This window comes from Caretta caretta, chromosome 5, assembly GCF_965140235.1.
Source record: "Caretta caretta isolate rCarCar2 chromosome 5, rCarCar1.hap1, whole genome shotgun sequence".
Taxonomy (NCBI): Eukaryota; Metazoa; Chordata; order Testudines; family Cheloniidae; genus Caretta; species Caretta caretta.
In genome coordinates, this window is record NC_134210.1 from 123,330,140 (window position 1) to 123,906,855 (window position 576,716).

Genomic DNA, 576,716 nt, shown 5'->3' on the forward strand with positions numbered 1-576,716 from the left:
TTCAATAGTATAGTAGATAACTGGGAAGGTAACGGGGAGTTTCCAAAGGTACAAAAGGGTAGTTAGGCACCCAGCTTCCATTGACTTTAATGGTAGTTGAGCACTTAATTCCCCCTTGTGTACCTTTGAAAGTCTCCCCCAGTAATGGCTAATATTTATTCTTGTAACTATGTTCCCGCCCAAATAAAAATTATGCATAGTAATCAACCCACTTACCTCCCAGATAATTCCTGCCTCCTCCTTGAGACTCATAATCCCACCAATTGCTCAGTTTTCCTCCTGTAATTTAATTTCGAAACACAGCTGTCTGGCTAATCCATGTGCAGTTCAGTAAAGATTTTAATTTTAACCATGCTATTGGGCCAGATGCATGCTAAAGATAACAGGTAGTTCCACTGGTAATGAAATGGTGTCATGGCTACTCATTATTAATTCACTTCTAAATTGTAGCGCTCTCAAAAAGAACATTTCATAGTATTTTTTTCCAGCTGTCATGCTAGGGTTAAAATGATTGCACCTATTCTCTCCGTATATTTATATTACTGCAGGTTGCACTCAGAGCAAATACGCAAGCTTCAAACCTTGCAATCATTTTGCAGCCATATGTTAACAAAAATCTGATCTATCAGTGTGACAATTTATTGTTGCACAGGTGTTGGGATAGTTTTATAATTCATTAGGCCACCCAGCAGCTGTCTTTCCTTTAATTGAAGTTATTTCTATAAGCTTATTTTGGCACAAAACCATTAGTCTGATATTTTTATATTAATGATCCGAACCTTGTAGATACTAAAGAAATGCAGTGTGATTCTGGTTAGGTAGAGATGAGGATTTCAACATAAAAAGGGGAGGAGGGCAATGCAAAATTGTCCACAGAAGAGTGCACGATTATCCAGCTTTGTTTCAGCCATTTTTGTATTTGCAAAATGCCACATTTCCAATAAAATGGTAACTTGGTTAGCAGCACATGCAAACAGGGATGAAACTGTGGCTAACCTTAAATTACTTACAACTGTAAGAACATTAGGGGAAAATCTATGGCTTTTATATGTGAGTACTGCTCCTAGAACAACAGGGCCCTGATTCTTGATTGCTGCCCCGATAGACTATCGCAGTACAAATAAATTCATAATAATAATAATTAAAAGCTGGCACACTTTTAGGATTCAATTCTGAATGTTCACAGGTGAGTGATATTATTCATGATAAACACGGCTCACATGAGTAATGTTACTCACCTTCATAAGTCTTTGCAGGATCAGGGGTTAATTAATATGGTCCAGCTGTTGTGTGAAAATGGCAGCAATTTTAAGCAAGAATAGGCTTATATTAAGCAATTTAAATTAAACTATGACTATTTCATGCACCTGCCATTAGAAAAACTTTTACACATTATCCATAGATTCAGGCCATGTGGATTGTTCAGATAAGGGGACAGGTTCACTCCATGCAGTCTCTTCTAAATCAGGGCTGGGATTTTCAGATGCCCTGGGAGAATTAGGTGCCCAGCTCCCATTGTAACAATGAGTTAGGCAGCTAACTCCTTTGGGCCCTTTTGCAAATCCTAGCCTAGTTTACTGTAATGCACTCTATCTATAAAGAGCATTTGTAACCCACAGCTAATGCAGTGGGTATCTGCCTGCCTCTTGGGTGTAGTTAGTCACAGGGAACATGTTTCACCAGCCCTCCAACCGTTCAAGGTATTGATTAAAACCTGCTGTATAAAGCCCTAGATGGTTTGGGTCCTGCCTACCCAAATGACCACGTCTCCCCTATATAAAATTGCAGCCATTGGACAGCTCAGGCACTGGAGCAGCTCAAAGACTTAACATCTGGGGACAGGGTGTAGCTAGTGGAATCTCACATAGACCACGTCTGTTGACCTCAAAGGCATAGCACAAGGGCCGTTTCTCTTCTCTGAGGGGATCAGAGTTTCATTTTTTTTTTTGGCAGTGTTGTTTCCTTTTTGGTCTGAGACGTAGTAAAAATGTATTGCACATTCGTATGCTGAGTAACTAGGTGCGTCTTTCAGATCAACAAATAATGCAGGCATATACACAACTAAAAATGGGATTATGCGCATTTGTGGGAATTTCTGTGCTAGCTCAGAGAAAGGCTGGTGTCAAGGTATTGCTGAGACCTATGGAAGTAGTACTATGCTACTAGCATTGGCAATCTGTGTACTCCTGGCCTGCGTCAATGTATAGCGCTCAGGCAAACCTCCCTTCCTTTAAAGAGGCAGGTTTCCAAGGAGGGATGTGCTGCCAGCATTTGGAGGGCTAGCTGTTCCTGAGGCTATGCACCCTGCAGGTTGGAAACAGGCTGGAGTCACATTTATTGTTCGTTTTATTTGAGGTATGGAAACAGCAGGGAAGGTGCCCCTACACAATACTGGACTGAGTAGGGGCACAGGATCATGCGGGCTGGCCATGTTAGCAACCAAATCGCAGCTCTTTAGTAACTGAAGTTCCACTCCTCTCTGCAAGGGCATGGTACTTCTGTGTTAACAGCAGGCAGAGCTGCGAGCAAGTAACTTCTGTGACTATTGATACTCAGCCAAACCAATGGCCATCAGGACAGAATGTCTCAAATGTTACTTGGCCATTTTGGAGCCTTAAGAGGTTGAAAGAGCCAGTTTCTGCCATACTACAGACTCACTTGAGCTTCCAGCCTTATGCTTCTCTAATTAAGAGGCACAGTTGCAGCCTAAAAGCTTTGATAAGCAAGAGCCCTTTCAGCCGTAGCAAACTGGAACAATACTTTTTTTCGCTCTCATTCTGGTTTGTAGGTGTCATGCTTGAATGGTGCAAAGGGAGCGAAATTTTCCCAATTATTGTGAAACCGGGAAGAGCTGCCTGTGACACACAGACAATTCTTTTAGACGTCTTACTACCCAAGCAAGCCAGTCAAGATCTAATGGACACTGCTGCAGTTTATCACTGAATCCACTCAGACAGGCATAGCATTCCTTCCTACTTCTGAAAACAAAAGCTAGTCAAAATCATTTCCAGCCTGATCCTTACAACCAAAGCCCAGGATCATTATAACAGGGGGGCCACACACCCCAATGTGTACAGGACCTAGCTTTTGGAAAGTAAGCCTCCTGCCCCCAGTTCAGCAAAGCATATAGCTTTACAGCACATGATAATCCCATTACGGTCAGTGAGACTATTCACATGCTTATAGATAACCATGCGCATAAATGCTTTGCTGAATTGGGTCCTAGGAATAGATCCATACACTGTACAGGACTCATCGCAACATGATGAGTAAAGTCGAGTTCCACTCTAATTTACTAGGAAGGAGCAATTTATACACCTCAGAATTTTCCAGTGGAAAGCCACTAACATTCTAACCACCTCCAATAGCCGTGAGACAGGCTCTTGTCCCTTTCACTGAATAGTATGGACTCCCTCAGCCATTGGTTTACTCTCTGCTGCACTGTCAGTCTGTAACTACCAACACAACGCTGATGCGCGATACTGAAAGGAAAGAGGTGCACACAACATGTCACATGCTGCAGCCTGAGGCAAGGGGAAAGGGTGACCAGCGTGTCTATAGGATAGATACCACTGAGTCACAGGGAGGAGAATTACTCAAAATTGATCAGTCCAGTCCACCAGATGACAGGTGGTCATCTGTATGATTTTAACAGGCATAAAATATGGAGGTTGCCCAAGATGATTAAAATATGTTGCTTTATATTCTAGGCAGATCAGCATAGAATATGAAGCCTGCTTGGGCAACCTCTAGTTCATGAAAAATCCTTCCTATGTATCAAATCTAGGTATCACCTAGACTTTTATCCAATATTAATGATTATAACACTATGCCTAAGTGCCTCAATTAACCTCATTTGCTTTTGTCTCCTATAGAGGTGAGATAAGACAGCAATGATACAAATTCCCTTAATGTTCAGGTGCTGGATGAAAGGAACTTGGATCCAAACCATGCCCTGGGGTTTGAGCTTTTGAAACAAACTTAAGTCGTGAAGTTTTGCACAACCCCCACCCCCAACTACACCTCATTTTGACCCTTTGCATTTTTTTAAGTGAAAATATATTAAAATGGAATTTTGGAGTTAAATCCTGTTTGAGCTGAAGGATGCTCCACCAGTTAGGGTTTTAGTCCAGGATTGGGGCAATTTAAGTTCAACTCCCTTCCCCACCATAGAATTCTTATGGGACCTTGGCCAATCTCAGCCTCAGTTCCCCATGCATGAGTGAGATGGGGTAATAGCACTTCCCTACCAGGGATGTTGTGAGGACATTGCAGATTGTGAAGAACTCGATGCTATAGTAACGGGAGCCATGAAGTACCATGGACAGCGACTCTGGTCTTTGTTTACCCCTTAAAGACTCCGTCAGTAGTTCATAGAATCATAGAATAACAGAGTTGGAAGGGACCTCTGGAGGCCATCTAGTCCAACTCCCTGCCCAGAGCAGGACCAATCCCAATTAAATCATCCCAGCCAGGACTTTGTCAAGCCTGACCTTTAAAACTTCTAAGGAAGGGGATTCCACCACCTCCCTAGGTAATGCATTCCAGTGTTTCACCACCCTCCTAGTGAAAAAGTTTTTCCTAATATCCAACCTAAACCTCCCCCACTGCAACTTGAGACCATTACTCATCGTTCTGTCATCTGCCACCACTGAGAACAGCCTAGCTCCATCCTCTTTGGATTCACCTTTCAGGTAGTTAAAAGCAGTTATCAAATCCCCCCTCATTCTTCTCTTCTATAGACTAAACAATCCCAGTTCCCTCAGCCTCTCCTCATAACTCATGTGTTCCAGTCCCCTAATCATTTTTGTTGCCCTTTGCTGGACTCTCTCCAATTTCTCCACATCCTTCCTGTAGTGTGGGGCCCAAAACTGGACACAGTACTCCAGATGAGGCCTCACCAATGTCGAATAGAGGGGAACGATCATGTCCCTCAATCTGCTGGCAATGCCCCTACTTATACACACCAAAATGCCATTGGCCTTCTTGGCAACAAGGGCACACTGTTGACTCATATCCAGCTTCTCGTCCACTGTCATCCCTAGGTCCTTCTCTGCAGAACTGCTGCCTAGCCATTTGGTCCCTAGTCTGTAGCGGTGCATTGGATTCTTCCATCCTAAGTGCAGGACTCTGCACTTGTCCTTGTTGAACCTCATCAGATTTCTTTTGGCCCAATCCTCCAATTTGTCTAGGTCCCTCTGTATCCTATCTACCACTCCTCCCAGTTTAGTATCATCCGCAAACTTGCTGAGGGTGCAATCCACACCATCCTCCAGATCATTAATGAAGACATTGAACAAAACCGGCCCCAGGATCGACCCTTGGGGCACTCCGCTAGATACTGGCTGCCAACTAGACATGGAGCCATTGATCACTACCCGTTGAGCCCGACAATCTAGCCAACTTTCTATCCACCTTGTAGTGCATCCATTCAGCCCATACTTCTTTAACTTGCTGACAAGAATACTGTGGGAGACCGTGTCAAAAGCTTTGCTAAAGTCAAGGAATAACACATCCACTGCTTTCTCTTCATCCACAGAACCAGTTATCTCATCATAGAAGGCAATTAGATTAGTCAGGCATGACTTTCCCTTGGTGAATCCATGCTGACTGTTCCTGATCACTTTCCTCTCATCTAAGTGCTTTAGAATTGATTCCTTGAGGACATGCTCCATGATTTTTCCGGGGACTGAGGTGAGGCTGACCGGCCTGTAGTTCCCAGGATCATCCTTCTTCCCTTTTTTAAAGATGGGCACTACATTAGCCTTTTCCCAATCTTCCGGGACTTCCCCCAATCGCCATGAGTTTTCAAAGATAATGGCCAATGGCTCTGCAATCACATCCGCCAACTCCTTTAGCACTCTTGGATGCAACGCATCCGGCCCCATGGACTTGTGCATGTCCAGTTTTTCTAAATAGTTCCGAACCACTTCTTTCTCCACAGAGGGCTGGCCACCTCCTCCGCATGCTGTGCTGCCCAGTGCAGTAGTCTGGGAGTTACCAGACTGTAGTCTGGATGAGAATGTCACTAACTTTTGAGGACTCCAAATATCAGATATCTTTTAAATGCAAGCTGGCAGTCTAAAGCAGGCTGGCATTTTCTAGATGGCACTCCAGCACTGGATCCCTGGAGTGCTGCCTTCTCACCAGAGGTTTTTTTCCAACTACTCTTTTCTTCTTGGAATGCAGTCTTTTAATGCTTTCTGACCGCAAAAATCCTACTTCTCAGAAGGTTGTTGGATGAAACCTTTGGATAAATTGGGTTGAACTGCACTTTAGTGTGTATTAATGCTCCGTTGACAAAATTCAATTAAGTGCACTAATGTTTTTAAGCCTGTGTGAATATGTAAGCCTCTTATATTCTAGATGATTGAATAGCCACTCCACTGCCTTCTTTCCTATCAGGTAGTGGAACTATATACTGCAATCCACTGCACTGGAGATTTTCTAAATCCTAACTGGACTAATGGCCATAAACTGAGACTGAGTGATGCCAATGCCACCTCAAGAGAATTATCTTTTATAAGCAAAATATTTATCACTTGCTGGCAGAGACAACTCTCTTCACAAAGGTAACAAGAAACAAATTAGTGCAGTGTAACTAAATAAGTCAAATGTCATTCACTGTCTCGAAAAACAGTTCTTCAAAACATCACAGGGATTTTTACCAAGATATTAGCTTAATTACAAATTGCTAGAGCTCAATAAAGTAATGAGTCTGTTAATGAGAGCTGGCCAAAAAAATGATTATTTTCCTGCAAAAAATGTTGATTTGTCAGCAGAAATTCAAATATGGAAATGTTTTGGCCAAAACATTTCAATTTGGAAATGCTGCCATGGTGCCTCCTAAGAGGTGGAGTTTAGATGCCTCATAGTCCCAGGTATGCTCTTGAGCTTTGTTTCCCTGTTTGGGCTAATTTTCCTGTGCTGCAACATGGTCTCCCCACTTGGAAAGGAAAGCAGTGCATCATGGGAGTCCTTGTATCATGAGAAATGTGGTATCCTGTGACAGCATTTCCAAAGAGAAATACTTCAGTTTTTGGCTGAAAAAAAATATTTTTTGTGGACAAAAAGTCTATTTTTTCCATGAAAGCAGAGATTTTGAAAAATGTCATTTACTCAAATACACAATTTTCCATTGAAAAGATAGCTGATGGTAAGTTTTTGGCCAGTCCTAGTTTCACCACTGTTTCCACGGGAATCCTTGATTTTCTCAGAAACATCTATAATTTGACCATAAACATATTTGTCATTTAATTGTCATAAAATGTCCTGGCCCCGGATGGGGTTTAATTTAAACACACTTGCAAATGTTACAGAAGTACAAGAAGTACAATGGAATTTCATATTTTACAGGTCATAAAAGACTGAGAACCTTTTACCATATGCACAGTTTTATAGATCAAAAATAGCTGCATTTTAGAATGAAAATCTGAAATTCATGAGTTCAGCCTTCAGTTACATGATAGGGATCCCATTAGATCTCTCAAGATCAACAAGCTCAAGGCTGCTCAGTAGTTACATGGGAGCATATCAAGGAAAACCCAAGGGGTTACAAGAAGAGGTGTTGGGGATTCAGTGAATGATTCTCCCCCTTCATGATTCAGTCCTGTATCAATGTCTCAGTGTGATATGTTAGGGGACTCAGTGCTCTTTTTTCAGCTATGTAAACCAAAGCCAAGGCAACTGTAGTCATGAACAGACCCATAATATTTTAGTAAAGAGAAGAATTGGTCAAAAATAGTTGAAGTTTGCATAGTTGGTTAAATTTTGCATCAATGTTTCGGTGAGAAAAATGACAAAAGTTTTGTGAAAGTTTTAACAAAAATTGAATCCTGTTTTTCAACCAGCTCAACTTGAATGAGTGTAAGTAATCTATACATTCCAACTTTCTATATTTCCTCTTGCTCTTGCAAGTAGAAATATCTTTCTTCTAAACTTCCTGTTCCAAATTGTAGTGTAGCATTAATGGACAAGGTTGCCAGTTCTTTCAATATTACCAGAGTATTTGGTATTGTTCTTAAAGCACCAGCTCCTGGAGTCATGTGAGAATCTCTGCTTTTATTATAGTAGGTTTCTAGCTCTCATTGTTGTAGAGAAAATCTTGAAAACATGATCTCTAAAGGCACAAAAAACAGACAGCAAATAAAAAGAAACCAAAATTTATTATTTTTTTTAAGTCTGGTGACTTTGGGGTCTTGACTCACAATTTTGGGGAGGCAATACTGAAACAACTGAACTAGGTGTGACTGGACTTCCAGTGGGTGGAGCGATTCATTATCTATATTTATATATATCTAGAACTGAAGCATGTAGACTTATCTGTAAAAAGTAAGGCCGCTAGACCATGCAAAAATCTATGTTCAGTTACTACTGTTGTATGCAACAACAAACAGTATCTGAGTGGGCATCTGAATAACTGTTTACAGTTGCAGTTACACACAGATGTAGGCAACGAGCGGCACACACAAATGGACTTCCATTTATTTTTAAATGTTCAATACATTTCAGAGCACATTGGGATGAAAGGTGCTCTATAAATATAAGCTATAATAAGAAAACTACATTGTCTTATGTGTTACTTCTAGGTATTAGTATTCATACAGTTTTCCCATACACAAATATATATACAAGGCAGTTAATGGGAAAAGAAGTGTCCTTGTCCCAAATAGGCCAACAGCACTGAATACTGGCAATATGGAAAAAATGAACTGCCACCAAGTCTCCATACAAATGAACAAATAACTGAAAGAGAAGTGACCTGTGAGCAGCCAGAAACCTGCAGCACTCGTAGAGGCATTTTGTATCTGGCTAACTTATATAGTCCCCATTTCCATAGCATGAGTGTCTCAACACCCTTCTGAGTGCAGCTGATAGTCCAGTCACTGCTGCCGCAACATCCTGATGCATTGGGTGCAAGAAAACACATAACACGCAATACCAACTTTGGCTGGTGTGTTATTCATCATAACCATACCCCCCAAGTTAGTATGAAGTACCTTTATCCCCATTTTACAGATGAGCAACGGAAGCAGGGAGGGACTAAGTCATTTGTCCAAGATCATAAAGGAAGTCTATGGCAAGCAGAGAACCCAGGTCAACCAAGTGCCGGGCTAGCCCCCTAACCACTAGAGCAGCCTTCCTCTCCTATTAGGCTGCTTCAAGACCTAAATCCATCCATGCTCTGTAGAACCCATCTGCTTCTACTGCCTGGTGTAGGGTGGGAGAGCAGGATGCCATGATTATTGTTATGCTGATCCCAACTGTAAAAGGAGATTCCTCCTACCTCCCACTCTTTCCTCTCCTGCACTGTCCCTCCCCCTTAACAAGTCTCAGACAAAGGTCCTCTCCCAGCGGGAAGACACCTTCTGCTCCCTGCCACCACACCTCTTTCTTTTCTATTAGGGTTCCCCTCCCACCCTTTTGTCAGCTTTGCAGGGCAGGGACTGTCTCTCACTAGGTATATGTGCAGCCCTTGAGCTCAGGGTCTCATTACGCTAAGTCAGGCTTCTATGCATGATCATAATAACCACCACCTTCAGGACTGGCCAGTCCTTGGGCAGAAAAGGGTTAGGGAAAGGGGCAAGAGGTCAACTGTGTCTCTGTGTGTCTCCCTAAAATGGGATAATCCTGTCCCACTGCTACCACAACATGCTGATGCATCAGGTCAAGAAAACTTATATCATGCAGTTCCACTTTTGTATGGTGCATTATTCATAACAGCCACGACCCTTAGTGTGTGTATCCCATTGCATCAACATGATTTGACAACTGTTATTTGTTCCTCCAGAGAGTTCAACGCTTTAGTTCTACTTAAGCCATCTGAGCGAAGTTGTCCCCAGACTTGCTTTTCCTGTAACCTGTGGCCTTATGCCAGGCTCACAGCATAAGTCTCTCTTAAAATGCCTACACAGTTTGACTTTACAGTGGGAAAAACTAGTAAATAAATGAATTTTCTCATGTCTTTGTTGTGCTGAATGCTGGGGCTGCTTCTGCTGAACTAAGCTGTCACTATCAGGCAAACAGGAAAAGATGGGCTGGTCCTTTCTGGTAATATGTGCCCATGGCATACCCATGACTAGGAGAATGATGGAGACAAATGACAGTCACAAAACATGCAATTGAATAGTGACGTATGGAGATTTTTGCCAGGATTCAATTAAATATCCATAGCAACCATATAATATGGTGTCATTTAGATAAAGTACAAGGCATACATGGGAAAATGGGTAGAGACAGTGTCTTAAAAAAGGCATTTCCCTGCTAAGCATTAAATCTATATTTACAAGCTTATAAACCATCTAGGCTGAACAGCTGGAAAAGCTTCCTAACAACAAGATCTAACCAAATATGGAACAGTCTCCCCTGGGAAGCAGTAGATGCTCCCTTCAAGGGATGCATACTCAAGTTTTCTACTCTTGTGCCTTCAAACACATGAGTTCATTAGGCCCACAAGATTACCATTTGCATGCACAATTTCTGGACTCCTGGGTACTAATACTCTCCAAACGTGATCTTGCGAATGCAGGCTTTCGCATACATCCACAAAAATTTACCATCCCTACAATTTCAGATATGTAAGCCCTAAATTGTTTGGGTAAATAATACCCTTATAAATCAGATTAGCCCATAAAGCTGGACTGGAGAAATCACTAGCCCATATTCTGTAGAGCACAATCCTTAATTGGCCAAGGACACAGGGGCTGGAGTAGATTATATAAGGAGGCAGTGTGAGCTAGACTACAGAGGAGACCTGGTTTCTAATTCCAGCTCATCACTGACATATGGCATGACATTTGGCAAGTTACCTCAACTATCTGTGCCTTTGTTTTCCCTGTCACCCTTTGTCTTTTCTACTTAAACTGTCAGCCCTTTGGGGCAGGGACTAATCTCCTACTAAGAGTATGTACAGCACCTACCACTATGGAGGCCTGTCCTTACAAATTAATGTATTACTGTGTTACAATACGATGAATAAGCCTTCTCCGACTAACCTCTAAAATGTTATAATGCTATGGTACTTTTTTCAGTTGATAATATATTGCCTGCATTCCAGTCTAATAGACACGGGTTAGTAGCCTCTTAGTTATAAAGCATTTAATATTAAAAACAAAGTTACACAAAATCAGTTCATTTCTGCTCCAGCAATAAGACTCAAAGGCAAAAGTCTACTAACACATTTTTAACAGAGATTTGTAGGAGGAGATTTGCTGTACCAGGACGATCAAGGAGTTCCACGCTGCCCTTACGCATGAAGTTCTTGTGAGAAGGGAAGTCAGAAGAGACACTCCTACAAGGGAATGACATGGTCTGACTGGTGGGCAGGGACGGTGATTTTTACACCATGTTGGAATGACCCAAGAGAAGCATGATGGGAAGCAGGAAGCAGAGTGAAAGAACAAAGAGTAGCTGAGAGAGAGAAGCACACAAAAGACTGCTGTGTTCCATGATACACAGTATGGTTACCGCACAAACTATTTATTAGAGTAAATAGCTAAGATTCAAAGAGGAAATATTAAAAGGTTACTTGCCCTAGGGAGACATAAGAATATTTGCCAAAACATAAATAGTCTACTGAACTGCAACCAAATGCTGTGATGAAGATTTCTATTCAATCTTTTGGCAGTTTCATTCCTGTAATGGCCAGATGCCCAAGTGAAACACGCTGCACTGTCATATTTCTCCCAGCAGCCCTGTTATTTAATATTACAAAGTGACCAGTGGTCTCATAAAGAGAGTCAAGAAGTGCTGATTTTTTTTAAAAAATGGTTGATTCTTCCAGCAGCCACTTTGTGATGGCTCTGCATCAAATGTTAATGCCATGATGCTTGAAGAAGGCGTAAATCATTATAATGAAAGAGCAATAGTTATTCAACCAGTTCATCTTTGTGTCTTCCATCACAGAAGCTTTTATCAGTTGTTTTAAGATTAAATTATTGAAATAAAAATGGGTAATTTTCCCTCATATTTAATCATATCCTGTTACATCTATCTGTCTAGAAACTCATATAGTTCTCATCATGTTTTATCAGCACACCTCCCAGATATTAAAAAATAGAAATAACAATTACTTTCTTTCACACTTTCCTTTTCTTCCTGTAAGAGAAATACTTCAAAGGGTTCTGTTCCCACTGAAATCAATCAGCACCATCAGTCCCCCAAACTATCCAAAACATCACTCATTAACAACTAGAGCAGTGGTTCTCAAACTTTTGTGCTAGTAACCCCTTTCACATAGCAAGCCTCTGAGTGCAACCGCTCTTTATAAATTAACACTATTATAAATATATTTTTATATATTTAACACTATTATAAATGCTGGAAGCAAAGCGTGGTTTGGATTGGAGGCGGACAGTTCGCGACCCCCCATGTAAGAATCTCATGACCCCCTGAGGGGTCCCCACCCCCAGTTTGAGAACCCCTGAACTAGAGCAAGTCTAAAAGAAAGGACAAAATTGTTGAAAATTCTGGCATTGTTTTCATTTCGCAAAGCTAAAAATGGAACCAGTTTTTCCAGTATTTTTTGCAAAACACATCTTAATCAAAATGTTTTGTTTGCCAGATGCCTCATTTTAGGAAGCAAAATTTCAATCGTTATTTTAATACTATTTTTAGTAAAAGATTTCAAAATAAATTTCAAAGAAAGGCTTTTTTTCAAGTATAAAATACATTTTAAAAAAATCGACCAACTCTAATAATATCTTTGCTTACATATCTTCAAATTCTTTTTTCTTAAAATGTAGTTAGCCGTTAGTTTAAGGAGATTAGGTTATGTGAAAATGGTAGCAACCCACATGGGACCAAGAACCAAAAGTACAGGTTACAGATAGGAAGACTTTGGAGAAGGCACCAGGTGCTGTAAATAGGTTCCCAAGAGGAAATATTAAAGTATGATTATGTATCAGAAGTTAGAGAACTCCACTGTCAGGAAATGATTGATAAGAGACTACTGCATATATGGTGGAAGGAAGAAAACCTGAAAGTTTCACTGTCTTGGCTGTCTCTCTTTATGATCACACACAAAACAAAAAATCTTCTTTGCATATGACAAGTTACAGTGGAAACAGCTCTGTAAAGAGTTGCTTTAATATAGAGACAGTTTGTTTTGTAATTACATTGAATCATCATGTAATTACACAGGTATGCAGTACCTAAAAGAGTAACAAGCTGCTTTTTAGCTGGCGAGAGTCAAGGGCGTGCCTACACAAACATTTCATTTGCCACAAACTGGGATGTGAATCTACCTCACTGCGGGCTAACTGCCTGTGTGGACCCTGCTGATGTTCATTAACAGTTAATTTAATCCTTTTTGAAACAGATTAAATCAAAGCACATTTACAAACTGTTAACATCCATCAGCATGGTTCACGCAGGCAGTTAGTCCATGGTGGGATAATGTATGGTAGATTCACACCCCACCTTGTCATGAACTAATTGTTCACGTAGACAAGCCCAAAGAAAAATTAGGGAAAAAACTCAGGGTAATATCAGGCCAAGTCTACACTACAGAATTACTTTGGTACAACTCCGTTGCTCAGGAGGGTGAAATAGCCACACCCCTGAATGTCGTAATTCTACTGACCAAAGAGCTGGTGTAGACAGCACTTTATGAGCAGGAGAGCTTCTCCCGTTAACAGAGCTACCGCCTCACACCGAGGTGGATTAACTAATGACAGGAGAGCTCTCTCCCGTTCCTGCAGTGCATCTTCACCAAAGCGCTTCAGCAGTGCAGCTGCACCAGTGCAGTATTTTAAGTGTAGACTTGCCCTCAGTGATCCATTTTTCCCAGATGTTAAAACAAACCCCCCACACATACTTTTGCTTTCAAAGTAAATCTAGCAAAAAATAATGTTCCAAGTCAGAGTAAAAGGGAGACTAAAATAGGACTTTCTAGTGAAAGCTGGTTGCAACCATTAGTACCTTTTAAATATTTTTCCATGACTGGAAATGATGGCATTTCTATGGTAGTCAGCAGCAGGCCCCCAAGCTATAAATTCCCTCATCCCCTCATTCATTGTTGGAGAAGTTCTAACACTATTTGGATGTTCAGCAGTTAAATCACTGCTCCCATGAAAGCTTGAGAAATCCTTCCAGCAGGGTCACTATTTAGAAAAATACAACTACAATGATAAAAATTCTTGTCAGGCTCCTTAATCTGAGAAGATCTTAACTGAAAACCATAGAGATTTTCAAAGAGAAAACAGAGGAAGGCCTTAAGAAATAAGATGGTAAAAAAGCCCATCACTTACAGCCATGTTCTACCCTTAATTCCTATTTGCAGCTTCCACTGACACACAGGGAATTGTGCAAATCAAAGGCAGCTGTATATATATCAGGCCCTAGGGGTCTCATTTATTAACAACATTGGGACTGCTTGCTGTGGAAGTTTGAGCTATGCCATAAAGGCATTAAAACCAGTGCTATGTAGACTTCCAAAGTGAAGAAGGCAGAACGTTTAATGAAACAGGCCTACTCTCCTTTCAAACAGATTAAACAGAGATGAGCAAATCAGTCTGGATGAAGAATGAATGACTAATTTATCCATAGTCACTTGAGCAGAACTTGAATTAAACTATTTACGAAGGTCAAAAGGTTTTAATAAAGTTATATTATTTTAATAGTCTTTTCAATTCCTGGTTTCAGTAAAAAGTGAAATTCTGAAATCCTATAAAAAAATGGCAAGTCTCATGATAATTTCAACACATTGGCTGCAACCAGCAAACCCTGGAACTATTATAAAACATCCCAACCTTGCAAGTGTTCTAGTTTAGTTTCCGGACGAACAGCCTTGGAGTAGCACCAAAATAAGTGTCTAAAGCCAAACTTCTGAATCTTTTCTGGTTCCTCATCAGTACGTATGATAAGAACAGCAGTAGTACTGGTACTTTGGGCAAAAGACTTTGTGCTATCAAATGGATTAGAGATTTAGATTCATTTGTCAGCTACATTGCAGCAACCAGCCAGGTGTCCTAGCCACTGCCAATTATTGGGATGGGCTATCAATTATTCTGCTTGTTGCATTTATCTATTTAGTAGGCCTTTGCAAGAACGTAGCATTGCTAAGGCAAGCCGGGAGGGATAGGCAGCTATCACATGAAGTGTGTTTGACTCTGCTCCCTCTCTGAAACGCTGAGGTAAGTGTCTGTGAAAAGGAACTTCTGGGTGTGGAACTCAAGGACATGAGGCGGAAGGCTCTGCCCAACACACACTGGGGAGGGCGTCCAGCTCACAGTTTGATGATTGTGAATCTCGCTTGTGACATTTTCCCTCATCAATGTTGGGTGACTTCCCTCCTTTCATTAAAAGTTTCTTTTCTACATTTGGCGAGTGGGGAAGTACTGCCTCTCAGAGGCACCCAGGGGTGGTGTGTAATTTTCCCAGGTTACTGAGTGGGGGCTCGAGCCGGTTCTGTGTTGTGTCGATGGAAAGGAACCCCTAGCTATTGAACCCGGCCCTGATTGCTGCTGACTCCATCTGGCAGAAGGTTTACACTCATATAACCCACTCAAACAAATACATGGGCTGGGGCGTGGGGAGAAGGAATGCAATATTTTAGGGAAGTTGAATGTCATTAGAGATGCCCCCTCCCCTTTCCCGGGGCATGGAGGAGTTCCCACTTGGCAATGGCATCACCCCCCATGTGGTTTTCCTGCTGCCACTGGCCCCTGGGCCATGACTTTATGATATGACCCTTTTGATGAGACTACCAAGGGTGGATGATGAGCTCTGACCAGCGCTAACATGCGCAGATTGCTACAGTGACATTAATCTATATACAATACAGAAGGGCAACATGCTGTACCAAGCCTGTCAATTTCTCCCTGGCCACTCCCCCTGTTTTAACACAACCTGTTAGCTAAGTTCAGTGGTTGCGGGGTAAACAGCTGTGGCTGCACAGAGCAGAGGACAGCAGGAGGCAGAGGGCATGGGGGAATTCACATTCTCTTCCGTGTTACCCAGCACCATCATGAGGACATTCTGGGCTGACTCCTCAGCTAGTATCAGAGGGGTAGCCGTGTGAGTCTGGATCTGTAAAAGCGGCAGAGTCCTATGGCATCTTAGAGACTAACAGACGTATTGGAGCATGAGCTTTCGTGGGTAAATACCCACTTCGTCGGATGCATGTAGAGGAAATTCCCAGAGGCAGGTATAAATATGCAAGCAAGAATCAGGCTAGGGATAACGAGGTTAGTCCAATCAGGGAGAATGAGGCCCTTTTCTAGCAGCTGAGGTGTGAACACCAAGGGAGGAGAAACTGCTTTTGTAATTGGCGAGCCACTCACAGTCTTTGTTTAATCCTGAGCTGATGGTGTCAAATTTGCAAATGAACTGAAGCTCAGCAGATTCTCGTTGAAGTCTGGTCCTGAAGTTTTTTTGCTGCAGGATGGCTACCTTTAAATCTGCTATTATGTGTCCAGGGATTCAACAAAGACTGTGAGTGGCTCGCCAACTACAAAACTTTTCATTTAGGAAAGACGTTTCAGAATTTACCTAAATGTCATTAAAAAAACATTTGAAGTGTTTTAACCCCCACTCGAATGAAACAAAGCACTGAAACAAAATGTTTAGTTTGTTCCAAAACAAAATTTGGGGGCAAGAGGTTCATTTTGTGGTGAAAAACTGAGCAGTTTTCTTTTTGGTTAGATCTGAAACAAAAATTTGTGATTTTTTTATTTGAACACCAAAATGAAAAATCAATTATTCTCCCAGCTCTTGTAATAATAAGGTTAAATTCGCTACTATGTTACACTGATGGCATAAGGTAACTCCATGGATGTCAACAGAATTATACCAGCATCAGATCAGAGTAATACAGTGGTGAATCAGGGTAAAAAGTCTCTCTTTGCCCATTGTCTATATGAGCTCCTGTGAGCCCCACCTTGACTTGCTGTGCCGACCTCTTCAGCATGTGAGAGCTGCAGCTCTATCAAGTTTGAACTCCTTGTTTTAATTTGCACCTAGATCATTGCTGTCCTGTGGCCTTGTCCAAAGGCTTTCACAGAGTAACTCAAATGAGTGCAAATGTCAGCAATTGACCTAGAGACATGAAATAATGTCATCACTCAAGCAATCCATACGCCAGCAACTCCAGTCAGTGGCTAAAGGTAAAGCCACCTGAGTGAATTTGCTCTCACAGAGCAACTACAACATGTTAGCTATTTTAGCTGCTCGTAAAAGTGAGAGGTGACCTTTGGAGGTGACAGGCTATCCAGTTACTAGTTTTACACGCTCTATTAGCATATTCCCTGCAATGTGGTTTTTGTGATGTCCTGATTCCAAGGACAGCCCGTTTTTGAGTGTCACCCCAGTGCTAGCAACTAGTGCTCCTGTGAGCTCTGCAACTTGTGTAGTTAGGCACCTACCTAGTTTTAGACATATCAGTCATGGGAATAGGCTTATATTTACACTGTTTGTATGGGCTCCTCACTCTACTGGCTTTACTAAATCAGATTTAGTGTTGTACAGATAAGACCATGTGCGGGCTGCAGCCTCTGCTTTTAGATTTTTGTGTTAAACCTGGGTAGGAGTAGGGGAGATTGATTTATAGTGAATGAAAGTGACAAGACTGGCCTAATGACCAAGACAGATGCTGTGTATCCTGATGAGTAGGGCACTCACCTGGAAGTTGGGATACCCAGGTTCCAGCACCCCTGATCTAATCACATTGTTTATCCACAGCAGAACAACGTCAGCAGAAGAGACTGAGGGAGCCCATGTTAGAAAATCCCATAGCTCAGTGGTTAGAGCTGTCTTCTGAGAAATAGGCGACCCCTGTTGATAGCCTAGCTCCCCATCAGGTAGAGAGGGGAATTGAACCTGCATCTCCCACATCTCAGGCAAGTGCTCTATCCACTGGACTAAAAATTATAAGGTGGGAAGCAATAGTGGCGTCATGTCCTCTTCTGGCCAGATTTCAAATGGCCCAACTCCCAATAGGCGGGCTTTGAGCACACCTAAGAGATCAGGCCCCACATGTGAGATAGATGGATGAATGCCTATCCCCCAGTTCATGGATTGTTTTGGGTCTTCTGCAATAGACACCTAAGAGGGAAGCAGAAGTGCACATACCTAGAGGCAGAAACTCAGGCAGCAAGGAACTTTGACCCTGAGACTTTAGGCACAGAGGGAGTTTAAGAGCCTAGAGGATTTGACGGGAGTTCTGTGGATCGCAATGGAGCCTAAAAGCAGGACTTAGGCACTAAAGTCTGGGGTTCAGTAAAAACTCTTGTTGTTTTTGGGAAGTTCTGTTGGGTGCAGGGAGAGGTACCCTGAGTACTGTCCATCTCGGATTAATTCTGTTTCAGCTGGGTTGATCTTGACTACAATCAATTCTCTTTCAGTGAATGAAAGGGAAAAATAAAAGGACCGCTATTTTAGTTTGTACAATTTAGGGAGTCTCGCTCTATGAGCACATTAGCCAGGTAGGCAGCACTCAGAATGATCTATCACTGATTTTCTTCCACTAAACTACAAGCTGTTCCAGCACCTCAGTATGTAACCTAGCCTACAGTTCTTCCAGCACTCTTGACAATTCCACATTCGCACATTTTTGTGGCTGAGAGATTTTCTTCTCTATCTTAATAAAACTTCATCTCACCTGTGTCTGTCACAGGGTAATAGTCTAGTAAATCTCCATCACAGATACCAAAATAATGAGAAAGTGAAGCTCAAAAAAGAAAATTGGCCTTATACCTTCGTCTGGGTTCCAGTCTCACTATCTCTGAAGAGTCTTTTTTACCGGTCAACTCAACTGCTGTAAGAAAGACAAGGCGGATGAGGTAATATCTTTTATTAGACCAACTTCTACTGGTGAGAGAGACAAGCTTTTGAGCTACATGGAGCTCTTCCTCAGGGCTGGTAAAAGTTCTCAGAGTGTCACAACTAAATACAAGGCCGGACAGACAGAATATGTGCCAGCTATTTATGCCAAACTAAGGGACCACTCAAGGAGAAGTGGCCCATAAACACCACTCTAGTCATAGGGCAAAAACGGGGGTTAGTGGGTTACACAGTGTTGTAATAAGCCATAAATCCAGTGTTTTTATTAAGACCATGATTTTTAGTGTCTAGCATTGTTCTGATTTTAAGCTGCTAGGCTCATCGCAGGTTTTCATTAAGGATGCAGACCAATAGCTCAGATAGAGTGATCGCTTTGTGAAAAGTGTTCCTCCACAGGTAATAGGGTGTTTTTGTCTTTTATCATTTTACTGGTTGAGTTCATTAGAGCGTGTAGGGATCGTTTGGTTTCACCCACATAATTGCTATTGGGGCATTTAGTGCACTGGATGAGGTTCAATCACATGTTGTGATAGGCAGGTGTAGGACCCATGGATCTTGAAAGGTGTGTTGAGGCGGGGGGAGAGTTGATCATGGTAGCAGTGGAGATATGCAAGGTCTGGATCACAGCATCCAAATAACACATCCTGTGAGACAGCACAGAGTCAGGGCTGACTAGCAGCTTGAGGAGCCTGAGCTTTGAAAACCGCTAGCTCCTGGAAAGCAGCTCCTTTCTTCTTACTCAATGTACCATTATGACCCCACTTCAGCAAAGCAGTTAGATTTAAGCCTGTGTTTATTCCTAGTCAGCAAAGCATTTCACCATGTTCTTGTAGTCAATGGGATGCAAACACCTGCTGAAGTATTTTGCTAAACAGAAGGGACTGCTGAGTCAGGGCCTGCTAAATCAGAGCCCGAGGGAGCAAAAACCTTTGAATTCTTCCTAGGAGCCAGCTGGGGTTGAAGGTTGGTGCCATGTGTCTTTGGAAAGGTCATTTTCCCTCCATTTGCAACATGGTTTGAGATTTGAGTTATGATCTTCTTGTCACTATTAATAGTCACCATAGGTAGTATATACGTGTGACCCACTGGCGAGTGTATGTTGCAGTCCCCCTCTCTGCGCAATCTGCAGCCGATATGAGCCTATTACAGCTCTAGGCAGAGAGCGTGGGCTCTTTAGCTCAAGCCGTAGCAACGTATGGTTTTAGCTCCTGTTTCATCCCATGTATAACCACCATCACAGACAGAAAATAATTTTATACATTTACGGGCAAGTGGCGTCCAGGACACATGCCACCTTGCGAGCTGCAGACCTCAATGGATTATGCAAATTTATTTGCAAATATCTACAATGCCTAAGAAGCCACAATGAACAATTAAAAGGAAACCTCACTAAATATTAAGCAGCAGATTTTCAGCAGTGTAGCTCCACTGAAGTGAATTATTTTGATTTTAGGAGTTACTATCTGAAAAAGTTACACACCATCTTCCAGTCTGGCCCAAAGAGTATTACATATATTACATCCTTTCCACACCCCTGCTGGCACACCGGGTGGAAACCAGTCTATTCCACCATTTGCTGCTGCTGCCATCCGCTCTGTGGTGCGGAGCTCAACTGTTCTGTCCTCCCTACTCTGGGTTCTTAAGGTTTCTCTTGGGAAACCTCATTTCCTCACATCAGTTGATTTCTATCCTTGATGTCACTTCCTGCTTGAGGTCTCAGTTGGCTAGAATGGCATTGCCCGGGCAGATGAACTAAATTCTAAAATTTCCACTGTAATAACCTCCCAGGAACTTGAAAATATTTTCCATACAGAGATTGTATCCAGACATTATTTTGCTTCAGTCCAACCTGATGTCCAGGACTTGCAATATTCCGCCTAGAGCTTTTGTCAATAAAGCTCTATCAGGCTAAGGGACCCATGTCACTCTTAGCATCCTATATCTTATTATCTAACAAGGCTAGAAAGGAACTCTGTATACCACTGGAAGGCTAGGATTCTGGGGCTCATTTTTAGGCCTCCTAGGTCATGAGATATTGCCTATTTATCTCTTGCTGCTGCTCTTATGACTTCCCATTGACTTCACTTGTATGAGGTGAGGACTTTAAAGTTATCATTCTGGTTACTAGCTTCTTTTTAATCACCACTGTCCACCACTTCATTCTGACATGGTTTTAGCATCTGAAAGCTCACCACTTGCTTATTGCTTTATTTCATTTGAAACCATTTGTTCATAGACAATGTAATATATGGTTTCTTGTTCTAGCTCTTCATGAAACAGCAGTGGCTAAGATCAAGACAGGAAAAAGGAAACAAAAACTGGGGATCATCAGAATTTTGTATTTTTAAGGTCTTACAATGCACCAAGGCTCAAAGTACTGTAGCAGACAAGTACAAATAACCATGCAAAGAAATTCACAGTGCCGGCAGCAGCAGCAACCAAAATCATTTTTGTGCACAACTGCAAAAAAAAAACATAGCACATTTTTGTTTCAAATCCCTGGCAAAAATGAAAGGCACAATGTCAGAAGGAGGGGAAAATAGCCCTTTCCCCACACAAATGAGTTCATTTGACAATAATACATTTCTCTTTTGGGAATATTTATGAAAATTCATGGTGTTTGCTTAGACCATGGAATTGCAAGGACAGATCCTCCACTGGTGTAAATCACCATTAATATGTTGACTTTAACAGATCTACATCAATAGACATGAGGCAGAAGATTTGACTTTCCACCCTTTTCATCAGAAAACAGCATAATCCTAAAATGAGTGATTCTATGCAGACTTTTCTGCTGCTGGAGATGGACATCCTGCCACTTTCTTCCCTACACGGTGTAGATCCTATGATTTCTTGCATGGAGGAGGCAGGCTTTAAATCTATCCATTATTCCACCAGGGAGAGCCAGGCAGCACATCAAGGAGAGTCAAACAGCAGCTAAACTGGAATTTTATCCAATTATAACTTCCCAAAAACTGGAATACGGTCTCTCTTGTACATTAAAGCTGTACATTATAGTTACCAGTTAGTAACATGGGATCTGGTCCACAGTTCTTGGAAATCAGTGGGAATACTTCCGTTGACCCCCAGGGGCTTTGGATCAGGTTCATGATGTGTAGAAGTACCGCAGGCAACTGGGCATCCCACTCATAAATATCTGTTTTTATGTATGCTCAGCTACCAAGGGTTTATGGACAGAGGCAGAAGGCATAAAGTATGAAGATTTTAGAAATCAGGTCAAAATGAACCGGATTTCAGAGTGTGTGGGGTGTGTACAGACATCTCCCTTGTGCTGAATTGTCTCATTAGGATGTTTCCTTTTCATTTTGCTCATTAGTTTTCCTTTAATTTCTGTTTTTTTCTAAATAGGTTAAGTACCAAAGCCACTGACAACTGAATGGGTTATTAATAAGGATAGCTGTTCTGCTCTTGCAAGTCTATTGCATATTAAATATTTTGAAGAATGACATATTTTTGTTTTGGTGGGGAGGCAACAGAGTAGGAAAGCCTAATAACAAGCCACATTGAAGTAAATGAGAGTTTTTCCATTTACTTCCACTGCAGCTGGATCAGACCCAATGTAAAACACATGGCAAAGAGTTGATTATTGGATGATTTTCTATGATCTAACTTCTGAACCATTAACAGGCTTCCCAAAGAGCATGTATTGTGTAGAAGTACTGCCCACTCATAAATATCTGCTTTTATTCATGTTCCTTTACCAAGGGTTATGCCTCTAAAGCTTCTCAAACAAAAAGCATGGGTTCCCACCAGGATCTGCTGCCAACTGTAGCATCCACAGGAGGGCTGAGAGCCTGGCCAACCTCCCAGCCTACATACCAAATACCCATGAGGCTGTTGACCATCAGTAGGCTACTGCATCTCCCAGTACCCATGCCAACATCAAAAATGTGTGTATCTCTTGAGTGCAAAAAGGTGTCTTCTTACTTCTCCCTCAACTACACCTGTACACCACAGAGCAGGATTTAACATTTGGCTATGGTAGCATTAAACAAAATTCCATCGCATTTGGTGACACAAGCTTTCTCCAATTGACTTGCTCTCCTTGGTGTCCCTTGAGCAATATGTATGTTCCTAGTTGCACACCATTACCAAAAGGTAAGTCTATGAAGCACTCAGATTGGAGAAAGCAAAAAAAACCCATAGAAGGATGAACAAGTGGTTTGAAATGAAAGGAACACTGAGAAAGTGATAAGATGTGAATTGAATGCCTGGGTTGATGCAGAGAGACCACTCAGAGGTTCTCTTATCGGGCCATTTGCAAGAAAAATTGTTATGATTTTTATTTTGCTTACTATGATTGGTTCAAACATTGCAATTGGGCATAGGATGCTTTCCTGTTTGTGTGTGTGATTATATTTCCAGGGGTAATTCAAGGATTTAATTTTGAGTTATTTGAATGAGTCCAAATGAGGTGCTCCTATGCAATTTTTGCTTGCTCTTGTATTTTGGAGCAAGGCTTAAAGTAATACAAATGAAAACTTTGTCTGGTTGCCCAGTTGGCCTGGGTAATTTCTTTTCTGCATGGAAAATAATATGTTTGTGTCATAAATATAAAGGGAAGGGTAAACCCCTTTAAAATCCCTCCTGGCCAGGGGAAAAATCCTCTCACCTGTAAAGGGTTAAGAAGCTAAAGGTAACCTCGCTGGCACCTGACCAAAATGACCAATGAGGAGACAAGATACTTTCAAAAGCTGGGAGGAGGGAGAGAAACAAAGGGTCTGTGTTTGTCTGTATGCTGCTTTTGCCGGGGAAAGAACAGGAATGGAGTCTTAGAACTTTTAGTAAGTAATCTAGCTAGGTATGTGTTAGATTATGATTTCTTTAAATGGCTGAGAAAGGAACTGTGCTGAATAGAATGACTATTCGTGTCTGCGTGTCTTTTTTGTAACTTAAGGTTTTGCCTAGAGGGATTCTCTGTGTTTTGAATCTAATTACCCTGTAAGGTATTACCATCCTGACTTTACAGAGGGGATTTCTTTACTTCTATTAAAAGTCTTCTTGTAAGAAAACTGAATGCTTTTTCATTGTTCTCAGATCCAAGGGTTTGGGTCTGTGATCACCTATGCAAATTGGTGAGGATTTTTACCAAACCTTTCCCAGGAAGTGGGATGCAAGGGTTGGGAGGATTTTGGGGGGAAAGACGTGTCCAAACTACGTTTCCCAGTAAACCCAGTTAGAGTTTGGTGGTGGCAGTGGAGATCCAGGGACAAAGAATAAAATTAATTTGTACCTTGGGGAAGTTTTAACCTAAGCTGGTGAAAGTAAGCTTAGGAGGTTTTCATGCAGGTCCCCACATCTGTACCCTACAGTTCAGAGTGGGGGAGGAACCTTGACAGTTCGCTTGCTAAATGGAACGTGGAAAGATCTAAACATGTACATTGATGCAGATGGGTACACCATTCAGACATTCTTAGGTCATTCTTATTGGCTGTGCTATCATTTTTTTAAAGCTCCCTGTACATTCACACCAATATGTAATAATTTTAATAAAAATAAGAATGTAACACAAGGAAGAATTTCCATCTAGGTATTAGACCAGGGGACAGGGACTCTTGGGTTCAGTTCCCAGTTCTGACTCTCCCTCATGTTGAGCAGATCACTTAGGGTCCTGTGCTGCAAAATGCTGAGCTCTGTCTGGGAAGTTCTGAGCATCTTCACCTTTTAGGGAACAGAGGAATTGCCAGACTGGATCAGACCATAGTACATCCAGGCCAATATCACATCTTGAACAGCAGCCAGTCCCAGCCACACCAGAGGAAAGTGTAAGAAAGCCACTGTAGGATAATTTGTCCCTCACATTAGGTCTCAGCCAGGTCTCTAGTAGTTAGAGATTGTATTACAGTATGAGTATGAGGTTTAATATCACTTTGAAAATATCAATTGTAACTCTGAATATTCTTGGTATCCATATAAATGTCCAGTCCCTTCTTGAATCTTGCCAAGTTCCTAGCCTCAATGAATCCTGTAGCAGTGAGTTCCAAAGTCTAATTATGCATTGTGTGAAAAAAGTTATTTCCTTTTATGTTTTGAATTTGCCACTTTTCAATTTCACTTGATGTTGCCTGGTGCTTGTATGAGACTGAGAACAGAAACTCCTGAGTTACTGCCTCTAGACCATTCATTGATTTATCAACTATCATGATGTCTTATTCATTGCCTCACTAAGGTAAACAACCCCCATCTTTTCATTCTCTCTTCCTATAAGATTTTTTCCAGGTCTCTGAACATTCTTGTTGCCCTTCTCCAAATACCCTCTAATTCTGCAATATCCTTTTTGAGATGGGATGACCAGTAGAGTTAGTCAGAAAATTTCTTATCAAAATGGTTCTGTCAGAAAAAGGCCATTAACTGGACCTAAAATGTCTCATGAAACTGAGTCAGGTACAATGAACTTTAGACTAATCACAGGCAAGGTTCTGACAGCAACTTCTAATATGCATTACCACCCAGAAATAATTGAGAAGTATCTTTGCTTCCTAATTGCCCAAAGAATGGGAGACAATAGAAATCAAGACTTCAAAAAAGCAAATCTTAATGCTCAGAGTTAAGCAACAAAGTCATTAACAATGATGCATTATGATATATGACAACATTTCTGTTGACATTTGATGAACCCCTAAACAACTCACCCACTTCTGCTCAGAAAAGAGAAATACCACATATATCATGGTTTATGTCCCTGTTATCTTCTTCGTGTTATCTTCTTCACATCATCTGTTTAGTTTACACCTACCACAAACACTGTAGTTTGGCAATAAATTAATTCTCTCATTTACACTTTGGTTTTAGATAAATAAGATAGCAATGTAAATGATTATTTCTCAGGTAATTGGACAGGGAGCTAACTTAAGCTCTGGAGCTGTGTGTTTCTGTCCTAATATTTCCTAGCTATATGATTTATATAAGAATAAGAATCCTGCTGATTCCAGGTCACTAATAACAAGGCATGGGAGAATGGTATGCTCTTCTGTGTTTGTGATTAAGGGCATCTTCCCTGTGCCTATTCCATGTGAATGGCTTACGTGAAGAGTCCTTTCATCATCCAACAATAGGTTTGCACATAGTCATGCATCATCAGTAAATATGGTATACAAGACTCTCTTGACTCTAAAATCCCCAAATCCAGATCATTAGAGCACCATCTTTTCATTTTCAAGAGGTTTAGCAATATATTCAGACATCAAAACTTAAATGAAAATCTCACTCAGCTCTTGACATAAGTAGGCCAACTTTAATGAAATGCTATAGTGAACGTCTGGCACAGTGCCAAAGTGTTGAGTTGAAAGCCTAAAAATTTAAACTTCTTCTTCTCTCTCAGAGTGTTGTAATTTCATACTTGCACTGTTAGCATGTAAGCCAAGTCTTTGTTTTTTGGTTTACTTTCACTAAAATTCAATTAATAGGCTAACCAAACTTAAAAAGACAGAGCTATCGAATGAGCATACATTATTATATTTAGGATATGTCTTCACTGCAAATAAATGGTGTGTCCTTACTAGGGGTTGGCTAACCCACATTAGTTAACTCGGGTTGAAACAGCAGTGAAGACTTGGCAACTCTGCTTTTGACTTGGGTTCAACCACAGGTTTCTCTATAGGCTTTGACTCAAGCTTCTAACCATAGTTAAAACCTGAGCTGTCGGGTCTTAACTGCTATTTTAACCCATGTTAGCTAACTTGAGTTAAGACCACATCTTTCTTTTACGGTGAAGACATCCCCTAAGTGATATTCCAGCCACAATGAGGCTTTTCTAAGGTCTCATCTTGCACCTACTGAAGTCAGTGGCAGAATTTCCATTTATTTCAACGGAAGCAGGATCAAGGACCTTGTGACGGGATGTATCAGCCCTGCACTGGTACAGCTAGGGTTAACCCTTCCCACTTGGCTGAGGAGGTCACACACACCCCTCCTCCCCCCAGCTCTGCAGGGCATGCTCCACCTGGGGCCAGGATATAAAAGGTAGCAGAGCAGCTCAGTCTGGGCTGACCGCTGGCAGGGAAGGAGGTGCGTCGATAACCCCTGTGAGAGGACCGCCTGCACTCCAAGGTGCAGAGGGCAGCCAGCTGGTGATGGACCCGAACACACAGGTTTGTGATGTAGTGGAGAGTCCCAGAGATGGCAGACTCCAGAGATTTGGGTAGGAAGTGACCCAGGGAAGCTTCGTGGGGAAAACAGTTACAGAACTGGACCAAAGCTCAGCATGGTTTAGTAGGACCCCGATGAGTTGGTGGCGGGTAACCCCACCACCGACAGGGCCCTGGGTTGGGATCCAGTGGAGAGGGTGGGCCCGCGTCCCCCTATCCTGGCCACCACCTACCCTGGGATGATGGCCCAGCTCACCAATTGCAGTGACTCTGGCCGTTAGGCCGCCCCATCCTGACAGCAAGGGCTGTAATTTTGACTCTGGCTGCTAGGTCACACTGCCCTGTGAACAGGGGCTGTACTACTGACTCTGGCCATTGGACCGCACCGCCCTGACAGCAAGGGCGGAAGTATTAAGTCTGGCCACTAGGCCACACTGCCTTGTTAGCAATGGTGGGGATACTAAGGCCATGGGGCCACACAACCCTGACACCAGGGGCAGCCCTACAGACTAAACCGCAAGGCTGTAATGCACCCCTTCCCTGCCCCCAAGGGGTGACTGGGTGCATCAGCCCTGTGACAGACCAACAGAGCAAACTGCACTAATACCCACTGCAGCTGTATGTAGCAACACAGAATGCTGCCCCGGGGAGGGGGCTTGGAATCCACCCAGAGGGGCAGTTGGAAAAAAACTATTTAAAAGAAGACGACTCTAGATGCTGGGCTAGAGGATGAACCGAAGCTGGGGTAGGAGGTGAGGTGGCAGAATAAAAGAACAGGAGACTAAACGTAGGGGACTGGGAAGTGAGAAGGAGGAAAGAAGAGTAGGAAAGGTTTCAGATTAGGAGAAGCAAGGGAAAAAATGGACCCACGGGCGTTAGCAGTCCCTATTAGAGAAGGAAAGTAGGGGGAAATAAAATCTATGGACACACCGGAGAGAGAGAGAACCACCACGGGAAAAACTGAAAGGAAATATAATTGATAGAAAAGGGACTTGATCAAAAAGCTATGTTAGATGAAAACAGATGTACACATCTGGGAACAAAGAATGCAGGCCATCCTTACAGGATGGGGGACTCTACCCAGGGAAGTAGAGACCTCTGTAACAAATTTGGGGGTCGTGGTGGATAATCAGCTGAACATGAGCTCACAGGCTGAGGGAAAGGCTCCAGCAGCAGAGAGGCAACAGGGAAAGTATGCCGCTACGGATGGTAGCGTAGATGGGAGACATGGCTTGTGTGAGCAGCGACCCCGGCAATGTACGTGCTCTGGTACATGTCCAAATCCTCTGCATGCCTACGTTGTGCCTCACTGTCTATACTGCTATTTATACCCAGGCTAGGGGGGCTACACTACATGCACCCAAAGAAGGGTGCCATGTAAACGCACACTAGATCTCTGCCCTAGCCTCAACATGCTTAGAACAGCCTGAGGGGTGCTCTAATTTGTGCCACCTGGCTATGGCCTCCAAGGGCACATCATGGTCTGACCACTCCTCTGACATGTTCCTCCCCTCCTGACATGCCCCCTTATCAGCTGGTGGGCTCCCTCACCAACCCAGGAAAGAGCCAGGGCCACACCAGTCTTTTTCAGGCCCTTACCTCAGGGCACAGTCCATTCCACAGACCAAAGCTGCTATTCTGACCAAAGCAGTCTGCAAGGGCCCAGAGACCTCTCTCTTCACCCTGGAGAAGGGGCATCCCTTCCTTTAAACCACTATCTCAGGCAGCCCTTAACCATCTCCTGGCTGTTGCTCCATGTCACACCTCTGCAGCACCAACATAGGGAGGGACCCGTGGGAGCTGTTCTGCCTGTTCTACACCCATGGAGGGACTGATGCCAAGGAACACCCAGCCGAGGACTTATGGATCAGTAAAAGGAAAATTTGCCCTATTCTATGTGCTAAGAATGTATTATCTCTGCTTTCAAAGAAACTCCTATTAAGCATTGTAGTGGCATAAATCAAAGACTTTACAGCCTGGTGTTAAGGTTTCAGATGAGATTGCCTGTGATCACTCCAACACCTTCAATCGAGTTCTTTAGCTAGCAGACGATAACTTTTTTAATGAATTTTTCTTAAGGACTGGTTCCAAAAGGCTGAAGCATCATGCCATGTTGACAGCGGTGAAGATAAAAGATTTAATAAGTATTTTGAAAAAAATCATCCCATTTATTTAAGCCATGATCTTAAACTGACCTCTTTTCTGAGGTTAACAAATTAACTAATACACAGGTTTGGATGTAGCCTTGGGCAAGAACTCTAATAAACTGTTTTTTTCCCCACAGTTAATATCTAAACTCTGTTTCACAGTTATGAATAGCATGGAAATCCAGTGCTGAACATACAGGTTGAGTTCAGATTAGCAGCTTTTTAAAAAACAAAACACAAATTAAATGTTGCATACTAAGAAACTAGGTGATCTAGGGGATTGATAAGGACAAAGCCTTTCACCTTCAAGGCCGATGCTGCAATCTTTCAGGTGTATGTTAGTGCCTAAGAACTTCTCACAGTTGTAAAGTTAAGCACATGCATAAGCAGTATTTCCAACCCCAGCACACCAGAATAATGAGTTAGGCCTCAAGGAATCATGTGACAGGCTTAAAAAGAACAATAGTTTAAAATCTATATGAAGGGTCTTAATTCACCTGTTAGCTTTTGAGCCTTTAGGGTGCACTTGGGTCATGCTGAATTTTTTCTCCTCATCTATTAAAATTTAGAAATGTCCTTTTAAAAAAAATGAAAACAGATTCTTACACTCCTTTGACCTGAAGTTTTGATTTTTTTCAAAAAATTTTTACACGTATATTGGAAGGCTCATGATAAAGTCATGAGTTGTAAACACTACAATAACTTATTTGCAGGATTGGGGCCTAAACCATCTGATTGACTTTGTTCTGGTAGTAAGTGATCAAATGTTACCATGCAGTGGTGGTTGGTAGCTTGTTTGAATTGAGGTGGTTTCAAGGTGTCTACTAGGGCTGGTCAAGTTCTTTCTTCCCCCTCCAAATATTTAGAGGACTGAAAAGCAGATTAAAAATTCCAGAAATTCAGCAGTCCTCCTACCCATTTTTTAAAATTAGAATTCAAAATCCCAGTGAAAGTTTTCAAAGATTTGAAAAATGTTGACTTGTTCTGGTCAAGAGATGTCATCGCTGTTAGCATACTTGACTGCAATCCCAGAAGAAGGACTGAATAGCTAATGGAGACTGGACTGTCATTTCATCTCTTCATGTTGCCCTTCTGTTTCAGAAAGAACTTTGCACTGTTGCTTCCCAAACTTCCCATTCTGTGGATCAACAAAGAACTCCAGGCTCCCCTGGTGTCCATACAGTACCTTTCACTAGGGATAAATCCGCTTGAAAAAGAAAAATCAAACACTGGATAATAAATAGAGAACATCTATATGGGAATAGTTCATAAAGAAAACTACACTTGGCAGGAGGAATGTTAAAAAGACAAATCTGATTCCTTAAGAGATTCACATGGCAGCCTACCCTGCATAAAATCTCACCTCCTATTTGATGTAAGTAGTGGTCAAATCCTTGCTCACCACTGCCTTTGAAGACTGATTTTTCTCCCCCACTGAGTAGAATTTGATCTTAAAATTAGCTCTCAATAATCGTAATACAACCTGTTATAAACACCTAATTCATAGCACTTTTGTTTACAGCTGGACATCCTCAGCTGTGAAACCACATTTTTAAAGACTGATGAAGGTAGAGAGCTCCAAAATATGCATATTCAAAAAAAAATTCACATGACAAGAATCTATACAAGCTTCATCCATGCATTCATTCTGCATGGAGCAGTTCATTTCTTTTAAAAGTGCTTGTTGGATTGATACACACTCCAGAAAGGTCAGTGCCCATCTGTGCATCATATATTTTAGGGTGCCTAATATCCTATCCATAGGAGATCAAATTCCTGGACTGCCTTGTGGTATCATAACATTATATGGGATTACATGGAGTCACCTTGTTTCCAACAGATGAGATGTGACCCTACATAATATGATGTGAAGCAGACTGTAAAACCATTACCCACTGCTGGCATAATCTAATTAAGGGTAATGGTTTGTCTGCACTGTCCACAAACCAGAAGGTAGCCTCAATGTACATTAGCCAGTAACTATATTAGTCAAGTAATCGCTTTCCTGGGGAGTTTCATTCTCATGTACTCAGGAACCTCACAGCAGATAAAGTCCAACGATCTTTAAGGCAGGTGAACTTGGTGTATTTATACCAGGGCTCACTAGAAACAAAATTTCACTATACTTAAGTGGGTATGTTACTGCTGTTGATAGAACAGACCAAATGGGTTTTATTTATTTATATATAAGTTGTCATTTGGTTTTGTCCAGTAAAAAAGCCATCCACCCCTACTCCCCAGTAAAAAACAAAAAGCACTGCTACTTCAAATAGGAAGTTTCTGTACATTTAATCTTTACTTTGAGCGAAAGGTATTGGGCACTTTTTAAAAATTTGTTCAAGCTATTAACCTGTAGACTTTTCCAAAATGTTTTTAACTAGGATTTTGGATGATTAGAAATCAATTAGTATTATCATTATTTATATGATGCCATGAAATATTACACTATTATCAAGTGACAAGGCATTATGCACAACTAGAAACTGTGGAATAACTGGTTAGTTGGTAGTACTTCTGACAAGGATCTAGGGATCACAAACTGAACGAGAGTCAATAATATGATGCAGTTGTGAAAAAGACTAATACTATTTTGGGGTGTATTAGCCGGAATATCATCTGTAAATCATGGAAGGTAATTGTACCACTCTGTTCAGCACTGGTGAGGCCTCAGCGAGAGTACTGTGTCCAATTCCAGGCACCACTCTTTAGGAAAGATATGGACAAACTGGAGATAGTCCAGAGGAGAGCAACAACAAAAGATGTAGAAAATCTGACCTATGAGGAAAGTTTAAAAAAAAACCAAAATCAGGGCATGTTTAGCCTTGGAAAGAAGACTGAGTGGGGCTGTGATAACATTCTTCAAATACATTAAGGGCTGCTATAAAGAGGATGTTGATCAATTGTTCCCCATGTCCACTGAAAATAGGAAAAGTAGTAATGAGCTTAATCTGCAGTAAGGGAGATTTAGGTGAGATATTGAGGAAAATATTTCTAACTATAAGGGTAGTTAAGCTCCGGAATAGGCTTCCAGGGGAGGTTGTGGAACCCCCTCATTGGAGGTATTTAAGAACAGGTTGGACAAATCTGTCAGGAATGGTCTCAGTTTACTTGGCCCTGCATCAGCACAGGGGACTGGACTTGATGACCTCTTATGATCCCTTCCAGCCCTATATTTAAGATTCTGTGAAGTTACAATGTAAAATATCCATTTATTGAAGTCTTCCCATTAGAAATCAATGAGATAAAACACTGGCACCTCCATAGGACATTTAGGGTCAGATTCTACCACGCTTACTCATGCCAAATAGTACCTAACTTCACCAATGGGCCGGGCCAGATTAAGGCAGTTCTTGGACCTAGGTACACCCCAATCCACCTCTCATGCCGGGGCCCTGCCCCTCTTTGCAGTTGGACTTGCAAGGGCCACCCATAAAAGTGCTGTCTGCTGGGCGCCTGCAAACGTTCATCTTTGGGCTGGGCCTCATCCTCCCTGAGCAATCACAACTTCATGTAGACTGAAACCTGTTCTGAAGGAGAGAAGGCTCAGTCCCCAGCCACCCAAGCACAGAACTATGCACTTGGGGACCCCTGCCAACACCACCTCAGCCAAGCCATGATGGGGTCACAGCAGCAAGGGTCCCGCACATGCAGAATTCTCTGCTGGGGTGGTGCCCCTACTAGAGAAGCAGGTGATTATGGGGTAAATCACCCCACCAGAGCTATTGCTGCACACTGATGGCAGACTTGGATGGCATCCTTTATAGTTGGGTCACATTTTCAAGTTCATCTTTGCAGACACAAGGTCTAGAAATATAATTTTGTTTTAAAATGCAAGCCGAAATTCTGACCTCATCAAGTGACTCTGGGAGCTGGGGTCCTATTCATAGCCCTCTATCATCTGGGCCTTAATCCAGCTCTGCTAAAGGAATTTACAAAAATCAGTGGAACTGCTTGTGGAGTAAGGCCCAGCTCCGCATGGAAAAGTGTGGCAGAATCTGGTCCGTGACTGGTTTGTTTACATAAAATCCAATGTTCTGCAAGTCCTTTAGGTAGCTTTTTTGGTAGGAAATGAAAGTAGAAAAGGTTTGGGACACAGCTGCTGGGAAGTGCTGTTCCAAGCCAAGCAGGGCCAATGCAGCTACAGGTTTGAACCCAGTTGTGGGAAGCACAGAGGCGTCCAGGAAACCTGACGATTAAGCCATGTGTTACCAAAAAGCAACCCAATCTACACATACTATTCACATTTCTCCTTCTTCGGATTCTTTTGCTGGCATTAATCATAGCACTTTGCTTTCAGGGTTTACAAAAAGTCATTGCATTGAATGAACAAAAGCCTTATGCATGGCTTGGTGTACGTTGCTTTAGCAATGAGACATGACAGGCAATGAATTTCTGGGAGATTATTAGCACACCGTGGATGGTGTGATAATGCAGAAAACTGAAGGGCCAAAAGGCAAAAACTGGGACTTTAATCACCCAGAAAGTAGAATAATTGCTCTGAAATGCATTTCCTGGAGTGTCTCATGGCTGTTATGAAGTGGAATGAATTCATACAAATAAGGAAGAGAGTTTGACCTGGGTATTTACTGGGCACCAGAGACATGACATTACTGACAGCCAATCAGCAAGCCCCAATTAGGTACAGCATTCAAAAGCTGCTTTATAATTAGTATTACATACCAGTTAACCCTGAGAAAAATTCAAGTCCATGTGAACGTGACCACCATGAATAGCTGGAATTCTCATACATTTTCTTTTATGTAGCAGAATGCACTATTCCATGGTAACATCCTCTGTTACCTCTACACGAGAAATATCACTAACAATGGGCATACACAGGAAGGGCTGGATTCACAAAGCAACTTAAGAGTGGTGATACTGAGCGTCACCATGCCTAACGTTTAGGTGCCTAGAAAGTCATACCAGGAAAAGGGTGTATCCCAAGCTCTGCCCCTCCTGGAGAGTTCAACACCTAAATCCAGGCTGGAGGGAGGTACCTCCCTTTGCTTAGGATTCTCAGCTGTGAACCCACTCTTGTTGTTAAGCATCTACACTGTTTTTTCAAAGAAGCCAGGGGAGGGAGGGAGGAACCACCTACATAACTTTTAGCCTAGAGAGTAAGGTGCTCAGCTGAGAAATGCAAAACCTCTAATTTAAGACCCCACTCCTTCTAAGGGGGAAAAGGGGATTGGAACAAGGCACTCCCACTTCTCAGGTGATGGCTCTAACCACTGGGCCATAGAATATTCTGATATAGGTTTCCTTCAGTCTGTTGAAGCTGTTCCAGTGTGGATAAATAATGTAAATTCACTGGAGCTGGGGGACTGGGTCTCCAAGGTGAATGCCCTAACTCTGTAGTGGTGGTTATTCTCTCAGATTCTTTCGTTGTTTATGCAGAGTGGAACAGCAACAGCTTCCAAAAGAGACTGAAGGTGTTTCACATCAAAATATCCCACAGCCCCTGTGATTAGGGCATTCCCATGAGAGGATTTCAACAGCCATCTTTCTCCCTTCTCCCAGGCAGGGGATGGACTCAAACCAGGATTCTTACACATCCCAGGTGAGGACCCTAACCACTGGGCTAGAGGGGTGTCCTCCTCCTCCCCCACAATGGAGATTCTTTTTGTCAGCTCACCTACAGGGGCCTGATCTAGTGGGTGAGCTCTGAGCCTACTTACCTGACTCATCCCCAAAGGCAAGTTAGGTAAAAGAATACCTTTCATTCTGGGGCTAAGGCATCTGGACACCTTGTCTGGGAAAGTAATGCACATGCTCAGAGGCAGAAATATAGGCACTTAGGCCTGCTCTACACTGGAAAATTAAGTCAGCTTAACTACCTCCCTCAGTAGTGTGAAAAATCCACACCCCTGAGCAGCATAGTTAAGCCGAACTAACCCCCAGTGTAGACAGCACTAGGTTGATGGAATAATTCTTCTTCTGTCGACCTAGCTACCACCTCTCGGGGAGATGGATGACCTCCGCTGATGGGAGAACTCCTCCTGTTGGCATAGGTAACATCTACACTGGAAGGCTATAGTGGTGCAGCTATAGCATTTCAAGTGTAGACAAGCCCTTAGACAGCTAGCAAGTTTAGACACCTACAGGGTTCAGCAGCAGCTGAGCAAGGGTTTTGCGAAGATGAATCATGAAAGTGGATTCCTCCCATCAGCTGAGTTGGCAGCTTAGAACACAAGGCAGGAGGGGGATAAAACCCCTTAACACAAAACAACTGATTATCTCCATGCTGCTTGGACTCCTGGGGGCTGTTTGGACTCCTGGGGGCAAGGTTTACTAGGCATAAGCAAGAGGTCCCCAGTGCTTAGCCTGAGTTAGCCCTAAAGGTCATACAGGACTTGCTTCTTGTAGAAGCTTCTATTACTTTTTGAAACTTAAGAATAACTCATCTATGTTTATCTGCTTTAACCTTGCAAATAACTCTCTAGTTTCCTTGTCCTCTTTAGTAAATCTTTATATAGTTTTATAGGATTGGCTACAAGTGTTGTCTTTGCTGTGAGATCTAAAATGCAATTGCACTGAGTAAACCACTGATCCTCTGAGCCTGGGAGTAACCTGAATATTGCTAAGATCTGCTCACCTGGATGGCAGGATAAATCACAGCATTCAAGGGAATTGTCTGTGACTCCATGTTTAGGCCATAGTGCCTGAGGAGTTTACACTTGATAATTGGTTGGTGAAATCTAAATCTAGTCAATTTGGAGTTCATGGCCTGGTTCATAAGAATCTGCCCTAAGGTTCATACTCACTCTCTTGAATCATTGCAGACAGCCTGACAACTTGTACAGCAGGAGAGGGAGGAGATCCTGAGTTCCAGGCCTGCTTCTTCCACTGAGTGGCCTTAATTCTTCTGCGCACTTTAAAAACATTTGGCAAGTATAATTCCCCCATTTGTAGTACATACAGGGTAGATGAGGCCCAGGGAAATTACATGGCTTGGCTAGTCTCACATGTGTCTCTGATCATCAAAGTAATAAACTCATTTATTTTCCTCTAAACCAAAGGGAAATCAGTTTTGAGATCTATGTACTTGGTTATGCCATCTCTAAAACAGAGCTACTAACAGAAGCCGCATTTGTTGTGTTCCTTGGGATCTGAAGACTGAAGTGCTATTTTGTTATTAAGTCTATATTGCAGCAAGTAAAATGGAAACACAGCTAAGGCGAAAGAATTTCCATGAGTTGCACTTGGTGGTAATTTGTTAGGTCTTTGAACCAAGAGACCTATGTCTAACTTGAGGATTTTCCTTTACAAAAGCAACTCCAGTTTGTTCCTGCACTTTTATCAAACTATTTTCCAATTAATGTACCTGGTTCAGGAGTAATGCCCAATGATTCCCAAGATCATACTTAGGTACAAGACTGACTATCTACATTGTGATAGCCAATTAATTTAGCCTCAGATGTCTTGGAGGAATGTCAGCCAGCCCTGCTGATATGTTAGTTTGATATAGCACTTTCTTTGAACATCTCCTCTTTTGAGACCACAATCTCTTGCAGCACTTCATCTTTATTATCTGAAAAGTGTAAGTATGTCCCCCACCTTGTCTGTGGTTAGGTATGAATAATAAGTTGGCATGCTACTTTTCTCTTCATTAAAAATATAAGAGAAACGGTTAAGTGATCTGCGGTGTTTTTCATATTCACTGAAAGCACTGCATTCAGAACTTGATGCTCCCACTATACATTTAGCATATTTCAGATCAGAAAGTAAAACTGAAGGCGAGAAGCAGAATCAAACTAAAGTTCTTTCCAAAGGAAAACGAAGCAAGCTACCAGAGTGCAGAGGGTTTGTCTAAGATTTCTTGGCCTGAGTGAAATGATACTATTTGAAAAACTGGATTCTCGAACCAGGTGTGGACAATTATTTGAGCTCTGGGGAAATTAAGAGTTGAACAGGTGGCTGGGTCACTCTTGTAAAGTGCTCTCCTGTAATTTGGGTGAAATCTTCTTTTGCTTTGTTGATTCAGTACACCTAGGATCAGAGTAAACCAGCAAGCAACCACCACAGGTCTTATGATGCTGTGCACCACCTCCTCTGGATCTTAACTATTTAGCCCCACCAGGCCAGAGATCATTGGACAGCAGTGAACATACCTTGCAATAATCCTTTCTTTTAATGGAGCCAGCTCTTCAGTTCCTCTCTGATCGACCATTCTTGCTTTCCCTTAGGCCTGCCACTTTACTCCTGCTCACTGACATGCTGCTCCACCACCATGCGGCTCCAATTTTCCTCCCTGTGGTGGCTTAGCTGCAGCTGTTAAACATGCTAGCCAACCAGCTGGTCACCTGACATCCCCTCATCACCCCACGTATACAGCTGCCTCTCCAAAATGGCAGCCTAGATTCAGGCCTCAGGCGCTTACTGGTGATCATAGCCCTGCCTGCACTGGTCAGATACAGTTCCTAAGATCAGCTGTCCCCCAGCCCACCACCAAGCCTAGCCCTGGAAAGATTGTTCACTGTAAAGAATAAGTAAATAAATACCTACCATTACCTAATATTTTAGCAGTACTAACCACCTTACCCTCTCTATTTCACGTGTTACTTTTTTGGGGAGCAAAGTGATAACCCCTTTTGAAGAGCACTGATGTTGTTACTCACTTGCTATTGCAATTCAAGATTAGAGGCAGTGAAATTGCAGACTCATTTCTCTCCCTACAATAGGGTCTAAAGACAAGTTCATTTTGTTTAATTTAAAAAGAAAATCAGGGATACAGAATTTTAAAAACACTCAGAGCCAAATTCAGCTCTGGAGTATGTGGGTTAAACTTCCATTGCAGTCAGCACAGTTGTACCAATTTCCACCAGGTCTAGAATTGCCCCTCTCTGTGCCAAAGTTTTCAAATAACTGAATTTGATGTGTCTAACCTTTTACAATCAGGTCAATAGCAGCACCCTGGTGTCGTGCTAATGGGCCAGCATCAAGTGTCATGTTGCTTACACACTCATCCTTCTAAGTGATTAATTCATTCTAGCTGAGCTGTAAATAATAGATTTCCTTTTTACCATTTTCTAATATAGCATTTTAGCTATTCTAAGATAGGAAAATATTTTTAGAATCTGTCCATTAAGATGTGCCAAAAGACATGAACCTGTGGATTAGAGATCAGTTCTGCAACTGGTCTACAAGAGCAGGAAGCCTAAAGGATCTATGCATGAAAAGCAAGGGATGGAATAGATGCCATTCAGGAAATGTGTAACCCATTCCCATCAGCCAGTTCGGATATGGAACTTTTCCAGGTTTGAAGTATGTTATAAATGCTGTCTCCTTCATGGTTATTTGGCATGGGGCAGGATAGGTGGGATGAGAGGAGAGGGACAGATCATATACACCAATCACAGAGCATATTTATATATAGTGTTTTTCATGAGTAGATGTCTAATTTGCCAAATCTAAGTGCTTGGCTATGCTATCTGTAACCCCAGCTCTAATCAATAGATGACATTCACTTCCCAGAGCCAACAGCAGAATCTAGGAATCCTGATACCCAGCATTCCCCTGAGGTCTCAAAAATAGTTAGGCTACTCACTGGCAAAAAGTTCTGCCGTGTCCCCTTTAGGGGCTGGTCCACAGAGGATAACATACACCTGAGAGCTGCTCTGGTACCTCAAGCACAGAGTTGTGTTATGGAGCAGAATGTCCTGGGTTCAAACCTTGATGAATACCCTGTGTGGAGAAAAATGGTAGGTGTTCATGCAGTTAGAGACAGTATCATGATTAAGGCTGTGAGTCAGTCAAAGAGGTCATGGATTCTGTGATTTTTACGAGCCCTCAATGACTGCCTGAAAATTCCAATAATTTAGCCCTGCAGTGCAGGGGCTCTGGCTTCTATAAGTCTGTGATTTATTGTTTATTGCCCACATCCTGTCCATGACTTTTAATAAAAATACTAGAGCTGTCAATCAATCACAGTTAACTTATGCAATTAACTCAAAGTAATCGCGATTAATCACACTGTTAAACAGCAGAATACCAATTGAAATTTATTAAATATTTTTGGATGGTTTTCTACATTTTCAAATATATTGATTTCTATCAAAACACAGAATACAAAGTGCTCACTTTATATTATTTTGATTACAAATATTTGCACTGTAAAAAAGATAAAAGAAATAGTATTTTTCAATTCACCTTACACACTGTACTGTAGCGCAATCTCTTTGTCGTCAAAGAAAATTTGCTGGCCTTTCTACGAGAGGAATGTGATGGGGTTCTGGTTCCAGTTCCCACAAACTCATCACCATGCTTTGCACTAATTGTCAGAGAGGTGTGAAGTTACTGAACCTAAAAAGTTACCCCAATGGTAAAATTAAGTGTCAAAGGTATATGCAGGTTCATAGAACATCACAATAACCTATAACTTCTTGCCTACTTGGAAATTAACCATAAAAAATAGGTCAAGTTTGTTTTTAATAATTAAATATATAAACAGGTGCAAAAAAAGAAACTAGATTAGGTCAAACAAAAAAAGGGCCTACTGATATGATTCAAGGATTTTATTGAAATTATGCTCGCTAAAAACAAGATGTGGAGCTGGAAGTTAAATGAAACAAAATTGGGGTGTCAGATAACAGGCCTAATCAGCAGACAAAATAATGAGGATGAACTATGCTGCCCATTTTCCCCTTTGGGGGTTTCTTAAAAAGACAAACACCCAGCTCTTTCTCTCTCCTTTCCCACTTTGCATCCCAGCTCATCTTGTCTCCTCTTCCCTGATAGAAGAAGCAGACCAGACTGAAAGACTTTTGTCCAGAGAAGAAAGTCACTTGGCCTTGTTCTTGTCCAAAGAATTTTTCCCACCACCTGAGAGTCCTGCAAATCATACCATCATAATGTCCAGTCCTCAGCCCATCAGTGGTGATACCTAGCTGCCAATGCGGCAAAGCCATGCAAGATCCAGTTCTGTTCCCTTCCTTTTATGTTTCTTTCCATCCCTTCCTTCCTTCCTCCCTCCTACCTCTCTTAGTTTTCACCAGATCCTGAAATCAACTGCACTACATCAGCACAGTGAGAAAGAGATGACCACAATCCTGCTCTATCTGATGATGTCCCTGACTGGAATGCGAATCTGGTACCATGCTCAACCTGCCAGCCAAAGTATCCATTTGTGACTAACCAGCTGTTCAGTGCTCTAAAGACGTCAACAAAAGCTGTATTTCCCCCTACCTTTTCTGTTCTCTCTCTGCTCCACATTGTGTCTGTTTGTTAAACACAGAATTGAGCACCCTTTGCACCCCAGGACTGAAAGTAAAATTAACCTTTTCAAAGAAGGTTTGTTTCCTTTTCAAGAAAAGGTTCTGAAAAGAGAGACCTATATTTTACCCCCAAAATGAGAGAGACTAAATGTTTTGATTGATTGTTTTGCGTTATCACTCAACCTGAGTTTCAGTATAAATGCTTGTTTTAACTTGTTTGTCCTTGTGTTCAATCAATAAAACTTTCAATTTGGGAATGAATGCTTTCTGATGTTTGCCAAGAAATCAAGTAAACAAAGGTCTCTGTAGAAAAAAGCCCAGGATCTCTTTGTATCGCTGTTTTTATGTTGGACAGTGAAAGTTTAAGCACCTCTCTCTCTTTTGACCCTTGAGATTAATCCAACAGAGGCCAAGGGCTGCTTGGAGACTGAACAGCCTCTGTTACATAGAGGAAGTCCCTTCCCCTGATCAGGACTGAGGCATGCTGGCAGAGGTGTGCATGCAGGAAGACTGCCCTGCTGTTGCTCTGTAAATAAACTGAGGACTGATCACCAGGGCTGCCAAGCCAATGCCTTTCCCCAGCACTAAATCTATACCATGTAAAAGCTGAAGCTTATGGTTGCATGCAAATAAACTCATTAAATATTTTGCACAAAATATCATATGGGGGCTGCACAAAATTGGGCAGCTAGAGACAAGTTTTGTGTTTTTTAAAGTACAAACAATCCATTCATATCTACCTACACTTTTTTCATTATCTCTCAGGGAGGCTTTCTTCCTCTCTGAAATCTAGGTTACCATCAGTGCTTTCCATTTTTGTAACAGCAGGGCTCCTTCTCTTTCTAATTGCTCCTAGGTAGAAGATTAGATAAAGGTGCATGCTGCAAGGGACAGAGGAGCATGGCCCAGCAGGAACCTTTAGAGAAGGTCACACGGCAGGGTTCCCTCACCCTGAATCCCTCTCTGCAGACAGTCCTCAGGCTCACCGGTAGTAAGCTCAACACCAAGTGATTTATTCAGTGTGCTGTACAAATCCTTGTCCCTTCACAACATAGGTTTTTATGTTTTCCTGAGGCATGGAGGGGGTGGAGATCACACTCCCTGAGGTCCTGGGCTTCTCTAGCCCTTCCTTTCTCTCCTCCTTCCTCTTCCTGTCTCTTAAGTGTCCTCAGCTGACAAACTGATCACCTTGTTACTTGGTTAACTATCCAGTCCTTAACCAGTTAACACCTCAGTTTGGCCCAGGTGGGGACGCTTGTCAAGCGCACAGAGCAGAAAGTCAGTCTTGAGCTACCCACAGGGTCACAAAGAAACAGACTGACAAACCACAGGACACAGAAATTGCCGTGAGCATCAACACGCTCAGAAAGGTGGGATGACATTCATCCCCACTTTAAGAGGGGGAGTTTAACTTACCAACCTAAATGGCTATATTGGTTGCCAGCCATTTAATTAAAAAAAAAAAAAAAAAGAATCATATCCTAGATAACTGTCCCCTCTCTGTCATTATTCTTGTTGGAGTCCCACTCTCAAAAACAATTCTAGTAAAGGGCATTCTGCTGTAAATGTCAGCGGTGCTGTCACCTCCCATTCCAGTCACTCTTTCAATGCCTGGGCTGATCTCTCTTTACATAACAGAAGAGAGGTGAAGCAGGAGACAGGCCCCATGGAATGTAAAAAGGCCTGCAACCCTTGCAGAGCAGAGGGCAAATAAAATAAATCCTGTGGGAGATTCACATCTGATCATTTAGGGAAAAGTTTGCAAGCCTCCCTAGTGAAATTTAGCAAGGAAAGGTGTGAAAGCATTTGGGTTGGTTTTGTTATCTCCATTTCAAAAGATTTTCTGCTGAAGTCCAAAAAGCTACTTATGTTTTCAGAATTGTTAGAGCTATGCATGATTATCTCCTTATCCAAGGAAGTTACTTATTCAGAAGGCCTGATTACAACCCATGAAAGAGTTTCAGCATCTGATTTATCAGTTCCACTAACAGAGTAAATTAATATTTGGCAAAACAAAAACAACAAGAGTTCCCGTTTTGCTTAGAATCTTCCCCCCCGCCATGAAGTCTCTCAGAGATTAGCCAAATTCACTTTCTTCACACTCAGTAGATACCAGACACTAACCTGGAAATTCTACCAGAAAAAAAAAATAATAAAAACAGTAAGTAATCCAGATATTAAGACACACTGCTCAGTGTCTGGGAAAACAATATACTTCAGTGCTTTAAAAGCTAGATAAATCAATTAAGACACACTATTGTGCAGTGTAAGCTAAAAGCAATACACAGTGTATGTATCAGTTTAAGACAAAAATAGAACACACAAGATACCCTTGTAGCACTGAAAGCTAAAATGATAAATCTTGCATATTTCATGTCAGATGCAAACAGTGTCAATGGAAAGTAAGAATAGGTGGAAGTTCTCATGCTGTGAACCACAGCATAGAACTTGTCAGAATTTTCTGATTAAAAACTCTGCCAGAAAATGCTGCGGATTAATCTAAACTGAAACTGTTCAGAAGTTAAGATCAGTTTCAATGAATCTCCCAATTTGGAAAAAAAAAAAGAAAGCGTTGAAACATTTTTTGAAATTGCCAAAGTGCCCTGTTTTGGACTTTTTCAAAATGAAATAAAACAACTGTTTTACGTAACTAGTTAATTTGTACTAAACCAAATTAAGAAGGTCAAAATAAAAAACAAAACATTTTGATGGCCTCAATCCAAGATTTTTTTGGATGATTAATTTCTGAAAATTGAAACGGGGATTGTGTTCCAGTTTGGGGTGGGAAATTTTTTTTCTATTTATTAGACATCTCAAAAGTTCTCTGGGGATGGGAAAGCCATTCCCTGCCCAACTCCACCATGGAATTTCAGGAGTGTTCAGAGGTGAAGTCTCAGGCTCTCAACTTTACAGTTATAGGACATGAACTACTCAAACTCAGTTGGCATGGAGCCAGAGACAACTCTTAGGGCTAGATTCACAGAGAAACTTAAGCACTACACCATGTCTAATTTTCAGGCGCCTAGAAAGTCACTGGGATTCTCACAACCTGAGTTTGTGGCCTAGGCACTCTAAACCAGTGGTTCTCAAAGTCAGTCCACCGCTTGTTCAGGGAAAGCCCCTGCCGGGCTGGACCAGTTTGTTTACCTGCCGAGTCCACAGGTTCAGCCGATCACGGCTCCCACTGGCTGCAGTTCGTTGCTCCAGGCCAATGGGGGCTGCACATCCCTTGCAGGGGGAAGGGAGGCCAGCACATCCCTTGGCCCGTGCCGCTTCCTGCAGCCCTCATTGGCCTGGAGCAGCGAACCACGACCAGTGGGAGCCGCGATCGGCCGAACCTGCGGACGCGGCAGGTAAACAAACCAGTCCGGCCCTGCCAAGGGCTTTCCCTGAATAAGCAGCGGACCGGCTTTGAGAACCACTGCTCTAAACAATGAATGGGGAGAGAGAGGCACCTCACAAAAGCCAGCACACTAGGTAGGTCCTTGCTTAAATTAACCAAGTTAAACCCTACCCATCTCACAGAGATGGATGCCAAAATCCAGGGTGCCGGGAGGCACCTCCTCCGGTTTGGGATTCTCAGCTGTAAATCCTCTCTTGGCATCAGGCACCTGGCTGAATTTTAGCAAGAGATGGGTGGGAAGGAGGAACAGCTCCCTCAAAACTTTTAGCCCAGTGGTTAGGGTACTCACCTACGATGTAAGAGGCACTCCGTTCACACACACACACCCCATCTGAAGGGGAGAAAGGATTTGAATAGGGATCTGCCACCTCTCAAAAGGATCTAGAAAGAGATTAGAAAGATCTCTAACCTCTGGGCCATGGGACATTCTGATGTGGAGCTCCCTCAGTCTCTCCTATTGAAGCTGTTTAGGCTCCTAAAGTGGCAATGAAGTGCCTCAGCCCTTTTGTGACTCTGGCCCACAGAGCCTCTGAACATGTTAGCATCATATGTTGAAAATTAAGCTCAACCAGCTCATGAGATCTTGCATAAAGCCGTGTAAGAGCCTGGTTTTCTTTGTATTGCATGTGGCTTGGAAACAGGAAAAGGAATGGTTGAAAAGGCCAGCCAGCTTCCAACTAACCAAGACCTAGTTTCTTGTTAATGGCAGTGCTAGCAATGTATCCCAGTTGATAGCGAGCGATGGCATGAAGCATCCAAAGCTGCTCCAATCAGTATCCTTTCAAGCTGTAGTGATTGCTCTGGTGTCTCTAGGTGCTCACCATTTCTGAGGAAGTGGAGATCTCTGCCAGTTTGCCAGTAAAAAAAAGTATGATTAAGCACAACTGCCTAGCCAGTGAGTTATTAGCCCCAGAAGCAACTATATGTGGTTACTGTAGGTGTGGGAAGACACAAAGAGAATAATATTTAAAAATATTAATCTGGTTTTTAAAATCAGCCTGATCACTAATTGCTGGTGAATTTTATAAATATTAGAGACAACACTGTTAGCAAGAGAGGTGCAGAAGGGGAGCTGAGAACAAAAACTACAGCCATTTTATGACTACACCAGAGTATACCATAGCATTTTTCTGTCATAAAAAAAAAAGCGTTTATGCACAACCATCAGCTCACCTAGAGCAGCACGAATTCCCTTTGCTTCTGGACAATCGATTTTCCAGCAACTCCTCCAAACTGCATAATGTCCCATGCTTCTTTGAGCTGTGTTTGGCAGAGGCTGGACGGTTATTCTAAAGACCCTGTGCTCTCTGACCCTTTGCATAGTATCTTGCCTTCCCTTAGATTGTACATGCCTATCCATGGCTGATGAGGAGTAGCCTGACACTGAGTTGCCCCTAGAGACTGGAGGTTTGCACATTGTATCATTGCTGATGCAGGATTAGTCTCCAGCCAAGAGAATAACTCCCAGACAATTCTGGGTCTCGCTTACAAAGGAAAAAATAAATCAGAGGCCATTGTGCCTATGCCAGTCCTGTTCACCTTGCAGTGTTCTCGTGAGGTTAAGGCATAGGCCAAATAGATCACTTTCCAGATTTAAAAAAAACGCTCCTGCAAAGTGACTCCAAACACTACAGTAATCAGCAGATTCGTGCACAAATCAAAATGTGAACTTGGTATTCATCCCATCCCTAGTCTCATTGTATAATGCAATCTATTGTTCATGAGTGTTGGCTTAATAGTATTCACTGACACTGCAGGGACCCTTTTTTCCCCCACTGCAGGATACGAGCAACTCCCATTGAAATTAATGGCGAATATTTATATTTCGCCAGAGCAGAATCAGACCCCAGGAGACCATCTTTGATGATTAGGTAAGAATCTGCTTCCTATGATCTCATCTGCATTAGGTGAATGCAGTGGAAACCTTTACGGAGAGGATGGAAAACAATTTTTTTCCCTTGGTTGAACTATGAAGCATTCTTAGCCAGGAGACTGATATAATGAAATCAGTGCTGAGGAGTGCTCCAAGACTGCCTTTTACCTGTCTGCTAATTCTCCTCTCACTTCAGCCAGTTTTACACTGATGTTACTGTGTCAGGTTAGGGGACTCCTGATTTACACCAATGTGAATTGGGCTCCTTGATCCTTACCAAATACACATAATTAAACTCACTACTATGGCATTACTTTGCCTAAATTATAACACTAGAGCAGTGGTTCCCAAACTTGTTCCGCCGCTTGTGCAGGGAAAGCCCCTGGCGGGCCGGGCCAGTTTGTTTACCTGCTGCGCCTGCAGGTTCGGCCGATGGCGGCTCCCAGTGGCCTCGGTTCGCTGCTCCAGGCCAATGGGAGCTGCTGGAAGCGGCGCGGGCCGAGGGACCTACTGGCCGCCGCTTCCAGCAGCTCCCATTGGCCTGAAGTGGCGAACTGCGGCCAGTGGGAGCCACCATTGGGCGAACCTGTGGATGCGGCCAGTAAACAAACCAGCCTGGCCTGGCAGGGGCTTTCCCTGCACAAGCGGCAGAACAAGTTTGGGAACCACTGCTCCAGAGTCATTGAACAGGTATTTCTGTTAGATAGCATTGCCGCTTCATCCATTCATCATAGCCTTTTACTAGCCTAATCATAACGTACAAGCTCGTTACCATGGTATTCACGTTCCCTCAGAAGTTCTGAGAAAGGTTATTTCATTCATTTTCTTCTCTTTCTTATCTGAAGAACCTTAAACAGTTGCCACGCTTCTTTGCTGAGCACTCCTCAGTTTCTGTTTTGCACTGATAGATTTACTCAAGTTACCCATTCAGTGAAATCCTGCCTATAAATGCAGCTGCCATTGAACAATCTGCCTTGCAAAGAGGCACTGTGGTTCAATGGCTAGTGCACTGGACTTGGGAATCACAAGACACAAGCTCTATTCACAGCTTTGCTATGTGACCGTGGAAAACTACATGCATCCGATGAAGTGAGCTGTAGCTCACGAAAGCTTATGCTCAAATAAATTTGTTAGTCTCGAAGGTGCCACAAGTACTCCTTTTCTTTTTGAGGATACAGACTAACACGGCTGCTACTCTGAAATACGTCACTACTGTTTCCCTTTATTTATTTCAGTTGTAAGCTCTTAAGGGCAGAGGTTGTCTTGCACTATGTTCTACAGTGTGTAATACTATAGGGCACCAGTCTCAGGTGAGGAACTGTCCTATAACAGTCCAGTCTGTGTGTGTCAGCCTTGGAGACATTCTGCAAGTAGTTTCTTGGCTTCTGCACTTGGCTGAAATGTTGGATATTGGTTGTTTGATAGTGGGGTGAAGATGGAGAAAAAAAAATCAAACCTTCAGAATACTGACCCAATATATATGTCCTGTCCCCAACAGTGAATTATAGGGATTACCTTCTTTTTAAACTATTTACGCCCCTTGACGCAAGCAATGTAAAATAGTCAAGCCATCCTGCTGTATTGTAACATCCAAGAGAGAAAGAAGATAGACATTATCCCTAGATACTGTAAAACAGTGCTTCTCAAATTGTTGAAAGTTGAACTGTTTCAGGAAAATGAACCAAATCACAAGCTTTCTCCTCAGTCCTGCCATGTGCTGAAGCCTACCCAAAATGAGCAGTCACTCAAATCTGGTTGACACTGGGAATTTACATCATCACAGCGACATCTCTCAAGGGTGTGAATAAGGAAGTGTTATTTACCGCTTCACATAACAGAAGAGCCAGGAGTCACGCAATGAAATTAATGGGCAGCAGGTTTAAAACAAACCAACAAGTATTTTGTCACACAACGCACAGCCATCCTTTGGGATTTGTTGCCAGGAGATGTTGTGAAGGCCAAAAGTATAATTGGTTTCATAAAAGAATTAGCTACGTTCATGGAGGATAGGTCCATCAATGGCTATTGGCCCAGATGGTCCAGGATGCAAAACTCCTCCCCCATCCACACACACTTCATGCTCTGGGTGTCCCTTGCCTCTGACTGCCAGAAGCTGGGAGTGGATGACAGAGGATGGATCACCTGAAAATTGCCCTGTTCATCCCTCTGAAGCAACTGGCAGTGGTCACTGTCAGAAGACAGGACACTGGACTAGACTGACCATTGGTCTGACCCAGTGTGGCCATGCTTATGAAAAACAATATGCCATGAGGGACCCCAACTAACAAACCTGGCCTTTTAACTCAAATAGAGGCTCCTGAAGTTATCTGTAGAAGTCCAGGGTTCAATCTCTGCTGACAACACAACCATGGGTATCATTACACAATAATAAGACCTAGCTTATATGGAGCTTTTCATCAGTACATCTCAAAGTGCTTTACAAAGAAGGTATAATTATCCCCATTTTACAGATGGGGAAACTGAGGCTCAGAACAGTGAAGTGACTTGTCCAAGGTCACTGAGCAGTCCAATAGAAGAGCTGGGAATACCACCCAGGTCTCTTGAGTCTGAGTCCAATGCACTATCCTAAAGACCACACTACGCAAGCACTATAAGTTAGGCACCAGCTCAAATCTTCCCCTCTACATCCGGCTAGAAAGGTAAAACAATCATTAATCAGCTAATCATCCTCTCCATCTGTCCATGGTGCCACAAAACTCTAGGTCACACCTGAACCGTGAGACAACCTTGGTTTAGTTTTACATTCCCGTGGCCAGCAGAGGCGGGACATTGTGTGGAGGTCAGCACTGGGGTTCCCAGGGGAAGTCACCCACCCCCACTTCCTGGCTGGGAGGATGGTGGCTGTGATATATGCCTCAAGCGGGGAGGAAGTATAGGAATCCTTAGGGCTTCTTCCAGGTGAAGAGAGAAAACACAAAGGAACCACAACAATACACTTCCCTTCCTTCCCCCACCATATTAAAAGCCTTTTTAGAAAAGGGACAGCTCTGTATGGCAGCTCTAATAACATGACCAACAGTAACATTCCCACAGCATCCACAGGGAATGTGGAGATCAGCCAAAATGAAAAAAAAATCCATATTTATTCGCAAAGACATCTGAATACGTATTTACTTAATGTTTACCGGCTGCAAAAGGATTTCCTTCAGTTAGTGATCTCCAATGGAAGTTCAGCTGCCCCCTTGCCCAGTCATGGTGAACTGATCTTTTCTCTCAGCCTCCTAGAGAGCTTCTAGTAGCTTCTAGATTTTATCCTGTGATGTATTCTATTACACTGGAGAGGAGGTATGTCGCCTTGAAATAAAAGTTATTTTCAAAATTCCTTTCATGTTACACATGGGTGACATTATTGGAAGCATGATTGTCCAATAACAAGCTATTACCCCGTTTCACTGTACAGTAACTTTGCTGTTGGCACTGCTTCCTGCCCTGCTTTAATTGCCATCTTCTCCTTGCAGACAGGAAAGCTGTGCAAAGAATGGATTTTTTTTTTCCATTGGCAAAAAACAAAATTGTTTTGAGTCAACCTGAAAGTAAATTTTTGGCAAATCAAAGAGAGGGAGGGAAAAGGTCCGTTTGGGTTGAACAAAAAATGGGTTTGTTTAGATTTTGAGCTCACACACACATTTTAGCATTTTTTAAAAATAAAATTGAAGGAAATTCTGCAGTCATTTAGACTCCCAAAATTGGGACCTTGCTTCAAAAATGTCAGTGAAACATTTTTATTTTTGGATTCTGCCTTCCTCCCCGGCCCCGGGATAAACAATTTGGCCAAAAAAACCACACACACACACAAAAAAAACCCCCCATGAATGACCAAAATATTTTGGTGTCACTGAATCTGCATTTTTTCGTTTTCGAAAGTTTCAGTTGACAAGTTTCTAGTAGATAGTGTATGTATCCTATTGGTAAAAAGTAATTTTCCAATAAACATTTTCTATTATGTAGTATGTTCATGGAAATATGTTGCTGCTAGGTAAAGAAGAGTTCCAGAAATTTACATTCGTTGTTTTCATCCCTCTCGTCTTTATTATTGGCCTTTGCTTGAAGCCAGCCTCTTTGGCCTTCCACCCTACAGAGTCATTCATACCCATGCAAAGTGAATGTGAAATTCCACTATTCCCATTTGGGATCATTTGCACCCATTTTGCACTGGCATGAATGCCTACACTATGTTCAGGGCATTGATGAGTTGGCCCATTTGTTTCTTTAGCAGTTCTCTATAGTTTTCACCTGAAGTCATGTTTAAGATCTTCACCACGTAAGGCACTTGGCATCATGGATCAGATTCTGGCCTTCTGTGAACACCTGCATCTTTAGGGATTTTGCTAAAGTTCCATGGACATCAGTGGGAGTAAAGATATCCAGGGTAGTGACTCTGTGCATTATCAGGCTGTGTTGCACTGAGGCTGATCATTTCCTCCAGTGAAACTGACTAAACTGTTACAGGATACTAACAAAGATAAATACATAGCCTCTGTGCAACTTGGGGTATTGCTATAATGCTTGCCTCCCCCTCTCTGCATGGCTCAAGTGATTTCATTATCAGCAACAATGCAGTTCCATGACTTATTGCAAGGAAACAAAAAAGTTACCATAAACCTCTAGTGCAAATGCACCGTGTGGGCAAAATTCACCCTGTGCAGGGGGAGAGTAAGAGGCCTACATAACACTTGGACCTTCAAAATAGGACTCACATCGACCTGGTACAGTTCCTCTGCACTGTACGTGAACTATACCCTCTGGCAGGGAAGCAAGCTTCCAATTTTAATAGTGAAACGGGCTGAATGAATATACAACATGGAGCAGAGGGCAAAAATAAGGTATAATTTACATTATTTTTTTGAAATAATAAAGCAGACTTTGAAGTTTTTGCTTAAAAAATATAATAAATAGTTATCTGGATGGATCCAACAAGTTTGCATTTGATGGATTGTCAAGGAAATGGGTTATTTAAAAAGCTGTGTCTTTTTTGTTTCACTTGAAAGATTTGGCTGGCGTTTCAATTTCTCATGAGACATCTCAGAAATACTAATAGGATCTTTTGATTGTTGTTCATTAAAGGTATATTGAAACCCTAGTGAAGAGGGAGGACATTTAAATAGCTTCAGAAGCATGCAATGTACAATGTAGGGAATTTAAAGGCTCTCGAGTCACTTAAATCGGGACCACCTCCAAAAAATAAGTCATGCATATGAAAAACAAATCTTTCCTTTGCATTAAATCATCATCCATAAAGCTTGACATTGGAGGCAGGCAGTACACTCAGTGCATCAAGTTAATGGAGTAGTATCATAGCAATTTTGCATCAGCCTATTACTTTTATCCTTCACAGGTGCACTTGGGTACTTAATTTCAGTTGGAAATTACATTATTAAGCATCTTGCCGAGTGCATCAAAAAAGGACTTGCTCATTTTGAAAGCCTGTTTGTTTTGTGTAGTAATTTCCTTTCTGACTCTCACTAATGATTGTTGATATTACTGCAATCTCAATCACTTCATCAGCTGATAGTATAAAAAATTGGAAAAGTCTCATCAAGGATGCATTTCATTTTGCAGACAAATATCCTGGTGCAGTCACTTTTAGGGTAAAGGAACAGTGACTTATGTAAGGATCAGTTGGTTTCTAAGGTCATTCCCAAAGTAAATGTGCCACCAGCAGCATAATACCCTCTACAGGATTTGCACGACACACATTGCAAGGTACCCTCTGGGTAGAAGAAATGACTGGAGCAGATATTAGTATAATGTCATGTTCTGCCTACTGGTTAATTCAAGTCATGTGCACACAGATTGACTTCCTTGCATCTCCTCCAGACTCTTCCTTCCTTCAACCTGTGCTCCTCTCTCCAAATTGCATACAGGGTACTACAAGTATTACTGGGCATTTATGGCACTTTCCATTTTCAGAGCACTTTAAAATATTACCAAGTTATTCTTCATAACACTCTTGTAATGTAGAAAGGTATTATCCCTGTTTTACAGGTGGGAAAACTGAGTCAGAGGGGTTAAATGACTTGCTCATAGACACAGATGGAATCCACATCAACCCCGGCATAAGGAATTCTGAAAGTGTTCCTGAATCCCAGTCCCCCTCTGACAACTAAGTCACACCCATGTTTCATCCCACCATGACCCTGTATGTCATGTACACAGTAACTTTTGTCAGTTTCGGTCTTTGCACACACCTGAGCCTGAGGCATCCCTGGAGAGACACTAGCCACTCCAAAGTGGGAGACAGGGATGTGACCATGACTACATCCCACTTAGGGCCAGCCAGCAGAATTAGCCAGCCATGGTGAGGAGCATCTCTTTAAACGGGGAAGAAACAAGGGATATATCACCACTCTGTGCATGGGAGCTCTAGGAGGTGTGTCTCGGACTAATGGGCATGTCTGAATTATGACCTCCAAAGAACTGATATTTGCATGCCCCTTGAGGGTCTACAAGATCTTTCTTCTCACCCCGTGACAAGCCCCTTCCCGCACCCAGCCCTGCCCCCAGCACATATTCCCTGCCATGGCTTATGAGGGAGGCTGCACAGAGAAGCCTATGATTCCCCAACACAGTGCCTATGCCAGGAGAATATCCTGGTCAGCTGAGATTTTAAGGCTGCGGTACACTGCTGCAGTGGTGTACAGAGGTCATAGCAGAGAGGAGAATTCCCTCCTCTATCCTTATGTGGCAGCTGCATTGCGGCCACTTCTGAGAAGGTGGCAGCCATTTGGACAGCAGCATGCTGCCCAGCACTAGTGTGCGGGGACTGCGGGATGCATTGTTTGGATGCCTTCCCACATGAAACCTGTGAACCTTCAGGTCTGCCCAACATCACTAACAAATCCTACCCTTGCATTTCACTCCTTTAAAGAGGTGCCACCGATAAAATCTTTTGCAGGCGACTTTAGAGTCATAGATCTCAAGGCCAAAAGCGACTGCCAGATCATCTAGTCTGACTTCCTGTATATCACAGGCCACCGGCACCATCCAGCACCTGCATACTGAACCCAACCACCAAAATTAGACCAAAATATTACAGCCCACTGGAGAGTACACTATCAGTTGTCACAAGGAGAGACTAGGAGGGACCAAGGTGCACCAATGGCCGAGGCCCCTGCAATGGCAGGGAATTGGTTAGTGAGATACATGAAGATAATCCCAACAAGTGACCCGCAGTCCATACTGCAGAAGAACACACCACAACCAAGGTCACTGCCCGACGGACCCGGAGGAAGATTCCTTGCAAACAGTTAAACCCTGAGCATGTGCGTAAGAACCCACCAGCCAATGCTCGATGGTGCCACCTCAGCACCCTGGCCCTGGCTCAACCCACCCTGTATCCCATCTCCAGCTGTGGCCATCCCTGATGCTTCAGAGGAAGGAGACCTAACACCAAAAAATCCACCCCAACATACATTGGGGAGGGGGGAAAGTTCCCTTCCTAAGCCCTGCAGGTGACAGTCTGAAGCATGAGCTTTAGGAACATAGGAAACTGGAAGAGAGCCCCAGGGGCTGCTGAGCATCATCCCAAACAACCCACTCATTCAATCCCACCGAAATTTGTCCAACTCTCTCTCAAAACTAATTAAGTGGTTTCCCCCCCACAACTCCTACCGGGAGGCTGTTCCAGAACCTCACTCCTCTGACTGCTAGAAAGGTTCTAGTTTCCGGCCTGAAGATGTTCATGGCCAGTTTATATCTATTTTTTCTTGTGCCAGCATTGTCCTATAGCTTAAATAGCTCTTCGCCCTCCCTGGTAGTCACACCTTAATGTATTTATAGAGCATCCTATCCCCTCTAGCTCTTCCAGTCTCATAAGATAAGCCTGTCCCTTTGATCATTCTAGCAGCTCTTCTCTGCACCTGTTCCAATTGGAGTTCATCTTTGTTGAACAGTGGGGACCAGAATTCTACGCAGCATTCCAAATGAGGTCATACCAGCGTCTTGCATTAATATTTCTCTAACTCTACTGAAAGCGCTTCACCTGATACAGCCTAGTATCAGGAGCGGATTTACCATGAAACAGCCCCCAATGACAAGGGGCCCCCCAAAATGCAGGACAAATATCTGACAATCTGCCCCCGAGTCCCGGCCGGCAGCGCAGCAGGGCTTAGGCAGGCAGGCTGCCTGCATGACATGGCCGGCGACCCCACGTCGCTCCTGGAAGCGGCTGGCTGCTGGCATGTCTCTGCGTGCCCCTGGCGGGGTAGGGGGGATCCCATGCAATGCCTCCACCCCAGACAGCACATGGAGCCCTGTGCCCTGCTCCCCACCAAGGGGTGCACAGAGACGTGCCAGCAGGAGGGCTAAGGCAGCTCCATGCCCACTCTGACTCCCTCCCTCCATGCCGCTTCACTCCCAGAAGCAGCCAACATGTCCCTGCAGCCCCCAGCCCCCCTGCAGCATCTCCGCGTGCTGCCCCCACCCCGAGCACCAACTCCACAGCTCCCATTGGCCGGGAACTGCAGCCAATGGGAGCTGCGGGGGTGATGCCTGCAGGCAGCGGCGCACGGAGACCCCCTGTCCCCCCACACCTAGGAGCCACTGCTGGGGCAGGGTGTGATGATCACTTTGGAAGCCAAGCCGCCCAAGGCAAGTGCTGCCCCCTCCCGCACCTCAAACCCCTGTTCCAGCCCAGAGCCCGCACCCAAACTTCCTCCCAGAGCCTACCCCCTGCACCGCAACCCCTTGCCCCAATCAAGGTACCTCACTTTATTTTCATTTACTTCCCATTACTTATAACATAGGAGGAGGATGAAGAAAAAAAAGAATGAAAAACGGGGGGGGGGGGGGGTAAGAGAGAATTCTTTTTCTTGGCTTGGTCCCGAGGGGGGCCCCTGAAAATGAAGCTGCGCACTGGGTCCTACTAACTCTAAATCCACCACTGCCTAGTATCACATTTGCCTTTTTCACAGCCGCATCACATTGATGGCTCATCGTCTTTCTGCGATTGACCAACAGAGCCAGGTCTTTCTGCTCTGACATTTCCAATTGACGAGCCCCCAGCTTACAGCAGAAATTGTTATTAGACCTTAAATGCATGACTTTTCACTTTGTATTACTGAATCATCCTGTTGGTCATTCCAGTCTTCTAGGTCATCCAGATCCATCTGTACAGTATTTTGACCCTCCTCTGTATTGACAATGCCTCACAACTTGGTGGTATCAGCACATTTCATTAACACACTCCTACTTTGTGTGCCAAGATCATTAATAAAAATATTGAATAAGACTGGTCCCAAGACCAATCTTTGAGGAAGTCCACTAGCAATCTCCCTCCAGTCTACATTAAACAGGCGGTGGTGAAAGGTGAACTTTTTCCCTGTTAGCTAGTTCCTTACCCAACTTACAATTCTTGTACTAATCCCCATCTTCTCTAATTTAACTAATAATTTCATTTCCAAGTGGCAGCATGGCCCTCAAAAGCTAATGTTCGGAACAACCACGTGAATGTCTTCCTGTGAAAACAAAATCTTCTTATCTCTCTGATCCATAGGTGTTCTAAATGTGTGTGTGTGTGTAATATATATATATAGTATGGATGGATCTCTCAAAAAAGATAGCTTTTCACTGTAGGACCAACAGCTCCCCAGGGGCAGGACACCATTAAGCAGCAACCTGAAAGCCGGGCACCCACAGACGTGCTGGCCACGCCCAGCCAGACACTGCCTCTTGCAGAAGCTCCTGAGGTGTTAGCCACAGACACACTGGTTCCCCCCACCCCTCAAAAGGGCGCCAGCACCCTCCCCACTCCAGAGTCCCGGGCTACACGCCTAGAGAGTGCGCCCGGCCGCTGGAATGGGTGGCCGCTTGCTTGCACAAGGACAGTACGTATGTGTATGTGTCACAATGCAGCTGCCGCCGACCAGCAGCGACCCCAGCAACCGGTCTCGCCGGCTGCTTCCTGTTAGAGCCAGCAGCTGCCGCTGTGCCCGACGCTGGGCTGGGTCCGCCGAGGAGTAATTAACTGAGGCAAAAACCACAGCCAGCCAGCCAGTGGGGGTGGGGGGCAAGGGGCTGCAGTGCCCTAGACCCTCCCTATTTCCTAGCAAGTTAACAGATCTCAAGGATTGTTTAATCTCCCAGGCACATAAAAGGGCACAGGGGGCACGAATGGGTGGCTAGGGGTAGCGCAAAGGAGAAGTGAATGGAGGACAACTAGAATAGCCCTCATGAAATACACACGATACTTAGAGAAAAATGTGTCAATTTCAGCCTCTGCAGGACACTGAAACAAAACTGAAAGGTCTGAGATCTCGCCCATACGTCCTAATGACATTTCAAGTGTTTAATTCAATATATAAATAGGGTGGAAAGGAAACTATTTTTTCTTTCAAAGGTGGCACAATAATTTCCCTAAATATCCAGTTTCCCCCTCCGATCTCTTTGTGGTTTCGTCTATCAGGCTAATTGCTTTCCCTGTGATTCTTTAAGCCTCGATCATCATGACACATCTTCTCACCAGGTTCTCCATTTTTTTTTAAAGTAACATTTCAACGAGAATCTGCAAACAATTTGGGCATCACATCCATCTTCTGATGGGGAGGGATAGACTTGAATTTGGAAATGGTCCCCGTTACAGATTGTATTCATGTATTGGATCCAAGGCAGAAAAAAAAACTTCCCCTCGGTCACAGACAACAACTGTGAAATAAACAAGGATGCCAGAAATGGCCCCTAATCCTGCGGGTTGAACCGCGGACAGAGCTGAGTTTAAGCTGTTATACAGGCACCCTGGGCTTCTCTGTCAGTCAGACCCCCTCCTCCCCGCCACAAGCTGGGGAGGAGCCATGGCCATTGCTGAGTGCAAGGCGGGGTGAAGCGTCGATTCTAACCGCCTTCCGCAGCCTGGCCAGAGGAGGAGGGAGGAGAGAAATGTGACTGAGTGGGTTTTCACTTTTCAGGCTTTTATGCCAATAATAAAGTTTTGTTAGAGACAGTATTGGTAGGAGTAGCTTTAATTTCTGTATGCAAGTCATGCAAAGAGATCCATGAAGTTAAGTGTGTAGGAGAGATGGGTTGCTTGCGAGACGACAGTACCAGTAAGAAATGTAAGTTACTTTCACCGCTGGCTTGTATGCGCTATAGCTTATGATGGTATCACTTACATTGCTCAGGGGAGTGAATAAGCCACACCCCTTCCAGGTGATGCAAGTTACACTGATCTGAGCATTGGTGTGGACATTGCTATGTCGGCATAGAGCGTCTTCACCAGATGCGCTGCAGCAACACAGCTGCATCGGTAGCCTAGATTAGCCCTTTGTGGTGGTAGGGGGAAAGAGGTCCCACCATTCTGTTAAACATTTCCCGTGATGCTGCAGATCAGGGCTGAGGCACACTAGTAGGGAAGGGGGCAGGTTGCCATGGCACTGTCAGAATCGGACCTGTTCTGTGCATGAACAGAGGTTTCAGCCTCAAGCACTGTCCATCTGGTATCAGCACAAACATTCTTTTTGAAACTTCCCAACATCAGGCAATTACACTGAGGGGGCTCCTGTGATTTCACTGCAGTTACTCCTGATTTACACCTGTTCAAGGAGGAAGGGTAGTCAGGCCCAGCTGTGCATTTTAGTTTTGCTTATAGCATCAGAAAATATTTCCTATCATGCAGCACATATGTGGCCAAATCCTGCTTACCTCATTCACTTCAATGGATGTACCCCATGTGAACAGGAAATGTCTACAGTTCCTAGCACGACGGGGCCACGATCCCCTAGATCAGTGGTTCCCAAACTGGGGTTCGTGAACCCGTGGGGGTTTGCAAAATATTACAGGGGGTTCTCGGGGAAAAAATTCCCTAATGGCAAACAGAGCTGTCCCTAGGGCCCCTGGACTTCCAAGAGCTAAGCAGATCAAAGCAAGCATATCTATCGCAGTGAGGATTTAAACTTCAAGACTCCTTCTAAGAAAGGGAAAGGGAGGTAGATATGTTTTGCTGTTTTTAAAATTAAATAGGCAGCTAGTATGGTTTTAAAAATTATGAAGAACAAGTTTAAGCTTTGTTGTAACATGTGTTGTTTGTCTGGACAGCTCAAGACCTGAATGCTTGTGTAGGAAGAATGCTTTGAGTTGGCTTCTTAAATACCTTCATGCTGCTTCACATCTGATACTCCTTGATGAAACATAGGAGTCTTGTCTTATACCAGGCTTATTCAAAGTGATACAAGCTACAAAAGTGATATCTTGGAAGAGTGTTGCCGTTTTCATAATGTAATAAAAATACTGTAATGATTAATAATTAATAAATAGTGTGTAATAAGCATGTCATAAAAACAAATTTTATATTTCCAAGATCACTGCTTTTATAATTTATACTCAGGTAAAGGAGAAAATCCCTGGAAATATTCATTTGTAGGAGGGGGTTCATGAGACTTGACATTTTAGTGAAAAGGGTTCACAGGTTGTTAAAGTTTGGGAACCACTTTATTCACATGAATAAAAATGGCAGGATTGGCCCACCGAGTCTAAAAGGTGGTATGTGAATTTCTTGCTGCATGCTGCTGGTTTAAAATAGCATACTGTTTCTGTGCAGGCACTGACCATCTATAGCCGGCTGTTCAAGTAAATGATGAACTGACAGTTGAATTCTGTGCAGCACCAGAAATAAGTAAACCTCTGCATGCACCTTGTGCCTTGCAAGAATGGGCATTCTTCTCAGTGCTTCAGTCGGAAATGCCAAGACACTTGGTGTCCCTTCCTTCAGTTATTGGGAGTCAGACACCCAGGGTGCTAGAACAATTTTTATAGTGGGGTGCTGATGAGGGAAACCATGCATGTGGCATTTGTTATTACTACCTCAAGCCAGGGGGTGCAGCAGCATCCCTAGTACCAGCACCACTGCAGACACCCTTCTACCCCACCCCAAAACCCCACAAACAAACAATAAAACACATACCACAGATTTCAATGCCATCTGGGGATGACTTCTTTACGGGAACAGAAGGTGTTTTCTCAAAGGGGCTGAGCTAGCTAGCAGCTGTTCTAGCTTTACTTTTCAAACAAACTGGATGAAGCTTTTTTACTACTATCGGTGACGCGGTCAGACACACAATGGGCCAGATCCTTCTCTAGTGTAAACTGGTGCAGTGCGGTGGACCTGTGCCAGTTCGAATTCACAAAAAACCTGGGCCATATGCTAATATACGGTTGACTTTTATTTATGCTAAAAAAAGTGTTAACTTGTGATCTTTCATGTGTAAGATAGGTTTGCATAAAAAATAAAGATAAAAACAGCCCTCTTTGCAATGTAAGCCTGTCATCTTGGTTTGTGTATCCCATATTTAACCGAGGTGTTTGAGAGATTGGCACACACAACACATAGCGTCAATAGTGCCTTCCATCTCATGGTCTTGCAAATTAACAAAGGGTCAATTAAGCACCCCAGGGAGTTGGGTAAGAATCCTGTGTTTTACAGCAAGCTGAGGCATAGCGTACTAAGTTACTTGCTTACGGTTCCACAAATCAGTCCCCTGCCAAGATGCCTCCAGAACAGAGCCTGTCGAGAACACTCAGGCACTTAGTGAGCTGAACTGTGAGTTATTTTTATTTGCACTGCAGTAGCTATTCAGAAGCCCAAGATCAGTGGCTCATGGGACTAGGCCCTGTGCAAACATCATAAGAGACAGTCCCTGCCACCAAGAGCTTCCATTCTCAATTGGGAAGAGAACGCTTGGAAGGGGAAGCGGAAGCACAGAAAGCTGATTTGTCCAGGGTCACTCAGCAGGTCAGTGGCAGAGCCAGGAGTTGAAGCCAGGTCCCTAGAGTCCCAATCCAGTGCCCTACCCACCAGATCATATGGTCCCTTTTTTCGCAAAGCCTTGTTCTTATCCTGAGCTCATCCTCCTCCCTCATCCACACGTCTGTTTGTTCATCATTGTGTCTTGTTACTAACCAAGCTCTTTAGATCAGGAGGTGTCTTTTTACTACTTGTTCGTACAGTAGTAAGGCGGGGGGAAGAAGGGGAAGCTTTTGGTGCTGCTGAAATACAAATAAGACCCAGGAGAGAGCCAACAATAAAACAGAGGTCTCCTGACTAACCACAAGACCCTCCTTCTTCCCATATATGTGCACTAAATGCAAAGTGGACATAACTTTATGCAAGTTGAATTCAGCATTGCAATTTTTGCTAGTCTAGCTGAATTGAAAAAGGAAAAGTGAATTAAGCTGCCTCATTACTGTGACATGTGGTGACAGCTCCGGCATTGGAATTTTAGTAATACAGCATGGCTGTAGATTTCTTTTCATGTCTACATTTTAATATAGAAATTGTTCCTGTAGCTCCTGGCTTCCTGAATTACATCTGTGCCACCTGTCCACACTCCCCACCTCTTCCCACACCTGTGGGTCACAAGTCGGGTGTATTAAAAACTATTGTTAAAATTGGGATTCATCACTTTAAATGCTCAGGGGGTTTCTTGCAGGCAGGGGATGCTGTAGGGAAGCTTGAGAGGAGAGTCATTCCGCAGGCAGGCAGTTAGTAAAGTGGGGTGAGTTGTGCCTCTGTTTTGGGGAGCAGCCTGCTTTGTCTCTCTGTTTTGCAGTTCTTGGGTGATATTCTGAACGCTAAGAAATAAAGCGGTGTTACAATGCAACCTTTCAGCAAGCATTTTTATCTAGCCTTATGCATGAATACTCAACAATACACAATTTGCTTTGGAATGAAAGCAGCAGCTGAGTTTTCACTAGAGGTCACTCATTCCAGTACTGATCCAGCCCCAGTCTGTTTGGCTTATGAGGTAGGTAATGCCTCCTGCTGTTAGACTATTATTCGGGCCCTGCCAAATTCACGCCCATGAAAAACGTGTCACGAACCGTGAAATCTGGTCTCCCACCATCAAACCTGTTGTGTGTGCTTTTACCCAATACTACACAGATTTCACAGGGGAGACCAGCGTTTCTCAAATTGGGGGTCCTGACCCAAAAGGGAGTTGCGGGGGGGGTCACAAGGTTATTTTAGGGGGGGGTGTCGTGATATTGCCACCCTCACTTCTGCGCGGCCTTCAGAGCTGGGTGGCCGGAGAGCAGCGGCTGTTGGCCGGGCGCCCAGCTCTGAAGGCAGCGCCCCGCCAGCAGCAGCGCAGACGTGAGGGTGGCGACACCATGCCATGGCATCCCTACTATTACACTACTGCTGGCAGAGTCTCTGCCTTTACAGCTGGGCTCCTGGTCCGCAGCCACCGCTCTCCAGCTGCCCTATTCTGAAGGCAGCACCGCCGCCAGCCGCAGCACAGAAGTAAGCAACACTGCAGTACCCTCCTATAATAACCCTGCGACCCCCTTCCCCAACAACTCTTTAGAATCATAGAAGATTAGGGTTGGAAGAGACCTGAGGAGGTTATTTAGTCCAACCCCCTGCTCAAAGCAGGGCCAACACCTACTAAATCTAAATTCACCACCTAAACTCCTTTTTGGGTCAGGATCCCTACAATTACAACACCTGTGAAATTTCAGGTTTAAATAGCATAAATTTCATGATTTCAGATTTTTAAAATCCTCTGACCATGAAACTGACCAAAATGGACCGTGAATTTGGTAGGGCCCTAACCATTATGCTAAGAAATTTCGAATGAATGACTGTAAAAGACCCCACTCTTTACTCACGTTTCAGGGGCTCCCAGCTGTCTGAAGATGCAGCTCAAACCATCTTGATGAAGTCTGCCTTTAATCAATCAGTTGTTTGTTTTGCAGTGTAGCATGTTTGTGTTCCATGTGCCTGCTAATTTGTGCTCTGTGATTCTTTGTTTGCGTGGTAAAGGCTCTTTTGGGTCAATAATGAGAGATGCTGAGTATTAAAAAATGGTTCCGAGTACAGATTTAAAAAGAGAGAGAGGAATGAACCCAGGTCATCACAGCTTTCCCTTTGTACAGTGTAAGCAGAGCCACATTTTGTTCCTTGACACTTGTATGCTTTAGGCCTCTGTGCTATATTTTTTACAAGCAGAGAGAAGATGGAAGTTTGACATTAGGTGAGGATTTTTTTTTTTAAACAGCTTTATATAGAACACTCCAACAGGCATGAGAAAAATTAAAGGCTATAACAATCCAATTCTCTTCTTTTGCTATTTAAATGCTGGATGTTTAAAGATTTACCATCACTGAATGTCAGAACAGTAGTTTGTGCAATACCGCTGTCATTTATCTGCAGCACAAATAACCAGCTTTAACCAAAGGCAAAATAAGATTTCGTCAAGAGATATTTTTTATTCATGCACTGACTTGATTAGTATTAACTTCTACCACTAAAGGATTTATTCACATGTTGTTTATCAAGTTGTGGAGACTTTTCCTTGTCATGATAGTCCTAGGGGACAGCAAGTCATGCACGTGCTCTATACTCAATATGAGATCCAACCTGACACTACTGCTAAAATAGAAATTTTGGTAGCGGCAGAAAAGAAAGAAAGGAACTGGTTAAAGAAAGGAACTGGCCTGACTATCAACCCCTGCCCTGAAACTAAAAAAAAAAAAAAATCTATTGAAGGTTTTAATAATTTAGATAAGCAGAGACACATTTCACACTCCCAATCCAGAGTTTATTCTGCCCCCTACCTCTAATACAGTCCTGGGGCATTACATAATCTACCTATTTTGCAAGGGCAATTCCACTGAATGCCACTGATTTCCTATTAAAAGAAAGATACCCTTCCTGGTGGGCAGGTGGAATTTTAGCATTAAGCATCTTAGTGGTTTCTTTTGATTGCTCTAAGACTCCTTTGCAGCACCAGAGCCCTGCCATTATGAATACAAGGGATGTATTTGGTGTGGAACACAATGGCTTATGGCCAACATGAACTCAGAACTTCTCATAGGAAATAGACAAACACAGGACACAAACCATAGTTATTAGTGAAGGAACTCCATTATGAGTTCTCTTATCTTCTCTACTCCCTATTTTTGTCTTGCACCCTTCTACTCTTGGTTCCTTATCACAATCTCAGCACTGCTGGTACAGGGACTTTCTTCTCTGCCAATGAGAACAGCCTCCCATAACGCTCTGCCTCATTCTCCTCCTCCTTCCCACCCCATTTAAATTCTCAAGTCATATCTCTTCTCCCTTGTACATGGCTCTTAACTTCTCTCCCCCTCTGGCATGGAAGCCCAATACCCTTGTTCAAACCGATTATCACGCTGCTTACCCTACATGTAGGTCTATTACAGTGAATGGTGTAGCGTGAGTAAAGGCACCAGATTCTGACTTACTATTTAAGGGTCTACTCCTGCAAGTAGTTAGGGGAAAGCTAATGAGACTGCTCACTTAGGGCCTTATTCTACCATTTTAATTCCAGGGTATTCCCAGCAAGGTCATGTAGCAAGGTACCACTCTACATGACTAAGTGGGTGGGGGGAGAATTTGGCTTATAAAACAAACTCCCATGAGTGAGGGCTGCAGGATCAAGTTCACAATCTCCACTGCAATATGTAACTGCAAATTATTCTGGGAGGCAGCTTGCACAGAAGAATGATCGAAAATAAAGTTGTATCTTGTCTTATTTAATGCCTTGAAGGAAAAGTCACTGATGCAGTTCTAGCCTGCATATATACACAATTTAATTTAACTAAACCCTTATTTCCAGGCCAATGAGCACTTTAAAAAAACAAGGCCACAGAGGAATTGAGTTTCGATGCTCATATTTCATTCATTTTCTTACTGCATTTCTCAATTTTAACATAATGAAAATGTGGTTTGTAATCTCATTGGCATAGTGTGAAATTCTTGCTAGCCTGCCAGTAACTAAAGCAGTCAGGGAACTACAAAGAGCATTGGGCATTCCAGGTTGCGATTCATGAAATAGCCCTGCACTGCAAACTCAGATATTGGAAACCGAACTTGACTGAAACCGATCTATTTAAAAACCTTTATGAGGCTTTTAAAAATACAGAAGTGGCTTTTGGAAGGCCTGCGTGTATACAGCACCTCCATGCTAATGATCAGAAGGGCAGGAAAGGGATATACTGAAGTCATGCTGTTTGTCTTCAGAGCATGGATGGAGAGAGACCCATCTCTCCTCACTCCACTGGATGAGAGTACTTGGGACTGTGCCAGTCCTGCCTCTCTGCTTCCTTTTTTGTGATCTAAAGTCCATAAGGATCAGTGGAAAGACTCCCATTGACTGAACTGGGCTTTGGAGCAAGCTCTATGACAGCAGGAGGGAAAGTCAGGTGGTAAGTAGAGGTGGTTTGTGATGCTCACGCAGCTCTGCAAGAGAAGCAGGGAGATCAGTACCAGCCAACCCCTTGAGCAGTCTCCTGCTGCTCTCCTCCTCAAGGCCAGCTTTGATATCTCACTGTGTGTATGGGAGAGGAGCACTCCTACCTAGTCCCTCTGCTGCTGGGACACGTGCTCCTCCTACCCGCTCCTATGCGGATCTTCTAAGGGACAGGCAGCTACCCATCCTGCACTTCATCTTAGCTTCAGAACCCTGGGTTGTCTGCCCCCTACTAAAGGAAGTATCGTGGGCCCTTGGATGGAAGGACTGAGTGAGTCAAGGGCCACTCTGACTACCGAGACCACCATAAGTTAAAACACACCTGCCTTCACCATTACTTTGTCTTGCCTTGCTCCCACTTTTTTATTCCCTTGTTGTCTATTGTCTAAGTCCTAGATTGCGAGTCCTCCGGGGAAAGACCGGCTGAGTTTGTACAGTGCCTAGCACGACGGGGTCCTGATCCTTGTTTGGCATCCTCTTGGTTACCGAAATAAGCAAAATTTATTACACAAGCAACATTGAGCTCCCTTACGCTGACCCAAGCATTTAAAGCAATGATAGTTGGTTCAAAGTGTGAGATCAGCTGCATGGGATGCAGCTTCCCACTATGTGTACTAAGCAAACAGTTCTACACAGTGGAATGAACCATAGAAGTCAGACTCATGCTTAGATGCAGAGCTGAGAAGAAAACCCACCATCTTCTAGAGAAGTGAAATGGCCACAGAAGGCTGCAGATAATGGATGCAAACATCATGCTTGGCAAACTGATTAACTTGTTCATTAGTGACTTCCTACATGCTAAGGCAAGCAATGAAAACACATCATTAGGAATGGTGTATATACAGTTTGTGGCCTCTTAATTAGCCATTACATTGAGGTTAAAAGAATCCTGATTAAGGAGCAAGAAAAAATATTTGCTGCTAACATGAGCTGATTCAAGATGTCCCAACACAGTGGAACTCCGCTTACCGTACACTCATTTAGTCTCCCCTGCTGGAGCAGAGTTCTACCATAAATAGTCAGGGGAAGACAAGGGGAGGGCAGCAGGAAGAGAATCACATGGCAGATTTTGTATGTACCTACACTGACAATCTGGTTAGGGTTGCCAACTTTAGTCAGATTTATTCCTGGAGGTTTCAGCAGATGACATAATCTTTAATCCCTGGAGACTCCAGGACAATCCTGGCAGGTTGGCAACCCTAGATCTGGTTGACATTTTCCATTGGGGAGATCATCAGTGCACCAGGTCAATCAGCATCAAAGAAGTGTTACAAAGAGACATAGCCATTTTGTCCTTTACATTGTTTGGACTTGTGATGGGGTGCGACTCACCACTGCAGTGCCTCCTACTGGCTGTCTTGGGAATTAGCTCTGCACTCTCTTCTGGTGGTGTCTTGCCCACCGTCACCTCTGCTCCTGGACCCACGTCACTCCCAGGACTGCAGCATCCTCTTCATAACACTGCCCTCCAGCTGCACCACACTCAGTGTTCTCCCCTTCTGGGGGACCTGCAATCTCCACCCAGCCACTCCCTCAGTGGCAACTGCAGTCCATTGTGTCAGGGCCACTGCCAATGCAGCTCCGGGACTCTCTTCTGCCCTTACTTCAGGGCCTCAGCCTGCAGGCCCTCACAGCCAGCCAGGAGCTCTCTTTAGCTCCCCAGTCCCTGCTTGCAGCACTGAATTGTCCAGGTGCTGCAGCTTCTTCACCCTGCTAGCACCCTGGTCTCCTCCCCTGAAGTTCCAGTCAGCTACTGAACTCTGCTCTTCCTGCAGCCCTTCTTATATGGACCTGCCGGGCCATGATTGGCTGTTCCTCTCAGCCCCTTTCTAATTGGCTGCCTCCGGCCCAGCCTCACTAGGGCTGTTTTTAACCCCTTTTCTGGCAGTGAGGGGCAGCTGCCCCATCACAGGACCTGACAGCACATTCTGAGAAGGCCAAGATATCCTTGCAGATTTCTATTAGAGTGTAATGATGGCCACCAGCCACCAAGGAGTTTGGGAACAGAAACCTTTACCCTGAAGTGACAGCCTTGAGCAAAGAATTTGGCAAGAGCTTATGGGCACAATTCACCATTGTTCTGCACTTTATGACTTCACTTACACCAAAACAGAGCAGGGTATAAACTGCTACATGGTCAGAACAGTAGTGTTATACACCCATTTTGCACTGGTGTAAATGATGCATGGTAAGGGCAAGTCAGGCCCTATGATTTTAGCCTTTGCAGCACTTACTGTAAAATGAGTTAAAGTTAGTAGAAATCTTTTGTTGTGATGTGGATTATTAAAGTAATTTTTATTAAAAATGTGAATTTACGTGAGCAAGTGAGACTATACTGGTGATGTACATTCAACTGCCAGTGGGGTAAGTGTCCAAAGCAACAGGCTTTCAATACCTCAGCTTGTAAGGAATCTCAGGTTTAACTCCTGCAGGTCGAAGAACATTGCATTTACACCTCGTTAGGGCCCTGTCAGAGCCATTTAAAGTGGTCTTAGGGCATGGTTACACTTGCAGATGTAGAGCGCTGAAAGTTAAACCAGCCCTCGGAGAGCGTAGTAGGGAAAGCGCTGCCGTGTGTCCACACTGTCAGCTGCAAGCGCGCTGGCATGGCCACATTTGCGGCACTTGCAGCGGCATTGGGAGCAGTGCATTATGGGCAGCTATCCCACAGAGCACTTCTTCCCATTCTGGCGCTGTGGCTTGTGGGAAGGGGGCGGGGGGTGCGGGGCACTCTGGGTCCTGTCCCAATGCCCCGTGATGCATTGCTTTGCATCCCAGCAATCCCTGTGCTTCCGTCCACATTTGGTGCCATCTTACAACATTTTTTGTACCGCGCGCTCTGTCTTCCCTTTCGTTCTGCGGGAATGGATCCCGAAGTGCTGAGGAATATGCTGACGGGTCTCACCAGCACGCCATGTTTGGCAGTCAAGTTACTCCTTAAGCTACAAAGTGACAGTGAGGAGTCCGACAATGATATCAACTCGTGTAATGAATATGACAAGAGATTGCTTGTGGCATTCACGGACATGCTCACCACTGTTGAACGCTGCTTTTGGATTCGGGAACAAGCACTGAGTGGTGGGATCACATCATCATGCAAGTCTGGGATGATGAGCAATGGCTGCAGAACTTTCGGATGAGGAAAGCCACTTTCATGGGACTGTGTGATGAGCTCGCCCCCACTCTGCAGCGCAAGGACACAAGATTGAGAGCTGCCCTCCCAGTGGAGAAGCGGGTGGCTATTGCAATCTGGAAGCTGGCAACTCCAGACAGCTATCGATTGGTCACTAACCAGTTTGGAGTGGAAAAGTCGACCGTTGGAATCGTGTTGATGCAAGTTTGCAGGGCCATTAATCGCATCCTGCTCAGAACCGTGACTCTGGGTAACGTGCATGACATTGTGGCTAGCTTTGCACAAATGGGTTTCCCTAACAGTGGAGGGGCGACAGATAGGACGCATATTCCAATTCTGGCACCAGCCCACCTACCTCCAAGTGCGTTAATTGGAAGGGGTATATCTCTATGGTTCTCCATGTGCTTGTGGATCACCATGGGTGTTTCATTGACATTAACGCAGGCTGGCCCAGAAAGGTGCATGACTCACGCATCTTTCGAAACACTGGCCTGAGTGCTTTCAGAACTTTTGAACCTGAGTGCTTGACTTTGCAACTTTAACACTCTGAACAGTCGTGTGTATAATGTATACAATGCAAAAGGACAAACTCCCAAACTTCTCTGCATCTTGGTAGGTGTATGGTGTAAATTATTAAAATCACCATAAATCCATAAGCAATCACTAGTGTATCTAACTGAATTGTTCCTGGACTGAAAGGGCTCATTAGAACCATACACATGGGTGGCCCTGTGTAGTTCAGTTCTTGCACCTCTGCTTCTCTTCAGTAACAACTTGAGTCTGATTTCAGCAAGGTACTTAAGGACGTGGAAACTACACACAAGTAGCTTCCTGACATTTGCTGAAAGAGTCTTGCTGACTCAGGGCCCAGCTTTGAAAAAGCCCATTCATTCCCATAGACTGTCACCTACTTGTGGAGTACAGTACTGCTGAATGGGAATAAGAGGAGAAGAACTTTACGGTTAGGGAATGTTCCAAGAGTAAAAAAGGCAATAGACCCCAGCTCTCCTGATACAAAACCCAGTGCCCGAAGCCACTGGGTTATGCTGTCTCCTCTCAAGCAGTGCACTAGTTCGCTGGGGGCAAGAAAGCATGATCTTTTGGCTAAGCTACAGTTCTAGGAATCAGTAGACTACGGATCTCTTTCTAATTTCGTTTGTTCTATTCTTAGAGTGACCTTACATGATTTCATCCCAGGCAACTTCCCTAACTTGTGTGTGTGTAAAGCTGAGCACCTCTTCTGTATTTAGGCACACGTGGGAAAAGTAGATCGAGTTTCAGAGATGCTGAGTTACCTCCAAATCCCAGTGAAATCAAAATTGCAAACAGTGTCTGTTCTGTTTGAATAGAAATAAACGAGTGACTCAGAACCTCTTCTCCCACCAACACACCTCCCCACCCAGTCCGTCTTACACTCCCCACACCAAGAACAGTTGCTTTTACTGGGTCTCGGAGTCGAACATGATGATGAAAATGAACATTCTTCTGTTTCCAGATGTCACTTTTCTGGACCTATTTAGGAGCTCATTCAATACGGAACTTTAATGGTTCTTCCAAGTCCCTGCGGATCACCCTCTCTGACACACAACACTACAGTTCCTGAGCTCCTTCTTTTTGTTAACCCTGACGATTTGTTTTTTCCCCCCAAAGGACACAGGGTCCTACTGCTCTAGAGCCCTATGCTGTTTGAGATGGAAACAGGGGTCTCTTAGATTAGGCAAATGTACATAGAGCACCTGCACACCGGACTCAATTGTTTCATAAGTGCCTCAAGCTGTATGGCTATCGTGATGCTGAGAACACTGCGGTAGTGAAACCTCTTCTGCATGTGAAATGCAAACCTCCTCCCCGCCCATACATTGGTGCTGCAGGCCCTGCTCGTAATGAATCCTCCTCAAGCTGAGGAGTGCGTAAGACCTAGGGGAGAGGCATCAGATCTTAGACGTTCTGGAGCAGATTCTTCTCCATTTACCTGTACTGATGATGATCATGCCCACCCTCAGTTCCTTGCACTGCACTACTAGCTGGGTATACCCTGCTTACCAAGTGTCACAAAACAATTCCAGATGTAGCCCCGGGATTCATGTAAACACCTTTAATCAGTTTTGATATGAATGAATTTGCCCATCTCCGTACAGTCACTCCAGATGGCTTCCTCTGTTTCATCTTCAAATGAAACGGCCAGACTTCCCCAGGTTTCACACACAAACCATGGACCAATGTAATTCATGCACAGTTTCAATGAAAATATAGATCAACTAAATGGGATCCATGATAGCTCAAAACTCTCACAAACCCCTTCATCCCCAGACCCACCCCAGAGTTTGCACCCCTAGCCGGAGCCCTCACACACCTCCTGGCCCCCAAACCCCTCAGTCCCAGCCCAGAGCACCCTCCTGCACCCCAAAGCCCTCAGTTCTGGCCCCACACCAGAGCCCACACCCCCAGCCAGAGCACTCACCCCCCCAGCCCAGAGCCCCCTCCTGCACCCTGAACCCCTCATTTCTGGCCCCACCCAGGAACCTCCATCCCCAGCCCAGATCCCGTACCCGCCTCCCGCATCCCAACCCACTGCCTCAGCCCAGAATCCCCTCCCTCACCTTGAACCCCTCATTTCTGGCCCCACCCCGGAGCCCACACCCCATCCAGCACCTTAACCCCCTGCCCCAGCCTGGTAAAAATGAGCAAGTGAGGAAGGACGGGGAAAGCAATGGGGACAGTGAGCAACAGAGGGAGAAGGGATGGAGTGAGTGGGGGTGGGGCCTCGGAGAAGGGGCGGGGCAAAGGTGTTCAGTTTTGTGTGAGTAGAAAGTTGGCAACCCTACTTGAGACCCAGGGGTCCGAGTTGTAGAAGCACTGAACATTCTCAGCTGCAACCAATGTCAATGGGAGCTTAATCACTGTGCCTTAGTTCTCCGTCTGTGCAATGGAAAGAATACCCCCCCCCCACACACACACACACACACACACTGACAGGGACGTTGTGAAAATAAGCTAAGGTTTGCTCTGAACACAGAAGTGGGCCAATGCTCAGACACACAGGAAGGAAAGTAGATTCCTGAAGCTGCTACATTCCCTTCCCTGCACACAAGTAGTAGTCTCAAAGTGCCAGCTCATATATTTATGTCAATATGCTGGACCCGTCTGACACCAGCCCCTCTGCCAAGTGGCAGCAGTTGTCTGGGGCCATGCAGTCAGCTTCCCAATGGCAGAGTCTGGGCATACTGCAAGTATAAATCAAGTTACATATACACTGGTCCTGAAAGGAGATGATTAGACAGCATGCAGGGCAATCCCTTCTTCCAGGAACCTCAACCAACACCACCCTCCAGTTCCTTGGGAGCAATTCTGCCTCAATCAACTGGTCAGAGCCCAAGGCACAGAGTCAACTCCGCTTCTGCTCACAGAGGTCCCTCTCCCTCACTGCTTTCTGTACCCAAAACTTTACAGAACTGAACAAAAACCACAGCCTGTCTTCCCTAGATTCAAAACTTGCTCACACAGTAAGACTGTTTACACTGCATCTGGGAGCATGCTTCTCAGCACAGGTAGTCAGACACACGCTAACTCAAGAAGATCTAGCACACTAAAAATAGCAGTGGGTATGTCTACACCGCAGTTAAAAACCCACAGCTGGCCCATGCCGGCTGACGCGGGTTCAGGCTAAGGGGCTGTAACTGTAGAGTAAATGTTCAGGCTCGGGAAAGTTCCTGGGCTCTGGGATCCTCCCACCTCACCTGGTGATTGCTACCCACTATGCTTAGTATAGGCTTAGTGTAGGGAGGTGACTGAGAGTCTCACATTCATAATCTGCCTGACACTACCATACCGGCTGTGGCTCAGGGCTTGAGGCAAAGCCACAACTGAGCTCCAAGAATTAAAGTTGAAGTCTGAATTCTATTTCATTTCGCGGTTTGTTCCCCGCTGTTCCACAAATCCATTCTCTCAGAAAAGTAATGTTTCCTGAGATTAACTTGAGATCTGTAAGCACAATTGGGTCACAGGAAAGAATCAACCAAATGAGACCTGTAGATAATTCTTTCTTAGCATAAAGTCATATTGATTGACCTCAGCATATCAGAAGGAATTTAATAGCTTTTGCATTGTTACTAGAAAGCAATCAGGGCTTGATGAAGCAATAAGAAGAGGGAGATAAAAGTGCTAGGGTTACGGTAGCTAGGAACAAACTAACACCCTACTGGAATTATATATATTAGCCCCACTCCAACTTGTGAAACATATTCAGTTCTCACATCTAGAAATCAGAACTTACTCCACTGTAATTAATGGTGCAAGATCATTTGTTATTTAACCTAAACCACCATATACCACAAATGTAACAGCAGTATTTCGGAATGAGATCACCGTTTTGCTGTCAGCAACAGTTGCTGAGTCAGTGGTACAGTGGGCAAATCCCCCATTTGTCATGGTGACTTAGGTCAATGGTTATTGGTTTCATACATTTCTGCGATGGACATTGTCCTTGTGTTAATTGTTACTTAGAGACTTACGAACAACTTTTCCTGTAACTGTTTACCAATATTTATTTGTTTAATTTATAATGCACCCACCTTATTGTCTCCAGGGGCACATACAAAATCAGGGTACAATATCCAGTGAACACAATAATGAACTCCCAGCATGCAGGGTAAAGCGGCACACACAGCCCATAATCACTCCTGGAGGCAGGCGCATGAGGAAATAGAGAGCTTCATGCCCTGAAGGTCAATAAACTCAGGCTCTGTTGAAGCAATGGAAGGAAGCGAATTGCAAAGCCAGTGGTTTGTCCCTTGAGAACTCTGGTCCTGGCTTGAAGATGATCAGAGCCAGGGACTCCTAGCACGAATGCACACTCCTAGGGAATGATGGCAACCAGCTACTGATTCTCTTCACGTAGACCCATTTTAATGGGGTCACTCCGCTGACTTAATAGGGTAACTCCAATGTAATGTGATAGGAGCCCCCAAGAACGTCATGTTAACCATTTCCTCAGTGCTATATTCTGAATGAAGCAAGCAAGCAGGCAGCAGAGCTAAGCAAACAAATGCAAGCCTACACTTTGACTTTTCCCTCTTCTCACAGTTGGGGCTGGATTAAGGTAATTCAGAGCCCCAAAAACATCCCTGAGTCAGCCCCAGTGTAGACCAGTTGATGCACCCTGCCTCATCCCCAACCCCAGCAGTGGAGTGAGCAGCAAGAGGGGCTCCCCAAACACACACAGCAAGGGGCCAGCTCTTCTCTGGAAGGGGCTGTGGGGCTAGACAGCTTCCTTCCTGGCCCTAGTGGCTGTCTGCAGGTATGGCTTACACACAGGTCATGTCTTCAAGCTTCCCTTTGCAACTTTCAGAATTTCCACTTCTGTTTTTACGTTGCTTGGCTCCAAGCTAGAGATCTAGGCATGCGGCTGCTGGCTCTATGCTTAATGGGCCCTGCTCTTGACAGCTTCTGTAAGCTCCTGCTATCATTCCATAAACGCTGTACATGCCATGCACTCCTACTCTATTCCTTTGACATCAAGCCACTCCAAGCATAGCAGGGGAGAGGGTTGGCAGCCTTTCCACACTTTGCCAGCCTGGGTTGGCAAGAAAGATTAGAGCTCTGTTAGCCAGGCCACCCATTCCTCACTGATCTTACCCCAGCCTTGCACAGAGAATAAAATCAGTCACACGCACCTGGCCCTGGCCCAATCCTTCACCTACTAGAAATGGCAACACGCCAGAGGACTTCAGTGGGAGCAGGACCTGCAGAAGCCAGACTTTTTATAGTAACCATCATTGCTTTGATCTCTTGTTGCCATGCTCCAAAATTGACAGGGTCACTTAGCTTTAATTCAGTATTAGCATAATAAGTTGTCTAACTCAGTTCAGATAATGGACTGTACTGGATCTGGAGAGAGATAGGAAGAGCTAACCCAGGAGACCATATAATTCTGAAAACCAGAGAGACACCTTAGTGCCTGTATCTGTGGTCACAGAATGTTTCCTAGCCTAGTTTTGAAAGCGCAGTTTGCTATTGATTGGTGACACATCAGCTTAATGCTAAATTCCACCACCATTTCACCCTTCACTCACAAGTGTTGCCATAGCAACATCTGTGGCTAGGAAATTGGGAAAGCCCAGCTGTAGGGCTAGAGAATACACAATCAATAACAGGGAAATAAATCAGAAAAATTAAGATGGTAGATTTGTAATAAGCAAGGGGATTCAGAAGTGTCCCCTTTCACCTGTGCTGTCTCACAGAGGCACTGGGGTGAGAGAAAAGAATCTAAACTAGGAGAGGCAAATTAATTTAGAGGCTGCTAAACTGAAATCCTATCAAATTGGGTTTTGTTGCAGATACTGTCCCCATCTGACCCTGGATTCCCTCATGCCTTGCCTGACCGTTGAATGAGAAGATGAGCTGGTGCGGGGGGGGGGGGTGAGAGGGAACTCGCAGTGTTTGAGCGCTTTATTCTGGACACCATTGTTTTCACTCCCCCTCTAAACAGCTGTCAATGCAGAGGTATCGCTGTTCTGGAGAATTCATCGCCACAGATGCTTGTTCACGGGTTCACCCTGATTGTCTGGCTGGGCTGGGTGAGGAGCTGTCCTTGGAAGAGCTGGAGAACGAAGCTTGTATCTGTAGGCCAAGCTTCCCATCTGCAAGGCACAGCCAGAGTCCCCCAGAGCAGGCAGCTGAGCACCAATGCAACTGCTATTATAGTCAGCATTCCCTTTGACTTCAGGCCCCAGGGATTTTCAGAGGCCTTCTGCACTGAATGGGAGCAGCGTCATGCCAATTCCAAGCACTTTTGAGAATCCCACCCTTGGGGTTTCCTCCACAACTCAGCCTTCAGCAGCACGGCACACAGCCCTTCCTCTGAGATATTAGCCTGACCCAACTATTCGGAGAGTTGTGAGCGTCCGAAAGCACAGTAAAAATAGTGAGAGATGCTGGAAATAGACAAGAGGCTGATCCTTCTTCACATGGGGAGCCCTTATTTCTGCAAGTGGCTTTATTGACTTCAGCAGGTGAAGACAGATTTAGCATGTGCTACGTAGTTGCAGAGGGGGGAGATAACATGAGTTGGTGACAAAAACTACAACAAGTCTAAATAGAAGACAAAAACCCATGCTACAGACATGATAAACATTAATCTGTACAGTACAAGTCAGAGGAGCACATTTTTTTATGGAAAGTGTTTCCCCACCAAACCTATTCTAGGTCTTACGTTTTTAAACACAGCACTTACCACTGGACCTGCCTAGACTAGGAAAATGAGATGTGTCTAGCAGCCTGTTAACATGTGCTAAGGAACATTCTATAAAAATACCATTTATCTAGTGTAGATAGTAGTCTTTAAAAGCATGGTAGCTGGTGTTGAACAGCCTTAGGCCATGGCTACACCACCACTTATGTTGGCAAAACTTTTGTCACTCAGGAGCATGAAAAAAAAAACAATCCCTCAAACAACATAAGCGCCTATGCCGGCAAAACTTATGTGCCCAGCGCTACGTCAGTGGGAGACACTTTCCTGCTGACATAGCTACCGCTGCTCATTGATCTGGTTTTATTGTGTTGACGGGAGAGTTCTCTCCCATCGGCATAACACAGCTACATGAGCGATCTTACAGCGGCACAGCTGTATGCCAGGTTTCCAATGTCTTAGAGTATATCTTGCTGTGGACAGCACAAAGTCCAATAAACGCCGGATTTCCCCAATTGTCCAAACAGTTCTTCCCTCTTGCTAGGTCCAGATCCAGAGACAGTTTTATTATTCCCTTACTGGCTAGTTTACAGATTAAATGCAGAGTCACAGAAGGGTGTAACTTGTTCACATCTCCAAAAGACATCACACATTTTTAGCAGGAAACCGATATTCTGTATACATCTATTGACCTGGAGTTTAATGAAATCAGACAATCTTCCTAATTTGATAGTGTGCATGCACAGATGGAGGGCAGGAGGTAGGGGTGTTCATAATGATACAGACACTTATAAAATACAAGAATCTCTTTCTCCCCTAAATAAAAGGAGGGTAGTACTAATATTAGAACAGAGCAATTGAAAGGATCACTTCCTCGATATAAGAGAAAGTGAAGGCGACTTGGTAAATTGAGAGGTGTTCATCGTTATCTACTGTTTATCTCCAAACCTTATCTTTCTCCCTTTGTGAATTTTGATTTCTTCCACTACAATACAGAAGTGTATGAGGCCCTTATCTGGGTTGTTTTCATTATTTCATTGATCCAAGACAAACAGGGGTTTAGGTTACACTAAGCATAGGTTCCTTTTTTCTCCACCCTCTATACACTAGGGTCTTAACTACTGTGTCTACAGCTGCCCTTCCTACCATCTGGCTGTATTTTAATTGCATACCCACAATAGCAGCTTTATCAAATCACTCTCAGTACTTGATTGTGGGAATTCTCAATCTTTCCTTTCTTTCCCTACATTATCTTCACAAAAGCTCAGTCCGTCTCCTTAAGTAATGAATTCAATTCTTGTCAAATTCTAGTCCCTTTCTAACAGTGCCCACCCTCAGACACACCCACACTTTTACTCAGGAATAATGCACCGAGATACTGTGTAACACATTTTGTTTTCAAGGCTGTCATACCATCCAGGATTGCTTTTTCTAGAGTACAACACACACAGCCTGGCAGGAGAAAAAGAGCAAGCAGTTACTTCTGCTAGAAAGCTAAGCCTGTAGATCTACCTTGCTGCCTAATAAGCTGTTATTGCAGGGTCTCCCCTGTGGCAAAAGTCTTACTTTCTACCATTTCATCACTTTTTTTCCCTACAAAAGTCTGTGCCTTCTCCACATTCGGTCTCAGGTCCCCAGACGTTTCTGGTGTTAAATGTCTTTTAGGGTGGTTAACACCTCCACGCACCATTGCTTTACTGAAGCCCGTCTGGCTGAGAACTGCAAAAGTAGCTGCTCTCCCTCCCTGCTGCGTGCAGCTGGGAGATAGAAAATGGCACTTTCAAGCCAATAAGGTGGATTTCTCTTGCTTCAATAACATTTTTGACAACTTACTGGGTCTTCTGGACATGTGATGGGCACAGGGTTTCATAGTATTACGGTTTGGCTCGTTGAAGGAATACTTGGGTCCTTCTGACAGGAACGGACACCGACAACCGTAGTTGAACTGTGCGGGGTGCTTCCTGTGCTCATTACTTCTGGAGGTTAGGTCTGAACAGGCAGCCCCTCTCAGAGCGGGGGCTTTATTACCCCATTCTCAGCCCCAGATGATAGAGACGGGCCACCCCTGCTGATGTTACCCAGGGGTACTTCATGCCCCCAATAATGGAGCCGCCACTGGCCACAAACATGGCTGCAGCAGCAGGTCCACAGAGAACATCATCATCTCACCCTGCATCAACTCCACTCCCTCAGAAGTGGGGTAAAGTCCTAGTCCCCATTTAGTTTCCCTTTTTATTTCCATTTCAGAGACCTTTGTGGCACCATCCAGAAACCCCTGAACCCAGATGACAAGAGAATCTCAGATTATTTCCTTTTTTGTCTTGCTAATTCCCACTCCTCATTTTCCTCACATGCATTCACCCTTATGGGAAAAGGGATTTTACCACACATTTACCAAGAGCTAAAGGCCCCAAGACAGCAGCAGTCAGTTAAATCCTATTACTTACAACCATTATGCTTTAGCTACCTAATAATGTAATGCTTACCCCTCAACATCATTGCAAACATCCTGGCAGATCACTAGGAGGCAAGAGCATCAATGGAGATGACAAAATAAGTCTAGACCCCTGCCACCAAGGCTTGGTTTAGTCTTTGGTGTCCTGAAATAGCAAGGTTGTTTCAACACAGATTTCAGTTGTCCTTTGCACAGAGCTAAAAGAAAAAGTAATGCAGGCTTGTTTCTACTTTGAAAACTATGGACCTCACTCTCATTTACAATACAGTTGCTATTCAGCCCTCTAGTCGCATAAAGAGGCCTTTGTGGAGAGCGAGGATCAGGCCCCATATTATGTTATGCTTTGTAGTTTGAGTTGTGTGTCTCTGCCTGCCATGGCCAGATTCAAATTACATTGGGGCCTAAGTAGGGTGACCAGACGTCCCATTTTTAAAGGGACAGTCCCAGATTAAAGCCCTTCTGCAGGTCTCCTGACTTTTTCTTAAAAACAGGCAAATTGTCCTGTATTTTCTGTCTCTTCCCTCCCTCCCACCCCCCATCAGTACTGGAGGGTCCTGCTGCTGGCTAGATCCCTGCTCACCAGCTGCCCGCCCCCCAGCAGTGAGTGAGGGCGGGGGTCCAGTGGCCGACAATGGAGGTGGGTGTGCATGGCTGGTGACAGAGCAAAGCTGCAGTGCGTGGGGACGGTCACTCCCCCTGTTGGTCCATCGGCACAGCCCCCAGTGTGTGCCAGCTCTCAGCCAGCAGGGCCTCGCCCCCCCATCCCATTTCTGGCTGGCACTGGCTGTGTGCTACGGCGGCTGGTGAGTTAAGGCAGGCACCAGGTGGCAGCTGGTTACGTCACCTCTACTGCCCACCCATCTGCCCTTTAACATGCTTCCCCTCTTGCTGTCCTCTCCCTGCTTTGCCCCTTTGCCGTCCCCCAGCCCTGCTGCTCCTCTATATCCCCCCTGGTGGGACACGTCCCGCTCCCAATGCAGGGCAGAGAACCAGCCCCTGGTTGGAGCGCTCAGCTCACCAACCGTTTGGCAGGCAGGCGCCTTCCTTCCCCACTGCCTCTGGCTGGACCGGCGCCCTGGGAAAGCCCAAGACCCTCTGGCCTGGGGAGCTGGCCAGGAGGAGAGGTGCCAAAGGCCCACGCAGCACTGATATGGGGAAGCCTCTCTGCCCCTCAGCTAAGCTCTGGAGTGGGGGCAGGTTCAGCAATTTCCAGCCTGTTCATGCCCCGACCCTACAGGCTCCACAGCAGCCCCCCAGGCAGGGGCTTAGCACCCTCTTCACTCATCTCCCCTCCCCCTCCCCCAGATCCTGCCCCCAGGAAGCATGGGCCTGCTCTGTCCCCTAGGCATCCTCCCTTTTTGAGCCATCTCTCTGGTTGGGTTCACTGAAGCCCCTGTCTACAGTCAGGTTCCCTGGATCCTGGTGCACAGAGCATACTTAGGGCTTAATTCCTTCCTGCCTATGCTGTAGCCAAGGGACAGGAGGCGGCTGGGTTATGTCAGTGGCCAGCAGCAGCCTGGAGGGGTTACCTGCCTTTTGACACTGTGCGGGCAAGAAGGGGCAAGCTGCTTCCAGCCGTGGGGGGGGGGGGGGGAGGGCAGGGAGGGGGAAAAGAGATGAGCTCTGCAAAGACACAGGCCAGGTCATCTCCCACCCCTGGAAGTGGCTCCCATCTCTTCCCTCCTAACCAGTGCTGAAAGGCTGCTGCTGGCCATGTTCTGGTGTGAACACCGGCAGAAACCTGGGGAGGTGGGGGGACATGTGACTTTGCATGTGTACGAGAGAGGTGTACAGGAGCGTGTGTGTGTCACCTCTCCCCATGTGTGTGGCTGGGTAGGGGTTTGTGTCACTTCTCCCCTTGTGAACCCTAAAGCCTTAAAGATAAGGTGTAAATAAAAAGAATCCAACTACACAGCATTTCTTTTTAACAGGGGCTCAGTCAAACTTGATGATAATTGAATCATAGAATGTCAGGGTTGGAAGGGACTTCAGGAGGTCATCTAGTCCAACCCCCTGCTCAAAGCAGGACCAACAACAACTAAATCATCCCAGCCAGGGCTTTGTCAATGTTTGTACTGTATTGTTCTTCTTGATTACTTGTATTCAAGCAAGTGCAATGGCAATTTTACCAGGTGTGCCGTGTTCAGCATAGGGAAACATGGTCACCCTAGGCGTGAGGAAACGTCCCTTTTTTCAGATTAGCTAGCTTATTCTCTATTGAGAGTGCTCCCTGGCAAAGGGTTTACCATGTAAGTGATGACCATGACAGATGACAGGCTGCATTGCAATGGACATTGAGGGCCCAGCCCTGTGATTGCTTCCACTCAATATCTACTTGGAAGTGGCTTCTCTCGCTCAGCTTTGGGTTCATTGTTTCTGGCTTTTAGTGCCTTTTCTCAAAGTAATGTTTTCCTATTTATTTCAACTCAGTAGAGAAGGGACACATCTGTTCTAGCAAACCTCAGTACATAGAAATGCTTTGTTTTTACTTACACTCCAAATGTGCGGCACACCTGAAGTGTGCTATGCTGCTTCTTGAGAGTGGCTTATGGTGACATACTGGGAAGGGAAGCTATGCAATATACATCAGTACAAAATTGAACTTCACGTGCTGCTATGCTTCCCCGAGCTTTTTCTAAGTAACCACACTGATACTACTCTCACACACAAGTGTTTGGTGTCTTCGGTCCTGGATCCTCTGGAATTCAAGCTTAGTGAGTTATAAGAGTCTAAATTTCTGCAAGAAAATTGGTTTTGGGGGGACAGGGTCTGGGGTGGGAGATTACTGGTATTTTACAGAGGTGGTAGAGAGTTTGATCAATAAAAGATTGGGAAAACATCACAATTTTCCCCCTCTGTTGAGCAGCTCTAGTATTTTCCTATCCGCATTGCTTGGGGAGGGAAGTGTGGCTATTCAGCCACCTGAGAACAGGGCTGGGAATCAGGAACTCAGCTCTAATCCCAGCTCTCACTGCCTCTGTGGCTTTGAGCGAATCAGTTAAACCATCTGTGCCTCCATTGAGAAGGCTGGGGGTAACAGTATCTTCCTCCCTCACAAGGGGTTGTAAACCTCTAAGCTCTTCAAAAGCAGCAGTGGGCTGCATGTTTGTACCATGCTTGCAACAATAGCTCAATTGACAGTGTGCCATAACACATTCTGAAGGTGCAGATTATTCCGAGATATTTAATTATCTCTTGAGTAGGCAACAGCCTTCATGCTAAATGGCTCTCTCCACTCATTCAGCTAGTGTAAACGAGAGTAGCTCTATCGAAGCAAATGGAGCTAAAGCAGCCAATGATCTGGCCTCTTGGGCACTAAATATGGAATTTTCCCTATATTAGTTATGAAGATCAAATGCCCATTATGATGGATAATAAATAATTGCCCGTGGGTCTGTATGCAACATGCACAGCCATAAATACCTCATATTCCAAAGGGCCAAGAAACAATACAAGTTTGTCTTGAGAGATTCAAGTGTCATGCTAATGGTTGGCAATAATTTAATTTTGTGGTTTTAGAGGAAGTGTAGTGAACAAGGTCCTTAAAAACAAAAAAACAAAAAAAAACAAAAGTAGGAGGCTTAAGGTTTCTTTCTCCAGGTCTACCAAGTCTCTTCCCCAGCACAACTTTGGGGGCGTTGCATTCTCATCGCATGAGAGTCACTGCAAATATTAATTGAAGCACGTAAGAGCCAATCCTTCAAGGTTGTAGACAGGTCTAGTGAGTAGGAGCAGAAGGTGCTCAGCCTGTTCCAGGAATCACCACCACATGGGATTAGGCCCCTCAGGACAATAAGGGCAGCTGATGGAAGTGCTTCTCCATAACAGGCTATTTTTAGAGTTGGAGTCACTTGTCTACAAAGGAGTTTTCACCTCAAAGGTACCTACTATTCTACCTAGTAAAAAAGAGCTATGCCCCACTTGGATCGTTGCGACGGCAGTGCAGAGAAGACAGAGACGGACATGGCAAGCAGACCCCATGCAGACTGTTTGTTTTTTCCCCTCAAGTTTTTAAGGGCACAAGATGTTCAAACATTCCCTAATCCGCTTACCGGAGACTTTCCTTTACACGGCTACTTCTGAGTCGCTTTTTTGTAGCCCTCTTCCTGATGAAAGTAATTCTGCTGCCTGGCTGGAGGCATATAAGCGACCCCATAACTAAAGCCTAGCAAACAACTTGAATTCTGAATGTGCTGAGCCAGACCTCACCTACCTTCACCCACAGGAACCTTACATAAGCCCTGAGTGAGTAGATGACTATTCCCCCAGTGTGAGGAGCTGGTCTACAGCAGGCTATGCCCACTCCCCCAGCAAGCAAGGAGGCATATCTAGTGCCGTGGGGTAGGGGAGGTCTATGTATGTCAGGACAGGACTGTTCAGCACAATGTGTCCTGGTGAGCTTCAGCAGGCACTTTGGTCCCTCAGGGACCATTCCAGCTGGGACCATTCCAGCTCAGTAGCCTTAAGACTGCTGTAACTTGAATTAGGGGATGGCTCAGTCCCTGTGCATTCCTGGATCCAGTGAGATGGAAAAGGTGGCTTAGAGACACTTTACACACCTGATGTATGCTATGCTGAGCAAGGGTTGCAGGATTCAGCCTTTAATGGCTGACAAGGTGGCCAATAAAGGCATTTGTACTCACCAGGGAGTTGATTAGGTGACCTAATGGGTCTTCCTCACCCACCTCCCACTATAATTTCTCTATGTTAAAACCACCATGCTCCAATTCATTTGCTTTGGTGAGTGTGAGCAAGCAATCTTGGTAAATCAGAGAACTACTGTACACATTGTATAAAACCAGATTCTAAGAAACAGATACAAGAAGTGTAGGGGTCACTACTGGACATGCCATCTTTTTCAATTAAAACAGAAAAACAAAAAGGGGTTTTAACCAGCTCCTAGGAGATCAAGCATCATGAATTCACTCATTCAATTAACAGTTTCTATGTAAGTGTAGTCACTTTGTGCAGGATTTGCTAATTGCAAGGATTTCTATTTAATTATGCACTTTATCACTCCTTACAAGAGGTGAGAAGCAGTGGGAGTGTTTCTCTCATCTAATGCTTTGACATGTTCCACTAAGGTGCCACAAGTACTCCTTTTCTTTTTGAAAATACAGACTAACACGGCTGCTACTCTGAAACCTGTTATTGTTCTTGTGTTATCTAGTTTAAGCTGTATTCCATTTGTAGAAATGAGGCAATTTCTATGAAAAGGCAATGAGTAGTCCATTTCCCCCTCTCCAGTATATTGTCTGCAGATGAGAGGTTACATCTTTATGAGTGGCTTTTCTATTAAGATATTTTGATGGTGACAGTTCACATTTGTTTACATATGCTCTTATGTTGTCTGTTTCTGGGAGTTTTAAACCTTTAGATTGTTTTCTGCACGTTTGAAATACAAGATACCAGCCTTCTTATTTTTAATCCCAGAGCTTTTCCAAGATGCAGAGGGGTTGTTTGTTTTCAGGAAAAATACTGTTCGGAAAAAACATACCAAGATAAAAGTTATGAGTGGATAAGCACCAGTTCCAGGAGGTTACAGCAAACAAAAACTAAGTTAGCTCATATCACCTTCCAAAAAGATTAGAAATAGATTCCACACCACTTCAGTAACCTCACTGAGGAAAAAAGGAGGATAGTTTGGACTAGAATCAGGTAGTCTAAAACTTGCCCATACATTTTTTTGGTTCCTGATCAAAACCAGAAACAGATTCTAATTAGAACTAAAGCCATTTCAGTTTTAGCTACAGCCACCATTTGGGGCTGAAATGTCACAAGATTAACTGTTCACCTTCTTAAGAACATCCCACCATTCTTGAAGACAGACATCTTTCAATAAGTGCATAAATTTCCCATGTTGAGGCCAAAACAGCAGAGGAGATCTCACAGTCCAATTCAAAGCCCTTTGAAGTTAAAGATTCCCAATTGAACCCTTAACCCAAAACCTAGTCTTAATTCAGCCTCAAACCTGAGATCCGTCCCTTATCCTAAACTCAGTTCTGAACCAGATAGGAATAGTTCTCCATACACTCATTGCTAAGAAAATAGTAAAAAAGTATTCCTGATATTTTGTTGAAGTTAATTGAACATAAAACACTAATGACATTTGGAAAAAAATTATGCAAGTAACATTTCTTACTTAATCCAAACAAATTCCACCAGCATGTTTTACTTCTGTCACCAATAATTAATGCATATAGAATGGGAATACAATCCCCTACCTACATTCTATGAATGTTTGCAAATTTTATTCTGTTGTTTAGAAGTGGCTAAATCTCTGAAATGCTCCACTCACATTTGAAGTGTACCACAGTTCAGAGAGTGAACATTAAACTAGGTGGGAGAGGGAAAGCAGACCTGGAAATACAAAAAGTATTAAGGACACCATTGGAGACAAATACACTTATGTATTTAAAAAACCCACCATGTATGTAATGCTGTTAGGCCCTCAATCAGCAGAGCACCTAAAACTAGGGTGACCAGATGCCACAAATATCAGGACCGTCCCTATAAAATCAGAACTTTTCCCTCTTATATAGTCACCAATTACCCCCCAATCCCTGTCCTGATTTTTCACACTTGCTATCTGGTCACCCTATCTAGAAACACATGCTTAACTTTAAACACGAGCAATCCCATTGACAATGTTAGGCTGCATTAAGGCATGATCTAAAGTCCATTGGAATCAGTGAAGAAAGATTCATGGACCTCATCAGTTTGCAGCAGTTTGCAGCAGCCTCTCTGGATGGGTCCCCTTGGAACATTTAGCCATTGCTAAATGGAAGGCGGAAGGCAGAAGTCGGGGGGGGGGGGGGCAGGGCATGTGACCAGACACATCACCTCTGGTCTTTGCTGCAGTGGTAGCTTGAGTTATCTACATTCAAGGTGGCCCAGCTCAAGGGAGAGCAGTCACAAGGCAAAACACTTGAACTACAGAATTGGAATAATACCACAGAATAGCTGCAGCCTCTCTACATTACTTACTAAGGCATCAGGAGTACTTGAGCTTCAGCCCAGACCCTGAACAGGCCAGCTAGCTTGAGCTAAAGCACCATCTAACTCGAGCTAGACATTGTGTATGGGTGGGAGTCAGGTTAGCACACGAGTTGCACCTGAAACAAATACTGGAGTGAAGACAAGCCCTCGCCCTGAAATGAGATGGTCAAACAGCAACGGAGGGGAATCTCTTCTTCCAGGTCTCTCAGTCCAACACCAGTGTCCAGTTCCTAGGGAGCAATGCATCCTCAGTAGTTATCTCTAAGCAAAGTCCTGAACCAAAAGCAAATGCTCCTGCTGCTCACACAGCAATTTCTCCTATCAGCTCCCCTCAGACTTCCCAAAACGAATGTAGCAGTCTTTCCAAGAGTCAAACTTGTTCTCTCTCTCTCTCACACGCACACAGTCAGCAATCAAAGCCTGCCGATGAGCCTGGGAACAGCTAGCAAGCCCTGCAGCTGACCACCATGATTGACCAAACCACCCAGTGAGGAAACCTACTCTTAGGGCTCACAGCAGGACTGGGCTGGTAGCTGCTCATTGCTTATGCCTGTAGCTATGATTATTCCAGTGCCTGTTTTGTTCTCGTCTGCCCCAGCTCTGTGTGACTCCTGGTTCCTAGCGTTGACTGTTGCTGCTCTGACCACTAGGTAGGACTGCACACACTCCACTCATTGTCACAAGAAAAAAAAATCTGTGTGCAACTTCACTGCTCCTATAACAGTATTATAGACATTTCAGTGAGGTCTTATGGTGCAGTGATAGCTGTACCCTAGTAAACTTGTTGCAGAATTCAGTTTTAACAGGAGCTTTAAACCTGAGGTCTGGTCTATGCTGGAAGTTTACACCAGCATAGCTGAGACACATAGCTATGCTGACCTAGCTTCCGGTGTAGACAACACTAGGTCCACAGAAGAATTCTTCTGTTGACCTAGGTATCGCCTCTCAAGGAGGTGGATTAACTACACCAACCAGAGAACCCCTCCTGTCAGCATAGGCAGGGTCCACACTGAAGCACTACAGAGGTGCAGCTGAGCTACTGTACCAGTTTAAGTGTAGACATACCCTTAGTTTTGTTTTTTAAAAAAAATCATTTAAATGGCTAAAAATCAAAACATAGAATGCAAACGGTTAGTGCTAGTTGAATCCTTCTTGGTGGTTTGTTGAGAAAAATTGATTCAGAGAGAACGGTAAGCATCCGAAAATCACCCCTTTCGGTCATTTTTTTTTTTCAGTTGAGTATCTCATTTTTCTTTGAATCCCTTTTGCAAGAAATCCTTTGGCCATGTAGTTGCTCCCTGTGCACTGATTCCTCGAATATCAGTTCTACATCAATAACTGTTTGTCTACAGAGCATTTTAGAACACGTCAGTCATAATATCCCAACATTGTACCTAGTCACACATTAAGTGACGAGGCTTCCGCCGTTTTCTTTGGCAGACCATTTCACATTTTAACACATCACTGCTAACAGTCTGTCCCTGATATTCAAAATATTCTTCCTAAATATGCCTTTCACTAAATTCCACTAATCCACTTATACTTTTGAAATATTGTACTTTAGCCATGTTCTAAAAACTTTGCTACCCTTTTAAATAGCAAAATGCTAGAAAATAGATGGAAGGTCGCGTCAAAGTTCTCATTATTTCACACAAAGAAAAGTAACTCAAGCAGCTCAGTAAATGAAATATCAAAGTTTCCACAGATGCTGCTTGAATTTATACTGTATCCCCAGACAGGCACAGAGTAAAATATACCGGAATTTGGATTTTTATGTTCTCTATTTTTTATTTTAGGAAAAAATAAACCTTTATCTCGGTCTCCGATTCACAAGGAAAGACAAATAGAATTGTGCTGGAGGGTTTGTCTTCTAGAGTCGAAGTTCAGCTGTATGTACATCATCATTGTGGCCAGGGAAGTTCCAACCACAGAGTGTCGAGGTCAGCAAAATGCCTCCAGAGATGCTGAGAGAGCGTGTGTTGAATATCCATTTCTTAAAGATGCAGCACCCTCTCCCAGTACTAGCTATGACCCAGTCCTTGTGGGGATGGACCCTGGCCCTGATCCCCTCCACGCATGGCCCTATCATGCCTTTTGGGGGTGTCCTATTTGTGCTCAGGGGGTCCTGATCCAAATGCCACTGAAGTCAAAGGGAGTCTTTCCACTTATATCAGTGCATTGGATCAGGCCCAAGGAGTGCTAACAGCTGTACCCTGCGTGGATGCACAAAGGCAGGGGAGGGGTGGGCATGGGAAGAGGATCCTTCTGTTGAAAGAGCCAAAATCCAGCCTTAAGAATCAAGACATTTAATTAGGTTTTCCTTTACGCGGCTTCTGATGTACAGTCCTCAGTTTCCTTCCCAGACAGATATTTCTTCCTTCCCTTCTGAAGGGCACTGTATGTAGTGCACGACTATAAATAGCCAAGCCTAGCTATGTCGTAGTAGCCATGGTAACCAGCAGCCTTCAAACACTGCTGTGTGTCAGGCTTATAGGAGGCTGCCCTAGAGTTTATAGTAGTAGGAGACGTCCCTTTTAAAATTATATTGCTTGGAATGTATACATCTCAGCTGACAATAATTCTCTTCTGCACAAAGCATGTCAGGAGACTTCCCTCCCCCCTCCCTTCTTTTTTGACAGCAAATCAAACAACAAGAGTGTTTGAAAATGGATAGATTTTGTTCCTTTTGACTCTGGTTTCAATTGCATTTCAAAACTTCCCAGTGTAAGGTGAAAGGAGCAGCCATTCTTGCCCCCCAGTTCAGCATAACCACTGTGTCTTATTTGTCTGTTGGGGGATAATTTTAATTTACTGGAACACTGAGACTCATAGATTCCCAGGGGAAAAGGGCAACTGTAATCATCTAATCTGACCTCCTGTGTAACAGGTCATAGAACTTCCCTAAAATAATTCCTAGAGCAGATCTTTTACTAACACATCCAATCTTGATTTTAAAATTGCCAGTAAGAGAATTCACCACAACCCTTAGTTATGTACCCTCAATGTTAAAAATTTACACCTTATTTCCAGTCTGAATTTGTCTAGCTTCAACTTCCAGCCATTGAATCATATTATACCTTTGCTCAATTGGAGAGCTTATCAAATATTTGTTCCCCATTTTAGACTGTAATCAAGTCACTCCTTCACATTTTCTTTGTTAAGCTAAATATACCCAAAGAAAAATCAATCACTATAAGGCATGTTTTCCAATTATTTAATCAGTCTACTGGCTCTTCTCTAGGCAGGCCATTTATCCAGTTTTAAACAAGACCAGTCCTGTTTTTCAAAGGTTTGTCCCCCATCCGGTACTGAGACAAAACTGGATGTGTTTTTGTCAAATATTAAATGAGGGATGCCATTTTGATGAGTGAGCCACTCTGCCCCTGCCAGCATGACCCCACATACATTGAACATGCAAGGTCACATGGCCTTGGGTGGGGTCACAACATTCCCAGAAGTGCTAGCATGTCTGGAATTGGGGGAATGTGTGAGTAACCACCCTACTCTTCTCTGAACCCACTCCAATTTATCAACATCCTTCTGGAACAGTTGACAGCAAAACTGGACAGAATATTCCAGCAGCAGTCACACTGGTGCCAAATACAGGTAAAAATAACCTCTCTTCTCCTACTCAATATTCCCCTCTTCATACGTCCAAGGAACACCTTAGCCCTTTGGCCAAAAGTGTCGTATGAGACGCTCTTGTTCAGCTGACTATCCACCACAAACCCCAAATCTTTTTTCCAGAGTTACCGCTTCCCAGGATACAGTCCCCCATTTTGTAAGCATAGCCTACATTCTTTGCTCCTAGATGTGTGCCGTACTAAAACACATGGTAAGCGGTGTGCAAGCAAACAAAGTGAGCCAGAATGCTCTGCATCAGTGACCTGTCCTCTTCATTATTTACCACTTCCCCCAATTTTTGGGTCAGTTCAGATCTTTTTATTGTTATCATAACCCACACACCTCCTGGGTGTGGTGTTTTGTCCCATCTAGTGGCACCGAGACCACTAGAGAGAGATTAATGAGTCTGCTCTACAGCCTTAGCCAAGTGCCATATGGCTTTTAGCTCACGCAGAGGTCCCAGGTTCCATCCCGCCTGCCAACACCTGCGGTCTGTCAGTGTTATACTATCACAATACATTATATGTAATGGAAATATAGACACCTGCCTCTCTCTCTCCCCACCCAAAGTCAATACAAATCAATTTTTAAAATGAGATTGAAAGACATTCAATCATGAGCTATAAATATATGCCTCAGACAGGGATCTTCAAGGCAAGATTCATTCACATTACATGCAAGTGTAATTGTGATTTACAAAGCAGATGAGGCCTAAGTTGTATAGCCTTAGGAGCTTCTTTCCACATAGGCTTTTATTATGAAAGCTCTTATTGAAAGGCTTTGTATTGTATTCTACAGTAATAGCCTGAACTACTGAAAAATTCCTGTTGTAATCTGTACTACTTGGGACCATTATCGTTAAATACTATCACTTTCCTTTGTTTAAATAAAGGAGTTTCACATCAGTAATAATGATGGTAGGTAATCTGAGGCAATTTCAGTTGAGTGTGATGGGATGCTCCACTCACCACTAGGATGGTGCCACCTCCTGGACATTCTGGGGTATAACTTGTGAGGTGCACACCCCTTCCTGGGGTTGCATGTGGTCCCTCTCTCTGGGTTTGCAGCCCCCCTCTCACGCCACAAGCTGCCTCGTCATCACTCAGCATCCCCCAGCAGTCCGGGGCAATCTTCCCAATCACTGCCTCAGGGGCTGCTCCAGTGGCTGGTAGGGGAACGAGGCCCACCCTCTACTCTGGGTTCCAGCCCAGGGACCCTCAATCCAGCAGTTCTGGGCTTACATGTCCTAATTGTCACTGCCCCTTTCCTGGACTGCTTCCCACTCTTCTGGTTTCCTTCCCCGCTTCCCTGGGAGTACCAGCTCTAAACCCTCTTCCTCCAGGAGCAACTACTGCCTCCAGGCCCATCTCCTCTTCACAGGCAGGGCATGACTGCCCTTCCCCCAACAGCACCCCTCTACTGTCAACCTTCTGTCTTTATAAGGCCAGCCCAGCTTGTTCCTCCTCAGGTGGGCTCCCTCTCTCAGCCAGGGGATTACTTAGCCACCTGATTCTCCACAGCTGTGGCTTGTTGGGTAAATTAGTCCCCTTCTTAGTCTTCATTAAGCCTTTCACCCTGTTTGGATCCTGGAAGTAAAGGAGCTCCTCCAGCCTAAGGGGAGGATCGACAAGGTCTGGGATCTCAATTAATTATGGGGGACAAAGAAAGATATAACAGGGACAGGAGTGAGGTCACAGGGCTAAACGAAGGGAACCTGATGGGGACACCAAGTAGAGAACCCCAGACAGTGCCCACTGCTCCTCAAAGGCGTCAAGGGAGCCAGCGGATGTGGCCGAAAGGAACTCTACCAGGATGTGTGAGCAAAGGGAGGAACAGAAATAGGCCCCACCATCGCAGAGCACCTCCCTGTCCAGCATCCTCCTCCTGGTTTTGGCTACTTTGGCAAGAGCATGGAGAAAGCGAGCACTGTAAACCCAGTTGATCCTGGGCACCCAGACCCAAGGATTCTTCCCCCCTTTTAGCCGTGCAGTGGCATGCAGTCCAAAGTATGTCTAGATCAAAGCTAGCTTTGATATGTCTAAACATGCCGCAATCACATCTCTGATTCCAGTGTAGACATATGCCACGTCACAAGCCTATGCTGTACAATCTGGTGCTCTGTGTTCCCTCTTCACTGGGTATGACTGAATGATTGGACCAAGCTGTGATTGGGCTACTTGCACCTGTGGGGCTCTCCTCAACCACAAAATTACTTTTATTCCCGTAAGCTTTCATAAAAGATGCGTTTGCCCCACAAGCTGAGCTCTTTGATAGACTGAAGGCCAGATGCTGCTTACAGGAGAATGCCAAGTTTTCATAGTGACATGAAGCATCTCTAAACCCAGCCAGATACGGATTCTGCAGAACAAGTCTGGCACTCCACAGTAATATTTTGGAACAGCATCTTTAAAAAATAAATATCCCACTTCACAAAACTCCTTGACAGTTTAATTTTGTTTGTTTGGGGGAAAGCTTGTTTAAGGAAAAAAATATCCATGCACAGCACAGATGCTATGGCTATTTTTCATGAAGGCAGGAAAGGCATTTCATGAAGGCATTTCTCAGCAAATGCCAGTCAGTGTGCAATATCAGTGTTTGCACTGTGTCTGTTAACAAGTGCTTAGAAAGTCACCTGAACTTCAGTACGCTGTGACATTAGCTCATGAATGAAGTGACTGAAATTTCAGATCCAATCCTGAGTTTTCATTATTTTTCAGTTAAGCATTCCTACTCATCTACTTGTCAATTGCAAGCATTTGTTGTTTGTAAGTATTTATGGCTCATTAGCATGTACTGATGGTCTTTGTCAGGTTCTCCGGAGATTCTTCCATAAAACATGCAGCAATACGAGAGGAGATGTGTTTCAGATAGCTGGATTTTTCTAAATCCAGACTTGCTGGTGATTTGAGATTAGAGAAAGATATGGTTACCCTTCTGGGTAGCAAATGGGTGCATACTTCTGCTTTCAATAAATCTATTGTCTTTGCATCTCTTGCTGCCTTCAGCCAGAAACTGTTCTGCAATGTCCACCTCAAACACATCTGCTCCCTATGTCAGCATGGAGTGCTCTTGAGCTGACACAAGTACCACCAGCATTATTCACCATGCAAAGCAAGATGCCTGCTTTGTCAGTGTGGTGACCCATAACAATAGCCATGGATTTTCAATGTGAGTGCACTGGGCTGTAAAAATGGCTGAGGTCTTCCTTGAAAGCAAGGGCATAGTAAGGTGGTGATGGTGCGTCGGATCAATAAGAGGTGCAAATCTGTTCTGCACAGATGGTGAGCCTGATCTGGCAAACAATTACACCCGCGAGTAACTTTACACACATCGGTACTCCAGCATTGACTCCAGTGGGGCTACTGATGTGAGTAAAGTTACTAACATGCAGAAGTGTTTCCACTATGGTATTTGTAAGGCACTGGTTTGGCGGGGCCTAAGAGGGGCTAGACTCAAAGAGAAGGAAAATAGATTCCTAATCTCTCCTTCCCCCATAGCTGTCAGACACATTGCCATTCCTACCTCTCCCAGACATTTTCATGTAAAACACTCGTTGTTGTTGTTGATTCTAATGCCAATAATGCATACATGATTTGGTGAGAGCATTTAGGATCTGTGTGATAAAATATTTAAGTACCCTACACTGCAAGAATTTTTGCTAGAATATCATCTCTGGAATATAGAGTTCATCCTGTGATTCACTTTGAAAACAGCTACCAAACAAAAGAACATAGCTGTTTTATACTCTGAACAACTTCAGGACAAAGTTACCATAACCACCTGCTGCAGACCTGAATTCATGAACTCCAGGCCATTGCCTTAAACGCTGCCTTAAACACTAGGACCTGATTCTTAGCTGATATAAATTGGCTTCACCCTACTAAAAATCAGTAGCACTATACTGATTTACACCTGCTGAGGATAGAACAGCAATGGAAGCATTAAAAAAATTATGGCATGTCCATTGCCTAGATTACTATGATTCCAGTCAGCCACTATAGTAATTTCATGGTATCTTTCTTGCATGCACACTCACATTTACCCACACTAAAAACTTGGGGTCACTGCAGCTCCTGCATCATCGTGCAATTGGCTGTAATATGTTTTTTTTAAAAATCACACTGAAAGTTTACCTCTTCAAAATGTGTGCCGCGTGAGTCACCATTATGTGTGATAGAGAGCAAGCCATCTGCAGCAAATAGTTTGCAAAGGTTTTCAATTAAAGCAAATATTCTGTTTGTCTTTTATTTCAATGCATGTAGTTAGCAAAGGATCTACTGTTGCCACAATCAGGGAGTCAGAGCTTGCTCTGCAAATTGGTTGGTTCACTTGATTTCAGCAGAACTCCGGTGTTGGGAGAGACTATGAAGAAAGGGCCACATACTGCCCTCAAGCCACACAAAGAAGCAAAGAACTTCCTTTTACGTTGATGTGAGTTGCATCTATATACCAATGGCAGTCTATGGCTAGTATTAGAGTACAGAGGGGTGGTACTCTATTTCCCTTCAAAGGGCTGATTGTATGGTCATTGGATTCTTCCTATTATATTTGTTACACCCCCACCCTCCTTGGCCATTTTTCCTTTGTTTCATTCTTCTATTAAACATCTTCTTGTGAACAATTTGTGGCAGGGCCTGCCATTTATTAGATGTTTGTACATTGCCTAGCACAACAGGACTCAACCTGGTTTTGGCCTTTAGGTGCTATCACAATGTAAATATTGAATAATCATCAAACTTGATTACTCCAATAGGAATTGTGGGTATTTAGATGCTTAGAGGGCTTTTGAAAAGGAGCCAAGCAGGCTTGGAAGCTAACTCCCATTTCAATAGGCCCAATTTGCTTCTGAAAATCCCAGTAGGTTCCTATGTGCATCTTTAGGCACCTAAGTAATTTCCAAAACCTGGCCTTATGTGCCCTAGAACCACAAGATCTGGCTCCAACTTTGCAGAAGAATAGAAATCTTTCCTTTTTTCCTGCCAAAAGTTTCAAACCACTTTCAGGATGAAGTGAAAGGGTGAGAAAAAATACAAAGGAAAGACTAATGTATTGTGTATTTGCATAAGCAATTAACCTAAGGAGTATTTTAATGTAGGGGTCTTTGGGCCACATTGTGCCTTTGGAGTGTATGTCCATAATTTCCTTCCATCAGTTTTGCAGTGACCTTAGAGGTTTTTAGCCTTCCTGAGCAGTGTGTGGGTGCAGGTCTCTTGCCAGGATTATCTGTATATATCTCACTTAATCATTTTCCTGCCATTGCAGGGGTCTCGGGCACTGTTGCACCTCAGTCCCTCCTATTCTCTGCCTGTGACACATAATAACCTAGTCTTCTGTGGGCAGTAATACTTGGGTTTCATTTCAGTTGTTGGGTTAGTGTGTGTTGGTGAGTGGTACATGTGGCCTGTAATAGGCAGAACTTCAGCCTAAGGTGATCTGGTGCTCCTTTCCAGCCTTAAACAATGACTGACTAATGCCCGTTCTTTTCACCAGAAGCTGCACACAAATATTCAAGGCCAGAATATGACCCCCAGTATCTAGTTTTGTAGTGTATTAGTCCTTGCCTACACTGGGCTGATCACCTCCACTTTCAATCTTCTCTCGGGTTAATACATACTGAATTGTGTCTTATCAGTTCTAAGAATTATTTTCATTATAAAATGTCTTTGAACTAGGAAGACATATGGAAGGAAAAGTGAAAGTTAGAAAGAAAAAAGGGTGAGTAGATGAACAGTCAGGAAGGAAGGGGGCAGGCAGATGGCAAGTAAAAAATTGTGTAGTACAAATACTGATTCTCTCCTTTCTTTCTAGGCCATGTTTTAATTTCCCACTTCTATTTAGAATATTGCTACAATACGAGACATCAGTCCAGTTGTACTTGGTACTATTTGTAAGACTGTCCTTGGAAGGCACTGAGAATGGGACTGACTCAACATACTTGGAATAATAGTGAAGCGAGAGTCTAATGACCTTGCCAGTTAAGTATGTACACTTTAAATAACCTAAGAGGAAACCTAGTGACTGGAAGGCGTAACTTGCAGTCTTTAACCGTACATTCATTGAAATATATGCCCATATTCCTACCTGTCCCAAGAGGCTGGGGACATATAGGAATACAAAATACTTTGCTTAAATGCCTGAAGTTCAAAGATACTTAACTGTACTTTGGAGGAGTTCAGACAGTGGGCAATATAATACATGTTGAACAATGATTTAGTCACTCCACCCCCAGCTCAAAAGATTCTATTCGTTGCCAAGCCTAGAGGTGCCAGGGCTCAGCCCTGGCACAAATTAAGCCCTGCACACTAAGGAACAGCAGAGCTGTAGCAGCCAAACAGAGGTTCCTGAAACAATTCTCCCTGTGCAAGATAGGCTCACGTAGAGTGAGTCAGTGGCTTGAGGGAATACCCTCAGTACAGTGCTTCTTACAACTCCTTTGAATGCATTAGCATGTATTGCCCCAGCAGGCCCTGGCCATAACTTCAGCCACACTTGCCATGACACATTGAGGCTAAGCACCAATCAGGAAAACAAGCCAGCTTCAGCTAGCACTGTATAGGAACAGGAACTGATTTAAAAGCCCCACTGAAGTCAATTGAAAAACTCCAGTTGACTTCAGTGGGCTTTAGATCAGCCCCAGAAAGTAGCCCTATTCATGGACTGATTATTTTGGTGAGTTTCCTATTTGACTAATTAGTTTAAATAATGCTAAGGGTTTGTGGCCCTGTTAATATTAGGGAAACAATGTTTAACTTGAAAGCTAATTAAGGAACATCAGGCTGCAATCAAGAACTTCAGCAGCCTGAAATGGGTATTCACTGATCACTTAGATAGCATTGTATTAAATGGAATAAGATGGGCTCAATAACCATAGAAAATAAAGTGCGATGCATGAGGCAGGAGTAATGGAGACATAAATTTAGGACTGACATCAGGAACGGTGATCCTTGCCATTAAGTAATAGGTGAGTTTCTTCTTTTCTGAGAGCTAATTAAGGTTTGAATCTTGCATCTTGTTTAAAGGGTTTTAGGATTTGTGACTCAAGATGTTCAAAGTATCAGAAATAAATGGTAAGATATTAACCAACTACATTTTAAATTGGCCATAAAAGATTACTCTGGGAGTGTGCTAATTATGTTAGATGTGATTGCTTTTCCAAATGCTTTTGATTAAAAAATATTTTTAAAAATGATGATAGGAGCCCTCAGATGAATATCCAATTGTACATGCATACGCTCAGATACTTTTAATTCTTCACAACATGCCCAGTCTATAGATTTTAGGTAATTAACTATGGCAATAAATCATACATGCTACATTGCTTGCCTAGCTCTTAATGTCCATTAAACCAATTATCAAGAGAACGAGGGAGGATGCTTATGCTGCAATTTCTAGAATTTATAGCATCGGGAAGCAAGTAGAGGAAGGTATAGATCTATGCACTTCACAAGTAACTTAGTATCTATGTCAAGTATGAGAGGGGTAGCCGTGTTAGTCTGGATCTGTAAAAGCGGCAAAGAGCCCTGTGGCACCTCATAGACCTTAGTCTATAAGATGCCACAGGGCTCTTTGCTGCTTTTAGTATCTATGCAGTACCATATGACAATAGAACAGGAAGATACAGAGCTCTTTTGCTTAGAATTCGAGCCACCAGTTTTCTGTTATTTTAGCAGAAATTGGGACAATCTCCAAACCAAGAGCCTTGATTCAGACTTGCACACGAATCCTAGTTTGCAGTTTCAGTCTGGATGAGTATGAGCAACCTGAAATGTTAGAGAACTTGGGGCTGATCTGTGAGCCCACAGGCCAGAATGTTCAGACCTGCTAGTGTTGTTTCAAATTATTAGAGAAAGGCAGGTAGATGGAGTTATACTTAAAGTTCCTTTCTAATTATAGCTCAATTCCCCGTGATCTTGCCCCTCCCTATCTATGGACACATGCCTACATATCACCTCGAGGCGATTGAAAATTGAGGGAAGGGGAGTATTGCAGAAAGAGTGGAAAGGTGTTTCCCCTTCTTGTTGAAAAAACTTGGCTGAAAGTATTCCGACCACCTTTGTTCCCTTTTGAATCATGTGCTATAGACCGATTCAAAGCCAATGGGAGTTTTGCCATTGACTTCACGGAGCACAGGGTCAAGCCTTATGAGTCCGTCTGATTCCTGTTCCACTATGGGGGCAGTCCCATACCACCCCTTGCTGAGGGTTACTGGGAAAGCCAGTTTGGCCCTTATATTGCTGCGTCTATCTATGGTACTTATAGGGGCCACCAACACCACGGTATCTGAGCTCCTCACCATCTCTGAAGTATTTATCCTCACAGCACCTCTGAGAGAAGGAAGGCTCATTATCCTTAGGGAAACTGAGGCACAATCACCTGTAGCATACAGGAAGTCTGTGGCACAGCAGGGATGTGAACCAGGGCTCGCCCCACTTCCAGGTTAGCCAAGGGCCCAGTAGCACTCAAAAGGAGCCTAGGCTCAGGGTCTCATTGTACTAGATGCTGTGCAAATACACTCCTTGTCCAGAAAGCCTCATCGTGCCAGATGAAACAGACCCAACAAGAGAGTCTAGAGAACAGTAGGAGGTAAGTGATGGTGTAACAATTACTGCTGGGAAAGAATTTGTTCTGATCCTGCAAGAGTTTGAGATTTTCGCGTCGTCCCCCCTCCCCCCCCGCATCCTATATTGGGACCAAAAAAAATAAAGGTTAAATTGTAACTAAAATTTCAAAACAAAAATTTAGTACAGGACAAAGTTTTTGTTGCAAAAATGTTGAAAAAGGAGGTTTTGACAATTTCAGAATTTCTCTCCCAAATTGGGAGATTCATCAAAACAAACCCTGCCCCAGAAAAACAGCTGTGGTTTTGACAAATCAACATTTCCAGATAAAAAAAGTTGGAAAATTCCTAACCAGCTCTGGTAATAATATGGGGTTGCATAGATTTATGCCTGGCTTCTAGATCATTTAGATATTTGCATTAAAAAACCAAAACCCATCATTTTCATTTTTAGCTTCTTTCTCAAATCTCACTGAGAGTCAATTCCTTATGCTGCGGGCTGTCACCTTCATTCTGCCAAGCCTGAGCTGAACTCTGGGTATCATTAGCTACAAATAGCATTTCATTCACACTGGCCTTTTCCTTTTCAGATATTCACATAAGGTCTTTGACTCACAACTCCCACAGAGCTTACTGGAAGCTACATAGCCAATACCCTACATAGCTCTTTTGTAAGTGCCATCCAGTGTATTCTTAAAAGATTTTCTGAAAGCTTGATTCTGCAATGGGACCTGGCGATCTGGATGGTCCAGGAAATTACCCCATGATTTCCTCTCTGCACAACATCAGCAGAAACAATCAAAAAAGGGAAGAGTTATTTTAGTACACAATACCTGCACTGATAGAAGTTGTGGATTCCATAGGGAGCAAAAATACTTTTGACTTCCAAGCTAGAGTGGGTCCTTTGTTATGGACACTGTATGTGTAGAGTAAGTGACATTAATTAATGGGCCGGGGGAGGCTTAGCTTCACTGAGCACGTTTTTGAAGGTAAGCTGCTTGAAAAAGCAGTACAGACAGATCCTTTAGAAATGCTAGTGATCTAAAGCACATGTGTGGTCTTTACAAAAAGAAGGCAAACTGAATAAACACATAAGTGATGTAGTATACTTTGGTTCTGTCTTAGGAGACATGACAAAACTTTTGCAAACAAAATACATTTGCTAAGATTTTCAAAGCCACCAGGGATTTGGGCTCCCACTTTCCTATTAAAATCAATAGGAACTGGGCATCAATCCTCTGCGCAGCCTGTTTCTTGTGCTAAGACTAGTGAAAGGCTGACAATGCCTTTATCCCCCAAAACAGGTCTTGTGCAGTTTTCCTTCATTGTACATCTTGGCAATAAGGGACAGCTGTCCATATATCTTTTTAGAGAATTTCTTATCAATCTCTGCAGAGATGAAGGCTGATGGGTCTGATTATTCATGTGAGATATATAAAAACAGCTGTTTGAGTAGTAAAAGTTGGGGAGATTTTTAATGTTCCCTGTGTATGACACACAAAAAACCCGCTCTCTCCAAAGTCTTCAGTTAAACCAAATAAAAGCCCAATGCTTGATTGTGGAAGAAACAACTGAGTGTTTTCTTGGTTTTGCTCATCAAAAGTTCTTTCCTATATTAATCTATTATGATTGGGACTCTATGGCTGTACTGCTGAGCTATCCTTCTAGACAGAGAGAGACATAATAAAAATTGAAGTGTACAGGTCACATTTCTACACTTCAACTAATGGGGTAATTTACTGAAGTGCTAATGGCTATGGCACTCTCCCATCATCCCTGAACTGTGTTGTTTTAACAGCGTGGGCTTTGAGGCAATATAGCTGCTGAGCTACTGCTGTTATTTGTGTATACAGGTTATGTTTACAATGCCATAAATAGATAGGACTCTGAAAACCTCACTAATTGAGTTGGCAGGTGTTAGATTTAGATTGCCTCTCTCCTCAGTCACATCCCCATATAACTCATTCAGGAGGAGGCTGTGTGGAGTTCATGTGTTAATAAGTTGGAGATAAGATTTGGGACAAGATTTGCAAGACTGTTCCATGGCTAGCAGCTTCCGCTGAGAAATCTGACCATTTCTTTTTGGTAGTCTAATTATACCGATTTCCTTCCTCCCATGTGACGTAACAGCAATTGTATCTGTAAAAAGAAAAGGAGGACTTGTGGCACCTTAGAGACTAACAAATTTATTTGAGCGTAAGCTTTCGTGAGATACAGCTCACGAAAGCTTACGCTCAAATAAATTTGTTAGTCTCTAAGGTGCCACAAGTCCTCCTTTTCTTTTTGCGAGTACAGACTAACATGGCTGCTACTCTGAAATGTATCTGTAATAACTATTCTTCTATTCTGTTCTAGAGAGGGACCACTGACTTTTCCCATTCTTTCATTTGGCACACCCCTACATACACACCCATCTCTAATGGCACTCCAAGTTTCAGATCTACCAGCTATCACATAGTCTCCATTGAATAATTTCTAGTTGATGCATGTTTCCCATGCTCCTTCCATTTTATAAAGAAACATTTTAGTACATTCTTTATTTCAGAACAATGTTATGTTAAAAGACTGTAACGTAACATGAAGGTGACCACAATTTCAAAATCAAATGCAGCAGCAGTTCAGGGTCATAAAGTACTCATACAATTTGTACAGTGCTTCACATAATGGGGTCTCCTCTTGCCTGGTCTCATGGCATTACCATAAAACATGATTACATAAGTGTATTTTTATTGATGTCTACCATTGTTGCTCCTTCCAGCTTCCAACTCTGTAGTTAGATTGCTTATTTCCCAGAGTGGAGGATTTTTCTTTCAGTGTTCTGAATGAGTTTATCATGAAACAGTGCCGTTAATATATACCTTAAGCAAAATAGGAGCTTTGAACTTTTTCTCCAAAGACTGTTCAGGACACTGAACACTGGATTATTTGCTCTTGGCAAAAGAGCCAGCTCTGCTTCATCTTGAATAAATATTTTGTAGTCATAAAGACAAACATTTTAATGCAGTAAAAAAGGGAGACATTTCAGGAGTCTCAGAAGTTCCGGGAACACAGAGTGAGACAGGCATTCACATGACTAAGTGGCATACGTGGCTTCTTTAAGTATTTTCAGTTGCACTAAACTTTTCCTTTTCCTGCTTTCCAACCCACAGCCTATCAAACAAGACATCTCCACTGGAAACTTTCAAAAAGATGAAAGTTCTAAATGGAGACCATTTGATTCAGACTCCCATTCCATCATCCCATATAGCCAAATCCCTCTTCTCTTTACTTGCTTGCACATCCATTAGCTGCTGTCAAGTATCACTCTGTCAAGTGATTGTGAGTTATCAGAGCTCATGCTCACACTGTGTCACAAACCTGTATTTCATCTGTACCTATAGCGTGCTCTTTCCTCTGAGATCTCCCACGTTCCCATGGAGCATGCTAGTGGGGTAGGATGAGGCAATGTCTGTCTGAAATGAAGCTGGAAGTCCTGTGCTGCTGAGCTAGCATGACCTTAGCAAGAATACTAACACAAACTGACTTTCATCACTATTTCACACTAGTAAAATGACAGCACTTCTCCAATAACTAATACCTGAAATAGGCAATACGCCAGCAGACCTGACTGCATCCTGCATTCTTCCAAGATTGGCGTAAAACTCAGGTCGTCTTATTACATGGGCATTGTTCAGAGGGGAACTTTAAAATCTAAACATACGAGAGAGAAGCTCCATGTTTAAGGCCCCTAGCACTTTTCACTGGGGAAAGGATTGCCAAGAGCAAATGCCCCAAGTCCAGACCGAAGTTTTCCCTCTCTATACTGTTGTGCTGTATACTGGGAACTACTTGGCTGTGGAAAGTGTCCAAGCAAGGGGAAGCCACGACAAAACCTAAACGTGTCTCATTTAAGAACTTCTCAGGGAAGGAGCAGTCTTAGAGTTCCTAAGGCCATCACCTCGGGGACCTGGATCAGAGTGCCCAAACCTAGGCCGGCAAACAGTCTCTGGGCCCACTCAGGCTAGTGCCTTGGAACCTGAGAGCTCAGCCACAACCTGCCTGGCTTGTAGTCATCTCTCTCCTGCTCAGCTTCCTCTTCCTGTTTATATAGCCCAGGGCAGGGCTAGGGTATCCTTGACTGCACCCAGGGTTGCTTTGGCTGCAAGCACCAGATTATCCCTTGAAGGAGCAGTATACTCACCCAGGCTGTCACCTTCAGCCCCAGAGCTGGCTGCATTTCAGTCACGTGGTGTGTGTATGCACATAAGTAGTGTGAAGTGCTTTGCGGTTAAGGATGAAAGGAACTGTACAGAAGTGTCATTTTGTTATGGAAAACATATGGGAGATGGACTTTAGATTACAGCCCTGCAGATTGGCTTACTATATGGAAACATACAAGTATCGAGTTGGTTTCCATCACGACTCAATACAATACATCTCTAATGACAACGCTGAGAATGTTCAGAGTAGGGGGCTGTCACAGAAAACCAAAAGCTCATACAGAAGGTCTTGGCAATCTGTGCAGCATCCCCAGAAAAAGTAATGTCAGACAGCAGTTAGTGATGTGTTTATTATGACACCACTACCTAACCTGCTTGGTATGTCAGACAAAACATACCTGAAGAGACAGAGTCCTTGATGACCTGGTTTCTTTTCCCATCTTCAATTACTGTGGTCTTGTGCCTTCTGTGGGGACACAGACCTTGCCAGTAAATTCTAGTACATCACGTCACCTGAGCAGCAGTATTACATATGAGGTTTACTCTTCCTTATTTCTATAAAGAGAAGATCTTTTAAAGGAGAATAAAGGTTTTTTTCTTTTTTGTTGAGTTGGGGTTTCTGTTTGGCAATCTCCATCTTCTATTGCAAACAATGGAAAGTATACAGTGGAGTTGAATTTTACTTCAGGCCAAATGTTTCAAAGCTTTAGCTACCAGCGGCTTTTAATCTTATGCTTGGAAACTCCTCACATTAACATTTTATTTCTGCATGTATTCATTTAACAATTTTAGGGCCGGATTGAAAGTCCAAGGAGTCAGTCTTTCATTGACTTCACTGGACTTTTGAGCAGGACTTTTATACAATATCTATAGTCTTCCTGTTTTAAGCACCATACCTGGATTAAAAAGAACTCTTGGGTAGACAGATTTTCATCATTGGCAGCAGAAAGTTCAGCTAGAGGAAAAATATTCTAGCAAGGTCATTATTTGTGTGCAAACTTTATTAAAGGGACAAGGGATTAAAATCATGAAAGAAACTATTCTCTATTTCCTGAGACAACATGTGGATTTAAAATCTCAATCACTTGGTACCAACATAGTTTATCCAGTATATTCAAATTGCTGTTACCGAGGGCTGGAGACTGTAGCATATCCCAAACTAATTGCTCTTCAGTAATTTGAAACCGTTTCTGAAGCTAGTGAATACTAGGGTTAACACAGAAATCTTTTCAACATGACACTTTTGTCTTTTAAGGGATGATTTTTTAATTAAATGGGAATTGCAAGATACACAGCACTGACCACTACTACATGGACCTGCACAATATTTTATGTATCTTGATCAGGTTGTTGAGATTGAATTTGCCATAAACTTCTTAACTGTGCAAAATACACAACTTCTGTTTTACGGATATCATCCAAACTTTTGCTGCTTCCTTCTGCAACGTTCTCTAGATTTTGCTAACTCACAAATCCATTATGGATTTAGTAGAGATAAATTTATCACCTGGCCTGAGGGTGGAATTTTATTAATTGTAGTAGGAACCTAGGAATCGCCAATTAAAGAATGAGGACCTATTATGCTGCTATCGGATGTGCAGACAAATAGGTAGTTCCTGCTCCAGAGAGTTTTTACAATCTGGGTGTCAAATAGGACCCAACAGGTAGACAAAAAGATCAATGGGATGGAGAGAGTCGGAAGATAAGGTCACAACACAGTTAGATGGGCAGAAAAATGGAAGCTGCCCAGTGTGTGTGTATAAATATATTTAAAAAGCATATTTCCTCATTTAAAACATGTAAAAAAGCATGAAAACATTCTCTTTTGCCAAACACTGAAACTAAACAAGTCAAGCAGTTACACAAATGGTCTAATCTTTAAATCAAGGAGTTTTGCCGGCCCCAAAATAGGTCCTGATTCAGCATAGTACCTAGCACATGCTTAAGATGCAAGCATGTGCTTAAGCCCCATTGAAGCTTAAAGTTAAATTTGTGCTCGAGTGCTGTGCTGGATAGGGACAGGCTGCTGAGTCAGGGACAAACAGCCAGCAAGTAATAAAATGAAAGACTTATTTATTCTCCAATTAAGCATTTCACGTTAGATCTTCAAGTAATGTAAAATGACAAACTCGGCTCTAATTCCTGCTTCCCTTTTTCATGGCACTAAACAGCAATCCCTTGTCTACATTTCCTTGTATATTGGACCACCCGTAAATTTAATCAATGGATTCTCTTTAAAAAGAAAATTACTGATAGAAAATTTGAATGAACAAACAAAGGATACATATTCATGGATCGCTCTTCCTGGATGCCGAACTCTGGAATTTATCAACGCACCTTTAGTGAAATGGCAGGCTTGGAGAAGCTTGAAAGAATCCTATGCTACTGAGAATCCTCTTGATAAACCAGTATTAAATAATGAATAAAAATATAGCAGAGGGGAAAGCAATGGGAAATAAGGAAAAGATAAAAATATAAAGTGCTTGAGCCTTGTCACTCAGCCACTGAACATAAGAATAAAAAATTAGAGGGCAAAATGAAAGAGTACTTTTGGGTCTAAAAATGAAAGTAAATTATAAACCTTAATCTCCAGTTACAACAGTATCTGAACATACTAGATCTTAGTAATATTATGTATTGAGAATATAAGCAGATGTTGGTTCATGCTCAGATGATTTTTATGTGGATTTAATTTGTGGATCTTGCTTTCTGAAACATGATAAATGGGATGGGATCAGAAGGACTGTATTCCTGGGGCCAGATCCTCAAATGATGTAAATAAACAGTTCCATCTGGTCCATGGCTCTCTTATTATAAATGGCAGGATATATGGCAGTGTGAGACTGAATTTACATATGAGCTGTTCTGTAAAAGTGATGATAAAGCAAATAAATCCATCCCACCAGTCACAGCACAGGGCATTGAAATGTACTAAATAGCAATGCAATTGCGAGGTTACCTCTTGCTGTAGAACCTTTGGGCCTGATCCTGCAGTCTTTACTCAGGCAGAAGGCACATTGATTTCCATGCCAAAGAAAGAATTACATACCTAGGCTGCATTTGCCAATTAAGAGGCAGCAGCATAAACAGTCCAGAACGCACACACTTTCTTCCAGGCATAGCTGTGTGCAATGCTTACCCTCTGGGATACATTGTGAAGTCCTTCCCCTTGTACTTGTGTGCTTTTGAAGAAATAAAGTGGACTCCCTGAAGAAAAAGGAAGTGGACTCTTATGGCTAAAGAATGTCCTTTTGGTGTATAGGCTGGTGAGTTAGCCCACTGGTTTACAAGACTTCTCTCCCCTTCATATTCATCTACTGTTCAGGTATGTCTTACTATTCTAAGGGTAAATCTGCTCAGAAATTCAAAACATCAAAATAAAGAGTCAGAAAACTAGAGCTATTGTAAGTTGCATAACAGCATGGACTTCACTGGGGCTAAGCCAGTAGGGAATCTGGTCCAAAACATCAGCATTGTCTTCCAAATCTTTGGTCCTGAGAAGCCAGTTACAGAGAAGAAACTTCTTTGATAGGAGCACATATCTATGTCCGAGCATAGATCTATTATACAAGGTGAACTAATTTATGGATGGATTCTGCCAACATTACTAAAGCCAACTAATAATCACTCATGGACTAAGGTACCACCCCTTACTCCATGAGTATTGTCATTTTATCCAGTGTAGCTTCTGGAGTAAGATAATTGTACTGCTCTGGGATTGTCCAAACACTGGGCCAACTTCTGCCCCCATTGAAGGAAATGGCAAAGCTCTCATTGACTTCAGTGGGAGCAGGATCGTGCTAGTATATTACAGATGAAGTCAAGTTACTGCTAGTCTTCCAATGCATTTTTAAGTGCTTTTTAAAAAAATCCTCAAAGCTATCACATAGGGCAGTTTTTCAGTCTCTGCTAGCAAAATCAAACAGCTAGTACCAGTTAGAATTGAGAATCCACACGACATGTTAATAGGAAACCAAGCCTGGGATCTGGTGAATACCTTCCCAAACTATTCATGGAATAGTTAAAGTCTTTCTGCATGCTCAGATGCTTACATCTATATGTTGGGGAATTATTCATTATGGACCCAAGCCTCCTCGCTAAACCTGGGTTTAATTTTTTTGGACAGTTTAAGTCAACTTGAAAATACTTCTTTGATTAAACTATTGATGAATTTGCTGAATTGTTCTAGACAAAAAGAACCCTGGGTTAGAATCATGAGGGGCTGCCATTCACAAACCCAGAGACAGCAGCACTGTTGTCTTCCAATAGTCCTGTCATTCGGGCATGCATGTAGGGTAACAAAGTCCCAGGTTCAAATCCTTGCTGTGGAGATTTATAAACTGAAGCAAGGGATTGGAATCCACTGTTTTATAGTCATGATAGTAGTACCCAGTTTGAGGAGTATTTGTCATCATTATGGCCTGGTGCCAATTTACTACAGCATTGGAAGATGGCACATTAGTCATTTTCTCAATTCCAATTCCCTGTCCCTAGCCAAATCCAGCGGATCACAATTTCATTATTCCAGCTAAAGCACAGCAGAAAAATCATTTTCTAGCACAAAACAAAAAACAAAACTACACAAAGATTTTCACTTTAAAGACAAGGATCAGACGGGGGCGTGGGGTTAGCTGCATACCTGCAAAGCACTTCCAAGTATTCTCATGGAGACTTGTGTGCATGGTTTAAAAAAAAGTGACTGAAAGGATGATGGGTTCCCTAGTGACAAAAAGATGTCTTTTTATCTTCGGTAGCTTCCAACAATTACTATGTCAAGGCTCAATGGATGACCAAGAATGTTATGATTTGTTTCCATGGCCCTTTGCCTCAGAATCTCAAAGCTCTGTAGAAACAGTTAGGGCAGTGCAAGTAGGGTGGCATACCAGCAAGATCTGTATATCTGGTACGGCATACCAGAAAAAGAAGCAGCAGAATGTGGGTCCATTGGGTGGCCACAGGCCAACAGCTCCTCTGGTGCAGCTGTACCGCCCCCCGCCCTTCCACACAGGGTCTCCTCTGGCTCCCAGCAGCAGCCCCACTGGAAGACAGGACTTGGGGGCTATATCGCCTCTGGAGGAGCAGCCAGTGTTCTGCTCCTTTCCCCGCTGCCATTCCCGGGAGAGCCCTGTAATTCAGGGCTCTCCTGGGAACTGCAGTGGAGAAAGGAGCAGAACGTGGAGCCACTGGGCGGCCCCACGCCCACAGCTCCTCCATTCTGCCCAGAAGTAGGAGGCTAAACATTTGGACTACATTAGAGAATTAAGAATCCCCCTTACTTCCCCTTGCTGGGCTGAGGTTCTAGTCACATAGGTATAAGTAGGTGGGGAAGGCGCACTAAGTTCTTCTCCAGAGCTGCAAGGGGAATGGCAGGAGACTTACCCCCTCCTTGTCAACTCACTGGCCAGTACAGCTGAATCAGCCAGGAGGGGTGAGGGCAGTAACTTGGTGGTGGAATAAGTGAACAGTAAATTTATTACCCCACAGGAGCAAGGTGGGGCTTAGAGGAGCATCTCTGACATAGGTGCCAACTTTTTCCAGCACCGGTGGGTGCTCGCTCCCAGCCCTGCCCTGACTCCATCCCTGCCTCACCCCCTTTCATCCCTGATCTGCCCCCATTCCAACCCCTTCCCTAAAGTCCCTGCCCCCACTCCACCCCCCTCTCTGCCCCTATTGGACTCCTTCCCCAAATCCCCGCCCTGGCCCTGCCTCTTCCCAGAGCGCACCACATTCCCCCTCCCTCCCAGCACTTGCCACCGCGAAACAACTGTTTTGCGGCAGCAAGTGCTAGGTGTTGGGGGAGCAGTGGGGACGCAGCGCACTGAGGGGAGGAGGTGGAGGCAGATTAGAGGTGAGCTGGGATGGGGGGGCAGGGCAGGGAGCTGCCGGTGGGTGCAGAGCACCCACCAATTCTTCCCTGTGGGTGCTCCAGCCCTGGAGCACCCACGGAGTCAGCACCTATGGTCCCTGAGTCAAAACATTTCTAGAGCTACAGCTTATGCACCTTTCTTTGCTCAGAGTTGGGCCTAAAGGCACCAATCTTGCCCATAAACAGTCAATTTGCTCAGAGTTATTCACTCACTGTGCAATTGTAAGTTGACAGACCCTGGTTGTCGGCAGGCAGGATCGAACCAGGGACCTTTGGAGCTTTGTGCATGAGCCTTTACTGCATGAGCTAAAAAAGACAACTCGCTCTTAGCTAAGGCTATAGAGCAAGCTCATCTTAACTCTAAGTGGTCTCGGTGCCACTAGATGGGACAGAACACCGCACCCAGAAGATGTGGGGGTTATACAATGTCAAGAGAAAATTGTACCATGGAGGTAACCTGCAACCTCGTACACTGAAATCAAACACATGATTCTAAACCAGGAAGTAAAATAGGTAATAAAGAGATTTTAAAAATGTCCTACACGGGGGTGAAGTAAAAGCTCAGGCAATTTCTTAAGTCAAGAAGGCTTGAGGGACTATAGAGCCTATTAGTCTAAGGAAATAGCAGGCTTTGCTGTGTAGTTCACAATTTGGGGTTTGTTTTTTTACCCATTTTTGATTTGGAGAGCGGATAAAAATAAAATACCTGCAATTTACAAGCAGCAAAGTTATTTGGTGCGCCTGGGGATGTTTTTATGCAGGAGGGAAAGAAACGTCTCTTTCTGTAAACTTCCAGCAGTACACGCATCACCAAGCTAAAGAAACAGACTTCTACTGTCCTGAGGCAAACCAATCGCTCCAGTTTCACATGCTGCCTCATAAGCAAAAAAGTATAGGGGTGGGGAGAGGGGGGGGAATGGAAAATGTAGGAGATGCATATAACACTTATCTATAGAACAGCAGCTGATAGACAAAGCAGCACTTACTATTAGACAACCGGAGGCTAATTAGTTACAACTGACTGCCCTGCAATAATACACTTGTGGCATGGCCTTGACTGGCCTAGGGCAGCTGACTCAGGTTTGGGGGGCTCAGGCTGTGGGGCTATAAAATTCCAGTGTAGACATTCAAAGTCAGGTTGGAGCCCAGACTCCGGGACCCTTCCCTGTTATGGGGTCTCAGAGCCAGGACCCCACTCAAGCCTGAACATCGACACTCCAATTTTATAGCCCCACAGCAGGAGCGAAGTCAGCTGAAGCAGGCCAGTCCTAGGTCTTTTACTGCAGTGTAGACATACAAAGGTCTTGGTGCACTTAGACCCTCCCATCTCATTACTTACACTATGTCTCCAGACGTAGTTGTGACTGTTAAACTGAACCCTGAGGGGATTAGTCCATTAGAGTGTGGATTACTGACTGCACTATACCCCACCTTCCATACCGACAGAGGGACGAGCACAATCTAATCCATACCACTTAAAACAGGTCCCGTATTATAGTGCTTACTATACTGAATTGTCTCATTGGCTTCTGTGGGAAAGCCAACACTAGTAAGTAGAGCTGGGTGAGACTTTTTGGCTGAAACTTTGTTCACCACACAAATAAAAATGCAGATTCAGGGTAAATGTTTCCCAAATTCATATCAAATTCCATAAATTGTTTCAATGAGGGGGAAACATTGTTGACTTTTTGAACGAAAAGTGAGTGTTTGATGCCAAACACTCATTTCAAAGTTTACTTCAATTTAAAAAAATTCAAAAGCTCAAAACATTTGACCCCAAAATAATAATTTTGGCTTTTCCGTACAGCCAGCAAACCAAAACAATCAGTTCTTGGCACAGCTCTAATGTTAAGCATTATGCCTGGTGGTGCTCACAGGATCAGGGTCTTATTGCAGTATCTACATAATATCTGCTTCATTCTGTTGGTTGAACTTGTTCTTAAAAACTTCCAATGATTGCACAACCTCCCTTGGAAGCCTATTCCAGAATTTAACTAGCCTTATAGTTAGAAATTGGCCCATCTAGCCACCTTAACCCCTCCGGGGCTGGGTGTGGGTATATTAACAGGAGTGTAGTATATAAGACATGGAATGTGATTATTCCTCTTTATTCAGCACTGGTGAGGTCTCAGCTGGAATACTGTGCCCAGTTGTGAGTCCCACGCTTTAGGAAAGATGTGTTTATTGATTGGAGAGACTCCAGTGAAGAGCAACAAAAATGATAAAAAGTTTAGCCTGATCTATGAGGCAAGGTTTAAAAAATAGCCATGTTTAGTCTTGCGAAAAGAAGACTGAGAGTGGGATCTGAAGTCTTCAAATGTGTTAAGAGCTGTTCTAAAGAAGACAGTGATCAATTGTTCACCATGGCCACTGATGGTAGGGTAAGAAATAATGGGTTTAATCTGCAGCAAGGGAGATTTAGGTTAGACATTACAAAACCCTTTCTAACTATAAGGGCAGTTAAATTCTGGAACAGGCTTCCAAGGGAGATTATGGAATCCCTGTCATTGGAGGCTTTTAAGAACAAGTTGAACAAACACCTGTCAGGGATGCTCTAGGTCAGTGGTGCTGAACAATTTTTATAGTGGGGGTGCTGATAGCAGAAACCATGTATTTGTGTTTTTATTATAACTTCAAGCCAGGGGGTACAACAGCATCACCAGGACCCCTAGTTCCAGTACCTATGGTCTGGGTACACTTAGTCCTGCCTCAGCACAGGGGGCTGAACTAGACGAAAATATTTGTTAAATACAAACAGACACTGAAATCAATGCAAATTTAAAGGATATAGGATCTGGCCATCTGAGATTATGTGGCATTGCGTTTGCAAAGAGGTTCGGGGTGGGGGGAGCAAAACCCAGATTTTTTTAACTCCCTTATTTTCATTTGAAAATCTCAGCCTATCTTGTGGTTGGGGATCATGGTTTTAACATGCCCCCCTCCCCCCAAAAATCAAAGAGCCAAACAAAAACATAGGTCCAACCATACTGGGTGAAATCCCAGCACCTTGAAATAAATGACAAAAATTCAGGTTTCACCCCAAAATTTTGACAGAGTTTGAAATCTGAATCAGGATCTAAATCTGAGTTTTGCAAATTGCTCATCTTTACAATGGAATGAACTGAATCAAAAGTCCAAGCAGCCCCACACACTGGGCTGATTAAAAACCTCAACCCAGACCCAAATTTTCAGCTTTATATCATCTCTGTAAGAAAAAGTAAGGAATTGAACTATCTTAAAACAATTATTTAATATAGTATGTGACTGCTACATGCCTCATAATAATGCTCCAGAGACTCTTTCAGGATGATTGATGGGTTTTATTGTTTGGTAAATAATGCAGTTTTTAAATGAAAAAATATGTAGCATTCATTTTCTAGTACTGGATTTAACTTGGCTCTTCTGTTGTATTCAGGTTTTCAATCTGCACTGACAATAATTAAGATCAGAAAGGGTATGAAGTTCTTTTCTACTTCTTCCAGCTGAAAATGGCTTTAGGAAAGCAGCAGAATATTCTTGGAGATACAATACACAGTATTAACCATGTTTACTCTCCGCTAATAGCACTGAATTAGATGATTAGTTTTTGTTTCCTCTAATAAAATACAAAGGTATAATCATATTAAGGCTTTCCGTTTTCTCTTTGTCGGTAGGAAATTGCTACAGTGAAGAAGTTCTTGTTTCATGCCCCCTTTGGCTCACTTTCAGCATTAGAAAAAGATAGTGACTATTTGCACAGTGGCAAAAGCAAAGGGGATAAAGGTGGATGGTAAATAACTTTGCTCATTATGCAGGTAATTTCTGCCATCAAGCTGTTTTGTAATTCCAGCAGATGTTTGAGTTCCTTTGAGCTGCAGGAAACATGATGGGATCATTTTTCTTTTCCCCTCCAGGAGCAAATGCCAGGCTGTTTGTTTCATATTTGAACAAATTGGAGTGAGTTTTTAGCAAAAAGATGAGAAAGCTCTTATAGTTAAACCAAGAAGATAGAAAATTCATGTGGTGGAAACAGATTTCAGTTGGAACCCACAAGGCCAAACTAGGCTAATACTCGCTTATAAAATCACAGGTTTTTGTTAGGACACTGCAAGTACCAACTCTAGTACACACAAGCAAGATTGAACTTCCTGCTAACATCCCAGGTCAGATCATCAGAACATAGAAGACAACAATTTAACACTAAGACAAAGATATAGAATTGTAGCACTGGAAGGGACCTCAAAAGATCAGCTAGTCCAGTATCCTGCTCTCATGGCAGAACTAAGTATTATCTAGACCATCCCTTACAGGTGTTTGTCAAACCTGCTGTTAAAAATCTCAAATGATGGAGATTCTACAACATCCCTAGGCAATTTATTCCAGTGCTTAAGCACTCTGACAGTTAGGAATTTTTTCCTAATGTGCACCTTAAACTGTCCTTTGCAGCAATTTAAGCCCATTGCTTCTTGTCCTATCCTCAAAAGTTAAGGAGAACAATTTTTGTCTCTCCTGCTTGTAGCAATCTTTTATGTCCTTGAAAACAGCTTTCATGTCTCCCCCTCAGTTTTCTCTTCTCCAGACCAAATAAACCAAATTTTTTCAATCTTCCCTCATAGGTCATGTTTTCTAGACCTTTAATAATTTTTGTTGCTCTTCTCTGAACTTTCTCCAATTTGTACACATTTTTCCTGAAGTGTGGCACCGAGAACTGGATATAATACTCCAGTTGAGGCCTAATCAGCGCAGAATAGAGTAGAAAAATTACTTGTCTTGCTTACAATACTCCTGCTAATATATCCTAGAATGATGTTTACCCTGTTCACTCATATTTAGCTTGTGATCCACTATGACCCCCAGATCCTTTTCTGCAGTACTCCTTCCTAGGCAGTCACTTCCCATGTTGAATGTGTGCAACTGATTGTTCCTTCCAAAGTGGAGTACTTTGCGTTTGTCCTTATTTAATTTCATCCTATGTGTAGCACCATCTTCTGGTGGAGCTCCTGTCTGTACTGATCCTTAAAACTTTCCGCCCTCTCGTTAAATAAAAATTTGAACAGTAAGTCCTAGGAATCTAGGCAGTTTGCCATCCACACAGATTTCCATGAGTCTGCCGACGTGACTCCTATATTCAGTCATGAACACATCACTTGTAGTTGGATTTAGATATCGGCAAGTGCAGGGTTTACGTCCTCTAAGTCAGGCCTATCTGTTGTGAACAGATTGTCTCTTGAAGACTGCAGTGTGATGACATCCCAAGAATACCCAGGCAATTCCTTCTTCACAACCAGTCACCTATTACAAACCACAAGAGCCTGCTGAGGTATCTCCAAATCCTCTTCCTCTTTTACATCCACCAGGGATGGTTGTTGAGCATCCTTACCATTTGCTTTCTCTTTTCTTTAAATGTATCCGTGCATCGGTTCTCAATGCACTACAAAAGGGCAAGCTCTGAGCTTTTCCTTTTGGCATCAATAAGGCACAAGTTGTTTAGCTTCTTAATCACTGCATAAGGTCCCCTCCAAGGAGGATTAAGTTTGGGATTTTTTCCAGACTGCTTTTTCCAGTTGTGTAAGATTCCTTCCTAGGTCGAGTACATAATTTTCCTTGCATCTTGTGCATTGCATGTTGACTTCCAGTCCATCTGTCCCGCCACCTTCTGGAATGTTGTTCTCAGGTCACAGATCTAAGACTCTGCCATGTCATCCATGTGTGTAGGTGAAGGGAGCTTTGCCAGTTCTTGCTGCCTGAACATCAAGTCACAAGGAAGCAAGAGTTTGCGGACTCCAAAAATAATCTCATAAGGAGAGCAACAGATAGTTGAGTACCAGCAGGTGTTCTACACAAAGACAACAAAAGGTGACTTTGTATCCCAGTCTCATTAGTCTTCACTGGCTAAGACTAAGCATAGAATCAATGGTGCGGTCTATTCTTTCCACTGTCCCATTACTTGCAGGGTGGGCAACACTGGTCCTCACACTGGTTATGTGGAGTTGTCAGTAAACCTCATGTAACAACGATGGTTCAAATTCCTTCTCCTGATCACCGCAAATACAGCGAGCCAAACTGCAATGCTACACGTTCATCAATGCAGCCGTAACTGTCTCCGTCCTTTTGTCCTTCAATGGTTGCACCACTACATTCTTTGAGAAGATGTCATACTCTGCCAGCAAATAACAACTGGTGTTTCTGGTAATGGGCCCTTTAAGTCAATCTTATGAACTCCCATGGCCTACTAGGTTGGGGCATTTCCCCTAAAGGAGTTCTGCCTCTTCTTGTTGATGCTATCCTTTCTTGACAGGAAAGTATCCAGTCCTTAATATCTGCAGCCATGCCCAGCCAAAAACATCTGTCAGATACATGGCTCAGTGTCTTTTCGTGCCCCATGTAACCTGCCATTTGGTTATCATGAAGACATTCCAGCACCAGTCTCTGAAAATTGGCTGGCAAGACAATCCTGTTACTTTCAAACACCGGCAAGTTGGTAGCCAGATTAACGGATAATCATTCCTGAACTGCATTTAACCTCCCCTGCCTGGGTTCCTTCAGTAGATCCATTGGCCCACTGAACATAACTCAGGGTCCTTGGATTGTTCTTGCCAGATGTCCTCACAAGACTAGACTGAGTCTACTCTCACTGCCCTCAACAAGCTTAGAGCATCTGCAACCACCTTTTTGCTTTTCAGGTTTATGGTGAACTCTGAATGTATATCATAGAATCTCAGGGTTGGAAGGGACTTCAGGAGGTCATCTAGTCCAACCCCCTGCTCAAAGCAGGACCAATCCCCAACTAAATCATCCCAGCCAGGACTTTGTCAAGCCTGACCTTAAAAACCTTAAAGGAAGGATTCCACCACCTCCCTAGGTAAGTCATTCCAGTGCTTCACCACCCTCCTAGTGAAAGTTTTTTTCCTAATATCCAACCTAAACCTCCCCCACTACAACTTGAGACATGCTTTGTAAACTAAGAATACAATATTTCTTCACACAGTGGGAACCGAACTCCCAAATGCTTTAGGGCCAAAGACTGCTTGCTTTGTTCCCACAGGTACTTCCACTGAAGTCACTGTCATGTGCTTCCTTTGAAGTCAACTGAACTATTCATCTGTGTGAATCAAGGAGGATTTGGCCCTTAGACTCTACCATAATTAGGTCATTCAGATGGTTTTGATATACCCCCCCGGTTGTCTTTATAATATCTTTGAAATAATAAAAATAACAATGTAGTTGTTAGCTAAATGTCATCAAATATTACCGTAACTTGCCAAATAAATGAAATCTGGGTCTGCATCAACTGCTGCACAAGACAATTCAAAACAAACAAACAAAAACTCGAATGGATTTGCTGTTCTTGAGGCAAGAAGATTTTTCCTTCTCCTCCATACTCTCATCTGAGATCTCCGACACTGGATCTATTCCTGTTGGTTGACAACTTAGTGAATCCAGCATCAAGCCTTTCTTGGTAGTTATGGTTGAATGGCTTTGGACTGCATTTCCCAATCTGGTCCAGGAGAATGTCCATATGGAAAGGCAAACATAATCCAAATATGCAGTTTCATCAATATTTAGTCACGTAAGTCTAGCCATTCATTCTGGCTGACCATAGTGCTTCAGTTCTTGTTTAGCTCTTGATGTGCCCAGAGACAGGCACAGTGAGCACCTTTAAAAATCTAAACTGAGCAGTAGGTATTCACCACATGGGAATGAGATGGATCAAGCCACTTCTCACCATTCAGCAGACAATCGAATTTGTATCCTTTGTTAGATAACAGCTGCTGCATCAGATCTGAGTGAAAAGTCACTGACTTTCTTTCTGCTTGAATACAACAAATCAAAGCAGCTATCCTCATTACACAGCAGGCTCCATTGATTTGCATATTTTGGAGGTCAAACCACCATAAAAAACAGATTAACTTTTGATTTTAAGAACTTGTAAATCTGTTTATTGGAAGGGAGAGAAAATGAAACCAATGGGTTTAAACCAGGGTTGAACTTTGCCCATTATTCATCACATTTGGTTGTTCACCTTGCCCTTTAAAGAGATGTCAGGTGAGGATGCACCTTTATACAGAGGCCTTGCCTTCCCCTCACAGCTGATTTTGAGAGAGAGAATAGAATGCCTGGAAAAACAAGCATTTAATCTACCCAGTGGACAGAATATTAACTTTGCACAAACATAAACTTACATGAGAACCTGGCAAAATAAATTACTTCCCAGCAATCGGGAATTATAGCCCTTGTACCATGACCCTTGTTGCTAATTTGGAGGAAAAAGCAGCTGCTTATTTATCCGTTTTATTATAATTTAATAAAAGCACATTGAAAATTAAACTTCCGACTAAAACTATTAACTTTTATTAAACTAAGGATTGAACAGCAAAGATATCAACTCAAAATTACAAATGGAATTGACAACAATAGGGAAAGGAATCAACCATTGGCTAAATCACTGGGTGAACACAATCTAGGCACATGATCTGTTCATAGGCATACTTTACCCTGGAAAATGAAGATGTCTGATCCTACGAAATAGTAAGCCCAATACCTTCAATATTTACTGAAGAACTCCTACAGTTGATTCTTTTCCTGCCTAATCTACCTCTATTATGCATCCAATGAAGTGAGCTGTAGCTCACGAAAGCTTATGCTCAAATAAATTGGTTAGTCTCTAAGGTGCCACAAATACTCCTTTTCTTTTTGCGAATACAGACTAATGCGGCCATTACTCTGAAACCTCTACTATAGAGTGACAAATAACTCATAATTTCCCTTTTGAGTAGATTAGTTTTACACAGCTACTCTTTTAAACAAGATCTGCCAGTTTAACACCTTAAATAGAGGAGGGGTTTTTTGTGTATCTTGATGGGGAAAATTGGTGTCATGGACTCATTTAGCATCTAGAAAACACAAAAGAATCACATCACTTTGCAGGGCCTGATACAATCAGTCAATTGTAATTTTTTGGCAAAGCCACAGACTACACAGGATACAGTTAGCACAATCAGAATCATGGTACAAAAGTAGGCCCAGTGCCTCCCAGAGCTCCTAAGAAGCACAACCTCAGCCAGAGAAATTAAAAAAAGAGAGGATCAAAAATGAAGAAGGTTGGCTCTAGACTGCTGTTCAGGGATCAGGTAACCTTGTCTTGGTACCTTATGCTGACTGGCAGGCTTCCTTGGGCATTTGGCTGGCATAGCTGGTTGCCTTGGTATCCTCCTTCCTGGTGGATGGAGGGGCAGTTAGGCTCCATGCAAATGGCAGGGTCCACTTGCATGAAGTGCATTGCAAGATTGACGCCTTAGACCCGAATTTTCAAGAGCCCTTTGATGCCTAAATGGCCAATAAGGGACCTAACAGGTGCTCAGCCTCACCAACTTCACAGGGCACTGCTTGGCTGCAGCAGTCTGGCTGCACAGAGCTCACTGCAGGATCTGGCCCTAAGTGGTTTGCTCGCAGTAACCCAGTGTGGTAGAGCTGGGGAATGGGGTGCCTACTTTCTTGTAACAACTAGAAAAATGTTGCCATCTGATGAATTGGTGCCCATTTACCGCCAGGGATATTTTTGTTAAATGTAAGGAAGCACTGAGAATTCCTTTCCTGATTTCATATCACAGCTAGTGTCTGCTGACAGAATGAGGTTACTACCTGCTTTTTTTTTTTTAATTATCATTCCAAGCCACATTTGAAGTGCTTAATCTTACCTGATGCAGATGCTGCCTTTCTGGAGTCCCGTTGTTTTTTCTTAATGAAAACTTGCTGTGGCTTTGTCAAAATAATATAATTGACCAATAGTATCAGGCCCTTCAAAGTGATGTGATTCTTTTGTTTTCTAAAAGCTAAATGAGTGCATGACACCAATTTCCCCCAACAAAATATACAAAGAACTTCCTCCATTTAAGTTGTTAAACTGGAAGATCTTGTATCACAGAGTCCAGTTTTGTAATATCAGCCCAGAATTGGAATCTATGGGCCAGATCCTCGGATGGTATAAATTTGCATTGTTCCAATGAATTCTTTTTATACTTAATGAAAATGACAAATGGCTGCATATTAACAAAAAAAAACCCATAAAATTACACATTTCTTGAATAGTCTATTTTTCAGAGAGCTCTTTTTTCTTTTTTTATATTTTAAATTCATTTTATCCTTCACTCTTCACACATACCTTTATTCTACATAATTCTTGTCTCCATTAGATTGCAGCTATTGAAGCAAAGGGACTTACCTTGGCACTTGGTCTTTACAAAAAAGACTTCTACTGTGAGGCATGGTGGTTGATTCCCGGGACTGCTGTCTGGAGGGGAATAAGCAAGCAGGAAATAACTGATCTCATGCAAGGAGCTGGAAAGGGGGAAGGAAGAGGAAAGGCTGAGAGCCTCATCTGGGGTAAAGGTAGCTTGTTATGGTCTATGCTCAGTACTAGAGCACCTGCAGACACAGTATTGTAGGGGTTCATCCACTCTAGCATCCCCAGTTTTGGTTCCACAATGGTCTACCACTTTCGTGGCCTAACCCACCAGCCAGGTCACTTACCAGTCCCCTAACAGTGAGCAGTAAAGTCTGAAAAACTAGGAAAAAGGGCATGTTGGACATACCAAACCCAAATTTCCCTCTATTCTTTCAAAGAGCTGATGTTTATTACTGCAAAAACTGACAGCATGAACTGGGAATTGTGCAGCTGAAGCCACTGGAAACTAATTGGAAGTGGGAGCATGAATGACTTGGGGAACTGACCATGGGAGACAGATCCTTTCACCTGGGTATCAATAGCCAGCTCTGATGCAGTCTTAGTAAATAGTCCCAAATGGTTAGCAAAGAATGACTATCGGGGGCTTATTTGCGGAGATGATCCAATGCACTTTCCAGGGGGCACTATACACTACATCCCACCACCACAACTGTAATGAGCTGGTACACTCAGAAAAAGCAGCCTAAAGTGGGTATGGCAAAAGAGTTTTCCCCTTATACTTTCATTCCAGGATTGAGGCAAACTGGAGAAGATTCTGTAGATGTGAAGGCCAGGAGGGACAACTGGATTGTCTAGGCTATGGCCTGTTTTACACAGGAGGTCAGAATTTAAACCAATTACCCCAGCACTGAGTCCAAGGATCTCCCATTACTGTTTAAGCTTGCACTGCGGCTGCCGCTGCTGTCCCTGTACCGTAGGGGTGGTTGAAATATTTTGAAATTTAAAATGCGTATATGAAACGTAAATTAGTACTTTGGGAAAAAATGAATAAACTTCAATGATTTTTCCCCTCCCCTTTTTGACCACGTGTCCAGCTGGTCAAAACACACCAACAGTGAAATTTCAACACAAGTGTTAAAATGGAGGAAATTTCTTTTGTGTTTGTGTGAATTTTTGCCTCGTACTTTGGACCCAGCTCTATTTTCCAATGTTCATCTTGGAAACCAATGTTCAGTAACAGGCTAGTACCTATCAAATATGAAATTACTTATTTGTAAAAAAAAAAAATACCTTGTTAAACAAATGGATCCTGTAACATTTCACGATTACTGTGCAATTATAATTATTTTATACTATGCCCCTCATTTTGGGGTCACCGCCATACATGCTCTCAGTGGAAATATGGGCCTATGAATTATAAAAGATGGGGTCAGATGAAGCTGTTGAAGGCAACCCCAGGGGACTGTTCAGTTTTTTCTTACAAAACAAGACATTTTCTTCAGCGCTTTCTGATACTGCAGAAGCGATGATCCTATCACTTCAAGCTGTGATGATATTGCCCTTCAGGAAAGCTCTGTTTGTATATTTTACACAGTGTTTGGCAGAAGGAAATATTTTATTGCTCACCATAGTCACTTACATCTCATTTTGATGTCCCTTTCTGAGCAGAGTGTTGCCCATCCTTGCATAACTTCTCAATCTTGATTTTCAGCGTTGAACTCCATTAACTTGTATCAGTCAACTAAAGAATATGAAAGTCTGAGTTATGTGTTGTGTACATGAAAGGAGATTAGGGCCCTGAGTTTTAATATTTCATATACACTGAAATTAATGAAAGGCGCTTTTGGGCAGAGAGGCTGTCTGACCTCTAAATGACTAATTTTTTTTTTTTTTTAAATAAGACTATGCCAGAGCTGGGCAGGAAAGTATCCGTGTGACCAGTTATGTGGAGAGAAACATCCCATTGGTTCAAATGCTAAAAGAGACTATAAGAATCACCTGGCGCACAACATATATCTTAGGCTGTAGTCAGGATTGCATTACAACGTAAAAAAAAAATTATTGTCAGCATGTGGAAAACTTTGGTCAACTTTGTCTTTTAGAAATTAGAAGCCAACGCCTTCAGCAAAATAGCAAGGCCAAGCTAAACTGCTGTAAGGCTGGTTAAAACCAATGTAAGAGGGTCTATACACAATTGATGCGACATCACACCTTTCATTTAAACCAGTGCAACTATGTTTAGACTAGATCTTAGTTTCTAGTTGAGCTGAATTACTGTGGAACAGATTGAAGCATGGATATCTAGAGGAGGGGAGCTCTGTGTTTTATAGAGGGTTGAGTTCTGCTGGCTGGTGGGGTGTCAGCTGCTATTTAATTTTATTTGCATTCTTCTTTGTTTCTTGAACAGCTAGAGCCTTGGGTAGGTGCCTCCTCTTTGTGTATAAATCAAAATATAAAATAAATAATGCAAATCTAGACTGATGTGGGGAGTGTATCTATTATTTGTGAATGTATATTGTGCTTATCACCAATTAGTCCTGCTCAGTCTTGAGATCAGGAGCTTTAAAGGACCACCAACTTCATTGTTTCTGCTCCTCAACTAAATGACTGAAAAGTAGATAAACAGAGGGTGAGCATTTCTGGCATGAAGAACTGCTACCTATGTTCATGTGTGAATACCTTTGTTCAGACATGCATATGAGTATTCTAACAATGTTTCCAACATCCATGTAAACAGAACCCACTTGCATGAATGCTCAGGGGGAAATGCATGAACAAAGCTGAATCCAAGAGCAATTGGGAATTCATGCAAAAGTTTACAAAGAACTTCTTCCACTATCCATCTGCTCTACTGGTTGTCTGAGCTGCTGTTGAAACGTGTAGAATGGCATTGGTCTATTTCCTACAGACAGGATTTATCCCCCAAATTTAAGAAAGATTTAGAGACAAGGCACCAACTGATGCCAACATGGGGGAAAGTAGGGCAGTTTGAAAAATAATTAGAAATTATTTTTAAATAATTTTATAATAATTATATAATAATTTTATAAATTAGAAAGTTTAAACATAAGCTGAAAAATTGGAGCTGAATTTTAAAAAGTCTCCAAATGTGGGGGAAGTTCTGATCTGGGAGTTTTAAGTAGGCCCATTATGACGAGTAGGGCCATTTTCAAAAGTTGGAGTAAGATACCTGCTTGAGTTTCCCAGCATTCTGGAGTGTTTGTGTAGGTTTACATGGGAAACAGAAACCTATGGCAGCAAGACTCAGTCTTGGGCTGGTTGGGTGTGTGCTTCGGTGCTAAAAATAAGTGTGTAGACCCGGGGTGGCCAACCTGAGCCTGAGAAGGAGCCAGAATTTACCAATGTACATTGCCAAAGAGCCACAGTAATACATCAGCAGCCCCGCATCAGCTCCCCCCCTGGTTCCCAGTGCCCCCCGCCCAATGGCAGCCCTGCAGATCAGCACCTCCCCCTCCCTCTCTCCCCACACCTCCCGATCAGCTGTTTCATGGCGTGCAGGAGGCTCTGGGGTGGAGGGGGAGGAGTGAGGGGGTTCAGGGGAGGGCACGGGAAGGGGTGGAGTGGGGGCAGGGCCTTTGGCAGAGCCAAGGGTTGAGCAGTGAGAACCCACCCCCACATTGGAAAGTTGGCGCCTGTAGCTCCAGCCCCGGAGTCGGCGCCGATACAACGAGTCGGCGCCTATACAAGGAGCCACCTATTAACCTCTGAAGAGCTGCATGTGGCTCCAGAGCCACAGGTTGGCCACCCCTGCTCTAGACCTTTGGACCTGGGCTGGCACTCGGGGTTTACTTTCCAGAAAATGAAGTAAAAAGTATCAAACTGCTCCAGTCAGATAACCTTTAGCCAAATTCCATTCCTGTCCAGATGCAGCTCACTCAACCACACCACCTGGTTCTGATTAAAATGGACACAAAGAGCTGGACATCATCAGTATACTGAAGGCAAGAGGGCCCAAACTGTCTCCCTAGTAGCCTCTGGTAGAAGAAAAATGAGATCAGAACTGGGATGGAATACACCTATGTTCACATCCTACACACTATTGTAGTAATCTTTGTATGAGTTATGCCATACAGGTGCCAACAAAACCAGCGGGCCACTACCTGCCAAGTGGCTATTCTTTGGCAAGAAAGGGGGGCAGGGACAAAGATCTACATTTTAGCAAAGAAACAACATGCAGTTTTTTTTCCTCCTGAGACTGGCGGTCTTCTAGTTCCCAGCTGAAAATGTTTTTCAAAGAGGGACTAAAAAACTATGAAAAGAAGGGGCAAACACCTTCTCTTTCCTGGCCTGTCTCTGGCATTATACCTAAGATGACAAAGGAAAACAACTGTTGGAATTTGGGGGGAGAGTTGACCTGACCTGAAGAGTTTGGTCAGTAATCTTGCTGGAAGCATGTGGTGAGAAATTTTGCTTGAATCTAATGTTGTTTGTTAAATTAGGCACTAGAAAGTGCTTTATCTTTATTTTTCTTGTAACCATTTCTGACTTTTATGCCTCATTACTTGTACTCACTTAAAGTGTCTCTCTTTGTAGTTAATAAACTTGTTTTATTGTTTTAGCTAATCCAATATGTTCAATCTGAAGTGTCTGGGTAACTTCCTGTATCATAATAAACTGATTACATTATTCCCTTAAAGGAATAACAAATTTAATATTTTGGGGCTGCTTGGGAGAGGGCTGGGTAGTGCAGGACACACATTTCTGGGGGAAAGTCAAGGACTGGGGATGTGTTGGGATCACCCTGAAGTATAATAAAGGCTAGTGAGAGGCAGGATGTGACTGGCAGGCTGTAGTTACACAAACACAAAGTGGTCTGGCGGCTGGTTGTGAGCACTCCAGGCTGGAGATTACAACAGCAAGACATTCCAGGGCTCCCTAGCTTCCAGGGCAGGGATGACACAGCCCCCCAGTGATCTGGATTGTACTCTGGTATGTCATAAGAACCTTTGTGTCATTTTTCTAACTGTCAGGGCGGGGATATTGCTCAGGGCGGGGATATTGTCTTTTCGTAGGTTTAGAAAGTGCCATGCTCCCATTATGTGAATCGTAAAAATAACTGTGGTTTCCCACACTTGTAGTCAACCTAATAGTACAACTTAACAGAGGAACAGTCATGTTTTGCAACCCACCTGATGTCCCAGCTCCCAACTCTGTGCCTCAGCTCATAAAATGAGCCTTGAAAGACAGTGAGTGCAGGTGACATGTGGACAGTCGCACAAACTCATCACTCTTGCTCTATGAATGTCACAGCTTGCTGGCTGACACTCCAAAAAACATTTGTGCCTCAGTCAGCACCAGCTATCTAGTACTTCTCTCTTCTACTACGGCTGATGAGGTGATCCCTTGGTTTAATACCACAGAGCACAGGGCTGGCCCACTATGCCTTGGGGACACAGGCAGTGGTTTAAGTAGAAATCATTTCTTGATGGTACTACAGACATGAGAGGGACACATGGGGGGCTTATGACCTCTTCATGTGACTCTGCCCCACCCCACCACCAGCCCAGGGCCCCTACGCTCTCCCTGTCACCTCCGACTCCCCTCTTTGTATATACAAACATCAACATGCTTAACTACTCACTTTCCCCCGCATATGTAGTATTCAGTCTGTTTATACGGAATATGGGAGTTGGGTGAGGAGCCATTTCAGCATATGTATGATTGATTAAAAGACAAATTTTAAGTAGAACTGTATCCTAAACTGCTTTACGGTATTGTACCCAAACATTGCATTTCAATGGGGGATTCAACTTCCTTTATAGAAACAAACTCCTGAAACTCTTACCAGTCCACAAAAGTGGTTCAGGGTCATGCAAATAGTCCCATTGTCTTCAGTGGGATTGATCAAATGATTAAGGGTTTACAGGATTAGGTTCCAAGTTTGTAAATTGTTCTGGATGAAACTGACAATGCCTGAGCTGTCCGATCAGAAGGAGCTTCATTTGAATAAAGGTGGGCAGATGTGTGATAAGTCCTAGCTCCATTGCTAAGATGAAGAACATATTTTCAGCAAAGTTCTTGGCAGATTCCTGAGGCAGCTGGTTTAAGGCCATCAGTGTCCGGCATTATAATCTTCACTGATAGTTCTATCACCAACAAAGCTGGAAAATGAGTGAGGCATTTGTTTTCTTTGTTTTGCTGCTCCAGTGCCAGTTAACAAAATGCATGTTAGACTAGTTTGGCTGCAAAGATGAATTCTATGTACACTGGGGACAACACCTGATTCCTGATGCAGAATTAGGCTGACATCAGAATCCAAACATCCTCTGGTCAGTGCAAGCAGAGGCATTCCTTTAATGATTTGGACTAGATGTGATTCAATATGGATGTTATGGATAATTCAGACTAATGGAAGAAACAGAATCAAAAACACTGTTTAAACACCTTCCATCCCCCAACCCCTCCCCTCCTGAGGACTCCTGACCAACGTAACAGCACAATACATATGCTAACAAATTTAAACAAACCCTTCATTTAAGTTTGTTAGAGTATGTATTGTGCTGTTAAAGCCATTTAAAGAATGAACGCCCTCCCTACCTGCGTTCTTCTCCTTTAAGAAACAGAGTGCAGTCCCACCCCACCCCCCAGAAGGGGTGGGGGTAGCTCCAAGTCTTTCCGGTACCCTATACCCGCTAAAAATCTCTCGCTGGTACCGCGTGCTGGAGGGTACCACCCTACTTGCACTCCTGGACATAGGCAAACAAATCTCTTGTGAGAGTACCCTTCCGGGTCATCCAAGTGGGCTGTCTGTCACTTTTTCCTTTCCCTCCTTCCCCAGGTTGCCTTCATCTCTCTTTTCCCTAATCTCATTTCCTTGACTTTACTAGCGGGTGAATTTCACCCCAGTGCAGAGGGCCAGACCAAGGCCCTAGGGCTTATTTTGAGGACTTTAATGGGACTTAAGGGATGCCTAGGCTTAGAGAGAGTCCTTTGCACATAAGTGAATTTCACACTAGGATGAGGAAATTTTCTGCTGTCCAGCTGGCCTTCTCTCTATGCCTGTGTAACCTGATGGAAAGTATGTTACAGGTCTCCCGCTGTGCCTGATCCAAGTGGGGATATGAATCTGTTAGCACCCCTGCTAGGGAGCTCTAGCTCAGGCTGTAACAGCTCATGCTTTTAGCTCTGAAGGCTCCATGGTTTAGCCCCTAGCATGTCAGCAAAGATGGCATTGGCAGCTGTCACACCGGCAGTTCAGGAAATACAAACATCTAATATTTCTACCTGCTGTGGAACTCCTCCAGACACAGACTCCTTTGCTGTATGTGCCTAACCCTACCTCTGGTGAGACAGGCTGAAAAGAAAGGACTTTTCAGTATTCATTGTGCTCGGAATAAGCTTAGAGCCTTGATTTTTTTTTTTTAAAGCTGTTAGTTTCTTGTTTGGTTGAACCTTATTTAAAAGACACTAAGATGCTTGCAGGCTGAAAAGATCCTTACTATAGTATCCTGAATAGCATGGGCCACTCTGTCTGCTAGAATATTTCACTGCGAAGTATTTCATCTGTCCTTTTCAAGTGTTTGTTCTCAATGTTTTGTGGCTGTTACTAGAACTGTTCACACGGCTGGTGAAAAATCAGCCATTGCTGATTTGGGGCGGAGGGAAACAATGCTTCACCACCCAAGAAATGATTTTCGTGCTACAGTGAAAGAATCAACACCATTCATCTTGACAGGTAACCCACTTCTCGTTTTAGCAGCACAGAATGCCGCGCCTCTTGGCAAAAACACCTCAACTGAAGCTGAATCCAGGCATCCGTTAAAAGCAAATCAGCACGGGCTGTATGTCCACAGCTGCACACAAGGCTGAGATAAACCGGAGAGAGGAGTGATGGCCTAGAGCCTAAGGCACTAGCTTAGTACTTAGACTAGTGTTCAAAACCCTGCCCTGCCACAGACTTCCCCCTGTGACCCCAGGCATGGTACTTAATCTCTCAGTGCTTCAGATCCCAATCTGCAAAATAGGGATTTCCTTTCCGACCAATTACTTTTGCTGTAATTCAAACAGAAAACTGCCATCTCATTAAGGTTAGGCAGGTGATGTGCTGTTCTTGCTACTGAGTGGCTATGAAATGCGCACACAGTCAGCTTCTGCTAACATACCCTATTTTCCTTCCTCTCCAAGCCATGCACCTGTTCTATCTTGTCTCTTCGGCTTTAAACTCCTTGGGGCAGGGACTTTATTATATGATTCACAGCACCTGGTACAAAGGGCTCCCAACCTAGCTGAAGTGCTATCTCAGGATGGATTATTACTACTAATAATTAAGCAAAGTGAGATACTTGCTGGGTTAGGCCCTGATTCTGCAAAGACTTATGCATGTGCTCAATTTTATGCACATATTTCAATGAGATTACTCAGAAGGCATAGAAGTTAAACATATTCACAAATCCTCACAGGATTGGGCCCTGATGCAGCAAGCATCTCACTTTGCTTAAGTCTTTGTAGGATCAGGGCCTTAATTAGTAGGTCAATAATCTTGCAGCATTTTATAATTTATCAGCATTGCTGGAATCTAGCTTCTGGAAACAAGCTTGCAGGTGCAGAGAGAGCCATTTTCTGAGTTCGGTACAAATTGTATAATTTGGAAGAATTTCATGCAATTACTGGGAATTCATGCAAAATTTTACATTGCCACTACATTGGCAAAAAGTAGGGAAAATTATTTTTTCCTCACTGTCTGAGGAGGCGCTCTCAACTCTGAAACCTGAGGGGACGGAGCACTTTCCAGTACTGGGTCCTCAAATCTGTAGTTTTATATAGTTTCTAACAGTTAGTAATGCTGTGGTACTGGGTCCAGCTAGTGAGAATACAGAAAGATTGACGTGTTTGTAAATAAACACAGAGTTTTCCCCTAAATCAAATCTCCTGCTACTACAGAGATCAGTATGACTCTGGCACTGGCTAGTGATGAGTGATGTGTAATGTCACTTCAAGATAGGAAGATGCAATAAAACATCAAAGGAATCCTCCAAGCATGAATCCCATAGCATCACTGCAGCATTTAACCCTGGCTTTCCTGAATGGCATGTGACAGACAAAAAATGTAATTGATGCCAGTCATGCCATCAGTAAAATTATTGCTAAACTACTTTAAGGCTCCAATTCAGCAAAGTGCTTAGCATATGCATACACTGAAGCACTTGGTTAAGTCCCACTGACTTTATTGAGATTGAAGCTTATCCCCTGGAAGAGTGTTCCTCTGTAGCATCCAGCCCCTGCCACTTGGTGCCCACAGAAACACCAGGTCTGCTGTCTCAAAAGAGACAGAATGCACACCAGCCTGTTGGCTCAGCCGAGATTGCACACCTCACCTTAGTATAACAGGGATTGAGTTGATTTTATAGTAAAGCTAAAATTGTTTATTAATAAAGAACAGAGATTTAAGTGGTACTAAGCAGAGATAATAGAAAGAGAAAATGGTTACAAGTAAAACAAAATAAAACATGCATTCTAGTGTCTAAAATTTAACAGATTATACTCCTGGTCTCAGGGAATTTTACACTACCGTCAGTTCTCAGCAACCTCAACCCGCATGACTGTGGGGTCAACCTTTCACAGATTCCAAGATCACTGGTCTGTTTCGTCCCTTAAGTGATGGATAACAAAGGAACCCCTTTCTTTTTTATAGTTCAGATAACCCTTGAAATGTATTCTTTGAAAAGTAAACCCAGACAAAGTTCCTCTCCCCTGTTGCGTGCTTTTTGGCTGGCTGGTCCCAAGCCCCTTCTTCATCCTCTGGTCCATTTGCTTTCTTGACTGCCTAGTTTACCTTAGATAAACATGTAGGCCTTTTATTGGCCTTTGCTTGTAATCAGGCCGTGCTGTTTTCTCATCTGCCTGTCAGTTGATCTGTGAACACAGGTAAATCCACACTCCTCTGTCTAAGGCAGGCTTGTTTACCAACTGCTTCCACAACATGTTTCAAGAACATGTATGTGTGCTGGAAAAAGAACTTCTTATATACAACCCCTACATATATCACACCATGCTATTCATGACCAGAATGTCACCCCTTATCAGATGATACCTTACAATACAGAGTTTGGCTAAATATTCTGTGTGTTGGGCATAGTGAGTTTGTCAGACCGGCTGGGATTTATTGTTACACAGCAGTGCACTCTTTGGCATAAAGAGGTCTTTAGGGTCACAGACCCATTAACAAAAATCTTGCCCTCTGTTTTGAGACAATTCTCTGCGAGAACATTATAAAATGTAGATATCGCAATGTATCTCCCAAAACTCCAAGAACTTGTGTGTCTTCTAATATATCGTAATAATAAAGACCTATTTCAAATTCAAGTCCACTAGAACTTTGGAGTGTCTTCACTGTGAAACACTCTGCATAATGACTGGGATACAAACAAGTTAGAGGGGACTTGAATGAGGTATTTATGACTATGAAGAATAAAGTGAAAATTGAGCTGTGGAAATTGAGCGGTTCTTTCTTTTTATCTTGTCCCAAGAGATCACTTGATGAAATTAAGGGTAAACAAATTTAGGGAATATTTATTCTCTTGACATATACTGATACTGCTGCAAAGGTTATTGAGTCATTTATAGTTGCTGGATTTTAAAGTAGGGCTGCATGCTAAAATAAGTATAATTTCACGCCAAGGGATCTAATCTGATTGCCAATATGGATTAGGAAATACATTTTCCCATTGTGTTCAGCACAGTGCAAATTCCTAAGAGCACAATACTGCAAGTTGCTCAGGATTCTGGCCTTTATCCAGCAAAGAGCTTGAGTACATGCTTAATTTAAGCATGAGAGTAGTCCATTGATTTCAATGGGATTATTCACATGCTTACACATAAATCAGAGGGTGGATCACTTTACAAGATTAAATCTTAAATGTATTGCAGAGTTGTTGGTAATGCTTTTCTCTTAAACATGAGGTACTAGGCATCGCTAGAATCAGGATATTAAATTAGCTGAACTGGTGGTTTGACTGACTATGGCCACTATTGTTTTTAATACTGTGGGTGTCCCAGGATACAACTCACAGTAGGAGGAGGATAATTCCATAACACAGCAAAACCTGTAGTGTCAAATCTCACAGTAATGAGCTAAATATTTCAAATGTTAATTCCGGAAGAGGGAGCCGCCAGGTGACATGAAAGAAGAAAAGAATATTTTGAGAGACTCTCCTTATAGTTGGAGATGATGACTCTTTCATTTATTATTGATGATAACCATCTGAAAAATTACAGTGATACTAGCAATTTGCACCACACTGAGACCAGAATTGGGCCCACTAAATGACAAATCGCTACTGAACCTGGGCTGGGATTGTCAAAGGGGCGCAAAGGAGGTAGCACCCAGTTCCCATTGAATTTCAACTGGATTTGGGCACCTCACTGACTTAGGCCCCTGATTCATCAACGCACTGAAGCATGTGTTTAATCCTAATCGTAATTAAGTCCTATTGAATTCAATGGGACTTAGGTGCATACTTACAGTCAGGCATGTTCTTGAAAGCCTTGCTGAATGAGGATACACTGCTGCTTCAGGGTTTAAGCTTAGACTGTAAATTCTGTGGGGCAGGGACCACCTTTTTGTTCTGTGTTTGTACAGCACCTAGCACAATGGGGTCCCGCTCTGTGACTGGGGCTCCTGTGTGTGATGATAATACAGTAATAAATAATAATACTTTTTCTCTTTAAAATCCCAGCCTTGGAGTGTTGCCCCCATCAGTGGTATTCAGTTGTTCCAAAAGCTACATTTAGTTTTTTGAAAGGTTGACTTTTATTTATTTGGGGGGGGGGGAAGAGGCAGGTTTCCTAAAATACAGCGTATAGGTTGTCTGAATGCCTGTTTAGCAGCTGTTAGTGTGGAGCACTGCTCAATGATCACTCTTCTTTACCTTTCTCTATTATTTTTGTTTATTTTCCTTGAAAAATATTCTTCCTATTAAAGCTTCTTCTGGGGCTGCCTGGCCTACTTTAGGCTAAAAATAGCCCTTGTTGCTGCTGCTGGTTCAGGCAAGCCACACGACCACCCACATTCACAAACCAAAACCTCACCCCTTGCTGCGCTTCCCTGAAATTAGAAGCAGGTTAGAACTCTGCATGAGCATAGGCGCCAGGGAAAAAACAGGAGATCCAGCTTTCCTGCGCTGCTTCCACTTCACTTTCCGACTGCTGCGAGTGGGGAAACAGCTGTTGTGCTTTTCGGCTGTTATTTCTTCCATAATCCAGATGCGGCTGGGGGAATCAATTGGCCACATGAGAGAGCTGTGAAAGGGGAGAAGATAGGAAACAAGATATGTATCTGAAGCTCCAAAAGTTCAAGTTTGGTTTAAAGTGGGTGACTCTTCTCCAAACCAGTTTACTCAATCTGAGACAATGAGATAAATCTGTCTGTCTGAGGTATTGTAGGAGGCAATATGGCCTCATGGACAGAACACTGGACTGGGTCTCATGAGCCCTGAGGATGGAGCAGTGGACTGGGACACAGGAGTCCTGGATTCTGTTAGATTCTGTCCCTGCCACTGACACGCTGGGTAAACTTGGGCAAGTCATAGCACCTCTCTGTGCCTCAGTTTCCCCTTGTGTTAAATGGGGCTGATACCAACATCCTTTATAAAGCACTTTGATATCTATGGAGGAAAAGTGCAATATAAGAGTTAGGTACCTGTGTAGGTACCTACACAGCACCCATTACTGTAGTGTGTGAGTGCCTCACAATCTTTAATGTATTTATCTGCACCACACCCATGTGGGGGAGTGATATTATCCCCATTTCACAGATGAGCAACTGAGGCACAAAGAGGCTAAGTGACTTGTTCAGGGTCACACAAGGAGTCTGTGGCAGAGCAGGGAATTGAAGGACTTGGAAGACCCAGCACCTTAATCACTGGACCCTCCACCCTTGCTTCCTTTGGGACAAAGACCCAGCAGCTGGAGCAAACCAAAAACTGCCTGTGTGGGAAGCTGAAAATAATGTGAAGTTAGTTTCTTTAAAGCATCAGTAACATTTTCTGTTACCTCTCTTGGATGATAATAGCAGGAGTGTGTGGGCTGCAGGCAAATTTTAATTTAACACAAGGGTCATTTTGTAAGTCATTATTATATTATATAACCCTATAAAGTATTTAAGATTCAGAAATGCTACACCAGCAGCTGGGTCTTGCCATCTTTGATTCAGGTGAACTGTCCCATGGGCTTCATTCAGTGAGACTATTTGTATGAATAAGGGCTACTCATGTTAAGAAGGACTTGCGTGATTGGGGGCCTTTACATCTCTTATTACAATAAAATCCAAATCAGCAAACCCTAGGAAATATCACTGATTGTGGCCCTGATTGTACTGAGTCTTTATAATGCATAGGAAAGTGCATGGCACCTTTTATCTGTATGTAAGTTAGAATGATTGGCCCTGAACCTTCACTCTATTCCATGCAGGCATTGACTGTGATGGGGGCTACACATGGGTCCAGCCAACACGGAGTCAAGATCTGCTTGCAGGATCAGGGCTGCAAACATTAAGTGTTCACTCCTAGATCATTTGGAGACAATTCCATGCTCCATTTGCTCCCCAGTGTTGCTGCCTGGCTGTATTTTGTATTTGTGAAACCCCACTGATTGGGAGGGGGAGCCAGGATAGCTGCAACACTGCCTACAATAAATATGGTGCTATAGATCAGCTTGGGAGGATTCGATTTTTACTGGTAAATGTCGATTTCTCCGTACATGCACAAATTGAGGAAAAAATATTCCCATCGATAATAGACAGGCAAAGCAAGAATCATAGAATCATAGACTCTCAGGGTTGGAAGGGACCTCAGGAGGTCATCTAGTCCACCCCCCTGCTCAGAGCCCAAAGCTGTTTGAGAATTTAGTTTGATTTAAGGCTCTTGCCTTGGTATCTTTTGACATGCGACGTTGACACTGCATTGTCACAGTTAACACTTTTTGCAGCTCAACTGTTATGGGATCGTTATTGTCTGACCCTTCTGCATTGTTTGATGCCTCTCCCCCACCCCCCCTGGCCCACGTCCCACAACTGTGAACATATACATCGATAAAAATCGGGTGAGTGTGTGAAACTGCTTAAAACCAAACATCGATACGATCTGTGAAAAGGAAAAACAACCGACGTCGCATTTGGCCAAGCCTAGCGGTCGCCGGGATTTAGCCAAGCACCCAGTGCTGAGATTGTGCCGGGGGCTTGCCAGGGCTGGGGCCTGGCACCTCTCGGCTTGGCAGGTCATAGCCCCAGCCCCCCTGGGCTTGCCGCGCCAGGAAAAGGGCAGAGAGCGGAGGCTGGGCGCCGCCGCCGCCGCCGCAGCCCCGGGCTGGGTGTCGCACGGTGCGAGCGGGGCCCCGCGAGTTTGCAGGGGAAAGACGCAGCGAGGCGTCCCCTGGCGGTTCTCCCGGGCTGCCTGCCAGGCACGGGGAAGATCCTGCTCCGGGAGGCAGGTGAGCGGGAAGGCGGACCGGCCGGGCGGGCGCCCGGGGAGCCGGGCTCGGCGCGGCGGGGCGGGAGGCAGCCAGCGCCCCGCTCTCCGCCCAGGGTCGCCCCGGGCTCGGGAGGTGGAAAGCCCCGGGTCCCCTCCCCTGCGCCTGCGCGCTCCTGCCCGGCTGGTCCTGGTGCTCAACAAACAGCGGAGCCTGGCCCTCGGGCAGCAGCCGCGGCAGGAGCAGGAGGAGCAGGAGGCGGGATCGCCCCCTTTCCCCCCCCCCCCCCCCCGCAGCCCCAGCCCGGCCCGCGGGCCGGCCCTCCCAGGCGCCCCGCGGTCACCATGCCTTGGCTGGGGAGCGGGGCGGCGGGCAGCAGGCTGCCTGGATGCCGCTGCTCCTAGCTGGACAGCCCCGTAAAGAAAGAGACCGAGGGGAGGCTGCGCTGGAGGTGAGTCAGGGGCTGGGGGCTCCTTTTGCAGGGATCCGGGCTGCTAGGGGGCCGCTGGGAGGGGTTGGCTGGGGGAGGAGGTGTCTGGAGGCAGATTTGGGGGAGAAGGATGGGGGGGGGGGTTCCTTTAATTCCTCAGCTGACAGGGTGCAGCCCCCACCTGCTTTGGCAGCAGCAAACTTTTAATTTTTTTATTCCCTTTCATGTGGGGACAAAGGGGGCTTGGCCACTGGGTGTGGGGTGAGTCTGGGGCTGGCTGTGGAAGGACACAGAAGGGTTGGTTGGTGTGGGTGTGGATATGGGAGTGTGGATCTGCATGCATGTAAATATTTGCCATGGCTAGTTCTCTCCCTCTGTGGCTGTGTTGGGGGTGGGGGGGTGTATCTTGGTTGCCTTTGCATGTCTATTTCTTTGTGTGTCTCACTCTGTGTGTGTGTGTGTTGTGGGTCTGTTTGTGTTACTCCGTGTGTGTGCGTGTGCGGGGGTGTATAATGGGAGCGACACCAGCAGTGAGACAGGCTAGATGCATGTGTGTATTTGTGTATTTCTTTGTGTGTTTATGGGTCTGTTGTTTCTCTGTGTATATACGTTTGCAGCCCCGTGCTGCTGATACATGTGGCTCCCTGTCCCTCCGTGTTAAGATCTGTGTGGGTGGATTGCTTTCTCAAGTAGACATTGGGCTGTATTTTGATGAGCTGAGGGGATTCACATATGCAGCTGGGACATGACACTCCACTCCCTGCTGCTCCGTCACAGCCCCCAGGGACTCCATCCTATGCCTCACCAGCAGATTAAAAAGTGACCTGTGTGCTGTATTCAACAGAAGAGCAGGGGGGTGGGGAAGGGGTGTTGTTGTTTTGATGGTTGCTCTTTCTGTGCATGTACCACAAACAGCTGAGGTGACACTCGGGTCACTAATGGGCATGAACGATGAGTTATTGCGAGGCATGTTGAAATCAACCTCAGGAGATGAAAGGAGCTGGAGTCTCCCCAAGAGGCAAAATGAGCTGGTGCTGGCTGCATCTTTATTCTTACGATGGAAGGGTATGTGTAAGAGTGTGGCATATACAAGGGACACTTTCCCCACTTGACTGAGGACAGGGCTGCTGTTTTCCTTATTTTTGCCTTCTACTTCTGTGAGTATCAATAGGAAAAGTGATCTGATAAACATTTCTTCCATATCTTTAAGATGCCTGTGAAGACAACACATTTTGATAAGGGAGTGGCTCCTACGGCATGTAAATACCTGCATATGTAGAGATGAACCCCCAAGATATTTTCCTCCTTGGGAACCATGGTAGTGCCCTGTCCATAGAAAATGTTTCAATGCATAAAGCCAGATCCTCAGCTGGTGTGAATCGATGTCATGCTACTGACTTGAATGGAACTATTCCGGTTGACATCTGCTGAGCCTCTGGCCCAATCTCTCTTTTAAGTGGGACAACGTGTGAAGGGAATACTTCTGATGATGGGAAGAAACTACCTGGCTCCTGTAGTGGAAGGAAAAGAAGTGGGTTACCTTCTTCAGAAGAGCAGGGGCGGATTTGGGATTCACATCAATGACCCAAAGAGAGGAAGGGAAGTGCATGTGAGCAGTGGATACCGTGTTTCTGTTCCTGTATTCCCGCACCTGTTTCTTCCCAGGTTGTTCCCTTGCAACATATGTCTGTTTCACATGTTGAAACATACCACACACTGAGGCAGTATATAATGGATAACCCAAATCCTCAAAAATAAATTTCAAAACAGAGACCGCCACCATCCTAAATCCCGTGTTCAGCATTCACTCCACGTGTCACAATGGTCCTGATTCTGCATCTCTTGCGTAGCCAAAACTCTCATTGGCTTTAATGTGGAGGGACTACAGAACTGGGCCCTGGACATTGTAAAAACCTCCATGCATCTGAAGAAGTGAGTTTTTTACCCACGAAAGCTTATGCCCAAATAAATCTGTTAGTCTTTAAGGTGCCATCGGACTCCTTGTTGTTTTTGTAAGAACCTTCACTCTGTTTGGGGACAGATGGGATTTTTTTCACCTCTCCTCCTTGAGGGAACTTATTTCCTTCTAATTTTAGGGAATGGTGTGCAAGTCCCACTGGATGGGTGCTTTAGAAAAACTTTTGGTGGACATAATTGTGCCCTGGTCCTACACAGCAGAGTATGGGGTCCCGGTGCAGATCTTGGGGATGGTTGCATTGGACAGACAGACTGCACGTGGCTCTGCCTGACAGGCTGTCCAGCACTGCCGTCTCGGCAGAAAGGGGATTGGAGTGTGCTATCTTCTGTAAAGGTCTGATGCAGTTTCTCTATGGCAGTTAGGAAATATTTAGAAATGAGTCGGGAGATCAGTCAAAGAGGAACTTCCATGCTAAGAGAAGGAGGGCTTTGAAAATACATTTAATCACACCATAACTCTGTTAGCTTTTCATGTATTATTCCCAAATTTTCTTTGCTAGCTTTGCTAGTCATCCAAGATTTTTTTTAAACAAATTTCTGTCTCACAACTCTTTTTCCCCTCCTTCCTATTTCATCCAGCAGCAAGAGTCTGGATGTGGAATTTTGTGAAATCTCCAGGATTTCCATAATAACAAGCTGTGATATTGTTACAGAATCAAGTAGAATTTTTTTTAGTTTAGATATTCCCCTTGTTAGAGATTTCCCAGTTACAAAAGTCTGGTTTTCATGAGTTTTCTTGTGTGACTAATAAAATAGCAATAACGATAATAATATTTAGCAATTATATAGCACTCAGTGGGCCCAATCTTGCACTGTTCCCACAGGATTGGATCCTCACATTGAGTCCATTGACCCTAGTGGGGCTCTGAGAGATGTAAGGGTCCTCTTGCACAAAACTGTAGAATTGGGCTCTTAAAGTAGTGTGCAAAAATTAATCAATTGCATATAGTTAATTTTGTTTACAAACAGTCATGCTGTGTTTCACCCATGAATGTACAGGAAGTATTCAGGAAGCACATTAGTAATGGTTAGAATTGGTTTCTAAAATGTGCATTTTAAAAGTCAGCATTTCTTACTTTGCCATCGGAATAGAATCTTAGTTGATTAAATTTGGAGATCGGTTCTGATTTCATTTTCTACTGAGAGAAAGTTTGGGGCACAGGAGAGAGGGAAGGGAAGGGAAGCAAATACCTTTCAAAATCCAGCAGAGGAGGATAGAGAGTCCACATTGCTTTTTCTGTGAGATAATGTTTTTCAAGGGAAATACCTTCAAGATTATACTTATTTTTTCCCCCTAAGGACCATACATTTTTTTGAGAATAACAGCAGTAAAACAAGGAAAAATTCTGAGATTTTGGTGACATTATAAAGCACTTGAGCTTCCCTCTTCTGGGTTATGTCAAGAGTAACTCTGAAGAGAATTAAATTCTATTCTCATTTATAGTCATGCAAACCTAATGAAGTCAGTGGTGTTGTGTAGTGTGAGAACAAGGTGGTCATCTCCTAAAAGGTGAGAGGACATTCAACTTCTCTTGGGTCAAATCTTGAAGTCCTCTTGCTCTGTTTTTATTCAGTCCTTATTCAGGTAAAAGTCCCATGTGATTCAATGAGGAGTGAGTCCAAGATTTGTCCCATTTACTTTGATGGGAGACCCATGCTTAGCTCCTTTTAGAATTTGGCCCATTGTATCCCATGGTGAATTCAATGGAAACAGGGTGTTCAGTTACTTGCAGGACCTGGCTCTCTATCTGTCTACATTCTGTGTTCTGTAAACCCAATATTGAAGTCTAGGCATAGGCAAAGCTTTCATTGACTCTAATAGGGGTTTTGCCTGTGCAAGGACTGTAGAATCTGGATATGAATACTGTACAATATCTGTGGACTCAGTCCTGTATTCGTTGCATGTCCAAAACTCCCTTTGACTTCAATATCTTTTTATGACTATCCATTTTGGGGGGATTTTTTTTGCATTTTTTAAAGGTTGCATGTACTTTTGCTTCAATGTGAAACTGTTGCAACAACTTGTTTATATATTCTGTACGTATTCGTATTTACATGTTTTATACAGTGTGTTCCTTGTCGTTGATTAGCCCTGGAGTGCAACAGCATTTATCGTAAACGTGCGCTGTGTCCCCCTCCAATATCTTGCCTTCAGAACATTTGCTGAAACTACCGCTGTACTAGTTCTGAAGGTTTTATACATTTGTTTGTGTGTGTGCGTGAAAGTTTTCAGTTAAATGTTTTGATCCTGCAACTCTTATTCCCATGAATGATCTAGAGTCACACCGGTAGGATGTTAATTCGTGTGAGTAAGGCTTAAAAGACTTGGCCCTCCATCACTCGTTTCTCGGAAGGACTGTTTGGGTTGCTTATCAGTTAATAGGTACCATTCCCCCAAATATTCATCTATTGATTCCCTTTTGGAATCCTTAAAATGCATATCCTAAGGCTGTTTTCCATGGGTAGAGTGATGCAAAACAGCCTCTGTGTAAACTGGAATCAGTCCCTGTTTTAATTGGCCCATTCCTTGGTGTCTCCTCCTACCCAGCATAACGATATAGGCTACATTTAGGCATATTTCAATGCACCCTATGCCTCCATGAAAATGCAAGATTGAATCTTTTGCTTGGGGCTTCCCCAGACATCTATGATAATGAAGTGCAGCAACGCACATCCATTGCGGGGCGGGGGGGGGGGACGGGACACTCAGGTTCTTGTGATATTCTGAAATGTGTATGTAGCTTTTATTTTTCACAAATACATGCCTTATATTTATCCCATCTTCCAGTGCTTCCCCCGAGAGACAAGGTAATGTTCTTTATTCAAATGGGGCTTACACCAATAGGCATATTTATATTTAAAAGTATGGAGCTTTGCTAGTGCAATATGTAGGGCATCTTATTATTGTTTCTGATTTGTCATGTACAGCTGAGATCCTTTGGGTTACATTAAAAATAATACAGAAGAAGTGATTGAAGATGTAATTAGCTGGAAAGGGGGAGAGAACAAAATGTAATAGACAGAGGTTTGATCAGTTATCCCACAAGCTTAGTGCTCCATCATTATTCTCTCTCCTAGTAGCTTCCAGGCAGACCTCCATGCACAAACGTACTAATCAGCTATCTAACACACCCTCTCTAGGGGCCCAAAAAGTGGAATAAATGCAAGACCTTGCAATTCACACCAGCACTGACAAATAGAATGGTGTCTGCAAGGTTTATGTCTCTTTTTATATTTTTGATTAAAGTTAACCATGATTTCTTTGGACTAAAAGAAAGGTTTCTGTTTGTTTTTAGATGTCACTTTTACTTACAACAGGCAGGGCGGCTAAACTGCTGTTCTTCCTACATTGTTTCAAAAGAGTTGTTTGAATAACTCTTCAGATTTAAGACATCTCTTTCAATCTTTGTTTCCTCTTTGCAACGATGTAACAAGCAAAGAAAACATCTGGTGGCCAATTCCTGCAGGCCTTGCTCAGAAAGATCTCCCACAGAGGAGAAATATTAGTGGCACCTGTTATTACTGGCAAAGATACAGTTTGCCAAACTCCTAGAGTAAAATGACAAACACAAGGGGGCTGGGGTGCATACACTGACAAGAATTTGGTCAATTAAAAAAATAGGTGATTAGACTCATCACGAGGTCCACGTGCCACGTCAGTCCCATCTAACCCTATTTTGAGTGAGGCTTAGGTGATGCATAAGCCTTGTGCTAGACTCTGCACTGGGCTGAATTTCATCCATGATGGTTCCTGCAAGCGATTCCATGTGAGCAAATGTTTATGCCCGCTTGAAGCCCCACTGAATCAAAGGGACTCTGCATGGGCTCAGGCTCCTGCCCACCCAGAGCAGCTGGTCTAAGTGGGGCCATGTTCAGTAACTTCACTGAGATCCTACCACTGCAATTACAATTCAAAGGTGTTTCTTTCTTGAGATTACTTCTTTAATTATCACTGTGAGACACCAGTGAGCTAAATAAGGTCAGAATTCTGGTCCAGCGACCCTGAGTTCAGATAAATAAAACCAGATCTGATAGCAATTGCATCCCATTCACATTCCACTGCATGCTTCTGTCACCCACATTTGTAACATATTCACAGAAAACAAGATGAAGTACATTTGTTTTCCACAAGTACAATAATTTATTCTATTTGTTTAGTAATTGCTTTTCTATTTGCATTTTGTATCTTGTACAGTAACTGATTTTTCTACTTGTTGAGACCCTCTTCTCCATTTATTATACATGGGCATCCTGCAAAGTTTAAACTAAAGGAAATTATAGCTCTCTCTTTTGAAGCTGGCTAAGGTATTCAGTAGGAAATTTGGCTGGGTTTTATAAAATTATGTATGCCAGGATTTCTGGGGACTCCGATGGAGAGCTGTTTATGGGGAAGGAGAGGAGAAGTAGCGGGATGGAGACTCATCATAACACAATACATCTTTTCTTCCCTGCAAACCACCGATCAGATTCAGTGGGGCAAGACGTGTTTGCCATTTTTAAACGTAATCCAGAATTGATCTGGAGTAGGAAAAGCACATCTGCACAAAAACAGTTAGAGAAGCTGTTCTGATATTCTCCTGCAGGAATCTGCTCGCTAACAGATCAAACCTAATGCTGGTTCTCTGGCATGCTTCTACTCATTCCTACCTGTTAAACTGGACTTGTGCCAACTCATAAAATACGATGCCAACTTCATCAAGCAAAAGTGTCAGCGTAATAGAGGAAAGTGTGAAAAATTCAGTCACTCTAAGAAGATCACCGTAATGCAAAGCAAAACAGGTGCCATTTGCTTCATTATAAGAATCACATCTGTTGGCATTTCTGGGCATTTTACCATTGATGAATTCCTCCCTGCTCTATTTCTTTTTTTTAATGTAAGTGCTCAGAATTCTGCAGGCAGAGCAGGAAATATATGTCACATTTTGAACGAGGCCAATTGCACATCTTCCTAATGTGCCTCAGGGGGTTTCTAAGACAGATCGAGATTTTTAATAAGCTTACAGAGTCTTTCTACTCTTGGGCACCAGTTGGAATGAGGACCAGGTTGCCAAGAACTGCAAGTGAACATCTAATTGGTGTTGGGTCACCCGTACAGTATGAGTTAATGGTTTCAGGTGCTAGTAGACAGATATCTGCATCATAAAACTTGCCATTAGTTGGCACCTTTCATGGCAGAGAGGACGAGGGCTGGTTTTGCATAAAGCTGATCACTGTCAATTTTTAAATCAAGATTGGATGTTTTTCTAAAGGAATTATTTCAGGGAAGTTCAATGCCCTGTGTTACGCAGGAGGTCAGACTAGATGATCCCTTCTTATCTCAGAATCTATGAACTGTGCAGCCTTTCATCCTCAGAGCTGCTTCTTCAAGGACCAGGCTGAGAAAGATCTGGGTAGGGCGGGAAATTATTTACTGCTGCTGTTCATACTGTACTTGAGCTTCTGGATCAAAAGACACTAGTCTCTATTGGTATCATTCTGGCACTGTCTTTACTCTAGGGAAGTACAGGTCTCCCCTGTGGACGTGTAATTCACAAACTGCTGAAGTTTCACAATGTTGCATCACTACACCTCTGGCATCTTGAGCATGCATTTAATTTTATTTAAAGAGGCACAAGGAGATGTGCCAATGTACAGTTTACCTGCCCTTAATGGGTTTTCATGATTATCGACGTCTCTTCGGAGATCAACAGGATAAAAGCACAATTCCGGAAAGCCACAGCTTCCTCAGGCCTTAGCTAAGGCAAACAAAACGGCTATAGCCTATATCTGCCCTACCGTGTGCCTTGAGTCTATTTGCCACAACCACTTTGAGTAAGATTCGGGGAGCTGTCACCTGCATCTGTCTCAGCCTTGTGGCTGCAGAGTCAGAGAGTGTGTGAAGGACCAAACACCAGACGCGAAGGAACTCATAGCAGGAGCCTGCAGCACCTCCAGCATTCCCAGTAGGTTGTGGGTTGGGGGACTGCACCCACGTGGCAACTGTGACACCTTCGAAAGGTTCAGTGGCAGGGAGTCATCACAAGCATTGTCACAGCAGTGACTAAAGATAGGCCATCACGCATATAAGGTAGCCAAATTCAGTACTTCTGCTTCTGCTCTCATGCTCACACAATACGTGAAGCCAGTGACCCATGTATTTGAGAAATAACGAGGAAAACGTCTGACATCTAATATTAGATAAGGGCACAGACAGTTGAAAGGAAAGTGAACGAGAGATCTGATGTCCCACTCAGACTTGATCATTCTTTATTGAGAAATGGCTTATGGCCACATGCATCTATCCTGCCAACCCTAACTTAGGACAGATGTCATACACATATCTAATACAGCACCTGAGCCTACCCACAGTCTATCATTAGGTTCAATTCAGGGATACTGAAAATGAATTGTACAGAACTTACATCATCTGGCCAACATGGATGAAATATGTTTGTTACATATTGGCAGTGCACTGGGTTTCAGCAGGGAAAAGAGTTTCCCTGCAGAAGGAGGGTACCTTGCATGAGGAGTTGTTGGAGGGAGATCCCATACCGGTTCTTCATTCACAACAAGGCAAAGGCAATTTTGACTAGATCTGGTTGGGAAATGGTTTTGTTGTTGTTGGTTTTTGTGGTTCCCCTTCCCCATGGAAAATGTTCATTTTCCACAAAAAACTGAAACTCCAAAAGATTTTCAGCCCCAGACTGCTCAAAACTGAATTTTCATTAGCTGAAGTTCCATGCTCAGATCTTTCTAGGTGGTCTCACATGTCTAGTGAAAATGTAGTGATATAGAACACATCAAGACCATTTGTTATTGCCCGCCCGGTTGCATGACGCTTCAGTCACACTGCTAACTTCTACTGGTACATTTTCTTCTCTTAGCAGAAAGGGAAGCAGGCAACTTGGGGATCAACAGAGAAGCAGCTGAATGAGTAGGAAATGGATGATGGACAAATGCAATCCCTCCAAAAGATTATAATGGTTGCGTATCATGTGCATAGAACTTGTTACATATGGGAATAGAGCGGAGAGCTGTGTGTTAGTGACTATTCTGCCATTATCCAGAGGCTTTTGAACTGAATGTTTGATTTTTAGCAGGGAGCACCGTTCCTAGAAACACTGGAGTTCATTTTCCCCAGCAGTACAATCTTGAAAATGCATGTCAGCCATGCCAGAATGACAAACCCAAGTACATATTACATCAGACTGGCTCACAATGGTCCCTTCCAATTTTGGAATCGATGAATCAATGGATCTATGAATTACTGTCCCTCTATAGCTCATGCTATGTTTGTTCACAAAACATGGGCAAAAGGCTTTAGGCTTACTCGTGTGTTCCCAGCATTGATAGATTTGCATTTACTGCCTCGTAAATCTGCATTTTTCAGTATATAAAGATCTGCAGCTAAGAGTAGCCCACCCAGTCTAAACCCCATCTTTTTGGAAGCAATATTGACAGTGTGTTTTACGAAGAAGGGGTGGAAAAAAGCCATTATGGGATCAGCTAACCCATTTGTAGCAGGATCCCATTCAATAATCTCATGCAGCCTGGTAAGCACTTACAGAACATCCAGAAAAATTAATTACACTGCCTTCTTCATTATTTATCAAATGACAAGTGCTTTGTGTTCCATTTCAGGTGAGACAAAATGACTCTGTGGAGGGTGTGAGCACAGTATGTGGTGTGTTTTCTTCATAAGGGCATAAGGCAGTTTAATGATCTTATTTTGAATATTTTCTGACAGGACTTTGAGATTTATATTATTTATTGGTGGCCAAGGCTAGACGCATGTCAACATACCTCAATTTAGTTAGCAGAATTGGGCCTAGGAGGGCATGAACTGACAAGCTGCCTTAGAAAACATTTGTGCTTAGCGGTGAGTCAGTCTGTCCTGCTGGCAGCATCTGAACACATTAATGCAGGTAAGCTGCCATCTTCCATAGACGGGCCTTTGTCCTTATGTTCCATGTCTGTCCCTTGGGTTGCTGTGAAATTCCAGGGTAAGATCGAAGGCTGAGGAAGGAGCATAAATAAGCTTAATTCATAGTAAAATAGAGTGAAGATGATATGCAACTGCTAAATTGAGAGCTTTATACTGTTGGCATCCCAGGCCCGGCTTGGCTTTGTCAACTTGTCAGTAATAGTATTTTTGATTAAATTGGGGCTTTGTTTGTTAAATATTTTGAGAATTGATTGTGTATGTTTAAAGCTCATCCTAACTGTTAGTTTTTAATTAACATTTCTATTTGACTAATGCTGATCCTGCTGGGGGACAGGGTGGTTTGTTTTTTTTAGTGAGTTCATTGTTCAGAACTTTCCTTGCTTAACATGCCCTTATTTGTTTCAGTAATATCATAAAAAGAAAAGGAGGACTTGTGGCACCTTAGAGACTAACAAATTTATTTGAGCATAAGCTTTCGTGAGCTACAGCTCACGAAAGCTTATGCTCAAATAAATTTGTTTGTTAGTCTCTAAGGTGCCACAAGTCCTCCTTTTCTTTTTGCGGATACAGACTAACATGGCTGCTACTCTGAAACCAATAATATCATTGAACTGTAGGACTAGAAGAGACCTCGAGAGGTCTCCTAGTCCAGTTCCCTGCACTCAAGTCAGGACTAAGTACTATCTAGACCAAACTGGGGGTCTCAAACTGGGGACCGTGGACCCTTGGGGGTCTCTGAGGGTACCCCAGGGGTTTCGCGGGCCCCACTGATCAACTCCTCCCCCTCCCTCCCAGCGCCTCCTGCATGCTAAAAGTCTGGCAGTGCAGCATGGTGAAGGCAGGCTTTGTACCTGTTCCGGCTCCATGCCACTCTTGGAAGCGGCTGGCACGTCCTTTAGGCCCTGGGGGATGGGGACGGGCAGGAGGTCTCTGTGTGCTGCCCCTGCCCCGAGCGCTGACTCCGCAGCTCCCATTGGCTGGGAACTGCCCCACCCCTCCTGCCTAGGAGCTGCTGCCAGAGGGATGTGCACCCAAACTCCCTCCCTCGTGGAGCTCGCACCCCTCACCCCGTCCCGTACCCAAACTCCCTCCCAGAGCTCACACCCTTCACCCCCCTCCTGCACCCAAACTCCCTGCCCCAGCCTGGTGAAAGTGAGTGAGGGTGGGGAAGGGTGGATGGAGTGAGTGGAGGCGGGGCCTCGAAGAAGGGCAGGGCAGGGGTATGGCCTTGGGGAAGGGGGTGTGGCAAGGGCTGAGGGGTGGTCCTCAGTTTGCTAAAGTTTGAGAACTGCTGATCTAGACCATCCCTGGCAGGTGTTTGTCTAACCTGCTCTTAAAACCTTCAGTGATGGAGATTCCACAACGTCCCTAGGCAGTTTATTTCAGTGCTTAACTACCCTGATAGTGAGGAAGATTTTCTTAGATAACTGATGTTTTCTTATGTTATTAGTGTTTCCCATCCCTTTATAATAGTCAGGTTTCATTTATCTTAAAATGTCTCCCCTCCCGCCCCCCTCTGTTTATATAATTGAGCCTGCTTCTGCCACTGGGTTCACTCTGATGGATGTATCTCAGCATCCTTAAAGATGACTTAATCTGATCATTGGATTCTTGGGCATATAACTCAGCAAGATGGCTTCAAATATCCAATGACATGCTCGTCCATCAGCGAGGTCAACAAAAGTTGGTTACTGGATAAATTATTCCGTACTCAGTTCTAAAGACTGTAGACAGGGGTGAAAAACAGCAGCAGCAATAAAAATGTGATCTCTTTGGGAACAGAAATTGTCTAAGAAGCTGAATAATTGTATGGGCAGAGATGCATTTAATATCAAATTGTGAACTTACCCCTGGGTGTATCTACCTTTAAATCCCATTTAAGACCGATATGTGGATTTCATCCCTGCGCAGAGGTCTTGCAGAAGGGCTGTGTACCTTTTAAATGCCATGTAAACCCTATTAGCTTAGATCTAGTGTTGAATTTACTCTGGAGCTGGTAGAGAACAGGCACGCTATTTACAGTTGTTTCATACAACATGCTATTTAAAATTTAATGTATTCTGAAATAACACAAAACTATCGTTTAAAAGCTGCCATCCCCTCAGATTTCTATTCTAAAGAGGAGCAGTTAATCAGTACATGGTAGAATACAATGTACTTACTGCTAGTAGAATTAACTCTGTCTTATTGTCTTCATCATAGGACATTAGTTGGCACAAATAATAGAAACAGGAGTAACAGAGATCCCTATTATGATAGAGCGTACAACAAGAGAAACAGGAAAGGCGGAATGACGTCTGCGGACTGTGAGTGGAAGGGCAGGCGAATGAGTGAGGGACAGTAAATTGTGTATTAACTAGAGAAGAGAAAACAGAACAATGTGGGTCCTAAGCAGAGTATGCCTCGAGCTACAGGAGAGAAAAATACACTGGTCAGATTAATCTTCCACAGTGGCTCAGTTTCAGAATGGGGGCCAAGACACTGAGCTACTGTGATGATGAGGGCTATTTAAGTATCTGGAAAGAGAGATTATGACTGGGCCTTGCATGGCTGCTCAGGATTTGGGGGGAGATAGAAGGGATGACGTGAGGCCATGACTTTGGTGCTGCTCCAGCCTGGCCTTCAGGATGGTGCAACCTGCTCATCTCCTTGCTATGGGGTTTTTGGGATCTGCTTCATCCCTCACCAGGCCTGCCCTGTCACAGGGCAGGGCCATACTGTCCCTAACACAGGGATGAGCTAAAAGCCACTCTAGCCTGCTGTGTTCAGTCTTCTTCTTTCTCATAAAAAATCTTCAGAAGCACGAAGAACTCGTGCCAGAACAAACCAGCCTTGTTTATCTCCCAGGGCTTAGCCAGATATGGAAATGCATGGAATCCCCTCTGTCAGTTACATCCTTCTCTACTGCATGTGACATTTTCCATCTTTGCTGAGTTCCGGGGTTCAGTCAGGGAAAGAATTAATGTTGTCCCTGGATTTTTATTTCAAAGAAAAAAAATCACATGATTTTCCTGCACCAGGAATCAGAATGACAATTGCAGAATCCTCTGCCCCACTGTCACCTTTTCAGTTTCTTCTTTTTCACAAAATCCTACTTCCAACATGTAGTCCCCAGGATTATCCTTAACAATCAGACCCAGCAGAGCCAGGATTTTGTTTTCCCCAAGATCCATCCATTTGCTCCCCACTGGAATCTGGAAGATGCGTAAGATTTGTAGATCTGATTTGGTTCTCTAATTGTTATAAGGGCTGACCACATTCCCTTTTTCATTCGAGTCTTTTTAATTCATTTGATCTCTTGCCAGTCTTGCCTCCTTTCTTTTTTTCATTTACAGTTAATGTGGCCTTGGGGCCTGATTCTGCAAACAGTTGCTAAAGGAGGTAGAAAAATCAATCCGGACTACGCACAGGAGTTAGTAAAGATACGCCTGGCGGTAACTGCAGAATCGAGCAGCTGAGGAGCACTGTTGCTTGAGCTCCCCACAGTAGCTTCCACCTTTTTAGCAGCAGCCTGGAACTGGCTTTCTAAAATGGTTTGCTTTTTGATCTGGTTCAAAGCTTCCAGCAGTTTTCTTATGGGGAGATCTCTGCTGCTGAACTGAGGGAAGAGGAGAGACCAGGTGGGTGAGGTAATACCCTTCTGTTGGTCAAAGAGACAAGCTCTGGAGTTATGCAGGGCTCTCCTTTAGGTCTGAGGGGAAGAGGAGCCAGTTCTGCAGAATCTTTGCCTACGGGAGTGGCAGAATGAGCACTCACATTTTTCAGCACTTTTCTCTTCTCTTTGGTTTTTTTCCTCCCCAGGCAGTCCAAGCCGTTCACAGCCCTGAACTGCTTGGGCTTCCTGGGAAAAACAACAACCAACTCCCAATTAGGTGAGTCCCTTTGTTTTCAGTTTAAACTGATTTCTACCGAAAAATCCCGGGTTTTACAAAAAGTAGAATTCATTTTTTTCATGATTTTCACCCTACTTTCCCATCATTCAAATATAGAAAAATAACGTGTTTTATTAAGAAAATACAATGCATGGCATGAGATGTATGTATTACGACAACACAGTAGTCTGTGTGTACACACAAAGCTGCCTGTTGAAGTCAGGCTGTGTATTAGTCTAGAAGATGCACACAATAAACAAACAGGCCCGCACGCAGGTTCTGAACGTACTGATGAATCTCACGCCCACCACATACATATTTCAAGCTGTTAGCAGATAATGGTTAAAAGATCTGACACACGAAACAAAAGTCTGTATCAGAATATGTTTCAGACCTCGAAGTATTTGAAAGTTTTAAAAAAAAACAAAAACAGGCGAAAAGGATGAAGTTGAATGTATGCAGTGCAAATAGTATGGTCCAATTATTACATGTAAATATAGGCTAACTGCTCTAAGTCTACAACAGTAAACAGTTTATTTACATGAAAAGTTTTCTTTGGGGATTAGAGTTCTATTGTTTTCTTAAACTCAGCGGTGGCGTTGTGTTTTGAGTCCTGTTTTAGTTCCGCAGCAAACCACACTGATGCTTTGATGGATGGAATTCAGTCGACTGAATACTTCTTTCCCCCTGTTCTTCCATTCACCAAAATAAACCAATATTTACCCAGAAATATTAATAGTTTTTCCCCACCAATTTTCACCTGGTTTTGTTGTCGTAGTAATAAACACTGATAAATTCCCAGGAAAAATTAAGTAAAATAAAAACAGAAAACGAAAGGCCCAGTGCATAGGTCAGGTGCTGCCTCTCTGCATAAGGGAGAATTTCACCCAGTGTGAATGGTGTTCACCTGTCCCTCCACTGCCAGTTCACAGAGGATGAGCAATGAGGTCAGAGGAACTCAGACTCTCAGTTGCTCTATTTCTTTCAACGATACCTTTTGTCTCGCCAAAGGGGGATCTCCACTGTGCTGATTGAGGCCCTTGAATAACTCTTGGTCATCAGTGAATTCCTAAGGATGAAAAAGAGATACCGAAAATAAATTACAAACTGAAAAATGTAGGCATCGCCATAAAGTGTCAGTATTTCAGATAATACATTGTGCCTTTTGAGGTTGTTTCTGCCATGGTTCGGAAGAGCTAGGCTTTGAGGCTTTTTCTTTATTACAGTGGCATCTCTTTCATAGGTTTCAGAGTAACAGCCGTGTTAGTCTGTATTTGCAAAAAGAAAAGGAGTACTTGTGGCACCTTAGAGACTAACCAATTTATTTGAGCATAAGCTTTCGTGAGCTACAGCTCACTTCATCGGATGATCTCTTTCATAGTTGCACAATATTTGTCAGATCCTGATCCCCTTGAAGTTAATGGCAAAACTCCCATTGACTTCAGTGGAGCCAAAGTTTGACTCAGTATGTGCATGGAATCTACTAGCCAGGCATGATTATTTGCACTGAACATGAGTTTTGTCTTGCATAGGAAAATGATTATTAATTTAGGACCTGATCCTGCTCCACTGGGAAGTCAGTGGGTGTATTGCCATTGAGTTCAGTGGAGCTGGACTGGACCAGGGATTGCTGAAATATTTCTCTTTTCAATTTCCATGCATGTTTTCATCTCATTTACACTAAGGCCCCTTCACAGTGCAACCCTTAGTATTTATTTATAGGTACTTTTGTTGTACACATCACCACTGAATGTGAATGGCTTTTTAAGAGGCCCTCCCACATCATACTAAGTTGATAAGCTTTGATTATTTTGTTCCAACTGTCAGCATGTATTTGTCTGTTTTTTCTTGTCAGCTTGCTCTTCATTTCAGCTGGCTTTATCTTTGGTCTCAGTACCTGACTGAAAGATGATAAAAGCCAAATTAGATTCTCCACCGTCAACAAGCAGGATAAGAGCGTTTTCAAATGCACTGCCATGCATTGGAAGGGCTGTAGAGGTGTCAGAATTCGTTAGGATGTTTTGTTTGATATAAGATTTGACTGGAAACTTTTTTAAAAAAGATTTTAAATTGACAGCAATGAAAGGGGTATAAACTCTCCTGCTTTGGGGCATAAGCCAATCCCTCACTGATTGGGGGTGTGTGTTGATGTTAGGAAGAAACTTCCCTCTGGGAAGGTTATTTCCTAGTGGCCTATTACAAGTTTTCTTGCAACTTCCTCTGAAGCATCTGGTCCTGGCCACAGTTGCAGACAAGATGTTAGACTAGATGGGCCACTGCTCTGAGCCATCATTCCAATGTTTCTAACTGAAGTCCTCCATTTATCCACAGAGCCGTTACAGAGCAGACATTTGTAGGGTGAGATTTTCCAATAAGTGCATCCCCAATAAGCCTCACCCTATGGGCCCACCTGTGGGGGTGAGATATAGTTAGGCATCCCTGTCCTTGGGTTCCCTGAAACCAAAAAGGAGGGCAGTACCGCTGTGGAGAAGATGTTTTTTCATGATGTGTGGACAGCTACTAGAACCTGTACTGAGACCAGCAACTCACTCCATGTAGGACCCCAAGCAGCCATCAGGTAGTAGCAACCTACAAACCTAGACCTGATCCTGTAAAGGCTTAAGCACATGATTCCCTTCATGGGGCTACTCATTGCTTACGTTCATTGCAAGATCAGAACTTTAGTCATGGTGTGAGCCAGTGACCTAGAGGTGAAAGAGTTGTTTAAGAAAGCATGTGTCAATACTTTGAGGGGTTTAGATTTTGAATTTCAAGTGTCTGTTCATTAATTCATGCACAGGAGCAGAAGAATGCAACAAAGAGACAACAGATTTGGCCTGATGGATATGCTTTTAGCCCATTTTTATGACAACACAATAGCCTTATGTGAATCTTTCAGAATTACACAGAATACAACGTCAACTTGGAAGTAAAAAAGGTGTAAATTAGAAAGGTTAGTCTCACTTAGCTACCTGCTTGTTCAAATGGTATGTGGATCCAAGATAGCATATGACTGGTTTTCCGCTAATATTATAAACCAATTATAGATGTTTTCAAGATGGGGTTGAAATTTTTGTAATAAAAAAAATTGTCATCAAGAAAATGGCCTTTCCGAAAATAAAAGAAATTGTCAAAAAATTGTCAGAAAACTTCAGCTTTTTTTTTCTGTATTAAAAACACTATCAAAACCACAGGCATTTTGCTTACAGGAAATATTTTTGTTTGTTTTTTTGAAAAGGGAAAATTTCTATAACCAAAATGAAAAACACCAATAACATCTTGATTCGATCAAAATTGAAAATGGATCCGTTTGAACCCTGTGAACTGGAAGCAACTTTGAGTTTGAGGTGTTTTTTGGTTAAATGCTTTTGTATTTTGGGACCAGCTCAGATATTGTTACGTACTGTATGGTACAGCCTTCTCCACCTGTTTCTCCACAGCACAGGGGTGTGCTCTTAGGAAACGGAGACATCTTCTGTTTTGTTCACACAAAGTCGTTCTCTTGCTGGACATGGCTGTCATGCAGTTCCTCAGATGAACAAATACTTCATGTGGACATATTAACCACTGGCAGCTAAATTATTTCTGCCTTCCAAGGTCTGTGCTCTTCAGATAAAAACTGGGGGATAAGATATCTCAGCACTTTATATTTTTTTGATCATCTCTTCTTGTCATATTTCGCTTTATCTCTGAATGCCTACTCTTTGACCTTTCTCCTCCGGCAGACCCATGAGGGTTATCTTGGCAAATATTATTTTCTGCTGACAATCAAGTTCTTCCTTCTACAACCAGAGCCGCATTCAGATTCTATTGAATAACCAAGGCTGTGCTTTGCTCTCACTTACAGAAGTGTAGCCCTGCTGAACGCATGTAAAGAAGAGCAGTGTCTGGCCCTCTGTATCCTGTACTGGTTTTCCCTTCCCTTTGCCAGGAAATTCACGCTTCTTTCCTTAGGTGGTACAGGGCTTTAAATCAGTCTCCTTCCTGCCTCTTTGCTCTAACTTGTTCCACACAGGTTGCCCCTTTCCTCTGCTGAGGCCACAAAATGAACCATCCCTGTTGTGTCCTCCTCTCACTCTCCTTCCTGGGATTGCTTCTGTGTGGCCTTCTACTCTTGTCACACTCACTCTGTGACACCTCCAGACTTCGCTCCTTCCAGACCTTTTTATTACAACACAAATCACCTGATGTGCTTGTCATGCCTATTTGGTTTCACAATGAACACTTCTTCTTTGTTGGGATGCTGGTAAAGCAAAATCAAGGTGGTTTGCTACCATCATGGTGATGGATATTCCAAGGCTAACTTCATCCTCTGGACTGGAATGAAAAGTTCTGCCTTGGAAATGAAGGGCCAGATCTGAGATGGAAATGAAGGGCTGAGTTCAGTGGAGATGTGCCAGTTTACACCAGCTGTGCATCCTGCCGCAAGCCTCTCAGAATTCTTGGTACCAGCATGGGAATGGAGCCGTCGAACAAATAGTTACACTGCTCTAAGTCTGTTTTTGACTCGATAGCAGGTGGTAAATTACTACAACAGCATGGTAGACCTTTCTCCTCAATCTCTGAGGGTAACTACTTGGCTTACTTAATTGCTCATCTCTTGGATGTTGTTTGTTTGGTTAATTAAGATTTCTCTAGGTCATTTGCACCAGCCAAAAGGAACACATCACAGTGTATTGCCGAATAATAAGTGGATGTAGTAATAACCAGAATGAAGTATCTTGTACCTGTATGCTAATTTATTAAGGGCCATTTATTGCCAGTGTTTGCCTTATTCTAGGGTTCTGTAGCATGAGGTGACAACATTATCGCATGTTCAGTGACATTCTATGCACTACATGCCGATTAGAAGAATGATCTGGCTTTGACCAGTATCATGACTCCTTGCTACCTGACTGGCTTTTTCCTAGGACTGCTGATTGATAGAGAAGCTTCCCATTCACTCACTGGGAGTCAGGCTAAGACCTCCTCCGCCTCCTGCCAATGTTAAATGTCCATTATTAAGGTATGGAGGAGCCTTTTAGTGTTCAAGAAGCTGCCTTGTGCAAATAGAAGGAAAGAAAGCATGAGTTCTGGCCAGTCAGTCCTTTGCATTTTAAATAACGGCAGTGAAATGACCAGTGTGTGGCTGTGGGCATATGGCAATGTAATCTGGCTGTTTTCAAGCCCGGTGATACAATTTTGGGAACGCGCTCCTTCCTTCTCTGTGGGCAGCTGGGGATGGCATATATTTTCTCTGTCAATTCTAAGATCAATTTCATTTTCTTGTTTCAGTTCCTCATTCACAGTCCTGTTGTCATCCTTGCTCTCACAAGTGTTCATTGCATTTTCTTCCCATCTGATCTACTGAGTTGCCTTATTCTCAGTAAAAAGAAAAGGAGTACTTGTGGCACCTTAGAGACTAACCAATTTATTTGAGCATGAGCTTTCGTGTAGCAGTAGCAACCGCAGTATGGGTAGGAAGGATGGTCTTAAGTCATTGGCCTAAGAGTCAAGATGGGTTAAGTCATTGAATCAAATAGCAGTAAACAGCTTCTTTTGCTCACAGCATCAAGAGGGCTTCTTTCAGCCTGCACTGCTGACCCAAAAACCTGTCACCAGGTTTCTTCCAGGGTCAGCCACCATGCTTTTAGCTGCTCCTTTTAGGCTGTCTCTCAGCCATGTCTGTCTTCAGTTTCTTTGTATTCTGCCTCCCTACTGCCCCCACAATACTCAGGGAAAGCTCCTGGCTGGGCTCTCATGCTCGTTTTGTCTTAGGGAGGGCTTACAGTTATGTCAACTGAAGAGTGAATTCACACCAATCGGTATCAATTGCATAACAGGGTTTCAGCCAGCTCATAACAATAATTGACTAGGGGCCCTGTTTCTTTTTTACTCAGGCAGACTCCCGTTGACGTCAGTAAACTTAGCGGGACTTCTGACAGAGTCAAGATTCAAGGTGGACTGCAGGGTCTCATCCAAACGGTGGCAGGACTTGCTTTTTCTACTATTGTGTCCTATTGTTTCGAATGTCTTCACTCTATTCTGTCCAACCCCCTACTTTAAGGGAAATGGAAGGCTGCATGTGTTACACCCTTAATCACAAGAGTGAGGTTTTCAAATAGACCAGTGGTTATTCTGGGGATTCAAACCTGCTGCTTTAGGATCATCTTGCAACCAGAAACTTCCTCAGTGCCGAGCTACAGGCCAGCCTCCTCTCACAACAGCAACATATCTGGACATGCCAACGCCCTCCCCTCCGTAGCTCACTTGCTGTGCCCCCACCTTGTTCTTAAAGGGGCAGCTCCCATTTCTCTTTCTGTATAACTTCTGTCACCGCTAACAAAAATACATACGAAACTAAATATTTGAAATTATTACTAAATATGTACAATATAAATCTGTTTGTAAAACATCAATTCTAGGGACCTTGCACATGCTTAGCCACGCTAAAGTCAGGCAATGCAAAAGTGACAGTTGCACACTCAGGGAATCTCCAACACAATGACTGTGCTCCCTGTTTCAGCTGGACCTAGCTGATTTGTGAGCTTTGTTGCTAGGGTCATTGGGGCTATTGCACAGGGGACTGCATGGAGTGAGGAACTTCCAGCAGTAGCAACCGCAGTATGGGTAGGAAGGATGGTCTTAAGTCATTGGCCTAAGAGGCAGGAGATCTGGAGTCAATTCTTGGTTCTGCCATGGCCTCCCTGTATGACTTGGACACGTCACTTCATCTCTCTGTGCCTCAGTTCCTCATGTGTAAAATGGGAATTATAATATCACTACTTATATCTGACCTATCTGTTTAGATCGCCTGTTCCCTGGGGCAGGGACTGTCTCTTACAATGTGTTTGTTGAGCGCCTAGCACAATGGTTGAGCCTCTACGCATTGTTTATTTGTCTTAGTAGTAATAGGAGAAGCAGTAGCATCAATAGCAACAGCGAGCGCTGATGAGCCAGGACCTGCTGGTCCTTCTTCAAGGCCTGCTGGTCATTCTCCTTCAGCCTTAATCCCTGCTTTTAACATCCCATTCAGGCTCAGCAATAGAGGGCAACAGTGGGCAGACAAGTACCCCCACATAGGCCTCCAATAAACTAGGAGGGTCCTCCCTGTTGTCCCCTTTCCTCCCTTGAGCGCTGCTTGGCTACACTGTTGCCCCTGGGGATGTTCTTCCTTATCTGTCTCAGAGAAAGGAAGGAGAGGCCAGTGCTAGCCTGGGATTTAGGAAATCTGGATTCAGTTCCCTGCCTTGCCACAGACTCCCAGTGTGACCTTAGCCAAAACATTTGTTGTTGGTTTTGGCTGACATTTTTCCAGTATTTGAATTTCCATCAAAACCAAAAATTTCGCCAGGGAGGCAATCCCCATGTTGTCAGTCAGCTCCACAAGAGAGTTTGGATTCATGTTCTGGGACAATGGCATGAGCCAAACGCTGTCGCTGGGAGGTGGGCGGGAGCACGGACGATGCACATTCATTTTAAAATTCAAGTTGACGTCCGTGGAAAACGTTTGGTGCTGTTTGCCCAGCTTGGCTTCGCCTACCGAAGTCCCCAGAATAACAGTTTCAAGTAAAAGGTTCAGTAGGGAACCTCAGAGGTTTTGCTCTGCATGAAAACTAATGAGGATGTGAATGGAAAGTTTTAATGTTTTTGCCTCTCTCCGCTTACACAGAGAACATTCTCATTAGGAACCGGGGATGATGACTGCTTTAGCAGAGGGGGTTAAACAGAAGGGGAAGCAAGCATCTTTCACTTGCAAGGAGTTCACATTCCCATGATGGCAAGAGATCATTACCATTACAGCTTCCGAATGGCAGAGAAAACAGACAGCTGGTAAATGACCCAGTAGGTGGGAGAAGCAGCTTCTTTTAGGAGCTAGTTTGAGAAGGTTACTGCAGCTTCATCTGCAGACCCGAAGAATAGACAGGAACATGCCATTAGGGTGCTGGTGTAGGAAACTCGACCCAGGGTTGGTACTAATCTGCCTGCAAAGCACCCATCAGTTTCCTCCCTGCTGGGATCCCAGAGGAGCTGGAGCAAAGTATAGCTGGCTGGGAAGCACATCTGGGAGATAAGGAATGTGCTGAATAGCCTATCTGTCGGTTCCACCAGCAGACTCCCGAGGAGTCTCTCCCTTGTTGGGACCATCAGTGGGCAGATGGAGGTGCAGCCACTCGGATGAGTCCCGCAGGGTGCAGATGGCCAGACTGACGCAAAGAGATGGATTTTGAATGTTCTTGTATCAGTGGGCGTTACTCTAGTCTTAGGTTTGCCTACTCTGCAGCTGGGAGTGTAGCTAATGCCCTACCACTAACAGTGTGGACGTTGCCGTATGGGCGGGGGCACAGGAAGTGACATAGGTTAGCCAGCTGTGTACAAGCCAGCCAACCCCCTGGAATGGCTAGCCCAAGCCAGCAGCCATACTGCAGCATCTACCCGACTGTTCTTAGCATGCTAGCTCAAGCAGACCCCATGTGACCTTGGTCCAACTCAGCGTATGACCTAGGATGCTGGCTTCAAACCGGGACATGCTTTCTTGCCCAAGGCTTGGTCTCACTTATTATGTAAATATAAGAGGTGGGGAAAGCTTCACTGGGCTTTATTCAAACATGACTGTCGCTGCAGGACCACCCAAAAATGAATTCAGCATTCGCTCCAGCCCTGCAAATTAAAGGGAAAGCTCTCCTGGCCCCAGGAATCTGGCACTGGGAACCAGCTGTTACAGATTTATAAATAAATGTGTAGATACACGTGCTTTTGATAACAATGGAGATGTCATCACACAGTGTGTTGCTAGAGGATGCTTTTGGGTCCCGGTGTGCAAGTGTCACAAATCACATAGGTGTGACTTGAACACAGATTAGATTTTGTGGGTGGCATTTTCAAAAGCATTCAGCTTTGGCCTAATTCTCCTCTCATTAAAGTCAATGGTAAAACTCCTGCTGATGTCAGTGGGAGCATCGTTCAACCAGCATTGAGTGCTTTTGAACAAACCACCTTATAGAGCAGAGGTGGGCAAACTACAGCCCGCGGGACCGTCCTGCCCAGCCTTTGAGCTCCCGGCCGGGGATGCTAGTCCGGCCCCTCCCGTGCTGTCCCCCCTCCCCCTCAGTCTCGCCGCCATGCGGGATGTGCGGTCCTGCAGGGCAGTGCGGCAGTGTGTCTGGCTCCGGGCGGGCGGCGTGGCTGCCAGCCATTGGCCTAGGAGGCAGGAGATCTGGAGCGGCATGGTAAGGGGGCTGGGGCCGCGGGTCCTGGGGGACAGTCCGGGGACAGGGAGCAGGGGGCGGTTGGGTAGGTATGGGAGTCCCAGGGGGCCTGTCAGGGGGCGGTTGGATGGGGCGGAGGTTCTGGGGGGGCGTTCAGGGGACGGGGAACGGGGGGAGAGTTGGATAGGTGTGGGAGTCCCGGGGGGCCTGTCAGGGGGCGGGGGTGTGGATAGGGATTGGGGCAGTCTGGGGACGGGGAACACGGGGGGTTGGATAGGGCGTGGGAGTCCCGGGGGCCTTGTCAGGGGGCGGGGGTGTGGATAGGGGTCGGGGCAGTCAGGGGACGGGGAACAGGGGGGTTGGGTAGGTGTGGGAGTCCCGGGAGGCCTGTCAGGCAGCAGGGTGTGGATAGGGGTCGGGGCCGTCAGGGAGCAGGGGTGGTTGAATGTGGGGTGGGGTCCGGGGGGGGCAGTTAGGGGTGGGGGTTCCTGGGAGGGGGCGGTCGGGGACAAGGAGCAGAGGGGGTTGGATGGGTTGGAGGTTCTGAGAGGGGCAGTCAGGGGGCAGGAAGTGGGAGGGGGTCGATAGGGGGTGGGGGTCAGGCTGTTTGGGGAGACACAGCCTTCCCTACCTAGCCCTCCATACAGTTTTGCAACTCCAACGTGGCCCTCAGGCCAAAAAATTTGCTCCCCCCGCTATAGAGAGTGGCACTGGCATATTCTAAAATGCCATTCATTGAGGGAGCCTGAATCGAGTGCTCAGTTATCGCCCTAATGAGTGAAGTATAGAGGGACAGATTTAAAATCCACATATGACACCTCAAAAGCAAGCAAAGTGTGTTCACAAGAAAGAACCATAAAAAATTTTCTACTGGAAAATACTCGCATAAAACATTGCAATGTTGCGATGCTGGTGTGTTATTCCATGATAAGGTGCTATTGGCACAATGGGGAATTACAGTCTGCTCTAAATTAAGATTGGGCTGTAAATAAGGCATAAATACATAGCTCTGAAAACCGCTGCTTCATTCCAGTGAATTTCCCAGGACTTTGAGCCGTTCAGCTCTTCAATAAATTTCAGACTTTTGTGTCTCTGCAGGTAAAGCTCAGGGTTTCTCTTCTGGCTTGTTCGTTAATAATTTCCAGAGTCCTTTAAAGCTTGCAAAATGTGTCTTGTTTTACAACAAGGTTGGGTATAGTTAGTCTTTTTTCTGCAATATTCTCCTTTTTATGTCTGTATGCATTTTTAATTTCATTCATATGCATTAGAGACCCTTAACATTGGTTATGCGAAAAAATCTGGCCTCTCTTTGCATTGATGATGTTTGCCTTGCCAGAAAGATTAAGTTCGCAGTTATTTATTTGTTGCTAGTTTATTTATTCAGCTCCTACTAAATGCATATAGAAAAAAGCACTGCCTAAAAACCAGTCCGAAAAACTGCTAGAACAGAAATTGAAGTTCTGGTTCTCAGTGGTGGAACTCAAAACTTCAAAGGGGTTCATAAACATTTCATGGGTGGATTCCTAAAAGGTCACCGGCTGGAGCAAAAGAAACTCGTCTGGACCACTCGCCCAAGCTACAACTAAAACCATGGTCATTTTAAAACACGTTTATAATGGAATCAGCTCAAAAGAGGTCAGGGCAAAGTGTTCACATTTGGCTGCCTAAATCTAACTTCATAGTTTGTTGCCTAGGTAAACATAGACTGATTTTTCAAAGGCACTGGACATCCTCACCGTCTATTGAAGTCACTGGGAACTGTATGCACGAAGCATCACTCAAAATCAGACCTCTTTTACTCAGGTATTTGAAGATGGCATTAGGTGCCTCGCATTAAGCATACAGGAATGAATGGATCTGTGAAGAACTTCAGAATTAAGAGAAAATTTTGGATAAATACATGTGTCTGTAAAATAAGCCACTGCTACATAAAGAAAACCATTATCCTTACTTCTGAAGAGAGTATCCGCTCTATATCTTTAAAAAAGTTGGATAAAATTCCATGTGCAAAGGACTTACTCCCATGCTTAACTTTTAACTTGAAGCAAGAGTAATCCCACTGATTTTCATAGGACTTAAGTGGGGTTTTAAGTTAAGCACATGCTTAAGGGTTTGGCTGAATCAGTGCCTATAAGCACTACAGACTTAGCAAACCAGAAGAGGATCCTACCGGTTTGTCATTTTTCTTTCCTTTTCCTTTACCATAGTCAAGGTTATGGGTAGCTATCTTTGTACAGCCTCTAGCATAGGCCTGGGAAATAAGCTGGTCTTGAATTTAGTCTGTATTATTTGATTAACTCAAGTTCACTCATCACCAAGTCTCTTCCTTATTAATGTGATCAAAAGGGGGGTCTCCAGGCACTTACATAACGTTCAGAATGATCTCAACCTTTTATACTGAATAAAGATCTGTCCTGTGAATGAAGCCATGGCTACCAATGTGCTAATCAACTGCTTAGTGCTGAAAATAGTACTGGTACAAGACGAGAAAGGCAGAGTCTGCTCCAGTCCAAGGACAGAGAGTGAAATCCTGGCTCCACTGAAGTCAGGGGGAGTTTTGCCATTGATTTCACCCAAAGTGTCTGATTGTCCTAATCAGAGAAGTACAAGCTTCCTTGGCCTCAGAAAACACAAGGTCAGGCAAGGGGAATAAAATAACCACTGTTGTATTATTTATGGGAGGGCAGTTTGCAAGCAGGTTTTTTAAAAAAAAATCTGACACACAAAAGACCAACTTCTACCCTGTACTATGGGTGTGCAGCTGCCATTGACATCAGTGGGAGCTGCCTGCATAGCCTTGCAAATGAAACAACACTATGAGTGATCACTTTTGGATTTGGGGAGCCCTCTTATTTTTTAACGAGTTTTTTAGATTTTGGGTTTTTTTGTTTTGTTTTCAGTTTAATAGTAACAGAAGGGACAGTTAAAACCCAGTTTAGCTTGCTTTGCCAATTACATGCATGGAAATACTAATTACTGATTAGTATTATACATGGAAATACTAATTACTGATTAGTATTATACATGGAAATACTAATTACTCAGCCCTTCCAAGCAACCTCACCTCACCCATCAAAGGCTTTTGAGACATTTCTGAAGACGTTTGTGCTTCTTTCACTTCATTGAACTGGACTGAGCTCAAAAGGAAGTAGCAGAAATTGTTCGAGCTATTAAATCTATGGTCTCTGGAAGGTCTTTAAGTCCAGAAAGATATCCCCAGAGTTCTACGAAATATTTAATCACCTGCTTAGCCATATATTTCTGTCTGCAATTCAAGGAATGTTAAAAACTAGAAGCCTGCACAGGGATGGGAGATTTGCCTTTAATACAGTCGGTACAATGCCACCTTCCTGAGGTGGCGTGCGGGTAGCTGCTGCCTCAGTTTCCCCTCACTCAGCTTGGATCTCCCGACCTTGCATCCTGGTTTGGTTGCTGCAGTGACTTCAATTCAGTCATTAATAAAAAAGTCCATCCCTTTCGGAGTATCCAAGTCCAAAACAAACACAAAACACAGCCTTCACCCCAGTCTCCAGCTGAGCCCAGCCTCACCTTCCTGAGGGTCTGTCTTCTGTCCTCTTCCCCTCCTAGGCTTCTTTGAGTCTCTCCCTGCTGTCTATTGAGAAGGGACCACATTTCTATATGCGACTGGTTTTGGAGTTAGATTTAGGCACCCACCTTTGAACATTTTGGCCTGATCTCTCTTTTTTTAGCTGGGTTCCACTGTCACAACTATTTTTTAAATTTATCTACTCCATCCATCTTGCTACACAAAATGTAGGTGGCTGAGATGTTACTGACTCTTGCAATTCTGTTGGAATCTATTCCTAGCCAGAACTGGTTACAAATTTTAGAGAAAGTAAATATGTCCAGATGTCTGACTCTCTCAGATATCGTGATTCTTCCAGTGCTTAACAGTTCCCTTGGAATAACCAAACAAATTACGTATTTGGACGTGATCAGGTTAGATGATCATAATGGTGTCTTTTGGCCTTAAAATCAATGAATAACATTTCAGTGTGGTTCTAACTCTGAAAAATGATGATGAATGATTGACACTTGATCTGCTCCCTGGTATATTCCTTTCCATTTACTTTAGAGAAAGGCTTGTTTTTACTACCTTTTGCTGTTTATTATTTGTATGGTGGTAGCACCAGTCATGGATAAGGATGGGGTGGATTGCACCCTCAGCAAGTTTGCAGACGACACTAACCTGGGAGGAGAGGTGGATACGCTGGAGGGCAGGGATAGGATACAGAGGGACCTAGACAAATTGGAGGATTGGGCCAAAAGAAATCTGATGAGGTTCAACAAGGACAAGTGCAGAGTCCTGCACTTAGGACGGAAGAATCCCATGCACCGCTACAGACTAGGGACCGAATGGCTAGGCAGCAGTTCTGCAGAAAAGGACCGAGGGGTTACAGTGGACGAGAAGTTGGATATGAGTCAACAGTGTGCCCTTGTTGCCAAGAAGGCCAATGGCATTTTGGGCTGTATAAGTAGGGGCATTGCCAGCAGATCGAGGGACGTGATCGTTCCCCTCTATTCGACATTGGTGAGGCCTCATCTGGAGTACTGTGTCCAGTTTTGGGCCCCACGCTACAAGAAGGATGTGGAAAAATTGGAGAGAGTCCAGCGGAGGGCAACAAAAATGATTAGGGGACTGGAACACATGACTTATGAGGAGAGGCTGAGGGAACTGGGCTTGTTTAGTCTACAGAAGAGAAGAACGAGGGGGGATTTGATAGCTGCTTTCAACTACCTGAAAGATGGTTCCAAAGAGGATGGATCTAGACTATTCTCAGTGGTAGCGGATGACAGGACAAGGAGTAATGGTCTCAAGTTGCAGTGGGGGAGATTAGACTGGATATCAGGAAAAACTTTTTCACTAGGAGGGTGGTGAAACACTGGAATGCGTTACCTAGGGAGGTGGTGGAATCTCCTTCCTTAGAAGTTTTTAAGGTCAGGCTTGACAAAGCCCTGGCTGGGATGATTTAATTGGGGATCGGTCCTGGTTTGAGCAGGGGGTTGGACTAGATGACCTCCTGAGGTCCCTTCCAACCTTGATATTCTATGATTCTATGGCCCAGGACCCCAGTGTGCCAGGCACTGTACAAACACAGACCAAAAAGATGGCCCCTGCCTCACGCAGCTTACAGTCTAAGTATGACAAGAGACAACACGTGGATGCAGATAGATGGGGGAGTACATGGGAATGAGACCATATTGGGCAGCGTGTTAGGTGGTGGTCTCCGCATACCTAACCATTGTCAAGTTGCTTGTAGGCATTATGGCAAAGGAGGGATTTAAAGGAGGACAATAAGGTAGCTTTGTGGGAGTTTACAGGGAGCTGCTCCCAGTCTGAGGGACCGTAGGGCAAAAAGCATGAAGATGCATGTTCGAAAATGCCACCAGTGACAGACAGCTCAACAGAACCAACACAGCTATTGAGGTCCTCCCTCCCATGGGTGCTTGCCTTTCCACAATGATGAGTCCTTGAATAGACGTCCCAAAATTGAAGAGTCCTCGCTGTGGCAAGCCCACGCCAGCAGACCAAAAAATAGCAAGCTGCTGTATGCTGTGTGTTGCACCAGCTCTGCCACATTGCTACATCCTAGTTCCCTTCAAATGCAGGGAGTAAATTCCCCAGGATCCAAGACGCCTGTCTCTGTTGTCCCTGAATACATGTGGATTGACCCTATTACCACTATTTGCTCTCAGGCATCTCTTAAATGGTTAGCTTGAAATCTTAACCTTAACTCTGCTCAGGTATAGTGCTGAGCCAGAAATGGTTTTCCCATCCTGCAAAAGGCTTCAGGATTTTGAAACTCTTTCCCATCCTGCACCGGGACCAAAACTTGAAAACTTTTTGAGCTGATGATCCCAACCTTTTTTAATCATTTCCATTAACACATTTCATTTTGATAATTTCAAAATGTTTTAAAATATAAATTAACTAAAATTTCTAAACAGAAATTGCTGTGAATCAAAACATGAAACTTTAGAATATGTTGAAATGTTTCAAATGCTTTTTTTTTTTGTTTAAAAATTTTGTTGAAACTGACCCTTTCTTGTGGACAGTGCCTGTTTTAAGGAATTGGCATTTTCTGATGGGGAAAAAAACATTTGGTCGGAAAATTCCTGACCAACTCTACTCAAATGCACAGTCATGAATGTAGACAGTGCTGCAAAATTTCAGGCTGTCCATACACAAAAGCAAACGCAATCACATGGTTTGCTTTTAGTAAGCCCAGAGGAGCTAATTCAGTGGTACAATAGGGCTGTTTTGTGTTTCTTGTGGAGGCACAAAGCAGCTGTAAACCCAGGTTCCATATAAGATTCCCTCTGTCTAAGGAATTGTTGGGTGGTGCAGAGCCACCTTAATGGCTCCTATGCCATTGCCCCACCTGGCCCTGGGATACGGGATGTGACTAGGGATCAAACAGCATTGCTAGGGCATCCCTGCACCCCAACGATCCTTAGCTGCCATAAAAACCTGAAGGGGCCATCGGAATTTAGACCAAAGAATTGGGGCTCTGGTCTTTCAACACAGAGCAAAAATGTGGATCAGCTTTAGGATACCTGGAGAAGAGCAGCCTTTCTGTCAGTTTCTGCTGTTTCGTTTCATGCAATATCTCTTCACCTTGTATAGCGTCAATCTACACAGCTTCTTCAGCAGACTGCTGATTTTGTCAGATAAGTCTGTTCTCAGATGTTCGGAATGTGTCTTCTAAAATCACAGTGGGCTGCAACTGATGACGTCCAGGTACCCTTATTGCTCTTTTATTTCTTTCACACTCTCCTCATGTGTTTGGTTTTTAGCCGTGTTTTGTACCTACCCCAGAAGCATTTTCAGAAGCAGCAGCCCTTACGTAGAGTTCAGTGCATTGAACATACCAGATTCCAGCCTCTGTTAGTGTTTCAAAAGTCCAGTTCCTATTTGAGGACCCCAAACCCGTATTGTAACATGTATGAAATCTGATACTAATTAAATGTGTAGATAGAAAAGATGTGCATATTATAAAGTCAGTGTGAGATTTTTTTGGCTGGCCAATCCCTATTAAAATGAATGGCATTGAGTGACCAACTCCCTTAAGCAGCTCCTGAAAATGAAATCCTAACATACTGTCTTGTCTTAATTCAGTTTCTGTCTATAAACTCCTACTTTGCAGTCCAGTCAGGTGTTAGGCCACATTCTGTCTTCAGTTATGCCCCTGCATATCCATAGGAATAATTTGGATCAAATTTTCCTCTCTCTGATCCTGGCTGTAATCCATCATAACTCCAGTGATTTAAATGGATTTACCCCAGTGTAAATGACAGGAGAAATTGGCCCATTCTATACATTTCCCCTTTCAAAGAGGGTTAATTTCTGTCTTACTTTGTTCTTTCTGTATTTATTTTAGCTGTCTTTGAAGGATGGACGTACACAGGCTGATGATAGGAAGAGCAACCACCTTCAGAGAGTGAAAGGGAGAATACAGGGAATTGTGAATGAAAGATACATTGGAAATATATATAGGAGTCACAGGGGGATTAAGGTCATTTTGGCTGAAATTTTACTGACCATGGACAGATCTGGTATAAATTGTCAATGGAGCTATGACATTTTACTCAAGCAGAAGATCTGCCTTTAAGCTTAAGGCCGTGTTAGTTTTTAAGGCACTGCAGGAAAGTATAATGACCAGACTATTAATAGAACCATTTTGAGTGGTTTTAATGGTACAATTAGTACACTGTACTGAAGTATTTACACAGTGGATGTGTCTTTTGAACTATTGACAAGATGGGAGCCCTCAATGATAAAGCAAACAATTAAAGGTGAGTGATTAAAAAAGGTCAGTGATAGAGGTGTAAAATACAAAGCAAGACTGCAGTCCTGATGGGCTATTGAAGACTTCGTGGTCTGACCCTGCCCTCAGTTATCCCCATGAAATTGATGAAGATGCACAAGTGTAACTTTGGGCAGAATTTAGTCCTATGCAGCTGTGTCTTATTCATGATAGAGGGTCTGTGGAATTAGTTCTGAATAGTTCTTTTTAGGAGCTCCCATAAGAAGTCAGATAACGCACAGACTTCTTTATTTACAAGCCTATTTCTCTCTGTAATCCATGGTTATTATGGTCTTGGGTTAGTAACAAGACAAGCACTGACCTGGGGTCTTTTTAAAGGTTAGATTTGCATTTAATTATTACAAAACATACTCACTGAATATAGAGCAAATGGTTCCTGCCAACATGGCTGTACCATCAGGGCCACATTGAGGTCAGGAGAGGATGAAGTGGTGAATTCCCTGATGTCCCCCCCAACAAGCACAGACACACGCTGTAAAAGTGGTGTTACTCTGTGCCGATGTTCTACATGTGACCACTAGTCAGGATCTTTACTGGGTCTGGGCAGCCACGTCTACATAAACACAGGACTTGTGGACTATCCCACTTCCCCCATAGCCATGTCACAGCATGCACGTCTGCAGCGTCATTCGCAGAGGAACTGCAGAGCCATCTCTTAGAAACTTGAAGGAGGACGTCGAATTAGGCTGGTTGGTTTCTAGTACGTGATCTGGTTGATGGTGTAAATTTTCAGCCGGACACCACTATGCATCCTCAGCTAGAATCGGGCTGTCACATTCTGCGCTGCCTATTTATAAACTCCTGAAATTTCTTGCATTTCAGCTTAAAAATTTCTGTTAGCATCGTTTATCAATATGTGAGTTTCCATAATAATCACAGAATTTTCTCATACACGTTATTTCAGTCAAGAGGGTGCTCAGCAAGAACCACTATACATCTCTTAACCAGTGCTCTCGAAAGGCAGTAGTAGTATAAATATTTTTGCTGGGAAGAAAAAAAATGGGGAAAGTTGCTGAAAATTGTGGCCACATTGTACAGAAATAGCAGCAAAACTGTATGGTCTTCTTAAGCTGTTGGGAAGTAAAACTGATTCTGTTCTGAATCACAGATCCTGCCTTTAATCCATTTTTGTCTCATTACCCCGACTGTACAGAAGATGAAAACAATTTTGAATTGCAAAGTGGCCCCCACTGTATTCTCCAATTTAAAGGGCGGTGGACTTTAAGTGGCAACTCTTTCATCTTTCCACCTTGTTGGATGTTGAATTCAGACACACATCCCTGCCCTACTTCCGGTACCACTAGACACGTTTCAAATCCATTTAAGAAAGAGCCGCTTGCTGTGTCTGCGTGCTTGAAGGAGACAAGGCTGAATGATTTCTTACTTCCAAAGAAAGAGAGAATAGTCAGACCAGGGAAGCTTTTCCACTCTGTCGCTTTCTATCATTCAAACCTGACAAAGAAGCTGGGGGGAAAAGTGTATTGCTCCATCAGTGTGGCTTTGCTATTATGCTGTATTATGCATTGACAATCCAGCCTGTGTACACAGTAATCTACTGCTTTATTAAAACAATACTGTCCTGTACTTTAACACTAGGTTGGCTGACCCCGCAGCATACTGAATTTGGACAACCTTTCTCGTGGTTTATTAGGTTTCTAGGGTTCGCTGACCTTTTGCATTGTCCGGATGAAACCCTCCCCCACAGTGTCAGGAGGGAGAAGAGCAGCGCCACTAGGCTATGTGCGTGTTGTAGGTAAAAGCCACAAGTGTGGCCCTTATGGTTCATACCTTATTATAAGAATAGCAAGTAACGCTCTTGGCAAGTAATATTCAAATTTGCTGCCTAATTTGGCACCTATATTGTATGAGTCAGTTCAAGATTAGGCCAAACAACGTGCCCATTTCTATCCAGCACACCGTGGGCCTCAAGAGGGGTCTCAACACAGACTCCAGTTGCACTGGCTCAGCTTTCAGTATGTAACGACTTAAATGCACACTACTGGAGCACACCCTTCACCTGGGTGTGGGTCACGTCCGTTGGCTTGTTTTTATAACCGAACGTCTTCTGTGGCATGGTAACCAAACTCTAGGGAGAACATACTAACCAGCAGTAAGTAGAGTGTATGCCAAGGGTAGTCAATAATTTTTTGTCAAGGTCCAGATTTCTTGGTCAAGGTCCAGACTCTAGAGAAAAGAATAATACAATAATAATAATTAAGAAGGAAATACAAAGATTTCAGAGTTCATTCAAAAGTATCTCGCAGTCTGGACTTGGTCCGCGTCTGCCTCTTGACTACCCCTGGTGTGTGCTGTTGGCATTTTTATCTTATATTCTTTCATTCCCCACTGGTGTGATACTTTTGACTTCAGTGGTTTTACACTAGGAATTGAATTTGGGCTTGTCATAAAATAAAGGGAAGGGTGACCACCTTTCTGTATACAGTGCTATAAAATCCCTCCTGGCCAGAGGCAAAACCCTTTCATCTGTAAAGGGTTAAGAAGCTAAGATAACCTCACTGGCTCCTGACCAAACGACCAATGAGGAGACAAGATACTTTCAAAGCTGGAGGGGGGGAAACAAAGGGTCTGTCTGTCTGTGTGATGCTTTTGCCGGGAACAGATCAGGAATGCAGTCTCAGAAACTCTGTTAAATTAGTAAGTAATCTAGCTAGAAATGCGTTAGATTTCCTTTTGTTAACTGGCTGGTAAAATAAGCTGTATGAATGGAATGTATATTCCTGTTTTTGTGTCTTTTTGTAACTTAAGGTTTTGCCTAGAGGGATTCTCTATGTTTTGAATCTGATTACCCTGTAAGATATTTACCATCCTGATTTTACAGAGGTGATTCTTTTACCTTTTCTTTAATTAAAATTCTTCTTTTAAGAACCTGAATGATTTTTCATTGTTCTTAAGATCCAAGGGTTTGGGTCTGTGTTCAACTATGCAAATTGGTGAGGATTTTTATCAAGCCTTCTCCAGGAAAGGGGGTGTAGGGCTTGGGGGGATATTTTGGGGGAAGACGTCTCCAAGTGGGCTCTTTCCCTGTTCTTTGTTTAACACGTTTGGTGGTGGCAGCATAGGGTTCAAGGACAAGGCAAAGTTTGTACCTTGGGGAAGTTTTTAACCTAAGCTGGTAAGAATAATCTTAGGGGGTCTTTCATGCAGGTCCCCGCATCTATACCCTAGAGTTCAGAGTGGGGAAGGAACCTTGACAGGGCTACTCAAATTGCGCAGGATATAAGTTAGCACTGAATTTGGCCAAATATATTTTAATCTTTTATAGTGAAATTCACCCCATGCGGTTAACTAGGCTCTGTGCACCACTTAAGTCCCATGTAGACCCTAAAAATAAAGTTTAAAGGGTGCACAGTATTTGTGGCCACCGTGTTTAAAGGGTTTAATTTCACCCTATATGAAAACAAGATTCAGGTGTTCGGTGTGTGTTACAAACACCCGTCTGTGCTCAGCGATATGAGTCTGTTGCCGCTCACATCAGTGGAACTTAGTGCTTTAACTGAAGGTGTACAGGCTCGTGATTTTTACTTTGGAAATTTCTGGATCAATCCCCAGTCATGACCTAGATGGTTGTGACATAAATATAAGTTATGAGTCAAAATTGTGCTCTGAATTACACTCTTGTAAATCTGGATTTGCACTGGTGTAAATTAGAGAAGAATTTGGCCTAGGATCTGTTTCACAACCAGTTTTAAAGAAGGAATTATAATTATGTATTTTAATCGTTTGGCAATTATTCTAATTTTATAATGTATTTAAAAATTTATCATGTCAGCACAACCCCATTGCAACTCCCAGCTGCTACCAGTTGTAAATGGGATGTCAAAATATTTATTCTGTTGGCTTTATAGCAATATTTAGAGAGCAGCACAACAAATATGAGGGGCTTTTTGTCTTCACATTGCAGCCTTTGTAACAAAGCTGTAATTAAGTCACAAGAGAATTTCCACAGATGTTATAATAAAATGGCTTTAAAAATTACCCGATTACTAAATGACAACTGAAACACGAGTTCCGGTTAGCTCCCATTATGATAAGAGACTCAATTTTCTAGTAGTAGTTTTTTATTTGGAAATAAAAATGCATAATGTCTCTGTGCTTATGATATTTTTATGCTAAATATTTAATAGTAATCTGGTATGTTCTTAATTTGATTGTCAGCTTTCCTTATTTGTGCTTGGCTAATAAGCAGAAAGATTTTTGTCTTTGAGCAATTTACATGTAAACTCACACAACATGTATATATTTATATGAGAGGTGTACGGAAGATGGAAATTTTATTTCCTGAAGCATTTTGAGATTTCAAAACTTACTTTTGTTCAGATATTATAATGAAATTTGTAAATTAAGAAAATCTCTGCTAAGGAAAATTCTGGGGAAAAATCATTTTGATTGATCAAAATGTTTCATTTCAACAAATTGAGGTGGTTGGGTTTTTTTTTTGACATTGTTGGAACTTTTTCATGGTGCTTCTCCAAAACGCAATTTTGACAACATCAATACGATTTCGCAAAGCATTTCAGGTTTGACGTAACTGCCTTTTCAGATGGAAAATGGTTCACCCTAAGTTTTTTTCAACTAGCTTTAATAAGTATACCCTTGTAAACTGCTCAAAAACAAAAATCTTCTTGTATATGTACAGACGTGATATACAAGTCTTGTTGTGAATGTCCAACTCCTGTTGAAGTCAGTGCGTGTTTTGTGCAATAATTGAGGGTAAATTATGATCCAGAAACAAATGAGTGGGTTAAAGTCACATTGTTATGTCTCAGTAAAGGGGTTTTCTTACTGACTGACAGGCTGGAGGGGTCTATCGGTCTGATCCTGTGCCCACTGAAATCCATGGCAAAGCTCCCATCGATTTTAATGGTGCAGGATCAGGTCCTTTATGAGTGACTCTTATTAAATGCAAAGCAAAGTAAATGTGAGAGGTTCATTTGTCAATTAAAGCCCTGTGTGTTGATGTACAAGTGAAACATATATATTTCGTTTGCTTTCCCTGGTAGGGTTGGGAGGTGTCCAGTTTTCACTGACCGGCACCGTTGATTGGGCCGTTAAAAGTCCGGTCGGCGGTGCAGTGGGGCAGGCTCCCTGCCTGCTCTGGCTCTGCGCAGCTCCTGAAAGTGGTTGGCATGTCCCTGCGGCCCCTAAGCAGAAAGGTGATCAGGGAAGCTCCGCGTGGTGCCCCAGTGCCGGCTCCACAGCTCCCATTGGCCGGGAACTGTGGCCAGTAGGAGCTGTGGGAGTGGTGCTTATCGGCATGGGCAGCATGCAGAGCCCCCTGACTCCTCCGCCTAGGCGCTGCAGGTACATGCTGGCTGCTTCCAGGAGCTGCACGGAGCCAGGGCAGGCAGGGAGCCTGCTTTAGCCCCGCTGCACTGCCGACCGGGAGCTGCCTTAAGTAAGCGCCACCTGACTGGAGCCTGCACCCCGATCCCCCTCCTGCACCCCAACCCCCTGCCCCAGCCCTGAGCCCCCTCCCAGAGCCTGCACCCCACATCCCCTCCTACCCCCAAACCTCCTGTCGGAGCCCTGAGCCTGCTCCTGCACTCCAAATTCCTTGGCCCCAGTGCGGGGCCCCCATCTTCATGCTAAACCCCACCTTTTTGGCCTCACCCCAAAGCCCGCACCTCCAACCAGAGCCATCACCTCCTCCTGCACCCCAACCCCCTGCCCCAGCCCAGTGAAAGTGAGTGAGGGTGGGGGAGAGCGAGCGACAGTGGGAGGGAGGTGGGAGTGAGTGGGGGGTGGGGCCTCAGAGAAGGGGCGGGGCAGGGCAAGGGTGTTCGGTTTTGTGCAATTAGAAAGTTGTCAACCCTATTGCCTGAATGGGTAAAAAGCATTCTCTAGTAGTTCAAGTTTATCAGCCAACTAATGATTAAAGGGACAAATTTTCAAACACATTAGGACCACTTGCAAAAACATAGTTACATTCTGATTTTCCCTCTCCCAGTCTCCTGGAGCTCCGTGTGTCTGTGTCTTTCTGGTTTTTGTTTGTTTTTTTTCCTTCTGTTTGTCTGTTTAGACTGCTTGGACAGGGACCTTGCCTATTCCGTGCTGTATAATGGCAAACGTATGTTTCCCCTCATAATTCCCATGTTATTGCATTTGCAAATAGGCTAGTTTCTCATGCGAGTAGCCAATTAGGCTATTAAGAGTGGGATTTTCAAAAGCCTCTAAATGACCATTTGATGTTGTAAACACCTGATTTGTTCTCATCAGCCCAGTAATGTGGGTGAGCTGTTGGGAACACAAGGCACCAGGAATGTGTGTGTGTTTCCAAGCTTGGCCCCCGTAGGTAAGAAAAGCTGTACATTTGAGAGAGTTCCCTCACAGGCCTTGCCTACGTTTATGGCGGCATGTGGAGTCCAGGCACTACCCGTGCGGCTGCATGCCACAGTGAAAGGCAGGCTGTGTCCGCCCCTGTCACGGTGGTGCATAGGTACACGTGGCAGTGAAAGGCTCTGTCTGAGGGGAAGCAGCGGGATGGCAGTGGGACATGGGCCTGCCCCCTAACCGAATGGAACTGCTGGAATTCCTGCGCCAGCTTTGACCCCTCCTGTCTTCACTGGCTCCCTCACAGCATGGTTGCATGGTATCACCAGGGTCTCCAGTGAGTGTGGTGTCCTGCAGGGCCAAAAGAGGGAAGGCACATGCTCCATGGAAGAGCTAATGCTGCCCTTGTCTGTGTCTCTGTAGGGTGGGAGGAGAGACTGTGTATGTCTGTCCCCTTCTAAATCCTGTCCTCATCCTGCACTGCATGCCCCTGGCTCACAGCCTCCAGCCCCTACCTCCACACAGACCCATGAAATGTTGTCCATGGTGTCTAGAGGATGGCTAGGATAGTGCCATGGAGGTAGATGAGCCCCACTTGTGTGCTGGATGGGGAAAGAAATGTGAACAGAGGGTCCCCTCTGCGTGGACCAAAGGAGAACAGTCCCCAGGCCGTTATCTTAGTGTTAGGAAGATAGTATTGGAAATGTCTATGTTGGGTGGCCTTGTCCAGTTTGTCTGTGGGGAAAAAGGCCCTCAAAGCATATTAATATTTGATGTTTAACTTCAAAAAGAAAAAAGAAAAGGTAGCAGCAGCCAGACATACAGATGTGAATTTTCTCTATGTGTTTTGATAAATTGTAGTCTTGTCCTCCTACTTTGGACTGAAGGATATAGTTATGCCATGCCCCTGGGTTGGTCTTTGACAATGTGGATTGAACCTAGGATCTTTGAGTCTAAAACCATGAACCTCTACTGCTGGAGCTAAAACACCCAGCTTTGTTAGCCGTGGCTGTAGCAAGCTTATTAACCTCTGTATATGGCCTACCTTCCCACCGCTAGAGGGGGACAGAGCACCACACTGAGTGTGGATTATATTATAATTGCAATGTCCAAGGAGTACTCCTTTTAGATCCTTAACCAGAGTTAAGAAACAAACAAAAAGAACCAGCACCAGGAGAATCCATTCCAGCCCTGCCACTGAGCACACAGCATGCTAGGACAGGATGTGGAGAGTTTAGTCAACGCTGCGTGGATACGCATACAGTGCAGATATAATCAGTAAAGCTCATATTCATGTGCCTCATTACTAAGTCTCTATGTTTCAGTTTAAGGAGATCCCAGAAACACGGACACAGCAATACGCAAATTCATGAGACTTCTGATTCCTCAGTGCCTTCCAGTTTTTGCCTAAGGAAGCTGGACTTTGGTTGAGTATTGTACAAAACAGTTTATTCATAATGACTGTATTCTGGGCAACACACCATATAACAGAATGGTTCAATGTGATCAAGTAGAATCCTATTTATTTATCCCATTGACGTTCCAAAACCCACCCTTTCATTACATTTTCCCAAGTGCCAAATAAAATGTAATGTGTTATTTAAATATTATATTTGCAATTTTTTGGATTAAATGTACAAAACCAATTGCAGATGAGATAGGGTTGTTATTATAGACCCGTTGTTTAGAAGGACGGAGTGGAGAAAACACATGGTCTGTTATTAGGGTTGAGCACATTTTAGATGAGGAAAATATGTTGCACATTAGTCAAGGAAGAGGGTGTTTGTGCAGTCATTATCAGGGATGAGAAACAGAACTTCAGTGAACAGATAAAAGAGTAATAGCCTGCCATCAAGCCACTAGTGGTTAGGAATACACCGGGGCAGAACACGATGTAATTTTCGTATAATAAGCATGGAGGTATTTTGTGTAAATGAGAGGATTGGTTTTTGAAATGTACAAAATTGCCACCATTAAATATTAACCTAAATACAGTGCAGTTGGGGTGCCCTTTGTTATAAGCAGTGTTGTCTAGCTTAAATGCAGAAATCATTTGCCAAGCTTAGGCTAAATTATCTTAGCTGATTGCAGAATAACCATTAGAGAGAGTAGGGAATGTCCTTGACTGATGGCACACTTTGCTGCCTGGCTAATTTTGATTTAATTTGATAGAAAACACCCACAGAATAACTTTCTGTTCTGCAGTACATGAAGTCACTCACTCAATTCCTGTTGTTCTAATCAGGAGGCAGGTGAAGTGGAGAGAGGATATAAATTTTAAGTGGGTGGAAGATTATTAGGATGATTTTTATAAATCATTTAGGGCACCATTTTGACACTCCTTAATCATGTTTGCTAATACCTTACTCAATGAATATTCCTGCTGACTTTAATAGGACTTTGCATGCTGCCCAGTACTGCTCAGTGAAAGTTAGGGTATCTCAACGTGGCCTGTATTTATATACTACTGGAAATTTACACACACTTTATGTACACAGGGAAAGTCACATTCTTTGCCCTGGAGTGATAATAATCTAAATTAGATAAAACAATGAAGATAGGATAAAGACTTAAGACAACAGTTTAGGCAAGGGAGGCTGTGGGCATGGTTTATGGTTAGGAAGGATTGCTAGAAGCGAGTGGGTTCTGAGGAAGGAATGCTTGGTGGATGAAAATATGGTCATTGTACCAGATGTAGGGGCAGATTAATAACTTTAAGGCTAGAAGGAACTGTGAAGATGGGCGGGTCATTTAGTCCGCGGGCAAGATAATAGATGGACAATCCACATCAGTGACTGGATCCCCAGAGACCACAAGCAACTGCTGGGCTGATCCCATGGCAAAACACTTTCGCCAGAAATGGAAAGAACAAGCTCACAACAAAATAGAATGGTGTGGGGGTTGACTTGCATTCGAGGAGGGATGGACAAGAACAAGCCGGACAAAGGTGACTGTACAGACAAAATCCCTGTTCTACCACTTACAGAAAATGCTGACCACAATCAGAAACAAAGCTTTACTCTAGCAAGGGAGATAAAGCAGTAAATGGGAGTGATATAGATGCATCCGATGAAGTGAGCTGTAGTTCACAAAAGCTTATGCTCAAATAAATTTGTTAGTCTCTAAGGTGCTACAAGTACTCCTTTTCTTTTTGCGAATACAGACTAACACGGCTGCTACTCAGAAACTTTTCAGTGATGATTGGGTATAAATGTTATATGTTCGACATGCTGAATTGAGGGATTATCCAGTTTTGTGTGAAATGCTGAGCTATCTTTCTAAATGAATAATCCAATTCTTTTGTATCTAGACAAATAACAGAAATTGCACTAGTGTGGAATGTTTAATACTTTTCATTCTTTTTTTAATCCCCAGGACAGTATACGTCTGTCAGCATATTCAGATTGTTCTCTCTCTCTCTCTCTCTCTCTGTCATTTTTGCATTGAAACAGAGGTTCTCAGTACAGCTCGTCAGACCACTTCTGACAAAGTGAAATTCACTGAAGCCAAAACATTTAGTGGAGATGTAATTTTATGGTTTTGACAAAGTTTTCATCAAGATAGACTTTGAGGACTCGTGCTCTCTGGTCACATCTGACCAGAGAGAAAGGAATAAAAAACCTGAGTTTTGGATCCAAAAACAGCAGTTTTGATGAAAATGTTCCAAAGGTTTCATGCGGGATGAAAACAAAATTTTGAAACCTGAAAAGTTATGAATTGGAATTGTTGTCCTCTGGACAGCTCTCATTCTCAATGTGGAGGTTATGAACAGGTATCAAGGGGTCATGAGCATCCTGACTCTCTCATGTTGCGAGGTGGGAGGGGATGTCCCAGTAAAGGAAAGGTTGGAAATTACTGCATTAGAACTCTGTTGAATTTTCAGCCAAGTCCTGCAGAAGCTATCTATAGATGTCTAGTATACATGAAAAATACACTTTGTCCTTACTAGGCACATTCTGATTGACTTCGCTTGGCATTTACCTGATCAGCATTGAATGTAAACCGAATAATAACCAGTGAAGAAGTCAGTTTTTGGCATCTTATTGTTATTTTATGATAAATATTAATAGCTGCCTTAACAGACAGCTAATTTGTCCTGTCCCTGAATTTTCAATTTAATTTTAAATTTCCAAAATTTCCTATCCTAAACCCTCTAATCATTCTTAAGCTCTGGATTCATTCACATTAACTTATTATGGAGACTGCTCAATGTATAGTTATTCAAATATGATTGTCTCTCTTCTGGGCTAATCCCACTCTCTATCCTATGCATTGTTGCTAGGGTACGAGGAGCAATGAGTATCTACCTTTGGCAGTGTCAGTAGGGTGCCTTCGGCACTTTCACAGGAGTGCGAGAAGCAGGTTTGCTGAGATGGCAGCTTTGCTACTCGAGATGTAGCAGGAAGCACTGGTTCCAGCTGGCCTAGTTGTGGGATGTCTAATTGGTTCATTCCCCGTACTCAGAAACACCCCCTGCAGAAGGTTCCTATGTCACATTTGCAATTAAGTATCTCACTTTGGGCTGAACAGGCATTTCTAGGAAACACAGTCCTTTTGGCGGTAGCTCCCTTTCTGGAAATTCACATTCAGCATGTTGCTGGGTGCAGTGGCAGCAGTTGAAAGCCTTTGTGAAGCATGTGGCATCATCGTAGAGATGTCCTTCTTTTCACAGAACTAATTCACTATGCCCCAGACCCTAGACCTGATGAACCCAACTGGTAGTTTTGCTGGTCATTTCATGGCGTCCGGGATTTGACTCTGTACAAAGGAACATCTTAACCAGCATGTTGCAAAACACTGAAACTAGGGCTGGGTGAATAACCGATTTTTATTTATTTGGTTCGGTGGTCAAAGTAAAAAATTAACAAATAATTTTGGATTGAACTGAAACAATATTTGGGCCGGGTTTTCTCAACAAAACGAAGAGCTGAAAAAATGTTTAGGATAAAACAAAACATGCTGTTTGACCCAAAACCTTTTGGGGGGAGAGATAGGGAGGTTGCTCATTTGTGTGGAGGGTGCAGGGGTGTAAAAATTCTGGATTTTATTCCTTTTTTTTAGCTGAAACTTTTTGCCAAATTTGACCCAAATTCACAAATACTTTTGGTCAACCCAGATCTGCATTTTTCTTCAGTGAAAACACTATTTGCATGAAAAATATCACTATAAATTCAGTTTTGTAGAATCACAGAAATGTAGGGCTGGAAGGAACCTCAAGAGGTTATCTAGTCCAAGCCCCTGCACTGAAGCAGAGCCAAGTTTATCCTAACAGGTGTTTGCCAACCTGTTCTTAAAAACTTCTGATGAAGGGGTTCCACAACCTCCCTTGGAAGCCTATTCCAGAGTTTAACTATCCTTGTAGTTAGGAAGATTTTTTTTTTCTAATATCTAACCTAAATCTCCCTTGCTAGCAGATTAAGCCCCAGGCTTTTTGTCCCACCTTCAGTGGGCATGGAAAACAATGGACCACCATCCTCTTTATAACAGCCCTTAACATATTTGCAGGCTGTTTTCAGATCTCTCGCCAAGTCTTCCTTTCTCAGAACTAAACATGCCCAGGTTTTTAAATCTTTCCTCATAGCTCAGGTTTCCTGTTATCATTTTTATCATGGTACTGGACTATTGGGAATTGGCATACGGGTCATTTCGAATGAATAAATTTGGACAGATCAAGATGATACTCATGCAGACGTGGCTGGCTTTAGCCTAGTTTTGCTTGACATGAGTGTTGCCTTAGTGACCTTGTGTGACATTGCACCCCATAATGCTTTATAGAAATATGCTTATGAATGTAAATATGACATAAGTGGAATATGTTTTCTGCTACATATGTCATGTAACATAGTTTTGCAAAGCTTATGTTCTTCTGAATGTGTTCATCCTATTTGTATGCATGTATCATTTTTATATCTGAAGTTAGGAGCGTTGGCTCTATGCTTGTATTTAAGGTGTTTGCTGTAGAAAGCACCTAAGGCAGATTTGATCAACATAGTGTGAAGGGGTTATTCAAGTAATTGGGAGTACTTGGCCAACAATGGACCTTGATAGATGCCAATCCACATCTGAGCTTTCCTGGGAACGTTCGGGCTAACATGGCATAGGCCTGTAAAGAGCTGAGTCATGTATGGACATGTGACTTGAGGGAGGCTATATAAGCCCCTGGAAAAACCTCCATTTTGTCTTCAGCTGGTCCAAGAGATAGCCCCTCCACCCTAAAGAGATGCCTGAAAGAAACTGGAACAAAGGACAGCAAATTGGTTAGTCTCTAAGGTGCCACCAGTACTCCTTTTCTTTTTGCGAATACAGACTAACATGGCTGTTCCTCTGAAACAACAGGGGTGTGAGTGGTTGCTGGACCCAGACTAGGAAGGCGTCCAGTCTGTGAAAAAAAGCCTGTTGGAACATCTCTGAGGGTGAGATTTCATCTATAATCACTTTCTTACTGTATTAGGCTTAGACTTTGTGTTTTATTTTATTTTGCTTGGTAATTCACTTTGTACTATCTGTTATTACTTGGAACCACTTAAATCTTACTTTTTGTATTTAGTAGAATCACTTTATACTTAATAATTAACCCAGAGTAAGTATTAATACCTGGGGGCGGGGGGCAAACAGCTGTGCTCTGTCAGTGTTATAAAGGGAGAACAATTTATGAGTTTACCCCGTATAAGTTTTACACAGGATAAGACAGATTTATTTGGGGTTTGGACCCCATTGGGAGCTGGGTATCTGAGTGCTAGAAACAGGAGCACTTCTTAAGCTGTTTTCAGTTAAGCCTGCAGCTTGTGGGGGACGTGGTTCAGACTTGGATCTGTGTTTGCAGCAGGCAAGCGGTGTCTGGCTCAAACAAGGCAAGGTATTGAAATCCCAAGCGGGCAGGGAAAACAGGCTCAGAGGTAGTCTAGGCACGTCAGGTGGGAGTCCCAAAAGGGTTTCTGTGATCCAACCTGTCACACCTTGTTATTAAGAAACCTTGCTTGCAGCTGCTGCTGTAGAGGACAGAGGGGTTGTTTTGACCACAGGATGTGCACAAATGTGAGGATATTATGTATGTAGAGGGGAGTCAGCATAATGGATAAACAGAATGTATTGCCCTGAGACTATTGGGAAAGTTCCAAACAGTCCATATACAGAGTAAAGGATATAAGTGGCCTAGTCAAGTATGCTTGATCAGTGGTAATAAATCAGTTAGAAAAAATAACAACATGAAAATAGCATGGACAGCAAAAGTCCTGCAGACTGGCTCTTACACATGTATTGTATGAGTTGCGTAAGATATAATATTCATAATACTTAATGCTGGTTGGAAGAGAACTAATGAATATGTAATTTGGATGTGTATATATGTGTTAAAATGTGTCAGTTTTGTAGAGGAAATCCATCATGGCCTGCCTACACCCCAGGGAAAAATAACTGGGCATTGTCTTTTTATTTGTTGCTTTAATAGTAATTGTAATCGTAAAGCATGCTGGATTACCTTGGGCAAGTCACTTTGCCTCTGTGCATCAGTTTCCCCATCTGTACAAAGGGGATAATGATATTTACTTCCTTTGTAAGAAGTTTTAAGATCTACTAATTATATTACTGCTGTGTTTAGATTAGTATTCCAAGAACTTCCAAGAACAAAAAACAATGTAGCTTAATTTCATGTCTTCTGTAGCTTTTTTTTTTTAATTCTAAAAAATTCGTTTAGCTCCTAGTGATGATCTTTATCAGTTTCTGAATCACACACTGAGGCAGAGCTAATTCAGCTGGAGAGGCACATTATTCCTGATTTATTTTTTTAAGAGAAAAAAGATTTTATGGATTGTTTTCTCACTCCCCCCTGCCCCCACCCAATACAAATTCAATGCTGCTGCAATGTAAAGTTTCACTGCTCACCCCAGGAAGTGCTGTTAGTTTATTCCAAGCTAAGTGCTAGAAACATATGGAGAAGAAGTGATTTTTACGGAATATTTACATTTTCTAATAACTCCCATGCTGGATTTTATTGGAAAGACATCCAAAATTATCAAACCTCTGTGTTCATTCTCTTTTTTTACACGCTTTAGTTGGCTCATGTCACCTCAGGGATAATAATAACCTAACACCACATATGTAGGTAGAAATCTTTTGCAGTTTAAGAGCCTGAGCCAAAGCCCACTGAAATTAATAGAAGTCTTCGATGTGGCTTCCTCACACATCTCTGATATCTGCAATGCGGCTCCAAGGATAGAATTTAGCACATTCTTAGTAAAGATGAACTGCTTAGGGACACTTCTTCGAAGTACCTTGAATTTGTAACAATATGGTTCTCCTACTACATGCTGTAAAAGTTGGGATGGCAGCTCGTGATCAAAGAGGAGTTCACATTATTTTTTCATTGAAATGCTAGAGGGTAAATAAAGCCTTACTTTATCCTGGATAATATGTAATCTCTTAAAGGTGTTCATGGCATTACAGGAGCAGTGACTCATGCAGAGCCAGTTGCTGGTATAAATCCAGAATAATTCTACTGACTTCAAATGGCACATTTACGTTAGTGTAAAACTGAAGGCTGAATTAGGTCGGTGGAGAAGAGGCAGCAGCTATTGTGCACTTAACAGAGGAGGAATAATTGACAGATTGGACTTCAAATGAACAATGCAGCATCTAAAAGGGGTGATGTGAACTGAAAGCAAGTTTTGCACTTGGCAAGATTGTGTGACTTGGCGTGAGTGCGTCAGGTGGGAGTGCTTAAAATACTAATGGGCTCAGGCTCTTTGCTTCTAATATTAGTTTTCTGCCTTTCTGCTCTTGTGGTGTATTGAAAACTGTAAAATTCCAAACTATCACTTTAAATCTATGGCAGGCTAGGGGTCTCTATAGGGAAGCATTCAGTTTGGGCATGCCAGCAGTTCAGTTTGCAGAGAGCCAACCTCGAGTAAGGTGGGATAAGCTGTGCCTCTCTGTTCTAAGGAGCAGCCTGATTTGTCTTTCTCTGATAATGGGGTCTTGTGTGTTATGGTTCTGAATTAGAAGAAATAAAGTCACATGACGGTGTGACCTTCCAGCAACAGCATTTTTTAAAATCTAATGTCTCTGTGTGTGTGTGCCATGAACATAACACCAGCCGCTGTTGCACTTGCTCTGTCTGCATGCATTGGTTGGGGAAATTTAGTGTTGACAGCGTGATGTTTGAAGGATATCGTTTACAGAGTAATGGAAAGAAACAGTGAGGAAAAAGTACTGCTACCCGTGACAGTCAAATTAACAACATCTGGAAATGATACTGCATCCGAATCCTGGACCTGTTTTGTATTCTTTACCCTGAAAACAAACATTGCCATGATTTGTCTTTATTGTTTTCAGCTTGCTCTTGTAAAAAATGGGACTTTGTCTTGTTTTGGAGGGACTTTTCACTCCTGAAGCCAGGCAACTGCTCTAATCAGCCACGTCTGGCATATGAGAGTTAATCTGAATGCAGCAGCTTTTACATGTGCAGCAAAAGCCCTATGAATGTATCAACAGTTTGTTTAATCTCTTTTCCATTGCACGGTAGTATCTGACATTATACAGTCCGTTAAACAAGCAGAGCTATGTACTGGCTTTCTGAAATCTGCAGTGAAACACACCAAGGCACTCTGATTCCTTTATCTTCCATTCCCTTTGCCCTTTCATTTATTACTAGTGCTGTGCAAATATTACTAACCTAAGATAACTTTGTCCCAGTTGCTGTAAATCAGATGCCGCTTTTAAAGAAAGTCCCTTCTTTTCTTTTTTGAAAAGAAGTTTCATGGTTGGTAATTCTCCAGGGAAGAGAATGTTTCTGTTGCTCGCTTGCTTGCTTTCTGATTGACAGCAAATCATTGCACATAAAATAATTTTAACTATAAAGAAATCAACATCCTTGCCTTTAATGACTTGTCTGTGGACTTTGTGGTAATAACTACATGGAAGAGTGCTAAAGAGACAAGAGGGGATATACTAGCGTCTACAGAAGAAATCTACTAGAGTCCCAGTAGAATCAATTTTTCTTTTAAGAACCTCTGTTTTAAAGGTAATTGAACCCGACATATAAGATCTGAGCTCAGGAACCCATTTTGTTTTAAAACAAGGTTCTGAGTTTCAGAGGTGCTGAGCATGCATAATTTCTGTTGATTTCATTTTGAGTTATGAGTAATCAGCCCTTCTGGATGTCAGGCCTGGAGTTTGTTTTAAATTGGCTTGACCATGTTAAGTAGTATACACTTGCCACTTCCAAGCATTCCAAAATCACAGATCAGACCCTGGAAATCATAGGATTGGCTTAAAAATCCAAGAGTGTTTTTTTAGAAATAATAAATTTGGAGTTCTTTTTATTTGCCTTCTGGTGTTTGATTCTTTAAGGTGCACTTGCATCATGTTTTCTAGCTGTTCTTCACAACCAGAAGAACTAGATTAATATATTTTTTTGTAACATGAAAGCAGATTCTCACTGAATCACATATCTGCAGGAACTGGGGCTTTAAGAAAAAACCTAAATATCATGAGACTCTAGGGTGACTGTCTGGTTGGCGATGCTGCACAGCAGGGCTGGCAGGCTCCCTGCAAGCCTCTGTGCCGTACAGCTCCCAGGAAGCAGCCGGCATGCCCCCTCTCTGGCTCCTAGGCTTAGGGGCAGCCAGGGGGCTCTAAGTGCTGTCTCCGCAGCTCCCATTGGCCATGAACCGCAGCCAATGGGAGATGTGGGGGCGGCAACTGCGGATGGGGCAATGTGCAGAGCTGCCTGGTCGCACCTCCGCTTAGGAGCCGGAGGGGGACATACCGCTGCTTCTGGGAGCTGCTTGAGATAAAGCGCCTCCCAGGGTCTGCGTTCCTGAGGGCCCCTCTGTGCCCTAACCCCCAGCCCAGAGCCCCCTCCTGCACTCCAAACCCCACAGCCTAGTAGCATAGCTGGGGGGGAGTGGGGCAGCGGCTGCTCCCCCACCGAGCTGAAGTGGTGCTTTTTTAATTCTTTGGCGCCTTTTAAATTTTTACTCACCCGGTGGCTCTCCGAGTCTTCAGCGGCAGGTCAGGGGGAGCAGAGATAAAGGCGCCACCCACTGCTACTCACCCGGTGGCACTCCGGGTCTTCAGCAGCACTTCGGCATCGAGTCCTTCACTTGCTCCGGTCTTCAGTGGCATTGCAGTGGAGGGGGGGTCCTTCAATGCCGAAGACCGGAGAGAGTGAAGGACGCCATTGCCTCAGCCCCAGCCTGGAGCACCCTACTACACCCCAAATTCCTTATCCCCAGCCCCACATCAGAGCCCGCAACCCCAGCCAGAGCCCTCACCCCCCCACACCCCAACCGTCTGCCCCAACCCCCTCCCACACACCCAGCCCAGAGCCCATACGTCCTCCCACACCCCAATCCCCTGCCTCAGCCTGGAGCCCCCTCTCATATGCCGAACCCCTCGGCTCCACCCCCCAGCCCGGAGCTCCCTCCTGCACCCCAAACCCCTCATCCCTGGCCCTACCCCAGAGCCCGCACCCCTAGCTGGAGCCCTCACCCCCTCTCGCATCCCAACCCCCTGAGCCAGCCCGGTGAAAATGAGCAAGTGAGTGAGGGTGGGAGGGCAAGTGATGGCAGGAGGGGGTATGGAGTGAGCGGGGGGGGGGGCCTTGGAGGAGGGGCGGGGCAAGGGTGTTCGTTTTTCTGCGAGTAGAAAGTTGGCACCCCCCTGAGACACTCAAGCGTCTACAACACTGGTTAGGTTCAAACAAATTTTCACTTGGTGATTTCAGGTTCTTTTTTGTGGACTTTCAAAACACACTATATTTCCAATTTAAAAAAAAATAGATATTTTGCTAATCACTAGTCTGTTCATTGAACTAGTATCTCTGGGTATTTAAAGGGCTTTATTTTCCAAAGAGTGCATCACCCAACCACTTTCATTTAGGTACCTAAATGAGAAGCCAAATTTTCCAGAGAGTTCAAGTTTCATTTAGGCACCTGAATAAAGTGTCCAGATTGTCAAAAGTGCTCAGCATTCAGTCACTCCATTGAGGACACTGTAGATATTGAAAACTTTTGAATAGCTGAGTCTCTGGCCAGCATTAGGATTCTAGTTTCCTCTCTGTACACATCAAAGCTCCCATTCATGTCAGTGTCAACAGGAGTGGTGAGCATGGATGGAGGACAACAGATCTATACAGTATAGACAGAAGTTCTTTAGCACTCCTGTGTGTCGTAGTTACGGAGCTCTTTAATCCATGTATTATTGATGTCAGACCTATTTAGAGGTTGTCTTAATTCAAATGTGCATGTTTAAAATATTTTCGGCCTGCTCCTGTTGAAGGTAATGGGAATTTCGTCCTTGATTCCAGTGGGAGTGGGACAAGGCCCAATATGTTGCTTAACCGGTGTGCTACAAAAACCTGAACTGGAAGGAGTGGAGTTTGCTTGCAGACATGTAGGCAAGCATCCCACTTGCCTTGTAAAATCTGCAGCTGCCCGTCGATAAGAACATACAGCAACTTCCTGTGTAGAGGATCTGTGTTACCAGATCGTAGAGTGTGATCGAGACAAGAGCCCCGCAAAATGCAAAAATGTCAGTTGCGCCAACCCCAAGCATTCAAAAATCATGAGTCAGACCCCCCAAAATCATCACATTCTTTTTTGAGAAAGTGGCTTTTTTTATTTGTCTTCTGGTTTTGCACCCTTGGGGTTCACATTTTCTAGCTTTTTCTCGACAACTGTTCAGTCTAGAAACTTGCTTTAAAAAAAAAAAAAGCTGAGATTCTCACATAGTCATGTGATTCCATGAGCTGGAGCTTTAAGAAGGACATCAGCTATTGCCAGACTCAGGATAAAATCACAAGAGCTGGCAACACTGGTATACATTCAAATGACCCCTTCTATCGAACCACCCTCTAGCATGCAATGTGTTTACCATCAGACTGTGGCATTTAGCAGCTCTGAGCAGGAGACAGTGCAGAGTCACACTGCTTTCGGGGATGCACTGGGAGGATTGTGCCAGGATGGTGAAGTCTGTTCATCCCAAGCCGTTTGGTCCTGCTTGGTCCCTGCTTGGTCCCTGCTTGGTCCCTTCTGAGAGATTTGGATACAATGTGCTCCCCAGAGCTCGTGAAATGCTGATGTCTGTGTGTGATGGGGTGTGTAAACCATGCGCTTTAGTGACAAAGAAGTGACAGAGGTTGAAGAGCTGCTGTGGGCAAGGCTGGCCCTGTCCCTCCGGCCCTGTCAGTTGTGTAAGCATCTGGCACACAGTAAGGGATTAGGCTGCCTGCTCCCTCCCTATACACACCCACGCAAGAGCCAGGGACAGTCTGGTTTCTAGTGGCACTGCAGAGCTCCTTTTATGCTGTGGTGTATTCCTGGTGCAGTGTTCAACGAGACAAGATGAAAAAGCCAAGAGAGGGGAAAGAATTTGGTTTTAAAATGAGGAAAGGGAAGGGATTAATTGTAATAAGCCTCAAGCCAAGGCACCTCTTCTGAGTGTGGGGAGGATTTAGAAAGCATTTTGTCAATATGCTTCACCTGCTAGTGATTCAGAATCAAGTTGCTGAGGAAAAAGCAATGGAGGAAAAGGGTTAAAATGCCTGGGGAATTAAAACATCATTTTCCTAGAGCTCCGTCTCAGTCAAGAGTGGAGGGCAGGGTGGAAGGAATGTGCGCCTATCTCCGAGTGTGTGAAATCTGGTCAGGGGGCCATACCATGCCACATGTGGCAGAGATGTGGGAAAAAGTTATCCTTTTCATCAGCAGCAAGTTGAGAGGTGTCCAAAGCCACAGGAGTGTCCTTAGGGCCAGCCAGACCTACCCTTGGAAAACAGACTGGGGCCCTTCAGCCTTGTTCGTTTTTGTTTGACCGATCCTCCCTTCTGCTACCTAGACACAGGTGAATAGAGAGAATAAAATACTCATGCTAAACAATGTGTGGTGAGTGCCCATGAGCACAAGTAAGGGTTGCCTGAGCTAGCCCTTAGTAATCAGGCTGTGTGAGGTTATACCAAAAGAAATTATGTGAGTTGTGAAAAGTCACCAACGGATAACCCTGGTGATTCCTGTTTATTCGCAGGGTGGTTACACAGAATCACAGAAGTAAGCAATGGCAAAAGCCTACTAAGTTATTCAGTCCATTTTCTTGACAATTAGAATTGTTTTGAAACTATTCATTGACCAAAAAAATGTCTTTTCAATCAAAATGAGATTGTTTCATCTGGAAATTTACATACTTTGAGAAAAAATTTCAAAATAAAATGAAAATTTTTGTTTCATTTTGAAAAAAAAATCATTTTGGGATCTGGATTTTTTTATTTTTTCCCCTTCCATCACTTTTTAATTATTTCCCCGTTCTTCCCCAAGAAAAGGGAGAGGGAAATTAAAAACAAAAGTCAAATAAAGTAAGTTCAAGACTTTCTCTAACATAATAACATAAGAATGGCCCTACTGGGTCAGACCAAGGGTCCATCTAGCCCAGTATCCTGTCTTCCGACAGTGGCCACTGACAGGTGCCCCAGAGGGAATGAACAGAACAAGTGATCATCTAGTGATCCATCCCCTGTCGCTCATTCCCAGCTTCTAGCAAACAGAGGCTAGGGACAGTGTTGCTGCCCATCCTGACTAATAGCCATTGATGGACCTATCCTCCATTAATTTATCTAGTTCTTTTTTGAACCCTGTTATGGTCTTGGCCTTCACAACATCCTCTGGCAAGGAGTTCCACAGGTTGACTGTGCGTTGTCTGAAGAAATACTTCCTTTTATTTGTTTTAAACCTGCTGCCTGTTAATTTCATTTGGTGACCCCTAGTTCTTGTGTTATGAGAAGTAGTAAACAACACTTCCTTATCTACTTTCTCTATAGCAGTCATGATTTTAGACCTCAATTGTGTCTCCCCTTAGCTATCTCTTTTTCAAGCTGAAAAGTCCCAGTCTCATTAATCTCTCCTCATACAGAAGCCGTTCCATACCCCTAATCATTTTTGTTGCCCTTTTCTGAACCTTTTCCAATTCCAATATATCTTTTTTGAGATGGGGCCAGGACCAGCTCTAGGCACCAGCTAAGCAAGCACATGCTTGGGGTGGCACATTTCCAGGGGTGGCATTCCGGCCAGCCTTTTCGGGGGGGCGATTGTGCTCCTGGAGCTGCGCCACTTAGATGGGGTGAGGGCGCCGTGCCCCTGGCCGCAGCAGGAAGGGGAAGCCCCAGCCCCGGGGTGCTGAGCTGCCAGGGCCCAGCCGTTACCTGGGAGGAGAGGGCAAGTCCTGCCGGGGAGCCGGGGCTGCGTCACCTCCTCTGCGACTTGGCTGCTGCGCTGTCTTCTGCCACCCCTTACATCGGGGCTTCTCTGCGAGGCCGGGCGGGAGAGGGGGTAAAGCCCCTGCAGGCGCTGGGAGAAGGTGACATCACTCCCTCCGCTCCCAGCGCCACCTACGAGCCCCAGCCCCACCTGAGCTTGGGTGGCAAATTTTTTGCTTGGGGTGGCAAAAAACCTAAAGCCGGCCCTGGATGGGGCGACCACATCTGCGCACAGTATTCAAGATGTGGGCATACCATGGATTTATATAGGGGCAACATGATATTTTCTGTCTTATTAGCTATCCCTTTCTTAATTATTCCCAGCATTCTGTTCGCTTTTTTGACTGCTGCTGCACATTGAGTGGATGTTTTCAGAGAACTGTCCACAATGACTCCAAGGTCTGTTTCTTGAGTGGTCACAGCTAATTTAGACCCCATCATTTTATATGTATAATTGGGATTATGCTTTCCAATGTGCATTACTTTGGATTTATCAACATTAAATTTCACCTGCCATTTTGTTGCCCAGTCACCCAGTTTTGAGAGATCAGTTTGTAGCTCTTCACAGTCTGCCGGGTCTTAACTATCTTTAGTCATTTTGTATCATCTGCAAATTTTGCCACCTCACTGTTTACCCCTTTTTCCAGATTGAATAGGATTGGTCCCACAACAGTCCCTTTGGGGACACCACTATTTACTTCTCTCCATTCTGAAAACTGACCATTTATTCCTATCCTTTGTTTCCTATCTTTTAACCAGTTACTAATCCATGAGAGCACCTTCCCTCTTATCCCGTGGCAGCTTACTTTGCGTAAGAGCCTTTGGTGAGGGACCTTGTCAAAGCTTTCTGAAAATCTAAATACACTATATCCACTGGATCCCCCTTGTCCACATGCTTGTTGACCCCCTCAAAGAATTCAGGTAGATTGGTGAGGCATGATTTCCCTTTACTAAAATTATGTTCATTTATGTCTGACAATATTGTTCTTTATAATAGTTCCAATCAGTTTGCTCAGTATTGAAGTCAGGCTTACAGGCCTGTAATTGCCGGGATCACCTCTGGAGCCCTTTCTAAAAATTGGCATCACATTAGCTGTCCTCCAGTCATCTGGTACAGAAGCTGAATTAAACGATAGGTTACAGACTACAGTTAGTAGTTCTGCAATTTCACATTTGGGTTCCTTCAGAACTCTTGGGTGAATCCCATCTGGTCCTGGTGACTTATTGCTGTTTAATTTATCAATTTGTTCCAAAATCTCCTGTAATGATACCTCAATCTGGGACAATTCCTCAGATCTATCACCTAAAAAGAATGGCTCAGGTTTGGGAATCTCCCTCACATCCTCAGCCGTGAAGACCAATGCAAAGAATTCATTTAGTTCTCCGCAATGGCTTTATCCCCCTTTAGTGCTCCTTTAGCACCTCGATGGTCCAGTGGCCCCACTGGTTGTTTAGCAGGCTTCCTGCTCCTGATGTACTTAAAAAAAATTTTTGCTATTACTTTTTGAGTCTTTGGCCAACTGTTCCTCAAATTCTTTTTTGGCCTTCCTAATTATATTTTTACGCTTCATTTGCCAGTGTTTATGCTCCTTTCTATTTTCCTCACTAGGATTTAACTTCCACTTTTTAAAGGATGCCTTTTTGCGTCTCACTGCTTCTTTTACTTTGTTGTGAAAAAGAAGTAAATAAAATGAGAGAATGAGATGTAAGGAACCCACTTTCTTTTACTTTTTTTTAACCTTTTTCCACTGCAAAAATGTGTGCAACGGTAATGTTTAAAAAAAAGCCTCTTGCTTTTTTCACTCTCTCTTCCCCTCCTTGGTTCCAATGGCAAAAAGGAGAAAAAAATAAATGTAAGAGAAGTGGGAGGAAAAACATGAAAAAAATTTGAATTAGAAGTTAAATGAAAATTTCCATTTAGGATCATTTCAATATTTTAGTCGTGGTTGAGGCAAAAAGGAAGAAATCCTTGAAAATATTTCAAACAAAAAGAAAGTGTTCTTTTCTTTGGAAATATTCTGTGCAAATCATTTTTTTTAACCTAGTTCTACTGCCATTGAGGCATTTTCCCCTATGGTATGTTTTCTAATATTTTGTCCAGTCTAGTTTTCAATGGGGCTTCCACCACTTCCCTTTGGAGACTATTCCACAATCTAAGTCCTCAGGTACACACATCAGCTGCACCACAGTTTGTGTTCTAAGCATCCCCCCTATGACCAGTCCATTCAGACTATGAATTTGAAATGCAACCAGCCACAGAGGTCAGTTCTTTAGCTCGAGGTGTAGAGATTCAAGCCTTCGGGCCTATAGGTCCCAAGCTGAGTCCCAGTTGTGTTGGTCAAGATGGCAGCCATCACACAGACACGCTTATTTCAGTTGTTTAGAGACTATTATTTTGGTTTAGCTTAATTGTCGTTTAAAAAAAAATTGACAACCAAAGTTTAAACCAAACTAAGAGTGTCTCCACACAAACTTGCTGCAGTTTAATTAATCAGTTTAAAACCACATTTTTAGTTAAACCTCTGCAGTTTGCATGAAGACAAGGTTTTACTTTCAGGAAGCTTTTCCTGATATTCAGCGTAAATTTTCCTTTTCTGAAATTTTCTGTCTCTTAATACTGCAGGAATACAGTGGTGGAATAAGGCCCAGAATTCCCCCCCCCCCCCCCCGGAGCTTTATTATTATTATCCTAAGACAGCAGGTAATGTTACTGAGATGCTGGTTCAATAAACATGGATAAGAAAGGGAGCTCGTTCCATTTGCAGGGAGAGAAGCGACACTCTAATGATGCTTCACTCCAGTGGTTTTCAATGTATCAGGCAGCCTCTTCTTGGCAGCTCATATCCTGTGTTCTCTTCAGCAGTGTCTGCAAACAAAATGTCATTTGTGAAGGGGCATGTTAATAAATTCATTCTGTAGCGTATACACTCTGTATTCAAAGGGTTTATGGAAAGGGTTATCATAGAGAAAATCTGTTTCTGAATTCCCCCAAACCTCCTGACCTGTTCCATCTTGAGCAACCATAGTTCTTTGTGTTCCAACACATCATACCTCCCAAAGCTTTAATAACATCCAGAAACAAATTCAAGCAGATGACCCTCTACCAGTCTTCATCCAGACTCTAAGAACCAAACTTGTAGAATCTCACCAACTCCAGGCTTCTATGCACGGGTCTGCAGTGTGGCCAACCCTTGCACTATTGCATGCTCTGCTTAAAGCCTCAGTTCCTATGGTAATGTGATTTGCATGAGGAGCTCAGATTGCATTTTAAAGTCAGTTTCTAGTCCCTTATGGTTACATAGAAGAGCTTCAAAATGTGCACTGAGTGTATCTCAAGGGCTCAAAAACCAGATGACAAATAAAAAGACACAAAATTTATTATATTTTAAAATCTCAAGAGTTTTAAGCCAGCCTCATGATTTCTGGGGACCTGACTCATGATTTTGGAGCAACGGGCATTGGCAATACTTGTTGTGATCTCTAGGCCAATTTGTTTTGCCTAATATCAAACCCACTCCAGGGTTTTGGGTTTCATCTCTTCTTAGGAGATATATTGCAATCACGAGCTAAAAAGGGGGCAGAGGAAAAAAACCACTTAAAATTATAAAGTGGAAGATAGCCTGGAGGGCCGGAGGAATGCAAATGAAAGACAAACAGTTGAGAAGGGGAAAGAGAAAACTGTGAATGGAAAAAGTAAATACGGTATATTGGAAGATAGGAAAATAGGAGTTGCCAAACTGTACCAGACCATCTAGTCAAGTGTCCTGTCTCTGGGCACAGTACCAGATACACCATAGCAAGGAGTAAGAAACTCCACAGTGGAGAATTAATGGAATTAGCTGCTTTCCCTATAGAGAAAGCGTCTCCACCCCTGCCCCCAACAAATGATGTTTTTTCTTATGTCTCTTCTTTCATCCTCTAATATAACTCTAATATAATTTAAGTGGTTATTTTTTATTCTTATCAGTCTACTCTTTGTTTGAATCCCATGAAGTTCTTTGCCTCAGTGATACCTTGTGGCGATGAGTTTCACAGGTTAATGACGCATTGTGTAAAATAAATCCTTTTATCACATTTACCTGTGTTGCCTTTCAGTTTAATTAAACGTCCCTATGTTCTTCCATTAGGAGCTTTGAGGAATCTAAATAATTGTTCCATTTCATTAATGAATATGTTAAACAACAGGAGCTCTAAAACAGCAGCACTTCACTGTCAACCATGTTGAAAAGATACTGACCACCCACATGGCAGGTTTAAGGTATCGCCTGTTTATAGGAATGAACTGTTGATTTTTCTAACTTGGCTTTTATTTGACATGTTTGGGGTTTTTTTGGAACAGGTTAACCTGATATTCCCTCTGTTTTTAAATGTTGCTAGCTGTGTGTGTTCGCAGGGAATGTGTGAACTGGAGCAAAGCCACGCTGAATAGAACATTTGTTGCTGCTGGCTTCTCTGCTTCCTTGTGACGCTGGTGCTGAGGGTAGAAGAACCGAGTCCAGTGCCCAGAGTAGTGCTGGAAATAACCCTCTATCCCTTGGTTTCGAAGTTAACCTAGAGAGCTGTCAGAAGAGACCGTGCAATTATTTGGCTATTCAGCCCATGAACCATCTCTGGTAACATGCATAGGTTAGTTCCTGCTCAGTGCCGAGCGTAGGTTGGCTCCTGCTTCATGCTGAGCACTTTGAACTTGTGTTTAAGTCAGTGGTAATTCAGGATGCTCAACACTCAGATCTTTGCAGCATACTACTCAGGCCAGGTCTACACAGGAGTGTTTCATCGGTGTAATTATATCCTTACATACCATACTGACCAAGCACTCCTAGTGCGGACGCGGCTTATCCCAGCAAAACTGTGCTTTTGCTAGCATTGCTTATTCCAGCTCCCTTAAGTGGAACAAGCTCTACCGATAAAAACACAGTGTTGCCGGTATACCGGTGTCTACTCTAGGAACTTGTGCTGGCATAGCCCTGTGTGTTAGGGATCCTCTTCACATCTCTGACCAACATAGCTATGCTGGCTTGAATCTTTAGAGTAGATCTGGCCAAGACTTTACTTGTGGCCTGAGACCCTGGCTTACTTCGCTGACTCTTCCTACAGAAAGCTACAAACTGCTGAAGTGGAGATCGCTGTTCCACTTGGGCAAGGATAACACGGTCTGGTATGTTCTCAGGGGCAAATCCTGCTCGTTGTACTCTGGTGTTAGTCTTATTGACATCAGCTGAACTATGTGCATTAGGAAGGAGAGTAGGCATTGTCTCTTAAGATCCTTTGGAAGTCCATAGGAGACAAAGCCACAGATTAAAGTCTAAAAGAAAAGGAGTACTTGTGGCACCTTAGAGGCTAACCAATTTATTTGAGCATGAGCTTTCGTGAGCTACAGCTCACTTCATCGGATGCATACCGTGGAAACTGCAGTAGACATTATATACACACAGAGACCATGAAACAATACCCCCTCCCACCCCACTGTCCTGCTGGTAATAGCTTATCTAAAGTGATCAAGTTAGGCCATTTCCAGCACAAATCCAGGTTTTCTCACCCTCCGCCCCCCCCCCCCCCCCACACACACACAAACTCACTCTCCTGCTGGTAATAGCCCATCCAAAGTGACCACTCTCTTCACAATGTGTATGATAATCAAGGTTTAAAGGCTGTTGTCTCCTGTTTGTCTCCTGGTTTTTAGTGCAATTGGAGGATTTTTTTCGGCTTCCATTGGAAAAAAAAAATCTAAAAATGTTGCTTTTTCCTGTCCCTAGTAAATCCTTGCTTGGTGGCAAGGCCCATGTTAGTGTAGCAGTGGGCACATTTTACTACTGCTTGAAGCCAGTGCCCCGTTAGAAATGGAGAATGAAATCCTGACCTCATTGAAGTCAGTGAGACTTTTGCCACCGATTTTACTGGAGCCAGGGTTTCACCCAGAGCGTTTTGAATGGTGCTGATGCAAAACCAAAGGCACTCCTTCCCAGGTGTCTGCGCCTTCTGGGTCAGCATAAGCTCTGCTGTGCTGCCATGTGGCAATGGGGAAAAGAGAGGCGCCATCTGAAGAAGCAGAGCCAACTTTCCGGGTTGGATGATAAATCCGCAGGAGGCTGTGGGGCTCGTGTGCATTTTGCCTTGCAATTTATGTGACGTTTGTAGTGAACTGTAGCAGTTTGGCATGAGTTACCATGGCTGTATCAGCTGCTTCGGAGGCAGGGGTAAGGACCGCAGATGTGGAATAATCTGCCCCTCACATTAGCCCTCATCCTCATCTCTAATAGCTAGAGATAGGCTTAAACCCTGAATCATGAGGCTAAATAGCCTTCCAAAATTTTTGTTAGCATTAGCTATTATAACTCTGGATAGTCTTGTTATCTGTATGACTGCCCAGTCCACATGGCCAGCAATCTGCAATACTGGAACAAGCAGGGACTTTAAAAACCAAAAACAAACTGAGTCGGACGATGCAGCCTATATTCCGGCCCCTTTGTAATGGTGATGTGCATTTGTTTTCCACAGACTACATGCTTCAGCATTGAAATTAGAGATGGAAAAGACCTATTAGCTCATCCAACCAATCCCCTGGCCACTGCAGGATTCTTCACTGCAGAACATTTTACTGTGCCTGCTTTTAAAAGCTTCCGGTCTCTGCCACTCTCTTGGGAGACCATTCCAAGGCTAAATATATCTGTAAAGATATAAATATATCTGGCGGGAAGGCTTCACTGATATTCAGCCCCATTTTCCCTGTCTACATTTCATCCCATTACCCCTATTATTTGACCCCTTTTTGACATGCTAAACAGATCTTCCCTTACTCGGGGCCTGATTCTCCCCTGCCTTGCAGACACCTTTGTCATCATTTACCCTTGAGCGGAGTGGGTGTAAAGTGCTAATAAATCAAAATGGTATCAGTATGCACCCAAGTGTAAGTGATGGCACAACATTGAAGTCAACGGAAAACCAGGCCCGTCATGTTTCCTGTCTCCAGATACATGTAAACTATTAGCATGTCCCCTTTAGTCATTGCTTAGGCAACTTAGATATATTTAGTTGTCTCCTTATGAATGTCTCCTTTTGAATCCCTCCAGTCCCATTGATCATTGTATTGCTCATCGTGGGACTCCATTATGCCAGTCAATATTGTTGTGGAGATAGCTCCAGAGGATCAGACTCGTAATAACTTATTTCATCATCTGGCTTGTTAAAGTTCTCATGGAATTTCTTTCTTACCATGCCAGGATATTTGGGGGACGGGCAGGAGAACCACCTATGCTATCAGTATGTGTAGGTTAAGAAAAAAACCCAACTAGTGTATGTAGTCAGAATTGAGCCAGCTGAGATTTGTGAAAGCACTCATCTTTGGCCTAACTCTGCTCCCCGGGGGAGATTTACTATCGACTTCAATGGCAGGAGAGTTAGGCCAGCACTCAGTGCTTTGGAAAACCCCACCCTTACTGCTTTTGTGATAGCTGCATTCTGGGAGAGGCGTTTTTGTACATCCAGTTGTGAGAGGAGCTGAGGTATCTCCACACACATCCCCTTCTGGCAGAAGAGAACAGACATTTGACTTGTCTTTTCTTGCTTTTTTTTATAGAGCTAGGAGGAGCCACCTGTGGATATGTGTTACTGGTCCACTCCTGTGCCTGATCTGTGGCTGTGGAGGAGTCAATCACAGCTCAAACTAGAGAGCTTTAGCTCATGTTGCTGCTCACACTTTTAGTGCTGCTGGTCCCTGGTTCTGTCCCCAGTGTGTTATCCAAGATGGCAGCCATCACACTGACATTAGCCCTCTGTTAGGAAGCAAACATGAGGGATAACGTAGATGATGGATTTTAAGCTTTTGAAGGCTCAGACTATGTGATTAACACCCAGGTGTGTTTAGGGCACAGTGCAGAGCTGCACTACCCGAGAGGGAGCCCCAAGGGGGAATACATATGTATGCTGCACAATCTCTTACAATCCTCCACTTTGTGAAACAGCCTTGCTTGGGGTATTTGTGGAGAATGAACCTGTGACAGGCAGCACTAAAAGCATAAGCCTCTATCTCCATGAGTTAAAGTGTAAAGGTTGTTAGCTAGATGCTGGAACAGGCTGATTAATCTCTGCTGTGGACCAGCCACTAGTGGGGGACCGGTGCTCCCACTCTGCCGCTATGAGTTACGCATGCTCCCCCAGGCGACATCATGGACCAGTGCAGGGAGTGAGGGGAAGAGCGTCATGTCTTGGCCTCCGTCTCTTCTCTTTAGGGGTGGTTTGTAACACAGAGGCTGGTAGGAGGGAGCAGGGCCTGCACTGCCCTGAGAGCAGGAGCTACATTTGTGTCCGGTCCTTGCATGGCATTGGGGAGTGGGGGAGGGAGGCAGATTTTATTGACCAAGCCAGACAGAAGTAGGTTGGTACTAAACTCAAATAAATGCCTTTCTGAGCTTGCTGACCAGGAGGACACTTTCTCTGCACACAGCTGAAGTGCATTGTCTCTCCCAACTCCCTGCCTAGCTTCTTCTTCCTCTTTTGTGTAGCTTTAAAAAAGCAATGTTAGAAGTCCAAGTCTAGATTGGCGATCCAATTGACTGCTTCAGGTAAAGCAGAGTGGATGGCAGAGATACCATCAGGAGGATATGATTGTTTGGGACATTGGTTAATGAGGTGTTCCATAGTTTGAAGGCCACTTCTGCAGTCACCCATAGGATTGTGTCTGTTTCCATTAAGGGAGGAAGTAGGCACATCTCCCATGTGATATGCGGCTGCAGTTCACCGTGGATCATATTTTCCATTGGAATGAAAAGCCATGAGTTTCTTTGTCTGGCTCCTTGAAGAGCAGTTTGTTTGGGATGTTGATGTCCGTCCATCTTGCTTGCCATTGATCTTTGGGGGAAAACCCTGAGTCTTCAAGCTCTGCTCTGCAAGCCAAAAAAGTTTTTCTGGATTTGACTCAGAATCTTGGTATGTTATTTAGATCTGCATCTTTTGGACGGCACTTGTTCTCTTGAATGTGATGGGACTCCTGAAGGATTCTCCTGTCGCAATGAATTTGGGGTGGGTGGGTGGGTGGATGTGCGCCAATACAGGAAGTCACAGTTGTGGCATTGATTTTACTGTGCTTGAAATTATCCATATGGCACTGTTAATTTCAGTGATGCATGGGAGCTGTGATGCATGGGAGCTACTCCTTGCCTATGAGAGTCTGAGAATTTCAGGGGAGTGAGATGGTAACACACAAATTATGCTCCTGCACCTGAATGCCAGCGGTTGCAGTGGGGTCATGTAGTGGTTTATTTTTTTAAATAATAGTGGCACTTGTACTCAATGGGTTGCTCAGTTTTGCTCCTTCTGTTCCAGACTGCCTGCTCAAATCAATAAGCTTTTTGTCCTCAGAGTCTTTCCCTCTCTCTATTATGTATCACAGGGGGAGGCCCGTCCAATTTTGAATGTAAAGCCTTCAAAGTAGTAGTCATATCCTGACTGATGGCCAATGTCTATCTCATCTGATTGATTGGCCTCCCCACTGTTTTCTCTGCGGTGGAGGAGGGAGTTCTAAAATTATTCCCAGATCCTGGACTCTTGTCTTGATGTCCAAATGACCCTCCATATCTTTATATCTTCACACTGAAGAGTCTCACTCCTGAAAGCACTGGGCTCCCAGACCCATGAAAGAAAAATTGCAAAGAGACCTCCACATCTGTCTCGGGAGTTGTTCAGAATCATATCCCCTTGGGCCCCTTCAGACTGAGAGAGGCATGTGTCAAGATCTGCTCTGTACAGAGGGAAGTCAGGAAGCCCATCACAGTTCCCTGATTCTCAAGTTTCCCTGACTCCAGTATAAATCAGAACAGCCTACAGACATGGTTCTAACTTATGCCAGCCAGCTGAGAATTGGGGGTGTGCAGGAGTACTTTGCCTCGTCCTCCGTATACCAGGGTGAGGGGAGCAGATGGTGTAGGAGCCAGCTACTCTGGCTTTATTCTACACTAGGGAATTCTCTGCTGGCCAGGTAGGGCTAGATTGTGGGCACTTCACAGAACCCAAGCAGCACAAAGTGTCTGGAACAGGGAAAGAGACTGGCTCAGTGTAACTCTATAAACAATTGCTCTCCGAAGTGTCCTCACCTGTGCAGAGCTGACTACTGGTGGGGCATATGCTGGGGAAGAGAGAGAGAAACCCAGTGCATGTGCAAACGGAAGTACAGAATGATCCCATACAGAAATCCATGCTGTGGAAATGGCCTGGGCTGGATGTACTATGAACGCTTGTGCTTTGCATGCCACAGTCCAGCAGGATGTCCTGTGAACATGAGCTGCATCTGACTGAAACAGTCCAACTGGAATAGAAGGAAAACTCAGTAAAATCCCATAATTCTGGCTTGCCTGGAAATTTGTACGCAGGTGGGAGTACCATATGCAGAGGCTCCTTAAAGCGACTCTTGGTGGTGCAACATTGTTTCTTCTCATTCTTTGTTTAATACATTTTAAAAATGTTCCTGTAATGCTCAGGATTCCAGTTGCCCTTTGAAAACTTACAAAAAATAGTGGAATTGTACAGGTGTAAGTGAGGGCAAAATTTGTAGAATCCGTACAATGGTCATGTTCCAGAAGACAGACCGAATGCACTTGACATTCAAGTTCCAGCATGAATCTGCAGGCATGCCAATAAGAAAAACCACCACTTTACTTGCAAACTGAACAAATTTGATCTGGAAGCCAGTGAGACCTGAATGTCCCAATATAATTGACTATGCACGGGTGCAGTCTGTTGCGGGACCGGTCCCTAAAATTACTCTAACTACTATAATTTCATTAGACCAATTTTGCCCTTTATTCCTGGAATCCAGAGTCCCCTTCTCCTACAAATTACGTCCTAACTGCTGATCGCACCTGCCATTCCTTTGTTGCAAGTGGCTTCAAAAATAGATAAGGAGGACTTGTGGCACCTTAGAGACTAACTCATTTATTTGAGCATAAGCTTTCGTGAGCTACAGCTCACTTCATCGGATGCAAGTGAGCTGTAGCTCACGAAAGCTTATGCTCAAATAAATTGGCTAGTCTCTAAGGTGCCACAAGTACTCCTTTTCTTTTTGCGAATACAGACTAACACGGCTGTTACACATTCAAAAATAGATGGAGCTTTAAACTGACTGTGTGTAAAGAAATGAGTACTTGCATTTCCCATTGGTTTCAGAAGAACCTTGCAAGCCCCATTAATCAATCTAAATTAAGATGAAACATCTTCAGGTGATTGGATGGAGGCCAAAAATAGTCCCCCTTTTCCACCCAAGAACATGCACGACTTTTCAGTTAGATTAATTTCTAAAATTTCAAGAGTTGAAAGGAGAGCTGGAATAATTGGCTATTTAGTTAATTGGAAGTTAGAAGTAGAATCAGCTCCTTTAGTGGTGTACGGTAAATTTTGTTGGTGGTATTTACAAAGAGTGCCTGATATTTTAAAGTATTTCTTAATGAATCCTGTAATCCGCCTCCCTCTCCTCTACTGTGCACTGATAATTCAATCACAAAAGAAGACAAGCGGCTGTATGAGTTAGATGGTAAGGCAGTTTCACCCCTGTGATTTTTCTGATTTTCACGCTGCTTTTTAAGAATTGTCACTCCAGGCAACGCTGAGTTAGTGACATGCTAAACAATTTGGCACGGATGTAAGCACCTCACAACATGAACCTGGCCATCCATGATGACACTTAAAAACCAGAGTTGAGTGAATACAACAAAACAGCCCTTGGGAACAGTCCTTTGACTTCCACGTGGTTCTTCATTTCTGCCATGTTTGTACAACTTTTTATTTGCTATGGCTGTTCTTCGGTGGTGAAAGTCATCCCATGTGATGACGAGCACATACAAGGCACATGTAATCTAATATGATTTATACGGCTGACCATCTCTGTCGTGCCTGAACACCTGCCATGTAAAATCCATGCCAATAGTGAAGTCCTTGAGTGGACTACATGGAGTCTCTGGCACTTCTCCCCTTTCAGGGTCAAAACTTTGCTTGGGGGAATGTTTATAATTTGGGGTCTTGGTTGGTGTTTAGAGTGTCTCTCTTGTTGGCCCTTTAAATAATGGTGAATTTCACCTTGAATGTGTGAACAATAGTATTCGCTCTTCATTATTTGCTGTTAGCTGTTCCCTGTTCATCATTTGTTTTACTCTTCTAATCAGAGCCCAGAAATGATACATTTGCTAGTGAAGGAAGGACAATTTTCACTATCACTGTGTTCCGTTGGCTTGGTGGATGGCACAAGATTATTGTCCGCAGTGGTGCTGACAGTGGGTTTGTCCTGCTTACATTAACAGTTCAATAATTTGAGTGCTGGCCCCAGGAGATTCCTGGCTGAGACGTATTTTCATTGATAGGTCAATTTCTTTGGGTAAGCAGGACTTACACGTAGACTGGCTTTGTGTTGCTGTTATCTAGTCCAGACCAGCCAGATGCCAAACTCTAGCTCTTCCTTCTGTCTTCTCTCTATAATGCCAGTTGCAATCACCAATCGTATTCCTCAGATTCTAGAATGCATGATTCTCTTCTGGTGCTTCCTGCATGTGTTAACTCTTAAGCCCGTGTCTAGAATTCTCTTTATTCTCCAGCCAGGACAAAAAGTTAATTACTATCACTTAATTCTGTAGAAAATCCCACCTTTGTATCCTTGAATCCCTTCTTTATAAAGTATCTAGATTTTAATACTATACAGATCTTTGACCAAGGTAAAATAATTTAACCCTCTATTGACCTACTGCAGTATTTGCCAAAGTCTAACAAGCCAAATTCAGCGAAACTGCTCTTAAACCAGTTGCATAATGTTCATACCAAGAGATTGCACTGATTTAACTAGATCCCAAACAGATTTCGTTAAATCAATGCACTTTCTATGTGGAGATAAGCCCTTAGGCTGCCACTGGTTCTGTGCAGGTGGACTCCTATGCCCCATTGACTTCAATGCCCGTGTGTTGGATCCAGAGGCAGGATCAGGCTCTATGCCTGTATTAGACTAAAGCAGCGGTTCTCAAACTTTAGCAAACCGAGAACCCCCCTTTTGATTTAAAATTTTTCGGGACCCCCCCCACAAACTCCCCGACTCAGCCTTACCCCGCCCCTTCCCTGAGGCCCCGCCCCCCACTCACTCCATCCCACCTCCCTCTATTGTTCGCTCTCCGCCACCCTCACTGGGGCAGGGGTTGTGTTGCCGGGGGGGGGGGGGTGCGGGGTGCGTGCTTTGGGAGGGAGTTTGGGTGTGGGAGGGGGTGCGGGCTGTGGGAGGGAGTTTGGGTGTGGGATGTGAGCTCTGGGTTGGGGCAGGAGGTTGGGGCGCAGGAGGGGGTGAGGGCTCTGGCCGGGCAGCGCTTATCTTGGGTGGATCCCGAAAGCGACCAATACATCCCTCTGGCAGCAGCTTCTAGGTCGGGGGGCCAGGGGGTCTCCGCATGCTGCCCCTGCCTGCAGGCACCGTACCCGCAGCTCCCATTGGCCGCAGTTCCTGGCCAATGGGAGCTGTGGAGTTGGTGGTCAGGACAGAATCCCCCCCCCACCCCCCCCGGCCATGACAGATCCCTGTGGTAATAAAATCTTTTCAGCCTGAGGTGTTTGCCTTCATGGTTCTCTTTTCTCTGACTGCCGTTTAGTTAATTTTCAGTTCGCTCATATATATATTCCAGGACTCTGCCTGTTTCCCCAGGAGATGCTAGACAATAACCTCCCACACTGCAGTTGAAGGGCTTTCTGAAAATGTATGTGGGGGGAATTAGGCAAGATGAGAACTAACTAATGCTAATTAATTCAGAACCTTTGTATTATTCAACTACACTACCTTGTTTAAAGAGTAGAAGCACCTCTCATGATGGGTAATATTAATATTCCCTTCATGTAGGTCTGACCAAGTCACCTCACATTGCAGTGTTCATGCTCCCAGATTAAAAGGTCAGAGCTAGTAGTATCTAAACAAGCTTTTCCTAGTTAACAATCAGGACAAAATGACGATAAAAAATGGAGATGGTGACATTAGATGCTAATTAAGGTATCCGCTATCGTTTGTAGAGAGAAGCTTTCCTCAGGAGGAAGAGAGATGCACAGATATAGGCCCAAATTCTCTCTGTGCCAATATCTAGTTCTAGCTTCCTGATTCCCTGGGCTGATCTGTGCCATCTCTGATCACAGCATAGGCTGGAGCAGCCTATGCTAGCTGGCAATTGCCTCCAAGGAATCATGTGTCATCTGAGAACAGACCGAGTGCAGCATATTCCAGTCATAACCCACCCTACCACTGTCCTGCCCCCTTCGTCTGAGCCAAATATAGAGGAATGGCGAAAAGGCTGGCTATACCAGCTCTGTGCCAGCTGAGAGGTCCCCCATAGGGAGGGAATTCTCAGATTGGCTGCTTTTTTGCCTCTTTGAGCTTCCAGGACAACATTAAATGGCCAGAATGCAGGAGATAATCTGGCCCATAAAATACATTTCTTTTCCATAGGCAAATTATTGTAGTAACAGACTCACTGATGGTGAACAGTAAATTTGCAAGAACAGTCATAAACTCTACATATTTATGACATAGTTGCAAGGACCGCAACATTCAATTAGGCAGAGCAATGGTGCTACAAAGGACCTTCAGCTTCCTTGCTATAATCTATTCAGTTTCTTAACACCCGTGATCCAGATTCTTCTGAACCTAATTAAATGTCTCACAGCACACTACTTCAGTTTAAAACACCCAACTCCTTACTGTTTTCCATAATATACCTATGGAATCGAAGGCATGGTGTTAAGTCACAGGGCACTGGATTGACAAAATCCAGTTATTACTATGCTCTGGCTGCACTGGCCAGGGGAACAGTATTAATGCCATCCTTAAACATGGTAATTGCTAGAAAGGTGCTGACAGGATTTCAGTAGTAATGATGTGCACAATTCTTGTAATTCAGTAAGAATTCTTCCTTAACCTATCATCCCATTAAACACTCCCAAAAGCCATTTAGAACAGAAATCACTCATGTACGCCTGCCCAGTTAGGAGCAGAGCTAGGTGAAATATGGATTTTGTTGTTGTTGTTTGCTGGCAATTCCAAAATATAAAACGAGAAAATAAAATTGTTGCAGCTCAAACTGAAGATGAAATTTTCTGACAAACTGAAAAATAAAATTGTTTTGGGTCAAATCACACGTTTCATTTTGATTTTGGGCATTATTGTACTTTAAAAAAATTAAAAGAAATTGCAAAACAAAGTTACATTAAATAGAAAAATGGAAACATTTTGATTTGAAAAATTGAAATGTTTTGAAGGGGGGGCGGAGTTGACTGAATCAGTTTTGTGGAATTGATGTGAATGCATGAATTTTTTCAGCATTACTGAATCTGCATTGTTTGCTGGAAAAAGTTTTAGTCAAAAAATTTCATCCCTCTTTAGTTAGGAGTTCTTAGGAGCCATGATGATATCAACTCCCCATCCTAGTGCCTTTCCATCCCCCTCTCAAAGGAGACAGGCCATGTGGAGCAAGTCTCTGTGCAAGTGAAGTGGCATCATCCTATGAAAATTTGCCAAAATTTGATGCTACTTTAACCAGCCATTACCCCCATACATGCCTTGCCAAAACCCACAGTGCCCCAGCAACTGGGAATTCAAATGGAAGAGCTTCTTTAGGGTTCAGAGTGCTGAGAGTGGGATTGTGCCGTATGGCACCCTGGCTGTTTCTTAATGAGGTTGGAGTTTCCATTCCTCTCATTTCCCTTGCATTGTCCTGTGTGAGTATGCGTGGTAGGGTACTGGGCAGCTTTCTGGCGACTGTGGTTTTTCCTTTGGTTTATACCACTGCCTAGTGCTGATCTCTAAAGCAATTTTAAGTCTCTCTTGGCACACCTCCAGTTAAATCTCCCATTAGAGTTCTGTTCTCCACACATTGTGTACAGCAAAGAGATTGAACGTCTCAGTGCAGATTGTTACCAGGTTATGTTCAATTAAAATTACAGTAGTCAGCATCTCAAAGTAATGCTTAGCAGGAAGGGGTTTTGTGGTTTAAACTACTAATTAACGTTGGGCCAAAAGTACTTTACAGGAAGGGCCCAATCCTTCACTACCAATTGTGTGGTACTTATTCCCACTGAAGTCAATAGTTTTGCCTACGTAAGCTGTCCTGGCATGTTAAATTGGACACATTTGCCCAGATAAATCTTTTGATCATCCACAGAGTGGCTTTCATGTCACTGTAAACCCGTCTTATTTTAAAGTATGATTTCATCATTTATTTAGCATAAAACACAATTGATTTAAACCATTTATGACGTGGACAGTACAATCACTTCTGCGCTGGATTATGATCTTGCAATCTGCTCTGAGTTAAGGAGCAGTGCATGGTTGCACTGGTCCAGAAGCAGAGAAGGAATCAAATTGTGATTGAGATTTTGATTCTGCTTCCTTCTTGCTCAATGGGAGATGTAATCTGCACCACCCTAAACCTGGTGACCTCTGTCTGAGTCACACTCTCACCTCTGAGGCTGCTCCAGGGGCTATGCAACAAGACACTAGACAGGTTGTAAAACTACAATCTAGCACTTAATATTGTTCCTCTTTTTCTCTGCTTGCTACATGAGCTTGCTATGATATTCTCCAAGCTGAATTAAATGAAGAACTTTCAGTCCAATGTAACTTACTGTACATATTTGTCTGTCTTTCAGTCTGGTAAAGTTTTGGACAGTGCTTTCCCAAGAGGTGTGATGAGAAATGGCTTTAGGAAACAACACCCAGCGAAGTTATTCCATCATCCCATGTTTCATCTTCGTCGAGGTGAGTGCACTGCACAGATGCTGCAGAAGTTTGTGTCATGCTGTGATGAAGCTGGGACAAAACAGCTAAACTCTGTAAGAATGAAGAGTAGCAAGTCAGCAGTTGTGAAATGCATCCTGTTTTGATAAAGAAATGACAAGGTGACAAGGATTGTATATCACACATGAACACAGCTTGCTTATTTAACATGGCATCAGGGCCAGACTGGTCTCACATTACAATCACACAATGGGGTGTAAGCAGATTCCCCCATCCCTCCCTTACAGCCCTATATAGGTTTGTCAGACTTCAGATCCAGGTGCAGAAGAATGAGCAGGTGCTGCAGTCTCAATTAGTCCATCCCTGGAGCAGGGGAGTAGGGACTAGAGGGAGTGTTGGCTCTCCCTGCCCAACTCACTGGCTAGCATAGCTGATCTAGGAGGGGGTGTCATCATTTACTGCTGTAAGTGGCCACTGCCTTCTGGAGCAAGAAGAAAGGGAGGGAAGAATTGTTGTTGTTTATATGGGTGTCTCTGAGGCATACAGTCCCTAGAGCTACCCCAGGTTGATGCAACATAGGCACCAGCCCTTGCTCGGGGGAGTGAACTAATTCTCAGTCTAGCCCAGCTTATAGACTGAGGGGCCGGTTGTTCAACTCTTACTGCAGTCGGTGAGCATTCACTCAGGTGAATGGTCTAGTGGGAATCTAGTGAGATGCTTCTACTGTTGAAACATGGTGGTGGAGTCAGATGATACAACATTGTGAGTTAACTAATGTTGAAGTAATGTGAGTGAATGCTCACTTAATTTAAGTAAGGGATCCAACAACCAGTGCCTTTGTTTGCTGGTTATGGAGTTGCTTTTCTTTTATCAGCCTGGCAGGTTCTTTATTGGTTGTTTATTCACTCTAGTGAGTTTGTTTCCTGTTATGATCAAAATAAATGAATACCAAAACCTCTTGTTCTCTCTCCCTACTAGGAAGTAGGTCACATCTCAACCTGAGGATCTGGATTTGGGTTATTTTTCAAGGAAACTTTTGTTAAAAGTTTGTCTGGGGAGAGCTATACTATTAAGGAGTCATAGGCATCCACCTATTGCTGTGTAATCCATACCCCCACACCTGTTGTTGTCCCTTAGTCCTGAATTGTAAAATTAACATTGTGGGCCAGATTGTGACTAGGTCTGTGAGGGTCACAGGAGCAGGAGTGAGGGAGTAGGGCACAAGAAGAACCCACTGGAAAGGGCTAGAAGGCCTAGTCATAGTCTTGGTCTTTGTGTTCAGTGGGCCTGATCCAGCTCCCACTGCAGTCAATGGAGGGACCTTCCATTGCATGGAACCAGGGCCTTTGTTGGCTGGATATGGAGTTTGTCTGAGGCCCCATGCAAACAAGGAGGCTTGCTCTCTTAATGCAAGGATAGTAACCTCTACAAAGGGAGCTAGAGCATGTGATTGTAACAGGTACCTCTCTTGGCCTCACACATCCCGGACTGTGTTCGCTCCCTCTAAGGGAGAGCTTCTCTGCACCCACTCCCCACCTTCTGTTTCACAGAGGTGTGCCCTGAGAGTGCGATCAGTTTCTGTATGGGCCTGATCTAAAGCCCACTGAAGTCAAAGAGAGTCTTCCTATTGCCTTGAATGAGCTTTGGTTAGCCGCTATCATAATCAGAAATCTGACTGGCTGAAGAAGGTACTAGCTGTATAGGTGTGGGACATAATCACATGGGCCAGGGCTGATTAACCAATTGTTATGGGGAAATGTTGCAAAACCATTGTAGAAACAGAGTAGTGCATCTCAAGAGGACGGAGTCATAGCAGAAAGCTATAGCTAGTGAGTGGTTTAAGGCAACTTACTCTCAGTTGTGTCTTACGGTTGTCCTTGGGGATTTATCACTGACATAATACCCACCTTTTCAAGGAATAGAGGTCTCTGTCTCCTGTGGAAACCAGACCAAATTGCTTAGGTAACCTCAAAAACAGGAAAGGACAGAAATCCATACATCGTTATTTCATTCATCCCCCAAACCACATTTTTTCCCAAATGGGCATCAGAAATACCAGAAAGGTGAGAAATAAGATCTTTCAAATTTATAGCCTGAATCATCTCTGAAGATTTTTAGCCCTCTAATCTGTGAACGATGAGTCTGAGGGTAGCGGGGTCAACAGAGTTATAAATTGGCCTATAGACAAGGCTGACGTGAACGTAAAAGTAAATCAAGTGCCAGGAGGAAGGGAAGATCGTTGCTCACTGCCTGAGCATACTTCCCCTGTCCTTTGGCATGCTAGACGTGATGACAACAGTCCATTTTTCTTAAGAAACAGATGCAAAGACAGAGAACCGGTGTTAAAATGGATGTTCCCTGTGCTGGCATTGCCTAATGCCAGCTCTTCCCATTCACTGCGCTACATCTTTTACTCATGTTACTGTTTGCCTTTCTGGAAAAGTGATGTGGATTGTTCGTGTCCAGCGCAGCGGAATTGGACTCTGTAGGCTATTTATGTTTATCCCAAGTAGTATAGATCTAACCAGCTCTTAGAATTTGATTTCCCACTGGGACGGCAGAGCTGATGGACAGCAGCCCACTCACTCTGAGAAGCCACTACTGCTCTTCATGGTAAGCTCTATACTAATTAATCTTTGTAGCACTGGGCCCCATGTCAGTAATTTGATGATAGCCCTGAACCAATGATTCTCAGCATTTCCTGGTGACCCAAGGAGAGCTGGCTGATTACATGGGGCTTCTCCTCCTGCTTGTTTCCAGCTGCTAAGTCACATTGAGGACAGCTAGAAACATATTGTGTGATTTCCTAATCGTTCTTTTCCATGTTTAGCAATTTCTGGTAAAACAGTGGTGTTATGTGATGACAAATGAGAGGAGAGATGGCCCACAGTCTGTATGATCATCATTGATATTCCTGGGTTACCTAGGGAGGTGGTGGAATCTCCATCCTTAGAGGTTTTTAAGGCCCGGCTTGAGAAAACCCTGGCTGGGGATGATTTAGTTGGGGTTGGTCCTGCTTTGAGCAGGAGGTTGGACTAAATGACCTCCTGAGGTCTCTTCCAACCCTAATCTATGATTCTATGTTGAACCTAGAGCCCCCAACTGAAATTGAGGCCTCAGTGTGTTAGGTGCTGCACAGACTCAGTAAGAGACAGCCCCTGCTTGGGAGAGCTTACAGTTTAAATAGGCAAGACAGATGCAGGGAAGGGAAAACAGAGGCTCAGAGAGATTAAACAATTTGCCCAAGGTTACACATGAGCTCAGTGGCAGAGCCAGGAAGAGAACCCAGGTTTCCTAGGTCCTAATTCAGAGGCCTGTCCACTGGATCCCATTGCCTCTCTCACTGATCTTCCTAATAAGGTTTTGTCCACTCACTGATAAAGTTTAAGCACGTTGCCCTAAAACTTATTTTTCAATTCCTGACTGAGCTGAGCACCAAAATTTCATGTCAGTACATTTTTGCTCACAATGAAACTTGGTCTTGCCTCAGTGCAGGGGGCTGGGCTTGATAAACCCTTAAAGTCCCTGTCATGGGACAAGTGCGCCCTGTCCCCTTTTGAGGCGGGGCGGGGTAATTACTTCCCCACAGTCACGTCCTTAGGATCACCCCTTGTTTTGGAGGTATGTGGACTAATGATAAAATCACTATGGCCGCTCTCGCTCTCTCAAGGTTGTGTAGCCCAAAGGCCAGAGTCAGGGTAACAGCCCCTTCCCACAGAACTGTGGGACCCAGTGGCCTAAGTCAACATGGCTTCCCGGTTTGGTCAGAGTGGTCAGAGTCAGTGTGGCCGCCTGGCTCAGCAAGGCAATATGGCCTAGTTGGAAGAGTCAGTAGGGCTGCCCTCTCTCAGGGCCGCTCTCAGAGCTATGTGGCCCAATGGTCAGAGTCAGTAAGGTCGCCCTCTCTTGGGGCTGCATGGCCTAGTGACCTGAGTCAGTATCACTGCCCCTTCTGTGGGGCTGCGTGACCTAGTGGCCTGTTAGGGGAGTGGGCCACCACCCTGGGAAGGGTGGCGGCCGGGTGGGGGGACCCAGGCCCTCCCTGCTCCACCGAATCCCCCCACAAGCCCCATCACAGTCCCTTCCAGCTGTGATTCTATGATTCTGCTCTACAATATCAGCTACAATGCTCTCAGGTTTGGACGAGCTCAAGACTGAATATGAAAGTATTAGACACACAGTTTTGATATTTAAAAATCATCCTGCTTATGCTGATATTTGATAGTTTTTATAATTCCGATGGTTATTCAGATTTCCATTTTCAACATCACTTTCTTAATCTTATTTTTCTCCACTCAGCTCACTTATCTTGGCAGTTAGTTATTATAAAACCTGACCTGAAGGTGAATGGCTCATTGTAAGGACTTTCCCCCGGGGCTGACTTTTCCAAATTCCTTTATACATTCAGATTGTGGACATTTAAATAAAGAGATAACATGCAACATCTAATCTGTAATGACAGAAATGTTAAATCAAAATTTCAGTCCCTAATTAGAAAAGCTATGTCACATTCAAGGCTAAAGAAGACTTAATTAAAATAATTCTCAGTCACTTATCAAATATATGTCTGTGTCTAAAATATTCAAGGCAATTGTCTTGATCATTCCTTTTTATTGTGTTGTATCAGATACCATTATATTTTGACATGCGGTGCAGCTTATATCTCCAAATATTATATGACAGGAACTGCCATGATTATTTATTATATTAGATGTTATGTTATATACATACTCAAAGGATATGGGAAATAGAGAGGAGTGTTCACTCTTCTTATGTATGCAAATCTTGATGGTACTGATCAATTTTTATTTAACAAAGATAAGGAATACGTAATCTGTCTCAGGTTTTCTATGTTGCTTGCTAATACAGGACTCCTGGGGCTGGTTGCCGCCAGTGTAAATTAGAGTAGCCCCCAGGATGCTGTAATCCAGCACTGGGGGGATAGACGGTGCACAGAGCCTGCAACAAGAGCAGGGCAGTGCAAAGGTGGGTTTAAAACCAGTTTTGTCACACTGCGCTGGTATGCAGTTTGTGGTGAGATGAGGATCTGACTGTACAGCTAATGGGCCTTGGTCCTGCAAGCTATTGAAGGCTGCTAACAGAAATGCAGAGACCCAACGCACTAGGGTTTATTTGCTGAGGAGCTTCCAGAGGGATATGTGCACAATGGTCTGCTGGGTTTGAAAGGAGCTCTGTAAGGAGGGAGGCAAAGCGTGTGGGGCTGGAGATAAGGTCTGTGCATTGGCCATAGCCTTACATGTATTATAGTGAATGCAAACGGTGTATAGCCGCTATTTTTAGGATTTCCAATTACTCCTATTGTAAGCCAAGACTGTTGGCTAATCGGGTGTGTTCATATATCTCAACCTCTGGACTCTGAAATGGGGGACTGTGACCCTCAAAATGAAGGACAACACACCTTGAACTCAGACTTTATGGCCAGAAGGGACCATCATGGCCATCTACTCTGACCTTCTGCGCATTGCAGACCACAGAACCTCACCCACCCACTCCTGTAATAGACCCCTAACCACTGGCTGAGTTACTGAAGTGCTCATATCATGATTTAAAGACTTTAAGTTACAAAGAATTCACCATTGACTCTAGCTCAAACAAGCAAGTGACCTGTGCCCCATGATGCAGAGGAAGGCGGAAAAAAACCCAGGGTCTCTGCCAGTCTGACCTTTGGACAACTTGAAAAATGGGGAAGAGATGCAGCATGTCCTGCACCATGTAGGAAACACTTAAGAGGTATTGGGTGTGCTTAAGATCTGCTGTTGGCAGAGTGTGTGTGGGTTTTAAGAAAACTGTCCCTAACGTCCATGTCTCATGACTTATGCTGGCCACAGGGTCATGACTGAAACACTGCCCTGTAGGGTGTACTCCCCCTCATACTATCAGGTCATGAGTACCAAAGCACTTGCCACAGGCTGGCTGTTCCTTGTAGGGGAGTCAGGCTCAGCCTTGCCTGTGGGGATCATCTGCCCTCCCAACTGATCCTCTTCAGCTGAAGATCAGGTGGCCTCGGGTAATGATTGGACCCCAGTGAGCTGAGAGAGCTCAGTTGGTGGGAGGAGACTAGGGGGTTAGGAATCCTGGTGTTGAGGCCTCGGGGGAGAGTAGGTTTGGGGATTCCCCTCCTGAGAAGGCAGCTCTGGCAAAAGGGCAAGGAGCAGCAAAGATATGGAAGGGCTAAAGGAGAGGAATGAGCTGCTGTGATGATCCTGGGTCAAGGGGCAAGACGCCAAGGAGGCAGCCCTGAGGGTTGGTGTTCTGAAGGAGGAATGGATCAGGGGTCTCTAGGAAAGAAGCCCTGGGACAGGGTATTCTGAACAGAAGCACATAGGAGGGGCATCAGATGATGGATTGATCAACCATGTCTTGCTGAACATTGATTAGGGTGGTACATTGTGACCCTGGATGGGTTGAGACTAAATGTGACCTGGACGGAGGGCTGAGCCACAAGAAGCAGCAGACTGCTGCAGGGCTGGAGTGGCTGTCAGCAGGGGGAGGGCCCAGCTACGAGGGGGAGTACGAGCACAAAGTCCTCTCTTTGATGGAGCTGTGTTAAGCAGCCCTACTGACGGTTCAGTGCTGCTCGCTCGCTAGCGTTGTCTGCATCCCTGTAGGACTGCGCCTTTAGTCCTGATGAACTATACACACAACCAAACATGGCTTGAAATCATCCCACCCAATCAGAGCTGGTTGATTGTGTTAAAAGGATGGTGGGTGTGGAGATTGCAGTAGAGAAAAGTAGCACCCCGATTAGCTGGAGGTATGTTTTGTACCCAGAATTTTCATAGGTCAGTTATGGTACATGTGGACAGAATTATTGAACAGGGGACATCAGTTTTGATTTGAGGCTGTTTGTTGACTAGGGGTCACTTTGTAGGCAGAAAAAACCGAGGAGTCCTTGTGGCACCTTAGGGACTAACAAATTTATGTGGTCATAAGCTTTCGTGGGCTACAGCCCACTACACTGAGAAAAAGTGGTGCTATCGGGACTAATATTCTGAAGGACCTGAGTTCTGTTCCCTGGCTTTCCTTGTGACCTTGGACAAGCCACTTCCCCTCTCTCTGCCTCTGTTTTCCCCTCACCCTTTGTTTGTCTTGCCTATTTAAATTGTAATCTCTGTTGGGCAAGACTGCCTCTTTCTATATATATGCATAAAACTTAGCATAATAGGGCCTCTATGCATCTGCTGTAATCACTTGTCTATTTTTCATATTATTCGGTAACATCTCATTTTTAACATGCTTCATTTAAACCAGTGTTCATTCTCCTCTTTGTTTTGAAATGTGTGATATTTATAGCCATATTTTCCAGCATTGTACAAAACAAACACATACTTATTGACTATAGGCCCCTGATTCTGAAGACTCTCCCATGAGTAACTTTACACCTGTGAGTTGCTCCGTTGTTTCCAATGGGCCTGTTCATGTGTGTATTTGTTTGTAGGAACGAGGCCTGTATAAATATACTGAATCTTGCAATGTTTTGACTGTTGTGAAAAGAAATTAGAAAGCTAGTTCCAGTGTGCTAGTTTGCTACAAACATCAAGACAGAGATGTGTTTGTACCATGAGAAAACAACATGCCCCCAGTAAGACACGTACAACCCCACTGACTTCAGTGGGGCTCCGTATGTACGCTTGAGGGCAGAACTTGAACCATTGTGTGCAAACATGATGATGGACAGGCTCTAAAGCGCTTTGTGTTATAAAAGCAATTTTCCTGCACACCTTTTTAAATGGAAATGTCTCCATCTGATCACAGATTACAGAGAGGTATCTAATTTGAGTGACTCTGATGCGTACAATATGTGCTGTGGTGTTCTTTGCTCTGGTGAATAGTAATCACGGATGACGGGAGTGCTGTAGGGACGGACTGGAACAAGCAACAGCACCATCAAAGCTTAGTGGGTTAGACAGCCTTCAAACTCTGCAATTTGAAGAGCCTACTTCTTTGTGCAAAGCCTTTTGATTTTTGCCTCCAGGAAAGCTTTTGCCAGTGAGCGGAAACTGTGTCTTCTTGACAACTCAATGTATAGTGCTCTGCATAGAATCGAGAGGATTTTGCAGGAGATTTTTTTTTTCCAAGCTGATGCGAGCTGCTGAAAGATGTAGCAAAAGAGGAAGACAGTCATGCAGCTCGTCTGATCCAAACGTTCACTTGTAGTAAATCATATTTGACCGTATGGGATCCCTGTTTCGTTAGGGCAAATGTTCCTTACGTTTCCTGGTTTTAGTTTTACACCAGTATAACTAAAATAAAAATAGTGCCTGCAGGCTAGTATGACAAATAAGAGTTCAGAATAAAAAGCCAACAGGTTATTCATCCTGATTTCAGAACTAGACAAAGGGAAAATCCAGCAGAACACAATGTAACTAAGGTTGCAGCTTTGTCCCACACACTGTGTGTGGGACAATGCCATGTCTGTGCTGTCCCAGGCATAGGGCAGGGAAGGGATTGTGCTTCTGGAAGGCACAGCTCCCTCCTTGCTTCTTCTTACTCTGGGAGTTATTGGCCTATGAGAGCAAATTGCAACACCTCTCCCACAAGCCCTGCCTTGTGCATTGCGGGTGCAGAGCCAGGCTCGACCCATCTTCCTGCTTGGAATGGAGGGAATAGTAGGCTTGCAGATCTTCCTTATCCTGCGTGCCTGGACCCAAGGTCCTAGTAGCCCATTCAGGAGTTTAAGGGGGATTCTTACTTCACCTTTATGGCCCTGTGTAGGCGTCTGATCCAAGCACAGTCTGGTCCATAGTGGTGTACATTGTACTGTATCATTTAATTCAGTTGATTACATTGCAGATCAGAGTTGAATGCCCCATAGATCTAAATGAATGTCTCACTTTCAGAATCTATTACAGTATGAAAACAGGTAAAATACAAAAGACCTATGCCGTGTCCTATCGTCGATCAGTACACTCATCTTCCATTGATGCCATTTGTACTTTTGCTATAATACCCATCTCCCCTTCAAGCAGGATACGGTCCTAACTAGTTGCACAGAGAGTTGGTCTTTGGTGCTGCTGAATTTCCTTGGAGCTAAATGGCAAAATGAAAATGGAATCTGAGTGAAACCAACGAACTATGCTCAACTCCCCTCCACCCCCAACCAATCTCTGGAAGTCATTCAAGGTACATCTACACAGGGATAAAAAAAATCCTCAGCTGGCCCAGGTCAGCTGACTTGGTCTCATGGGGCTTGGGCTCCGGACTGAAAAATTGCCATGTAGGCATTTGGGCTCAGGCTGGAGCCTGAGCTCTGGGAACCTGCAAGGGCTCGGGTTCCAGATCTCGGGCTCCAGCCCAAGACCACATGTCTATACAGCAATTTTTAGCCCTGCAGCCTGCACCCCGCAAGCCAAAGTTAGCTGACCCAGGCCAGCCATGGCCATCCTGTGTAGATGTACCCTCAGAAGAGAGATGAATTCTAATGGACTTCTTAAAGAATTGCTTTCCCCTTTGTAAAATCTTCTGACATTGTCCTTGGATCAAAGGCTTATCCTTGAATATGAACCCACCTATACCAGAAATATTCATTGCCAACCCATGATATTCGTGGTGTTGCTGAATGTTGCATTCTGGACCATCTTGAGTAAAATACATCAAGAAATTCCACACCAAGGGACTTCTCACAAAGGGAAGATTTTTTTAAAAGGTTAGTGAAAAGGTATTTCTGTGCTAATGGCCCCCCACAGCCTGGTTAATGGGAGCAGTCAGAATATAAATCTGAGCTGGATGCAATTTCCAATTTTACTTTGCAGATCACCTTAAACAAGAGATTCCTCATTTCTCATCTCTAGCCAGAATTAGCGCGCACACAACATTTTGTAGGCTTTGCTGATCATCCCCTTCTCTTTTAGGCATGGAAAGAAAGATAGAAGCACAAATACTGGCCAAAAATGTCCAGTCTGCGTGCCTCAGGGTATGAAGTAGGAACTGCCTTCCTTCTAGCTGTGGATGTCCCATGCATGATCACTGCTAAGTCAAATTTCAAATTTCCCAAATTTCAGCAGGGCATAACTAAGCATGGAGGGGGTGGAGGTGGGGAACAGTTTTTTGTGTAGAGCTGCTATCTCCAAGCAAAGTAATGGAAACTTATTTACACTTCAGCTGATGAGATACTGCTGTCTCACTGAAGCCATGTTACCCATAGCTCTTTGATCATTAGGTTTGGAAGTGATGTGGTGGCTCTGAAAGATAGAGGTCCAAGCCACTGGCAACCTTCCCACCCCTGGGGCCAGGACAGCCTGGCATACACCTACTCTTCATCAACCAGCAGATCTGGGGGATCTCACTGTGCCGTTGCAGGATCCATTACCCCATTCCATGCTGTCATCAGATCTTCAGTTTTTTAGGTTTTTTTTTTAGCCACTGTTTGTTCCCTCATCAGGCGATTAACTCTGTCTCTGCCACAAAAGCAACTTTCCCTCTCTTGGTATTAACACCTCCTCATCACTTATTGGGAGTGGACCACATCCACCCTATTTGAATTGGCCCTATCAACACTGGTTCTCCATTTGTAAGGTAACTCCCTTTGCTTCATATATAATAATGCCTGCATCTGTAATTTGTACTCCATGCATCTGAAAAAGTGGGTTTTTTACCCACGAAAGCTTATACCCAAATAAATCTGTTAGTCTTGAAGGTGCCACCGGACTCCTCGTTAAGATAACCAGTTACAAAAAGGTAGTAGAATTGCTTCAGTTGGTGTGTGGTACTGATGCTCCTGATGTCGCCATTTCTGGGGCTTTATTCTCATTCTTCATGAGCCCTTTTACACCACTCTGGCAGTGTAAAGGGTCCTTAAAGTGTATGTAGGTTACCTTTTCATCATACCCTTTTACACTGGCAAAGCAGGAAAAGGGGGCTTATTTCGACTGCAAATCTGGTTTCTATTGTATACCCTCTGCTTCTACCACTTCTGCTTATGGTACTTGGGACAAAAGATTGATATGTCACAGTAAGAATAACCAATCTCAGTTGTACTCTTAAAAACAGACTGTGTGTGTGTGTGTATGTGCGTAGGGGGGTAACACACACACACACACACACACACCCCTACCTATCTACCTCAGTGCACATACAATACCACCTAAACTTTTAGGTTTGTTCCCTGAGATTGGACACAAACACTGCTGAAGAATAGGTGTCAGCTGGAAGAAATACGGGGTCTCAGAAGGCCAGGTGATTGAGTCATCCGTCTAATATTGGATTTTTCCACAGTTTCCACCCTGTAGTATTATCTTCATTTCTGATTGCCATTTTGGTAGTTTTTCATATTGTCATAGGATGAGCACTTATAGAATGCCTGTGTTGACTCTGAACTCCTGCATTTTTGAACTGTCAACTTAAAAAATATCCACAGCCAAGAGAATAAATCCAAGGAGGAAAAATATTAGAGCTGATCAAAAATATTTTGTTTTAAATTATTTTTGGTCAAAAATGGCTTTTTGATTTAAAAAATATTCTCAAGAATTTGTGTTCATAAAAATATTTTGTTTTCCATCAAAAAAATGAAACTGAAAGTTGTTTTCAAAAACAACCCCACCCCCCCACCCAAAATCATTTTTTCCCTCCTTTCCTTTTTTCAGTTTAGAGTTTTTCCATTATTGGTTTTCCTGGTAAAAGTGAAAAAGTACATTGAAAGTCTAACAGAAGAAAAATGTTCAGTTTCTTTTGAAAATGTTCATGGAAAATTACGATTTTTCAACCAGCTCTATAAAATGCCTTCCATTTATTTATTTATCCACATTTTGTCTCTTTCCTGGTGAGAGAGACGGAAAGTGGGGAGAAGTCAGTGGAACTGCTTATGTGGGTGAAATTAAGTTTATGTTGAAGTGCTTTGCTGTTTCGGGATCTTAGGGCTTGTCTATGCTTGGAAATTTACTGAAATTGTAGGCACGTCTTTCAGAAGAGGAGTGTCTTGATGGGGGCGTATATTGAAATAATTCTTTTGGAACAACCATTTTGGTCCGTTTCCAAATGTTGTGAACGTCGTGTCTGATCTCCATCCTCCTAAATTGCTGAACAAACCAAAACATCAGACCTGATGACCCTTGAATGTTGGGAAAATTCAGATGCAGCTCTAGAGCCAAACACCGTGAGTGAGCCAATTGCTAAAATACATTTTAAAAAAAAATCAAACTAGATTTGCTATGAACTCTCTCCTTCATAACAACCTAGAAATTAGACCAAATGTTGGTCAGCTGATTTGTGCCTGCAGTCCTTTGGAAGATTATCCTTTCATACCGTTTTATAAATCTAGTCAATGCAGCAGCGTTCTTTTTCGTTTAAAGACAGCCAGGAAATGAAATTTTCAGCGAAAGTGCTCATAAAAGTGCTATTTTTGCTACCTGCTTTGAAATAGCTATGTTTTATGGGAGAAGGCCTGCAGTCCTCCTCACACATAAAATACAAAATATATAGCTTTAATATTTAGAGACACATGGGCGGCAAAGCATTTCTCTCTTTCTCTCCCTGCATTTTGCTGCAGTGATTTTTGTGATAAATCAGGTGGAGGAAATGTTTTTCAGTTGAACTTTTTTGTGATACTGCCTTAGATTACTTCCCTATGTTATGCAAGTGCCTCTTGAACGCATGTTTGTCGTCAGTAACACAGTGGGGATTATATTGCTACAAAAAGGCTGGAAGCATATTGAAATAATGGAGTAAACGTTTCCTTTTTTTAATTTAAGTTTTTGTTTCAGCTGTCTAGAAACTTGAAAGATTTCCCCCCTTTTTATTGCACCATTCTTTCCTTCTTAACTTGCGACTAGACTTAGTGCAGTCAATGGGAGTTTTGTCATAGACTTCCATGGAAACACAATTGGGTCCTTTAGGTTTTACATTTTCATGTACTCTAGTCCTCAGAGCAAGTATCTTTGATAGGGCTGGGCTACTGTTTGAGCCATTTCCTTGCCATCCTTATTTCCTTGGGAAACCCTATTCTTTCTTCCTATCCTCAGAAAGCTGTTGGTCTGTGGTAACCTTCATTCCAGTAAAGAAAACTCTGTCTAGAATCTGATGTTTGTGGCCTTGGAAGGATGGCTCAAAGGACTATAATGTATCCTAGAATATCAGGGTTGGAAGGGACCTCAGGAGGTCATCTAGTCCAACCCCCTGCTCAAAGCAGGACCAATCCCCAATTTTTGCCCCAGTTCCCTAAATGGCCCCCTCAAGCACTGAACTCACAACCCTGGGTTTAGCAGGCCAATGCTCAAACCACTGAGCTATCCCTCCCGCCAGTGGACAGTGACCTGTTTCCGCCCGGTTTCGAACCGGGGACCTTTCGCGTGTCAGGCGGTGTCATGTAATGTGCTTCCTCATTCCTTCTTTCCTCACAGCTGGAGAATGAAAGATGGGACTTGGAGGCGGGAGTTACACTTTTCATAGTGTATGAACTAAGGCAAGAGCTGGTTAAAAAATGGAGGGTAAATTCGTGAAAGTTTTCCTGTTTTTTGGAGGGGGGGGGGAGTTATCCAAATTAAAAATTTTGATGCACATTTTTGTTGTAATTTTGAAACTTGAAACATTTCAACCAGCTCGAGCTGCCATAGAATGTCCAGGTTAACATCACTAGTGTTCTCCTAATGCTAGTGAGACAATCCTTCGGAGCTGTATCAAGGATGCCCAGCGATGGTGTCACAATTATGAGCACTTAAAATATACATGTTGAGATTTTCATAACAGACCTAGGGGCAGGGGTGTGGAGGCGAGCGGCAGGCTCATGGCTCATGACCCTCAGCAGCTGGAGCCCTGAGACCCCCTGAGCCTGGAGCCATGAGCACCACCCCCCATAGCCGGTGGAGCCCCGGGCTGGCCGAAGCCATGAGACACCCCCTCACTGCCCCCCACCCACCCACACACCTGACTGGAGGAGCCCTGGGCCAGCCGCAGCTGTGCCTCCGTTCCCTTCCCCTCCCCTCCCCAGACCCAAGCCACCCAGAGATGTTTTTCGTTATTATTTGGACTTCTATTATTAGTAAAGAATAGAGATAACTGTGCTTGACTTTTATTACGGAGTCTGCAAAAAAACCAAAAAACCCAAAACCTTACGTACATAAATTACCATGATTTGGATGTATAGATGTGTATATTTCTTTATTAACTTTAGGGGGAAAAAAAATAATTTCATGAAACGTGTAAGTGTGGCCACCAGCAAGAGTTGGTGGCTGCACTGATGCCACCAAACAATTTCTTGTGAGAATCCCTGCTCTAGAATATATAGTTTATAAGGTCACCCTGAGCTGAATTATTTTCAAATAGTTTTAAGTAAATTATAATTGTAGGATGTGGCAGCATCAGTCTTTGTCATGCTTTGCTGACTTGTCAGAAAGGTGGATGGACCAGTGGTTAAGGGGCTAGCCTCCTGGCTTGGGAGATCTGTATTTAATTCTTTGCTTTACCACTGACTCCCTGTATGACTTTGGTCAAGCCACTTGAACCCAGCTCCATTTCAATGGAAACCAATGGAAGTTAGAAGCCTACATACTTTTGTGAACCTGGGCCCTCATCTCTCTGTGCCCCATTTCTATAAAACGGGGTTAATAGCATTCCTGGCCTCACAGGGGTGTTGTGAGCATAATTACATTAAAGATTGTGAAGTGCTTAGATATGATGGTGATGAGGGCCACAGACCTCCATGAAGCAATGGTAAAAAATGCTATACAGTTTCACAGTGGTACTATGCTACATTCCTATGAGAACATACAATACTTCTCAATGGTCCAAATGCTCCACTCTATTAATTTGCTCAAGCTCCATTGTTTCTCACCTTGTTCATTCATAATACATATTAATTTCTCTACATATTACTTTTTTAATTTCTCTTTAAACTCTCCGTATTTGCCAGGTCATTCCTTATTATTTGCTTTTTTCATCTCTAGGCCTTATTCTACCTTTGTTACGGATGACTAGATAATTCCATATTGCACAATTGGCTTAATCTCAGTGAATCTCAGGTGTCTATCGAACATTGGATTACTTCTGTTGAGTTGCTAGGTAGTTTTAATGTTAGCTGACAATAAAATAAACCTTCATCTGGAGAAAAAGAACTAGATAAATTCATGGAGGATAGGGTCCATCAATAGCTATTAGCCAGGATGGGCAGGTATGGCATCCCTAGCCTCTGTATGCCAGAAGCTGGGAATGTGCGACAGAGGGTGGATCACTTGATGATTACCTGTTCTGTTCATTCCCCCTGGGGCACCTGGCATTGGCCACTGTTGGAAGACAGGATACTGGGATCGATGGACCTTTGGTCTGACCCAGTATGGCCATTCTTATGTTCTTATATTCTTGTTTGCCAAGTAGTCTGAAAGGATTTCTCCCACACCACCTTTGCCCCAAGAACTGTATGTAGTATTTTTGCATTCATGAATTTAGATTGTAACATCCTTTTTCTTTATGATACAAAGACTGCTGGGTGACCTTAACTGCAGAGAGGCCACCATGTCTTCATGACACATTATGTATAAGATGGTTTTCAGGATAGTCAGATATAGTAACTGTGTCCATCCTCAGATAACCCCTCATAAGTTGTAATGTTCCTGAAATACTGCCTTAGAGCCACATGCTGGATACTTTACTCATACGAGTACTCCCTTTGGACGATTCAGTGACACAACTCATGGAGACCGAAATTATTTATGTGCATCAATGTGTTTACAGGACTGAATTCTTGATTAAGATAATATTGCAGCACCAGTGAATCAGTGTTTCCAAAGCTGTGACATCCTATGAAAAGGAGGTCATAAAGACAATGACGTCCAACAAATATGGAAAGAAGATATTGAAATTATTAATTTAAGCAAAGGTTAGTAGATATTTAATCTTCATGGTAATTTTCCAGCTTTATACGATGCCTAGCATTATAGTCTTGCCTAGCCTAGCAAATGCAGGCTATATAATGGCAGCGATTTATGATTTCTGTACAGATCTATGACAATAAGCTGTATTTGGCTCTTACTACAGCATTAGTGTACAGGATCTGAACTCAGGGTTTATCTTTTCTTAGGAGAGACCTTCTTATAACTTTCTATTAAGGCTCTATTTAGAAATAGTTTATATATAAATGATGAATTTATATGTGACATTTTAATATATGACAATTCCATTGTTATATCATTTAAGAGGTCAATCGGTTGCTTATAACCATCTTCAGCGGATGTGCTTAAAACAATCTATATCACACACTCATGTCTGTTATAACATCTATTAATCATTTATTGACCTGTTACAGACTGTTTATAAATCACCCTCACAATGAAGTGGGACCATTTAAGATATATTATACTAGCATTCAGTGTCCCGATCAGGATCAAGTTCTCACGATTAGGTGCTGTACAAAAGCATAAAGACATGGTGTAAAATGCCCATTGGAGTCAATGAGAGTTTTTGCCTTTGTCTTCAGTGGGGCCATGATTTCACCCATCATCTCCACTCCAAAGATTTTGTAATCTAGAGAGATTGGATTTGGTTAGTCCTAAGAGGTTTGGCATATATTCTATTAAAATGTCAAAGTTTCAAAATTAGTCCTTACTAATCAATCATTGAATGGAGCAGTGCTATTAGGACAATCAGAATTTAAATTCTAATAAATTCTAATAGAATTTAAATTCTTATCTGTCTTACAGTGTGAGTACTAATATGTTAATAAGAGTTTTGACATATTTAGGACTGAGAAAGGAATGAAGGATTGGACTCCCCAAAATAGAATGTGATCTTTTGTTTAACATAGTGGAGTTATTGATTTTATTTGCCTTTGGTTTACTGCAGCCTATAACTGAGACTGCATTTCTAATAAAATTATATTATAGATAGATGTAAATTATTCCTGGAAATGTAAACCATATTTGTGTTAGTGCCTGACTAATTTAAGAATCCAATTACAATGGAGTGGAGTAATCTTTCAAGTAGATTGGATAAAGGATTACACTTTTATTATCTTTGGGCCGTTACTGAACTTGACTCAGAGAGCCCATTAAATTAGCAGTGTAGTGAAGTTGTCCTTAGTGATCTGTATGTGCTCGTTGCTCGCACTGATTTTAAAAATCAGAGTGAACTGTTAGTCAGGCATTTCACAAACTCACAATAAATAGCTTTAAAGTTAATTTGACTGGCCAAATTGAGGGGGGGAGGGGAGAGGGTGAGGAATTGGAGTGCTCTTTACCTCATGGATTTATACGTTTTTCACACTTATTACAGGAGTCCTGTAGAGATGATGGGTGACGGGGGAACTGCATTATGGGATATCTCTGACTCAGGAAAACCCCAGAGCATACATGAGTTGAATAAAATAGGCAGCCAGAGCCAAGCAAAGAAAATGCCAAACTTGAAACCACTTCCTCCTCTTCCTCCCCCCGCCCCTCCCCCCGGCCACTTCCTTGGAATATTACTAAAGGTGTGGGGCCCATTGGGCTCAGGGGTGAAAAAAGGTCTGGGGAGATGGAAAGGTAGAAGTAGGTGGTTAGGCTAGGAAGAGAGAGGGGTGGGATGTGGCAAAGAGGAGAAAGGCAAAAGGAGATCCGTAAAGTCTTGGATAATTTAATAAAACCCCCTGATCTTTAGGGACATATTCAAATTAAACCTCCAAACCAAGTTGACGTTTGTTCCTACTAAGTTTCCCCAGATAATATATTCATTCTGTGTATTTAAAGAAAATGGGGTTCAACAGGGGGGCTAATTACCAACAGTCAATCTGCTGAATTCCCCTCCACCTCCCCATCGTGGCATTGCTGGGTCCCTAAAATATTAATCAGAGTTTCAAAATTCACTCTTACTCGTCTCGTCTGCTTTGTAGATCAGTAGCCTGCTATGGCTTGTGGTTGCGTTACCACCTTTCTAAGCTTCTGTCTCACAAATTATATTGACCAGACTTCTCCATGCTTCCTGTTGATACAGGTCTAACAAAGGGTCCACTTGCTACCTAATGCTTTCCAGTTCTCATTCTCCTGCCCTGGGTTAGAAAGATTTTGGGTCCACAGGTAAGATGACACTGCCATTTATCGATATGAGAGATTTCTCTTCACACTGGCTTTTCTACTCCTGAAACTTCTCCTTCCATGGAGAGCACCTACCTATTAAATCTAGCTTCCAACAAACCCTCTTAATGCTTAAATAATTGCAATTGCTGTCATTTCATCGTTACTTGTTTTGACAGGGTTAATAGGTGAAAGGAGTATTATCTTTTAAATTAAAGGGGTGCAGGTTGACTTAGAGTCAACATTTAGGTTTCTATAAAAAGATTTTGCAAAAATCTAAAGTCTCCACTTTTATTTTTAGTTCCAAAGAAAACAGTTATTTGTTGTATTTTATTTTTAAACATTCCCTTGAACTGTTACAGAAAGGCCATCTAGAATGGTAACCTTTCTGTAGGACTCTTAAATCAGATTATAGAATTCTACAGCAAGGAGATTATTCTCTATTAAATTCTGTAGGCTGGTTTAAAAAATTGTATGGAAATAGAGATATATCTCTATTTCATCTTATAGACTATTTCTTTAGAGTAATGGAAATAGAGCCCTATTTAATTTACATGACACAAGACTGGTTTCATCCCTATTAAATTATCTAACTTTTTTTCCAGAAGGACATTCTTGTCAACCCAACGTTACAGCATTGTACTCATGCCTAAGAACCAAAAACGGAAACCGTCTTGAAGGAAAATTGTAACTGAGCTTTTTAATTTGACATTATACATGTCTGGTGAATTATAATTTGTGAGGCAGAGGAGTAGAAAGGGGGTGAAGCAAACACACATGATTAGGAGTGGAACATGAATTGGGTTTTAAAAATATCCTTCAGTTTTGATGATTAAAATAGAAGAGGCAAGGACAGCTGATTATAAAATAAAAAAACCTCTTTTTAAATAGGATGGTTTTCCTCTTAAGCTGCTGTAAAATGTATTTGTTCATCTGATGGTTTCCTGGTTTATTTAAAATGCTGTCTCCATTTTATTCTTATGGTTGCTGTGAGAATCCTGTGGTCTCAAATCAGCAACCTGTCAGTTTCCTCTGGCCCACATTGCTGCATTCATCAGTGTTGTACTAATATACACCTGCATTGCTCTATTAAAGAACCCAGGACTGTAAATGTAGGCAAGTTTCATGAATTTCAATGAGTGCTGTTCCATTACAGCCAGGTATTCTGTGCCCTAACTGCCTATCAGGCTGTCAAGCTACAAAGAAAAACTTTAACTGTAAGGCAATAGGCAATGAAAGAAGCTGCTAAGGCAGATGGTGAAATCACCATCAGTGGAGGTGCGAAAGACTAGACCAGAGACCCATCTTTCATGGATGGTTTGGGAATAAGGAAATCAATCCTGCCATGATGAAGTGGGCAGGACTTGATTACTTGTATTAGAGTTTCTATTTAATCTAAATGATTTCAGGATGAGTACCCCTGTGTGTTAGGGCATCAAATCCAACAGTCAAGGCAAATACAATGGAACTCAGAGATCTTTTAAGCACATCTGATTCCATGGGACTGATGTTTGTAATAGGTACAGAGCTCCATCATCAATGAAAGACAGGCTATTCAAAGCCATGGCACAAAGTCTGAGTGTATGTGTGCACAACAAAAGCTGTACCGGGACTAGCCTATCGAACTAGCTTGACTCCAGCTAGCGCTGCTGGTAACAAGAGCAATGAAGGCAGAATAAGCGGGCTGCAGAGCAAGCTAGCGAGCCCAGTACGTATGCAGAGCGTGTGCTGGGCTGTACTTGTCTGTACGTGAAGCTCCTGCTGCATTGTCTTCACTGCTGTGCCTACCAGTGTTAGCTGTATTCAAGCTAGCTCAGGTAGACTAGACCATGCATCGCTTTGGCCGTGTAGACGCACACTGTTACTGCGATGCAGTGATTGCCAAGGTATTATTGTTATCCCTCAGGCCTCTTTAGGCTCCCAGCGTGAAGGGTGGCTTCACTCTTACCTGCTAGGATGAGGGAATCCTGCAAGCCCCTTTCCTTTCCCAGGCAGGGATGCGCCCACACTATTTTGACTTGCAAGGAGTGCTTGGACGAAAGCCAGGCTGCACTGCCTGGGATCGTGTAACCTTTTGCACTGCGGTGGTGGTCCATAATAGAATCAATGTTGTTTCAATTGTGCTTCTATCCGAGGATATCGAAGCACTTCCAAAACACTAGGGCATTGAGTTGGACGTGTTTGGGGAGAGATGGGAGGAAGCCCAATATTCTCAGACCAAGGACTATGCTGTCCCTCTGCTGTTGCTATTCCAGCCTGTAGCCTGGGGTTTATAGCCACTCGATCTATGCAAACATGGTCTCAGCGGCCAGTGCTCCTAGCTGCTCACTCTGTGATGGGTTACACAGAGCTGGAATGGAGCCCAGCATTCCCATGCTGGGAGGTTTTCTAATACTTGCTCTGTAGCCATTCACCCCCATGTAATATAATGTTTTTATCTTTTTATTGTATTTACAATAAATGTGGCATTTTGCCTTATCCCTCTTACAAGATCCTGTTAATCTTGTTTTTATGATATAACACTTGTGCAGTGGAAACTTTTCTGTGCTGTAAGGGTGAAATCCACCCCTGTGCAGAGGGCCAGCACAAAACTTGGGTTCCACTTAAGGGCCTCAGAATAGCACATAAGTGGGTCATGATCATCATGATGGTCCCTTGCAGAGGGATGAATTTCATCCATGGTGAATTAAGCCTCACAACACAACTGTTACATAGGGAGCTATTATCTCAATTTTATACAAATAGAGAAACTGAGGCAAGGAGTGCGTAAATAAATTGACCACGCTCATCCAGCAAGTAAGTGTCAGATCTAAGCTCTCCAAGCTCCCCTCCCAGTGTCCTGCCCTGCCACTCTTGTGGGTCCAATGAGACCTGCATACAGTTCGGCAGCTCTAGCAATTCATCTCTCACTGTCCCATGGAAGTTCCTTGGATTTTAAAAAGAGCCTTGGCCTGTCCACAAGATGTGCAGTAATCGTCAGGCAAAAGAGCATCCACTTAAAACTGAACAACATCCACAAGATTTCAGCTCTATGGAAAAGGGGCCAATTGGAGTTATATAAAAAAAACCTATAAAACCACCTATGAAGTAGTTGTCTTCAAAACCATTATTACGGCTCTCTTCTTTCCCCAGCAGGTAGCAAAGTAGAAATAGTGAGGTATCAGCCATTTAAGAAAAAAAGAATTAAAATGCCGTCATCCATAGACAAATGGGGGAGATAATTAAGCAGCCACCTTAAAACATGCCAAACGGCTATGCCGGAGCAGGAAATAAAAGGGAGGAGTAAATTAGAGGTATTGCTACAAGAAGAAATTACTGAAGCACTTGGCGAGCAGGGGGAAAAATTAAAACGGTCTTTTGTTGTAATTGATGAAATCATCAGAACCTCAGATATGAAGGAAAGGAACATGCCTGGCTTACAGCAGTCAGCACTCAATGCTCATTCTTGCTCCCTGCCAGGAAAATGAAAGGAAAAAGAAGAAACAGTACCTGGGAAAAGACATTCCGAATCAGAGATTAACTAGATCAGAGGTTCTCAAACTTCATTGCACCACGATCCACCACTGATAACAAAAAATATAATGGAACCGCAGGAGGGGGGAACCAAAGCCTGAGCCAACCCAAGCCCCGCCGCCCCCCCGGGAGCGGGGCAGGCAGAGCCAAAGCCTGAGACCTGCTGCCCCAGGTGAGGGGGCCAAAGCTGAAGCCCAAGGGCTTCAGTCCCAGATGCTACCTGCAGTGTATTTACAAATAAGATTGGGAAAGTTGAGGGGGAATTTTACTAGCTCGCTTTATAGCTGCTCTTCCTTCCTACCCACTGTGGTTTTGCCTCTGAAACACTTGGTGTTGCCCAAAGCAGCAACTCTTAAGTAAGTGAGGTTGGCTTATGACAGGCACATTGATTAACTGGGGTGGATTAGGAGGCTCTTCTTTTGTGTTTAGAATGAGATAGACACAGCGGAAAAAAGACCTGAGAAGGAAAGCAAGAGCCAAAATGGTACAGGTGGATTTGTAATGTATGCTCTGTGTGGGGGTGGGGTAAGGATAACCTCTAAACTGGGGGGACTTCCCAACCATGCACGATTATTCTGTGACTTTATTTGGATGGATTTCCCTACACAATGGGAGCTGCAGGGCTGGCAGTTTAGGATTATAAGGGACTGCAGACATGGGGGTGGAAGAATGTACTCACAGCTTTATGGTGGGCCACATCCCTCCCACCCCCATTTAGCCACCTGCAATTGTGGATCACTGCATGACATCCACACTGCAAAAAGTGCAAGGGTCATGCAAGGATTCAAGGCTAAAAGCAAGCAGCATACCTAATTCACCATGTTCCATGCAAGGACCGCGCATCAAGCACAATCCTTCTGCGTTAGCCTGTATTAGCAATATTACCCTTCCAGCATGACCATCCCTATCTCCCGCCTGTATTAGGACAAAGCTGTAGTAACATGCTCCTAAGTCTGGGGAGTAATACAGAAAAAGAGAGCCGGAAGGATGGTCTCCTGTGCCAGAGAAGAAGGAATGTTAGGATGCTGATCACTAGCTTCCTCATTCTCAAGGCCAGCCCTGGCCACAACAATGCTCAGAGCTGCTTCCAGGCTGCTCTGTGATCTCCCCCTGAAGGGAAGATCCTATAACAGCTCCACTTTGTCACACCCCTACTTCTACCCTGACGCTGGGAGGGAGAAGCAGTGGGGCCCGGAGCTAAATGCACTGGCAAGCAGTTCCCCTACACTATGGTAGTCCTGTGCTGGTACTTGGCAGCCAGAATCCAGCCCCTCTCCCCTGTGTGACACAAATGGGCCAAATCTCAGGAGAGAATCTTGAAGAGTGGAATAACACCCTTGGGATTTGAACTGAGCTCTCCTAAATGAAATTGTAATGTGCGACTGCTATGCAGCATGGCCAACCTGCTGTGATACATGTGATAGGTTTGGTTAGAAGGCGGTCAGGACCTATTCTTCCCATGCAGTTTTCTCAGGATCTGCAATCAATATGCTAGCAGGGAAACGGGCCTGAAACAAAGCATCATTTACCTTTGTGGTTCATTATCTGATCTCACAATCTGATCTCAAAATCTTTATTTAGTTCTGACCACAGTTGATTTAAGACCTCAGCTTTTACTTCCCTTGGGTCTTTATTCCCTTATTTTTCTGTGTTATAATTCCACCGTGTCTTAGAGCTTCCCAGTGTCGCTCATTTCAGCCTTCAAAAAGGAGCTCTGTTTCTTTCCTGCTGCAAGGACATCCTGGCGACTGTGTAATCTGGAAGTCTCAGTGTATCTTTGTCATAAATATAAAGGGAAGGGTAACCACCTTCCTGTATACAGTGCTTTAAAATCCCTCCTGGCCATAGACACAGTATCTTTTTACCTGTAAAGGGTTAAGAAGCTCAGGTAACCTGGCTGGTACCTGACCGAAAGGACCAATAAGGGGACAAGATACTTTCAAATCTAGGGTGGGGGGAAAGACTTTTGTCTGTCTGTTCTGTGTGCTTGCCGGAGACAGATCAAAAGAAACAGGCAATCCAACTCAATTAGAATTAGTAAGTACTAGCAAGGGAATGCATTAGCTTATCTTTGTTTTGGCTTGTGATTTTCTCTGTGCTGAGAGGGAAGGTGTATTCCTGGCTTGCTTTTTTGTAACTTTAAAGTTTTGCCCAGAGGGAAATCCTCTGTTTTAAATCTGATTGCCGTGTGAGATTAGCTTCCCTTCTAATTTTACAGAGGTGCTTCTTTTACCTTTTTCTTTCTAATAAAGTTCTGTTTCTTTTAAGCGCCTGACCAATTTCTCTATGATCCTAAGACCCAGGGGTTTGGGGCTGTGATCAGTTTGTAACGAATTGGTTAGGATATTATTCTCAAGCCTCCCCAGGAAAGGGAGTGTAAGGGCTTGGGGGGATGTTTTGGGGGAATAGGAACTCTAAGTGGTCCTTTCCCTGATTCTTTGTTAAATCACTTGGTGGCAGCGTACCTTCCAAGGGCAAAGAGTTTGTGCCTTGGGGAAGTTTTACCCTAAGCTGGTAGAAATAAGCTTAGGGGGTCTTTCATGAGGGTCCCCACATCTGTACCCTAGAGTTCAGAGTGGGGAGGGAACCCTGACAACTTTGGACTTCCTTCAGTAGTCAGAGGGGTCTGCAGCTGAAGACACCCCAGAGTAGTTATGACGGTACGAAAAAGATGTATCAGAGTGTTGAGCCAGAATCCTGTGTCATGTCAGAAGGGCTGCCGTCTAGTGTCATGTGAGAAATGGATTTTCCCGACAATTCCTGCTTAAGTGAAAATAATCATTAAGGTAAAACTTTTGTCATTAAGCTTTTAGAGCAAATGACAGATTTAATAGCTTTTATGGGTCATTTTTACAGTGAAATATCTGTCAGCGCGCCATGGCTCTCAGGGATGTACAGTAACCAGGAAATTGCTTTAGCAAAGGCAGTACTTTTACTTTAGTGTTATAGGATCAGACACTCTTGCAGCCCATATGTTGTGCAATCCCTGGGTACGTGCCAGTCAAAGGCGCACTTAGCATTGTCTGCACTGCTTCAGAACGACCCCATGAGCATATATGGAAATTAGTATATTGCAATTAGTCGTGGGTGGGCAGTGAATTATAGAAGTTCTTGGTCATAGGAACCTGCTCTCTCTGGTGAGAGTATGGCTGGCCTATTATGGGCAATGAAGTCCGGGGTATGACTCACTGTATAAAAACAATCCGTGATCAAACCCCACCTTTTTCACTGATAGACAGATTCTGTTCTCAGTTAAACTGGTATGAATCCAGAGTAACTCCAGTAAAGTCAGTGGAGGTACTGTGAGTTTACACTGACAGTCTTATCAACTTTCATGATATTATTATGAGTGTTTTGTTTTGTTGTTTTGGATTCTCAGACATTCTAAAGCCAGAAGGGACCATTAGAACATCTAGTCTGATCTCCTATATAACACAGGACAAAGAATTTCACCCAGTTCCCCTACATTGAGCCCAATAACTTGTGTTTGACTAAAGTATATCTTCCAGAAAGACACCCAGTCTTGGTTTGAAGACTTCAAGAGATGAAGAATCCACCATTTCAGTTGGTAGTCTGTTCCAGTGGCTAATCATCCTCACTGTTAAAAATGATTTGCCTTATTTCTAATTTGAATTTGTTTGGCTTTAACTTCCAACCTCAGCTCTTGCTCTGCCTTTCTCCACTAGACTAAAGAGTCCTTTAGTACACTATATTTTCTCCCTGTGAAGGTACTTCTACACAGTAATTTCAGCCTTATTTTTGATAAGCTAAACAATTTGAGCTCCTTAAGTCTCTCATTCTAAAGTGTTTTTCCAGTCCTTGAATAATTTAAAGTTAACCACAGGTATAAGTGTGCTGGTGAATAGGAATGGGATTACTGACATACTGAAAATTGAACACATACGTAAAGGCTTGGTTGAACTGGGGCTGTAAAATATGGCAGAAGAACGAAGGGATGTGTGCTTTGGTATTTGAAAGGAGGAGTTTTAACAACATATATGGAAGAGGTCTGTGTGTACTAATGAGAGTAAACTGGAGAAGAATGAGATTACTTTTTCAGTAATAAGCAAGTATTTTGGGTAAGGTAGTGCAAAAGTAGACTAAGTATTAGGTGGCAATGGGTTATTCCCGTGGGAGATCTGAAATTTAGGAACCAATAATTATTGGTGGAGTTTTCTGATATTGGAGAACTACCAGATGATTGGAAAATAGTAAATATAATTCCCAAATATGAAAAGCAAGGTTCTAAGGCAGAGGCTGAAAATTAGACCTGTTAGTCTAATTGAACTGAAGAAGAACTCTATGAAGCTCAAAAGCTTGTCCCTTCCACCAACAGAAGTTAGTCCAATAAAAGACATTACCTCACCTATCTCATAGCCTGTCATCTGTGACAAGGAAATGTTTTTAGTTGATATTTAGGACTAGTTTAAAAATTCATTTTTTAAAACTACAAGTTAGTGGCAGTGACACTGGGAGTTCCTTTCACAGACCTGAAGAAGAGCTCAAAAGCTTGTCCTTTTCACCAAGAGAAGTTGGTCCAATAAGAGAGATTACCTCATCCACCTTGTCTCTCTAATATCCTGGAACCAACCCAGCTACAGCTACACTGCATACATAAGTCAGTAGGAGTAAGTCAGCACTGAATTGTGTAAGATCTATTATGTCAGAGAAATCTTATTCTTTTTTTACACTATTGGACTAAATAGAAGAGAATCAATACCTTTAGGTTCGTACAGATACACCTTGATTTTTCAGGAAGCTTTTGACAATATCACATTATATTTTATTGTATAAACTCACTAAATATGATGTAGGTGATAAATTAAGATTCCATAGGAATTGTTTAGTAGAGGGAAACCAGAGGATTGGAATTAACGATATTCTGCACTGAAGTTTGATGCAAAGTTGAGTCCAACATGTTTCTATATATTAAATGTTTATTAACAATCTTTGCAGATGATTCTGAAATGTAACACATGGTTAAGAATCAGGTGGTTGTAGATGTTTTCTTGGATAAGCCTGAATGTTTCGACAAATGGATTCAAAAGTGTAATATGAAATGTCATATATCTATTTTAAGCATAAAGGGGTGCACTGGGGGAGGAAAAAGCTATTAGTTTCCGTTAGTAGTGAACTAGTTCACATGGCAAAGAAAAAATATCTAGCTTTATTGTTGGACCTAAACTAAAGTTTTCAGTTAAGCACGCAACAACTGTAAAGAATATGAATAGGCTTGTATCAAGTGGAGCGTACTGTAGAAGTCTAAGGAAAATGGGTTGTCTTTATAAAGCACTTATTAGACTGAAATGGTAGACAATAGTATTACCATTTTCTTTTCCCTATGATATGCAGGCATGTGTTCTTGTTTCAAGGACTAATTTGTTTTCCTCTTCCTAATCACTGGTTTAGGACAAGTGCCCGGAATAGATTGCTGCTCCTCAAAGCATTTACACTGGTCAGACAAACCATTTTGAATCCGAGTAGATCATCATGAGACACTGAACCTGGAAATCTGTGTTTCTCTAATTATACCTGTTTGTTTTTCTTATGGGTTCACTTCAGTTTGGATAGGATTATATCAGCCAGCATCTCTCAAATCACCAGAATAAGACAATAATGCTTGGAACCATTTGAAAGCTGGATTTCCAAGCTTCATGAATGTGTGAAGCATTGTCATCTAACTCATTTGGTTCTTGGGAGAGAGGCCATCAGAGTCATGTGAGAATTAAACTGGAGAGGGAGGAGAAGCCATATGGTATTTATCAGAATGTGTGAATTTGCTTTCTGATTTCACACTAAGCTGGGGAAGAGGTAGATACGCTGGAGGGTAGGGATAGGGTCCAGAGTGACCTAGACAAATTGGAGGATTGGGCCAAAAGAAATCTGATGAGATTTAACAAGGACAAGTGCAGAGTCTTGCACTTAGAACGGAAGAATCCCATGCACTGCTACAGATTGGGGACTGACTGGCTAAGCGGCAGTTCTGCAGAAAAGGACCTGGGATTACAGTGAACGAGAAGCTGGATATGACTGTGCCCTTGTTGCCAAGAAGGCTTACGGCATATTAGGCTGCATTAGTAGGAGCACTGCCAGCAGATCGAGGGAAGTGATTATTCCCCTCTATTCAGCACTGGTGAGGCCACATCTGGAGTATTGCTGCCAGTTTTGGGCACCCCACTATAGAAAGGATGTGGACAAATTGGAGAGAGTCCAGCGGAGGGCAACGAAAATGACTAGGGGGCTGGAGCACATGACTTATGAGGAGAAGCTGAGGGAACTGGGCTTATTTGGTCTGCAGAAGAGAAGAGTGAGGAGGGATTTGATAGCAGCCTTCAACTATCTGAAGGGGAGCTCCAAAGAGGATGGAGCTAGGCTGTTCTCAGTGGTGGCAGAAGACAAAACAAGGAGCAATGGTCTCAAGTTGCAGTGGGTCTAGGTCTAGGTTGGATATTAGGAAAAACTGTTTCATTAGGAGGTGAAGCACTGGAATGGGTTACCTAGGGAGGTGGTGGAATCTCCATCCCTAGAGGTTTTTAAGGCCGAGCTTAACAAAGCCCTGGCTGGGATGATTTAGTTGGAATTGGTCCTGGCTTTGGGCAGGGGGTTGGACTAAATGACCTCCTGAGGTCTCTTCCAACCCTAATCTTCTAAGATTCTATGAATCAGAATGACATGGTTTTAAAATCTTCTGACTGGCTAATGCTAAAATAACGGCCTCGTACTGTTGGAAAGCTGAGAATCCCAGCTTGACTTGGGTGTTGCAATAAAATGAACCTTGCCATTCTGATGATACAATCTTCCTTTCCCCCCTCAATTCCAAAACTGTTTTAGGCAACATCTACTCTATGAACTAGGGGTTTGATTCCCAACTCAAATAGACATACCCGAAGTAGCGCATTAAAATACTACTTTAGCTGCAGTAGCACGGGCAATGTAGCTGTCCCTAGTACGTAGCCAAAGGGGTAAGGCAGGTTCGTAATGCTGCCACTCACTACTGACCATGCCACCTCAGCTAGCCTGCTATTTTTAGTGCACTAGCTCAATGAGAGCTGTCTAGTCAAGCTGGGACTTGCGCTCCCGGCTCCAAATGTAGATGTAGCCTTAGCGTCTGCTGCTTCCAGAACGGTTTGAGTTAAAAACCTGTGCTTCATACATTCCAACATCTTAGAACTCTAGTTTAACTAAAGCACTAGGACCTGATCTTGGTCTCAGTTGCCTCGTTGTAAATCCAAAGTTACTCCATTTAAACCAATGGTGCAAAACTCCAAGGTCTCTGCCAATCTGACCTAGGGGGGAATTCCTTCTCAACCCCAAATCTGGTGATCAGTTAGACCCTGAGCATGTAGGCAAGACCCACTAGCCAGAAACCTGGGAAAGAATTCTCTGTGGTAACTCAGTTCCCTCCCCATCTAGTGTCACTGGCCATTGGAGATATTTGCTGCTAGCGGTTGCAGATCAGCTATATGCCATTGTATTCAGTCTCATCGTACCATCCCCTCCATAAACTTATCAAGCTCAGGCTTGAAGCCAGTTAGGTTTTTAGCTCCACTGCTCCCCTTGGAAGGCTGTTCCAGCACTTCACTCCTCTGATGGTGTCATAAATGTAAAGGGAAGGGTAAACACCTTTTAAATCCCTCCTGGCCAGAGGAAAAACCCTTTCATCTGTAAAGGGTTAAGAAGCTAAGATAACCTTGCTGGCACCTGACCAAAATGACCAATGAGGAGACAAGATACTTTCAAAGCTGGACGGGGCCGGGGGGGAAACAAAGGGTTCTCTCTGTCTGTGTGATGCTTTTGCCGGGACCAGAGCAGGAATGCAGGTCAGAACTCCTGTAAAGAGTCAGTAAGCAATCTAGTTAGATATGTGTTAGATTCTGTTTTGTTTAAATGGCTGATAAAATAAGTTGTGCTGAATGGAATGTATATTCCTGTTTTTGTATCTTTTTGTAACTTAAGGTTTTGCCTAGAGGGATTCTCTATGTTTTGAATCTGATTACCCTGTAAGATATTTACCATCCTGATTTTACAGGGGTGATTCTTTTACTTTTTCTTGAATTAAAATTCTTCTTTTAAGAACCTGATTGCTTTTCATTGTTCTTAAGATCCAAGGGTTTGGGTCTGTGTTCACCTGTGCAAATTGGTGAGGATTTTTATCAAGCCGTCCCCAGGAAAGGGGGTGTAGTGCTTGGGGGATATTTTTGGGGGGAGACGTTTCCAAGTGGGCACTTCCCCTGTTCTTTGTGTAACACTTTGGTGGTGGCAGCGTTTAACGTAAGCTGGTAAGAATAAGCTTAGGGGGTCTTTCATGCAGGTCCCCACATCTGTACCCTAGAGTTCAGAGTGGGGAAGAATGACAGATGGTTAGAAACCTTTTCTAATTTCAAGCTCAAACTTGTTGATGCTCTGTTTATATCCCTTTGTTCTTGTGTCCACATTGGTGCTTAACTTAAATAATTCCTCTCCCTCCCTGATATTTATCCCTCTTATATATTTATGGAGAGCAATCACATCTCCCTTCAGCCTTCTTTAGGCTAGGCTAAACAAGCCAAGATCTTTGAGTAGTCTCATAAGGTAGGTTTTCCATTCCTCAGATCATCCTACTAGCCCTTCTCTGCACCTGTTCCAGTTTGAATTGATCTTAAACATGGCAGGCCAGAATTGCACACAGCATTCCAGATAAGGTCTCACCAGTGCCTTGTACAATGGGATATCTGGACCCAGTCTGTCACACCCTGATGAGCAGAAGGCTCAAGCAATAGCCCCCAGCCAAAAGGGAACACTTTGGGAAACTACTGTGTGTGCAGATCCTGAGTTTTTCTCTGCTCCAAGCCCCCTCTTCTGGACATTTCCATGAGATGGGAAGGTCCAACCCTATCTTTTGTGGAATGAACAACAAATGCTCTGAATCTCCAACTGTCCCAAAGTGAGAGAATGCCTCTTTCCAAAGCATTTGTGTCTCATCCTGGCTGGTCATGAGATACTGAACCTTAAGTCCTAGATTTCCAGGAGACTGGAGATTTTGGGCACACTGGTTTTTGGGTGTCCAATTTCAGATACTATTCATAGATTCCAAGGCCAGAGGGGACCATTGTGATCATCTAATCTGACCTCCTGTAGAACACAGGCCATAGAACTTCCCCAAAAATAATTCCTAGGAAAACATCCAATCATGATTTTAAAATGGTCAGTGATGGAGAATTGATCCCGACCCTTGGTAAATTGTGCCAAAGTAAATTGTTGTTAAAGCAGTCTGATTTTTCAGAAAGTTCTGATCAGAAGCGTTCATCTTAAAATCTGACATTGTGTCATTCGTCCCTAGATCTAGCACTACCCTCTCTGCAGTGGTCCAGAACTCACTATAATGAGTCCCAGAATTCATACCACTAACCTTCAGTCCCTAGTGCTCTGATGCCGGTGTCTCTGTCACTCCCTTTCCCCCCTCTCTGTCACTTTTTAGTTCCAAGGGTGATTTCTTTTGAAGCAAACGACATAGAGAGCTCTGTGAAAAAGCTCCCATTCCTTTTCTGGGGAGTTGTGCAAGTATTACTGATGCACGGGCACGTGCTGGAAATTCAGCCGTGTTCTCTTGATTTGGAAATGCTGATTCTGCAGCTGCCTTGACAGACACATACAATCCTGAAATGAAAAACAAGCCCTGGGCATCTTTAATTTAATGCGGTGTAGTCTAGTTACATCCATGCTCTGCTTTCATTGCCAAGAGATTCATTCAGAACAGATGACATTTTAATGCAGATTTTTCTGAGAAAAATAGTTACTCTCTGCCATAGTTTGGATCGTTTTAAGGTATTAAGTGCTGGAAACAGCACTTTTTGGTGTGTACTGGATTTGACAGAGCATCAATGCCCCCTACTGATAAACCTTAGGAGATCTGCTTTAGGAGAGCAGGAGCATGAATCGGAAACATGAATGCTGAAGCATTTTAATAATACTTTGCAGTAATACCATTCTTCATTTTAAAAAAATCCAACATGCTTTCTTCTGGATAGTTTGAGGTCTAACTTTTTCCTCTTGATACTTGCATAAATCTTACTGATATTCCCCAGGAGCAAAGGAGACCTAATATTTCATGCTGGTCATGGGTTATGTGAAAACGACAGTATAGACATCACTTAAAGTTATGTTAAAGGACGTATCCGGTCACATACAAGTCTCCGCTGACTTCGCCGGGATTTATGAAGTCCATAATTACTGTTGCTTGTTCAGGGACATATGTAACATTTTTAAGACGTATTCCTGCTCTCATAAAACAAAAGGAGCAGATGACTTGTGCTCTTTTTACCTTACACAGGTTATACTAAGTGACTTATTGTATTTATCTTAATTATAGAAAAATCAGAATGCAAAGTGTTATGCTGCCCCTGATAGGTTGTCAGCAGAGGATGAGTCTGGGACCTGTGGATCTCTTTGTCTTTGGCTTGAGATCATGAGATCTAAAAACAGTGTCTTGATGTTTGGGGCGGAGCTGACTCATGATTTGTTTGGATTCACAGAGTTGGCAATCCCAACTAGAATTCTGAGTACAACTCATGCAAAGTTATTCAAAGCATCTTCAAAGGTAACATACAATGTATTATTACAAGAGCTTCTGGGGTTGACACAGACTGTGCCACACTGGAGCAAGCCAGTGATCTCTCACATCCTGTAACCTGCCTTCAGATAGGGTGGCCACTCATGGATTCCCAGAATATTGGACATTCCAGTACTTCCGGGAATGGTGTAGGCCCGTCCCCACCGGTGTGACTGTGTAGGCACCATGCACGCAAGGTCATGCTGCATGGGGGGACACCATTTTGAAGCGTGCACTGCTCTGCCCCTGCCAGTGTGACCACACACAGTGCGTTCAAGATCAAGCCAAACAAGAGATGCCATTTTGAAGACCGCACCACTCTGCCCCCACAAGCATGATCTCACACGCATGGTGCATATGAGGCAGGGGGCATAGCAGCATACTCTTCAAAATGGCATGCCCTGCCCTATGTTGGACAAAACTTCATCTGGTTTTGTCTCAGGACTAGCTGGGGGACAAACCTTAGAAAACTAGGACTGTCAGGAATGGCCTGCCTTCCTCCAGCAGTGGCCAATGTCAGCAAGACAAAGAGTGGCCCAAAATGCACCTGATGTGAAATTCTGCCCTATGCAGAAGGCCAACACAAGGCTAGCCCTATTTTTGCCTTCCTGACCCCTGCAATGATCAGTTTACATCCTAAATCAAGACTTTTGTGAGCTGTCTTCACAGGGAAAAAAGGTGTGTTCTTAACTTGTTAGCTAATGTGTGCCAACTAACATGAGGTAAAACACTAGTGAAGACAAGGAAAAATAGTGTGTTCTTAACTAGTGTTTGCTAACAAGTGGTGACTAACATGAGGCAAAATCCTAATGAAGACAAGGCAGTTTGTAGCTTTAATAGGAGTTAGTAGGATGAGCTAAAGGCTTTGAGGAAACCTCGGGTTTATCATGACTTGTTAATTTGTATTGCAACTACAAACTTCCTCATCTTAACTAGGATTTTACCTCATATTAGTTACCACTTGTTAGCAAACACACCTTTTTGGCCTACTGAAGATGCACCCTTCTACTGCATAACGACAGATGTTGTTGTTGATCCTAAAATCAACCACCTCTTTTTTTTCTTTTTTCTTTTTAAATATAATACGATGGATTTTTGAAATCTGTACAATGCATGTAGCAATTAGTAAGCAAACTGCCCTATCAGAAGATTATCTGGAATTCGAGTTCTACTGTAATTAATTAAATGTTGAGGAAAATACACTTAGAAGAAAGCAAGTGAAATTAAAATCATGAAATACTACAGACAGCACTTCTTGTATGGTTGTTTGGTATTTTGAATTTAATGTAGCATTAATGTCCCCTGCTGATAAGCCCCAGAAGAACTGCTTTGGATTTAAGTAGAAACACAGATACATGAGACTCAAATATTTAATAATACTTTGCACTAATATCATTCTGAAATTGAAAGAAAAAATCCAATATACTTTCCTCAAAACTGGTTTCAGTTTAAATAATAAAATTTAATGTTATGCCCCTCCATAGCAAAATGCCTCTGTGCCTTGACAACAAAACAAAACCAAACCCCTAGAACAATCATTATCACAAATAAGCCCTTTTCTGGTGATTGTTTAGTAATAAGAACAAGTTGACATAACATGGCTTGCTTGGAGCTAAATCTAATTCATAAGAGAAAAATATAACCGCAGCAATAAAAAAGAGACCACTAAAAATATTTTAAAAGCAAATTAGTAAGCAGACCAAAAATGAAAAGCATCTTGCTAAAATCTAGAGACTGCAAAATGTTGAACAGATGTATTGCCATTTAGGTTCAGTCTGTAAAAGCTAACTAATAAATCCTTTCACTGTGTTCAGCATTATCTATTGCTAGCAAAAAAAAAGAGATCATGATTATAGATTTTATATAGTTTCTGTTGAAAATATCAATGCAGATATTAAATGCTGCAATAAAAGATCCAGGGATCATTTATTTGACTGCTGAATTTATCTAGGAAAAAACATAATTCCTGCAATACCGTTTTATAGTTTCAATTACACGGGTACACTTCTTCCAGATAGCACCAACACTTATGGCCCTGCACCCTGTCTGTTTATCCCTTCGTCTGTTTGTGATGTGTAACAGCCTCTGCATGAAACTCAGGGTGGGGTGGAGGAGCCACTTAGGCTGTATTGCTTGGAGGTAATAAGCTTGTAGGGGGTCCATTCTGTATATGTCCCCCTCTGCCTCTGATTCCATGCAGCACCCTCTGCAGGGTTTGGGGATCCATGTGTAGGGGGAGGCTGTAGACCCACCAGGATCCGTGGGGTTTGCAGTCAGAACTGCTGGGGCCAAACTGTCCCTCCCACCTGTAGAATGACTGGGAGTAACCTGCTATGAGGGGCTTCTACCGGCCATCCTGTGCGAGGCCCCCTTCCACACCAATCTCCACAAAAAGGTTTGACTCAGGTCCTTGGTACGTACAAGTTCTGTAGGGAAAGTGGATGTCTCCACGTTCGGTGCTGTCTCTCCAACCCCTTTAACCAGCACTAAATTGACTCCAGCTTGACGGGGGGGAGGAGATTCTAAAAGAGAGAGGCAGAGGGGAGAGGACTGCGATGACCCATGTGACACCAAGGTGAAGGGGTTATGAGCCAGCGCTGGCAATCCAGAGGGATAATCTGCAGTGGCCAGTAGGATGAGAACAGCATTAGCCCTGGCAGGGGAGCCTCAGGGATTCAAGAACATAAAGGTTTGGCTCGGATTCTGCTCTCTTACTGAACTCAGTTGTGCTGCATTGGTGTAAATGAGAGGAGGGTTTGGCCTTGATATTTGAAGGCAAGACCAAATACCGAGTTTTTCAGAACGATGCTGCACTTCGTGGTAAAGGGCTGGGCTCATTTCTGGTGCCCAGGGCACGGTAAAGGGCTGGGCTCGTCTCTGGTGCCCAGGGCATGGTAGAGGGCTGGGCTCGTCTCTGGTGCCCAGGGCATGGTAGAGGGCTGGGCTCGTCTCTGGTGCCCAGGGCAACGCGGGATTGATCAGCAGTAACAGTAATACACCACGCCACCAACACGGCTGTCAGGGTCATCGGTGGAATGGGTGAGCGGCTCAGGAATGCTGGACAAGCACAATGCCCGCAGGAAATGAACCCGGCTTTCTTCCTTCTGTGAATCTTTCGATGCTTGTTTAAAGCAAGAAGCCGTTCACTTGAGTACTGCAGCTTACCCCAGTTGTGGCTTACTCAGTGGCTGCCTAGGTCCCTAGCGTTCACTTTATTTTAACTGCGTGTTGTCTGCAGAATTCACGTACACGTTCTGCAACACATTAACAGCGCTCTCCTCCATAACGTGTGCCGTGCAGACAGCTTAAAGCAGAGCCCTGGTGAATCCTAGCAATAGTTTGGCCACCGGAATCTCAAATCTTGAAAATAGAATTTGAAGCAGATCAAATCTTACCCGGTGATTCCTAATGTTTAGTGTCCTACCAAATTCATGGCCATGAAAAACGCGTCACGGACCGTGAAATCTGGTCTTTTGTGTGCTTTTACCCTGCACTATACAGATTTCATGGGGGAGACCAGCGTTTCTCAAATTGGGGGTCCTGACCCAAAAAGGAGTTGCAGGGGGGTCAGAAGGTTATTTTAGGGGGGTTGTGGTATTGCCACCCTCAAGTCTGCGCGGCCTTCAGCGCTGGGCAGCCGGAGAGCAGCGGCTGTTGGCCGAGCGCCCAGCTCTGAAGGCAGCGCCCCGCCAGCAGCCGCGCAGAAGTGAGGGTGGCCTGCTATGGTGTTGCCACCCTTCCTCCTGCGCTGCTGCCTTCAGAACTGGGCGGTCAGATAGTGGCAGCCGCTGACTGAGGACTCAGTTCTGCAGGCAACAGCACAGAAGGAAGGGTGGCAACACCATACCAGGCCATCCTTCCTTCTGCGCTGCTGCTATTGGTGTACATTCATCTTAACCAGTGTGATGGTTTGCTTTGGGTCTCCCCTGGATTTTCACTCCTTGAGTCTGAGAAGGTGTCATTCTCAGCTTTTTCCACTAGAGGTTGATCTGACTCTCTGGTTGTTCTTACTTCAAAGCCTCTAGTTTTTTTCATTGTGACGTGCGTGACACTAGCATTTATTTAGCGGTGGGCTGGAACCCGAACGGTCAGGTCAGGGTTTTGTGCTACATGGCTACAACAGGTTAGAGCGTCGCGGCTGGATATATCCGTGTATGGGTTAATAGTGTCCTGGCCTTCTCACTAGATGATCATTCAACCCACTGTTCTGAGCAGAGGCAATGTGGAAGATTGCCTATGGAATGAACCCCCTCTAGTACTTAATTCATGGACTATGCCTAGGTCAGTTCCTGCCATTGAGTCTGACTTTCACTGGACCAGCCCCTGATGGGAGAATCCCAACTTTTGACAAGCACCAACAAAATCCCACGCCTAGAGTGGTCTCCTTTGTGTGTATGGTGCCAGCAAAGCTCAGTCACTCGGCAGGGTGACGAAGACCGGAATGTGTCCACTGTGCTCTCAGCATTCCAGTAGTTCTCATTGACTCTTGTTAATTGATAACTCATGCTGAATGCAGAGAATCGATTTGTTTCAGCCGGGCACTGAACAGATTGCCGTGGAAAAACCTGCAATAGCTCACTGGCAGATGGGTATTTCCCACACCAGCATAATGGGCACTGTGAGCTTTCGCAAGTGCTGTGGGTATAAAATATGAATACAAAGGAGAGCGTTTGGTAACAGGCAGTGCAGGGGACAGGCACATTCTGTAACCTTAAAACACCTATTTTGTCAAAGGGAGAAGACTGCGAGACATTGCTCATTAGTATCCCAGCATCGTCCCCTACAGGTCAGTGTACAAGGATTGAACTGGAGACCTCCAGAACTAAAAGTCTGAGTGTCTAGCTGTAGAGTTGTACCAGACCTACATCCTCTGTGGACTGGGCACAGAAGGAGGTGGAACGTACACCGACCAGTGGGTTACACAGGTACAGTATGGTTCAGGGCAACAGAGGTTAAAAACTACCAAGTGCATGTATATACTGCACCTTGCCCAATGGGGCCCTGATGAGGACCTCTAGGCACTCCTAGTACAAATAGTGACTAGTAAAAAGGAAAGACCTTTGGGTCATTTAGTAAGAGCGTCCTCAAACTATGGAACCTGGCTGATGTTCTGGCGGGGCCTTGAACTTTGTTTTAGTATCACTATTTATTGATTTACCACCTTGATAATAAGAAAATGGAAGTGGCTGCCTCCGATTCCCTGGGTGCTTGTCCCCGTTTCTGCTACAGACCCTCTCACTGCATGGTAGCAATGACTGGGCAGGATTTTCCCACAGTCCCTTCTCCTTGCCTTTGGGAAGGTTGTGATAACCCTCCCTTCTTAATGCACCCCTGCAGGTGCCCAGCCAGATGCAGCAGTTTGGCTGCCTCAGGGTCTTGTGGGCAGGGAGAGGGGCAAAAAGGATGGACTGGGGGCCAATGAGGATGTAAAGCTGAAGTGACCAAATGGGGAAGTAGACTGGAGGGAACAGAGGTTCAAGAGGAAACAAGCTGGGGAGTCGGGGACTTCCCTCGAGGCCTTGCACCCTGATCTGTTCTCCCTTGCATGCCTGTTCCCCTAGCGGGACTTGCAGGTCACACTGCAGTTTCATTTTAGGGTGATCTTTCCACCCTGATAAAACTGCACTCACAGAACCCAGCTCATCATTGAGCCCGTCTTCAGTTGCACCATTTGGCACAGAGTGGGCCTGGTTCTCCGTTGCCCTGCATCTTGCATTGTCCATTTACACTTGTGCCAAGTGGATGTAAGGGCTGAGCACTGCACCAAATGACTGCACAGAGCTTAAAGACAGGGCGCAGAATCAGGCCGCTTGTTCCATGTTTCAAACACCTGTTCTGAATCTCCATTCTGTCCTTTCCTGAGAGTGGCACACCACATACCGTACATCTGCATTTGGAAGCCATGGCTTCCATTAAATGTAATTCCTTCCCGTCGTGGCTTTCAACAGAGGGTAGTTTCTGGTAAATTTTAATACATTCCACTCAGGCTTTCATTGTAAACGTGCAGCTGCTAAACCATTGAAATGTAGGGCTGGAAGGGACCTTGAGAGGTCATCTAGTCCCAGCCCCCTGCACTGAGGCAGGACCAAGTAAGCCTAGGCCACCCCTGGCAGGTGGTTGTCCATCTTGTTCTTACCCCCACCCCCCCGCAGTGATGGGGATTCCACAATGGCCCTAGTTAAATGAGGATGGCTATTTACCATGGATACTAGAAATAAAAAGTGATGTTGAGCCTGGGGGCACGTCTACAGCGCTTGAGTGAAGATGCTCTACGCCGGCAGGAGAGAGCTCTCCTGTTGGCGTCGGTAGTCCACCTCCTCGAGAGACGGTAGCTATGTTGGCGGGAGAAGCTCTCCTGCCAGCTTAGCACTGTCTGAATGGGAGGTCAGTAGAACTACGTTGCTCAGGGGTGTGGATTTTTCACACCTTGAGTGTTGTGGTTATACCGATATAGGGCTGTAGTATAGAATCATAGAATCTCAGGGTTGGAAGGGACCTCAGGAGGTCATCTAGTCCAACCCCCTGCTCAAAGCAGGACCAATCCCTAATTTTTGCCCCAGATCCCTAAATGGCCCCCTCAAGGATTGAACTCACAACCCCGGGTTTAGCAGGCCAATGCTCAAACCACTGAGCTATCCCTCCCCCAATAGACCAGACCTCATTCTCCACCGCCTTGTATCTGACGTTGCCACGAGTGCAGAGGGGGCGCAATATGCTCCGAGGTGACAACGGTAGTGTTTTATACCTACTCAGCGTTCACTTTGCACAGCTGTAAATGCCTACACAAGGGGGCAGATTCTCATTTACTCGAATGCCCCTTTACACCCCTCTGCGAGCACGAAGGAGCCTTAAAGTGCGTGTAAATTATACTCCATTTTACGATTCCTTTACACTGCCACTGTAAAGAGGACTTGGTGCAAAGCCTACAGTGTATAAAACCCTACAGCCTTTCCTGCCACCCACCCACCCATGCTTAGCACCAGGATAACCAGTATCCTCAAGAAGCTAGAAGCAGCTGCCTTTTAGGAAGTATCTTTCATAATCAATAAAGAGCAGTTGTTTTCAGTCTCCCCATTACTGTGAGCTTCCATCAAAAGGTTTTAATTGCACATACGTGAGGAGGTGGGGAAATAAAAAGAAGGGAAAGTGCACTGATCTGCAGTCAGGGGCCGTTGTTCCGCACAGCTATAATGAAATGTCTCTACACATACTGCTACCAGCTTTCACAGGACAGGGGAGCATCACCCGAGGGACTTGAAACAAGACAGCTTCCCTCTGCCTTGAATGGGAAGCTCTCCCAGCAGCTGAGGCGGAAAAGGGAGGAGGGAACTGCTGCTGAGGTCAGCTGCACTCAAGACAAAGACGATATCCGGCTTCAGTGGGCTTGGGCAGGGTTGCTTACTGTCCTGACTTTCACAGGGCAATGCCAGCTGGTGTGCTCATGTTTGTCATGGCAAGACATCTTGACCCGAGCTCTGTTCCCAAGTGGCAAGTCGACGTGACTTCCACAGCTGGTATTGGAAATATGTTCTTGGTAGAAAGGCCCCAAACTGACATACATATTGTAGCACGAAGAGATGAAGTTAGGGATAACAGAATCGAATGTAATACTTACCCCAAAGTCAGGCCATTGGGGGCCCATGTTAATTCCTGTATTAAAAGTCTGCAGTAGGAAGTTGTCAGTGACTAAGTGAAGTTTGACACTCAGTAGTTTTGGGTTACTTCTGTGCTTAGATCTGTGGGGGACAATCTAGGCCATTATTAGGCTACTCTATTTTTACAGTTCTTTCCATGACAGCATGTGCCCCTGACTGCCGTCATTCTACCTGTATCTCCAAGGTAATACCCAGAGAACCTATTCTTGCTTCTGTCTTGGGTGGCTGTGTCTCGTATCACTAGCCTCAATCCCCAGCACTTGCTTATTTGGGATGCTGCAAAGCTGCAAGCCACCAGGTGATTTTTTACATACTAAAAGTTGAGGATTGTGGCTAGTGATTGAAAAATTGCAATTCTTAGATTCCGGCTGTTCTATTTAAGAGTTTACAAACTTCCATCAAACTACGCACAAATCACTTGTTCCACCTTGACTTCAGGATACCAGCAGCAGATCCAGACACCTCCTCCTGTGGTGCTAGGAGCCTGATTGTCATTTGTTGTAAGGCTTGGTCTACACTGAGATTTTATACCAGTACAACCATTTTGGCTCGGAGTGTATATATTTTTTACCAGTATAGTTGCACAACTACAACTCCTAATGTGGACACTCTTATACTAGTATAAAAGTGCCTTACTTCAATAGATTAGAGAGATAAGGTGGGTCAGGTAATATCTGTTACCAGTATAGTTTATTCCCCTTCCCATACAGGAATAAGATCTACCAGTGAAAGCACTTTTATACCAGTATAACGGTGTCTGCACTAGGGGTTGTACTGGTGTAACTATACCAGTATAGGTGAGCCATGGGGCTCCTTTACGTTCCTCTGGCAGTGAAAAGGGCATTCAAAATGGCTAGAAATTCTTTAAGATTTCCCTTTACACTGACAAAGTGCTATCAAGGGGCATTAGTGTTCCTAGAAATGAGAATCAGATGCTGTGTTTTTTACCTTGTGATGAAGTGTGTATATTTTCAGATGCTTTAGGATCTTGTAGTCTTCTCAGAAACTTCCTTTTACTGTAACAGATGTCTTGAGAAGTCACCGAGGGCCTATTTTGGCAGAGGGGGTCTGCTTCAGTCTTTATAAGCTATTCTTATTCCTAATTTAATTATTACAGTGAAATGGTAAGATAATACAATTAAGTCTTGGAATAGACTCCCAGCGAGTTCCAGGGAGACCACTCTGATTCTTACACAGCCCCAACTTCAAAGGAGTTCCTCTGCTAGTAACACCTCCCCAGCATCCATGCAGCTTTCCAGCCTGTGTCAGATTGCTGATTAGAGTTGAAATGTCTTGTAGCAAAGCCATTTTCTTGAACTGAATGCTTTTAGAGTGGATCATGACTTGTGCTTGCCACAGGTGCTTAAGAACGCTCCGTCTCGGGAATCAGGTTGCAAAGTCAGCTACCTTGGATGAGGAGCAGGGAACTCTATACTTAGGGATGTGAGGCAATGTTTAAATATATATATGGGGGCTTTTACGTATGTTCTGATGTTAGTTAAAAATATGTATTGTGCATATTGAGGCCACTCATTTAGAATCATTTCTTTAATGCACAGAAACCCAGTCCAGGTTATTTTTCCTCCTCACTGCAAGTGTATTATTAATTGTGTACGCAGGCCTCTCGCTTCCTCACTGTAGTGTCTGGACTTCATTGTTGGTATAACATTTTTCACCTGTGACAAAGACTGCTCACTGCATCGGATCCCTCCCCAACCGTGCAAGGTTACAGAGAGGGCCAAATCCTTCCTGCCTTTCTCGTGCAAATCTTCCATAGACTTCAGGAGGAGTTTGCGAGAGCAAGATGAGCAGGATTTGACCCCTGCAGTGTATATGTTCTTTCCCTTTTCTGTGCACTTGGATGTGCTGTAGATGTATCAAGATGAGTCATTCTCCCAAAGAATGTCATTCATGATGAAATGGAATAGAACAGATGCTTAAGCAGCTGCTTTATAGGCCTAGTCTTGTGCTGGTTCCCAAGGAATTTAAACCATTAAGTTGCATTAATATTAATGGAAGCTACAGATCTAATATCCTCACACCTCAATGGGAGAATAGACTTTGTAGCAGTTAGAAACATAGGATCATAGGACTGGAAGGCATTTCGAGGGTCCTCTAGTCCAGTCCCCTGCACTCATGGCAGGATTAAGTATTATCTAGACCATCCCTGACAGGTATTTGTCTAACCTGCTCTTAAAAATCTCCAGTGATGAAGATTCCACAACCTCCCTGGGTCAGCCTCTGGATGGGATGGACTTGTAATGATCGTGTTGTCTCAATCTTTCTCATTATCCATGTTTTTGGAACGTGTTCCTTCCTACCAGTCAACCTCCAGAATATTGAAATTCAGGCTGTCTTTAGAAAGTTAGATGTAGACTCATTTAAGGCCAGAAGGGAACATGAAATCGTCGAGTCTGACTTCCTGCAGAACACAGGGCTGAGCATATTAATCTCTGGGGCGAACTGAGACGGGATCTGACATTACCACCACATGCGCGCACACACACGATGCTTTTCACTGCCCCACTGCATTTACTGTGCGGGGGTGGTGAGGGCGTACTATACATGTGCTGTAGGGCAAGGTGTCCTCAGGAATAGAGGTTGCATTACCGCTTGCATTAGTTTTAACTGTTGCCAAGGTGCTCGTATGCCAGGGCAATTAGCTCTTATATAGCTACATTCATACAGTATTATCGTGCACTGTTTAGTGGTTAAAAGAACAGGAGGACTTGTGGCACCTTAGAGACTGACAAATTTATTTGAGCATGAGCTTTCGTGAGCTACAGAATACAGACTAACATGGCTGCTGCTCTGAAACCTGTTTAGTGGTTGCCACTGCCATTTGCTAGATAACGTCCGAACTGCTCCCCTGGGCATCTTAAGACACTGCTGCTAAGAGTTAAATGAGGCTGTCCTTTAGCACAAAGAGTAGGGCTCTCTTCTGTTTGGAGCAGATGGTGTGAGTTCCCTCCTTGCTGTCCCAGCTGGCCAAGGTTGCAGCACACTGATGCCATGAATTTCCTAGATGACAGTGGGCTTGTTCCGCTACAAGTAAACTTGTACTATTTACAATTACTGGCTCAGTCCCAGTTTTTCATACCGTGTCCCAGGAAATTCTTTTGGATACTTGAAATGACCTAGGGTGAAATCCTTGACCCACTGAAGTCGGTGACAAAGCTCCCACTGGATTCAATAGGGACAGTATTTCGCCCCGGTTTATTTTAGTAACAAAAACATTTTAATTATTTTTTACAAGTAGGAAATGTTTGTTCAAGAGACATTGGTACGCTGCCTTGAACTTGCTCTGTGTTTACTAGGGACAGAGTCCACTGAATGAGTACAGTGCGATGAATGGTGTTTGGGGTGACAGGGAAAGTCAGATGAGCGTGGACCCTATCAAAGCTGTTCTTTTGTTCAAAGTGACCATTAATGACACTTATTGGTGTTTCATGATGAGCTCATTGAGACATTCCGGGTATGTGTGTACTGAAGCTGGGTGGACATACCTGCGGAAGCTCAATCAGAGGCCCCAGTCAGTTACACAGCATGTTGTATCTTTACCTCTGAATGTAAAACACATGAATCTGAAATTGAATTAGAAATAGATCATTTAGGCCACTGCTTTTGTGTAAATTATATGCTACACTACTTTTAGCCTGTGCAGTTTTAAATGACTCAAACTCTCTCCATGTCAAAGATTCTTTCTGCATAACATCTCCAAGTTACGGCCTTTCCTACCCATCCACACAGCTAAAACTCTGGTCCAGGCTCTCATCATCTTTCATCTTGATTACTGCAATATCCTTCTCTCTGGCCTTGACAAATGCAACCTTGGCCCACTCATCTCCACTCAGAATGCTGCTGCATAGATAACAGCCTGCACTTTGACCATGTCATCCCCTCTTTGAATCCCTCCACCAGCTCTCTCTTTTTTATCGCATCAAACATAAGCTGCTTGTCTTCACTTTCATGGCCCTTCATGACCTATCCACACCAGATCAGTCCTGTCTCATTCGCTGTCATGATGTTGACTCCTGCCTCCGATCGGCCCATGATGCCACCCTCCATCGTCCACTTGTTAAATTTCAAACAAGCCCCTTTGTGTTCTCTCCCATCCTGCCCACACTTGCATATCGTGCTGACCAGTATTGTCTCATTGTTTTCTTGATTAGGATAACATGAGTACTGTGTTGACTCCTGCACCTGTACAGAGCCCTGTTGATTTCACTGGGGCTTCACATGGGTGAAGGAATCTACCCATGTATATGAGCTTGAAGGATTGGGGCCTAAAATTAGTTGTTTCTAAAGCTTGGCATCAGCACTGTAAGGACTGTCATTATACTGTACAGGAATGTAGTTCAAACACAAAACTGTCTCACCTTTGTAGTCTTGTAAATCACCTGATTATGTTGTGGGCCACCATAATTGGCAATACAGTTACTAGGCGATTAAGTCTTATTGAGTATTAATTCTTTCCAGTAGAGAAAACAAATAATGCATAATGACCACACTAGGCTTAGTTGTGTAATAGCTGTAAATCCAATTAATAAGCTTGAAACAAGGGGGGATTGTAACTTTCCACTACAGCCCAAGCTGTGCTTACGTGTGAGGGAAGGAGCGCATGGGGCATGTTTCTGAGAGAGCTATCCATGGTACTTGCACATTCTCCATTACCACAGGTTTCAGAGTAGCAGCCGTATTAGTCTGTATCCGTAAAAAGAAAAGGAGGACTGGTGGCACCTTAGAGACTAACCAATTTATTAGAGCATGAGCTTTCGTGAGCTACAGCTCACTTCATCGGATGCATGCAGTGGAATGCACTGAATGCATCCGATGAAGTGAGCTGTAGCTCACGAAAGCTCATGCTCTAATAAATTGGTTAATCTCTAAGGTGCCACAAGTCCTCCTTTTCCATTACCACAGAATCTGAGGGTATGTCTACACTACAGTTAAAACCCTGTGGCTGGTCCATACTGACTGACTCCAGCTCGTGGGGCTAAGGCTGCAAGGTGGGAGGATCCCAGAGCTTGGGCTACAGCCCAAACTCCAACGTCCGCGTGGCAATTAAATAGCCCCACGGCCCGAGTCCAGCGAGCCGAGTTAGCTGGCACAGGCCAGCCGCAGGTGTCTAATTACAGAGTAGACGTCCCCTTAGTGTCTCACCATCTTTCATGTATTTATCCGCGCAAACATCCCTGTGAAGCAAGACAATGCTATTATCCCAGAGAAGTGAGACACAGGGAGGTGTGTGCACATGTACACTTCGAGCTGGAATGGGGGGTAATTCCCAGCTCAGAGAGATTCCCATGCTAGCTCTGACTGAGCTCGCACACTAAAAATAAAGAGGAGGTGGAAAGGGCAGGAAGGGCTGGCCATTCCAAGTAAATGCTGTGCATCTTGGAGGGGTATGTAGGCCTGCTGCTCACCCCACCCTCACCTACCCTCTGTCTTTAGCCCGCTAGCTCGATCAGAGCTAGTGTAGGTATGTCTCTGAGCTGGGAACTATTCCCCCCCCCCGATCTCAAAGTGTAGACATCCCCTAAGTGACTTCCTCAAAATCGCCCAAGAAGCCCAGGGTGGAGCACTGATTTGAACCCAGGTCTCCTGAACTCTGGGCTGTTGCTATTATTTATTACCATACCACCTAAGAGCCATAGACATGGACCACTAGGCACTGTACAAACACAGAACAGAAAGACTAGGCACTGTACAAACACAGAACAGAAAGACAGTCCCTGCCCCAAAAAGCATACAATCTAAGTACAAGACAAGAGACAACAGATGGAGACAGACAGATGGGAGAGTACAAGAAAACAATGAGACGGTGTTGGGCTGCATGACAGCCGGTGGTATCAGCACGCCAGCAGTTTAACCTTTGTCAAGCTTTTTGCAGGCATCATGGCAAACAAGTTTTAAGGAGGGCTCTGAAGGAGGTTAATGAATGAGTTGTGTGGATGTTTGCGTAGGATCCTAAGCATGAGGGGCAGCATGGGAGAAAGCACGAAGGTTCTTATTTGAAAATTTAACAAGCGGGTGATGGACGCTGGTATCATTGGCACATCGGAAGCATCAATTTATATCTCAGTAGCAAATGAAAGATGATAGGTAGGGTAGAGATTGGTTGTTAAGAGCCCTTAAAGTGATCATAAGCATCTTATGTTCAATGCAAGGAGAAGGGGGAGCTAGGGGAGGAATTCAAAGAGGGAGTGACATGGTGTAAGTGACAGGTTAGGAAAATGTTCTTTGCAGCTGTATTCCGAATGGCTGACAGAGCAAGACTGCAGTTGTCAAGGAACGATGTTGCAGTAATCAAGTTGTGAGATGATGCGAGCTTCCGTCCTTCCTCTCAAGGGAATTTTGGCAGAGTGAGCCAGAATTCTTTCCAGGGCTTTGGGGCAATGCACACAAAAGTGGCAGCTGAGTAATTCTTGCTCTAACTGTACTAAAGACGTCACCCTTGGGCAGACATCCAGCCTGGAAAATAGCAGCATGGTCCGTACAACTAATATACATGTAACTGGAAAAGTGGCTGTAAACCTGGACACAATTGGGCAGCCTTAACTAGAGCTATTACTGCATGCGCCAGCTATAATAAAGTGCGTGTGTGTGTGTGTGTGTGTACATGCACACACATCTGTACAGAGATAGACGTTTTATTTTAAAAACGTGAGAATAATACTAGCAGCCTACAAAGGCTTCATTCTTCCAATTAATTACTAAATCCGAGAAACACTAGACTGCGGAAAGCACGTATGGGGGCAACACAGTCACATACAGGGCAAGAAGTAAAAATTTACAGTGGGCTTTTCTTATCCAAAGCCCACTGACATCACTGGAAAGACTCCTATTGACTTCAGTGGGCTTGGAGATGGTCCCTAATGTACCTTAAAATAAAGACAAGGGGCTATTTTACTGGCTTTCTTTCTTTAATTTATTATATCTAATTATTTATTTAATTAAGTATTTTATATTAATCAATTAATTATTAAGTATATTAATTAATTATTAAGTATATTAATTAAGTATTTAATTATATAGCCCAGACTCTAGTATCATGCAAGATACATTCAGCATGGCTTTGGTGTCTGTAGCGGGGTGGTCACCCGCTCCTGCCCTGAAGGACTTGAAATCAGCCCTGAGAGAGGGCTGAGGCTGAGAGTGGGCTGCTGCTAGGGAAAGCCGCAAGCCTCGGCTGATTGGGGAAACAGCCAAAGCAGCGGCCACGCCCCAATCAGGGCCCCGCTGGCCTTTATAAGAGGACAGTGGGCCAGGAGGACACAGTCTCTCTCTAGATGTTGAGCGGGAGGGGCCTGACAGCTGGGAGCTGAGCAGGGTACCTAAAGTGGAGCAGGGCTGGGGAAAGGCCAGAGGAGCTGGGGAGCTCTGGCCTGAGAAATCCCCAGGGTGCAGGCCTTGATGAAGGCCTAGGAAAAGGGTACTGGGGTTGCAGAGGGCAGCCCAAGAGTAGGCAGAAGCAGCAGGTCCAGACCCTCCTTGCCAATGATGAGTGGCAATTATACAGCAGTCCGCTCCAGGGAGCAGGGGCTAGGTGGTGACTGGCAGTAGCCAAAGACTGAGGCGAGGTGGGTATAGAGGGTGGGGTTCCCCGGGGGTGGGGAGACCCAGATCTGTGAGGGTACTGCCAGGGGGCAGCACCCCGGCGTGAAAGGGGCATCGGTGTCCGGGAGGGACTTGGGGCCCAGTGGCAAGCGGGACACCGGCCTGCAGAGGGCACTCCGGAGGCTGGTGAGCTAATTCCCCGGACAACCAGCAGGAGGCGCCGCACCGGTGAGTCCCGCCCCGCCACAGTGTCCATATTGAGGATGCAGTAACATTTGTCTATTTCAAGGAATCATGAAAGTTTCAATGGGAATTGGTTTCTCACATGAAGCTTTACTATTAACGATACTTGATTGGTGTATTGGAAAAAAAACCAAATAACCTTTCAGTGCTCCAGTTCTTTTTTCCCCAAATGTCCTTTCAGTGCTCCAGTTCTTTTTTCCCCAAATGTCCTTTAAACACCCAGAAAGCACAAGAGAATAAAAGTGGTCTTGTGGTCAAGACACTGACACAGAACTCGGGAGAACTGGATTTAATACCTGGCTCAACTACATATGGCCTTGGGCAAGTCATTTAATCTCTTTGTGACTCTATTCCCCACCTGTAAAATAAGCATGATAACACTCCAGCACATTGTTAGTCTTGTCTGGTTACCTATGAGCCCTTTGGAGCAGGACTGTCTCGTAAGGTTGGTCTAAATGCACATGTTGTACCAATGTAATGATATCCGTTTGGAAAGTTTTAGAGCAGGACAAAGGTACTTATATAGGTAAAGCTCATGAAATAATATAAGCACCTTTATATGAGTGTCACTGTAACCAACTAAGAGCTGCACCAATTTAAATATCTCTTTCTAGAACAGATACAATTAAATTGGTCCAAAAACTGTCTACCAAAAACTGGGTAGATATTCCCTCATAGTGCATTGAGCCTAGCACTATGTGGCCTTGCTCTTAATTGGTGCGCTACGTGTTATCCTAGCTAAAACAACAATAATTTAGGTAGCAGGTCTTTGAGGCTGTTATCTTAGTGACTTTGACTTCCTTGTCAGCTATCTTTGAAATAATCCCCTCTTTGACACTGACAAAGAGAGTGTCAGATTTCCATGGTTTGGTAAATAGACAGGTTATTTTTGGGGACTGGGCTGTGGACACGGTGAAGGGGTTGTACTATCTTTCAAGCGTGGAATCTCCATTCTGGATACCAGGCCTGGGGCTGGGATTTTCAAAGAGGCTGGTTGGCTGTCAATAGAAGTTAGGCAGCGTTACTCGGTAAAGCCCAGAATGGGGCAGCACGTTTTAAAAGGAGAGCAGATTTTAGATTTGGAAACCATGGCAGTAATTGGTGTGGCCTTTTATTCCATTTTGGAATGAAATTGATTAATACCTTTCTTTTAAAAGTGTAGCACATTATTACACTAAGCAAGGTAAATTAAATAATGGACAGAATGTTTAAAACCCATTTTATTTGCAACGTGCAAACAGAATGTCAAGTTAGCAAATGGCAAATATTTATTAGGATGAGTCATGCTTCTAGTTCTGTTATTGTTGTATTATACTGCTCTAATTAGTCATCTTGATATGGAGGCTAGGTTGGCATGTGTATTTTAAAGTTTGGTTTCACTTTTTAAATAACAATGATTAGAGTTAGATGGATCTGTCTCCCTATCTTAGGGTCTTATGTGCTGCCCATCACCATAGTATGTGAGTACCTTAATAAAATTAATAGGAATAGCAAAATCTCGAGTGCACTTTGCAGAGTCTCCATATGATCATCAGATTCATTAGGTAAGCAATTTCAGACTGGATCAGTACTTAGGAGACCACCGAGTTGCTAGAGAAGTTGTAATTTAGTCGGTAGATGCTCTTTGTAAGAGGTCAGTCCCTGAATATGATGCTAAAGGGGTAGTTTGCCACTGGAATGCTGCTTTTCTGAAGAGAAGTAAATTGAAATACTGATCACTTGTGGCTATTTCATAGAATCATAGAATATCAGAGTTGGAAGGGACCTCAGGAGGTCATCTAGTCCAACCCCCTGCTCAAAGCAGGACCAATCCCCAACTAAATCATCCCAGCCAGGGCTTTGTCAAGCATGACCTTAAAAACTTCTAAGGAAGGAGATTCCACCACCTCCCTAGGTAACACATTCCAGTGTTTCACCACCCTCCAAGTGAAAAAGTTTTTCCTAATATCCAACCTAGACCTCCCCCACTGCAACTTGAGACCATTACTCCTTGTTCTGTCATCTGCTACCACTGAGAACAGTCTAGATCCATCCTCTTTGGAACCCCCTTTTAGGTAGTTGAAAGCAGCTATCAAATCCCCCCTCATTCTTCTCTTCTGCAGACTAAACAATCCCAGTTCCCTCAGCCTCTCCTCATAAGTCATGTGTTCCAGTCCCCTAATCATTTTTGTTGCCCTCCGCTGGACATTTTCCAATTTTTCCACACCCTTCTTGTAGTGTGGGGCCCAAAACTGGACACAGTACATTTAAAATGAAATATCTCATGGCTCCCTTCACAAAAGCTGAATGTTAATTCCAGTCTCCTGTCCTCATGCTGGGTTGGATGATGATGAAGATGATGATTTCTTTTATTTTATTTATTTTCTGCCTAAACTTCCCTTGTAGTCATCATGTATTACTCATTAAATGCTAACAGAGTGACTGGTGCTGCACAAGACCCAGGAGAAGACGTGGTCCTTGCCCTGAGGTGTTTACATCCTAAGCAGATGGAGAACACAGGAGACTCAGAGGAAGAGGAAGTTTGCCCCTCCTTTTGCAGAACAAATGAGGGTGCAGCCTCCGACGCTGAAAGAGAATTTTGTCCAAGCTGACGATGCAAGAACTGCCCATGCCAAGGCCCTGAGTCATGCAACCCCTCAGGTTCTCTTGGCTCATTTGCTTCCTGTGGTGCCAGAGCTCAGCCACCAGCCTGGGGTGGAAGGCGGAGCACTTGGGTTAATATTGACTCTATAAGTATTATGACTGGGTGCTAAGATGCACATAGAGTAGAAGACAATCCAACCCATCCCCCCGCTCCTACCTAGTCTCCTAGTTTTAATGCTGATTCCTAGGGTGATGGGGTATCTAGTGGGAAGAGAAAAACAATACTAAAAAGCTGGCACTTCTCCCTTCTTGCCTTCTGTGCTATGCAGATCTCCCCTTGCAGACCGAGGTGAAGATCTGAACTATAACACTGGCATTTCATCAATTCCTATCCTAGTGATCGATGCCAGCTTTCAGCGGGGTGGGGTGTCCCCAATTCATGTAGAGTTTAGTTCCTCTCCTAGAAGGCTGTGTTGGTGGGGCAACAAAATAATGAGCATCTTCGTTGTTTTCAGTTCTCTGCAGAGACTTGCTTATTTGTCAGTTGTGTGGATTTCTGGTAAAGCAGGTGGCTTAGCTCTCATTGGTTGCAAGGTGATCTATTGTAAAGTCTCAAATTTAAGGACTGTCACTCTGTGACACTCTATACATCGGGCGAACATCCTGCACCCCCATGTTCATCCTTATAATATGATTGTGTGGTATCCAATGCAAAGTTTGTCATGTCGGGTGTCTTCGGAAGGCTTATGATGCACTGAGCATTGTTGTTATACTAATGTTATGGGTTGTAATATCATGTATGTAGTTATGAGGCTGAAAATGTGTCCTCATGGCTTAAAACAAACCCAGGCAAAACTCTCCAGGAGTACAGGGGCAGTTCACATCTCATCAGGGCATGTATGGGACAAACCCAGCCCAGCCTCACAGGAACAAAGGATGCTGGCCTAGGCAGCAACAAAGGATCTGTCAGACTCTTGAGTGAGTCACCCCCCTTCCCTTGGTCAGTTTGGGACTATGATGAGGTAATGCTCACCTGACCCTGAAGGGGTGGAGGCAAAGCCAAGAGCGAAGAAAGAACATAATAAAAGGGAGAGACATTTGCCTGTGGTGAGAAGCATCTAAGTTTGTAAGGGCACTGAAAGTGTTAAGATCAGCTTAGAATGTGTTTTGCTTTTGTTTCATTTGACCAAATCTGACTTTTTGACTAATAATCACTTAAAATCTATCTTCTTTAATTAATAAATTTGTTTGTTCTACCTGAAGCAGTGCGTTTGGTTTGAAGTGTGTCAGAGACTCCCCTTGGGATAACAAGCCTGGTACATATCAATTTCTTTGTTAAATTTACGAACTCATACAAGCTTGCAGCATCCAGCAGGAATAACTGGGCATTGCAAGACAGAGGTTCCTAGGGTTGTGTCTGGGACCGGAGCTATTGGCTAGTGTCATTCGGTTGCTCCCTCACATAGGTGGGAGCAGTTTACATGCTAGAGGCTGTGCATGAACAGCCCGGGAGTGAGAGTTCTCAGAGCAGGGTAAGGCTGGCTCCCAGATTCAAGGATTGGAGTGACCTAGTAGATCACCAGTCCAGATAACACCAGGGGAATGTCACACTCACCCAGAGAAAGCAAACTAAAATCTGCAGAAAGCAATGACTTCTAAATTTTATATCAATGCGCTAGCATTCAACTTAAGAGGGAAAAAGTGAAAAATATGTATGTTTCGGAGATTTAAATATAAGTAGGGCCCTACCAAATTCACAGTCATGAAAAACACGCCATGGACTGTGAAATCTGGTCTTTTGTGTGCTTTTACCCTATACTATACAAATTTCACGGGGGAGACCAATGTGTCTCAGACTGGGGGTTCTGACCCAAAAGGGGGTCACAAGGTTATTTTAGGGGGGGGTCACAGTATTGCCACGCTTACTTCCATGCTGCAGCCTTCAGAGGTGGGTGGCCAGAGAATGGTGGCTGCTGACCAAGGGCCCAGCTCTGAAGGCCGCAGCACAGAAGTAAGGATGGCAATGCCATGCCATGCCATGCCATCCTTCTGTGCTGCTGCTGGCGGCGGCTCTGCCTTCAGAGCTGGGCTCCTGGCCAGCAGTCGCCGCTCTCTGGCCACCCAGCTCTGAAGGTATTGACACCGCCAGCAGCAGCGCAGAAGTAAGAGTAGCAGTCTGTAAGACTGTAAGAGTAGAGTACTGCAATCCCCCTACAATAACCTTGCGACACCCCCCACACACACACAACTCCTTTTTGGGTCAGGACCCCTACAAGTACAACACCATGAAATTTCAGATATAAATTTCGTGATTTCAGATATTTATGATTTGTAAAATCCTATGACCGTGAAATTGACCCAAATGGACCATGAATTTGGTAGGGCCCTAATTATAAGGATTAATTACCAAACTTCATTCCATTTGAGTAAGCCTTTAAAAAAGAGCCTATGTTGTTACTTGGGGTTTTCAGAACCCCCAACAGGGGCAACTAAACTATTTTGCTGTAGGTGGTGGTAAGAATAAATCAACAGGAACTCAGCGATTCTGTCTGATCAAGGATTAAATGCAAGTCAGCATGCTCTTGTCTAACACTGCAGTTTATTAGATTTAAGCATACACAGACATAAACAGTAGATTTAGAACGTCCCAGATATTTACCTAACATCTGGAACAGTACTGAGTAATTGGCAGCAGGTTCGCAGTGGCCAGTTGCTCACCCACCGGGGAGAAAGGGTGTCAGGAAAAACATCTCTCAAGATGGTTTCAGAGGATTGCTCCTGAGATCAGCTAATAGAGTGTACTTTTGTAACTACAAAACACATAGGTCATAATGACCCCTACTGGATCATCCTTTTACTAACTTTCAATAAACTTTCTAATATCAGAGGCGTCTAGACTCAAGGTTTTCCACCCACCAAAGGTTTCAGTCTCAGTTGTTTTCTTGCCTGTCTCCTCCTCCCATTCTGATTAGCAGAAGCTGCCAGCTAGATATGACCTTGCTTCTGAAAGCCTGTCTCCAAATTAACCCTTAACTATGTGGTGTTTTATTTCATTACTTCAGGGTGGCTGAATGCACATAATAGGGTTGCAATTAACTTGATCCCAATTCTGGGGTATACACACCTCTCAAATCTAGGGCAATGTGATCTGCCTGTAGATGGAACCAAAATTCTGTGATCCGCTAAAGTGGGTGCAGCTAATTCATGCAGCTAATTGTTGTTTCTGCAAGGCATAAAATAATGTGGGCCTCATGTATGCTATAGAATTAACCCCTGGCTTCAGAGTTGTGCTCCTGAATCTCAGCTTTCATTCTGAAAAATAAATTACGGGTGGGATTTTCAGAAGCCATCATAGAAGATTAGGGTTGGAAGAGTCTAGTCCAACCCCCTCCTCAAAGCGGGAGCAACCCCAGTTAAATCATCCCAGTCAGGGCTTTGTCAAGCTGGACCTTAAAAACGTCTAAGAAGGGAGATTCCACCACCTACCTAGGGAACCCATTCCAGTGCTTCACCACCCTCCCAGTGAAATAGTTTTTCTTAATACCCAACCTAAACCTCCCCCACTGCAACTTGAGACCATTGCTCCTTGTTCTGTCATCTGCCACTGAGAACAGCCGAGCTCCATCCTCTTTGGAACCCCCCTTCAGGTAGATGAAGGCTGCTATCATATCCCCCCTCACTCTTCTCTTCTGCAGACTAAATAACCCCAGTTCCCTCAGCCTCTCCTCATCAGTCATGTGTCCCAGCCCCCTGGCATTGGCCTAAGGGATATGATAGTTTCACCGACTGAGTTCAATGGAACCAGGGTTTGCAAATTTACCTTATGTTTTTAGCCTTCATGAATGTGAAGAGACTGAAGATCTGACCTGAGTGGAACTGATGGAGTGATATCTGCCTGAGTATGCAGAAAGCTTGAAGAAATATCCCGAGAGGTGTGAACCACCCCATATATCCTAATGGCTTGTTGTCATTTTTAGGTTTCAGAGTCCATCTCCAACATATTGACAACTGAAAATGCAGGGACAGTATAAAGGAAACTGAATTTAATATAAACAGAAAAAACACAAGGCCTTCTGCACTGATTGAATTATTCATTTTCATATTTAATTCAATGATGTGACCACATGCCAAATCTGAATTTAAGCTTCTGTAGTCCTGACAACTGCCTCCTACCTGCTGTATCTAGCTGCACCGGCTTTTGGTCTGGCATCTCCATCAAACTCTCCACATCTTTTGTGGCTCCCTTGTGCATCCTTGACAAAATGTGTGTGCAAGGTCAGGCCACGAGCTAGATAGATGCACAAACATCTTGTAAATGGCTCTTTGTGGAAGAATTGCAATTAATATTAAATGGCTATTCCTATAATCTTGCAACACTATATTTTCAATCCACTGCACAGTGACTTTAAAAAATAAAGACAAATTAAGATCTGTGTTTTATTCCTGCCCTGATTTTTTCCCTAGCTCACTACTAAATAGCTTTGCATTCATGACACCTCTGGAAACATACTTATGACTAACGCGCCTCCATTGTGAAAGATGATTGTAAACAGGATCCTGGGCCTGAATTTTTGTTGTTCTGCATCTTGTGCAGGCATTTATGGTGGTACAAAGTGGGTGTGAAATGCCACCAGGTCAGCGTGCGTTCATGGGCTATACACAGTGCAGGGTGATGAAGAATCAGGCCTACTTTGTACTGAATGGTGCACCTAGAGGACTGGGTTTTGGCCAGCCAGCTTTTGCTCCTGCACAGCTCTGATTGATGGTCAGTCATACAAAGGAAAAGAGCCTTTTGTGGAGCCTTTAATATGTTCACAAGACAACATGATAATGTTAAAAATGATGTGCCAGGTTCAGATTGTTGTGCTAATTGGTCCCATTGCAAGCCGGCAGCAGCGAATGGGTTTATCCTCTTACTTCTGTAGCATAATCCCTCCTGGTCAGGGCTGAGGGAAGTGGACGTCAGCAATTTGGGGAGGAGCTTGCACTACTGTGGCCCTGTCCGATCTGTTCTGGGGATAAATAGAAGGCTTCAGACTCGGGGCTGCCAAGCCAGCATTGTTCCCCAGCAATACGTTATCAAACATTACAATGAAACCAAAAAATGAGACCAGGATGGATCCTGGTGAAATAAGCATGTTTAAAGGACCAGACTCAGTCGAGGGTCTATGCTGGAGCAGACCCTGAAGGGAATCCTAGTAGTACAAAAGTAGGCACAGCCATCTACTACGTGCTAGGAAAGGGAAGGAGGGGCTGTAGAAAGCCAGCAGAGCCCCAAACGTGTGAAGCCCGGAGCAGAGACGTGGTCACAGGAAGAGCTGCTGGCAAACAGGCTGGGTCCATTGTTCCCCTTGGCAGATTTTTGGGCTCCTCCTGAATAGATTTTTGAAGCTTCCCTTCTAAGTGGCAGCTCCATGAGAAGGCAAACTCGATATTCTGCTTTACCTGGAGAGGAGTCCCCATTCTGAGCCACACGGGGCTTCACTGGACTGGCACGGTATATACTCTCCCCTGCACTGGCTGAATTCCACAGTGGGAAGCCGATGGCTTTTGGTCCCCCTACAACCCTTGTTCTTTCAAACTCACCCCCTGCCAGCATGCACAGATTTTAGGCTGTTACCACCAAAGTCTGTGGCCCTGCCTGCTGTCCTGCTAGTTTGCATGGAATGTTGCTGCTGGTGACACTCATACGCCCTTTGATAAAGTAGCCGCCAAAGCTCCAGTCCCTCTGTGAGCCGTGCTGCAGACCCACTTCGATCTGAGACATTCATTAGTGTCGTTTGCCAAAAGGTTTATGTAACAGATGTTACAAAGCAGAGAGAGAGAGAGAGAGAGAGACACACACACACACAGAACAATACTGGAAGAGCTGGTGGGGTGATGGAGGGAGGATATTCCGTGGGACTAAAGTAGCTCAGAGCCCCAGCTGCATCTGCTAAACAGCAACTAATGTCTCTGTGTGACCATGCTGTATTTTCAGCTCGTCATCATGGCTGGGACCGTTCTGCTCGCCTACTACTTCGAGTGCTCTGACACTTTCCAGGTGCATATCCAGGGTTTCTTCTGTCAGGATGGAGATTTGATGAAGCCTTACCCAGGAACGGAGGACGAGAGTTTTATTTCACCTCTGGTGCTGTATTGCGTGCTGGCTTCGACCCCGACAGCTATTGTAAGTATCAAAACACTTTCTTTCTTCCATGCTGATGCAAAAAAAGAAGACAAAAAATCCCTGTAATCCCTGATTTTCCTTTTTCCCCTCTCTTCTTTTCAACTGTAATTCATGTATGTTTCTGTTGTAGCCAAAGAAAGAGAGCAGACTCATAAAATCCGCATCAGTTATCCACAGAGGTTCTGGTTAATTCTAATACTGTCAGAAAGCAAGATGAAGCTGCCTACAGTTTAAGAATGTGCAGTAGCTAGCTCACTTTAATAGTTGGTTATGAATTGCATGGTTTCCAGAGAGGCCCCAAATGCAAAGATTACGTGTTCTTGGCAATAAAATAACCGTCATAAAATTTGAATCAGGTCTGAAATTATACAGCCAGGACTATTTGCTGCTGTTCTGAATGGACTGCTGAGGACTCAGATGAGGGGAAAGCTGCTTTATAACAGTTTCTAGTTATTGACAAGTGCAAATGTGCTTTATTTTTATGTGTGTTGCTCTCACATACACAGACATACAGTTAACTCTCTTCTTTACCTGTTTTTCTTTTATGATCCCACAAAACACCGTGCAGTTATATATGCTAAAGCCGTTTTCAAGTTGCAGGACACCAAAAGCTCTAAACTGCTTCTTAAAGTCACCCTAATCTCAAAACATTGTGTTTCTTCTTTTTTTGCACAAAAAATAACAAATATAATTAATAGCCAGCTTTGTTACTAATCTAGCTAAATGAATGCAATTTAATTAGATATTGTCCTTTTTGTGTGTCTTTTTTTCTGCAAGGTTATTAACTCGTATATGTGGATCTTTAAGACAGGTGATTGCAGAAGTGTATGTCATTAAATTTCTTGGGGTTTCTTTTTAGTTTATTGCAAATATGGGATCATAACTGAACTAATAGCAGAAACAGACAATACAGAAAATAATCAGAAAAATAAGGGGAAGACTTTCAAAAGTGGCTAAGGTATTTAGGTGCACAAGTCCTACTGAAAGCCAATGGGACTTGTATGCCTAATTCCCTTAGGCACTTTTGAAAAACTTCCCTACTAGCAATTGTATTTTCTGCATTAGCACTCCAAGCTCAATAGATAATTTGACCTGGTCAAGTTCACTTAATGCTGCACCAATTTCAGGGTTTGCAAATGAAGGAGTTGCATTGAGACCAGGGAATGTTGTCACTTTACACCCATCCTTTCCCACCAAAATGTATTTTGGGCCATCTAGGGAAGTAGCTTTTGGAAAGCAGTGTTTGTACCGGGAGGTTTAATGCACTCCTCACTATGAATTTGATACTGCACAATTGAACTCAATTGGTGACTTGTCTTTGACTTCAGGGGAACTGGATCTGGCATGGGATGGCCAAGTATTGGTACAATGCTACTCTCTGGGAACTTTTTCCCTTGGGCATCTTCATGTGAGCAGGACAAAGTTGCTGTGGCATTTTAAATGTTGTTTTACTGGGGAAACATTTTCCCTCCACCCCAGAGGTCAGTGACAGAGCTTTCTTTCCTCAGGGCCCTCAGCTACCTTCCTTGGCCAACAAGGGCTGAGTGGGGTTATGTTTGGAGCCCTTCAGGACTGATCCTTCCTCAATCACAGACTAATGTGATGTGCTTCTGCTGCCAGGCACTGACCAGTGCTGCCTTTGTAGCATACATAGCCCTTGCCAGCCCAGGGAATGGAAGATCAGGCCTGGGAGTCAAACTCAAAGAGCTATTGGACCAGCCCTCTAAAGCCTTTTTTGTCTCATATTCAGTATATTCTGGTGTCTAGCACTGGGTTCTTTTTCCCATCTAATCTCAAAACAAAGCATGTGTCGGGGCTGTCTCATTTCTTCAAACTTTAATGGTTTGATCTGAGTGAGTTCAATACATTACTATTACATTTCTGCATTCAATACATGATGAAATTAGGTCATTTTTATAGAAGTTGATTTTTAGAAACCGATTTTATACAGTCGATTGCGTATGTCCACTCTAAGCGCATTAAGTTGGCGGAGTGCATCCTCACTACCGTGGCTAGCATCGACTTACAGAGCGGTGCACTGTGGGTAGCTATCCCACAGTTCCCGCAGTCTCTGCTGCCCATTGGAATTCTGGGTTGAGCTCCCAATGCCTGATGAGGCAAAAACATTGTCGCAGGTGGTTTCGGGTACATGTTGTCAGCCCCCCCCCCCCCCCACCCCGTGAAAGCAATGGCAGACAATCGTTTTGCACCTTTTTTCCTGGGTTAACCGTGCAGACAGCATACCACGGCAAGCATGGAGCCCACTCAGCTCACCGTCACCGTACGTCTCCTGGGTGCTGCTGGCAGACATGGTACTGCATTGCTACACAACAGCAGCTACTTGCCTTTGCGGCAGACAGTGCAGTAGGATGGATAGCCATTGTATGTCTCCTGGGTGCTCCTGGCAGACCTCGGTGAGGTCAATCAGGGGTGCCTGGCGAGACATGGTTATTCTCCTCTTAGAGCACTGAATGGGAGCCAGAGACTCCAGGTCATTCTCTTCTTTAAGTTTCGTCTCATGGAGATTCAGTCCTGCCTCGAAGATCATACGAGCTGGAGGCTTCTGCCTGAGGCTGCTCTCCCAGCCGGCAGCACCACACGGTCACGCCTACCCCTTGCTCCCATGGCTCATGAAGCCTGGACAGTAGAAAGGAGCAGTTCAACTATAGGCTGAGCAAGTGCAGAATGGTGGTAGAATGTCCCTTTGGATGTTTAAAAGCTCGCTGGTGCCGTTTGCTGACTAGGTCAGACCTCAGTGCAACCAACATTCCCACTGTTATTACTGCTTGCTGTTTGCTCCATAATATCTGTGAGAGTAAGGGGGGAGATGTTTATGGCGGGGTGGAAGGTTGAGGCAAATCACCTGGCATCCGATTTTGAGCAGCCAGACACTAGGGCGATTAGAAGAGCACAGCAATGTGCGCTGCAGATCAGAGAGGCTTTGAAAACCAGTTTCATGACTGGCCAGGCTTTGGTGTGAGAGTTGTGTGTGTTTCTCCTTGATGCAAACCCGCCCCCTTTGTTGATTTTAATTCACTGTAAGCCAACCACCCTCCCCCCCTTCAAAATAAAATAACTATTGTTTTGAAACCATGCATTCTTTCTTTATTAATTAAAAAAAAAAGAGATAACAGACAAGGTAGCCCAGGTGGGATGGGAGAGGAGGGAAGGACAAGGCCTTATTGTAGCCAAACTAAAAATCAAACTGTTTGAGTGACAGCCTTCAGTTGCTTGGGCCATCCTTTGGAGTGGAGTGGCTGGGTGCCAGGAGCCTCCCCCTCCGCGTTCTTGGGTGTCTGGGTGAGGAGGCTGTGGAACATGGGGAGGAGGGTAGGCGGTTACAGAGTGGATGCAGCGGGGGTCTGTGCTGTTGTTGGCTTTCCTGCAGCTCCAACAGATGCTTCATCATATCCGTTTGCTTCCCCATTAGCCACAGCATCGCGCCCTGCCTCCACTCTTCACGCTCACTTAATTCTTTCGTGGCCTCTGCCACTGAATGCCTCCATGCATTAAGCTGTGCCCTATCAGTGCGGGAGGACTGCATGAGCTCGGAAAACATGTCATCATGAGTGCGTTTTTTCCGCCTTTTAATCTGCAATAACCTCAGGGACGGAGATGATAGGGGGAGCGCAGAAACATTCTACGATTCTGGGGGGACTGCATGGTCACCTGTGTTGCTGAGTTTGCCACGCTGACCAAACAGGAAATGAAATTCAAAAGTTCCCCGGGGCTTTTCCTGTGTACCTGGCTAGTGCATCAGAGTTCAAAGTGCTGTTCAGAGCAGTCACAATGGAGCACTCTGGGATAGCTCCTGGAGGCCAATACCGTCAATTTGCGTCCGCACTACCCCAAATTCGACCCAGCAAGGTCGATTTTAGAGCTACTCCCCTCGTCGGGGAGGAGTACAGAAGTAGATTTTAAGAGCCCTTTAGGTCAACGGAATGGGGTTGGTTATGTGGACGTAGTCATTTTTAAATAGACCTAACACGGCTAAATTCGACCTAACCCCATAGTGTAGACCAGGCCTAAGACATCCTCACCCATTTCTTTCCAGGCCACCATTTCCTACCCACCCCCAGTACACTCAGGTGACAGGCCCGCATTCCCACTCCCAGCAGCTATTTCTGTGCACGACTTCCTCACACACCAACCATGAGAAGCATCATCTCTAAGCAACCTCTGCCATACTGTGGCATCTCTAAACTGTCACCCACATCCCTAACCTGCATGACTTGGTCATTGTGCATTGCACTGCCTACCAAATCACCCTGCGTACACGTCCTTATTGATGCTTACAGCCCTTGCAGCTCCTGCAGCATGGGACGTGATTTGAAAGCTAGTGGAACCCACATGAGGTTCAGCCAAATGAAAGTATCCTGTTTCTTCCATATATGCTATGGCAATTGTATCCTCAAGAGAACAACCCCAAATCAGGTTTCCTTCTCAAAGACCAAACTGCTTCACATTAAGAACTCCTCTGTGGCTCATTGAACAGATGATGTTCAAGGTAAAAGTTTTAGGAGTGCAGGGGTTGGTTCTCCCCTCTGTGTATCTGCCTAACTCTGCTTCACATGAATGAGAGTCACATATGCATCTAGAGAGCCTACACTCATTGCAGGTTAATCCATAGCTTCATTCTCTGCACTCTGCTATCAAGAGTAATCATTGTCAGCCCACAGCCAGGCCTACGGAGAGTGCATTAAAATCAAGGCTAATGTCAGTCCTCTTTTATAGCAATGATCCTCACAAGTGAGATTATTGCTGCTGTTTTTACAAGATGATCTGCAGGGTCATTTGATAAGAGCTGTCTGCACTAGGGGGGAGGGGGCTAGTAGACACTACCTCACTTCAGATTAACCCATAAACCATGAACAACGTGCTGCTTCGGGCTTACCAAACACACTGCATGCCCTTGTAAGCAGAGTCCAAGTCAGAGCAATGGGTCAGTTTGGCTAAGAGGATTTATTACTGTGAATCTGATTTGCCCTTATTTTATCACAGTGCCAGCACCACATGGCATGAGGGAAATAACTATTAACCCAGCTTCTTTGCATCTCAAAGAAAAACAACTGGAGAGAGTTTGGCAAAACCACACGCCTAGCCCAGTGCATACACTGGCATACAGCAGCCAGGCATGCTTAGGTGCAGTCCCACATGCACATGTTTGAAAGTCCTAATTCTAGTGCAGCTTTGAAATGTTGCAGGATTTGCGGGGAGCCTGTTAGCGAATACGGCGCATCTTGTGGAAAGTTTGTTTTTGCAATCCACGTTGGAATCAAATGGGGCTGTGACTACAGGTGGCGAAATGCATGCATAAATCCATGTACCCTTATCAGAAACACTCTTTTCATTTGGTAACATACTGTGTGCTTTTAGCTATCTAGTACCTGCAACGTGAATGAGACTCCCCTGCTTCTGCGCTTGTCGAAACTTGCTGTTGCACAAGTGGATCCATTAAGCTATTTTCCCTGCTGCACTGAATGTGTAATCACTAGGCTCGTGGGTTACAAACATCTTTTGATGTAATATCTGACGTAACCTTTTGCTGTCTGATAATGGGAAGTCCCTGGAAGGGGAAGTGCTTGCATCTCATTGGGTCACAGTTAAATAAATAAAAGGTACACACACCGACCTCAAATCTCGGAAATGCATTTTTCACCCCAATGTTCCATTGCGGATAGTTCAAATGGTTTCATCTTGCTGTGCTCAGTTGTCATTCTAGACTCTGAGTGCAATGAAATTAGCATCTTCTCTGTAAAGCAGCAGAAAAGTGGTGAATGAAATGGTAATTTGCACCTAAACAAGGACAGAGTGGCTTTTTTCTATTCCAAAGAAAGTGCTGGCATTTTTATTTCTGATTTAATAACTTGGCCTCCTCCGGATCATAAATCTTCACCTCTCGAATCTTAACATTTCCTTTAGCTTTGGTGTAGAAGAATCATTCCTGGAGTCATGTTAACAGGAATTGTGTTTATTTTACATGCTCCCTGCAGTGACAGATAGTTCCTGGCACAGTGAAAAGCTCAACAAGGCAGCAGGGTTGCATCCTCATCTGGCGTAAATGGGGCCAGCTCCGTTGACATCAATGGCACTACAGTGATGAACAGCAGCCCGAGCCCCACCTCACAACTTAGTTTTGTGGGGGCCCCCCATAATGTGGGACCCTGGGCAATTGCCCCGCTTGCCACTCCCTAACACCAGCCCTGATTCTAAAGTAACACAGAGCACTGGGCTGGCGTAGTAACGTTTGTTGTCAGAAGGGGGTTGCAGTGCAATGAAGTTTGAGAACTGCTGGGATAGATATTCGGAAAAACTTTCTAACTAGAGTTCTGAAACAGGTAGCAAAGTTCTGAAATAGGTTTCTAATGGAGGTTATGGAATCTCTGTCATCAGAGGTTTTCAAGAACAGGATGGACAAACACCTGTCAGGAACGGTCTAGATTTACTTGGTCCTGCCTCAGCACAGGGGCCTGGACTTGATGACCTCTTGAGGCCCCTTCCAGTCCCACATTTCTATGATTCTATATTAGTGACCTCCCCATAGAGCTTCATGTGTGTGGGTAAATAGGCTAGCACTCTATTGTCTGTGGGATCTTCTGTTCCTCTCTACTGTGTTTCTATCCTTTTCTTGCAAACTTCCTTCTTCACTGAACCATGCCTTGAAGAGATTGCAGTGTACAAAGTCAGAATGCCGCTTGCCATAGCTCTTTAAGTCTCCATCAGGTATTTCTGTTCTGGACTGAAGTTGACATACACAGAAATCACTACGCATTCAGAAAGCCAGATGTTTTTAAATTCTCAAATTAGATGCTGCGGAGTTCTAATAATCCAAATGACACTAACCAACCTCTCACTCCAGTGATTTAATGGACAAATGTCCCTAGGGAAGAGACAAAGTGGCTGTGAGGATGCTAACGTCATTTTCAGAGCTGGGTTTTCAAAATGAGAACTGTGTATTTGAGTTATATAAGATATGTGCCTCATAATCTTATCTGGCTTTCCAGTGATGGGGATCCTAAAAATCAAGGGTATCATAAAAAATATCAGTGCAATTCATCTGTATGTGTAACCCACACCCACCCAGTGTGGCACTCTGTCCCTCCTAGTGGTGGCTGGGTCACATACAGAAGTTGATGAGCCTGCTACAGCTCTGACTAAGAAAGTTGGTTCATAGAATCATAAAAGATTGGGGTTGGAAGAGACCTCAGGAGGTCACCTAGTCCAACCCCCTGCTCAAAGCAGGACCAACCCCAACTAAATCATCCCAGCCAGGGCTTTGTCAAGCCGGGCCTTAAAAACCTCTGAGGATGGCAGGGCCGCCCGGAGGATTCAGGGGGCCTGGGGTCTTTGGCAGCAGGGGTCCTTCTGCTCCGGGTCTCCAGGGCACTTCGCCGAAGACATGGAGCGGAAGGACCCTGCTGCCGAAGTACCGCCGAAGACCCGGAGCGGAAGAAGCGGCGGCGGGTCCTTCACTCTGGGTGTGTTTGGCAGCACTGAAGGACCCCCCACCGCCGAAGTGCCGCCGAAAACTCTTGTGCGGGTGCCTGAAAATTCTTGTGGGGGCCCCTGGGGGGCCCGGAGCTGGAGCAAATTGCCCCACTTGCTCCTCCCCTCTGGGCGGCCCTGGAGGATGGAGATTCCACCACCTCCATAGGTAACCCATTCCAGTGCTTCACCATCCTCCTAGTGAAATAGTGTTTCCTAATATCCAACCTAGACCTCCCCCACTGCAACTTGAGACCATTGCTCCTTGTTCTGTCATCTGCCATCACTGAGAACAGCCGTGCTCCATCCTCTTTGGAACCCCCCTTCAGGTAGTTGAAGGCTGCTATCAAATCTCCCCTCACTCTTCTCTTCTGCAGACTAAATAAGCCCAGTTCCCTCAGCCTCTCCTCATAAGTCATGTGCCCCAGCTCCTTAGTCATTTTTGTTGCCCTCCGCTGGACTCTCCAATTTTTCCACATCCCTTCTGTAGTGGGGGGCCCAAAACTGGACACAATACTCCAGATGTGTATTCACGAGTGCCGAATACAAGGGAATAATCACTTCCCTCAGTCTGCTGACAATGCCCCTACTAATGCAGTCCGATATGCCGGTAGCCTTCTTGGCACCAAGGGCACACCATTGATTCATATCCAGCTTTTCATCCACTGTAATCCCCAGGTCCTTTTCTGCAGAACTGCCACTTAGCCAGTCAGTCCCCAGCCTGTAGCAGTGCATGGGATTCTTCCGTCCTAAGTGCAGGACTCTGCACTTGTCCTTGCTGAACCTCATCAGATTTCTTTTGGCCCAATCCTCCAATTTGTCTAGGTCACTCTGGACCCTATCCCTACCCTCCAGCATATCTACCTCTCCCCCCAGCTTAGTGTCATCTGCAAACTTGCTGAGGGTGCAGTCCATCCCATCGTCCAGATCATCAATGAAGATGTTGAACAAAACTGCCCCAGGACCGACCCCTGCCCCAGACGACCTCCACTTGATACCGGCTGCCAACTAGACATTGAGCCATTGATCATTACCCGTTGAGCCTGACTATCTAGCCAGCTTTCTGTCCACCTTATAGTCCATTCATCCAATCCATACTTCTTTAACTTGCTGGCAAGAATACTGTGAGAGACCATATCAAAAGCTTTGCTAAAGTCAAGGTATATCACGTCTACTGCTTTCCCCATATCCACAGAACCAGTTATCTCATCATAGAAGGCGATCAGATTGGTCAGCCGTGACTTGTCCTTGGTGAATCCGTGTTGACTGTTCCTGATCACCTTCCTCTCTTCCAAGTGCTTCAAAATGAATTCCTTGAGCACCTGCTTCATGATTTTTCCAGGGACTGAGGTGAGGCTCACCGGTCTGTAGTTCCCCGGATTCTCCTTCTTCCCTTTTTTAAAGATGGGCACTATATTTGCCTTTTTCCAGTCGTCCAGGACCTCCCGCAATCGCCACGAGTTTTCAAAGAGTATGGCCAATGACTGTGCAATCACATCAGCCAAGTCCCTCAGCACCCTCAGATGCATTAGATCCAAATGCATGGATTGTGTATGTCCAGTTTTTCTAAATAGTCCTTAATCTGTTCTTTTACCACTGAGGGTTGCTCATTCCTCCCCATACTGTGCTGCCCAGTACAGCAGTCTGGGAGCTGACCTTGTCTGTGAAGACAGAGGCAAAAAAAGCATTAAATACTTCAGCTTTTTCCACATCATCTGTCACTAGGCTGCCTCTCCCGTTCAGTAAGAGCCCCTTAGCTCTTGGTTCTTTTAGCTCAGGCAGTAGAGGCTCATGCATTAAATTCTAAGGTCCCAGGCCAGGTTTGATCCCCACTGCCATTGACCTAGCCAGGGACATCACTTTGCACATCTATAAATATGGTATATACATAAGGTAGACTTCAGCACCCTCCATCCCTTGATGCATGAGACCTGAGTAGCAACAGGACAAAAAGATGGTTCAGGCCATTTTACCGCCCTTCAAAACTAATTTCCAAAATATGGAATTATGTGATTGGGCCAAACTCTAGCCTATGTCAAATAATCATGACAGAATTTAAGGCTTCTACTTACACTGGCCTGTCCATTATGGTTTGACTGTTGGAAGGAGGAGAACTTATTTCAAAAAGAGAAAGTTCTATGCTGAACTGAATGTTGGGTTGCAATAGGAAATTTCTAGCAGACAGGTTTTTTTTAAACAAGTTTAAAATTTTCCCTAGCATCATCTCTAGTTTTCTTGATGGGGAAAAAAGCAACCTTTGTGTGATATTTTTTGTAAGTACCTTGAATGGATTGCACAAGCCAAAAAGGAAGAGGATGACATTTCCATGTAGTATTCAGTCAAGCCACTCTAAATCCAGTGATGATCAAATGTGTACAAGGCAGGAAGAAACCATGTGCAGCTTTCCCCCTAAACCTTGAATCTATTCCAGAATTTTTGGAAATGTGCTCCTTTTAAATGTGTTTTCTCTCCTTCCTGGCTTTTGTTGGTTTATTAGAACTGTATTATTATAGTGATTTATTTCTAAAAGAGAAGCCAGGAAAATCCTGCATCGTGTTGGCCGAGTCCTCTGGCTGCTCGGCAGCAGATGCTGAGGAAACCAAAAGGGAGTTAATTCAGCTCAGGGTTGTTTTATGGTAACATCCTTCCAGATTTTCAGGCAGAAATCTCTGCGCACCAGAGAGCTCCAGTGCAAGGGCAAGTTATGAGGGTAAGGTAGAAGGCTGACAATTCTCTGTGGAAAGAGGAAACATTCCTGCAGCATCCGCTCCACACCTCCATCCTTGTAGAAAAAGCTGGTCCTTTTTTCTCTATGTGGTATTGTGTAATACAGAGCATTCCAATGTCTCCTTTCACGCCCCAAGTTCTCTCTGTTCTACATAAATGTTGGTTCTTCTGGCTTCCAGTGTTGGGAAATGATTTACACCAGAAATGCAGAACTATGGGGTTACCGAGACAGGAGAAAGGAATTTGCCAGCATTTCAGGTTTCCCTCATAAGCCATTGGTGTCTCCTAGGGTTGCCAACTGTCTAGTCACACAAACCCAAACACCCTTACCCCGCTCCTTCCCTGAGAACCCGCCCCTGCCCCGCCTCTTCTCTGACACCCTGCCCCACTTCCTCCATCCCCCCCCCCCCCCAGTCGCTTGCTCTCCCTCACCCCTCACTTTCACTGGGCTGGGGCAGGGGGATGGGGTGTGGGAGGGGGTGCAGTCTCTGGGCTGAAGCCGAGGGGTTTGGAGTGTGGGAGGGGGCTCTGGGCTGCACCTGGGGCAAGGGGTTGGGATGCAGGAGGGGGTGCGGGGTGAAAGCTCTGGGAGGGAGTTTGGGTGCTGGAAGGGGCTCAGGGGTTGGGGTGTGGGAGCGGGGAGGGGTGCGGGCTCTGGCTGGGCGGTGCTTACCTCGGGCAGCTCCTGGCCAGCTGTGCGGCGGGGCTGAGGCAGGCTCCCCACCTACCCTGGCCCCACGCTGCTCCAGGAAGCGGCCGGCACATCCCTGTGGCCGGGGGAGGGGGGGGCGGGGGCAGTGCCAGGGGTCTCCATGCGCTGCTTATGCCCCGAGCGCCGACTCTGCAGCTCCCATTGGCTGGGAACCGTGCCCAATGGGAGCTGCCGGGGCAGAGCCTGTTTTAGCTCCGCTGCGCTGCCGACTGGGAGCCGCCTAAGGTAAGCAGGGCAAGGGGTCTCCGCCCACTGCCCCCTCCATGCGCTTCTCCCAGAAGTGGCCAGCATGTGCCTGCGGCCCCTGGCGGGGGGGCCAAGGCAGGCACTGCCCCCCGCAGGAGTAGATATTAAGGGGTAGATATTGTTGTCTAAACATATTTAGGCAAAAAAAATCACTTTTCACCCAAAACAAAAATGTCCATAGAAAATTGTAAGTTTGGACATTTTCCAGTTTTCCAACAAAAAAACAAACTTTTTTTGAAATCTGAAACTTTTTTTTTCCGGTCAGAAACCCAAAATAATGCTTGCAGGAAATTTCAGGCTAAATAAATGATATTTTCCACACACAAAAATTGCTGCTTTTCGACCAGCTTTGTTAAGGAGAGGAGAATCAGGTCCAAAGAGCCTTGCACAGCAAGTCAGTGACAGATACATGTAAATAACTCATCTCTCCCAATTCAGTCTCCTCTTCTAATTACCTGGGACTTATCAAGTGCAGGTGTAAATGGCAGCACAAGGGGCAAGACACTGGAGAATTGGGCTTGGTGTCAGGCTCAGCATCTCAATAGAAAAACCAGTGTAATGCTCCAATAATTGTTTCCTGCAATAATTCTTTTCCATACTTGCCCTAAAATAGATTATGGATTTCTTTGTCATAGCCTCTTTTATTTTCAAATAATTATGTCATAAATGGAACACAAAGGGAAGAATTCACGTTTTGGTTCTGTTCTCATCTATGGGATCAATGGATCCCTGGGTAGATTTGCACTGCAATGTTCAACTGACTGTCATACTTCATTTTCACATGTAATTGAAGGCACAAGAATATAGACGTACCTATTTAAGCTAAGCAGGGTCATACTGGGTGACTGTAAGGATGGGAGATCTCCAGAGAACAACTCAGGCGGTGCACTGACTGGTATCGGGAACTGACTCTTCCCTCTCAATCAATATTGAATCTGTGTCCTAGCCTGAGACCTAATCCAGGATCACGCCCAGGGTACTATTGTTGTTATTATTTATTTGTATTATTGTAGTGCCTAGTAGCCCCAGTCATAAACCAGGACCCCATTTTGCTTGGTGGAAGACAAAGGTGCTGTCTTTTGGAGGGGATATAAAGGCCAGGTGCTGACCTTTGGTGCTCTTAAAATCCCACGCTACTTTTCACAAAAGCAGATGTGCAGTGTTATGGCAAATTCCGTGGGCCCTATGTTAAGAATTGATGAGGTTGGTAAAGCGCTGTGATGTCCTTCTGGATGAAAAGGGCTATGTGAATAGGGAGAAAAAATAAGGAAACAGGTTCTTCCTCTTGTTCAGTGTTTGCTACCAGAGTCTTGCTTATGGAATATCAAGTATCCTTGGATCTCGCAATAAAATTATAGGTAGCAGATACAAAAGCTGATCAATAGCTTTTCAAAAGTGCAAATTGTCTTATTCTCAAAGACAGGTTTCAGAGTAGCAGCCGTGTTAGTCTCTATTCGCAAAAAGAAAAGGAGGACTTGTGGCACCTTAGAGACGAACCAATTTATTTGAGCATAAGCTTTCATGAGCTACAGCATCCGATGAAGTGAGCTGTAGCTCACGAAAGCTTATGCTCAAATAAATTGGTTCATCTCTAAGGTGCCACAAGTCCTCCTTTTCTTATTCTTAAAAGCAACCACTGAGGAGATTTTCAAAACTGCTGAAGGGAATTAGGAATACAAATCCCAATGAAAGACAGTGGAATTTGTGACGGGGCATGTATCCCACACAGGCTCCAAAAGGGTTAATGTGGCCCTGAGAGGCCAGTTAATATACCAGGCTGGACCTGGAGGGAGAGCCAGGCTTAAATGAGGATGAAGCAGAACTGAGGAAGGGCTGGGATAAGAGTATGGGCAAAGGGAAGCTGCCGAGAGAGAGTCTGCCATCGCTCTCTGGAACTAGAAACGGTAGAGACACCCAGGAGACAGGAGGTAGGGCACTCCCTCTCTCTGGGAATGGCCTGGGGAAGGCCAACTGAAAAAAGGCCACAGGGATGGAATAAATCCTATGATGGGCCCTGGAAAGGGAGCCAGGCACAGAGAATCAGCCCTAAGCATCAGCGTTCCAGCAGAGAAAGGAGCTGGGGGAACGCAGCAGCAAGCCAGGGGACTGAGAATCAGAAGAGAGGCTGCATTAAGCACCGGCTGCAGAGAAGCAAGACGGGGCTCGGAAGTTGGAAGTTACTCAGGGAACCAGCAGCAGCGCATCTAAAGGAGCAGACATAGCTGCTTAATACAGGGTCCCTGGGTCAGAACCCAGAGCAGAGGGTGGGCCTGAGTTTCCCTACCAGCCACAAGGAGGGGTGTACAAGCCCAAGGAGGGAGCTGAAGACTGATCCTGAAGGAGAGGCCAAGAAATAGCCCATGAGGGGTGGAAGAATCTCTTGTGTTGGGACACTTCTAGGCTTGTCGTTGTACTTTTGCTACCCCAGAAGGGATGGATTTAAATCGTGATTTGGCCGGAGGGCTGCGTTACAGCAAGCGAGACCACCCCAATGCTGGAGCATCCATCGGGAGGGGGCACTGGATGGAAAGGGAGCCATTATTCCACTCCCGGCCACGAGGAGGTGGTGCTCAGGGGTGAGTGAACCCCCGCTCGGTGCTCCTGAATCTGTTAGATGCTCTTGAAAATGTCCCGCTGTGTAAGTGACGATAAACGAACTGGAGCCATGAACCACTTTACAGCACCTGGGTGGGCGTGATAGTTGCAACTGGGCTCATGCACATCCTGAGAGATATGAGAGAGCGAATGTGCTTGAGTGTTTGAGCCACAAGGGAAGCAAAAATTGCTGAAACACTTGCTGGCTTTCAGTCATCTTTCCTTCACTTTAAAGTTAAACCTGCTGCAGTTCCAAAGAGGATGGCTCTAGACTGTTCTCAGTGGTATCAGATGACAGAACGAGGAGTAATGGTCTCAAGCTGCAGTGGGGGAGGTTTAGATTGGATATTAGGAAAAACTTTTTCACTAAGAGGGTGGTGAAACACTGGAATGCGTTACCTAGGGAGGTGGTAGAATCTCCTTCCTTAGAGGTTTTTAAGGTCAGGCTTGACAAAGCCCTGGCTGGGATGATTTAACTGGGAATTGGTCCTGCTTCGAGCAGGGGGTTGGACTAGATGACCTTCTGGGGTCCCTTCCAACCCTGATATTCTATGATTCTATGATTCTATTCTATGACTTGGAACAGGTCACATTGTAATGGTTGTGCCTGTTTGCATGGCTTTGCTCGGCAGGACAGATTTGTTCCAGGGAAAATAATTTTTCAAAGCTTGAGGGTGGTGGTTGCATGGGGCCTTAAATATTGGTGGATTGAGGCTGAGAACTCTGTAACTTTCAGCAGTTTGAATCCTTCCTTTCCCTTTTCCTTGCTGATTTACTCACAGCTTGCCTCGTAGGGTACGTCCTTCTCCGATGGGACACATTCCTCTGCTGCAAATTGAGTGCTGTGCTCTTGATTAATTTAGTTCATTCTGCTGTTGTACTCTGGCATTAAAAATGCATCTACGCAAATTTTCCTATACACTAAATTCAGTCAACATCCTACAGCACTTAGCTGCTTCACGCCTTGAATTGATAGCTGGTGAGGGGTAAGCTCCATTTCAGCATCTCACTGAAAGGGTGGTTAGGGTGCCACTGTGGAGCTCTGGAGACCAGCATTCAGTTCCTTACTCCACCACAGACTTCCTGTATGACTTCAGGCAACTTTCTTTGTGCCTCAGTTCCCTTTCTGTATCATGGGGATAACAGTGCTTCCCCACCTCACAGGGGTGTTGTTAGGATACCTATGTTAAAAAATAGTGAGGGTCTTGGATACTGTGGTGATGGAGACCATGTAAGTACCTAACAGAGAGAGCTCTCATAGGCTGCGAGAATCTTTGTAGTGTAGGTCCTTCCTTTTATTTTTGTCTGTATTTCTGGTGAGAACTGGTGAAGGATGTTTCTCTAATAAACGGACTTTAAGACAATTCCAAATTAGAGCAAAATTCTAGTACCAGATCTGCCCTGGGTGGATCTCAGTTGACATTCTGTCCTCCCTGCATGTGTTTAAATCTTATTAACAGAAGTATAATATTTTGTGTCCAGCAGCCTTCAGACCAACTGTATGCTCCTCACACACGCACATGTTTGCAGAGCTAAATAATAGAATGACTGAGGTAAATAATAGCTGAGGGAGAGATGAAAGCAAGGGAGAGGAAGAGGGTATTTGAGATTTGAAATGAGATGGAGATTAAGGCAGGTGGAGAGAGAGGGGAAGTTTGTTCCAAGTGAAGGCTCTTGCATCTCACATGCTGAGTGAGTGGAGAGGAGGCCAGTGCTCAATGAGCAGAAAGAGGAGCCTTTTCAGGTAGGCTGGAGTGAGCCCTTAGTGGTTATGAAGAGCAAGGAGAGTGATTCTAAATTGAACCCTGAAGCGACGGAATAGACAATGGAGTAGGGTGAGAAGCCAGGCAGCAGCATTGTGCCTGCTGGAGTCTGGAGAGCTGGGACTTGAATGAAAGGGAGTTTGCTTAGGGAGCCCAAGATACAAGGAAGGCATGGAAGAAGACTTCAGCAAAGGCAGAGTTGAGGCTGATATACAGCCATGGAACATGGTGGGCTTATTTGGGGTTAAGCATGATGCCAACTTTATGGACAGTAGAGGCAAATAAGAGTCATTTGGCAAGAAGACAAGACCTAGAAGATGCCTACACAGCTATCTGGTAGAACTAGTTGTAAAATGGGAACACTTCCTTCTCCCCCCGCCCCCACCAAAAATTGAAAATTTTGAGCAGCTCCAGAAGCAGTCAAGGAGGATGTCACGAACCATACTGTCAAAAGCTGAGTTGAGATCAAGGGGGATGTGGAGGAGGAGGGAAGTAAAATTTCAGTACAAGAAGGGCATCCGCTGGCTACAGGGAGGATTGTGGATTCCATGCTATGGCCTGTCAGATGAGAATCTGTCCAGGATATTGTTATGTGATATGTGCTTTGTTCGCTAGAGAAATGAGAGAAGGCCTCTTTATTGCACTCTTTGCGAGAAAGGAGAGTTTAGAGGAGGATCAGTCATTGGACGGCATGTCAGGCTCCAGGGGGAGGGAGTAAGGAATTCATTGACAATGGCAGATTTTTGACAATCGGGTAAACTCCAGTATTGAAGGGAATGGTTTTGTTGACACTGGTGAGGATGTGTTAGGGAAAAAGGTTTCCCCTCCTGTCTAGGGTTAGGAGGGTAGCCTTCCCTGGACTTCTGTATTAGCCAAACAAAACACAGAGTCTTGGCTCTTTGATAAAGTGAGGCACTTTAATGCTAGCAAGTACGACAGCTGAAGGGCTCACCAATTCCTTTACAGAGGAAAATGGTGAAGCCCCAAACAAAGAACAGAGATGGGCTTTTATAGCCTGGTTCAACATACAGTGTGATATCTCTTCCAGTTCAAGCCGGTTAACCCAGTCTGTTTGAAGTTCTGGGGTAGGTATAAACATGGAGGCTTATCTGTATAAGGAATTCTTTCCCCAAAACAGGGAGTACAGGTTACACACAGTTCACATTCCTTCCACCCATAACCTTGGAGAGAAGACAGATAAACATAGAAAAAAGACAGAGGCCTAGCTTTACATGATTATAGGGTTGTTTTCTGGTTCTTTTCTTTATCAGATGGACAGAGCAAGGGATGGGCAAACAATAGGAAATAAAGACAGGTTTCAGAGGAACAGCCGTGTTAGTCTGTATTCGCAAAAAGAAAAGGAGTACTTGTGGCACCTTAGAGACTAACCAATTTATTTGAGCATGAGCTTTCGTGAGCCACAGCTCACTTCATCATGCTCAAATAAATTGGTTAGTCTCTAAGGTGCCACAAGTACTCCTTTTCTTAATAGGAAATAAAGGAGGTCATTTTCTTATGGAACTGGCTGGTTATAAGCAGAGTACAAGAAAGGGGAGTGCCACTCATTCAGGGCAGGAATTGTCTCCGATCTGTGTTTACACAGTGCTCAGCACAATCCCTGTTGGGGGCCTATGGGCACTCCCAGAATATTTAAATATAATAAAAATAATATAATATATCAAAAGCAGAACATCAGAGCAGAGAACCAACACAAATATTGTCGAAAGCATTCTTCCCTTGTAATTGCAAGCCTTTTCAAACTAGAGGTGTCCTCTGTTACATAATGTAGTGGTCCATGAAATAAACTTCGAATACCTGGTGAGAATAGCTTCTACTATCTAAACTGTCAGACATAATACTTTGCTACTGATCGGTCAACGCTGCAGAATTGATTCTATTTTATGTATGTATGTGCAGTGTTTTTGAATGCTTGCTTAAAAATGGCAGACTGTGTTTAAAAAACAGTGGGGCGATGGATTAATAACGAGATCCCCCAAAAGCAGAAATGTAAGGAAATGTACAAAGCTTATTGCAACAACCAGAAATCACTGGGCATTCTATAGCTCCCCCCAAACTAGTCTCATAGCGATCTAACTCCATTGAATTTAGCGGTGTTACTCCAGATTTACACCAGTGTAGGTGAGATCAGTATCCGGGCCAACGATTCTCTAATACTGGCTTTGTTTCTTTTTGCATACATCACCATAGACAGCACATCATCAGTTCTTACAGCACTGAATAAAAAGCCCCACCCTCCAATGCAATTTTCTTGTCATCTCGACTGTTTAATTAAGTAGGAAGCTCGTGTGAAACGGCAGCTTGTGAGCCTTACTTTCTTCCCCAGTGGAAGTAACAGTAATAGATACTTTATCCAGAAATATACCATACGCCAGTCAAATCTGGAACTGAATTCCATTTACAATGGCCTTATTCTTGTTGAACAGTGGGTTAATATCCTGATTTAACAGGGTCCTTTTGTGCATAACTTCAAGCATGGGAGTAGTCCTAGTGAAGTCAGCAGGACTATAGAGATGCTTGAAGCTGTGCATATGCTCAAGTACTCTGCCATATCGCAATCTGCATTGGAAATGTCTGTGCCCGTCACACTGCTATAAAACTGGTTGGAGAGAAGAATCAGGCCCCTTGTATCAAACCATTTGATGCTACCTCACAAACACTGTCTAACTGCTTCTTAAGTGCTATGCTAATTTGATAAGCACAGAAATCCATGGGACTGTGGGTATCTAGTCTAGTTTAGTCAGACTGGTGTAAATCTGGAGTAACACTACTGAAGTCAATGGATTGTTTTAAAAGGAGACCTTTTATTTTGATCAGTATTTTTGTGTGTTCTACTTAGATGTCTCCTGCCTGAAAACGTTTGTTGTCTTTATCCACCTAATTGTGCCTCCTCTTAAATTAGATTGGAAGCTCTACCGATGCTGTGTACACGCCTAGTACAATGGGGCCACAATCCTGATTGGGGCTTCCGGGTACTGCAGTAGCACAAATAACAGAGGGGAACAAATCCCAGGTCACTTTTAAACTGTATTGCGCTGATGGTCTTTTATTTTCTTCCACTCCGGCTACTGAATTGAACTACATTGAACTATGTGCTAGCTCTGAGCACAGATAGAATAAACTGGATAAAGACAATATTTCAGTGCAGCTTCACACATTGGCTCTTCCCTCTCAAATTCCATTTTTAACGTGCATTTTATAAGGCTGGCATCTCTACCCATCAGCAGTTAGAATTACAATGAGGCTGGGCATACTTGGCTTGAATCAATAAGGATGCTCATCTAGGTTAATAAGAATAAATTATTGTTGCACTGGAAACAATGTACTGTTGCAACAAATCAAGTGCTCTAAGAATAGTCATTTGATATTTATAGGTGAGCTCAGTGCATGTGTTTTATTATCTACTACTTGGGCCCTCTCCTAATGGCGTGGTTTCTTTTCCCACATCCTTATTAGCTCAGTTACGTAGAATTGCTGTGAGAACACCCTTTGTATAAAGTTAATTTATGCTACTTCAGTCTGGCTTCTTTTTTCTACTGAAGTCCATTATAAATATATAATAGTCAAATTCCACTGACTTCAGTGGCAGCAGAGTTCGGACAGTAACAAGAGCTTTTGAAAATCCAACCCAAGATAATCAACTTCTAGTGACCCTATCTCAAATAAGTTTAGTGATCTCAGACTAGTTCCTATTGTTCATATTAATTCCAGTTTAAAAAAAAAAAAGAGGCCCACAGGATCCACAGTTGCACCAAATCTCTGTTTATTTTTGTTTATCCTCCAATCCCCAGAATAATTTAGAGTGGTCTCAAGGCTGCTCTAAGTTATGCATAGTTGCAGTGGCTCCCAAGAGGCCTTTATGTAGCCATGTTGTGCATTCCAGCCACCCTATGGTAAAGCCAGGAGGGGAGGGTGTAGAGAGTTGCATTCCTCCATGCCAGGGGACTCCTCAACTGCCTACCTATGGAGGCTTTACGGTCCTGTTACATCTCCAGAGCGTGGGTCAGGATTTAGCCCAGAAAATTGAGCTTCATTTTCCAGTGTGGATGCCTCAGTTGCATCCACACACACAAAAATGTGTGTGTGAGTGTTGGCTAGTTACATAAGTTGGCACCAAGGGATAAACACAGTGCCATTGAAGTCCAAGGGAGCAGGATCATGCTTGGGAGCCTTTTCTTCACTTGTAAAAAGGTGTGTTCTTAAGCTGAGTTAGCAAAATCAAGGTACAATCCTAGGGAAGACAAGGCTGTGTGTAGTGTTCACATGTGCTAGCAGGTCAAGGTAAAGATTATGGGAGAGCTTAACCTGCCAGTGTGTATGAAAGTACAGACTGCCTCGTCTTCACTAGGATTTTACCTCCTGTTAGGTGTCTTGAGTTAGCTAACTTAAGAACACACCGTTTATTTCCTGATGACAATAAAGCCTAGGTGTTGTTACCAGCTTTGTCCGTTACTTTGCGGTATGCTCCTTTTTGGGTTACTCTTCTGGGAGGGGGTTTCTGTGCTTCTATCAATGTACTGCTTGTGTCACTTGTGTTCTCATATGTGTCACTTGTGTTCTCATTCTCCCTGCTGCAAGTCCCCTCCCAATGGAGCTATCCTGCAGGACCTAGGTTCCCCAGGGCTGGGTTCTTCCAGCCTCAGAATCAGACGAACACACACACACGTGCACACACAACAGAGTGAATCTGAGAGGACTGGGTTAATCAGCACTTCCAAGCTGCCACCCTCATAGGCCCTTGGACTCAGCAGGCTGCGTCAAGCAGAACCTCCAAGCTGTCACCCACATTTGCCACGGGCACCGCACCGGAATAGAGCACGCCGGAGCAGGCTGGGTTGAGCAGCACTTCCAAGCTGCCACCCTCATATGCCCCAGGTTCAGCACATCCCTATCCCGACTTTCACGTTACATTGTTCTGGTAGTAACCCACTTGATGAGCAAACCCCACAGGATTTTTGGGCGCTGCAGGAATATTTTAGCTTAGGTACGAGGAGCGTTGTTGCAGAGTGAATGAGGAAACCAAAAAACACGCACAAGGGGGAGAGAGAGAGAGGCAACCAGCTTAATCATGAAAGTTATTTATTGCCAGGTAATAACCACTGGGGAGCCAAACAAACAAAACAGTTATAATATTAAATCTAACTTAAACTTGATTATAAAAGTCAGGTTTAGAAAACTATAGCTGATCACACAAGTCAGAGTCAGAAGGCTACACCTAGAGAGAGAGAGAGCTGGGTTCTCACCGCTCTGTGAAGCTTGAATCGATCGGGGGCCCCACGTGGTATAGCTGAGGGTCTGGAGTGCTGGAGACAGGCAGAGCCCACAGCACTATCAGTCAGGAGAAGGTGAAGTCCCAGTGGAACTGATGCAGATTTTGGATTCAGGCATCAGAGCATTTAGCTGAGCATGGGTAGGGGCTTTTGTAGAGAAACAACAGTGGTTCAAGGGAGAACACTAGATTTGTTTATAAAAAAGAAAAGGAGGACTTATGGCACCTTAGAGACTAACAGATTTATTTGAGCATAAGCTTTCGTGAGCTACAGCTCACTTCATCGGATGCTGTAGCTCACAAAAGCTTATGCTCAAATAAATTTGTTAGTTTCTAAGGTGCCACAAGTCCTCCTTTTCTTTTTGCGGATACAGACTGACAGGGCTGCTACTCTGAAACCTGAGATTTGTTTATGTGTAAACTGATGTCTCAAGGGAGTATCCCAAAGTTGTTTTGTTAAAGTTAGACAATGGGAGCTGACCACTTCTGCCTATGGGCGGTGTTCCTTGGAGGGAGCTCACAATGCAATTAGGGAGCTTCACTATTTTGGATACCAATAAAGGATTTATTACTAGAATTGGTCTGATAACTACTGAGCTGGGTGTGTGCAGGCATGGGTTCATTAACATCTGGAGCAGAGATCCCCCATCATGCAGTGCTTCGCTGCTTTTCTGGTCCCTGAGTTCTGTGCGGTTCTTGCCTTGGAATCTCTGTTCTCCATTCTGTATGCTAATGGGGATGCCTCCTTGTTCCATCTTTGATGCAAATGAGGCTAGGGAAGTTGCCTTAATCCTGTCGCCCTTATCCCAGGGGCTTAGGTGTGTCTCCCACTGCCTTTTCATTGCTTTTTGTAAGTCTTCGTTCTGATCGGCTTTGGTTCAAGCGGAGGCTGGGTCTGGGGGGGAGCTCTTTCGTGAGTCAGACAGTCTGGGTACTGCACTCTGGCTCCCCAAGAACACAGAGCTGACAGGTAACAGTGTGTAAGTGCAATGTTCTGTAGGTACACTGGTGCAGAAGTATTGTTTATGGCCTTGATTCAGGCATCCACCTTTGAACATGTGTCCTTACGATTCTTAAACTTCCCTTTCTTTTTTTCCCGCTGCTACAGATTTTTATCGGCGAGATCTCCATGTATTTTATAAAATCAACCCGAGAAACCCTGATTGTCCAGGAGAAAACTATCTTAACCGGAGAGTGCTGTTACCTGAACCCATTACTACGAAGAATTATACGGTTTATAGGTAAGTGTCCATAAACACAGAGAGTTTTGCCCCTGCTTGCGGAAACAAAAGAAACAAAAGAACACCGACTTCTTAAGATCTACAGCACAAAACTAATTAAGCTGTGAAATCTTTGCAGGCTTCTTCCACCTTAGAGGGATAGTCCCCCTCAGGACTTGCAAGGTAATGTTTAAAATGTGCGAAATCACACTGTATAGAGCTGATTTATATGCAATTTTGCTAGGTTTAATGCTTCTCATGGACCCTGGAACCAAGGTTCATAGAATCATAGAATATCAGGGTTGGAAGGGACCTCAGGAGGTCATCTAGTCCAACCCCCTGCTCAAAGCAGGACCAATCCCCAATTTTTACCCCATATCCCGAAATGGCCCCCTCAAGGATTGAACTCACAACCCTGGGTTTAGCAGGCCAATGCTCAAACCGCTGAGCTCTCCCTCCCCCCCATTAGGTTATGCCCATTATGCAAGGGTTATGCCCATTAAATCCTTATCTGAATATTTCTATCATTGATATTACAAATTACAATTACTTACAATTTTTTACTCAACAGCCTATCTCTTCACCCTTTTTTTCTCCAAATATAAATTAACCTGAGAAGCGCCAATATGTAATAATCAGCTGAGCTGAACCAACAAACAAACCAAACATAGAGACCCCGGACATAATATTCCTCTCATTTTTCATTAGAGACTTTATTAAGTTAATTGCTAAGGAACTGGTGAAAAAAATGCAACTTCCAAACACTTTGAAGGCTTCCTCTGGTGGCATTTACCAGCAGCTATGTTTAGTTCATGAATTTCGCTTAATGGAAAAGTTAACTTAGCAGCTGTCACTGGGAATCATCCTATAGTTGTTTCAGAGTGGGAAGAATAACACAGTCGCTTGCACTGTAAAGCATGGCAAACTGACTGAGGGCTAGGTTATCCCACCTGGGGGAGTGAGAACCCCTTTCACCCACCCCACCCTCGCCCCACCTCTTGGACTCCTTGCATGGCCTACCACAATGTACAAAGTGGGCATGTACAAAGTTAGCAGAGCTACTTGCCCACTTCCTCCCTCCCTGGACCAAGTATGTGGGAAGTGGGCAGCTAGAGACAGGGAATGGGCACAGCCTTGGCTCCACGTCCCCTACTCACTGGTCAGAGTAGCTGAACCAGCACACAGGTGGGGGAATATTAGTTTATTGCTGGTATAAGCCAGCAGTAAATCCTATGTCCCATGGAACAAGAGCAGGAACTGAGAGTCAGAGGAGACGCACCACTCCCTGGTCAGGGCTTTGCCTAAAGTCATAATCTAGCTCAAAGGAAATGAGGCTTGAAAAATTAGTGGGGGTTTCCCCCTCCCCCTCGCAATTCTTTACAGTTTTGCTTGGAAACGAAAGGGTGATGTGCTGGTGGTGACGGGCTGCATTGTTCTAATTAGACAACATCCTGGTTGGGAGGACTGTGCTTCATGGACCCTTTATTCCTCCTTGAGCTCTCCTTGTGAAGCTGCTCGGTCTTCTGCACTCACTGATGCAGAAGGGGCATGGTCCTACCTCCTCTTCTGCTGCCTCTGGGGCACTTTGCACCACCAGGGGCAAACTGAGAGAGCAATCTTTATGCAGGGATTGCTCCTGAGAGAGAGCACGGGGGAGGGGTGGAAGAGACGCCTTGCACCTTCTCCCACTCTACACCCCCCCTAGACACAAGGAATAGGCACGTCTGACCCTGAGCATGGCACTTCTCTGATCAGTTCTTCAGATGTACCGTGTAGGAAAATAAAAGATCAGGGAGCTTTCATTAAAAACCAAATACCCTTGAAGTTCAGCTAGTCTCCAGCTCACATTAATGGGCAGTAAACTGCCATTAACAGGGAGCAGGAAGCTGGCTGCCATTTGGGCACTCAGAGCTGTTTTGTGTCCCAGCATTCTCAGCGTGTGACAATAGACTGATCAAATATTCTCGCCTGTGGGGCCAGCACTAAAAGAGCTCAGACGAACGAGGCAAAACATTTGCTGTGTGTGTTTTCTTATAGGCCGCTCTCCCTGTGTGTAGCCTTCATTTTAATTAGCTTTATTCCTGAGCATTTGCTCTAGCCATTTCTCATCTGGAAAAAAAAATTACAGCTGTGTACAGTGAAGCCTCTGAGAGCAGCAAAATATTAACTTCTCCACACAAATCAGTCTCAGCTCTGCAGGACTGTTTGTTTCCAGAGGGAGAGGAAGTTAACCTGGTCATAAATTGCTTTAAACATGGGTCTTGTTATAAACAGGGGAGGCATATGCTGTAAGCTGGGGGTGACCTTGGTTTGCCCTCCCAGACTTTTGGGCAGCTGCCAAGGGTGGTAGATTTCTGGACAGGTGCATAGGGTGGCAGATTTGCCTGGCCACCCTTCCATTGTGACAGAGGGCTGGTTGGGCCAAATTTGAGTGGCATGGCAACCCCTCGCTCTAGGTCTCAATGCCACTCACTCAAATTGGGCCCAGCTATCCTTCCCTCATAGCAGGAGGACAGCCAGGCCAAATCTGCCACCTAAGCCCTATGAGGAGAGGGAAGCAGACTGTCTTGAGTGACTTCTGCTGTCTCACTGGCCGGATAAGAAGCAGCACTGCTGGCCAGGGCCAGAGCTGGGTGTGGCACGAGCCAGGCCCCAACCCTGACCCAGGCCAGCCATCAGTAAGAGACACGTGCACATGACCTGCTGCCCCTTCCTCACTCTAACCTCAGGAAGGAATCGGTCCACTAACACCCTTTGAGCAGCCACGGGCTCAGTGGGGAATCAGAAGCAGGGGTGTTGACACAATTTCACCCCCTCCCCCGAATGTTTCTGAACTGACCCCCTGGTTTTAAAGTGCGATTTCTTTCACCCTGATGGTGGAAGAAGATCTTTTTAAGGAGCATCCTTGTTTCCCCTGCAGAATGTAAGAAATGGAGCTATTTGAGAAATGGGGTCCCTCCCCCTCAAAAAATCATGAAATGGTTTTCCAAAATTTCACTTTTTTAATCAAAATTCCAAATTTTGATGTAAAATTTCATCTAGCTCTAATAAGAGCTAGATATTGAGTGGTGATAGCCACTGGTAACTAAATAATAGCTGCTTGTTCCAGAAGGCTAGGTAGCTGGTGGAACATGAACATGGGGACAGACGATCAGAATGTTTGCACGTGGCTTCTGTTTAGGCTGTTTCTCCCCCCAAATATAAAAGAAAAAAACTCCAATTGACTTTAGCCTCCAAAACGCTCATCTTCCAAAGCCCATTGCTGTCAAATGAGAGAGACCCATTGCTTTTGCCGGCCATTAGTTCAGGCCGTGAGTTCTCTCAGAACCTGCCCCTGAGCCTGTGGTGATCTCCGCCTGGGAGGGCTTCAGACTCTGGGGAGCCAGAAGTAAATTATTTTTCCTACTGTGCTGAAATCAGCTGGTGTAAAAAGATCCACCGCTGAGTTACACCAGCTGAGGAGCTAGCCAAATACCTAGTCACAGAATCTGAGGCCCCTTCATGGTGAATTCATTTAATATCCTTGTCGCTTCAATTTCCAGTGTTGCTCCATTGCAGGGAACTTTAAATTAAACTGAACTAAAATAAAACGCAAGCTTCCAAGCGTTGGTGCTGTTCTCCTTAGTTTGACAGGAATGTGGGGACTCACTAGGGCCTGTGCTGGATGGCTCACTTTCCAGTGACTCCAGTTTTGAATTTAATTATTCACTGGGCATGAAATTCACCTCACCAGCATAGAGCCTGGGTATTCAGACTCTATACAGAGATGCTGGGGACATGATAATTCCCCCTCCACCAACCCAAGGACAAGATGTGGGCCTGCTGCACAGACAAGCTCCTATTCCAGCACATAGAATAATAGCGGAAGCCCTTATACATTGGGTTTGAAGGATATGAGGGCCAGTCAATCTGCATAACCTCAGATCTGCAGACACTACTTGGCCACCACAATTGGTGGACTTCAATTCTGGAGTATGTGGGCCCAGCCCAGAGATGTGTCATGTATGTACGCACTGTGCTGAAGTGGTACAGAATGTTCTACACCAGGAATGAACTTCTCCCAGGGAAGTGTGTTTTCAGAAAAGACTGAAATTAAACTCTTCCTGCTACATCTGTTTTCGCTAATAAAATGCTGTAGTGGCTGGAACAAGGTTCAAAATTAGTTCCTTTTGGGGCTGTAGCTCACAGAGGTTGTAGTTGGGTTCAAAATATCAACTATTAACGATCTTATTTCAGGCCCAAGCTAACCTTCTGAGTCATGCCTGCAAACAGTGTGTGTGCAGATATTGCATCTTCCATTCCCAGTCCACATTTGCACATTCAAACTGGGATTGTCGACCCAAATCCCGTATTTGTGGGTGGAGTGGGCATATATGGAAACTTTTTCCTATGCATTTGAGCAAGGTGGTTGGGAAAACATGGCCATTGCTGAGCAACGGTCCTATTCTACAAGGTACACTTCCACTCCCTTTAAGTTCAGCGGGGTCTCATAGTAATGTCACATGGTTATATTCTCTATATTTGTGCCACCATCACATTTTGTTTATTCTTTGGATGTATGAAGGTTCTAAAGATGAAAGTAAAGAAATGGTAGAAAACGATACAGAAGGTAGTACAAAAAGTAAAAACAAAAATACCTTCAGAATAATTGTCAAAAGCTTTGCTATTTAGTGCCTTTGACATAATTCTCAATACTGTGCTCTCAGTATCAGGAGAGAGAAATTTCAGTCATCAGCACAGATTACTGCAAATGGCAGCACATAAGTAAACAAGTATATTTAAAAGACAGAATTAAAATTAAGTTCTAACATATATTGACAGGTTTCAGAGTGGTAGCCGTGTTAGTCTGTATGAGCAAAAACAAGAAGGAGTCTTTGTGGCACCTTAGAGACTACAAATTTATTTGGACATAAGCTTTTGTGGGCTAGAACCCACTTCATCGGATGCATGGAGTGGAAAATACAGTACCAAGTATCAATACATGAAAAGATGTGAGTTGTCTTACCAAGTGTGAGGTCAGTCTAAGGAGACAATTCAACTGACAGCAGGATACCAAGGGAGAAAAGTTCTTCAAAAGTTATTTTTCCTCCCTTGGTATCCTGCTGTCAGTTGAATTGTCTCCTTAGATTGACCTCACACTTGGTAAGGCAACTCACATCTTTTCATGTATTTATACCTAGTACTGTATTTTCCACTCCGTGCATCCGATGAAGTGGGTTCTAGCCCACGAAAGCTTATGCCCAAATAAATTTAACATATATTGAGTGTGACTGGGTAAAGCACAGAGTAAAGCCAACCATGAATCCACCAAGATCAACTGGATACTCTGAGTGACAGATGCAGTGTAGGAGCAAATGATGGGACGTGGAGTTAATAAGTCAAAAGACAAGCTAGGTACAATAATACAGTGTAAAGTCCTGGAGAACATTTAAGATCCTTGACCTGTGTCCTGCATGTAAACAGACAGCCAGTGAGGACAGTACATCATGAGGTCACTTTCGTCACTGAGGTCACTCTGTCACTTTGCCGAGCACAAATTCCACCCAGTGAATTCATTTAAGCACATAAAAATACCAACTGCAGAGTGGCTGCTGCATCTGTGGCTCAGCATTTGGCTGAGAGTGTTGCAGTTATCACAGCCATTTGTACAACCTGTTGAGTCTGTACGATGTGCTACACAATATTTAAAGAGGATGCTATCTGGAAGTGTTTTGTAGAATTAGAACACAAGGGGACGGATCCTCAGCTGCTATAAATTGGCAGAGCTCTACTGAAGCCAACTACATCGTATTGGATGTGTCAACATCACCTCCAAGACTAGGGAGACAAAGATTGAAATTCCAGTTGTCTACCTAGCCTAACCTATGTGTGAAGCATTTGTTAATCTAGAGATGGATAGCATTTCAACCGCAAACAATTTGTGACTGCAATCCTTTATTGTTTATCAAGGCTGGTATTTATGGAGGTACATAGCATCTGTTCTAGGTTGATCGTCTGTGTACGGTATGGTGGCTTTATCCCATTACAGGTTGCTAATTCCTCACAAGGCCTCTCTTTTGTGGATTCCCTGAGAGATCTGTTCTGTCATCCTTGCTATCAAAGGGAGTGTGACAAGGATCACAGTGCCATCAAAGTGCAGGTCACACCAGTCTCTACACTATGCTGGTCTTCACTTCACCAGTGCTTAGCTAAAATGGACTAGGGTGAGAATGAGCTTGTAGGTTGAGGGCAGCATCTAGGGAGTGTGGTAGGAGTGATGCCTATCCATAATATTGAGGGGATTTGTCAACTCTTTGTCCAAGAGGTTCTGCTTGGTAGTGCTTTAGGATCCTGGATTCCCAGGGTTGGTGGTGGCCAAAAGCACCTTTTTCTTTAGCTGTGAAGGGATTTCAGTCTTTTCTCTCACCTGGCCACAGTTATCTCTGTTCTCTCATGTTTGGTTGGTTTTGTTTAAATATAGCCTTAACTTGGAATTTCCACTGTCGAACCCTGGTGTCTTATGAGAAAGCTGCACTGTTCCCTGAACGTCTTTTCTCCTGCAAGTGACTGTTAGATATTTGCAACCGTAACTCCAGGTAACAAAGATTATTGCTGGGGAATATATTTTGCACCAGTCTGATGATTAGTTTGGGGCCTTTTGATAATCGATTTCGTTAAATTTTGTCAAGGCACCCAGGAGCTTTGAGTAGTCCATAACAATATTATTATTATGAAATAAAACATCCAACCCTATTCATCCTACTGAATGGCATGAAGGATGCATTACTTCAGATGTGTCCGATGCACTTGCTCACATTAGACAATGATTGATTTAAATTGACTAGAGTAATGCACTATGGGTGGGATTTTCCAGAGTGCTCAGCACTGGCCTAAGTCTGCTCCCATTGAAGCCCATGGCAAAACTCCTCCCATTGACCTGAATGGTGGCAGAGTTAAGTCAAAGCTGAGCACTTTGGAAAATCCTGCCCTGTGTCCTTTCTGGTGTTTAAGCTAGAAATGTTTAAAATAGCTGTCCCAGGTATGGGTTAGGTAGTCAGATGCTTATTTGACTGAGGGGAATAATGACCTCATAAATCAGGAGCCCACAGTCAGATCTTTCTAGACTCCCTATTTGTAACCAGCAAATTAAGACGCTGTCCTGCATTTTGCAGAAGGCACCCAACGCTGCAGAATTAGGGCCCTTCCACTTTCAGAGCCCGTTTGTGATCTTTTAAACATGTACTGGGCCCACAACTCCCTGACCGGAGCAAGGATGAAACAGGAAGTGTCATGTCTACTTAGTATGTTAATGTTTGCAAGTTCATTTTCACAAGTCAAGGGACTAACTCCCTTTCTATGGTGATTCTGCAATGAATGCATTCTCTGGTTGGCTTTTATACTAGTGGACCAGTTGTTCCATGTACTGCAGACTGCCTTGAGCTGAGAAAAGGATCTAGAAGTCTGACTGGGGTTTACATATATTGGGTTTCTGTCCCCTTTTGCTGACACAGACGGGTGCAGAATTTACAGAACTACATTTTAAGACGGGAACTGAATTTCCTTTCACAGGTTGAACCATCAAACTGTGTGTTGTTGAATATGGAGATATTGTACATCCTACAGTGAGAGCAAGTGCTGTTTACCCATTGGTGATTGTGGGTTATAGAGCAGTGGTTCTCAACCAGAGGTATGTGTACGTGTACGTACAGAGGTCTTCCAGGGGGCACGTCAACTCATTTAGATCAGTGGTTCTCAACCTGGGCTCGAAAATGCCTGAACCATTTTAGTTCAAACTTCCCCCCAAAATCTCATCCGTGTCAGACAACCTTAACAATAAGCACTCAAAAGGTAGCAAATCCCAGAACTAAGGTTGCCCATGCAGGCAGAATGGCAGGTGTCTAAACCCTACATTGCCCTCATATAGCTCTAGCTCCAAGAAGCCCTAAATCAATGGAGCACAATGAGTATTTGGTTTGTTTATATACAGTGGCTACAGCCTTATTGTATTGTGGCTTGAAACGTTACTGACTCTGGCTGGCAGGGTGATTGGAGTGTGTGTTGTGGAGTGTTTCACTCTGTTAGGGTTTCTAATTCATATGATTAAACTATCGACCTGCTACCAGGCAAACAATCTCTCCTGTTTAGACATTCAGAAATGCAACACATGATATGGATTTGTTGCCAATAGCTTGAATTTTACGACTGCATGATTTGTGTTAACAAATTCATGGCTCAGCTTCCACCAACAGCTTAATTTAAAACACAGTGACATCTAACACTGGGCCGCAAAATAATGAAATTAAGGCTTTATTTCAACAAGTAAAGGCTTACAGCGTTTATACACTTGTTGAGTTTACTATGATAGGAAGGATATAAACCAGAGAGCTTCTGAACTCACTTCCCCAGGCAGCTGCAGTGTGTAATTCACATGCCTTTATACCGTTGCTTTACTTGGCTCAGCTGCTCTGAAATTTGTAAAGCCCTGCTATCGTCCTGTCAGCACTTAACGGAGTTAAAACTGAATTTGTATCCACCATCTCTCATCCAGTCAAGGCTTCCCAGCCTGCTACCGCCTGCTGCCCAGTTCTTCCCTGGAGCTCAGTGCTCTGTGTTCCAAATTTGGAGGCCCAAGCTAGTCCTGAGATCAGAGTCCGATTGCTCCAAGGAAACCTAGTATAAAGCCCAATCCTGTTTCCATTGCAGTGAGTGACAAACTTCCCAATAACTAGTAGGAGTAGGAACTGGCCATTAATCTGCCACTTCCTAGCAGAATCAGAGCCAGACTCATGCAAACTTAGTTCTCCCCACGCTTTCATTCCCTAGAGCAGAGTACTGCAAACCTCCTTAGCCCCAAGGAATCAATGGATGAATCTGAGACACAAACCTACCACGTAAACATAAAGTCTCTATAAAGGAGTGTGGCTTTGGGGGTGAAGCACTAAACCTGGACTCAGGAGGCCTGGGTCCTAGTCCCTGCTCTGCACCTGGCCTGTTGGGTGACCTTGGGCAAGTCTGTTTGCTCCGTACCTCAGTTTCCCCATCGTTAAAATGGGGATAATGATAGTAACCTTTTTTGTAAAGTACCGACAGATCTATGGATGAAAAGTGTTGTATAAGAGCTAGCTATTATTATGACAGGTTTCAGAGGAACAGCCGTGTTAGTCTGTATTCGCAAAAAGAAAAGGAGTACTTGTGGCACCTTAGAGACTAACCAATTTATTTGAGCATGAGCTTTCGTGAGCTACAGCTCACCTCACGAAAGCTCATGCTCAAATAAATTGGTTAGTCTCTAAGGTGCCACAAGTACTCCTTTTCTTTTAGCTATTATTATGTTACATGGATCCCTCAGGAGAACACTTAGAATTAAATTGTAAGCTGGTGGCTTTATGCTTGGGTAGTGGTTGTCTAGAGGACCACAAAGCCTCCAAAGACCGACTGAGGATCAGTGTTCCTCTGACACTCAGAATCCTGCCGGACTCCCTATAATTGAATTCTATGTACTTTCAGGAGCCATATGATGATATCACTTTTCTATGGCAGATGAAATTGAACATGACAAGTACGGTGAGTCCACTGTGGGCTTTAAGGAAATGTGCCTTACGGGAGACCTGGATTCGTAACTTGCAGGAGCAGAGCTTCTGATGTCCCGCACACCCTTCAGGGCATTGTCACTTTACTTACAGGGCTCCGTGTTTTTTCTGTAATAAAGGGCTTCTGCTCCTGGTTCTCCAGCCACTCGTCTGCCACTCTTCTCTTCTCCCTGCCTTGCCAGCTGCTTTTTTACCACTCGCAGGTGGCTTTTTTAAAGAAATGCCATTTATAGTTACCATCAAGTATCTGTGCCACCGAGAGTTTCCACAGAGTCTGCTTTCAGCTGACGTACCAGAGTCCGAGAGATCTGGGGGAGAAAAGGGTTGAGGAGGGAGTCAAGGGGGAAAAACAGGTGTAGAGGGCTGTAGGAATCAGATCTCAATGAGAGGAGAGAAATCAAGCTATTTTGTGGGGAAGATGTCAGCAGTGGAGGAAAACGTTTATAAGTCAGCGGAAGAAAAGCCGTGTCAGTCCTGATTCTCAGTTCCTCCATCTCCAGGCTTGGTGGGGAAGCAGGAGGTAGCTTTAAGCTCCTGATGTAAATTAGAGCAGTCTCGGGGTGGCTGTAATGTATGCTCTGCTTCCCGTGGATCTCTAGCGGCCCTGGGAAAGAGAGAATAGACATAGCACAGTGCTCTCCAGCCGCACTGGCTGTCCATGACAAGCTGGGAGCAAGGCCAATATAGAGCCCTTATGCCAGCTTTCTGCTGGCCAGGCAGTCCCCCGGGCAGGGGATATTTTCAGGGACTGTTTCTGCTCCCTGAGCAGGTTATAGGGGCCTTAGTGTAACTGGGAATAAGGCCCTTCGTGTGTGTTCCACTTTTGCTGTCTATCTAATAGCACACTGCTGTCTTTTGGAAGGATCGTTTCCTTATCTCAGGGATCAGCTTACGCCCTGTGGCTTGGGCACTAACGTCCTGTATCATTTTATCCTGAATTTGGGAAGGGAGCTCATTCCCTGGTTCTCTGGGCCATGGGGTACTGAAAATATTGTAAATGGGGTCAGTCCCGAGGCAGAGGGCCCACCTTGCATTGCTCTGGAGCAGCCCCTTCCAAGCCATGAGGAGATGGTCACAGCCTTGTTGATGGACCTGGGAACAGGTGTGAATTCACAGGACCCGATTCACCTCTCACTTCCATCAGACTTACTCTGGCATGTCACCATTGACTTCAGCAGAGCTCTCCCCAAAGAGCTGTGGCTTGTAACCTTCACGTTAGGGCTTTCGGTTGTGACTCCTGTGCCTTTAAAAAAAAAAAAAAAAAACAGCTCTGTGTAGCTCAAAAGCTTGCCAGCAGAAGTTAGTCCAATAGGAGATATTACCTCGCCCACCTTGTCTCGCATTTAAAAAGATATCAGCCTCATCTCTGAATTCCTGTGCTTTGGTCAGTTACTTTAGGTACTTTGGGCAAAATCATGAAGTGACTTTGTGGAGACAAATGGATTCCCCAGATATAAAAGCTACCAGGGGACTGGACCTTCGATATTGATGTACACTAGTGTTGAAACCTTTAAAATCGATTATGGGTGAGCCCAAAAGCCATCTGGAAGTATTCGGAGAACGTCTGATGCGTAAGCAGTATCCTCTGTAAGGGTTAAAACCCAGCCAGCTGAATTCATTGCAAGGCTTAGCTGTAATTTTCGTAGAGCACAGTTTGGCAGAGCTTCAAAAAGGGAATTACAGTGATCAATATACATCACAATAAAAGCAAAATAAAGGTTTCAGCCTTAGCCTGATGTGCCGTATCCTTAGTGCTGCAGCCTTTGGAAGCTGAAAACAGGCCAACTTGCATTTACTGTACTACGAGAACACTGATCAAATCCACTTCTGCAAAGCCTTGGAACCCCTTTGCACGCTGCCCCCGGTGCACTGCTTTGAGAGTGGACCTCTTCGTGTTATCGTATAGGCCAGATTTACAAAAGTCTGTGTGCATTTTTGCACATGGGCTTTTGAAAACCTGACACTAAGTGTGTCAGCTTTTATCTGACTAGTTTATTAGTAATGTCCATGGAGCAAGGATTGAGTTTTTCTCCTGTCTTGCACAGGGCCAAGTACACATAGGATGCTCAGTAATTTAGAATAATCAAAGCAGACCCACCCTTCTCACAGTTTGATTCATAGAACACAAGAGATGGAATTTACTGATAATTCAGGCATAATATATTTAGACCTAAAACAAAAGGGGTCATATTTGCCTCTGGTGTAACACCATTGGAGTCAGTATCGTTGCACCAGGGAACAATTTGGTGCAATGAATTCTCTTTAATCAGGATTTAAGGACCCGAGCATGTTTCTATTGATACCAATGATTCAACTTCTCTTGATGTCAGTGAGACCAAGACCTGGTGTCTCACTGGTGGATAAAGGGGAATAAGGGGGCAGGAAGCCCCTCCTCCATCCCATCCCCTTTAAAATAAAAGAAGATTCTTGGCCAGATCCTCAGCTTCCCTCCCCACCATCCCCTTGTGCCGCACTTACAGTGGAAAGGGGCTAGACACCTGCTCCAGCATGGGAGATGAGGATTCCCTTATGCCAGGGAATCCCTAGATGGGGTGAAGCCAGCATAATTGGCTCTATGCCACCTGCTCCTGGCCCCCTAGCATAACAGGCATTCTGGGCATGTGCTGGGGTGGGGACACAGTGTGGCTGGAGCATGCTGTCTTCCCGCTGTCTTGGGTTGGAGGAATGCACTCCAGGGTGCAAGTTCAAGCTGGCACAAGTTACAACAGCCCTGAAGCTGCTCTAACCTATACTGGGAGTTGAACCAGCTCCTGGATACCCCTGGGATTTGGAGGTGGGAGACAAAAAGGTGGCAGAAAGTCACCTGTACCCTCGCCACCAAATTAAGTGAACAGACCTCCAGTGCATGTGTGGGTCTGGCCCAAGGGGGGTTTAAAAGGTCCAGGCTACAGAGAGTATATTTTAACCCGTTTGATGCCCAGTTCTCTCTTGCACCAAGCCTTCTGACCTCTGGTCAAGCTTTTCCACCCCAGATGGCACCTGGCTTGACTGAGGTAGCTGCTTAATGGCAGTGTTTGTATGTGTTTTCTGAAAACATAAAATCTCTAGCATCAAACCTGGAGCACATAAATCTGAGAACATGCCCCCTTCTGCAGCCCAGAGGCAGCCATTGTATTATACTCACACAGCCCTCTCCCTGCTCCAGTGTGTGGCAAAGCCTGCTTGGGGATGACTTTCCATCCAGAATGGAGGATCCTCCCACTGCCCTCCCAACAGTATAAGGCCTGCAGCAAGGCAGGGAGGTGTGGGGTCAAGCAAGCAGTTTGATTGCACCTGGGGATTTTCCCCTTCTCCAGAAGTATTAACTGGCTCCGTGCTTATGTGTATCCAGTGGCTAAGAAGCTCGGCACTGAGCGGCCTAGCAGCCACATAGTAGTGTCCCCAAGTTAGCAACATGCACACGGCCCATTCTTTATTATTGCCGTTCAGTTATTTATACAGCACTGCGGATGTGCATGGTACTTTACAGACAAATAAAAGAGCATCCCTCCCCCACTGCCTTGGGCTTTGGTGTATTTCTCCCCAAAGGCCAGTCTATATCACTTAACAATCCTTCCTACCTCACAGAGGTATAGTGAGGATAAATACACGCACCCGCACACACCCCTAAGCTACCATGGTAATGGGGACCATATAAGAGCCTAAGACAGATATGCTGGTACAAACTCCCTGGGTGAGCTACACTGGGATAAGCCCCTTTTTACATCAGTACAACATATGCTAGGGGTTTGCACTGGAGTAGCTATGCCAGTATAAATATCCCTACATAGACAGTCCCTGGGTAAATTGGGTACATGTTACTCCGTCAATTACTTCCTTTCTGTTAGGTTTCAGAGTAACAGCCGTGTTAGTCTGTATTCGCAAAAAGAAAAGGAGTACTTGTGGCACCTTAGAGACTAACCAATTTATTTGAGCATAAGCTTTCGTGAGCTACAGCTCACTTCATCGAATGCATACTGTGGAAAATGTAGAAGATCTTTTTATACACACAAAGCCTGAAACAATACCTCCCCCCACCCCATTCTCCTGCTGGTAATAGCTTATCTAAAGTGATCACTCTCCTTACAATGTGTATGATAATCAAGGTGGGCCATTTCCAGCACAAATCCAGGTTTTCTCCCCCTCCCCCCCCCCCACAAACCCACTCTCCTGTTGGTTTTAGCTTATCTAAAGTGACCACTCTCCTTACAATGTGTATGATAATCAAGGTGGGCCATTTCCAGCACAAATCCAGGGTTTAACAAGGGTTGGGGGGGGGGGGGGGCTGGATTTGTGCTGGAAATGGCCCAACTTGATTATCATACACATTGTAAGGAGAGTGGTCACTTTAGATAAGCTATTACCAGCAGGAGAGTGGGGTGGGGGGAAGTATTTTTTCATGCTTTGTGTGTATAAAAAGATCTTCTACACTTCTCACTTCTACACTGAGATTTCGAAATAAGAAGTATTGGGTCTTTTTAATTTGCTTTCTGGTTCTGAAGCTTTGAGGGGGTCACATTTTCAAGTTTTCCTGCACCACCATGACAGCAAGGTTTTTTTTTTAACGTAAGAAAGCTGAGATTCTCAGGTATTCACATAAAACCAGCACCTGGAGCTTCAAGAAAAGCACCTAAGCTCTTGATGAAATCCTAAGAGCTGGAAACACTATGGTTACGTTTATTTCACTGGTGAGCTGTGTATTTTTTTCAGTCTTATTTTGATTGCTATATTCAGAGTGATAGAAGTCCCAAACAGTGACATAAGAAAGGAGCCAGAAGTACAATTTACCGAACAGCTCTTTTCATAAAATTAACGAGGATCAAAGCAAACTGCCATAGATACAGTAATCCATCACATAATAATAGACTGACAACAGAAAGGAAAAAGAAAAGGAGTACTTGTGGAACCTTAGAGACTCACAAATTTATTTGAGCATAAGCTTTAGTGAGCTACAGCTCACTTCATCGGATGCATGCAGTGGAAAATACAGTGGGGAGATTTTATAAACACAGAGACCATGAAGCAATGGGTGTTACCATACACACTGTAACGAGAGCGATCAGGTAAGGTGAGCTATTACCAGCAGGAGAGAAAAAACTCACCTTACCTGATCACTCTTGTTACAGTATGTTTTGTAACACCCATTGTTTCATGAATTTACCCCTATGTCTTGGCCATATTCCAAAACAGGTAACTCTAAGCGCCTGCTGCAGTTTAAATTTAAAATGGTATTGTCCCCCACAACCCCCCGTCCTAAACTACAGAGTAATGTTGCTGAGTGCTGCTAAACAGCTGCTGTCTTCCACCCTAGAGATGGCTGCATTTCAGTGGTGGGTAACATCATTCTTATGAATCCCTTACCTAGTTCAGTTTTCAGAGTAGCAGCTGTGTTAGTCTGTATTCGCAAAAAGAAAAGGAGGACTTGTGGCACCTTAGAGACTAACCAATTTATTTGAGCATGAGCTTTCGTGAGCTACAGCTCACTTCATCGGATGCATGCAGTGGAAAATACAGTGGGGAGATTTTATAAACACAGAGACCATGAAGCAATGGGTGTTACCATACATGAATAATAAATGATTAAAACCTACATAATTTATGTTAAAATGATTTTAAGTGTGAAAGGGGGGAAGGAGGATATTGGAGTTAAAGCACAGACCTGGGTTCCAGTCCCAGCTCTAGATTTGGATTCCGCTCCCAGCTCTGCCACAAGTTTTCCACACGGCCTTAAGCAAGAAATTCAGGCCACGTGTTTAAAACTGTCGGTCAACTTTGGTGTCCAGGTTGAGACAGCTAGGGATTGATTTTCAGAGGTGCTGAGCACCCACAGCTCCCCTTGACCTTGGCTGGAGCCAATGGTGCCTCCTTTGCTGAAAATAAGATTCAGGTTGTCTTCAGTGGGACACCTCAAATTTCAAAGCAGCCAAAATTAACTGGACACATTTGAAAATTGTGCTTCTGTTTCCCTATCTATCAAATGGGAAGACTAGTAGCTGCTGTACGGGGGTACATTTGTTAATGTCGGTAAAGCACTTTGAGGTCTTTGGCTGGGAGGTACCACAGAGATGCAGGGTGTTCTTATAAAACAGGTTGTTAGAGTAACCTGCTACAATGCATACCACTGCGGTCTTTTTCCAGGCATTAACTATTGGTTGTCCTTCATCCTGGCCCCCAATGTATATGTGGTGCGCAGAGCACAAGCCAGCCAGCTGGGCCTTCTCTTGCTTCCTTGTTTATGAATGTTCACCATTGACGGGGCCCAGGACTGCAGCCATGCAAACATCAAACTGCTATTAACGTCGCTGGGAACTTGGAGCATGCAAGGCTTGCAGGAGCGATTTACACTGATGCAAGGGTGGTTCTGGAAATAGGGTCTGTTTAACATGTGTGCTTTCTGCTGTCCCCCCTGACTGTGCACTGTAAGGGGAGCTCCCATTGACATCCGTGTTACTGGTCACATGAGCACAGATTCTGCTCACCTTTCCCCAGGTGTAGGGTTGCCAGGCATCCGGTTTTCGTCCGGAACGCCTGGTCAGAAAGGGACCCTGGTGGCTCTGGTCGGCACTGCCAATTGGGCTGTTAAAAGTCCGGTCAGCAGAGCAGCAGGGGCCAGGGCTAAGGCAGGCTCCCTGCCTGCCTTAGCTCCATGCAGATTCCAGAAGCGGCCGCTAGGTCCCTGCAGCCCTTAGGCACATGGGCAGCCAGGAAGGCTCCCTGTGCTGCCTCCGCCCGAGTGCTGGCTCTGCAGCTCCCATTGGCCGGGAACCGCTACCAATGGGAGCTTTGGGGGCAGTGCCTGCGGATGTGAAGGCAACGCGCGGCCCTCCCTGGCTGCCCATGCACCTAAGGGCTCCATGGATCTGGCGGCTGCTTCCTGGGAGCTGCAGTACGTGCCGCCGGGACCACGCACCCTGAACCCTTTCCCACACCCCAACCCTCTGCCCCAGCCCCGAGTTCCCTCCCGCACCCAAACTCCCTCCCAGAGCCCACCCCCCCACACTCACACCTGCCCCAGCCCTGGGCCCTCTCCTGCACCTCAAAGCCCTCATCCCTGGCCCCATCCCAAAGCCCACACCCCCAGCCGGAGCCCGTACCGCCTCCCGCATCCCAACCCCCTGCCCTAGCCCAGAGCCTGCTCCCTGAATCCCTCATTTCTGGCCCCACCCAGAGCCCATACCGCACCCCAACCCCCTGCCCCAGCCCGGAGCCCTCTCCCACAGCACAAATCCCTCATCACCAGCCCCATCCCAGAGCCTGCACCCCCAGCCAGAGCCCTCACACCCCTGCCCCAGCCCAGTGAAAGTGACTGAGGGTGGGGGAGAGTGAGCAACGGAGGGAGGAGGGAATGGAGCGGGAAGGGGCGGGGAAGCGGTGTTCAGTTTTGTGCCATTAGAAAATTGGCAACCCTACCAAGGTGAGTAATACCTAACAACTCCATTGGCAACTCAAGAAGTAAGGTACGGTTCACCGTAAGTCAAGATGGCAGAATCTGGCCTGTGGCAGATGGTCAGTGCTGCTGGATCAGAATCTAGGTTTCTTGGCATCAGACTGGTGGATATTTGGAATCCAGAGGACATTCCTTCTCTGATAAATCAAACTTTGAGGCTCAATAATCCGATAGTGTCTTTTTAAGATTGCTTCCTTAGCCTCTTGCATTACAGTAGGGGACACAGTTTTCTGCCAGTCTTTGGTCCCAGTCCTGTAAACATTTACATAATGCTTAACTTTAAGCATACAAATGGTCCTAGCTACTCACATACTTATAGGTTAGCACATGCATAAGACATTACAGGGTCAGGGTCTTTGGCATCAGGAAAACTTTATGAGAATTATTTTGATTTGATGTTTTCCGGTGAAATCCTAAAGTCCTTGCCCAGTCATCGCTTAAGCCTTGATTCAGGAAAGCACTTAAGTGTCTGCTTAACGTTAAGCATGTGCTTATTTCCCATTGAAGTCAATGGGACTTACTGGGAGTTAAGCACATGCTTACAGTTAAGCAGACACTTAAGTGCTTTCATGAATCAGGGCGTTAGGCAAGACTCCAGCTGACGTCAGTGGGAGTTTTGCCTGAGTAAGGACTGCAGGGTTTGGCCTCTGTCTCTCATTTACTCCTGTTTGTCTCCTGCTCCAGGAATGTTTTAAACATTTGTAAATAATTATTATTTTTAACCTTTTCACAGGGGTGTTTGCATTTGGACTTTTTGCCACTGACATATTTGTAAATGCTGGCCAGGTAGTGACTGGGAACTTGGCTCCTTACTTCCTAACGGTGTGTAAACCCAACTACACGGGGAGCGACTGCCGGGCTCACCATCAGTTCATAAACAATGGGAATATCTGCACCGGGGACCTGGAGGTGATTGAAAAGGCAAGGAGATCCTTTCCATCCAAACATGCTGCTTTGAGCATTTACTCAGCCCTTTATGCCACGGTGAGTGCATGTGTTATTTGCCAGTTCCCATGACAGGTTTCAGTTGCTCCACTACTCTGTCTCATTTAAATCTCACCTATATTTTTCTTTTGTCTGTGCTGTATGGGGAAGAGCCCTTCTTTTTTCATGGGGTCAGTGGCTTTTCTGGGCCAAATTCAGCCCTGGTGTAATCAAGTGTAACTCCCATTACTTTCCCAGTGAGGGGCAGTCTTATCTGGAGGCATGAGGACCAGTTTGGCAATTAGGAGATCCTCAGTTCTAATCCCAGCTATGCCAATGACTTTATGTGGCCCACGGTGAGTCACCACACCTCCCTGCCTCAGTTTCCTGACTTGTAAAATGATGATGATAATACCTACCTCACAGGAAAGCTAGTTGCTATTCCTTAGTGTCCGTACAATATCAAGTGCTAAATGTTACTATTCTGGGGGGAGTCTTGTTTGCTTGGGCTAAATTTTAGTCCCCTGTTAGGCGTAAACTCCTCTTACAAGCAAAGGTCCCATTAAAGGCAGTCTTACAATTTTGCCATCATAATAAAGGTAAGATTGAGTCCTTGGTGTACAGTTTAAAGGCAATAATGCTTTCCTGCCATATGGGGAATAGTCAACGTCTGTAAAAGCCCGTCTAAAAATAATCATCCGCCTTTGTTTTCTCTGGCAACGTTATAACATCGTACTGCGATACTAGTTACAGTTTGTGTAGGGCTATTTCAGTGCCCTGGGTCTACACTAGGACTTTAGGTCGAATTTAGTAGCGTTAAATCAATGTAAACCTGCACCCGTCCACACAATGAAGCCCTTTATTTCGACTTAAAGGGCTCTTAAAATCGATTTCCTTACTCCACCCCTGACAAGTGGATTAGCGCTTAAATCGACGTTGCCGGCTTGAATTTGGGGTACTGTGGACACAATTCGATGGTATTGGCCTCCGGGAGCTATCCCAGAGTGCTCCATTATGACCGCTCTGGACAGCACTCTCAACTCAGATGCACTGGCCAGGTAGACAGGAAAAGAACTGCGAACTTTTGAATCTCATTTCCTGTTTGGCCAGCGTGGCAAGCTGCAGGTGACCATGCAGAGCTCATCAGCACAGGTGACCATGATGGAGTCCCAGAATCGCAAAAGAGCTCCAGCATGGACCGAACGGGAGGTACGGGATCTGATCGCTGTTTGGGGAGAGGAATCCGTGCTATCAGAACTCCGTTCCAGTTTTCGAAATGCCAAAACCTTTGTGAAAATCTCCCAGGGCATGAAGGACAGAGGCCATAACAGGGACCCGAAGCAGTGCCGCGTGAAACTGAAGGAGCTGAGGCAAGCCTACCAGAAAACCAGAGAGGCGAACAGCCGCTCTGGGTCAGAGCCCCAAACATGCCGCTTCTATGATGAGCTGCATGCCATTTTAGGGGGTTCAGCCACCACTACCCCAGCCGTGTTGTTTGACTCCTTCAATGGAGATGGAGGCAATACGGAAGCAGGTTTTGGGGACGAAGAAGATGATGAGGAGGAGGAGGTTGTAGATAGCTCACAGCAAGCAAGCGGAGAAACCGGTTTTCCCGACAGCCAGGAACTGTTTCTCACCCTAGACCTGGAGCCAGTACCCCCCGAACCCACCCAAGGCTGCCTCCTGGACCCAGCAGGCGGAGAAGGGACCTCTGGTGAGTGTACCTTTTAAAATACTATACATGGTTTAAAAGCAAGCATGTGAAAGGATTACTTTGCCCTGGCATTTGCGGTTCTCCTAGATGTAGTCCTAAAGCCTTTGCAAAAGGTTTCTGGGGAGGGCAGCCTTATTGCGTCCTTCATGGTAGGACACTTTATCACTCCAGGCCAGTAACACGTACTCGGGAATCATTGTAGAACAAAGCATTGCAGTGTATGTTTGCTGGCATTCAAACAACATCCGTTCTTTATCTCTCTGTGTTATCCTCAGGAGAGTGAGATATAATTCATGGTCACCTGGTTGAAATAGAGAGCTTTTCTTCAGGGGACACTCAGAGGAGCCCATTCCTGCTGGGCTGTTTGCCTGTGGCTAAACAGAAATTTTCCCCGCTGTTAGACACGGGGAGGGGGGAGGATTGAGGGGGTAGTCACGCGGTGGGAGGAGGCAAAATGCGACCTTGTAACGAAAGCACATGTGCTATGTATGTAATGTTAACAGCAAGGTTTACCCTGAAAGAGTGTAGCCACTGTTTTATAAAATGTGTCTTTTTAAATACCGCTGTCCCTTTTTTTTTCTCCACCAGCTGCATGTGTTTCAATGATCACAGGATCTTCTCCTTCCCAGAGGCTAGTGAAGCTTAGAAAGAAAAAAAAATGCACTCGCGATGAAATGTTCTCCGAGCTCATGCTGTCCTCCCACACTGACAGAGCACAGACGAATGCGTGGAGGCAAATAATGTCAGAGTGCAGGAAAGCACAAAATGACCGGGAGGAGAGGTGGCGGGCTGAAGAGAGTAAGTGGCGGGCTGAAGAGAGTAAGTGGCGGGCTGAAGAGAGGGCTGAAGCTCAAATGTGGCGGCAGCGTGATGAGAGGAGGCAGGATTCAATGCTGAGGCTGCTGCAGGACCAAACCAGTATGCTCCAGTGTATGGTTGAGCTGCAGCAAAGGCAGCTGGAGCACAGACTGCCACTGCAGCCCCTCTGTAACCAACCGCCCTCCTCCCCAAGTTCCATAGCCTCCACACCCAGACGCCCAAGAACGCGGTGGGGGGGCCTCCGGCCAACCAGCCACCCCACCACAGAGGATTGCCCAAAAAAAAGAAGGCTGTCATTCAATAAATTTTAAAGTTGTAAACTTTTAAAGTGCTGTGCTTAAAGTGCTGTGTGGCATTTTCCTTCCCTCCTCCACCACCCCTCCTGGGATACCTTGGTAGTCATCCCCCTATTTGTGTGATGAATGAATAAAGAATGCATGAATGTGAAGCAACAATGACTTTATTGCCTCTGCAAGCGGTGATTGAAGGGAGGAGGGGCGGGTGGTTAGCTTACAGGGAAGTAGAGTGAACCAAGGGGCGGGGGGTTTCATCAAGGAGAAACAAAGAGAACTTTCACACCGTAGCCTGGCCAGTCATGAAACTGGTTTTCAAAGCTTCTCTGATGCGTACCGCGCCCTCCTGTGCTCTTCTAACCACCCTGGTGTCTGGCTGCGCGTAACCAGCAGCCAGGCGATTTGCCTCAACCTCCCACCCCGCCATAAACGTCTCCCCCTTACTCTCACAGATATTGTGGAGCACACAGCAAGCAGTAATAACAGTGGGAATATTGGTTTCGCTGAGGCCTAAGTGAGTCAGTAAACTGCGCCAGCGCGTCTTTAAACATCCAAATGCACATTCTACCACCATTCTGCACTTGCTCAGCCTGCAGTTGAACAGCTCCTGACTACTGTCCAGGGTGCCTGTGTACGGCTTCATGAGCCATGGCATTAAGGGGTAGGCTGGGTCCCCAAGGCTACATATAGGCATTTCAACATCCCCAATAGTTATTTTCTGGTCTGGGAATAAAGTCCCTTCCTGCAGCTTTTGAAACAGACCAGAGTTCCTGAAGATGCGAGCAGCATGCACCTTTCCCGGCCATCCCACGTTGATGTTGATGAAACGTCCCTTGTGATCCACCAGAGCTTGCAGCACTATCGAAAAGTACCCCTTGCGGTTTATGTACTCGGCGGCTTGGTGCTCCGGTGCCAAGATAGGGATATGGGTTCCGTCTATGGCCCCACCACAGTTAGGGAATCCCATTGCAGCAAAGCCATCCACTATGACCTGCACATTTCCCAGGGTCACTACCCTTGATATCAGCAGATCTTTGATTGCGTGGGCTACTTGCATCACAGCAGCCCCCACAGTAGATTTGCCCACTCCAAATTGATTCCCAACTGACCGGTAGCTGTCTGGCGACAGCTTCCACAAGGCTATCGCCACTCGCTTCTCAACTGTGAGGGCTGCTCTCATCTTGGTATTCATGCGCCTCAGGGCAGGGGAAAGCAAGTCACAAAGTTCCATGAAAGTGCCCTTACGCATGCGAAAGTTTCGCAGCCACTGGGAATCGTCCCAGACCTGCAACACTATGCGGTCCCACCAGTCTGTGCTTGTTTCCCGAGCCCAGAATCGGCGTTCCACAGCATGAACCTGCCCCATTAGCACCATGATGCATGCATTGGCAGGGCCCATGCTTTCAGAGAAATCTGTGTCCATGTCCTGATCACTCACGTGACCGCGCTGACGTCGCCTCCTCGCCCGGTATCGCTTTGCCAGGTTCTGGTGCTGCATATACTGCTGGATAATGCGTGTGGTGTTTAATGTGCTCCTAATTGCCAAAGTGAGCTGAGCGGCCTCCATGCTTGCCTTGGTATGGCGTCCGCACAGAAAAAAGGCGCGGAACGATTGTCTGCCGTTGCTCTGATGGAGGGAGGGGCGACTGACGACACGGCTTACAGGGTTGGCTTCAGGGAGCTAAAATCAACAAAGGGGGTGCCTGTACATCAAGGAGTATTTCAGGCAGGACTGCACGGAGGGTTCCAATAAGAAATGGTGCACCTAAGTTATCGTTCTTATTGGAACAAGGAGGTTAGCCTGGCCTCTGATTGATACATGGCTAGATTTACCTCGCTGCACCTTCTCTGTGAGTGACTGCAGTGTGATCTAGAGGAATGAGTCCCCTAGACAGGGGAGGAGGCAAATGAGTACAAAACAAATCTGGTCTATTTCTTGTTCTGAGCCACTCCATCTATCTTTTACATCTTTGGCTGGCAGCAGACAGTGCAGAAGGACTGCATGCCATCCACATCTCATGGCTGCTCGGCAGAAGATGGTACAATACGACTGCTAGCCATCCTCATCTCTTGCCTGCTTGGCAGAAGATGGTACAGTATGACTGCTAGCAGTCCGTATCGCCTTCCCGCTCACCATAAGACGGTTCAATAGGACTGACTGCAGGACTAAAGAGAATGACCTGGTCAAGTCACTCCAAATTTAGTCCCTGCGCCCATGTCTGCCCAGGCGCTCCCAGCCGACGTGGCCAGGAGCACCTCGGACACGACGAGGACGACTACCAGTCATATTGCACCATCTGCTGCCAGAAGGCAATGGTTTGCTGCTACTGTGCAGCAAAGCCGTACCACGTCTGCCAGCACCCAGGAGACATAGGGTGACGGTTACCTGAGCGGGCTCCATGCTTGCCGTGGTATGGTGTCTGCACAGGTAACTCAGGAAAAAAGGCGCGAAATGATTGTCTGCCCTTGCTTTCACGGAGGAAGGGAGGGAACGGGGGCCTGACGATATGTACCCAGAACCACCCGCGACAATGTTTTAGCCCCATCAGGCATTGGGATCTCAACCCAGAATTCCAATGGGCATCGGAGACTGCGGGAACTGTGGGATAGCTACCCACAGTGCAACGCTCCGGAAGTCGACTCTAGCCTCGGTACTGTGGAAGCGCTCCGCCGAGTTAATGCACTTAATGCACTTAGAGCATTTTCTGTGGGGACACACACACTCGAATATATAAAACCGATTTCTAAAAAACCGACTTCTATAAATTCGACCTTATTCCGTAGTGTAGACATACCCAGTGATACAGTAAGGATTATAACAGTATTGAAGACACTGGTAGGTTTGCCATTCATTGCAATGGACTAGATTCTGACTCCTTTGCTCAGGTTGAGTAGCATCTTGATCCACCAGCAGACTCCATGAAATCAATGAGACTGTTCAGAAAGTTAGGTCCCACTCAAAGTAAGAGTGGCAGAGTCTGGCTCGAAGACAGCAGGATTGGGCCCAAGAAAGTTGTTCTCTCTTCGTGGTGTAGCAGCAAATGCAGCGTTTCAATGTCTTAATGCTGAATGTTTTAAACGTTCCTTGGTAGCTGATGAATGAGACGTAAAGGCCACTAATTATATTCAGAGTAGGAAAGACAAGGCCGTTGCTGTTTTGTTTGTTGCATATTTTTCTTGTGTGTCACACGAACGATAAAAGTGACACAAAAGCGTGAACTTAGCTAGCCTGGGAACATCACCGCACTCGGAGCACTTTGCTTCACTAGGAACACTAGGGACACTCGACTGGCAAAAAGTGCTCCCAGTGGGGGCAGAGCTATACCACAAAACTGCCCTTCCACCCCAGCCCCAGCCCACCCTAAGTGAAATAAGCGATACCAGCCAAAACACAGTATTGCCAGTGTAACTACAGTGTGTCTACACTACAGTGTGTCTACACTAGGTGCTTCTGTTGGCCCTGCTGTGTTGGTCAGGGACCTAGGGTGACCAGATAGCAAGTGGAAAGGAGTACTTGTGGCACCTTAGAGACTAACCAATTTATTTGAGCATGAGCTTTCGTGAGCTACAGCTTATCCTCAAATAAATTTGTTAGTCTCCTAGGTGCCACAAGTACTCCTTTTCTTTTTGCGAATACAGACTAACACGGCTGTTACTCTGAAACCTGTCAGATAGCAAGTGTGAAACATCAGCACCGGGAGGGCGGTAATAGGCACCTATATAAGAAAAAACCCCGAATATCAGGACTGTCCCTATAAAATCGGGACATCTGGTCACCCCATGGGGATCACACCTCTTCACACCCCGACTGACACAGCTATAGCTGCAAAAGTGTATAGTTTAGAGCAATATAAATTGTGTCTAAGCTGCTTACTGTTATTCCCCTGATCTCCGTCGTTAGATTGTGAGTTCCTTTCGGCGGGGATCGCCTTTGGGTGTTTGGAAGGTGTCTGGCTCATCATGAGCACTAGCACAAATGAATAATAATAATAATGCAGGAAAATAAGCTCCTGGTAGATAGCATTTTGTATATGTCTATACTGCAAGTAAACACCCATGGTTGGCCTGTGTCAGCTGACTCAGGCTCGTGGGGCTGTAAAATTGCAGTGTGGACACTGGGACTTGGGTTGGATCCCAGAATCAAGGACCCTCCCCACTCGAGGGGTCCAGTTCAAGCCCGAACATCTACACCCCAATTTTATAGCCCCACAGGCTGGGCCCCATAAGCCCGAGTCAGCTGCTATAGGCCAGCTGCGGGTGTTTAATTGCAGTGTAGACATACCCTTTTGGGAGCAGCAGGTGTTTTGGCTACTTGCTTTGAGATGCAGGCTGCACCTCTCTTCACTGATTCTGTCACTGATAGCCCTCCCCCAGAACAATACCTTTAGAGCCAGACTACCCCAGTCTCCTCCTGGCCTGCGCTACCCCCGATTCCCCAGAGGGCCAAGATTCCACAGAAAGGATAATACAGTCCCAAGCTGATGTAACTTTTCTGGGGAACCTTCTCTGGGCTGGAGGGAGGACAATGTGCTTCCACTGCAGGCCCTGCCTTTGGCCGGGCCACTGCTCCCCGGCTCCCCCCCATCCTCCAGCATGGACCCATGGGGCACCCTCCACAGGTCTGGAGGGCAGAGCATGGAGGTGACTGTGTCCTCCTTTAACCCAGCAGTGGAACCGTCTCTTCCATGCACGAATTTGCTATTGGGGAGGGGAATGATATGGGACTAACATTAAGGGCTAGAACATGACTTGGGACACACTCTTGCACAGGGGAGTAAGACTTCTCCTTAATCCCCTGCTTGGCCTACCTTGTCCCCAAGCATCTGGGTAGGAGGGGGCAAGAATGGGTAGAGCTTTGGCTCCACCCCCTACTTTAGTGGCCAGCACAAGCGTGGCCTGGTCTGCACCTAAAACTTAAGTCAACTAGCTATATCGCTCAGGGATGTGAAAAGTTCATTGCATTTTGAAATGGCTTTAATTTTTTTTAAATGCAAAAGGTTAGATAATCAGTCAAAACAATCTTGCTTTGTCCTGAAACACTTTCTTGTAACGGTTTGATTCATTGAAATTTTGAAAAAAAAAATTGTTTTCGGTTCGACCTGAAACGATTTTTCTGATTTTCAAAATTGCCAGCAAACTGGTACCTCCACTCTTTGAACAGCTCTTGTTGTGCTGTCTGCCTTTCAGTTTTCAGCAACCAAAAGGTACTGGCTGAAAATCAATGTATTTTCAGATTGGGGATGTTTGGTTTTCCAACTAAAAAAAATATTTTTTTTTTCAAGGAAAGCTGACGTTTTCCATGAAATGTTTTTATTCTGGTGAAAACCCAGTTTCCCATTATGGAAATGTTTTGACCAGTCCTCAGCATTATACAGTAGCTACCAAAGGAACGTTCCTGCTTCTCGCGGTGTGTCTGTGGATTTGCAAACCCTCTGCTGGCTCTTTGCCCGGATCAAGCCCATAATGTGCGGCTCAGGTCCATTTACAAGCTAGCAGCTATAGGGCACTACATACAAGGTAATAACTTACCAATGAATATTACAGTTGGATCGTCCTGATCATCCCACTTCCTGGACAAAAGCCCCCTGGTCCCCATCACCCTTGGGGGTGGCAGAGCCTATTGTTTATGGCACACTAGAGAAATCTGTTGCTGGAGACATTTTTGACAAGCAAAGTAACAGCACACTTGATGCATTTGCTTTGCTTAACAAAGCCATGCTGTGTTTGGAAGGCATAAAGAAATTCACACTTAACCTCTCACTGGGGAGGATTCCATTGTGTTTACTTGGTTATCATTATGCTGTCAAATTTTGTTAGTTGTTACAGTATCCTTGTATTCATGCTACTCCTGTAATCACAGGCTCTGAAATTAGTGCATGGCTGTTAATTGCTCCTCACATAGTTTATTTTCTTTGTCAAAATGCCCTTAAAAGAATGAGCTGACACAGCTTGTGGAGTTTACTGAACAGATATTTCTGAGCACAGGACAACTTCTTACCATGTAAGTTCTCAGTAACAAACCCTCCCATACTCTTCTCTACTTCTGTCACTTATCATAGAATCATAGAATATCAGGGTTGGAAGGGACCTCAGGAGGTCATCTAGTCCAACCCCCTGCTTAAAGCAGGACCAACACCCACTAAATCATCCCAGCCAGGGCTTTGTCAAGCCTGACCTTAAAAATATCTAAGGAAGGAGATTCCACCACCTCCCTAGGTAACCCATTCCAGTGCTTCACCACCCTCCTAATGAAAAAGTTTTTCCTAATATCCAACCTAAACCTCCCCCACTTATTAAGTCCCCAAGTCAAAACAAAGGCCCATGGCAGGAAAAAAGGGTGTGATTGGTTGCTTTTAATGCCCAGGGTCTGTTTTTCAAACTGACGCGACTTGGTCACTTGCGCGCCTACTTTGCATGGGGATGTGTCTGCAAAAATTGGGGATTTGCATCTGGCTGGGTGGATGCACAGATCCCTGGCTCACATAGCCTCTATGCAATATAAGTGTTCAACTGCACACGTGCAAATTCTTGTACAACTTTGGTAGCCAAGGGAACGGTGCCCTTTTATACCAGCCCTGACTGCCCTGTTGCTGGATATGGTTGAGTGGATGTTAGACACGCTGAAGCCATCTGTCTCCAATATCTTTTCCCCTTCTGAGGCCCCTCTCTGAGCTACACAAGCCCCCTGAGAATGCAAGGGGTCAGAGCATCTGTCACATTCCTGCTTGGCACAACATGTGTAGATGAAAAATGACCTGTGTGTTTGTCCATGCCCTTTCACGTGCGGCTTGCGCTGTGTTTCAGATGTACATCACAAGCACAATTAAAACAAAGAGCAGCAGACTAGCAAAGCCTGTGCTGTGTCTGGGGACCCTCTGTGCTGCCTTCCTCACCGGGCTAAATCGAGTTTCCGAGTATCGAAACCACTGTTCGGATGTGATTGCAGGCTTCATCTTGGGAAGCGCGGTAGCGTTGTTTCTGGTAAGCCAATTAGTCCTCTCCCGCCCAATGTCAGGACAATCTAAAGTCAGAGAAAAATTCTCATGGTAATACTATAGGTGTCTTTCACAGCTGAATACTCAACCCACAACCCTATAACGGCTAATTCAAGTGTCATCTAATTGGATTTATCTTCAGAGCAAAACCTAACATGAAATCAGGCTGATATTAATTAAAAGGGCGAATGTGATGTTAGACTTGTATCTACACACATTTCCGTGGTATTTTAATCACTGAAAAGTGCCGACTCTGAGGCTGTCCTGGGAAAGCGCTTCTGGCATGCAGGAGAATGCAGCAGGTGCCGGAAGGGCAGCATGGTAGCCCTAAGGCTGCTGCCTATGCGAGTCTTGGTACCCATGCTTCACAGCCTCGTTGGCTGTCTTTTGTTTGGCAAGTGTGGGATTCAAGATCTGACTTTGAGTGTATAAGGCTCTAAACAAAGAGCCTGGTTTTCCACTTTGTTACAGGGGAATCACACAAACTTCAAAGAAGTGTAACAGAGAGGAGAATCAGTTTGGCTCAAAGCTGAGCCTGTCTGGGAGACATGTGTCTCCCACTCTGGCACTTGAGACGAGGGGTTTGGAATGATTCTTCACCCCCATGAGATGACATGGGATAGTCAACAGTACCAGCCAGGCATCTCCCCACCAAAGGCCCCTGGGTCTGGAATGCTCAAAGTGCCCAGAAATGGCATCTTTCGGGGTGAGACCTCGGACTTCTTGCTCCCTTGTTAGCTAATTCAGGCATTTGTATTGAGAAATGTGCCCGGTTCCAATTAAGAAGAATTAAAATGTATCAAAAAACCTCCAGAGTCCTCTGCCTTTGAGTGCTTAGCAATGAATGTGTGTTACTGCCCAAGTGTGCTGCTGTGTGACCTGCAGGGTCTGAAACAATGTGACTCCCGTGAAACATCCTTTCAGACATACAGCAGCCCCCTACAAACAGTAGTTCAAGCACCACACAGGGAGGATGCAAACATCAGGCCTGGGATGGACAAGTCTCTCCTTAACTAGGCATGATACGGGCATGGTCTTTGCTTTAAAGCATGAATAATTGAGCCTGGTGTCATCAGGAGTGATCCCTGCTCTTTTAATGGAATGGGAGGTCCTGAATGTTACTTGTCTGGGAATCACATATCGTGATGCAAAATTTGGCCTGTAGAGTGCAGGGCCAATTACAATTAGTGGTTCTAAAAGTGTAACACAATTGTAATCAAGGCTTCTGTTCTCTGGAACATAATAAAGTAACAGTAATAATGGTTCATATCCACAGGTAACAGTTACACAGGCCAGGTTACTGAGATAGCCCCTTGCTCCCAGCTGTGTCAATCACATTGCCAGTCGTCCAGTTCTGAAAAGGAGATGGTTTGGAATCCAATCCCTCTCCAGACATACCCAGAACTTTGAAAGAATTTGGATCAGGACCCAAATTTGCTGTTTCAAGTTAATGCTTGGAAGGCAAAGGTTCTAGTTAAAGCCTACTGGTGGAGGTCATATGATGACTTAGCTCTTTTTTCCACATCATGCAGGGAATGTGTGTTGTCCATAACTTTAAAGGAACACATGGAGCTCCTTCTAAACCGAAGCCTGAAGATCCCCGAGGGATGCCCCTCATGGCTTTTCCAAGAGTGGAAAGTCCCCTGGAGACATTGAGTGCACAGGTACCGTAAATCCCTCAGTCACAGACAGTCATCAGAAACACTGTCAGGCACAGCTGAGTAAAAGCACCTTTTAACCTCACTGTAAACACGCAATGGTGGGGCCAGTTTCATCCCCAGTGTAACTCCAGCGAAGACAGTGGAGTTATACCAGAGATGAGTTTGTTCCATTATACATATCTATTAACATATCCCTTGTATCCCAGCCTTGTAGATGTCAAATGCCACAGACACACATCTACAGCTGAAGAGGCAAGATTTAGCATATGCAATCAATGACAACGAATCTTCACACATGTTGCTTGGGGAATAAACTTTCACCCTTTCCTTGGGTGCTTCGGCAGAAAATTAGGGGAGGACGGTTGATAATTCTGTCCTATTGCATTTTGGAACTCTCTCCTTACAATGCCTCTCTTTCCCTTAAATCTGACACTCATGTATGTAATCCAGAACACAGACTCAGATGTGCTGTACAGTGGTCCTAAGCCTGGGACAGAACCTAAGCCCTCACACCTCCTCTTCATGGGCCATTGGGATGCTCAGCATCCTCTGTAATAATAATAACCAGCAAACCGTTCTCTAACTCAGCAGCAGAAAAACAGAAACTTCCTACATGTTTGCAACCGAGTAATCCAGGATGAGCAGTGGGACATTTTCTTCTCATTTACATTGAGGCTACCCTTTTCACGTCCATTGTTTGTACAGTGCAACCAAGAAGACTTTGCCCCCAGTAATCAGGCTGCCTGATATAAGAGGTTTTTGCTTCAAAATATACCTGTTGTGCCCTACCTATTTTTCCTGGTAAAGAAACGCTAGTACTTTAAGAGAATGGCACTGCATTCTGCAGAAATGAAATTATGTATAGATATTACAGATGTTCAGCAAATGAGGGATTTTCCTCAGGGAAATTTTGACTTTTTGTCAAAAAACTGAAGACCAACCTGGCAAGCATACTCAGTGTATATAGAAATATTAGTGCTTTGTCTTTTCAGATACAGATAAATATCTGCGGCTTTTTGATATATGAGGCATAAATAAAGAAGGCCAAAGTCTTCCTTCTAGGTGTGAGAACTGCCGAAAGGCCTGATCGAAAGCCCAATGAAGCCAGCAAGAGTCTCCGTTTACTTCAGTGGGCTCTGGATCAGGCTGTAAAAACACATACACTGAGTAGGCCCAGAGTGAGGTTTTACTCTATGGTTTACCATGTGAGTGGTTACCTGTTGGACTAATTCTACAAATATGGGAAAGGGATCCACCCCCAGCTGCACAGGTTTCTGCAGATGGCCCCACTTCATTTTCCTTTGCACCTCCCAAGTACCATAGTTATGGAATGGCCCTACCAAACGGATGCCCCATCCCCTCAAAGCAGCACGGTGAGGTGCAGGATACTGGCAGCCAAGGAGGTTATGTCTACCTTGGGTGGTAGTATTATTACCCTGGCTGTGTCTGCACAATATGCACCTCTCCATCGCTTGATCTTTTTGTTGGATTGTTGCTGGCTGTGCATTGCTATGCTAGATTTATTCCACCTCTATGCATGTGTAAGCTCTACATTATATTTCCTTGCCCCCTGACATGAATTCGCCTAGCACTACAGGATCATCAAGCTGGGCAGGACCCAACATGCCCCCTTTTACCCATTTCCCCCCATATGCACAGTTTGCATGGGCAGCTGGACCATTTTCTGCAGAGCTCTTCATGCATGAGGACAGAATTGTTAGACAACATTTGCATCCAGTGCATCTTGAGTCACTCTCCTTTGTAGCTGCATGGCACCTGTCCATGGATAGAGCTTAGTCCAGTCCATAAGGAAGGGAGAACTCTCCCTGGGGTTGCATTTATAACTGAAGTCCCCTGAGATTCCAAATTAGGAATATGACTGGCACCAAGATTCTCAAGAGCCACCAGTGAGTGTGGGTGGCTCAATTCTGCAGTGCCCAATTTGGGGCCTGATTTTCAAGGGGTGGGGAGAAGGGTGCTCAACACTTTGAGAACCAGGCCCCTTTAAGGTGTCCCAAGTTAGGCACCCAAAATCACTAGTTTCTCTTGGAAATCTTGGCCCGGGTTAAGAATCAGCAATGATCCCTCTGCTGTGATCTTTTCTTTTTAAGCTCTTAGAGATTGAGGGACTATTTCCCGATGAGTCAGTATACAGATTCTTCCCCTCCCTTTCAAATATCTCGACACCCTAATCAAACTGTATTGAAAGCTTTCCTGTGTTTGCATTTTCCTCTCTGTAGAATCACTCTGCCTCTATGACTGAAGTAACCTGAGCTGGAAGATGGCAAGAGAAGTTATTTTTTATTACCCTTCAGTACAATGCTCCAAGACACACAGTTACTAAATGTCCAACGGTGACAACCAGTATTATGTTATGTCTAGTTAGAGGCTGATGTTTTGTACATTTTTTGTATGAGGAAGTGATGTAGCTTGCCCGGATTTTTTTGTCAGCTTTAATATATTTATGCCAGAATTTAAAAACAAAACACAAACAAACAAAAAGAACCCAACCTCTTTTCTTGTTTAAAGTGTGCACTGAGGAACTACATCTATGGACTTGTTGATGTTGTTATGTGATATTTGTACACAGACTTTTCTTTTTTTGTTTTATATACATTGAAATAAAATAATTATAATAATTCACTTTTACCTTTTGTTATCATAGGAAACACTTCAGACAGAGGGACAGATTCTGACCTCAGGAATCTTAGTGTAAATCTGTATTAGCTGCATAAAGATACTTCAGATTTGGCTGAGATCAGGAATCTAGCCCAAAGGGTACTGACAAATAATACACCCTCAGGCTCTGATTCAACAAGTTACTTAAGCATGTACTTATCTTTAAGTATGGGAATAATCCAATTGAAACTGATGGGACGACTCATGTGCTTGAAGTTAGGAAGGGCTTTAGAATCTTGCTGTATCAGGGCCTGACTGAGCTGGGGCAGGAGGAAGATTGTGCTAGTTCTTAGAAAATAACTAGCTGTAGCTCACGAAAGCTCATGCTCAAATAAATTGGTTAGTCTCTAAGGTGCCACAAGTCCTCCTTTTCTTTTTGTAAAATAATAGGGTCAGTGTTTGGAATTGATTTTTGTGAGAATAAGTTGGTCACTTTAAAAAATGCTCGACTATTCTGCAACGACGACCCACGGTACTCCAGTTGACAATAGCATTGGTGCAGGGGCCAGTTCCACCTTCGGATATACGCACACAACTCCTGCTTGAGGTAAGGTGTGCACATTTAAGGGCAGAAATAGGGCCATATGGGCTTGAGGGCATTACTGTGGATTTGCCCCAGTTTTTTCTTAGGTGGGAGTGTCCATGTTTCATAACTGCATTATAGTGTCCTAACATGAACCTTGCACTTAATCGGTGTCCTTCGTTACACTGGTGCAAATGAAAAGCAAAATCACTAAAGTCAAGGGAGTTACTTGGGATTTGGACTGGTGTGACCGAGAGGTCAATTTGGCCCTGATGATCTCCATGGGGTCTGGCACGCTGTTTCATTCCGAGCCTCCAATGAGCCATAAGAGTAAACAGCACAGGCCATAATAGCTGAGTCTGCACTTTTTGTAAATCATATCGTCCAGAGTTTTTAACAAACCTGCTCTTCTACAGTTTGCACAGTATTGTTAGAAATAAACTAAGGGGACCCTCTTTACAACAAACAGAACCAGAGCAATAGTTTCACTTTGTGGCTTTTATTTGTTCTTCAGGTTTTCCTGCCTCTCGTTTTTCTAGCATGGTGATAACTGATGTATAGCCCTTTTAAGGAATAGAGCCTCTCTCTGTACTTTCACTGGAATGTTTACCTGACTCTTCCAAGTTGGTGCTTCTTGGCTTTTTTGTATATTTTTTTCCCAAAACCGATGGAAAAAAAAAAATCACAAAAAAACTTGCATCCAGGGTTCTGTCATTTGTTTTTTGAAGAAATGCTGGGATGGTTCTTTGTGTCTTGCCTTACACGTGATTCTTCTGGCTTGCTATTGTCTTGGGAATCTACTTTTTGCCTTGGGAGTGGCAGAATGTAGACATGGCATTGGTCTTAGGGTTCCTGAGCGACCCCCGATGGAACTACTGATAGGTCTCAGGTTTCCACACTTGGGCCTTGAGCCAAAGCCCAGTGAAATCTGCTCTCTGCAATAGCAGCTCAGCCATTTTCAAACACCAATAGAAAGGAGATGAGAAAGAACCGTGTTTCTGTCAGCTGGGTGAGGTAGATCCAAAGTGTGCAGGTCTGCCTCTTACAGGTTCTACCCCACTACAGCTGAAACCAGATCAGTGAGAATAGTTCTACCATTGATTCCCTGGCATGGATGAAGGGAGACTTTTTTTAAGAACCGTCCTGTCCAGGTTATTAGAGAGACAAGTTGGGTGAGGTAATATCTTTAATTGGACCAACTTCTGTTGGTGAGAGAGACGAGCTTCCACAGAGCTCTTCTTCACGTCTGGGAAAGGATCTCCGAGTATCCCGGCTGACTAGAAGATGGAACCATTGTTTCACATATGTAGTTAGCACATATTCTAAGGGACCATTCAAGGTAGAGTGCATGTGTATAGACGCTAACTACTTACGCTAAAAACAATCTGTTACCCCCTGCTGTGTCACTGGGAGTACCTTTCACAGACCTGAAAAAGAGCTCTGTGTGGCGTGAAACCTAGTCTGTCTCACCAACAGCAGTTGGGCCACTAAAACATATCACCTCACCAACAGAAGTTGGGCCAGTAAAACATATCACCTCACCCACCTTGTCTCCCTAATATCCTGGGACCAACACGGCTACATCCCTGTTTTCAGAGCTTGCTGCTTCCTGTTGGGCACAGGTGGTGCCAAAGGAATTTTTGGATCTCTCTCCAAGAATGTTCCTGTGCTGCGGCGTGGGGTTGGGCTTCACCTCCCCACATCACGGGAAAGACGAAAAAGGGGCTCCTTGAGTTGTGGCAGAACGGGGACCCCGGGGGCTCTATCAGGTGCCCAGCGCCTGGATAAGACAGCAGGGTGCAGTTCTTTCGCCCATGTCTCCTCATCCTCTCCATCACTTCCTCAGCATATGCTTTGCTGTCATAGTTCTGGTCACTCTCTCCCACGACGAGGAGGATCTGACCCTGAGCCTTTTCAACAGGGATGATGCTACCTTGATTTGCCTCCGCTTGAGTGTCCCCAAAGACACTGGAGAGAGAGAGCAGCCCCGCGGGTGTGAGCCGCACACACTCAGGTCTGTAAGGTATTGGGCTGATGTGGAGATCACGGTAGCGCAGCGCAGTCCCGTGAATGGCACTGGTCCCGTTAATGCAAACTGCGGCTGTGATCTGTGGTAGGAACGTTGCCATCGCCAGTGCAATCTCAGCGCCTTTGCAGATTGCAACTACACCAACTCCTGCCCCTCCCACCTGAAAACACACCATAAAGAAATACATTAAACATTAAACTAATGTCCAGCCTTTGTGTGTTTATTCTGCCTTTTAATGATTCCTGTTCTCTGATCAAGTGGCACAACAGTGACAGTCTTATCTAAGCATATTTAGTGTGGCCATCACGAAGATATCTGGACCTTCACTAGTAGGTCAAGATAACGTAAGCATCCAACTGACATAAGTCTGAAAGATGGATATTCACCATTGCACCTTAAATTATGCAAGGCAAACACCAAGACTGCAAATGCGGACTGTATTTGCACATGGCCAGTTAGATGTATGTAAATATTCAGCTTGCTACGTGCAGTTGTGCAATTAAATTAAATGTGCAATTATAAGTATTAACGGCAAATGTCCATCTTGCTATCTCCATCTCCAGAACTATGTATCCACTTCCCATATTTTCCAGTTTAAATGTGGCTGTCATAATTACCTTGGAAATGATCTCTCTGTCTCCCTACCACCACCATCACCAGCTCTGCTTTTTTTAAAAAAAATAACTTTGATTACATACATGCTTGTTGATAGCTGGGTAGACATTTGAGATAGCAGGCAGGGGCTTGACCTCGTGATGTTAACCCTGCTGAGCAATATGAGCGAAGAGAATGGGGTTGCACCACTAGACGTGTCATCCTTCGGAAGAAGTTTCGATGAGGTTCCGTCTAGTCCATCCCCATGGAAATCCCATTGCATTTTTCCCCCAAAAAAATGTTCGATAAAAACCCTGGTGTCTCGACCCTATTGCCTTGCTCAATAACAAGTTGTAGTGTCTAATTTTGAGACTCAAAATGATCGGACATGTTCCTCTCTGAACGCAGAGCTAGTTTCCCTACAGACCCAACAGGACCCATTCTGTGGAGCAGAGAAGACTGAGATCTAGTCAGAAGGCCAAAGATAATTTGAAGTCTGGAGCAGCTCTGAGCAAACTCAACAGGAGGAGAATAAAACTTGCAGTTGGTCATCTTTGTCTTCCCCAGGAGGTGTGACAGCGGGGAAGAATACCCCGTTCATGGAGGGGATTGCAGGGAGTTGCAATATGGCTCAGGCAGTAATTCAAAATATGTCTACACTGCAAAAAAATGGTGTGTTTTTAACTCAGCTTAGCTAATCAACATTAACTAACTTGGGTTAAAATAGCAGTGACGACACAGCAATTCAGCTTTCGACTCAAGTTAGTAGCTCAAGTTAAAGATTATATGGGAGAATGGGGGTGAACTCGAGTTGCTAACCTGAGTTAAAAGCCACGTTGCTGTGTCCTCACTGCTCTTCTAACCTGGGTCAGCTAACCCAAGTTAAGAAAACACCATTTTTTGCAGGGTACTTATATCCTTAGACACACAAGCTACACCCTATGGAGGTTTGTTGGCTTTCTTCAGCAGTGGTTGCATTAGGGAGAAACGATATAGAACTTATCTGTGAGCAGAAAATACCTTTGGATGTCCCAAGAGTATGTTGGCAGCTTCCTCAAAATATTCCAGATCCACCGCATCTAGACACCTGGGCAGGTCTTCATACGCAAAGTAAGCTAGGGCCAGTGCAGCAAAGCCACGACTGGCAAGGAGGCTGGCTCGGAATTCAGTGAGTCCACCCACACCGCCAAACATGTCAATCAGCCCTGGAAAAGGACCTTCCCCTGAGGAGAACAAGGAAGAGAAAATGAGTGAAAACCAGAGACATAAACAAGGAAAGGAAAGCATGGACTCACAGAATCATAGAAGATTGGGGTTGGAAGAGACCTCAGGAGGCCATCTGGTCTAATCCCCTGCTCAAAGCAGGACCAACACCAACTAAATCATCCCAGCCAGGGCTTTGTCAAGCCAGGCCTTAAAAACCTCTGAGGATGGCAGGGCCGCCCGGAGGATTCAGGGGGCCTGGGGTCTTCGGCGGCAGGGGTCCTTCTGCTCTGGGTCTTCAGGGCACTTCGCCGAAGACATGGAGCGGAAGGACCCTGCTGCCGAAGTACCGCCGAAGACCCGGAGCGGAAGAAGCGGCGGCGGGTCCTTCACTCTGGGTGTGTTTGGCAGCACTGAAGGACCCCCCACCGCCGAAGTGCCACCGAAAACTCTTGTGCGGGTACCTGAAAATTCTTGTGGGGCCCCCTGGGGGGCCCGGAGCTGGAGCAAATTGCCCCACTTGCTCCTCCCCTCTGGGCGGCCCTGGAGGATGGAGATTCCACCACCTCCCTAGGTAACCCATTCCAGTGCTTCACCATCCTCCTAGTGAAATAGTGTTTCCTAATATCCAACCTAGACCTCCCCCACTGCAACTTGAGACCATTGCTCCTTGTTCTGTCATCTGCCATCACTGAGAACAGCCGAGCTCCATCCTCTTTGGAACCCCCCTTCAGGTAGTTGAAGGCTGCTATCAAATCTCCCCTCACTCTTCTCTTCTGCAGACTAAATAAGCCCAGTTCCCTCAGCCTCTCCTCATAAGTCATGTGCCCCAGCTCCTTAGTCATTTTTGTTGCCCTCCGCTGGACTCTCCAATTTTTCCACATCCCTTCTGTAGTGGGGGGCCCAAAACTGGACACAATACTCCAGATGTATATTCACGAGTGCCGAATAGAAGGGAATAATCACTTCCCTCAGTCTGCTGACAATGCCCCTACTAATGCAGCCCGATATGCTGGTAGCCTTCTTGGCAACAAGGGCACACTGCTGACTCATATCCAGCTTCTCATCCACTGTAATCCCCAGGTCCTTTTCTGCAGAACTGCCGTTTAGCCAGTTGGTCCCCAGCCTGTAGCGGTGCATGGGATTCTTCCATCCTAAATGCAGGACTCTGCACTTGTCCTTGTTGAACCTCATCAAATTTCTTTTGGCCCAATCCTCCAATTTGTCTAGGTCACTCTGGACCCTATCCCTACCCTCCAGCATATCTACCTCTCCCCCCAGCTTAGTGTCATCTGCAAACTTGCTGAGGGTGCAGTCCATCCCATCGTCCAGATCATTAATGAAGATGTTAAACAAAACTGCCCCAGGACTGCCCCCTGCCCCAGACGACCTCCACTTGATACCGGCTGCCAACTAGACATTGAGCCATTGATCACTACCCGTTGAGCCTGACGATCTAGCCAGCTTTCTATCCACCTTATAGTCCATTCATCCAATCCATACTTCTTTAACTTGCTGGCAAGAATACTGTGAGAGACCATATCAAAAGCTTTGCTAAAGTCAAGGTATATCACGTCTGCTGCTTTCCCCATATCCACAGAGCCAGTTATCTCATCATAGAAGGCGATCAGATTGGTCAGCCGTGACTTGCCCTTGGTGAATCCGTGTTGACTGTTCCTGATCACCTTCCTCTCTTCCAAGTGCTTCAAAATGAATTCCTTGAGCACCTGCTTCATGATTTTTCCAGGGACTGAGGTGAGGCTCACCGGTCTGTAGTTCCCCGGATTCTCCTTCTTCCCTTTTTTAAAGATGGGCACTATATTTGCCTTTTTCCAGTCGTCCGGGACCTCCCCCAATCGCCACGAGTTTTCAAAGAGTATGGCCAATGACTGTGCAATCACATCAGCCAAGTCCCTCAGCACCCTCAGATGCATTAGATCCAAATGCATGGATTGTGCATGTCCAGCTTTTCTAAATAGTCCTTAATCTGTTCTTTTACCACTGAGGGTTGCTCATTCCTCCCCATACTGTGCTGCCCAGTGCAGCAGTCTGGGAGCTGACCTTGTCTGTGAAGACCGAGGCAAAAAAACCATTGAGTACTTCAGCTTTTTCCACATCATCTGTCACTAGGCTGCCTCCCCCGTTCAGTAAGAGTCCCTTAGCTCTTGGTTCTTTTAGCTCAGGCAGTAGAGGCTCATGCATTAAGTTCTAAGGTCCCAGGCCAGGTTTGATCCCCACTGCCGTTGACCTAGCCAGGGACATCACTTTGCACATCTGTAAATATGCTATATACATAAGGTAGACTTCAGCACCCTCCATCCCTTGATGCATGAGACCTGAGTAGCAACAGGACAAAAAGATGGTTCAGGCCATTTTACCGCCCTTCAAAACTAATTTCCCCGTTGAGCCTGACGATCTAGCCAGCTTTCTATCCACCTTATAGTCCATTCATCCAATCCATACTTCTTTAACTTGCTGGCAAGAATACTGTGAGAGACCATATCAAAAGCTTTGCTAAAGTCAAGGTATATCACGTCTGCTGCTTTCCCCATATCCACAGAGCCAGTTATCTCATCATAGAAGGCGATCAGGTTGGTCAGCCATGACTTGCCCTTGGTGAATCCATGTTGACTGTTCCTGATAACCTTCCTCTCCTCCAAGTGCTTCAAAATGAATTCCTTGAGCACCTGCTCCATGATTTTTCCAGGGACTGAGGTGAGGCTCACCGGTCTGTAGTTCCCCGGATTCTTCTTCTTCCCTTTTTTAAAGATGGGCACTATATTTGCCTTTTTCCAATCATCCAGGACCTCCCCCATCGCACGAGTTTTCAAAGATAATGGCCAATGGCTCTGCAATCACATCAGCCAAGTCCCTCAGCATCCTCGGATGCATTAGATCCAAATGCATGGATTGTGCATGTCCAGCTTTTCTAAATAGTCCTTAATCTGTTCTTTCACCAGTGAGGGTTACTCACTTCCTCCCCATACTGTGCTGCCCAGTGCAGCAGTCTGGGAGCTGACCTTGTCTGTGAAGACCGAGGCAAAAAAAGGATTGAGTACTTCAGCTTTTTTCACATCATCTGTCACTAGGTTGCCTCCCCCATTCAGTGAGGGTCCCACACTTTCCCTGACCACCTTCTTGTTGCTAACATACCTGTAGAAATCCTTCTTGTTACCCTTCACATCCCTTCCTAGCTGCAACTCCAATTGTGTTTTGGCCTTCCTGATTACACCCCTGCATACTTAAGCAATATTTATATTCTCCTCCCTAGTCATCTGTCCACATTTCCACTTCTTGTAAACTTCCTTTTTTGTGTTTAAGCTCACCAAAGATTTCTCTGTTAAACCAAGCTGGTTGCCTGCCACATTTGCTATTCTTTCTGCACATTGGGATGGTTTGTTCTTCTGCCCTCAATAAGGCTTCTTTAAAATATAGCCAGCTCTCCTGGGCTCCTTTCCCCCTCATATTAGGCTCTCAGGGGATTCTGCCCATCAATTCCCTGAGGGAGTGAAAGTCTGCTTTTCTGAAGTCCAGGGTCTGTATTCTGCTGCTCTCCTTCCTTCCTTTTGTCAGGATCTTGAACTCAATCATTTCATGGTCACTGCTGCCCAGGTTGCCACCCACTTCTACTTCCCCTACCAATTCTTCCCTTTTTGTGAGCAGCAGGTCAAGAGGAGCATGGCCCCTGGTTGGTTCTGTTGTACCAATAAAATAAAAACCAGCAGGATCTTATTAAAGGGAAAAAGGCAAAATACCACATTTATTGTGAATACAGAAAGAATCATAGTAAGCAGTTAGTTATAGCTATAAGATTCCATTCAATCTCATATTTATTCACACATTCATTCATACAAACACACACACACACACATACACACCCACACACACAGGTTCTGCAAGGTTGTTATCATAGTTACCAGCCTTAGAGTTGCTCATGCCAAGCCACTGGCCAGGTGGCCTGGACATGAGGAGGGAGCAGGGCCTTGTCAGATGCTCATCTGATGCTCCTGGAAGTTGGTTTGCAGAATCAGACCCCAAAGTTCTCACTTTTTAGAGTCTATTTTTATAGGAATTTCTTCCTATGCCAGTCTATGGGAATTGCTTCATCATGCTGTTGCTGAATCAATCAGCAGATAGCACATTCCTGACGGCTCCAAGATGTTATCTTGTTCTTTGGTTCTCCCATTCTTGAGGCTGTTGGGTGGATTCCAGTCTGCCCTCCGGGTGGGGTCCTCTGGTTATTTCCACTTGACGCCTTCTTCAGCCAATGGACACTGGATTCTTAGGCTGGCACCTCCCTGATCATTCAGTTATTATCCACACCAGGCATCCATCCACATACATCCTCTATCTCTATTTTAATCACAATTGTTAATACAACAAAAGGGTGGGGAGTCTCTGGGTGCTGTTTCTGTTGTTAGAGTATTGCTTTGAGTCTCTCTCTCTGTGAATTGCTTTGAGAACAGACTCTGTCTTAGAATGTACTAACACAATTAGCAGCTTGCAAGTTTCATACATAGAGGGAGAGAAACAGTACCAAAAACCAAGAGACCTCTTAATTAGTAATACCCTGGAATTTAAACTCTGGGGAATCAAACTCATTTGTGATTTTAATACAGAACTTCTTTAATATGATCCAACAGTTCCTCCAGCACTTGCATCAGGAAGTTGTCCCCAGTACTCTCCAAAAACTTCCTGGATTGTCTGTGCACTGCTGTATTGCTCTCCCAGCAGATGTCAGGGTGATTGAAGTCCCCCATGAGAACCGGATCTGTGATGTGGAAACTTCTGTTAGTTGTTCAAATAAAGCCTCATCTACCTCATTCTCCTGGTTTGGTGGTCTATAGCAGATGCCCACCACGTTGCTCCCACCTCTAAACTTAACCCAAAGACTCTCAACAGGATTTTCTCCAGTTTCATACTGGAGCTCTGAGCAATCATACTGCTCTCTTACTTACAGTGCAACTCCTCCACCCTTTCTCCCCCGCCTGTCCTTTCTGAACAGATTATACCCATCCATGACAATGCTCCAGTCATGTGAGTTACCCCACCAAGTCTCTGTTATTCCAATCACATCATAGTTCCTTGACTGTTCCAGGACTTCCAGTTCTTCCTGCTTGTTTCCCAGGCTTCTTGCGTTCGTGTACAGGCACCTAAGATAGCTAGCCGATTGCCCTACTTTCTCAGTGGAGATGAGGAGGCCCTCCCCCTCGCACCCTCCTCCTTGTATTCCCTCCCAGAATCGCACTTCCCCACTTACCTCTGGGCTTAGGTCTCATCCCCCGGCGAACCTAGTTTAAAGCCCTTCTCACTAGGTTAGCAAGCCTGCCTGCGAAGATGCTCTTCCCTCTCTTTGTTAGGTGGATCCCATCTCTTCGTACCAATCCTTCTTTCTGGAACAGCATCCCATGGTCAAAGAATTCAAAGCCCTCTCTCAAACACCACCTGTGCAACCACGCATTTATTTCCACAATTCGATGGTCCCTACCTGGGCCTTTCCTTCAACAGGGAGGATGGACGAGAACACGACTTGCACGATGAGAACACGATTCAGTGTCAAAATGGCTAGAACTGGAATTGTTGTCACTAGCTAACAGCGCCACTGAACCCAGCCTTTCCCATTCTTACCTCTCATAGCCCACTCCTGGGAGCAGAGCAGAATTCTGGTATCTGCCTTTCTACTTTCAGATGAATCGACTAGAACCCTAGGACAACAGCCCCACAACTGCTGTGACATGGAGCCCAGCCAAGATGGTGTGACCCGAAGAGCCCTTTTATCCTGACTGGCACAGGGTGCACAGTGGTATGTAAAAATAAATCTCAGCAAGTCTGACATATGTGCTACCGACAACACAAAGTTGTCAGAATAGTTATCTAACCAGTGTGTTGTAAGGCATCCTATGAAAACTGGTGACGTACTGGTCATGGATATCACTGCATGATGTATGTATGGTTAACGTGTAGAGCTATATCAGTATGCTGGAAATGTGTTACCAAAACATGTTTAGACCAAGCAATCCAAGTCGGGCTGATAACCAGGATTGTGCTAGACAAAGGTACCTGGATTTGCCAGTCCTGGGTCAAGCTTTGTAAGCCAGAGACAATGAAAGTATATTTGCATTTAAAGTAAACAAAGCAATCGGTCCAACAGAGCCAACTAAGTGATGTGATAACAATACCTCATCTTGTCAATACACTCCCACACTAGGTACTAGACAAAGCCCCAAACACATCGTTAGAAACTGTCCCTGCCCCAAAGAGGCTACAGTCTAGAAAGTAGATTAACCCTCTCAGCTGGTTATACACCCTAGGGAGGGATGGGGCTGTGCAGAAGTGGACATTGGGGAAACCACTGAGGAAGAGTCTGAACTTGATTTCTCTAGTTATGTGGAAAGGACTTGCCCACCTGAAATGTTTGAAGATAGACCTTTGAAAGAGAAGAGCCTTAACTGGATTCCTGGGCTCCAGGAATAGCCTATAGACCTATTTCTAATTTTAGACCACAAAATGAATAATGACCCTTTACAGAGCCCCCTCATACAGCTGGATGACTGTGCACTTTACAACCACCCCATCCCTCTGCTCACCACACATTCACACACACAGATAGGCATGTGCAAACAGATCGTTGTTTTTCCACGTGAACAGTGTAACCGCCTTGGGATCTCCAGTTTGGACACAGAGAGCTCGGTTACTAAGATGAAGAAAGCTCTGCCTGGCTGTTCACAAGAATTGGGGCTTATACCTTACGTAGAAAGACGAGGCAGATGAGAAGGAGGTGGAGGACAGAAAAGAGAAGATAGAGATACCAGAAAGGAATGGAATTGGGTGAAAAAAGCAAGGAAAATTTGAATACTCATGAATGAATTTTTTTGAATGAATGTGCTTTGCTCTGTGTGTGTTTGTGTTTGCGTTTTACTCCCAGGAATGTTTGTGGAAACAGCAAATGGCAAGCCAATGCTGGAAGAGCGTCACTGAGAGTAAGTCAGAACTCATCAATCTGAGTATTCTCAATGGAAACCGAATCCTGAAAGTCATGCTCATCCAGTCATGAAGCAAAATCACCACCACGTGACCCATTGATCCAATCATAACTAACCAACGCAGCTGAGATTTTTTACAAACTGCTGGGGACAATCTTTAGGCCAGGAATTAGTCACAGAAATTATCTGGTAAACAAATACATTGGAGAAGATTGCAATCAGTTGGCAGACCATTCGTGAACAGAAAAAGCAACCTTTGTTGAATCAAGACCTTATTTAGGACTCATTCACCCAGTTCTAGAACCAAGGAGACGGGGATTCTCTCACCTGGAGGGAGGAAGAGGGCTCCACGGACTCTGCTGCCCCTGATCTGGACCCGTTGTACTCCAGGTGCCACGTACCACCGCTCCACAGTCTGGCTGGCTGCAGGCTGATTGTGGGGTGAGGAAAGCATGTGATATGAGTTGAACACATCCAGGCGGACCCGGAAGGGACTCTGCATCACATCCCGCTTCATCAGCCTATGGAACAGCTTTTCCGGCTTCAGGCACTGAAACAGACCCATGGGCTGCACACCAGTGTAATCCCCTCCAGTGGCAGCAGCCCGCTCCAGGTCCACCTCACCAGCCTTATCTGACCAGTAGAATGCTTTGGAGCAGAAGAGCACCCCTTTCTCATCGGTCAGAGAGGCTTGGAGGGTCACCAGCTGGGAGGGGGGCAAGCCAGAGACCTGGATTTTCAGTGGTTCATCAGCAAGGGCTATCTTCGGGGTGACTGTGAGCCTGATCATTGCTAAAGCAGGGGCTGCCGGTTGCCCTCAGGTACCTGGGAAACAAGTAGAGATGAAAGGAATACCAAACGGTTAAACTACAGTGTGCTGAAATAGGAGGTAGGCAGGCATGGAAGATTCCTATTAAGTCAGGCCATCCAGCCCATTGCCTGGTAATACTTCGTCTTGCTCACAGCAAATGCAATCACAATGGCGTGAACACTTGTGCACCGTGAGCAGCATTTGTGCATGTGGCTATGTGGTGCACTAGGAGGTTTCAGCAGCAGTCACCAAGGTATCACTGAATCAAAGGTCTGAGTGGAGCTCACGGTTCAGAGAAACTCGTGAAAAAACCATAGAACAGCTCAATTGATTGTGGGGCTTAGGATTTCTGGATGCCACAGGGATTGCTGATCACAGAACTGCTAGTTCCCTGCTTGGAATAGTTTTTACTGCAACCTCCACACCCAGTTAAGATGTAAATAGCAATGTGCTAGAGGTACAAGGACCACATTTCTCCGGGTTTGAGGAAGAACATGCTGAGATCCCACTGAGTAGAGCCAACTTTTGTTTGAAACTTGTTCCTCTTTTCTTTCAGTATGTTACAGCACCCCAGATAATTCAGGGACTGGTGCTCTGTAAATACCTAAAACAGAGGGAGTTAGAGGCCAGGCTCATCTTTAGCTGAAACTGAGGGTTTCTGAATTATGGGGCCTTAGAGGAAAGGTTTGAGAGCTGATTATTTTCCAGAACTAAGCAGAGTGATCCTATGAAAGCCTGTATCGGCTAAGGCACTTATTTGGTGCCCAAAGTGCTCAACTTTATTTGTGTCAACTGGTTGTCTCTGCTTTTTCTATTGTATTAGTTATTGAGGGCCCCTCGACAGTGAGAGCTGGATATGAAGTACAGCTCTCTGGGCAGAAATAGTGGTAATGTTTTGTACTTCAGTAGCATCTTCCATGCCAGGACCTCAAAGCATTTGACAAGCATTCATGCGAGCATCTGTGACACAGTTAGCCTCAGCACTCCTGCAAGACAGAGAACTATTTCTGTAGAGCTGTTCACTTTAGTACTAGAGGTGCTGGTTCCAAAGCACCATCTTTGTGTGTTCATCCTCCAGGGCATCCTCTGCCAGAATGCACGGCCACGTGTTAGAAACAATTGCTCATTTTCCAAATCCACATATAGGAAAAAAATCAGTATGTCCAGTTCTACAGTGTGACTTACATTTCCCGCACAGAGCACTCACGTGACATGCCTAAAGCCACACAACAAGTCAGGATCAGAGCCAGGACTACTTCCAAGCTGCCCTGACTCCTAAATCTATTCTTGGTATGCGTGAGGCCACTTGTTTTGGGAATGTGGGGCTTTGCCCTTACCTAATGACCCGTTGGTTATACACAGGACATTCTCCCTTAATTATTTCCTAACAGACACACTCACAAAGACATTCCCTGAGTACATTGCTGATTCCACAGAAGCTCACACACCTACCCTCAGTCCCTACAGGTTCACAAGACTACCTCTCTCACCAATCACAATAAGCTCCTGTCGCAGTGTCTTTCACCTCCTTTCTCTTCCCCTCTCCTGGCTTGAGATGCAACAAAGGGAGATTAGCCTCCTGCAAATTTAAGAACAGATTTTTACACATATTTAGCCACCTGAAGATGCAAATATCACTGAAATCAAGGGGAGTTAGGCACCCAGTGAGCTTCTCAAAAGCACCTAGGTGCCTGGCTGCAGTTTGAGGTGGGCACATAGCTTTTAACATCTAGCCCTTAGCACCCCAGTGCTCAGCAGTTTTGCACAAGCCTTTGAGGCCAGTTCTTACCTGCGCCCTCTAGGCTTCACAAGCCTGACTCCTCTGTTCCCAAGTCCGATCCTGTCTCATTGCAAATCAGCCCCAGTCAGTTTACCCATAGCTTCCTGCAGGGCTACTGTGAAAACAACATTGAGAGGAAGACCTTTGCCCCGAGAAATCTTAGTTTGGCTGGATTATGCAGTAAACGACTGCTCCTACATTAAAAGGGGAGAGGCTGGCCAGACCAATAGATTCAATCTCCTCCCCTTTCTTCCCAGGCTCCCAGCCTGTCTCTTGTCTCCTCCCCTCCGCATCTCTTTCCTAAGCCGTCCCCTTTTCCCTCCCTGATCTTCCTGCTCTGTCCCCTCCTGTGAGAAGGAAGAGTCAGGAGAGAGAGAGGAGGTATCAGAGTGGTAGCCATGTTAGTCTGTATCAGCAAAAACAAGAGGAGTCCTTGTGGCACCTTAGAGACTAGCAAATTTATTTGGGCATAAACTTTCGTGGGCTGAAACCCACTTCATCAGAAAAGAGGAGGAGGATTTCAGGGCAAGGCCAAGGAAAAGCACTAGGAAGCAGATTGGAGAGGTGAGCTCTGTAACCCTTTCCTTGCTGCCTGGATGTAAGTCACCCTGAGCCTCTTTTGTGTGCTCTGTGGATGGAACATTGCCATTCAGATTGCCGCTAAAACTGGTTTAATTTGATTCAGCACTGCCAAGACAGTGCTTCACAAGCAGGGTGGAGTGACTTAAATCAACCAGGTAAATCACTGAGCGGAAAGCCTTGAGTTAAATCACTGATTTGAATCAACTGTTCCATTTGTAAAAAGAAAAGGAATACTTGTGGCACCTTAGAGACTAACCAATTTATTTGAGCATGAGCTTTCGTGAGCTACAGCTCACTTCATCGGATGCATACCGTGGAAACTACAGAAGACATTATATACACAGAGACCATGAAACAATACCTCCTCCCACCCCACTCTCCTGCTGGTAATAGCTTATCTAAAGTGATCACTCTCCTTACAATGTGTATGATAATCAAGTTGGGCCATTTCCAGCACAAATCCAGGTTTTCTCACCCTCCCCCCCCCCCCCCACACAAACTCACTCTCCTGCTGGTAATAGCCTATCCAAAGTGACCACTCTCTTTACAATGTGTATGATAATCAAGGTGGGCCATTTCCAGCACAAATCCAGGTTTTCTCACCCCCCCCTTTGGGGGGGGGGGGTCAGAAAACCTGGATTTGTGCTGGAAATGGCCCACCTTGATTATCATGCACATTGTAGGGAGAGTGATCACTTTGGATGAACTATTACCAGCAGGAGAGTGAGTTTGTGTGTGTATGGAGGTGGGGGGTGAGAAAACCTGGATTTGTGCAGAAATGGCCCACCTTGATTATCATGCGCATTGTAGGGAGAGTGGTCACTTTGGATAAGCTATTACCAGCAGGAGAGTGAGTTTGTGTGTGTGGTTTTTGGAAAAAAAAAAAAAGGGGGGGGGGTGAGAAAACCTGGATTTGTGCTGGAAATGGCCCACCTTGATTATCATACATTTATTTAAGTCATTATGTAGCTTAGTATTTTCAGATGCCTATTGTGCATTTTTAGTATTTTAGAAACTGATGTATGGAGTCATGAGTATTCATAATTTGAGAACTGAGTCCATCAGAGCTCAGGTAGGGAGAAGTTAGAAAGTAGGAGTATTAGACCACGCCACTGGGCTCAGGGGAGGCACCTGAGAGATACATGATGGTGTTGAGGCCAAGTCCCGAGGCCTGTGATGACTTTGCCAGTCTCTTGCACTTTTAGCAAAGTCCCTGGGTCCTCCACAGGATCAAGTCCTTAATACAGGACATGACCTATTGTGCCATATTTATAAAGCTTGACCATAAAAGTTAGATATTTGCCCCCTGATTCTTTCGTTATATAGAAAAGCAGCCTTTAGCTCAAAATTCTTGATAGAGGCTCATGGATTCAGCATATTTTAATTTAAATGTTTTAAGAGATTATAGTAAGTTTTGGCCTTACCCTATTTTATATTAAATTCAGATCTCATTTTAAACAGATTTTTTTAAACAAAAGAAAAACTTGTAATTTAAATAACATCCAAGTGAAATTTAAAAAAAAAAAAATCCCCAAAAATATTTTTCCAGCTGTTCAGAAAAGACCAGCAGTTATCTACCTATTATAGTGGCACCTTTGACCATGTTAGCTGAACATCAAAAAGAGTGCATGTGTGCTTCTCTCCATCCGTCCAGAAGGGATAACATAGTGGGCAAATATTAGGTTTGAAATATTTCAACTCCCTCAAAACAAATGTTCAGATTTCAAAAGAGTCAACTCAGTCCGTCATCCTGTCAAGGGCTGGATTTAGGGGCAGGTGACCCAGGGTGCCGGGCTTGGGGGGTGCCTGGCCTGGGGTGCTGTTTTTGTTGTTAGCGACAAAAGGGAAAATAGAATGTTTGAAGGAAAATATTTCAGGTGGTCCGTACATGGATTCATGTTTCACTAACCTCCTGGAATGTTTCTGTAAGCTTAGAGGAAATGAATTGGCCAGTCTTTAGATCTCTCTGATGCTGTGCTTCATTTTGCGGGGAAAAGGCGAGAAAAATGACTTTCTGAACTAACGGATGAGGGTTAACATTCTAAGGCTGTCACCTAGTGTAACACTATTTAATAGTGGTCCATACAATGTTGGTGCACAGTTCAATTTCTTGATGTTAGTACATTTGTTATTCTTACAATTAAAAAGTTTCCATAAGCTTAGAGGAAACTAATTTTTTTATTTGCTTATATATGGCATGAATAAATACAGATTTACAGATCCTAGTGTAAATTTATCATCTTATAGCATCTTATATCAAATTTATCATCTTATATCACAGGGATCAATCATGCATCAAAGTCATGAAATGGGCTACAAATGCAATAAAAAATAAGGTATTCAAAAGTTTAACAAATGGAGGGAGGGGGCGCTGAAGACACTCCTTGCCTATGGCGCCATTTGGTCTAGGGCCAGCCCTGATTCTGCCGAGGTAGATAATTGAACTCCATACAGTTTACCATCCATGGATCTTTAGGACAAAGTCCCTCAGGTAACTTGGTTCAAAAACCAGGTTCTGTCACTTAGTATAAACATTAAAGATCCCCAGTGCTTTCTGTGAAATTTTGACTTTGGGCGGGTATCTTTTTGTCAAAAGGAAATTCAAAGTTAGTCAAAAGGAAATTTTTGTCAAAAGGAAATTTGAATTCATTTGCAAATTGGATACTATTAATTTAGGCTTAAATAGAGACTGGGAGTGGCTAAGTCATTATGCAAGGTAGCCTATTTCCCCTTGTTTTTTCCTACAAACCCCCCCCCCCCCCCTCCGACGTTCTGGTTAAACTTGGATTTATGCTGGAAATGACCCACCTTGATTATCATACACATTGTAAGGAGAGTGGTCAGTTTGGATGAACTATTACCAGCAGGAGAGTGAGCTTGTGTGTGTGTTGGGGGGGCGGGGTGAGAAAAACCCACGAAAGCTTATGGTCAAATAAATTGGTTAGTCTCTAAGGTGCCACAAGTACTCCTTTTCTTTTTGCGAATACAGACTAACACGGCTGTTACTCTGAAACCTATCTTTTTGTCGTCACTTCTCCTACACCTGCTATTCCACACATGCCACCTGCCTGCTCCCTTTCACCTCCCCTATGGCTCAATTGCAACAGTGAAGCCATTCTTATAGATACATAGTTTATTATGTACTTTAGGCTCCTTGAAATTAGGGCACTCCATAAATATATGAGAAACCCTATGGGATTTGGTCGTTCTCCATTCCAATCCTTTTTGCAAGGTACTTGCAAACTTGACTCACCAGAAACCACTAACAAGACTCCAGTATTTAGAACATCTTTATTACACAGAAATAATGTAAATTTAATAGGCAGCAAGTTTAAAACAAACAAAAGGAAGTATTTTTTTCACACAATGCAGAGTCAACCTGTGGAACTCCTTGCCAGAGGATTTTGTGAAGGCCAAGACTGTAACAGGGTTCAAAAAAGAACTAGATACATTCATGGAGGATAGGTCCATCAATGGCTATTAGCCAGGATGGACAGGGATGGTGTCCCTAGCCTCTGTTTGCCAGAAGCTGGGAATGGGTGACAGGGGATGGATCACTTGATTACCTGTTCTGTTCATTCCCTCTGGGGCACCTGGCATTGGCCACTGTCAGAAGACAGGATACTGGGCTAGATGGACCTTTGGTCTGACCCAGTATGGCCGTTCTTATGTAAATTGTTTAGAAACACTAACCATGTTCTGTGTTTTAGATGCTGCTAGTGCAGCAGGCTGTATATAGCTAAGACTGTAGTTAGTAAACAGAGTTATTAAGGACCCAACAATGCCTCTGTGGTTTCTTCATCTTATTGGAGCTATAGAACTTATTCTGAGGGAGTTCTATGGCCTGTGTTATATAGGAGTCAGAGTAGATGATCACAATGCTCCCTTCTAGCCTTGGAATCTATGAATCAGCTCTCAACCATTTCCTGCCTCCCACAATTATGGACAGATTTATATATTTTGGGTTTGCTACATTGCCTCTATTTACACACACTATGCTAGGTGCTGATATGAAAGGTATTTGCATTACAAATGAAGATCTTTCATAGTTTAGGTGAGGATAGTTTAGTTGGGGTTGGTCCTTGTTTGAGCAAAGGGTTGGTCTAGATGACCTCCCGAGATCTCTTCCAACTCTAATCTTCTATGATGCGTTTACAATTCCTAACTTGTAGTATGACATGGGTATCTCCAGAAGTGTGCTTGTGCTGAGTCAACTCTTCTAAATGTGATGCAGTGTATACCCTGTCCTGGCTCAGAAAGGGTTAATGTGGACCTTAGTGGGACCTGGAGGTGGGCCAGGCCTAATTAATGATGAAGCCGAGCTGGGAAGGAGCTGGGTGGTGCTATAAACAGAGAAAGTTTGGAACAGAAGGGGCTACAGGGAGAAACTCTGCAATCATTTTCCCTAGGGCAGGCAGTGAAGAGGCTTGGAGGGAATGAGAAGGCTCTTGCACTGTGAGGAGAAAGCCCAGGGAAAGGCTTTGTAGGAAGGATAGCAGCAATGAGTCTGGTGAAGTGAACCTTGACTGCCTGCCCTAGGGTCCCTGGATTAGAACTTAGTGTAGAAGGCAGGCCTGGGTTCACCTGATAAGGTGGTGTGAAGCCTCTAAGGTGACATGGACTACTGGATACCCTGAGAAAACAGTGAATGGACTACTGGGCTCTGAATTGATAGTGGCAGACTGGCTGGAGGGATCACACATTTGTTTGTTAGACTTCCTATTATCCTAGAAGGGGCAAGACTAAATGTGACCTGACTAGAGAGCGGAGGTACAAGAAGAGGGAGACCAGTGCAAGAACCAGAGTGATTATCAGCATAAGGTGCTAGAGGAGGAGAGCCTGCTATGCCATGCCCAGTCACAAAGGGATGCACCTATGGTGAGTTAACTCTTCTACACACCTCTCCCAGCCCACCCATATACATAGCTACCAGAAGTAGCACTGTTTCTACTAAAGCATCATCCAAAACAATTAAAAGAATAGCTGTGAGGCAAAGCTAGAACTCCTCTGGACTGGGAAGGGAAGAGGCACTTGGGAGTATGAGTTCCCTAGTAACTTTTTGGGAATTGTGATAAAGTGATGGCTATGAAATTTGTTGATTAAAGCAGCAAAATAACCTTTGTAATAGGAATCCACAATTGAAAAGGGAAGCTGCTCACTGTACTTCAAAACTGACACAACCTATATGTTTGCACTCAAGTAAAAATAAATCCTAGAGCAGGAGCGCCACATGCAGATGATGAAAAGGTCTGCTGAGCAATACAATCCAAGCAGTTCTATGCCTGCTCCACAATGCTGCATTATCTGTTAATACAAGTTACTGTAAATGCCTCCTACCCAAAGGGATCCACCCAGGCTCACCATGTATGATGGTGTAGATACATTCATCCTCCCCCAGACCCACGCTCACACATACCCACAGATGACCACTCTTGCATTTAAACTTGTCTGTGAAAGACAGAAGTCACACATAATCAACACCAGTACATTTCCACACCTTGTCATTTATTTTACATCTCCTTACAAAATGTTTCTATTTTTGTTTCATACATCGTTGATGGGTATGTACATCAAATCACCACCGTCTACTCTTGCGGACTAACTATTGGAGATGCACTTACGCTGTGTGGTAAGGAAAACTTCTGAATAGAGTGAACACTGTAATAAGCAACTGCTGAGGGGACCAGAACTCAGTTTCCTAGCATATGGTGGGGGTCCTTAACTAGGAAATGTAATAGCGATACTGAATCTTGGTGATACCTGAAAATGTTTACTTAAGACCATGGTTGTTTTGAGTTAGGCTGGAGCTCATTGTCTAAAAGCAACCAGTTCAGTTTGTTTTGGTACATCCACATAGCAGTTTCTTCAAGAGCAGCCAATTTGTAATCTAAACACCCTACATCTAATGGATTTACAGACTGTGCATCTGGAATTGCTTTTGATTGTACTATTGCTGATAGGACCTACATTTCCACCCCATCCTGAGAAGGCTGACTGTTACAAGATACACTGGAGAAAAGGAGAGGGTGACTTTTTCCCCACCCCTCCTCCACAATCTGCTGGCTCCAGCACACATGAATAAGTCTGACAGATTCCCTCAGTATCAGTCTCTCTCTACATCATATATATGCAAGGTCACAAAGCCGCATTATGCAATACAGATTCCAGTAATGAAGTTTACAGTGGTGCAAGGATCAGTGCCCTCTGTTTATCCTCAATCTCTATTACTTGTAGGGTACGTCTACACAGCAAAAGAGACCTACAGCTCTGAGTCTGAGCCTCCTAGTATAAGCCAGAGTCAGTTGACACAGGCTCTGAAACTCGATGCTAGTTTTGTTTGTTTTTACAGTTGTATGTACCCTTAAATAAGGAGCATGGCCTGGAATAGAGGGGATACAAACGTTGTTCTCTTTACTGACCACGCTGTCACTGACGCATCATAACAAAAGCATGGTTTTTTGTTTTTTGTTTTTTGTTTTTGAAGCAGTAAGCAGTGTCCTTTAAATCTGAAGATATTTAAATGAACTCCCAATGGAGTATATGATGCGTAGACCATCACCATGATGAATCTCACCTAGACATCATCCCAGAAGTCATCCCTCTTCTCTGGCATGACTCAGTATTCCCACATAATCTTTAGGTTTGAGGGCAGCTCTGCAGTGCATAGCTCATCAAATTTTGAGGCATCTTTGACCTGTGTGCTGTAGAAAGCTAAGACATCCCCAGCAGTGCACATCTGGTGGAGTTGTGAATTGGGGACCGCATGGCCTAGTTCTGCAGCCAATTGTGCCAGCAGGTGATACTTTAACTTGCTTTCTTTTAGTGAAGCCTTTTGCCAGTCCTCAGAGAGTGAGGGTCCAAAAATTTCCCTGACATGAGACTCAAGACGACTCTGGAGATCCTCTGGGGGAAGGTACTTCCTACTGCGTGGTGGGGGACACGCCAGGATGGGTGGTTCTTTCACTAGAACAGCTGTTTCAACCTCCTCTGGTTCTTTCACCTTCTTCCTGTTAATCAGAAGGAAGTATTTTAAATCTCCCAGTGGCTATTGAATTGAGTGTCCTTTTCCATTTAGGTTAGATTCCCCTCCTCCCCCGATTCACACTCATTTTTGGTTTCGCTACCACAATTTGATAGCGCTTACATATGCCAGCACTGAAGACAGAGCAAGCTGTTTCCTTCACTAATTTGCATACACACTCAATACAAACATTAGCACTCTGAGCCTAGTCCCAGCTTTTTCCAGAAAGCCCACCTTCAATAATATTCACGGAGCAAGTGCCCCTGCACTTTCACAGCATCTCTGTGAGGCCTCAGACTGAGGTGCTCACAATGACTGTACGAAGGTTTATGGTACTTTAGTGGCACACCTGCAGCGGGGTGTTGTGCTAATGTAGCAGCTGTCGGATAGCCGGGCCCTGGCGGCATGTCTACGCTGCCCTTGGAGTCTGTGTAGCTGAGGGCCTGTCTACACTATGCAGCTTTTAGCGACAAGGCTGTGCCAACACAGTCTTGTCGCTAAAAGCCAGCGTGTGTAAACGCTCTGTCGGTATTTTGTCGGCACTTCTGCAGACAAAATACTTCCAGTCCCACAAGCGGCGTTAGCTCTGTCAGCAGGAGACAAAGCAGTGTTCACACTGCCATTTGCTTCAGCAAAATTTGTCTTTCCCAGGGGGGCTTTTTAAAGTACCCATGAAAGAAACAAGCTTTGTCCACAACGTCGCAGTATAGACAAGCCCTAAGTCTACAGGACAAGCCAGGCAGATACGAGCTCTCCGCGAGCTCAGCTGCTGTGGCGCGGGCAGTGTTAGTAGGGCTACGTGGTGCCCAGGGCTGGCTCTAGGCCCCAGCAAAACAAGCAGGTGCTTGGGGTGGCACATTTCTAGGGGCGCCATTCCGGTGCTGGCCATGCCGCCCCTCGAAATGTGGCCCCGCCGCCCCAGCTCGCCTCCGCCTGCTCCCCTGGGCGCGCCGCCGCTCCACTTCTCCCCACTCCCTTCCAGGCTTGCTGGGCAGGAAACAGCTGTTTGGCGGCAAGCCTGGGAGGGAGGGAGGGGGGAGAAGTCGAGAGGAGGCGCTCGGGGGTGGAGCGGAGGTGAGCTGGGGCGGGGAGCGGTTCCTACACCCCCGCCACTACTTCCTGCGGCCTCCCCTGCCCTCGCTCACCTCCGCTCCGCCTGCTCCCCTGAACGCGCTCCTCTCCCTGGCGGAGCGGCGGCGGGTTCAGGGGAGCAGGCGGAGCGGAGGTGAGCGAGGGCAGGGGGTTGCGGGGGTGGGGGAAATGCGGCACGCCCGGGGGAGGAGGTGGGGAAGGGGGTGGGAAGCGGTGGAGTTGGGGCAGAGCCGGGAACGGGCGGGGGCGGGAAGAGAGACGGCCAAAAATTTTTTTTGCTTGGGGAAGCAACAATCGTAGAGCCGGCCCTGGCCCTGGCCCTGGCCCTGGCCACTCGCTACCCGCCGCTGTCAGGCGAGCCCGGGCTGGGGAGGCGAGGAAGCTCGCGACAGCTGGCGGCGAGCTCGAGCAGGGCCAACCGCCGGCGTGTCGCGCGGCCCCAGCCCGCGGGGGGCGGGGCTGAAGGCAAGAACGAGGCTAGCGCGGCTAGGGCCGGCGGCGCGGCGGACACTCGAACCCCAGCCCCAAGCCGCCGTCCCTCCCCACTCCGGGCCCGGCCCCGCCCCGCACCGGGCGCCTCAGCGGGAGGGGCCGAGAGTAGCTCGGCCACGGAGCCTCCCTCGCGGTTACCTCAGGCCTCCCCACAATGCCCTGCGCGGCGGGACCCCCAGACGCAGCCGCCTCCAGGCGCGCACGAGCCCACAGGCGGTAGCCATCTTGGAAGCGCCACAGAAAGACTGCCCCCGCCCCCGGACGTAAGGCCCGTGGCACGACGGGAGAGGTCGGACTGTTTCCGGGAGCGCGCGTTGCCTCACGGGAAGGGGAGTCATGGGCTGTTTCGGTCACGTGGGCGAGGCACGGCGCCGCGGAGCGCTCTGGGGGATGTAGTTTGCGTCGGAGCGGAGCGAGGCTGCGGCCTCCGGGGTGCTCGTGCCCTGGGTGGAGCTGAGCGGGGTGAGGCCCGGAGGATGTGGGAAGAGTCTGCAGCTGCCGGGGCGCTTGTTGCCATAGCAACCGGGATGGGGCCTCCTCCGTGCCCGTGGGGAGCTGCTGGTGGTGGCCCAGCTGGGGCGGGGGAGCGGCGGCTCCGTGTCACGCCGGGCCCTGATCTTATGATGAGTTTTGTGACTTTTTTTTTTTTTAAATGCTTTTCATAAAGCCCAGCTCTTGATCCACAGCTGTGATTATGTGGGAATCTCAGCTTTCGCGGGGACCGGGGGCTTAAAGTAAGTGTCTAGCCCTCGTGGGTGTGGAGGAAAGCTGGAGAGTGTGTCCCGGTGCAGCCTGAAGACTCAACAAGAGCCCAACGTGTACTTTTCAGATCTCCGTATTTTTAGGCCTGTCTCATCATTGGGGCCTGACTCGCGGTTTTTGAACGATGACAGTGACAATACTGAGCTGCTGCGAAAGCTGCAAGCCTGAGATGGTTGTATCAGCCATGCCTTGGTTCACGGGTATTCGTGTGGTGTATGTGCTCACTTGCATCATTAAATCCCTTTGTTCAGCCTCCTGACTCAGCAATGCATTCGGTTAACAAGTCCCTACTTGGGGTACCTAGAATAGAGCCGGCAGGCAATGAGGATGGTGCATTACACGTCACCACATACTGCAGGGGGCTGACTCCAGCCCACCATTCCTTCTTGGTTGGGCTGCCGAGCAGAGGAGCAGCCGTTGAAACAGTTGCAGCATTCACTTTTGAATGGCAGAGGTGTTTTTCAATCTTGGGAACTTTTTGCAGAGAAATGTAATCTTTTAGGGGAAGAAAGGTACTGTTATATTTCACACAACCGTGAGTTACATAGGGTGACTTGACCAAAAGCACCCCATAGTCACACCCTACGCGCTATTGTAATTATCTTTGTACAAAGATACCTTGTGAGGTATCATTTGAAAACTAATAACTTGCTGGTCAATAATTTGGTGCAATGTGTGTAGCAGCATTATATGGGACATTACGAAATCCCCCTGTATGATGTTAGCACACATTCAAAACCACACAGCCATGCCTAGGCAAAGGTTGTTAAACAGGTCTATCCTAAACAGAGGAATGTGTGTTTTACCTCAGTTTATATATAAATAGTAAAGTGGGTCCTCAAGATAGCAGGGAGAGGAATTGACAGAAGATGAAGCAAATTTGCATTTCTGCAAACACAGGTGGGAAGAAAGGTGCCTCCTTCACCACCCTATTCCATATTGCGTCCTTTATTGTTTGAATAATCTTTGCTTTGAGGGGACTCTTCAGAATAACCTAGTTCATGGGTTCACTAGACTATAAAAGAAAGGAGCAGAGAACCCCTAGTGATCGCTCTCTTTCACCTAAGAAAACAAAGGCACCAATATTGTTGGGCCTTGGGGAGAGATCCTTACCAAGGAAAGGGTCAGTCACCATCGTACTGGAAGACTGGGTGAGAGAGGCGATCTTGAACAAAGCCTTGCTAGATTAAGTTTTAGACTTGTAGATGTGTATTTTCACTTTTATTTGCTTATAACCATTTCTAACTTTATCTGTCATACTTGAATTCACTTAAAATCGTATCTTCTTTTGTTAATAAACCTGTTTTCTTTTTTTAAAATCTAAACCAATCCAATGCTGAGTTTAGACTGAATTGTTCGGTAACTCCAGTTAAAGTAGCAAACTGTTGAATATTGACTCTTTACAGGAGCAACCAACCTTTAGTATTGGAACTGTTCACGAAAGGGCTGGACAGTGCAGAACACCTGATTTTGGAAAATTTGGAACTGGGAGTGTGTTGGGGTCACCCTGCAAGTAGTAACCAAGTCTGGTGGAAGCCAGAGTGTGACTGATGTTTTGCTAACAGGCTGTCGGGGTCAGAGCTGCTGGACCAGGGCTGTGGCTGGATACAGACCCTCAGGGTGTGACCTGCATGGTGGTAGACTGTGAGCAGCTCAGGTTGGGAAATACAACTGCAAAGCATTGTGAGGCATCCAGGGTTACAGGGCAGGCTGTGATACAACCCCTCGCTCATTTGGATTGAACCCCAGAATGTGATAGTGACTACAAGTTTACAGAGGGTGTGCACTGGATCAGTATCTAAGAGGCAGCAGGACCTAGTGGACAGAGTCTGCCTGGGAACTCAGGAGACGGGTTCTCTTTCTGGGGTTCTGAGTAGCTTTGGACAAATCACATAATGTGTCTGTGCTTCAGTTTCCTCAGTCTGTAAAATGGGGATAGTAGTGTTTATTTCCTTTGTAAAGTGCTTTGGGATCTGTGTATGAAAAGTGCCATGTAAGAGTTAGGTATTATACACACATCATTAACTCAGCTCTCAAAGTCCTGTCCAAATATGCACCAGGCTCAGCATAAAATTGAAGAGAAGGATTCTCTGGACACAGTCTTTGGAGGTAGCTTTAACTGTCTATGGCTATGACCCTGAAAGCTGTGCCTTGCAGGCAGAACCCTGAGCTCACCTGAAGGCCCTCTGAACTCACATTGCAGGATCAAGGCCTAAGTCATTATCAGAAATGCAGAGTTTCTTATTTTTTTTAAATATGTTTTTGATCTCATTGGCTGTTCACAGGCAATTATTTTGTCTGGTTTAGTTTGTACACGTAAAATTCAACAAGCAGTTGAAAGTAAGCCCAAGGTGTATATGTGCACTTGTGAGACAGAATTAAACTTACATTTTAATTGTGTGTGAATCAGATGCACATAATTTCACAGTTGCAGATGCTTTATTCACAGCCCATAGATTGAAACCAATATCTAGAATGTGTAATACAGGAGTCCAGTGTGCTCTCTCCAGCTGCAGAGTGTGGTTTTGGAGGGGGCCTGTGCTTTATTTGCTAGTGAACAGAGAAAATTGATGGCATAGGATGAAAATTGATGCCCGCATTCCCATGTTTCTAGGGTACAAAGTAAAAAACCACCCTTTCAGGGGGAGAGACCGATTTGGTAAATTATCAATGGCAGTAGGGGCTAAGTCTGTAAAACAGGTACCATTTTCTTGGATAAGATTAGGTGATTTTCTCCCTACATTTTAGGATTAAAGTGTGCGGTTGAGCCCATAGTTTGAACCCACATGATTTCCAGGTTCCTTTACAGAGTTAGGATTTTTCCTTTTTCAGTCCCCCTAGAGGGACAGGGTGGTAGTATAATCCCACACCCTAATATGTGTAGCTGGCAGTGAAAAGGGACTGTTTCGCAGCTCCATCACTCTTCCCAGAGACAATATATTGTCCTTTGGATGCTAACCCGTTAATCTGAAAAAACAAAAAGGAGGGAGAAACAGTTACCCAGAGGAGAGAGTAAAAAAAAAAAAAACAGGGAGAAGTAAAGAACGCAGGGAAATAAGGAGTGCTTCTGTGAATTCCCAAATAAAATTTACGAGGGGGATTGGAGAATTTAGGAAACAGATAAGATAAAGACTGTTATACTTCTAAGGCAGAATGGTAATGATCAAAAGTTATTGCATCTGATAGCTATCTGTAGGCCTATATAAAATGAGCTAACCATCTCAGACAACTTTACCCATATTGTAAACATGTCCACAGAAATTACCTTTAATTAGCATCCTAGTTGACAGTCTCAGCAAAGAAACCAAAGATTGATTGGGTAAGGAGAATAAATAGAGTGACCAGATAGCAAGTGTAAAAAATCAGGACGGGGGTGGGGGGAAATAGGTGCCTATAGAAGAAAAAGCTCCCAAAATCAGGACTGTCCCTATACAATCGGGATATGTGGTCACCCTAAGAATAAATCACCCACTTATGCTTACAGATGTCTGCAGAGTAGATTTGAGGACTATTATTGGGGCTTTGAGGGGAAGTTTGCACAGCAGTTTCCTGTGTTAGACTTGTATGTGGGGCTGTCAGCCAAGAACCAAACTCAAGAAAGAAACATCCTTGGATGAGCATGAAACACAAGGATGGATCAAAGCAACAGGCATCTTTAGAACTTGGGGAACATGTCCCCATTTATCACACAATGTGTTGTGCAGTATCTCTCTGAAGTAGGGTGATGGTTCTTTTAAAGATCTGGACTTAGAACTGGAAGGTCTGGAGTCTGCTCAGTCATGATAATGAAGTGAAGGTCCCATACCTGTGCCCGTTTGCAAAATGCCTCCTGCGTAGCCTTCTTGTTCTCAGGTTTGCCAGCCCAAGCAGCAAGTGCTGATGCCTGCAGAGCCCGTCCATATGAGAATGTCAGCTTCCAGGGTTTGGGCAAAGAACACTGGTTGATGGCACTGAGGTTGAGAGAAGCTTCCTCTTCACTTTGGCCTCCAGACAGGAAGCAGATTCCTGCAGGAGGGAAAAAAAAGAAGACTTAAAAGTTTAGAGACCACTGATTCACTCTGATGTCCTGAGATGAAGCAGAATCTTGTAGTGGAGGCAGCAGGAACATAAAGAATCACAAATCACTGTTTTCCCAGGGAAGGCATTTCGGTGAGACTGAAGAGAATTAGGTCAACTGTATATCCATAGATACTGTATCCTATCAGTCCTCAGTGAAATTACATATGATGCCCAGTCAAATCTACCACTGGTGTCTGCTGTTCTGTCCATAACTGGAGATGCAACAAATTCTCTTAAAATCTACCAGTGCAACAACCACACAACCCAGCCCCTTGGGAACAGAACAGGTCATTAAATGGAAGCAAATGGAGACACATAAAGGGAGACTCAACAAGGGAGACATGGTGGACTGACCCCTCCCACTCAGGTCTTACTGCACCTCAGTACATGAGACTTGATGGTTTCAAATCACGATAGGTCCTACAAGCAACCCTAATAAGCGTTTGAGTCACTTGGATGGATGATCCTTGTGTCTGCATGGAGAAGCAATGGATAATAATGAGTTACCAGGAACAGCAGCAGGAACAGTGCGATCGAGGGCAGTGACTGTTGCCATGGCTACCTCCTGAGGGGTGTACTTCTTGGGGCAGGAATGCCCAGCAGTCACCATATTCGGTTTCAGCAGTGTTCCTTCCAGGTAGACATGATGATCATTCAGGGCTTTGTAGACAGTAGCCAGGACCTGGGAAACAATGAGAACAGGAGGATCGTTCAATGCTTATTCATGTTCGCTCAATGCTTGGCTTCACTCCCATACTGATTCACCAGTGGGATCCAGGTCTGCAAACCTGCTGTAGAGGGACAACCTATATCTGGGGTGAGAGTGGAATTCACTGTCCATGTTTTATCCAGGCTAGGCTTCAACCCTCCTTCCATCACTTTACCAACAAGCCCTCCAAACCTGCTATGGAGAAATATTTGTCCCCTGGGATGATAGAGAAATTCATTCTCCATAGTTATGGAATTCTTGGCTTTAGCCCCTCAAACCTACCTTGCTCTGGAATGGGAAAGTTACAAAATATGGAATGGTAGTGGAAACATGGATGATACCTCTTCTCTTAGAAGGGTGAGCCCTTCTCAGCGAGGAAACAGGGTAGCCTCGTGGCTAGGGCACTATTCCCACCTCTGCCACCTACTTACTGTGTGACCTTAGGCAACTTGCTCAACCTTTCAGTGCCTCCTTCCATCCCCCACCCTACCCTCCATCTGTAAAATGAAGAAAAGAAAGTGCTTTGAGACTTATGGATATAAAGCTCTGTTTAAGAGCTAAGTATTGTTATTATTATTATGCTGATTGATGAAAACGTCTGGTAGGTAAGAATCTTACCTTCTCTGTAACATACTGACAGCGCTGGAGGTCATGCTCTCCATCGGGTAGGACCTCCGGTTCTACAATGGGCACCAACCCATGCTAAGAATGGAAAAACAGAAGTCAGTGGAGGTCTGGACAAGAGACTGCCCTATCAGGGATAACCTGAGAAAGGGGTAGTAAAGCAAAGAGAACTACCGGAAAAGAGAAGATACCAACAGACTCTCTCAGCATGACAGACAAAGAAGCCTCCTCTCAAACACATGGGAACTATTTCAAAAAAGAGTAGGAAAGGACACCACTTATTCCCACATCACAGGAAGGGAGGGAACTATTTCACACACACATTGAGAGTTTATACCTGCTGGCAGATGCTGGCATAGCGTGCCAGTGTGTTGGCATTCTCCTGGATGGCTAGAGTGGAGGGAGTTGTTTCTGTGATCTTCAGCACAGCACGCCACTTGCCAAAATCAGCGCCATCCTTCTTATACTGGGCGCAGCGCTCAGCGAGCCCATCCAGCCCTACAAGTATTAAAGGGAAAGGAAGGTGCCTTAGTTAGAGCCTCCAGATTTATGTGGCCGGGGCTGAACTTTGTGTCCTCTACGCAACCCTGTGGAGGTGGGGATGCAGAGCGAGTGCGGGGGTGGAGGTGGCCTGTGGCTCCTACCTTCTTCTCATGGAGACTGCTATTGTGTGGTCCCTGTGCAGACTACATGCCCAATGCAGTAGCTGCTCGCAGTATGGCCCTTAAAGAATGGGGTTCCTTAAATGGACAGAGCTAGGATGGTAACTAGGGAAACCCTGGGTATAACCTATGGTTAGCAAAGCCTCTGGGTATAACCTATGGTTAGCAAAGCCTCTATGCAGGACCCATAGTGTTGGAAACAGGAACTGCTGCACAAGGTCAGAGGATTAGTACATAAAATCTGATCTCCTGATTCTGACTATGTAAAACCTGATACCTCAGAGGACCACTAGTCCCATCTAATTTCACCCCCCAAAATACACATGAACAACCCTGTAATGTTAACTTGTGGGGGGTGAAGGGATAAACCCTTTCTGATCCCAGCTGGTGATCAGTTTTATGCCTTGAAGCAAGACAGAGTTCTTGTAACTTACTACCCTTCTGCCTACTTATTACCTTGCAGCCCCTGGTGCTGCTGGCAGCGCTCATCAAGCCAAAAGGGATGTTTCTGGGCGGGGGGAGGCTGCTCTCTGCATGCTGGCTGGTATCTGGAGGCCTGTGGTGGTGGTGGAGTGCATTATGCCTAAGTGTGTAAGAGGGGAGCAAGGGGTGCCAGTGAGCACATGCCCCCCCCCACACCCTCCTGTGCCTTTGGAGGTACTCTTTTGCTCCTGCCCTCTGCAAGCACAATACTTTCAGCTACTGCTGCTTGTATAGTGCACCTGCTTCTCCCCGCCCCACATGGCTTTCACTTTAAGAACCATAGCTGAGCCCTAAATACTCCAGTCATTTAAATCTCTCCTTGTCAGGAAATGCAACCCCATTCTTCATGGTTTAGAGGAAATGTCTCACCTTGAATGGTGGTTTCTCCATTAGTTCCTGCCAGCGGGGCTGTTCCTTTATCAAGCTACGGGAGGTACATGGAAAGGAAGACGTGTTAACAATTAACAGATCAGTATAATTTCTGCTACTGTAACCCAGAGCTAGTATAGACTCCTCAGCCTTCATCAGCAGGAGTCACTGTGACAAATGGTGCAGGAGCTCGGTGGGCAGAGTCACTGGAAGAGACAGAAAACAAGCGCTGGGGAATGGGGAAATTGCAGGAGAGAACAATGCATGACAATGAACAAACAAAGCATTGGGAGTGGGAAGCAGAATTGTTGGTGGGAACAACCCCAGAACTCGAGGAGTTGGGGAGAGTCACTGGAGAGGATGGAATCAAGAGCCTTGAGGACAAGGGGATGGAAGGGTGAAGCAAGAGCTCTAGGGGGTGGTGGGATTTGCTGGATAAAACAGGTCAGGATCAGTGGCTTTAGCTGTGCCTTGGCTAATAGTACAGGAGCACTGGCTGCAGCGGTAATGCAGAGAATGGTGCCAGAATGACAAAAGAGCATTGCTTGTCAGCGAGATCCCTGCCTGGGCACAGTTCACACTGGGAAGGGCTCTGGGGCTATTGTGCCAGCAGGGCCCTTGGAGAGATTCACCTTTATTCCCACCACAATGCCTTTGTCTTTGATGACATCTGGGAATGGCTTTCCACTGCTGTCCTTCTGATAGAGGGTCTCATGGAAAAAGATCACGCCCCCAATGCTCTGATTGATGGAGGCATCCGAAGAAAAGAGGATCTCTCGGAAGGCACGGCGATTTTCCTCTGTGTTCTCTACCTTGATCCTCTGCAGTCTGCTCCCCATAGTACCTAGCAAGAGGGGCTGAAGGTCAGAGAACATGATATTGGGAATGATTGTCCTTTCACTTATCTTGTATAATTGCAAGGATGGTGTAACTTAGAATTAGGCCTTCTGTGCCTGTGCAGACCTGGGCTTCTCTCCTCAGCCCATGCCCTCATAGTTCTGTCTACGGACACCAACCCTGCCCTGATGGACCACTTGCTCCTGAAGAAAGATGGAGATTGATTGACTCCTGCCTGGGATCTCAAATTATTTGAAAAGCAAAATGGCTTGAAGGTCACTAAGAAATATCAATAACTGTTCAACTCACCCACAGACTCATCCGCAGCCAGGATCCCCTTTCCTGGAGCCACAATCCGCTGTGCTATGTCAGACAGAGCCTTCTTCTGCTCTGGAGTCAGCGCTGGAAACTGGTGGGTCATGATGGCTATTCTGGAGAAGACACAGAGACACCCATTGTTTCATACTGAGGTCTGTTGTGGATAGTGTTTGTAAAATCACATTGATTGGATATAGACACAACAATCTCATGTATCTCCTTCTGGTGGGAGTGAGGTTCTCAATATTCTTCAAGGAGTCCGGTGGCACCTGAAAGACTAACAGATTTATTTGAGCATAAGCTTTCGTGGGTAAAAACCCCACTTCTTCAGATGCATGGAATGAAAATTACAGATGCAGACATAAATATACTGACACATGAAGAGAAGGGAGTTACCTCACAAGTGGAGAACCAGTGTTGACAGGGCCAATTTGATCAGGGTGGATGTAGTCCACTCCCAACAATAGAGGAGGAGGTGTCAATTCCAGGAGAGGCAAAGCTGCTTCTGTAATGAGCCAGCCACTCCAAGTCCCTATTCAAGCCCAAATGAATGGTGTTAAATTTGCAAATGAAGTTTAGTTCTGCTGTTTCTCTTTGAAGTCTGTTTCTGAAGTTTTTTTGTTCAAGTATAGCTACTTTCAAATCTGTTATAGAATGTCCAGGAAGACTGAAGTGTTCTCCCACTGGCTTTTGTATGTTACATTTCCTGATGTCCGATTTGTGTCCATTTATTCTTTTACGTAGGGACTGTCCGGTTTGGCCAATGTACATGGCAGAGGGGCATTGTGGGCACTTGATGGCATAAATAACATTAGTAGACGTACAGGTGAATGAGCCTCTGATGGTGTGCTGATGTGGTTGGGTCCTCTGATGGTGTCACTACAGTAGATATGGGGACAGAGTAGGCAACGAGGTTTGCTACGGGGATTGGTTCCAGGAAAGACCTAGGGAGAAGCCTGGGAACCAAAGGAGAGGCTGTGTTAACCACAGCTTACTGGGAAACAACACTAGGGGCTCAGAGGTAGGAAGTAGCCAGGGAAACAGCAGCACATGTGAATGGTGTAGTGGTGCTGAGTACACCACAATGCCTTGCCTGCCACAGCATGGGGCCAGAGTTAGAGCGGTTGGGGTGGGGTTATAGAGCCAGGCTGGCAGGGCAATGGTGCAGATTAGGATTACACCTCTAGAAGGAACAGCCCATTTTAACACAGCTGGAACCCAGAGCAGAAAGTGTCTCTGTGCTCCCTCATCAGCCCCAAGGAGGGGGATCTAGAAGCATCAACACAAGGATTACTGAGCACAGGATGGGGCTGAGGTGTGAGCCCAGAGGATGGGTTAGGGAGTAGCCTGCGAGGGGTGAAAGGATCTCTTGTTACCCCAGAGGGGGTCCAAACTAGACATGACTTTGAAGGGCTAAGTCGTGGGCACAAACAGGCCATTGCAGGTTCAGGGAAGCGATCAACAGGGGATGCAAGAAGTGAAGACTCCTGCAATGCCATGACATGATGACAGAGGATGCTATTGTGGTGAGTGGAACTGCTTGCATCTACCCATTAGACATGTCGCGTCCCATTTAATTCTCTAATTTACATGCTTAGGCACCAATCCTTGAACTCCACTGTCTTCAATGGGACTCTGTGCAGACCAGCTTTTAGCATGCGCTTGGTATCCTATAATACGGCCTAAACAAGAGCTAGCACTGATGAATACTAGCTCAAAACACTTCAGTAGCATTACTGTAAGTCTTAGGGCCAATCTGGGGCACCCTTACTCAGGTCAACAAGCAGTAATTCACACGAGCAGTCACATTCACTTTAAGTGTTCCCTAATGTAAGGGTTGTACAAGCTGGTCCTTTGTGTTCTGGACCCTTACTACAGGACACTGTAGAATCCTCCCAGAGAAAAAGATATATTTAGATTTTTTTTCTCCACTATTTTCTGAGGTCTTGGAAAAGGGTCAGGACAAATATCTACACCCAGTGCGTATGGCAAGGAAATCTGTGATACAGTAGATGGAATCTACCTGTTAAGAGTGGCAATGAGATGATGTAACAAGTGAGTAGTTAGCTCTCTGTGGTGCACAGCAGTTGTGTGGGAGACAGCTGTGAATCACAGTATGGGATGGTGGTTTTGCTGGAAGTTAGACCAAGGCATGGTGATTTCTAGGTGCCCTGTATACCTGCTTAGTGATGACCCTTTAGCTGGGAAAATTTGAGAGTGATAACATAACACATACACCACCGGCCAATCAGAATCTCACTTTTGAGTTTCAGCTTCTGGCCCATGAGTGTTGTTTTTCTGTTTATTGTAATTGTTCACAAAACAGATAGAGGGGAGGAAGAGCAACAACAAAGGAAGAAAAACACAGAAAATGCACAAAATCAGATGCAGCGTGGTAGCTAAACAGAATGTTCTGCAGAGCTTTCCAGCAAGCTCTGCTGGTGCTTTAAACAAACAGGGCTGTTTGTCTAACCCAGTCCCTGCAGAGAGGCAGCTGGCCCAGAAAAACACAGCAATGAAAGTCAATATTGCTGTGCTGGAATTTAGACCTTTCCCCAGTAGGCACAGTGGTGCAATGCAGAAGGGAAATATTGTCACAGACATCAGCACAAACATTGCATTCAGTTAATATTACAACAGAATGGACTAAAGTGCAGGCGCACATGGGGATGGGAGAGGGAACCTGGGGAAGAATTTCAGTGGTGTTAGCATGTTGCACTTCAGAGCGGGTTAGAAACATCTGTTCTTTCTTTATGCCTTTCCCTTGGCTATTACCCTCAGTACTTTGTTTCTTACATACTTTCAGTGTCAGGTTTAGAATATCATTTGCCCATTGGAGAAACCAGTTGTGTTATAACATCTGGGTTCTGGACAGCAGAAAAGAGGGGATGCAATTGGCACAGGTGTTCATGATTGTCTTTTATCTCTCCTTTATATAAAATATGTCAAATGTGCAGGGAACATGTTGACCACTTGGCCCTCTCTGGGTGTATGCAGCTTTGTCTGCACAATTACTTGTGAGCACAATTCTTCAGCACTTGTGTACATGCACATTTACACACTCAAAACCCCATTTGTATGCACAAATCATGTGCAAGTAGATCTGTGTGAGTGAATTCTACCATTGTGCACAGAAATGGTAGTGCTTAAAGTGTGTGAAAGTGATTTGAATGAGTAAAAGCTGAATGTGTACCATTGGACGTGGGTGAGGGTTTTAAAATGTGGCTCATAACAAACAGGCAAAAAGTACAAGACCTGAGTCTGATTTCTGGTTCAGCTGTCTGTTGGGAACACTGGGATGGAAAATTTAACCTTTTGCATAATGGAAACAAAAGTAATAAGTGCTTGTGCAATGGCTGGCATCTTGGCCAACAAAAAGGATTTAATTGGGGACCGCTAGAGCTAAACGCAGGAGTTGCTTGAGCTATGGAACCAGGCTTCCCCAATGAGACCTGCAATAGATCTGCATTCTCTGTGGATCATGTACAGAGAGTGACATGTTAAACTTGGAAGATGCAAACTGCTCTAAAATGCTTAATACTTGTATTATTCTATTGACTTGAGAAAAATTATTCCTCCTAAACAAAAGCGGGGAAAATCCTCTCATTCCTGGGGAAATGAGGAAGGGAATTGCCTGAAAGTATGGCAAAGAAAATAAGTAAGAACCTCTAAGAGAAGAAACAAAGAAGCATTGGTGTAGAATACAAGGCAAATTGCCCTTTCGGAAATGCATTTAGAATTAAAAAGGCTGGTTGGCCCAAAACAGATGTGAAGGAAGAGAGAAAGTAACACGCACACTCAAGAGTGCATGAGGGACAGAGAGGTGGCTGTTAGAGGAACAAGTGAGGAATTAACCGTTCATGACTACAGGAAATGAGGAGCGTGAAGCCATGCAGGGGCTCCCTTTTCCTCTCTTGTACTGCAATCTTGTACTTACATTCATTCTGGTGCTCATAAGACAGAAAGCCAGGGCACTGTCCTACCATGCCGTGAACGGGAACATTATCCAGAAATAGTTTAAAGCACTGAATTTTACACATACAAGCATACATGCTGAACGTTAAATCAACAGCCATGTTTACAAAACTAAAATAACTGCTAGAGAGAGAAAAGCCATCACAGTGCCAATCAGCATCTCATGTGGCTTTGATGGTGGCGAGTATATATACTGCACTGTCCTACAGGCGCAAAGACAAAACTGTAGATGTAAAGAATGTAGATTAGGGGGTGGGTCCCCTCTGCCAAGTGTCAGAGGAGGAAGGTTTGTAAGGGATCCTTTCTGTGTGTCTTACAGAAGAGGAAGTTTCCCCTTTGTGCACAGAAAAGGAGTGGGGAGTGTAATGTAGCAAAATGCCTCAGATCTGGAAGAATGCCTAGATGAAGGATTCAGACTGCCACTGCCTTAGGAAAATGAGCAAGCACTTATGATGAAGATGGTGTTTTTGTCCAAGTTCTCTCAAGTGGCTGGAAGATCAGACCTCCCAATTCCCTAAAAAACCTGATTGCCAGCTGTTTGGTTTTCTGCACCTGTGTGCAGGTAGTGGGCATACATGCACCATGGCTTTTCTTATAGCAACTTGTAAGGTAAGGTTTTGCTGACAGACTGCTAAATATGTGTGGGTGTTGTAGGGGAGAGGAGAGGGAGCGAGGAACTTTCCCCCATCTTATCCTTTGCTTTGGGGGCAGGCATCAAGTGGCCCTTGCACCAGACTAGCTAAGGTCACATTGTCCCCTCCAAAGTGGGTGGGAGGGTATAGGGCACGTGTCTCCACTGGCCAGCAGAGATTATGGCTGCAGAAGGGAATGGACACTGCTCTGCATTCCGCTCAATGCTGCTGCGTCTCCTTTTTGGTGACGGGCACAGGGAAACAGGTGTCCTGAGGTCTAGGGAGTGGCTGGGTCATATACGGGACTATTCCAGCAGCTGGAAGACAGGTGGGTTAGAGCACTCGTTTTCAGGTGCTGAGGATAGTTTCTTCTTCTTGGTGGTGACTGCGGTGGTGCCATGCCCTGGTGGGTAGTGGTAGGACTGAGGGATTGTGGGAGGGTTCTGCCATGCTGGCAGTTGGCACTTTTCCCTGGAGTAGATGGAAAGTTCTGGCAGGTCCCCTCGAGAGCTCTAGTCCTTGGGATGCTAGCAGGGGCAGTGTTGGTGTTTTGGTGAATTAGGAGGTTGAGGGTGCTGGCTTGGGGATGATGGAGGGGTCCGCAGCTGCCAACGAGCCTATTCATGTTCCGTAGCTCTGAGCAATTTACTGAAGATGACTGTTCTCATCCTCTGTATTCAAAGGGGTCCAACTCCACTGCTAGTACAGTGGAATATTTCTGCCAACAGCTTCTGTTATCTCTTTTCATGTAGCCTTCTTTCAAGACTATCCTATGTCCCCTTGTCAAAGCCAGTCTCACCAGCACTACTGCTATAATACTTCAGAGGAATTAAACACTGAATGCAGGTTGCAACGCTTCATCATCCCTGACTGTGCAATGTGCATGCAAGGAATAAAAAGAAGATTGCATTCTGCAGCTACAGCCCAGATCTTCCCACATGCACTTACACGAATCACCATTTAAACAAAGTAGCAGAAAATGACACAGAGACAAACACACAGGCTATTGATCCAGTCTCCTGAATTACAGATGAGGATTATGTGTTCGCATTCGCTTCTTCCAGGTGTTCTTTGTTACAAATTTAAGCCAAAATAGTTAGCAATTTCATCAAATGGGGCTTATTACATTTATAGAAGATAGATGAGAGAGATCACTGCAGAAAAAAGAAAAACTAAGAATGAACACGTTTCTTTCCTGATTTGGCTAGCGATGGCATAGTTTTACAAGCCGTTCCTGACAAAGCAAAATCCACACATTTACAGAAAAGATACATATTCTCTCCTCCCCCCACATTCAGATCAGAAATGAATCAGTAGTTGATTATCACTCACTGTTTGAGGACAGTTTCTCCTTCTCTGCTAAAAGTTCCTTCTAAGGTAGCTGCGGCCAAATAGGTCCAATCTCCCAACTCCCAAGCTTTTTATAACTTTCTCACCAATATTTTTTTTTCTCCCTCCTCTTCAGGCTGTTTGAGGTGGTGTCTCTATGCAACACCTCTGATTGGCTGAAGGACCATAAATCTGCCCAGCCAATCAGATTTATTCTCTCTCTCATATACCGGCTTGGAAGAATTATAGTTTTGTTTCTTTCCAAGTGAGAATGACAAATTCCGTAAAGATTCTTTTGACAGATCAGTTCAACAGCTTCCTTGTCCCTTTCAAGACATAGAACAAATTATTGCAAGACCTACACTGGAACATGCTTACAGTGAACCTGGCTAGAGCTTGCATTTTAGGGCCAGATCCTTAGCTGGTGTAAATCAGCATAGCTCCATGGCATTGCAACCCTCTGATTTGGTCCCTTGGGGCCAGGGCCCATGTGTTCCCTTGGATTTTGTATATGGCTTGCAAAGTGATGAAGCTCAGTTTGCAATCTTAGTAATAGAGTCAGTCTCTGGTAATAGTGCAGCAGAATGCAGTCACAAATTGCTTCAGTGCATTGCAGTGTGCAAATTGGAATTCTGTTTGTGGGGTGAAATTCACCCGAGGAGGACAGGTGAGCACAAGACCTATTCAACACTTAAACCCTCAGATTAGGCTTATGTGGTGCATACTATTCACTGTGAAAAACAAATGAATTCTCTGTACGTGGCTTCCAGGGCATATATGCTCATACTGCTGATATTTTCAGTTTGTCAAATCACAATAGACAAGGCTGATTTTTTCCTTAGGCTTTTCATATTCTAGGTAGCCCACCACAGTGGGGTTGGACACATATAGTACAGGGACTGCATTAAGCCAACGTCATACTCTTAGCAATGGCACACATAGTAGCCTTGGACGTTAGAGCTTGTTTTAACTGAACAATGCAATGTTTGCTTGGCCACTGACGTTCTCTGTCTGTTTTTTATGGCATGTGTCATAACCTTCAGGTGAGCAGCAGCTGCCAGACACTTGTTGAAGGAATTGTGGCTTCTTATCAAAGGAGGGCACCTTCATGAGGCCAGCACCCTCCCACACTGAGCTTCTCCACCCCTTATGGTGTGAGACTTGGACCATGGCAAATGCACAATTAGAGCTAATACAGGGCCAAACCCTCAGCTGGTGTAAATAAACATAGCTCCATGAAAGTCATTGGAGTTACAGTGATTCGCCCTAGCTGAGGATGTGGTCTGTTATTTCTTCCTTTCACTTTTTACTTCCTTCCTGATAAGCCTGTTTGCAGAATAACATGGATGTATAGCAATTGTGGTGAATATCTATGGCCAGAAAACCCTAACTGCCTTGTGGTATCTGTTTCATTATTTGATACATCTCTCACCTGGGGACTCCATCCCTTCCAGAGAGATGGACTCAGTGATCTAATTAACTGTTCTTCACCTCTAACTGCTGTGATCCTATATAGTAACAACCGATATTTATCATGACAAGCCTTATTAAAGGGATCTGGTGGGGGTAAGCAGGACAGGGGTAGTTACCATACCAACATGCTCCTTTCAAATTTGTCCTGCTCCTTTGAATGCCCCAGAGAAAACCCAGCTTGGAACCTTGTTTCTCCTGATCCTTTTGAAAGCTCAGCCGTGCTCCAGGGTGTATCGTTCCCCACATGATGAGGAAGTGATATGACAGGGGCCCTTGAAAGAAGTTGGGCAGAAGGACAACAACTCTGGGCAGAATTCCTAAAAGTCTTGCTGGGTATTTTTGAAAACACAGTGTAACATCCCATCGCCCAATGTGCATTTTTTGAAAGGTTTTGTTTTTCTGAAGAATTTGATGTCACCTACCATGCAACTCCTTCTGGGCTGATATCTAGCACTACAGGAATTACAGGCCCAGAAGTGTCTCTGAGCAGCCAGGAAGAATTTTAAAAATACTCTGAAAGTGACTAAATATGGAGACTCAATTCTGCTTCCAGTTAGGGTTGACACAAAACTGAACACCCTTGCCCCGTCTCCTGCCCCGCCCCTTCTTCAAAGCCCCCCACACACACACTCCCTCTGTCATTCGCTCTCCCCACACTCACGCTCTTGCTCATTTTCACCAGGCTGGCTCAGGGGCCCGGGGTGCGGGAGTGGGTGAGGGCTCTGGCTGGGGGTGCAGCTCTGGGGTGGGGCCAGAAATGAGGGATTTGGGGTGCAGGAGAGAGCTCTGGGGGGGTGCAGGAGCGTGCTCCGGGTAGGGACCGAGGGGTTCGGAGGGCAGGAGGGGGATCAGGGCTGAGGCAGCGGCATGGGTGGTCGCGGTTCCCAGCCAATGGGTGCTGCGGAACCAGCACTTGGGGCGGGGGCAACGTATGGAGCCCCCTGGCTGCTCCTATGCGTGGGAGCCAGAGGAGGGACATGCTGCTGCTTCCGGGAGCCGAGCAAAGCCACGGCAGGCAGGGAAGCTGCCTTATCCCTGCTGCACCAACTGGACTTCTAACGGCCCACTCAGCAGTGCTGACTGGAGCCACCAGGGTCCCTTTTCGACCAGGCATTCCGGTCAAAAACAAGACACCTAGCAACCCTACTTCCAGTCCTAGAGAGAGTGGTCTTCCAGACAGGATTGGGAGTGAGCAAGCATTCCTACGTGATATCGCACTAAGCCCCAGCCACATTAAAATCGAGAGCTATGACGCAAACAGCCATAATGGGAAAAGTGTAGAGGCTAGAGCAAACTCTAGAAAGCTAGTGTGCTCGTTGATAGGTAAGAGCCAGCTGAGGATTTGGCCCAATGATGATAAAAAGTCGGTTACTTGCACCATAACTTTTGTTCTTTGAGATGTTTATTCCACTCAGGTGTGCACGGGTACTGCTAGGTAAAGTTCTCCGGCTTTGGTGTGCATGGCACATACACACCTCAGTGGAACACACGTCTGCAACCGTTTGAAGAACCACCATTTAGGATTATTTTAAATTCTTTGGGTCAGGGACTGTGTGTGTGTTTTTCTACAGGGCCCAGCCCAACATGTCCCTGATACTCCTAAGATCGTCCATACTGGGTCAGACCAAAGGTCTATCTAGCCATCCATACTGGGTCAGACCAAAGGTCTATCTAGCCGTCCATACTGGATCAGACCAAAGCTCCATCTTCTGACAGTGGCCAATGCCAGGTGCTCCAGAGGGAATGAATAGAACAGGTAATCATCAAATGATCCATCCCCTGTCACCCATTCCCAGCTTCTAGCAAACAGACTTTAAGTCCAGAAGGGACCATCATGATTGCAGGCCAAAGAACTTCACCCACCCACTCCTGTACTAAACCTCTAACTTCTGGCTGAGTTACTAATACTAACATCCTCAAATCTTGATTTAAAGACTTCAAGTTACAGAGAATCCCCCATTTACTCTAGTTCAAACCAGGAAGTGACATATGCCCCCTGTTGGAGCAAAAAACTTCCAAGATCTCGCTCAATCTGAGCTTCCCAACCTCAAATACTGATTGAGGCCTTTACGTCCTACCCTAATATAAGTATTTAAATAAAGATTGATGATGATGCAAGGAAGGAAAACTGTGCCCTAACTTTGGGGGAAAGGAACGTGATGTCTGAAGTTGCCTCACACCATTTCACAATCTGCCACCACATCAGAAATGGGCAAAGTTAGATTAAAACCCAGTCTGCAGCGTAAAGCCTGTCCCTAGCCGTGGCAACGCTTGTATGCCTGGTTATGTCCATAAAGTGACTGAAACGGAACTGGAAATATACTGATTGGTGGAAGTGTGTGTGAGCGTGTATGTATGTGCACGTGGAAACACAGGACTGACAAAGCACAGAGAGGGTGCTCTGTGCATGGTGGGGTTAAAGTGCGATCTGATGTAGATTAGTATTCATGCGTGACTGTTCACCTTTCATCTCTCCTTTCACGCTGGGGAGAGCTGCCATCTGGCTGTTTTCTATGCCTTAGAGTCTTGCTCAACCATCTCAAAGTCCAGCTGGTTTGTCGCTATCTAATCAGGAAAGTGGTTTAAGTAGTCTGTTTCCCCACCCCATCCCACAGTCCTCATCTCAGAAACACTGGCCTTTAATCAGTGTTATGAGAATTCTGCCGCAGTCCTGGCTCCACAGCAATCAGGGCAGCCTCCTGGCAAAACTGTCCATCTCCCTGACATGTGGGGTTTGCCTCTTGTCAGCAGGTGCACCAGCCGGCACCGTGGATCCCAGATCTCCTGCTCTACAGAGGGAATTGGCTTGCTGCACCATCCCTGCACAGTACACTCCTCTCTGCATTTGGCCAGTTCCACCAGCATGTGCAGAAGGGGAGAGGCCCTCACCCTGGCCTCTAAGCCACCTGCTTGTGGATTACTTACACCAAAGAGGCACTAGGAGGGAAAGCAGTTGCCCCATGCCCTTCATGGAAGGCACAAGGGTGAAGGCTCTTGGAGTCTGCACTGGGCCCAAACACAAAATGGCCCCCAGTGTTGCCAATACCCACTAATACAGACACAGAATTTCCCATTAGCAGACACTCCCCTCCCACATGTATGCACAGACTCCCCCACAATCCCTGCTCTCTTCAACAGCCACCTACACACACACACAAACCCTTCACAAACTTTGCCCTCAACACATACATCCCTGCACACAATCACAGGGCCCCTGTACTCACACACACAATCATGCACTGCACTGTCCCCCGCCCCAGTCCTTTTATCCCTTTACTGACAATCACAAAACACACCCTCTGATATGCCCACTATCACACACTCCCCTTTCCTCATATATGCCCAACTATATCCTCCCTATACACAACCACAAATTCTTCCCCACAAGTACAACCTCTCACACACATGTCCCTGACACACTCACACAGCATCAACATACACACGTGCCCTGCACATGGAAGGACATAGGGGAGGAGGAGTGCCTTTGGGCTGAGGGGCAAGACACTGGGCTGGGGCTCAGGGTTCTGTTCCCTTCTCCACCACAGACCATCTCAGACCTTGGCCAAGTCACTTAGGGTACGTCTCCACTTGGAGCTGGAGATGTAAATTCCAGCTCAAGGAGACATACCTGCGTTAGCTCTGGTCGAGCCAGCATGCTAAAAACAGCGTAGCTGCGGCAGCACAACCAGCAGGATGGGCTTGCCACCCCGAGTACATATCTAGCAGCTTGGCTGGGTACATCTTTGGGGCAGCATGCCACTCACACTGCTGCAACTACGCTCTCTTTTTAGCATGGGCGGTATGTTTTTTTAAGGGCGGTATGTCTTCTCAAGCTGGGGATTACACCCCCAGCTCCGAGTGCAGACAGACCCTTAATCATCTTGTACCTCGGTTCCCTAGCTGTAAAATGGGATCAATATTTCTCTCTCTCAGGGGTGTTGGGAGGACAAAATCCATCAGTGAGGCACTCACATGTTATGGGGAGGACGGCCAAATAAGTACTTAAGGTCTCTTTCCAAGCATTTAAAAAAAAAAATTCAAAATGATTAATAAAGAGAATCCGCGTGAAATATATATTGTGTGTGGGCCTGAAGTGAATAGAAAGACTCCTGCTGTGGGCTTTGGAGAAGGCACCAAATGAGCAATGCATTGCTTCAGAGACACTATCCAAATGGAGAGGTGGTAAGGAAGACAAGTAACATGCTGACAAAATGATAAATCATTTCCCACACCAGAGCATTTATTAACTGATCATCATCACTTGGTTCTTTCTCTCGCTCTTTTTTAAGCCAAACAATTTGTAACCCCTTGCTGTGGGCTTTTCTTTTGCACTAACATGACCAACCAACCACCAAAAAATGAGGTGTTGTTCTGGATCCATACAGTACAAAGATTAAAAAACAAAGAAGAAAAAAAAAATACCCCACATCTGAAACATTCAACAGTCGAGGCAGCATAAATAGATAGTCACCTTTCCCTCTACGTGCCCAGGCACTTAGTGGAATAAATTCACAATGACCCCCAAATTCTACAACCTGACAAAGAACAACACTACCAAGAAGGTATTTGTGTGTGGCTCTCTGCGAGGGAGACACGGGGAAGCCATACCAGCTGCACTCAGTCTGGGAACAGGTTTCAGCATCTGTCCTGAGGGATGCCGGTGACTGTTGTGTGGAACCTTTGGAATTTTCATCAGGTGAAAATAAAATATAGTGTTTTGTCAGCTCTTAGAGTCCATGCCCTTGTGAAAACCAGAGTGATCCTCTGAAAGAATCCCAGCTGATCTAGCAAGAGATGATGTTCAGCAACTTGAGCAGGCACTGTTCTGTGCTCTAGTGACACCCTGTGCCTGACTGCCTCTCTCCTGTGTGCTGAGCAGTTTACAGGTCAGTTGCCCCTCAAGGCCTGAAAATGAACTGTGTGAAACTTACTTCCTCCGGGGCTTGTGCAAATATTCTCTTTGGTTTTGGTCCACATGGGTTCACACACAGACACGCAGCTGCCCTTACTAACCCTAGTTTTACCCTGAGTTCCAGGCTCTGACAAATGAAAGAAAGAAAACTGCAAGAGGAAGTCTTTCTGCCCCCAAACTGTTTCACTCGGTTCATTCTGAAGCCAGGAAAATTTGCGATTTGCACACAGTTTCACCTCAGTGCCTCTCAAAACTGGGAGTAGGTCTCCTCATATAGTGCCGGGTCCAAAGCACCCTAAAGTCAATAAAAAGACTCTCATTGACTGCAATGGGCTGTAGATCAGGACCATAGGGTACAAACCCTTTCAAAGGCACTTTTGAATTTGTAACAAATCCCCAGGATCTTATTTCTCATGTGGTTTTGGTTTTCAATGCACACAGAGCAGTTCTGCTAGAAAACAGCCAACTCTTGGAAACCATCCAAACTCCCCACCAGTTGGACCAGAAGATTAGTTATTTAACGTGTCTATTTAGGAGTGGCCCCTTCAATAGGGCACATTACTGAAGCATGCTCATCTGACCGTGCCCAGCTATTCATGGTAGGAGCAGTGAACTGTGACTTCTGCAGCTGTCATCTATATCTAACTGCAAGTTGAGGCAAGATAAGTGCACTGACACACCATGCTGCTGCAATTGTTCCTTTGCCTTTCCTATAAATAACATGATGTCAAAGCATGATCATCCTGGATCATCCATTGGGCTGCCCAAGGCAAACTGGAGCTTCTCGATGTCGCAGGTAGAATCCATGGACAATCAGGATAGGTGGCAACCCATCTAGGGCCAGTTTAAAGGGCTTGCACTCAAAGTTAATGAGTGAGCTCCTGGTGATACAGGATCAGGGCCTAAATGGAGAATCTGCTCTTCCTCACCTATGAGAGGTAGCTGTATGTGCAATCTCAAAGGTTGTTCTGATGTGAGGCTGTGCGGGAGTGAGAGAGTATGTGCGTGGGCCAGCGAATCCAAGCCACATACGGCGAGCTGGAGGTTGTTTGGGGAAGCTGAAGCAAAGGGGAAGAACATGGACTTTGTGTTTCAGATCATAGAATCATAGAAGATTAGGGTTGGAAGAGACCTCAGGAGGTCATTTAGTCAACCCCCTGCTCAAAGCAGGGCCAACGCCAACTAAATCATCCCAGCCAGGGCTTTGTCAAGCCAGGCCTTAAAAACCTCTAAGGATGTAGATTCCACCACCTCCCTAGGCAACCCATTCCAGTGCTTCACCACCCTCCTAGTGACATAGTTTTTCCTAATATCCAACCTAGACCTCCCCCACTGCAACTTGAGACCATTGCTCCTTGTTCTGTCATCTGCCAGCACTGAGAACAGCCGAGCTCCATCCTCTTTGGAGCTCCCCTTCCGGTAGTTGAAGGCTGCTATCAAATGCCTCCTCACTCTTCTCTTCTGCAGACTAAACAAGCCCAGTTCCCTCAGCCTCTCCTTGTAAATCATGTGCCTCAGCCCCCTGATCATTTTCGTTGCCCTCCGCTGGACTCTCTCCAATTTGTCCACATCCTTTCTGTATTGGGGGCCCCAAAACTGGACCTAATACTCCAGATGTGGCCTCACCAGTGCCGAATAGAGGGGAATAATCACTTCCCTCAATCTGCTGGCAATGCTCCTCTGCTCCAAGGTGAAAGGAGAGCTGTGGGGGAAGAGGTGTGTTATCCACAAAGGAGAAGACCCGGAGGTGCTGAAGCAGCATGAAACATGTTCCCAGAACCATGTGCAGAAACTGGGGTAAGGGGCTCATTATATGCATCATGCCTCTTGTAAAGGTCTCTTCATGTTTTTATTTGAAGAGATGAACAGATCGTTGGGGTAAGACGTGGAGAAGGTTGGGGGAAACTGGGGCTATTCTCCAGCTCCATACTTCCTCCTAGGTCAGCTTGAGCCTGATGCACTTACGCTGGCTAGCATTTCCAGTGCCTTGAGACTGGGATATATGTGACCACAGGAGTGGCATTGACTAGTGTGGAAGGAATTGAGACAAGGCCATTGTAGGTGAGGAAGGACGAGTGTGTGTGTGTTTGTGTGTGGTGGGGGGGGTTGGATGGGGCAGCTAAAAAGACAAAGGAGATCTCAAACAACAGCTGATACAGCCAAACTGTCTTGGGTCTGTGATACCAGAGACTGGTTTCTTGGACACTGCTGTAGGAGGCACATTCATGTGCAAATGGCCAGTGTGTGTGTATATGTGTGTGTATTGGGGGGTCTCCCCCCCAAAAATGACTAAGGATAGTAGCAAACCCTTCCCTTCCCTGAAAACCTCCACCCTCTTTTCACTTCATTATAAAATAAATAATGCATCTACAGGTTTAAGTAAACTTTTTTTTTTTAAAGTTCCTTTCCCTCCACTAGGTGGCGCCGGTAGTTCTGAGCACAGTTGCAACTGGCATGCTATCTGAAGTCACACCTGATATGTCTGTCCACAGACAAGGCTCCCTTGGCTCCTCCCAGCCTTTCCATAAAGGCATTTCTCGGTGGGTCACAGTAGCTTAGGGCTGTCATTTGGCCTGAGGCTGGAAAACATCCCCACGTGCATGATCAGATTGGGCTCCACCACATAGGCCTTCTCACCCTTGGTGCGCAACAGCGAGTAGAGTGCAATGTCCTTGGCGAAGCCCCGACGGCAGTGCAGCTCCTGAAGGTAACCTAAGACACGGCGGGCGGAAGGGGCGGAGAACAGCATGGCAGGCGTGCAGCACTCAGTGGCTGGCACCACGTTGTAGAGTGCAGGAGTCAGCCGGCGCAGCTCCAGCAAGTAGTGACGCCCCACCAGTTCTGCTAGTGCCATGCTGTACAAGGCAAAAAACAGGACAATGGGCCAGGTAAGGCTTGGGCGGCCGGACACCCAGGAGTACACAAAGCTCAGCAGAGGGCCCAGAAACATGCCCAGGCCGAGCCACTCCAGGATCCTCATGGGCTCCGGGTTGATATAGCGCTGAAGCCGCTCGGGATGGTACAGCTTCAGGTAGAGGGCATCTTTGAGGTGTGGCTTTGAGAGCCGTGCCAACAGCAGGTGCTGCAGGACAGGGAATATCTCCTCTTCGGGAACAGCATCGTCTTCCACCAGAAGGACGTACTCTGGACTGTAGGCCAACAGCGATTGCTCCAGGCAGAAGGCATAGTCCCGCTTCTCCTTCTCAAACTGGTTCACTGAGGCATTGGGGTCCTCCCAGTTTTTGTAGCGGCTGACCATTGCAAAGAAGGTACCCAACAGCCTGGCGTCCTGGTGGCTGCCTGGCTCCTGCTCCACGTTACAGAGAAAGATCTGGTGGCTCCGGCAGCGAGGGCCACACTGCTGGAGGAGGCGGTGGAAGCGGGAAGCCACCTGCAGGACGTAGTGGAACTCGTTCCGCCTCTGCACGGTGATGATAGTGATGAGCAGCCACGGTCTGAGGGCCTTGTCGCTTGAGATCTCTGAGGAGTTAGGAGTCCGCAGGTCCTCGAAGTAACGGAGGGCGGCCTGGCCATCCTCCTGGTTCTGCTCCAGGAACTCCTGGCTCATGGGGTTCAGATGCCAGCGGCGTAAGTAAAAATAGGAGTGGAGGAGCCGGTGGCAAATCAAGGGAGCCAACACGCCAAACGTCACCACAGTTAAGGTAAGGAGCTGAGTAATGGGGCGAGAAAAACGGCACCACTTCCCATAGAGCCGCAGTCCTTGGAGGAGCATGGCTGCTGGATACAAGGTGTGGCCTCCCTGTGCTCATGCCCCAATTCATTCACTCCTCTGCTTCTGCTCTGAGTAGCAAGCCATCAGTGGTGCAACACGAGTGAGGCCCAACCAATGCAGCCAACCTACAGGGAAAGAAGGAAACATTTAAAAATATGCACAAATCCACCAGTATCAAAGGAAGACCTTCCAGACCGAACATTCTGGTGAAAGCAAAAATTTGTGACGTGCTCATGGGGAAATGAATGCCATGCCACGGAAGCAGCAGTGGGAAAAGGTCCTTGGGCATCATGCTCAGTGGGTCCCGTACTGGGACAGTATAAGAAATAATAGAAGGACTTATGAAGGAGTCCAGGGTTCCATCCTGAGTCGCTGAGTTCATTGAGGCTACTACATCATGCACAATGGTCAGAGAGTCCCATGAGATTGCTGGGGACTCTGATCTTGTTAGTACCATTATTATGATGATACTGATATTATCATAACTGAGATTGGGACCCTACTTTATTGGGTGATGTACATACACCTGTGTCTGTCTCAAAAAGCTTGCAATCTAAGTAGACAACTCAGACTCAGTGGAAGAATGCATTATTAACCCCCCTCTCCTTCTATTAAATAAAGCAATTCCGATCCCCTACTCCCAAGTTGCTCCCTCTTTCTGGACCACGTTAAAGAGGCAGATCAAGCCTCTCAAGCTGTGTCTACATTACAGACCTTATAGATGCACAGCTGTACCGCTGCAGCTGGCCAGTGTAAGGTCTCCCATGGAGCCGCTCTACACTGGCAGGAGAGAGCTCTCCCATTGGCATAATTAAACCACCCCAATGGGTGGTGGCAGCTATGTCAGCAGGAGAGCAACTCCCGCCAATATAGTGCTGTGCACACCAGCACTTCTGTTGGTGAAACGTATGTTGGTCAGGGGGTATTTTTTCACACCCAGACTGGCAAAAATTTTACCGACAAAAGTGCGAGGATAGACAAAGACTCAGTATATTCAGGAGCAACTGGATGTATCTTCTGATTGAGCAGTTAACTCAGATTCAGAATTAAGAGTTAATTAAACATTTGAATTCAAAGCTGAACTAATCAACCCCCTCTAACTTCCTAAAAATTAGTCTTTGCCATGTCCATCTACTCTGCCCCACTCTTCTGGGCTGCCACTAGCCCACTCCTAACAGTCTTAATGCACCTGGTTTACACAGTTAGTGTAACCTTTGGGTGGGCTATAGTCCACTTCATTGCCCTTCTCCAGTGCCTAAAAATACCCAACTCCCATAGGAAAGTAGCTGGAGACCCAGAATCTCTAAGGATTTTCAGCAAGGATTGCACAGCGTCAACCTCCCCACATTCAAGGCCCTAAAGGAACTAAGAAATGAATTTAAATAACTTTATAAAATCTTATGATAAACAAATAATCTAATTTTACAGCATAACATGCCTATTTTACAATCTACATATATTGCCTTCATTTATACATAAACATAAATAAAGAAAAATTAAAATCTTCAGTCCCCACAGAAACACAGTGAGAAGAAACTGAAAGTTCCCCAAATCTTAGGTTTAGTTCACCTAAATCTCAGAGTCTTTAATCACCAAATCTATACAGTCTGCTGAGTCTAAAACAACATCATCCCTCCCCTAGCTTGTAGGAATCTTCAGTTGGAATCCGGACAGACTCTTCCTCTGCTGAAATCACTGCTAGCCAGTCAGCTGACGGATTAACCAACTGCTCAGTTACATATTTAGATTTAAAGAAAACCCTGTTACAAGAAAATACAACACTGAGAATAGTAAAATAGAAGTGACTCTTTCCCCATTACTACATTTAAAGAAAAGTTGGTGAATCACACTAGCTGAGACAATGTAACTGGACCAGTTTGGCTAAAATCAAAACATTCGAAGCGTACAGTACAATTAAAACGGAAGTTGTTATTTTTTTCCTCCCAATTTCCCCTGGCTATAATTAGCATTGCCCAGGCTTCCCTGTTAGAAGGTAACAGTATCACTAACCTGCAAAATGCTTGAGTTAGGGACAACAGCCTGCTTCCTGCTCCTGGGCTCAGCTTCTCCCAACTCACACAGGGCACATGTTGGCCCTTTGTACAGCAGGTGCCCTGACTGCCTGCCCTCATGGAGTCTGACCCCAGCAACAGGGAACCTATAGGAGCAGACTCAATGCTACCATCCATACCCAATTCCAGAAGCTTCTGGCTGTGGAGTGCTTAATCTGCCTAGCAACAGTGACCCAGACACAGCTCACTCCTACATCCCACAGTGGGTCTCTTAAAGAGACATCTCCCTATTAGGCACATAGGTTACATTAACACAGGGGTTGGCAACCTGCGGCACGCATGCTAATTTTTACTGGCACGCTGCTGCCAGCTGGGGTCCCAGCCACTGGCCCCGCTCAGCCCGCTGCCAGCCTGGGTCCTGAGCGGGGCCGGCGGCCGGGACCCCGGCTGGCAGGAACCGGCGGGTGAGCCACTGGGGTTCTGTCAGCCACCTAGCTCAGCCTGCTGACAGTCTGGGGTTCCAGTCGCCGGCCCCTTGCCACCAGGGGTCCCGGCCGTCGGCCCTGCTCTGCCTGCTGCCGGCCTGGGATACCAGCCGCCGGCCCCGCTCACTTCGCTGCTGGTCTGGGGTTCCAGCCACCTGGACCCCTGCCAGCCGGGGTCCGAGCCTCCGGCCCTGCTCAGCCCTCCTGCCAGCTAGGGCGCTGAAGCCCTTATCAAAAATTACACTACAATTATCTTAAAAACTTTGCCTATTACAGTAATCATTAAAAAAAAAAAAAGTATAATGTTAAGAAATACATAGGTTTGATGAAACAAAGTAGTTGTACTTATGTGCCTGTGCTTAATTTGTGTTTGATGACTTACCTTCTAAAAAAATCTTGCATGTCTCACAACCCCAGAAAGGGTATTAGAGCAGAGAGTTGTACTGCTGTTCTGCATATGGGCCCAGGGTCCTCAGGAATCAGGGCATGAGGACCTGAAGGCCTAAGGACGCTATAGACTTGAGGTCCACTTCTGAAGCTATCTTGGGCTAATTTGGTGAATGTACTGCCCCTGCTCCTCAGTTTGTCAGGCGCAGTGGTGAAGGGAGCACTTGCATGAAGGGCCGGATGCTGCAAAGCCTCACTTGCACAAGTACATGGGTGTGGGCACATTGATATCAGCAGGGCTGCTTGTGTCTGTAAGGCCCTGCAGGATCAGGCCCCGCATCTGTGAGTGGGGAGCACAATCAATGGTGGCATTAACATTCTCAGAGTAGAAGAAGGAAATCACGCTCCCTCCGCCAAACAAACTGGAAGCCAGCGCTGGAGGAGCTGTGGGCCCGCAGCAAGCTGTTCTGGCTCTGTAGTTTTCAGAAACACATACTTGGGTGCTAGGAAATCCCTGTCTGAGAAGGTCCCTCCCACGAAAGATGATCATTATCTGAGGGTGGCATGTCTGAGGCAGTGAAGAGCAGGAAGTGGATGCCACCTATTCTTCACATACCCTTCAGGAGAGGCATCTTTGAACTACTTGGGAAAGAGAGGAATGCGGGACTGGCTGCCAGCAAAACAGACACTTGGATGGAACACAGTTTGAAGAATCAGAGGTACCCTGAGACCTGTGCGCTTGCATAGGGTCTCACTCTCTGGGATCCGTGCTGTACACACACAGCCAGTCATCCGGGTGCCATCCCCAGATCACTGTGCCTGCAGGTCACCGCAGAGGTGCTTGCAATTTCCTGTCTTTCTCCTGGCCTGGAAAGTTGTGTTGTGGCTCCATCTACTGACTTCCTGTTCACATAGGAGTAGTAGAAGGGTCACCAAGACATAAACAGGTGAAGGAGGAAGGAAATCACCACAGCTTGTGGGACTCGAGCGCAGCCAGATGGGAGCAGAGAGGCTGTTTCCTAGGTATATAGAGGTGTGGGGGGGAACTCAAGTCAAAGGGGCCAAGAGAACTAGACTGGCCCTATCATCTGTATAATGGCCTGCCAAAGGCTAGCAGGCCCTTTAAGGAAAGTCAGCCTTAGCCTTACCTGTTACTTAGCAGTTTACCTCCCCCACCCCCCAAGCAGATCCTGATCTGGTGGCTTAATTACCAGTAGTGACCCCAGCTGGGAAAGAGTCAGGGAGGACTTCGTAGAGGCAAAACTTTGTCAGAAAGGGGAAATCTAGGACAGAGGACCAGTGGAAGTGCCAGCTTTCTGGGAAGAGCCTGGTGAAGGCAGGGTAGAGAGAACCACGGAGCAAGTTAAACTCCTGTGGGGGCCTTGGAAATAGAGTGTCTAAGAAGCAGGGAGGTCGCTGGTAGAAGTTGCCAGAGTCCCCAGGAAGGGGAGGGAGTGGGGAAAAAAGCCTAGGAGGTAGTCCTGAGTCAAAGGAGCAAAGAAATAACTCTGCAGTGCCCAGCAAGGGTAAAAAAGCAGAGAACTTCAACAGCTTGAGAGGGACAGAAGGAGCTCTGTTTGGGTGTTGGTGTGGATTCTTTAGCTGGAAGAAGATAGAACTGCAAAGAGATGACCTGGCTGGAAGGCTAGGCCATGAAAGATGAAGAGAGAAATTCTTCCATTCCTCTCCTACCATAACAAAACCTGTTCTCCAAAGTCACTGCTTTACAGCTCCACCTGAAAGTGACCACACTTCCTGATGAGTTCTCTTTGTGAACCATATTGTTGCTCCTTTTTGACCCAAGTGGCTAGCCAAAGTTTGAGGCCCTGGGGATGTTCCAGGTAGGAGTAGAAATTGGTGACAGATTGGTATTTCTCTGATGCAGTTTTGTTTATTTACACAGAATATACAGAGTCCTGTGTCTCTGAACACAGTAGGAATCAAACAGTAAGAAACAGCTTATTTTGTGAACAGAACTAAGAATAATCTTCTCTGCCTGTGTTCCTGACCCAAAAACCTGTCCTCATGCTTCTTCCAGGGTCAGACACTGTGCTTTCATAGAACAGAATATCAGGGTTGGAAGGGACCTTAGGAGATCTTATAGTCCAAACCCCTGCTCAAAGCAGAACCAATCCCCAATTTTTGCCCCAGATCCCTAAATGGCCCCCTCAAGGACTGAACTCACAATCCTGGGTTTAGCAGGCCAATGCTCAAACCACTGAGCTATCCCTCCCTTCTTCTGCTTGTCTCTCCTAGTTTATTTTCTGTTCTGCCTACACACATGCCTACATGCAAACCTCCTCAAAACAATATTCAGCAAAAGCTCCTGAGTGGGTTCACATACAGTAAAACCTCAGAGTTACACACACTTTGGGAATAGAGGTTGTTTGTAACTCTGAACAAAACATTATGGTGGTTCTTTCAAAGGTTTACAACTGAACATTGTCTTAATATAGCTTTGAAACTTTACTATGCAGAAGAAAACCATCTTCATTTAAATGAAACAAGCACAGATAGTTTCCTTACCTTGTCAAACTCCCCCCCGCCCTTTTTTTTTTAAGTTTACATTTAACACAGTACTGTACTGTATTTGGTTTTTGTTTTGTTGGGTTTTTTTTTTGGGGGGGGGGGGGAGGGTGTCGTTGCTGGTGCTGCCCAAATGAGTTGTGTGGCTGACCAGTCAGTTCGTAACTCTGAGGTTCTACTGTACTCCTTTTGTCTTAGGTGAGTGCTTTCCCTTACTGTTATGTTAATTGAAGGCTATGTTCACACCTATCAAACTTCCTGAGGTTTTAACTCTACCTGTAACAATGTTTCACCCAGCTCACAATATGTAGACCCTCAGGATAGAAGGTGTTATGGAAATATCAGCTGTTATAATTACAAACGTGTGCAGCAATGTGTGGTTGTGTATAATGGCAGGGCCAGCTCTAGGATTTTTGCTGTCCCAAGCAAAAAAAATGTTGGCTGCCCACGCTTTTTTTCATGCCCCCCGGCTCCACCCCAACTCCGCTTCTTCCCAACCCCATCCTCAATTCCCGGGCCCCACCTCCTCCCCTGGGCATGCCGCATTCCCTCCCGCCCAGCAACGCCCCGCCCTTGCTCACCTCTGCTCTGCCTGCGCCCCTGAACACGCCGCCACTCTGCTTCTCCCCCCTCCCTCTCAGGCGAGGGAGAGGAGCGCGTTCAGGGGAGTAGGCAGAGCGGAGGTGAGCAAGGGTGTGGGGGGAGTGCAGGAAGTAGCGGGGGGGGGATAGAGGAACCGCTCCCCGCCCCAGCTCACCTCTGCTCCACCCCCGCCTCCGAGGCTTGCTGCGCAAAACGGTGACTGTAACAAACAGTTGTTTCGCACGCAGCAAGCCTGGAAGGGAGGGGGGAGAAGCGGAGTGGCAGCGGCGCGCTCAGGGGAGCAGGCGGAGGCGAGCTGGGGCGGCGGGGGCACATTTCGAGAGGCAGCATGGCCAGCACCGGAATGCCGCTCCTAGAAATGAGCCGCCCCAAGCACCTGCTTGTTTTGCTGGGGCCTAGAGCTGGCCCTGTTAATGGGAAAGTCTGACTTGTGCCCTGCTCCTGCAATTACATCCATGTGAGCGAAATTTTGCATCTACACCAAGCCCCCGGGCATCACGGGAGGTTCAAGGTCCACCTACATGGGATTCAATTGCAGGCTCAGGGCCTAGCAGCCCTGACTACTAACCTACTTTGCCAGAGAAGATGAGTTCTGGCTGTGGGGTGATATTTTTAGTGTGGTGATTTAAGCGGAAGTCAGGTAGTTAAAACCCCACTAAAATATAAAGAACTTTTAGAGGTTAACAGTTGCAATAAACAGGGTCTGCAAAGACCCTGCTGGCAGACCAGCTTAAACGCATAAGAAAAAATAAGAGAATTCCCTTTGTTCTCACTCCCACTTCATGTATCACTTCACACCATCAGCTAGGTGTATTACAGGGGTTTCAAGTTCTGCTGAAGCCTCAGGTCCCAAGCATTGCTAGAGACAAGATACTGGACTAGGATGGACTACTCGTCTGACCTAGTACAGCAACTCATACCCTAAATTCTGATAGGCTGGAGATTAGTTTCGAGAGGTCATTTTCAGGCCAGATTTTCTAAAGAGCTCAGCACCCAATTGCTCCCACTGACAGTAATGGGATCTGTTGCGTGCTGAGCACTCATGAAAAATCTGGTCATTTCATTTAGATGCCTAAGTGACAACAGAGCTGTTATAACAAATTAGGCCTTCATTGCAAAACTCTACTTACACATATAAGAACAGCTAGAGACTGGTCACTTAAATGTGGCCTGTGAATGACCGCTATCAGCTAGACGCTGCTCTCGGTCCCTCATCATCCACTTCAACCAGTCGTGAAAATGGTTGTCATGCTGATATAGACAAACCTAAAGCATGACTGACCCCTGCTAGAGTTAGCGATTGGCCAGGCTGGCTTATGGCAGGTGTTGAACTTGTTCGGCTTCATCTACAACAGTGGGACAGTCATTTTCCACACCAGTCAGAAAGGGCCGTGTTTTGTCCAAGCTGGCTTTGTTTCTTAGCCTAGACAAGTGCATGGAGATTGATGGAGATTGATGGAGAAGAATTAAACCTTGTTTACCTCTGTTTGAGCAGGCTTACTGAAAGAGTACTGAAAAAGGAAGGTGAAACCAGAGGCAAGCTGTTAAATAAGTGAGTAAATGGGTGTCGTAGCCAGAGGTTACCCTTACAATTTGCCCTGAGTAAACTATGCCATCCTAGGAGCAGACCAACCACCAAACTATGACTCAGTTATAGTTCCTTCCCCGTTGCCGCCTTTACTTCAGGGGTGAAGTTAATCTGCTTTGCTCTTGGCCAAAAAGCTCCTCCATGCTGGCTTAGCTCTGCTGATTAGCAGATTGGAGGAAGTGGGGTTCTGACTTTCTGTCCTGGAGGGGTGGGGTTCCAGCTCTCAGTGTCATTTACTCTGCACTACAGGAATTTCAGACCTACAGGTGACTTCCTCTCCCTGGTGTTATCATCATCATCATCTGTATGATGTAGCAACTAGAGGCCCCATCTGAGATTGGAGCCCCCTTGACTAGGCACTGTACATAAATATAGGAAGAGACAAGCCCTGCCCTGAAGAGCGCCCTGCCTAAATAGACAAAACCTGACAGAGGAAAGGTAGGAGGGGAATCAGAAGGGTGTAGAAAAGTGACTTGTTGTCTAGGATCTCACAAGGTCAGGAGCTGTTCCTACCACCCCGCACCCCAGGTATTTAACACTCATTACTAGCAAAACCTCTGCATTAGCCACATGCATGGCAGTACAACTCCCCATTCCCCTGAGGGGCACAAAACACAGGGGAATGGGGTCATCATTGTGCCACTCAGGAAATGCTTTATCTTTATTCGCAAAAAGAAAAGGAGTACTTGTGGCACCTTAGAGACTAACCAATTTATTTGAGCATGAGCTTTCGTGAGCTACAGCTCGAGTGAGCTGTAGCTCACGAAAGCTCATGCTCAAATAAATTGGTTAGTCTCTAAGGTGCCACAAGTACTCCTTTTCTTTTTGTGAATACAGACTAACACGGCTGTTCCTCTGAAATTTATCTTTATTGCCTCTCAGTTGTCTAAAAACAGCCTCAGGCACATACTTCCTTGTGATCAAAGGCCTTTGCAAATAAGTCTGAAAGTTTCCAGCCTGCACAATAAAAATGTGAACCAGAGGATCTAGATTCCAGCCAGAGTTCAGAGGCAAACATTAGTCACCTATTTTGAACGACACAGTTGGAAATCTTAAGCAGCATCAGATCATTTTCTTTGTATTCAACTCGGAAAGATTCAGAGCTCTGTGGGCAGCCTTTTCCCCTATGTGCCACCCCCACCACCCAGCAAGAAGTGACAGCAAACCTGATGCTACTGGCTCTAGGGCAGAGGACTGATCTATTTAGGCCCATCCCTACAGCTGGTAAAGGAGGGGGAATGGGAAAAATAGAGCAGCTGGAAAGTAGGTTGCCTGCGCACACATATTTTGCACACCCCTCCTTTGAGAGGCAGCAAAGCAGCAGGCTTTGACTAACGGTAAAGGGGAGCAGCTCGTTCCCCTGCCCTCCCAGCAAATGCTAGTCGAGGTGTTGAAGCACGGCGCATTGATGGCAGTTCAGAAGTTGTGCATGAAGCCATCTTCCCAGCGACTTTAGAGAGAGCCATCCCCAGCTGGGCCGGCTCTAGGATTTTTGGCCGCCCTCGCTTTTTTTCGTGCCCCCCCCCCTCGGGTCCGCCCCTTCCCAACCCCTTCCCCAAATCCCCGGCCCCACCTCCTCCACCGGGCCTGCGGCATCCCGCATTGCTTCCTGCGGGTCCCCCCCTGGAACCCCCCCGCCCGAGCTCACCTCCGCTCCGCCTGCTCCCCCGCGTCCCCCCTCCGGCCAGGGAGAGGCAGCGCGCTCCGGGGAGCGGGCGGAGCGAGGGGGGCGCAGGAAGTAATGGGAGTGGGAGTGGGAGTGGGGGTGGGGGGGGTAGAGGAACCGCTGCCCGCCCCAGCTCGCCTCCGCCGCCTCCCCCCGGCTGCTCCCCCCTCCCGCCCAGGCTGGGCAGGCCAAAGAGCGGAGCAGCGGCGGGGCGCTCGGCGGGGCAGGCGGAGGCGAGCTGGGGCGGCGGGGGGCATGGGCATAAAACCCCTAGCACCGGCTTGTTTTGCTGGGGCCTAGAGCCGGCCCCGACCCCCAGTGGTTCCGGTTACGAGCACTTCCCCCCGCCACAGGCACACAGGGCTAGCCAGGACACTCACACGCGTTTACCGTACACCCAGCGTGGCTGCAAACTTCCTGTGCAACAATTTGTGAAGATCTCAGACCTCAGCCCTCGTTTTGCCCGGGGCTTTCTTCTCCTGCAGGGTGGCCAGGTGACAGGCTGCGGGACCGCTCGGGGAGAAGGGCGGTTACCTTGGTGATGGTGGCCAAAGAGGAGGGAGCGTCCGCTGAGCCGATTCTCGCCCTCACCCCTTCCCAGTCTCTCCCAAGGCAGGGGAGCCGCAGCTGCTCCTTAGATGCCAACAGGCCGCAAGCTCCTTGCAGGGAGGTTGTCCTCGGAAATTCGGGCTACGTTCACCCAGACTGACGTCAGGAATCGTTTTGGGAAGCCGTCATTTGCTTCCTTACACGAGCTCTTCATTACATTTTCCTCCGGGCGGCTTGTTCTTCCGCGCCCTGACCGCTATCCGTTTCCCCTGCTCTCCACCTCTCCTGGCCCCCCAACCTTTAGCAAGCACGAAGCATCCATCTTGTCCCTGCTGGGGCTTCCGCAGTCCCTGTTCCCCTGCCCCAGCGATCAGAGCGCCCTGCAGTTCGCTCCCAGAACGGCAGAAAACCCTGTTTACCCTCATGCACAGCTCTCTGCAGCCATTCAGTTTCCGCCCCCCGCTTCCCCCCCAGCCCTCCGCTAATATCTCCCCCACAGGAACTGTACAGCTGGCAGGAGCGACATATCATGTACTTGGACTAGCTAGTGCCTTTCATCTGAGGATCTCAAAGGACCATTGATTTATTAAGCCTCCTGGCACCCCTGTATAAAAAACAACAACAATCAAACTCACCATAGCAGCAAAAGCCATAATGGAAAAACGGCACAGAAGCTGGGCTGGAAAATACAGTAAGAAGGAATTGCGGGTTTTCCTATCTGGAGTCTTGCCCCGCATGTAGAGAAGGAAAGAGCTAGGAATCCTGAAAACCTGAGCCGCTGGTTTTTATAAATCCTGGGCGTCTCCCCTTTCCTTTCTAATGTTCCCTCGCAGCACAATCTTCCACCCTCCAGGCTTCTTGCCTCTGCTATCCATTTTATCTTGTTGCTCGCTTCTCGCATGCCGTTTCCCTCCTCCTCCTCCTCCCTCTCAGGCCAGGAGGATGGGATTACAACAGGCACTTAAAACCAAACGTGACCACACAAGCCACAGAGAGAGAGAGAGAGAGAGAGAGAGAGACCAAAAACGAGAGAGAAAGAAGAGGTGTGAAAGAATGAGGGGAAAAATAACCAGCACAAATATTAACAAAGCCAAGGACTGAGCTCCTGTTGCAGCCAGACTCCTGGATTTCTGCTGTGGTCCATTAACATTCCAGTAGGACGAATGAAATGTTAACCCCTTCACTGTTGGAGACAGTTGCAATTCCCTGTTCTGGCTCGTAATCCAGATTACCCCCAATTTGCCCTTTTCCTACTCAGGATTTCATGTACACTGATCATTCCCTGGCTATATTTAAAAGCTCCTTCTTCCATCTGATCCTTTATGACATAACCCGGTTGCTCTTCTGTCATGCACCGTGATACCACTATATTCTCCAGAATAAAGGTCTTTCTTGATTTATGCAGTGTTGTTGTGGCTGTGTGGGTTTGAGGATATTAGAGAGACTGTGTGGGTGAGGTAGAATCTTTATTGGACTAACTTCTGTTGGTGAGAGACAAGATTTAGGCCTTGTCTACACTACAGAGTTTTATTGATGTAAGTTACGCCAATGTACAGTTGTAATTAAATCGCTGGGGGGTGGGGGTGGAGGGTATAGGAGAGAGAGAGAGAGAACCACTGTATATGTTGAGGGGAGAGTGAATGTAATGTAGACAAGGCCTTAGAGCAGCGGTTTTCAAACCGTGGGTCGTGACCCAGAACTGGGTCACAGAATGGAAGGGACGGGGTCACGGCGGCTCTAGTCAGCACTGCCGACTAGATCCCTAAAAGTCCTGTTGGTGGTCCTGCTCAGCTAAGGCAGGATAGGGCATGGCCGCTTCCGGGGCACAGCGTGGACCATGGCGCTAGGATAGGCAAGAAGCCTGCCTCTGCACCCCGGCTGCACCACAGACTGGGAGCTGACGGAGGTAAGCCTGCACCTCAACCCCCTACCACAGCCCTTAGCTCCCCTGCAAACCCAGAGCCCCTTCCTGCACCCCAAACCCCTCATCTCCCGCCCCACCCCAGAGCCTGCACCCCCAGCACAGAGCCCTGACCCACTCCCCAACCCCCTGCTCCAGCCAGAGTCCCCTCCCACATCCTGAACCCTTCATTCCCAACCCTCACCCTAACCCTCAGCCCTAGCCCTGAGCCCCTCCCAGACCCCAACCTCCTCATCCCCAGCTCCGTTGGGTCATGGGCATCAACAATTTTCTTCAATTGGGTTGCCAGAAAAAAAGTTTGAAAACCACTGCCTTAGAGTTTTCACAGCACTCTTCTGCAGAGTCAGGGGCAGCAGGTTTGTGTAATTTTTGGTGGTACCCAGAACAGGTCCAAGTTGTGCTCCCCCCGCCCCACCATCCCTAAGGGTCTGGGAGGAAGTCTGGGTGCAGGAGGGGTCAGGCTCTGGGAGGGCGATTGGGTGCGGGGCGCGGGCTCTAGGCTGGGGCAGGGGGTTAGAGTGCAGTGGGTGCAGGCTCTGGGTTAGGACAGAGAGTGGGTTCTGGGAGGGTGTTTGGGTGCAGACTCTGGGTAGGGGCAGGCAGTTGGGGTACAGAGGATGGGCTCTGGGAGGGAGCTGGGGGGCAGTGTGTGGGCTGTAGGCTGGGGCAGGGGGTTAGGGTGCAGGAGGTGGGCTCTAGGAGAGCATTTGAGGGCAGGCTCTGGATTGGGGTGCAGGAGCAGGTGTGAGGGCAAGCTCTGGGAGGGAGTCTGGGTGCAGCGTGCAGGCTCTGGGCTGGGGCTTGGGGTTCAGGGGGTGGGCTCTGGGAGGGAGTTGGGGTGCGGGCTCTGGGCTGGGGGAGTTGGGGTGCAGGAGGGGCTGTAGGAGGCAGGCTTCAAGAGGGAGTTTGGGTGAGGGGTCTGGGCTGGGGCAGGGGGTTGGAGTTCAGGGGGTGAGGGCTGTGGCTGGGGGCACAGGCTCTGGGGTGGGGAGGAGCCAGGGATGAGGAGCTTGGGGTGCAGACAGGCTGCCCCAGGGCTAGGGCCAGAGAGGACTCTCCCCCAACCCACCCACCCCAGCAGCACACTCACCTCACACCACTGTCACTGCACATGTTCCTAGGGCCCTTCTCAGGTCCAAGAAGCCCCTTGCCTCCCCTGTGGTAGGTGCCGGGGGGGGGGGGACGACATGCCATCATCCTCCCCTGCTGTTGCCCCTCACTGTAGCCTCACAGGTGGTGGGGGATCGGGCTGCCCCTTGGCCAGCGTGGGGCAGGAGTGGTGGCTGTGGGAGTTGGGGGGAATCACAGGGTGAGACACTCACCAAAGCCCCAGCAGCTGCTCAGGTGAGTGAGGTCCGCTCCAGATGTCTCCAGGCCCGAAGCCTCTTGGGCATTGCCTGCAGGTAGGTGCTGGGGGAGAGGAGGGTTGCCAATCATGTGTGCACGCCAAGGCAGCTGCCTGCTGCTGATGCCGCTCTTGTGCGGTGGCCAGCAGGATAGGCGAGGGAGAGCAGCACAGAGAGGCAGGGCAGCAGCCTGCTTTCAATCAGGCAGGGATGCTCTGGGACCCTGGGGGCAGCAGGCAGGGGCCGGGGGAGACTCCAGGAAGGGCCGGGGGAGAGACCTGGCTCCAAACATTGGTGGAGCTAGGCCCCCGGCCCTGAATATTCCTGGAGCCCGGGCACCTGTGCAGAAAGTCACAGCTAAATACAAGGTGGAACAGATGGTTTAGCATAAATTGTTAACACATATCAAGGGACCATTCATGGCCAAGTGGCTGGGGGAGGGTTGTTAGTGGGTTATAGATTGTTGTAATAAGCCATAAATCCATTGTCTCTATTCAGTTCATGATTTTAGTGTCTAGCAAAGTTATGAATTTAATCTCCCACACTTATCTTTTGAAAGTGTTGTGCAGGTGTCCTTTGAGGAGGGGGACTGAGGTCAGATGCAGAGTGATCACTTTGTGAAAAGTGTTCACCCACAGGTGACAGGGTATTTTTGTCTTTTATCAGTTTCCTTTGTGAGTTCATTCAAGAGTGAGTGTCTGGTTTCACCCACATAGTTGTTATTGGGGGATTTAGTGCACTGGCTAAGGAACACCACATGTTGTAATAGGCACTTATAGGACCCCGGGGTCTTGAAAGGTGTGTTGTTGGGGGTGTAGATCATTGGAGATATATCTGCAGATTTTGCACCTGTTGTTTTGGCAGGGTCTGACATTGCTTGGCTTTGGTGTGTCCTAGGCTGTGGGGAGCTTGCTTCTGATGATGTGCTTGGAAACCTCCTCCAGTCACATGCCCCTAGATGTCACCTATCACACCCTACACTGGAACCCATATGGGGTATCATCAAACAGCTACAACTCATACTTTATCGGGATCCCCTCCTGAACTCCCTTTTCTGGCCTTCAAACAACCCTCCTCCCCACCCTCAATTTTTCCAAGCTCATATTATTTAACAATTTACAGAGTTTTGAGCTACTGTTCCTTTGAAAGATGTGGTAGAAAATAAAGTTCAGTTTTGCTATATCTCAAGTGTACCTCTGTGATTCTGTCTCTATAGGGAAATTTCTCCAGAACTCTTTAGTGCTTGATCTAGCACAAAAGAAAATGGCTGTATATTTGGGTTAAATTTTCATGCTGCTGGCCAGCCTGTGAACTCGCCTGTTGCTAGAAAAATTCTGCAAATACCGCAAAAAAAATAATGTATAGTGTGTCTTTCCCTTTAGTACACCACATGCTGTTTAATGGAGGTATTGGTTTAGGGCTATCCAATCACATGACCAGAAAATGCTAGCCAGGATGGACTCATCTCATATACATGAATTTTATTGCTCCATTTATATTGTTCGATCCAAGGAGCATTATAGGCAGAGGTAATTAAATTATGCATGCCTGAAATCCTCCTTTACTCTGGTTTCCAAAAATATATCCATATATTCCAAAACTTCCTGTTGCTGAGTTAATGCCAGGAACAGCCTGAAAGAAACTGCAGCATTCAGGGTGAAGATGCAGTTGAGTAGCATTGATTGTGTTTTGGTTCCTGTAGAGATCTGTTCTCCCGGGAAATGGTGAAGGTCAGCTGGGGGAATCTACAAATGTGCTCAGATGTCTGCTACCTTGTTATTTTACCCAAAGTCACCTGGGGACAGACAATGCACAAAGAAAAAGAAAAAAGTAGTGATTCCCTCTCCCTCCCCCATAGTGTTTATTGATATTGATTTATATTTGGATACGACACTTAGATTTCCACACAGATGCTCAGATACCCCTGTACCAGGCATGATAAAAATACTAGAATAGACTAGAGGGGCAGGACTCTAGGGGCACGTCTTCACTGGCAATGTTACAGCGTGGCTTGTGTCATTGCGGCACAGCGCTGGGAGACAGGTCTCCCAGCGCTCTAAAAAAACCCACCTCCACGAGGGGCGGGGCTCCCAGCACTGGGGCGCTGTATACACGGGCTCTTTACTGCACTGAAACTTGCTGCACTCCGGGAGGTGGTTTTTTACACCCCTGAGCAAGAAAGTTGCAGCGCTGTAAAGAGCCAGTGTAGACAAGCCCTAGATAAGAGTAACTAATGTCGGAAGCTGAGCTGACCATTCCTTAAAGTTCCCACTAGTGTACCTTGAGATATTCTTTTCTCAGGCATGCCATTTTTGGGAGCAGAGGTGTAGGGTTCCCCTTGAACAACTGTGAGTAAATCAATATAACGATCATCTTTCTTCCTCTTGAATGAGTGGAGGAAGCTATCAAGTGAGGACTGTGCTGTCACCACGATTCACGTATAGTGTTGTACTGGAAGTTATATCTTGGAGGGTGTTGTCAGTTAGTGGAATGACTCAGCTTGGAGAACTCAACCAGTGGCAGTCTGCAAAGTCTTTCCTATAAGGGTTATTGTGTATGGTCAAGATTTTCATAACTGAGTTGTGATTTAGGGGTGCCTCAGTTTATGGGGTGGGGGGCAACCTGACATACCTTCAAGAGGCCTGGTCTTCAGGAAGTGCTGAGCCCCCACCCTAAGAATATCATCCTTTAGTGTCTCAAGCTGGATACCCAAACACTGAGGTGGCTCAGAATCACTAGCCCGTTGAAAACCTGTGCCAATAATAAGACAATAAAACAAGTTATCATAAGAACAGAAACAGGAAAAATCCTCCCCAACTAGGCACTGAAACCAACCCTGTGATTCCCGGCTGAGAAGCCTGTTAGGATATAGATATTCAGGCCAGTCTGTAAAGGCCTATACTTTAAGAATTTAGCTATATGTTTATCATTTAGCCAGTTGTAGAGGCTATAAAAGAAAGAATCAAATCATTGTCTGCCTGTGTAGGGGCCTTCTTTCACTGTGACAGTCTGAGGCCCTGTTCCTAAGCTAAGACCTTTGGCTAAACAGTGGGAGCAGCCATAAGCTGGAAAGTGTTCAGCCACATCCTCAAACATTTCAAAGCGGTCATATTGAAATAAGGCAATCTGGAGCTGTTAGAAAGGTGATCTGATCTATCACCTCCAGAGAAAGGGAAGAGCCTAGAAGATGTAAAAGGAAATTTAGTTTGATCGTTTTCTGTTTGGTAAGAACTCACTTAGCAATAGACATAATTGGGAAACCCTTATGTCTTTATAGATGTAGTTGTGACATCCTCACTTCTGTATTTTTTGTCATTATAGTTCCCACTTTGCTATGGTTTATTTGAATGGTCTCTGTCTGGTTCTGTGATTGTTTCTGTCTGCTGTATAATTAATGTAAACTAATTAAGGTGGTGGGATATAATTGGTTAGCTAATCATGTTACAATGTTAGGATTGGTTAGGTAAATTTCAGTAAAATGATTGGTTAAGGTATAGCTGAGAATAATACTATACAAATTTGGGGTAAACAGGAAGTAAGTTGGGATTTGAAAATAAGGAAAAAGGAACTTGGATTTAAGCTTGCTGGAAGTTCACCCCAGTAAACACCAAATTGTTTGCACCTTCGGACTTTGGGTATTGTTGCTCTCTGTTCAGGCGAGAAGGACCAGGGAAGTTGAAGGGTGAAGGAATGAGCCCTCTAACCTCCTTTCCCGAAGGTGTTCTTCCCCTCTACCTCCCAAGACTAGTTTAAAAAAAAAAAAAAAGAGTGGTTTATACTGTTACGAATTATACCTGATAGGACACGCACAGTTTGAATCTAGGCTGAGGCACATGAACAAAGTCCACAACTGCAGAGTTCCCAAAAAACACTAAGTTTATTACGCTCGAGCGTGCTGCCCCCCTGCTAGTCAGGAGGGGACCCCGAATACAGATTATACAAAGGTTATATACCTCTTAGCAAAGCATGTTGCCCTCGTGCATCGGAAACCTTAGCCAATAAACAAACCCTTTTCTTATCTACCACCTATCCCTGCTTGGTGCATTCCTCGTGCTAAACTAGTATGTTAATTACACGGCATGGTCCTAAAGCAATGCATCAGTAACTTTTATTCTCAGGATGGGAGGCCTCACATCAAAGGCCAGGAGATAGGGAGTTAGGGACAGACAAAGAACAGATACCGGGAGTCAAGGCAGGCTGGAGACAAGGGGGAGGATTTTCACAGGAATGCAGTATCTAAGGAACACTCCTCCTGGTGCATGATGTGCTTGCTTTCAGACAATGGTGGGCCCCAAACCAAAATGGAGTCACATGTGCTAACTTTTCCTTAACAATACCCACAGCCAGCTATTTTTGACCAGTATGGTTTGGCTCACAGAATATAGTGCTTTATTGTTAAACATAAAAAAGTTAAAAAAATACTTGATGCTCTTGTTCTTCTACAGAAGGCAGACTAGTTTCCGCAGACTGACAAGGTAGAGCTCAGTCAGCAAGCAACTGCTACTCATAGCTTTCCAAAAAGAAAAGGAGGACTTGTGGCACCTTAGAGACGAACAAATTTATTTGAGGATAAGCTGTAGCTCACGAAAGCTTGGAGACTAACAAATTTATTTGAGCGTAAGCTTTCGTGAGCTACAGCTTATCCTCAAATAAATTTGTTAGTCTCCTAGGTGCCACAAGTCCTCCTTTTCTTTTTGCGAATACAGACTAATACGGCCGCTACTCTGAAACCTGTCATAGCTTTCCGCCGGCCCACCTGTCTAAGGGGTGGGGGAAGCTGAGCTGACTCTACCTGGGACTAAGTCCTGCCTGCTGCTGTCTAGGGTCTTCCTGTCACTGTGTATGGCTGCTGTGAACAGCTGGCCATTGGCAAGGCACTGTCTGTACACGCACATATCACTGGGGTAACTCTAAGCTCAGCATTCCAAGCAAAGCAACACAGCAGATAAAGGGTTAAAGCATGGCAGGCATATCTGACAGCAGAGTAATGCGTTCACTGCAAGAAGAATGAATGGCATGTTCAGCTGCACAACACATGCTCCCTGGACCCGCCCCACATGTTCAATAATGCAGCAGGTTTGTATGTCCCCTATTGATACATTCAGTGAGCTGTCCCTGGAGACCAACAGTCCAATGGGGTATACTGCTTTTGGCAAGAGTTTACCAGTTAATTTTTCCCTTTATTAATTAATTAATTAATTATCTGTAGAAATAAAATATAGTAAAGCAATAAATAAATACTGTGACAAACCTCTGTCCTTGTCTCCATGGGTCCTGTGCTTCCTGGCAGATTTGGCTAGTCTCAGAGGCTCACTGTGACCCTCCACATAGCCCTTCTCTCTCTAGAGGCAAGGGTCACAGCCTACTGAACCATTTTCATCCTAAGCCAGCAAGGGAAGTGAGGAGAAGCTACCCTCCCTTGCACAGTCTCTGTTGTCTCCCAGACTCAGTGATTAATTCAGAGGGGAAGTGGGGAGCCCAGGCCCACCCTCTACTCCAGGCTCCAGCCCAGGGACCCTAATAGTAGCAGCTATGGTAGCTGACTTTTTGGAAACAGGACACACACAATTCCCTGGGCCACTTCCCCACAGCAGCCCACACTTCCTCAATGTCTACTTCACCCTTACCTCAGGGCCTCCTTCCTTGTGCCTGATATGGTATTTACTGTCAGTCTCTCCAACAGCACAACTTCCTCTTTCAGCTCCTGACACATGCCCACCTGAGTAACTGGGAGGCTTTTAACTAGTTTCAGCCAGCCCCTGCTTGGCTTCAGGTGTCCCAATCAACCCACTGTCTTCCTTGCTTTCTGGAAAGATCTTCATTGGCCCCAGATGTCTTAACTGACCTGGAGCAGCTGACATTTGTTTATCCTGGTAGCAGGGATGTTTTCAGCCTGTGGCTAATATAGCTGTCTCTCATTACTTTACTGTAGCCATCAGGCCTTGCCCCGTCACATATCCCCCCCTCTGCTCAACACCATAGAGTTGGGCAACTTGGGACACCAGGCAGTGTGCTCATGACAGACCATCAGCATTGCTGTGGTGGCATCCAGCCCTGTGCCGTATGCGGAACTGGAACGGTTGGAGGGATAAGAACCACCTGGTAACCCTTGAATTCTTTTCCTTATTCTGCTGCATCCACTGGAGGGGTGCATGGTCCGTCACAAGAGTAAATTGCCAGCCTAAGTGGTAATAACGCAGTGTCTCCATAGCCCATTTGACAGCTAGGCATTCTCTCTCGACTACTGCGTACTTCTGTTCTCTTGGGAGAAGCTTTCTGCTTCGGTAGAGGATCTTCTCCTACCATTTGCAACAGAACCGCCCCCAACCCCACCTCAGAAGTGTCTGTTTGTAAAATAAATTCCTTGTTAAAGTCCAGGGCTATGAATACGGGGTCATTATAGAGGGCTGTCCGAAGGTCTGTGAATGCCCCCTCTGCTGCGTCGGTCCACTTCACCATTTCTGGACCTCAGGCCTTCACCAGGTCCATTAGGGGACTTGCCCTAGTAGCGAAGTGGGGAATAAAACGTCGGTAATAGCCTACCATGCCTAGGAATGCGCGGATCTGCTTCTTTCGGGTTGGCCGGAGCCAGTTTTGAATCGCCTCTAGCTTATTTGTTTGGGGCTTCACTATGCCCCTTCCTACAATATATCCCAGGTACCTAGCCTCTGCTAGCCCTATGGCGCATTTAGCGGGATTAGCGGTGAGGCCAGCCTTAATGTGCGCAGTACTGCCTCAACTTTCTCCAAGTGGGTTCCCCAGTCTGTGGTACGGATGATCACATCATCCAAGTATGCGGTTGCAACTAAACAGGAGTTTTGAGGATCTAAATTTTGGACTTAGGCATCTAGTGTGCCAGTTAGGCACCTAAATCCATTTGTGTATTTAGCTCGAAAAGCCTAAGGCACACAGGGATTGTAAACCAAAGTCCATAAAGCCCAGAAGTGATTTAAGATGTCTGAGAACTTCCTTCCATGCTATATGGATTGCACAATCCTTGATGAAACTCTCCAGTTCATTCTTACTAATCACAGAGAAAGTGCTACTGGTTTCACAGGGTTTCAGCAATTCCTTAATATAGATGAAGCTTAAAATGGACGCTAGGACATGCCAGACCTGTCATTGCCCAGTGAGGGAATTTCATTAGGGTAGAATAAAACTTTAGTGTCAGGACATCTTATTTAAATTAGAGAGAGGCCCGAGGTGTCAATTTCAGATACATATTTATATCTTAGTTCAGGGCGGTTGGGTTTGATGTGCTATTTGGCACCTTCCTTCCTTCAGAGGGGACAGGGAAATGTTCATAAATACTAGCTAGAAATGTCTGCATGGACAGTGCTGTGAAAATGTCTGATTTTGCCAGTTTGGGAATGTTGTGCAACTGTTCCACACAGGTTAGAGGCTACCTATTCTATTCTATATAAATCCTTACACTGGCCTCATCACTGCAGTATCTGAGCACCTTCCAAAAGTGCATTAAGACTTAAGTGATGTAACTAACATCTGTCACATGTGATTCATTCTTTCTCATTCTCTCCCCTGGAGGAGAATTGTGTGTGCAGTGTAGAGTTTTGTTTTTGGACTTTTTTATGAGTGTGTGTTTTCGTGTGTGTGCATTTATTTATTTTAATCTGCATGCTGCTCTATGTTTATATTACAGAAGGTAGGTTGAAGAAGAATACCTTGCACCTGGAGTGGAAGGTGGTGAAGTTTGTGATGGTCCTTTGTTCCTATGGATATTCATGCCACCGCCTCAAACCCACCCCCAAGAAAGTTCTGTCTCCTGCACAGACGAGCTATCTGCTTATGTGTTACGAGCTATTACTTCAGTGGGAGCTGAGGATTCTAAATACCTCATGGGATGGCAGAATGTAACTACCAGCATGAGATTTGGGAGGTAGATGGTAATTAAATGAATTGGAATTTTTCTAGCACATAAGTGTTAACATCCTTATTTAAACATAAAGTGCAACATGGTCTTTAATGAGATATGCCTACTATATAACAGCAATTAAAAAGCATCTCTGTCCTCTGAATGCAATATAGACTGTATTATAATCGCATTATACTGAACAATGATACACTCTCTTGTGGAGTGCAAGGTTTGTCTCTCTTTAAGAAAGGCATATAACTCAGACAGAAAAGGTCCAGAGAATGTCAATGTAGATGGGATCAATGGGACTTTGACATGAGGCACTGCAAAAACTGGGGTTATCTTTGAAAGAAGAAGAGGAAGAGGACATCACTGAAATACAGTATTTATGATTATGAAAGATACAGTGAAAACTGATCAGCCCCCTCATTCTTATATGATCCCATAATAAGAAAAAAAAAGTTTGGTTCTTAATGAAATTAGTGGCAAAACAGTTTAAAACAAAAAGAAATATTTCTTTATATATCATATGCTCAGCTGATGGAATTTGCCATTGTAAGAAATCACAGAGTGAAATGCTATAGCTGGATTTTAACAAAGGCTGGATAATGTTACAGCCATTAATAACATACATGATAAAATAAGGATCAGCAAAACTCAAGCGCCAGTGGCTTGGTGTGCTGTGCGGATTGAGATTTGTCTTCCTCTGGCATAGGCCTGAAAGAGAGAGGAACTAGATTTAAAAATCAGATAGAAAACTGAGCTATGTCAAATCCTATAGTCTAGTTACCTGCAGTGATATTAGCACTTTCACGTTCAATTCCCTTCACAAACATTAATTAATCCTCACAACAGTCCTGTCATGTTCATTAATGCATCACTGTGGTTGTGGGAAACTAAGGCACAGAGAGGTGAACTAACTTGCCCCAGTCACAGAATAATTGTAGACTGATCTTATGTTTCCTACTGCTGACCTCTGGTCCCTGCTTACTTGCTTTACAAATTGTCAACGTGCAGGTTTGACAGGTTTCAGAGTGGGAGCCCTGTTAGTCTGTATCAGCAAAAACAACGAGGAGTCCTCGTGGCACCTTAGAGACTAATAAATTTATTTGGGCCCAAATAAATTTGTTAGTCTCTAAGGTGCCACAAGGACTCCCCGTTGTTTATGCAGGTTTGAGTTTTCATCTGAAAGGTAGCATCTCCAGGTATGCAGTGCCTGCTAGCACCAGGCTGGCCCATCGCTTCACTACTGACTCAGAGGGAACTCTGCCACCTGCTGAATTATACTGCACAATGCAATTTAATCTCTCTCTCCCCCCCAGCCCAATAAATGGTAAAAGAAATGTGCTGCCATCAAATTAACCACGTAGTTACGACCCTTCTACCTCCCAAGTGCCTCTCCCATCCCCTTGGTTGGGCTGTTTTGCTACCACACAGCTGTAAATGCTAGTGACTGCGGAGGGCAATGGAACAGGAGGATCATAAATCAAGGTCCTCCAAGACACTCAGGCTCCTCGCTTCCGCTGATTTCAAGGGAAGTGAGAAGGGCGATGGCCGCCATGTTTACGAAGGGCAGCCTGGCGTCCTAGCCCGTGGACGGGAACGGCAGATGGCCGCCATGTTTACTAAGGGCAGCCTGGCGTCCTAGCCCGTGGACGGGAACGGGAGATGGCCGCCATGTTTACGAAGGGCAGCCTGGCGTCCTAGCCCGTGGACGGGAACGGCAGATGGCTGCCATGTTTACTAAGGGCAGCCTGGCGTCCTAGCCCGTGGACGGGAACGGCAGATGGCCGCCATGTTTACGAAGGGCAGCCTGGCGTCCTAGCCCGTGGACGGGAACGGGAGATGGCCGCCATGTTTACGAAGGGCAGCCTGGCGTCCTAGCCCGTGGACGGGAACGGGAGATGGCCGCCATGTTTACGAAGGGCAGCCTGGCGTCCTAGCCCGTGGACGGGAACGGGAGATGGCCGCCATGTTTACGAAGGGCGACACACTACGTGAGAAGCTGGCGGGGATTGGCGGAGCGGCTGTCACCGACCGCTTCCTGCAGGGTCAGGGGTGGGAGGCCGGAGGTGAGGCGCAGTGGCCGGGCCGGGGGTGAGTGAGTGAGGATCAGGGCCGGGTTGGGGGGGCAGCTGGGTCCCGGGGTGCCTGGGCTGGGGGGAGCAGCTCGGTGGGGAGCTCAGTGCCTGGGAGGGGGGATTTGGCCCCTGGGCTGGGGGTGGGGGGCAGGGAGTGTCGGGGGGAGGGGGGATTTGGCCCCTGGGCTGGGGGTGGGGGGCAGGGAGTGTCGGGGGGAGGGAGGATTTGGCCCCTGGGCTGGGGATGGGGGGCAGGGAGTGTCGGGGGGAGGGAGGATTTGGCTCCTGGGCTGGGGGTGGGGGGCAGGGAGTGTCGGGGGGAGGGAGGATTTGGCTCCTGGGCTGGGGGTGGGAGGGGAGGGAGTGTCGGGGGGATTTGGCCCCTGGGCTGGGGGTGGGGGGCAGGGAGTGTCGGGGGGAGGGAGGATTTGGCCCCTGGGCTGGGGGTGGGGGGCAGGGAGTGTCGGGGGGAGGGAGGATTTGGCTCCTGGGCTGGGGGTGGGGGGGGAGGGAGTGTCGGGGGGATTTGGCCCCTGGGCTGGGGGTGGGGGGCAGGGAGTGTCGGGGGGAGGGGGGATTTGGCCCCTGGGCTGGGGGTGGGGGGCAGGGAGTGTCGGGGGGAGGGAGGATTTGGCCCCTGGGCTGGGGGTGGGGGGCAGGGAGTGTCAGGGGGAGGGAGGATTTGGCTCCTGGGATGGGGGTGGGGGGGGAGGGAGTGTCGGGGGGATTTGGCCCCTGGGCTGGGGGTGGGGGGGCGGGAGTGTCGGGGGGATTTGGCCCCTGGGCTGGGGGTGGGGGGGAGGGGAAGGGGGACTGGCATCTGTGCTAGGGTGTGTGGGGGGAAATGTCAGGGAAAGGAAGTGGGGGACTTGACCTTGGGATAGGGGAGAGGGGGAGTATCAGTTCATTGTGATGTGTAGGGGTTAGCCTCTGGTCTGTGTATGTTGGGGGGTCAGTATCAGCTCTGTCCCTGGTCTGAGTGGGGGGGGGGGCGGGGGGATTTAACTTGATCAGTGGGTTATCAGTGCCTTATCTATGTGTGGTATTGTGGATATCACCCCTGAGGGTAGGAGGGCATGCACAGATATTTTGTGAGAGTGTTTTTTTTTTTTTCTGTCAGCCTGTTGGTTCTGGTTTCTTGTTGTTTCTTGTTAACAATGCTCTCTGTGGAAAAACGATCACCGAAATAACAAAAGCATGTTCTCCTGAAAAATGGGGAAATTGTTAAACACAAGGAACTGAAAATCTTCCAAAAAGAAAAGGAGTACTTGTGGCACCTTAGAGACTAACCAATTTATTTGAGCATGAGCTTTCGTGAGCTACAGCTCACTTCATCAGATGTATACCGTGGAAACTGCAGCAGACTTTATATACACACAGAGAATATGAAACAATACCTCCTCCCACCCCACTGTCCTGCTGGTAATAGCTTATCTAAAGTGATCAACAGGTGGGCCATTTCCAGCACAAATGAGAAAACCTGGATTTGTGCTGGAAATGGCCCACCTGTTGATCACTTTAGATAAGCTATTACCAGCAGGACAGTGGGGTGGGAGGAGGTATTGTTTCATATTCTCTGTGTGTATATAAAGTCTGCTGCAGTTTCCACGGTATACATCTGATGAAGTGAGCTGTAGCTCACGAAAGCTCATGCTCAAATAAATTGGTTAGTCTCTAAGGTGCCACAAGTACTCCTTTTCTTTTTGCAAATACAGACTAACACGGCTGTTCCTCTGAAACCTGAAAATCTTCCTTCAGTCAAATTTGAGAGAGAGAAGGGAGTGGGAGAAGGAGAGACTTGAACTTATAGATGTTGCAGATGTCAAGGCTCTTTATAAGGACATTTCAAGGACTGTGTGGACCTGCTGTAACAAGCTTTATGAAGGTGACTTCAAAACCTAAGACACTTGAAAGGGTCACTGTCAAGTTAAAAGAGCGTCTTGCAAAATAAAGCTCTGATTGAGCAAAGCACTTAATCCAGTGGCTCTCAACTTTCCAGACTAGTGTACCCCTTTCAGGAATCTGATTTGTCTTGCGTACTCCCAAGTTTTACCTCACTTCAAAACTACTCGCTTACAAAATCAGACATAAAAATAACAAAAGTGTCACAGCACACTACCACTGAAATACTTCTTTTTTTACCATATAATTGTAAAATAAATTGATTGGAATATAAATATTATACTTACGTTTCAGTGTATAGAGCAGTATAAACAAATCATTTTCCGTTTGAAATTTTAGTCAATGCTTTTGATGTAGTCTGTTGTGAAATTAGGCAAATATTTAGATGACTTGATATACCCCCTGGAAGACCTCTGCATACCCCCAGAGGTACGTACACGTGCCCCTGGTTGAGAACCACTGATTTAATGCACATGCCTAATTACTTTACTCACATATGCTTGCAAAGCAAGTGGTTGCAGGTTTGGAACCTAATTTCTTAGCTTTATTAGAAATACCACCGTAAATGATTAAAATGGAAAGAAGTTTAAAAACTATATTTGTTTATGATCAGCTTGTAGGTAGAGGTACATCTTCAGCTCCTGTGAATGGGCTCAGCATCAGAGAGGTCAGTTGAATTGTGTCCATTTACATCATCTGAGGATCTGGCCCTGAAAATGAACTAGTCTGTTTCATGCAGGTTCTCCTGCACTAGTACAGTGCTACAATGCTTGGGTAAAAAACACTTCTAGGAAGTGTTTATTGGTTTGTTTGGTTTGGTTTAATCCCAATTTGGGGGGAAACCTGTAATAGAAATGGTGGTCTTGAATTTTGCAGATTATTACTTTTAAAATTATTTGGGGGCCAAATTAAAATGGAGAGTGGCCCTTTAAAGATATTCTTGAAACACCGACCGTAAAATTCTTCATAAGATGGACAAACTGTAAAAACCTGCTCCTAGACCCTCCTTTCAATTCAATAGGACTTGTAGGGTCTCTACCTCTCTTTATATTAAGTGGCCAGCACCCATAACTCCCACTGACTTCAGGGAGGATTGGATCTGACTATGGTGGGAGAAATTTGGTCAATAAGGATTGTTATGGTGCCACTTTCCTGATGTAATCTCATAGGCTCATCTAACAATTCTCTTAAAAATGCAACTGAGGGTCATTTTATAAAAGCAATAGGATGTGGGGAGGCCAAGGACTGAGCCAGCTTAGAGGTTGGACAGTGTGGAGAAACATGCTGCTGCTTTCTTCATTTCCTGGAGGATTTCAGTCTTCAGGATCATCAAGCTAATGCTTTTCACTAGCACTGGGTCAGTGATGCTCAAACTTTTGAACTGGTAACCCCTTTCACATAATAAGCCTCTGAGTGCGAGCCCCCCTAGAAAGTAAAAACACTTTGAAATATATTTTACACCATTATAAATGCTGGAGGCAAAGCAGGGTTTGGGGTGGAGGCTGACAGCTTGTGACCCCCCCCATGTAATAACCTCGTGACTCCCTGAGGGGTCCTGACGCCCAGTTTGAGAACCCCTGCACTAGGTTTAAATGTCCAGTACCCCATTCACATGCACCTCATTTAAAAACAGTAAAATATAGGGAAACTGTGTGTGATTACACAGGCTACTTCAACCAAGTTATGGTGTGTTTGCTGCAGGAAGTCTCCACTCCTTCCTTTCTCAATATATAGGTCAAGGAGTATTAATAAGCCTTTAAAAAGCAGTAGATTCAGTGGAATTAAAAGAAATAGCCTCAGACTTTCACTCCAGTGTTCCTATTTATAGCCTTCAGATGTTGGCAGATATGAAAAGATCTGCTGCTGAGCTTTGCCAGTGCACCTCAGCCCTGAACCACAGCATTTCCTTCTAGCACAGTTGTAACAGAGTCCAAATGTGCGGCAGACGTATGGGGTATAAGGAGGAGTGTTACCAAACCCTTTAGTCCTGACTCTGGTCGGAATTGCAGTGTGAGAATCCTGATGGAGAACATCACTGTACCAATCCCCTGCCACATCTGAGACCTCTTTTGTAAGCCATCAGATGGAGCAGTTCTGTCCCCCTTCTTGTTGTTTGTTGGTATTTTTTATGATTGGTGCATTTTTCAAGTCTTTTATTTAAGATCCATTAAAATAAAAATGGAGAGAAACAATAAAATACATATGTATATGAGAAATTAACATTTAAATATCTATATTGCAGTAGGTCATTCAAGATAGGAGCCCCATTTATCTAAGCACTGTGCAAACATGTAAGATGCAATCCTTGCCCACAGAGCTTATATTATAAGAAATATTCAGGTCTTGACAGTGGTCTCAAACCCCATCCTAAAAAGCTTACAGTGAAAATAAAAAATGAATAATACATAGCACTTATATATCACTTTTAAGCAGTAGATCTCTAAGCATTTTAAAAAGTGTTCTTAGATTTCTTTGCATGTACATATCAAAGTTAGATGACCATATCCACTTACAAAGTTTTAATTTACTTCTAATGTTCTAGGATATTCTCTCCAGGAGCCTGATCCCGAAGACCATTGAAGGCAATAGGAGTCTTTCGTTAAGGCACTAACAAGGTTCAAGGATTTGTTCTGAACTTGTTGGAGTAATATTTTTTATTGTAGTATCTCATCATACATTGTTCTGACATTCATAATACTAGCCCAGCCAATTTCTTGTAATGTTTACTTTAAATCCTTATCTTCTAAATCCTTCATGGGGTCTCTTTCTGGAGTATACAATCCGCTGTTGTGTTTTGTGTTCCTGTGGTGTGTAAGGCATGCAGATACCATAGTGGTAAGCATGCTAGAAATCCCTAAAATAGTACTGGTTAGATGGTAGATGTTTATTATACTTGTTCTTTGTGTTTTAGGAAGAGCTGGGAATCTCCACTCTTTACCCACAATGTCTGGGGTCGGCAACAAGCGGGCGGCGGCAGAGCCTGGCCCCTCTGGGCCCCCAGAGAAAAAGGCAGGGGTCGAAGACTCAGGAACCACAGTGGAGACCATTAAGTTAGGAGGTGTTTCCTCAACAGTATGTATATCTGCAGCACCCCACTTAACCTCTTCCTTAATAAACCCCCAACTAATTGATCCCAGCCATGTCCTGCAAGTAATACAACCAACCTCCTCGACTCCACCATGTTGTTTTGTTTTCATCCTCGCCCAAGCCCAAAGATCTTGCTGAAAGGTCCTTTTATAGAAAGGGGTAGAACAGGCCTGTGCTGCATTAACTGCACTGATGTGATTCTCACCTCTGCACAGGAGGAGCTGGACATCCGGACGCTGCAGACTAAGAACCGAAAGCTGGCAGAGATGTTGGACCAGCGGCAGGCCATCGAGGATGAGCTGCGTGAGCATATTGAGAAGCTGGAGCGGCGGCAGGCCACCGATGATGCCTCTCTGCTGATTGTGAACCGCTACTGGAGTCAGGTCCGCAGCATGCTCAGTCGAGCTGTCTTGTTCTCTCTGTGGTCTTGTCTCATTCACTCTGATGCTGTGCAAGTTATGTATCTTCTCATTTGTCCCTTCTTCCAGTTTGATGAAAATATCCGCATCATTCTTAAACGTTATGACCTGGAGCAAGGTCTTGGAGACCTTCTGTCTGAACGAAAAGCCTTGGTGGTGCCAGAACCAGAACCAGACTCAGACAGCAATCAGGAACGTAAGGATGAGAGGGAGCGAGGTGAGGCCTTGTGCCATGTAGTATGTTGTCTTTGGCGGGTTGGGAAGATGGACTTCATTGAGGGAAGTGTTGATGTTCTGTGCCCTCTGGGAAAATGAATGATTTGCAGATACTGGAGACTACTTCTTCCACTACACACAAATGTACACTCGTCCATTTCCTTCACCTCTGTCTCCCAGGAGAAGGGCTGGAGCCAGCATTCTCCTTCCTAGCCACCCTGGCCAGCAGTACCAGTGAGGAGATGGAGTCTCAGCTGCAGGAGCGTGTGGAGTCCTCTCGCCGAGCTGTCGCCCAAATTGTGACAAAGTATGACAAGCTTCAGGAGAAGATGGACATGCTGTCCCACAAGCTAAATAGTGGAGGTATGACAGAGCCGGTTGACTGTGAGAGCCTATGCTCGCAAATTCCAACTTTCTTAACACATTGAATCAGGGGTGAACCAGTTCCTGCCATGTAAGTGGTAAGGGCCAGATTTTTCCCTCTCAGACTTAAGCATCAGAATGGAATGCCCAGGTTTTCCAAAGCACTCAGCACCCATCAGCTTCTATTTGAGAACAGTGGGGTCTGTTGGCTGCTGAGCTCTGTTGAATATCTGTCCCTCAGTGCTGAAGTCCTTCTTCAGATAGTTAAACTACTTGAATGCTGAAAACTGTGCCTTGTATGTGGGGTCTAGGTGGCGGGCATCTCCAGTGCTGAATCACCTGCTTATCCACTTGGAAATACTGAAGTCCCAATGGAACCTTATAACCCTGACGTAACCTGCCATTACACAAAAGCTGCTGCCAAGACCAGCAGTGTGGAAATTATATCCAAAGTGGGAACAATGGAAACTGGTACCAGCCTCCTTCCTTTCACAATTCACCAGCAATGTGGGCTTTTGGAGGACAGTTCTTGGATTCTTTGTAGTTTGAGGCAATAATTCACCTGTACAAGAAGTTAGCTGTCTGATTCCTTGGGTATGTTACTATTTGACACAGAGATGTATGGTAACCACATAGCGCTGAGGGAAGGTTGCAAATTCCAAACGGGCTAATTCCTTGAAAAGGTTCTTTGTGTAAGGTTCAAATGAACTCAAGAAAAATTCTGCAAAAGCAGCTGAGATTTCCATGTCTTTCACCTCAAAATAAAAATGACCTCAGGTTCACTTAATTCCTAGGCTCAGTTCCCTAGTCTGTGAAGCTGGCCTGAGTTTTGAGTTTGTATGTTTAGGAAAGCCTCACTCAGCTCTGCACAACAGACAGTGAATTCTTGTTCTGTCCATAATTTTCCCCACTGCCCAGATGTGCCTAAATGTTGCGGTACCCATGATATTTGGGAGACTGTTAACTGAAATTACATAATAGATAAGAACTAAGGGTTGAGCAACTGTCTTCATTGAGATTCCCCTCCACTTTTCTCTTTCCACCACCCTAAATAGGTTTATTATGTTGTTTACCCTTCCCCTTTGCTTGCTGATTGCTGAATTGAAGACACTGGTCCATGACTCCCCTTTCGTTTCCTCCCTCCCACTGCCTTCAGATGCGTCGCTGGTGGATGAAGCAGTCCAGGAACTAAATTCCTACCTTGCACATGAAAATGGACGGCTGCAGGAACTGGCTGATTTACTCCAGGAAAAGCACCGAATCATGTCTCAAGAGGTACAAGAAAGAAAAACGGAATCTGTCTGTGTGTTTGTGCTTATTTGATCCCTGTCTGGAATACTGAACGATCCTGGTTACTGTTGCACAGGAAGCATGTTACTGCCATGGAGAGGGTGAACTGTAGAGCACCAGGGATGATTAGGTCTGAAGAATTCAAGTTCTGAGCAAAGGTTAAGGGAAGAGTAATTAGTTTTGGAGAACTGTAATGTGCACTGTACTTCTATGTGAATCTGAAGCAGAATCATGTGGTAAAGTACATGGCAAACTTGACTGGAGCAATAAACTAAATCCAAGTGTTAAAGGGACACCTGGTTTTATTGTTAGAGGAAAAGAGGATTGAGGGCATAGTTGGGGGGGAGAGAAAGCAGGGAGTTGCTACTAAGATGCTCTTAAAAACAGCTGGCACATTGGAGCTGACATACTACTTCTGTTCTGATGGTTATTTGAGGTGTAAGAGCCTTCATTACAAAATGATTTTACCTGCAAGGAGTATGAATTACTAGCCAGGTTTTCCTTCAGCTCTTGAAATTCCAGTTCTGGTTAACCAGTTAGAAAGCTGGCCTGTCAAATGAACGCTTGAAGGATGTGTGTAAGAAATAAATATTTAAATGCAGAACTCAGTGCCCCATATATAATGCATTTAGGCAGCTTCAACCTAACTTCACCAAAAGCCGCAAACGTCTTGAGTTCTTCACTTCTCATTTTTTCCTTCACTGCCCCGGCCTGAAATTTTGAACCGCTGTCAGTGCTATCCTGCCCCTTTTCTCAGAGTGACTCCTGAGCAAAATACAGATGCCCTGGTAATGAACACTGTAGAATTGCCAAAGACTAAAAGTAAATGACAAGGCAAGACTGAGTGAGTGAAGTTAGTGCTGAGCAATCCTGGAAGGCTGTGAATCAGACACTGCTGCTTATCTTAACCCATGCTCTCCTTTGTTCCTTGGCTGCAGTTCTCCAAGTTGCAGGAGAAAGTAGAGATGGCAGAGTCACGGGTGTGTGTGCTGGAGACCATGATCGAGGACCTTCAGTGGGATATTGACAAGATCCGCAAGAGAGAGCAGCGGCTCAACCGGCACCTCGCTGATGTGCTGGAACGGGTAATCACCAAGCTGTTTGAAATGAGAGCCAGGGCTAGAGCAGTTCGGAGCTCAGCAACACCTGTTAACATCTTCAGAGGGAATATTGCTGAGAGAAAGAGAGGGGGATCTTTATGGAGCCTTCCTCTACCTTACTAAACCACTGCTAATTGGAATGGCATAATAAACGTGAGCTAAGGATGGAGTGACTGTCTTCTGTTTGTGTGAATGGGTTAGGAAGTGGGGCAGGATTCAAGTACTAAACACTTTTGTTACACAATCTTCATCCTCATTGCAGGTGAATTCGAAAGGTTACAAGGTATATGGAGCTGGGAGCAGCCTCTATGGGGGTACGATCACCATCAATGCTCGCAAGGTAAAACCTAAGGCTGTGGGGTGAGGGGAGGCTATGATTGGTGAGGGAGAAGAAGGATGGTTCAGTGGTTAGGGCAGTAGCCTAGGGCTGAGGAGACCTGAGTTTGAGTCCCTTGAGACTTCCTGTGTGACTTCAGGCAAGTCACTTAGCTTCTCTGGGCATCGGTTCCCAATCTCTAAAACAAGGATAATAGCACTGCCCTGTATATGTCACAGGAGTTATGAGGATAAAAACATTAAAGACTGATACTATGGTATTTTGGGTAATATGAGTACTGTAGCTAGATAGATACAAAATTTGTTTTTTCAATACATTTTTAAAAACTCTTGTGTTTCTTCTTCAGTTTGAAGAAATGAACGCTGAGCTGGAGGAGAACAAGGAGCTGGCTGGGAACCGCCTCAGTGAGCTGGAAAAATTGCGCCAGGATCTCGAGGAGGTGATGACACAGAATGAGAAACTGAAGGTAGGAGCAAAATTCTCTGGGAAACGTGAAGGCGGATGGATGTGATTGGCTCCTCTCTGTTTCACTCTGTTGAATCTGTGTAAAAGCTCTTTAGTTCCTTCTGTGAAGCTAGATTTTCTGGTCTGTCTCTGTTTCAGGCACATTCTCTGTGCTTGGGTGATGTTTTATATGCAATAGGTCAGGATGCTAATGGGAACCTGGGGTTTTGCTGTTACTAGCATTTCTGGTATAATGGTGACACCATGTGGTCAATAAAGGGAATCGTAGCTGTCTATTTCCTGTTCTGTGTGTTGGTTTAATCAATTCACTAAATCTTCAATGCCCACCTGTCAACTCTAATAACTGCCCAGAAGGACAGGGGTTACCTTTCTCCCCAACTCATAGTCTGGTTGTGGGGAACTAATGCAGAGCTCAATGCTCCACAAATCCAATTATCTGACTGAGAGAGAGAGTCTAGTAAATGGAAGTGAAAGAGGAGAAAAGGGTTTTAGAGCTTCTGCAATGGGTGGAACAAGCTGACTCAGAACTGTTCCAACTTGATGCTACCTCAAATGATGGCCTGGGTGACAGGAAGATCGAGTGAGCCAGGAGAATGAGTTACCTCACTCCTAGAGCTGGCTTGTCCAGGTCCAGGTCAGGCATGCTAGCTGTGTGGTGAAGGGAAGTTTACCATGCTGCTGTCTGTGCCATGTCTCTGGACTCCAGGCTGTTAAACCAGTAACTTTAATCAGTACTGAAAAACTCCTGCAAATGGGATCGTTCACAAAGCCATTACCTTGCCCTGTGGAAATTCTATCTACCCAAAGGAAGGATGTGGAAGGAGAATGGGCTTTGGAATTCTGTTATCTCCCTGGGTTGGCATCCACTCTGAGGTAACATTTCTTTTCTCTCCGCTTCTCTCCTTTTCTTCATGGGACTGTATGTCTCTGCCTAGGCGGAGTTGCGGAGGGCGGTGGAAGAGGCTGTGAAGGAGACTCCTGAGTACCGCTGCATGCAGTCCCAGTTCTCAGTCCTGTATAATGAGAGTCTCCAGCTGAAGGCACATCTGGACGAAGCACGTACTCTGCTTCACGGCACTCGCAGCACACACCAGCGCCAGGTGGAACTCATCGAGGTAACCACCTCATTCCTCCATCTTCTCCTCTTTCAGATCGCCCACTCCGCCCTAGCCCTCTGACTGGCCTTGGAGTGGACCAAGCACTCTGCAGTGGTCTTTGCAAGCTCAGTTGTTGTTCTGTTTTTTTAGGAGGGTAGTAATCCTCTCCTCTTTTATAAAAGCAGGTTGATGAGGAAATGTGAGACACCTAGATCATAGCACTAATCTCTCTCTCTCCCCTCTTACTCCCCAGCGAGATGAGGTCAGTCTCCACAAGAAGCTGCGCACAGAGGTGATCCAGCTAGAGGACACTCTGGCACAGGTCCGCAAGGAGTATGAGATGCTGAGGATAGAGTTTGAACAGACACTTGCTGCCAATGAACAAGCAGGTACCATTTTTTTTCCTATTTTGTTTGTAAACAGAGGTTGTATTTCAGAAAGCTAAGGCACAAAATGAGTCATGACTAGCAAGGGACATAAACAATAAGAGAAGGTTCTAAAAATACATTAGAAGTAAGAGAATGATGTAGGAAAGTGTTAGTCCATGACTTAATGGGAAGGAGAGCAATGACACAGAGAAGGCTGAAGTATTTACTTCCAGTCTTCACTTTAACTGTGACCAAATACTTAACATCATTAGTATTAACAAAGGATAAGGATATTTGGTAAGAATAGGCAAAGAACAAATGAAAAAGTTCATAGGTATTTTAGATGTATTCATATTAGCCAGGCCTAGTTAAATTTGCCCTCAGGTACTTAATCTCTGAACATTTAGTGATTATCTTCAAGAACTCCTAGAGAATGGGTGAGGTCCCAGAGGCCTGGAGAAGAACAAACATAGTACCTCTCTTCAAATAAGGGAAAAAGGAAGACCTGGGGAATTATAGACTAATCACCCAAACTTTGATACCTGGAAGGATACTGGAACAAATTATTAAACAATATGTTCAAACCTGCTGGGTAATAAGGGGAAAAGTAATAGGCTGTGTGGATTTGTCAAGAACAAATCATGCCAAACCAATCTGATTTCCTTCTTTGACAGGGTAGTGGATTGTGGAGGGGAAGCAGTAGCTATGATATATATGGACTTCTTTAAGGTTTTTGACATTGTCCCAAATGACATTCTCATAAGTAACCTATGGAAATATGGTCTAGATGACATTACAGTACGGTGGTTGCACAAATGATTGAAAGACCACAATCAAAGAGTAGTTATCTGTAAAGCTACAAATCTGTCATGGAAGTCATGGATTCTGTGATTTTTATGAGACCTCTTTGACTTCTTGAAAATTGTAATAATTCAGCCCCGAGTGGTGGGGCTTGGGCTTTGGTCCTGGGAAGTGGAGTTCGGGCTTCAATAAATCTGTGATTTAGTTTGTTGCCTGTATCCTGTCTGTGATTTTTAATAAAAATACCTGTGCCAAAATCATAGCCTTCATTATCAATGGCTCACTGACAAATTGGGAGGATATATATACCAGGCTCCCACATAGGTTTGTCTTGGGTCCAGTACTATTCAATATTTTCATTAATGATAGAGTGGGAGGTCAGGATTAGAACTGAGAATGATCTTGATAAACTGGAGAATTTGGTTTGAAATCAGCAAAGACAAGTGCAAAGTACTACGCTTAGGAAGGAAAAATCAAATGCACAACTACAAAATGGGGAATAACTGGCTAGGTGGTAATACTGCTGGAAAGGGTCTGGAGTTATAGTAGATCAAACTGAATATGAGTCAAGAGTGTGATGCTGTTGCAAAATAAGTAAGATGTCATTCTGGGATATGTTTCAGAGTAACAGCCATGTTAGTCTGTATTCGCAAAAAGAAAAGGAGTACTTGTGGCACCGATGAAGTGAGCTGTAGCTCACGAAAGCTTATGCTCAAATAAATTGGTTAGTCTCTAAGGTGCCACAAGTCCTCCCATTCTGGGATATATTATCAGGAGTGTCATGTGTAAGATACAGGAGAACATTGTTCTACTTGGCATTATGAGGCCTCAGTGATAGTACTGTGTTTAGTTTTGGGCACCACACTTTAAGAAAGACGTGAACAAACTGGAGAGAGCCCAGAGGAGAGCAACAAAAGTAAAAGGTTTAGAAAACATGGCATATGAGGAAAGGCCGAAATAATTGGGAATGTTTAATCTAGAGAAGAGAAGGCTGATGGGGCATGTAACAGTTTTCAAATATGTAAAAGGTTGTTATAAAGAGGAAATGATCAGGTATTCTCCAGGTCCACCAAGGGTAGGACAAAAAGCAATTGGCTTACTTTGCAGCAAGGGAGATTCAGGTTAGATATTAGGAAAAACTTTCTAACTATAGGGATAGTTAAGCAGTGGAACAGGTTACCTAAGGAGGTTGTGGTATCCCTGTTGTTGGAGGTTTTTAAGAACAGGTTGGTGTGACATAATGCTCAGTTCATGCAGAACTGTGAGCCACTGTGTTACCATTCTGCCTTAGCAAGGGTGAGAGCTTTGCTCCTGCTAAGTTGTATGTCAGTTCCCTGATATTCCTGCCTGTCTGCCTTGCTAGCAAACTCTTCAAATCTATGCCAATCTAAACCTTGCCTGGCCTGTAACAATCAGTGAACCTCAGTTCCCCCAAGATGTCTCCCAGTAGTGTCCAGTCCCTCTCATGGGACACTCACAGCAATTAAGTTTGTTGCCTCCAAAGAGACAGACAGAGCACACATCAACGTGTTAGATTAGCTGGGGACTCACACTTCACTTTAATACACAGCCCTGAGATGGTTTTGTACTAAAACAAGAATAAGTTTTTATTAACAAAGAGCAGAGATTTAAGTTGTACTAAGCAAGAATAAGAGACAATATGATTACAAACAAAACAAAACAAAACATGCTTTCTATTGACTAAAACTTAATTTTAGCAAGTTAGAAAATTGCTTTGACAACGATTGTTTCTTGCATCAAGTTGTCAGCATCCCTAACCCTTCATGTTCGGGGATCCAGCTTCCACAGGGGTGCTGTACCCAATGTCCCACCAGTGGTGGATAACTAAAGGATCTTTTTTGCTCCCCTTATGTTACTCAAAGTCCATTGTCTCTGACTCAGGAGCCAGGAAGGCTTTCTAGGGTGCAGATTCCGTCACCCAACACGATTGGTAAACGGTTTTCTCCTCCGCTTGTTTAGCTTGATGGGTTTATTTACTTTGCATGCAAAGGTACTCATTGTCCTCTGCCTGTAACCAAGTCAGTCAGACAAGCAAATACACATTTCTTTGTCTAGAACAGGTTGGGTTCATCGATGCCTCCCAAACACATTTTAAAAACATATTTTCAGTGCACCTCTATAAATCTTTGTATGTAACCTGTATATACACAGTGATTTCGGGGACCAGCATGTCGCCAGTTTACATATAATACATTATATGACAAGTATGTGATCGGGCAATGTGTCAGGCCAGAGGTGAGTTATTTTATTGCGGGGGACACTCTGCCAATTGGCATTTAGGGGCTCCTGGAGTCACCGTTGGACTAACACCTGTCAGGGTGCTTCAGGCAGAGGGATGGACTAGATGACCTCTTGAGGCCTCTTCTAGCCTGACATTTCTATGATTTCAGCAGAATGCCGCCTTTGGAGCTTTCTCTGCTCTTGTTAAATACTTGTTTGCACTGCTCTGTCTCAGAAAAAATGCTCCTTAGACATGTAAGACAAACTGGTGTCAAGTTATCTTCTGTCTTTCTGGCTGTGGCCAAATGTTCTTACAAGGGTTTCCAGGATATTTGAGAATTAGTTGGTTATTGGTAGTGGAGAGATTGTGTAGGGAGAATATCCCTCTTACGTTATTGGAAGCTCTTTTTCTTAGAGAGGGGATTTTGTCTAGGAAACTGGGCTTTATAACCAGAACCCTGGCATATTTAAATTCCACCAGAGAGGGGCAAAAAGCTATTTTTAAATAGCACTGAAATAAGAGACTTCTGATGGGGTAGCACTGCTTTCCTGTACTCAGATTCTTGATGGGAAGAAGAAATTTGTGAAGCAGTAATGCTGAGAGAGACCTACAGTGGTGATTTGCAAGAAGATACGGTGGCAAATAGGACCAGTACAGTTGTCCAACCCACCATGCCTTGGAGCAGGGAGATGAGTCTTTCTCTGTGCCTTTGCCTGTCCCTGGTGCATTTCATTCCCTTCTGGGTACATCATTAGCAGAAATATACTGATACAATGGAAGGACTTTTCAAAAGACCAACAAAAATACTCTGAGGTCTGGAGGGCAGAGCTGATTGTGGCTTGTGATAACTAGACCACGTGTGTGTGTTTTTTATAGGTCCAATAAATCGGGAGATGCGTCACCTCATCAGCAGCCTCCAGAATCACAACCACCAGCTGAAGGGGGAAGTGCTGAGGTACAAGCGCAAGCTGAGGGAGGCCCAGTCCGACCTGAGCAAGGTACTGGAGCTGGAGATGCTGGGAGAGAATGGGGAAGATGAAAAAACCTGCTATGGCAAAGCATAGGCTACCAGTCTCTCATAGTTTGCCTGTGTAAATGTCTCTCTGGTGCCACAGGCTTTGGGAAAAGTATACCAGGCCCCAGGGGATAAACTGCAGTTTTCTGCCAGGCTCTATGCAGAAGCCTCTTCTTGGATTTCCACCTCCCACAGGGTGGACCTCCCTCCATGGCTGCATTCTGCTCTCTAAAAGTATTGGCAATAGCATCTCTGAGGGAAACGTGTAAGGGAATCCTACAGGGCTGGCAGTGAGAAATGTGTTCTGGCTGAGAACTTCTTCCATTTACTTGATTTTGTTTCCCTTTGTTTCTTCCCCATTGCTCCCCTCTCCCCACCCCAGACTCGCTCCCGCAGTGGGAGTGCCCTCCTGCAGTCCCAGTCCAGCACTGAAGAGACCAAGGAGGAACCACCGGAGATCAAACAGGAGCCTGATGATTCTTCTGCCCAGGCGTCTGTGCCCAAGGCTGCCCCCGAGGATGCCAGTGATGCCAAGGCCAAGCGAGATGAAGAGGAGAGGGAGCGCGAGAGACGGGAGAAGGAGAGGGAGCGCGAGAAGGAGAAAGAGAAGGAGAGAGAGCGGGAAAAGGAGAAGGAAAAAGAACGGGAGCGAGAGAAGCAGAAGCAGAAGGAGTCTGAGAAGGAGAGAGAGTCCACCAAGGAGAAGGGGAAGCATGAGGATGGGAGGAAGAAAGAGGCTGAAGTGATCAAGCAGCTGAAAGCTGATCTCAAGTAAGAAGTACTGTTGAAATTCTTCTTCCTATTTTTCCAGCATCGTGCCCTAATCTGGGGTGTCCAGGGAGCATAGCTAGAAACCCCTGATTACCAGAATTAAGACACTAGCTTTTGGAGTTAAAGGTAACTCTTTCCTTGGGTCACTGGTGTTACGATTGTGCCCAGGGAACACATAGTGGAGGTGGTATTTAGGTCCTCCTCAATCAACAAACCTTACTGGTTGCAGATATCTGTAGGGGGTGGGGCTTTTCAGGTGCAGATTTCCAGTCAAAGACCATGCTCCTCCTTGTCATGGATCAGTGACTGAGAAAGTCTAGAGTTTACTACCAAGGTAAGTTCTTCTGCTGCTCTCTTTCCTTCTTAGTCTGAGTCCACTTCAGAATGTCTCTGCTCACCCTCCGATGTGTGTTTCTGCATTGTTCCAGGTACAGTATGTACATGTGCCCACAGTAGGACGAGCCCAGTAATCACACAGAAGCCTGCATTGGAGGATGCTGAGAGAATGTTGTTGTTGCTTTCAGGCAGACAGCATCACACCATAGCGTTTCTCCCATATATTCAAATTGCTGTTTTTCTTTCACGGTTGCCAGGAAAGCCCAGGAGAGCCAGAAGGAGATGAAGTTGCTGTTAGACATGTACCGCTCAGCCCCAAAAGAACAGAGAGACAAAGTTCAGCTCATGGCAGCCGAGAAGAAGGCCAAAGCTGAGGTAACTATGTGCAATTACTGTCCTCCTTTTTCTCTTGCCCCTCACCATCTAATGGTTGTTCTTGAAATGCCCTCCTCAAGCGTGTTGTAGGGCTATTGTTTCCTCTTCCTGACTCCAGAATGTCCTTCCCTTCTTCCTCTGTCAGACAGCTTAAGGTTGGGACAGACTGGGAGTGCAGGCAGAGGACTGGCCCTTGAATGGTCCTTCATCATTGAGGTTGTGAGGTGTCCATCTGGCTGATGATTCACTCATCTACCTTTCTGGCAAATAATGTTACTATCCAGCATGATGATGTGCATCTTATTGGCTCTCTAGTGTGTGTAAAAGTATTAGAGTGGTTTGAACAGCAAGGGGGAAAAGGCTTCCTGAAGGGGTAGAACTGGGATGAAAATTAAACTTGAATGATTAGGGAGACATTTATTATAGTGCAGTTTGACTGTGGAATAATAATCTCCCAAGGGAAAAGGTATAAACCCCATCTCTTGAGGTATTTAAAACTAAACTGGATAATCAGAGAAAGATTTGTGATTGAAAGTGAAGGATACTATATCCCAATGACATGGCAGAGGGAATGTAGATAGGCAGAATGTAATTATCGATACAGGATTAACCACGAGAGTAGGGTTAATGTATTTACTCTTATTAAAAAGAAAGTGCCATGGAATCTTTAATGGTGATTCTGGTCAGGAATTCAGTTTATATCGCATCCTATAGATGGAATAAATGGGCCCAGAGAGTTAAAGGTGTTAACATGACCCTGTCACCGTTCAACATCACACATTTTGAGAAAAGGTTTGGTATACAGAGACCTCAGCCTGCCTAATGCCATGGCAAGCACACCCATTTTTTAACCTTTTATTAAAGATACAGGGAAAAAGGGAAAGCATTTGAAATGTAAAGTATCATGTAAGGCTTTTATTTTAACATAGCTTGTTCCCTTTCCCCTTAGCTAGAAAGTTTTTAGAGGGGAAACCCCCCTATTTGACAGGTTTTTTTAGATGGTATTAAAGATAGCAGTAACTGTTCTTTTGGGGAAAAGAGAAGAAGTTTGTTGAGATGGGCTGGAGCTGTTGTTAAAGTTCAATCCATTTTCTAAAAGACAAGATGAACAAGGGGTGGGGAGAACAACAGTGACAGAAAATGCAGCTTCTGTTTTTGGTAGTGAGTTTTTCCAGCAGCAAGGCTGCAAGTAAAACAGGCACATCAGGTCTTACAACCACTTAGGGATCTGGCAGATTTGTTTCAGTATCAGGCTGTTTAGGGCATTGCTTTTAGTTGCCTCTCTCGTCATAGGCTCACAGCAGTGTTGCAAAATATGCACTCTTGGCCGGCTAAGCCAGACTCTTGTCAAATAGAAGGAAAAAGAAGAGGGATAGGAAAGAAAAGAAATAAGGCAGGGAAGGAAAAGGACCCTTGTGAGAGACAGAGAATCTTATATCCCAGGTAGTGTTTGGGATTTAGCCAGAGCCAGTGGAGGTGGCGATGTCATTTGCATCCCCTTTTTGGCCTGGTCTGGTCAGGACATCTCTTGTGATTAGGTCAATGAAGGCCCAGTGGTATTCCAATGGATCCTTGGGTCCCAGGAGATACTAGGGGTGGCAGTTTTGATGGTGAAACTTTCTCCTTCTGCTTCTTCTTTCAGTTAGCAATTGTCCCCCTTTGTTTTGCCTTTGCTAATTTTTACCCCCAAAGCCTTTTTGAGGACCCCAAAGGGAGTGATGGGTGGAATAGCCCATCCCCTCATTATTTTGCCCTCAATTAAGCCTAATTTCCAACACACCAATTTCGGACCATTGATTTCCAGTCCCAAACTTTTCTTGTTTAGCAGGCATGATTTTAAAACCGTCCTTGAATTATATCAGTGGGCCTTTTTGTTTGGATTAATTTAATCTGTCTATTTCCCTTTTGCACCTTTTCCCATCAACATTGATTGTTATAGGTTATTGTGACATCTAATGAGCTCTCACTCCTCACAGTTAGGATAAATTTGTGGGCCAGTTATTACAGCAACACCTCCAACAGCATAGTACCTCCTAACATCATGCTGGGGAACTGGACTAGATGAGAAAATGGGTCTTTCTCCCCCCCCCCTTTTTTTTTTTTAAAGAAATGTTTCTCTGTGGCTTTGGAAAATTGTGGGGAAGGTTGATTTCTTAGCAGAGTCCTTCTTGCTGTTCTATTCCCTGTCTAGCCTCAGAGCTCTTTCGCTCTTCCCCCCCCATCTCATCCCATTTTTTCCTTGCTGTAGCTGGATGAGCTGAGGCAGAGGGTGAAGGACCTGGAAGACAAGGAGAAAAAAGAAAGTAAAAAAATGGCAGATGAGGATGCTCTACGCAAGATCCGGGCAGTGGAGGAGCAGATCGAGTATCTGCAGAAGAAACTAGCCATGGCCAAGCAGGTGAGAGGAGCTTATGGAAATGCCCTCTTAGTAAGGCCTTCTTGTGGGGCAAACCTTATCAGGGAATGGCTGGAATTAATCAAGAGAGCACTTCTACCCCGCATCCGCCACCTCCATCAGATGATATTCCAACTCTGCACATGGCCATGTAAGGCAATATCATCATGGTGTAACTGGGACAGAGTGAGGAAAGAGTTAATTTCACACACACACATCGGGCTAGAGTAACACTGCTGAGGCGAGTAATGCATGGGGTGAGTGAGGAGATGGGAGGGTCAGTCTGCGGTGAGGTAAGATGGTGTTGCATTTTTAAATTACACTAGATTTATACAGAGCGTGGCCAAACAGGGACACTCAGGAAAATTAATCCAAATTAACTAAAGTTATGAATGCATAGTGGATTAGTTAACTGTATTAAACTCCTTTGTGGCCACTCTTAAACAGAATGAAGGCCACTTTAATTCTGAATATCTTAATTCACTTTGGAATTAAGACAAGCTCACAGTTTATATGATTCAGAAATAGCAACAATTGGTGTAGTGTACATAACACAAATACCATTGTATAAGGAACAGATACTTTGGTTGATTGGAAAATTCTGCATTACGAAGGCAGAATTGTGTGAGGGTGAATAGAGCATCAGTACATGGGGCATGTCCCTGTTCCTTGTCAGTTAATAGTGGAGATCTTTGATTGATCCCACCTTGCCTGTTTCCTTTGTGAATTTTAAGACAGAGTTTAAGGGGGCTGGATGGCTCGGGGGAGTAGTAATGAGCTATGGAATCATTGACTTTTAGATTAATTGACCTAAATTCAAATTCAGCTGAAAGATGTTACCATCTGATGGCTGTTAATCAACTAATTTTAAACAGGTCACGGGTCTCTGTCTAGTTCCTAGTGGAGAGGTGGCCATGTAACAGAGCCAACTTTCACCTTTGTTGGCTTTCCTAGCACAGAGATCAAGGACTGAATGCCTATGGAGACTGAACTACCATCTGTCCCCTAGTGGAGCATCCTTCAGTTCAGTGTTGTGACTGTTTTTTGGGTAAAGGGATGTTACTGTTCTCCAGGATGTTGATCTGCATCTTTCACCAACACTAAATTCTGTTCCTTAAAATAAAGGTAGAGGGTATTAGCGTTTCAGCGCCCTATAGTGGAGGGGAAAAGAGAAATCCAATTACAGTGTGTTTCATCTCTGTTCTAGGAAGAAGAGGCCCTGCTTTCAGAAATGGATGTCACCGGTCAAGCCTTTGAGGATATGCAAGAGCAGAACATTCGCCTTATGCAGCAATTGCGGGAGAAGGATGATGCCAACTTCAAGCTGATGTCAGAACGCATCAAGTCAAACCAGATCCACAAACTACTGAAGGAGGAGAAGGAGGAGCTGGCAGACCAGGTCCTGACCCTGAAGACACAGGTAACCAGAAGAGGGGTGATGGGAAAACAGGATGGGTAGGGACATTCCCCCAGTGGATCAGGGCAAGCTGCTGCTTAGACTTGTTTTAAACCTCTTCAGTAGTGCATTGAAAGATGCCAGTGGTCCCCAAAGTGTTCAGAGTTGTCCCTCCCCTGTCCCTGCTGAAGCTGGGAGTGGGGCCACGGTTCCCCCACAGGCCGGGGGGATGGGGGGAAGGGGTCCACAGCTGGGGACAGGTCTGGGGCCGGGAGCAGAGTCGCAGAGGCAGGAGCGCAACCATGACCGGGTGTAGAGATCAGGCTGAGGACGGGCCAGGCGCGGAGCCAGGGCTGGGGGTGGGGCAGGGCTGGGTGGTGCTCCCTCCCTGCCCCAGTGGGGGCCAGCCTGGACACCACCACGCCCCCCCTGAATGTTCTTCTGTGCCCCCCCTAGGGGGCGCACCCCACTGTTTGTGGGGCCTCTGACCAATGCAATGAGAAATTTCTGAGAGAGAAGTTTACCACTACGTAGGGCTGGGAGAAGGAAAAGGTGAGGGATTTTTTAATCACATGAGAAAAGGTACTCTAGTTGCTGTCCCCTCCCACAGGCCTCTTCTTGGAGCCTACATGGAAATGTCCATTGCTTTTGACTGATTCCACTAAGTGCTCTTCCAAAGGAGCGGGCTAGATATGTTTAACAACCAGTTATTGAGTGTTCGATTGCTGGGTTTAGGAAGGTTCACATTGGAGCTGTGGGAAAATGTCCCTTTGATTGAATGTATAATTTGACCTCTGTTGATTGTCCATGTGTCCCCATCCTAAGAGAGAGAAGTGGGGTTGTAGGAGTGGGAGGAGAGAAAACACAGTGATAGGGAAATGTGATGGTTGCAGCATATAGTGATCTGGGAAGGAGAAGAAAATTCAAAGACAAAATATCAGCAGCAAACGTTTCTCTTCCTTCCTCCACCCTTCTCGTTTGGAAGGTGGATGCTCAGTTACAGGTTGTGCGGAAGCTGGAGGAAAAGGAACACCTGCTACAGAGCAATATAGGCACTGGAGAGAAAGAGCTAGGCCTCCGAACCCAGGCTCTGGAGATGAACAAACGCAAGGTGAGCATGAACCGTTGGCTCACAAGTTTGAGTTTTCTTCATCCTGTGGAAGGCTGCTAGCACTGGATTTCTCTGATGGATTTTGGTATTCCATGTCATTACACCATTGTGGCAGAAGGCAGAGGAATACCAAATAATGTTCTGATTAAAGCACAATAGACTGATAAAGAATGCAAGGAACAAGAGCAATCAAAGTGGTTTCATGAAACACTGAGAAGAGAGCTGAGGGTAAAAGGAAAACTAAACTGCAAATGGAAAAAGAGGAGGCAGCCAAATGAATATGATCAGGGTCTGTTAAGGCCTGCAGAGAAAAGATAGACAGTAAAAGAGTATGAAGACATCAGAGGAATGAGAGAGGTTTTAATTAATATATCTAGGGGCAATAAAAAAAAGGTCTGTTAATAAGGAGTGGAATTAGATGGACTGGTATCGCTGATTCTACCCTCCTTTCTAAATCTCTTGTCAAGAAAAATGTTGGGAGAGAAATCTGAACAACTATTAAGGAAGGAAGATAAAAGCACCCCTTTGTAACCAACAGTCGGCTGTTCTGGATTTTGCATCCTATGGTATGAAGAGAATTTAGCTAAACGATTTACTGATCCCCTGGCAAATTTAAAAAAGAAAATCAGGAACAGTTAGCGGGGTGTTGGAAGACTAGAGCAAAGAAAATGAGATACTGGCTTTCATAAGAGGAAAAATAATGATTGTGGTAGTTCTCTATCTGGTTTAAATAACAGAACAGTGGCAAAATATCTACAAGGTAATAGAGCCAGGAGCAACAGGACCATGGAGACATAAGGCTATACATATTTGAAGGGTATAAACACCAAGGAGGGGCATTAGTCTTACTCTGCGTTTCTCACTAAAGAATTAAACTACGAAAGGGAACGTTTAGGCTGACTGTCAAGAACTCGTTGACAGTGAAATTTCAGGTTGTTGAGCAGGCCCTCCAGGGAAGTCCTGTAAATCACTTTGCTTGGATCTTCTAAAACTAGACTGGAGGGAAAACCCTGAAAGTACTGTGGGGCACAGTCTTGGGCGGGCAGGGATTGGGACTGGAAGATTTTTCTAGGTTTTTTCCATCTCCAATATCTATGATCCTATGGCCATCTCCTTTGACAGGCAATGGATGCAGCCCAGCTTGCTGATGATCTCAAAGCACAGTTAGAGCTGGCTCAGAAGAAGCTACATGACTTTCAGGATGAGATTGTGGAGAACAGTGTGACTAAAGAGAAGGATATGTTCAACTTCAAACGGGCTCAGGTACGTGCCATAGACCACAGTCCCTCACTCTCCATCTCTAGTCAGTCTGCCTCTGCCTGCCAGAGTGAAACTTCAAAAGGGTCCATATCATATCCCCCTCTCCCGCCCACTGCTCTCCAGGTTTTTTTCAACTTCATTTTGTTTCCAGCTTCCTCCATAAGTCATTTTGGCCCCTGCCTGTGTCCTTTTTCTCACTTCCCCTACCTTCTGCACTCAGCCCCTGTGGCTTGGCCCAGTTTGAGATCTGACAACATTCCAGTACAGATCTAATATAATCACTTTTTTCCTGTGAAGAGCTGTTCTACAGTGCACTGGGAAGAGATGGTTGGAAGCACAGCATTGGCATATTTTACCATGCACTTTAAGGGCCCCAGTTCTGTACCCTTGAAGCACAAGCTCTCTGGAAAAATGGCTCCAATAATTTGTTTGTTGGTCTCTCATCCTCCTGCAGGAGGACATCTCCAGGTTGCGTAGGAAGTTGGAGACTACAAAGAAACCTGATATGGTGCCCAACTGTGATGAGATCTTGATGGAGGAGATCAAAGATTACAAGGTGAGAAACTCTGTCACGCTCCCCTGTTAACTCTTTCCTAGCCAAAGGGTTTAGTCTTCCTATTCATTCAGTACTGGCCTTCCCTAACTGTGTAACTGGAGGACCACCTTCTCCTAGGGCAGAAGGTAAAGTCTGCTTTCCATGGTGGTGTATTTTCCACTTGGGGCACCTGAAAGCTCAGCCAAGGTCTGTCACGTGTGGTAGCTTAGACTCTCACGGCAGCATTTTTCTCCTGTAGGCGCGTCTGACCTGTCCATGCTGCAACATGCGTAAGAAGGATGCTGTGCTCACCAAGTGCTTTCACGTCTTCTGCTTTGAGTGTGTGAAGACGCGCTATGACACTAGGCAGCGCAAGTGCCCCAAGTGTAATGCTGCCTTTGGTGCCAACGACTTCCATCGGATCTACATCGGCTGAGTCTCGCCACGGAGAGAGAGTCATCTCTTCCGCCGACCACCCAGCCCCTTTCTCTGATTGTCTGTCTGTCTGTCTGTCTGTCACCAGCAGGGCAGTCACTGCTTCTCCACCACCCACGTTCTCTTCCAGAACAAGTGACCCTGGGTTAGGGAGTGGGGCGAGGCAGGTTTGGGATCTCTGCTCATCTTCTCTTCCTTTCTGCCTTTCCCTTTAATCTTGATGGGACCCCCACCCCACAATGGTCATTCCCACTCACCTCCTCCACACTGCTGAGTTGGGGTTGCTGCTGTGGAGTAATAAAGCCTAACTCAACCCTAACCCCAGGGGTGATGAGCCTGAGGCCTTGAAATAGCAAGTCAGCTTTGGGTATTAAATGGATGATGATAGGGTAATTCCCCCCTCCCCCCCCTTAAAACCTTTTCCTCTGATTACAACAAACCTATTGGAAGATGGGAAACTTGTGTCCTTCCTAGAAATGTCCCCCTCTGTGTGTTTGTGTGCTGGTGATTGTTTTTGTAGGGGTGCTTGGAAGGGCTGGGCAGCACACCGAACTTTTTTATTCTGGTAGGGTTTTTTGATGTGAATAGCCTACCGGTTAAAGGCCCTGAGGCAGGAGGGAACTTAAGCACAAGTACTGTTGACTTGAGTGGGAAGACTTGTATGCTTAAAGTTAGGCACATGGTTAAGTACCTTTCTGATTCAGGGCCAGAATCTGCAAGGAGAGCCGTAGAAAAAGCTGGGGCAGCTGAGAAGATGTTGCATTCCCAGCCCAAAGGCATGCTGCATACACCTTAATGTCAGGAAGGAGCGAGAGAGAAGTACAGGAGAATCCTCGAGAATAGCATTCCATTGATGTGCCCCATTAGGTCTGGATGAAATATGGACACTTTTCTGTTCCCTCCCACCTAGCTGGCGCCTCACTAGCAGTGTCCTTATTTTCCAGAAGACGATTTGTAGTGGTTACTTTGGTACAGCTTTGCCACAAGGACTATTCTTGTACTACACAAACTCCAATAAAAACTGTGGTTCCATTTGTTTTGCTGTTTTTCTTGCCTGTGAGTAGATTTTAATTCTTGCTCCCCGTGCAAGATGAACTTTAAAAAGCCCTAATCCAGTCATTGAAACCACTTCTTCTTTTAAAAAAGCTCTTGCCTTCCACAGTAGAAAGCAGTTCTTTCTCCTCTAGTTACCTTTTGCAATGCCCGTGCCCCCTCACTCCTATCCTGTTACTCTGGAGCCAGGGCTTCCTTCAACAGGGATAGTCTGTCGAGCTAATTTGTGCAGTAATTTTGCTGTGTCAGGAATTTTGCTCAGGTGTGATCACCTTACTCTTGTTTTACCACTGACCCCCAAAGATAGCATTTGAACCCCATGTCTTTGGAAGTGATAGGGCCGTTTCTTAATTCACTTCACTTAATATAGTTAGTGAGGGGGTGTAAACCCCACACTGGTTCTGAAAGCTGTACCAGGTGCCTGAGAGCTCAGTTATCCTTCCTGCTGGCTCCTGGAGGGGAGTTAAGTCGATCAGTTATCAGGCCTACCTGGAAAGGAGTCACTTTGCTTTACAAGGATTGAGAAAGCTCAGTTAGGGAGGGGCCCAGCAGTGAGGAGCCTGTGAGTTCCTGCTTTTGCAAATGGGCTGATTTAAATGAAAGGAAAGAAGTATCGGGAAAAGCCACAAGAAGAGGGGATGTAACTCCTCTGGTGGTTTTCAAAATAGGGACAAGACTGTAGGGAGACAGCCCTGGGGTTCAGCTGTGGAGCAGAGTATTTGGGAAGACTTGCGAAGGGCTGAAGGTCCAGCCTGAGGAGGGTGGAAGTGATTTAAGTTTATATTTTTGTTTTGGAATTTGTTGGAGAACTCCAGAGAGGAGTCCTGCGCACGGTCCTGCAGGCAGCCTGAGAGGACTATAGATTCACAGTGAACCCATGAAGGGGCTGGTGGGGAAGCCTGCAGATGACCACAGAGGAAGTTACCCAGGAAGGAAGCAGGGGGACTGAGTAGCCAGACCTTGCCTGCTTAATACAGGGTCCCTGGTCTGAAATCCAGAGAAGAGGCTGGCTGGGTTCTCCTTCCAGTCCACAGCAAAGACCCCAGACACTAGGGCTGGAAGGACTAATGAGTCAGGAGTCATACCAAAGACTCGGCTTGAGACTGTGGGACTATGTTTTGTTACATTTTCTGTTACCCCGGGAGTGCTAATACTTCAGTGACCTGACCAGAGGGCTGACGCATAGGAAGAGGCAGACCACTGCAGAGCTGGAGCAGCTGCCAGCAGGTGGCATGAGATGACACGATGCCCAGACACCGGGGGCAAGCCAGTGGTGAGTCTACTCTTCTACAGGCTGATAATTATTTTTCAGCTTTAGTCTTCTTGAAGGGTGCTGGAATGGCAGCCGGAGAATCTGACATCCTCTGTTTTTTTCACAGACTGCTTAAATCATTAGCTGGGGCAGTGTAAGCATCCCACTTTTACTCCACCATTGTATTTCAATCTTGATTTCAGGGTTCTAAATACACCTTTGTATTTTTATAGCATCATCCATCTCGAAGCACTTACAAACGTTAATGAATGAACTCTCATAACTTTATTAGTAGGGATGAAAAGTGTCAAAGGGGGTAACTGAGGCAGGGACTTGCTTAAGCTCACACAGTCTGTGGCAGAGATGAAAAAAAGCCCTTGTGCTCCAAACCACAAGGTGGTGGTTGGTTGTTTGTATTACCATAGCGCGTAGGAGACGCAGTCGTGGTCCCATTTGGCTAGGTGCTGTACAAACACAGAACAAAACGATGGTACCTGCCCTAAGGAGCTTACGTTAGAAGTCCAACCTTCCTTCCTTACACCATCCTCTGCCTATACGATGCCTGGATTCTCTGCTGAGACTTGCAAAAGAGGGTGCTTAGGAGTATCCGTTATGAAAGTGTTGTTTGTGCTGTAGACACCTGGGCTGAAATCACTAATGGTCTGTGTGTATTTTATTGAACAACTCCTAGCAACAAAGCTACTGTCACAACCAGGGGACGACGGAGTTGAACTGACAACACAGAGCTGTAAAGCTTCCTATCCCAGTCCCAATCTCTTGAGCCATGTTATTTTAAAGAAAAAGTTTATCTGGGTTTTAAAAATCACTGTGTAGCAGTCGCTGATGTATGTACTGGTAGCTTCTGGCTCTGATGATAGGAACAAAGCAGGGTATTTGAAACTCTCAGGGTTTGTTTCACTCTAAAGGTTTGGAACTCTTCTCCTCTTTCCCTCAGGGAGATTAACATTTTCAAAGTGAGGTTTAAAAAAATGTCTGTGAAGTAGAGTTTTGATGCAAGTAAAAGTGTCTAGAATTAAGTTGGAGTTATGGAAGTGACTGAAAAATGTCTGAGTGTGTGTGTGTTTAGTCTTGCTTTTGTGGCTTCTTTATCAAAATTGTTCTGCTTTCTAAGACCCAGCACTACAAACTCAATCTGGGATCTGACCACTGAGCTGTGTTTTTTCTATCCGCGTGAGTGAGAAAATATTTGCAGACAGAAGTTAGATATAATGCGTGAGATATAGTAGACTCCGTCTCCCTGTTTGTATGAAAGGTGGCTCTGCAGTGCTAACAGAAGTAAAGTAAGAAAATATGGCTCAAAGACTCAAAGGGAACATATATGTTATTTTGGTGTAGTCATTTTCTGACACCCCCCACCGCCAGTTTAAAGGAGAGTGGAAAGCTACACTAAAGTGATCAAGAAAGATAATATCTCCTATTTAGGGCTTTTCATCAGTAGATCTCAAAGCGTTTTACAAAGGAGTTAAGTATCATTAACCCCATTTTACAGATGGGGAAACTGAGGCACAGATAGGGAAAATGATTTGCCCCATGTCACCTGAGTCCCAGTCCAGAGCTCTCTCCACTAGACCATACTGCCTCCTAGCAAAGGCAACTGTGTCAGTCGGTTAAACATATACATGCCTGGGGCATAAGGTGGGTGTGGTCACAACACAACATTTTTAATGTTTGAGAAACAGCCATTTTTGGTCAGGAGTTTTGAAAAATAATTTTTTAAAAAGTGAGAGAAATTGGCATTTTCCGACCAGCTTTAATAACTATATTTTAAATAAGCTCCCCCATTTCCCTAGTTACTGTCTTTCATTAGAATCAAATTCTTGTTAGCTAGAGAAGAAATTGACTAGGACTGTTTCTATGGTACGTATGTGTCCCCCCCTTATCACAGTGTCAAAGCAGCTCACACTCTAATATATTCATCCTCAGGCCCCTGTGCGGAGTAGGGCAGTCTTGCTTCACAGCTGAGCGGCTCAGGTGCAGCTAGACTAAGTGACTTGCTCAAGGTCACATGGGAAATCTCTAGCTGAGTGGAGACTTGAACTCCGATCGCCTGAGCCCCATGCTAGCACCCTGACCACTGGCCCATCCTGCCTCTCTTGCTGCTAGCCCCTCTTTTCTCCTACTAAGCCTAAGCAGCTATTTTGGTATAAAATTTAATGATTCCATGCGGAAGCTGTCTTTCTCTGCAAAATGTGGAGAAGGGCACATCTTAGTCCTGCAGACTCCAGCCAATGGGCAGAAAGTCAATTCATGGGTAGTGAGATTTTCTTTTTGTTTTAACATTGGAGCCCGGAACCAACTCCCCAGCACTCAGATCCACGGAATGGATCTCCCCTCTCCTGTTTTTCTCTGCCGGCCTGTGTGGAGCACCCATTGCTAGCAGCAGAAGTTCTGTCCATGCAGGGAGAGCAGGATATCGGCTCCTAAACTGCCCGTGAGCAGCTGAAAGGAGGCTCATGTTCTTCTGCTGACACCTTAGAAAACATGAGGCTTGTTTGGAAATAAATGCTGCTTTACACAAACGCTGTGTTGACTTGTGGAGCTTCTGCACCCTGAGGCAAGCAGCTTACCAAGATTTAAAAGAAAACAATTCCAAATTTCTATCTATGAATAATAATAGCTGAATGTAGTGACACCAACTCGGATAACTTTCTATGTGTTAACAACTTTGATGCTTCAGGGCACTATGGTGATCACCAGGCAGGGTCACAAAGAATCCCCTTCCCAACTCTAAAGAAAAATATAATAATGCACAATTAGCTATGTAAGAGTTTTTAGTTAAAACCCTTTATGAATAATCCAGTACTGGCGGTTGGCAGAGGCAGGGTCCTAGATTAACTGGACTATTGGTCTATTCTATGATGGGAAGCCCTTGGTTTATGCATTTGTTATGTACTGTGATATGCTCAGAGGAGATGTGTGTCTCCATTTCTGTTGTAATCATTTAAGATATCACTGGGCAATGAGGAACAGATTGATCTCTCAGTGGAGAGCTTTACAGAACAGGGCTCTGTGGCAGATATTGCAACCTGATGCAATGTCTTTGGGGACTATGTTGTATTCAGTATATGAACTATTTATATATCACCATGAGACAGGAATTGTATGCACCACAGGGGAAAGTTTACCACAGCCCCTCAACCAAAAACTGTGTGTGTGTGTGTGTGTTAAAGTGAATCACTTAGGTTGTAAAGACTTCCAGAGAAGTACCGTCCCCTGGGGAGGCTTGTATATACTAGTTCAAACTGGGTTTTCCAACAGACAAAAGAAAAGGCTTTTGGTATAAAAACGCTGGGTTTAAACTGAATCAGGGCATTTTTTGTGATCCAATGACATCCAGGACCTTCTGTCCAAGGGGTTGGGAGCCCAATCTTTTTAGAACGGTTGGAAAGACTTTGGCCTACCCCGTAAGACTACCCCGTAAACCCCGTAAGACGACTCCTGGTATCTTTTGTGTGTGTTTAAATCTGTTTTTTTGTTTGTTTGTTTTTTCCTGTAATGCTTTTGCCTTAAGAATAAACATGCTTGCTTAGAAAGAGCTGTGGTACCTTGTTACTGCTGGCAATACACTGTTCATAGACTTCAGAGAGAAAACAAGGCACAGTGCTGGCCTTTTAGGCAGGTATGCTTCCTGGGGGTATCACAGTAGAAGACGGGGCTGTACAGCTTTTATACCCCAGTCAGGTGAGGGAGAGACAACAGCTGGGAGTCTGAAACCTAAAGTGGGTGCCCTCAAAGGAGCATGGAGGGGCAATCCAGGTTCAGTTAACCCAGAAGTTGAGACACCCTTTAATCAAAGCTTGAATTCCCTGACACTTCTACTCTACTCCCTTATTGCTCCGATGGGTTAGACTAAAATGGTTTCAGCATCTCATGTCTTTTCTCCCAAGTGCTCCTGTCTGCATTCGAAACACAGGTCTCAGCAAAGGGATTGTCATTCTGACCACGTCTTGCCTGTGCATTTAGCAAGGCTGAAATTTTCAAACCCTGGGAATGCTATGCCATATAGAGTTAGGGTGACCAGAGAGCAAGTGTGAAAAATTGGGACGGGATCATAGGAGCCTATGTAAGAAAAAGCCCCAAATATTGGGACTGTCCCTATAAAATCGGGACTTCTGGTTACCCTATATAGAGTCCTGATCTACCTTTGAACCCTAGCCATGTCTCAGGCAGCTGCGTCCATCACTGCAGAGGTGCGTGGAATAATTTTTTGGGGAAAAAGTGCCCTGAGATGAAATCTTCAATCTTTACTGGGGAAAACACTCCTCTCCCACCTCAAGGACAACGGTCCAAGTAATCCAAGTGGGGGAGGAAGCAGTTTAATTAGACTCAGCTGCCACCATTCTTCTCCCCTTACGGTCCCCTTGTTCCAAACTCACTCTTAAAGGGATATTGGCAGTTTAGTGCTAATGTATATGTCTGCGACACAGCCTAATCTTATGAGTTACGGGTGGGATTTTTCAGATGTGCTCAGCATTGGCCTAACTGCTCTCATTCAGTTGGAGTGTTACCGTTGGCTTCAGCAGTCACAGGATCTGGGTCTTAATGATTTTGGGTAAACTGTGGCTTTGCCATAAGCCCTGAGTAAAGTGCAGTTGCACTGTCCCCGAGCAGTCCAGGAACCAGACTTCGGGCTAGAGCACCTATATGGCTCAGGTTCCTAAGTCCCACATTCAGAATTGACTTAGAAGTCTAATTCACACTGACTTTTTCATTGAGCAGTAGGTGCCTAAGTCTTTTTTGGAAATGGGACTTAGGCTCCTAAGTTACTTAGGCACTTCTGAAAATTTTGCCCTGTGACGGTACAAGTCGCAGTCTGGTCCCTGGTTCTCACCTTGCTCCGGTGGGGCAGTAACCTGTGCCAGCTCTATACCTCCTGCAGAATACTTCCTTCTGAATGCTGACACACGGGCTGGCATCTTGGAGGGGTGGGAAAAAGCCAAGGCTCCACCCACTCCCCTCCCATCCCTGTGGCTGGGTAAGGAGGAGATTCACAGAAGCTGTTCCTTTCCTGCGCTTTCCCTTGCAATGTGAGTAGCTCTCATGGGAGTAAGAACTTGTGTGAGATTCTAGTCAGGATCACATGCTGGCTCTTAGCAATTTAAATAGCATTCAGGATGCAATTATTTCAAAAGCATTTCAGTTCACCTTTGTTTTTTCCCTATTAATGTTTTTAAAAATGTCTAAATGTTTCTCTAATAGAACTGGTTGGAAAACGAGGGCCTTTTCCATAGAAAATTGTGCAAGTTTTTTGTTTTGTTTTGTTTTTGGTGGAAAGACTAACCCAAAAGCTTTATTTTGGAAATGCCATCATGGTCTCTCCTCTGAGGAGTTGTTTGGGGCCTCATGTTCCCATTCTCCTCTAGAGATGGGGTCCCTGGCCAGACTACATGTACCACAATGCACCATAGTGTTACCTGAGCCACTGCCGAGCATCATGGGAGATAGGATCTGTCAGGATGACCTGGCCCATAGAGGAGAACAGGCACTTGAAGCAGATGAAGTACAACTCCCAGGAGCATTTCTGAATAAAGTTTTTTCAGGTTTTGGCTGAAATTTCAGGGTGTGCATGCATGTATAGGTATGTGGTGTTGTTTTCCACAAATGTGAAGTTTACAGCAGAAAGCAGACTCTCTTTTTTTTCCCCAAACAGATTTTGTTTAATTGAAAAATACAGTTTTCTGTCAAAACAGCCCTGATGGAATCTTTCAGCCAGCGCCAGCCTACGTTGCTGTAAACCCAAAGATTTTCAGCAGCATGCTAGTGTATAAGAACTAGAAAGACAAACTGACTGCTACTGGAGCTGATGGATGTGCAAACACTAACCTACATAGTTTCAGTGGTGAAAGGAAACAAGGCCCTGATCCTACACCCACTGACAGCTTCACTGTGCACCTTCAATCCAAATATTCCTAGTCACTAGCCCAGGTGGAACAAAATTCTCCTCATGTCACCGTGATGGCTTCTATCCTTCCTTTTCCAGTTGTCTCTTTTGCAAAATAAGAAAACTGTGTGGGTTGCTTAAAAGGTAAGACCATGTGACACTGAGCATGGTCATGCAGTGACTTGTGATAAATCACTTCAGTCGCTTCGCTTGCCTCCTTTCCCCTGTCCCTCATTTGTTTTTATTTATGTAAGGCCTGATTTTCAGAGACGCTGGTTACCTGTGTCTCCCACTTCCTACAGTTGGAGTTATGGCTGCTAAGCAGTTCCAGAAATCACACCCTTTGAGAAGCCAGTTCTCCAGGACAGGGACTTGGTCTTCTATGGTGGGATTTTTCAAAAGCACTCAGAGTTAGCCTCACTCTGCTCACTCTGAAGTCAATGGTCAAACTCTCACTGATTTACCCCCATTGACTTGAGTGGAGACAGCTGAGCTGCCACTGAGTGCTTTTCAGAATCCCTCCTTGCATGTTTAAAGCATTCTGCCTGCACATGGAGCCCTGTGACGTTCTGGGCAGATGAAGGTGAAGATCTTCCCATATAGAGATCATTGCAGATGGAGCAGGGCCAGTGGGCCTGATTCTCTATGGCCGTGCACCCTGAGCAAAGTGCATGTAAGCACTGCTACTCTGAAATAACGATGGCTGACTAAACAGCAGAAAATCAGGCCTAATATAAAGGTTAAATATAATATCAGCCCCTAGCTTGATTGACTGTAGGCACATTAACTTGAATTCAACCCACCAAAGCAGCATCTTAATCAAGGACCTCTCCACCCCCACCGCCTCCCAAAATATCGGTCATTAAAGAAGGCCTTTGAAAAAGCCTACTTAGATTAAGATCTATAATTACGGCTTACTTTGCAAAAAGATTGAAAGCTAGCCAGGTATGAGATAATTAGAATCCATCCTCTTCTGGATGTGGTGTGCACTGGGAATAATCTATCGGTTCTTGGGCCTCCATGGCCTATACTAAATAAGACATTAAAAACATTGTCTACATCACACAGGCTGTTGTTGTCCCAAAGGGTGTGTTGTCAAGCATTATTTAAAAGTTAATAGAAATCCTGTTTAGATAAAGATTATTTGATGGCACTATCACTTAGGCTGATGTACTATCTATTTAGCTGCTGAATGGCTTAAACTTCTTCTCCACATCTTCAGAATCCAAGAGGCAAATCAGTTCAGAGAGATGCATTTATAATAAATTCCCTTGAAATGACAGGTCTGATTCTCTCTTTCGCTAAGGTCCCTTGACTTGTCACTTACTCTCTCTCTCTCTATATATATATATATACACACACACCCCAACAAGGGACACGAACTGCTGACCACTCTAGAATGTTTTTTAATTAATGCACAGAAAGGGCTAAAAAGTGGAAACTTTGTTTTAGTGCTATGTGAAGGAAACAGGACTGGTGTGCTCTGGATGCTCGCAGCTCTGCTAGTGCGAGGCTACCCTTTAGATGGTCATGGAAAGAACGAGAGATTCATTCTTATGAAAGACCCAGAACCCTTCTAGGAACTAGGAGTACGTTTCCTGCTGCTCTTGCAGCATCCGCTTTGCGGGACAGAGCCTTTATGAAGAACATATTGCTCTTTTATTCCCAAGCCTCTTTTCTGGCTTTATAAAAGTGCATTGCAAATTGTACAGGGGGCCTGAGGTGGGGTGGCCTAGGGCTCTGCAGTCCTGTTTGTCCTCTGATACTCTTCCAGCTCAGATTTTCTCTTCATGGCTAGCTGCAGCTCCTGCTTGATTGCTTGAATCTGCTCCTCTAATTCAGTGAGCTCTCGGATCACTGAGGTCCTAGCAATATTCAGGGGATCTGCTTTCCCATTCGTTGTCAAGGGTGCTGGAGCCTCTCCCCTCAGTTGGGGTAGCGGTATGTTTTGGTGCTGTCTGAGGGCCACTTCGTTTTGCCCTTCCTCGCTGCATATGTATTTTCTCCGGTGACAGTTGCCTGGGTTGGCAGCGTTCCACACCACATGCTGGCTGTTACCCACATTGGACCTGCACAAAGAATGGCTCGTTAAAATGAAACCATAACAGTTGCAGAGAGGGCTTTTCCCTGAGTCCTGCCCAACACTCCCCGCCTGTGCAATAGCCACCATTAAACAGCTGAGCTGCATTTCAAACTCCAAAAAGCTCAGCCTACCTGCTTGAATTTTGATTAACCTTCTGGCCGGCACAAATCATTTTGGCCGAAGAGGAAAAATCAGAACATGCAGTAATTTATATAGCACTCTGCATCTTCAAAGAGCTTAAAAACAATGACTGATTCATCCTCCCCTGGCCGCAGTGAAGTAGGTAAATACCATCATGTCCCATTTACAGACACAATTTTACAGATGATGAACTGGTTCATTTGCCTAAGGCCATAGTGAATGTCAGAGCAATGACTAGATCTCAAGAAGTCCTGGTGCTTAGGCCCCTTCTCAGATTACTAAACCCTGTACCATGCCTCTTTGGTCAACTTGATTCCTAAGCTGCTAAGTAGACTGATAAGGAACTTCCATTATGTGGCTCCCACTGGCAGAGAAATTTGCAGTGACACTGCATCCTAAATGCACACAAATGGTGTCAAAAATGATCAGACAAAGCCAATCTGCCAGACTCTCTAACTGCCTGGAAACCTCTGTGGCTAAGCTACTAGAGAACTTCAGTGATTCAGTCTTGAATGTTTCCAAGCTACTAAAGATGCCTGCTTGTGAGAGAGACACTGACTTATTTAGCAAATGAAATTTACCTGAGCACCCAAATGACTTGCTATAACAGGAGAAGTGGACGGGTGAATTATTCTTCTTAGGGACAGACCCAAACTGAAACCCAAGGTCCCCCAAATCCCCAAACACTGGGAGTTTCTTGATCCAAATCCAGTTCTGGATCTGACTTTTACAGCTGGCTCCTAATTCTGATAATGGACTGAACCAAACCCTTGCATCTGAACGCTCCTGGCCGTTGAGACATTAGAAATCTGGAGCCAGATTGCAATTTGGTGATTTGGGCTTATCTTCAATCTCAATAAAACCAGAGCCAGTGAAAATCAGGAACATGAAAAAGCGGAGTATGTCACACTGATTTCATATGGGATCAAAGCTGAGGAGGGCTGACGGGATTGTCTAGCTAGCCTGCTATTAAAAGGAAAACTGGCTATGGATCTGATACTTCATCTTGAGTGAAAAGTTAAAAGCATTTCCTAAGTTTGTTTCTTTCAGTTCATTAAAACATGCTCATCCTAATGCTCCTAGGTGTATATACAAACATTTTACCAACTGCAATGTGACAGAGTCTGCAAGCAAAAACCTTCGCAAATCCCCTTAAACTTAAACCCTTCTGCCACCGTCAGCCATCCCTCCCTCTGCCAGAAAAAGCCAAGAAGAACAGAGTGAGCTGCATGTGGTGTGACAGGAAGGTGACCAATCTCAGTCTGTGAGGAATAAATGGAAGATGGGCCTATTGTGGCGGACATCTCACTGATGCCATTCCGCCTCCAGGGCATTCACCATCCAATCAGGAACTGTTCTCTGGGAGCTTCACTTTCCCTCCACTGGCGCAGTATTGGATGGGGAAAGAAGTGGCCCCAACCCATTTCAGGCTTTAAACCACAGCATGACTCCATCACTTCAGATTACACCCAGAAATCAATGGGCAGCTGGTTCGCGCAGGCTATGGAGCGCTCCTCCTCAGGAACACCCCAGAGGAAGCAGGTAGCCTTGTCCTGCATTCTGCGTGTGTTTAGGAAGAGCACTCATGAGTGACTGCCTCTGTCTTTCCCGCCTCTTACAACCCAACACAAGAAGAGCCTTCCCAGGGCTTGACTACTGCTGCTTGTGGCGGTGGGGAGTGTGAAGGGGGGATGGAGGCAGTCGCTTGTCATGGGCTCACCCATTCAGAGTTGGAGGTAAGCGGGTATTGTGCTCGAGGCCAGGGTAAATGGAACCCCTTACAGTTCAGAGAGTGAGAATGTGCAGGCCTGCGGGCAGTGTGTTAAAAGAGCCTTTCTGATAGTGATGACTGAAGAAGATATCAGGGGACCCGTCTCGAGGGAAATAACGCAACACGAGTTAATTCCATCTCTTTTCCTTTTCTGACCATTTGAAAGAGGACAGCCACCTGGAGGAATAAGAGAGTGTTCTTGTCTAATTAATTGGGGAGCACAGCACTGTCCCTTCCAATATTAGGACTCATTACAGCTGCGTTCCAGGTTATTGAGAGCCTTGAATTTAATTCACCAGGGTCTCGTCCACAGTGCAGTTAAAGGCATGATAAGCACAAGTGTTTTTGAACAGGCTTGTTGCTAGCAGGGTTCTAATTAGAGATGGCGAAAGTGCCTTTATATAAAAAAGCAACTTTTGTGACTCCCCTCCACCCCCCCACCTTAATCATTCTGTATGGGAGTCAGGGCCTTGGCAGTGTGAGAAGCACGGTGTTTATTTTGCACCAGTCGGCTTCTGAAAGCAGATTTTGCCTCAGAATGTTGTGCTTTTGAATGTATGAAGCTGCCATGGAGTCAAACTGGGTTTGTTATGGGGAGAAGACAGAGGAAGGGTGTGGCCAGTAGAGAGAGATACTGGCTGGCTCTTCCAGGGGAGTCGGGCAACCTTGCCTGGGGTGGATCAGGTAGCCCTGCAGCTAATCCTGATCAGATGGCTGGAGTCAATTATCAGACCCCCCCCGAGAAGGAGTTGGGTGATTTTCATAAAGGACTGGAAGAGTTCTGCTGGGAAGGAAAGTACAGCAGGAGAGAAGGCAGCTCCTGTAGTAGACCCTGGAGAGAGTCAAACCCCAGGTAGAAAGTCTGGAGGTACACTGGGAATACGGATCCAGCCTGTGGAGTCCCAGAATGGGGGAAGGACTCCAGGGAGGAAGCCCTGAAGCCCAGCTGCTTGGGCAGGAGCTGGGCCTCCAAGGAGAAAGTCTGGAGGGTCATTGCTGTACGAGAGGCAAGGGGAGCCCAGGAGGAGCAAAGGACCTTTTTGTTCTGTGTTTCCTTGGGGATTATTGTCAGTTTCTTACCAGTGGCCTGCCCGCCTGGGGGTGCGGGGGAGGCCAGATGTGGGGCGTTGTAGAGGCTGACCCTCCGTCATCTGTCAATCAACGAATTATTTTTTCCTGGTGTCATTTCAGTGGCACCAAACTTTAACAAAACCCATGCGTAAGTGCTTGGCTCATGGCCACAGAGCGGATCTTTCCCCGGACACGACTCATGGGAGATTTTCACTGTAAGTGGCAAGGGTGCTGTCTTGGCCGCTCCCTGCAGCTGGACTCCTCTGTACGGAAGCAGTGCTGCCATCTAGAGGTCATTTCTTAGCAGTACCACTTCAAAAAGATGGTATTGTTATAACCAGTGTCACTAGGTGGTGCTGTTGCACTAAGGATATGTCTATACCACAAATGAAGGTGTGAATGTAACAGGTAGCCATATCCTTGCTAGTTTTAACCTAGCTAGGGTGGGTTTAAAAAATAAAAACAGTAGTGAAGAAATCGTGGCATGGGATAGTCCTATCAGTATGAGCCCACTGGGGACTTTAGGCTGCTGCCCATGGCAGGGTCTGTGTGCTAAATCTTCACTACTCTTGTTACCTGTGCTAGCTAGATTAAACCCAGCACACGTATGCCTGCCCACACTACAATCACACCTTCATTTGTGGTGTAGATGTACCCTAGTCTTTCAAATTCTTTTTCTTAGTGTGTGAGCAAGTGTTTAGTCTTAGGAAGACGTGCTGTCATATTGTCTTTGGTATTGCAAGGTTCTGTGTAGACACAGCTTCTGGAGACATGCAGCTGTGCAAACAGGAGGGGAGTTTGCTCTCTGAGTTGGTCTCTAATTAGAGTCAATGCCCAAGGTAGAGTTGCTCTATGTGACCTGGGCTGAGCTGAGATTCCTGGGAGAAGGGATTGCCCTGCATGCTATTTGACCATGTTAGGGCTGGTGTATATCTGTGACTAGAACAAGTTACATTTAAGGTATACCTAGATTCACAACTGGTAATGAGCATGGGGGCTGGTACTGGGTTTTGATTTATGATTGCAGTGTGGCTAAAGAATATTAGGGAATCTATGTATCTCTGTATTAAACTAATATCCATTTTCTGCTTCTCTTTGGGGATCTAAAGAACTGCAGCCTGCAACAATATTATTAGCTAATAGTCAAAGTACCATTTTTCTCTCTTGATTTATCTTTATCTCTGGGAGATGTTTAAGTTCATGGTCATATATCCAGTTCCAACAGATCTAGTTCCAAAATAAGCCTTTTTTTAAAAAGGCACACACAACTTACCTCTTTTCTACTCGTTTTGTCTTGGGTTGGTGTTTGTCCTCAGTGAATGAACTGTTTAACGCGCGATGCAGTCTCTAGAAGAAGTGAAACAGGAGTAATTAAACACAAGAAAAAAGAGCGCCCACCTCTGAGGGTAGGCAGACAACTATCTTTGTGTGGGATCCACCTGAATGTAGCTTCTTATTTTGCACATTCAGGGATACAGACACGATGCCCAGCTCATATTCATTGTCTGAAAGGTCTCCTATTTCTGGAGCAAGAGTGGTTGATTTCCTAATGTACACTTCGTTAAAGACCTTGTATCAGAAAGTAATGTATCCATTAGATAAGAGACCCCAAGGCAGAAAGATAAATATATTTTCCCCACTTTATTACAAGCACAGTGCCAAAGGAGGTGAACCCACATTTTTATAGATGCATAGAAAGCTTGGGAACCAATGTACTGATAAACAAGATATTACTTAGAATTCATGCTAGTTTGTAGCATATTAAAGTTCAAACTGTCCCAAAGCTCAAGGGGTTTTGGTTCAGGCTTTTTACACAAACAAGTTGTGTGTCTTTAAGAAAACAAACGCACTGAAGAACAACAACCCTCCCCCCTCTTTTTTCATATTCTAGTTTTTATAGATAAACGGTTGTCTTTGCTTAATTTGGACCTTCCAACAATGACTCAGTCCTCAGACAATCAAATGAGGTCTTCCTCAAAATGCTTTCACCTGACTAGTGATGTATAAGATACAGAGATCCACAGCCATTCTCCTTTATAACTTGCTCTGTGCTACTGACAAAATACAACTTGTTGCTGGAGTCGGTCGCTCGCTGGACTTCTAGCAGTTCACTCTAGGCAAGATCTTCAGTTGGTGTAAGGTGACTTAGCTCAGTTAAGGTCAATGATACTGCATGGTGATACACCAGCTGAGGACCTGATAGAATTGAGAGAGGCAATCTCTATGTTCCAGCAAACGCTGCCTTCGCTCAATTGTATACAGAAATACAGCCCAGGAGTTTCCATGATGTGTCCGATGATCACCTCTAGAATGTGGTAGGGCTAGAGATGGGGGGGGATGATACCACAGGACTGACACTGCTCAACTTGGGAAAGGCAGTCTCACAATGCAGCTAGCACAGAAAGCCAACTGCGCAGTGTTTGGGTTATAAAACAGCAGCGATTGAGAAGCAAAAAGAAGTGTGTGTTGGGGCGGGGAATGGGGTTCATTTTACACTATATACTTCATAATTGCAAATACTTCAAGTCCCCTCTGATGCTTCTCTTTTCAATGTTAAATAATCTTCATCTCAAACTCTCATATGTAGTCCCTAGCATCCTCCTAACTCTAACCATCATTGACCTTCTCTGGACCTTTTCTGTAACTTCCTGACAGTGGCAGGACCAAATTAAACACGAACACCAGATAACATTGTAGCATTATTCAATATCTACTGGTAGTGTTATTGTATAATTTCCTACATTGTTTTCTTTCCCATTTTTAGTCCAACATGCTAGCCTAGATTCTTATATATACTAGGTCTCTTTACACTACTAAGGGGCCTTAATGTAAATGAAAATAAGGCCCCTCATTTTCAGTGCTGCTGTATATTGAGCAGCGTATGTGGAAGTCTGGACTTCTCTTGCTAATGTGCATCGCCATCATCACACCTCTGAGCCACCTAGCCCGCTTGGAGGCTACTTTGAAAATTTCACCTGCAGTGCCATGAGTAAATGTTCCCATCCCAGTGTCTACTTCCTCCCCCTCATCATTAAAGAGTGATTGACTGGTCTGGGAAATGACACTGATATATCTTTAATTGGTTACCCTTGATAATAACAGAAGGGGCGCTAGAGATAGTGTACCTGCTCCGACCAAAGTCATTGGTAAAATTTGCAACATCAACTGCAACAGGTTCTGTTAGAACAGCAAAGCTACTAATAATAGAGACAATGCCCATTGAAACCAATGGTAGTCTTTCCATTGACTTCAGTGGCTTTGGATCAGGCTTTTACTGAACAGCTCTGGAAACATTTGATGGAATTACCAGCGAACTTCTCGAATACGTACCTGGCTGGTATGGAGCCAGTATTTCAGCTTGGATTTCTTTTTGATTCGTGGTAGGACCAGTCTGTGTACTACATGTTCTCCAAAGGTGGTGAGAATGGACAAGACAAATCCAATGCATAACATCACAAAGAGTCCGGAGAAGTGCTTAATGCCCATTTGCAGTGTCTGTGCAAAATAAAATGCCCTCTTGGTGTATTTTAATATACATAGTATACATTGCATTTTCAAATGAGGAAATATCATCTCAGTGAGCATGCATTAGCCAAATCATAACAGGTGCATAATGGACTGATTTGTCATTCACAATCAGGCCCTTTTATACCACCCTGGCTGCCTTAAGGTTCTTTGCACTGTCAGAGTGGTGAACAGGGACCTTGCTGTAAATATGAATCTCTGCCACTGCTTGGCAAAACATCATCAAAGGATTGAGGACCAAGGCTTTAGTCAGCAGAGAGTCAAGAGTGATTGTTAGTGGGATTTTTTTTAAGGCAATGGTAATGATTTCCTGTTCCTGGCTAAGTGCAAAAGAGGGAAGTAATCAAGGAGAAACTTGCATGTCACATTCATGGCAGCCTCAGCTCCTTTAATTAACTAAGCTGCGTATCGATCCTCATTTCATAGTCGTGAAAGTTGACTGCAGTTAAGGAAAAGGGGAAAGATTTTCTCCCCCACCCTGTAGTTTACAGGAATTGGGTAGAATCCCTTTCAATAGTTTGTGAGCCCTCTACTGGTGCTTACTGTGTTCTAAGTTTTAGAAACCAAGCAGTGTGTGTGTGTGTGTGTGTGTGTGGGGAGGGGGCTAGGCCTTGCATGTTGGGTATATTCAGTATTACATAGTCTTTGTGTATTACGGAACATTGGGTCTGTTGTTCTTTAATCATTGCCCCCCAACCAGCTGAGGAACATTGCCAAGAATAAAAATCAGTGCCCAGCCATTAAAAACAGATTCCCTGTGGCTATAAACAGAAGAGCAGACTATACAGGTTAGCTAACTCTGGATTTCTAATAAAGAGGTAGGACTGTGTGTCTTTAATTCACACTCTTTTGGGGATATTATATAACCCCAGCATGTTAGGCCCTGTCTATGCTGGGGTGTTTTGCATTGCTATAAGTACATCCAAGTGCAAATTTCCCTTGTCTGGACAAGTCCCTAGATTAATATTTGGATACCTTCTTGGGGTTTCTTTTAGGGTTACAATGACATTTCCAAAACAGTAGTGGATTAGTGCCAAATCCACTGACACTTAGTGCTGGAGGGTCTCCCCGTGCATTTTGTTTCAGGAGATTTGTAGTGAAGTCTTTCCGTTTTCAGTGTTTTGAAGCACTGTGATACAAGGTCAGCAGTGGATCGGACTTTAACAACAGCTCCAGCCCATCTCAGTTAACCTCTTCTCTTTTCCCCATCTTTGATGCCAGCTAAGAGACCGTCACTCCGGCTCAAGGGAAACGGAACATGCCCCTTTTTGGTGGCCTTATGTGAAGTGGTGTAGGTGTCCATGGCCATATATGAAGTGGTGCGGCATCCCGTAGGCAGCAGAGATCCTTCAGTGGCCTGAACTGCTGCCTTTGTGGTTGCTTTAGGCTGCCGAGCAACCATGTCACACCTGAAAATCTGGGCCAGGGCTTACAAAATAGAATAATAAAACTCTGGCAAACAAAGACCAAAGCCTGTGAATAAATCATATCCTAATATCAACCACCGCTAGACAACGGAAGGGTTGAGAATGTTCATCCTTGATCTTGTTCCATTTGACATCCTTGAGACTGAGGTGCAGAAAAAATATACAGGACCAGATCGACAGCTGGCATAAATCAATGTAGCTCCATTGTCTTCAATAGAGAGTGATTGGCACTACTGAGGGTCTGGCCCAATATTTTGTCAGCCCTACTGAACTCATTCGCAGCTTAGCTGGATATAGGCTAAAGAAATCTCAGCAAGGATGTCTCTGATGCATTGTTATTTGTTGTTTATGGTTCTTTAAATTGCCCCAAACAAGACATCTTTCTCTATTAGTCCATGAAATGCCAAAGTAAGCATGAAAAATACTTCATCTGGCGATAAAAGGAAGATAAACACAATGAAGCAGCCACCCATCACAGGCCTCACTTCAGAGATACATTTCAGGAATAAGTTAAACAGGACAAGTAGGAGGGGGAGAAAATAATTACCACACCGTGTCTTGGAGAGTATGAAATGATTCAACACAATAAGAGGTGTATGAACCATTATAAATTGTGAATTTTTTTAGCTGTTTATACTGCACAACACATAAATCAAGAGAACAGAGATACAGTGCATCTTATTATACGTTGCTGTCTTGTTTTACATCACCACACTTCAGAACACATAGCAGAAGGGCAAGCTTTGCTACTCACTGTGTAGAATGCATACATGTTCAGCTGTATTTTCAGACAGAACAGACAGAATTGAATAAACTGGTTTTTCTATATCACAGCTGTCTTCTGAGCAGGATTGAAATGTAAAACGGTGTGTCACAGGTCCTATACTGCCAGCAGAAATTCCCTTGTTTTTATTTGTATCATGTTTGTATTGCAGTAGCACCTAAAAGCCACAGATCTAGACCAGGACTCAGTGTGCTAGGTACTGTACATCCACAGAACAAAAAGACAATCTCTGCCTCAAAGAGTTTACAACCCAAGTTCAAGGGGTTGTAGCTGTGTTTTGGGAGCAAGAGGTTCTGAAATCTATCCATGCTGTGGCTATGAAGTTCTGAGCAACCATAGTGGGCACTCAAGCAACAACTCTGGCCAAAAGATGGCCATGGAGTTATGATGCTATTCATTACTCTCTCCAAACTGTTTGCTGCTAACTAATGGGAAAAACAGCAGCTAGAAAGGCATAGAAATGCAAGAATTAGGAACGTCTATATCCACCTATTTATACATTCTGGGAGAGAGATACTTACTAATTCCTCCCCTGCAATTCCTTGCAAAATGATAACTTTTCTAGTTTTGTGTGTGCACATGTGAATTTTCCTTTAAAAGGTGATGGTTTGTGTTAAATGGTTCTGTGCAATAAATACCACAAGTCACACGTAAGCAGAGAAAAATATCAAGGTAGAAAGAAGAGCTGAGAATCAGCAGCAGTCTAGTTATTTCTTTCAGCTTTGCCTGGAAAATCAACAAGTTCTTTTACCTTCCTGCTAAAGGAAATCATGTTTGTTTGGTGGCATGTCTGGCGGCACAATGAGCTGAGGCTGCGGAGGAGAGGTGACAACAGGGGAGGGGCCAGGGGCTAGCCTCCCTGGCTGGGAGCTCAAGGGCCAGGCAGGATGGTCCCGTGGGCTGGATGTAGCCCATGGGCCATAGTTTGCCCACCTCTGCTCTAAAGCCCATTACTATGCTCTTGAGACATCCACATGTCTTCTTCAATGGCACATGCAATAATTACTCTAAGTAAAAATACAGCCAGTGCAAACTTTGTCCAATAAACCAGGCTGAGATTTTTGGATAATCAAATCGAGGTAAATTTAAGGGGGGAACTCAAGTCCAGCATTCAATTAAACAAAAAAGAGAGAACCTGCCAAGAAATTATTCAAATAGAAGGAAGACCTGCAACTAACAAGAGATTCATGCAGAGAAAACACTTGCTATCCAACCCCAAGTCCCTCAAATATCCTAGTCCTCAAAGAAAAGGAAAGAGAGAGAACAAATCGAACTCTCAAGGGAGTATAAGCTAGCCCTTTGTCTGCAATAGGTTCCATTGTTGGTCCCACTGCTGAATGGTATTGGTGGTTGCAATGGTGAGACATTTTAGAGCAAAAGTGTAGTGTAAACAACTTAGGGCAGTGAGTCCTGGGCCCTGATCATTATGAATCCTGCCATCCTAGTCTTTGTTCTACCCTTGGCAGTATAGAAAAATTCATTCAAGGCTAGGACTCTCAGACTTAATTGAATTGCTGTCTATGCCAATTTGGACTTGAGACTACTCAGATACTAGGCTCCTTTGCTTTTCCCATGATTAGAGATAACAAAGAATACCCTACAAATAGCAACACTTACCGGGAAGTGTACTGGGCAATGTGAGTCGATGAACTCATTCACAGGCACCTCTACAAGGCAGGTCTTCCAAGAATGATTTTCTGGTGCTAGCCAGCATTGACCGACATGATAACATAACCCCTGTGAGCACTTCTACTGAAGGTGCTTCTAAAAGTCAAGGAAGGTAAAGAGGCTGCCAACCTCTGGGCCACCAAACTCTTTCCTGTGATTTCCCTCCTGCGTTTCGAGGCATTCCAACTTCCCCAGACTCAGTTTAGCTTGTGCCTTTCCAAGACGACTCTGTTTTCTAATGTCATTTTAAATGATCAAGGAGCTGCCAGATAAGGGGAGGTGGGAGGGGCAGTCAGCCACCTCTGCCACAGAAAAGAACAGGTCCCGAGGGTAAGATGAGAAAAGAATGATGAGTAGAAAGAAAAATCTTGAAATGAATCTAAAAAGAAATTAATCCTCCAAAGTACAGGAGTGCAGATGTATAAGGTTTGGTAATATCCTACAGGAGTGGTGACAAAATGGGAAGATGGATATTTCATCAGTTTAGGGGCCATATCGATCAATATTTCACTCATGTATATTCCATTTTATGCTACTATTCTTAATTGACATGTGCAATGTGTAGCTGGCCAAATATTCATCCAAAATCAATAAAAATATGAAGCCATTCACTGTGTAGGTCTCAGTGTGGACCATACATGATGATTAACATCCTATTAATTAAAGATCACCCTCTTTCAGCCAGGATAGGCTGCACAGGGGCTAGCTGAATTCACACGATGGGAATGGAGAATTATACTGAGCACTATCTGGTGGACCATGCAGAAGGGCACTGGTGTTACCAGTTCTCTGACTCCCTGAATGCTGCTGTTTCTCTGATCAGCTCTGCTGCTTGGGCCATTGTGCACTCTTAAGAGAAAGAGGAACAATTATGAATCTTCACATGTTCCTGTTCTTTATAAACCACTCCTGTTTTTGGTTTTCCTCACTTACCCAATACACAGGGAGGTGATAGTGAGAACCGCATGAAACCCATCAGTTTGTCTGGGTCACGCAAACAGGTTTTTTTATGTTGATCCAAGTGAATTGCCCACCTCATGATAACCTGGGGAAACTGCAAACACAAGATTTGCATAGCTGTCATGCATTTGCATTTGCCGAGCCTTTCTTTGGACAACAAACAGAAGTTTCCAGACCACAGGCCCTGGTTCTCATAGGGGACTTCAATCACCCTGACATTGGCTGGGAGAGCAATACAGCAGTGCACAGACAATCCAGGAAGTTTTTGGAGAGTGTTGGGGACAACTTCCTGGTGCAAGTGCTGGAGGAACCAACCAGGGGCCATTCTCCTCTTGACCTGCTGCTCACAAAAAGGGAAGAATTGGTAGGGGACGTAGAAGTGGGTGGCTACCTGGGCGGCAGTGACCATGAGATAGTCGAGTTCAGGATCCTGATGAAAGGAAGGAAGGAGAGCAGCAGAATATGTTCCCTGAACTTCAGAAAAGCAGACTTTGACTCCCTCAGGGAGCTGATGGGCAGGCTAATATGAGTGGGAAAGGAGTCCAGGAGAGCTGGCTGTATTTTAAAGAAACCTTATTGAGGGCACAGGAACAAACCATCTCAATGTGCAGAAAGAATAGCAAATATGGCAGGCAACCAGCTTGACTTAACAGAGAAATCTTCGGTGAGCTTAAACACAAAAAGGAAGCTCACAAGAAGTGGAAACGTGGATAGATGACTAAGGAGGAGTATAAAAAATATTGCTCAAGCATGCAGGTGTGTAATCAGGAAGGCCAAAGCACAATTGGAGTTGCAGCTAGGAAGGGATGTGAAGGGAACAAGAAGGGTTTCTACAGGTATGTTAGCAACAAGAAGAAGGTCAGGGAAAGTGTGGAACCTCACTGAATGGGGGGAGGCAACCTAGTGACAGATGATGTGGAAAAAGCTGAAGTACTCAATGCTTTTTTTGCCTTGGTCTTCACAGACAAGGTCAGCTCCCAGACTGCTGCACTGGGCAACATGGTATGGGGAGGAGGTGAGCAGCCCTCAGTGGTGAAAGAACAGATTAAGGACTATTTAGAAAAGCTGGACGTGCCAAAGTCCATGCCTCCGGATCTAATGCATCCGAGGGTGCTGAGGGAGTTGGCTGATGTGATTGCAGGTCCATTGGCCATTATCTTTGAAAACTCATGGCGATTGGGGGAGGTCCTGGACGATTAGAAAAAGGCAAATATAGTGCCCATCTTTAAAAACTGGAAGAAGGAGAATCTGGGGAATGACAGACCGGTCAGCCTCAGTCCCTGGAAAAATCATGGAGCAGGTCCTCAAGGAATCCATTTTGAAGCACTTGGAAGGTGATCAGGAACAGTCAACAGGGATTCACCAAGGGCAAGTCATGCCTGACCAACCTGATTGCCTTCTATGATGAGATAACTGGCTCTGTGGATATGGGGAAAGCAGTGGACGTGACATACCTTCACTTTAGCAAAGCTTTTGATACGGTCTCCCACAATATTCTTGCCAGCAAGTTAAAGAAGTGTGGATTGGATGAAGGGACTATAAGGTGGTGGAGTGAGGCGGTGTGGTGCCCCACCACCCCACCGAGGGAAGAACCTCCCCGGACACCAAAGTGGGTGGAGCCAGTGGATCCTGCGCCCGCCCCCCAGAGGTCAAGGTGCAGGACAGGAAGTAGAAAAGCCCAACCCTGGAGCTCAGCAGCCGGAGAGACCAGATGCCTGTGGCCTGGCTCCGACTTGGGAGACCCAGGCAAGCCGCGGCCAACCTGAGGACTGGCCGGACCGGCCAATGCCTGACGCCGATCGACGCCCAGAGGAGCTGCCAAGCCTACCTCTCGCCGGCGACCCAGAGGAGTGGCCAAGCCTACCCCTTGCCGACGACCCAGAGGAGTGGCCAAGCCTACCTCTCGCCGGCGACCCAGAGGAGTGGCCAAGCCTACCCCTTGCCGGCGACCCAGAGGAGCCCATGGTGCTGGAACCCTCCGAGGACACCACCCTGACCCAGGTACCCTACGAGGGGGAGTCCGGCAGTAGCCCGGGGGCAGCCGACCCCAGTCTGGCTGCAGCAATGCCAGAGCCCATGTCCGTGAGTTGCGGCCGGGATCCCCACTGACACAGCAGCGGGTCCTCGACCGCTGCTAGGGCCCCGGGCTGGGACGCAGTGGAGTGGGTGGGCCTGTGGCCCCCCTGCCACCCACCTTGCGGGTGGCCGTCTCTCCCTCCCCCTGGTCGCTCAAAGCCAGGAGCCCGGGCTTATATTGACTGTTTGCTCAGCCCCTGCCTGAGGGCCTGAGCCCCTGACTGTTTCTTTGCTGCCCCGCCCTGACCCAGGGCCTGGGTTTATATCAAACTGCTTGCGGCACCTGGTCTGAAGGCCTGGGCCGTAGACTGGGTATTCCCCAACCCAGCCGAGAGTGTAGTGAGGCGGTTTGGCGCCCCACCACCCCGCTGAGGGACGAGCCCCGGCTGAGTTCCCTTACAAGTGGATAGAAAGCTGGCTAGATCATCAGGCTTAATGGTAGTGATCAATGGCTCGATGTCTAGTTGGCAGACGGTATCGAGCAGAGTGCCCCAAGGGTTGGTCCTGGGGACGGTTTTGTTCAACATCTTCATTAATGATCCAGATGATGGGATGGATTGCACCCTCAGCAAGTTCATGGATGACACTATGCTATGGGGAGAGGTAGATATGCTGGAGGGTAGGGATAGGGTCCAGAGTTACCTAGACCAGTGTTTCCCAAACTTGGGACACCGCTTGTTCAGGGAAAGCCCCTGGCGGGCGGGGCAGGTTTGTTTACCTGCTGTGTCTGCAGGTTCGGCCGATCGCGGCTCCCACTGGCTGCGGTTCACCACTGCAGGCCAATGGGGGCTGCGGGAAGCGGCGCAGGCCGAGAGACATACTGGCTGCTGCTTCCCACAGCCCCCATTGGCCTGGAGCGACGAACCGCGGCCAGTGGGAGCCGCGATTGGCCAAACCTGCGGACGCGGCAGGTAAACAAACCGGCCCTGCCCACCAGGGGCTTTCCCTGAACAAGCGGCGTCCCAAGTGTGGGAAACACTGACCTAGACAAATTGGAGGATTGGGCCAAAAGAAATCTGATGAGGTTCAGCAAGGACAAGTGCAGAGTCCTGCACTTAGGACGGAAGAATCCCATGTACCGCTACAGGCTGGGGACCGACTGGCTAAGCGGCAGTTCTGCAGAAAAGGACCTGGGGATTACAGTGGATGAAAAGCTGGATATGAGTTAGCAGTGTGCCCTTGTTGCCCAGAAGACTAATGGCATATTGGGCTGCATTAGTAGGAGCATTGCCAGCAGATCGAGGGAAGTGATCATTCCCCTCTATTGGGCAATGGTGAGGCCCCATCTGGAGTATTGAGTCCAGTTTGGGCTCCCACTACAGAAAGGATGTGGCCAAATTTGGAGAGAGTCCAGCGGAGGGCAATGAAAATGGTGAGGGGGCTGGGGCACATGGCTTATGAGGAGAGGCTGGGGTTCCAAAGAGGATGGAGCTTGGCTGTTCTCAGTGCTGGCAGATTACAGAACAAGGAGCAATGGTCTCAAGTTGCAGTGGGGGATGTCTAGGTTGGATATTAGGAAACACTATTTCACTAGGAGGGTGGTGAAGCACTGGAATGGGTTAACTTGGGAGGTGGTGGAATCTCCATCCTTAGAAGTTTTTAAGGCCTGGCTTGACAAAGCCCTGGCTGGGATGATTTAGTTGGTGGTGGTCCTGCTTTGAGCAGGGGGTTGGAGAAGATGACCTCCTGAGGTTTCTTCCAACCCTAATCTTCTATAATTCTTCTATGTGAAACCATAAATCACCCTGAATCTGCTGGAGACTGGGCCCAGACTTGCTCAAACGTTTTGGCAACTCCGGCAAATTTCTCCAAGACTGTAGTCCAAGTTTTGAATTTGCATTACAACCACAAACCAGGCAGATGTCACAGGGTCTCAGCCTTAATTGCAAAGGTGTTTCACAGCTCTATTAATAAAGCATTGTGCTGGGAATAATATTTAAGAAAGCATGAATTTTACCTGTATATTAATGTCATTGTAATAAAATAATATGTTCAAATTTTCATTCAGAGAAAATTCCAGCATTCAGGTTAAAAATATTACACACATGGAGAATGAGGGAGTTACCTGCATTTTTTTAATGAACATCTTATGCACCTGAGTTTATCTGTTTTCTAGTATCCTGTCTCACTGCAAAGAGTTTACTCAAAGGATGCTGGTAGGGAGGAAAACAAACAGCAAATGCAACAATGGCAAAGATAAAATACAGTTGAAGAATACAGTTGGAGAATAGGTAAGGTCCTGGAGGAAACAATGGTCATGGTGTGATCATTATTTTTATGTGTATTACCGTAGTACCTAGGAGTCCCAGTCATGGAGCAGGACCCCATTGTACTAGGTGCTGTACAAACAGAAGAAAAATACAGTCTCTGCCCCAGAGAACTTACAATTTAACTGGGGAATGCTCCTGCCTGGCTCCAGCAAGGCTAGCAAGGTCTAGTCTTCCCAGGCCCAAAAACAGGATCAAAGGGGATACTAAAACCATGAAGATCCTGGTCTAGGGAGGAAGTGGGTTGAGTGGGCAGTGGTGGCTGAAGAGGAGTCTCTGACACAGAGACAGAGAAAGCTGCAGGGGTCTGTCACTCCATGCCTCGAAGTAGGATGGTCTGGCCTCAGTGGAACTTATCCAACGCTGGCAAGGAGAGAATAAAGTGTAGGAAGGAGCCAGGCGGCCACTGAGAGTCCCAGAGTAGTTGGACTGCAAGGGGAAGTGAGAGCGGGGAAGCGTCATCTGAAGGGTGTACTCAAGAGGGACTAAAAGGGGTCTAAAGTGCAGCTCGCCCTAGAATTGTGACAACGCAAGTAAAGCTGACGTGTTTGAAGATTCACAGAAAGGAAACGCACAAAGGCTGCGAACACAGTCAAACTGAAATGCTCTTTTGAACTGGAGAGAATTTTTGCAGACTTTTCTCCCCACTCTTCCCTTATCTCTTCTCATATTCATATTCTTAGCAGGCCATTGGGATTCTTTGACTGCTTTAGTAATGCCACCATTTCTACTTACCTCGGACAGATATGGTCTGAATAGCTACCATAGTATCCAGTGATCCTGACCCAGGTCTCTTAGCATCACACAGGACTGGGCTAAAACTACATAAAGTGTTTGATTGCAGGCTCATGAATATCATTTCTTTCAGTGGGCTTTGGATCAGTCACAACGTTACTGCAGTGTTTACAGTAGATGGATGTGCAGGAGCACTTCTCATATTAGTTTTGTGTGCTTAAACGGGTTATACTTCGAAAAATGACAAGAATGACATTATGGTTTCAATATTTAGTCTCTCTCAATATCTGCGGATCTCAGGTAGGTATTTCATCCATTGCAGGTCAACACATTGTTTGCTTTCCTTCCTGATTCATCCCTCATTAACTGAGTAGAAGCAGCACCTAAAAAGCATGTAGGTAATGATTCTTTAACAAAGGTCTGTGGAACCTTTTTAATGTTATAGCCACTAGATGTCTCTATTGAGGTAATTATGTGCTGAAGTTCTTAATGTCTTGATCTATCCATGCATGTTTACAGTGGGCAAGAGAAAAGACCAACATGACCCCTCTTAACTGACACCCTCCCACCCTTAAAAAACAAAAAGACGTCTGAAAAAATGTCATCACTTAAATGAATCCAGAAAGTAGCAAAACTCAAGGAGCATCTTCTCTGCAGCTTGCCTGGGCAGGTCCTATCTATCTTTCCCTCTTCTAATCTATTCACTGTCAGTTTTATGGTGGCACAGCCAAGAGTCTTGAGATTTTAGAGACAATCGTGAGGGCCTGACAAATGCCCTGCAAACAAGAGCCCCTTGTCAAAAGTATAAAGAAACTGCAGCCGTAATTGCAGAACTGACTAATGTTGGGGATGCTTAAAATCTGGATTTGAATTCTATGTCTAGCCAAAAGTCTGATTCTGGAATTCAGTTGGCTCAATGAGATACTGATGCTAACGGTAAGCGTCCTTATATCCCCACTCTCTCTCCAGACCCTACACTTGCAAATAAAATGCTCTAGATCAGGTGTGGTGCAGATCTTACATCTTTGGGTCTCAGGTAGTTTCTGCTTTTGTCTGTACCTGTCTAATATATTCACCCAAAAATTGTCTGGATCACTAAAAACTGTGGGAGCTTTTTTCGTTTTGTTGTTGTTTTTGGATGAGTGTGAAATGCTGTGATGGGTTGACTTGCAGAGGAGAAAACATGTAGCAATATTTCCCGTTCCTGAGATCTATTCTGCCTGACACGAAAGAATAGGTTATGTGACTATACAGCTGTTGTTTCAAAAGTCAAAGTTAATATAGCCCTAGACTGGATTAATTTCTCCAGAGGCTCCTGACAACCAGGTGTGTCTCCAGACCTGTCTCTTGCCCACTAGAACCCCACTTCTCAGTGGGATGGTGGGTCCCTTGCCCACCTCCATCGTTGAAGCTTTCAAAATGAACAAGGGGGTTTAATGACTACAGTCTTCTAGACATCTGTCAGTCAGTCTGTGAGAGCTGCATTGCCATCAGAATACCAGCAGACTCTGATTCTATTCAGTTCACTTTCATGAAGAGAACTGGCCATGCCCTGTGGAGTGCAAGGTCTGAACAGCCCCCTGAGGCTGCATGTAAATACATCTGTGTGGGTGAAAATGGAAAGAAGGAGGAAAAATTCCATGTTCAGCAGTTCCAATGAGAGTTGGGATCTGTATGGCACATTGCCAGCTGGTGGACCCTATAGGTCTCTAATAGAAAGTAGGCAAGAGAGAGAGAGAGAGAGAGAGATGGAGACAGAGGTTAGGGGTTCAGACACCAAAGTGATTCAGTTCATCCATTTTGTTGTCAATGTAACTGGGGGCGAGGCAAAAGAGCATTTCACCGAAACTAGAGATTCCCTGCTCCGTGGGGAGTTCTGTACTCAGGCTTCTGGGTACTACATGAAGAAACCCCCATTGCTAACAACCAGAGAACTACAGTCTTGTATGATTAAATCCCATGATCAGAAACTCTAAAATTCAGTTTAATGAAGCTCCCTTATTATGGTTCCATGCTCGATGCAGTTCTATACTGGGGTGGAAAACAAACATTGCCCCGCTTCCATGGCAAAATTTCCGAAGGACTCTTTAAAAAGAGACTTGTCAAATATATTTGAGACTTGACTGCCCTCTTTACAATGCAAAAGCTTAACAAGCCAATTTAACATTTCATATGGAAGCACTCAAAAGTCGAGTTTGTCCCTGGCAGAAAAGGGTTTAAAATTTTAAGCAACTTGTGCTAATTAACTGCCATTGCCTATTGGCAATCATGATCAGGTTTAATTCAAGAGACTTGTTTTCAAATGTAAAATAACAGGAGATCACAGAACTAACAGGCTGTCAAGAGTAGATATGCTGCATTAAAAATCTGGCCTTTCCCCAAGAACATTTCCATTTGGATATTAATATAGTCTCCAGATAAACTGGATCAGAAATTGCCTGGAATAAGCGTCTCCCCTCTCACCCTGAAATTTATTTTCCTGGAATTTGGCTGAACATTAGAGACACAAAAGTCTGATAAGTTTTTTATAGCGGGAATTAAAAAAATAATTAGTTAATTAGGTTCATGTTGACATTAATGAAAATACTAAACGCTGATGCAAGCTGCAAAATTTAGATACAGATTCAGATCTGCACTCCACAAAAGTTTGAGAATATTCGTTTCTGGGTTTTTGTTTGGGCCAGTCTCTAGAACATGCTATTTGCAATTAGTGATGGATAAACCTCCAATAGCTTTAGTGGTTTAGATAGACCAAGGAATTTAGATGCTCATCTGAATCTTTTGGTCCTGGACAGAACTGGAGAAACGGAAATCCCACAAAATCAGGCTCTTGTGTGGAATTTTCGGGTCACCTCTTCGATTCCCAGGTAACACTGAGGGCTGGCGTAGGGCTGGGCTGAATCAGCTGAGAAAGGAACAGTGGATCCATGACTGTGTACTTCATATGAGCAGGAATAGACCGCTTGTATCTGGGTACAACCCTTTGGAACAAAACGTACGTAACATCATAACTTCTAAGCTACAAGCTCTTTTTAGGTTCCTCAAGACTTTTTGATTTTTTAATTCACTTTTTAATCTTTTAACCCTTCGATTCTCCCAAGAAGACTACCTCTCTTCTCGTTCATATTAGATGTCTTTTTATTCGACAATGGACCATATTCTCAGCTGCTGTAAATTGGCTTAGTTCCGTTGACTTCAGTGGAGTCACGCCAGTTTACTCCAGCTGAAGATTGGCCTTTTTTATACGTCAGCTTTGCTAAGTTATTAAAGATGCATCTACTTTGTTCGTACAATGATAGCTTAAAGCTCCCTATTTTTAGGTTCTAAAGTTCCAATCCGCGAATAAGAAAGTGTAATTAGCTGAAATCTTTGTTATCCTTGTAGCAGAAGGTATCTCTGAGTTATACAGTAGGCACAGTTATATTAATAGAATAGCTGAGAATTCCCCCAGTCTGTTCTTTTTCCTGTGATATTCCTGCTGTCAACTACTTGAGAGAGTGACCAATGTAAGACTTAAAGTAGCCACTGTACAACTACACTAAACTGATTGCACTTAACGTGTGCCTGTATCTATGAGATCTGCCAAAATCTGCTTTTCTAACCACGTGATGCAACATTACACCTTGTATTTTGCTCTAACACACAGACAGAACCTACTTGGTGCAAGCATCACCATCCAATGCAACCATGCAATCTTACTCCTGTTATCCCTGTGCTCTGTTCCCTACCACACTGGTGTATTAGTAATCATAGCTCATCGAGCAACCACTTCAAGTCTTAGATTGTAATCACTTCCAGCCGGAGACTCTTGTCTGTTGATGTGTCATGAACCTTCCCAATAATAAGCAGTCAGCGCAAACCCCAGACACGGTCATTTCTGTGACCACTAAATGGATTGCTTACTTCAGTGACAGCAAAACTTCTTTTCCCACACGGCACTACCTTGTACCACTTGTCATGCAGCACGTCCATGAAGCCATGGGACTTGTATTGGCTTATCAGCTCAGATATATTGGAGGTCAGTGGAGAATTTGGGGGAAGGCCAATGCCATATCCTAGGAGAAAATACAAATACAAGGTTTTATCGTTTGGTTGGTGTTGGTTGTCTATGAATAGTTAGTAGCAACACAACCTTTTCAGGTATCTGTGTGGCACAGCGAGGTACTGTGCTTTGCTCTGAGGTCCAAAAACCAGGTCCAAGGCTGTGTATTGGCTCATCTCTAGTGTGAAGGGGTCCAAACCCAAATGAGATTTCACAATGCAAAACAGGGTCATGCAAACAGCATTTGTGCACACAAAATTACTCATGCAAATGACTAGGCCTGCAAAAACAAATGTGCACAATTAGAAGCCAAAGAAGTTCAACACAGTGATACTGCAACATGCATGTGAGCATTTTCTGAATGCCTTCATTTCAGAAACACAGTCTCTTCTATGCATTTGCTATGGGCCTCAGTTTCATTTATACCCAGACCTCTTTACATCATTCTGGCAATGTAAAAGGGCCTTCAAGTGGGGATAAAGTCCAAGCTGAGCTGGCATGATATTTACCAAAGGTGGTTTTTTACCAGGTAAAATCATTGTTTTGACCATCCTGGGGAAAAAAATGTTAGTCCCATTTTAAGGCATTTTCTATTTTAAAAATTGCTTGGCTAATGCACACCACATTACGCTTAGTTTTAGTTAAAAATTCAAATTGTGGTTAAATAAGGCAAAATATTCATAGATTAATTTAGGGTTGTACAAATGAAAAATAAAACTGCAGTGGGCGTGATGCTAATATATATAATTATAACATTGAATGTCGGAACGTCCGTGTATGTTTTGGTTTGGTATTTTCTCAAGGAAGTTATACATGTCTTGACTCAAATGTCAGTTTCCACTATCATATAAACAAAAGTCAAAAAACCATTCGATTATATGAAAATGGCAGCAGTGCAGAGCTGTAGGCTTGAAGCATTAAGCAACCAGAAGCATGCGAGAGTTGCAGACCGGATCATTTCATCATAAAGAGTTCTGTAGCAGAAGACCGATTTTGATGTAGTGGCTAGACCGAGACTATTCCTCAGTTTTGAATGTATGTATCCGAAGTTTGAAAAGATTTGTTCTACGCTTGCTGAACTTGATGGACACTGATGCAATTATTTTTCCTGATTTAAGCCAGTATTTTCCACTGCCCCTTCCTAAACTAGTTTTTCCACAGGAAATTGCCATCCCTGACTCCAACGACTTTGAAGCCACTTCACACTGCCAGAGCAGCACAAGGTGGCCTTAGTGTAAATTGGAATCTGGCCCTATATTTCTTGATTAGAAAGCATCTAGTACAGGTGCAGACAAGTATTTGGACTCTGCAATGAAGAATTGTGTAGTATTTATTGAATTATTTAAAAAATGTACTGAGATTTGTGCGATTTTATTGCAATAAGATTTTATTGCTATACCTCACAATAGCTCAATACCCCGTGGGCCTGATTCTCATTCCCACTGACTAAGGCAATGTCTACACCCACAGCTGGGAGCTGTGATTCCCAGCTCAGGTAGACGTACAGATGCTAGCTCTGCTCAAGCTGATGAGTGTGTATATCAACCCAAACCGAGAATTACATCTCCCAGCTCCAGTGTAAACATAACATAAAATTCTGCTCTGGCCATGGAAAGGGACTTTAAACAGGCACCCATGTATTTTATATCCACTTGAAGGTCCTTTTACACTTCCAGAGGGCTGTAAAAAATCCTTGGTGCAAATGAGAAACAGACTCAATAATTCTATTTACTGAATGCCACACCTTAGAGAAAACAACCCTGTTTTTTTTTATTTTTAAAATAGCCTAATTTGTACACATGAAGCATGCAGTTGTGCACAGTACAAGGTGCATATGCAGTTACTTGTTTAATTTGCCAGCAGGAAATTACCAATTGCCTGTACAGCTCCTCTTTTGACATATGCGGCTCCATGGTTTTTGGGTTGCAGCTTGGATGCACACTTCTTAAAGTGTAGCCTCTTCTCACAAACGCTGTACCAAAAATGTTTTTTGGACAGAGATGGAGATGCAAACTGAACACTAGCAGGAAGACTGCAGCCCCAGTGGCTTGCTACACAATGAAGCGAGGTAGCATTGTGGTGGGTATATAGCTGTCAAATGATGGCACCTTTGTTCTCTGTTTCAGAGTAGCAGCCGTGTTAGTCTGTATCCGTAAAAAGAAAAGGAGGACTGGTGGCACCTTAGAGACGAACCAATTTATTTGAGCAGAAGCTTTTGTGAGCTACAGCTCACTTTATCGGATGCATGCAGTGGAAAACAACTACAACTACAATACCCACCTGCTGAAGTGAAGAAACAGATTGACAGAGCCAGAAGAGTACCCAGAAGTCACCTACTACAGGACAGGCCCAACAAAGAAAATAACAGAACGCCACTAGCCATCACCTTCAGCCCCCAACTAAAACCTCTCCAACGCATCATCAAGGATCTACAATCTATCCTGAAGGACGACCCATCACTCTCACAGATCTTGGAAGACAGGCCAGTCCTTGCTTACAGACAGCCCCCCAACCTGAAGCAAATACTTACCAGCAACCACACACCACACAACAGAACCACTAACCCAGGAACCTATCCTTGCAACAAAGTCTGTTGCCAACTGTGTCCACATATCAATTCAGGAGACACCATCATAGGGCCTAATCACATCAGCCACACTATCAGAGGCTCGTTCACCTGCACATCTACCAATGTGATATATGCCATCATGTGCCAGCAATGCCCCTCTGCCATGTACATTGGCCAAACCGGACAGTCTCTACGTAAAAGAATAAATGGACACAAATCAGACATCAAGAATTATAACATTCAAAAACCAGTCGGAGAACACTTCAATCTCTTTGGTCACTCGATTACAGACCTAAAAGTGGCAATCCTTCAACAAAAAAACTTCAAAAACAGACTCCAATGAGAGGCTGCTGAATTGGAATTAATTTGCAAACTGGATACAATTAACTTAGGCTTGAATAAAGACCAGGAGTGGATGGGTCATTACACAAAGTAAAAGGATTTCCCCTTGTTTATTTCCCCTCCTACTGTTCTTGTAAACTGCTGGAAATGGCCCACCTTGATTATCACTACAAAAGGTCCCCCCCGCCCCACTCTCCTGCTGGTAATAGCTCACCTTTCCTGATCACTCTTATTCATAGATTCATAGATATTTAGGTCAGAAGGGACCATTATGATCATCTAGTCTGACCTCCTGCACAATGCAGGCCACAGAATTTCACCCACCACTCCTGCCATAAACCTCTCAGCTATGTCTGAGCTATTGAAGTCCTCAAATCGTGGTTTAAAGACTTCAAGGAGCAGAGAATCCTCCAGCAAGTGACCCATGCCCCATGCTACAGAGGAAGGCGAAAAACCTCCAGGGCCTCTTCCAATCTGCCCTGGAGGAAAATTCCTTCCCGACCCCAAATATGGCGATCAGCTAAACCCTGAGCATATGGGCAAGATTCATCAGCCAGATACTACAGAAAATTCTTTCCTGGGTAACTCAGATCCCACCCCATCTAATATCCCATCACAGGCCATTGGGCCTATTTACCATGAATATTTAATTACCAAAACCATGTTATCCCATCACACCATCTCCTCCGTAAACTTACCGAGTTTAATCTTAAAGCCAGATAGATCTTTTGCCCCCACTGCTTCCCTTGGAAGTCTGTTCCAAATCTTCACTCCTCTGATGGTTAGAAACCTTCGTCTAATTTCTAGTCTAAATTTCCAGGTGGCCAGTTTATATCCACTTGTTCTCGTGTCCACATTGGTACTGAGCTTAAATAATTCCTCTCCCTCTCCGGTATTTATCCCTATGATATATTTATAGAGAGCAATCATATCTCCCCTCAACCTTCTTTTAGTTAGGCTAAACAAGCCAAGCTCCTTCCATCATTCTTGTTACAGTCTGTATGGTAACACCCATTGTTTTATATTCTCTGTGTATACAAAATCTCCCCACTATATTTTCCACTGTATGCATCCGATGAAGTGAGCTGTAGCTCACAAAAGCTTATGCTCTAATGAATGTGTTAGTCTCTAAGGTGCCACAAGTCCTCCTTTTGTTATCTGTGTACTGCACCTTACATTTCTAAAAACTTTGGTGTGCACATGATGGAGCACTGCACTGGGACTCAGAAGACTTGAGTTCTATTCCTGGCTATGCCATTGGCCTGATAGGTGACCTTGTGCAAGTCCCTTTGCCTCTCTGTGCCTCAATTTTCCCATCTCTAAAACGGGAATAATGATACTGACTTCCAATTGTAAAATGCTTTGAGATCTACTGATGAAAAGCACTCTATAAGAGGTTGGTGTGTGTGTGTGTTTGTTTTTCTCCAAGTTCCTGCAGCCTGTATAACTAGCTGTACAGAAGAGACATACACACTGTTCCAAGGTGGAAAATTTACTGGTGTCCTTTTGTTTTCCTTAATCTTAAAGATAAGTAGTTCAGACTGGAAGTATATGGCTACTCTGTGTGTGGGGGAAAAACACAAAGGACAGCACAAAATAACAAGTACAATATGCATCATAACTATGTGGCAGTTTGATGGTCGAAGATGTAGTGTCTGATTGTATTATTTATTATTTTTACTGTTCCTGACTTCAATGGATTCAACGTTTTGTAATTTTGTAGGTATCGCCATAAAGCAAGTCATTTTCTCACATGCATGCTTAATTAAGTATAAACCTAACTGCTGATGGATAGACGGATTTATGACCATAATAACCCCTTGTGGGAAGTAAAAATGGATTGCTTTTTAATGTCCTAGTGTGCTATAAAATGGCAACAACTTAGTCTCACTGTTCAATTCCAGCAAAAGGGATTTGCTATATGGTTGGCATCTTTGGTGCCTCTAGATTGAATGATTAAACTAATCAGCTTCCATCAGTTTCATCTGTTTAGGTTCTGGGAGAGGTCTCCTTGCCTTGTGATGGTGCAACTGGATTGGTTGTTCTTGGAAGGAGGGGGAAAAAATCATTTCCATGGACCATCCATCACAAAAATGAAGCCTGAGGTCTAATAGCTGCTAATGTGCTTTGCAGGGCTGGAGCCTCTCATTGATAAGTTTTGCTTTCAGGCTGCAATGCGAAGCTGTCTGTGTGTCACTGTTAATATACTGACATTTTCAGAGGTCAGGTAACTGGAGAGGGTGAATTAGTTATTTTAAATCAAGCTCCAGCCCCAGCTGAATAATCAAGCTGACTGTTTGAAAGGGGGATTATGGGAATCCATTCTGGGGGGGTGAGTGTGCCTACAGAGGGGGAATGGAGTTTTTGAATTTGTCAGTAACTATTATGGGTGAAAAGTCTTTCAGTATCATAGAATATCAGGGTTAGAAGGGACCTCAGGAGGTCATCTAGTCCAACCCCCTGCTCAAAGCAGGACCAAGCCCCGATTTTTGCCCTGATCCCTAAACGGCCCCCTCAAGGATTGAACTCACAATCCTGGGTTTAGCAGGCCAATGCTCAAACCACTGAGCTATCCCTCCCCCCAATATAATAGCTATGTTATTCCACCCTGAACTGTGAAAAAGAGTCTCTCCTGTCTGACAGTGGTACAGGTATCATTTCTTTTTCAAGTATAGGGTCAATTTCTATTCCCTGAGGGAAGACTGTATACACAGACTTGGTGCAGGGTGATCCACTGTGGATGTGGTAGAAATATTACCACCAAGCACTTATTACAACTTTTGGGCTGCAGTAGTTCTTCAATGCAAAGGGATATGGCCAGTGGATCTACCTAGCCATTGACCATTAAAGTATCTGCCTCTCCCTTGCAACAATGAAGAAATAATCCTTGGGGATCACAGCTCTTGGGCAAGACATCAACATCTGTTTGCACCAGTCCTCTGGCATCCTATGTCCAGGCACAGTCAACATAGATAGGTTCTGATGCCTTCAAGGCTTTCCATTCCCACACAGGAGCAAGCAGGATTAGCCCCATAGGCACAGATAAATCCCAGTGGGGAAGCTGTCCTTATAAAGAAATACCACCCCGTTTTATAGCAATAGACTAAACCTCTTACCATAGAGTTACTTTAATGTTTGGGCAATTGCTGAGCATGTCTAAGCATTTTGTTGTATAAGGGCCACTCCCCTAATGACAAAGCACCCTTTCAGCATGCTGTGTTCTCCTCTTTAGCCTACATAGGACTAGTCTGAGATTAAATATTTAGATGGCAAGCTCTTTGAGAGAGACTTTTGTTCTGTGTTTATACAGTGCTTAACATAATGGGGTTCCCTGAGTGGGGCTCGTAGGTGCTACCACAATAATAAATAACAGTGAGACAGAGAACGTACAGTAATGTAATAGGCAAGTGATTTGAAAGCTGAAATTAAAACATTGAAAGACAAATAAGGGGAAATACTGGCTTCACTGAAGTTGATGGGAGTTTTGCTATGACTTCAGTGGGGTCAGGATCTGGCCGATATTCTTTAATTCTGATGTCTGCATTCCATGTTGGCAGGCAGAATGTATCAGAAGGAGAAGGATACTGTGTGAAATACCTTCAATGGCAAATGGTTTCCCCACTGTCAAAAGTTTGCAGTCAGCATCTATTGATACTTCATAATCTAAGAGTGCTTTATCCATGATGAAGGCATCTAGTTTCTCTGGATCATGCCTGTATTCAAGATCAAAGTAAGAAAATAGAATCAATACGAGCAGCTGTACAGTTGTGTTCATTGATACAGAAGCTATTGTTTCAGGGGTCGAAACCAGGAATATATTTGATCTAGTTCTTAGGAAGCTTCCGATATAAACCCAACACGAAACCAAGCCAAAACCTACGTTATAAGCCCAATAAAGATGAGGATCAGGGGCTATTGATATAAACACAGAATTGAGTTAAATATCAAAGACTGAAAGGTTCATGTGCAGAGAGGTTGATCTGGCTCACAGAATATCCTTATAAGGACCAGTTCTGTTCACTTGACATATCATTGACTTGGAAAAAGGAAAGTGCAACAGGGTGAGAATCAAATTGAGTTCCTTGCACAGTAGCACAAAGACCACAGGGGAGGAAACCAAGAATCTCTAAGGCTGTCACTCAGGCTCGGTTTCCTTATGCTGCTTCTAACATCTACCTACACTATCGTAAAAGTTAGAGCTGGGCAAGCCCTATGAAAGGTTTTCCATGAATACATGCTGCTATTTTAAAATGAATGTCCTTCATCCAGGCTTCCTTTTCTCTTGTATTTGTATTCCATGAATATTCAGATGACTGAGTTTCACTGGTATGAATGTTTTATGGAAAGCAAATTTGAAAGTACTGAAAGCATGTGTGGAAATGTGCACCATGTGTTCTCATCCAATCAAAGAAAAAAAAAAAACCAAGTGCCCAAATCCCCAACTGGCAGATATCCACTGGCTTCTGTGGAACTATACTGAATTACATCAGCTGAGGATGTGGCAAAGTTTTAGGAGTTAATTATGCAAACCAATCAGAGCGCCAGAAAAATTATTAAAAAATATAATCACAGGCAATTTGTTATACAGATCACCATGGGATCTAAACTGTGGGTAATGATGCCCATGATTGCCGCCTCCTATCTGGTAATGTATGTAATCAATTGCAAAACATTGTGAGTGAAATGCATTTGAAAGCATACTCCTTTCTGGAAGCATGAGGACTGATGGTGGAAAATTATAAGGCTGATCTAATGTCACTAATGTTCTTATTTAAATGAATAGCTAATTCCTTTATAAGGAATCTCTGTTTGGGGCAATCCACCTATTGCTATTGTGTGGGAGACACTGAGATTTCTAATGTTTGTTTTTATCAGTACTTTGCACCTGGCTCATGGATAGTGCCCACTGCCTAATGAATCTCTTCCAAGCACTGACACCTGCCAGGATTTATTTTGCTACCAGTTAGCAGCAGAAGGGTCATCTTGGCACTGTAGTTGCAGTGGAAAGGGCTGCTTTGCCTGAGGACAGCTATTCATGCTGTCATTGTTACTTTGGCACTTCTCCTTTCTAGTGGTGGAGAATGAGCTTGTGCCTTCTTCACCATCTCTACCATGCCAGCGCAATGCTGCTGATGCCTTTGAAAAAGGAAAATCGGATACGATCCAGGCAAGCAAAGTTTGTTACCCATTAAAAAAATATACAAAGCAAGATGAATCTAGAAAGCATGTACAGAGGACACTCAGAATAACTAAGACCCATTGAAGTAAATGGAAAGCTGTCCACTAGCTTCAAGGAGCTTTGGACTAGGGCCTTGGTGCAGCCAAGGACTGTGAAATTAATTGTTCTTTGATCAGCCTCTTATCACATGAAGCTAGCATGCAGAGACTCACTTCAGGTGCTCCACTCCATCAGGAGTTGCAGGTACATTGTACCGTCTCATGTACTCATGCATCTCTGGGAAGCTCTGCCTGACATAATCTTCAGCGCTGCTTTCTCGCACAGTTCCAAAGCGGAATCCCTGGGAAGGGTGGTGGAACTAAGAAATAGGAAAAAAACAGAGCAGCCAGTAATTTGTCTCACTCACGTTGAGTAACCTCCATTCCAGGCCCACTCTTCTGTGCTCTAAAGACAGCTACACAGATTTTACAGATGTGTTTTAATGGGATCATAGACACCATCATAGAGACGCATACCATCTTCAGGACCAGTTAATGTCAGCTTACCAGTTACATACTCTTAGGATCTGCTGTAGGGTTGTGAAAAAATTTCCCCTTGAGCCAGAGACCACCCCATATCCAGGTGGCGTTCAGTTCTGTTCTCTACTTGAAGCCCAGCCTAGGTTTGAGGAAAGGGTCATGAGAGTAATTTAAAGAGAAGGTTGAGGGGTGACTTGATTATTGTGACTGCATGAAGTGGAAAGGGAAACAGAGCAGAGCTGTGTGAACCCTGTGGGAGTTGTGGGGTGGGGTGTTTGGAGGGGGAATTCATAGAGATTCTTAGATTTCAAAACCAGAAGGGACCATTGTGATCATCTAGTCTGACCTTCTGTATAACACCAGGCCCTAGAACTTCCTCAGAATAATTCCTAGCTCGGATCTTTTGGAAACGCCTCCAATCTTCCTTTAAAAATTGCCAGTGCTGGACAATCCACTATGAAGCTTGGTAACTTGTTCTAGTGGTTAACTGGCCTCGCTGTTTACAAATTTAAGCCTGTATGTACCTAAGTGGGGACTAACTATTTGCTAATGGGCCCTTCAATCTAGCAGAGAAAGGGGTAACATGATCTAATGTCTGGAAGTTGAAACTAGACAAATTCAGACCGGAAAGAAGGCTTAAATGAATCAAACTGTACTACAGAACCTCTGTGGATAGAAATTCCATGACTAATGAATAACGAGTATAGCAGTAGGAATATACGACCGACTACCTGACCAGGATGATGATGGTAATTGTGAAATGCTCAGCGAGATTACAGAGGTGACAAAAAACAGAAGACCCAGTAATAATGAGGGATTTCAGCTATCCACGTATTGACTGGGTACATGTCGCCTCAGGATGAGATGCAGAGATAAAATATTCTAGTCACCATTAATGTCTGCTGCTTGGAGCAGCTAGTCCTGGAACCCACAAGGGGAGAGGCAATTCTTGATTTAGATCTAAGTGGAGCACAGGATCTGGTCCAGAGAGATGAATATAGCTGAATTGCTCGGTAATAATTAAACATTTAATACATTTAAACATCCTTGTAGGGGGGAAGTGCCACAGAAATCCACCGCGGTAGTATTTCATTTCAAAAAGGGGAGCTAAACAAAAATGAGGAAGCTAGTTAAACGGAAATTAAAAGGAACAGTCACAAGAGTAATATGCTGGCAAGCCGCATGGAAACTATTTAAAAACACCATAATGGAAGGTCAAACTAAATGTGTACCCCAAATAAAACACACACACACACACACACACACAGAGTAAGAGGACCTAAAATATGTCACAATGGCTAAAGAGCATAGTAAATGAGGCAGTTAAAGGCAAATCCTACTGAGGAAAATAGAAAGGAACATAAACTCTGGCAAATCAAGTATAAAAGTATAATTAGGCAGGCCAAAAAAGAATTTGAAGAGCAATTAACAAAAGACATGCAAACTAACACAGGACATTTCCCCCCACTCCCCATCTTCACATAACACAAGAACCAGGGGTCACCCAATGAAGTTAACAGGCAGCAAGTTTAAAAGAAACGTAAGGAAGTACTTCTTCACACAATGTACAGTCAGTCTGTGGAACTCATTGCCAGGGTATGTTTGAAGGCCAAAAGTATAACTAGGTTCTAAAAAGAATTAGGTAAGTTCATGGAGGATAGATCCATCAATGGCTATTAGCCAAGATGGTCCAGGATGTAACCCCATGCTATGGGTCTCCATAAACCTCTGTCTGCCAGAAGCTGGGACTGGATGACAGGGGTCCGTCGGATCACTCAAAAATGCCCTGTTCTGTCCTTTCACTCGAAAGCATCCATCATTGATCACTGTCGCAAGACAAAATACTCGGCTAGATGGACCATTTTGGTCTGACCCAGAATGGCCCTTCTTATGTTCTTATGACTCAGTAGAAAGATGGACTGAATGATTATGGAAACTAAGCTAGGATTGAAACAAACTGGAAGGGCGCTATGGGGAAGGTTGCAGTGCTGGACATGTTCTGAGCATAACCAAGATTTCAGTCTCCAGGGCTGTCAGCCCAGTACCTTTCAGACACACTAAATTCACACACAAAAACAGTAATTTTTAAATTGTGTTGTGTGTGCTCTGATTATAACTGGATTCATTTTACTGTGTTACAGCCCTTGGTCGCTTCTTGAACTATTAGGCAGTTCAGGGAGTTGACCTTGGTAAGTTTCCAGTGCACATCAATTGCTAAATACCTGGAGTGGAATCATGTGAAAACACCTAGCTGATTGTAGAATACAGTAAAGGCTCAATCCTGCAGGGTGCTGAGCACTCTTGTGGGGAGCTGAGTAGCCCCCAGCTCCCATGGAAGTCAGAAGGAGTCGAGTGTTCTCATCACCTTACAGCAGTGCACAGGATCAAGCTTTTGCGCAAAGGAAATCAAATGATGTTAAGGTTCAGTGAACAGTTTTCCACTCACTTCCCCAGGAGTCTCAGCAAGAGCTTTGCAAACAACACTATGCAATAAAGAATATGTCAGTCTAAACAGTCCTGCTCATTGTGGAGAAGAGCACGCCAAAAAAGCAAACGTCAATCTGCCGTCTGCCTGTCACATATGTGTCTAGTGTTAGACGAGAGCAAGCTGGGATCCAGGGGAAAGGATGTTCTTGCTCTGGTGCAGGGGCTTAGATATTACCTATATAGACTAGAATATGGCATGGGCGATTAGTCCAGAAGTTCCTTTCCATCCCTCATTGATGATCCCCTGGCTAAAAATATTTCACTGTCCACTGAACATAAGAGCTAGCCCGCTGGACCAGGCCATTGGCCTTTTCTAGCTCAGTATCCTGACAGGCCGTGTCTACGCTGCTTCTGGGGGTGAGCCTTCCAACATGGGCCCACAGACTTGTGCTAATAGGGCTCATGCTCGCTCTAAAAAGAGCAGATTAGATGTTGCTTTGACATAGCGGGTCAGGCTGGAGATCGGGCTCTCCAGGGCCTTCCCCTCCCTTCCCCTCCCAGACATCACCCCCCCCCCCCAGCTCCCTCCCAGGTAGCCCAAGCCACAACATCTACACAGCTACTTTTAGAGCACTATCATAAACCCTGTTAGCATGAGTCTGTCTACACAGACTTGGAAGGTCACCCCCACATGCAGTGTAGATATGCCCAGCGGCCAGTACCAGCTGCGTTGGTCTGTATTCTGTTGCTGTGGGGGGGGGGTGTCTCTGAACACCTCATGGTTTTGGTAATTTTATAAAGTGCCAAAAGGCACGAGTGGCAGGGATTGGTTGGGTTGGTGGTTTGGTAATACATTAGGGAGCCTAGTGTTGACAGTTCAACACCAGCTCAAGTCATGAGTCCCTGATGACTCTTTATGAAACGAGTTAGAGGGCTCAGTCCGTTTCCAAGCAGACAGGTGTCCACATTACATAAACCAGTCACCACCGGGAGCCCTGATTGGTGATCTCTTTCGGCATGGTTTAGGGGTCAAGGATGGGCATGAAGACCGGACTACTCTCCAATCCTTCAAGGAAGAGTGGAGGTATTTGGTAGGTTTTATGTGGAAGACTGTACTGCTGCAGCTCCTGCAGCATCTGCTCCGTGGAAGAACTCAGGGTATCTGTCGCCGGACCTCTCAGAGCGGAAATTGTTCACAGACACGCTGTCATCTGTATCTGGTTTTTTTTTAAATTCATATGTGAATTCAAAATAAAATGGGTGACATTCAGCCCCATGCAGAGAACCAGCCCAAGGCCCTATTTTGAGGATCAGTGGGACTTCACTGGTGCATAGGGCTTGTGCTGACTCTGTATATGGGTGAATTTCACCCAGTGTGAATAAAGCTTTTCTATACCTCCTTTTCTTGGATTAATGCTTTTCATCTGCTAAGTGTTTGGCAACAATTAAGTTTCATAACACCTGTGAGAGAGGTAAGTCAGTCACCTCATTTTAAGGGTGGGGAAACTCAGACTGAGAGACCGAGCATTTGATTTGCAGAGTACCTAGAACTTTCAGGGAAGTCAAGTGAAGTTGTGTGTATGGAGGGGGGGACTATCTTCTCTGTTTCTTCAGGTACTGCCTGACTCCAGGAAGAGGGAGCTCCCCTATCCCCCTCACCCCAGGCTCTCTGCCTTCTTCAGAGTTTAAGGGAAGAGAATACTGCTAACTCCAAATTAAGAGTCAACAGCAGCTCTCTTGCAATTTTTAGTAAAGAACCTTATGTGAGGCTTTGGGAAGAGTGTACCCATGAATTCCTCCTCCACACAAGGGAGGTTTCATAGTACTTATGCATGAGACATTAAGTGTAGTTGACTTCAGCAGAACCGGACTTTGCACAAAGTGCTGTCACATGCACAAAATTAACTTGGAAAAAAATATTGTTTTTCTCTAATCTCCTTCAGGCACAGGAATGTTAAGGGTTTTGTGTCTCAAAAGTAGGTACAAAACTGTTGGATGAAAAGCTGAATTTTTTTCAAGTTGACAGTATACCTTTAATATTTTCTTTTAGTCTTCTCTTGAGAAAACTCTGCACCTTCAAAGTATCTTTACATTTGTTGCAAACTCTTGATATTTTATTATGGCTCTCACAAAATGTGGTGCGCTTTCTAAAGCCTCAGCTGCTGGAGTCATGTGATGAGAGAATCTCACCTTTCATTTTAAAAAAAGCTTCCAGCATTGATGGTTTCAGAGAGAGGCAAGAAAACATGACCTTTAGAGACTCAAAAAACAAATGGCAAATAAAATAACCCAAAATGTAGTATTTTTTTTAAAAAAAACCTCATGATTTTTTGGGCCTGCTTCATTAATTTTGAATGCTTGGTGTTGGCAATAGCGTGTAAGATAACTGGCGTATCTAAAGGAAATTGCTGTAGGGAACTTAAAGTTGTATGTATTGTTAGTGTAACCAAAGAATACACTTTATTCCATTTTATTTTTAATTTGAAGTCTAGCCAAACTTTGAAAGGTAAATAATTAGGATGCGGGGGACTGGTATCTCTCTAGATTTACCCTGTGCTGTACAGTCACAGTATCCTGGAGACTTGGCTAGGAAAGCTTTTACTGCAGACCTGCCTTCAGTGATTCAAGTCTGATTACATCTAAATGAACTAAAATGCTGCAGATTCAGCTCCGGGCTGCTAACATGAGCTTTCTGGCAAAAGCGGTTAGGGTTAATAAGCCTCTGTCATAAATATAAAGGGAAGGGTAACCACCTTTCTGTATACAGTGCTGTACAATCCCTCCTGGCCAGAGGCAAAACCCTGTCACTTGTAAAGGGTTAAGAAGCTAAGGTAACCTCACTGGCACCTGACCCAAAATGGCCAACAAGGGGACAAGATTCTTTCAAATCTGGAGGTGGGGGGGAACAAAGGGTTCTCTCTGTCTGTGTGATGCTTTTGCCAGGAACAGATCAGGAATGCAGCCTTACAGTGCCTGTAAAGTTAATAAGTAATCTAGCTAGAAAATGCGTTAGATTTTCTTTTGTTTAATGGCTTGTAAAATAAGCTGTGCTGGAGGGAATGTATATTCCTGTTTTTGTGTCTTTTTGTAATTTAAGGTTTTGTCTAGAGGGATTCTCTATGTTTTGAATCTGATTACCCTGTAAGGTATTTATCATCCTGATTTTACAGAGGTGATTCTTTTACTTTTTCTTTAATTAAAATTCTTCTTTTAAGAATCTGATTGATTTTTCATTGTTCTTAAGATCCAAGGGTTTGGGTCTGTGTTCTCCTGTACCAATTGGTGAGGATTATTATCAAGCCTTCCGCAGGAAAGGGGGTGTAAGGCTTGGGGGGGATATTTTGGGGGAAGACTTCTCCAAGTAGGCTCTTTCCCTGTTCTTTGTTTAACACGCTTGGTGGTGGCAGCGTACTGTTCAAGGACAAGGCAAAGTTTGTACCTTGGGGAAGTTTTTAACCTCAGCTGGTAAGAATAATCTTAGGGGGTCTTTCATGAAGGTCCTCACATCTGTATCCTAGAGTTCAGAGTGGGGAAGGAACCTTAACAGCTTCCTATCCAGTCAGATGTATTATTGCCTAGTGCTGTAAGAAATCAAAGGGAATGAAGCTTTGTACTGAGCTAGAGACAACCTTTGATGTACAAGCACTTCAGAATCCCTGAGCAGCAATTCTCTAAACAAGCTACACGGGTAGCTGCAGATGGGTATGATACAGATGGGTAGCTCCAGGTATGGGTATGACACAGCCCTGTTTGTTCATCTCAGAAGCTGTTAGTCCTCCCTTTGAAGGCCTGAGGGTAGAAGTCATTCATGAAGAGATACTCATTCCTCAGTGAAATACCAGTTCAGTTATTACATGGTCTCTCTTGATACTGTGTCCTCCCCAACAGCTTCTTGCAGTGATATTGTAACCAGGCACATAGGGATGCTATGGGAGGGGGACTCAATAAGTATGGAGAATACTAATGAGAATTGTTTGAATGGCAGCCAGCCGAGGTAGACATTTTGAGTGTGCAGTTTCCACTTCAGCAATTTCCCCTTGCTGGAGCTCTGAAGTGGAGCATGCGTCTCGAAAGATGAAGAGGGGACATGCGGCACAAAGCTTACTAGTAGCTAATCACCAAAAAGGAATGAACAAACAGAAATGGTGGCCGAGTTCAGTCAGATAATTCCCTTGGGGAGTTGCACAGCTCTTTAAAAACAGGCCAGATTTTGAGGTCCCAGTGCCGTCTCTTAGAAAGAAAATAAAGACACTGGACAGATTTTATTTGCAAATTTTAAACTGATATTTAACATTCCTGATGTCTAAACATAGACTTTGCACTGCAAAATGCTGTGGTCTTGCCTGAAGCTTAAAAAGAACACCTGTGCTGGTGAAATACGGGTCAGGAGTGCGCAGTGCAGTGGTTGCTGTATGTAAGTACATGTACCCTGGATAGAAGGTCGGCCCTTCTCAAGCGTTTATGAAGCTATCACCCTCTAGCTTTCCCAAAGGAAGGATATAACCTGTAGTATGCCAGAGATATGAAAAAATGCAGAAGAACACAAATCTGACATAACACTAACACAACGGTAGGAATAAGTGTAACTGGGGCACACTGCTAGACGCTCCGAGTGCAAACCTGCCTGAACCCTCTGGGTACGTATTCAGGGCAGCTAGCCCATGCCACCGCTGCTGCCTCTGCTACCAAAACTACGCTACAATGTTTAGTGTGCTATCTCAGATGAATGCTAGCTCAAGTACGTCTAAGCGAGCTGGGAATTGCACTCCAGCTTGTCGTCTAGAGGTAGCCTAAATGTGACAGGGAACTAAATGGCCTAGCACATTCTAACACAGATCCTAAAATGAGAGGTTATTCTGGACTTACGCTGAGTATCTGCTGCGTCAAATGCCATCAGTCTGGTTGAAGACGCGTAGGCCCAGGGTTTAACAGCCATACGCGTAGACGTGTACGTGTCTGACTTGTGCTCTCAGAACACGTGCTGTGCATGCACACGTCGGAATCTTGACTTGTGCCAATGCATCAGGTATTGCACAAGAGCAAATTTGGCATAAGCAAACTTTTGCATTCAGCTTGGCAGATTGGCCAAGTTCACATTCTGATTAGGAATTTGCGGCTTTCTGATGATCCCATGCACTCTACGCCTATTATGCTAAATGAGAATTGAGGGGAGAAATATAACAAAGACATCCAGTGAGGTTTGGGGGCAGAGAGAGGACACTTTCTAGTAGAACCTCTGTGGTGAGAGGGCTCACTGGTTGCATGGGGGCACCAACCTAGTGCCCTCTGGTGGACCCTTCAGGTATCTAACAGGAAGTAGGTTAGGGAGGGATATGGAGTCTGAGATTTAGAGACTATCTTGAGTGAGAAACTAAATCCAGTTTTATCCAGGATGTTCATGATGTAATAGTTTAATGAAAGCACTTCTCTGGAACCTGAGATTTCCTGCTTCCTCATGGGTACTGCAGGCATTCTGCATAAAGGACATGGCCAACCATGAGTGAGGCTGGTGGATCTTGTCCTTTGACCACAGCCATTTTAAACCCAGGGAAAAGTTTTATGTTAAGTGCTCAGGTAGGTTATAAATCAATTGCTTAAATGTAAATTACAGTTAATTACAAAGCAATGAGATGAATTTACTCTCTAGCTATTTTAAGTTTAACAAATGCTTTAACAATATTTGATTAATGGGATGCAATAACTGCCTCACTGAGTCTGGGTAAGATGTTATGCATCTTATTACTTTTTCAGATCTACATTTTTAGCACCGTTTGGTTTTTAATCCGCTGCTGAAGCGACGTAAATGATTTCACGAGCCTTTTATTTCCAAAAAACTGCTTAAACATCTATCTGTGCCCCCTGTTATACAGTCACAGAAATGAGGTATACAAAAAAGGGGTTACCTGCCATATAGTAGAGCAGGGGGTCTCAACTTTCCTTTCTGAGGCCCGACCCACATCCCCCAACTTGCTATAAAAACTTCATGGCCCACCTGTGCCACAACAACTGTTTATTCTGCATCTCCAGTAGATTAAAAGTGAGGGCTGGCATTAGGGAGTAGCAAGCCAGGCAATTGCCCTGCAAAGCTAAGTTGCTCAGGCTTTGGCTTCAGCCCCACATGATGGGGCTCGGGCTTTGGCTTCCCCCATGTGGGGCTCAGGCTTTGGCTTCAGCCCTGCATGATGGAGCTTAGCCTCTAGCTTTCTTCCCTGGGCCCCAGCGACTCTAATGCTGGCCCTGCTCTGTAGTATATTTGGGCAGACCCCCCCAAACCTGCTTGTGGCCCCCCACGGGACCTCGGACCCCTGTGAGAACCACTGTAGTAGTGCACAGTGGTAATCATGACATCCTGCAGTGACAGCTAGGTGAAGATAGCTTCACCTTTTAGCAGATTATATAACACTACTTTCAGTTCAAGTTGGTTGAGGAAAAACAGGAAAAAAACGGAGAAATGTCCCAATTTTCCCATCAAACTTGGAACTTTTGACAAAAGATATCATGGAAATTTTGAAATTTGAAAAATTTCCACCAGCCCTGCTTCCAGCTATGTCACTCTCTGCCTGGAATCTGGTGTCATGGCCACTTCATGCATAGGCAGAACTCCCGTAGATGCCTACAGGACATCTGCCGTGAGGAGGCTGCACGTCTTGGACAAACTTTCGTCAGTAGTTGTTAAATCTCAGCTGCTGCTCTGTGCTTCTAACCTGCCACAGCTGTAGCGTGTGGCATACTGTGAGGCATGAACATTTTATTAGAACACTGGCATTTCAAAGTGGATACACTGTACCTGAAAACCAGGGCAGCGGTGGAGGTGAGTGGTTGGCCTCATACAACAGACACATTGACAGGTTGACAGGCGCTGCCAAGACCAGGGCCAATCTTATTACCTGTAAAAACCTAATAGAATGGGGCTTTGTATTCTCTGCTATCATAGCAAATGCTGTCTCTCTTCTGTGTGGGTACCAGCGCTGGGGAAAATGGTGGAGAAAAATATTGCGGAAATCTAGGCGGGTTTTTGCTGACCAGTTTACCATCATTTTACATGTTTTGAGTTGTGTGATTGTGTGGGGGTGTGGGGAGGACAGCAGCTTATTCACAATGAAGCACTTGAATATCTTGGAAAGGTTCATGTGAAAATTCATGCTCATGAATTGTAGCGGGGGAGAACCATAAACAGTCACCATGTTTAGGACACAGTGTAGGCGTGGCAACGGCTCAGAAAGTGTCTCATGGGTCCGGTACAGGGCTTGAATTAAAGAATCACCTTCATTCCCTTATCAAAACAGGTGCTGGTGGGGCTGAATTGCCGATGGAGGAGGCCGCCTGCCTCGGCAAGAGAGTTGTTAAACCTTAGTACATTTCACTTATTTTGGAATCTACCCGGGCCAGATCCTTGGCTGGTATAAATCTGCAGAGCAACACTGAGTTCAATGTGCAGTTATCCCCAGGGCTCGTCTGCATGGCCAGTTAGAGCTTGGCAAGCTAGTGTGCTGTAGATTCACACCTCTGACAGGAGCATGCGTGTAAGGAGGGCAGACTTTGTGCTTATCATACAAATACTACTGCTTTAATTATACGCTCCTCTCTACGTCGAGCGCTGCAGAGACAATGCCGCTAGGAGAGTGCAGGCTGAGGAATCAGTTCCTGACCTGACCCATCAGGGGAAAAGAGCGCAGTGCGATACAGCAGTGGGACACTAGCAGCAAGCAGTCGATGTTAACATTGCAGCTCGGTGATTACGGACACATAATATCAGCATGATGAGCTTGGTCTTTTTCTGCTGCTTTGCAAGGCTGGAAATGCGTTCCAATGGCAAGCTATTAAATGCAAGCACTTAGAAAAAAGAATAAAGAGGAAATATTTTGTTACTTCCAATGGACCATATTCCTGGCTCCAACAACACCTCAGTAGCATAAAGCACCATGGTCAAGCTGCCTTAAAGAGGCATTAGACTGGGACCCTGTACCTCATCTCCCCATTGGTGAAATGGGGATGATATGCTTTGCTTTCTCCCACCCTTCATCTGTCATGCACAGTGAACTCTTCAGGCAATGATGGTTTCTTACGCTGTTTGTACAGTGTCCAGCACAACGGGGCCCCAGTCTCAGCTGGAGTGTCTGGCTTTCTGTCCCACAGATCATAATAACAGTAAGGTGCCTTATCAAACCTGTAAGTGGTTAGACCTTAGTGCAGAATAACATACCATGGAAGTCAGTCAAACGTTATAAAATCCTGATGCTGCGACACATGTGCCTTGCAGTGTCAATGAAGGGAATAACTAGTGCTTCACTTTGCTACTAGACCAATGACCACTTGGCTGAAAATAAAGCCATCGGCTTCTAGCCATCAGTGACCTGAGATTTCCCCATTGCTAACAACAGAACATGGCATCCTTGACAAATTAGTGCTGCAATGGAAGAATTTGCAATTAGTTTTTGACCGAAAGTTGGTTACACTGATTGTATATCATAAAGGGTTTGCCTTATTGATGCTTTGCTGCTGATACAGTGGAGGGTTCAATCCTGGAACTGAACGTTCACTCTTTCCTAAGGCCTAGTTTCAAACTAGGCCTTATCTAAATTAGGTTCCCAAATCCCACACGTAGGCACCAAATAAGAATGTAGGCACCCAAATGAAAAAAGTAAGGCCCAGATTTTCAAAGGTGTTCAGCGCTCAGCCGCTCTCATTATTCTCAATGGGCGGTGCTGGGCTCTTTTGAAAATCTGACCCTAATGGATTGAATTTCCCATCTTCTCAAACCGCATCAAGCCTCCGGTCTTGGCTTGGCTCCCAGCAATCCTCAGGTTGGCAATATCTGGTAGGCTGGCTGAGATATTATTCCCCGCTGTTTAAGGGAGACCAAGCCATGCAAAGAGGGTGCAGATCACTGCTGTACACTGGCTCCAATGTACTGTCGGCTCTGCAGTAGTGAACGCATTCAAGACCTCCTCCTTGTGTTTCATTCGGTTGTTTCTTGAAAGGTTCAGCATTCCCTGTACAATGCAACTGATATTTACAATAACAGGTTCATCATCCTAAAGTAATATATAGATGAAATATACTGCAATCCCGGTGAAAGAAAATAACAAACGGTGTAATTTACAGATGTGGAAACAGCCGGGGAAGGACGAAAACACACAGACTGCTGCTGCTGTGGAAACAGCAATGACTAACCAGCCACTATGGTCTAAACCAAAGCTCAGTGAAGACAATGGGAGGCTTTCCAATGACTTCAGTGTGCTTTGCATCAAAGCACCTGCAAGGCAGAGAACTGGCTGCCAGTGTGGTAGGTGACCATAAAAGCCAAATTGCAGATGAAGCATTAGAGCGATAGGGAAAGGCATTACAAGGCACAAAAAGAAGAGCCGAGGGAAAGAAAAAGAGAAGGGGGACGGCTGCGGGACAGGACCAGCTGTGACAGTAGCAAGGAGGCAGCCGGGAGGGAAGGAGTAGGCTTTGTGCAGTGCATGGATCAGGGACTTGGATGCAAGAATTCTACAAAACCGAAATCAGGCAAATTTTGAACTACGGGGCTTCATCTCCATCAGGGGTTTCCAGTGACTTCATAAGCCTGTCTAATCATTCACAACATCCCCAGTACCCCGCGATGGAAGAGCGGCTCTACTTCACAGTTGCTTTTTATTTTTTTCCCTGCATGAGAGACCAAGTGAAATGTGTTCTGTGTTCGGTGGCTTCAGTTTGGCACTTAGTACTTTAACTTTCCAATATTATGTCCCAGCTGCAAGACACTGAAGTCCTTTTGGGTTCAGATTCTTCAGTAAATCACTAGAACTCAGCTGTGCACTGAACGCTAACGAAACACATGAATTATCACCTTGCGGCTTCTGACAAATTCCTGCAGAGAAAAAAATGTGTCCTTGAGGAATCCTTGTGCAGCTGTGAAAATGGAAAACCTCTGCCCTCTTAGTCAGTGATCCAAAGCCTCGTGACGGCAATGGGAGACTTTCATGGGCTTTGGGTCAGGCTCTCACGTGCCCCGGCTCATAACAAAGCATCTATTACATGCTTGTCATAGCAGCAGTGCAGAGGCCTTTTTATTGGATCAACAATACCCAGGACGTGAAAGGTCCATGGTTCCACATTTCTAAATTTAGCTCCGTGCTTTCAACATCTAAGTGCTTTTCAAAGACTAATAAATTTGCCAGTACTCTTGTATCATAAGGAAGAAAATATGTCCGTAAGCTTCACTGGTGTTTATGGACCTGATCCAAAGCTCTCTGAACTCAATGTAAAGAGGCCCTTTAACTTCAACGGTCTTGACTCTGGCCCTGCATTGTCTGATGTTTTCCTTTCCTTTAGGAAAAGAGAAAGTTAAAAGGCAGTGTAACTGCAAGGAAGTTTGCCCTCAAAAGTCCTTGTAGTACAGTCAATTTTCAGTAGGGCTTTTTTCTCCCCTTGACACTGATATGCTCATGGTTGAGTTCCTCAAAGCTATGTTGTACATGACTTTGAAGAAGAAGATATCTAATTTCCAATCATAAACATGGTTTTGTTTTGTTTGTCTTTTAAGATGGTATACCTGTCACAAAGCTTGGTGGAAATCTACAGGTGGGCGGAAGCCAAGGAAAGGCTAGAGTCCATGAAAACACTTCCCCTGCATCAAGTGACATGGTTCAGGGCATTGCTAAGGAGCTGGTGGCATCTCTGAGCCCATAGCAGTCAGTGGAGGTACTGCAGAAGTGAATTGACAGCCTGTCCTGCTTCTGCAGTATAGGGAGGTGACTGACATTCAGGTCAGGCAGTCTTCTAGTGCCCTGCTTAATTAATAAGAAATTCTTCATTCCTTCCTCACTAGTCTTTCCCCCATGCTTCCAGGACTGGATTTCAATGGTAGCAGGTGATTCTCTTCACATGCCGTAAAGATGGCTGATGGGCTGGGGGCAGTGGCTAATCATGATCTTCTGAAATGATATATGGAAGACAAGAGCTATAAAAGTGAGGTTGGGGGTGCAGGCTTCTGGAGATGCCCAAGAAGCCACCAAAAGGAAGGGGTTTCCTAGGCCTGGTAGAGGAAGAGGAAGTTCATATTACACCTTTCACCCACTTCTGGGAGTGACTGACAATGATATCAAACTTTCATCCAGAAGAATCCCAAAGCTATTGACATGCTTAGGCCCCAATTCACAAAGATACCTAAGCATGCTTAAGTTTAAGCATGTGAGTTGCCCCACTGAAGTTTAAAGTTAGGGATGTACTTAAGTAACTTGCTAATTGGGGCCTCAGTGAAAAGGTATTGGTCAAATTCTGGATGCTTGCAGCACTTCCATTAAAGATGCTGCACAAAAGTATCAGAGGATAGAATTTGGCCCCAAAGGTATAGGAAGTAGTGATGCCATACTCTCAGGGCCATGAATTCCCTTGCTACATAGTATGGCATCACTGACGTTAACCTGTAGTCTTCTTTAACTCAGTGATTTTTTAATACTGTATTTAATAATCAGAAGAGGTACATTATAACTATCTAGACCTAGATATAGTTCCAAGACCTGGTTTCAGATTTTCAGGCTAATTATGAGACTGCATAATTCTGAAGGGAAGGTTCAAGTTTTAACATTGCTGAGTCCAGCCTAGCAGGATGATCTGCAAGCTTAGAAACTAAATTCTGGCGTTGCAAAATGAATCTACAAAGGAGCAAAGCATGAGCAAGAAGCAAACCACAAAAGGCTTGGAGGGTTGATTCCGATGAGTAAATCTGAAGTATCAAAATTTATTGAGTTTGCAAATTTGGGCTAGATATCTCATCAGAGCAGGCTTCCCTGGTACATATCTGGCAGGTCCTGTTTCAGTCAGGGTGGAAGGGAAGTAACCTGAGTAGAACTTTTCCTTAATCAAGAATTACTGTAAATATTTCAAATAACTTTCCAAACTCATTTAAGTCTGTTACAGGAGATTTGCAATGAGGAATCAGAAACTTAATTCTCCAAAATCCTGATCCAAAGCTCACTGAAGTAGATTGAAAGATGACCATTGACTTCAATGGGTTTTGGATTATATTGCAGTTCCCTTGTCTTTTGATTAAAAGAATCTCAATGTTTCTGGCCAATGAGTACGTCTCTTCTTATGAAAAATACACTTTAGGAGACAGCTGCGGCATTCCTGAGGTGTGCTTTGATTTCTTTCTTGGCTGCTAAGAAGGAATATTTGAATGCATGCCAAGATAAATTAATTAGAAGGGCTACTAACTGGATTCTAGTGATGGCAAAGGGAAACTGATGACTGTCAAATCAACATTATAATCGGCTTTTCACGTCTTATATTACTTTCTTATTGAAACACCATTTATATGAATGGGGGAAAGAAAGGCCAGGTGTCTACCTGCCTGATGGGAAGACTATTCAGAGTTTATACTTTTTCTGCTGTACCAGTCACTAAGGGAGCATACTTGAAACACCCCTTTCAGTCCTCTGGGTTTCTGTGAATGTTATGTTACTTCAAAGTAGTTTGGATTGTGGTAGATCTGCTTATTATAATTATTTTATATAACTCCTAAAACTGCAGCACGCTTTTTAATGACAAGTATAAAGACAAGGTTTCTGCTTCAAGGAACGTTCAATCTAAAGCCCTGATCCATTGGGAGATAGTAATTTGACTTCAATTGGATTACTCCTGTGCTAAAAGTTAAGCACATGCTTACTGTAAGTGCTTTGCTGATCAGGGTCTAAAATTGCAATCTCTTCAGGGCAAGGATGAGAAAAACACTGAAATACATCCTTAACTTTGAGCATGTGACTAATCAATGGGACTACTCATGCACTTAAAGTTAATCTCATGCTTAAGAGCTTTGCTGGATCGGGACCTAAATCACTGCTGTTGCACAGACACATTGTGTCAACTTCTGTAAATCTACACTGGAAACTAAACAAGGAAGGAAACATTTTGAGATTTTTGTGCTCAAAACAGAAATACTACTAAATATAGAAGCTTATTACTTTTCTTGTAACAGCACTGTCATGCTAGCTCCATGGAACTTAACTTGGCAAAGTATGCTCCTGTTTCATCTTCTAACTCCAGGAACTTCTACTCCTCCATTCTTCTGTTGTTCTTGTTGGTTCCTTTATTCATCTAGTTTTCCCTTTGTAAAAACATCTGTCATCCACGGCAGAGAGCTCAAGTTTTGGAGAGTGGTTTCTTTAATTCTTGACTGAGCAGAGTGTTACTGCAAAGGCACTGAGGTTTTTTTCCCCCGCTGTGGCAGCGAGCGACCCGATCTGGGTCAACAGACTTGGGCTTGTGCTACCATGTGCTAAAACCAGCTGTGTAGATGTTGCGGTTTGGACAGGAGCCTGGGCTCTGAAGCCTAGGGTAAGGCGAGGGCTTCAGAGTGTGAGCTATAGCTGAAGCCACAACTTCAGAGCGTTGTCTACACAGCTGTGCTTAGCACAGTAGCCCAAGCCTTCATCTATTGACCTGGGCTGGGAGGCTTGATGCCAATGGCTATGTAGACCTATCCTATGAAGCTTAAGAGTACTCAAACGTCCCAGTTAGAGAACATTTTGAATATAACATAATTTCTTACTTAGGAGTGCAGCTCTTCTTCTCCCAATTTAAAAACAACAGCAGAGAAACAGTGTGATTCTGAGTGATTACATGGGAAAACAAGAAGAGTGAGGATTCGGTGTAGTTAAAGCCGTAAAACGAAAGACAAAGTTTGTGGAATATACTGTCCTGTTTTCTCCTATACATTCAGGGCCAGACTTTTTAAAAAGAGCCCAGCATGCAACAGCTGCCATTTAGACATGCAAATAGGGGCCTAAATTTTCAGTGTAGGCACCTCAATGCATCCTAATTACTAGAGCTGTGCATGAAACTAGAGGTTCTGTTTCATGAAGGATTTTGATTTTGAAATTTGTCTTTATTCCGAACTGGAACAAAACCTCAAAATTTTGTTTGGGGTTGACTTCCACTTTTTGTTAAAATAGTCAATAGAAGAGATAATTTCAAAACAAAAAATCAAACTCTTTTATTTTGAAAAAATGTCAAAATCAGATGTTTCAATGTCATGGGCAACGTTTTCCCGGTTCTCTTCCAAAACCAAATTCCAGAAAAATCATCTCAGTTTCACAAAGCATTTCAGTTTTGACGGAATCGCATATTTCAAAAGAATATAGTTTAATTTAAATTTCTCTGGCCAGCTGTACTGTGGTTAGGCTCTGATTTAGATCTATTCTTTTCTGTTCAGGTTCTTATGCCATCATATCACTAGTTTTGTTGCAGCAACACACTATCCAGGGTGAAGACTCTGTGTGTGTGTGTGTGTTTTCATTTTTGGGTCGAAGCATAACTAACACAGTCAGCACATCTCCTCTAACAAAAAAGGACCACCAGAGACATTAACTGGTGCCCACAAGCTTCTGGGATTCAGATGAGCAGTGCGGGGGATTTAGTATGATCCAAGTGAACGACGAAACATTTTCCTCATAATTTTCTCACACCTGTAAACAAGCACCTTTGCTGTGAAGTGTAGAGCAGTCTCCTGGTCTGACTGAGGAAATTACTTGATCTCTGTAAATCTCTTGTCAGTATTTCATGCAAATTGCATATTGATTTTATGCGGATCCTTTAAGTAGCATTAAGGTTTGCAGCCTACCTTATCATGATCAAACAACAGTCTGAATGCCCTCAAAGAGATGATCCTCCCCCCGCCCCCAGCAGACAGTGATAACAGTCTACACTGGACAAGGATTATGGATTCACAGATGCAAGAACACACGGGAATAACAAAGATAGGAGTTATGGGCTATATTTGCTTGTAGCCGAGTATAATTATTGTAAATGACTGTGCCTTTCTTTAATGTTGGTGGGACTTCTCACCAGCCAAGAGTGTTCCTCTAGCACTGTATGCTTGTAATATTTGCTATTTCACTGTACTACTTAGATGAGAAAACAACCTATTTTTCATTTCATTTTAAAAGTTGCCAGAAAGAAAAGTGATTTAAAAATGGAAATAGAGTGCATTTGACTCCTTTGTCAGATCCTTAGGTGATGCTATTCTGCAGTTCCTAGTATGGTTTTTAAGTCTGTGATTAGATTCCTCTGTATCAGCTTTCAGCACAATGCGGGTGACCAAAAGCAGCGAGTGCCACTCGTTTTAAAGAGGTGTCGAACTTGCTCCTTTCTTGTGTTGTCATCTGTCTGATGCAGAAGGCCTTATATTTTTCAAATGGGGAACCCCAAAATGGAGGCTGGTGGAATTAATAGACACTCGAAAATTTTGGGTTAAGTGACTATTCAAGGTCAAGACACTGGCTAAGATCCTGATCCTGCAAACAATGAATACTCCCATTTATTCACTATAGTTATTTGTTTTTGCTGCACTGGGGCCTAGGTCAGGAAAAGAAGCCCCGTCTTCCTATTCCTTGACCGTAAACTCTAATCACTAGTTCACTCTGCCTTATTTGCTAACCTTAATCTCATCAACATGCCGATATAGCCCCTTACTTCTACTCCCACTGTTGTTAAGACATTTCAAGTGATAATTAAGGCAGACTTCTAATTATTTGTTGCACTTCATTTCATTATGAGCAATCATACCCTAGAGCTGAGTAATTGATTTATTTGGTTCATTTGGGGTCGAACAAAACATTTAGTTTGACCTAAAACTAAATATTTGGTGTTGTTTTCAGGTGGTTATTCCCCCCCCCTTTATTTTTTTTAATTACATCTAGCTAAAATTTCACAATGAAATAATATTTCAATATGAAAAGTTGAAACACTTCATTCTGAAAAAGTCAAAATGTTTCCTTTTGACTCCTTTTTTTTGTGTGCATTTTTTCCCTCGCTTTTTTTCGGGCTGAAACTATTTGACCAAAAGCTTGCAAATAGTTTTTGTTGCATTTGTCAACAAATGGACTAACAAGTATTAAACAATTCATCCCCAAAATGTCACCCAACACTAGTGGTACCAATGTTTGTTCCCTTGTGCAGCTTCGCAGATGTTTGCAGAAAGTGCAGCATGACTGGAATTCCCGCCCAGCTTAACAAGACGGCTCCACGCATCCCCTCTAGAACCTTACCGCATAAAACGACACGCATCTCGATCCGTTAAACATCACTATGACAACATATATCTTTATGGAAAGGCAGTTACATTATTTATTTATGTTTACAACAGAGGCATGGATGTTCTTTGGCAGCACTGACTTTGGATGTTAACGTTTTTTAATGTCCTTCACGGAGCAGACAGTCACTTTAATTTTTCAGTATTTGCTGTCTACTTGCTTGATAGCTCAGAGGGGATTTAATTTGTGAGGCAGACCTGCCAGCCTGCAGCACAGAAATGATAGTAGTCATCCACCACCTTGAAAAGGTTGGTTTTCTTTAAACATTTCAAAAACACAGTTCTCCGGGGGCACTGTCAATTGAGGAGGAGAAGAAAGTGTTTGTGAATCCAGAAATAAATATTAACTCATTCATCACCCGTTTGAAATGATTATTTCAACCACAACAAGGAAAAGGCTTGTATTCTAAGAGCAGGGTAACCAGACAGGAAATGTGAAAAATCAGGACAGGGTGGGGATAATAAGAGCCTATATAAGAAAAAGACCCAAATATTGGGACTGTCCCTATAAAATTGGGACATCTGGTCACGCTATCTAAGAGGCGTTTTTACTAGGTACTTTTATGATTTGAAGAAGCTATTTTGTTACCCTGCAAGAGTGGAATTGGGCCAGGTGGACCAAATCTACTAATTAGGTTGCAAACATTGGAGCTTTAGGGTGGAGGCAGCTAATTAGAGAGAGGCTCACCTGTACAGGAATAGGCAGGGTCTATAAAGTCAGGTAGCAGGCTACAGACAGGGCTGCTGGGAAAGGCTGCAGGAAGGCAGTCAGTAGTCACTCCCTGGGAAGAGAGTGCCTGGAGGTGGTATCCCCAGAGAGAGAAGGGGAACCAGTCAGAAGTAGGAAGCAGTCCAGGGAAGAAGTAGGGAGAGGAGCCCAGAACTGCTGAGTGAGGGTCCCTGGACTGGAATCTGGAGAAGAGGGTGGGTCTGGGTTCCCTTACCAGCCATTGAGGAAGTGGCACTGGGCAGTGAGAGGGGAAACTGCCTAGGACTGTGAGAGAGAAGGGACTGCTGAGTGACCTAGCTCAAGGGCTAAGTCCTGAAGAGGATGCAGTGGTTCTTGGGTCTGAGAGAGGGGCTGAAGACCAGAGGGAGAGACAGTGTGCAAAACTGTGGATGGGGGCATCAGCCTCGAGAGTCAATCCCCAGAGTGACCAGGAGGAGGTGCCAGACCAGCAGTGAGTGGTGTACCCTGTGACTAACACCCATAAACGAAAAAACGAGGGAGTGCAGGCTTAGATGGTTTTGGTCATATACAGTGCAGACCTGACAGCTTCATGGGTGAGAGGGTCTGACAGATCGAGACTGAAGGAAAAAAGACAAAGAGGCCAGCCCAAGAAGAAGTGGTGGGCTGTCATTAAGGAAGTCCTGTTAGCATGTGGTATGATAGAGGATATGGCATTGACTAGAGCACTCTGGAGGGAGAGAACTTGTAGAGCAGACCCAATCTGATTGGATTAACACCAGGAAGAAGAGTAATTCCGAGGTAAATGCAGGGACTGATACCCAGGAAGCTGTCTGGTTGGCTTTTACAGAACAGTAGGGAGTAAACCTTCTTCCATAAGGATATTCTTGCAGTGAGTGTCAAGATGGCAGTGCCTATAGGCTTCATCCTGCAAGCGCTATTGAGAATACTGCTCACTACTCAGAATAACCCTGTTGATTTCAGTTGGACCAGTCGGGGTAGTAAGCCCTAAACTCAAGTCAGCATTCAGCCTGTGCAGAATAGGGACTTCTGTTTGCAACACCTCACTGTTTTCTTCCTTCAGCATTCTGTGCCAAGTTTTGCATCTTGGCAGAGACAGTACCTAGCAGCTGTAATTTACCTGGCACTATAGAAAATCCTAAGACACTCTCCACATTAAGGAAATTCACGCTGCTCTAACTACACGGAGGGGACTACAGGGGGGCGGGCAGCTTAGCTTTGGTCTAGCAGGAGATGCCCAGGGCTGGAAAAGCCAGGTCCAAGGGGCAGTGGTGGAGCTGAACTGGGAAACTTGCAGGATGCTCGTTTGCATCGGAGATGTATGTGGATCTTGGGAAGTTCAGGCTGAAGCTGTTGTGGATTCAGTGAAATGCTCGTTTTACAGCTTCACAATAGATCCCGACCAATTTAAGATTTCTAAAAAACTGATTTTTAGAATATACTTTATTTCAGGCAGTCCTGGAATTTATGCTGCCCACTAATTTCCCAGTGAATAATAAACTGCAGATCATCGATTTGCTGAAGAGAACTCATTAGTAAAGCAGCACATATCAGCATACTGCTAATGACTTACCTTTTGACTAAGGCACATACCAAGATTAATGTGGTTTATTACAATGATTCTCCAAGACCCTTTGCTAAAAAGATTTCTAATGATAAAAGCACTAAGCTATTTAGGATGGTTAGCCAGTAATTATCTGCACACAGTTGTCATTGATAGCTAGTCTTTAATAACCCTCAGATATGTTTTGGTCAGTTTTATATTTTTTCATGTTAGTTAAGACAAATTGGTCTTAATGTAGAAATAGGTCTGAGCCAAAACTGACTCACCTAACATACAGTGTCTGAACTTCTGGCAAAGTTAAAATTCAGATCTAGCACCTTTACAGATGGTGGTCTATGGTGCAACAGCAGAGGGTTTTAGTGGATATGGGAAGATGGTGAAAATACTAGTGAGAGATCTAAGTAGGTGAGTGGGCAGGGACATTGGAGAAGTCCACTGCAGATGTCAGGAAAAGGCAAGTATTGGGAAGAAGCCCCATTCTATTAAAAATGAAGATTTAGGCTTCAATCCTGCAAACATTTACACACATGCTTTACTTTACTGCCACGAGTAACTCCCATTGGGACTACTCATGGCAGTAAAGTTAATCCCCTATGTGTTTGCAAGATCAGGGCCTTAATTATTTAGCTCTAAGCCAGAGACACAACCTTAGATCCAAATGTGCTTTTTTTCCCAAGAGATAAACCAAAAATCCAGGATTTGAACATTCTTGAACATTGTGGTGTTTGAAACTTAGATCAGAATTTTGATGTTTGAGCCGTTCTCGAATATACTTCCTTAAAGGCCTAAGCTTCTTAGGTCTACTACAGACATTTCAGTGGTATTCAGATACACCAGCAACACCAACAGAGTGAACAGCATCTGGTAACCCCAAAACATAAGTAGGAATGGGCTAGATCAAAGCAGCCAAACCACATCTTGGATTTTCTCCCTTGAAAAGCAAAGCCACCAATTTGGAGTTGTTACAAAGGGGCAAGAATTTAATGCCAACTGCATTGGAAATTAAAAAAATAAGATGTATACAGTACAAGGAACCAAAATGTTGGGCTAGCCTGATGCTCTAGTTGCTGTCGTCTCTGCAGTGAGACAAGAAACCCATGTATGATGTATTGGTTCTGATTCTCCGGATCATTAGTAGTTGGTGGATGAATTATGGAGATACCATACCTTTCCAAACACACATGCACTTTTAGAAAATAAAGTGGAAGGTTCTATTTCTAAAGTTTTTCTCGTCCTCCCAAAGAGGATTTGTAAATTGGGGGTAGCCGTGGTTTTGATTGATTTCTATGCATGCTTTGCCTTAATTCCTATCAATGAAAGTGTCCCTACTCACTAGAGTTAGAGTGGACGCTGCAAAGAGAAGATAGAATGGATTTGCCATAACCAGCTAATGCAGAGGGTGGTGGTAACACAAAGCCTCTCCAGCTAATGAAACAAGCCCAAAAAACCTATTAATCCAACAGGCAGTTATCTTGCTTTCCATCTAAATAGCTGCCTCACCACCAATACAAAAATATCAGGAGCACAAAATAAAATTATTCAACGTTAAGCCGTGTTCCAGTCTTCATGGTGGTCCTGTCTACTGAGCAGGCAATAGAGCAAAGGAACAATATGCAAATTCACCTTTCGATGTGCCCAAACAAAACCCACAGATCTGAACATCCCAAACTTTGGCAGTGGTTCGAAATCCAAACCTGGATCCAGATCTGAATTCCTTGGCTAGCCCATATTAAAGCCCCAAATCCAAAGTCTCTGAGCGTTAGGTGAGAGAGGGTGTTCAATATCTGGATCTGAATTCTGTGGTTTCAGCCCAAGCTGTAGGTTAAACACAGTCTCAGTTGATCCGACTTCTAACATACTTTAGCCAGCAAATGCGGAAGGGAGGACACGATGTCGGCCTGTTCTGGAATATGATCTTTAGCGTGCTGCTAACGTAGTTTGGCTGTGCTAGGCAACAACATGGTCTGTCAACATGGTTCTAACTAGAGCTGTGCAAATAATTCATTGAATGAAGTTAGCTTCTTTTTCTGTTCGCAAATTGTCCATAAGCACTTCACAATTTTCTTCAATGTACTTGTTATTTTAAACTATTCACCTAGTAATTTCTATGACTCTTTCTTGGTCTGTAGATTACTCACAAGTATAACTGGTCAGGAATTTTTCAACTAAGTGTTTTTTTCATCAGAAAATGAATGATTTGTTGAAACACAGGGTCCATTTTAATGAGTTTCTCAACTGAAAAATAATGTTGAGACATTTCGAAATGTCCCATTTTGACACTTTCGAAATGAAAAATTCTAGTTCAAAATGAGTTGACATTTTGAAAATGTTAAGCCAATTATGATCAAAACAATACAAATATTGAAATCAAAATGATATGTTTCAAAATTATCAGGATACATTTTTTGATTGACTGAAACCAAAAGTTTTCAGATTTTTGGTCCACATACATTTTTGTGATTTTTGACTTTTCATCCCAATTCAGGATGGGAAAACTTTTCAGTATCTTACGGGGAGGGTTCTATTGACAAGGACTTTGTTGTGAGTATTCAACAGGTTTAAAACAAACAAAAGGAAGTACTGCTTCACACAATGCACAGTCAACTTGTGGAACTCTTTGCCAGGAGAAGTTGTGAAGGCCAAGACTATAACTGGGTTCAAAAAAGACTTAGATAGTTCATGGATGATAGGTTCATCAATTGTGATTAGCCAAGATGGTCAGGGGTGCAACACCATGCCCTGGGTGTTTCTAAGCCTCTGACTACCAGATGGTAAGATTGGATGACAGGGGATAGCTTACTTGATAATTGCCCTGTTATTTCATTCCCTCTGAAGTATCTGGCATTGGCCACTGTTGGAACACGGGATACAGGGTTAGATGGACCATTGATCTGATCAAGCATGGCTGTTCTTACGTTCAGTATCTCAAGTGAGCATTGTGGTGGGTAGTTTGGGTAGGGCACAGGTCACGTGATTATTTCTCTTAGATTCCTAGTGCAAATGCTCACAATTATTAATCTGAAATTCATTATGTTCTATAACGTTTGCTGTCTCTGCTATCAGGAAATTCACTTGCTGGAATACTCACAAGGAGTGAACACAAAAGGCGGGTGAATACAGGTGGAAACAACTTCAATTGCTATGAAAAGTGTGTGTTCCCAGAGGGTGGGATTTTCCAAAATGCCCACCTTAGCCCCACTCTGCTCCCATGGAAGACAGTGGGAGTTTTACCATTGGCTTCCATAGGAGCAGAATTAGGCTAAAGCTGAGTGAGTGCTTCTGAAAATCCCACCCAGAATGTCTCTAACTCAGCACTCAATCTAAGGTGGTGTGACCCTATTCAGAGTGGCTCAGTTTATGGCTAGCTTAGCGGAGATGGATCCGAACCAAAACCCAGATCAATCCAAACATCCCCAAATTTACGGGTGTTAGAAATTCAAATCTGAATATTGCAAACTGCTTCTACCTTTATAATAGCCTAAATCAAAATCCTGGTCCAAAGAACCCCAAACAGCGACCAGTTTGCAATCTGGCTTTGAATCTAGCAGTTTAAACTTCTCTCTCTTCAGCTTTTCTCCTGGATCTGAGTCAGGAGATAATTGACTGTAATGTGACTGTTTAGACTCCATAAATTATGTAATACTTAATGTAAACTGGGAAGAAGCAAAGACTGAGTTAACAAAAGTTGCCATTCTTTACCTTGGGGTCATGTATTCCAGAAAGCTCCTCATAGATTTTCTCTCCTACCATGACAGCAGCCAGGTTCGCTGTGTATGTTGACAGACAAAACAAACAAAAAATGGCCCAGAGATTCATTAAAAACCTTCCAGTCCAGCATTTGGGGGGTTTGATGGCAGCTGTTCTGCCAAACAAGATTGCGTAACAGACATTCAGGGCAGAGGAGAAGGAGAAAACTTTATTCCTGTTTCTTCCCTTGGGGGTCATCCCAAAGGGGCTTTTCCACTCATACAGTGTGAGAAATACTGCTGTGATATGGAGGGCAACAAATATTCCCAGCCACATGGTCCAGTGGAGTGGCCACATAAAGGCTCCAATAGGAGCTGCTGTATCTCTGGTCCTCACTAAGATGCCCAAGCTGGTTGAAAAGAAAGGGCTGGTGAAATCAATCACTTGGCTACGGGCTGTATTGATGCTGAATGATGTCACTGCCATGTGGGCTGTCCCAGCCAGAAGGTCACCCACAAGACCTGTCCAATGTCCATTTTTCCAAGCTCCGTACTTTCCATCGCCAACAATGTACAAGTCAAAATCAAAGTTCATATCCTCAGCCAACTTCTCCAGCAGATCGATGCAGTAGCCATAGCAGCACTTTTTGAACTCAATGGGCACGGTGTCATTGCCCCCATGAAGGGTTTCAAAGAGGCTATCCAACATGGCTGAATCGTTGGTCAGAGGATCCAAGCACAGTTGTCCTGCTGGGCACAGCCCTTCATCATCCACGTTTCTCGTGAAGACAAAAGGGTGTTCTATCAGTGTTACCACTCTCAGGTGCAGCCGGGAAGGGTGCAGGATGTGGTTTTTGTGCCTCTGGGCCTGCTCTGGCCATATCCCATGATCCATGATGATCTTTCCTTCTTGCCAACTCCCCAGTCGAGTCCACATTGGGTTCCCAACAGGATCATGCTGCAGATTCCAAATGAAGAAGCTGTTTTCTGAGCTGATGATGGAAGAGCCTTTCACTTTAATGTGGCCACTGAGACCGTTAAAGGTCGTGTTGGCTAAAAACCTGTTGGGAGAAGAAATGTAAGAAAACAGAGCCAGACATCCAGATGGCTGAAGCCTTACACTGCTTTAGAGGAACAATGGGCTTGTATTGAAGGTGTTGTACTGGGACTCAGGAGAGCTGTCTGTTTCCTGTTTCTGGCTGTATGACCTTGGGCAAATCATGTAATCCCCTAGTGCCTCACTTCCACCATCTGTAAAATGGGGATAATTATGCTTCCTTTCTCCCACCCTTTGTCTATTTAGATTTTAAGTTCTTCAGGAAGGGACTGTCTCTTACTAGCTGGGCAGTTATGAATCCTTCTGATTGAGAGAGTTATAGCTGAGTATTTCACCGCCTACTCTGCTTAGCCTTATTAGAAGTTTAATATCCATATAATGCAAAATAATAATCATGCTAGTGCCATATTAAGTTTGAGAAATCAAAGAAGCAAAATCCAGAAAAAAAAAATCCTCAGCTTGTGCAAATCAACATAGCTCAGGGATCTGGTCAAGAATTTCTACCGCAACACAATTGAGGCATAGTGTACACCCTACTTATTTTAGGGTATAGCTTAACTAACATAAAACAATAGCACATTAAGCTTTATATTCAATATGAAGAACGAGAATAAAAAGTATTACAGGCCAAATGCACTCGTTGGGTTTTCTGGTTTACGCCGGCAGAATCTAGATTGAGTCATCGGGGTTGTGTAAGCAGCACACCTCCCCACCCACAGGAGTGAATCAGCCCAACATCTCTGAGGTGGCTAAATTGTTTTATAAACTTTCAGTTCCCTGCTACTGCAGGGGCCTAGGGCATTGGTGCACGTTAGTCCCTCCTGTTCTCCGCCCGTAGCACAATAGCATAGTCTCTGGAGGGCTGTAATTCTTTGGCCTAATTCTGATTGCTGGGTTTAGTGTGCAGCTGGTGGCCTCTGATATTCAGGGAGTCTGTTGGCCCCTTCTGGCCTTAAACTCTCTGACTCCATGATTTGAGAGATTTCATGACATTTAAAGGGTTGATTTCACAACGTTATCAAGTTAATGCATTTTTTTGCCTCTGATGTCCATGGTAGATACTTTTGTTGGTGGTGGTGGTACTTTAATCCTAACATCCAAAGGGAGCCGGGCATAAATCACATTTTAACAACTTATGCTCTTATACGGTGACCTCTATGGCCATTAATCACTGCATATGCTATATGCAGCATTAATGAAGTTCAAAGTCAAGGGCCTTCATGGACATGGAAAAACTGCCTTAGTCAGAAACCTTAAGGAGAAGCTAGAGCAGTTCAGCTGGTATCGGGCTCAATCTAGCAAGGCCTCCTGTGAGGTACAGAGCAAAGTCTGTAGGAGTTAAGTGTTCAGCATCTTGCAAGCATCTGGCTTATAAAAAGCGGTTCTATTTACATGGGTCCCTATCAATAACATTTCTGTACAGGCTGCTGGCAGGCATGTACAGAGAGTGGGTAGTTTACCCAGGCTTGTGGACATGAAGGGTCAGATCCTCAGATGGGGTAAATCAACACAGCTTCAATTTACACTAGCTGAGGATCTGGCCCTAAGATGAGGCTGTGTGAACTGTATGAAGGTTTGGTTAGTGTCTGTAATGCCGGCAGACAAAATGCCAGCTCATGCCCAAGCCCCTAGGCATCAGCTGACCACTGACCAAGACATACCTGACTTAGTCTGGCTCCCTTGTGTATTATTATTATTAGCATAGACGTTAAGATTAAAAGAGTGTATTTAGCGTTTATGGAATACTTATAGGATGCTGCATGTAAAATTTCACTTATCTGTACCCCATGTTATATGGTGATATGAAGTGTTTGCATTGCAATCCTCTGTAACTGTGTAAAGTTACTAAAGAGGAAAGATGAGTTAATATACATAAAAATCCTGGCTTCTGACAGAAGGTGTTAGGTCCGGCTCACCAAGAAGGCCCATTGAAACCAAATGGGCCACTGTGGAACATCAAAGAATGAAGACTTTGCTAATTGCGCTCTCCCGCCACCCTCCGCCACATGAAGAAGAGACGTGTGTGTGAACTCATCCCAACAGTTTGAACTTATGGATTTTTATTCCCTTCTTCCTAAACAAGAAACTGCATCTTTATGCTGCTTGGACTCTGAGGGGCAAGGATCACTAAGCATAAGCAAAAGATCCCTAGCGCTTGGCCTGAGTTAGTCCTAAGGAAAATACAGAGCTCTTTCTAGTTAATAAACCCTGACACAGTTTGTTATAGGATTGGCTACAAGTGTTATCTTCAGTGTGAGATCTAAAGTGCAATTGATGTGGGGTAAGTGGGGTAAGTCTTCTGGGACTGAGAGTAACCTGAATGTTGTGCTTTTTTGGCATAAGGGACCATCTGTCTCCAAGGCAGGCTTACCTGGGTATCAAGATAGATCGGACTGCCCAAGGGGACTGTTTGTGACTCCTGGTTAAGGCTGTGATAGTGCCTGAGGAGTTTATACTTGGTTGGTGAAATCAAAGTATAGATCTCGCAGCTAGTTTGGAGTTTGTGTTCTGCTTCTTAACAGTCTGCTCTGAAGCTGCTACTCGTGCTCTTGACCCACTGCCAGACAGCTAGACACAGTCATTCCATTGTCATTCTAAATTTAGCAATGGAAATGAGTTCAAAGGGTGATGCTTGCTCTTTCCTGTTGTATTCTGTTTTTCATGTTCATTCTTCGGCAGAGGTGCTAAAGCTCTCATAACATACCCGAGAAGAACTACGTTTGTAGTATTTGGATAACAATTTAATTAAAATAGTCTCATCTATTTTCTTTAACTTGATTACATTCTTGCAAAGTTTAGTAAGGGCCAAGAACCAGAGCAGGGAGCAAATCAAAACACAGGCTGCTGAAATTGCCCAAGAAGCACAGTTAAAGCTTTAATTCACAGGCTAGATGAGGCTATAAAATCCTAATGCCTTATTCCTATAACAAGGGTGCTCACAAGAGGAAAAATTCACTCAGCAGGAATTCACTCTCATCATAAGGAAATTGCAAAAGCCTAGCTAGCCCCAAAGCCTAGGGGGAAGTTCTGCACGTTATCTGAGGGCCAGATCCTTCTTTCATTAAAAAGTGAAAATATTGTAGGCCACATGTTAAAACTTGGATGCCTAGAGTGGAGGCCCAAATTCTGCATTTGGGTGCTACAATGGGCATTTAAATGTCCAACTATCCACTGACTATGTTCAGTAATGATCTGAGAGCCCAGGCTTTACGAGCTTGGCTTTGCTGAGCTCTGTAGAACTATACCTAATGGTTAGAGATATAGACCCTTATCCTGCAATGAGCATCTGTACGGGTGTAGGGTTCTATCCTCATAGAGCTCATTGCAGGTTTGGGGCCATACATGGAGACAGACAAGGGAAAAGCAGAAAGTTGCCAGTAGTTGCTGTATGTTGAAATACCAAAGCAGGTGGTCCGGTCCTGTAATGTGATCCGCACGGGAAGTCTGCTTCACCCATGTGGAACCCCATTAACTTTATTGGGGCTTCATGCAAACAGCAATTTGTCAATGCAGATCACAATGCGGGATCGGGACCTAAGAATATCTTGTCCTGTTGATTAATACATTCTTATGACAGCAGCTGTATGTGCAAATGCCTGCCATCAAATAGCTATTTGGAATGCATCTGCTCTCCCTTTCATGTGCTGTGAAATTGGGTTTGCTTTCCCAAGATGCGCAGTTAAGAGCACAACTGCAACTCTTGTCATGAGACTATTTAGATTTCCAAAGAGGGAAAAGAAAGGACATTAATAAACGTGCAGTAATATAGCATAAAGCTTGTGCGTTTGTTACAGGCCTGGCTTTCTTCATTTAGTCATCAACTTGATCCTCTGCATGTCTCCTTCAACAGTTAAATTAGTCAGCCATTTGGTACCTTGACATGTCTTTCTGCTGTGGTGGTATTTCTCAAAGAGTTAAAAGATTCAGTGAATTATTTTGGAACTATTTCCATGGGTGCTTTTTGAATGGAATGAAATTAATCTCACAACCCAATGGATCACCACAGTGACGTTCTGAAGCCCAAATCAACATCTGTTCTCATGACTAAGGTATGTCTATACAGCAAAAGCTTACATGAGCCACCTACTCAAACTACAGTAGTTTGAATCCAGCTAGCATGGGTTCCCATAGCAGCGAAGACAGAACAGTGTGGGCAGTCTTCGCTGCTATTGTTACCCATGCTAGCAGGATTCTAGCTAGTTTGGGTGATTTGTTCATGCACTGTTATTGCTGTGGAGACATACCCTTATTTTACTTAGCTGAAACAACTTTCTTGTGAGCCTTAAATTAATGATGGAGGTTGTCATAAATATAAAGGGAAGGGTAAACACCTTTAAATCCCTCCTGGCCAGAGGAAAAACCCTTTCACAGGTTTGAAAAACCCTTTCACCTGTAAAGGGTTAAGAAGTTAAAGGTAACCTCGCTAGCACCTGACCAAAATGGCCAATGAGGAGACAAGATACTTTCAGAGCTGGAGTGGGGAGAAACAAAGGTTCTCTCTGTCTGTGTGATGTTTTTGCCGGGACCAGAGCAGGAATGCAGGTCAGAACTCCTGTAAAGAGTCAGTAAGCAATCTAGTTAGATATGCGTTAGATTCTGTTTTGTTTAAATGGCTGATAAAATAAGTTGTGCTGAATGGAATGTATATTCCTGTTTTTGTATTTTTTTGTAACTTAAGGTTTTGCCTAGAGGGATTCTCTATGTTTTGAATCTGATTACCCTGTAAGGTATTTACCACCCTGATTTTACAGAGGTGATTCTTTTACTTTTTCTTTAATTAAAATTCTTCTTTTAAGAATCTGATTGCTTTTTTCATTGTTCTTAAGATCCAAGGGTTTGGGTCTGTGTTCACCTGTGCAAACTGGTTAGGATTTTTATCAAGCCTTCCCCAGGAAAGGGGGTGTAGTGCTTGGGGGGATATTTTTTGGGGGGAGACGTTTCCAAGTGGGCACTTCCCCTGTTCTTTGTGTAACACTTTGGTGGTTGCAGCTTTTAACCTAAGCTGGTAAGAATAAGCTTAAGGGGTCTTTCATGCAGGTCCCCACATCTGTACCCTAGAGTTCAGAGTGGGGAAGGAACCTTGACAGGGGTTGATGAAGGAAACATTTTTTGTCCTAACTGGGTGAGAGATTCATCACATCATTATTGTGAAGAGAGGATAGATACCGTCCAAAAGGAACTGTGAACATTCACACCAAAAACACAATGGATTTGCACCTGAATCCTGAAAAAAAGTCTACTGTGTAGAAGGCAGGTGAAGTGCAGTTCAAAAAAAAAAACGATTAACAACCACAAGAAGAAGGGAGAGAAAAAAAAAGCCCATCCATGCATGTATGTGATTCTATCTCACAATAATGGGATGCTATGGGCAGAGAAATCTACAGCAAATATTACCCAGGCAGATAGACAGACCACGTCCTCTTTTGGTGACCCCTCTTTTCCTTCCACTGTCCACTCACTCACCAAACAACTAGAGATGAATTTCCAGGGTACAATTTTTGCAGTGATTGCGCAGTGTGCAGCATTTTACAAGGCTAGCCTTAAGCACCAGCAAGATGACAGATTGCTTGGCAGGAGGGTGAGGGCTCTGCATTTTTGGAAATTCTACACAGTTTCATTAACTCTCAGCCAAATCTCCCTCTAGCCTGCACCAGAAAAAGGGGTGGCACTCAAGATGCATTTCTCTGTCTGTCTGACCTGCTCCTCCCACTCACATACTCACCCCCAGCAGGGGAACTGAAAGGAAAGACCTGTTTTCCACCCTGAGACCCATTCTGGCTTTGGGAATATTATCATAGAATCATAGAATATCAGGGTTGGAAGGGACCTCAGGAGGTCATCTAGTCCAACCCCCTGCTCAAAGTAGGACCAATCCCCAACTAAATCATCCCAGCCAGGGCTTTGTCAAGCCTGACCTTAAAAATATCTAAGGAAGGAGATTCCACCACCTCCCTAGGTAATGCATTCCAGTGTTTCACCACCCTCCTAGTGAAAAAGTTTTTCCTAATATCCAACCTAAATCTCCCCCACTGCAACTTGAGACCAATATTCTTGGCCTGTTTTTTTTTTTGTTTGTTTTTTGCCCCCCTCCGGCATCCTGGATCCCCTGAAAATATGAGGCTGGTTCTGACTTTTTTTCCATCATACATGATTGTAAATTTGCATTCCTATTACAACTTGACCTGAAAACTGGCTTGTGTATAAGACTCTGATATCTTTACTCACACTGTGGTCCCAACCACTTCAATGGGACTATTCATGAGGCGAGTGGCTACTCATCCTGAGTAATGGAATCACAATCTAGCAAGTGATTAAGCACAGTGAAATACCAACTGCCGAATATAAACGTAAGACCAAGCAGTGAATAGTGTTGAGCTAACTAAATGGTTCAAAGATGGAAAAAAAACGGAGATTTCATTTTATACTCACAAAATAGACTTTAGGGGAAAAAATAAAAAGGAAGAACTTACTTTGATAAATATTGTCCTGAAGTGAGATTTGTTTCCTCTATGTCCATGCAATTTGTCGTACTTGGAATAAGTGCTAGCTCCGGTTGGACCAATGTAGCTGTTGCCACAGCCCTTGCTACTAGCTCCATCGCGTCCTGGACGTAATGCTCAAAAATGGACTGTGTCGTTTTGCCATGAGCTATGAGACCCAACGGTAAACCCTCTGTTCTCAGTTCTTCCACATTTTGTGAATCCCCAAGAATCCAGTGAAGTTCAGGAGGCATCACACCAAACTGCGTGGTTATTTCAAAAATCCTCCTTGTCTTTTCCATGTCACAGCCAAACATGACCATGGTTGATATTGTGTCTTTAATGCTCTCTAGGTGAACTTGTAAGTAGTTCAGAAGGTCACTAGTTGAAGTGAGATTTGTGGTAATATTTATAATGGATGCCATGTGGAACTTGGAACTCTGTTGTGTGAGGAAGAGAAAATCTGATATATTCCACTCTTGGCATAACATCAAGCTGAAATTGTACCAGTTGTTCATTTTCAGGATTGAGAAAGTGACATCCGCATCAGAGCTTAATGGATTTTCTAAACTCAGTTGTAGGTGAAGGGGATTCTGTATTTAAAGATATGAAAGATATTGATTAGAAAAGTTTCAGAGTAACAGCCGTGTTAGTCTGTATTCGCAAAAAGAAAAGGAGGACTTGTGGCACCTTAGAGACTAACCAATTTATTTGAGCATGAGCTTTCGTGAGCTACAGCTCACTTCATTAGAAAAGGTGGATCAGAAACGTATGATGTTTCTTCCTCTCTCAAGTATGATTTGGCCTACAGTATGTCTGTATGTGTGTAAATATGTGTGTGTGTGAATTAAGTGCACTGGAATCAATTCTGACTTCCCATTCAGTTTTGAACAGCTTTATTGGGGGAACTACTGGGTCTAAATCAGTCTAGAATCTGGAGTATATCTTTGATCCAAAAATACACACAATAAAAAATAAACTAGTGAGAGTTTATGGAACACTGTCACTTTATTTAATTTGATCCTAATGTCGTATGTTGAAGAATAAATGAAAGACCCCAAGTTATTGCTCCCCATCTCTATCCTATGAGGCAGGCCAGATCCCCAGCTGCTCTAAACTGGTGTAGTCCCAGCTGAGGATCTGGTATAAATCAGTTAAGCTACACTGAAGTTAATGCAAACTCATGAGTTAGGTTAGAAGAATACCACAATTAAAAATGTTTTCAGCTCTTTTTGTTATCTCTTGGTTTTGGTATGCAGGGCCTCTTTTATGTAGACACATGAATAAACTAAATAAATAGATCATGGCACACAATCGATACTCATCTTATACTAGCAATAAGACATTATACAACTGACTGATAAAGGAGAAACTACCAAATTAACAAGAATATGACATTAATGAATCCCACACCACAGAGCTATTGTCTATTGATCATAAGGCTTTTGATTAACATGGAAAACAAAAAATCCTGTGTAATCATTTGGGATAGGTGAACTGCTTCCAATAAAGTACTGTCCTTAAACTTAAGCTCAAACTGAATGCAAGCTAAACCTTTTCTGAGGCTCTGAAATGACTGGATACATGTTTTTTCGTCTTCAGTTTCTGCCTGCCTTTGCAAATGGAAGGGCCAGTATCCCATGAGAACAGCTGTTCTCAGATTATTTCTATCCAGTATCAGAAGTGGAGGTGCCAGAAATTTCACAAGACAGACTGTTCTCATGAACTTTTCAGCTAGATTTTGCAGACTATAAATTTTAGAGATGCACGGTTAGTTATCTGAGACATATGCATATTGAGAATTTTTCAAGAAATTCACCAATTTAAATGAATAATAAACGAAAATTCCACATTTATAAATAACACAACAGTGCATGAATTGTACTGGAATATAGCATGCCTAGGGACAGTTGGTAGCATAAAGCTGAAACCCAAGTGTTGTAATTATTACAGTATAATACACAGACTGAAACATGGTGTTGCTTATATAAAATGAAGTTATCAGACCTGTAATAAATTAAGTGCTAAATATAGATAAACCCGCCAAAGTTGCAGTTTGATCCTGTTCCTCCCATTGAAGGGTTTATATGATGGAATTACCTGCAGGAGCAGGGACTGGATTCAATGACCCAGGAGGTCCCTTCTCGTCCTTTGGCCATTAAATTCAGAGGGAGAATGATTGAGCGCTTATTATGACCATCTCTTGCCTTTTGAGTAGCCTATGGGGAATGAGATTGATGGGCTCCGTCCAATCCTTAGTGCACAGGTGTCCACCTCAGACAAAACAGCATAACCTAAGCTTTTGGGAGCAGAGTCTGTGTCTTCCAGTGTGTTTGTCCTACAACATATTGACTATTTTGGTGCCACAGCAATACAAATGGAACATCCACACAAGTTAGCCTCCTTGTTGGAAGCCTCATAAGGAAGTTTTGAAAGGCCCTGGAGACTGAACTTGCCTTTCACCCCCTAGGGATGACTCATTCCAGGTCAGAGAGGAGCTAGGTGGGGGAGCTTTGATTGCCACTGCCTATGTTGTACATGATCTCTGAATAAACAGGGGACTTTAGTCTTTAGAGGTATCAATTTGGCACCTTTCCACTGCACTGAACTCAGTAGAGGACTATTTTCTTAAAATGAAACAGCATTAAACCAACAAATAAAAAATTAAGGAAACTATCACTTTGTCTCACTCTCAGCAGTCCCATGGAATGTGATGCTCATCCTGCTGAAGCCAATCAAGGATTTACCACTGACTGTAGGGCCAGCAGGGTCACACAGATGATGCAGGAAAAACAAGTACTGATGAATGTTAAAAATTAGGGTTAATCCTGAAAGATACTGAGCACATCCTGTTAGGTATTGAGTGCATTCAACTCCCACTGACTTACCTGGGAGTTGGAGGCATTCTAAACCCCACAATTGGACCCTAAGTTTCTCCTATGGTTGCATGGTTGCATTCTGAGGGTAATGCACCCTTTGGTTAAGCCAATGCAAAAACGTGTGGAGAGAAGACTCTGGTCCGCTCTCTGGCTGCTACTACGGCCACAGGGTGCACAGTGTTGACCGTGCACACACCTATTCCCGTTATGAGGGTCTGAGGGTTACCCATTACTCACTCTTTGAAATGATGAATCAACAAATTATTGCCTGGAAATGAAGAACTGTTGAGAAAGAATCACTTATGTAGTGATTGACATTGAGGCTGGATAATTTCATGACCAAGCCTTTTACCAAATGAAATAATATTTCAGACACACACATATATAAAATTGTATCTGTGAGTTGCAGATTTATTAAATTACTGGAGTGTATTGAACGATGTTCAAGCCATCATTATAAAAGTTCTGAGGAAAAACGCTTCCCTATTTATCTCAAATTGGAAATTATTAAAAATGTGATTGTTCCAATTAAGCTGCCTAATCTATAAATTAAAATGCAGATGGCCACTCAATTAGTCTGTCCCAGTTTGGCTTGAAACTATAATTAAAGATCATATAACTCACACTGCAACTTGTTTTATTGCACCAAAAAGAATTAAACCTCATCTATGTATATCCTAAGTATTTGGTCTCTCTTTTTAATAACGTACTTGCATTATCGTACAGCCTGATGATTAGCAAATTCTTTTTAAAAAATTTTATTAGCACTTGATTTTCATCAAAGTCCATTAGCCTTTGTTTTTGTTGAACATGGAAAGTCAGATCCTCAGCAGGTGTAAACCAGCATAAATCCAATGATTTCATTGTATACCAGCTGAGGATCTGACCCGGAATTTTAAGTTTCTTTCTAAATGGAAAAATGGTCCATAGGCCATTAGAGTCCATGGGAGTCTTTCCACTGACTTCAATGGACTGTGGAACAGCCCATTGAGTCTGATGAAATAGTAATATTAACTTTGTATGATCTGTGGTGTCTTTCAGTTTCCTAGATCAGAGGACACATTTGGCAAGTCCCTTTTTATCACTTAGCTTCTCACAACAAGTACAGTTTTATTGGCTTGTATTCATTGCCCTACTACTTGAGATAAGAACTGCTGGTTCATTTAACAAATGAAACCCTATTTGCATTTCATTAAAATCAGACTTGGTAACATTTGCTGAGTCTCCATTTCAGTTTTCTTCTAGACCAGATCCTCAGCTGATGTAAATCTTTCCAGCTCCAATGAATTCCATGGAGCAAGGCTGATTTCCATTACCTGAGGATCTGGCCCTTTATCTGTTCCACAAAGTCTGCAACACTGATTAGGCATTGTTGCAGAGGCATTTTATGTTACATTATTACAGTTTCATTAGTATAATTAAAAGTACATATGCTAACACTCTTTTGCTAAGTAGGTGTAAAAGTAAGTGATGCATGGCAGCTATTATTCTCTAGTGATTCTCTGGGGCTGAGGTAGTGCTCAGATATGCATTTGCTCAGGGGAACATAGTTATACATTGACTTCAATGGGAATCCCACACATGAGGAAAAATATACCTCACAGAGTTCAAAGCACCCCTAGGGTCTCGCACCTCAGGAGTGACTCCGAAATGGCCATTGTGAGCAAGGAAAGGCAGTTGTTTCCACAACCTGAGAAGCTTTGTATTCTATAGTTGAATTTACAAAGTTGAAGCCACATTACCTGAAAGTTAATGACCCACACATTACATGATTGCACAGTGCCACATGGCCAAGAGTCATTATTTTCATTAGTGGGACCTGTTTTGAAATTTCCCTTTAATTAACGTAGGAAGTAGAGCTGCTCACACAAATTCTGGAGAAACACTTGTTCACTGGAAGGTACCAGTTTGTTGGAAGTAAAACATTTCACAGAGATGGTTTGATTTTGGCAAAGTTCAGACGGAACCCAGGCAGGGTTTTCATTGGGAACCTGCCTGCTTTCCTGCCAGCTCACCCACACGGTGGCCCATGTGGTGGGATGCTGAGGAGCTGGGCTTCTAGGCTTGTGGCTTCTCAGTAGTCTGGGCTTCTTGGGCTTCCAGGACCGATGGTCCCAGGGCAGTCCACCAGGTGAACTGGCCCAGAGCCAGGGCTCTATTCCCCTTCTCTCTGAATTAGAACTTTTTAAATATCAAAATCCTCCACAAAATGGAATGACCTTTCTCTGCCCAACTCTAGCAGTAAGATTTTGGTGTCAAAGCAAATGTATGTGTAAAATGGTTGCATCCTGTGGAGAGTTTTATGAATCTGGAATCTTTGCAAGTTTCATCCTCCAGTTTCCTTCAGTTTCCTGAGAGGAGGGATTTGGAGGCAGGTGTGCAAAAGAGGAAGGGAACATACCATCTCCCATGAGCCCTGGAATGGCATGCAGGGTAGGATCCTCAGTGTTATACTTTGTACATCCTTCCACCTTCCAGCAAGGCTTCTGCAGGAGCTGTGCTGCAGGTCGTCAAGCACCCGCACAAACTCTCCTCTCTGGTGGGCAGGTGGGGCTGGGGTCTGAGCTAATCTTGCTTTAGGGCCCAATCCAATTTACAGGGCCATGGAAAGACTCCCTTTGACTTTGGGGCCTTGTCCAACTCCCATTGAAGTAGCCTTAAGGCCCTACTCCAGCAAACCACTTAAGTCCTGTTTAACTTCAGTATCTATACTTTTAATTACACTATAGCCCGTAGCCTGTAGCCTGTACACTGTAGCCTGATGTTCTTTTGCTAACTAGGTGTAAACGATGCACAGCAAATATTATTCTCTTTCAATTCTCTGGGGCTCGGAAGAGGGATCCCTGGGCCTACTCATATGCTTAAAGTTAAGCCCTTTGCATGATCAGGATGTAACTTAGGCAAGACTGTGCGCTGGATACCCACCACCGAAGAAGCGGGGAGAGCAGCCACTCCCTGTCTGTCCTGGTGATATACACCTGTGAGACTAAGAGCATAATTTAGCCCAGTGTGTGGAGCAATCAAGATCTCAAAAATAATGGCTGAAAATATTTGTTAAAAGCATTTTTAAAGCTTCTGAGAGAAGGTAATTTAGACTAGTTAAAGTTCCTGTGATCCTTGCATCAAAAGGAGTTTGTCAATTGGCCAAGCAGCACATGTAAACAGATCTTAACAAGATATTTACTGTTTATTTAAAAAAGATAACACAACAACCTCATATCTTGGACTAATTAGGGCTAGTCTGAATTCATCTCGAAAATGATTTCTCCTTGCACCAAACTGTTATCTTGCCTAAGGGCTGCTCAGGAGTGCTAGATTACACACAAATGCACCAAACTAATCTGAATATGTAAAGCTCCACACAAGGTCAAACAACCTGCCAAAAATATGAACAATCAGCCATTTTTGGAAAGTTAGATCCATTATTTATCCACATTGCCACTTACAGAGTATAATAAATAATGTTACTTCCAAAACTTCAAGGTGTTCTTTGTTCAGGAAAGACTTTTAAACGTTATTGACAGAGGGAAATTTCATAAAGATACCATGAGACATATCTATTCTTCCCCAATATAGGCCATTACAATTAACAAACAGTAGATTTATTGTTTAAGTGTATTTTAAATCTCCCTTGCACAAAGTGATTCTCATGTGTGGAAAGTGAGTGCCAAGTGCTACAATATTAGAATATTACAATCTTGCACAGCAAGTGAAAGGCTGAGGAGAATTAGGCTGTTTGTATTTATGTTTCAATCAATTATTTATCTGGAGAGGGGGTGTGGAGAGCCATTGAACCAAACTGTAAACCTTGTATATGATGGAAACCACTTCAAGCCAGGGTGTTCAAGCACCTATGGGGAACAGGAGTTTTACAGGGGCAGCAGTATGACAGAAGGGAACAATTTGGGTCTTAGTCTAAGACCTTCCCCAGACCACTAAGCCAGCAGGACATTTGCTCCCTGTGCGCAATATGCTGCTGCAATCACAGCAGTGCTTTTGGGACACTCAGGGAGCCTGTGATACAGGCAGTAATTGCATCCGCCAGGCTGAGAGATGTCAGAGCCTGACTGCCGGAGACAGCGCGAATGATGGGGAGATAATTTCCAACGTCGATTAACAAACTGCTGGGCAAGTCCTATCCGGCCCTTCCAGCGTGTGGAATGCCCATGGAAGTTGGTGGGAGTTTAATGGGTGCCGGGATGGCAGGACTGACTTAAGTTGTTGTAAAGAAACGATGACGGCTCTTTAGAAGGGCCAAAGAGGCAGCCTTTGTGCTGAGTCCTGCAGGAGTAGATGGGGAAGGAATCGATCTCCCCACAGTGGGGAGTGTCAGTAAAAGCTATTCAGCAGCCATGATTGATTGCCGTCTTTGCAGCTGCTCTAATCCTCGACCCCAAATCTCTTCTGCTGGGCGGCCAAGATGAATGATCACAGGATTTGCTTCCTTACAGATCTGCTGCCTGCTCCCTGCCCCCAAATTCCTCTACTGGGGCACAGGACGCTCCTGGGGAGAATTGTTCTACAGCATGCCACTTGGCAACATCCCCTCTTGCTGAGTTTCTCAGCCTGAAGTGCTGTAACAGTTTCATTAAAATGGACTTCCAAACCCTGCCCTCTGGCACAGCAGAACTGCATGTGCACATGGGCCTTCTGCTGGGATGCGTACGGGGTAGGGAGGAGGCAAAGGGGAGGTGATTTCCTTGCAGAATGTTACTGTTTCACAAGTGCAACTAGGCCTGGGTAACCCTGCGGTCTGGGTTAGCGGTTTAACCCTAGTGAGAGAAGTATTCTGGGTAAACACAAACAGCAGAAAACAAGAAACAGAAATCAGGCTGATTTCCAAGCCATTTTTGGTTATATGTGGAAAAAAGAACTCGAGAGCTTTCTCTGCCACACCCTATCCTGGGCGCTGTTGGGCTGAGATATGGCTTCACAACCAAATGGCTTTACCTCACTATTTCAGCATAAAGAACAGGAGGACTTGTGGCACCTTAGAGACTAACCAATTGATTTGAGCATGAGCTTTCGTGAGTTTAAGCTCAAATAAAGTGGTTAGTCTCTAAGGTGCCACAAGTCCTCCTTTTCCTTTTGCAAATACAGACTAAGACGGCTGTTCCTCTGAAACTTATCTCACGACATTGACCATTGCCTTGGAGCCGTTCCGCCTTGTGCTGTAAATTCAGTAGAATCAAGCCAGGTCACTGGAGTCAGGGCTACTTAGGTGCTACCGGGGCTGGTGGCACCTGTGTTGCTCATTCAGTGCTGAATCAACGTTTTAAAATGATGTTTGGGGTGACAGTACAGGAAGGCCCTGCCACAGGCATCCCCTTTCACCTGAGATGTAAAAACACGGTCCTAACCACTGGTGCTCGTCGGAAATCCCACGGCAATTTCTACAAGAGTTGAGGTGCTGCTGACCTCAATGTCTTGGCCAAATTGCAGCTGGGACGCCGACTACCGAAATCCAACTGGATGTTACATGGATATGACACTTCACTTCTAGTCCTAAAGCAGTGCACAATATTGCTGCGTGCAGTGAGACACAGTGTGCACACACTGTATGCAGCGAAACATGGTATGGAAGAAATGAGTCCCACCCTAGATGGCTTGTGTCCACACTGTCTCTTTTCGAAGCCCAGTGTTCTAATGGCATTATACGGGCATTCTATACTGGATGAATTTTGCCTTCAGGTGGATTTCATTTTACATGAATATCGCATACAGAAAGAAACTAAATTAAAAAAAATATTAAGCTTGCAAAGTCTGATCTGTTAGCTCTCCAGTGAGTGCAGGGCAGTTGAAGCTAGCAGTTCATCTTTTTGAGGATACATGTTTAAATCATGACAATAAGGTGTGATACAGCAGGGCCAGGGAGCCATGGGAGAGTGGTCCTGTTGAAATTCCAGGGGAAGTGGGAGGGCATAAGCCCACCCATGGCTAAAGGACCCTCCTGCAGCCTTTGGGGAGGATCCACTGAGCCCAGGAACTCAACTGATTACAGGGGACAACAAAAAAGAAAACAAGGGCAGGTGTAAAGGTCAAAGTTCCAAAACTAGGGAACCGGAAGGGGACACCGAGCAGAGGACCCCGGACAGCACCCACTGCTCCTTGAAGAGTGGTAGAGGGGAGGTATATAAACCCTAGGCTGATCAAGGCCTGGTTCCCTGCAGACTAGAGAGAGGTTACTACAGGTCAAATGGAGTACCTGCAGCCAATTAAGGCCCAGTCAGAGACCTAATAAAAAACCCCTGCTTCTGTCAGATAGTGGGGGGGAGAGATGACTAGAGTTTGGAGGGGTATTGCTGTGAACTGGCAGACCAGAGGACTAGAGAAAAGGAGACCCTGCCCAAGTAGAGCAGGGAGACTCCCACTAGCATCGAGGACTGAGGATAACCCTACCCAAGAGGGAAGAGGGTAAGAAGCCTGTGGAGAGGAAGAGGCTGTGACTCAGGGTAGGGAGCGGACCCTGACCCCTTCCCTGCTTTCCTCCTCTTCCTCCGTCCTGGGACACTAGCGGAGCCCTCAGTGCCCAAGAACAGGGACATGGCGTGGTGCCCCGACTCACCACACCAAGAAAAAGCGCAGGACCCACCACAGTAGTGTCAGCCATTTGCCACAGAGGTTAACACTATGTTAGTATAGTTGGCATAAAATCAGAAACAACTGTTAAAATCGCAGCTAGAAGTTTTTATTTAAGACGCTAAGGATTTAATTAGATGGCTGGGAAATTAGAAACAAGAGTTACAGTTGGCTGGGGAAGGAAAGTCCAAATGCTTGAAACATCAACTTTAAAAACCAAGTGACACGGTTTTTAAAAATGAATGGCTCAAGGACTGTCCCTAGGAAAATCCCAGTAGTTAATCCAGCCTCATCTCCTTCATAAACTGCTTTTGCATCATTTATAGCTAAAAAGTGTGCGTCCCATTTTGAGTCTTTCACAAGGGCAAAATAAGCACCAGGCTGGAAAACTCAGGGATCTCGCCTGTGCCCTGGCTGAGTAACTGGGCTGTGCAATGAGGAAAAAGGAATTATCTGCCCACGGGAAGAGAGTGACTCTAGAGCTGATCCATGGCTGCCACTGCCATCCACTTATAAGGGCAGAATTTCACCCCTTCTTTCACTGTTACCCTCAGGGACTGTTGTGACATTCAGCAAAGAACCAGAACATTGTTAGCTTCCATCCTTAAAACCAGAGCAACATGGATCTTGCCAGAAATGACGTGACAGATATGACCCTTCCTTTCACAAACACATGTTCTACGACCCCCCCAAGAACATCGAGCAGTGCAGGGACTCGAACATTACTAAATAAAGTCAAACAATTCATACGCTGAGCTACTAGCACTGACATTTCGTTCCGAAGGGCCATTAGATGGCACTCTGTGCCTGCTTCAAAGAGCCACCAGAGCGATATCAACTGTCCAGCCTCTCTCCTCTTCTAATTTCCAGTGCACTCCTTGCGATACATGTATGTGCCGCCGTTCCTGGAAGTCTCTTTATTGTTCTATTTTACAGTATTCAAATTCTTCCATTTCAGCTAACCCCAAACTTATTTTGGCAACAGGATTTATTAAAACCGAATCCTATTTCTTACTCCATCTTCAGAGTCCCACTCCTACAACTTTTACTCAGCTGAGCATTTCTTGTTGATATAAATAACCCCATCAGCTTCAATTAGGCTACTTTCTTGAGGGTGAGATTGCTCGTATGAGGAAAGGTTGCAGGATCTGTTCCTCTGAATACAATTAATTACTTAGGGATAGAAAATAATTGCCTTCAGTCTCTCACCTTATTCCTCAAAGAGCTCAATCTGGCTATATGGATCACAGAATCATAGAATATTAGGATTGGAAGAGACCTCAGGAGGTCATCTAGTCCAACCCCCTGCTCAAAGCAGGACCGACCCCAACTAAATCATCCCAGCCAGGGCTTTGTCAAGCTGGGCCGTAAAAACCTCTAAGCATGGAGATTCCACCACCTCCCTAGGGAACTCATTCCAGTGCTTCACCAGCCTCCTAGTGAAACAGTTTTTCCTAATATCCAACCTAAACTTCCCTACTGCAACTTGAGACCATTGCTCCTTGTTCTATATGTTGTATTCATCAGCTACGTGGCCTAGAACTTATAACCTATAAATAAGATCATCAAACCTTTAAATATTTCAGTGCAGGCTGGTAATTTATATTCACCTTTTAATTTTTAATCACCATTCACAAGTTTTTCTGATGTAGGCCCAAATTAATTCACTATTATAGAAACACAAGGCAACACAATATCAGCACATTTGAATGTTTGTGAGTTAGATGATTTTTAGTAATGTTTGGAACTTGCTTTGGGATAGGGCTGGAATGTCAGACACACAATCAGGGCATGACCCTGTCAAAGAGAGTTTTGCCTCTGTCAAGACAAGAGGACTAGAGCCCTGAGCATGTTACAAGGGCACAGTCTTCAATAAGAACATATCAAAAACCGAGAGGCTGTGCTCAGCAGCATTGTAATGATGATGTTCTAGGACTGTACTCATATACAGGAGAGAGGAAGATTCAAATTTCTGCTGTGCCACAGGCTTCCTGTGGAAGTAGGTCACTTAGCCTCTCTGTGCCTCAGTTCCCCATCTGTAAAATGGGGATAATAGCACTGCCTGATCTCACAGGATAAACACATTACAGAGTGTGAGGTGTTACATAAGCACCTCAGATCATGCCTTTCATTCCAAGAATGCACACCCCTTAGTTAACAAGGTGGGGTAAATATTGTCTTCCTTTTGCAGTTGGGAGAATCAGAGGCAAGGTCAAGTGGCATGTCCTGGATCACACAACAAGTCTCTGGCAGAATGAGAAACCAAACCCAGGTCTCTTAATTCCCAGTTTCCTGTTCAAACCACTAGACACACTGGCTCATTGCATAAAATATTGCCTGAAATAAGTAGTGAGTATTTTATGGATTATTTTCAGACTAATGTAAAGGAACCGTTTGTCTAGGAAAGCGTAGCAGCAATGTTCTTTCAACTGACATTTGTTTCAGCAGACGCTAGCGTTTTCAGTCATTTGAACGTTGTGATTTCTGAAATCAGTCTTCCTGACTAAAATATTCAGCAATGAGATTAAACAGGATTGTGTGGGGGATATCAATCAAAGATTAGCCCAAGGCTTGTGGTATATACAACTAAAAGGCTACTTCTAATGCTGTTCTAATATGCAAGAGGAAAATGTGAATTTTTAAAATTTTGTTTGGGTTAGGATCAGAACATTTCTGTTCCCATCTTAAAGGATTCTTTAAAAAGGAAAGTTATAGGACAAATGATCCACACCTACAAAAAGCCCTAGCTGGTGTAAATGGGTATCTACTTCCTGTAAGGGCCACACATGCACCTTGTGTAGTCATTAATATCAATGCAAAATGAGTGCAAGTTGGAGTATGAAACACAACCCTGTACGAATGGCAATGATTTATTCCCACTTGGCACTGGTGTAAATGACCGCATAAAGTGCACGGCAATGTAGAATCTGGGCCCCAGTCCTTGAAGTCAATGCAGCAGAGCTGATTCACATCTAGCCCCATGTATGTGTACGTATGTTTTACATGACACCTGTTTTTGACCAAAGGTAAACACACCATAGTGCACTCTGGGAAGGCAAGCCCACATGGATAGGGCCATGAATCCTCTCATCTTACATCGGTGATGATGTCTGACATGACCACTTGCAGGATGCTAGCAGCAGGAGAATGCTGGTGCTGGCCCAACAACGTTAGCGCTCTATTCCTGCAGCTGCCCCTGGAGGAAGTGGAAATGGCCCCAGTATTTCTCCATAGGGAGAAGAAGCCCAGACTTTTTCCTACCAGGAGCTGTCTCCCCACCAAGACAGAACCAAGCTGAAATCTCTATAGTGAAAAATTGCCAGTGATGGACAAGGCAGCTTCCCCACAAAGACTGCTTTGTGGTATGGCTGCGGCCTACTCCCTCCTCAAATACATCCCCTTAATGCCGTTCTGCAGGTGGGAAGGGAGGACTCCCATGTGAAGCTTTTCCTCCTCAAAAATAAGCTCCTACTCAGATTAAAGAGTCTTTTAGCTTTCCCTTCCCAGGTAAAGTGAGGGGAGGGAGGAGGGACAAAGTGCAGGAGACTCGTTCATATTTAGTCAAACAAATATCGCTGTTTCAGAGGCCAGTAGCAGTAAACAAAATGGCCTGTGGGTAAAAATAGTTCTGACCGTTGTTCATTTTGGCAAAAACCTTTGGCGTTGGGCACTATATCAAAATCTCATTAACTATTTTTGCCCTTGCTCAGTATTTTACTGATATTGCCCCCCAGCCAGCAAATAGCAGTAACCATATAAATGATGGCTTCACAATGAAAAATCGAGTTGATCTGGAAATACGGGCCTTTGCGCTGCATGTCCTTCCATGCAAAAATCTGCATTTGCTATTGCGTTATGGCTCTCTGGAAAGGAACGACTATGACAGGTTAAAAGGGACAGTCTTTATTTGCCAGTAGTTAATAAGTTAAAAGATTTAATCTTAATTTTGTGGGTACGATGTTAAAGATAGGTGGCATGCTTTAACGAAGTGAGTATGGGAATGAGTGGTAGGGACTCTTCAATACTAGTTCCACTGCTGACCCAAACTCACTGTGTGACCTTCAGAAAGTCCCTTAACGGCTCAGTGCCTCAGTTTACCTGTATGTAAAACAATACTATATACCATCTTCACAGGGATGCTGTGATAATTAGTTAATGATTGCAAAGCTCTTTGTAAATGCGAAGCACTATAAATGCTAAAAATGATTATGCCAAGAATACATGTCGTATTACTATTTATGTTGTGTTAAGAAAGCTGTATGAGATATTTGGTTTAGTTATAAAACCTTTCAGAGAATGGTGCTTCAAAGTCTGATTCGGCTAAACTCTGGCTACAATGAATTAAAATACTTTCAAACCACTGGGCCAAATGAATCAATGCAGGTACACCAGGGATGAGTTTGACTCTCCAGACTTCCTTCCTTTCTTCTAGCTAACCTAGTCTAATTCCATCCAGTACAGATAAGTACTTACATCATGCTCATCAATACAATTAGAGTTGGTGAAACTCTTCGGACTGGTTCCTTGGCATTGACTTTAATGGATCGATGATGATTTACACCAACTGAGGATCTGGCCCTTGGTTTCCAAAAATATCCATTACAAGCTTAGCACCACCTGCTGGCAATCAGCCAATACTTAAGGGCTAGGCTTAGGCACAGTTAGTGCAAGTCAATATTATTTATGTAATTATCAAGCTGAAAAATATAAAAATAGCAAATGTACACACAGCATTTGACTGGGAGGAGAGGGAGACACACTTTGCACGTTGCTTTTCTTCTCAGATTATAAACGCTTCCAAGCAGGGGCACCATCTCTAACTCTGTACACAGCACCTTGCCCAGCTGACCAAGGATCCTGACTGGGGTCTCTGAATGCTACTGTAGTAAATGAAATAATAGCGATAGCAATAATTTTCACCTACTTTGGGTAACTAGATCACGTAGTCCTGCATCTTGTGTCGTCATTAATATCAAGGCAAGCGGGGTGTGAAACATGATCCAATATGGAAGGCACCGATTTATTCCCACTTTGCGCTGGTGTAAATGACTGCAAGAGATGCACAGCAATGCAGAGTCTGGGCCCCAACTCTTGAGGACAATGGAGCAGTGCTAATTTACACCCGCTGATTTACACTCCGCTGATTTATACAAATGCATTCATTTTTGATCATTATTCACTAAGCACTTCTGACAAATAATTGCCAGCTGCTGGATTGTTTGCAAACAGTTTTTATTACCTGCTCAGTATTTATTGTTCTCTATGTTGTGCAACTGGTCATGTAAGTCACATGCTATTGGGCTTTTTTCTCCTTGACTGTGACTTTTTTTTTTTTTTTAAGTGAGAATAACAAAAAATGAAAACAAATTCTGGGATGCATTTTTTAATGGGTCTGTAACAAAATCTCTGAAAATGTCAGGCCTCACAAACATTTTCATTAAGACTCAAGGCTGTTTAAGTTCTCACGAATGATGGATAATAACAATGACTCCGAGGATCACAGGGAACCCAGCTTAGGAACCTGTATGTGCAAAAATATCCTACAGTTTTTTAACTCTTTGGCTGGCTGTAAGTGGCGTGTAGAAGCACCTTCTGCTCCCTGACAACCTGAAAGAAAGGGATGATAGAGCAACAATATCCATGAATTTGACAGGAACCTATGAGCCAAGCAACTGTTTGCCTCTATTGGATAAATTACTGCTTCCCGAGTTGGAGAAACTGCAATACAGAAGACAAAGAAAAATATATTTCCCAATCTCAGTTTTGATCCTCCACATACTCATGCCTCTGTTTCACTGAATAAGACCTTCTGCATCAGTTTTCCAGGAAAGGAAGTTAGATCTGGCAGCGCCCCCAACCCCTCACCCCATCCTGGATGTTGAAAAAAGAATAAGTATGCAGCACCAGCATGCAGCAACCAATTCTAGATAGCATTTTACCAGCTGGCTTGGTGGGAGAATTTAAGTATTCTATAAAATGCCCTGCTTAATGCACTTAAAACCATTACTACTAATAAACAGAATGGTTTGATCTGCTGCCACCAACTGTGGACAACAGTGGGGCATTTAGTCACCAGCTTGAGAAGGCAGAGGTACAAGCTCATGCCAGGGTTGCCCCTGGTGCTGAGAGGACTTTAGCTTAAACCAACTTGATATAAACCAGGTGTAAATCAGTGGGAGAGCGCTGACCCCACAATGGTTTGCTTTGGTTGAAGGAAGTCAATTTCAAATGCACCCTTTGGTTAAGCCAATGCAAAAACGTGTGGAGAGAAGACTCTGGTCCGCTCTCTAGCTGCTACTGCGGCCACAGGGTGCACAGTGTTGACCGTGCACACACCTATTCCCGTTATGAGGGAATAGCTGGTATAGTTAGGGATCTGCCATCCCTGCCCTACCTCCAGCTTGACTCATTTTCCACTCCATAGCAGCACAAAAAATTCTCCCACAGAACTAGGTATTGTAATAGGACCTGCCTGTGGGCTTCCAGCATTCTTTCCTGCCACCCTAGGCAGCAGAGCTGGATGAGTGCTGGTGAAACTAGCATCCTCCAGTCACTGAAGAGAAGACAGGGAGTTAGACCAAGCGTCAGGGATTCATAAAAATGTACGGCTAGAACGGACCTCTAGAAGTCATCTAGCCCAGCCCCCGCACTGAGGCAGGGCCAAGTAAACCTAGATCACCCCGGTAGGTGTTTGTCCAACTTGTTCTTGACAACCTCCAATGATGGGGATTCCACAATCTCCCTTGGAAGCCTGCTCATATTTCACCTTGTATGCACAGAATCCCTGTTTACATTAATTGGGGCCCTGCCTGGAGAACAAAGATAGAATTATAGCCGCAGGAAGGATTTTTACTCTCTGCTGCTTCTTCCGCCACATAAAATATTTAGTAATAACTCCCTTCCTTGTAGTGGTTTTGTCAGGATAAATACATTAAAGATTGTGAAGCACTTTGAGATCTTCGGAGGAAAAGCACTAGATAATAAATAGATAGTAGTAATAATAAATAATACAAATTATTATTGGAGTAGTATGCAGAGGACCCAGTCAGGATCAAGGCAACGTTGTGCTAGGTGGTGGACACACAGATACAAAGACACGGGCGTACATTTTCAAACATGATGAGTGAATTTAGGCCCGTGGTTACTGGGAGCTCAACTTGAGACAGCCTAAAAGGATGTGATTTTTAGAAACTGCTGTGCAACCGGTCTCTGAAAATCGGGGGCTTTTCAGGAGTCTCAAGTTGGATCCCCCAAAATGAGGCACCCAAAACTCCTAGTCACTTGTGCAAATTTAGGCGATGATTCCTGCCCCAACAGATTAATCTTCTGTTTCTGCAGCAGATTTTCAAAAATGAAATGGCTGCCTTTAAATTGATAATCTCCCTGTCTTCAGTACTTATACGGTTGCAGTACTATAGTCTCTGAGCCCCACACAATAATGTATTTTTTCCTCTAGGCACCCCTGGGAAGTAGGGCAGTATCATTTGCATTTTACACCCGAGGAACTGAGGCACAGAGAGATTAAGATACTTGTCCAAAGTCATAGAGGAAATCTGTGGCAGAGCAGGTGTGTCAACAGTTAGGCTGGCGCGCTAATCGCTGGATTATCCTTTGTCTCCATCGTTGGCCCACTAATCCCTCAATTCTTTTAGATCTATGGTATTTGTTTGTACAAAGTTTCTGCTTCAAGTCCTCAAAAGTATCCATTACCACCTCAAATTCTCATTTCTACTCCCCCTAGCATCCCTAATCAAGTTCCCAGTTATCTAAATAGTTATTAAATATTTAATCTGGGATTATAACTGATATTGGTGCAATCTGCAAAAAGATATTGATAACAATTCGAATGACCCTGGATTTAATTAAGTGAATAAAAGGATTAGAATCAAGACGTATGGGATGGAGAAAGGGTTAGTGTTTATTTTTTTAAAGAGTAATTGTATTAAAATTCTTGTAGCTTTAAAGTAGAGAAAATGGTAGATGGCAAAATTCAAAGCTAAGGTTGAATAATATATTAAACCTTTGCTATTATTATTTATTTGTATTGAAGTAATACCTCCAGACCACACTGTGCTAACAACTGTAAGCACATGAAAAGATAGTCTCTGCCCGAAAGGGTTTACAATTTCGGCATATATTGATTTATTCTGGTAAACACATCAAAAATCAAACAGCAAATATTCATTTCAATGATTAAATGAATTCACTTCAGCCGTGCTTGTACCTGTTTGCTTGCTTTCCATAAACATTTGGGCAATCAAGTATTACAAGGACAGATTTTCACAGAAAGTGAACTTCAAAGTAGAGTGTGCATGTATTCACAAAACCAAATTTTAGATGAGCTGTCATGGGTGTGAAGGGAAGGGTAGATACCTTTGGGGTCCCTCCTGGCTGGAGGAAAAACCCTTTCACCTGTAAAGGGTTAAGAAGCCAGGATAACCTCGCTGGCACCTAACCAAAATGACCAATGGGGAGACAAGATACTTTCAAAACCTGGGGGGAGAGAGAAACAAAGCCTCTCTCTCGGTCTGTGTGATGCTTTTGCTGGGGACAGAACAGGAATGGAGTCTTAGAACTTAGTAAGTAATCTAGCTAGATATGTGTTAGATTCTGTTTTCTTTAAATCGCTGAGAAAATAAGCTGTGCTGAATGGAATGGATATTCCTGTTTTTGTGTCTTTTTGTAACTTAAGGTTTTGCCTAGAGGGATTCTCTATGTTTTGAATCTAATTACCCTGTAAGGTATTTACCATCCTGATTTTACAGAGGGGATTCTTTTTACTTTTTCTTCTATTAAAATTCTTCTTTTAAGAACCTGATGGCTTTTTCATTGTTCTTAAGATCCAAGGGTTTGGGTCTGTGGTCACCTATGCAAATTGGTGAGGATTTTTATCAAACTTTCCCCAGGAAAGGGGGGGGGTAAGATTTGGGAGGATTGTGGGGGGAAAGACGTTTCCAAATGAACTCTTACCCAGTCACAAGTGTTAGACGTTTGGTGGTGGCAGCAAAAGTCCAAGGGCAAAAGGTAAAATAGTTTGTACCTTGGGGAAGTTTTAACCTAAGATGGTAAGAATAAACTTAGGAGGTTTTCATGCAGGTCCCCACATCTGTACCCTAGAGTTCAGAGTGGGGAAGGAACCTTGACATGAGCGTATTTCCAAAGTCCTTGCACTCATCCAATCAGAGAACAGAAACTATATCAGGTGACTTATCTGACCAACCAAATAACCAACACATCTAGGGCCCAATCTAAAACCCAGTGAAGTAAATGGAAAGACTCCTGTTGTCTTCAATGGGCTATGGATTAGGGCTGTCGTGTATTCTTGCAGAGAACTGTTTGCGATCATTCCATAAAGTTAAATAGTTCTGATATTCTGCAAGTTATTCATTGTGAATTCTTTGCTTACTCTTCTTTTAACACGTGCTGCTGGAAATGATCACAAGAGTAATATCATTTGGGCAACTCTGTCCAATTCTTGAACAATCCACATATCTATTTCATGAGAGGCACCCACTTTGCATTGGTTGCACCATGGATATAAATTTGCAGTTTACACTTGTGGTAAGAAATATTGCACAGGTTCTAAATACCCAAAGATGACACCTCACTTGCAAATAACTACACATCCATTATATATGCATTGTTGATATGTTGGAGGAAGACATGACATTCTGTCTCACTGATACTAAAATTTGGCTTATTTTAGTGCCTAAGTGCTTTTTTGAAAATCTGACCTCAATTGTGGGTGCTGAGCACTTTTGAAAATCAGGTCTTGTTAATTATTGTTGTAATATAGTAGTTCCTAGAGGCCCTTATGAGGACTGTGATCCATTGTACCAGACACTGTATAAACACAAAGATAAAGACCGTCCCTACCCTGGAAACTTTACAGTCTAATTTATGACAAGATGGAATGAGTGAGTGTAACAAACAAAAGAAGGGAAGAGAAGAATAACAAAATAAAATCACAAGGATACAAAGGGTGGTGATTGTGCAACTTCTTGGCTCCTAATGATCCCCAGGCTTGCTTTTAATGCCATATAAATATGTATTTAGGGAGTGAATCCTTTCCCATTAGGAGTTCATAACTGAACGATTCAATATTTGCATGATGAAAGATAACACGGAATAAAATGCAGCATAGCAAGAATGTAATAAATATTGTGTGAAGGATTACATTCACTAAAGAGATCTTATGGGCATAATTGGATGAAAGCACAAAACTAATTACTTTAGCAGGCATGTAAGTACCCAGTACCAAGCAAATAATTCATACAGATAAAAAGTGGTCCCAGAGATGATTGAATAAATGACAGTTTTGGCTTCTCCATGGTTGTTGCCGCTGCACTGTCTTTAATCAAAGGATGCCAGAGAGCATTGTAAAGTGTGACAGGCTATTTGTGGGACTAGTGTATAGTTATATTTCATATCAGAGCACTTAATGAACTGATTATTTAAAAGAGGAGTTTTTTCTCCCGTAAATCTCTGAGGTGCAAACATAAACGCTACATTTTGATTTTTAAGTTTCACTTTGAAAAAATGTAAATTGCTTAAGTTTCAAGAACTAAGGAGACTGCTGAAATGATCTTATTTAAATGCTGACCTTTTCTCCGCTAATAGATTTGGAAGCCAACAGTGATTATGTGGCATGTATTACTCAGCCAATTTTGGCCTGGGCCTTGCATCTGTTATTCAGATAAAACATAGGAACTGACACTCTACCAGACCAGGGGCCTGCCTAGCTCACTATCCTGTGTCCCTCAAGGACTACTTGCACAAGAATCTTTAAAGAAGGAAAGTGCTAGAAAGCTGCAGTTGGCAATTTCGTTATGTCAATGGGAGTTTTGTGTGAGCAAGCACTGCATGATCTGTTCCTCCATATGGTTGGGAAATAACCCAGGATTGCAACAGATCATTTATCTGCACAAGATACTGCATCATTAGTTTCACAAAATAGAGGGAAACAAATCTTGGGACCATAGTCTTACCATCATTTATGGCACCAGAGTCCCACTGACATTAGCGGGAATTCCACACATGGGCTGAGGGCAAGATAATCACTGATGGATGATGCAGTTCATGTGTGAGTTGTCAAATGGCTGGGAAAACAGAGCGTAGGTTAAAAACTTTCCCTGAGCAAAGCAAATTCTCCCTCCCTCGCCCCCCCCCCACCAAACCCCAGGGAATAACAATAAATTACTGGGTATACTTGCTTGTCAAGTATGCCATTGTGCAATGGCACGCTCAGTTTTAAGATTCTGGCATTAAAAATACATGTGGTTTCGTTTAGTATTAATTAATTATTTCGGCTGCCCTTAAAACAGTTAATGGTGTCTATTAGTTCATTTGTAAGATGTTCTTTTTAATGTCATCCTCATCACTGTAAGCCATTTGAAATGAGGACATCGAAACAAAAAGGTTTGTTTCACTTTATTTCCCTTTCAGTAGTGTAGTAAAAACTAACTTCCTAGTATTAATGGAAAAGAAAAGATAAATTATACCTAAGATAACTGCGATATCATTTCTAAAGAGGGTGACAGCAACACGTCCAGGTTTATATTTATCTTTCCTATGTAATGACGCTTACATACTCATTACAGTAAAGAGCCTGATAAACATCTGGTTTCCTATGGTGAGCTTTTCAACTCATAAATATTAGTGAAATTCAGAAGCTCAGAAGAAATAATAAATAGTTTATGCTTTCATGTAAAATCCCCACTGCGAAATCAGCAAACTTTGAATTGAGCCAAAATAATACTGAGTTTTGCAAAGCAGGTGAAAAATCTCTTTGAGCAAATAGGCTGTTTAAAATGGGGGGATGCAACTCTTTTAAACAGCATGACTGAAAGAGTCTGCCTGCAAAAGATAGCTGGTCCCTCTGGCTATTAACTGCTGCATCCTATAGTGTGATCTTCATATTACAAACGAGATTCCACTTTTAAATCAAAACACTTGTTTACTCTTGAAAATCTGTCTTGTTTTTGAGTCCGTATTAAGATACAAAGCTGTGGGCAGTGACGGCTCTCTCTTCCTTAAATGAGTCAAGAGCCGGCCTTTAGGGAAATGTGAAATGTTTAAAATGTGCTTGTGCAGCGTATTCAGACCCTGTACAATGCATCCTAAATATTTTTCAAGTTGTACAAGCAGCTTTGGAAACGATCATCACAGATGAAAGCTGGTAAGAAACAGCAATAAAAATACATGGGTGAGAAAAGGGAAGGAATGCCCACTTCTGAATGTCCTGACATTTGATTTATCCTGCATCATAATGATCAGACGCTCATGGTAATTTCCCTGTTTACTACTCACTAGCAGTGGCTGATGGTGCACCTGTGAATTCGCCCCCCGCCCCCCCGACTCCCCATCTGCTGACTGCAGCTATTCAGATTCAGGTGACTGAAACCTTTTAGATAAAAGTTAATTAGCCAGCATGCTGCAGATCAAATCTTTCCAGCGCAATGCCAAATGGAAACCTTCCAGGCGGCGGCTGGAAGCGTTCTTCGCTGAGCATCCCCCTCAACATTTCAAAACTGGTAATTCATTTCAAGTGAGAGTCAATGAAGCAAATATAGGGGAACAAATCAAAAAGTTCAGCATCATCTTTCAACCTTGTGGAACGTGCACTTTCACATTTTGCACAGATGTGTATTTACCAATATACTGTGCACATTTATAATTCGATTAATAGATTCCAAGGCCAATGGGATCATTTAATCTGACCTCCTGTAAAATATAGGCCATAGAAATTCACCAAAATAACTCTAGAGCAGATCTTTTAGAAAAACATCCAATCTTGATTTAAAAATGGTCAGTGATGGAGAATCCACCATGACCTTGGTAAGTTGTTCCAATGATTAATTATCCTCTCTGTTAAAATTTGTGTTTTATTTCCTGTCTGAATTTGTCTTGCTTCAACTTCCAGCCATTGGATGTGCTGCACCTTTCTCTGCTAGATTGAAGAGCCCACTATCAAAAATGTGTTCCCTATGTTGCTACTGAAACTGTGATCAAGTCACCACTGAACCTTCTCTTTGTTAAACTAAATAGATAGACTCATATAAGGCTTATAGTGATTGAGCTCCTTGAGTTTTCTAATCTGTTAATCATCGTTGTGGCTCTTCTTTGCAAGCACTTAAGTTTATCAACATCCTTCTTGAACTATGTACACCAGAACTGGAAACAGTATTCGAGCAGCAGTCAAGTCACTGCCATATTACGAGGTAAAACAACAAGAGTCCCCTGTTCATGCATCCAAGGATCACATTAACCCTTTTGGCCAAAGTGTCATACTGGAGGCTCTTGTTCAGCTGACTGTCACCATGAACTCCAAATCTTTTTCAATCACTGCTACCCAGAATAGAGTCCCCCATTGTGTAAGTATGGCCTATGTTCTTTGTTCCTAGATGTATACATTTACATGTAGCCACGTTAAAACGCATACTGTTTATTTACCAAGAGATCCAGATCAATCTGTATCAGCGACCTGTCCTCTTCATTATTTACCACTCCCCCAATTTCTGTGTCATCTGCAAACTTTATCAGTGATAATTTTGTGTTTTCTTCAAGGTCATTGATAAAAATGTTAAATAGCATAGGGACCCCACTAAAAAACACCTGCTTGAGGATTGTTCCCTGTTTACAGTTATGTTTTGAGACCTATCAATTAGCCAGCTTTTTATTCACTTAATATGTGCCATGATAATTTTATGTATGCAGTGTTTTTGTAGCCATGTTGGTTCCACGATATTAGAGAGACTTTTGTTGGTGAGAGACAAACTTTTCAGGTTACACAAAAAGCTCTGTGTAAACTTTAAAGCTTGTCTCTCTCACCAACAGAAGTTAGTCCAAGAAAACGTTAATTTTATGTCATTCTAGGTTTATAATCACAGTGTTGAGCGTAAAGTCAAATGCCTTACAGAAATCTACCTGTATTACATCAAAACTATTATCTTTGTCAATCAACCCTGTAGTCTCAGGAAAAGAAAAAAAAAAAGGATATCAAGTTAGATTGACAGGCTCTATTTTCCATAAACCCATGTTGTTGGACATTAATTATATCATCCTCCTTTAATTATTTATTAATCAAGTCCCATATCCACCTGTCACAGGGGAGCTGGTCTCTGTGGTTAGGCTGAGCCCAGCTCCCCGGGACTGGAGAAGGTGAGCGCAATACAGCCAATTAAAAGAGGGCTGAGATATGCCTGGACCTATAAAGGGCTGCTCATAGGCAACTGGAAGGAAAGGACTGAGGCAAGTGGAGCCCTGGGAGGAAGGATTGAGACCGGCTTAGCCCTGGTCAGCAGAGGCCACACTGGAGTAGGGCTAACGACTGTGGTGGGTCCCTGGAGCAAGTGCTGCGACTTCAAGAGGGGAACAGAGTTGGAGGAGGCAAGGAAGCTGCCAGGAGCTGGAAAGCCAGAGATCCGCAGGAGGGGTGGCCCTGAAGCTGGGGGCCAGGTATTGACTTAACGCTGCATTCTGTTTGCTTGTTAAACTTTGCTATCAATGAATAAACCTTCTTGACTGGGCATAGCAGTGCATGCTTGCAGGAGGGGGATGCAGTGGTGACACCCGCCCCCATTATTTTGCCCAGGATTCATTTTGCCCTGGCCCAGACTGACAGGCCTATAATTACCTGAGTCATCCTATTTACCCTTTTAAAATATTGGTACAACATTAACTGTCTTCTAGCTTTTTGGAACTTCCCCAATGTTCCAAGACTTCTTAAAAATCAAAATTAACAGTCCAGTGAACTCATCAACCAGCTCTTTAAAAACTCTTGGATGTAAATTATCTGGACCTGTTGGTTTAACATGTTTGACTTCAGTAGCTGCCATTTAACATTGTCCCATGGTACTAGTGGAATGGAAAGCATGTTCTCATCATTGTATGATATGAGTGCATTATCTGTTTTTATTCCCCAAATTCAAAACAGAAATATTTACTGAACTTCTGCCTTTTCTGCATTATTATTGATAATTCTGTCTTTTCCATTCAGCAATTAGTAATATGCTATTCACATATACCTACAGAGAGAGACAGATATGAGCATGAGTTGGCCCTTTTGAACAACTAAGCTGTATATATTCAATGGCAAAAGCCACTTGTACTTGGAGATGGGCATGTCTTTTTTAGCAAATAGTTTGACAAAAGAATGAATTTTTTTTGATTGAATGAAACTATTTGTGAATCTGAGTCGAACTGAGTGAATAATTTCAGCAAAATAAAATATGGGAGGAAAAAAATTTAAAAAGCCAGTTTGTTTTGACATTTTTGAAATGAAACATTTTGACTTTTCATTTTGACATATTTATTTAGAAATTTAGCTACAGCACTTGTTGATTCTGAAAAAAGGATTCTCTTCGGTCTGGAGGAACTGAAGTCATAGACTACACACAGGAAATAATGCAATATTTTCCATCCATCATCCAAATCTTCTACTAGGACAAAGCCTATTGACACAGGGAATATGGTGAGTCAAAACACCCCATGTCACAAAACAGGCTGAAATGTCAAATAAATTATTTAAATAGGCTCTTGAATCTGCTAAGCTGTAGGTCGCACTGTGAGGAGGAGGATTTCCAGTTAGATGAGATGTGTAATAATATATAAAATTACACTTGGAATCAATGCATTAAACAAGGAAACCAAAGAGCTAAAACTCTAGAAGGAACAAATATTACCTCCCAAACTGATGCCAATATTGGTTTCCCAGTCTCTAAACAAGGGCTGTCCAATCACCCACTGAAAAAACACTATACAAACAAGGACACCTTTCCATTGGGTGTCCCCTTCTTTATGGACTCAAAGGTAGTAGACAGATGAACTGCAGTTGTAAATACAGTGGACTGTGGAAATTCTACCAGTCCTATAGCGGGCATTGCACATATCCCTATACAAAACGTGCACATTGTAAAAACAAGAATCAGACTGTTTCTGGAGAACACATACATAATGTTGAAGGAAAATGATAGGGATCTAACCCTGAGCATGTGAGGAGGCTTTGGTTCTGAAACGGTAAACACAGGACAGCAAATACACATATTACCGCTTTTAATGGTAGACAATTGCACAACCAAGAGCTTCCACCTAACACAAGAAAGATACAAAACAACATTTTTATGACCAAAATGCCTGTTGTGTCTTCAAAATTCACATTCAGAAGGATTAAAAATTCTCAGGTTGCTGTCCAGACAGGGCCTGATTCTTGGTTACTTTGGCCTTCAACACTACTCTGGAAGCAGAAAGAGACCTTAGCTTAAATGAGAATCAAGCCCCTTAGCCCTAATAGTGTACGTGTAAGAAATATTCCTGAACCAGAATAATTCAGCAGGAATTGGAAGAAAGCAAGACTCAAAAGCCACCCTTTAAAGAGGCTCCTTCATATCTCTCACAGTCTACAACAGGCATGTTTCATATCGTTTTAATACTAAAATGTGTGGAATGGGAGAAAATGAGCATTAAAGCACATGAAATAGTGTCAGCTTTGTGTGGTATTGAGAGATCCTTTATAAACCTAAGTATTTGGATTCAGACAAATTTAGGATGATTATGTAGCTTTAAAACTATCAAATATTGTAACTAGGCAGTACTGCTTTGCCAAAAATGACTTCTGTTTTGGAAACATCGCCTTGATTTTTATATTTGACAGAAGGTTGTCTTCTCCTTATGCCCACTTCCCAAAAATGCCTTCCCCTGCACAAGTGCTCAGACTTACTTGGGACTAGTAGGTCAATATCACTTCTGGAGGTACCACATACCCAATAAGGTCATACCATTTGGCACTCAGTATCCTTTGACACTACAAAACCTTTTCTAATAGTAATTTTACAATTGAACTGCAAATTAAATGTCAAAATTCCATTTGCTGCAGGAGCATCTGCTGTATGCCCAGATTTGCCATTTTAGCAGGGATTCACCACTTAATCTAAAAATGTATCTTTATTTTCCTTTTTGATGCTCCAAAGCCACAATCAGCTGGTTCCCACTGCCCAGTGGTGCCCAGAATATCCCATGCCTTGATATCAGATACTAGAGAAACCTGCTGGAACACAGAACCAGTATATATGTGAATAACCAGCAAGGCATAATGTCTCCTTGTCCCACCCCTCCTGCTATATCCATCGCTGAGTGTCATCTCCATACTGAACTAACTGTGAAGATCATTAGCTGTTTATTATTTTATTGCACTGCATGGTTTGTGAAATTTCTTTTTAATAATAAATCTTGGTAAAACGGAACAGCTAATGCTTCATTTGTAGTTCACCCTTAAAACGTACTTTTCAGTATGAAAATTCGGAAAAGACTGCTACAAAAATACTCAACCACCTCACATGCTTCCAACAACACTGCCTATATCTATACTCTCCCCATACCACTGGCTCAGTCTGGTAGGGTGATTTCATTTTCATCCATTTGCCTGTGAGTCATCTCCCTGGGAAAATTGGTGAGTGGCAATCAGAAATCTTGGGATTGGAAGGGAAACTATCTTGTCTGTGTACATAATCATTCCATGTAATATTGCATAGAAGAATGCTAAGCAAGACTCAATTTCTCGGTGTCTTTGGTCAAGAACTTCTGCCTCCAAATTAATGAATGGCCTGTCAAAACTTCAGTGTGATTTGCACTGGTATTAAAATGAAGGAAATCCTGATCTGTTTGGTCCAATGATAGCTGTAAACTGCTACATTTTGCTGATATTATGATTACTATTTAGGGAGAACTTCATGAAGTAAACTGTGTTCCTTGGTAATAACTAGGTTTAGATTTATTGTCAGTATACACTAGTCATTAGATATTGCATAGAGAATGGAAAGTTGGACAAGAATGGCATGTTTTACTCTATATAGCATTGTGTGTGGCAGGAGATAATTCTAAGATTTCAATCTAAATGACTTCTTCTGATGCTATGAATAGGGTACCACTTTCTTTGTTGTGATATTAGCTTCAGGAATGTAGAATTTGACAAAAGGCCAGATTTTTTCAGCTATTCAGGCATTCAAATATGAGGCACGTGATGAGATTTTTGAAAGCACCGAGGTGCCTAACAACTGTTGGATGAATTCCATGGCATCACAGAGTGCTCTGGGCATGGGCATACTATACATGGTCTCTCCCTTTATCATTCTAATACCAATATTTGTGATTAACCAGTTCAATTTTGGAGCTGCTTCTCCCTTTTCACTCTGATATATTTGATTTTTTAACCCTTTACTCTCCGGCATTGGCTCTTGATGGGAGAAGATTCACTGGAAGATTTACCACACTCCACTTTCCTTTCAGTTAGAGTCTGCTTCCCTACACTCTGTTTGTTAAATGGGCATCCTAGGACAATACAAAGGTCTGCCTTGAGGTGGAAAATAAGGTGTTTTAGAATCTGTGTTCTGCATTTGTCAGTACGTTTTATGGCTACCAACCCACTCCAGGTACATTTGGAATCCGAATATTGAAGCCAGGCAGCCTGAACTAGATACCTAATAAATCTGAGGGCCTTTACTGCATATTTTAGATTGGTACTTTTTTTTTCTCTGATGGAACAGAACACTAGGAAATGTGCTTCAGGAACAAAGTGAAGAGAAAGAGCATTCTGCCCTCCTGCCCGAAGGAAGTCCAGAGTGCGATAAAAATGTTATCCAATCTTAAATTAGGGGTGGCTGCTGCTTCGCCTACAACACGTAGGGCTGTGTGTGTGTGTGTAGAGGAAACAGCCTACTGATGCAGGTTTTGAAATTGTCAGCTATGCATAGTCCCTTCGTGGCAAAAACCCTGTGCCCGAAAAGAGCACAGTGCTGGGAAACGGTCTTTGAAGAAGTTCTCCCTCTGGCTCAGGGGAGCTGCGGAGTGTGTATGGTCTGACCCACAGCAGGGTGTTTATAGAGCAGGTTGCAGCAGCCGTTCGGCCAGCCTCCTCCTCTCTGGCTTGAGCCATCAGGTTAGGGGCTGAATGGCCAAGCGATTGAGCCGGCTCTGGCTAGACACCTATCCTGATGCGCACTGCGGGGGGGGGGGGGGCGCTTCCCCCTGGAGACATGCAGGCACCCACTCCGCGGCTCTTTGGGAGTTCAGGCGTTAGATATGTTTAGTTTGTATGGGGCAGGGCGATCTGCCCTATAAGCCTGGGGGGAGGGATAGCTCAGTGGTTTGAGCATTGGCCTGCTAAACCCAGCGTTGTGAGTTCAACCCTCCAGGGGGCCATTTAGGGATGGGGCAAAAATTGAGGATTGGTCCTGCTTTGAGGTTGGACTAGATGACCTGCTGGGGTCCCTTCCAACCCTGATATTCTATTCACAGTGGGACACCCCTCACTGCCTCTTGCCACTGCCCCCACCCCTAATACACCCCCCTCTGTCTCTCTTTCCCTCCCCTGGGGACCTTACCTGGCTCTTCCGCGGGAATTCCCGGAGCACGATGCTGATGACTGGGATGCGCAGAGCCGAGGAGACGAACTCCAGCTCCAGCATCTCCCCGGCGCTCTGCGGGAAGGCGAGGAGAGCGGAGACCCCCTGCACCACCACGGTGTGGCAGAGGCTCTCCAGGAAGGAGAGCGGGTCGCTGCTCCAGGAGGAGCTGGGGGAAGAGAAAGGCAAGAGAGGTAGATCGCCCAGCCCGGCCTCGATGGCCATCACCACCTCCAGGGACAGGTTGTAGGGCAGCAGCCCGCTCACCCGGTTGAGGTTCTCCACCCCCAGGAGCAGCGCGTCCTTGGGCAGCAGCAGCAGCTCCTGGTCTCCGCTCTCGGTGCCAATCAGGTTCCCGGTGCCCAGCTGCGCCCTGTTCCCGATCCACCGCCTCCAGATCCCGGCGCCCTTCCCGCCGGTAGTCCTGGGAGTTTGGGCTGCCTTGTGCGCACTTTGCCCCCCGTTGCTCCCTTCCTCCTGCGCTCCGGGAGCGGGGTCCGGCGCTCCTCCGAGCGGGGCGTCATTGCGCGCCCCCCAGCTCCAGCCGCGGCTGGTCCGGGAGGTAGCTGCCCAGGGCTGCAGGTGAGCCGCCCCGATCCTCACGGTGTGCCCGATCCGCTTGAGGATCTGGCAGGGCTGCGGGTGGGAGGAGGAGCCGGGCACCCGGGCCAGCACCAGGGCGCAGGGCGGCAGCGGCAGCAGACAGACCCTGCTCAGGAGCCACCACAGACCCAGTCTCCACATCGCGGAAAGCCAGCGGCCGGGGAGCCGGGAGGAGCGGCCGGCCCCTTCCCCCCTCCCAGCTCAGCCGCCGCCTCCTGCGAGCCCTCGCACCGCCCAGCAGCCAAAGCCCGGAGCAGCTTCCCAGCCACGGGGGTGGCGGCCGGCTCCAGTCACTCCAGGCGCCTGGGGGCCCCAGCGCCAGCCATTGGCCCCAGCGGGGGGCAGCCGGGGGGGACCCTCCTTCCCCAGCAGCATCGATCGCTTACCCCCGCCCCGACGCGCCCGGACAGCCCCGTCCGCTCGGCAAAGAGTCAGCGCAGTGAAAGGCGGCCCCCGCCAGGCGCCCTGATCATCGCCCCGCGGTGGCCAGGAGATCCCGCCGGTGGGGGGGCCCCCAGGGAGCCCAGCCCCACATCCCCGCTCGGGGAGGGGCCCAGCCTCAGCCCTTCCTCCAGCTCTTCTGTGCTCGCTTCTCCACACCCCCCCCCCCCGCCTCCCCCAGCCGGGGGGGGCTTGCTCCGAGGCGACAAAGTTGCCGAGCTGCTGGATGACTCCGGTCCGTCGCTTGGCTGCGCTAAACTCCCACCGACAGGCGCTCTCCCAAAGCCGGCGGGCCGCCCCAGCGCCGGACACAGTCCCCTCCGGCGGCGCTGGGGTCCGGAGCGCTCCGCTGGCTGCCCGCAGTCCCTGTGCCCCAGCGCTCCCGGGCAGAGCCCAGAGCCCGGGCGGACAGCTCCCCTCCAGCGCCCTGGGTCCTTATCTCAGCTAGCACGAGGCATAAAACAAGCGTGAAGGGTCCGATAGCTGCAATCTAGACAGCTCTAACCCCATGCTGGGTTTGTAATAGGGGCGCTTTTGCACGTGGCCATGTAGACAGCCAGGTTTCCCCCTCCTAGACTCCGGAGAGCCTGCTTGATACAGCCTTTACTGACACGCGCCGCAGCTCCCTGCATGGATCTTGACAACAGGCCCCAGAGGCAGCGTCTACACACGCGCCAGGATTGGCACACGTCATCCTCTGCAGCTGCACATGAGAGCAATTTCTTACACGCGGGCCACCTGGTATTTTGGGTGCAAGTGGCCAGTTTTGGGGGAGGGATAGCTCAGTGGTTTGAGCGTTGGCCTGCTAAACCCAGGGGTTTGAGTTCAATCCTTGAGGGGACCATTTGGGATGGGGCAAAAACTGGGGGGATTGGTCCTGCTTTGAGCAGAGGGTTGGACTAGATGACCTCCTGAGGTCCCTTCCAACCCTGGTATTCTATGACTATAGCCCTAAGGTTTCTGAGCTGTAAATAGCAGCTAGAGAGATGGAAATCGTTCCCTTCTCAGACTTTTCCTAACTTCTCCAAGACAATTTAGTTGTCAAACAGAAAGAATGACACTCCAACTTTTATCATTGGCCTATAGTATGACCTGCAGCTTTATCTTACTAAAGGCAACAGCATTGTTCCCAGAGGGTAAGGGCAGCAGGACTAGACCCTGAATTTGTACCTTACCAGATTTCTCACCTTTGCACTGCTCACTTCTGGGAATCCAATATTGCTCTAGATGCCCCATTCAGCTACTGCTTCAGATTTAAAAAGGCTTCAACCTGTGGGACCTGCAATCATTGGTTACCAAGCCATCACCCTTGGTTAGAATGACTTGTAGAAGACAACTGTTTTGTACAGAGAAAAAATTCAAAGGGAGCGAGAAAGAAATGGGAGGATGGGGTGGGGGAGAGAGAAAGAAGGGGTGTGTGTGCGTGAGTGTGGTTGTCTCCATTCCTAATGTACAATGGCATATCATAAATTCAAAAGTAGTAAGAGTACCCCAGCATTGGGGGTGAGGGTGTTGTAGGTCATGACTGAGGTGCATTAGCAAAGATAGAAGGAGCAAATGTTCCAGCACCTAGTTGTATTATATCTACCTCCTACAAATGCACTCAATTCACTCTTCCATTTCTTCTTTTTCCTCCATGCTTCTCATGCTTTTAAAATTCATTTCCATTTACTTCCCACTCTTATCCTCTTCCCCATCCTATTTATCCCTGGCTTCCCCCCCCCCCCCTCCATTTTTTTCCTTTGAAGAAGGCACCCCTTTAGATCACAAGGTGCATCTTTGCAGGTTCCTGGCTTCTTTGGTTGGGAGAGATGTTTTGAACATAGAAAAGAACCAATCCAGCCTATAGAAAAATGGACCTTTCCAGAAACACACACACGCACACACACACACACCAATTAGAGTTGGGTGAAGCAGCTGTGATAAAATAAGAATGACTCAAACCTTGGCTCACAATGTCACTTAGCAGGACCCACATCCTTTCCTGAGGTTTGGGAAAGCTTGCTAATTCCCTTTGAAATTAATGTCTTTAAGGTGCCACCAGACTCCACTTTTTCCTTGTGTGTACCTCAGCAATTCCTGGTTTTCAGCTGGGACTTCAAGGAGAAATCTTGCTCTTTGTGAGCAGCATACCTATGTGGCATTTCTCACCCACTTGAAACTAGGATATACTAGAAATCTCATAAGAAAACTAGCATTCATATGATTTCCAGTCCAGTTTCCAGACTAAGATGCTTTATAAAGTTTGTTATAAGCTTTTACACAGGCATCCAGGCTTCTAAACCAAGCTGTTTGACGTTTGTTCATTATTAGTTAGAATCCCAGGTGCAGTGAAACTTGTATAAGAAACTACTCTAGTTATAACTGCAAATTATCATGCAAGGTGTACCACTTTGCTCCAGGTTTATTAGAAACTGTTGTAAGCAATGGCCTTCCACCTGTTCTTTGTGTGCAGATTTCATTATAGTAAAAACCAGAAGTGTTTCAGGAAAATTAAGTAAGATTATTACTGTAAAAGTTACAGTAAGTAGCATAATATGTTTCAGAGTGGTAGCCGTGTCAGTCTATATCAGCAAAAACAACGAGCAGTCCTGGTGGCACCTTAGAGTCTAACAAATTTATTTGGGCATAAGCATAAGCCCAAATAAATTTGTTAGTCTCTAAGGTGCCACAAGGACTCCTCGTTGTTTTAGCATAATATAAGAACTGGATGAAAAAATTATGGTAAACAGTTTATTCTGCTTGTGAATTGTTGATGAGCAAATCACAATTTTCGTTTTTGTTCCTTATTCAAAACAATTCAAAACAATAATTTCTGCAAATAATTCTTGGTCCGGAGCTCATTCATGATTGCAAATAGTCAATATGAAACATTTGAGCTGTTTTGATTGCACACATGGTTCAGATGATATGTTTCTGTGTCCTGATGGGAGAAGTGGAACTTTTAAAGCCAGCATTCCAATTTGAATATTCCTTATTATGAAATCTAGATTTGCTTTCTGCAATATATGTTTATAATTTGCTCTTTCTGCAAATATTCTGCAATATACGTTTATAATTTGCTCTTTCTGCAAATATTCTTGCCAGCAAAGTTCTTTGTAACGGTCTGGATTGAGCAAAGCACTTAAACATGTGCTTAATTTTAAGTGCATGAGTAATCCCATAGACTTCAATGGGACAACTGCTGTGCTTAAAATTAAGCATATGCGTTTCCTGGATCAAAGGCAGAATATCTGTGTGAAGTGATCCTAAAATGGGCCCAGAAACTAAGTGACTTTGTTTAAACAATTTGAATGGTCATGGATATTTTTTTTCTGTATTTGCAAATATTAATGTGGAAAAAGATACAGTTTGTTATGGTAGCTAAGGGAAATGCTGTCTTTAAAAGTGCGTCAACAGTGAGCTAGTTTTCTTACAATGTCACATTCTCATTCCTAAGGTTGACAGTAGGATAAGTTACCAGTCTTGACAAATGCTCGACCTTTTCAACTTTTAACTTAATGACTGGCTGTGTTCCCCCACACATTGGAAGCTACCCGAGGAGTTCATTCACCGAGCACACACATGGCACGGGCACTGTGAAAAACTCCACTCTTGCCATTGCAGTTCTAAGGCATCATATCTGGAATCATGCATTGGACTAAGACCTCGCAGAACCCTGCAAATGGAGAAAAAACAAACAAATCAAGGATCGCATTAAATAGCTACGAATACAGTTCTGCTGCTGTACTTGAGGGATATTAAGGAATGATGATTGGAGTAAGTATTCAACATTGGTAATTGGTTGAGGCCTGAAACCTCAAAGGGATTAAACCTCAAACCATCTCAGCCCACCTGAAAGTAATTAATTGCCTAGCTGGTAGCTAATTAGTGCCTGGGTTTGACAAAAGGCTACTTTCCTCCACCAGACCTCTGATGCTCCTGGAGAGAAGGTGCTCCCGAGGAGCACCAGACCTTCCAAATGGCCACAAGCTGCCCAGTCGGTGAGGTACTGCATGCTGTCAGGTTGCTGGTGGGGGCTGTGCATCAGCCACAAACTGGTAGGAAGTGGTACAAGAAGCTGGACCCTCCAGGGAGAAAGTACTGAAGGAGTTGCTCCACCAAACTGTGGAGCCCATCCAGTGTACTGTTTGTGACCTTGAGGCTGGTGAAAGGAGGAAGTGGCCCAAGGAAACATTAGTGAGTTTGAGGAAGGAGACCTTAGAGGCTTAACATAGGATCTCTGAGCTGGAACCCAGCGAAGGAGGGGGGCCTGGGTTCCCCTACCAGTCCCTGAGGAAGAGAATGTAAAAGCCCGCCCCCCCCCCTTATGCAGGGAGGGGGCCAAGGACTATTGAGCCTGCAGTAGGATTTAAGGCCATGGATAAGATCATTTGACTTCTGTTTTATTGGACTCTGTTACCTGGAAGGGCTGGGATTATAAGCAATCTGGCTGGAAGGCTGAGTCATGAGAAGGGGTGAACCACTGCAGGCTCAGGGCAATCAATTGGGGGCAAAGTAAGAGGCTGCTGCACTGTTTCTGGCCATGAGCACACCAGCTTTGTACTGCCCCTCCCTGCTCCAGGGAGGGGGCACCAGTTTATTCCTCAACATCTGGACCCAAGACCAGGTTGCCCAAGAAGGAGTGTAAGGGAGGTTCTGTGTGGGTGTGTTGCCCAAGTCAAATCCACTCCTATTTAAAAGATACTGGGCAAAATTTTCAAAACACCCCAGTGAGGTGGGAACCCAAGTTCCACTGAAAGTCAGTGGGGTTTAGGCTTAGCCCTTGTCTGTCGGTTTGGCTCCCAAATACAATCTGCTCCCTAAAAAGGGGGAGTGGGGGAAGGAAGTGCTTTTTGAAAAAAGCAGACCTCGTCAGGGGAAAAAAAACTTCATGATTTTCAAACAGTAACTTGTGGTGGTGGTTTTTGTTTAACTTTACAGCGCAGGACTGGTGAGCAGAATAGCAGGCCAGGGAGGGTATTTTCAAAGGGCTGTAGTATGAGGAGGGGATCTGGAGACAGGGGGATCAGGTTTCAGGAGGGGCCTAGTTTGGTGTGACAGAGTGCAAGCTGGGCCATACATCTACGAAACACTGCCTTCTGGGCACGCTTAATAATCTTTCCTACAATTCAGCCTCTTTGCTGCATCTATTGCAAATTTGAAATGGGGTTAAGGGAGTTAGGTTCCCAGCTTTGCAGTTGCATGTCTAAATCCATTAAGTCTCTGAAAATCCCAGATTTTTTTTTTAAAAGCCTAATCATTGGGTGTATGCAACACCGTCAGTGAAACAATTGGGCTCAGTCCTGCTTTTGCACTTCCATGGGTTCAGGATCAGACGCCTTTAAATTTGTTTTGCCTGGCAAGTATCAGAGGGGTAGCAGTGTTAGTCTGTGTCCACAAAAACAAGAAGAACTGAAGAAGTGAGTTTTTTACCCATGAAAGCTTATGCCCAAATAAATCTGTTAGTCTTTAAGGTGCCACCGGATTCCTCATCGTTTGTCTGGCAAGTTTCCTTAACCAAGAAGAAGCTGGGGGATACCTTGGGGGACACCCTGTTCCTATGGGGCAGCAGACCAAAACACTGACACATGGGAAGAAGTATGGTTGAGGCTGGTGTTAACACAAGGTTATATATTTTTTTGTAGGCAACGGAGCAGAATGTGACATTTATTCATGGGAACCTTTAAATAACACTGTGCTGGAGGCACTGGTGAGATGGTGGACTATAGGAAACAATGCTTGAAATTGACAGGTGTGTGATAAATGGACTTCACTTTTTAGGTTGGTTCTGGTGTACAAGGAAGAATTTAAACATCTGTTCAGGGAAAACAACTCCAGGGGCATGAAGCCTGTTTTAAAGACCAGCTGCCTAAAACAACCTCTTTAAGGAATCACCAAGCATTAAATTACCTGTGTTAAGCAAACACTCAATGCGGGAAGAGGAAGCGTGGATAAGATGCTAGCTTGGGATGTCAGAGTCCTGGCTTCAATTCCCAGTTCTGCCACAGCTTCCCTTTGTCACTTCGCTCTCTGTGTCTCTCAGTTCCCCCTCTGTAAAATGGGGATGCAGCACCCCTATGAGTAGAGATACACTAAAGATTGTGAGAAGCTGAGATACTACAGTAAGGGGGCCATATAAGTACTCTGAGATCAAACCTCACTTTCAACACTGCCAGAGAGTCCTAGCCCCATTCTTTACTATATACACGTGTATACAGAGGAAGGATCCAGTCCTGCAGTGGGCCTACTCACCTTAGTTAAGTTAGTCACGTGGTTTGGGTCTGTGCACACTTTGTATAGCTCTGCGTATTGCTCTAAGGCCAGGTCCACACCTAAAAGTTAGGTTGACCCAGCTACATTGCCATGTATTTACGCCAATGCAGCATCCGTGTAGACCCTGCGTTGACTCCTGCTGGCTTCCAGTAGCCGTCCCACAATGCCCTGCACTGACAGTTCAATCAGCACAAAGGCTCCTGGGGAGGACATGCACTGTCAACACGAAGAGCAAACTGTAGACATGCACAAGCACTGTAAATGTAGGTCAGTGTAAGTTAGGCCAACTTAATTTTATCACATAGACAGGCCCTCAGTAACAAACAGTTAGACTAGACCCGTGCTACTCGAAGTGGTGGTCTGTGGACCGGTGCCGGTCTGTAAGCCATCGGCTGCCGGTCTGCGCGCACGTTGGAAAAAAAATTGCCGGTCCCCCACATCCGATAGCTTGAGAAGCACTGGGCTAGACTGTTTAAAATGTGTTATTTGACACAACTAAGAAAAAAAAAAAAGGGCTGAGCTGAAACCAGATGAGGAGGGCAGACTTTCAGGGAAAATCAGACCAGTCTAACTCATTAACTGCTGGAATCTGGCTCCAGATTTGATTTCAATCGACTGTGAGTGACCTCTCACTTCGGAGCTAGGAGGGGGATGGTGGTTAAGACAGGATTGCCACTTATTTCTTCCCCTCCCCCTCCTCCAGAAGGAAACACATTAAATAAGCCCAGCAGGGTATGTGATGTCCACTGAGGGGGAACCAAGCCCACTGTGTCAATGATTGTATTTGAAGCCCATCTTGCAGAAGCCACAGTCAGTGGAGTCTAGCAGAGCACACAGGCTCAAACTGTGAACATCTATGCAAGCTGGACTGGTTGGAGCTTGTTTTGGAGGTGTAGCGCGCACACACATATATATATATATATTTTACACATGACTCATGCTGAGTCCAGTGTGACCACGCCTCTGCGTTTGCAGGGCTGGAGCCAAACAGAGAGTGTCTAGTTCACAGAGCCAGGGGAATTCTTCAGTATTTTCCCCATAATTATTCACTCAAGCTGTCATAAATATAAAGGGAAGGGTAAACTCCTTTAAAATCCCTCCTGGCCAGAGCAAAAATCCTCTCACCTGTAAAGGGTTAAGAAGTTAAAGGTAACCTCGCTGGCACCTGACCTAAATGACCAATGAGGAGACAAGATACTTTCAAAAGCTGGGAGGAGGGAGAAAAGCAAAGGGTCTGTGTCTGTCTGTATGCTGCTTTTGCCGGGGATAGAACAGGAATGGAGTCTTAGAACTTTTAGTAAGTAATCTAGCTAGGTATGTGTTAGATTATGATTTCTTTAAATGGCTGAGAAAGGAACTGTGCTGAATAGAATGACTATTCCTGGCTGTGTGTCTTTTTTGTAACTTAAGGTTTTGCCTAGAGGGATTCTCTATGTTTTGAATCTAATTACCCTGTAAGGTATCTACCATCCTGATTTTACAGAGGGGATTTCTTTACTTCTATTAAAAGTCTTCTTGTAAGAAAACTGAATGCTTTTTCATTGTTCTCAGATCCAAGGGTTTGGGTCTGTGGTCACCTATGCAAATTGGTGAGGATTTTTACCAAACCTTTCCTAGGAAGTGGGGTGCAAGCGTTGGGAGGATTTTGGGGGGAAAGATGTGTCCAAACTACGTTTCCCAGTAAACCCAGTTAGAGTTTGGTGGTGGCAGTGGAGATCCAGGGACAAAGGATAAAATTAATTTGTATCTTGGGGAAGTTTTAACCTAAACTGGTGAAAGTAAGCTTTGGAGGTTTTCATGCAGGTCCCCACATCTGTACCCTAGAGTTCAGAGTGGGGGAGGAACCTTGACACAAGCAAAAACTGAAATCTTTTGGGCTCTATTTAAGCCTTATTTGTATTTGTTTTTGTGAATATTCTAACACAGGCTTTTCTGGGAGGAAGGTGCACATAGTATGCAAATAGCAGAGTGTATTAATGAAAAGTGATTTTTCAGGAGTGTCCCTATGAAAACAGGAACAATGCCAGCAGACGAAGGTGTCCAGTGAAAACTACTCAACACGGCTCTACGTTTGACTTTTGGATGCTGTGTGCTCACAACAAACTGCCTCTGAGCAAGCTACAGACCAAGAGTTATTTACAGAATTTATCTGACTCCTAATTTTGAGGCCACCCAATGCAATTTTTTTTCTGGTGTGAACCGACTGCAGAACAGAAAAAGAAACTAAATTTCTGAATTTTGCTAGATTCTTCCTGAATTCTAATCCCCCCCCCCCCCGCCACCCTGGTATTAGATTGTGCAACCTTACTCATCTTGGCAAGCACTTACTCATGTGAGTCAGTGGGACTAGTCATGTGAATCAGACCTTGTCCAGATGAAAAAGTTGCACCTCTTAATGTAAATCAGTTTTTGAAACTAATTTAGCTAAGCCAATGCAAACCCCTGTGGGAACAACCGTTTTTTTACGGTGGCTTATTTGGTTTTGTGTGAACCAATACCGAACTGACTTATAATTCAGATTTATTTCAGTTTTGTGAGCATGCATGCAGATGTGTGCATCAGTTTAACTAAACAGCTGTGAAATCACACCTTTAATTACACTGGAGCAGCTTTCTTGAGTGGACCGGCTCTAGGTGCTCATCAACGCGAGAGATGGCTGCACACTGTGTATTCTAGAGCCAATTAAATATGTAATAGGGCTTGTATAGGGCAGATATTGATACTACGAGTTGGGATCATCGAAGGGGCCTTGGGAGTTAGGTTTCCAAATCCTGTTGGTTTTCACAGGGAGTTGGGCCCTTTCAATATCCACTCATAAGTCAGAGGTGATGTGTGTGTGGGGGGGTGTCATATACCGCTCCCTGATTTCTTCCTTCCATTTAGCACAGAGGTTTTCAAACTGTGGGGTGCACCTCCTAGACCCGTCACTTCCTGCCAGGACCCACCAGAATGGAAGCTGGTGGGAGCTGCTCGGGCCCCTGGCTGTCCATGCTGTGGGAACTGGGGTACTGGCTGGCTGCCCGGCAGCCCTTCCTGTGCAACTCCCCTAACTGAACCACCTCTGCTTGGCCAGAAGCTCCTAGGAAGGGTGGGAAGTACCACTCCGAGCTGCACCCTGACATGCTCTTGCCTTTACCCTGAAGGAGCGCGGCCCTCCTGGAGCTGGCCCCTGCCTGTGGAGCCTGGCTGCCAGGAGATGAACCCCGAGGTGCTCGCTCGCTGCTACCCTGGTGCTCCTGGCTGTGTTGCTGCTCTTCAGGCCAGAGGCGATGCGTTAGATGGTCACGTGCCCCCACCCGAACCTTTAAATGGTGAACCTCCCCACTATCAAGAGTTGCACGTCATCTCTGCCATAACTTATTGCTTTGTGTGAGGAATAAGTCCCAGTTCTTAAGCACAGTGGAAGCGGGGGCGGGGGGGGGTCGCTTTCAATAGGCTTATACAGTGACAGTAAACACAGGGGAGTAGTCAGGCAGATCCTCAGCTGCTGTCAGTTGTCATAGCTCCACTGACTTCAAAGGAGCTGTGACAATCGATGGCAGCTGAGGATCTGCCCCATGTAATTGAAATTGGAGAAGCACTAAATTGAGTGTCATGCTGTGAGTTACATAATTAGATGTGTAGACAGGGAGATCTGTTGGTACCGTTGACGAGGAAGCAAAATACAGCTAAGAATCCTGCAGAGTAATGATAGAAAATGAACTACCATTTGTAACAAAAAGTTGACAAATACACTCCTGTAGACACAGAGCCATGGTGAATAATAAAACATACAGGTGAAAAATGTGTACAATTAGTGAGCAAACTGGAGTCTGAATGAGTTAACGGTGCTTTAAATACCAATTTTTTGTGTGTGGTGAAGGGTAGCGGTATAATTAATCATTGCTTGTACGTGAATTGGGTGTTCATATCATCTCACAGTCAATCTCAGGAATTCCTACAGAGAATGAGATCCTTTCTAGAGCGGTTTGAACCATTCTGTTAGAGTTCAGTAGTGAACTGTAGCCTTACTATAGGCTTTCATAAGAGTGAATACAATAAAATTATACAAAGTAATGAATGGTATACTTGGAGTAGATTGGGCACCTTCTCATGAGACATGACCAAGGGACCATTCAGTGAATTGAAAGGCAGCAAATACTTTTTTCATTAGCCTGTAGAACTCATTGCCACAAGATATCACTGAGAACACGATCTTAACAAGACTTTAAAAAGGAACTGGATATTTACATGGATAATGGGTGAAATCCTGGCCTTACTGTAGTGAATGGCAAAACTTCCAGTGACTTTATTTGGGGCCATCATGAATAGCCTGAGTTATAATTGTAAAGAGTTAAAAATACCAAGAGTTGTGGCAGGGATATAAGCCTTCCTACTGCAGGGCGAAGACAACCTCTAACGGTGGGGGTTAAAAGGAATCTTTGCTTGCCAACAGGTTATTCGGTAATGCTTCCTGCTTCCTTATACCTTCCTTTGAAGCAGCTGATGCAGGCCACTGTCAGAGATGGGGTATTGGACTAGATGGATCATTGGTCTGACCCAGTCTGACAATTCCTAATGCTCAGACAACCTAAAGAAGAATGTGTTACAATTCTGTAAGTTCTTAGAGTAATTTTTATAGAACTTTGTTACATTTCTAACCCTTTTGGCTTCATCCTTATTAAATTTAGTGTCATTTTTCCATACGGGAAGATACCAATGAGAAAACATGACTAGTCACACTGACACATACATTTCCATGTGCTTCAGACAGAAGCAGCAGATTATCATTTTATCCTGTACCGCTGAGGTCTCCTTTTAGATTCACATGATTTCTTCTTTGATCTAGATCAAAGGCTTTGGACTTCAATGATGAAAGTAAGGTCAGTGTTAAAGTAAAAAGTTTGAAAAGTTTAGTAAGTTTATAGGGTCAGGGAACATACCAGTCTAGGTCCATTGAGATTCTGACACATTCAGGAGAATCTTGTTGGATAAGAACAAGTTTCTTTGGCACTCAGATACTTTTATCTATGAAAGATTAGTCTTCACATTGTTTTCCAAATACTTCATCAACTTGCTTCAATTGAGCACATGAGCCCCTTGTCCCCACCGACTCTGTTCCTTGCTCTTCTTGTGCTGGCTTCTTCAGTGTGCATATCTTCACTGCTTGTGCGAAAATCTCCCACAGCTTCTGCTATTTCGAATAGCTTTCCTGTATCCCGCTGCCTCATTAAATCCCCGTCCATAGTTACAACTCAGCTGGAAATTCAGGTTTTCTCTTTTGCCTGCAACCCTTAACTTCTCTTTCCTCCTTCAGCTACTTATTATTTAAGATCTTGATCCTGAAAACACTTATGCACATGCTTACTTTTAAGCATGTGAGTAGTCCCATTGAAGCCAATGGAGTGGCTTGTCTGCGTAAAGTTAAGCAAATGCCTAAGCATTAGAAGCAGCCTAGCTTTGCAACTACAGTATATGATCTAACTAATGTTTCTGGGTATTTTTTTTTATGAAGGATCCCATACAAAATAAAGTTGTTTTGTATTAATATGTGGTGTTTAAAAATGCAAGACACATGAATGTGATTATTCCTAAGCCTGTCAACTTTCAAAATTGCACAGGATCTGGTTTATCACTTATTTATGAACCTTAATATTTCAAAGCAGTTATATGCTTGCCTAAGCATTTCGCCCCTTTGGAAGATGGTGTCTGAGTCTGCCTTAAAAATCCTCCCATTCTTCCTTTTCCCCCACATGACTCTCTGCTGCTCCTCTCTTGCTTAATAGTCCCCAAATCATTGCAAGCTTTCCTCCAACAGAAGAGGGTTGCCTTTGGCTCCCCCTGGAGCACATGAATGCTACTCCATGGATTCACCAGAGGGGCCATTAGAATGCTCTCAGGTGTTCCTTTTTTAAAGGGGCTGAGGGTAGTCCTTACATAGTGAATTTCAGCCCTTGTCAGATCAGACATAAGGAACTGAATTGAGTCTCTGCATAACAGTTCTGATACCATCTCCAGCACGGTTCTTTCCTAGCTGCCTATTTTTACAAATACTTTAATGCGTCAGTGCAAGGATACTGTATACCACGAGAGAGAGAGATGTATGCAGACTGTTAGTGTTGTCAAGCACATTTATCACCCCGATCAGACCCGCACTATCTCTTGTAGGAAGTTTGGTTTATGTGCACAATGTTTTAGTGACAATAAAATCACTAAAAATTGCATCGATCTACATACAGCACTTATTCCACACCCCCAGGGTTTGTCATAAAAGCTATGAAGTTCCAATTTAGAGATTGCAATCAACATTACTAATCCTGGATAACTGAACATAAGGTACTTAAATCCATCTTCTATATGAAAGTGTTGATTCTTACATCTGCTGAGCACTCATAACTTCCACTGAAATGAATGGAACTTCCCTAAAAATGATTTCTTTTCTATTTAGGAGTCGAAACAGGGGCTTAGGAACCCAACTTCAGAGGATTTGAACACTTTGGCCCACAATTCTGCGGTTTCATAATGGCTTCAAATTCTCAAACATCACATGCTTCTAAGATTTGTTGATGCAAGAATGGTGCAATATTTTCCAGTTCACATTGTCTACTTTCCAGTTTTATTTCTTCCACTTTATAAGAGGAGCTTCCATTCATGGAAGGATTGTTAGTGGTTCTATTACAAACTTTTTTTATGTATGCAACTTTTTATGTTACAAGCCTTCAACTTTTGTCTTTTCAAGGTGACCTGCAAGTCTTTTTATTGAAGTCTTTCAGCCGTAGCAATAGTGGTTGACTGCTCTCAGTAGCTAAGCTACCCGCGATATTCTACACAGCATTTTGTAGCAATGCTCAAGCTGGGGTGGTGACAGAAATAGCTGATCATGTAATAACTTATCGTTGAAAGAAAAGAGATGGGGACAAGAATGAGGGGAAAGTTGGTACATATCATGAGATCTTGGGCAACACAGAATCATCATCTTTCCCCTCCCGCCTCCTCCCTTTGAGATCTGCTTTAAAACGGAGTTAATTTAGCTGAGCAGAGCTGTGATACTTCTGAAAGTGTGGGACAATGATTCTAAGTTTCCTTCGGTAGACCGTCTTTCTGAGACATGTGTTTGACAGAGGATATCTTGATTTTATCCCTAACTCTATGGATGCAAATAGTCTGAGTGCTCGACTCATTTCTAACCACAAATAGAGCTGGTTCCAAATATCCCTGGTTGCAAATAGCCTAACTGAGAAACTTTGGAACTGGATCCAGAACTGCATACCCCAGGCCCAATTCTGAAAATAAACTCTACCCCACCTCTGTATGGTGTGAGCAATAATCTCATTTTTATCGATGCAGCTGTCAAACTGTGGATGAAGAGTTTCTCAAATGAAAGTGGCAGATATTATTAGTAACCTGTGAAGAAGATGCTTTTATTGAGGTCCTGTCAAAGGATTACTGTTACTGGGGAAGTGCTTCTTTGACAACTCCCACCTCAGCTAGGCTTGGAACTAGAAAGACTTAAGCTACTTTCCCAGACTGGAAACTTAGATAAGTTTGCCTTTATTTGTGTGGTGGGATTTTATCTGTTATTCATATACAGTAGGCTTTTTGTTTAAACATTTGTATAGTGCCTAACACAATGGGGCCCTGGCTTCTAGGCATCACTGTGAGAAGAGCAAAAGTCCCATGAGAAACAATTTACCTGGTTATCCCCTGAAACCCTGATTCAGCAAGCTCCTTAACCATGCACATGGGTAGGTCCACTGACTTCAATACAATTGCTCACATGCTTAAAGTTATGCATGTATTTCAGTACCTGGTTGAACTGGGGCCCGAGAGAGGAATGACCCAGTGGCCTGAGCACATGGGTTTGAGAATTAGGGAATCTGGGTTTCTAATCCAAGTTCTGTCATTGTGTAACCTCGGAGACGGCACTTTAACCTCTGAGTGCCTTAATTGTCCCCATCTGTGAAGTGGAGGTAATACCGTCTTCACGGAAGAGTTGTGAAAATTAATGTTTGTAAAGTTCTTCAACAAATGGAGTTGTGTGCCTGCATGTGAGCGTGCAAAATCACTGCAGGTGCATGGGTGAGGTATTGCATGGGAAACCAGCATGGACTCTGAGTAAAATCACAGTAAGGGCCTGCCCAAATGTAGGTGTGTAATTCTGCACATACAGGTGGACCTCCCTCTAATATTTCATCCTGTACGTCCCAAGAATATTATCGTTGTTACATAATGGCTGTTAAGCTTTTAGGGATGACATCTAATGCCCCCATTCATGTACAAATTAATCAATGGTGTGAGGCTGAAGTGAGACCGAGGTGGCTGTGATTGAATCAGGTCAGAGCAGAAATTCTTCTTCAGCAGCAGCAGTAATTTGTGTCTCTTACAGCAGGGATTTCTTGAAGCATCCAGGATTTTCCATTGACTTGGAGCAAAATTTGGAGATGACAAATTACAGCTCATATAAATCAGTGTATGGAAGCATAAACTGGTGTAATTTTTGCATGAACGACAGGGGCAGACTAATTGGGTCACTGCCCAGAATGTTCTGCTAGAAACAGGCCACAGCAGACGTACCTCCTAGCTAGCTCAGGCGTACATCCTCCCTCTTCCCATCAGCACCCCTAGTACAAGGCAGGCAATTACTGATCCTGCACACAGGCTGGTGATAGTGCTGGGATCTGGGTGCAAATGGGTGGTGCTTGGATCTTGGGAATAAAACACGGTATCTTTCTGATCATTCATGCAGGACCAGAGCTTAGAGGAGTCTACTGGGCCTAGCAGCATTTTAGACCCATAGTAAGAAAATTCCCAGGGGGACAAAAATGGTTCACATGTAGGTAAAGTTAGATAGCTGTTGATTTCATGGGATGGTGAGTCCCATTGTAACTGAGAGCAGAATTTTGTCTCTTTGCTCTGTCTGACTGTTGTTGGTTTATCGATCATTCCTGGTATTAGTTTGGCCATGAGACTTGATAGTTACAATTCCCTTTCCGCAGAGCATCCAGAAGCACTTCTCCATCCCCTATAGCTTGTTCAGAATGCACACTGACTAACTCGCAAGAACAATAGTAAACCTGTTATGCCTACGCTGGGGTGGGGGGTGGGGGGAGGCTCCCTGTGAAAGCAAAACTTCCATTGACTTAAATGGGAGCAGAGTGAGGCCAACCCTGAGCACTTTGGAAAATACATACATACCATTCAGTGACTCTAGAATCTACAGCTGTTTCAGGTCTATATTCACGACCTATGTGAGAAGTGTTTGTCCTTCCCATCTTTCAGGATTCTCATCATCATGCCTTAGTTGACTGTGTCTGTGCTATGGTGGGGTCATAAAATGTTGAACTCATTCTCCATCTACTCACTTGTGTTACAATTCTACTTGTAAGGCTTTTCTTTTTCTAGGATGCTGTTCTGAATGTCCACTCTTGGGTTCATGTTTATATTGATTTTCATTTCCCTTGTGTTTTCAGGTTAGGACCTCTCTAATTTCCTGTTTTAATTAATACCGGTAATGAAGGTGAGTGTAGCATTGTGTTTTAATTGCACTAGGACTTAGAATGTAAGCAACTACAAATTCAGAGTTTTCCATCCTTCCTGGTAGGCTCTCCCTTCAAGTTCTGACTCAAGCAAAACTCTTTTTGTCTTCACTTGAGTCAGGATTGAAGCATCAGGGCCCAGGAATGGAAATGCTCAGATCTAAAATGCTCTGGGGATACTTTTGTAAGAGACCAGTCTACACTCATTTTATTTATGGGATGCATGTAAAATAGACCCTTTTTTAAAATTCCTATCTATCCTAAATTGAATGGAAATGCATTGGATTTCTCAATGGCCACTCTCATGTACAATCCAGTCCCTTTCATTAAACTGACGAAGAATAATCTAGATTACCTTGAATATACATAGCCGCATCTGTTTCTCTGAATGCTCATAACTCACCAGTTTGCTCCTCATTTTTTACCTTGTCTTGTAGTTTGAAAGCCCTTTTAAATAATGCTGCTAGGCAATGATTATGGGCTTGTGTACACAAATATTTAGTGCACGGCAAGCTGGGGTGCAACTATCCACCATGCTGCACTCCAAGTGTTCATATGGACCCTGCTGATGCTCACTCACAGTTTCCCTTGCTTTGAAATAGAAGTCGCGGGTTTTTTCCTCAGCTTATGATGGGTGTAAGAAGGTGTAAGAAAGAGGTGGAGGTATAAGAAAGAGTCCTTAATTTCAGCCAGTCATTTCAAGTCAGTGTGGGAAGTGCCTGGCTCAGAGGTTATTATTGCTTTGTTTGTTTTCATATTTATTTTGATTAATAAAATAGGGCCCCATCCTTCTGAATGAAGGGATTTGGACACAATTTAATAGAGAAAACATAAGACTCAATTTTTCAAAGGATTCACTAGTGCTTCCATTTGTGGGCACCCAACTTCAGATGCCGAAAAGGGGGCTGATTGTCAGAGGGCAGGTATGAGCACTGCCTGAAAGCCAGGTCCCTTTAAGGTGGTTCATGTTGGGAACCCTGAAAATGAGGCATCCCAAGTCACTAGTCACTGTGGAAAAATTGGGCCATCCTGTACAAATTTTGGATCTATCCATAACAATAGCTAGAAGGAGATTTCCTGAAGTAACCCATCCTCTGTTCCCCCACCAACCCTCTTGAGGTCACCTGTGAAAAGCTACTGGCCTTACTCTGGACCCCGAAGGCGAGCAAACATGGTCTCTGTGGAGAAAATTCCATAGCTGGCAGCCCTTCAGTGGGAACACCCTGCGAGCAGCTCCCAGGCAAGAAAAATAATGACCCCAGTGAAGTGCTGAAAGCTTGTCAGTTGTATTAAATGTTGCCATGGCTAGGGTATTCATTTCCAGCACTGGTCTTTCGCTAGCAGTTAAACCAGACTAGAGGATAGATTCACCTGGAATCTAGAATAATTCCATTGACTTCAATGGAAGCAGCCCTGGACCCTCAGCCTCTGCATGGCAATGCTGCAGAACCCTAGTAGATGGTAGCATTACAGAGATGCCTCAGCAAGCGTTTTCTCCGGTGCCAAGTGAGTGCAAAACACTACCATCCTGGTTTTGCATCTGTCAATGTGCTGCATTATTCCTCGGAGTATAAACATCCTAAAAGGGGAACTTCACCTTTCAAAACAAGCTCAAGTCCCCCATAAGAACAGGCTGACTCAGCGGTCCAATGGTAGGTTTTCATAGAATCATAGGATATTAGGGTTGGAAGAGATCTCAGGAGGTCATCTAGTCCAACCCCCTGTTCAAAGCAGGACCAATACCAACTAAATCACTTTGTCCTGTCATCTGCCACCACTGAAATCATCTTAGCTTCATCCTCTTTGGAACCCCCCTTCAGGTAGTTGAAGGCTGCTATCAAATCCCCCCTCATTCTTCTCTTCTACAGACTAAATAAGCCAAGTTCCCTCAGCCTCTCCTCATAAGTCATGTGCCCCAGCCCCCTAATAATTTTTGTTGCCCTCTGCTGGACTCTTTCCAATTTGTCCACATCCTTTCTATAGCGGGGGGCCCAAAACTGGACACAATACTCCAGATGTGGCCTCACCAGTGCTAAATAGAGGAGAATAATCACTTCCCTTGATCTGCTGGCAATGCTCCTACTATTGCAGCCCAATATGCCATTAGCCTTCTTGGCAACAAGGGCACACTGCTGACTCATATCCAGCTTGTCATCCACTGTAATCCCCAGGTCCTTTTCTGCAGAACTGCTGCCGAGCCAGTTGGTCCCCAGCCTGTAGCGGTGCACAGGAGTCCTCCATCCTAAGTGCAGGACTCTGCACTTGTCCTTGTTGAACCTCATCAGATTTATTTTGGCCCGATCCTCCAATTTGTCTAAGTGACTCTGGACCCTATCCCTACCCTCCAGCATATCTACCTCTCCCCCAGCTTAGTGTCATCTGCAAACTTGCTGAGGGTGCAATCCACACCATCCTCCAGATCATTAATAAAGATGTTGAACAAAACTGGCCCCGGGACTGACCCTTGGGGCATTCCACTTGATACCAGCTGCCAACTAGAAATCGAGCCTCTGATCACTACCCGTTGAGCCCGATAATCTAGTCAGCTTTCTATCCACCTTATAGTCCATTCATCAAATCCATACTTTTTTAACTTGCTGGCAAGAATATGGATACCCTGAAGAGACTTGAGTATATAAAGGGTTATCTAGGGGGTCCCCTGCTACCAGAGTAGTAGTTTGGGTGAGAAGGGAGTGAAAGAGGGAAGGAGGAAGAGTGGCACTCATGTAAATGGTAACAAACTTGTTCACCAAGGATTTCATTGTCCCCTTCACCAAACTTCAGTCAGGCTCCTACTGCATAGAGGTTGGTGGTCTCTTAGGGCCCAGTTCTCTGTTGCCCTGCTCTTTGTGTAGCTGTTAACGAGACTGCAACATGCTACTAAATCAGGATAGCAGTGGTTTGCTTTCACTTTGCTCTGGTGCAAATGTGCAAGACACAGGGCGATGGGAAATCTGCCCCTCAGATTTTGTGCCTGTGGAGTTTCTTTGCATTCTTCCCTTGGGAGGGGCCGGGCTTGATGCTTTCCAGCCTCCTCAGCACGAGCAGGGCTTTGGCTCCCCACACCAGCAGGTTCCTGGGGATTTGTGGGGAAAGGCTCAGTCTCTACAGTGGCTCCCAGCCCCCTCTAGCCTGTTATCAGCTCTCTTGACTGCTGCTACCTGTCTCAGGGTTCTCTGGCCAGAGGCATTCCACATTGTTGCGAAGGAAAACGGGTGGTTAGCACTGACTCATCTGCCAAAGTCCCACAAGGTTGGAGGGTGCCGTGTTATCGCTTAGCCCATCTCCTTCCTTCTCCTTTTAGCCCAGGCAGTGGAGAGGCTTCTGCGGGGCGAGGGAATCGGGAGCACTGTGTAGCAGAGGTGACCCTCCCCTCCCCTGCATCTGCACAGTCATCCTCCTCTTCAGAGGCAATATTTGCAGTCTCTGTACTATCATGCGGAAGACCATATTATTGACCCCTGCCTTTTTGGTAGGCGTGCCTCTTGTGCAATGGAAAGAAAAGCCACTTACATTTTATTAGATGTGGAAAGTTAGCCTAATGAATCCTGTTTCTAAAAAGGACTCATTGGCTCAGTACTCAGAGATTTTGAATATTGTTATTTACACACACGTAATGAGTGGGCCAGGCACACTGCAATGCTCCAGCAGCTTCGCATCACTCAGGCAACACAAGCCAGCCATAGAACGAGCGGAAGTGGCGGATTATAGTGGATTTGTGGTTCATTTGTACCACTGGAGTGGGATAAAGCAGCTGCAGTGTGCCAATGAATGTGGGCCACAAAATTTTCTTGGTCTGATCCTGCATCGCTTACGGACTGTGAAGCTTGCCCGCCCTCCCAAAGCTTCAGAGTCTACACGGCTGTTTTTATCACTGTCACGTGAGTCCCAGTCTGTAAACCTGGGCTCTGAGACTCGCTGCTGTGGACTGTCATTTGCAGTGTAGATGTACCCTAAGTTAGCAGCCAGGAGGAACAAGAGTCCAGTCTTGGAAAAGCTGCAGACTGAGCCTCTAAATCCGGCGTGGGACTCTACAAGAGGATGGGCTCTCCGGCAGCAAAGAAAGGTGAGCACAGTGGCGAAGAAACAAACCTCTTCACAGCCCTCAAGTGGTTGAGTTGCAAGGAGAGAATCTGTGTCTGGTCGGTCATAGAATCATAGAATATCATAGAATCATAGAATATAAGGGTTGGAAGGGACCCCAGAAGGTCATCTAGTCCAACCCCCTGCTCGAAGCAGGACCAATTCCCAGTTAAATCATCCCAGCCAGGGCTTTGTCAAGCCTGACCTTAAAAACCTCTAAGGAAGGAGATTCTACCACCTCCCTAGGTAACGCATTCCAGTGTTTCACCACCCTCTTAGTGAAAAAGTTTTTCCTAATATCCAATCTAAACCTCCCCCACTGCAGCTTGAGACCATTACTCCTCGTTCTGTCATCTGCTACCATTGAGAACAGTCTAGAGCCATCCTCTTTGGAACCCCCTTTCAGGTAGTTGAAAGCAGCTATCAAATCCCCCCTCATTCTTCTCTTCTGCAGGCTAAACAATCCCAGCTCCCTCAGCCTCTCCTCATAAGTCATGTGTTCCAGACCCCTAATCATTTTTGTTGCCCTTCGCTGGACTCTCTCCAATTTATCCACATCCTTCTTGAAGTGTGGGGCCCAAAACTGGACACAGTACTCCAGATGAGGCCTCACCAATGTCGAATAGAGGGGAACGATCACGTCCCTCGATCTGCTCGCTATGCCCCTACTTATACATCCCAAAATGCCATTGGCCTTCTTGGCAACAAGGGCACACTGCTGACTCATATCCAGCTTCTCGTCCACTGTCACCCCTAGGTCCTTTTCCGCAGAACTGCTGCCTAGCCATTCGGTCCCTAGTCTGTAGCTGTGCATTGGGTTCTTCCGTCCTAAGTGCAGGACCCTGCACTTATCCTTATTGAACCTCATCAGATTTCTTTTGGCCCAATCCTCCAATTTGTCTAGGTCCTTCTGTATCCTATCCCTCCCCTCCAGCGTATCTACCACTCCTCCCAGTTTAGTATCATCCGCAAATTTGCTGAGAGTGCAATCCACACCATCCTCCAGATCATTTATGAAGATATTGAACAAAACCGGCCCCAGGACCGACCCTTGGGGCACTCCACTTGACACCGGCTGCCAACTAGACATGGAGCCATTGATAACTACCCGTTGAGCCCGACAATCTAGCCAGCTTTCTACCCACCTTGTAGTGCATTCATCCAGCCCATACTTCCTTAACTTGCTGACAAGAATACTGTGGGAGACCGTGTCAAAAGCTTTGCTAAAGTCAAGAAACAATACATCCACTGCTTTCCCTTCATCCACAGAACCAGTAATCTCATCATAGAAGGCGATTAGATTAGTCAGGCATGACCTTCCCTTGGTGAATCCATGCTGGCTGTTCCTGATCACTTTCCTCTCATGCAAGTGCTTCAGGATTGATTCTTTGAGGACCTGCTCCATGATTTTTCCAGGGACTGAAGTGAGGCTGACTGGCCTGTAGTTCCCAGGATCCTCCTTCTTCCCTTTTTTAAAGATTGGCACTACATTAGCCTTTTTCCAGTCATCCGGGACTTCCCCGGTTCGCCACGAGTTTTCAAAGATAATGGCCAATGGCTCTGCAATGTCCCCTTATATCAAGCAGCTGGTACCTTACAAAGGAAAAAGTGGGTGAAAGGTGCCAGTCTATGGATACTTTTGTCCACTTGCAGCATGCTGAGCTACAGAGTGAAGGAGAAAGGGATTCTGAGGTGAAAAGATAAAACCAGGTGCAAATGCTAGTCTTGGTCAGCATCATGGCCTCACAGCCTGCTGAGTATAGAGATAGGCCAGAGGCACAAGGGAGCGGAGCTGGAGAAAATTCATCTGTGAAATTGTTAATTGTAGAAGTTCGACAATGACGTAGCACTTAATAGAATTGAGTGCTAGGGTCTCTGCCATCTGAATGGTGCCCATTTTGGGGGCTTCAGTTAGCAATATTGACAAAGATCCAATATTAAAAGAATTCTTTACCTGGGTTACTAACAGAGGCCGCTGAATAGCAGAAAAAGTGATTAATGAGCAATCATTAATGCACAGTGAATATTAGTCAGAGCAAATGATGTGAACAACTTCAGTTACTAAGGAGATCTCACTTTTGATTTTGATACTGTATGTTGAATGTCTCATCTTTTTTTTTTTTTTTGGCATTGGTGCCATTTGTTTAGTGTTTGTATATCATTCTGCTTGGATAGTAAAACTAAACCAGCCAGTTTCACTTTCTCCATGGCTCAGATTTCTTATGAATTCTTATGTAACAGTTCAACACAGTTGTGTTTGGGTTTTCAACATTGGAGGGGAGAATTGAGATAAATGAACTCTTAAATGATTTTTTTTAAAAACATACTTCTTTCTTTTCATATTGGGCCAATTTAAACCTTGGTGTAGCTCTGCTGACCTTAATGGAGTAACGTTTTGGTTTTGTGAAACCTAAGCTGAGGCATAAAGTACTTTCCCATGTATTTATCTGTGCCCAATGAGTGAGCATCTCCCAGTCGTTAATGGATTTAGTCTCCCAACTAGAGCTGGGAGGGAAATGTCTTTCCTAGCCTGTGAATATTTTTGAGAGTTTGAAAATGTTTCCTGTTCTTCACTGGGACAAAATGGAGCTCTTTCAAAACCTTGGAAGGAAAGCAGAAAGTGAGAGCTCCAGATTGGTCGATAGTATGGTGGTTAGAGTGCTCACCTGGGATGTGAAAGACCAGAGTGCAAGTCTCTGCTTCAAATCAGGGAGAGCAAGAACTTAGCCTAGGTATCCCACATCCTTACCACCATACTATTGACTATTCTGGGGTAGGAAGATCTCCCTTTCTCCATCTCTAGTTTTAACCAGAAATTCCATTCTGGACCTGAGAAATCTTTGCTGATTTAGAGTTTCATTGAACCACGAGCAGTTTTGGTTTGGATGAATCAGCAATTTCTGATGATTAAAAACTGCTTGACACAACATTGAAGCATTATTCTTATTATCCCTGTTTACAGATGGGAAAATGGGGCAGAGAAAAAAGTAAGTGATTTGCCTAAGTTTACACTGTGAGTCTGTGTCATGGCCACAACTTGAATCCCAGTGCCAAAATGCCTTAACCACACAAGACTATCATTACTCTTGACCGTGTCCATGTGGCTTGGAGTTTGCCAAAAGCTTTTGTTTCATTCCTGAAAAAAGAAGGAGTTGTGGCCATTTGTGACATGTGCAGGGTGTAGGGTGAAGGTGTCATGTTCATGGAGAAGTCAATGGGGTCACCCGGATAACACCGAGGGGAGAATCTGATGCTGGTGTGTTGAGACAAAAAAATGAACAATTACAGCATAAGTAAGTGAAGGCAACAGCTACTACTGAGAAAAAAGTGGATTCTGTTCTTTTTAGGAAAGCCCATGAGAGATGATTGATGAGGGCAAATGGTTGGATTAAATTCATTAACTCCTCGGCATCAATGCTAATATGCATTAGAGATGAGCTATGGCAAAGCTAATGCTAGTGATAGAAGAACTTCACAAAGTTTTGCTCATCTGATCTACCAAAAGCTCTTGAGTTTGCAAATTTGGGTTGAGAATCACAGAACAGACTTTCATGAAAGATTACAGTACTTCATAGAATCACAGGACAGGAAGGGACCTCGAGAGGTCATCTAGTCCAGTCCCCTGCACTCATGGTAGGACTAAGTATTATCTAGACCATCCCTGACAGATGTTTGTCTAACATGCTCTTAAAAACCTCTAATGATGGAGATTCCACAACCTCCCTAGGCAATTTATTCCAGTGCTTAACCACCCTGATAGTTGGGAAGTTTTTCCTAATGTCCAACCTAAACCTCCCTTGCTGCAATGTAAGCCCATTCCTTCCTGGCCTATCCTCATGTTAAGAAGAACAATTTTTCTCCCTCCTCCTTCTAACAACCTTTTATGTACTTGAACACTATTATCATGTCCCCTCTCAGTCTTCTCTTTTGCAGACTAAACAAACCCAGTTTTTTCAATCTTCTCTCATAAGTCATGTTTTAGAGACCCTTAATTATTTTTGTTGCTCTTCTCTGGACTTTCTCCAATTTGTCCACATCTTTCCTGAAACGTGGCACCCAGAACTGGACACACTACTCCAGTTGAGGCCTAATCAGCGCGGAGTAGAGCGGAAGAATTACTTCTCATGTCTTACTTACAACACTCCTGCTAATACATCACAAAATGATGTCTGCTTTTTTTGCAACAGTGTTACACTGTTGAATCATACTTAGAATGTGGTTCACTGTGACCACAGTGATCCACAGATCCCTTTCCACAGTACTTCTTCCTAGACAGTCATTTCCCATTTTGTATGTGTGCAACTGATTGTTCCTTCCTAAGTGCTGGTTAAAAACTGACTTTCATGCAATAGTTCAGCCCTTGTCCTTTTGGTTCTGGCCAAAACCAGGCAGTGCAGAGTAGACACAAGAATCAAAACCATTTAATGTGGCTTTGTTAGTTTTGGATCAGCTTGTGTGTTGGGTGAAATTTTGGGTCAGTAGTTACTTTATCCCATATGGTTTCCCTTATCCCTATGGTAGTAGAGGCACATTGGGACATACTTTTTTCTCACTTACAGTGGTATAAGTCCAGAGTAAGTCTGTTTTCTTCAGTAGACGTACTCAGGACTTAACACAGAGCAGAATGTAGCCCACTGAGACACATTCCTCCTTGTTGTAACTCCCCTGATCTTCATGGAGCTACATCAGTAATCAATTTGGCCTATTGCATGGATTATGACACTTTTAAGAAAAGGAGACAAACAAAGCTTTATTTTTAAAGATACTCAAGGAATGGAAATAAATGCGTTCAAATGGCTGATATGTGAAGAGGAGAGCTGGTCAGAAGAAGTGAGCAGTGATGCATGGATGTGCACTGATATTTTATAATGTCAACTGATTTTTTTTTTTAAGGAATATACATGCTAAAAATCAACTGGCTTAAGGAAAACCGGTGTGAAACAAACACCTGAAGTAACCAGTGGCATTGGCTAAAACCAGCATTACATATTCTCTAAAGCTATGCCAGAGATTTAAAAAAAAAAAAAAAAAAAAAAAAAGTACAGAAGAACCTCAGAGCTACGGACACCTTGGGAATGGAACTTGTTTGTAATTGTGAAATGTACTGAACTCTGAACAGAACGTTATGGTGGTTGTTTCAAAAGTTTAAAACTAAACATTGACTGAATACAGCTTTAAAACTTTACGATGCAGAAGAAAAATGCTGCTTTTTACCATCTTAATTTAAATTAAACAAGTATGGAAACTGTTTCCTTACCTTGTCTAATCTTTTTTTAAAACTTTCCCTTTATTTTTTAGTAGTTTACATTTAACACAGTACTGTGCTATACAGCATTTCCCTTTTTAAATCTCTGCTGCCTGATTGCGTACATCTGGTTCCAAATGAGGTGTGTGGTTAACTTGTCAGTGCGTAACTCTGGTGTTGGTCACTCTGAGGTTCTACGGTATATGTGCCATTCATTTCTGAGCAAAAACACTTGTCCTGGGACAATTATTCCTATCTTATTTCTGATTTCAATCCAGTAAATACTTACACCTGTTGAAATAATAAAGGCAAGTCCCTTCATTTCTTTGTGCTGCAGTTTGTAGATCTGCAAATTGGGTCTAACTTTAGTTTTCTATCGAGCTACTAGGATGTTGGGGTGTTTCATTAACTGACAATTTAAAATACTTTGAGGTCTTTGGATGGAAAACACCACAATAGTATAATAATAATAATTAATAATTAATTAATAATAAAAATAGCCAAGGATCACACAACTACTGCAAGAAAACAGGCATCCTGACTTCCAGGCCTACTCCTCTAAGCACTAGACTATACTGTTTTGAAGGCTTTTAAGTCAGAAATGCTGATTTGGTAACACCTGATAAATGCCAGTTTCTGACATGACTCCTGGTGGTGATCGAATTCTCGAGCAGGTCACATATTAGGTTTGGCTGGGGTAAGCACCCTGAAGTTTGGTAGGCAGATTTTCAAAAGGGCTCTGCTCCCATTTAGGCTCTTAAATGAAGTAGCCACTCCCAAAGGAGAACCGTAGGAGCTGCTGGGTCTTGGCACATCGGAAAATCTGTCCATTTAGATGTCTAAATGAAATCTTAGCGCTTCTGAAAACTTGGTGTTCAACTGCATCTCTTCAGCTTGTAAAGCTGGGCTAAAACTAAAGAGCTCTATTTACTTAAATACCTTAAAAGTATTTGTTTTGCACCCAGGTTGGTTGGGGAAGGGTTATTTCATTTTATCCAGACCAGTTCACGTAGGATCTGATTTCCAGAAATACTGGGAACCAAACAGCTCCAACTGAAGTAAGAGAAAGCTGTGGATGCTCAACAATGAAAGGCTATTTAAAGTTGGGCACTCATATTTGGAGGCCAGTTTGAACATTAATTCACCTTTCTTCCTTAGTTTCCAAATCTGTAATACAGGGATAATAATATCTACTTACCCATTGCTCAAAGGTGTTGCAATGATTAATTGGTTAGTGTTTTTAAAATGCCTGTATTCATTACAATGCACAGAAAACCCCGCAGTGACCTAGCAACTGACTGATCCTCATCTTATTTGATAGACTCAGAAATGTAGGGCGGGAAGGGACCACATGAGATCATCTAGCCCATCTGCCTGTGCTGGGGTTTCTCCAACCTGTTCTTTAAAATCTCCAGTGACAGGGATTCCACAACCTCTGTAGGAAACTGGTTCCAGTGCTTAACTATCCTTATAATTAAAAATTGTGTCCTAATATCTAACCTCGATTTCCCTTGCTACAGACTGATCACTTCTTGTCCGACTCCTGGTGGACATGGAGAATAATTGATCACCATCCTCGTTATAACAGCACTTAACAGAGTGGAAGACTGTTATCATGCCCTGCCTCATTCTTCTCTTCTCTAGACTAAGCAGGCCCAATTCTTTCAAATTTTCCTCATAGGTCATGTTTTCTAAACCTCTTATAATTTTTGCTGCTTTTCTCTGGACTCTCTCCAACTTGTCCACATCTTTCTTAAAGTGCCCCATACTGGACACTGTAGTACATCTGGAAGCCTCACCCATGCCAATTAGAGTAGACTAATTAGCTCCTGTGCCTTACCTGTGACACTTCTGTGAATACATCTTAAAATGACATTTGTCTTTTTTTCACAGTAGCATCACATTGTTAGCTTATGTTCAATTTGTTGATACCCTATAATCCCCAGATCTTTTTCTACAGTACTACCACCTAGCCAGTTATTCCCCATTTCATTTGATTTTTCCTTCCTAAATGTAGAACTTTGCACTTGTCTTTATTGATCTTCATGTGGTTGACTTCATCTTATGTGATTTTTCCAAATTAATTTTAAGTAGGGGGCAAACTTTCAGAGTCATAGATTCATAGATATTTAGGTCAGAAGGGACCATTATGATCATCTAGTCTGACCTCCTGCACAACGCAGGCCACAGAATTTCACCCACCACTCCTGCAAAAAACCTCTCACCTATGTCTGAGCTATTGAAGTCCTCAATAGTTGTCCCAGCATGCATCAGAAAGCAGCCATGCCTTCTAGCTATCTTGAGTCCAAAAATGTAAGAGTTTGTTTTTATAAAAAAGAAAGTCTCGAGTTCTTATGGTTGTGAAGATAACCTTCAAACTGTTAGGCAACTAGTGTGCTGAGACCACTGCCTATCATGCTGATCAATATTGTCTCCTTTTTTCCTTTTACTCCTCCATCTTTCTGTTGTCTCTTGTCTGATACTTAGATTAAAATCTTGTTGGGGGAGGGGCCAACTTTTTGTTTGGTGTTTTTACAGTGCCTAGCACAAAGGGGTCCTGTTCCATGACTGGGCCCCCTAGGCACTACTGTAATACAACAATAATAACTGATACACTGATGTCTGCCTGAATCTGCAAACAATCCCAAACTTAACAGCTTCGAGGGGCATGCTCAGCTAGGTGATTCTGAAGCACAATGATGACGTAAATATCTGCATTGTTGGCTGTTGATGGAAGTATGCAGAAAAGAAGAGGGGCAATTGTATTATGCAGAACCGCACAATGTGCTCTGAAGTTTGACCTCATTTCTTCCTCCAGAGTGGATGGCACTTTTGGCTGTGAGCGGAGTTCAAGATAATCCCACCACTTACATTTTTCCCCATTCCCACCCCCGATTTCACCTTTAGGTTATACCTAGACCTGAATAGTCACTGTAATGTGAACCAGCAAGCCAATTAAGCCAATGTTTTGAAAAGCTTTTAGAAAGATTTGTAGCCTAAAATTCTTGATTATGTCGTCGTGTGTGTTTTTTTATAAGGAACGGAGCAGACAGCGTTTGAATGACTTGTACAGTCATTACATGATTTTAAAATTCTCTAAGAATATCTATCTGCATATTTTACTCACACAATACGACCTTAAAGGCTGGTCAAATGTTTAATGTGGTCACAGATGAAAAGAAGGCAGAAAGCACAAAGCCTGTTAACATATCTGCATTGTGGACCGTGTCTGCCATTTATCTGACATTTTCAGCACACTGGATGCATTTAAAGCAATTTCATGGCCATTAGGGAACTTACTTTAGATAAAGCTACTGCCAGTTTTCTTTCAGATAGCTGAATTAGTTGTTTGGTCCTAGCATAGATCATCATAAACATAATCCTAATAAAGTCTGTGTGAGCAAACATGATGTAGTGCACACCAGGTTGCAAAGAATTTTTTTTTTTTGCCCCAGATGACAGAATCAGGGAGTCAATGCTATGTTTTTATTTCTTAAATAAACTGGAATTTAATCCAATTAAAACAATGTGAGCCATGGAGAATCAGAATGATAATACTTCCATGTGTCAACTGCATCTATTTACTGGAAGACTGTTGTATTACAATGGATGAAATCAAGCACAGCCAGAAGTATGGAGAATTTTCTTTCTCCCAGTTGAAGTTTTCTTGTGGGGCCCTGAATTGCACTTCACTATTTTTGTCAACATGGGAATATAGGAATATCCACACTGGAACAGATCACTGGACCACCCAGCTCTTACATATTACTTTTCATCTGCAGATCTCCATGCACTTTACAAAGGAGGCCAGTATAATTATTAACATTTCACAAATGGGGAAACTGAGGCACAGGAAGGGGCTATGACCTGTCCAAGGTCACTCCGCAGGCCACTGGCAGAGCGAGGAAATGAACGCATGTGTTCTGAGTCCCAGTTTAGTTATCTGTTCTTTGTTTTTAATTTTTAGTGTCCCCTTATTCTTTTGGTGTTGGACAGGGTAAATAAGGTCAACTGTAGGTGGTCTTGGTGTCACAGCATGAATGGGATATACAGGAATTTAAACAAGCATTCACCTCTGCATTCCATTCCTATGATTTGGGGTCAAAACTGGGTTCATTCTTAAAAAGACAGGGATTCTTAGCAAATGAACAAGTTAAATGTATTTTGCCATCTTTGTTCCAGATGAAACACTAAAGCTTGGATTGTGATCTGAATAGGAGAAAATTTTACAAGGAGTACCCCTCACACTTGTGCTCAGCAGATATGTTGAAGTTTTGTTGTTAATTTGTTTCCCAGTTGGACTGGATGGTTTGAGATCTTTGGCTATTTTCCCCCTCTCATCCTTAATTTTATTCTTTTTATGGTTATGTATTTTTTTTTTTAAAAAAGACAAATATAGTGGGAAGGATTTATACCTTCTTGGTGCATGTGGAAAGTGAGAGAGCTGGATGGGAAATGGAGTTCAGAACTTATTCCAAGTGCAGAGATTTTGTGGCAATAGCAATAAAATGTCAAAAAAGAAGGATGGATGGATGTCCCACAAGCAATAGTCTTCTCAGCAGTGTGACTTTGTCTGGAATCTTGTCTGAAAGAAAAATGTGGCAGATTCATCCAAACAACTGAAACAATTGTTCAGACAGGAATAAAAATGTAAGGGAAACAAACTGCTAATACATAAACTACCAAAATACAAATTAACACCATCACCACCTACTTCTAATACAGCACTTTTCATCAGTAGATCTCAAAGCCATTTCCAAGTGAGTTCAGTATCATCCCCATTTTACAAATGGGGAAACTAAGGCACAGGGCAGTGAAATGACTTGTCCACATCACATAACAGATCAGTGGCAGAGCTAGGACTTAGGGTTGTCAATTAATCGCAGTTAACTCATGCGATTAACTCAAAAAATTAATCACGATTAATCACAGTTTTAATCGCATTCTTAAACAATAGAATACCAATTGAAATTTATTAAATATTTTGGATGTTTTTCTATATTTTATTTCAATTTACAACACAGAATACAAAGTGTATAGTGCTCATTTTATATTATTTTTATTACAAATATTTGCACTGTAAAAATGATAAACAAAAGAAATAATATTTTTCAATTAACCTCATACAAGTATTGTAGAGTAATCTCTTTGTCATGAAAGTGCAACTTACAAATGTAGATTTTTTGTTACATAACTGCACTCAAAAACAAAATGTAAAACTTCAGGGCCTAGAAGTCCACTCAGTCCTACTTCTTGTTCAGCCAATCATGAAGACAAACAAGTTTGTTTACATTTGCAGGAGATAATGCTGCCCGCTTCTTATTTACAATATCACCTGAAAATGAAACAGGTGTTTGCATGGCACCACAGTGTTGCTAGGTATCTATGTGCCAGGTGTGCTAAACATTCGTACACCCCTTCATGCTTTGGCCACCATTCCAGAGGACATGCTTCCGTGCCAATGATGCTCGTTAAAAAAAAAGAATGCATTAACTGAATTTGTGACTGAACTTCTTAGGGGAGAATTGTATGTCTCCAGCTCTGTTTTACCTGCATTCTGCCATATATTTGAAGTTATGGCAATCTCGGATGACAACCCAGTACATATTGTTCATTTTAAGAACACTTTCTCTGCAGATTTGACAAAACGCAAAGAAGGTACCAATGTGAGATTTCAAGGAGTAGCTACAGCACTTGACCCAAGGTTTAAGAATCTGAAGTCCTTTCCAAAATCTGAGAGGGACAAGGTGTAGAGCATGTTTTCAGAAGTCTTAAAAGAACAGTGTGATGTGGAAACAACAGAACCTGAACCACCAAAAAAGAAAATCAACCTTCTTGGTGGCATCTGACTCAGAAGATGAAAATGAACGTGGGTCAGTCCGCACTGCTTTGGATCATTATCGAGCAGAACCCGTCATCAGCATGGAAGCATGTCCTCTGGAATGGCGGGCGAAGCATGAAGGGACATATGAATCTTTAGCACATCTGGCATATAAATATCTTGCAACGCCAGCTACAAAAGTGCCATGCCAAATGCCTGTTCTCATTTTCAGGTGACATTGTAAACAAGAAGCGGAGAGCATTATCTTCTGCAAATGTGAACAAACTTGTTTGTCTGAGCGACCGGCTGAACAACAAGTAGGATTGAGTGAACTTTGTTTTATTTTTGAGTGCAGTTAGTTTTTGTACATAACTCAACATTAGTAGGTTCAATTTTCATGATAAAGAGATTGCACTACAGTACTTGTATTAGGTGAATTGAAAAATACTGTTTCTTTTGTTTGTTTTTTACAATGCAAATATTTGTAATGAAAAATAAATGTAAAGTGAGCACTGTACACTTCTGTGTTGTAATTGAAATAAAATATTTGAAAATGTAGAAAATATCCAAAATATTTAAATAAATGGTATTCTATTATTGTTTAACAGAGCGATTAATCATGATCAATTTCTTCAATCTCACAATTAATCATGATTAAAGTTTTTAATCGCTTGACAGCCTTACTAGGAATAGAGCCCAGGTTTGAGTCAGCGTATGATGATCTAGTCATTAGGCATCACGGCCTCCCCTTTGTATCTTTGGACTACAAAGTAGTTACCTTAGTGTTGATTTAGAAACTAAAATGGACACAGGAGCAGCAGTAGCCCATTGACCAGCAGGTGGCAAGAATTCAGTGGACACAGCAGCAGGTGCACATGGTAGTGGCTAGAATATGGGCGGAAGCATCAAAATGGTAGGCAGGAAGGAAAGAACAACACAAAGACAAGATAGTGTAAAACACAGATCGAGCTGAAGATTTGGCCCATAATTTTGATGGTGTATTTTGAACATGTGTATTTTTGGGGGTATGGAAATGTGGCAAGCAGACAGGAAGTTGTTGTTGTTTTTCCTTCTGAAACTAAGAGTAGGAAACTGCATCGGGCCAAAAGCATACAGGGGGGAGTGCTTCCGAAGGGAATTTTACATGGGGAGTATAATATTCCTAGGCAAAGTTACTGGAGAGCAAGAAATACTTAGGAATAGTTTACTTTGTGAGAGGGGCTTCTATGCCTCACTGCGTTGACCGGCTTTCACAGCATCCAGAGACACAGAGCGCCCCTCAGAGGGTGACACTCCCTGATATGCGTTCTCTGTTGCTAGGCAGATTCTACTGCCACGAGAAACTATCTTTCCTGCCTTTTCCTTGTTTTGGCACCAAAAGTCGAAGGAGAAGGGATGCCAAGATGGAGGACAGGTTGTCCTTTTACCAATCCAAAATGGTGACTATGTACACTTAATAAATTGAACCTTTCCTACCCAACAATTCCAGGGTTGTTATCAGCTCCTGGCTCCATTCCAAAGAACGGTCTCTAACGCAAATCTTCTGTTGTGTGTGTTTAAAGATACATAGGGCCATTCTTGGATTATTTACAACACAGTGGCATGTATATTTATTTATACAATTTGGGGGTGAGGGAAAATACATTTTTCTTTTCAGTCAGGAATCCCTTTTTAAAAATCATAATGCATATTTTCCAGACAGGAATAAAAGTTGTGATAGAAACAGTTTTTTATAATGTTTCCCCATAATCTATCATGGGCAGGAGGGAGAACAGAGTCAGTAAAAATAATTGTAACACCTTAGGTTAGCTATAAACAATGTAAGCTACCAATAAGCCTTTCAGTTTTCTTTTTTTTTCTTCTAAGTATAGAACTCAAGATTCAGTACAGTTTTATGACATAATAAAACATCTTGATTAACATATTTTTATTTGTATTGCATCAGAGGTTTCATGAGCTTCAGCGTGCTGGGCACTGCACATAGACCTATTACAAGGCAGTCCTTGACCCAAGGATGAGTTTACATCATAAATAGACAAAACAGAGAGTGGGAGACAGGAAAGTTTATCCCTGTTTTACAGATGGGAAACTGAGGCAGAGAAGATTAAGTGACCTTTCCCAAGGTAAAACAAGAAATCTGTGGTAGAGCCAGGATTGAACTCAGATCCAGAGTCTTAACTACAAGACCATCCTTCAAATTAATGAGTGTAAATTAAGTACAATGCACTTTAACAGAAGATGTAAACAACCTGGATATTTTTCTTTTTTCTTAGGCCATGTATACTCTATGGGCACGGTAGCAGCATAGCTCTGGTGCCGTAGCTTTGCTCTGTAAGTGTGTAATATAGACGCAGACTGCAACAATAAAAGGAGTTTTTTCATTTGCTGCAGGAAGTCCAACTCCCCAAGCAAAGATAGTCAGGTCAACAGAAGCATTCTTCCATTGACCTAGCTACATCCACACTGGGGCTTACGTCAGCATTGTTACAACACTTGAGTGTGGATTTTTCGCACCCCTGAGCATTGTAGCTATGTTGACCTAACTTTTAAACATAGATTAGGCCTCAGACTTTTATTTTAGTGGAAAGGGGGTATTTGGTAAACTCCTAGCCAAATAGACTATGGCTCTCTTTAAATTTGGAGAGATCTTACCACATGAAAACTTGATGTTGCTGCCTTCTAATGAATTTACCTTGCAATGACAATGAAAACATCTGGTTATAAAGACAACATTTTCTGATTTGCTTTCTTTAGACCAGTTTCAGAGTAACAGCCGTGTTAGTCTGTATTCGCAAAAAGAAAAGGAGGACTTGTGGCGCCTTAGAGACTAACCAATTTATTTGAGCATAAGCTTTCGTGAGCTACAGCTCACTTCATCGGATGCATACTGTGAAAAGTGTAGAAGATCTTTTATACACACAAAGCATGAAAAAATACCTCCCCCCACCCCATTCTCCTGCTGGCAATAGCTTATCTAAAGTGATCACTCTCCTTACAATGTGTATGATAATCAAGGTGGGCCATTTCCAGCACAAATCCACGGTTTAACAAGAACGTCTGGGGCGGGGGGTTAGGAAAAAACAAGGGGATATAGGTTACCTTGCATAATGACTTAGCCACTCCCAGTCTCTATTCAAGCCTAAGTTAATTGTATCCAATTTGCAAATGAATTCCAATTCAACAGTTTCTCGCTGGAGTCTGGATTTGAAGTTCTTTTGTTGAAGAATTGCAACTTTCATGTCTGTAATCGCGTGACCAGAGAGATTGAAGTGTTCTCCGATTGGTTTATGAATGTTATAATTCTTGACATCTGATTTGTGTCCATTTATTCTTTTACGTAGAGACTGTCCAGTTTGACCAATGTACATGGCAGGTGAACGAGCCTCTGATAGTGTGGCTGATGTTATTAGGCCCTGTGATGGTGTCCCCTGAATAGATATGTGAGCACAGTTGGCAATGGGCTTTGTTGCAAGGATAGGTTCCTGGGTTAGTGGTTCTGTTGTGTGGTATGTGGTTGCTGGTGAGTATTTGCTTCAGGTTGGGGGGCTGTCTGTAGGCAAGGACTGGCCTGTCTCCCAAGATTTGTGAGAGTGTTGGGTCATCCTTCAGGATAGGTTGTAGATCCTTAATAATGTGTTGGAGAGGTTTTAGTTGGGGGCTGAAGGTGACGGCTAGTGGCGTTCTGTTATTTTCTTTGTTAGGCCTGTCCTGTAGTAGGTGACTTCTGGGAACTCTTCTGGCTCTATCAATCTGTTTCTTCACTTCCGCAGGTGGGTATTGTAGTTGTAAGAATGCTTGATAGAGATCTTGTAGGTGTTTGTTTCTGTCTGAGGGGTTGGAGCAAATGCGGTTGTATCGCAGAGCTTGGCTGTAGACGATGGATCGTGTGGTGTGGTCAGGGTGAAAGCTGGAGGCATGTAGGTAGGAATAGCGGTCAGTAGGTTTCCGGTATAGGGTGGTGTTTATGTGACCATCGTTTATTAGCACTGTAGTGTTCAGGAGGTGGATCTCTTGTGTGGACTGGACCAGGCTGAGGTTGATGGTGGGATGGAAATTGTTGAAATCATGGTGGAATTCCTCAAGGGCTTCTTTTCCAGGGGTCCAGATGATGAAGATGTCATCAATATAGCGCAAGTAGAGTAGGGGCGTTAGGGGACGAGAGCTGAGGAAGCGTTGTTCTAAGTCAGCCATAAAAATGTTGGCATACTGTGGGGCCATGCGGGTACCCATAGCAGTGCCGCTGATCTGAAGGTACACATTGTCCTCAAATGTAAAATAGTTATGGGTAAGGACAAAGTCACAAAGTTCAGCCACCAGGTTAGCCGTGACATTACCAGCAGGAGAGTGGGTTTGTGTGTGTGTGTGGGGAGGGGGGGGGTGAGAGAACCTGGATTTGTGCTGGAAATGGCCCAACTTGATTATCATACACATTGTAAGGAGAGTGATCACTTTAGATAAGCTATTGCCAGCAGGAGAGTGGGGTGGAGGTATTTTTTCATGCTTTGTGTGTATAAAAGATCTTCTACACTTTCCACAGTATGCATCCGATGAAGTGAGCTGTAGCTCACGAAAGCTTATGCTCAAATAAACTGGTTAGTCTCTAAGGTGCCACAAGTACTCGCTTTCTTTTTTCTTTAGACCAACTCTCCTGGACAAGGTTTCCAGGCCAAATTCTTGACTTTGTTAGAATTACTCTGGATTTAGGACAGTGTCAAAGAGAAAAAAAAAAGATTTAGCTGGCTTAATCCCCTCCTAAAAATAGATTTTAAAGACCTTTGCTTTGGTGGTCTAAAGGAAAGAAAAAGAGGAATTTTCTCTCTTGGAAACCTCATAAAAATCAGTGCCTTTTTTCCTTTTGATGAGTTTACTTTAGCTTCAGGCTTACCAATAATTAAGAGACTCCCCCCTCTTTAAAAATGGATACAGCTCAGTTCACTTAAGAAACGGGTGTAGCTCCACATCATACTGCATGTCGACAAACAGTGATCAGCACACGTGACCTGATCACCCTGAGTGAACCTGGGTTGGTAGAAGGCTGGAGGAAAATATGCCTGGAGAGAGCTATGATATGCCCAGTCTTTGTTTCCTCCCCCAGCCGAGTGCCTTCTATGGCCTCGGAGGAGGGGATCAGAGAGGCAGCTGGCAGGAGATCTGCAGGCAGTTGGTCCCATCCATGCGTGGATCATGGGCAAAAGGGGGATAAATCAAACAATAACTGTTAATAACATTCCTAGTTTTGCATGTTAAGAGTATAATCAAATCTCATCCTTCAGGGCATTAAATGATTGCAGCAGGTGTTAGGAAAAAATGTTTCCCTCACATAGAGCATTGTGCAATTAGCTAGATGCATGAGGATTAGTTTTCAAAAACCTGGCATGGATCCTGGGAACGTACTCAGCTCGCTAGCCCAGGCTACAGTCCACACTGTGCTGTCTTCACTGCTGTGGTTACCTGTGCTAGCTGGAGTAAAGCCAGCTCAAGTTGGCTAGACTACACACAGCTAAAAGGCAGGATGGATCAATGATCGGATGTAGTTTGGCCAAACACCTGTTGCTATGATTGAAATTGCAGTTCTGAAGCACTTAGAGGAGAGGAAAGTGATCAGGAACAGTCAGCATGGATTCACCAAGGACAAGTCATGCCTGACTAATCTAATTGCCTTCTATGACGAGATAACTGGCTCTGTGGATAAGGGGAAAGCAGTGGACGTGTTATTCCTTGACTTTTGACATAGTCTCCCACAGTAGTCTTGCCAGCAAGTTAAAGAAGTATAGGCTGGATGAATGGACTATAAGGTGGATAGAAAGCTGGCTAGATTGTCGGGCTCAACAGGTAGTGATCAATGGCTCCATGTCTAGTTGGCAGCCAGTATCAAGCGGAGTGCCCCAAGGGTTGGTCCTGGGGCTGGTTTTGTTCAATATCTTCATTAATGATCTGGAGGATGGTGTGGATTGCACCCTCAGCAAGTTTTCAGATGACTCTAAACTGGGAGGAGAAGTAGATACACTGGAGGGTAGGGATAGGATACAGAGGGACCTAGATAAATTAGAGGATTGGGCCAAAAGAAATCTGATGAGGTTCAACAAGGACAAGTGCAGAGTCCTGCACTTAGGATGGAAGAATCCCATGCACTGCTACAGACTAGGGACCAAATGGCTAGGCAGCAGTTCTGCAGAAAAGGATCAAGGGGTTACAGTGGACGAGAAGCTGGATATGAGTCAACAGTGTGCCCTTGTTGCCAAGAAGGCCAATGGCATTTTGGGCTGTATACGTAGGGGCATTGCCAGCAGATCGAGGGACGTGATCGTTCCCCTCTAGTCAACATTAGTGAGGCCTCATCTGGAGTACTGTGTCCAGTTTTGGGCCCCACACTTCAAGAAGGATGTGAAAAAATTGGAAAGAGTCCAGCAGAGGGCAACAAAAATGATTAGGGGACTGGAACACATGAGTTATGAGGAGAGGCTGAGGGAACTGGGATTGTTTAGTCTGTGGAAGAGAAGAATGAGGGGGGATTTGATAGCTGCTTTCTACTACCTGAAAGGGGGTTCCAAAGAGGATGGATCTAGACTGTTCTCAGTGGTAGAAGATGACAGAACGAGGAGTAATGGTCTCAAGTTGCAGTGGAGGAGGTTTAGGTTGGATATTAGGAAAAACTTTTTCACTAGGAGGGTGGTGAAGCACTGGAATGCGTTACCTAGGAAGGTGGTGGAATCTCCTTCCTTAGAAGTTTTTAAGGTCAGGCTTGACAAAGCCCTGGCTGGGATGATTTAGTTGGGGATTGGTCCTGCTTTGAGCAGGGGGTTGGACTAGATGACCTCCTGAGGTCCCTTCCAACCCTGATATTCTATGATTCTATGAAATTGGTAAAGTCGAAAACCGAGCAGGCCAGCAGCAAAAAAATAAAAGCTATGAAATGATTTTGCAGACAAGCACAACCAAAGCAATGCCAAGTTCCAGCAAAAGGAAACGATATTGTTCAGTGGTTATAACACTGAATGGGATCATAGGAAACCTAATTTCTACTCCCTGCCCTGTCATTAGTTCACCTCTATAAACTATTGGGAGATTGATAGATGAAAAGCATTATTAGAACTGCTAAGAAGATACCACAACTTCATTGACTAGAGTAGAATAGTATCTAGTTACATCAGCTCTAAATTTAGCCTTACAATTTAGCCTCACCAATTTTATAAAGGTGAACTGAGTCTCCCAACTATTTTAAAGGAATTATTTTATAACCCAAACCCTGATCATAAATCATTCTTCCTCAGGACTCTAATGAATGGAAACTGAAACACTGATTGTATACAGATGTCAAAAGAGCCAGGATTGCAAACAGCTGGAACAAACAGGTAAAAATAACGTTTCGTAGTCTATTTACATATTGAATTGAATATATGATCAAAAATAGAGTGAATTCTTGAAAAGATGGTCTTAATGGGACCACCACTAGGAAAAACCACCACCACCTTATGCACATTTGATTTTTTTTAACCTATGTTAAGAAACAATGAGACCAGGTGAATAACAATAGTCAATTGTAAACAAAGAAAAATGAACTGTGAAGAGTTACAAAGGGATCTTGCAAAATTGGGTAACAAAATGGCAGATGAAATTCAGTGTTGATAAATGCAAAGTAATACATATTGGAAAACATAATCCCAGGTATGCATACAAAATGATGGGGTCTAAATTCGCCGTTACCACTTGAAAGAGATTGTGGAGTCATTGTGGATAGTTCTCTGAAATCATCCACTCAACGTGCAGCAGCCGTCACAAAAGCTAACAAGGTTAGGAACTAATAGGAAAGGTATAGATATCATAATGCCACTATATAAATCCACACCTTGAATACTGCGTGCAGTTCTGGTCACCCCATCTCAAAAAAGATAGATTAGAAATGGGAAAGGTGCAGGGAAGGGTGGCAAAAATGATTAAGGGTCTGGAACAGCTTCCATCTGAGGAGAGAGCAGGGCTATGACCGAGGTCTATAAAATCATGACTGGTGTGAAGTGAATAAGGACGTCTCAGTTACCCCTTCACATAACACAAGAGCCAGAAGTCACCTAATGAAATTAATAGGCAGCAGGTTTAAAACAAACAAAGAAGTATTTCATACAGTCACCCGAGCAACTCATTTCCAGGGTATGCGTGAGAGCCAAAAGTAGAACTGGGTTCAAAAAAGAATTAGCTAAGTTCACGGAGGATAGGTCCATCAATGGCTATTAGCCAAGATGGTCAGGGATGCAACCCCATGCTCTGGGTGTCCCTAAACCTCTAACTGCCAGAAGCTGGGACTGTATTACAGGATGGATCACTCAATAATTGCCCTGTTCTTTATGTTCTTTGAAGCATGTAGCATTGACCACTGTCAGAAGACAGGATAATGGGCTAGATGGACCGTTGGTCTGACCCAATATGGCCATTCTGGATATTCTTATCCTGGCCTTATTTAATGTTTGCTTTGATTACATCAGAAAAAAACCCAGCCATAAATGGATTTATTGAAGACACTGAACTCTCTTTAAAATTATCCTTGACTTGCATTTCAGGATAACATTACACCCATTAATCTTATAACATCAAAGTGGTGAGATAACAGATGTGCTGGGTTTAGTCTAATCTGCCTTCAAAGGAATAAAGTATAATGGCATTGACAGGGAAATTCTCTGGAAAACTTGCACAGCAGTCTCATCTATGAACTGACCAAAACACTGATGCTCAAGACTGAATCAGTTATTGATTACAAACTGCCTTGTACACAGTGGGCCCGATTCTGCTCTGGTTGAAGTTGATGGGAGTTTTGCCACTGACTCCATTGTGAGCAGGATTAGGCAAAAAAGTACTAGAGTAATTTACTGCGAATTCTGCACTGTCAAAACATTGAGGAAATGCAGTTAGTCCGTGTCCATCATGAATGAATCCCTCTTTATGATGAGAGTGAACCAGTGTTTGGAGCTCAGCAGTTGTTGGGCAGGACTGGTGCCCATCAGCCTCATATCTGACCTTCTTCTTTACCAGGAGATTCCACAGTACTGAGATCTGCCTCATGCTAGCAACTTCTACCTGTTCTGTTCGTTAAAACCAGGTCTTCATGGCTCTGACTTAAGGCAAGTGGGGCTCCAGTGAGAGACGTTACCTAAGAGGTATTGAGGTTGTGAATAAGGTTTAATAGAACTGATCTGGAGGCTCTTGGAGAGTAATTTGGAAGTAACAAGTAAAAGGGCAAGGCTTTGATGAATAAAAGACAAAATTGATAATAGATCTGTATCAAAATACAATATGTCAGAGTACAGAATACCTTTATTAGCATCAGTGTTGATAAAATTGTTTTTGGAATTATAGTAGCCAAACACTACGGATGAGAGAACTTAAAAAGTTTTTGACTCAGTCTCCCTATTGAAAGCTCTATCAGCGATTAAATTGGCCCATCATAGAAAAAAGTGTTCCCAAGACTTCAGCTAATGCAATGCCAGAAATGAACACCAATATGGAAAATGAAACAAAATAATCATAGTGCAATAGAAACGTGTAAAAGCACAATAACTCATGTTTGTCTAAAGAATACGTTCAAGAAAAGCATCCAGTCTTGATTTGAAGACTCTAAGGGATGGGGAATCCACCTCTTCCATCAGTAGTTTGTTGTAATGCTTAATAAACCACACTATTTAAAAATGTGTGCCTTATTTCTAATTTGAAGGTATCTGGCTTTAACTTCTAGCCACTGGTTCTTGTTCTGCCTTTCTCTGCTAGATTAAAGAGGCCTTGAGAGTGCTGACATTTCCCCCCCTTTTCATAGTCAGCTTTGAAAATCTCAACCTTATCTCTTTAGGCTGGGCAGATCTCTCAAGATCAACTCTCTCAGGGATGCTGTTTAGCCTGTTTATAGAACTGTAGGAAAATAGGAACCACCAGACTGGACTGGATCCATAGTCCATCAAGGCCAGTATCCAAACTCTGACAATGGCAGCACCAACTGCCTCTAGAGGAAGCTAGAAGAAACCTTGCAGAAAGCAGATGAGATAACTAGCCCGCAAAGAAAGTTTCCTTCTAGTCTCTCATAGTTAGTGGTTGATTTGTGCCCTGCAGGATGACAGTTTATATCCCTTCTAAAACTCGTGGTTATTGCTGTTTTTGATCCATTTGCATGCAAACTGTATTTCTATCCTTCTCACTTGTTATGTGAGCTCAGCTTTTCCTTTGTTTCCAGAAGGCAAAGTTTATATCTCTTTTGTATATCCAATATCTTGTCCCCTTCCCCCCCTCCCCGTTTATGATTTCTTTGCTGATGCTGTTTTGCATCTTCCAAATGCTCCTTGCTCTGATGGGGCAGAGTAGTTACCTGCTGTTGCTGCTTCTGCACAGTGCACATGGCCATTGGTGGGTTTGGCCAACACCAGACGATGTAATGGAAGCTGCATTTAGAAAACATGTTGAGCTAAACTGTAGTCTTTAACCAGGCCTGCCGATGGAGGGGGGGGTATTGGAAGTTATGTTTTGCAGAGACATAACGTACATTTAGCCTTCTAAGAAGAGCAAACTGAGCAGTGAGGCACTGTTGGACCTTTGGAAAGGTACAGTTAGTGTTCCTTCAATGCATCCCTGGAGGAGTTTAGAAGTGTGCAGCAGTGGGGCTGCGTTCTCTGGGAGAGGGAGTGCTGCAGTCAGCCCTGGCTAATCTACCCTTGTGCCCTCGTGTGCTATGTAGCCAGATTATGGCAGCTTTCTGCATGGGTGCATAGGGGAGATGGGTCTCCGCTCTGGCTACCCAGACCCAGGGGTAGCAGTAGGGAGGGGAGAGCTGCCTTGGTGGGGCTGCTATGTTTCTTAGCCACATAGAGATGGAGCAGGGAATGGGTATTATCTTCTGTAGTGGTAATAGGATTTTAATTACATAGTTAAAATATGGGTTCAGGATCTAGTCATTGTATTTACCTTGACCTGTAGTAGGTTGTTTTCCGGCACTGAAGTTGTGAGAGAGGAACCCGTCTAATTGCTTTTATGGTTTTATTGAAAGAATAAGCAAACCAATATAACTAGTTTCCTTAAACTAACCAAATATAACCTAAGGCAACGATCAAATCAGGTTACAATTGAAATTCAATCAATAAATCAATGGTTCAGTTTATCTGGCTCACTGATTACTACAGTGAACAATTAAATCCATTTATAAGGTTTATGCAAGAATTACTTCAATACTGCACAGCAAAACTAAGAATGCCTTTTTAATCTAATTATTTGGGCTAAGAGTCTGCTAAAAAAAAAAAAAACACCCAGAAGCTGACTCTCACCTTTGTTTTAAAGAAGTAGAACACTTAAAATGATTTCTTTACAGCTTCCCACTTTGGTGTTTCATCTTAAATTTATCTGAACATACAACCTGTGTGAGACTCTACTTAGCCTATTCCTCTTCCCAAACCAATACAGTGTCTGTGTCTTTTTGATACTTTCATACAGATGCAGAAGTGATCCATAAATCAGGCACTTAGCAGCTTTGGAGTAAAATATTTTTAACCCAAACTAATTTCTTATTAATTGAATAACAGATTTGGGGTGTTTTGAGTGTCTACTGGGGGAAATGGTTAGAGATACATTACCCCCCCGCCCCACACATGCCCTCTAGTGGAATGCTGGAGAAATCCGACATCTCTAAATTCTATACAAAAGCACTCTCTCAGTGTTGTCTTCTTCTTGGTGTCTCTAACTCACGTAGCTGGTCTTATCTGAGAACTAGTTCTGGTGTGATAAACAACTTGAGCTCATTTTTGATGTGGGGAGGTGGACGTTTCTCTCTCTTAGTTCTTGCTTCAGGTTTGGCTTAATCAGGGGTCAGGGCCTTTTACTTCTCTGGAAGGCCAATCCAGGGAAGATGGCCATATACAGCTTCAGGTGTCATTATTGGTACAAACCCCTTTTGTTCCACATGGGTTCAGTGCCCCCCTTTTCCACCTTGGAGACCACCTCTGTCCAATTACAGATTCCAGCGTGTTAGCTATAGCTCATCGTGGACCAATAATTTGGAATCTTTTACCATGCTCTGATATCAGATTCTAATCTGAAGTGGACATTTTCTTCAAAAATCTGTTGGTGACCACAAATTGATGTCCTTTCTGTAAGCCGGACATATGAGAGGCCCATGTGAGAAGGAGTTGGTGACAGATTTCCGCTAAGGCTAGGCTAAATGTCTTAATTGTTAATAATTAACTCCTAGTCAGTGGTACTGTGATGGGGTGTATCAGCCCAGCACTGGTACAGCAGGGGTTAAACCTTCTCTCTTAGCTGAGGAGGCCACACCCCCAAGGCTCTGCTGGGCATGCTCCATCTGAAAGCAGGCTATAAAAGACAGCAGATCAGCTCAGTCTGGGCTTACTGCTAGAGGGGAAGGAGGTGTGTTGATTGTGGGGCAGTGACGCACCTCTCCCCCGCCCCCGGGGGTGATGCGGTCTATCAGCCCCGTGACAGGTATCCATCCATGCATTTCTGAACATCCTTGTGACAGTTGGTAACAGTGACAAGGGACAAAAGGACTCAGAAGTGGGGACAGAGCCCAGGACGAGTGAGTGGCCTTACCCGAATAACCTTTTGCCTTCAAGCCAGAAAGCTGCTTCAATTATTTCTTAGTAATGCTTACTTAAACATTTGGCTAACCAGAAGTCACTCAGGCCTAAATTCAAATAGGGCCTATATTCCCTACACTTGGCCACACCCCCAACATACTACCCAGGGCAGCTGCTTTGGCGCACCAGAGGATGGATGTTGAGTTAGACATAGGGCTAGTGGAAGGTATTACCACCTTGATCAGCTATCCCTGAGTCACAAGCTGCTTCCGGATCAGTGCTACTACGTACTGCCCTGTACATGCAGCCAATTGTAAAGTGACAGTCTTGTCCTAAGAAACTAAGCAGGCAAAAGTCAAGAAAAGTCTCTGCAACTAGATCTACTTGACCACACTGAGAAGGAAGGAAATGGAGGCTTCTGAGGTGGGTTCTGAGAATCCAGAGGGGCAGAGCTGCCTCCTCTGGATACTCGCTGGTGCTTTTTCGATTTCCCTTGGCAGTGGAGTTCTCCCTACAGTCTATGCATGTAGATTGTAACCTCCCTGTGTTGCTGTTCTACTAGATTTTGAGTGGCCCTGTTAGCAATAAAGCATTCCCCACACTCTGTGTATGCAGGTAGGCTGTCTCCTCTTTGGATTCCCAAACATATTAAATAAAGTTTTCCCCACATTCATTGTGAAAATCACCTCTGTGTACAAGGCCCATAGAAGCCTATGCATCATGTAAGTCCTACCTAAACTGTGGGACTTAAGTGATTATGGATCCCCTGCATAAGGGATGGCATCCCTTTGCGTGGATTCTTTGTTGTAGTGAACTTCATTCATAGTAAAGCTTTCCTCACATTCAGGCCATGTCACTGGTTTGCTCCTGGGTTTGGATTCTTGGCTGTGCTTTGAGATAGTCCCTCTGCACAAAGCTCTCCCCACATCCCATGCAGGTAAATGGTTTCACCCTGATATAGATTCTCTGTATTTTGACATATCTTGGATTAACAGCTTTTCCTACAGTCATGGCATACAAATGGTGGCTTTCCTATATTGTCTATATTGCATTCTTCAATGGCAGTGAAACTTCCACCCAATGGTGAATGAAAATGGTCTCCTGCTGCATGGGGGTCTGTCAAGGTTCCTCCCCCACTCTGAACTCTAGGGTACAGATGTGGGGACCTGCATGAAAAACCTCCTAAGCTTATCTTTACCAGCTTAGGTCAAAACTTCCACAAGGTACAAAATATTCCACCCTTTGTCCTTGGATTGGCCGCTACCACCACCAAACTAATACTGGTTACTGGGGAAGAGCTGTTTGGACGCATCTTTCCCCCCAAAATACTTCCCAAAACCTTGCACCCCACTTCCTGGACAAGGTTTGGTAAAAAGCCTCACCAATTTGCCTAGGTGACTACAGACCCAGACCCTTGGATCTTAAGAACAATGAACAATCCTCCCAACACTTGCACCCCCCCTTTCCTGGGAAATGTTGGATAAAAAGCCTCTCCAATTTGCATAGGTGACCACAGACCCAAACCCTTGGATCTGAGAACAATGAAAAAGCATTCAGTTTTCTTACAAGAAGACTTTTAATAAAAATAGACGTAAATAGAAATAAAGAAATCCCCCCTGTAAAATCAGGATGGTAGCTATCTTACAGGGTAATTAGATTCAAAAACATAGAGAACCCCTCTAGGCAAAACCTTAAGTTACAAAAAAGATACACAGATAGAAATAGTCATTCTATTCAGCACAATACTTTTCTCAGCCATTTAAAGAAATCATAATCTCACACATATCTAGCTAGATTACTTACTAAAAGTTCTAAGACTCCATTCCTGGTCTATCCCCAGCAGAAACCAGCATATAGACAGACACACAGACCCTTTGTTTCTCTCCCTCCTCCCAGCTTTTGAAAGTATCTTGTCTCCTCATTGGTCATTTTGGTCAGGTGCCAGCGAGGTTACCTTTAGCTTCTTAACCCTTTACAGGTGAGAGGAGCTTTCCCCTGGCCAGGAGGGATTTCAAAGGGGTTTACCCTTCCCTTTATATTTATGACAGCATCTCTGGTACATCCAGTGATTTCCTTTGGCAATAAAGCTGTTCCCACACCGAATGCATCTGAATAGATTCTCTCCTGGACAGATTCTCAGGTGTGTTTGGAAATTTCCCTTCTGTATGAAACTTTTTCCACACTTGCTCTTTAGGTCAGATCCTTAGCTGGTGTGAAATGGCCTAACACTACCAAAGTCAGTGGAGCCATACTGCCTTGCAGCTGCTGAGGATATCTGGCCATCTCTCTCTTGTGAATTCTGGGTTAATACATGTAGTCCAGGGGAGACATTGCTGACAGTGCTCTCTATCATTTTTCATTGGGAAAGAGATTGCATCCTTTTCTTTCAGACTCAGACCTCACCATGATTACCTGTGTTTGCCACCTCAGTGATGAATTAGGGCTACACCATTTGCAAATTACAGCTAGTACAGCAGGTGGCTTGCCATCTTATTCAAAAGTGGTTCCCTCTGGGGGTGTATATTATGTCCAAGGCCTGTGTTCTACACAGGAGGAAGGAGCTAAATTCTCCATATTTGTTATCCTTTCATTATATTTTCAGTTTCACTTGGATTCAAGCTTCTAAGAGCAGGTACCTTTGGCGACGTTGTGTTCTCCGTTACACTAGTCTTACTCCCATTGACAACACCTGAGTTACACTGGTGTGGATGTGTTCTATAATGGTAGTGAGTCTCCTCAGAATGAGTGTATTAGACATTCTGCATCAGGATTTCCCCCCCAGTCCCCAAATATTCAATTTCCTGTTATCTCTATCGGCCAGGCATTTCTTGTCTATTAATATATCTAAATTGAGACATCCATATAAATCAGTTATAGTCCTTCTAGTATGATAGGGATTTTGTCTTTGGCCTATTCTTTTCTCTGCCTCAGCACAAGTCTAGGCTAATACCTTTTAAAGGTTGGACCATTTTCTGTGAGTGCAGTTGTGTGCACTGCATACCACTATAGATGCTAGCTGTATAGTCTTATGGCAACAAAAAGATTTATAAGTTTCCAAGTAATTTCAACTTTTAAGTGAGGGCGAAATACGGTTTGAGGACAGGGTGTGGAGCTGGAAAATTCTACTTTGCTCTAGTCACTAGTACCAACAGTTTTGATCTTGGGTGCCTAAAATTAAGCACATATATCCATATTTAGGCCACTTTTGTGTAGGTGCCTGAATTTTAGAAGCTTAGAGCACCTGGAGCAGGACTATAACCCCTTTCTACAGGGACTGTCTCTCATTATGTGCTGGTACAGGATCTAGCATACACAACAGGCACTGATCTCAGTTGGGCCCTCTGGACACAAATGTAATAATAAAGATAAGTAATTACTTATGTTCTAATAAGTAATATTAAACACAATGATCCAATCTCATTCTTGGTGTAAATCCACTGAGCTCAGCACAATTATACCAAGGAAGAATTAGTCCCATCATAATTTTATCTTCATGGGTGGAACTGAAAAAGAGAGAGTGAGTGTTTAGAAAAAGGTCAATTGGATCTTTTGTTCTAGACATGTATGATTATATTTGTCAGCCTGTATTAGTTTGTTTGATTATTTTTACGTGTGAGACATATTAGTTATATGTAATAGCAGTTATTGCTGTGAGTTTGTTTTTGCTTTAGATATCTAGCCAAAGGAACCTGCTTCTTCAAACACAGTGTAACATGCTAAGGATCCGATCCTGGAAGTCCTCTAAGGACAGACTTCCTGTGACTTTAATTCCACATGCAACATTGGACCCTAATTGACCAAATGTCTTTTCTTTTGGTTAATAAAGCAATATAGAAAATTAATTTTTCATACATCTTGTGTCCAGATATTGAATAAGGTTCTTCTTGATTGTTAAAATCAACAGCTGGATGCTGCATTCCTTGCACATTCAAAATGCTCATCAACTGACTTCACTGATAAAGGTAAAGTCATTTTTCCCTGGTGCACCTCCATAAACTTGGTTTGCATAAGATAGGGATTTGGCCCAGCTGTTTAATATTGTTTGCTGCAACTTAATAGAAATAACCATTACAGCATCTCCTTTACTCAGAAATGTGGACCTCTTTATTTAATGTCCTATTTGTTAGTACACACCACATTATCAGAATGCTTGGCAGTTATAAGAGCTGAATTGGCCTGTGTTTTTCTCAGAGTTCTGTTTGCTCATGCTAAGCTACATTCTACAATACCTGGCACTAGTGCAATTTGGCATGAGCAGATAGGAAATGTGTCAAAATCAAGATACATTTGTTCTATGTCATGGTAAAAGTTGGGGAGATATCTTCACAGACCAGTTCCGGGAATGCTAGTAGATAAAGAAAGGTACAGAACAACAAATTAAGGTACTGGGATGAACTGATGGCTTGGATTTTAGTGGTGTGTAAAAAGTTTTGTAATTTGTACAGTCATCCTATAAGTACTCTTAGCTGCAACGTGCAACTCTGAGAGCACATCTGCTGTGTAAGGTGAATTTTTAACAATGCTGCATGAGATTGTTGTCCACAAACTGCTATTGTATTGAACCTTTCCTCCTCTACTCTACTACTGTTGACTTTTAGCAATAAATCTGACTGATATTGGCTATTTTGGACTCTTAAATATATTTCAGACTGAGCAAAGTGTGGGCAAGCAATTGACTGTACAACTTAACAATTTCAAGGAGAGAAAAAATCATGACAAAGAGAAAGATGCAGCATCTCCCTGTCTGTACTATATGTCTTTGGTTAAAAGATGCAGGCCTTTTTCTGTACATTGAAAAGAGTGAGTCCTGTCATAAACCACTGCCCATGCGGTACAAGCTGTGTGTATAAAGGGAGGACTCTGGTCTCCAGGGCTCTCAGTCCTGGCACCTTTCCCCAGCACTAAATTCACTCAAAAAGGGGTGGGGGAATCTCAACTGGATCTAGTATTTTCCCTGCATTGCCAATTTACATGCAGTGTCTTTTCTAAAGAGAGCAGGGGGGTGAGTAACTTAAAGGAGAAGATATGCTTCCCAAACATGACAGAAGAAAAATGCAGGATGAACAAGAGGTTTCTGGCACTGGAGGGTCTCCTATGATTTTTTTTTCACAGGAAACCTGTTTGAGGGATTGGGAAGAAGAACCTTCGGAAATTGCGATAAAACTGACCTATGGGGGTATACAGTATGTCAGAGATGTTTCACAGCTATTACTTTCTAAGAGACCTAGTAATGAAATAGGTCTTGCAGAAGCAGAGAATTTTTTCCCCTTTGGGATCAGGGGAGATTTTTTAAAAGGCCAGGTTTCTATATAATACTTGGGTATGCACCATCATGTGTAATGAGTCTAGGAGTTCATATCGTTTCAGGAGGAATTCCATTATGAGTCGAGGGAATTTTTTTTTCATTTTCAAGTATAAAAGGTGCCAGTGTAATTTACTGAATGAAGCAAATTCCTTATTCACACTGCTACCTCATGTACCTTCAGGCCTTGGCCACAGGACAAATTCATCCCTGGTGTAACTTTATTAAAGCCAATGCAATTATATCCGGACGTAATTGGGGACCTTATGTGCAATGGATGGAGCAATGAGCTGGTAGTCATAATCCTGGGATGTGCATCCAGCTCTGCATTCGTGCACTGTGTGACCTCCGGTAACCAATCATAGAAGATTAGGGTTGGAAGAGACCTCAGGAGGTCTAGCCCAACCCCCTGCTCAAAGAAGCTCTGTGTGCTGTAGTTTGCACCTCTGTAACACGGGGTTAATGACACTCACCGGAGTGTTGGGAAGTTTATTACATTTATGTTTGCAGAGTGTTTTCAGAGCCTGAAAGTTCCCTGTGGAGCCAAAAAGTAAACGTAGTCGCAGCAGCTCCTGAAGAATGATTGGTCCATGGAAGCAAGGTGGCACAGTGGGTTGGGGCACTGCTGACTGGCCTCTGGAGACCTGGATTCAGATCTGAAAAGTAAGGAGAATGAACCTTGCAGGGTTTGTTCAGGGTAGGCTTTAAACAAGCCATTGCAGCAGGTTCTATAGGAACCGAACCCTCCACCTCTGCCTTTCAGATCAACTCCCATCCCTGCAGCCACCTCCTCTGCCCCAGCTCCCAAGACCCACCACACTTAGCTTCTCTCTTGGGGACAGCTGACCTCTTCCCACAAACACACTCCCCGTCTGTGGCTGAGTGGCCTCTCAGTGACTACTTGCGGGGCTTCAGGGGTGCTACTTTCACACCCATTATCGTCTTTGGGTGGCCACCCGGTGAGACAGCAGTGTAGAGAAATCGTCACTGCACGTACCTTCACTTTATCTGGCTAGTTAGTGGGAAACACTTATATGAACCCTAAATTCACTCTCTGTTTAAAAATAAACACGTAGTCATTGTTTGATGGTTTGCCTGCTCATCCTTTGCCACACTAAATTGTCTTGTCTGGGAGTAGTAGTGTGAAGAAGGAGATAAGCAGAGATTGTGCTAAGACGAGCAGAGAGGTGCTGTCAAATGCCGTCATTTAGGTAGAACAATATTGTTTTTCTTCTTCCGGCACAGGGTGCTGGGGAGAGTTGCTTTCTGTAGTGCATTACTCTGCTGACTCTGTTGTTGGAAACAATGCTACCCCACCTGTTCTGTGTTGTGCTTAATTGGCACCGGGAGCAGCAACATCTTCTATCAGTGCCAGGCACGATAGATGTACTGCCTCCAGAGGAACTGACCATGAAAAGTGTGAGATTAGCACAACTGGGGGAGATGTGACAATGGGAGAGGATTCAAATGTCCGTGATGACAAATCTGTGGCCATGTAGCTTTTTTTCTATGCTAGAGGTTTTAGTCCTTACTTGAAATATGCTCCAAGTTTGGAGACGTCGGGATTTCTAGACCCAGGAGTTTGGGTGAAGTCAAGTATATTTTGGAAAAGCTTTTGAACCTTGGAGGAAAAATACATATATTTAAAGTTTTTAGTTGCTTGGAGAAGGAGTTGATGCTTTGGTTTTTGACGCTAAAGAAATGTATACCAGAAATCTGTTTTCTACTGTGCCTAATTCAATGTGAAACAGTTCCACAGTTATTGCATCACACACGAACTTAATCTTTATTTCTAATCCAAATTCACTTAAATCCCAGAATCAGTCACAAATTTTCTGTTTTGCCTCCTTTCTGATTCATTGTTACACTTTTCAAGTGTGAGTTCTCAGATCCACTGCAGTTCACCTACACACTGCCTTGCTGCTTTGTTGTTAACTTCAGTTTCATGCCTGACCCAGGGGAAGCCTTGTAGTGAAAGGAGAAATGTCTATTGAATTGACTGACAGAACACCTGCTGCAAATCCTTCTAAACTTAGATTTAAAATAATCCATTTTAAAATCAGTGGATGAAGTCTTCTACTGGAAAAGTGTGGTGTATTGAAAACGATGTTAAAATTATAAGCTATCACTTTAAATTTTTAGGGTATTCCTGGTCCTGCTTTCAGGCTAGGGCAGGGGTGGGCAAACTTTTTGGCCGCATCTGAGTGGGGAAATTGTATGCAGGGCCATGAATGTAGGGCTGGGGCAGGGGGTTGGGATGCAGGAGGGAGTGTGGGAGGGGGTGCAGTGTGCAGGAAGGGTGCAGGGTGTGGCAGGGGGCTCAGGGCAGGGGGTTGGGGAGCAGGAGGGGGTATGGAGTGCAGGAGGGGGCTCAGGGTAGGGGCTTGGGGTGCACGGTGCAGGAGGGATTTGGGGTGTGGGCTCCGGCCCGGCGCTGCTTACCTGGAGCGGCTCTGGGGTAGCAGCGACATGCAGTGGGGCTAAGGTAGGCTCCCTGCCTGCCCTGGTCCTGTGTTGCTCCTGGAAGTGGCCAGCATGTCCGGCAGTGGCAGGGGGTGGGGTGGGGCAGGTGGCTCTGCCACGCGCTGCCCTTGCCTGTGGGTACCACCCCTGAAGCTCCCAACGGTCTTGGTTCCTCGTTCCCAGCCAATGGGAGCTGTGGGGGGGTGGGGCCTGCAGGCGAGGGCAGTGCTCGGAGACCTCTGACTCCTTTTCCCCCAGGGGCCACAGGGACGTGGTGCTGGCTGCTTCCAGGAGCGGTGCAGTGCTAGGGCAGGCAGGGAGCCTGCCTTAGCCCAGCTGCACCATGGGGCTGGCAATCCTGTGGGCTGTAGTTTGCCTTCCCCTGGACTAGGGGCTCTGTAGGGAAGCATGTGAACTGGGTCTTCCTGCAATCAGTCTGTAAAGACCCAGCCTAGAGTAAGGTAGGGTGAGTTATGCCTCTGTGCATTAGGGAGCTGACAGCTTTCTCTCTGTTTGTGTTTTTGGGTTCTTATGTGTTTAATGTTCTGGACTTTAAGAAATAAATAAAGTAGTGTTATGTTGCAACCTTCCAGAGAGATCAAAACATGAAAAATCTAACTTCTCTGTTTGCATGCTGTGAACATAAAACAAGGAAAGGGAAAATGTTAGGAGCAGGACAAACCAGGAACACAGGCCTCCTGTGTTTAAATGCATCCTAATCCTCTCCCAATAAACTTCAAGGCCTGCATTCTCCAGAATAAATCTTGGTGTCTCTTGAACCCATTTATCTTGATTTACTGCAGCCACCTTCTTAAATAACCCAACCATGTTCTCTGTTCTATAACATTTTGAAAACCTTCTATAGGTGCCAATAAGGTGCTTAACTGAAGTGGCCTTTTACTTTACTTCAGGATCAGTGCCCCAGGGTGCTAGGCACTTTACAAACATATAGGCAGACATGTCTAAAACACAACCGCACTAGTAACAAGGCAATGTGGAATCCGGTGCTGTATCTATATCAACTTTACCAATCCCATTCATATGTTTGAAAATGCAGAGTAGGTCAGCTTGAAATCGATGCTATTTTATTTTATTCCTCTCAGCTTCAGAATACAGCCGTTTCACCACAGGTAAGTCTTGGGCAAACTAAGCCAAATCTCTGGTTTTGGACTCACACTGGATAGTTTATGGGAACAGAGCTGTCCAAATAAGATTTCCATTAGTCTGCAGTTTCACCCAGAAAAGAGAAGGGACAGCTTAATTTACTGGTATTTTGCTAGTTTTGCTGCTGGAACTGGATATAAACAAGAGGAACAGATGTCCAATGATGAAAAACAACCAAGAAAAAGTTTTTTAGTTTTGAGGGAAGAAAAAAAAGATCTAAGATTGGTTTGGTTCTTAGTTTATTTCAGCTGCTGTGTCTTACTCTGCCAATTAAAGAAGTCAGAGGTTAGAAACCAGTTCTACTGTAGTGCAGAGGTCAGAAATAAAGCCTTATTTTGGATTGGCATCTGTGAAGAAAGACTGCTCTCCAGGCCTTTTGGGGTTTTTTGATCGGTAGGGTTGAAGGAGATCCATATTTTTCACAGCTGTGCTTCCTTATACTGAAACATTCATTCCTTTACCATGATCACTTAGGGGAGCAAGAGAGAGCAAGTTGTGTATAGGGCTGGAATCATTAGAAAGGCATCAAAATGCAATGCAGACAAAGTCAAAGGTTTCTGTATATTACCTGGCATTTATCATACCGTCTCTCCACTTAACTCCATTTCCTACAGGGATAACTGCTCTACCCAGGCAAACCAGCAAAGTATACTTTTAAAGAATCTGAAATGATAGCCTTGCAAAAAGACTGGCTGATTTCAGACATGCTGCAATTTTACACAGGTACATTTCCGCTTTCCTGGCGATGGACCATGCAGAATGTTAAAACTGGCTGGGCTCACTTTGGAACAGCATGATGGATTAAATGCTTCCTTCCTTAAGAAAGCTCAATAACTTGGGATTTGTATGGGATTCTGGGAATGGAATTCAACCCCACCCCACTCCCGTTTGACAACACTGCAGTGGCAGCTACTCCAGTCCATAGGCTGGTATCATAATCTCTGTCATTCCACACCCCCTACAAATGTTGTTAAGTCTGAAGATCCACTGGCCCTGTTTTCTCAGCTCTAGCCTGTCCCTAAACCTCTCTCATAGAATCATGGACTTTAAGGTCAGAAGGGAGTAGCTTGTTTGGGTCCCGCACAACATCCCTTTCTGTAGTGCCTTGGGGAATGCCTGGAAAGCCCTAAGCATAGCCCAGCCTCATGGCTTAATGGTGGGGAGGGTTTTATGCAGATAAAGTCAGCTATTGCAACTCAAACACTCCCCTGCCATGTGCTTTGTAACCTTTGGGTGGGCTAGAGTTCACTTTATTTCCCATCTCCAGTGCCTTAAAAAACAACCAACTCCCATAGAAGAAAAGGAGTACTTGTGGCACCTTAGAGACTAACCAATTTAACTCTCTAAGGTGCCACAAGTACTCCTTTTCTTTTTGCGAATACAGACTAACACGGCTGTTCCCATAGAAGAGTAGCTGGAGACCCACAGTTCAGTCTCTAAGGATTTTCAGCAAGGATTGCACAGGGTCAACCTCCCCACATTCAAGTCCCTAAAGGAACTAAGGAAATGAATTTTATTAAATAACTTTGAAAAAATCTTTTGATAAAGAAACAATCTAATTTTTACAGCATGACATGGCTATTTTATAATCCATAGACATTATCTTCACATTTATTTGGGCATAAGCTTTCGTGGGCTAAACCCCACTTCATCAGACGCATGGAGTGAAAAATACAGTAAGCAATGTATATATATATATTACAGCACATGAGTTTAAGCCCATGAAAGTTTATGCCCAAATAAATTTGTTAGTCTCTACGGTGCCTCAAGGACTCCTTGCTGTTTTTGCTGATACAGACTAACACAGCTGCCATTCTGAAACCTATTACCTTCAGTTATACACAGTGATAAGCTGCCAAAATCTTAACAACTGGTTCCCTCCTCACCCCACGAGGGGGTCATTGCCCACCCCCGCCCCCCGGGACTCCTGCCCCATCCAACCCCCCCCCCCCGCGTTCCTTGACCCGCCCCCCCAGGACCTCTGCCCCATCCAGCCCCCTGCACTGCCCCCAGAACCGGGCAGGAGGGTCTTGTGGGCCACCGTAGCGGGTGCCCACCCCACCCCTCAGAGCCAGAGGGACCTGCCGGGGGGTGAGGTGGGGAGTCCTGGCAATGCTTACCTGAGGCAGCTCCCAGGAACCAACCGGCAGGTCCCTCTGGCTCCGAGGGGCAGGGGAACGTAGCTGCGGGGGAGCAGGGGAAGCAGCCGCTCCCCCCCGATCACATCAAAAGTGGCGCCTTAAGCACTGACTCCGTGGGTGCTCCGGGGCTGGAGCACCCACGGGGAAAATTTGGTGGGTGCAGAGCCCCCACCGGCAGCTCCCCGCCCTGCACCTGGCCCCAGCTCACCTCACCTCCGCTCCGCCTCCTCCCCTGAACACGCCGCCCCGCTCTGCTTCTCCGCCCCCCCCCGGCTTCCCGCGAATCAGCTGTTCGGTGGGAAGCCTGGGAGGGCTGAGAAGCAGGCGGCGGCTTCGCACTCAGGGCGAGGGTGGCAGAGGTGAGTTGGGGCGGGGAGCGGTTCCCCTGCGCACCCCCGCCCCCGGCTTACCTGCTGCGGCGAGGGCGGCCCTCCTCGCGCCCCCCCCCGCCCCAGCTCACCTCCGCTCTGCCTCCGCCTCCCTGGGCCTGAGTGCGAAGCCGCCGCCTGCTTCTCAGCCCACCCAGGTTTCCCGTGTGAACAGCTGATTCGTGGGAAGCCTGGTGGGGGCGGAGAAGCAGAGCGGGGCGGCGCATTCAGGGGAGGAGGCGGAGAGGAGGTGAGGTGAGCTGGGGACGGGGATGGGGAGCTGCCTGTGGGTGCTCTGCACCCACCAAATTTTCCCCTTGGGTGGTCCAGCCCTGGAGCACCCATGGAGTCGGCGCCTAAGGCGCCACTTTTGGCCAGTTAAATTTAGAAGCCCTTTTAGAACCGGTTGTCCCTCGTGGAACAACTGGTTCTAAAAGGGCTTCTAAATTTAACAACCGATTCTAGCGAACCGGTGCGAACTGGCTCCAGCTCACCACTGGTTATACATAAACAAAGAAAAATTAAAATCTGAACAGTTCAGTCCCCACAGAAATACAGTGAGAAGAAACAGTAAGGTCCCAAAAGATTAGGTTTTGTTTACCTAAGTCTCAGTTAGAGTCTTTGATCACCAAATCTATCAATCTGCTGAGTCTAAAACATCTTCCCTCCCCTAGCTTGTAGGGATCTTCAGTTGGAATCCGGGCAGACTCTTCCTCTGCTGAAATCACTGCTAGCCAGTCAGCTGACGGATTAACCAACTGCTCAGTTACCTGTGTAGATTTAAAGAAAACCAGTTACAACAAAATACAAAACTGAGACTAGCAAACTAGAAATGACTCTTCCCCTGTTACTACATTTACATAAAAGTTGGTGAATCGCACTAGTTGAGACAATTTAACTGGAGCAGTTTGGCTAAAACCAAAACAACATTCAAAGCGTACAATTAAAATAGAAGTTATTTTACCCTCCCAATTTCCCCTGGCTATAATTAGCATTGCCCAGGCTTCCCTGCTGGAGGGTAACAGTATCATTAACCTGCTGCAAAGTGCTTTAGAGCTGGGGACAGCGGTCTGCTTCCTGCTCCTGGGCTCAGCTTCTCCCAACCCACACAGGGCATGTGGCCTTCCACAAAGCAGCTGCCCTGACTGCCTGCCCCCATGGAGTCCCCAGCAACAGGAAGCCTGTTGGAGCAGACCCAACGCTACCGTCCACACCCAATTCCAGAAGCTTAATCTGCCTAGCAACAGTGACCCAGCAGGGAGAGAGAGCTCAGTGGTTTGAGCATTGGCCTGCTAAACCGAGGGTTGTGAATTCAATCCTTGAGGGGGCCATTTAGGGATCTGGGGCAAAAATTAGGGGCTTGTCCTGCTTTGAGGACAAGGTGACCTCCTGAGGTCCCTTCCAACTCTGATATTCTATGATCAAAAGCTTGCTGTCATCAACTGGAACAATAACCCAGATACAACCCACTCCTACCTCCCCCAATGGGTCTCTTAAGGAGACATCTCCCTATTAGGCACATGGGTTATGCTTTGACTATTAATGGTTGCTTTAGCTTTTCATCTTAAACAGGTTACCAAGGTCTCTGTGAGTGTGAAGGTCTTTTAACTATATTTTACTTAGCACAATGGGCCTTAAGTCTGGTGGTAGCCAGTAGGTGCTACAGTCATTCAAATAATTAATAATAATGAGGGGACATGAGCTGGGTTTGGGGAGGAGATGAAGGGAAGTAGATGGGGACAAAAAGCCTAGGGGTAGGAGACTGAGCCTGGTCTACACTACAAACGTATGTTGGTATAACTACCACACCCCTGAGCGATGTAGTCATACTGACCTGGTGTAGACAGTGTTATGTTGTCAGGAGGGCTTCTCCTGTCAACATAGCTACTGCCTCTCAGGGGGGTGAAGTATTTACACTGATGGGAGAAACTGCACCATCAGCATGGGTAGCATGTTCACTAAGTGCTACAGTGGTGCAGCTGGACTGGTGCAGTGGTGTAAGTATAGACAAGCCCTGGGACTGGGAGGAATGGCATCATGTGAGACTGATGTGGGGGAGGGGAAGGCTGAGCTAGGTTGAGAAGCTGGTTATGGGGAAGAAAAGGATTGGCTGTACAAGAAGGCTGGGAGAGAGAGAGAGAGACTGGGAACTGGAAGGGAGAGTGGGACTCAGACAGGGAACCTGGGATTTGGATAAGGAAACCAGAGGGCTGGAGAGTGGAATGAGAAGAAACTTGTAGGAGCAGACAGGGATGAGAAGCCCAAGGGGCTGGAGCCTGAGATGAGGACAAGGAGCTTAGCAGAGGGCAGATGGGGATGGCAGCTTGGGGGAGAGAAGGGATTGGCATTGGCACAAGCTGCAGGAGACGAGGGCAGAAGGGGTCATGCTTGAGGAATACACACACAGAAGGATCTGTGCCCATTAGAGAACTTTCTCCTCCAGATCCTGGAGTGGGGAACCAAGATTCCAGAGTCTCATCGCTCCTCTGCTGTCAGCAATTATCTGTGAAAGTGTGTCTCATCCTCCTTTAGCACTTGTCCAAATGGAGGATGACAACCTACTGCTGCTATCAGTTACTCCATTAGCTCAAGCGATAGAGGTCTGTGCATCTAAAATTTCCAACCCTGCTGGTGATCCATATAGGTGTCAATAGATTTGAGAGTGTGATAGAATTTCTGCCTTGTTTGCTCTTTTAAAAATGTAGGCAATTACATGCCAGAAGCTCAGACTGGACAACAGGGGATGGATCACTCTATAATTGTCCTGTTCATTCCTTTTGAAGCATCTGGCACCATCCCATCAGGGGACAGGATGCTGGGGTAGATAAGAATGGCCATACTGTGTCAGACCACCAGTCTAAGAAACATATTGGAGCATTTAAACTTAAGAAATGCTAGACTGATGGTTACTTGTACAACTTTAATTTGCCCTTTTGTGTGTCTACATTATGATAGTATGTGGTCACATAATGAAAGATGATTTTCTAGATTGATGGACTGTGTGCACTGAATGGGTGTCTATTCAATACTCCTCTTCAATTTACCACTGAAAGTCTACACTGACTACAGAAGTATTATTTCCTGTAGTGTTCTCACCAGACTATCTTTGGTCATCATTAACAGTAATGAACTTCTGTTCACTACACTCCTGTGAGGTGAGTGGTATCCTGATTTTACAGCTGGGGAATGGAGAGCACAAAAAGATAGAGGCCAAACCTAGCAACTATTGTGGGGTGCTCACTTTATGATCCACTTCTGCAAATCACTGTGTCATACTGTACTCAGAAAATGAACACACAAATGACTACCTGTAAACAGGTTGGCTTGGAAGATTTGCCTGCATCACACACGTGTGCTAACAGAGACTTAGTACAATCACTGATCTTAATAATGAGACAATCCTTTCTCCAATCCCCTGCCTCATACAGAGACCAAGAGGTGTGTACTGAGTCAGGGGATTAGTTAGCCAACCCTCAGCTTGGGCTTGCCCCTAGCTCCCTTATGGAAGCCCTCAGGCTGGGCAATCTTACTGTTCCTAGTGGGAGTTCAGGGCACTGAGGTCTTTCCAGACAAGACTTTAGGCACCTGCTCTCTAGCCCCTGGTAACATGTCCCAGAATCCCCCTGATTCATTCCCAGAGCACCATCGCTTCTGTGCGCTGAATGCGGCACGGGTCCTGTCAAAAAACAGGATGTGATCATGTAATTAAGAACTGTATCATAACACATGTGTATGCAATGGTGGTGGGGAATTAGAATTGCCCAGGCAACAGTAAAGCAGGCATTTCCTAACTTCCAAGCACTTCATTTTGCAACCTTCATGTTCTTTTAAGATGGGGTGGGGGAAGAGAGTTTGATACAATATATAAAACAACACAAATCTGGGACCAGGGGCACCAATACCACTCAGAGCAAGATTAGTTAACACAAAAATAACTTTTACAGCATCCAAAGCAGCTGGTGGCCCTTTACTACTCAGAGCAGATCAAAGGGAAAAGGAGGGGCATGGTGTCAGGAGAAATGTGTGAGTGCACAGCCCAAATCTATTACAACTTTGACATAGCAATAAGCAGCAAGAACAAAATTTGGTGAAGATAAAACACAGGACTAAAATTAGGGTTCTCTTGTAGAGGTTTTGAGTCTCTTTACTGTGTACAGCTCCTGGGCCTGCTATACTTCCTACATAAATTCATAGGAAGGTAAGCATCAAGGTTAAGATTAAAACAAGAGGAAAGTAAGTGTGAAACTTACACCTGCTATTACTTGTGTATCACACAAAGCAGTGAACAGCTGTGCAAATAATAGACTTTTGGTTTGTGGCACTTGTGAAAAAAATAAAGTTGTTGGGGTTAAATTGTCAAAATTTAAACCAAAAATTTACTCTGACATGAAGTGTTCCATTCTAATTATTAAATTTAATAGATTTGAAGGAAATTTCAAAAATGAAAAGCCATTTCAAAGTCAAGATGTCTTGGAAAATATCAAAATGAAAGGTTTCCTTTCAGGATTATGTGCACAGTTCATCAAAACTGACAATTACAAAATATTTTTTGGAGGAAAAAACAGTTGAAAAATTGGATCCAGCTGCACTTGCTCCCTCCAGATCAGCTCCTTTCTTTAGGAACCTAGATGTGAAAATTTTGTCCAAGTGGCATTAGGTGGCAGGGCAGGGCAAAGGGAAGTAGATTTAGCATGAGAGCCAACTTGGCAATTTGACTATTACTCACTGCACAGGTGCTAAGCTACAAGAATTGTTCTCCCCATCAGTTAAACAAATACTACCCTCATAAAACAGCAGCATTAACACATCTGTGCTGTAACAAAATCCTTTTTTTGAATCTGAAAATGGATTATATTATGTTCCACTGTGGATGGAGGTTTGGGAGAAGAGATGCTCTCAGCATGGATATGTTCCTATGCTAAGTTGGTGTACAAAGAAGCTATACAAAAGCAAATGGACATTATATAGGGAGAGCCTTGTGGCTTTGCAGAAAGGCCAGAAGCAGTCAAACTAATGCATCATACCACTACCCAACCTGTTTTGCAAACTATTTCATAAGTTAAGGTGAAAGGGTGCTGTGCAGTGATCATGTATGGAGATTCACCTGCAGGAGGAAGGCAATTAGTGGGAAAGAAGGGAAAAAACCCACTTAGTAACCAAGCTGTAATAAGGTCACTGAAAAAATGAGTTCAAGGGAACCTGACAGTGGAAGCCTTTTTACATTCTGTGGATGGTCTGAGCAGTCAGACTTCCAAATCTGAAATGGTATGTATTTCCTATTAAACAGGAAACCTCTGAGTTATTTTCTGTACCTAGACTGGTAAGTAACTAGCATTTGGGTATCACTAAACATTTATAAGTTGCATACTAGTAGTGGCAACTGCTGTATGTGGAGGATACAGGAAGTCACTTCTGCCTGTACTTTGTGGTTAGAAGTCAGTTAGAGATGTCAAACTAAAAGGACAGCAAGAGGCTAGAGACTTTAGTATTGAACTTGAAAGATTACCAATCATGAGACACATTTGAGAATGCAGGTAGTGTTTATTTTGTACAATGTCGTTTGACTCATAGCAGTGGCACATAAGGGAAGGGATAGGTTCTGCTTAAAGAAAGTGAGGCAACAAGACAGTTGGTACAGAGAGATCAAGTCTACTCCTTTTTGTATTTAGAGTCTAGTAGATTGACAGCTATTGTTAACTTGTTTTGAAAGGGCAGGCAGAGTGCAAGCAAGTTCTTTTGTACTAAGTCTCTACAGCTAGAGGGTTTCTTTCCAATATAAGAAGGCAACCTGAGTTTGCTTTCTTTTACCAGAGCTATTTCTCCCAGAAACTGCAGTAATCAGTAACTGACTGACGAGCATTAGGGTTACAATGCTGGAATTTGCTTTGTGCATCTAGACTGGATCAGAGACTGTTTGCATGAAGGAGTACAAGCCAACAATTGATTTGAGATTGAAACATGGAAAGTCTCAGTATTTCAGAGAAATGAGTTCTATGCCCATTGGTCAAGAGAAGCTGTATGGATGTCAGTTGCCTGCAAGGTGAAGGCAACAAGTTTATATTCGCTGTAGGCTGTCAAACATAGGCTGAAGACTAAGACCTATAGGTCTGTTGTGTCCTTTACAAGCAGAATTTAGAGCTTGTTGCCCTCCTTTGTCTAGAGGAAGCTAGGATTGTCTAGTCCTTCTCAACTTTGTCATCCACTGCAGAGTCTCCAGATGGAGCAAAGGGTCCCACAATCCATGTGAGGGGAATGTTGTGCACCATATACTCCAGCAGCTCATCCAGAGACTCCCGTGCTTTGGTCACCCTCTCTCGGCTCTGGGAGAGGATACTGCTGGAGAGATCCTGGAAGGAAGCAGCAGTAGAGAAGGAAGCATGGAGGTCTTCTAGGCCACTTAGGATCTGCTGGACCTGGTCCTGCATATTGGCTGGGAGGCCCTGGATGCTGGATACTAGGGTGAGACAGATGGCCTGCAAGTGATGGATGATGCTACGGGACACATCCAGTGTCCGAGTCTCAATCAGCTGTGAAGAAGCAAGTTGCAATTAATGGAAAACATGTATAAAATGTTTATGCATTCTAATTAGAGTGCAGGGTTGAATGCATGACATCTGAATACTATTGCTAAATTTAAACACTAGGTAATGCTTCCTCCTTGGAGGAAACCTCAAATAATTCCTGACTAGTCAGTAAGGGTGATACCTCTGGCTGTGCAGAATCTGTGTCCTCAGTTGCTCCAAGCTCCCTACTGCTCCACTCCTGCCACATTTGATTCAGCTTCTCCTGGCCATCATGAAGCTTCTGACCCACAGCCTCTTTAGCAGAGTCAATCTGGAGAGATTAAAAGAAAAAGGGAGGAGATTCTTGAAGTCTGACTTTGGTGACAAACAGCAAGGTCTTTAGAGAGGGCTGTGGATTCCTGTCAAAATTCAGTCACCCAATACAGAGAGGTTGGGATGCTTCTGCTGCCTTGGTGAGATGGCTCCTCTGGTTATTGGTAGATCACCCAGCTGGGGTGGGAGGAGAGAACTAAGGAAATGGTGGGCCTCTCTAGAATACACCAAGTGGTTAGTTTAAATTAGACTGACAGGAGACATCTGAGCTCTCCCCATCCCATGTCACAAGTTGTCCTGTATGTCACACTAAATGTTCTTATGAATATTTCTATGAAAGTCACAGCTCATTACAGGTCTGTTAGTCTTGTCTTATGATGGTTCCTCCCCATGTACTCTACAAGATGACCCTGAGTTCTGCAGTGTGCTGTGACCCATGCCAAACTGGGCTACAGCTTTGCTTTGACTAGAGGTTTAAGTGACCCAGCTACAAAATGGAATGGTTTGTCAGTACAATGGCTTGTGTCTTATATCTTACCTGGGAGACATGAAAAGCAACGTACATCTTGTATAAGAATGTTTGTATATTCTGCTGAAATGTTTGCAATTAGATGTGTTGGCATCTCACTTTTTAGATTATTCAGATCTAAAGGGGCAGTCTGTATTTTAGAACTTGTGATTTAGGTTGTCTGCAAGTTCTGAGACAGATGTTTTTAGATCAATGTCTTGTCTCCAGGATTTGATGGCAACACCGGAGGTGTCAGAATCAGTTTAAAAATGAAATCTGACTCTGGAGCAGAAGTCTGGGGCAGAGGCTGGATTTCACAAGTCATGGCTGTGAAAGTGAGCCCCTGGGGCCCGGTTTATGGTTGAGAAAGCTTTTTGTTCCTTTATTTTCTTAGTAGATACATGCACCACATGATGGATGAATCTGAAATCATTTGCAAGATTAAAAATGTGGCAGCAAGTCACTGAGGAAGCAGTGTTTCTCCACCTCTCCAATCCCCCTTGCTTTTACAGACTGACCTGTAAAGAAGCAGGCTGTACTACCACAATGGACTATGCTTGACTAAGCCTTGCTGTTGTAGGCAAACAGGCATTCCACAGAAAGCTCATCAGAAGTATAGCCTTTCATATATAGGGTTTGTCACTATGCAACTCCTTGACAGAATATTTTTTTCTGGGGGGGAGGAGGGAGAAGCCCAAACTACTAGGATTTTCATTCCTTACCAGATCAAGGATTTGCTGAAGCTGAAAGAGGGCCTCCTTTGTGCTTTGTCCAACTTGTTTCACCTTGCCCAGGGAGTGCTGGTAAGCTCGTTGGCGGAGTTTGGTTGAAAGGGAACCCAAACGCACATAGTAACTCTTCGGCTGTGTCTGCTGCTCTGCAGAGGCCACTTCAAACCCCTCCAGAGATGTTGCAAGTTTAACTGAAAGGAATGAGGAGAACAAGGTTTAATCCTAGCCAAGGCGGATAGTGACTGGGGGGGTGGAGAAGAGAGGGTAGGAGGCCATAATATTTGATCTGTTGTAGTCACTCCCTGGTTCTAGAAATCCTTCCCCCAATTCTTGCTTGTGCAGCACAATCATGTTCTTCGTTAACTCTCAGTACCAGAGGATTTAATTTGATATGCCAAGGGCCAACAAGACCACATAATTGAACTAAAATAGGATGAATCATTTATAGCTAATGACAGGTGTTAGTGTTCATATCACTAGAGGATTAGTATTTGTGCATTGGTGTAGTAAGAAGCAGACTCCCAATGACAACCTATAATAGGGGCCATTCCAGGTACAGTGGAGTGCCTGCAGCCTGTCTCAAGTCAGCCTCTTTAAATAGCTCTAGTACAAGATGATTTGGGGGAGGGGAAGTCATTCTCTAGTGGAGTAGCTGGCTAAAAGATCCTGGTCATTGGAAAGGTCTGACAGGTTATTCTGATTAAGAAACCACCTTTGAGAGCTGATCAACTAGTAGAGAGAGTTCATGCTGCTAGAATACCCTGTATTCTGAGTCCAGACCAACTGTGAAATCTAGGCACTTAAGAGATTATACAAAGCCTTACATAAGATGGCCTACAGTGGAGCAACACCTGCATAATTTGCACTTCTTTAGAAAAAAAGGAAGGAGAACAGGAGCAGTAAAAGCTCTTTTAGCATTTATTTGGATGCTAGAGACCTAGATGTGTGAACAGTCACCACTGGATCTGTAATACCTGTAGGTTTACCCCCCCCCCCACGTAAGGTTCATTTAGGATTTCAAGTTTGCAGCAGACAATGCAGTATTGGGGCTGATTGGCATAGCTTCCTATGTAATGGGCCAGAACCTCAAAGGCTGCACCAGGTGGCCTCTGAAGACATGTTCATTAGCACCTTGAGATGAGATGTATGTTTCTGTAGAGTCAGAGCTGTAGTTCTGATCCTGCATTCCAATACCCTCCCCCACTCCCTGTTTAATGAATGCTTTATGGGAGGGGCATTTGGTGAAGATACCATAAGTGGCAGATCTTTATCTAATTAGGGTATGATTAGACATTTAACATTAGAAAACTTGAGATTCTCTAGGAAGTCAGAGTCTCCTAGGTTTAGTGTACTGGGAAGAGTGCACTGACCTAATTCTTCATCTGTCACTGGGAGGTAGAAGTCCACCAGTTCCTCTGATTTCCCCAGCAATGTGTCAATGCTGCTCACAACCTTCTGCCCCATGCTTGATTCCATGACAGCACTCATGCTGCTAGTCATTACAGATCTGGTGGCATCCATGCTACTCTGCATAGTCTCTTTTGTTTTGCCCATCATTCCAGTTACCACATCCTTTGCTTCTGTGACAGCACTGACAACTGCATCCTTGGTGCCTGTTACTGTGGAAGATACTAGCTCCTTGGTGTTTGAGATCACCTAGGGGAAAAGAATGGTGTTATTAACAGATTATGAATAGGTACCAGTGTGGCTTTAGTGGGGGATGTGCCATGCTCGGTCCATACAGATTTTTAGTCTCAGGCTTCAGCACCAACTTCACTTCCTTATTTTCCCCACTCATAGTTTCTTCCATCATAACAGCCTTCATTTGGGGCAACTCCTTACTGCCAGCCAACATCCTTTGTTTCAAAAAGCAGCCATGTGGTTTGGCCAAGGCCTTATGACCAGGGACTGTTTCCATCACTATGACATTATTAGGACTGCTGCATCCTTCTCTCCAGGATTTCTCTTGACCAAAAAAAAGTTACCTTATCAGCTGGCTGTTGAAGAATTGGCAGTTTCTCCTCCAGCTTGTCCAGTCCTTTGGAGGCATACTTGTTTACTGCTGCAACTGTAAAAAGCCAACTTTAGTCCCTTGAAATTCTTTTCAGTTTTAGCAGTTCCCCACAGTCTCTTGAAATCAAGAGATTAAGTCAGAGGAAGTCCTGTTGCAATGTTTACAGTGCCTTGACAAATGGCATCTGGACTGTATCATTTATGACACCAAGGTGCTCCCATACGACAAAGAAGGTGATTGTGGGTGAGAAGTCTATGGCTTGCTATACCAGGAAGAGCCTGTCAGTAAGTCAAAATTTAGTTATGCAGGCACTTTGGAAATAGTGTTTTAGAATCATAGGACTGGAAAGGACATTGAGAGGTCATCTAGTCCAGGCCCCTGCACTCATAGCAGAACTAAGTACACTGTTTGCTCATATTTAGCTTGTGATCCATTAGGACCCCCAGACTGCTTTTTGCAGTACTCCTTCCTTAGGAGTCATTTCCCATTTTGTATGTGTGCAACTGATTGTCCTTCCTAAGTGGAGTACTTTGGATTTGTCCTTATTGACTTTCATCCTATTTACTTCAGACCATTTCTCCAGTTTGTCCAGATACTGGAGTTTTAATCCTGTCCTGCAAAGCACTTGTAACCCCTCCCAGCTTGGTATTATCCACAGGCTTTATAAGTGTACTCTCTATGCCATCATATAAAGATATTGATCAGAACTGGACCTAGAACAGGTCCTGACTTTTTGTCCATGAGAAGGTCATTGAGACAGTATCAAAACCTTTACTAAAAGGTCAAGATATGCCATGCCTACTGCTTCCCCCCCCCCCCCATCCACAAGACTTGTTACCCTGTCAAAGAAAGCCATCAGGTTGGTTTGACATGATTTGATCTTGACAAATCCATGATATCACTTTATTAGCTGCTATTGTGAATAAGTTAGTAAAGCCCTACTTAACTTGTGATATTGAGGATTCTGCACTATTAGGTGTCCAGTGCAATTTTGCCTGTAGGAACTCTGTTACTGCTGACAGCAAACCCCCTTCCCACTGACAGTGGAAAACTTGAAGTGATTACTGCAAATAAGGTCCACGACTACTTTTTTGGCAATTTTCTACAGCTTGTCCACAACTGAGCCACAATTCAAGTAGGTCCTTATAAATTAGTGTTTGGCTATGGCAACTCAATGTTGTTTATATTGCCTTTAGAATCTAAAGCATCCATCCTGCTCTCCATTAAGTCACATGACAATAGCAAGACCTTTGTGTCTCCAAATTAAGGTATCTGAATAGTGAATCAGATTAGGGTTGGAAGAGACCTCAGGAGGTCATCTAGTCAACCCCCTGCTCAAAGCAGGGCAAACCCTCAACTAAATCATCCCAGCCAGGGCTTTGTCAAGCTGGGCCTTAAAAACCTGTAAGGATGGAGATTCTACCACCTCCCTTGGTGACCCATTCCAGCGCTGCACAACCCTGCTAGTTAAATAGTTTAATACCCAGCCTAAACCTCCCCCACTGCAATTTGAAACCATTGCTTTTTGTTCCATCAATAGCCTTGCTCCATCCTCTTTGGAACCTGCCCCCCTCTTTCAGGTAGTTGAAGGCTGCTATCAAGTCCCCTGTCACTCTTCTCTGGACTAAATAAGCCTAGTTCCTTCTGCCTCTCCTCCCAAGTCATGTGCCCCAGTCCCCTAATCATTTTTGTTGCCCTGCTCTGTTCTCATCTTTTCTGTTGTGGGGGCCCAAAACTGGATGCAAAACTCCAGATGTTGTCTCACCAGTGCCAAATAGAGGGGAATAATCACTTCCCTTGATCTGCTGGCAATGCTCCTACTGATGCAGCCCAATATGCTGTTAGCCTTTTTGGCAACAAGAGCACACTGTTGACAGCTTCTTATCCACTGTAATCCCCAGATCCTTTTCTGCAGAACTGCTGCTTAGCCAGTTGGTCCCCAGCCTATACCAGTGCATGGGATTCTTCCATCCTAAGTGCAAGACTCAGCACTTGTCCTTGTTGAACCTCAGATTTCTTTTGGCCCAATCCTCCAACTTGTCTAGAGAGGGGTTTTATTTATTGACATTTATCAGAAATATCTGATCTGGCAAAAGCACAATGAAAACTGCTTAAGTTTTACCTTCTGTACTGCTGGCTGCATTTCACCTGATTTGTGTAATTGATTTTTGTAGGCCAGTGCTTTAGTATTTAAGGTTATGCTTTAGCAGGTTAAGTTATAAGCCAATAAACTGCTGGATAAGTAAGCAGTCAACCTGGACAGGAGTAGATAAAATTTGCTGTAGGTTTTACAGATTTGACTGTAAAGATGAGCAATATTTGTTTTGGCATATTTACTAAGACAGAGTTTGAGGTCAGTTTTGATGAGCAAAGTTGCCAAAGGTTGAGACAAAAACCAAACTGCCAAGAGTAAAAACCTATAAGGAAAGGCCTGTTAGTTTTCTACCATCCCTCCTCTGTTTCTCTGCATGTTTATTTACATTGTGGGTTTTTCAGAGCAGGATTGGTCTTAAGTGTCTATGTTGCCTAGGAGTTTTGGGCAATTTATATATATGAAAAAATTCTCCTCTTTTCTTCTGCAGTGATGTCAGCATCTACAAAGTGATCCTATACTATTTCACATGGAAAGGATGCATCACCTTCTTTAGCTCCCTCCCAAAAGGCATTTTTGCCAAAATGCCCGTCACCCAGATACATCATCATTACTCACTCTGAGGTTCAAGTGTGGTCAGAATTGGTTGTACACCACCAACTGCAGCAGTAGCAATTGTCTTTGCTCCCATCTCTGCAACACCACAGACTGACTTGATGAGTGAATGGTCTTCTTTAGTGGCAGTGTAAGTAGTAGAAACCTTTTCATAGGTAGAGCTGACCAGTGGCAGATTGGCCACCCTACTCATCACACTCTAAGAAAGGGAAGAAAGTTAGAGTCCAGCTGGTTAAACAGATTTAGTAAGACTTGCACAGATGCCCTTTCACACCTGAGAATCTTAGGGCTATTGAATCAGTACCTCCTGACTGTTCCAGGGATTCCAGCAGGGGGTTAGTTTCTCCTCCAGATACCGCCTTAGGGTAGTTATAGTGCCCAGAAGTATTTTGCTGAGAGGCCATGCAATTTAGCAAGAACTAATCACTAGCTATTAGTTTTGCTAGTCTGTTCCTGGGATATAACTAGAATGTTTGCAGACTGAAGAGACTTATGACTGTCAGGATGTCCCACCCAAGCTAGCTTTATTAGCCTCTAAAGTCCAGGAAAGCAATCTTATTTAGATTAATTTAAGGTGCTACTATCCACACCTGTAGGCAGTGTTGAAGCTTGCTAATAGCTTACAATACAAGTTTGACCAATAGGTGCAATTAGCACCAATCACACATAAGAGGTAGGACTCTTCATTCACCCATCCCAAGAAAGTTTCAGGTAATAGACAAGATTGTGGCACGAGCTGAAGCTTTGGGACCCCTATCAGCTCCCAATTATGCTGAACTCCCAGTGAAGTCAGGCTCTGGCAGACCCAAAGGGAATGTGTTCCCGAGTTGGAGACTACATGTTAGAGACCTGATGTGATGTCATTCCAAGTTCATTATGGCAGTGGTTGCATTGCCATTTCTAGTTTCACACCCATGAATTAGTTTAAGGCAAGAAGGGACCATTGTGACCTAGGCAATTGTCCTGAGGAGACAAGACCATTGTGACCTAATCTTGTCTCCTGCAGCAGATTACTGGCTGTAGAATTTCAGCCAGTAGCTTGTCCCCATGTCTTCTGTGGGAATTAGACTATTTCTTTTAGAAAAACACCCAGTCAGACTGTGGTTATAAGGCTAGTTTACAAGCCTGGTTTAACTCTACATACTTAGCAACCAATAATATACCTACCTGATGCTCCTGATCAGTCTCTAGGAAAACAGCATTTGTTTTCTTTTCGTCTATAGACATGATGATATTAGATACCACTGAAAAGAATGAAAAGGTGAACCATACCATTCTCTGCAAGATTGAGCTCTAACAGGCTAAATATTGCCATCTACTCCTTCCTGCTTTCAAAGCTTATTGTAAAAAGGGTCATTAGATAGTAGCAAGTGCTGTTCCAAATACACAGAGGGAAAAGGAAAGAATGCTCATCTACCAGGAATGAAATCAGGAGAATTTGAGAGGATACTGTTTTCTAGAAGGGTAAGAATCAGTTCTGGTCACAAGGTCAGTCCCACCTTCGTAATTGAAAGATTAGTCTAGAACTTTAAGTGGGGGCCAGGTGTCATTACTCACTCAGATATGGCCAGCTCTGGGAGTAGTCAAATACTGACCAGAGGGCTAGCTTTGGTATGTCAAGTTAGAGGGCTCCTTCTAACAGGAGATTAGAGCTAGGTCAGCAGTACATAGTGGGTCAGTTTTGTTTTTTTAAAAAAACCTTCAATGTAGTGAGCAAATCCCATAACAGTAACTTTGTTTAGCCAAAAGAGTTGAGAATCTCTACTCCATCTCATCTTTTCAAATGGAGACAGCTACACAAGCTAAAAAGGGACTATCAAGGGTTACAGTTGAACTGTGTTTGGCAGACAGTTGTTGTACCACTTCCAGTTGGGACCAACTTCTGTGAATAAGAGTCTTCTGAAAATTAAATTCTCATAAATTTCTTCGCCTGCTTTCAAAGTCACCCATTGCCTCCCCACATTCAGATGCGTATTTCTTCCGATTGTCAGAGAGAGTCGGATAAGTCAAGACATCAAGTTATAGTGAGTTTGGCCTCTGATAGGGATAGGACTTTCCATAGCCATCTAGTCCAATATACTGTCTCCAGCAGTGGATAGAACCAGATGTACTATTCTGAATTAACATGAAGATTGGGTTAGGAACCCAATCTTCCCATAACTGATTGCTGGGCATTAGGTTCTGAAGCACAAGTCTAGTTATCCTCAGATACCATCATGCTAGCATGCAAGTCTAAATGTTTAGCATTCCTAAGCTCTTTCCCAGTAGGTCATTACAAATTGGAGAGACTCCAGTGGAGGGCAACAAAAATGATTAGGGGGCTGGGGCACATGACTTATGAGGAGAAGCTGAGGGAACTGGGCTTATTTAGTTTGCAGAAAAAAAAAGTGAGAATGGATTTGATAGCAGCCTTCAACTAACTGAAGGGAGGTTCCAAAGAGGATGGAGCTCAGCTGTTCAGTGGTGGCAGATGACAGAACAAGGAGCAATGGTCTCAAGTTGCAGTGGAGGAGGTCTAGGTTGGATATTAGGGAAAGAAACCTCTCACTAGAGGGTGGTGAAGCACTGGAATGGGTTACCTAGGGAAGTGGTGGAATCTCCATCCTTACAGGTTTAAGGCTCATCTGGACAAATCCCTGGCTGGGATGATTTTGTTGGGGTTGGTCCTGCTTTGAGCAGGGGGTTGGACTAGATGGCTTCCTGAGGTCTCTTCCAACCCTAGTCTGCTAGGGATATACAATGCATTACCAACCTACAGAACTTGCTGTAAGAGAGGTACATATATTTTTTAAGTGAGTTCCTATATAGTTTTCAAAGCCTCCATCACATTTTTTTTAAAAACTAGACAGCTCTAGTATTTTTTAATCTGTTCATACAGAAGTTCACATGGCTTAGATACTGTGAGCGCGGTGTGATTTTTTTGATGACTAATGTTTATATCTAGATTGCTAGTGATAGGATATAGATAGTCAGGCCTGTCTGTAAAGGCCTATACTCTAAGAATTTAGGTGTATTCTTATCACTTGGCTAGTTATAGAGGTACAAAAGACAGACTCAAAGTCACTGTCTGCCGGTGTAAGGGCCTTCTCTTACTG

General features: G+C 44.4%; 9 protein-coding genes and 1 long non-coding RNA gene across 27 annotated transcripts; 4 read left to right on the top strand and 6 right to left on the bottom strand.

Annotated features, from left to right (window-relative positions):
• The first annotated feature begins 130,207 nt into the window (after window positions 1-130,207).
• PLPPR1 (phospholipid phosphatase related 1) lies at window positions 130,208-310,267 on the top strand. 5 transcript variants are annotated; one of them, XM_048850052.2, is made up of 9 exons: window positions 130,487-130,807; window positions 174,225-174,301; window positions 199,780-199,888; window positions 255,983-256,171; window positions 278,095-278,227; window positions 295,956-296,206; window positions 305,777-305,953; window positions 307,500-307,631; window positions 309,869-310,267. In XM_048850052.2, exons 3-9 carry the CDS (start codon window positions 199,826-199,828, stop codon window positions 309,899-309,901), a joined length of 978 nt encoding a protein of 325 aa, XP_048706009.1. In that variant the 5' UTR covers window positions 130,487-130,807; window positions 174,225-174,301; window positions 199,780-199,825; the 3' UTR covers window positions 309,902-310,267. The 5 variants fall into 5 exon arrangements, with proteins under 5 accessions (XP_048706011.1, XP_048706009.1, XP_048706008.1 ...); XM_048850054.2 differs by lacking the exons at window positions 130,487-130,807; window positions 174,225-174,301 and adding an exon at window positions 130,208-130,377; XM_048850051.2 differs by lacking the exon at window positions 174,225-174,301 and having other exon boundaries at window positions 130,488-130,807.
• LOC125636627 (uncharacterized) lies at window positions 199,896-251,264 on the top strand. The gene is made up of 2 exons (XR_007356663.2): window positions 199,896-202,480; window positions 249,836-251,264. It is a non-coding gene; the product is annotated as an uncharacterized LOC125636627 (long non-coding RNA).
• LOC125636626 (uncharacterized) lies at window positions 296,220-299,007 on the top strand. The gene is made up of 2 exons (XM_048850057.2): window positions 296,220-297,860; window positions 298,449-299,007. The coding sequence occupies exons 1-2, from the start codon at window positions 297,278-297,280 to the stop codon at window positions 298,988-298,990; spliced, it is 1,125 nt and encodes a 374-aa protein (XP_048706014.2). The 5' UTR covers window positions 296,220-297,277; the 3' UTR covers window positions 298,991-299,007.
• A 1,046-nt stretch (window positions 310,268-311,313) lies between the features above and the next one.
• On the bottom strand, window positions 311,314-324,485 carry BAAT (bile acid-CoA:amino acid N-acyltransferase). 3 transcript variants are annotated; one of them, XM_048850048.2, is made up of 5 exons: window positions 324,240-324,485; window positions 323,941-324,029; window positions 321,967-322,464; window positions 314,474-314,676; window positions 311,314-313,019 (listed from the first exon to the last, which is right to left on the bottom strand). In XM_048850048.2, the coding sequence occupies exons 3-5, from the start codon at window positions 322,427-322,429 to the stop codon at window positions 312,423-312,425; spliced, it is 1,263 nt and encodes a 420-aa protein (XP_048706005.2). In that variant the 5' UTR covers window positions 322,430-322,464; window positions 323,941-324,029; window positions 324,240-324,485; the 3' UTR covers window positions 311,314-312,422. The 3 variants fall into 3 exon arrangements, with proteins under 3 accessions (XP_048706005.2, XP_048706006.2, XP_048706007.2); XM_048850049.2 differs by having other exon boundaries at window positions 323,903-324,029; XM_048850050.2 differs by lacking the exon at window positions 323,941-324,029.
• A 5,811-nt stretch (window positions 324,486-330,296) lies between these two features.
• On the bottom strand, window positions 330,297-333,689 carry MRPL50 (mitochondrial ribosomal protein L50). The gene is made up of 2 exons (XM_048851177.2): window positions 333,556-333,689; window positions 330,297-331,819 (listed from the first exon to the last, which is right to left on the bottom strand). The coding sequence occupies exons 1-2, from the start codon at window positions 333,639-333,641 to the stop codon at window positions 331,429-331,431; spliced, it is 477 nt and encodes a 158-aa protein (XP_048707134.2). The 5' UTR covers window positions 333,642-333,689; the 3' UTR covers window positions 330,297-331,428.
• Window positions 333,690-336,599: 2,910 nt separating this feature from the next.
• ALDOB (aldolase, fructose-bisphosphate B) lies at window positions 336,600-342,353 on the bottom strand. Of its 2 annotated transcripts, none has more exons than XM_048851169.2 (8): window positions 342,232-342,353; window positions 341,718-341,942; window positions 341,086-341,140; window positions 339,909-340,069; window positions 339,566-339,649; window positions 338,746-338,920; window positions 337,985-338,184; window positions 336,600-337,146 (listed from the first exon to the last, which is right to left on the bottom strand). In XM_048851169.2, exons 1-8 carry the CDS (start codon window positions 342,241-342,243, stop codon window positions 337,051-337,053), a joined length of 1,008 nt encoding a protein of 335 aa, XP_048707126.1. In that variant the 5' UTR covers window positions 342,244-342,353; the 3' UTR covers window positions 336,600-337,050. The 2 variants fall into 2 exon arrangements, with proteins under 2 accessions (XP_048707126.1, XP_048707125.2); XM_048851168.2 differs by having other exon boundaries at window positions 341,718-341,929; window positions 342,232-342,347.
• Window positions 342,241-369,492, bottom strand: PGAP4 (post-GPI attachment to proteins GalNAc transferase 4). Of its 5 annotated transcripts, none has more exons than XM_048851170.2 (3): window positions 368,746-369,492; window positions 357,035-358,419; window positions 342,241-342,353 (listed from the first exon to the last, which is right to left on the bottom strand). In XM_048851170.2, the coding sequence occupies exon 2, from the start codon at window positions 358,292-358,294 to the stop codon at window positions 357,107-357,109; it is 1,188 nt and encodes a 395-aa protein (XP_048707127.2). In that variant the 5' UTR covers window positions 358,295-358,419; window positions 368,746-369,492; the 3' UTR covers window positions 342,241-342,353; window positions 357,035-357,106. The 5 variants fall into 5 exon arrangements, with proteins under 5 accessions (XP_048707127.2, XP_048707129.2, XP_074984966.1 ...); XM_048851172.2 differs by lacking the exon at window positions 368,746-369,492 and adding an exon at window positions 368,096-368,561; XM_075128865.1 differs by lacking the exon at window positions 368,746-369,492 and adding an exon at window positions 367,942-368,561.
• An 11,772-nt stretch (window positions 369,493-381,264) lies between these two features.
• On the top strand, window positions 381,265-405,681 carry RNF20 (ring finger protein 20). Of its 4 annotated transcripts, none has more exons than XM_048851164.2 (21): window positions 381,314-381,347; window positions 385,776-385,848; window positions 386,145-386,305; window positions 386,536-386,703; window positions 386,809-386,956; window positions 387,136-387,318; window positions 388,475-388,593; window positions 389,547-389,693; window positions 389,971-390,048; window positions 390,392-390,511; window positions 391,446-391,625; window positions 391,861-391,996; window positions 395,895-396,016; window positions 396,416-396,804; window positions 397,398-397,515; window positions 399,764-399,913; window positions 401,118-401,330; window positions 402,292-402,417; window positions 403,540-403,680; window positions 404,132-404,233; window positions 404,472-405,681. In XM_048851164.2, the coding sequence occupies exons 3-21, from the start codon at window positions 386,177-386,179 to the stop codon at window positions 404,646-404,648; spliced, it is 2,946 nt and encodes a 981-aa protein (XP_048707121.2). In that variant the 5' UTR covers window positions 381,314-381,347; window positions 385,776-385,848; window positions 386,145-386,176; the 3' UTR covers window positions 404,649-405,681. The 4 variants fall into 4 exon arrangements, with proteins under 4 accessions (XP_048707122.2, XP_048707121.2, XP_048707124.2 ...); XM_048851167.2 differs by lacking the exon at window positions 381,314-381,347 and adding an exon at window positions 383,049-383,216; XM_048851166.2 differs by lacking the exon at window positions 381,314-381,347 and adding an exon at window positions 383,883-383,900.
• A 6,924-nt stretch (window positions 405,682-412,605) lies between these two features.
• GRIN3A (glutamate ionotropic receptor NMDA type subunit 3A) lies at window positions 412,606-506,555 on the bottom strand. Of its 4 annotated transcripts, none has more exons than XM_048851162.2 (10): window positions 505,857-506,555; window positions 504,847-505,036; window positions 476,004-476,605; window positions 468,490-469,537; window positions 443,707-443,852; window positions 441,913-442,028; window positions 435,266-435,417; window positions 421,251-421,415; window positions 419,194-419,267; window positions 412,606-414,923 (listed from the first exon to the last, which is right to left on the bottom strand). In XM_048851162.2, exons 2-10 carry the CDS (start codon window positions 504,928-504,930, stop codon window positions 414,587-414,589), a joined length of 2,724 nt encoding a protein of 907 aa, XP_048707119.2. In that variant the 5' UTR covers window positions 504,931-505,036; window positions 505,857-506,555; the 3' UTR covers window positions 412,606-414,586. The 4 variants fall into 4 exon arrangements, with proteins under 4 accessions (XP_048707119.2, XP_048707118.2, XP_048707114.2 ...); XM_048851161.2 differs by lacking the exon at window positions 505,857-506,555 and adding an exon at window positions 505,135-505,247; XM_048851157.2 differs by lacking the exon at window positions 505,857-506,555 and having other exon boundaries at window positions 504,847-505,850.
• A 60,333-nt stretch (window positions 506,556-566,888) lies between these two features.
• LOC125637089 (perilipin-3-like) lies at window positions 566,889-574,848 on the bottom strand. Its single transcript, XM_048851176.2, has 7 exons — window positions 574,789-574,848; window positions 573,625-573,820; window positions 570,886-570,968; window positions 570,271-570,556; window positions 568,892-569,091; window positions 567,531-567,659; window positions 566,889-567,352 (listed from the first exon to the last, which is right to left on the bottom strand). Exons 1-7 carry the CDS (start codon window positions 574,846-574,848, stop codon window positions 567,002-567,004), a joined length of 1,305 nt encoding a protein of 434 aa, XP_048707133.2. The 3' UTR covers window positions 566,889-567,001.
• Between the last annotated feature and the right edge of the window lie 1,868 nt (window positions 574,849-576,716).

What these genes read in the sequence shown, in the direction of transcription:
- PGAP4 (XM_048851170.2), bottom strand. Translation starts at nt 358,294, where the DNA reads ATGCTCCTCCAAGGACTGCGGCTCTATGGGAAGTGGTGCCGTTTTTCT.
- BAAT (XM_048850050.2), bottom strand. Translation starts at nt 322,429, where the DNA reads ATGATCAGGCTCACAGTCACCCCGAAGATAGCCCTTGCTGATGAACCA. An exon ending in AGCCCTCTTCCTCCCTCCAG is followed by an intron (nt 314,677 to 321,966) that starts GTGAGAGAATCC and finishes TGTTCTCCTCAG; the next exon opens with GGGAAGGTCCTTTTCCAGGG. An exon ending in TACTCTTGGGACATCCAAAG is followed by an intron (nt 313,020 to 314,473) that starts GTATTTTCTGCT and finishes GTGTGTTTTCAG; the next exon opens with GTGGGAGGGGCAGGAGTTGG.
- MRPL50 (XM_048851177.2), bottom strand. Translation starts at nt 333,641, where the DNA reads ATGGCTACCGCCTGTGGGCTCGTGCGCGCCTGGAGGCGGCTGCGTCTG. An exon ending in GCATTGTGGGGAGGCCTGAG is followed by an intron (nt 331,820 to 333,555) that starts GTAACCGCGAGG and finishes TCTGATTAACAG; the next exon opens with GAAGAAGGTGAAAGAACCAG.
- LOC125637089 (XM_048851176.2), bottom strand. Translation starts at nt 574,848, where the DNA reads ATGTCTATAGACGAAAAGAAAACAAATGCTGTTTTCCTAGAGACTGAT. An exon ending in GACCACACTTGAACCTCAGA is followed by an intron (nt 570,969 to 573,624) that starts GTGAGTAATGAT and finishes GGCTTTTTACAG; the next exon opens with TTGCAGCAGTAAACAAGTAT. An exon ending in TTCAACAGCCAGCTGATAAG is followed by an intron (nt 570,557 to 570,885) that starts GTAACTTTTTTT and finishes CTTTTCCCCTAG; the next exon opens with GTGATCTCAAACACCAAGGA.
- RNF20 (XM_048851165.2), top strand. Translation starts at nt 386,177, where the DNA reads ATGTCTGGGGTCGGCAACAAGCGGGCGGCGGCAGAGCCTGGCCCCTCT. An exon ending in TGAACCGCTACTGGAGTCAG is followed by an intron (nt 386,704 to 386,808) that starts GTCCGCAGCATG and finishes CCCTTCTTCCAG; the next exon opens with TTTGATGAAAATATCCGCAT. An exon ending in AGAAGAAGGCCAAAGCTGAG is followed by an intron (nt 397,516 to 399,763) that starts GTAACTATGTGC and finishes TCCTTGCTGTAG; the next exon opens with CTGGATGAGCTGAGGCAGAG.
- PLPPR1 (XM_048850054.2), top strand. Translation starts at nt 199,826, where the DNA reads ATGGCTTTAGGAAACAACACCCAGCGAAGTTATTCCATCATCCCATGT. An exon ending in CATGTTTCATCTTCGTCGAG is followed by an intron (nt 199,889 to 255,982) that starts GTGAGTGCACTG and finishes CTGTATTTTCAG; the next exon opens with CTCGTCATCATGGCTGGGAC. An exon ending in TGGAGACATTGAGTGCACAG is followed by an intron (nt 307,632 to 309,868) that starts GTACCGTAAATC and finishes TCCTCTCTGTAG; the next exon opens with AATCACTCTGCCTCTATGAC.
- LOC125636626 (XM_048850057.2), top strand. Translation starts at nt 297,278, where the DNA reads ATGCAGAGCTCATCAGCACAGGTGACCATGATGGAGTCCCAGAATCGC. An exon ending in AGGCGGAGAAGGGACCTCTG is followed by an intron (nt 297,861 to 298,448) that starts GTGAGTGTACCT and finishes TTTCTCCACCAG; the next exon opens with CTGCATGTGTTTCAATGATC.
- GRIN3A (XM_048851157.2), bottom strand. Translation starts at nt 505,611, where the DNA reads ATGTGGAGACTGGGTCTGTGGTGGCTCCTGAGCAGGGTCTGTCTGCTG. An exon ending in CTGGAATACATGACCCCAAG is followed by an intron (nt 443,853 to 468,489) that starts GTAAAGAATGGC and finishes CCTATTTCTTAG; the next exon opens with TTCCACCACCCTTCCCAGGG. An exon ending in GAAGTTTTGCTGTCACTGAA is followed by an intron (nt 421,416 to 435,265) that starts GTAAGCAATCCA and finishes TATTTTGCACAG; the next exon opens with ACACTGCAAATGGGCATTAA.
- ALDOB (XM_048851168.2), bottom strand. Translation starts at nt 342,343, where the DNA reads ATGACCCACCAGTTTCCAGCGCTGACTCCAGAGCAGAAGAAGGCTCTG. An exon ending in ATGCCAGCATCTGCCAGCAG is followed by an intron (nt 339,650 to 339,908) that starts GTATAAACTCTC and finishes TTCCATTCTTAG; the next exon opens with CATGGGTTGGTGCCCATTGT. An exon ending in CATTTTGCAAACGGGCACAG is followed by an intron (nt 337,147 to 337,984) that starts GTATGGGACCTT and finishes TTGTTTTTTCAG; the next exon opens with ATTAACGGGTTAGCATCCAA.